The following is a 453,463-nucleotide window of genomic DNA, read 5'->3' on the forward strand; positions in this document are numbered from 1 at the left end:
CTGATGCAGACTCCTGTCAGGAAATGCAACATCAGGCACACTCATCGTTCAGTTTTGCCAAAAGTGCATCTGCTGCTCCTTCTCTTTCACACCTCCTTCCTCCCTCTTGCTTCCTATCTCTTCCTTTCCATTACTTCTGACCATACTATCTGTTCGCCATTCTTTTTTCAGCTTTTTTCTATCTATTCTTTGCCACTTTTATTTTTAGGGTTCAGGGCTAGGTTTGGGTTTTGGGGTACAGGGGTATTTTTAGGGTTCAGGGGTAGGTCTCCATCCCATCAACTTCTTTCCATTATGATTTTCCTATCTTCTGTGCAGTAGTTCTCTCCCTTTCTCTGCTCTTCTTTTATACTATCTCCTTTATATTTCCTTCATCCATTTTCTCACCATTTCCATTGCCTACCTCTCTTTTCTCTCTTTCTCTTTTATACCCCACCCTCTCTTCCTTAACAGTTTTGTTTCCAGCTGACCTTGTCCTTATAGCACCTCATGACTTCTTTCCTACATACTTTCTCGCTGTGTCTCTCGATTAGCGCTTCCAGTGCTTTCTCATCTATCACTATGCTCTCCATCAATCCTGTACAGACCTGGTCAATGGGTGACAGCTGTTTTTTCCCTGATAAATTAATAAAAAGATCTGAATCATAAAAGAACATGGTCTCTCCAAAATATTTACATTTTAACCTTGTAAAATAATATTCCATCAACATTAGTAAAATTCAAAGTGGTGTACATAAATAAGAAGCACTATACAAGGAGAATGAACCAAATTAAAGCATTTTAGGATAAAGCCAAGGCCTCATTATATCAAGCAGAATAAATATGCCACCAAATACTTATATCCATACTAGTTCAGTTCAGTTCTTTTATTTATTTCGAAGGTTAAAAACCATCATGAAAATACATAGTAATACATGATCACATAAAACCATTCTGAACAACATGACATTTTTTTAAAAAGAGTGACAGGTTAAAAAGGGGTTTTTGTAAGTAGTAGAAACAGAGTGCAAATATGACACAAGACCCCATATGACTTTTTAGTTTCCTCCCCATCCCACCAATTTTATCAGCCCCTTGTGTTTCTTAATTTAAAAGCAATTTTAAGGAAACTCATGGTAGCAAATAGAGTACGCATTTCAGTGGCTCTTTGCAAAAACAATAAAGCAGATTTAGCATGGATAATGTTTGAGTCCTTTAAAACATCCACTAAGAATCTTTGACGCGGTGTTTTATAAAAAGAACACAGTAATACAAAATGAAGGGTGTCCTGCGGAGACCTATTGTCGCAGCCGCAGGCACCCTTCTGCTCAATTGTTTGGGTAAACCCAGACGGATAAGCTAAAATATGGTGCAACAAATTGAGCCTAAAACTAGTCATTAAAAACCTCTCGTGTTGACTGTACATTAAAAAGAGATACGGTTCCATGCCCGCTTCATTGCAAACAAGCGAGTGAGCAACTGCCGAGGGTTTAGTAGAGTCAAGCTCCCTCCTCCTACCATCATATTTTTCCAGTAGTTGCTTTTGTACAGAGTGTCTGGAATATATGTCCACCATGGAGGGGTCCCGAAATAGCCTTTGTTCGTCAATATCCCCCAATGTGTCTTTGACGTATTTCAGCCAGGGGATTTGGAGCCATCTCTCTTTCAGAAGGCAATCCTGGATGATCTGTCTGACAATTCCGCATTGGGGTTTGACCAAATTTTAAGCCAGGCCAGTATAGGTCTCAGTCTGATCAGGTCGGCTATGTATGGGGTACCCAGCTCTTCATGTGTTATCGCTGCTGTTGTGGGTGTCAGTCCAATCTATTAAGCGGTTGAGGAGCGCCCTCCCGAGTACTTTGGCAGAAACATCAATCAGCTAGATAGGTCTGTAGCACTGCGGGCTGTCCCTACAGCCTTTCTTATATATCGGGACAATCACCGCAGTGGACCATGATCTCGGCAGGCCCGATTTGATTGCTGCATTCAGTACTCTCGTTACCACTGGGGCGGTGTTACTGAGGAATAAATCTGGGGGGGTACCATCCGGGCCAGGGGCTTTGTTTCGTGTCAGCCCTAGGATTGCTTTAAGTACTTCATCCAGAGATAATTCAAGTTGTTCTGCCCTTGGCCCCCTCCATATTCCGTCACCAGTGTCTACCTCCTGTTGGTTATACAAGGATTTGAAGTGAGCAATCCATTGTTCTGGTAGAATATTAGAGCTGATGACTGGGGAGCTTGAGTCATGGAAGCATGGTCTATTTATGATTTTCCAGAACCTTATATAGTCCTTATTTTCACCAGCCTCCCTTAGATCAGCCCAGACTTCTTTTTGAAGGGCCATCTTCCTTGTCTTTACCTGGGTTTTGTAGTTCTGTCTGCAGCGGGTAATTTCAATCTTGTCCCTTGGAGTCTTTTGTAAACTCTGCTTTAGGTCTCTTAGCGCTCTGGAACAGTTTGAGTCAAACCATCTTGGCGAGGATGACTGTTTTACGGGCTTCTTAGTTTTCAGTAGTCCTTCCACAATTTTGGTTAAAGATTCGAAAGCCTCTACCACTCCTCTACCCTCTATTGTGGGATCTAAGCAAGTCTCTATATGGGCTTTCCCTTCGCCCACTAGTTTGACATAAAACTCTTGAGGATTAATCAGTGACCACCTTATGCGTCTCCCTTGGTCTGTTGGTTGGATGTCGGTTTCATGGATCACCCCTGGGTCTTTTCTAATTACATCCTTCCATTTAATTTCTATTAGAATGGGGTTGTGATCACTAAAGGGACTCCACTCTGTTCTAGTATTTAAGATCTGTTCTCTAGCACAAGCAGAAATCGTTATATAATCTATTATGGACCCACCACCTTTTCCCTTAAATGTGGGTGTTGGGGATTCCCCTGCTTTGAGTGCAGCTAGATCCATGACGTGAGTGAGCGCAAAATTATCTAATAACTTCATCAGAGTTGTACCCTCTTTATTGTGTGTAAAATGGGGGCCCTTTTCTAGTGGGCATGCTGACCAGTCGGCAGATAGGGGAACTAGCTTGGGGCATAGATGACAATTAAATTCCCCATCAACAGGACAGTTGGTTCTGGCCCCTTCGTCCTTTGATCCAGTTCCTCATTTAGTCTGCTCTCCAACTCTGCTAATATTGGAAAGTTCCCCTCCACCGGCCCAGAGTTCTAAAAATTTAGGAACAGTAGACTCTCCCCCTGATGTTGTAGTGTGACTACTTGTATGTTGTCTGACAACCAGTCTGGGTATGACCAGGTGCCAGTCAGGTCTAAATCTACATATAATGCTAGGCCTCCTTTTGTTCTTCCAGAATTTGTCCCTTGGGCAGGTCTGAAAAAACACTTATAGCCCTCCAATTGACAAGGGTCCGAATCCCGTGCCGAAGTTTCTTGGAGCGCTATAACATGAAAGCGCCTTATAAATTCTAGCCACTCCTTACTTTTTAATTTGGCTTCCAGCCCTGCAATATTCCAGGATAGGATGGTCAGACCCTCCCTCTTCTCTTTGCCTCTTGCTATGTGAGTTTCATTTGTTCTATCCTCCCCCACTATTGGTGTATCTTTGATGTTTGTTTTGTTTTCCCCCTGTCTCAAAAGTGGGTCTAGCCTCCTGATTTGTGTGTTCTCCTCACTCCCACGTTCACCCCCTATTTCTGGGCCCAGGCGTCCACTAGTCGCCAAACTTGCTACAGAGTTATTTTCTATAGGGATGAGTCAATCAATATCCTCGAGTGATTGAATCGGGGCAAATCTATTTCTCCATTGTAGGTAATCTCGAGGGGGAAAGGACTGTTCGGGGTGGTTTACTGGTCTTGGTCTATATGTACGTTGTGGTCCACCCTCCCTCATCACCCGCACGGATATTATTCCGACTCCTTGGGTAAAAATACCCAAGTGGGAGTGCACAGATAGTGCTGGTTTGATTCCTGTTAGAATTCTTCAGGATGTAATCAACCAGACTGGTGTCCCTAAAGTTTGCAACAATACAGTCCCCTCTTATGTCTTTATTTCTCCCCCCGATCCAGTTTACTCTTCTTACGTGAGCTATCTCTCCTCTTTCCCCGTTATTTAAGGGTCTGTGGATATTCAGCCACTTGGAGATTTTGGTGAGTAATTGATAGTGTGATTCTCTCTCGTTGGGCCTGATTTCTGGTACCCCTGCAAAAACTATTACAAATGGGCTTGCCTCAGGGGGAAGATCTACATGTGAGGCGTGACTATTAGTAGTATGAAAGGGGTCGGAATCTGTATAACAGTGATCGTAATTCCCTTCCCTCTGAGGGCGGTCTTCCTGTCTCCATTGCATTAATGGTTGTAAAGGGGGGTTTTCCCTATTTATGTTGTTCGCACTTTGTTTGTGTCCCCCTCTAGAGTTGTCATTAGTACCCCCTTTTTGATTTTGAGCGGTTTTTGGGGCCTCGTGTATCTGGACAATTGCGTGTTGAGTGTGACTGACACAGTTGTTATTTTGCACTCTCTTTGTATTTGCATTGTCATTAGTGACTGCCTCAGTTGTCTGAGTTGGGTCAGTAGAAGTGTTTGCCAGTGTGTGCTCTAGTGCCTTGGATTGTTTAGAGAGAACACACATTATTTTATCCACCTTGCTTATAATAGGCTTTAATTGTGCCGCAATAAAGGATTCTAACTGTTTTTTGAGATCTGCAACTAATGTCTCGATCCACCCTGGTGGAATGGATTCTACTTGGGAGTTATTTTCTACTGTTATATACTCTTGTATGCGTGTTGGAGGATTGTCTCTTACTAACGCTTTCCTCTGTCTCTGGGGCCCCTTAATCCTCCCCAGTCGCTTCCTTTTTTTCTGGTGGGTCGTTTCATTGAGCTCAGAGTTTTCTGGGCCCGGGGTTTGTGCACAGGGGACATCCTCTATCTCATTGTTTGGTTGAGTTATATTGCCCTGGGTATTTGGGCTATCTGCTATTAGTAGGTCTCTGGTGGGTGTTTGGGTGATGACATTAAGGTTGGGTGAGGAGGATAAACTCTGTTCCATGCGTTCTATTTCCCCCGTGACTTTCTTTAACATTAAGTCAATTGCTGTGGGTTTGTTCCCCTTTGGAAGGGCACCCTCCTTTGTTTCCACTCGTGTTTGTTTAGGGGTCACTCTTTTGTTGGATTTGTTCCCAGCCGAACGTGTGTTGGGATGGTTAGACATTTTTCCCTTATAGTCTCCCACCAAATCACTCTAGTTCTGCCCAACGTGGGTTTTTAATAATCCTCTTGTGTGAAGCCGTAGAATTTGTCTAGTTACTTTAGGAGGGCTTCAATACAGTTTGCGAGTTCCATATACACAAGATGCAGTACCTCGGTGATTTGGTAGAAGATCGCAGGGGCCAAGGGGGGTGGCCCATCCCGTCCCTCGTCGTCCCCGGACGGCCACAGACCGCCCGCCCTCTGCCCCGGCTCCGCCCAGCGCCGTCCGCGCGCGTCCGCGATGCGGAGGAAGCGTCCCTGCTTTGTAGCGCCTCCAGGCGCGAAGAAGGCGGGAGGCAGGAAGTGCCCGCAAAGCTCACTGGGAGCTGTAGTCTCCAGCCGCCAGGATGGAGCAGCGGCGGCGAGACACACAGCGTTCCCCACCCAGGAGCTGGAGCAGCGTGCAGCGTGGCCTCTGGAGTGCGCCTGGCCGGTAGGTGATTGTCCCTCGCTCCACCGAGGGAGCGTCCCTGCTTTGTAGCACCTCCGGGCGCGAAGAAGGCGGGAGGCAGGAAGTGCCCACAAAGCTCACTGGGAGCTGTAGTCTCCAGTTGCCAGGATGGAGGACCGGCGGCGAGACACACAGCGTTCCCCACCCAGGAGCTGGAGCAGCGTGCAGCGTGGCCTCTGGAGTGCGCCTGGCCGGTAGGTGATTGTCCCTCGCTCCGCCGAGGGAGCATCCCTGCTTTGTAGCGCCTCCGGGCGCGAAGAAGGCGGGAGGCAGGAAGTGCCCGCAAAGCACACAAACCACACACAACCACACACTCAACCACAACCACACACACAAACACACCCAACCACACACACAAACCCACCCAACCACACACATAACCACACACACAACCACACACAACCACACATACGCACAACTACACACAACCACACACACAACCACACATACCACACACACAACCACACACACAACCACACACAACCGCACACACACACAACCACACACACACAACCACAACCACACACACAACCACACACACAACCACACACACAACCACACACAAAACCACAACCACACATACAACCACACACACAACCACACACACACATAACTACACACACAACTACACACACACAACCACACACACACAACGACAAACACAACCACATGCACAACCACACACACAACCACACACAAACCACACAACCACACACACACACAACCACACAAACAACCACACCCAACCACACACACGAATACTCCCAACCACACACACACACAAACACACCCAACCACACACACACAACCACACACAAGCACAACCACACACAACTACACATACACACAACCACACACAACAACACAACCACACACACATACACACATACATACACAACCACACACCCAACCACACACACGAGAACACGCAACCACAACCACACACAACCATACCCAACCACACAACCACAAGCACAACCACACACACAACCACACCCACACACAACCATACACACACCCACACACGCAACACACACAACCACAACCACACACACACAACCACACACACACACACACAACCACACACACAACCACACAGACAACCACACACACCACACACACACAACCACACACACACAACCACACACACACAACCACACACATAACCACACACACAACCACACACACACAACCACACCAAACCACAAGCACACACACAACCACACACACAAACACACACATTGTCACACACAACCACAAACACAACACAACATACACAACTACACACCCAGAACCACACACACAACCACAACCACACACACAACCACACATACAACTACACACATACACAACCACATCCAATCACACACACACAACCACACACACACAGCCACACACACAACCACACACACAACCACAACTACACATACAAACACACACAAAACCACACACACACAACAACACCGTCAGGGCACACTTTCACCAGACACAATCAGTCGCCAGTGTGGGCTTTCACCGGGCACAAACACCACCAGCCGTCAGTGCACGCTTTCAGCGGGCACAAACACCACCAGCCGTCAGCGCATGCTTCCACCAGACACACTCCACCAGACGTCAGCGCACGCTTTCACCAGGCACACACACCACCAGCCATCCGTGCACACTTTCACCAGGCACACACACACCACCAGCCATCAGTGCACGCTTCCACCAGGCACACACACTGCCAGCCATCAGTGCAGACATTAATTGTTAACGCATCCACAAATAACTATTGTAGCAATCGCAGTATGGCGCACTTTACTTTTAAACATATTCATTCAAAGCGTAGCGTGCCACCATTGCTACAAAAATAAATACACTTTTTTGGCCTACAAGTTATAGACTTTTGTTGCAATTGGTGTTGCAATATTTAGCAATGCCAATAGCTCAAACTTAATTAATGCGAGACCTATTGCATTGCAAATGCTTGTTATAACTAAGGTTTATTCTGGTACCCTTCTTCTTTGGTGTTTGGGTCCCTCTCTCTTTTTTTAAGAGGGACCACCCTGCAGCCTGTGGCTGAAGACATTGTCCTATAGCCAGAGGCTGCCGGTCTCAGTGAAACAGTCTCTGCTGGGAAAGCACAGAGCTGAAGAATTTTGAGTTCTGCATCCAGAGAAGGCCCCTCATAGCCAGATACGTTTTATGCATTCCACCGTTTAAGATTTCTAACTTTGGACTCGATCACTTTTTGGGTTGTATGTCATTTCAACTCGTGTTTTTTTTACCACGCATGGCTTCACAACGCTAATATTACCACGCATACCATTACTACGCGTTTGTATTTACTCTAATGAAAACATACTCCACTGCGCAACAACTAGCACGCAAACATTCACAACACATACAATTACATCGTTTTTTTATGTATTTATTTCATTTTATGTCTAATTTACTATTGTTCTTCTGTTGTAATGAAAAAAATGACAACAACACGCTGAAAGTTTTGAATAGTAGCTCACAGGAATGAGAGGAGGCTCACGGGAATGAGGGAGAGTTCAACGGTATGAAGAGGTGCTTGTAGGAATGAGGGGAGGCAGGCGGGAATGAGATGCGGTTCACAGGAATAAGGGACAGGTCGCAAGAATAAAGGGTTAAGGAGCAGTTTACAGGAATCAGGGGCGGTTCACAGAACAACGGATAAAAAGAGCGTACGAGTGTTTAGAAGAAGCTACAACACCCTCGAAAACTAAATGGCATACAACAGCAGACATGCAATGACAATAGTAAGTAGTCACTGCGACCCACGAAAACACTAAACAGCATACAACAGCAGGCGAGCAAAGACAATAGGAAGTATTCACCACCTGCTGAAAGTTCACTTCCATGCTAGGGAGCTTTGATGCATGCTATTCCATTGAACAGCAAGCACTAGGGGAGTCAAGCAAGGAAACGGATTTCCATTTCTACTATCCTTGTAATATGGCACTAGCCACCCAGATACACATAGCGCAATAAATTCAATAAAGAATCTTCTATTCCGCACTGAGAGTGTAATAAAGAGAAACACTGCATAGTGAAACACTGCCACCTACTGTTCAAATGTGTGGTAAATGCTTTCGCTTTTAAGACTTGCATGGAAACGGTGTATTCGAACTAAAAAATGCATGGTAAATGTACTCCGAAGTAAAAACTTCAGAGTAAAGGCGGCTTCTCCCTTTTTGGAGCTCGGATTCTTCCAATGCGGCAAGGAGGCAGATTGTCACCTGAAGAGGGCTCCACGAGGCGAGATACCTTCTTCGTGAGGTCCTGCTGAATCACGTTAGCTGCTGTAAAAAAGCTCAGAGCAGGAGCAACCTCAATCTTTGGCCCAGGGGCAACACACCTTCGTTGGATCGGCTTGCCAGATTATCCACTTTTTTGTCTTGAGTACAAGACAAATAGCAGGTTCAGTCATCCAGGTTATTCTCAGGTCACAGACAGCAGGTCCATTCATCATCTGTTCTTCCACAGGTCCAGAAAGTGTTCTGAGGAGGGTACTGTGGGTCTCACCTTTATGCACAGAACCAGCCTGTGGGTGGGAGCAACTCCTGGCTCCTCCCTCATTAATGGTGTAAAGGTTCCTAGGGGTAGCCCTACCCACTTTTGTAGCATTTACTGTGTGCCCTACTTCAAACAATCCCATAGTGCCCCTCTTTACCTCAAAGCAAGATGGCAGCACCTTTCTTCCCATGTGCAGATCTCTTGTGCCCACCCTGAGGTGTGGTCAGGGAAAGGAGAAACTCCTCTCCAGTTGTCACTCTAAACCAGTTCTAGGAGCAGCTCTTCTTCCACTGGGATTGGAGCTTGACTGGGTGGGGTGACAAAAGACAGGGATCTTTGAAGTTAATCAAGGTTCTGGGAAAAGCCCACAGGCCAATCTGTCAAGGTAAAACAACACCTCCCTACACCAAGGCAAGTTCACACCTCATCAATTGGGTTATTTATCTGTGAGGTGACAACTGGAACACATGCAATTAGGAATCTAGTGGCTTTAGGCAGGAAAAAGGTTTTTTTCTAAAATTACATTTTCCAAATTATTTAATACAAATCCTACTTCCCTAGTGAATTGGGCTTGTAATACATATTTCAAAATATCTAATAATGAATTTTAAGGCTGTTTCCTAGCCTGAGATTATATTATTGACTGCAATATTGCATCCTAAGGCTTTCTTATGGAACAGCCAACCTTACTACAGCAAAATAGACTGTGGGGTCTTTTCACTGTAAGGGCATGTTTAACATGAAATCGTTACATGTCCTACTTTTGAATACCATGCACCCTGCCTTATGGGCCTAGTTAGGGGTGGCTTATTTATATTTAAAAGAAAGGTTTAGGCCTGTCAAATGTGATTGATTTGACAGGTTGAGTTTACAGTTTTAACCATTACAGCCAGGCTACCGAAGATAGGCCTGCAGTCATGTTTACACTGTCACTGTAGTGGCTGGCACAATGAGTGCTGCAGTTCACTAGTGACATTTAACTTACAGGCCCTGGGTACACTTCTTACCATATAGTAGGGACTTATATGTGTGTTAAATATTATTATTAGGAGTATACCAATGTCATCATATTAAAAGGGGAAGCATAGGCTATTTCCTACTGGTTAGCAGGGGTAACGTGCAGAGAGTTCTACGTCTAGCAAAACAGTCAAGGCTAAAATCTGAGGGTACACAACCCAAAAGATGGTTATTTCCAACATCTATCTTTTGCAAAGATGGAATATGACACTGAGTGGCTATTTACAGAGTCCTAAAAAGAGTACCATAGCACACCTCATGCGTCAATGCACTCTCTAGCCTCAATGCTTATAGATAGGTGGATAGGGAACACAATTCCTACTCATATCATATCAAAATACTTTATTCGGTTTTACATATATTGAAAACCATAAAAGCAATATTGCAGCATAAGTATAAAACTTTATGAAAGGTATATATCATAAACATGACCCCAAATTTTATACAATCCTGGTTGCCCCAGCAACAGGGCAGCCATGCACTTTATAAGCAAAGTTAACATAACATAACATAACATAACATTTCGCTTACAGAGGGTGTAAAATATAACAATAAGATACAATAAAAAAAACTATCAATCCTCTCTCCTGTTTCTGGATTTTAGTGCTAATTTAAGTAATCCAACCACATATTAAGTGCTTTCAGGTTTTACCATTTGCAGGTAGCACAGGGCCGGGCGGACCTGTTTAACATTTTTTTTTTAATGTGGGCTTCAAGAAGAACCTTCGGGGAGCATCATAGAGAGAACAAATGAATAAAAAGTGCACAAAAAAAAATACTCATCCAGACAGAAATTCTGAAACCACCAAAGTGAGTGTGATACTGAAGTGCAGACGAATGAGAAAGGACCAATTGTGTGACTACAGGTTGGCCAAGAACTGTGACATCATAGAGGTGGGGATGGTCCAATGCGGCAACTTCAGGGCACCATAGTCCCGGGCTGTCAAATCCTGACATGTAACAATGGTGTCTGCCCAGCAAGGTGAAGAATATGTATCCAGGAATTTGTTTCATTAAGAAATTCACAACCTTTGCGGATTACCTGCGGAGTCTGTTTAGGGAAAATTGTGAGCTAAAGTGGCTTCAATGATTTCCAGGTTCTAGCATCAATAAATAGTGGCAGTGATCTATCTGACCTTAGGCTAACTGAGGAGAGGAAATACATTCTCTTTATTTTCTTACTGACCCTGCCTCTTACATAGTATGAAATCTTGAAATTTATGGGTTATCACAATGGATGATTCAAAGGCTGGTCTGAGATGGGAGTGCACCCACACAGAGTACATCCCAGTACCCAGTGGCTGCCCAGACCTTAATGAAAGGCTCACAAAAGCCTTGAAAAAGGTATCTTGTACGACGAAACACGTGTCGTGTGTAGTGAAATTTGCACTATACAAGAAACAGAATAAGTTATTAAAGTGAATGGAACCATAAGTCTCTACGTCTTGAGTCTATTTTACCAATTTGGACCTGTCTTTCTGGTGGACTATTTACTTTTCCTTTGTGTCGTGCTCTGGACATTTGCATATTCTTGGTATTTGGGGATTTGCTTCCCCATATACTTTACACTAGTGGGGTGACATAGTGTTATCTGTTTCATCGAGCACATATCTACTATGTATACCTGTTTACTTTTGCTTTGAAGACTGTGTATGTTCCTGCATTCCTCATTGACCATTGTCACATTCCTAATGTTTCATTTTACTTTAATCATCAGTTGGGGTCTTTAGGGCAGATGTAAAACACATTTTAAAGGGATTTCTTATAACATCTACAGTTTAAAGCACATTGTGTGTGTATGTGTGTGTGTGTAGTGTTTTTTCATATTAAAAGTTTTCCAATTATCCACATTGACATATAAACATACACATTTTATTAACAGTGTATTATTCCCATTTAGATTGAACATAGCTAATATAGGCCTGTATTTTAAAACTTGAATGCCCATCTTTGGTTATCATCTTGCTTCATGACACGTGAACTTTTGTTTCGCTGCAATCTGAATTTCAAATGCTGTTGAACGCTGTGTACTGTTCATAACCTTCTTATGAGACGAAATGTTTCTTTTTGTTATAATCACTGTGGAATGTTATCATTGGTATTGAATCCAAGAAGATGCATGCAGAGTACAGGCTGGTCCATGTAACCTCATTTTGCTGCGGTTAATGTACATTTGTAGGACACAAACATAAGCTGTATTATGGAGGATCCTGAGAAGCGAATGAGCTCGTGGTTGTATAAACTGCGTGTCAGTGTAGCAAAAATTGGAATTGTGTGATTTAAGTTAGTGCAGAGTAGGTTACAGTTCAGACTACACAGTGAAAAGCGTTGTCCGTTTCCCGGCAGAGCGGAGTAGGCAATTTTGTGTACTGCCAGTTTGTCTTCTTTCTTTATAACTTTGATTTGATTTGAATTTCATATTAATGGGTGCATTCATATATTGATTGGTACTTACTTCATGTTTTTAGTTTTTGTAAATGTTTAACCTTTAATAAACCTTCATGGTTTGAAATATTGACCACTCTTTTTCTTCCTTTTTGAGTCTAATAAGCTTCATGTTATTTAATGCATTGATTTGTTGAACAGCCTCAGTATCAAACATGATTCATCAGATAGGCTGATGCCATACATGCCAACAGACCAGATATAGCAGAAAACTCAGTATTTTTTAAGCAAAAAATTGCTTTATTTTCGCCGTCTCCCACCTAAAATTGATTCTGCTTCAATATAAGGGAATGTGAAAAAGAAATTTTGGACATGGTAAAAGGGAACTGATTTTCCCAGCCCTACCAAGTACTACCTATCAGTTTAATGTATTTCAGTGTGGTTGTCTGAATCAACGCACTGAAGTAAAAAAAATCACACATGTATAGCACCTCCAGTCTAAGTCAAGCAGAGCGCTGCCATATGCACATTGATCGACTGAGCTGCAGCGGCTGTCAGCGTGGTGTGGGCAATGCTTAATTTGAGCAGGAGCTTTCAGGTGCCCAGCACCTGCACTTCTTTCACAGGGCCGGGGCTACAATTTCTGACCCTGCAGGTGGTGGGCTCAATATTAATTGTTCAAATTAAAAATAAAAAGAATAACATGCATTGCATGGTGACTGGCTGGTAAATGTTCATAGACAGGCCAGCATACGCCTGTCCAGGCAGGCATGATTGTGAGTCACCACGTTAGTGATGATGTCATCACGCCGATCACAAATCCAAGAAGTCATCGACAAACTATGTCTTGCATTCTATTCCCAGCGTCTGCTGCACCCTGTCACTGCCTGAGCCAAAACCTCCCATTGGATAATTGTAGCTGGGGGCTGGCTCATGGCAGAATTGAGGCAAGGAAGCTGCATGAGCGCATTTGGAACTTGGGAGTGAGGGCTCTTGAGGAAGAATAAATGAAAGTAAGTGTGGGCATTCCACTTGCTATGTAGCCAGAGTAGCATATCCTGCAGCCCTGCATTGCTACTATCCTCAACGTGCTCGATGCGGCTGTGGCCCAACACAACTTTTGTGCGCCATGGCGTCACCTGTAGAATCTGTGCGCTGCACCCCAGCATGGTAATTGCTGAGCGTGTGTGAGTCCAGTAGGCACCACAGCCATACTTACCAGCATTGGCAGCATTACGGCTTGGAACAATGCCTGTGCTGTAGCAGGCAGGGTCACAGCAAGCGGAGCAGTGGATGTCAATGCCGAACGCCATCGCTGGACCTACTAATTACAGGCAGCACTAGTAGTGACATCACCTGCTGTGCTCGAGCAACTACCTGTTCTGCAAATAACCCAGTTATACTGCACTGATTAATATATGCAAAAAAATAATTTTAATTTGGTGTACATTTTGTTTTTGCACTCGGTGTAAGTAAGAAAATAAAACACGTCATCTTCCTCTTCTTTAGGAAAGACAACAGGAAAATGCAGAGTTCAAAATGGCAGGGACATGTACAGGCTGATGACAGGGCTCACAGGCAGCAGCAGTGTTATATATGAGAGAGAGAGCAGGAGTAAAGAGGAGAAAGAAACAACAGGAGAAGAGAGAGATAAGACAGAGCTAAATCAGATACAAAGAGAAAGCAGCCATGATGTGAAGAAGAGAGCATTAGGAAGAGAGAAGATAGAATGAAAGTATGTAGAGGACAGGACAGAGGAAAAAAAGCAGATAAATGATAAAACGGAGACACAGCTAATCACTGCTAGAAGAGTGATTGTAAAGAGCCAAGACTGAGGGGAGAGAGAGCAGAGCATGGATAAAAGTTAAGAGGAAAAAGGGCAGGGGTAGAGTGAATAGGGGGCAAATCAGAACTGCAGGGAATACGGTAACACACCAGGTGTGACAAAGATTATAGAAAACAATTAAAGAGGTGAGGAGATAGACTCTTAGAGCAAAGACGTAGGGACAGACAACAGATCAAGGTTAGAAGATAGAGACTGAGGCAGTGAGAGTGCTGAAAGTGGGGCTCACCGGAGGAAGACGTGAGCGGTGGCCTCCTTGGCAAAATATTCAGCACCTGCACTTCTTTTTTTACAAATTAAGCACTGGGTGTGCGCTGCTTCAGCAGGCTGCAGGCAGGGGTTAAAGTAGGCTGGCTAGATCTGCTCACAGATCTCAGTGGTACAATGTATCCAGTAGAGAGACATCACAGGATACTTCTACTGTAGTGATGTCTTTTTGAAATACAGCCGACCCTTCCTTTTCTTGTTGCTCAAATGCGTGTAATTCAAGGGTGCAACTAGACATAAAGTTCGGGGAAGCTAATAAGTCAAACAAGTGGGCAGAAATCATTATAGCCATTTTAAAATTAGGTATGGGATGTCTGTGTTTGCTGTTCAGGTGCAATGCATATTAGTTGTTTTTAACTACATGTGGTGAACAGGTGCATTCAAAAGTAAACTAAGTCAGCAATTTTGTTAACTCCATATAAGTATTTCTTATCCTTTTCATGGGTTATGCGGGGGGGTTCACTCAAAACATTTTAGAACAACGAATCACAAATTTGTGTTATCTTGCATTGGGCCAATCAACCTAGTATAATGTAGAATATTAGACTCTACTTTTTGGAACAGTCTATGATGATTAGCAGATTCCAAACACACTAAGTGAGGCGCAGCAACTTAAAAGGACATAAAAAACAACTTTAACATGATATTTGAGCATCATTCCCCCAAATGGAGTTTTGGGAAATTAGTAGTGTGTAGGAATGTTTAAGTACATTTCTCTTAATATTGTTCTGTAACAATGGATATCTGCACATATTACTTTTATGTTATTTGCAGAATAGGATGTTAGTTTAGTTCACAACCCTCTTGATCTATGTGGAGATAGCGCATGTTTAAGCTCTGTAACACACAGAATGTTGAAAAAGAATTTCCTTGTATTTCATGATACAACTTCCATTAAATATTCTTGGTACTGAAAAGATTGGGCAATCATAAAGCCTGAAACACAACTCATGTTTGGAAAGAGCACTGTAATAAGATGCAGGAAAGATAGAAATGGAACACACACCATCTTCCATGTGTGTTGTTATTGTCATTGAGGAAGAGGGCATTGTTAACCAGCTGGAGCATGAATGTGTCAATACTGCAGCTTGTCCCGAACCCTAGTTGATAGTCATAAAGTACATTATTCTTGCTGATGTGCCCTCCACTGCTGCGTGGCAACTGCCTTCTCAATTTTTCTAACTAATGGGAGGCGGGTAATAGAACAGAAGCTGCCAAAGTCTTTTGGATCTATTCTGGGCTTTTTTGCTTTATTAGCAAGCGGAGGATATGAGCAGTCTTGTGACTCTGAAGAAGGTGTCCTGGGTGAGCTAGGCATTGGCAATGTGGATAAAGGGTGTGAAGGCTTTTCCTTGCAGAGACTTGATGATCGAGGAGAGGAGCACATAATGTGTGTAGGAAGTGGCTTGAGTATGTTCATAATATTAGAGAGGTTTGTGTGGGAAATAGGGTTTGATCTCTTAGTGGCCTGACGACTTGGTATAGGTGGCACTGTTGATGATGATGTTGAATTTGTGAAGTTAGATGTGATTTTGTTGATTTTCTTATTGAAGAAGAGATTGATACCATTGCTTCTGTTGGCTGATGGTGAGACAGTGGGTTCTCGGATGGGATGTCATACTGTTTGACTGTCTTATAGATGCCTTTGCTTTCGTTAATTACACCATTGATGATGGTCATGTAGTCAGTGGCTTTAGCTGTGATTATGCTGGCTGGAACAGAATTCTTTTAGAAGGGTAAGGTCCTCCTGGCCTTTCAATCTCCATTTCATCTCCTGTCTTTGTAAGACATGCTTGTTTTCTATAGGTTCTTGGGTTTACCAGGCTGCTCGTGGCTTGGGAGCACAGGTTTTAAGAAGAGCATAGCATTTTATACGATTCTTCAAAGAGGTGTTGTAGATTTCTACATCTGTTGAGGGCTGGAAGTGCCTGGGATTGGTTGATTAGTTCTTCTTGGAGCTCGTCTACGTGGGTCCCTCTGAAAGAAAGGAATGTCCCTTTTTTACTGCTCTCTTCCTTTTTGTCCTGCTCAGAGAGATAATAATGTCTTGGGGTCATTCCCTCTGCCTTGTGTTCTCCTTTTCTTTTCCCTATATGTCTCCCTCAGTATTTTGAGGCAGCAGTATTCCTTCTACATACATTAGAATATGCTCAGCTTCATCAGACTCAACTCTCGCCTCATCACATCCTTGTTATTCCAAATGTATGAAGGAAGAAAAGGCTCTCATAGATTTATACTAGTCAAGACCTCCTTTTGCCTGAATCACAGACTAAAGACAATGAGGCTCACACAAAAGTAAAGACCATAGAAGGGGACAGCTCTTCACGCCGCCCTGTTCACAGATACAGCACACACCGGCCCTTACCACGGTGGCCCGTGCAGCTCGGACTACCACCCTACACCCCAGTTTCCCCCAGATTGACTATTTGCAATACATAACAAGGAATCATCACAGGAGTGTGCGGTCACTGTGTCTACCATTGTTTGGAACTATAATCTACAAAAGTAAAGACATTGAAGACAGAAAATAGAACCTTGGAATATCAATTGAAGGAAGTGAAATGACTGTGCTGACAAGCTCTCCTTCTAGAATCACACAAGGATGTATAATTAGTTAATAAAAAAGGCAGAAGGATCATGACTCCCAGTGGTGCTCCAAAGTAGAATTCCACTAGACGTAACTTTGCAGGCTCAACTTAAAAGTTCACATCATGCTCTACATCACTATCAAGATCACACTACCTCCAAACCATGTACGATCCCCCTGCATACCAACTTGTTGTGGAAACCAATACACTAAAACATTACCTCAGATGTAACTCACCTTGTAGCCTCTATCCTTAGACCATACAAGAGAATCTGTGGTGACAGGCACCCATTGTGTCAATTTTCAAACAAATCTTCTCCATCCAGTTCAAGAACCTGCTCAAGTCCTGCCTCCCAGCTGGCTACCCACCAGACACTCATCCATCTTGAGCTTTCAATTACAACCAATCCTCCACTAACATCTCTATCTAGGCAAGAAGCATCAACCGCAACTCCATAAACCAAGACATGATTCCAAAAGACCTCAATATCTTTAACACCAAATCAATCATAGTGAAGAATAACCTTGATTCAACTGATTCAGCTTGATATTGACCAATAGCAAATTCCACTGCAAACTGATTGAAAGAGCTGCTTTTGTTGCAGGGATCCTGCTCAGACACAGAACTGTGCACAGAGACACAGGACCTCAGTGAATTGTGGTGTACCAAAAAACTCACCTCAGTACCTAGAAACCCCAAACGGCTAGCATCAGTGTCACATTAGCTCTTCGTCCTATAGCAAAGGAACCAATGATTAGACAACCCAGAACATGCGACTTAGGTCATACTCAGGAATGGTGGGAATCAAGAACACTCTTTCATTTGTTATTCTCATACCAGTCGACAACATGGGAAAGAAAGAGACAAGATAAAGTTTAAAACGTTTATTTTCAACGACGTGCTCTATGATGCAGTATTTTTGCGAGTATAAGCAGGCATATAATAAAAAATAATACAAGCAACATTGTTACAATTCCATCAAAAACAAAAGGGGAAATCATATTATAATGAAGGTGGGAAGAGGTCCTATAATGCCTTGTATGCCACCCCCCCTAGCTAGGAACTATGTTTTATAAAATATAGAAGGTCTCTTAGGCTTGTGTGGGGAACCCCATACCTCTAAGATCAGCAGGAGTGTATCACATCAGGATCTGCAAAAGCTCTCTGTCTCTCTGGAAACAGAATTCTTCCAAGTGAGTAAAATCATGTATGCCGTGTCATTTTAAAGACGTCAGAATTCCAGTCTACTGCAGCTGCGTGCATCGTATGTCTAAGTGTGAGCCAGTCAGCCCGAACAATAGCTAAAAATTGTTATGATAACCTTGGAGACTTCAGAACTCACTGTGCAGACTAAAGTCGCAATGTAAGTCTAGGGATGTTGAAAACAAGCCCTTCTCGTGTGAAGATATTCACAAATTCTAAACTCGCAACAACAACTACCTGCAGTGTTGGGTGCAAAATCGGCAAAATGTCGTGTAAGTGTCTAACAAGCTTATGCTAACATAGCAATGTGTGCAAGCAGAGGTCTGCCCTCACTACACTTTCAATTACGTCTCCGAATTTGTGGAAGAAACAACCTTCTCACTAATTATCAAACTGGCTTCCATTCTGGCAGAGGAACACTATACATCCTCATTTCCACCTGAACACCACAGCTTACAGGAATAGAGTTGCCACATTGTTGGAAATGGCCCTTTTTACGGGGTTATCCCCAAACCTTTTCCATCTTCCTCCTATTTTTTCCTGACTTGTTTGTGTTGGTTTTAGGACTCTGGGCACTTTACCACTTTTAATCAGTGCTAAAGTGCATATGCTCTCTGTGTAAATTGTGTTATGGATTGGTGTTTCCATGATTGGGTATTTGATTTACTTGTTAGTCCCTAGTAAAGTGCACTGAGTGTGCCAGGGCCTGTAAATCAAATGCTACTAGTGGGCCTGCAGCATGATTGTGCCACCCATGTGAGAAGCCTTAAAAAGGTAACTCGGACCTGCCATTGCACAGTCTGGGTGCAGTTTGTAACTGCTATGTGGACTTGGCAAGTGCACCCACTTGCCAGGCCCTAATCCTTCTCTTTTCTACATGTCAGACACCTGTAAGGTAAGCTCAAGGTTCCTCTGTGGACAGGGTGCAGTGTATGTGAAAGGTAGGACACGCCCTGGTGTGTGTGGCATGTCCTGATAGTGAATTACAGACCATTTAGTTTTTCACTATGGCAAGGCTACCTGTTCCCCATAGGACAGAATGAGAAGTTTGTTTATAACATATTATGAACATAACGGGCCCTGAGAACTAGGTAGGAAAATAAAATTTAGTTTGTCTGAACTCAGAATCTAAAGATGCATCTTTTAGTGAAGGTGATTTTTACGTTCTGTGTTTGAAAGTACCACTTTTAGAAAGAAGGAATTTTCTTGCTAAGCCATCCGGTGTGCCTCTGCTGGAATGTGGATTGCCTGATTGGGTTTTGGATGAAAGATGGCTGGGGGAGCAGGAGGGGCTCCAGATAGTCCAGGTGGGTCAGGAAAGGGCTGAATAGACCTGGGCTGCGATGGGGGAAGCGGGAGGAGATTTCCTTGCACTTAAAAGGGCCTAGTCTGCCTCTGACAAGGCCATGTCCACCCCCTGCCAGGAAATCACACCAGAAAAGGCAGCACTGGTTCTGGCTGGGCACAGACACTCTCCGCCTAGAGGATCAAATGATTTTTGGATACATATACTGGGGCCGAGACCCCTGAACTTTAGAACTCCTTTGGACCAAGAAGACTGCCAAGAAGAAGAGCCAGAGAAGCTGTGAGGAAGAACTACCACTTTGCTGCGTGTTTTGCTGTGTTGGCCTGCAGTGGCTGCTTCTGTCTTGGGCAGTGAAAGGACTGGATTGAACTTTCTGCCATCTGCTTAGTGAGTTTCTCCAAGGGCTTGAGGTAGAGCTTGCCCCCTGTTCAAGAAGTCTCAGGAACAGCGATGACTTCAAGATCTTCTTCCCTCAGCACTGGGGACTGTGTGTTTTGTGCTGCAACAGAAGAAAAGCAATTCGACAATGTCTATGACGCTGCTGCCAACTCCGTGTCCTGAAGGCACTGCAGAGGGCACCGCCACAACGCTGCACCGCAACCCTAGTCTCACCCACAATGTCTGCTGACACTGCCAATGAGCCGCTGTTCGCACCGCGACCTGTGGGCACCGCACTCCGCACCACCGCGCTGCATGACAACGCCTTGGCACTGCAGAGGGCACCACTGCACTGCGACCCTGGCCTCACCGAAGATGCCTGCTGATGCCACCACCAAGCAGCTGCTCGCACAGCGACCTGTGGGCACCGCACTCCGCATCGCCTCGCATCACGACGACGCCTTGTCCTCCCCGACCACGCCGCTCCACTCCAAAATTGATGCCACTGCTTTGAGGGCACCGCTCGTAAAGTTACACGACGCACCACCCCCATCCCGCACCGCAGCCTTGGCCTACCGACACCTGCACCATCGACTCCAGTTTGTAAGCCGTCAACAGCGCTTCAGCAACGATGACGCCACAGCTTGCACGGTGAATTGCCAGCACCGCGAGGAGCGCCTCCTTCATCTCGCACCGCGACCCTGGTCTCACCAATGCCGCCATCTGATGTCACCACTGAGCCGGTACTCGCACTGCGACCTGAGGGCACCGCACGCCGCACCACTGCACTTTGCACTGCAGCAAACGACCTCTGCCGACGCCTGCGCTCCTCACTCCAACTGAGAGGAGATCGGCGTGCAACGCGTGTGACTTTGAAGGCCCTACGACTCCTGCACCGACCTCCGGAACCGACGCCATGTTTTCAGAAACTCAACTAGAGGTCGCCCACGCCCTGCATTTCTTAAAGGCACTGCTTGCGGGTCTTCCCGACACCGTAGCTGGCCCGCGATGCTGCAGTCAGCCAGAGCTATTTGGATTTGTTTGCTCATGATGCCGTGATAGCCCCGGACAGAGCTATCGACCTCAAGGAACTATTTTTAAAACATATTTTGATGAGTGAAGATTTCGAAGTACTGTATTGTGGATTTTTATCGTTTTTGGTCTTGTCTTAAGTATATAAAAATATTGGATATTTTTTCTAAATGGGTGTGCTGTCCTTTTTTAGTGCTTACGCTGTATTACTGTTGGTTATGTGCAAATGCTTTATACACGGCCTCTAATATAAGCCTGACTGCTCGTGCCAAGCTACCAAGCGGGTGAGCAGGGGTTATTTAAGGAGTGTAACTCCCTTATCCTGACTAGAGTGGTGGTTTCTGCCTGGCTTTGACACATGCCCTAGCCTGCCAAAATCCAATTTCTAACACACATTATACATTTGGAATTGTCTGCTATTTAGTCTATCACTTCACCCAACTACAAAGGCTAGGAGATTTCATCATGAAAGGAATCATTTTAAACTGAATCTTCTCTTACCTTTTTTGGCAGATAAAGCACCGCCATGCTCCCACCATACTCGTTGCCTCCATTCTATACAAACTCTGGGGTGCTGCAAGGTACTATCATCTTGCCAAATCCCTTCAATACTTAATTTGCTCCATTACCACCCTCATCAAGTACTTCAATTTAAACTGTTAAAACCCCACTGATAATACCTAGATCATTGTAAAGCTGGAAAACCAACTAGACCTAAACTGCTCCAGCAGAGGCAACTGTATTTAAGCAATGGCTAACCAACCACATGCAACTCTAGTCATTCACAACTGAGGTTCTCACAGTAGAGAACTAAGAATTGCCATTCAACGAGCAAGAACGTGGCCCACCCACAATGACCTCAACTGAGTGGTTGTGTGTGTGTGTGGTTGTGTGTGTGTGTGTGTGTGGTTGTGTGTGGTTGTGTGTGTGGTTGTGTGTGTGTGGTTGTGTTTGTGGTTGTGTGTGTGGCTGTGGTTGTGTTTGTGGTTGTGTATGTGCGGTTGTGTGTATGGTTGTGTGTGGATCTGTGTGTGTGTGGTTGTGTGTATGATTGTGTGTGTGTGGTTGTGGTTGTGTGTCTATGTGGTTGTGTGTGTGTGTGTGTGGTTGTGTGTGGGTGGGTATGGTTGTGTGTGGTTGTGGGTGGGCATGGTTGTGTGTGTGTGTGGTTGTGTGTGTGGTTGTGTGTGTGTGGTTGTTGGACCTGGCTTTGTGGCGTGGTTCCCCCCGTTCCTCAGTGGCCCGTTAGCCCAGCCTTGCACCCCGAAACCCCTGGTCCTCCCATTCTCTGTCCGCCCATTTGCCTACACGACCCTACCCACGGACGACCATCCCCGCATGCTCCTCCCGGTACCGGGCACCCTGAACCTGCATCACCCCACAGGGCCACCGGCCGCCATTACCCTTCCCGAGGTCCCTGACCCCATAGCCTTTCCCGACCCCCGGTCCCAGCGAAACTTAGGCTGCAGATGCGCCAGGCCCGGCTGGGGGGTAAAGGGTTTCCTGAGCAAGATAGGACCAAAGAGTTTCGATTGCACCTCCGGCCTCCCCTGGGGGAATGGTTTCTCTCACACCTCTGGCCTTCCCCCGTGGGCTGGTTTCGATCGCACCTCTGGCCTCCCCGAGAGCTGGCTCCAGACCCTGCTGGGCATCTGGGAATTTCCGGATGCATCTTCAAGAGGATCAAAGGGCCAGCTGACGGAACTCCCCGATGACCAGCTTGAGGCATGAGATCTCCGCCTGCGAGGGTCTGGACATCAAAGTGCCACTGCGGTATATCAAGGGGCGCCCAAGAACTAGCGGGCAGTTGTATTTGATATTTGATATTTTTGGGTATTTGTAGAGCGCAGACATACGCTCCAGAAGGAGCATCTTGGCGCTAAGTTAGCAAGCAGCGGGAACAAAAGAGATGGAGTGTGGTGAGGAGACTAGAACTAGATGGCTGCCAATACAGAGGTATCTGATTGTTGGTAGACCCAGGTCTTTAGGAGTTTTCTGAAGGTGTTCTCCTTGTCGGTTAATCTGAGATTGACAGGAAGATTGTTCCATGCCCTAGTTGCGAGGACGGTAAAGGTCCTCCCGCCCCTGGTTTTGAATTTGAATCTTGGAATGGTGATGAGATTTGTACCTGATGATCCCAGAACTCGCGAGGGGTTGTAGCGTGTAAAACGCTTTGCAAAGTAGTGGGGCTTTGAGTTTTTCATAGTTTTAAAAACAGTAAGGAGAAGTTTAAAAAGAATCCTTTTGTGTAACGGTAGCCAATGGAGAGTGTTCAACGCCGTTGAAGCTGATGACCTTCTAGGAAGTCCCAACACCAATCTGGCGGCTGCATGTTGGACGCTCTGCAGCTTTTTAAGGGTGGACTTTTTTACTCCCGCCATTAAACCATTACAATAATCAAGTCGGGAGAGTATTAGAGCTACCGCGACTGATTTTCGGGCTGCAATGGTGAGGAAGTCAAAGAATTTTTTCAAAGACTTGATGAGTCCAAAACAGCGGCCAGCAGTGATCCTGACGTGGTCATCGAAGGAGAGGGACGAATCGAATTGCACGCCCAGGTTCCGTGCCGAGTGTACAGCGCTAGGTGGGGCCTCAGAGCCTGAGGGCCACCAATCCTTCGGGCAGAAGTATATATCTTTGCTCAGCAGTATGATTTCGGTCTTGGCACTATTGCATCTTAGATGGTTGTTGTTAAGCCACTGGAAGACATCAGAGAGACAATTTTGGAGGCGCCGATCTGCGCTCGGACACTTTTTGTCGATAGTAACGACAAGCTGTGTGTCGTCAGCGTATGACGTGACGAGGATCCCGTGGGATTCTATCACAGCGAGGAGGGGGGCCATATAGATATTGAAAAAAAGGGGACTTAATATGGACCCCTGGGGCACTCCTGATGTTATAGGTTTCTCGCTGGATAGATAGGGACCCAAGGACACAGTTTGGGACCTATTAGACAGGAAAGATTTGACCCATGCCAAAGCTGTGTCTGTCACGCCAATCTCTCGCAGTCTGTTGATCAGGATGACATGCGAGATAGTGTCGAACGCCGCTGTAAGGTCAAGCAGGATGAGGACGGCCTGCCTGCCCTCATCCTGCAGGAACTTGATAGAATCAGCTAGTTCGATCAGAGCTGTTTCTGTGGAATGGCCAGATCGAAATCCCGACTGCTGTGGATGCAGGATGTTGTTAGTCTCTACGAAGGTTTTCAACTCTTCATGTACCAGCTGTTCTGTGATTTTACCAAGGACAGGTAGTAATGAGATGGGGCGCATATTGGTAAGATCAGTGGGGGATTTTTTAGGCTTCTTCATCAGAGGCTTCACAATAGCCTTCTTCCAGTCATTGGGCACCATCCCTGAGTCGAGAGATTCATTTATAATGGTGTTAATATAGGGATTCACTGTGTCAATCAAATGGTGCAGGATGCTGGGTGGACAGGAGTCAGTGGGGGCTCCTGATTTACATGTCAAAATTGCCTTACGGGTTTGTTGAATGGAAACAGGTTTGAAACTAGACAGCAGACAGTGGTTGTCTGTAACCTTGCAAGAGGTGGTTGAGGGAGGAGGGAAGTCTTTCTGAATATTAACAATCTTCTCCACGAAAAAGTCAGCAATTTGATTGCACAGGGTTGCCGATGGAGGAATTTCCGGCGTGAGAGTCTTGGGATGGGTGAAGGACTTAACTATAGTGAAGATAGTTTTTTGTTTTTGATGGGCATCATTTATGGCTTTAGTGAAATATTCCTTTTTTGCCTTTTTTATGTTAAAGAGGTATGATTTCCTTTGTTGGACATAGAGCGACCTTGCGGCCTCATCGTATGTTTTTCTCCATTTTCTTTCTAGTCTACGACAGAGAAGATGGCTGTCGGCTAGAGCCTGGGTAAACCAAGGTGCGTTAGGTTTTCTTTTATCAAGCGAGAAAACCAAATTGCACAAGCACCCTCTTAACAGTCCATTAATCTATGAACATGAATGTGGTCATTTCCGAGGTTATTGCACCAACATTATTCAATGGTTCGATGTCAATGTAAAATATGGATCCAAAACCGAATCTTGTTCTTAAAGTTCTTTATTATTCAAATAGGTTAAAAGATTCCCAGCTTATCATTGCCGACACGTGTTTCGCCCTCTCCAGGGCTTTTTCAAGGCTAACTTGTTCTGGTCTTATGCTGCTCTGGTCTTGTGCTGCTCTGGCATCGGACTGGTTTGTAATCAAAAGGATGCTGGTACGAAGCGTTTTATGCGAAACCTATTGGAAGTTTTGGTCACAGCGAGCTATTAAGCAAGTAGGTTCCCTTTAGGTAACACGGATCTAGTTTAATCCCTCATGGATCATTGAACGAACAGAGCTGATTTGGATTAGTCTTGTTATGAGGGTGCGTCTCACTGCGTGGAGATACGTCCTATCTCGTTAGATGAGAAATTCTTAAAGACCTTGATAAGTTTGTTATGAGGGTGCGTCTCGCTGCGTGGAGATACGTCCTATCTCATTAGATGAGAAATTCTTAAAGACCTTGATAAGTCTTGTTCATGTTGTTTCCGGGCGCCGAGTCTCCACTGCAAGGCACTGCAAGGCAATGATAAGCTGGGAATCTTTTAACCTATTTGAATAATAAAGAACTTTAAGAACAAGATTCGGTTTTGGATCCATATTTTACATTGACATCGAACCATTGAATAATGTTGGTGCAATAACCTCGGAAATGACCACATTCATGTTCATAGATTAATGGACTGTTAAGAGGGTGCTTGTGCAATTTGGTTTTCTCGCTTGATTCATGGTATTTGCATTCAGTTGCATTGCTCAAACACCCCTGGTGGTGGGTGTCTTATCAAGTTCTCAGTGCACCTCTATATCTTCTTTATACCTCACGCATTACGTACCCAGGGAGAATAACTAACAACAGTAGGTGCGGACGTTTTCTCTGATGAGAAACACTACCACCATTTTGTTTGTATAAATTTGTTAGGTTTTCTTTTATGTAGATTCCCCTGTTGATTTTTGGGAGTGGAATTCTCCAAAACGATTTGGTCAATCCAAGCATGGAAATTATGGGACAAGAGAGCTCTGCTTATCTGATCGCGGCTCAACCCCTTGAGGAGAAGACTGAACTTTGGAACTCATCGGAGCCCTGCTGACACTGTCGCGGCTCATTCTCGTGAAGACGGAACTGGAACCTCGGAGCCCTGCTGACCTCATCGTGGCTCATCCTTGAAACTCTAAGGATATTCGCTGAATACCCTGAGCCCTGCTGACGTTGTCGCTGGTCCTCAAGAACTGACAAACACTCTGTTCACTCCGGATCGAAGCCTGCTGACCTCGTCGCAGCTCGAGGAGAACCTTGGTCCGGCTGGACCATCGACGCTACCAACACGACCTGAAGCGAGAGGAGTGAGTACAGCAGCTAGTAGGACCACCATCGCCCGTATCCCCCGGCTCGAGGATTGAGAGCTGTGCGCAGGGTACGCTTGGTACTGGCCTGATACAGAGACTGTCCCGCTTCCTTGCTCCCCATAACCGAGACTTTACGATCCCTCGATCGCTTGTAAATAAATGTTCATTTTGCCTGAAGCTCTACTGTTGATAAAGAACTTGCTTACTGAAATCCACGGTGTGGTGTCCGTTCATAAGTGTGGTGTGAGCTCAGTGTGTACGTTCTTAGACCTGGAGTCCTCCCCGGCGAAGACTTCCCGTTAGGACTCTGCAGTATTCCTGGAAGAGGTGGATCATGGGAAGGTCAGGAGCCTATATTCTGACCCCCTGGGATCGCCCCTTCTAACAATGGTTGTGTGTGGTTGTGTGTGTGGTTGTGTGTGTAGTTGTAGTTGTGGGTGTTGTGTGTGTGTGGTTGTGTGTGGGTGGGTGTGGTTGTGTGTGGGCATGGTTGTGTGTGTGTGTGTGGATGTGTATGTGTGGTTGTGTGTGGTTGTGTGTGTGGTTGTGTGTGTGTGGTTGTGTGTGTGGGTGTGGTTGTGGTTGTGTGTGTGGTTGCTGTGTGGTTGTGTGTATGTGGTTGTGTGTGTGTGGTTGTGTGTGGTTGTATGGGTGGTTGTGTGTGTGGTTGTGTGTGTGTGGTTGTGGTTGTGTGTGTGGTTGTAGTTGAGCGTGTGGTTGTGTGTGTGTGGTTGTGTGTGTGGTTGTGTGTGTGGTTGGTTGTGGTTGTTTGTGTGGTTGTGTGTGTTTGTGTGTGTGGTTGTGGTTGTGTGTGGTTTTGTGAGTGTGTGGTTGTGTGTATGGTTGTGTGTGTGTGGTTGTGTGTGTGTGTGGGTGTGTGGTTGTGTGTGGTTGTGTGTGTGGTTGTGTGTGTAGTTGCTTTGTGGTTGTGTGTATGTGGTTGTGTGTGTGTGGTTGTGTGTGGTTGTATGGGTGGTTGTGTGTGTGGTTGTGTGTGTGGTTGTGGTTGTGTGTGTGGTTGTAGTTGTGTGTGTGGTTGTGTGTGTGGTTGTGTGTGATTGTGTGTGTATGGTTGTGTGTGTGGTTGTGTGTGTGGTTGTGCGTGTTTGTTGGTTGTGGTTGTTTGTGTGGTTGTGGTTGTGTGTGTGTGTGTGTGTGTGTTTGTGTGTGTGGTTGTGGTTGTGTGTGTGGTTTTGTGAGTGTGTGGTTGTGTGTGTGGTTTTGTGAGTGTGTGGTTGTGTTTGTGTGGTTGTGTGTGTTGGGTTGTGTGTGGTTGTGGTTATGTGTGTGGTTGGTTGTGGTTGCGGTTGTTGTGTTGGTGTTTGTGTGGCTGTTTGGTTGTGTGTGTTTGTGTTTGTGTGTGTGTGTGGTTGTGTGTTTGTGTGTGGTTGTATGTGTATGTGTGGTTGTATCTGTGGTTGTGTGTGTGGCTGTGTGTGTGGTTGTGGTTGTGTGTGTGTGTGTGGTTGAGTGTGTGGTTGTTTGTGTTTGTATGTGTGTGGTTGTGTGTGTGTGTGTGTGGTTGTGTGTGTGTGTGTGGTTGTGTGTTGGTTGTGTGTGTGTGGTTGTATGTGTGGTTGTGGTTGTGTGTGGTTGGGTGTGTGTGGTTGTGTGTGTGTGTTTTGTGTTTGTAGTTGTGTGGTTGTGTGGTTGTGGTTGTGCATGGTTGTGGTTGTGTGTGTGGTTGTGAGTGTGGTTGTGTGTGTGGTTGTATGTGATGTGGTGTATGGGGTTGTGTGTGTGGTTGTGTGTGTGTGTGTGGCTGTGTGTGGTTATGTGTGTGTGGTTGTGGGTGTGGTTGTGTGTGTGGTTGTGTGTGTGGTTGTGTGTGTGGTTGTGTGTGTGGTTGGATGGTTGGGTGTGGTTGTGTGTGTGTGTACGGTTGTGTGTGTGGTTCTGTGTGTGGTTGTGTGGTTGTGTGTGTATGTAGTTGTGGGTGTGGTTGTGTGTGGGGTTGTGTGTGTGTGGTTGTGTTTGTGTGTTTGTGTGTGGTTGTATGTGTGGTTGTGTGTGTGGTTGTGCGTGTGGTTGTGTGTGGTTGTGGTTGTGTGTGTGATTGTGTGTATGACAGTAATACTAAAAACATCTCAAAATAAAGGAACACAAACATCGAGTTTAGGGAAAGAGAAAGCATGTTGTAAGTCAAACGGGCGCAGCAAAGCATTGACACAACAACAAAACAAGATCACTTAGCGAAGACTGAGTGCTGATAATGGATACACACAGCCCATCATCCTAAGAGTTCGATTGCAGCCAATGTGCACTCAAACCTGCCCCCTCCTTGTGAGTTGCACCCCATATTTCATGAGTTATAACTGCTGCACCCACCATAGCGCTTTGAGATCTAAAGTGCTACATAGGTCTAATCGACTAACCAGTCGCCAAAATGCTGTGCTTCTAAAGAGAATGTGCCAAAAGTTTCCAGCTTCCTCATCATGTCCTCATAAAAGCACCAACGAAAAGACTCCCTGAATGGTGCAACGGACATGAAGCAGCCGTTGCGATCAGAAATAAACACTGTGAATGTTGTCCAGTTTTACAGTAACATTTCCTTAATGTTGAGGGGGCGTGGCTTAGCCAAGCAGCGAAATAGCAGTCTGCTGAAGCGGCTCCGCCGGCCAAAGCCCATAAATCCGAAATATATCCGATCATTTGGCTGCTGTGCTCCTCTCCAGCCCAGGACCTGAATGCGGGCGACCTCTAGCTCCTGGTCGTGCGGTTTGGTGGTCCCCCCGGCCACGAAATTACTGAACCGGCAACTGGCCCTGTGCCCGGAACTGTGGCCCGGTGGCAGCACTGGAGCCGGGGCCTCGGGTGACGCGAGATCCGACGGAAGGGCCCCACTGACGGACTGCGGCTGCGCACAACACTGTGGGGGAGGCAACTGGACCCTGCTGCGCTTACCTGGACATCGCGGGTGCAGCGGAGAAGTCCTGCGCGCCCCCCCGGGAGAGACAAAATTGCTGCAGTTGGCCCTGAACCGCTGCGGAGGTGGAGTGACGTGGCTGCCCTGGACGGGCCTGCTCGCTGATGGTGCGGCGCCGGAGAACGATCGGAAACATAGCCCTGAGGTAGGCTGGAGACCCGACAGCTGGAAAAGGCACACTGGGGCCGGGGGTGTCAGCATTTAAGATTGATCAAAGATCAGAACGGAGGCCTGGCTGCACCGCCGATTTATAGGGGGACTGAGGCCTGAGCACGGAGAGCGGAGTCATAGTCTGCATACACGGAAATCCTGTAGGAGGCAGCAGGGGAGCTGCTAAAGCAGCGAAGCGGCCCATGCAGATCGCCTATGGACAACCAAGCTTGTGGATCGGCTGAAGGGGATCCCCCCTGCATGGAGGGGCATATTGTGCAGATATAGGAAGTGGCGACCGCACAGATACCACGACTTTGGGCCCGTGGGACAGGCAGATTCCACTTGTTTGTGCGTCGGTTGGATGAGTGTGACCTGGATGGCGGTTGGCACAATTTCTGACGGGAATAGCGCATTTGGGCGGCAGGGAGGCATGCTGGCTGCTCCCCTCACGGCACTACATCGTCTGTAGGAAGCAAGAGTAGCTGAGTGGCATAGGGGTACGCATGGTTGGCCATCACTGCCTGCTACCCCTACATTCATCGAGGGTGTAATTTGCTGCAATCCCTGTCGGAGGGAGACAGGAGACCTGCCTGACCAGACAAGTTGACATTGCGGCACCTGGACTAGGGGCACCATGGGGAAGCCAGACACGCGCCAACCCCACATAAACTTTGAAGGGGGGAAAAAGGGGGACAAGTCCACTGAGGCTGAAGAGGGAGATCGCCAGCAAGCTGAGGGGGACGCGGTGAGACGATTGCCTGCAGACAATGTTAAGGCAATGATCCGAGAGCTGAAAGCCCGGTTGAAAGGGATACACTCCAAAATGGATGCATTGGCTGACAGGATGGATAAAATCACCCAGCGAATGGATAAACAAGAGGGCCGGGTGAGTGTCCTTGAGACAAGAGTGACGTAGACTAAGGAAGGACAGACGGAAGTGGAAAAGAAGCTCAGGGCCATAGATAAGGTACTGGAGCGCATACACCAAAAGAATGAGGATTTGGAAGCGCGTTCACGCAGAAATAACATACACATTACAGGTGTGGCGGAATCTTCAGACATCTCCAACATGGAGCTTTTTGTGGAAGGTATGATGAAGGACCTCTTCGGCCCTGGACTCTCCCCATTGTTCCTAATTGGGCCCGAGGCCTAAGCCGGGTGCTCCTGCGAGGCCGATCCTGCAGAGAGTATTAAACTATAGAGACCGCGACACGATACTTCGTCTTGCTCGCGAGAAAGGAACTATTCAATAGAAAGGGAACGAGATTGCGTTGTACCCTGATTTTACAGTGCAGGTCCAGGCGGCGAGGAGAGAGTTTAATCCAGCCAAAAGGATTTTCCAACAAATCGGAACAAAATACGCTCTGATCTATCCAGCGAAGTTGAGAGTGCAAGGCCCTGGGAAACCCACCTTCTTCACCGACGCAAAGGCCGCATTTACATTTGTGAAACAGTTGGCCAAGGATCACAAATTACAAAAGTCATAGGCTGATGGTGAAATGCAGGACAGACTCAGTGATAAGGACTAGATTTGATTGCCATTGTTTGTGACAGATGTGGAGCTGGTGGCCAGCTGAGGTAGACGGAGAGCGGAAGCTGGTAAGGTCGAGATAAGATGACCACCCTGGATTGATGAGAGAGACTTGATATACAATGTAGCTAGAGACTGCTGAGTGAGGTCACTTGTTGTTGATGACTGTGGGCAAGGGAAGTGAGCACTAATGTGCCAATTGCAGCTTGGCCAACCTGCCAAAAGCGCAGGGGTAGATGCCGGTAACTTATCGTACCCACTGGGATGATTCCCTATGTTTAGTTTTCTATTTTTATTTGGGGGCAAGTAGGGGAGGGGGGTGGCTGGGATGCACACCCTGATTTGGGGTTGGTGTTGGGGGGGAGGGAAGGGGACTGTTCTGGTTGCAGGTATTGTCGTTCAGAAGTGTTTTACCATATCGAAAGTTGCGATTAGACATTGTGCATGGTGAATATGAGATATGGTTTCGCCGACTAATCTCAAAACAGCATAGACGCATATTAATGTATGTTGAAATGTCTGGGAGTGTGACACCGTCCCAACAGAACTTGACTTGCAATTGTTATGTTAATGGCTGCGATTACTAATTCAATGACTGTAACCACACTGAAATGTCTTACATGGAATGTGCGGGGTCTTAACGATCGCAGGAAGACCAGACTTATACATTCATATTTAACGAGGCATGGGATGGATACCTGTTTCTTGCAGGAAACACACCTAATTGGCTCGGCAGCGACCACACTGAGGAATAGGCGGTGGGAGGTGATAGCCGCTACTGGCTACTCCAGTTACTCCAGGGGGTTGGCAATATTGCTGAGAAAGGGTCTCCACTGGCGCACACACAACACGATTACAGATAGGGAAGGCAGATACATAATATTGGTGGGAGCACTTTAAAACACGACTGTAGCCCTGGTAAATACGTATGGCCCTAACAGTGACAGCCCGGAATTCTTTCAACACATATGGCATGAGCTTAAAAAGCTGGAACACATTGCGATTATGTGGGGCGGAGACTTCAATGTAACCCTCTCTACCGAACTTGATAGACAAGGGGCTTCTCGTGCGCACCATTCAAAGGCAGCGGATCTCCTCTGTGAGATCATGGCTGATCTCCATCTGATAGACTCGTGGAGGGCCACGCACCCAACGAGTAAGGAAGGGACATGTATTACACATCACAGAAATGCTTGGTCGCGACTCATTTATTGGTTGCTAACTGGAGATCTTCATGCTTGGCTGGAGGACGCTACGCACCTCTCTCCTACGCTGTCGGATCATGACCCAGCGCAGATAAGGATTGGCCTCCCCCCGGCATACACTCAACCTTTCACATGGGGGTTCCCAACGGGAGCCTTGCGAGATCAGGTCTTCCGGGAAGACCTTAGAGTTCCGATTGAGGACTATTTTACGCATAACGAGGGCTCTGTAGACTCTCCTGGGGTGCTATGGGAAGCTGTAACGAGGGGAGACTGTATCGCCTTGAAAATTGGGGTACTACGCGATATCCGTAATACGTTACAGAGACTAGAGCGAGATATTGGGGAGCTTGAGAGGTAGCAGATGAGCAGGCCTTCATACGACACGGCTGCTAGTATACGGACTAAACTCACTGAGTTTCAGAGTGAGGCTGAGAGAGAGACAGCATATCTGCATAAATATGCACAAGCGAGGCGCTATGGAGAAAGCGATGGCCTGGCAAGACACTGGCGAGCCTGCTTAGAACGCCTAGGGGAGCCTTCTACATATCTGACCTCCACACAGCGGAGGGAACAGTACTTCATACACCTCCTGATATATTGGAGGAATTTGCTCAATATTATTCAGAGCTGTATACTTCCAGGGTGGCTCCGTCGCAGACGGATTTTATTGATTATTTAGATGAGATATACCTGGCATGGTTTAATGATGGAGCTCGGCAATACAAGGAGCTGCCCATCACAGTGGAAGATGTGAGACGAGTAATTAGTGCCATGCCGGGAGATAAGGCCCCAGGGGCGGATGGTCTGACAGCAGCCTTCTATAAGGAATATGTTGACATATTAGCGCCCCGGTTGCTACAGATGTACAAGGAGGCCATGGAGACTGTGACACTGCCGCCCACACTGCGAGAGGCAACCATTATCACAATCTTGAAGCCAGACAAGGACCCAACCAAGACGGACTCGTACCGTTCTCTTTCCCTCATCAATCTAGATGCGAAGATCTATGCCAAATTGATTGCGGACAGGCTACAGCCTATGCTACCGCAAATCGCGCTGTCAGACCAGTCTGGTTTCATACTGGGCCGATCCACGGCCCATAATCTACGTACCATCTTTGGAGTACTCCACTATCTGGCACCGCATGTACAAGCCTCGGCGGCCCTACTAGATGCCACAAAGGCGTTCAACTCCTTAGAATGGAACTTCCTATTTTCACTACTCTCTCGCCTAGGCCTCAGCCCGCTATTTATTAAACAAATTCAGGTCCTCTACCCTGAGCCAACGGCCAGAGTTTGGTTAAATGGCCAGACTTCCAAGCCTTTTTCCATTACCAGAGGCACTAGGCAGGGATGTCCATTATCTCCCTTACTGTTTGCTATTGCCACGGAGCCTCTAGCGGCGAAGCTCCGGCAACAACATGCGAGCAAGAGTATAGGATTCACCATGCGGGGAATCCTTGTCTCACTGTATGCGGACGACATCACTATTTATTTGACTAATCCCCGTGAAAATTTCGATCCATTAATGAGGGAATTCATAAGGTATGGAGGACTCACTGGATTTCAGATAAACTGGGCTAAGTCGACAATGATGCCACTCACTGACGAGACCACTCATTTTGTGTCGGAGTTTCCGATCGAATGGGCGGAAACTGCAGTGCGCTATCTAGGCATCCACATAAGCAGAACATTGCAAGAGCTGTGGACTACAAACTATGGCAGGGTCATGGAATGGATAGTGTTAGAAAGGCGATCTTAGGGGGGAGGCCGAGGCTATCTGGCCAACCACCCCGAGACCCACCTCTCCTTATGGAACTGGCCGAGCTCCGTTGAGAGGCCTCCTGGCGAGGTTCCTCTCCTAGGATCGTCCAGGCGAGTAATCACACTACTACAGATGGACACCACACAAGGATAGATTCTTAACGTCTTTATCAGCAATCAAGGCAGGTTATCTCGGCAAGATATCTACAAATGGATCGAGGGATCCTTAAGGTCTTAGTAACTGTGGGAAGGGGGTAGTGGGACAGTCTTGGTACCAGCCTGGTACAGGGATACCCTACGCTCAGCTCTCAATCCTCGAGCTGAGGGGTTCCTCGGGGTCGGGCCGCGGCAGCGCCAGCAGGGCTTCGGAGGTGGTTTCAGCGAGGTCGGGCCGCGGCAGCGCCAGCAGGGCCCCGGAGATGGTTTCAGCGAGGTCGAGCCGCGGCAGCGCCAGCAGGGCTCCGAAGATGGTTTCAGCGAGGTCGAGCCGCGGCAGCGCCAGCAGGGCTCCGAAGATGGTTTCAGCGAGGTCGAGCCGCGGCAGCGCCAGCAGGGCTCCGAAGACGGTTTCAGCGAGGTCGAGCCGCGGCAGCGCCAGCAGGGCTCCGAAGATGGTTTCAGGGTTAGAAGTAGGCGAGTTCTTCTCAGGGTCTCTCGACTCCAGGATACAACTGCTGACCCATTTCAGAGCTGCACCAGATATAGGTCTGGAGTCTTTTGATGTCCGGACCCTCGCACCTGGGGGTTAGAGGGGCCGGGATGAGAGTGTCCAGACACCCAGCAGGGGGGTGGAGCCCGCGCCCAGGGAGGCCGGGGGCGATCGAAACCAGGCGTCCGAGGACGGCTGGAGGGCCATCGAAACTCTCCTCCTCCTTGATCCGTCAAGTGGCCGCTTTACCACCTGGTCGGATCTTGGTGCCTCAATGTCGGGGCTTCGCTGGGGCCGCGGCCGAGGTCGGGCCGAGGCCACGGGGCCCGGACGTGGAAGGCCCAAGATGGAGTCGGGCCGGAGAGGGTGGTCCGGGATAGGGGTCGGACCAGCAGCGTGGGGCGAGTAGGGGTCGCCATGTTCTGGAGGGGGAGAGCCGGGGGTCGCCATGAGTGGCGGCTCTCGTGAAGGTTGGAGGGGGTAGCTTCAGGCCGGAGGACAGGGGTTGATGTCGTCCAGGGCCCGCCATGCGGGAGGAGTGGGACCACGCCACAAGGCCGGGTCCAACACATGTCCCCCCAGCTGAAGGCAGGGAGAGTCACCCATCTTCTTGGGGGTTCTCCTCGCCGAGGCGGAAGAAGCGGGACAGGCCGTCAGCGTTGGCGTGGTCCCTGCCGGGGCGATGCTCCACAGTGAAGTCCATCCCTTGTAGCGAGATGGACCAACGTAGCAACTTCGGGTTCTCCCCTCGCATCTGCATCAACCACCGCAGGGGTCGGTGGTCCGTTTGCACCCGGAAGTGGGTGCCGAAGAGATAGGGCCGGAGTTTCATGAGCGCCCACACCACAGCGAAGGCCTCTCTTTCAATGGTGCTCCAGTGTTGCTCTCGGGCCAGCAGACGTCGGCTGTTGAAGGCCACCGGCTGGTCAACTCCTTCAGCGTTGATTTGGGACAGGACCGCCCGACACCGTGCTCGGAGGCATCTGTTTGGACTACGAATTCCCGGCTGTAGTCGGGGGCTTGGAGCACAGGGGCGGTACACATCGCTGTCTTTAGGGTCTCAAAGGCGGCCTGACACTCGTGTGTCCAGTGTACCTTCTGTGGCTGCTTCTTGGAAGTGAGTTCAGTGATCGGGCCCACAATGCTGCCATAATTCTTCACAAAGCGCTGGTAGTAGCCAGTGAGCCCCAGGAAGGCTCGAACCGCTGTCTGGGTGACCGGGGGCTCCCAGGCCAAGATGGCGTCGATCTTGGGTTGGAGAGGGGCCACCTGGCCGCTCCCCACTTGGTGTCCCAGATAGGTCACGGAACCTTGGCCGATCTGGCATTTGCTTGCTTTTATGGTCAATCCGGCCCGGCGGAGGGCCGCCAAGACCTCCCGGAGGTGCTGGAAGTGTTCGGTCCATTGGAGGCTGTACACCGCGATATCGTCCAGACATGCGGCGCTGAACTCTTCTAGCCCCGCCAGCACCTTATTCACCAGTCTCTCGAACGTTGCGGGGGCGTTTTTCATCCCGAAGGGCATCACCCTGAAGTGGTAGTGGCCATCGGGGGTTGAGAAAGCGGAGCGCTCTTGGGCGCCTGGTGTGAGTCCGATTTGCCAGTAGCCGGAGGTTAGGTCGAATGTGCTCAGGTAGCGGGCCGCCCCCAGGCGGTCGATCAGTTCATCAGCCCAAAGAATGGGGTGGGCGTCGGTCCGAGTGACGGCGTTCAATCCCCGGTAGTCTACACAAAACCTTAGTGCGGGGTGCGTGGCTAGCAGCCGATCATGGCGGCAGCATAAGGGACGAGCTCCGCAGCTGAAGCGGTCTCTTCGACTATCCGACTCATAATCCGCCACAATTTTCAAGCCCTACAGGAAGGTACCGGAGCCCAGGACCGGGCGGAGCAAGTGGCGAGAAGCGGCGTTCGAATCCGACGTCTGGGGACCGAGTTACACCGCGGCTGCGGTTTGGCCTACTTCGCTCGCCTGCACCGGGACCTTCCCTGATCGAGTGGCCCGGCAGGAAGTGCAGTTGATCCAGGGGACCAGGACCAGAAGTGCCTGCGAGCCGCATAGGGCGGCCGACAACTCGAAAGTCACGGAGCCAGACTGGGCGTCGCATACGGTCCTAAGCAGTGTGACTGCACTATAACGCTGTAACTGGTACCCCCAGCCCTGTTTAAAGTCGAATTGGCGGCCACAAGCGCGAGGAAGCCCAGGAAGGTGGAGGGCAGCCTCCATTTTCTAGGCCGAGGAAGTCACTGCGCACTTATTGACTGTTGGCGCTCTTCGCCCTGCGGAACGCCCTACCAGTGCCCGATTGATGGGCCTGAGCACAACAAACGACTATACCCAGTTCAGGAGCCTAATACGACCCCCCGGAGGCCCGGGGAGAGACAGCCAGTTGCTATCGGCGGGCACTTGAGAGGCGCCCTGGTCAGGCTCACGCGTGGAAGAAACCACTAACATTCTGTGGCCGTAGTGGGTGCGTCACTCCGGACACCCTGGAGCTGAGAGGCCCGAAAAGCACAAAACCAAAAACCATGGCGGGGAAAGGTCCCAAGGGCGGCGCCACACAAACCCGCATTGAACGATATACGTCCGACAAACCAGCTGCATCCCCAGTGACGGGGAAAGATGCGGGGGGCAAAACTGCAGATACCCCGGGAGGCAAGAAGGCGACGTTGGAAGATGTGATGCATGCTTTGGCTCAGTTACAGACGACGGTGGGTTCGATCTCCACGGATGTCACTATGCTTAGAGCCGACCTCCACAAAATGTCGGAGAAGGTTAAAGACATGGAGGTGGTTACAAAATCCCTAGTGGAGGATGTCTCCGAACTTCAACAGGCGATGGGGAAGATGGCACAGGACAATAAACTGCTGCGCGAGAAGCTTGATGAGCAGGAAGGGCGTTCTAGGCGGAACAACATCCGTATTATTGGGGTGCCGGAATCGGAAGGCATAAGAGCCATGGACTTGTTTGTAGAGAGCTTAATCACGGATGAACTTAAACCGAAGGGCTTGTCCACTTTTTTCTCAGTGGAAAGGGCCCACCGCATGCCGGGAGGCCAACCAAAGCCAGGGGCGGCTCCGCGGCCAATAGTAGCCCGCCTGTTCAATTTCCGCGACCGAGACGCCATCTTACAGGCGGCCAGGACATCCCCTCCTATAAAGCTTCAGAACTCCACCATTGCCTTCTTTCCCGACTATACGGCGGACGTCGCATGCAGGCGAAGAACTTTTTTGGAGGTAAAAAAGGAACTGAGGACACGAGAACTGCCGTACTCCATGCTCTTCCCTGCGAGGCTTAGGGTAGTAGCAGAAAACAAAACTTGGTTCTTTGACAACCCAGAGGCGGTGCAGGACTGGCTGGAGGGGTGGAGACCGGGACACCACCCGCGACGAACCAACCGACCCCCAAAGGGCCGAAAACATCTGGACTCCCAGGATTTGGGAGGGGGCCCAGAGAGCAGCACGTCCTTGGGAGCAGATTGCGGCCAAGAAGACAATGAGGAACAGTAATCTCCAGACTTCTATGTTTAATTAGATTTATAGTGCTGCACACGCGCTTCCCGCCATTGGACACTGGGTGATGGACCTCCGGGGGTGTGAATGAGAGACCGCCGGCAGCGGAAAGTCCCTCACCCCAACGCGCAAGTACACTGTTTTGGGGATGGGGTATGCACTCTGCTCAGTTGGGGGGGCGGGCAGTTTGGAGTCCGTGTAGCAGGGGGGCAGGGAGGGGGGTGGGTAGGGGTACAGGGATAGTTAAACTTTGGGACCACTTGGTCCTGCGAGTTCTTGTTTTGCACACACACATGTTCATTGGTATGTCTCAGTATCTGGGAAGCATCGTCTGTCATGGGGACGGCCAGAGGACGGGAGGTTGGGAGGAGTCACATCTGCCCTGCACTCGTCTCCACACACCACCTCGCACATGGCGAGAAGGCCTCGCGACCGCCCACCAGTTTTTCCTATGGCTAGGATAGATAACCACACCAGCCCCGTTGCAAATCATGTCATGGAACGTTAGGGGCCTGGGAGACAAGATCAAGAGGGGCCTGGTGCTGCAGGGCATTAAGAGACAGGGACCCGCCCTAGTTCTTTTGCAGGAGACACACTTGTTGGGGGCGGCCACACGGAATCTGGATAGGAGGGGATATCGTATGATAGCGCACGCTGAATTTACCTCAGGGTCACGTGGCACAGGTATTTTGCTAAGAAAATCCTCCCAATACATAGTGAAATCCACAACAACTGATGATCAAGGCCGTTTTGCGGCAGTACATGGCCAGTGGGATGGTAAACTGCTAAACGTGGTCTCCGTCTATATCCCGCCGGCGTTACACTCAGTAGCTCTGCCGGACCTCGGCAAATTCCTGCTGGAACTCCCTGAAGGGGATTTGCTTATAGGTGGAGACTTCAACATGACACTCACAGACACCCTCGACCGATTCCCCACACGTACACAAACAGATGGCCCTAGCAAGCTACAGGCCTTTCTGGACGCACAGGGTTTAGTGGATGTATGGCGTACACTGCACCCAGATTAGCAACAATACTCCTATTACTCAGCGACCCACAATAGTCTTTCGAGGATAGATTACTTTTTCACACTGAGTAACGGTCTCCTTAACATTAGCGAGGCAAAGAAACAGCCGAGAGGCATCTCGGACCATTCGCCGGTCACTCTGACCGCCACTAGCGCTGGTACCAAGCGCAAGAGGGTGTATCCGATCTTTCCAGGGTATCTCAAAGCCCCACAGATTAGTAAAGATTTGAAGAAGGTGACCCGGCTCTACTTTGAGGAGAACCAGTCATCGGTGGACTCCCCCTCCATAATGTGGGAAGCCTACAAAACGGTGTTCAGGGGTCAGGCAACGATCACTTGAGACGTGTGACACTGGAGGACATTGCCGCGACCAAACACAGGGTCTATGACATAGGGGATAAAGCTAGTAAACTCCTGGCATGGCTAGACAAAAAACAAGGGGGGGTAGGAACATACTACAAATTACAGACTCATGTGGCACTGTCCACACCCAACCGGGGGACATAGTAGAAGCCCTGGCTGACCACTTCCATGACGTATACACTCCAACAATAGTGGTGACAGAAGATGAGGCCCAGGACGCCCTCGAATGTGTGCCTCTGCCGAAACTGACGGAAGAGGCGGCGAAGGATATCGATGCCCCCTTAACAATCGACGAAATTCAATTAGCCATTAACTCCCTCCACTCGGGTAAGGCTCTGGGCCCCAATGGGGTGCCCATCGAGTGGTTTAAAACCATGTCTGAATTTCTAAGTACGCCCCTTCTTCAGATGTATGAGGAGAGTAGGTTGAGGGGAACATTGCCCCCGGACCAACGGATGGCGACTATCGTTGCTATCCCGAAACCGGGTAAACCACCCAACGACTGTAAATCATACAGGCCTATTTCCCTCCTAAACCCGGAGGCCAAAATAATAGCAAAAGTGCTGGCAAACAGGCTTATGCCATGCTTAAGTACACAGGGTACATGGAGTTGTGGCAAGACTCTCATTGTTGCAAGAACCGGCAGCAATACTATCACTTGACGCCAAGATGGCGTTCGACTTGGTGGAGTGGAACTACCTCTTCGCGGTGCTCACACGTATGGGCTTTGGTCCAGTCTTTATTTCCTGGATAAAGATGCTTTATAAAGATCCCATGGCCAGGGTAGTAGCGAATGGCCACATATCTCGGGCCATACGTTTAGGTCGTGGCACGCGACAGGGGTGCCCACTCTCGCCCCTCCTTTTTGCTCTGGTTCTGGAACCGCTGGCAGTCACTATCCGTACTACGCAGCTTCTGAAAGGGATACAATGGGATCCACAGTGGGAAGACAGAGTGTCCCTTTACGCGGACGATATGTTAATATACCTTACTGACCTAGAGAACAGCCTTCCCAACCTCCTAGCAATCTGTAACTCACATGGGCGAGTATCAGGTTATACCATCAATTGGGCGAAGTCGATACTTTTTGAGCTCAAGGGGCCACTCCCGCCACTGCCGGACTCCTGTCCGCTTGAGATAGCTCCCTCCTCTTTTAAATATCTGGGAATCCACATCACTCGAGATGAACCGGAGTTCGCACGGCTCAACCTGCAGCCCCCCTTGCTCCGACTCCGTAATGATGTGCAACACTGGAAGGAACTCCCACTGACATTGCTGGGCAGGGCAGCGTTGTTTAAAATGATGGCCCTGCCGCGCTTTTTGTACGTTCTTGAAAATGCCCCACACTTGATACCAGCCAGCTTCATATAGAGAGTAACAGCACAGATCACGAGTCTGCTTTGGGGGAACCGGCCACCTCGGATTTCGCACACAAAGCTAAATAGGAGCTGGTACGATGGAGGCATTGCACTGCCCAATCTGAAATTATATTATTGGGCGGCCCAACTCAAGATCCTTAATCAGTGGTTGCACGCCCCGCAGGATGACCCAGCATTCAAGGCAGACAGGATACAACTGGGTACAAATAGCTTACTGGCACCTCTGTACCATCGGGGCACTGCGGCGAAACTTGTAGGGCCCACTAAACACACCGTTCAACTGTGGTACAAGGCACAAGCGAAGTTACACTGGGATGGGACCATCACAAAGCTTACGCCTTTGTGGGACACTAAGGCACTGGGTCATCTACGACGCACTAAGGGCTTCACTCAGTGGGACAACATTGGGATATCGACCGTGGGAGACATGTGGACTAGGGAGGGAGTGGTTTCGTTCACGACCCTTCAAGAACGAGAAGGGAGCAATGGGCAACTAAACAGCTCCGGGGTGCCCGGTCTGAGGCAGCGTTCCGACGAGAGGCTTCCCCCCCCCTCTCCCCTCCCAATGGATCAACGAGCGCGGGGCATCTAAGCGGCTCCGGTGTGCCCTGTCTGCAGCAGCGCTCCGGCGGGAGGCTTCCCCCCCACCCCCCTCCCAGTGGATCAACAAGATCTGGGTAATTGGGCAGCTGGAGCGGTCCCGGTTCGCCCTGTTCTGTGTGTTCTGGGCAGAGTTCAGGCGGGAGGCTTCCCCCCCTCTCTCCCCGCCCAGTGGATCGGCGAGAACGGAGCAACTGGCACTGGGAGAAGCCCCGGTGTACCCTGTCTGTCTGTGTGTACTGGGCAAACACTACGCAACTTTGGAGGTGCCGGATCTGGGCAGCAGCGTCAGTAAAGACTCGGAAGGTAACTGCACAATAGCTACCACGCTAAATAATCATGCCGATTTCTCACTCTGCATACTGCACGCAAAACTACTTGAGCAGCGGCAGGGACGACTCGGAAGGTAACTGCACGCAAATCTTTCTCCTTAAATTACTCATGTCGGTTTCTCTCTTGCTGTCCGGAAAAATGCTACTTTAAACAAACATGCCGGCTTTTACCCTATGCCCGGAATTTCAAACTGATATCTGTGTGCTTTTTATTTTCCGCGGGCTTTGCGATGGTTACACTCACCATTGTCTAATATGGCTGGGGCCATAAACTGGAGCAATAAATCGCCTCCCTGCCCACAAGATGACCATGAGGCTACATACCAACGAGGGCAGGGATCAGCAAGTCAGAGATAAGCCTCTCTCTCTCTCCTCACCATCTAGCAGCATAGAAGCTGAACTCTATCCTCCCCTTTAAGCAACACGGAAGATGGACTAACTCGACCTACCAGAGTAGAAATGGAAACTGAACTCAACAATCACTACAATTTGGCTGCCATATTAGACTGGTCTCTCTCCTTGTCGGCCATCATGAGCCAGTCTTTTTCACGATTTGACCACACTCTAAAAACAACTGGCCTCTTTAGACTATTTTTCAACTAGCGAATGTCTGCCTGTTATCTCTATATGGCGTGCCTCTTCTACTAACGTTTTTCTTCCACCATTTTATTGACCTCTCACTGTCCTTTTGACTTTCCTACTGTCTCTCTTATTGCCTCTGACCAGTATAGGCCTAGAGTATATCCATCTTTATCTCCTCCTCTTGTGATTCTATCTCTTGTACATTTGCAATTTTTTTCTTTCTTTACTATTTGCACCTTTTGTAACGCGTGTAATCCTAAGTCAGCTGAAATTCCAGGAGCCTAGTCCCGACAGCTCGACGACTTTCGGAGGGCTGGATGAGGTCCCCCGCCACACGGCGGAGGAGGGCACTGGACATCGAATGCTCTCACTGTCCTTTTGACTTTCCTACTGTCTCTCTTATTGCCTCTGACCAGTATAGGCCTAGAGTATATCCATCTATATCTCCTTCTCTTGTGACTATCTCTTGTACATTTGCAATTTTTTTTTTTTTCTCTTCTATTTGCACCTTTTGTAACGCGTGTATCCCTAAGTCAGCTGAAATTCCAGGAGCCTAGTCCCGACAGCTCGATGACTTTCGGAGGGCTGGATGAGGTCCCCCGCTACACGGCGGAGGAGGGCACTGGACATCGAATGCTGGCTTATGTAAAGCGCTCTGATAACCTAAACGGTTCAAGATCTTGAAATGTGCAACGAAACTGATTCTATGTAAACTGTTGTGACAACATGTAACGGAACTGGTGCTATGTAAAGCGCTCTGATAACCTTATCGGTTCTAGTTCGCGCTATAGAAAACTCTAAAAATAAAATAAATAAAAATAAAGAACAGTACGAATTGGGAGATAGCGAGCTGTATAGATACATACAGATCAGACACGCCCTACAGGCAGCGATCCCACCAGACACGTCTCCACCAGAATCCTCCCCGCTGGAGGACCGTCTCCTCACAGATTTCATGCAGGAAGGCGCAACCTCATTAACATATCGTAAGCTAATCAACAATTTACCTGACCCACTGGAGAAGCTGAAAGACAAGTGGGTGACTGACGTCGGAGACCTAGACGAATCCGACTGGAACGCAGCCATGGCGTCTCCACGTGAGGCAGGTATATCATCTAAATTCCGTTTGGTACAGTTAAAAATTTTACATAGGATTTACTACACCCGAACAACACTACACAAACTGCAGAGAGCGGACCACCCGTATTGTCTCAGGGGCTGCGGGGCAGAGGGCACGTTCATACATACGCTTTGGGAATGCCCACGTGTTGTTAGTTATTGGCAGCGGGTTCTACGCACCATTGCACAGACACTACACACCTCACTCACACTGACCCACGGGTATGTTTACTGAATGTGTGGGGGCCTACAGATCTTACTTTCTATGAAAGGGTGTGGACCACGATAGGGCTTGTCACAGCCAAACGAGATATCGCACAGAAATGGGTATCGGCGGATCTCCCCACACTGGCGCAGTGGATCAGGAACATGGATGTGCTTATGCTGACTGAAAGAGCAGTCTACAAACTAAGAGATAACCTGCGCACATGGAATGGGGTGTGGCTACCGAGGAACTCATATAGGGGGGATATTTGTGAGCCATTGACGGAAGAGGATCTTGAAGGTTCTGACGACGAGGAGAACATTGAATAAGGGCCGAGGTCATCGATGGGCTATAGGCATGGAGGGAACGGGGCTGGTCACGTACCAGTGGGATTTGACGGGGGGTGTGCGGGCGGGATGTGGACTTGGGAGATTTACACAACTGGTCCCCCACAGGACAACTACGATGCTAGATAACACGCTAAGAATACCTTATTGTTGTACTGATTCATGTGTGCAGTTTCTTTTAGTTTACGTTTAATATGAAAACAAAAAACACAAAAAGCAAATTGTATTTTTACTGTAAATTACATTCGTTCCATGCAATTGATCATCCTGATAATTGATACTGTCTCTACAACCGGACGAGGTTTCAAGGTCTCTGCTTTGATTATATTTACTCCATACGGACAGCCGGCCTCAGGGTTGTAGGCGTATATGTGTACGGTGATGCTATTGCTATATAATTTTGCAATAAAAATACATTTAAAAAAAAAAAAAAACCTTAGTTCGGGAAAAGCGCCAGGGGCAGCGGCTTTGGGGACCAGGACGACAGGGCTGGCCCATGGACTGTCAGAGGGTTCTACCACCCCCAGAGCCAGCAACTTGGAGACCTCCGATTGAATGCATGTCCGAACTCGATCGGGAACTCAGTAGGCCCGGTGTCGCACAGGCGGGCTGTCCCCGGTGTCGACATCGTGGACGCACCACGGGGTGACTCCGGGGGTGAGAGAAAACAAGTCTGCAAATTGTCCCAACAGCTTTTGGCAGTCTCGGCGCTGTTCTGGGGTCAGGGCGGAGGAGAGGTTGACTCCCTCCACGGAGCCGTCTTTCTCTGAGGCGTTCAGGAGGTCCGCTAGGGGCTCGGAGTCGTCTTCGGCCCCGCTGTCAGTAGCCATCAGGAGGCTAAGTTCCGTCCGGACAAAGTGAGGTTTGAGCCGGTTGGCGTGGAGGACCCGGAGGGGGTTCCTGGGGGACTCCAGGTCCACCAGGTATGTGACAGTGCTCTTGCACTCCACCACTTTGAAGGGCCCAGTCCACTTGTCCTGGAGGGCACATGGTTCGATCGGTGACATGTCCCAGACCTGTTGGCCCGGCTCGAACTCAATGGAGGAGGCGTTTTGATCATACCAGTGTTTCATCTCTTCTTGGCTGGCCTCGAGGTTGTTTTTGGCAAGTTCCCGGAACCGCTGAGTCTGGTTGCGGAGGGTCAGGAGGTACCGGTATACGTCTGGGGGAGTATCTGGTGCAGCCACCTCCCAGCCTTCTTTGACCAGGCTTAGGGGACCCCGGACGGGGTGCCCGTACAATAGTTTGAAGGGGCTGAACCCGCAGGGACTTCTGAGGGACCTCCCGATAGGCGAAGAGGAGGCAGGGCAGCAGCACATCCCATTGGCGTCGTAGGGGCTCTTCCAGGCCCATGATCATCCCCTTGAGGGTTTGATTAAAACGTTCCACCAGTCCGTTCTCTTGGGGGTGGTAGGGGGTCGTAAATTTGTACGTGACCCCGCATTGTTGCCACAGGGACTTCATGTAGCGGGAAATGAAGTTCGTACCTCGGTCACTGACGACTTCTCAGGGGAAGCCCACCCGGGAGAAGATTCCCATTAGTGCCCGGCCCACCACGGGAGCCGTCACGGTCCGGAGAAGGATGGCTTCGGGATAACGGGTGGCATGGTCCACCAGGACGAGAATAAAACGGTGACTTTGGGATGTTTGGGGCTCCAGGGGTCCCACGATGTCGATCCCCACCCGTTCGAAGGGGGTGTTGACGACTGGGAATGGTTGCAGGGGGACCTTGTGCTTCCTGCCGCTCTTCCCGCTGGCTTGGCAGGTGGGGCAAGTCCGGCAGTGATTGCTCACATCCTTCATCATCTTGGGCCAGTAGAAATGGGTCACCAGGCGGCTGTATGTCTTGTCCTGCCCCAGGTGCCCGGCGAGGGGCACATCGTGTGCCAGATTCAGGAGGAAGTCTCTGAACCGGAGTGGGACCACCAGCACCCGGCTGGCCCCCAGCTCGGCAATCTTTTGTTCACTGTAGAGGAGATCGTGGTCCCAATAGACCCAGTGGGAACCCGAGGTGTCTCCGGCGGTCTGAGCGGCGGCTTGCTGTTGGATCCCCCCGAGGGAGGGACAAGTTTTCTGTTCTTGTCGGATCTGCTCCTGTGTGGGGCCACCATCTTGGCGCCATTGGGCCAGTTCTGGGAGGTCGCTGAGCGGGGCAATTTCTTCACGGTTGGGCCCCCGGGGGCCAGGCTCAGGGTCGGAGTCTTCGGAGACGGTGGGCGGCGGAGGCTCGGGCCACTCTGGTTCTTCGGTTGGGGTGGTGGCCCGGGCGGCCATGAATCGGGTGGTCACACAGACCCACTCAGGGAGGCCTAGCATCCCCAGATGCTCTCTCCGCTCGACGTCGGCCCAGGGGGAACTTTCCAGGTCGTTCCCGAGGAGGCAGTCTACGGGGGCATCGTCCCGGACGGTCACTCTCAGCATGCCCGACACTCCCCCCCACTCAAAGAGGATTCGGGCCATCTGGCACAGGCTCTCTGAATTGCCCGCTGACCGCACTGGGCACAGTACATTGGGCAGGATCTGGTCAGGGGTCACCAGGTAGCAACGGACGGCCGTCACGCTGGCTCCCGTGTCGCGGAGGGCTTCGGCCCGGTGTCCATTAATGGTGACCCACTGGCTGTACTTCTGAGTGTTGGCCGGGATCGGGGCCCGGGGGACCATGTCTCTTTCTCCCAGACATACCAGGGACATGGCGGCGGGCTCCCACTCGGTCTGGTCCTGGTCATAGTCCTCTTCTTCGCCCCTCTCCTCTCCCAGGGAGGCGGCAGCGATCTGGCGGTTTGGCTGACCGGTGGTGCTGGATCGCTGGTTCTTGGGCAGTTGGGGTCATTGGCATAGTGACCGGGTCGCTGGCATTTGTGGCAGATAACGTTCGAGCGGGCCCCGGCCGTGCTGGGGGGCCCCTCTTCTGGCCAGGGAGGGCTAAGTGTTGGTCCGGGGAGGCACCGCGGGGGCGTCCCGGTTCCGGTTCTGGCCTCCTCCGCCGCCTCGCGGACGGTGGGGCCCTTGGGTAGCTCAGCCGGGGTCTCCCATCGAGTTCCGGGGGACCCGGGTGCTTTCCCATCGATCGGCTTCGATGGCGAGATTACGTAGCTCGGTCAGTTTGCTGTCGAGGAGATGCTGCCTGAGTTCGACAAAGCAGTTGTTGGAGAGGTGCTCCCATACAATGAGTTTGAACAGCTGCTCGTAGGTGGTGACTTGGCTGCCTTTGATCCACCCCTCTAAGGATCTACTATAGAAGTTCACATACTCCTCCCAGGTAGTACCGGGAATTCTCTTACAGTCTCGGAATCGCTGCCGGTACATCTCGGGGGTGAGTCCATAGCGGGTAAGGAGGGCGGCTTTCATGTGTTCATAAGAGGTCATTTCGGCGTCTGGGAGCTGTAGCAGGGCGTTTCTCCCCTCGTTGACGAACTTTCCCCACAAGCCGGCACCCCAGTCTTTTTGCGGCACCCGGTGCGAGGTCATGGCTACCTCGTAGGCCCTAAACCATTGTTGGATGTCATCGTTTTTATAGTATTCTCTGATGACATCTTTGGAGATGTGGACCTTTGTGTCCGCAGGAGGAGGTGGGCTCCGGTTCCCGGAGGCGCTGGCCTCCCCGTTTTTAGCCTTGATCTCAAGTTCTTTTAAACCACGCTCGTGCTCGTACGTGAGCTTCTTCTGCTCTAAGTCCCTCTGCCTTCGTTTCTCCTCCAGGTCCCCTTGCAGCCGTAGTTGCTCAAGGGCTATCTTTTTCTCGGCCAGCTGTAGTTCTCCATCCAGACGGAGTCGGGCCAGCTCCAATTCGTGGAGCCGGCTCTTTTCTCGCTCTCGGGCGTCTTCGTGGGAGAGGCCCGTGTTTACGTTGGTATTTCTTTCCTCTGCTGTGGTCGTGATGGTTTCCGGGTGCCTATCTGGGATTGTGATATCTTCGTTCTGGGGTGACGTCGCTCCGGTCTCTACCCATGTTTGTAGGGCCTGCTTGAAATCGTCCTTGGTGCTTAGTCCAGTGGTAGCGATGCCCAGGTCCTTGCAGAATTGTTTCAATTCTTTGTGGTGATAGTCTTCTAACCGTTCCTTCTGCAACTCCGCGGTCGGTCTGGTTTCCTTGGTAGTCATGGTTGCGATGTGTTTCTGTCAGTAGTGGGTGAGTCACTCTCTGTACGATTTGCGTTGGCTCGGATCGCACCGCCTGCCACCAATGTTAGAAAGGCGATCTTAGGGGAGAGGCCGAGGCTATCTGGTCGACCACCCCAAGACCCACCTCTCCTTATGGAACTCGGGGTCGGGCCGTGGCAGCGCCAGCAGGGCTTCGGAGGTGGTTTCAGCGAGGTCGGGCCACGGCAGCGCCAGCAGGGCTCCGGAGATGGTTTCAGCGAGGTCGAGCCGCGGCAGCGCCAGCAGGGCTCCGAAGATGGTTTCAGCGAGGTTGAGCCGCTGCAGCACCAGCAGGGCTCCGAAGATGGTTTCACGGTTCAAAGTAGGCGAGTTCTTCTCAGGGTCTCTCGACTCCAGGATACAACTGTTGACCCATTTCAGAGCTGCACCAGATATAGGTCTGGAGTCTTTTGATGTCCGGACCCTCGCACCTGGGGGTCAGAGGGGCCGGGATGAGAGTGTCCAGACACCCAGCAGGGGGGTGGAGCCCGCGCCCAGGAAGGCCGGGGGCGATCGAAACCAGGCGTCCGAGGACGGCTGGAGGGCCATCGAAACTCTCCTCCTTCTTGATCCGTCAAGTGGCCGCTTTACCGCCTGGTCGGATCTTGGTGCCTCGATGTCGGGGCTTCGCTGGGGCCGCGGCCGAGGTCGGGCCGAGGCCACGGGGCCCGGACGTGGAAGGCCCAAGATGGAGTCGGGCCGGAGAGGGTGGTCCGGGGTAGGGGTCGGACCAGCAGCGTGGGGCGAGTAGGGGTCGCCATGTTCTGGAGGGGGAGAGCCGGGGGTCGCCATGAGTGGCGGCTCTCGTGAAGGTTGGAGGTGGTAGCTTCAGGCCGGAGGACAGGGGTCTATATCGTCCAGGGCCCGCCATGCGGGAGGAGTGGGACCACGCCACGAGGCCGGGTCCAACAGATAGAGGGTAAGGTAGCAAGGTGGAGGTGTCTCCCCTTGTCCTTGACAGGGCACATAGCCATCACAAAGATGATACTCCTCCCTAAATTACTGTATTTATTTGTGAACATACCCATGCCTCTAAATTTGCATTTTTTCAAACGTTTACGTTCCAAAGTGTTAGACATGGTATGGGCTGGCAAACAGCCCCATGTTCCGTGTTAGATACTGACTTTGCCCTTTTCGCAGGGGGGGCTCAGATTTTGAACTCTATGCATACAGCGCACAAGCTCAGTTTTTACATTATTGGCAACACCCTACTCCGTTTCAGCCTCACGTGGCGATAGAAATAGATAGGGTTGCGCCGCTTCCCCTAAATGCAGCGGTTTTCCAGCCGTATAAGCGCCCACGACAAGACATCGATACTGTTTAGAGTGTACGATGGGCCTGGGGATAGATCGTGAAGAGGGTGCACCTAAAGGTGCTCTATGCTCCATCCATGCCTTTGAGTGGAAACCCACTGCTGAAACCTCTTTTAGACGGGGCCATAGCGCGAAGGGCGCATGCGCACGAGCTACACAAGGGAAGCGATCTTTATCCGGCCGGAGAATTCTTAACGCTACCGGAAATGTGTGACTCACAGGCCCCTACGGCCTCTGATACACTACTTTACTACCAGCTGCGAGCGGCTTGCAGAGCCACCTATAAGGACTTCCCAAGCGAACCCCCTGTGTTTCCCGCGCTGGAAAACGTGCTGGCTAACCCATCGCCCCAAAGAGGAAGCAGATTTGGCCATAACTGAGGAGCAAAGGCTGTGCTGCTGCACCCAGCTAGAATACCTGTCACCCAACTACCGACTGCGGCTTATACATTTTAATTACTTACACTGCCTATATCGCACTCCTTCGCAAATGCATTGCATGGGAGTTCAGGCAGATACCAGATGTTTGCGGTGCAGTGCGCAAGATGCTAGATTCACACACATGGCCTGGTCCTGTCCCCCGGTGGCACGATACTGGTTGGACATATTTAAACATATTGGACACATAACAGGAGACACCTTGGATAGGTCTATCATGCTGGCTTTGCTGGGATATGTACGAGATGTTCCAGGGTTGCACTGCAGGCTTACTGCGATGCTGCTGCTGATGGCTAAGAGACAGGTGGCGATACACTGGAGGAAGCAGAGACCACCTGCAGTAGCCGGCTGGATCAAGGCAGTCACATATTGTGAAGACCAGCTAGAGTTATTCTGGGAACAAATGTCCAGAGGTTCTAGACCTGTGGATATTTGGGCCCCATTTGCTGACTGGCTGAGTAAGGGAGGTATGGACTATCAGTCAGACAAATCACTGGAACATAGTATATTGATAATCTGGTTTGTGTCGAGGGAAGGAGGGATGCAGGAGGGACCTCGTGCTTCCGTGTGAGTGTAATGGGACGGCAGCAGCGTGGTAACACTGTCCTGTTTGGGATTGGGCTTGCACATTTCCTTGGGACTACGTCTGCAAATTGGCGAACATCATGTCCGGACTCTGGAATGACAAGGGGGGTGGTATTGGGGGGTTGTTCTTTGTTTTTATTGAATTTCATAATGACGCTTCGATAAAGTACATTGACACTTTTTGACATGATCTGGAGGAGAGTGCTGCACTGCCTGCCCCTGAGGTTGTTGGCACAACCAGCTGTGTAAAAATGATCCTCGTCCGATAGCCGCCGGCCTCCGGGTTGTAGGCATGAGGCAGTGTACTGTTTGATTCTTCAATAAAATGCTTTAAAAACTACAAAAAAAACAACAACAAAAAATATTTCCTTAATGTTCCTTAAGTCACAAACCAGTAATACTAAAAGCATCTCAAAATAAAAGAACACAAACATCGAGTTTGTTGAAAGAGAAAGCACGCTGTAAGTCAAACGGGCGCAGAAAAGCATTGACACAACAACAAAACAAGATCACTTAGCAGAGGCGCTCATTCTACATATAACAAGCCTGGGAGTGGGAAATAAACAAAAACATGCGAGCGGTCCGCCCGCGAAAGTGGCAGCTGCGAGATGTGCTCTGTGGTGGGGAGGCGGAGGGGCCAGCAAGACAGAGAGGCAGAGCGAGGAGGGGTGGAGGAACATGCTATAAGGCTTAATTAGCCATGAAAGAAAAGCAGATGGCGGCTGCGTGCGAGCGTGCACACTTGCGTGCACTTAAGCGCTAGGCCAGCCAGCAGCACTTCGAAAACTCACCTACTAAAGTCTCTCCGAAAAGCACATGCACTAGCTCAGCGAGGCCTAAAAAGTGAGAGTTTGCATGACTGGTTTGGTCGGCCCCAGAGGGCACACCAAATAGTCAGGGCCCACAACAGCGGGCAAGCCACTCCCCCCCTGCCATCAAGCACTACAGCCCACCCGCCCGCCCCCAACCAGGCACTTCTGCTTTCTCGCAGTGCGAGAAGCAGAAACATGAAATGGTAGTTTTACCATTATATGTTTCTGCTTCTCGTACTGCGTGGGAGCAGTAGGGCGGCGCCCCTCCACCCCAGTGAAGGAGCCGCACCTGCTTGGTTGAGTTTTACTTTTTTTTTTATCTTAAGATGGCGGCACGTAGGGTCACATAGCGTGACCTCGCACCGCATCTGTGACGAATCTGGTATTCCTTAAAAATCACTGCACGTAACGTCATTCATTTATGCAGACTCACGTCAGTCAACAAAGGAGTTTGCTGCTCGCTCTGAGCAACCGACATATGTTTGTGCTGCACGCGCAAGATGCTCAATGCCTTCAATAAGTTCTTCAAAATCCTTTGAATGTCGCACTTGCCACATGCGCTTTTAGTTGCTAAATCCTCCAAATACTGCATAAAGAGCTTATGTTCTGGCACGACTTTTCCGAGTTCGTCTGTTTTCTTATTTCTTTCTCCTCATTTTACTTTAAATTAAGCCTCGCCTGTTAAATGTCCTGCCTTCTGACTGCTGTATCTCCCGAGGGTACTGGTGTTGTGTGCTCGTCGCCAAAATTGTGGTGTAAAGTACAAAGGATGCTGACTGCTAGTCTTTGTAGAAACCTCCAAGTTGGAGGATTCTAGAAAGAAAGCAGCGGATTTCTCTGTATTCTTTGAGGAAAAAGTGAAATCACTGGTGGATCAGGTCGCTCATCCTATCCCTCCAGAGGAGCGCAAATCACTAGCCATTTGGCAGAACTTTGACCCCATCTTTGAAGATGCCCTCCTCAATTGCATCCGCGAAACAAAGCTCTCCAACCATTCTCTTGACCCTATCCCTAGTGCCTTTGCCATTGACTTCTATACCCATTCTCTTCGCTATTGGACCACTCTGGTCAACCTCTCCCTCTGTCAAGGCTTCCTTCCTGTCCCCTTCTAAACTGGGCAGGTCACCCCTCTGCTTAAAAAACCGACTGCTGATGCGAATGACCTCAACATCTTCCACCCCATCACTAACCTACCCTGTCTTGCGAAGATCACAGATAGATGTGTAGCGAAACAACTCTCTCGTAATTTCAAGGACAATGATCTTCTTGACAATCTTCAGTCCGGCTTCATCCAAAACTGCAGCACTGAAACAGTAAGTGATTAATGACGCACTGCAAATACTTGATTCGGGAGGGTCCTGTCTTCTAATTCTCCTTGACCTTTCTGCAGCCTCTGACACTGTCAATCACAACACTCTCCTCAACACTCATCAACAGAGAATGGGCAAGGAGGGCACTGTGCTTAAATGGTTTGCGTCCTTCCTCTCTGATAGATCCCAAATGATCAAAATGGGAAACAGTCTTTCATCTCTTCTGGCGGTAGGTCAAGGTGTTCCCCAAGGCTCTATACTTGCACCCACACTGTTCAATCTCTATTTAGAACCACTGGGAGATCTCCTAAGTAAATCCGGGGTCCACTATCATCTCTACGCTGACGACGCTCAAATCTACCCCAAGGTTGCCTCCACTCACGATCTCTCCGTCCTAAGCTCTACTCTGGACTCCATTCAAAACTGGATGTAAGCACATCAACTGATTCTGAATCCCTCCAAAACTGAATTCCTCCTCCTCTCCTCCTCACTCTCTCCTCCCCCGGTTCAATCATGGATGGATCAGATGAATCTATTTAACAATAAACCCATCATTGTCGACAGCGCAAAATCCCTGGGTGTCATACTCGACAAAAAACTCAATCTAATCTCCCACATCAACCCCATTGCAAAGTCTGCCCAATACCAACTGCGCCTTCTTTGGGGAATTTGTTGCTTCTTCTCGGAGCAAGACCTTAAAACCCTGGTCCAATCGCTGGTCCTCTCCAGACTTGACTGCGACAATTCTCTTCTCACTGGCCTCCTCAAATCCCACCTGTCCCCCCTTAAATCTGTTCTCCATTCAGCAGCTCGCTTCATTTACGGAGCCAAAAGAAGCGACCACATCCCACCCATGGTATCCACCCTCCGCTGGCTTTCCCATCGAGGCAATATCTATCTACAAGACTGCCTGTATCACCTACAAAGCCTTGCACTCTTCTTCTCCTTGCTACCCGGTGAATAAACTGAAACTTTCTGGAGGCTCTAGACCATCACGTAATGCAGAAAATGTACTGCTTGAACCTCCCACTTTCAAGAAGGAAAGATCGATGGCCCAATCCTTTTCAGGCAACGCAGTGAGAATCTGAAACTCACCTCCTCCCAGGCCTTCAAAACTGACCTCAAAATTCTCCTCCTTCAAAGACACTTCCAAATGTAATTCACACCTTCTCTGCTATCTGAATATCTGAAGGAAGACCCTCCATTATAGAGAATCCTTTTCTCCATGACTTTGGAAGTGCCTTCCCAGTGTGTCCTGCCATTCATTGCAGTATTATCCTTCTACCTGTCTTTGGTACTCTTTTGTAACATGCACACGTCACTTTTCTCTTGTAACACACTGTTTGCTACCTCTTACATTTTTTTTGCTTTAGATACTTGCTCAAGTGCCACCATTGACTACGTAACGTTTGTTCTTGTGTTTGAGTGTCTGCCATACATTGCAGTACTATACCTCTACTTGTACTTTGTATGCTTTTGTAACCTGCTCACATGTCACTTTTTCCTCCTGTAATGCACCGTTTGCTACCTCTTGTATTTTGTTTGCTCACAATTGTCACTTTGCCTCATGTAACGTAACGTTTGCTTTTGTAATTTGTTCACTTGTAATGTTCTCCTCATGTATCAGATCTGTTCCTTTTGTGAAGTGCTCTGACACCTTCGGGTAAAGTCTGCTCTATATAAAAACGCATAAAATAAATAAAATAGAAAGTATCTTCTTTATTCACCACAATACCAACAGGCGGACACTCTTGAATACCTCAACTGCTGCGTCACTCTGCCTGACCTGATGCTCCATATTCCATGTGGAACATCCAGTCAAGCAGATGACGACGTATGATTCTAGGACATAACAGGCTGGCAGCCCAGCAAACACAGCCCAGTCAGCCCTGCCTACAGCAACTGATGGGTGGCTAAAACTCATTCAGCCCTATGGGTGTTGCGCGCCTGGTGTCATTTCTAATATATTTATATGTTTCCTTCGTCTTCATTTCTTGATTTGGCTTGCGAGAAAGTGTCACTCATAGTTATTGAATAGGCACTCGAACTCGAACTCGAATAGGCACTCATCATTACACTGAAATTATGAAAACGTCACACGTAGCAATCTGGAACATTGACAGCTATGGGTTAAACTATTAACTTACATTAATTAAAGGGGAGGAAATTTTAGGCGACAAACACCTAAAATAAAGGCATTTTGGACTTAAAAAATCAGGTGTCTCGCTTCTAAATCGGTGTATGGTGTGGTCTGCAGCTCGTAGCGCAAAAGAGCAGCCACCTACAAATAATTCCCATTATTTGGCTTGTGTTTTAGGGTTGTAAATGAAAAAGAATTTAAAAATCATAACAACGAACAAAGTTGACATGAAATAAAAAACTTTATTAAATATAGTAAAATACCGCATTCGGAAGACGAACATTTTTAACTTCTTTTCATGTAAATATTCCAGGTTTTATTTTACATCAGCAATATTTCAATGAAAAGGAGCGATTACAAGATGGCCGCCTGGTTCGCTTACATAGTTCTCAGTTAACTCCTTCTTTGGCTTTACATGTTGTGGAATGACACGATTATTGCTTTTCAGTCCTCTGTTTTCGTTTATGAGGAGCAGAGAAGTCAGGTGGCGCAGGGCCCTTGGGCACAGTGGCCGTGCGACACGCCCCCTTCAGGCAGCCAGAAAGCGGCAGATCCCGGGATGGCACTGTGTAGTCGCACTCTACTGTTGGTGACTATCGGCACCATCGCCTTCTTGTACCTGGGTGTCTCGAGGCGCCACGAGCTAGGTAACTTAATTCTTCGTGTCTACGGACTGCCTGCTAGTAGTCCTACAGTCTTGCTTCAATACAGGTGGATGCATGGCGGAAGTAGACAGCAGAATCTGCATAGACGTGTCAAACTCCACGTTTCAGCTTTGGATATCTGCTTTTTTTTTTTATCCCCTACCCCTTTCAAACAAGCATGTGCAATGCAATAGGTCTTGCATTTAAGCGAGTTTGAGCTATTGGCCATGTAAATGACAATGCATTTTATTTATGTTTTGGTTTTTAAAACTTAAATAAAATGCATTGCCATTTATAATGCCAATAGCTTAAAGTCGCGTAAATGTGAGACCTATTGCATTGCAAATGCTTGTTTCTGTATGCTAGGTGTTGCTCATAAAGTTACTTGAAAATGGTGACTGGATAAGTTTTTCCTACAACATAGTCACATTTTTAACATAACACTTACATTGCCCATATAATAGTGAAATAGCTCATTCAATTTCAGCACCCACGGGGAATAGAATCTAAGAACAACCTGAGCTATGAAGCAATCTCAGCATCATTATATGCATTGCATTTACAGATTAAAACCTGTCATTTACATTGCAGCTTGTTTTGAGGGGTGCAAACACTCTGTGCTTGTATATATTGGTGGTGGTGTAGTTAAATAGTATTCAGACCCATCGCTGTATACATATGCCTCCGTGCTCTAGTGGTGATCCATGTGATGAAGGTTGGGAGTGGTGTTAGTTGTCACCCACTAAGTTTGTCTTGAATAGCCGATGCAGATTTACTCATATGTTACAATTGTTTTTAAACACAACAAACTCATTCTACATATTGATGTTTGGAAATGTTTTAAATAGCAGAGCACTGTGTTATAATCTACAGTTACATTTCCCTTCTCTATGGTTTCCCTATCTGCTGCTCAGCCAGTGTGAGAGTTGGTATGCCTGTGGTTGTCTGGAATGTTGGGTGTGGATGATGTCATGGAGTGTTGGGTGCTTGGGGAGCTTGGGAGTGACAGTTGGAGTGTGCAGGCTGAGCAGGACAGACGCTGCTCCTGGTGGGGCATCTTCAGGACTTACCATCTTCCTGTGATTTACTGACCTGATTATCTAACAATAAATCTAAGAATATATCTACATCACAACTGACTCCAAGGACTATCTTATTTATAATACACTGACATCCAAATATCCTCCAGGCCCTATTCTATGTGAGACATTTGACACACTGGACGATACTAGAACGGACATGTATGCTACTCCATTCGGGAAAGTAGGTGGTTGTGTTTAGTAAGTGGTCCTGGATAAAGCTGGAAGTATTAAAGGTCTTTTCCTTTGAGGTTTTTAAAGGTTATTAACAACATTGGCTGAGAGCCATTGATGGTTCCCCATGGGTAATTAAATAAAAAACATGTTATAGTGCTGATATTTAACATGTTTTCTATTTAATTAATTTTTGGAACACTTTTATATAGCCCCAACATCACCTAAAGGTACACAAGTGCTTTATTTTACCACCAGTTACTGCACAATATATTGCCTTTCTCAATAAACAAGTCATAACATTTTTACAGAGTTTCTTTAACTTATATTGCACAGCTGCTCACCAAGCTAAAACTTTTTCAAAAAAGTATTATTAATCACATAGGGGGAATCTATGGTATTTGCAAAGCTTGTTACTCATAGTAACACTGTCTGTGAAAAGACTTCAACTCATTAGTACCAGTGTAACAATCAACTACAGCAATAAGCAACTGAAAGATGACCAGTCAACTTTTGCAAAGGGCCTTCCACTTCACGGGAAAACGTGTTGCTATATTTTTGGGTAACTTATGATCCAGTTGAGCTAGAAACAATTTTTTGTGTTAAAATATAGGGATTATGCAGCAGATGATGGAGTATTCGGCAAATGCAGCAAATCCATAACTATGCAGAAAACGCAGCAGCCGCGGAATTGCTTAATTCTAGTGGCCCTGGTTATAGGGAGAGAGAATGATAAAGCGACAGATACAGTTGATAGAAAAACATGTTACATACAGAAAGGCATTCAAAAAGAATGGAAGTGAAAAAGAGATGGGAGACAGAGAGAAGAAAGTGTGGCAGCTGTGAAAAAGTTAGAGGGACAGCTGAGACTCAGGGACAAGATAAGTAGACAGATGTGAGAAAGAGAAAGTAAATACTACAGAGAGGAAGACAGGAGACATAGAGGTGCTTACAAGACACAAATGAGAAACACGAGGCGAGAGTGCGGTGATAAAACACAGGGGTAGGTGAGAAGGGAAGAACTGAGAATGGGAGAGACAGGTTAGAGGGGCGATAATGAAACAGAAACAAGTCAGAAAGTGACAAGTGAGAGAGGTGAGTGAGCGGCCGGGGGCAGAATTGTAAAGGGATAGGCAAGAAAGACAGCAGAGAGAGAGAAGGGGGAGGCAAGATGAAAAGGGGCGATAACAAAAGGGGAGAAACAACTGATGGAGAGGGGATGAAAGGAGTGAAGAATGACAGAAGAGCTACCGGTAGAAAGGACCAGGGTGAGGTGCATGGTGGGTGACTAGCCAAGGAGAGAATGACAGGAGAGAAGTGAGACACGGTGCAGGTGGGACAGCTTGTGCATATGGAATAGCTCAGCCTTCCTGAAAGTGGTGGATCAAGGTGATATGGAGTGTGAGGACCCCCACCCCAAGTTTTCTTTAGAACACTACTCCAATCCCTTCTCATTCCCTTTATTCATCTTCTGTCCCTCTCATACTACCATCCCTCTACTTCCCTAAATCCATCACCATTTTCACACTTTTTGTGGTAACCCCCTTTTTCTGGGAAAACCTGCTCTTTGGCCTAGGGTGTTATTGTACTAGAGGGCGCAAGCGCAGTGACTCACCAGAGTGCAGGCTTGCTACCAGAAGCAAAGAGAATGGTAGAAGCGCCATGTCTTGAAGCTGCCGAAACCCTCAATGCTTCCAGTCCAGATAAGACCTGCGCGGCCCAGTGCTATCTGGGAGATCAGCAGCTGCGCGCATTTATACAGCAAGGGGCGACTTGTACACGCAGCAGTGCCAAAGGAGGCGTGGTGCCAGTAGTACACAGAGTGACGCAGGCATGCGTCTGGCTCAGACTGACGCAAGATTACTGTTTGTTGATGTTACGAGATCTCTATCATCACCTAACGAGCCCCATTGCTTAATCTGAGTAGTGGTTGCAGGTGGTTGGCACCAGCGCTCCTTTTTAGGGACGGGAACTTATTTGTCATTGTCTGACTTGGCAAGCGCAGAAAAATAAGGCTGAGATCGGGCGCGCAAAAGTGAAAGCGCAGTGAGGGTGTACGAAAGTGAAAGCTGAGATCGCCAGAGAAGAGACGCCGTGCGCGTGCACATCTGCTGTCCTCCGTATGCGTGTACATCTCCTGTCCCCCTTCGGCAGAAAGTCTGACTTGGCAAGCGCAGAAAAGGCAGGCTGAGATTGAGCGCGCAAAAGTGAAAGCCCCATGGGAGCGCGCGAAAGCTGAGATCGCCAGAGAAGAGACTCCGTGCGGATGCACATCTGCTGTCCTCCGTACGCGTGCACATCTCCTGTCCCCCTTCAGCAGAAAATCAACGACAATAGATCTTGCCAAGCCTGCAGCGCATGCATTGTGTCGCTAGGCGAGACCTAAAAACAGGTGTTGTACCCTCCAGCTTTAAAAAGTTTTTGTAAAGTATCCAATTAAAAATGCAAGTGAGTAGTTTTCCCTTCATCCATACATAATATATCCTACAGAGTCTGCATTGCAGACTACAGAGCTTTTAATCTGTCAGTTCAAATCAGCACCAAACGAATATTACGAATCACTTTCAAGTTATACGAATAGATCTGCATATTTATTTCCCAAAGCTGTAGTACAAAACCAGATTTTGTTTTAAAATAAGTGTTGCATGTCAAATGGGATACGCTCCTCAACAGCTATTCATTTTGAGGTCACTGCGCTGCAGCCGGAGTGCGGTATATCATAATTAAAGTAATAAAAATTGCCGGTCAAGCTGTCCATGTGGGCGGAGGAAGTATCGTTTTTGGAAGGCGCAAAACCACAATTGTAGTTGCTGTTAGTTTCCAAAGAAATTGCGTGACTTGTGCAAATTACTGCAGGGAGCTGGGTGCTTACCATTCGCAACGCTGCATTGCAGTGTTGTGATTGGTCAGTGGGGCCTGGCTGTGCTTCCTGTTCAGAGGAGAGCAGGAGCAGAGACGCAGGACCGGCAAATAGTGCGCACTCAAGCCTCCCTCCCTTGCGACCCTCCCCCAGACGACACTCCCACCTGCAACACTCCCCCCTCCAACAATCCCCCCAACACCCCCCGCGAAACTGGTGCATACCCCAGCGAAAGAATTTATTTCGACAAAAACAAACCCACCTTCAGTACAGTCCATAAGTGCATTTAATACAATGTTGGAATAAAAATGTTTTAGCTGTATTGTTTATGCATTGCACGTTTTAAGGTAGCATTTGCAACACCATTTTATATTCAGCCGCTATTTTGAGTTATAATTGAAACTAACTTCTGTCTCAATGCCCCAACTGAAATGAGCTGTGATAGTTTTCGTTTTCCAAGATTGAGTCTTGCTGTATTAATGAATACACTGTACTTATTAGTGCATACCTTTCCCACTAGATAGGCCTGCTCCCACCCTTAGAGCGGCGGGGCACAGGCAGTGTGACCTTGGCGCTGAGATAGCATGTCATTGGTCTCAGGAGTGAGACTCATCCTTCTGTATTCCCTTTCTTCGCCAGCTACCAACTGCAAAATTCCAATCAGGGTGTGTCTTTATTGGTTCTGAACTGTACATAATGTATCGCCATGCTTGCTGAAGTCAGTCCCCTCTGCAGCAATCTCAGAAGGCTGGTCAGACTGGACTCCGCTTGAGTGTACCTGAATAAAATATACTTTGTTTGTATTCTGTACTGTCTGACCGACTCACCATTTGTATGGAAGGCTGAGAGGTGGCCGCGAGTGACCTGGGTGGCCCTATTCGGGTCACTTCCTTCAGTTGGTGCCCCAACAGGGATTCCATCGGGTGACCCATCCTCGCCCTCGGATGGGTGAGGAGGTCGGGCCATCATCGGGTCGGACGGGCGGACCAGGGATCCCTTCACGAGCGACTCCTGAACTCGCAGTTGCCCCATCTGTCTAACCAGTTAGTGCCTTGCCTAGTGGTCATCCCGACTGGGGTCCTGAATTGCGAAACCCTTGGAACTGACCGTTTTGGTCTGAAGAGTCGTCAGTGGAGAATAAATTTGTTTGACCTGGGTGCAACAGGTGAGTTTGTTTTGGTTCTTTGTGGATATGGTACCATTTTGCTTTGTGTTGGGTATGGTCTGAGGACCACTTCTGAATTGTCTTTGGTACGGTCTGAGGACCGCTTTGGATACATAGTGTTTCTGAACACTTAGTTGCAGTGGCCGTTGACGGGCACCTTTGATGAACAAAAAATTGGGTTTTTACAGGAAAAGTCATTTGCAAGAAGGTGTAGGCAGTCTATGTTTGATTCCCTCAGAACATGGCAAAAAGAGGCTAAACAGAGGTGAATGAAAGCAGAGAAAGAGGCCCGGAAGGGGAGAATGCAGACATTGACTCCGAAAGCTGTAGGGCATGATTGAGAGAAACAGGAGATAGGAATTGAACGTGAAGATAGGAGGTTTCAACTGAATATTGATAAATCTTATGTAGTTCGAGAGGAAAATGATGCTGTTGTCGAAGAATTGCTAGATGTTCGACCCCCACCTCCATATGCCCCGCAGAGGGTTTATGCTGTACTCCCCCACAGGTCCAGCTGGCCGGTTCTTCTGTCTCTGCTGTTTCTGCTTCTGCTACCGTCACTCGGTCTGCCTTGACCACGGCACCTCCTGTCTTTTACTTGTCCTCACCATCTGTGGCAACTACATTCCTGCAACACCTATTGCTTTGGCATCCCTTTCGCCAACTCTTATGCTTGCGACCCAGCCAGCAGCGACGTTAATGCCCACTACCTCTGTTATCACTCCCACTGTTTTCCTCCATTCCCTGACACTGCAGGGTATTGGAACACCAGTAGTGGCCCTGAAGATAGAGACTGGACGAAATTGAAGGAAAGATTGGTGCAAGTGTTGGTACGATCTAATGTGGGTGAGGAAGAAAAACCGGTAGTAGCTGATCAGGGTGCGCAGTGGGCCCGGAATCCCATTAATGGTGTGGAGGGTGTGTGGAATGTGATGAAAGATTATGAACCCTTTGTGCAGCAGCATGCCCTTAAACACATGGCTACTTTGATTGGGCTTTGGTAGCAGTGTTTCAATGATGCAGCACTTCAGATTATCTATGATATTAAGGATCATGTCTACGTTGCTGATATGGCGACTAGTCAAGTTTTTGGTAATATTGCAATATTGGTTGCTTATCGGAGTAGGCTTTTTGAGAAGAGCCCGAAGACGGTATCTCAGTTTCCTATGGACGTCCACCCCGTATATCACCCTGAAATACTAAAGCTACGGGATGAGCTTGATGTTACTAGACATGGGGTAACGGCCCGTTTCCAAGAACAGTGGGTTTATACTCCATGGAAAAGGAGTGAGGTTTTGTCCCTTAAGACTTAGTTACCAGACCCTAGGAAAAATCCTACTGCATATTATAAAGAATTGATTGAGGCAGCTTCTTCGACGATGATGACGCTTGCGGATATTGAAATGTTCTTTGGTTTGTTTGTTCTGGTTGATATTTGGAGACAAGTACATTCACAGGATCACGTTGCAGATTTGGGTGGTACCTGGAATCAGATTAAGGTATGGGACCAGGAGAGGAAGCCTGGTGAGAAGCCTAAGGCAGAGATACTTGATTTGCCTCGCCGAATTATCACTTATATGCATTCCCTTATTCCACCCTGAAAAATTGATTGAGACAAGCTATCGGCTTGTCACCAGAAGAAAGATGAGTGTGTATGATTTTTTCACCGGGTTTGAAAGTGTGTTTCTGGATTATAGTGGACAGGATTTGTCGACTGAAGGTGGTATGCGTGTGTTTGTTAGTTAGATTTGCTTCAAACTTGCTCCCCGAGATTGTGACTCAATTTCAGGCTTCTGAGAGTACCTGGTCCACCTCTTCTCCTTCTGTTATCTTGAATACAGCACATATTATGAGCACAGGGAAAACAACGATAAGGAAAAGATGGAGAAAAAGCACAAAGATTTGAAGACAAAGGTGTTGTAACAGGCTTCTCGAGGGAATGGTAAAGGACGTGGTGGTGGGGCCTAACAGATTCCCCGTACCAGTAGGAATACTACGCCTGTAGGACCGAATCAGTATGCATAATGTATGGAGGAGGGACACTGGCGCAGCGCGTGTCCTGTGCTTTTGCAAAAGGTGGCGGTCCCAAGAGGACGAGGTCCTTGTGGACGGGGTCGTGGAGATGAGGGCCAGCACAGGGCTCAGACCGCGGAGACACCGCAGGGTCGTACTGATCAGATCTACTTGACGATCATCGCGACAAACAGTACTGTCTTGATGACTATGATATGGATGAGGTAACGGGGATGTCTTACCAGCGAGGTCCGTTTGTTAGTGTGGATGTGCATGGTTCGGCTAAGTAGTTTTTGGTAGATACAGGTGCAACAAACAGCTCTGTTTCTTGTTCCTTGGACCCTGGGGCGGCTCTGCCTGGTCATAATAATGTTTTAGTAGGATTTTTCTGGTGCACTGGTTGTGAGCCCCATTTCCAAACCTCTTGCGTTGACTATTGTCCATTTCACTGTGGATTCGCCATTCTTATTGACGTCCAATTGTGGAGAAAATTTGATGGGTCTGGACTTGTTGAAGAAATTGCATGCTACAATTTATTGCTCCCCAGTCGGCGTCTATATGACTATGGCCCCTGATGTGGTGTGCGCTATGCAATGTCTGTCCAAAGTGCGCCCCTCCCTGCTGAATTTAAAGATGTGCCACCCACACTGTGGGCAAAATGCAACACAGATGTGGGTTTGTTGCAGATATCTCCTGTTTTGATTTGTGTCTAGGAAGGTGCTATTTTATCCCGTATTCCTCAGTATAAGATACCGCAGGCAGGTGAGCGAGCTTTGATACGAATTGTGCAAGACTTGATTGAAAAAGTGGTCGAGGAGAGGACTGCTAAGCTTTGTAACAGCCCTACTCTTCCGATCCTCAAATGGACGCCTTCGGGTCCTTCTGAGTATCACGATGATGTTCATCATTTTGTGATTGATTTGTGTGAAGTTAACAAGATAGTGATTCCTCAGTTTCCTGTGGTCCCTGACATTACGACTCTCTTGATGATGATTCCTTCTTCTGCCAAATACTTCTCTGTCATTGACTTGAAAAATGCATTCTTCAGTATTCCCATTCACCCTGATAGCAGATATCTGTTCGCGTTCACCCTCGTTGGTAGAAGCTTTAGGTTCTGTCGCGCTCCTCAAGGCTATACAGAGAGTCCGAGTAGCTATAGTCCGGCATTGAAAGGTCAGTTGGATTGCTTGTCACTCCCTGCAGGTAATGTATTGCTTCAAATTGTCGATGACTTACTCATCGCCTCGGATACAGAACAAGGTTGCAGAGATAGTACGGTTAAATTGCTGCTACATTTAGCTCAAAATGACCATAAAGTTTCTCTTACCAAATTTCAATGTTGTTGACAGGAGGTCACCTACTTAGGTTACCTACTGTCGAAGGAGGGTAGGAGACTGACCCCTGAGCGCATCAGTACCATTGTTAGAATGTCTGTCAAGCAATCTCAGAAAGATGTGAATGCTTTCTTAGGTATCACTTCCTATTGCAGGCAGTGGATACCTGGCTACTCGCTGCTTATTAGGCCCTTGCTTGCGCTAACACTAAAAGATGTGCATGAGCCCCTGCCTTGGATGCCAGAGTGTGAGTAATCTTTTGAGCAATTTAAAACTGTGCTTTGTTCGACTCCAGTGCTTGGTACCCCTAATTATGCAAAGTGCTGTGTATTGTACGTCCATGAGCTGGGTGTTTGTGCGCTTTCTGTTGTAACCCCAAAATTCGAGGATAAGCAATGACTGTGTGCTTATTTCTCTGCTGTACTTGACCCTGTCGCCCGATCTATCTAAGAGCGGTTGTGGCTATGGCCATCTCAATAAGACAGTCGGCGGGACTCGTACTCGATACTGACCTCACAGTTATACCCCGTGCTGTGGATACACTTTTGAATAAGACAAGGACACAGCACCTCACCAGTGCACGTCTGACAGGTTACGGGCTACAGCTCTTTCAAAAGCACATAACGATCAAATACTGTGCCACTCTGAATTCAGCCTTGTTACTACCCCTCCCTTCTGAGAATGAGGAGATTGACTTACATGATTGTATCTTCCGAACAGAGGAAGAGACAAGGGGACGGGTAGACCTGACTGATGTTCCCTTATCTGACCCCCAAAGAGAACTATATGTCGATGGCTCTTGCTCTAACGTACCAGATGACACTACAACTGCTGCATACGCAATTACAACACTGCACACGGTAGTTGAGACATCACAAGTTCCCTATCAGTTGACCCAAACTGCAGAGCTAGTTGTCCTTATTTGAGCATATGAGTTGAGTGAGGGACTGGGTGTTAATATTTATTCTGACAGCCAGTATAGGGTCGCACATAATTCTGGGCGGCTCTGGGCAGAGAGAGGGTTCCTTACTTCCCACGGGGCACGCATTCAGCATGGTCCTCTTATAAATAGGCTTCTATCTGCTTTGACACTCCCTAAGAAAGTGGCCATAGTGAAGTTCCGAGCCCATAAGAAAATTACTGATGATGTGTGTAAAGGGAATGCTTTTGCGGATCAGACAGCTAAGAAAACAGCCCGAACAAAGATGAAAAGAATGTTTGTAGCAGGTCCTGCCAGGTGGGTGCCAGAGTTCTCCATGTTTGTGGATTCACTAGAAAATATGAAGGAGATCCAGAGTGAGGGCACAGTGGAGGAATTAGCGGTGTAGCAAGAAAGTACAGCGAATTTGAATGATGAAGGATGTTGGATTGATAAGTCAGGGAATCAGAGATGGATGTTGCCAGATGCATATGCTCTTCCTGTACTTACAATGGCTCATGGCCCACCTCATATAAGTGCTAACGATATTTGCAAGTTGTTAGATAAAGCTAAATAACAACATCACCCAGACAGCTACACACATTGTGCATCATGCACACCATGCAGTATTTTACTATCATGGCAAGGGTACCCCTACACCACCCGGTAATTTTGCACCTCTCACTCTCCCTTTTGAGGTCCTCCAGATAGACTTTATTGAAATGGACAGGGTCAATAATTCGAAGTATATGTTGGTGGTTGTTTGTGCATTCAGTAAATGGTTTGAGGCCTACCCACTAAAGAAAATACAGCCATTGCTACTGCAAATATACTCCTGAAGGAGTTCTTTCCTCTCTTTGGCATGCTCCGTTTGATCTGGAGTGATAGCTGAAGTCATTTCAATTCCAAGGTTTTACAGCTAGTCTGTGAGGGACTGCACATCAAACAGAAGTTCCATGCTCCCAAATGCAATTCCTGCTAGGAGTTGTCCCCCTGCGCACACGTGTGTGATACCAGAATATGGTATAATAAAGTTTGTCCAAACTTGGATAGTTTTGCACAAAAGATTTAATTCAAACCAAGTTCTCCCGTTAGTGTTTTCCATACAGTTACGTGAAACACTAACGGGAGAACTTGGTTAATCGGGAACACGATTTAAAGCAATTCGAGCTCCCTGTTCACCGACAAGCCCAACTTTCCCCTGATGAAGGGCAGAAATCTTGCCCGAAATGCATTGGGATTGATTCAAAAAGCATGAATTGAATGTTTGGAATGATGGAATCAACCTTTACGCTTAAAACGAATAATATTGAAGTTTGGCAACATGAATTAAATCTTTTGTGCAAAACTATCCAAGTTTGGACAAACTTGATTATACCATACTCTGGTATCCCACACACTGTGCGCAGGGGGACAACTCCTAACAGGAATTGCATTTGGGATCTTACTTAACGCTTCTTGGCACAGAAAGCGAAGCCCCAGCATCACGCGACAACCTATCACCTTTTTTGGATTAATTTTTCAGTGGTGGGTGTCTTTCATCTTTAAGAAGTTCCATGCTGCCAACTATCCACAGTCAGCAGGTTTGGCTGAAAAGTATAATGTTACTCCCAAACTGAAATTGACAAAGATTCAGGAGACAACATGGTTGCAGTGGCCAGATGCTTTACCATTAGCCCTTGTGTCCACAAGATCAACAGCTCATTCTAGGACAAGATTGTCACCTTACGAGTTTGTGTTCGGACGCCCGCAACCGCGTATGTTTTTGGAAATTGTATATTTTGCTGACAGATTATGTGTGTGAGTTAGCTAAACGTCTGTGCTCTATTCACCAAATGATACACGAGTCCCTATCACCTGTACCCAAGGGGCCAAGACATGATATTCAGCCTGCCGATTTTGTCCTGGTAAAGAACTTCCAGCTAAAGAAATCATACTAAATGAGGACCAACAGAACCCAAAACTACAGAATCCAAGGGATAAACCATGGGTAATAAATAGTGCATCAGAATTGCGAAACAAAGCAGTGCGCTGCAAATAAATTGAAAATGCTCGATGGATTGCCCAGATGTGGGTCCTGTGCTCTCCATTTCACTGGAGGCAAGCTAGTCTGGCTGATGAGGGGTGAATTCCCAAAACCGGTCCAAGGGTGCTTGTTTCCAGTCAGGGAGAACCTTGCCTGGCAGTTCGGGCTCGACTGATCACATGGGGAACATGGTCAAGACTGATTTGCATTTGGCAGGGTTCAAACTAGAATGGCATGGGGAGCAAAAACAGCGATGCAATTTGGACCAGATCTCTGTACTGGGGTGAATATTGTATATTGTTCAACATTCTGTTCATCAATTGTTCTTTTTGCATTTGTCCCCCTGAGTGGGACGGGTATGACCAGACGTGGGTCCCGTGCTCACTATGCCACTGTAGTCAAGCTATTCTGGCTGATAAAGGGTGAAACACCAATACCGGTCCCAGGATGCTTGTTTCCAGTCGAGGGAGGACCTGGCCTGAACTGTTCCCATGGGGAATGGGTTCAAAACTGATTTGCATATGGCTGGGTTCAAACTAGAGTGGCTTGGGGAGCAAAAAAACGATGGAATTTAGCCCAGATTTCTGTACAGGGGTGAATGTTTGACATTGTTTAACATTCTGTCCATCAATTGTTCTTTTTGCATCAAGAGAATGCAAGCGCACCTCAGCATATGACACAGGAGACAGACAAAAAGTAGGTAAGACAATATATAAATCTAAATGAAGAGGAAGCCACCATCAGGAGAAAATTCGGACTAGACCGCAGAACCACCTTGTCTGGAAAAAAACGGAGGAGAGGACAACAAAGCCCGAATCTTACTCACCCGTTTCCCAGCAGAATTGTCCACAAGAAACACAATGGTGTCTGAAAGAAACTTGAATTTAGTGAAATCAAACGGCTCAAGTTAACCCCCCCTCAACCCCTGCAGAACCAGAGACAACTACTCAGCAAGCGAGCCTCCAGAGGGGCAAAAGATAGTACACTAGCCCCGCAATAAACCTTAAGAGCAACCCACGGACTATGGAGTGTAGACACAGCCAAATTCTGCTGAAAACCAACCCGAAGAGACTCCAACACTGCAGATGGATCACAAGAGGAAGGTGACAACCCTCTGTCCTGACACCAGACAGAAAAATTACACCAGTGACGGCCATAAACTTTGAGAGTAGGCGGCTGTTGGAATTGCTGAATCACCTCAGCGACATCCAAAGAACACCCCCATACCTCACAATTCAACCTGCTAAGGGTGTTCAGAGGCAGAAGCGACTGGCTCAGAGGAGCAGGATGAATCTGTAGAACCCAATGGGGCCGGACCGAGAGATGGAGAAGACAAAGGGAACTAAGGGTGCCTCGTCCAGGCTGCAGCAATCAACGGACTTTCAGCCTGGTCCTGAACCACCTTCTGATCCACCCGAGGAGGAAGAGGGATGGGCGAAGACCACTAGGCCAGGGAACAGACAGAGCATCCACTACCCAAGCCCTTGGGAAGGAACCAGACTGCAAACGTGGGGAAGCAGGCCATTCTCCTCCGTAGCGAACGGATCCAGCTATGGGTGACCGAACTGGAGAAGAGTGGACTAAAAGAGAATCAGATCCAGACACTAGTTCCTTCCAGTTGAAAGAATAAAGAGCCTCCACTCGTTCCATTTCCCTTGCACAGCAGAATCTCCCAGGGTTGCACACTAGCCTTTCCCACTGGCATTGGTCGTGAGAACCAGAACAGAAAGAGGAACCAATGAGAAACCTCCGTTCAGATGATTGGGAATCAACCACCACTGGAGATCCCTGCAGATCTGAGGAGTCACTGGAACCAGAGCCTCGTACTCTTGATATGACAGATTCCAATGATTCCTGAGATGGTGAACCAAGAGATACAGGTGTAACCTCCCCCAAGAGAGAAAAGCCAGAGTAGATTCCATCTCCCCTTGACTGCATAACCATGTCCTCGCAGATGCGAAGAAGGAGAGAAGGCAAATGGGAGCGGAGCAGGACACAACGTTCCTCTGATACAAAGACCTCCCCTAAGTCCATCCTGAAGCGAGCCCCGATAGAGAGAAGCTCTTGAGATGGCTGGACTTGGGACTTCTTCCAGTTCATCAAGGAGCCGTACTCCTGAAACAGAGTGGATACCCAGTGAATCTTCAACTGGGCTAGGAAAAAGAACAAGAGGCAATTAGTCAGTCATCCAAGTAAGGATAGAATTGGATACCTTCACAATGTAAAATACCCACCAATGGTGCTAACAGTTTTGTGAACACCCTCGGTGCAGAAGCCAGCCCAAAGGTCAGAACCGAAAACTGGTAGTGGTTTCCCTGTACCGCAAACCAGAGGAACCTCTGGTGAGATGGATGCACAGGGATGTATAGGTAGGCATCCATGAGGTCAGTGGTGGCCAGGAAATCGCCCTTCCACAAGTAAAGCAGAAACATCTGGAGGGAAACCCTTTTTGAAGGGCACTTTAGGAATGTACCTATTGACCTCTTTGAGGTCCAACACAGGGCGGAAATATCTGGACAACTTATGAACCAGAAAAAGCAGGGAGTAATGGCCATGGAAAACATCCCCCCGAGGAACAGGACTGATGGTAGCTTTCTGGAGAAGCAACTGGACCCCCTGGAGTAGGGCAGACAACTTCTCCGGGTGAGTGAGGAGTAGGAGTCTCGAAAAAGTGGCGAGGTGGAGTGTTGCTGAAATTGATCTTGTAGCCGTCTAAGACCACTTGGACAGCCCAGGCATCCAGAATGGTACAAGCCCAAAGGTCCTGGAAGTACAACAGGTGACCCCCACTGGACGAAACCTGGAGCAGTCATGCTTCGGGAAGGGTGGTGGCGGCAGCTGGCTGGTACCCTGACAACTGGTGCACCCCACCCATTGCCCTTGCCTTGTAAGGGCTGTTGTTAGGGAGCCTTACCCCCTGGGGAAAAGCCCATTTGTGCCCTTGGAGACCAGACGAACAGAAGTAACCAGCTTCTTATTCTCTGCCATTTTCTTTTTTAATCTGCTCTTCGAATGCAGTGCCTAAAACCTTGGTTCCAGTAAAAGGCAGTTTTATGAGGACTGCCTTCTGAACCGTGGCAGCCTTCCAGGAGCGCATCCAGATGTTTTGGTGGGCTGCTTTGGTAGCCCTTGAAGCAGCTGAAGTAGCACACAGGGTGTTAAACGTGAAGTCTGAAAGAAAACAGACTTGGTGCTCCATCAAGACAAAGAGAGCTGAGAAATCCACACTCAAGTACTTTTTCTGCCAAAGAGTGGAACTCTTTTAGGAGGTACTGTATGGCATGGGTGGAGTAGGCTTTAGCTCGGGTCACAAGTTGTAAGCCACATAGGCCCATTTCACCGCCCCTTCCACCTTTTTGCCACTGCATCAGATGGCATGGCAACCTCTGACACCACATTACCCTGGGTGGACTACCATTCCATGATGATGTCAATTTTTATGGAGACTGGAAACTCCTCCCCCAAATTTGTGTAGATGACAGCGTTTCAAAAGGAAGTGAGGAAAAGGCTGCTTCTTGACTTCCTTCAGTTAGTTAGATAACACACGACAAATGAAAGTGTGCAAGGGCAAAGATTAAGGTTCCACACGCTGATATTGTGGGAAAAATAAATGCATCATCAGCAGGAGCCTGAGCAGAGGAAGCAACTCCCAGATTATAATGCACATGCTGCAACAATTCAGCTAAATCTGAGCCCTGCACGAAAAGTATTTTGATGCCATCATCCTCAACAGAAGTATCCATCCTGGGGACTTTAGAAGGAGGAGCCCCATCCCAGGTCCGGAATGCAGCCCCAACAGCTGCTGCAATGATAGCTTGGAGATCAGGGGTTGTATGGACCTCTGAGGATGGCCCAGTCACAGAGGGGATCTCCTCCATATCACTCATCATTGGATTTCCACAGAAACCAAGACTGCATGCAGTAGGGGGGGGGAGGGGGCTTGCTCTTTGCAGCAGGAGAGGCTGGGGGTCGCATTTCAAGACGTCAAGGCCTTTGAAGCTACCCTGCCACAGAAGGCTCTTCTTGACTTATAATATCTAAGAATGGCCTTAGATATTGTAGGGGACTGTCTGCTTATGCAGATAGGTCCTCACATGAGGTATAGTGCACCCTGCCTTAAGGGTGACTTACGTGTGCCATGCCGACTCTTCACTTGTAGCTGCACCAAAATATGCTGACTGCAACAGCAGTGGGGCATGTTTCTGGTGAGAGGTCTGAGGGTGGCATAATACATGCTGCAGCCCTCAGAGGCCTTTCTCTGGCTACCATGCCCTTGGTACCATAGATACCCCTTACAGGGAACTTGCAAATAGGCCAGAGATGTGACAATGGTGGTACTAATGGTACAGTTTAGGGAAAAGAACACAGGGCCTGAATGGTCGGGACCCAGGGCATACTCAGTCAAAGTGCATCAGAAGTCTGTCAAAAAGTGTAGGGGGAGGTAACTTCAACAGAAATCCACTTTCCTACAAATATCCAAATGAAAACATAAATATTTATATATTTATATTTATAAATTTATAGAGCGCCTGGTGACCCGTAGGCATCCCCGCGCTATAGAGATGTAAGAACCAGGAGGAGGAAGGACCGGAGGACTATTTGGGGAATAAAAAGGTTTTTAGTTTTTTCCGGAAGAGGGCGTGAGAGGGTTCCAGACGCAAATTGCGGGGAAGTGCGTTCCAACCTGCAGAGGCTTTGACCGAGAAACGACGGCCACCGGTCCGAGCCTTCTTGAATTTTGGGACGATGGCCAGATGTTCATCGTCAGAGCGAAGTGTTCTTGGGGCTTTGTAGGGGGCGACCAGGTCTTTCAGGGCGGCTGGGCCGGCACCATTGATGAGTTTGTGGCTGGTGCACATGGCTTTAAACTCTACTCGCTGGCGAACAGGAAGCCAGTGCAGAGCCTTGAGGGCCGGTTTGGCAGAGGCTCTGGGAGGGAGGTTCATGATGAGCCTTGCCGCGGCGTTTTGTGTACGTTGGAGTTTGGCCAAGGTGAATTCCGGTGCGCCGAGGTAGACGGCGTTGCTGTAGTCAAGCCGGGCTAGAATGAGCCCCTGAACCAAGAGTTTCCTGGAAAGGGGGGAAGGAGAGGGAGAATTTTGCGGATTGACCGCAGGAGGCCAAAACATGTTCCAGCGGTCTTGGTTGCCTGGGTCTTCATGGTGAGGGTCGGTTCCAGCCAGACACCTAGCGTTTAAATTTCTGTCTTTGGTGTGGGTATCTCACCAAAGGCGTCCGGCCAAACCGAGGGAGGGATGGAGGACCATTTGTTGCCCATAAGCATAATTTCGGTTTTTGCCCGGAGTCCGTCAAAGACTGCCTCGCAACCCCACACCAAACCTTGATCTCGTATGCCCAGCACACAACTATCGGTCAACCATAAAAAAAATCTAAAAGACAGCTAAAGCTGGTCTTAAATAAAAACAAGGGAAAGAACCAGAGAACATAAAGGAAAATATAACGCATACCTGTGGCCAAGATGGCAATTGATCGGCTGCAGAAAAAGAAACAGGAAGTCCTGGGTAGGAAATTACATATATGTACATCCCATTTGATGGGCGCCATTTTGGATTGGGAAAGTAAATTCAAGTTTGCCAATCATTATTGCACGGTTAAGAGACAAACATATGCGTAAGGACTGTGAGAGGAAGATGAATGAGGAGGTAATGAATGTGTCAGTCTGTAATGCAACTGGTGCTCATGTACATGGCTCTGATACCTTCGGGTCGCGTTTGCGCCATATAAAACCGCAAAATAAAACACAACAAATATGTTCTGGGTGGGCTTTCAGTTGTCCCATATGTGCCCTTATACAAGTTGGGTGATCATGCATTGTTTTTCTCGGGTAGCGGCCGAAGAGGTTTCTGTTGGTTGTGATTTCTTTTTTTAAGGGTGTCTGGATTCTAAGAGTTACTATACATGTATATTTAAAGCATGGAAGTTGAGCAAAGTAAACACTATTCAAAGGTGCACTCAAGGTTACTAAGTAACATAACCTATGTATTTGTAAAACACATGTTCAGCCATTTGTCTCTTTTGATTGTTTATTCTTGCTTAAGCCCATGGTACTGATTTGTCATCCTTGCAAGGAAGAAGGGTAATGCAGGACTCCAGGGATTCTAACCCTTGACAATAAAGGCAGGAACATATCCTTGATATATGGAACTGGTGTTGGTGTTGTGCTGGAAGGTGCAGCCATCTTTGTATTACTACTATTACTAACTGAAAATCTGAGAAGACTCTGCAGTATTATAAAAGAGAAAAGCAGTTTAATGAAATTCGAAATTAACAAGGAAAAATAATCCAAATCAGCCTGCTTTTCTGTAAAAGATCTTGAATCCTAATTCAGAGCTCCTGTCATTGTCCAGTGCTCCGTTGTGTTCTACAAAAAGAAACACATGAGCACATGCGTGCATGCATGGTGACTGATAGCAGAGAGTCACCTCGGAGCACTCCAGTGCTCATACATGCACATCCAGATCCCACGTTAGTGAATGCAACACAGAAGATTGTTTTGCAGTTAAGTTGGCTTTGAGTCACCAGTGTTTACCTTGAATTTATAATTTCATTATTTTGAATTTCAAAATAAGAACAAAGATATGCTGGCATATTATGCCAGTTTATACTGTGTTTGCGCACAGTAGACAAAATCTAATTTTGGAAACTGTTTATCTCATACTGATTTAAATAAATGTTCTTTCAGTACCATGATGTCCAAACCATGGCTTGCTCATCACTCTCTTGCCTGTCTTTTACCTGCCCTTGACATACAGGTTTGGTACTAAGGTGTTTAACTGTTTTGTCAATAACATTTAACTGCCCTTCTCTTGCACTGTAGCAACATTTCGTTCTTTTAGTCGCAATTGGGCATGAGGATGGTGCGTATCCTACGTACTGACTGTTACCGCATTTCCTTAGAACTAATGCTGATGCATACTGTGTAAAGTGTTCTTTGTTCAATTTGAAAATGTATGCAAATGGAATTTACGTGAAATCACAATTGATTTGCTATTACCAACTCATTGTGCAAACTTTAGAAATCTTTATGTTGAATGCAATATGGGCAGAGTTAGTGAGCGTGGGGGCAGGGGTCAAAGGTGTGGCTAAAAAAGTGAAATATTCTGTAAATTGTTTCGGTCTTTCACCTTCAGGTAGCTACATATAAAATACCGAAATAAATAAAAACGTTCATTTAATCAGTGGGAAATACACTATAGTCCCTAATGAAACCTCTATTAGTTAATGCACTCCAGAGGTCTGGGAGTAACCAAAGAGCCACAGAATTAAATCATAGTTGGTGCAGTGGAGAATAGTAACTTGTGTATTTTTAGTGCAACCAGGTCTGTGACAGATAGCACTGTGAATATGTAAGTCATTATTTTAAACTGACTGTTAGAACCGGGATTTCCTAGTTGGCCGAGGTAGGTACCTTAGGCCAAGTAGGGACCCTCTCTTCCACGTCAGGGAAAGGAAGGACACCTTCTCAGATAACCCCTGCTCACCCACTTGGTAGCTTGGCACGAGCAGCAAGGCTTATCTTCAAGGCAAATGTGTAAAGTATTTGCAACCACGCTCCCAGTGACCCGATGGTGACACCACAAAAGGACTCCACACGAGTTTCATACAAAAAAAGTATACGTTTATATAAAAGATATACGATGAGACCACACAATAAAAATCCAGCATATGCATGTTTGTAATATACCTCCTGGCCAGTTATTAGGTCAGCTAGCTCTTGTAAGTTCTGGCGTTATTAATGAGCACTTCTAGGTGATCCTATGCAGTCCTAATGCAAGGCTATGCAGTTTGTAATGCTAGAAGCAGGCACTTTACAATGTAAGAATAATGCAGTATATGATGCAAACTAATGCAATGTGTAATACAACATCCGGCAGTTCGTTATGCAGAAATAATGCAATGCATAATGCAACAATCAGGTAGTTTGTTCTGCAAATGAATGCAATGCGTAATACAACAATCAGGTAGTTCGTAATGCAGAATTATTTGCAATGCATAATACACTCCAGCACCGATCACGGTGCTTCAGACGGTCTCTCCTCCCCTCTTACTGACTCGTGGTCAATTTCCGTCACCATGTGCCCCTAACACAGATCTGGTGTAAACCACAGTGAAGCTCCATGCTCTGGCCCCGGTACCGCCACTGCTTGGCACGTATGGGCCGCGACACGAGCTGGGACAGAGGCTCGCGCTACCAGAAGTGGAAAGGCCGAGAGCATCTCTCTCCGAGCCGCACCCCGCCCCAGGGGCCGACACACGTTACTTGGAGGGTGCGTCCTCACTCTCCTCTCCGCCTCTAGCAACTTGGGCCTCCGGTGCGACTTGGTTGGTTCCGGGCCGATGACGATAATGAAGATCTCAGGCTGCAACAGGGCACATGCACACACAGAGTTGCTAAAACTCCCTTGAGCCTCGGGTGTGCACGTTCATGGGTAATCCTCATAAAGGTCTCAGGCTGCACGAAGCACACGCACACAGCGTAGCTGAGACTCCCTTGAACCTTGGGTGCACACGGTCACAGGGCAATCCTCACGAAGGTCTCAGGCTGCACGAAGCACATGCACACAGCATGGCTGAGACTCACTTGGACTCCTGGCGCCCCCAATCACAGGGCAATTCTTCAGAGGGTCTCCCGCTGCAAAAAGCACACGCACACAGCGTCGCTGAGACTCACTTGAACTTCTGGTGCCCACGATCACGGGGCAATTCTTCCGAGGGTCTCAGGCTGCATGAAGCATACGCACACAGCTTCGCTAAGACACACTTGAACTTCTGGTGTGCACGGTCACAGGTCAATCCTCACGAAGGTCTCCGGATTCGAAGCACACACACACACACAGCATCGCTGAGACTCACTTGGACTCCTGGCGCCCCCAATCACAGGGCAATTCTTCAGAGGGTCTCCCGCTGCAAAAAGCACACGCACACAGCGTCGCTGAGACTCACTTGAACTTCTGGTGCCCACGATCACGGGGCAATTCTTCCGAGGGTCTCAGGCTGCATGAAGCATACGCACACAGCTTCGCTAAGACACACTTGAACTTCTGGTGTGCACGGTCACAGGTCAATCCTCGCGAAGGTCTCCGGATTCGAAGCACACACACACACACAGCATCGCTGAAACTCACTTGGACGCTAGGTACACACGATCACAGGACAATCCTCACAAAGGGCTAGGCTGCAAAAAGCACACGCACACAGCGTCGCTGAGACTCGATTGGACTCCAGGGGCCCACGATCACAGGGCACGGCTTACGAAGGTCTCAGGCTGCAAAAAGCACACTCACACAGCATCGCAGAGACACTTCTGGAAACTTTTGTGTTCCTGAGTTTCCACAACAGGGAGCCAGCTCACCTCGGGGCCCCTGGGGTTAGGTTACTTCAGGACACAGCACAGCAAAGTCCTTTCAAGCAGGGGGACATAGCACGCAGCAAAGTCCCTTTAGCCTCTACTTGGTTAAAGCAGCAAACTGCAGGCCAGCCCCAGAACACACAGCAAGGGTCAGTCCTTTCCTTAAGTCTCTTCAGCTGTTTCTTCCATGGCAGAGGTTCCTCTTGACCACAAAGTAGTTTCAGTCCTGTTCAGTCTTGAACAGTTCCATTCCATTTCATTGTTTAGGGGTTTCATAGTTATACCCCTAAATGTCTTTTAAGTCTTTGTATTCAGGGGGGCACTGACCCCTGTCCAAACCAGTTCTGGGTGTCTCCCTGCCAGTGACACCTTCTTCCTTTTGTAGTGGGCGTTTGGATCGTTAATCACTCAGCAGGGGATGGAGCCATTGTTATATTCACCTCTAGGGGCTACTCCTCCCCCTACACTCCAGATGCAGGTCAGCCTGATGCTGGCTCATCTCCTCCCCAGGGTCAAGACATTCCCCAGATCATATCACTTTCAAATCCAGACAGTCAATCCACAACCAGGCAGAGACACACAGAAATGTTAGAGCACAAAAACCCAGCCACTTCTAAAAGAGTGGTTTCTAAACACACAATGCAAGAAACCACCTTCATAAAAAGATGTGTTATTACATTGAGAGTTCAGACATACTAAACGTCGGCTCTCCATCCTAAGCCTTTGGGAAGATAGGCTGGAAAACATAGTACTCAACCTCCCCATTCTGTCCTATGGGGAAGATGGCCGTTCAACAGTGAAAAACTAAATGGAGAGTATTTCACTGTCAGGACATGGTACACACCTCAGTACATGTCCTACCTTTCACATACACTGCACCCTGCCCAGGGAGTACCTTGGACTTACCATAGGGGTGACTGATGTGCATAGAAAGGGAAGGGTCAAGTCTGGCAAGTGGGTGCACTTCTCAGAACAACATGGCAGTTTACCAAACTGTGCACAGGCACTGCAGTGGCAGGCCTGAGTTCTCTCTTTATGGCTACTTGTGTGGGTGGCACAATTAGTGCTGGAGGCCAACTCAACTAGTAGCATTCTCAATACTAACCCAAGCACACATAGTGCACTTTACCAGTAAGGCAAACATACCAATCATGGACAACCAATAACCAATTGCCATTACTTTACACAGGGAGCACTTGCACACTGACACTGATCAGCAGTGGCAAAGTGCCGAAACCATCTAAGTTGGCGACACCATGTCAGAAACAAGCATTAGCAATGCAATAGGTCTCACATTTGCGAGAGTTAGAGCTATTGATGTTGTAAATGATAAGGCCTTTTAGGCATGTGTTTGGTTTGGAGGAGATGTGTGTGGAGTGCATTGGAATGATGTAGGTTGGTTTGGAATTGTTAGTTGCAGATTTGTGTGGGGTGGAATTGTGTAGGGGGATTTGTGTAATGGAATTATGTGGAATGATGGCATAAGGAGGGCTGCATAATTTGTAATCAGTAGTTGCAGATAATATGTCTCCTAATGTAAACAGTGTAACTCTTAACACATCTGTTTGCTGCAATTTATAAACCATAAACTGTCATATGGCTAAGTGACATTTGTAATATGCATTACTGAAGACAAACGATCTGCTTTAAACTACTAACGCTTTGAGATGGCATTTGTGGACGACTAGATTTGCGTGTTTTATCACTAAGCGACATGTGCATGTAGTTGCACAGCTACACATGCAAATACACTCTTCCAGAAGCCATCATATGCATGTAAAAACATTTAAAATTGCCCATATACATTGCATTCTATATAGGCAATAAAGTCAATGGGTAGATCGCCATGGGACGAGGCACAAAATAAAGGGTGAAGTGTATTGACAGTATGCAGAGAAAAGAGATAATAATAACTGCAACTTGCAAACCGCAAAGTCTAAATGAGTTTCTAAAAGTTACCCCAAGTTTCTTTTTTATTCTTAGAAAGAAATAAGAGTGCTGGTATGTGCGATTAAAATAGGTACCATCAAAAATGACTGGGATGTGAAAGGAGTGCCAGGGGCCATGTTTTGTAGTGATTAAAAAAAAAGAATGCTTAAGATGCGCTTTAAAAGAAGAGATGTACTCAGCTGGGCTGTCTAAACCTCAGTCTGGCTCCTTCTCACTGGAAGTGTGACCTTCTAACTGTTCTGCCTAATGCATAGATACCTCGAAGCAAATGTTCAATCTATGAGGCACTAATCGGCCAACAGGCCCCTACAATCTACCTATGTAAACAGTCCTTCCGCACAGATGGGAGACTGGTACACGCCAAGGCCCAGAAGCCTGCAATACGGCACAGATGCGCAATTAAAGCCAAATTTGGGGGGTGGGGAGGCTACTAACAATTTTGGGGGTGGGGGGGGGTGGGGGGGGCTGACTCTTCCAGCAATACAACTGACTCATTGTCAGTGAAATTGCTCTCCCACCCTCGCAGCTCCACGATTAAGTGAGGTGCCCCTGCCCCTGCAATCTTGAGTGTTAGTGATCGAGGCCCTCCTCCACCCGCAGGTTTCCCTGCGCCTCATCCCTGGTGGTCCAGTGGACCTCTGTCTCCTTTCTCTCACTCTGCTCCTTCACTCGTTTTTTTACTCTTTCTATCTTTCACCCTTCTGCACCTTTCTGCATCTCTGCTCTTTTGTGCCTTATTTCTGCCCATTTTCCCTTTCTCTCCCTCTGCTCCTTCACTCGTTTTCACTCGTTTTTCTACCCTTTCTATCTTTCACCTTTCTGCACCTCTGCTCTTTCTTGCCTTATTTCTGCCCATTTTCCTTTTCTCTCCCTCTGCTCCTTCACTCGTTTTCACTCGTTTTTCTACCTTTTCCATCTTTCACCTTTCTGCCCTTTTCTGCATCTCTGCTCTTTTGTGCCTTATTTCTGCTTATTTTCCCTTTTTTCTTTATCCCTTCTTTCCTCCCTTTACCTTTTCCCGCCGCTGCTGCCCCCGCGGCCCCTCCCCCCCAGCGCGACCAGCCCAATCCAGCTCCTCTCCCCGCTCCCGCCTCCCAGCTGTCCAGCCCTCCCCGACCCCTACTTAATGGCGGCCACTGCGGGGACAGGCGAGCAAGACCACTGACTCATTGTCAGTGAAATTGCTCTCCCACCCTCGCAGCTCCACCATTAAGTGAGGTGCCCCTGCCACTGCACTCTTGAGTGTTAGTGATCGAGGCCCTCCTCCACCCGCAGGTTTCCCTGCGCCTCATCCCTGGTGGTCCAGTGGACCTCTGTCTCCTTTCTCTCACTCTGCTCCTTCACTCGTTTTTTTACCCTTTCTATCTTTCACCCTTCTGCACCTTTCTGCATCTCTGCTCTTTTGTGCCTTATTTCTGCCCATTTTCCCTTTCTCTCCCTCTGCTCCTTCACTCGTTTTTCTACCCTTTCTATCTTTCACCTTTCTGCACCTCTGCTCTTTCTTGCCTTATTTCTGCCCATTTTCCCTTTCTCTCCCTCTGCTCCTTCACTCGTTTTCACTCGTTTTTCTACCCTTTCCATCTTTCACCTTTCTGCCCTTTTCTGCATCTCTGCTCTTTTGTGCCTTATTTCTGCTTATTTTCCCTTTTTTCTTTATCTCTTCTTTCCTCCCTTTACCTTTCCCTGCCTCTTCTGCCCCCGCGGCCCCTCCACCCCCAGCGCGACAGGCCCAATCCAGCTCCTCTCCCCGCTCCCGCCTCCCAGCTGTCCAGCCCTCCCCGACCCCTACTTAATGGCGGCCACTGCGCGGCCGCGCAGCGGGCGCGCCGCTGGTGCACCGAAGGCACGTCAAAGGCAAGCACGTCTGCGCCCGTCCACGACCCGTCCGCGACCAGCACCAGGAACCCTGGACCTCCGCCCCGCCAACACTACTACCCAGCAGCACTCCATGCACTCAACCCAGGCTGCAACAACAACTTGCAGCTAGCATCACCAGCCGACACCCATGGACCCTTCAGCTGTCACTGCTGCCGGCACACCGGCAGCACCGCCAAGAACACGGATCCAGCACAACCCGCCCACAAGAACACAACCGAACCGAAGACCCTGCAATGCATCCTCCTCCACGTCCGATCCCTCCACAAACACGCCACAGAAATCTGGGACCTCCTCGACAGCACCACCCCGGACGTAGCATTCTTCACCGAAACCTGGACCAACGCCACCTCAGGACTAGACATCGCCATCGCCATCCCCCAAGGATACAAGATCTACAGGAAGGACCGCCCCACCCACCCAGGAGGAGGAATCGCCATCGTCCACAAATCCAGCCTCCGCCTGAGCGCACTCCCTGATGAGTCCACAGAACTGATGGAACACCTTCACTTCAAGATACTGGCCAGCCCCACTGCCGCCCTCCGAGGAACCCTCATCTACCGACCCCCTGGACCCCGCGGACCCTTCGCCAACTCCATCACGGACATTATCTCCCCGCAGGCCATCGCATCCACCAACTACACCCTGCTGGGAGACCTCAACTTCCACCTCGACAATCAACTGGACCCCAACACCACATGCCTCCTGGACAACCTCCACAACATTGGACTCTGCCAGATCGTGACCGAGCCCAGGCACTCAGCAGGACACACCCTCGACCCCCTCTTCACTATAGGAAACTCCATCATCTTCAGCCATACCACCGAACTCCCATGGACCGACCATCGTTGCGTCCACTTCACCTTCAGAACACCCACCATCCACAGACACCAGCACCTGCTTCCACAAAGAAACTGGACCAAAATCACCGACGACCAGCTCATCTCCTCACTCAACAACTCCACCCCAACCATCGCGGAAAACAACAACCTCAACACCGCAGCCCGAACCCTGCATAGATGGATCTCGGACAGCACCAATACCATAGCAACCCTCAAGAAAAACAACAATACCCGTGCCAAGAAAGCCAGAGGGTTTACCACCGAACTTCGAGAGTCCAGGCGCACATGCCGCCACCTCGAAAAGGCCTGGAGAAACACCAAATCCACAGAAGCCCACAACAACTTCAGAGCCGCCACCAACGCTCTCCATCAACTCATCAGAGAAACGAGGAAAAAAGCGATTGAAGACAGAATCTCCACCCACGCACAAAACAGCAATGAACTCTTCAGCATCATCAAGGAGTTCGCCCAACCCACCAGCGAGTCTACCGACATCCCTCCCTCACAAGACCTCTGCGACAAACTCAGCACCTTTTTCCATCACAAAATCAAGAGCATCTACGACAACTTCGACGAAGACAACCAACACACTGAACCCTCACCAACCACCCCAGACACCCGGAAACCAGCGATTGATGACTGGACAGCCCTCACCACCAAAGACACACTGAAGACAATGAAGTCAATCCACTCAGGGGCCCCCACGGACCCCTGCCCCCACCACATCTTCAACAGAGGCGCTGACACCATCGCACCCATGCTCTGCCACACCATCAACCGCTCCCTGGCGACCGCCTCGTTCCCCGACAACTGGAAACACGCCGAAGTCAACCCCCTCCTGAAGAAACCCTCAGCGAGACCCCACCGACCTCAAAAACTACAGACCCATATCCCTGCTCCCTTTCCCAGCGAAAGTCATCAAGAAAGCCATCAACAGCCAACTCGCCACATTCATTGAAGAACACAACATCCTCGACTCCTCCCAATCCGGCTTCAGAAAAAACCACAGTACGGAAACCGCCCTCCTCGCCGCAACAGACATCCGCACCCTACTGGACAAAGGAGAAACAGTAGCCCTCATCCTCCTGGACCTATCAGCGGCGTTCGACACAGTCTCCCACCGCACCCTAATACGCAGACTCTACGACGCAGGAATCCAGGACAAGGACAAGGCCCTTGAATCGATCTGCTCCTTCCTCTCCGGCAGGACGCAACGGGTCAGACTCCCCCCTTTCCTCTCAGACCCCACACCTACCACCTGCGGAGTCCCCCAGGGCTCCTCCCTCAGCCCGACGCTCTTCAACGTCTACATGGCTCCACTTGCCCCCATCGTCAGAACCTACGGACTCAACATCGTGTCATACGCAGACGACACCCAGCTCATCCTCTCCCTATCCAACGAGCCCAACACCGCCAGACACAACTTTCGAGAAGGCATGGAAGCGGTCGCCAAATGGATGAAAAATAGCTGCCTACAACTAAACACCAACAAAACAGAAGTACTCAACTTGGGCCCAAACCCCGATGCCTGGAGCGACACCTGGTGGCCCACCGCCCTCGGAAACCCGCCAATCCCCACAGACCACGCACGCAACCTGGGAATCATCCTGGACTCCGAGCTCAAAATGGACCGCCAGATCAACTCTGTCTCATCTTCCTGCTTCCACACCCTCCGCCTCCTTCGTAAGACCTTCAAATGGATCCCCCTCGAACACCGAAAGACAGTCACTCACGCCCTGGTCACCAGCAGACTCGACTACGGCAACGCACTCTATGCCGGAATAAACAAAAACCTCATCCGCAAGCTACAGAACATCCAGAACGTCGCTGCAAGACTGGTCCTCAACCTGCCAAAACACTGCCACATCTCCCAGCACCTGTGCACACTCCACTGGCTCCCTGTCAAGGCGAGAATCACCTTTAAGATGCTCACCCACGCACACAAGGCCCTCCACGGCACCGGACCAGCATACCTGAAAAGCCGGCTCAAATTCCACACACCCCAAAGGACCCTACGATCAGCCCAGCTCTCCTACGCTGAGGTCCCCCGCACCAGAAAGACCAGATCCGGAGGCCGCTCCTTCTCCTTCCTCGCGGCCAAAGCATGGAACGCCCTTCCGCTCCACCTCAGACAGACAACATCGCTCCCCATCTTCGCAAGAAACCTCAAAACCTGGCTCTTCGACAGACCCCCTCCTTGATGGAATGGAACCTGCACCCCCCACCCCTAGCGCCTTGAGACCCTTACGGGTGAGTAGTTGCGCTTTAACAAACTCCTGATTGATTGACTGATTGATATGTAGAGTGGAGATGCAGGGGCTCTAAGAAAGGGTGAAAAATAACAAAGCCTTGTTAACAAGTAAATGCAGACCACAACAGCACAAAAACTGTGTGTGCTCGGAAGCTTTCTCAGCAGGGCTGACACACACGGGGGCGGAGGGGTGAAGCCCTTTGAGCCCAATGGGTGTTGCGCGCCAAATACGACACCACTGTCTCAAGGAACACACACTTGATCCCCTAAAGTCTTACAAGTAGTGTGAAATCTAATAGCGTTTCACTAACTACGACGCTGTTGCTGGGAGCAGTTCATGATACAGTAATATTTAAATTCACGTTTAAACAAGCCCTTCTCCAACTTCTTTAAAAGCACATTCACCAGAATAATAAGCAGAGGAAGGAGCAGGCACCAAAGAAGACGAGCCAGCTGGAGAGTTAAAAGGCACACTCCGTCAAATAGAAGCAGGGGAGAAGATAAGAATGAGTCAGCTTAGGAGACGAGCGAGCTGTAGCACTGACAAGCACACACCCAGAGCCTTTTCCACCACTGCCACAGCACTACCACTGTGGTACACTGCACCATTGACAAACGCACACAGTGCTCAATACTGCTGACACATTGCAGCACACAGCCACACACACAGAGCCCCCATTGCCTCACAGATCACTACTGCCACCCATAAATACGCCGTCGACCACCACAGCAGCCGTATGGCATTTGTCGTCGAGCCTCAAGGTGCAGAAATGTCTGCACAGGTCACGTTATCGGACGCTCACGGGCGTACACAAGTACGCTTCAGTGCACAAGTGCGCATCACACGCGGGCACCGTAATATGTATTACACAGCAACGGGGCACACCTAAAAAATGTCACAAAACACCAGGATTGTGTACGCGCGCACACACATACACACGCACACACAGGTGTGCACCACACATCCATAGGAGGGGCTTCAACACGCCGCGCATCACACAGCAGTGTCTACACACCAAAGTGCATCACTGCGCAAGATTGTAACGGTACACACATGGGGTGTGTCGCACACCAACACTACTACTGCGCATGCGTACTGAGAGGATTTTATCCATGTCACTCTTAAATTGTATGCTAGGACTCCAATGACCCCCAACAATTGAGTAACTTGATTATTGTGACTGACGCCAATGAAAGGAACTACTCAATACGCAGTGTCATCTTGTTTGAAAAATAAAATGTGTGCATCTTTTATTGAGTTGAAATTGTAAGGTGCCCGGCCTCTGATAACTCTTCAGATCGTCCGGAAGTTGCCTACACTAGCAAAAAAAAAGTTATTCTAATACTAAACGAGTACTTTTTACCTCCACAGTTGTGCTATGCTTTGCGAAACTTGCCTTTTACATGGTTGCACCATCGAAACAGAGCAAATGAAGAGCATATTTTACCTTTCCCTAGCACGGCTGCCACAGCTAATTCTTCTTGACTTTCTGCGGATGACGGTGTGTAGTGCATCCCATTGCAGTGTCTGAACATCAGACATTGATGTGACATGTGACATTAGAGAGCTCATGAATGGCTTGCATTGCTTCCCTCACCTACTACGTGTGAGAAAGTTTTCTCCGACCTTACTGCCTTATTGTGTTATCCCTCATGCCACAGATTTCTCCACTGGGGCCCTTCTGCTGTGGATTCCGTGCCCTTTCTACGTAGTGCACACTTTTATGATGGACACATACATACATTCTCTGTAGTGAAGAAACTAATTATTACATGAGCCTCCTTCAAGACCGCCCCTAAAAATATTACGCTTAAGCTCATAAGACAGGAAAAAGTGGCATTAAAGTTAATGTTTTGTGCAGACATGCAGAGGCATAGTGTGAGAATGCACACTACCGTAAATATGGAAGCAGTAGTCTTGGACTCTGAGCAAAGTAGAAAAAGATTAACACGAAAAAAATACTTAGCTCAAACCCAACAGCAGTAGGATCCCACTATAGACAGATAATCATGATAGTGCTTCACACACCGCCAGAGACCCGAGGCACTTCATTGTGGTTGGGTAAGGTACCTGTGCATGCTTACATTACTGAGGTTGGTATAACTGCAGATACAACAGTGTAGTTCATGCCAGCAGCAATAACGGGAGAGGGGGAGGGGGGTAGGGTGTGCAAGCATGGAGTCAAGAGATGGCCAACCAAAAGAATAAATAGGTGATGACCACTGAGAGGGAACCAAGCACAGAAAGGCAGTAGAGATGCACAATATTAAACAACCAGAAAAAAAGGAATTTTGAAAAGGAAGTCAACTAACCAACCAAAAGTGGTGGCCGTGTCCAAAGCACCTAATAGCTCATATACCGACTACAGCATGCTTCGCAGAGCAGCGCGTGCACTGCCCAGGCTCGACCTTAAAATGAAAGAAACTCTTAACATGATTCAAATTAATGAGCATCAATTATTTTATCAGCTTAAAACTAGAAAAATATCTTCAGTATACCGATTTTAAGAAAGATTAAACGTTATGTGACTGCCTTACTTCAAACAAAAATCTGCAATGAGACATGGGATGAAAAAAAAAGCATGACTACAAAAGAGTACCAGAGGGTCTAGAAGAGAAACAAAGGGATTGTGGTGTGTGAAACCAAACGACAGTCACCCTTTCAACTGACCTATAGAGAAGAAGTATTCAATGACACCCTGACATCTTTGACCATCCATCAGGGTGTCATTGAATACTTCTTCTCCATAGGTCAGTTGAAAGGGTGACTGTCGTTTGGATTCACACACCACAAACCCTCTGTTTTTCTTCTAGACCCTCTGGTACTCTTTTGTAGTCATGTATCTGTTGGGGATGTTCCCAGAGCTTGGTCTATAAATATTCCCTTGGGTCCCATCTCATCGTCGTGTAATTGATGAAAAAAAAGCAACCTAACATTGAAACATAAAAAGCTTTGTAAAGTATTTAGAACAACCATAACTATTCAGCCATCAAGCAACAGCCTACGCACACTATATTGTAACTGCATATGTTTTTCATGTGTACAGTATTAAAATAATTAGCTTTTTATAATGCTTCATTACCACAATTCTGCTGCTTCTAAGAACTTTATTATCAGGTCTTATAACTGCCACGATTTGGCAGCCGGAGGCGTCTACACTAGATATGCAGTGTTGCTCTTCGAGGGCTGGTGCCACGGCATATTTTCATGCACACTCCCGACTATATAATTTGTTATGTTTAGACTCAATGGGTGTAGATTTATCTCCTGTAGACATCCGCATCTAGATTGCTAGTTACATGCACCCCGTCTACTTTTTCATACTACTCTCTGCTTGTTTTGCCAGAAAGTGATTATTGCTAACTAAGCACAATTGGTAATGACTGCAGCGAAATGAAAAGAATGTGCAGAGGCATGGGTGCACGTATAATTTGCATAAAATGAATGCCTTAGAATCTTGCAACATTCTATAAATACTGTACAATATTTACTTGCCTCACTTAGTTTGTCTCTTATTCATACCACTCAACCTACAATTCTGCACTGTGATATTCATATTCATATTTTTGAAAATAAGAAAAAAACACAAAGTATATAATTTGGCAGAAGGCATCTTTTTGATTTGTGCTGATGTTCAAGGTAAATTTAATGGGAACTTCAAGCCACTTTTACGTTTCTATGGACTCTATGTTGAGACGCAAGAACTAGTGCGAGAAAGATGTCTCCATGCAGTCTCTGCACATGGGATCTGACTTCAAGCGCTCTTAGAAGGTGTGGAGGGGGTGGACAAAATAATGGAAAGAGGGTTCAGATAAAAATAAGTCATCTGGGATAACAACTAAGCACTGAACTAAGCAGGCTAAAACTGATATGAACTATGACTACATAAACCAGACTATCAGCATTGACTTTGACCAGCAGCATAGCAACTAGACAGAAAATATGATCCCGCTAGCATCTCAACACATCCATCCAGGAACTCGAAATACTCCGAAGGTCGGTCTTGTGTATTTCTTTGATTCTGAGGGGACGGGGTCCTTTGCGGGGTATCCTCTATCTCGTGTGGCCATCCTTTGGTCACACACATCGGTTCCCTGGCTTGGACTGGCCATAGGTGAGGGGGCCTCATGCTATGTGGCAAAACCTATGCGAGGGTGAGGTGTCCTATTATACACGCCATGGGGGAGGTTCCCCCATGGGGTGTACAATACAACGGTTTCGCAGCAGCTAGACGCTGCGCTGAGGGTAACGTGTTTCCTGCTTATGCATAGTGCACTAGCAGCACCTGGTTCGTCGCTATTGGTTGCTAGGCATGCAGGGTCTCTCCCTCTGACAATGCACACTAGTGCAAGAAGTCCCATGTTTCTCTGCCGCTGCTCCCCTTACCTCGTTGCTATGTCCATCAGGAGTGGCGCACAAGGTACCTCGCCGAGCGACTTCAGCCAGTCGGCGGCCTAAGCAGGAGCTTTCCTGCAGTAGCAGACAGCGGAAGTGCTGCCCTGGGAGCTGGAGTCCTGCATGCCCTTCCGGCAGACAGCAAAATGGATCAAAAAAAGCAGAAGCCCGCGAATGGTGCGCGTGCGCGCCACAGCGAGCCGTGGTTTAAATGATCGCGCCCGTGCCTGGGCACGATAATTGAAACCACATGACGGTCTATTGGTGTCTATTACACGCACCAAGCGCATAAGCCGTGGGCGGAGCAATGCGCTCGCCTTTGGCCAGATGCGTGCAGTCTATTATAAAAAGTCGACACACAAAGTCCAATAGCGGGCCACAATAGGAAAAGCACACCCACAGGCGTGTGCGATTCCTAGGTCAGCTTCCAGTCCCCGTTTTTCACATACTAAAGGCCTCGTGCTGCGCAGGGCAACGCTAGACGCGAGACCTAAAAAGGTCTGGGGTAAAGCAAAAAGTTTAGGGAACTTTAGCTAAAAAGGGCCAAGTCCAACACTGACATTATACACTGTATAAGATAGATCGCTACAAAATGCACAGACAGGTTTAAGATAAAAGGGCGCTTCCAAAATGCAGATTTTAGTGTTAACCTTTTGCATTTCTTTCAGGGAAGCAGGTACCCTGGCTAAAAGGCTTTTTTCTTGTTAAGCCTTCTGCCTGCCTTTGGGTTCACTGAACAGGAGAATCCCTAAATGACACTTCAGTTGAAGCATTTAAACTATCAGAAATAGCTATCCCGGGACAGTTGTCTTTTCACAAAAAGACCGGGTGCATCATTTCATAAATTAAAAAAAGTATGAGGATGTCTTGCCTCACACAAGAATTAACTTGTCTGCCTGCTATGAATACACAAAGTGTACCGACTAACAAATCACCCCTTAACTTTGCTCAAGGGCCGACAAGAGGCCTTAGGAGCAGAAAAGGGCCACAGAGAGGCTAGTTAAGGAAATAAATGTTCCCTGATGTGCGCAGGAGAGCTCACCACTCTGCTCTCCTCTTGCTCTTTTGCCCTCCCTGTGTCCTCCATGTTGCTTCTCCCCAATCGCACCCTCTCTGTTGCGTCCTCTGGCCGGAATTGCCGCTTGTTGCTCCCCTCGCTCGCGTTGAGTCGCCTGCTGGCTTTCCCCCAAAAACATTTTCACACATTTTTTCTTTTTATTTGCCAGTCCAATCAGACAATGCAAATAAAAATAGTCATCGTTTTGTAGGGGTTCACATGCATGCCTACACAGACCCAATACTTTGTTTCTTCTTATTTAGCCATGCCACAAGACCTATGCTTGTTTGAATCTGCCTGGTGTTTATTTACTTTTCATGATTAGTTCAGTCATTCAAACAAAATTAAATGATCTTGCTAAACCAAATATCATTATTTTTTTGGGGTTGCTCCCTCAAATTTTTCATTTTGACGGTGAAGGGTGGAAACAATAAAAAGGATGGCCACACCAATGGTAAACTATCCAACAAGCATGATTCCATCCCTACTTTCAGACGATTTTCACCACAACTTGTACATGATAATAAATACATTTCTCTGGAAAAAGAAACATCCTAGGATCTCCATTAAAAACTAACACTTCTTAAGGAGCAAGGAAGGGTGAATTTTGGAAACTTTAAGAACGATCATACAATCTTTCTTTTCAAACAAAGCACCAGATGGCTTACTAATACATACTCATACCAACCACCATTGTTGGAAACTGAAAAAGCCATCCTAAATAATTGAGATCTAATTTCATAACTCACATTTATCAACACCGTGTTTCCCCACTCGAGTTGCATACTAAAGGATACTAAAACAACTTGCAAATAGATTCTAAATTTTAAAAAATCAATCTTGACATCACTGCGGAATTATAAGAAGAATAGGTGGCGTCACCATAGACTGGACTGAATGGACATCTAGATAAACATCTGGGAACTAACTCTGATCCATTAGTCTATGCAAATTTACAACAAGCACATTGCCTTCAAAACATAAAATGTTCTATGCTTTTAAAATGAAAGGGGGTGCTAAAGTAATCTAAAATCAGAGACACCAACCCTTCAATCCTTAACCTTATTACAAAGAGGATAAATGGTCCTTAAGATATATGCATTACTTCAGTTCAACAAGCACATACTTGAACACAATCCTAATGGAAAGCAGAATTTAGTGCTGGCTTTTCTGGAACTGAGTGGACGAAAACATGAAACTCCCCTTTTAAAAATAAACTCACTCTCACTGACACAAACCAAATTCTAATTACTTCATAGAACGTTATCGACACCAATAGGGCTCCACTAAAAGAACCTAGGTTACAATCCTAATTTTGGGAAATATGTCACAATCAGTGACCCAGGACATGTGATGTTTTAGTGCCCAACCTTGGAAGCATTTTCATTGGAAATATATACATCTCTGAATACCAAATCCATAAAGCATTTTTCTTGGAACCGAAACCACAGAATCATGTATCAGAGGTTCAGCAGATCGAGATTTCTTAGACCTGATGCTCACGTTTGGCTCCAAAATTGTATTATTGAATTGGAAAAATATGACAAATGTTGCATTTCATGCTTCCTTACCTCGCCACATTTGTGAAAGTGTTATACTTTTGGTGGTTGGTTCTACTATTTCTACTGCAAACTTAACCACATTGGGGAAAGTATTGGGCTTTGGGTGGTAAAGGGGTGGATTTAGTATTCTCACTCCAAACTAAGACACATTGGGGAAGTGTTGGACTTGGGGTGTGCAGTCAATATACTATTTCCATTTAAAATGTAGCCACATTGAAGACCATCTTTTAGGGGTTGTATTTGCTATTCCCAGTTTAAACCTAGCTATATTGCGGAATGTGTTGGACTTGTGGATTTGTTATTGCCATTCCAAACTTGGCCACTCTGGGGAAAGTGTTGGACTTTGGGGGTTGGATATACTCTTCTACTCCAAACTTAGTCACGCTGGTGAAGGTGTTGGACTTTGTGGGCAGCGGTAGGCAGATGTACTATTTTCACTCCAAACCAAACCATATTATGGAATGGTAGGACAGGGGAAGGAGATCCACTATTCCTAACCACATGGGAGAATGTGCTGGACTTTGCTGGGTAGGTGAATCTATTATTCCCACTCTAAACTTAACAACATTGGGGACAGTGTTGGAATTTATGGTAGGGAGTGTTACTATTCCCACTCCAAATTTTACTACAAAAATTTGTCGGAAATCACAACTGCCATTCAGGAGAGCAAGGGCGCTAAGGCCCCTGGCACTGACAGCGTTCTCATTGATTTGATTTTAGGTATGAGCCAACTTTATGGGCACCTTTACTGACAAATATTTTAATTCCATGAGACATCACACAATTCCAAGATCTTGGGCCCTTTCAATCATAGTGCCCATTTTTAATAAAAAGGGGAGTCACTTTGAGCCTCATGATTATTTCCCTATCTCCTTGATAGACATCCCAGCTAAGATATTTGGAAGAGTCCTGCACAATAAGATACAAACATGGGCCAATTAAAATAATGTATTGAATGAGTGTCAGCTGGGTTTCTGTAATGTAATAGGTATGGTGAAACAATGCATGCATTTACAGCTTATTATAGGCAAATACACTGTGGTTAGCAGTCTAACCTGTATCTTGCTTTTATGGACTTGTCGACGGCCTTTGACTGTGTAAACAGGGCTAGGTTATGGCAAATTGTAATCGAAATGGGAATGGACCCAATACTGATGCGCACTTTAATATCTTTGCACCATGAGACAAAAGCATGTGTAGGTTGTTTGGGACTTGTGGGAATACCTGATGTTTTTAATGTTGGGGATATCGTCGAGGGTGTGTGCTTGCCCCTTTATTTATTTTATATATAAATAACCTCAGTTTGGATCTTATAAATAGCACCACTGATGTGCCTATGGTAAACGGTAAACCCATTCCTGTACTTTTATATGCGGATGACGCGATTTAATGGCCTGCACCTCGAAAGCCTTACATATTTTAGTTAATTCCTTTGTGGATTTTATGGAGAAATTAGATCTAAAGACTAATTTCTCAAAATCGATCTTTACCCATCACGATAGGCCCAAATACATTAGTGGACACCAGCACTTTTACATATCTAGGGATTTTATTTAGCGCCTCTAGTTCATGGGCATCCCAAATTGCGCAGAAGAGAATGAAATTTTCGAAGGTAGGCTTACCATCACCACCAGGAGGGAGCACTCTTGCTCCACTCCAAATATGTTCAGCTCAGTGTGTACCTGTTGCTACTTGTGGGGCAGGAGTATGGGGCATTAGTGACCCACAGCCTCTGCAAATGGAGGAAAATCGATGTTGCAGGCATTTATTGTTGGTGCCTGCATTGACCTCACATTTTATTTGCCATAAGGAGTTCACATGACATTATTTATGTGCCCGTTTAAGCATTTGTCCCACTCTGCTGTGGCTCTCTGTTATGTGAAAGTGTCAGCCTCACTCACTACAAAGCTACTTTTTGACTGCCGCGCCTGTGACTAAGGTCTCTCTATTCCTTGACTGTCCTACGTAAATAAATTCACTGGAAGGGATCGGTGTAAGGTTTGCTGTTTCTGAGTCAGTTATAGGTGCACTACCTACAGAAACCAAGCACAGGCCCTGTTGTTGAAACATTGCAAGGTATCAGGTTGCATGAGGAATCGCAGAAACCCTCTATTGAGGATTACTTACTTGCTCATTTCAGTGCTGTTTTAACTCATTGCCTGATGAATACAACCGGGAGTTGGGTGCGCTCGCTTCTATTTCAATTTAGAGCAAGGGCCCTGAAATATTCCCTTAGCTTCCTGTGAGGTTTCCAGCACAACTTGAGCTCATGAGTTTGCCTGTGTAACAATGTATCTAAGCAAATTATGATTCATTTTATTTTCTTCTTTGGTTACTACCAATTATTTACGAGAATGTATTTAGTACCTATCATAAATGCCAAAAACCTTTCTAGGTGTCTACAATATTTAACTGACAATGAAACCTGTTGTTGGGTAAGTTTGTTTCTCAATCAGCCGTACATTCAAGAATCACTATGCACTTTAATTAACATCTTGCACTATTTTAGACTATTTATCTATGCATCCCATGCTTTTACTCAAGTTCTATATGATAGATGTCGGTCTCTTTTGATGTTCATTTTTATCTTTTTTGTATGTATTTTAAACTGCTTTTGTGGGGGGGTCTCCCTCCCTGCCGAATAAAGATGTTTTGATTGATGGATTAGTTCAGTCTCTTAATGATAAAAATATTTCCATAAGACATCAGGAGTGAATATGTTGCTGTCCACGCCTGCGCTGCGCTTTTGACAAGCCTCCCAGGCCATGTGCTTCCAGCCGAGAATAGTCCTGTGAAAGTTCATGCAGGCCAACTGGATACTTAAAATGTGACTGCATTCTTGGAAATTGCCAGTTTAGCTGCCAGTTTTCTGGCAAGGACTTTAAATTGTGCTCTATCCAAATAAACAATCGTATTCCGAGAGAGCCAACATTGTCCTAAAGCACTTCACTAAGCGTCATACTTTATTTTGACTCCATTAACATGTGCTGCTGCAGGCTGCACTGTCTCTGCCATCGCCTTCCTCTGTCAGTTGCACCAAACTGGTAGAAGACTGCTGATCCTTCTGATGCACTTCGGGATTCCTTCCAGGACTGCTCTTAATTCTCCCAGCAGCAGATCCTGTAGCCAGCACATGTAAACAAAGCTGTTCTTCGCTTTGCCCACACTTTTCATGAGTATTCCACTACTAAGTATGGAAGCACACCATGACGTCCCTCCTTACACTGCATACCAGCCATTTGTCTTGGGCATTGGTGAGGCAGTCTTTGAGCTGCTGCCTTTTGCTTGTTTGCTCATGAGATGCAATTTTAATTGTTTCATTATGTTCATGTTATTTATACAGTTACTGTTGAATCACTTATGAGTCTTCAGATCTTGTTGCAAAAACATTATTGTTGCATATAAATTGGCAGTCTGAGCACATAGGAAGTTTCTTAACTATGTTTTACATCATGATTGCAGGTTTCAGATAATGCCCCACAATGAGCAAGGTATTGTTTCCTCACCCTTAAACGAGTACCCAGTAGTACAGTCTGGGAAAAGGCATATAGTGGCACTCTAATGCAGAGAGCAGACAACACCTTTCTTTGAATGAGGTGCCACTTTGCACACTCAGGAAGTGGGAACCCACATGATTAAAAAAAACATATACAATAGAAGTAATTATTCTGAAATAACCATTTTATTCACTTTTGTAAGGTAATATTAATGACAGATTACAATCTGCTTCAGGTGGAGTGCTAAATCAATGGTAGATAGGTGGCCTTGAATGCTTTGCTAATTTATTTCATAGCAATAGGTCGAATATCTTACTTTTTAAAACACAAACTGTGCCTAGTTTTAAAGAATTCGTCCATTTGGCCATAACAACATAAAATAAATTGGATCCTAAACAGCAATAATGTTTGTAAAGAATATTTGCTTAGTCAGGGTGACATCCCTGCCCCCTCTCTCCAGTGGTTGAAAAGTAGTCCCATGCTAGACCCATGAAAAATAGCAATTTTCAGGGGGACCTAACCAGGATAAGATGGTAAAACCAACTAAAACTATGAATCCTGAACACAGACAACTTGGTTTTTTGACACAGGCTTCTATATGTTTTTTTTATTTCAGTACATTTTCTATTGAAATTATAAATACACGGTGCATTACACTTGACTCACTAATGAGTAGGGAACTCAGTGAGGCAGAAAAGTTTGTCCTCTGGACATCCACCTCGAGAAAGAAAGTAACGACCACCCTAAACCAAACCAAATTCTGGCTGATACACAAAGCATACTGGACCCCCGCCCGCCTAGCCTCCGTAGGGATCCGCAAAAAATGACACATGCTGGAACTGCCTCAATATATTTACTAAGTACAAGATTCTTACTTGAGTAAAAGTTTGCAACAACATAAAAATTCTATTACATATATAACATACAGTATTTCATTCCTATATATCTAATACCATCATAAAGCTTTCTCTCTCCTTGTTTCCTCATAGAGCCTGCATTTAGGTTGTGGTCTCTTACATTTATGGAATTTATTGTTACACTTTCATGTTTTCTCATATATTAGGATCCTGAAGAAGGCGGACCTCCGCCGAAACGCGCGTAGAGACTGACGATAAAAAACTGTATAGAATTAGGAATAAGTGTATTTCTTTGATTTTTGTAGTGACTTACTGATGAACTGTTTGAAATTGCTATGTGTTCAAAATTTATGATGGTATTAGATATATAGGAATGAACAACTGTATGTTATATATGTAATAGAATTTTTATGTTGTTGCAAATTTTCTCATATTGATATAACTTTTTAACTGTGAACGGTACCTATTTGGTTTGCATGGCTTTACATGTATTTTAATACCTGCTATTCACATTTTCAATTTTATCTACTGTGAATTATATTGCCTCTTTTTCTATGTGGGAAATAAATAAATTTATGAATAAAAATAACTTTTACTCAAGTAAGAATCTTGTACTTAGTAAATATATTGAGGCTCTTGGTTATCCTTCAATTATATCTCGACCCTTATGACAGTTGGGATTTAGTGGCCTAGGAAGTTATAAATATTTGATTAATTACCCTGTCCTAGGAACTACATACGGAATGAGGGGGTCCTTGTTTTATAAAGAAAACATGCTGGAACTGCAACAGACAGAAAGGCGATCTAGCACACCTGATCTTTCACTGCCCCAAGGTTAAAAAATTCTGGCGCAAGATAGGCGAACTTATAAACGACATAACGGGCACCCCACTCCAGCTCGAGTTAGACAGCTTAGCCACAGGCTTTATGACCCACACAATCAAATCCAGAGAGGACAGGGACCTGATTGACCTACTATTAACAGCAGCGGTCAAGACAGTACTGAACAACTGGAAAGACAAGGGAAAGGCCTCTTTCAAAACCTGGTTCAACTGGGTCACCTTTCTAAGGGGGGGCAGACACCATAACGGGCAATCACACACTGAAGACACACACAAAGTGCGAAATGTGTCTCTCTCTGGACAACTACCTGTCCTTGCACAAGCCGCCGTAAACATCGTAGCAAGCGAAGCTCCTGCAGGAGACATAATCCGGCCTAGAATAGTAATGCATGCCCTCCAGGACCACAACCAAACTAAACTCTCCCTATACCTCCCACCTTTTGCTCCTTCTCTTTCTCTTTTCCTGCCACTGAGGGGGTGGACAATTCAACGGCCGCGAAAGGGACAATCTCACCGGCCACACGAATGTATACACAGCGCGACCGCAGATGCGGGGAAGACGGGGCAGAGAGCCGAGATGTAAGCCACAAGATGACACGAGCAACAGGACGCAATGCCAAGTCTACGCAGCCAGTCAGAAATGCCAAAAGCCAATGTTATGTTATGTGATATTGTTACCTCTGTGCCCCCCCCCCAGACCTCAACAAACAAACACCTTCAATACTGCAATATGCTACCAACCTAAATAGAACAGGACACCAAGTAGCATACCTTCTATATGTTTTTTAATCCCTCTACAGAACTTTGGAATATAAGCATTGTCTTCGACTAAAAGCAGAACAGTAAGATGCGGGGCTCTCTGTTTAACTGCCCATGCGTTGAAGCAGTTGCATATGGGGCCTCAAAAACAGAAATGATTGTTTCACCTTCAGTGAACATTGCATACCAAAACTTAACAGATATTGGAGCAAGTGACAAATTTCCTGATGATTTGCCAGATGGCTCCAAAATTATAAGTTAACCAAAAAAATGCCTTGTAACTGAAAAATGTGATTGAACCATAACCACAATGCTGTCGCCAGTTGCTGTAGATAGATGCAGATATATATATCCAAGAGTTCAACGAGTGAGCCGATATCCATGTCTATATACGGGAGAACAAGAATGTTCTTCAGGAATTAGGCTGCAAGACAAGATTGGATGGGTGCTCAGGAGTTTGAAGTTGGCACAGGTGGCAGTGAGTGCTATGTATGAGTCCAGACACATTTGGCTATCAAAGTAAACCTGTAGGGTTTGTGCAGAGGCTGATAAGTTAAGGGTATCTAGTGCGAATGTCATTTTGAGGTGGAGTTAAGGAGATAAATGAGAGTTTGGGGAAGCAAAGGGTCTTAGCGTCTGATTGCTCATAGGTCATTTGGATTGCCATGGATGAAGTGAGGGTGAGAAAAGAGAAATTCTGAGCTATTCATCAAGAGTTCATATGGGAAGCTAAAGACAGAGAGCACTACTCTATCCCCTCACAGGGTCGGGATATGTCGAAAAAGGCTTGGAACCAGAATGGAGCGTTGGGAGACTCCACGGTAAGAGGTGGATGAATATGGGATAGCAGCAGCACATGGAGGAGGAGCAAAAGGAGAGCAAAAGGATAGAGAGTAGGTGACGCAAGCAAGGGCAGGATTATGATCCAGGAGCATTTTGAGGATTGAATTGTCAGATTCTGCTTTTAAGCGCTGGATCGGTTTGTTTATTGAGAGAAGGTTTGTTCGAGCCTAGCAAGGATGTGCGATGTGGAAATGCTCTGGGGGGTTATGAATTGAGCTGTGAAGATGTCAAAGTTGGGTGCAAGAAGGGTTGATTATGGAAAGATTTAGTAAGAGTGCTTTTGTGGAAATGGGTAGGAGGGTTTCAATAGTACGGCAAAAAGATGAGATGGGTGAACAATTTGGAGAATTTGAGACAGCCAGGCAGCTAGTGTTGCAGCATTGTCTTAGATATAAAGAATCAGGTTTAATCTACAGATATTTGTAAATAAACCGCAACAAAAGATTGCAAGGTTCTGCACTTATGGCGTGGGTGTCGGGATAACAATATTTGTGGGTCAAGAGTGAGTGAGTAAAGACAAGACGAAGTTGTAGAGTGCTCATCTTTCTTCATTTCCAGCTATGAGAATGCCTGCTTGGTTTCAAGACATTTGTGTTAAAAGGGGTATGGGGTGGCGTGGAGTTGGGCAGTGATTGATGATTGACTTCAGGTTCTTAGAAAAAAGTATTGAAAAGAGTGGCAGGTATATAATGTAGTCAATACAATAGGAGCTAAAGGGGGAACAAAAGGACAGCCAGCCCCCCACTCAACGCATTCAAAATCACTCAACGGCTGTCCCTGAATAGATACAACGAAAAATTCTAATTCCAGCACGAGGGGGGTATTATAACCTCATCCACGACTCCCTGTATGACCAATCTGTCACTATGCTGTACTATGCTGTAGTGTATCCTGATTCTAGAATAAACTACCATCAAAGACCCACCCATAAACTGAAAAAAGTGTGGAAAGGAGAGAAAGCACCTCACGGTTGCAACACCAAGGGGGATGCTGACTGGTACTCACCAGCAAACTAAATTGTTTAATTATGTTTTAGTCTAGTTAATTCCATTGTTAAGTCAGCATACTTTGTTTTGCTAGCAATTATAGTTGTATCTGCACATGATGGACACAGGAACTTGCTCATCTCAAACATAATACACGTTTGACTAAACAAGCAGCTACAATCATAATCTTTATTCATTACAGGTGTGAAAGACTTTGTTCTGCTAGCCGGGCGATTCATCTTGGCTCTTGCTCTTTTCAGTTTACTCGTTTCCTATGTGACTCCGTGGATTCAGTCTTATTCAATGGCGTCTTCCAGAATCTCCCCTTCGAACGGTAAGGAACGAATATGAATTCATAATTTCTGTGTTTTTAATCACATGAATCGCTACATTAAAATCAAATCATATTAAATAGTACACATGTACAGATGCAGCAACCAAAAACTGCAGGAATAAGCAACAAATTCATTAAAATAATGGAGGTATCGGGGTGACTGAGATGGAGAGTATCTCCTTTGGTATAACGGCTTCCCAGCGGATACCATGCTTTTTGTTTTCTTGATTCGAGTAAAGCAGGTTCGTTTATTCCAGATTCTAGCGTCTGTACCTTATATTCAACTAACCTCACCATCAAGAGAACCTTTTTGACAAAACTTTTTTTTGGGTTGGTGTTGCAGTTTACTGTTGTTGGAAACACTTCATTTATTCACCTAACACCTTCATCATATTATCGCCAACACAGTTCCCCTGAAGATTAAGTCTACTGTGCGATTTCATGCATGTTACACTGGATACCAGGGCAATTCAGTTAACGTCCTGTGGAAACAGCCTTTATCATTATAGTGTGTTTGAAATACTCTTCATGCTGAGCTTTGTTTAGTGAGAAAGTTGTATCTAGAAGAGGCTCGGCCTACTAATAGGTTATGTGTCTGGTGGTGGACTGGCCTCTTGATGCAGACCTTTGTTCTGGGTGGCAACTGAATGTAGAAGAGGCTTGGCCTAATAATAGGTCAATTGTCTGGTGGGGGGCTGGCCTCTTCATGCTCACTTTTCTTCATGGCAGAAGTGGTAAGTGTAAGGAGCTCGTCCTACTAATAGTCGATGTGTCTGGTGGGAGACTGGCCTCTTGATGTAGAGCTTTGTTCAAGGTGACAACTGCATGTAGAAAAGGCTTGGCCTACTAATAGGTGATGTGTGTGGTAGCAGATGGGACTTCATGTTCAGCTGTATTCAGAGCGAAGACTGAATCTAGAAGTTGCTTGGCATATAGTAATAGGTGATATGTCTAATGCAGGGCTGGCTTTTTTGGTTGAGTTTTGTTCAGGGTAAAAGTTGTATGTAAAAGAGGCTTGGCCTACTAATAGGTGATGCATGTGATGGGAGACTTGCCTCTCTATCTCAATAGCTCACCAAGTGGAATGCTGTATGCAGAAGAGCTTTATATACTAACGGGTAATGTGCCTGGCATAGGAATGGCCTCTTCATACTGACCTTTCTTCATGGCAAAAGCAGTATGTAGAAGAGGCTCAGCCTACTGTTAGGTAATGTGTTGATGGGGGGCTGGTCTCTTCATGCTCACTTTTCTTCTTGGCAAAAGTGTATGTAGATGAGGCTTGGCATACTAACAGGTGATGTATGCGATGGTGGACTGGCCTCTATATCTCAATAGATCGCTTCATGTGGAAAGCTGTATGTAGAAGAGCTTGGTATACTAACAGGTAATGTGTCTGGCGAAGGAATGGCCTTTTCTTGCTGACCTTTCTTCATGGCAAAAGCTGTATGTAGAAGAGGCTTGGCCTACTAATCGGTGGTGTATGTTTTGGGGTGTGCACTCTTTTGTTGATCCTTGTTCAGGACGAAAGCTGTATCTTTAAGATGCTCGACATATAATAATAGATGTATTCCGAACTCTTCTGGTTGAACTTTGCTCATGGCAAAAACTGTATGTATAAGAGGCTTACCACCATACTACTAAAAGGTGATATGTGTGATGGGAGGCTGGCGCCTCTATATCAATAACTCACTTTAGGGCGAAACCTGCATGTGTACGAGGCTCGGCCAACTATTAGGTAATGTGTCTGGTGGGGGGCTGGCCTCTTGGTACAGAGCTTTGTTCAGGGTGACAGCTGTGTGTAGAAGAGGCTCGGCCTACTATTAGGTAATGTGTCTGGTGGGGGGCTGGCCTCTTGGTACAGAGCTTTGTTCAGGGTGACAGCTGTGTGTAGAAGAGGCTCGGCCTACTATTAGGTAATGTGTCTGGTGGGGGGCTGGCCTCTTGGTACAGAGCTTTGTTCAGGGTGACAGCTGTGTGTAGAAGAGGCTCGGCCTACTATTAGGCAATGTGTCTGGTGGGGGGCTGGCCTCTTGGTACAGAGCTTTGTTCAGGGTGACAGCTGTGTGTAGAAGAGGCTCGGCCTACTATTAGCTAATGTGTCTGGTGGGGGGCTGGCCTCTTGGTACAGAGCTTTGTTCAGGGTGACAGCTGTGTGTAGAAGAGGCTCGGCCCACTATTAGGTAATGTGTCTGGTGGGGGGCTGGCCTCTTGGTACAGAGCTTTGTTCAGGGTGACAGCTGTGTGTAGAAGAGGCTCGGCCTACTATTAGGTAATGTGTCTGGTGGGGGGCTGGCCTCTTGGTACAGAGCTTTGTTCAGGGTGACAGCTGTGTGTAGAAGAGGCTCGGCCTACTATTAGGTAATGTGTCTGGTGGGGGGCTGGCCTCTTGGTACAGAGCTTTGTTCAGGGTGACAGCTGTGTGTAGAAGAGGCTCGGCCTACTATTAGGCAATGTGTCTGGTGGGGGGCTGGCCTCTTGGTACAGAGCTTTGTTCAGGGTGACAGCTGTGTGTAGAAGAGGCTCGGCCTACTATTAGGCAATGTGTCTGGTGGGGGGCTGGCCTCTTGGTACAGAGCTTTGTTCAGGGTGACAGCTGTGTGTAGAAGAGGCTCGGCCTACTATTAGGCAATGTGTCTGGTGGGGGGCTGGCCTCTTGGTACAGAGCTTTGTTCAGGGTGACAGCTGTGTGTAGAAGAGGCTCGGCCTACTATTAGGTAATGTGTCTGGTGGGGGGCTGGCATGTGTCTGGGGGGCTGGCCTCTTCATGCTCACTTTTCTTTAGGGCAAAAGTGGTATGTAAAAGAAGCTAGACTTACTAATAGTCGATGTGCCTGGTGGGGAACTGGCCTCTTGATGTAGAGCTTTGTTCAGGGTGACATCTGTATGTAGAAGAGGCTCGGCCTACTATTAGGTAATGTGTCTGGTGGGGGGCTGGCATGTGTCTGGGGGGCTGGCCTCTTCATGCTCACTTTTCTTTAGGGCAAAAGTGGTATGTAAAAGAAGCTAGACTTACTAATAGTCGATGTGCCTGGTGGGGAACTGGCCTCTTGATGTAGAGCTTTGTTCAGGGTGACATCTGTATGTAGAAGAGGCTCGGCCTAATAATAAGTGATGTGTGGTGGGCACTAGTCTGTTTATGCTGAGTTTTGCTCAGGGTGGCTTTTACATACATATCTCTGCATGAACAGAGATCGTCAAGCACAAGCCAGTCCTCCATCACTGATCACCGCTTATTAGTTAGCCAAGCCTGTTCCATAGTTGTCTGTGAGGCAATGAATAGAGTGTCTTCTCTGTCAACTTCCATAATGTACATAGTCATTCAGGGCCAATTTTGGCAGTGCGTTGAAAGTCAATTAATAAACCTCCTGAATGTTCTGCTGCTGTTTGGAGTGCTGGGCTAAAGCTGCATTGATGTGTTTAACTTAAGTGTGTTAATGTACATTATGATTTCTTGGTGATCCCTTAAAAGCCTTCAGCTTTTGTTCTTGTCTTATGGTTTGCTTTCCTGCAATCACTTTGTTAACCAAAACCTAAATTCCTTATTCCAACATACATTTAAGCATCTGTGTAGAGTTGGAGGTTGCCCTTACACTTCAAGGCGCGCAGACAATATTTTGGAGGGCTAGTGTGGAACGAGCAAACCTTTAGCTGCCTAAACCTTTTTGGTTGAGCCTGCACCCATGAGATCTGTGAACTCCGAGGGCACCATGGATTTTTGATTTCCAAGGATTGAGTATACAGGCTTGAGTTTAGATTATTTTTATTGGCTCCATTAGCAGCTGAAGAAAAAGCTGGGTTATAAGTCATCTGTTGTGGAATTTGAATTAAAAGGCTATAGTAATAACACAATATACATGCCTATCACTTCGTATCATTTAATGCATATGTGTAGCGCTGCTACACTCGGGCTTCCAGGGATCATGTCTCCTTTTTAGGTAGAGCCTGAGTCAACGCGCATGTGTGGCTCACTGATTAGAGCGGCAGACCCTGATGCAGAGGTCTGGCCCGGGACCAGGGTTCAATTCCCGACGCGGCAGGGTCCTGAGCCCAAAAATGTCCACGGACTCGATAATTCTCGCCACAGTGCCTACTCTAATCATGGGGTCCCACGCTGCAACTCTGGGCAATAGCTTGCTTAATCTCCACTACGGCGGCCCACCTGCTGCGGGATGCCTGGCTTTCACCTTGGGGATGCCCAGTAGGGGTTATCTCACAGGGAAAAGCCAGGACGGGTTCCCAAGGCAAGCGCCTTGATGCCTTCGGGTGATACGAGCTATATAAGTCGCAATACATACATACATGCGCTGTCTGCGAGACGACTTGTCCTGGAGTATGGAGGAGAAGCGGCGTCCACTCTCCGCCCATATTTGTCATTGGCTTGTGTCATTGTCTTTCGTAAATGCTGGCTTCTGATTCCTTAGTAAGCATGTTAGTCCCTCCTTAGTACCGCCTTGTCTTCAGTTGTAACCTCCCATGGCGACTGGCCCCTTTACTTCGGTTGTTACACTGTACATGTTTTTAAGTCTGTGAGCACTCTTTTCTTTAATGAGTTTCTCTACGTGCAGTTACAACGTGCGCTGCTTCAGTTTTTTCTTATGTTTGTTTTTGTCAGTGCACTAATGTTTTCGTAAGACTTGTTTAGGCTAGCCATTCGGAATGTTGGCTCCCACGGGCCTTAATCCCTCAGAAAGGCTTTACCTTCATTTGGTCTAGTTTATGTGCTTATTTGTTTGTTCGTGCTACCCCGGCCGCTTATTCCCCCGCAAGGCTTTCCAGCATTCATTTATTTGTCATTTACGGGCATGATTTAGACAAAAAAATTAAAATTGCACGAACCTCGCCCCAAGGTATTGGAGCGCTTTTTCAACTCCTCTTCTAATGGGACAGGGAGCGTTGATATTTAGCGCGATTTATGTGCTTTATTTGTAAAAATAAAAAATATATATATTTCATCGCGCAAACTCTACCCCAAGCGTGGTGTAGTTCATGTTTTGTTCACGCTACCGGGGGCGCTCATTGCCCCTTGCAAGGCATATGTATTTGTCTTTTGGGTGCTTTATTTAATAAGAAAATGCACATCGTGCGAACTCCGCCCCAAGGGATCGGATCACTTTTTCAACTCCTAACATTTTCATGGTGTTGTGAAGTCAGCACACTAGTAGTTGGGAGTGGGCGGAGCTAGGGGGCCAGAGGAAGAGGAGGAGCGGACACAGGAAAGGGGCAGTTAGAGTAGGGACAGGGTTGGAGTAAGAAGTGTTAAATAAAGATCCAGTTAGACAGCAGTAAGTGTCTGTGTTTATTGTAGCTGGATGCTACAACTGGCGACGAGGGTGGGATAGAGCAGCCCCACTGTGTGCAGAGCATCACCAGAACGCCCTGTCCCGAGCAGCCTCGAAAACGCTGCTGAATGGAACCACGCTGCCGCCTGAAAGACGAGGCCAGCAGCTGTTAAGAGTGCCCCCCCCCCAGAGTCTGTGAGGGAGCAGAGGGGCCGAAGAAACGAGCGCTGAACCGCTCGAGAGTCAAGCAGTCCAGCGCGGTGAAGCGCGCCTCGCGCTGGAAGCGTGCGCCCTGGGGTGAGTGGCCCGTGTGCAGGGATCGGGAGCCCATTCCGACCCTGTAGGGTGCCCAGAAAGGAAGGAGAAGTGTCCCAGAGTCGTGGACGGCGTCCACGACGTGCCGCCAGCAAGCGCTGCTGAGAGCGCTGCAATCTGAGCCCGGGCGCCGTCGGACATCGGAAAACCTCACGCCTAATGCGTGAGATTTAGCAGGTCATCGGCGCGAGAGAGAGCGGGAGCTACAAAAGTGAGTTGGGAGCCCACCCCAACCTCACCTGATGTCCATGGTGGCCGAGGAAGAGTGAATCCTGGCTTGGACTGCCCCAGAAGTCGACCGCCGGTGAGTCCTGAGTGGCCTTGAGTGAATGAGCCTGGAGAGCCAGCCTCGTGTGTGCCTGCAGTGACGGCGGCCATCTTGAAGTCAGGCGTCTGGGAAGGACAACCCTGTGTAGAGCAAAGGCGGCCATTTTGAAGTCAGGCACTGGGAAAGAAACAAACATTGGTCAAATAAACAAGCACTGGCGACTGAAATAAAACAAGCCTTGGCAAACAAACAAGCATTGGCGACAGAAATAAAACAAGCACTGGCAAATAAACAAGCATTGGCGACTGAAATAAAACAAGCATTGGCAAACAAACAAGCATTGGCGACAGAAATAAAACAAGCACTGGCAAATAAACAAGCATCGGCGACAGAAACAAAACAAGCATTGGCAAGGAAACAAGCATTGGCGAAACCAAGTGAGATTGCTGCAAAATGTCCGACGAAGATAACGCTCAGCCTCCACCAAGTGGGTCGCTCCTGCGGGCACCCGCACCTCTCAAGGTGACAACTGGAGGGAGCATGGGTCCCAAATGGCAAGAATGGCTGGAAGAGTTTGAAGATTACACTGAAGGTTCGGACATTGTAGAAGACAAAAAGAAGTTGATTGCTCTGCGCAACCTGGCGGGGCGAGAGATAGTTAAAATACTCAAAGACCTTCCTGCTACTGACGTGGATACTTACGTTAAAGCACGTGATGTTATGAATAAAAAGTTTCTTCACAAACGAAATGTAGATTACGAGCGCCACACATTCCACTCCGCTCGGCAAGGGAAGGATGAGCCCATGAGTGCCTTCATGATGCGTATGCGGAGACTAGCCAAGCACTGTGATTTTGATAATTTCTCTACAGATGACGCCATCAAATCACAAATAATAGACGGATGTTATTTGGATCAACTCAGGAGGCGCCTGCTGAGAAAAGTACATGGACTGGATGAAATAGAGGAAATGACACGAGTTTATGATCAGGCGGAGAAGTACGCAGCCGATATTGAAACGGAACACAAAGGGAGTCATGAACAGGTGCGACGTGTGCATGCCAAAAGCAACAGTCGAAGAAGCTCAAGAGACAAACAATGGAGGTCGCACACGTCTTCCCGTCAAGAACAATCAAGATATCAACGACGAGGACCATGGAAGAAGGAGAAAAGATCGGAAAGAGTGAGAAAATGTTACCGATGTGGGTATGATTACCCTCATGTGGAGAGCTGCCCTGCCATGGGCCAGAGATGTCGGAAGTGTGGTCGAACTAACCACTTCGAAGTGATGTGTGGGGACTACAATAAAGAGAAACGAAGTGGTACCACAGGGACAACACGGTCTGACACACGAAGCAGAGCCCCAAGAATGTCTCGGTCCGACACTCGAAGACACCACGCGTGAGCTGTCCAAGATCAGACGGAACAGTCCTCTGGATCGTCACATTGTAGCAGAGAGTCACGTCGGTCCAGGTGGGAGCGGAGGTCACCTTCCAGAGAATCCAGACCGTCGCCCCGAGACTCAGCATACACCATTGAATATCTGAACTTGGCAGCAGATCCGGACCAGCTTAAGAGATACCCTCGGCTGGATATCAAAGTTGGAAATCACGACACAAAGTTTGTACTAGACTCTGGTGCATCCTTAAACTACATTCCAGTCACTGAATACGAAAGAATGAGCCCACGACCTCCTCTGACATTCGCACCTGTGAGGGTTTTCACGTGGATGGCCAAGAAGCCACTTCCCTGCCTGGGGAAGTTCTCGACGACCCTTACACACGACAACACAACTATATCAGCGGTCATCCATGTCATCAAGGGCCCTGAAGCAGACTGTCTTTTGAGCTTACCAACCGCTGAACGGCTTCACCTGGTAGAAATTCTTTTCAAGGTCAGCGACAACCAAGATGTGACTCGCCAGTTTCCCGGATTGTTTCAGGGATTGGGCAAATTGAAAGACTGTCAGGTGCGATTGCATATTAATGAACATGTCAGGCCCGTCGCCCAACACCCTCGAAGGGTTCCATTTCATCTACAGACTGCTGTTGAGGAAGAACTCCAGGATTTGTTAGCTGCGGATATCATCGAGCGCACTGATGGCCCGACCCCATGGGTATCACCAGTAGTTATTGTCCCAAAGAAGGGCAGGGCCAACAAAGTCAGACTCTGTGTGGACATGCGCCTGCCAAACACTGCAATCGAAAGAGAGCGATCCCCGGGACCACATTTGAGCGACATGATCGCAGCGCTTAATGGGGCCACCGTGTTTTCCAAGTTGGATTTGAATAAAGGTTACCATCAATTGGAACTGGATGTGGGGTCAAGATACATCACCACCTTTGCAACCCATCTGGGGTTGTTTAGATATAAAAGACTGAGTTTCGGAGTTTCCTCAGCGGCCGAAATATTTCAGGAAACAATTCGGCAAGTCATTCAAAATATTCCTAACACCCTTAACTACAGTGATGACATCCTTGTCTATGGCTCTGATGTCCGAGAACACGATATCGCGCTCAATCGGGTCTGTGGCGGCAAACCTGACCCTGAACAAAGAGAAGTGCGAGTTTCACCAGGCCACACTAAAGTTCTTTGGGCACATCTTTTCTGGAGCTGGCATGAAGCCTGACCCCGACAAAATTGGGACTTTAAACAACACCAAGAGTCCCCAAGATGTCAGCGAACTCGGGTCGTTCCTTGGAATGGCCAGCTATTGTGCTCGTTATATTAGGGACTACGCAACGATCAGTCATCCCCTTCCGCATGCTAACCAAACAGGGTCAACCATTTGAATGGACTCCCCAATGTGAGCAGTCATTCAAGGAAATCAAGAAAGCGGTGGAATCAGCGGATCACTTGTCATACTTCAACCCAAAGCGAAAGACTGAGATAACTGTGCATGTCAGCCCCGTGGGGCTTGGAGCGATCCTGGCACAATATGAGAATGATTCAGATCAACGCCGCATGATTGCCTACGCGAGTCGTAGTCTGACTGACCGGAACAGGCCTACTCCCAGCCCGAAAAGGAGAGCCTAGCCGTAGTATGGGCATGTGAACATTTTCATGTTTTCATTTATGGCAAACATTTCACTTTAATTGCAGACCATCAAGCTCTCATCACCATTTATGGAAACCCAAGATGCCCCCGAGGATTGAAAGGTGGGGCCTACGGTTACAGGAATATACTTTCACCATAATCCACAAACCGGGGAAGTCTGAAAATCCAGCGGACTACATGTCCCGGCACCCACTTCCATCGTCGGCTTCCAAGTCATCCATCGCAGAAGAGTACATTCATTTTGTAACGGACCAAGCTCTACCTCCAGCTATCCCTATGGAGACCATTCGAGAGAGTACAGCACAGGACGTCATCCTGCAGAAAGTCCTTCACAGAGTCCGCAACAATCGATGGAGACACGACACTCAGGACGATAATGCCGACTCCTCGATCCAACGTGAAATGCAGGCCTTCCGGCATGTGAGTGGCGAGCTGTCGGTCACCACTGATGGCATACTGTTGCGAGACCAGAGGATTGTAATCCCCACTCAACTGAGACAAGGAGTGGTTGCTCTTGCACATGAAGGGCATCAGGGAATTGTGTCAACCAAACGAGCACTAAGGGAACGAGTGTGGTTTCCATACCTCGATCAACTGGTGGAAGCCACCTTGAAGGATTGTCATCTCTGTCAACTCACTAGCAAGAGCGATCCCCCGGCACCATTACACATGACCACCCTACCCAGTGGTGTGTGGCAAGAGATCGCTATTGATTTCTATGGACCCCTATCATCGGGCAAATATGTACTGGCCATCATCGATGAATATTCTAGATATCCCATTGCATGCTTTGTACCGTCCACAAACGCTTCCAGTACTCTTAAAGTACTTGACGAAGTCTTTGCAACGTGGGGGGTTCCCAAGACAGTTAAATCAGACAATGGGCCCCCTTTTAATGGAAATGACTTTGCAGCCTTTGCGAAACACCTAGACTTTCATCACCGTAGGATTACACCCCTCTGGCCACAGGCAAATGGGACAATTGAGCGATTCATGGCCACGCTCAAAAAGACCTTCCAACATGCTACCGCGGAAGGGAGGGATCTGCAAGCAGCACTCAATGAAGTCCTCCGAGCTTATTGCACAACTCCTCACGCAACGACTGGCCAGTGCCCAGCGACCCTTATGCTGGGACGTCCCATGAGGAATCGCATTCCAACGTGGGATGGAGCCCTGAAAGCATCATCATCTGCAAAAGACCCACATGAAATAAGAGCAACGGATGAACGCAACAAAGGAAAAATGAAGGCCTATGCAGACCACCGGAGAAGAGCGAGGTCGCTATCGTTACATGAAGGGGACCATGTTATCGTTAAGCAGGAGCCGCAGAAAAAGACCGACTGTCCATTCAAGGACGAACCGTTGGTGGTCACAAAAAGGAAAGGAACTATGTTGACGGCAGAGTCCGAGCAGCGGCGAGTCACGAGAAACATCTCGCACTTTAAGAAACTGCCACCAGATACCTCCAGAACCATGATGAGTGAAATGGACACTCCCAGTTCGGAAGAACTGCATTCTGATGATCGTGAGAGCACTGCTCCGATCATTGAGACACTGAGTACTAATAGTCCGAGAGTCATGTCGCCACGACCTCATCGCGACATACGTCCACCCAAGAGACTGATCGTAGAGATGGACTGAGAAGTCAGTATGTTTTGTTTGTTTTGTTACAAAGGGGGGAGATGTTGTGAAGTCAGCACACTAGTAGTTGGGAGTGGGCGGAGCTAGGGGGCCAGAGGAAGAGGAGGAGCGGACACAGGAAAGGGGCAGTTAGAGTAAGGACAGGGTTGGCGTAAGAAGTGTTAAATAAAGATCCAGTTAGACAGCAGTAAGTGTCTGTGTTTATTGTAGCTGGATGCTACACATGGGATCCCCCACACTTAACATGGCCGACGCAAACATGGCCAATAATCGTGGCAGATTCTATCACCCACACGTAACTTGGCAGACGCTTTTCAATAGAACGTGATGGATTTGGCTTTATGCAACCGGTTGTTTTGGGCGCAAAAGAACATTTGATAGTACAGGACCCAATATATTGTGCTGCATAGCCAAAATACTTCTCAGGTCCCAAAGGCGAGACCAATTGCATAGCAAGGCGAGGCGCTGTTTCCATTTTTCTTTTGTATGTGTGGTTTGGTAAACAACAGTACATACTGTCTAAAAAGTGCTGCGTTGTCCTCGGCAGGCTTCGGTGTAGGAGAACACCCCATGCACTCAAATACACACAAATATGCCTTTATTTACTTGTCTGAGTCGTGTAGGTTTGTGCGCAGGACTTCAAAAAACTCCAAGATGCTGCATGTTATCCTTTGCCAGTGTTTGACATGCGTGCCAATGTGGGTGGTAGTAGGAATATTACCACAGCAGTGCCACCATACCCATATGTTTAACCGCTATATAAAACACATCATTACTGTTCATTTTGCCCACCTGAGCGCTCCCAATTGTTATATTTTAGCAGATGAGATACATTCAGCTCGCCCCGTCCTCCCTGGAGGTGCTGTTATTTTCCCGCATTGCCTTCTGCTTTTATGGGGAGTTCTCGTGAGTAAAGTGGGCTTCCGCCAGAGAGCTGCAAGTGCAATCAAACTGCACACTGCTCCCTTCACAATTCCCTCATCCTGACACGGCACACATGCTAGGCTGCACCCAGCCTCGTCGCTTCCACCAGGCAGCTCATCTTTTAATGGCAAGGCGAAGGCAGTGGAGCCTATTAAAATCCCTCTTCCTCAACTCTGCATTAAGATTCATTCACAGCTATACAGCCTGGGGTTGGTATGTGAACAGCACTTCCAAAAAGGCCTACAAATGTCTGGAGATAGTAAGTTTGTACGGGGAGGAACATGAAAGTCACCAGAGGCGGATTTAAAAAAGTGACTTTTGTCTCCGTTAAACAGCCATTCATATAGCTGGGTGAGTGAAACAAGATGGACTGATCACTGTGCCTAGTAATCATTGAGGCAATATGAATGAATGAATGATTTTGTAAAGCGCGCAATACGCGAAGGTGTCTTAGCGCTGGGCGGATCAAAGACAGAAAAAGGACGGAGGCCAAAGAAATAAGTCGACCTACACTATCTCTAAGTCGGCTGAAACAGCTAGGTCTTTAGCTGCTTTCTAAACAGCTGCAGGCTGTGTTTGGAGCAGAGGGCCAGAGGGAGGGAATTCCATAACTTTCCCCCTGGAATGTCAGTGTCCTCCCGCCCCATTTTGTTTACTTAGTTCTAGGAATCTGAACCTTATGCTCCGTGCTAGATCTAAGCGTTCTACTAGGTGTATACCATTTGAATAGCTCTTGGAAACACAGGGGGCCTGTTCCGTTAAGGGCCTTGTGCATTAGGCACAAAGTTTTAAAAGAAATTCTCCTCTCCACTGGTAGCCAGTGAAGGCCATGCAGTAAATAGGACAACGGTTTAAGCTTGGGGATGTTCAAGAGTGTTCTGGCCACCGCATTTTGGAGGGACTGCAATTTTTTTATCATGTATTTCGGGATACCGAGATAAAGTGCATTGCAGTAGTCTAGCTTCGACCCAATGAGGGCAAACATTATGATCTTCTGAAGTTCTGTTGGAATAAACTGGAGTATTTTTTAGGTTGAGCCTAGACGCAAGCAATGCGAAGCATTGCTTAGCCTGCTCGACAACTATTGTCACCTGTTTCTGGGAATGTGGACACAAGATGGGCGCGAGCGCAGATTTCACCTCGTGGGCGCGCACGGGGCCGTGCCCATCTCCTACCTCAGATTCCCGTGCGCAAACACACACACAGCCACACTCACGCATGCGCACATACACAGCCACATGCATACACAGGCACACACACACTGCATACACACACGCATCCCCCTTAAACAGACACACGCGCACACAAACAGACACACGCACAGACACACTCGAACACACACAGACACACACGCGTACACCCCCCCTCCCCTCTCCAGTCACCGGGCTCTTTCCGCATGTCCCTCGGCAGCCAGCATTCAGCGTGCAGGGTTCCAGGACGTTCTCCCGGCAGTTCCTTCCTGTTTCTTTGCAGGCCCCGCCCACGTCCCAACGAAGGCTGCCTGACTTCCGCTAGCACTCTGGTTCCCTACAGAGGTGTTTGGGTGCTGCTTGTTTTGTTTGTTTTTGCTTGACTTCTATTTAATATTCTTATGTGTTTAGCAGAAAATATTGATACTCATAGGCTAAGTTAGCTACGTGAATTATATGAAGATTCCCATAGAGATGTTTTGTGGATACTTCATTTGTTCCAGTTTGAATTATTTGGTTTTCATAGATGATTGAACAAGTGTAGACTGGAGAACAGATGAGATGACATAAATCCTGGAAATGTAGAAGGTTCGAAGATGCTCGCTTGAACTCGATTTGGGCTATCCATGCGTGTACATTTTTTTGGGGGGTGGGGGGGGGGGGGGGGGGGCGGACATAGGCGTAGTTAAGTAACAAATTTAAATCTTTCACTTTGCTATTTTCATATGAAAACCGTGACTTTAGCAATTCTAACACGAACTGAATGGCTTTACATAACGTATACACTTTGCAGAAACTCTGCGCTTATTGTTTGCAGTGCCATGGTGCCTAGAAAACGCTGCAAAGGGGTAACTTGCACGTATATTCTGCCACCATTGTGCATAGAAGAGCTTTGTAAAAGATAAACTTGCAGACCAGTGATTACTTGTCTGCAAGTTCAGTATTGGCACAACTTTTCCTCCTTTGCCGCTCTTGACTGGAGTTCAAATTATCTCACCATGTGTACAAATCTTTGCTCTGGCAAAGTTATTTCGGGAAAGTAGCACATTTCACGAAGGGTGAACATCTTAAACTACGTAAAAAGTTACTCCGTAGAAAAACTTTGCACATTTGCCTTTCTCCCTTAAGATTTAACAGATAATTGCATAGCACCTTTTTGTGTTTCGCAGTCCTATAAATATAGAAACGTGCTGTAAATGTCTTGCAGTTTAGTGAACCAGCAATGCACAAGCGTCTGATTTGTCCGAGCCTAAGTCACACACGCTTGCAGCATTGGAGCCAGACGAACATATCTGTGTTGCAGTTCACAAAATCAATTACTGGGCAAGTCGACCACAGAAGAAGTCATGAGTTTTTCCACCGATTTATCAGCTGGTACCAATATCACCCAGTAAAGACTTTTTGGGGCTTCACCAGCAGATTTTGGAGTTTACTACCCCAATATCAGCATATTGTGGTAAATGCCGGACATTTTTCCACTGATACATGTCGACAAGTATGGCCTGTTGATATTTAGCACAAACCCCATAATTATAATCGGTGAGGTAACAGGCGTTGCCGCATATACCGCAGTTAACACGTTCATAACGAGGGCCTACGGTAAACAGTTTCTGTGCAAGCAAGTTTACCCAAGAACAGTTGTCCCGTCTGTTGATTTTGATGATACCAAATTGAACTTTTGTTACATGTTCTCGGTGTCACAATTTGCCAATTCTGATTTGTCCCAACAGCCGGCCTTTTGGAGTCCAACCTTCAAATGAGAATGCAGTGATATTGTTTTAATGACCTTATCAGCAGGGTTGGGAAGCTGTAAAATACCCACTTTGGCTTGGTTCAGTATTCCACAGGTGCTTAAGGACTTTCTAAGCACTGCCACCCTCTCAGTGAGTTGCATTGGTGCTGCTCAGCATTCCTTTGCAGGATATACCAGAATAGCGCTCTGCTGAGCTGTCACAAATGGAAATAGCTGTACTTGAGTTTGTAGAGACAGTGTAGGAAGATATCAGGTACTGATTAGGTCTTTTCTAACGATATATATGTACCCGTTTCACGAATGCCATGCTGGTTCTGAAAGTTGTGTATACCCCATTTTACAGACTTTCTCGTATATGGGTGTTTTATACATGCATACATACACACAAGCTCACATGTACCTGATCTGTGACTTTCGGAGACAACACAGCCCTTTGCCTCCAAAGTTGACCCGAATGTAGCAACATAAAAGATATATGCAGTTTGATTAATTGCAACATTTGCAGTGCCGTCAATTCCATGGCAAAATAACGTTTCGTATTCAGTTAATGCCGTCTTCGCTCACATAGCCGCCAGACCCTGCCCCATAAGCTGACCTACTGCTCCCTCTTCTGTGTCCCTTCTGCACATTCACTGCCCCTGCCTCCCACCTTATGCACGCCCCCTCTGCACCCTGCCCCCTCTACTCATACACTGCTACCTTTGCACCCTGTTCACTTTGCTCAAACTCTTCTGTTCACACACACCCCTCTCGGCTTCGTGCCCATTCTTCTTGCTTACACTCTGCCCTCTCTGCGTCTTGCCTCTTCTGCCCAAACACAGGGGTCTCTGCCACTTCTGCTTATATCGCGTCCTTTGTGCTCCCTGCCTGTCACACAGTTTGCCCCTTCTGTGTTTTATCTTCTAAACTCAAACATTGCCATCTCCGCTCCCTGTCCCTCTTCCTCATGCCGCACTCTGCTCCTTCTCTGCACGCTGCCCCCTCTGCACCCTTTCCCCTCTGCACCCTGTCCCTTCTGCACCCTGTCCCTTCTGCATGCGCTCAGCCTCTTCTGCTCCCTGTCTGTTTTGTTCAGACTGCTTTGTGTGCGTGTCCCTTGTGCTCACACGCTCCTTCCAGCAGCTTGCTCCCATAGCTTCTTAAAGCCTCAGATCCCACGCTGCACTCCCTGTTCCTGCTGCTCACACACTGTGTGCACGCTAACCCTTCTACTCATGCACTGGCCTATGCACATATACTGCCCACAATGCTTAAAAACTCTTACAATCTCTGCTCACCCACTACCCTATTTAGGTTCCGACCGTTCCACTCGCACACTGCCCCTTGTTTTATTTTTTAACTATTGTACTCCCCCCTTCATTCACACTCCCCGTTCTAACTTCCAGTCCTCATTATTTCAGTGCTGCCCAGGACAGCTCCTCAGCACCACCCCTGCATCACGCAGCGCCACCCCAGCATCACTCAGCACAACCACAGCACCACCACAGCACCACTCAGCGCTACCGTAGCACCACTCAGCGCTACCGTAGCACCACTCATCGCCACCCTAGCACCACTCAGCGCCACCCTAGCACCACTCAGCGCCACCCCAGCATCACTCAGCGCCACCCCAGCATCACTCAGCGCCACCCCAGCAACACTCAGCGCCACCCCAGCATCACTCAGCGCCACCCCAGCATCACTCAGCACCACCACAGCACCACCCCAGCATCACTCAGCGCTACCCCAGCATCACTCAGCGCTACCCCAGCATCACTCAGCACCACCACAGCACTACTCAGCACCACCACATTATCACTCAGCACCACCACAGCACCACCACAGCATCACTCAGCACCACCCCAGCACCACTCAGCACCACCACAGCACCACCACAGCAGCACCCCAGCATCACTCAGCACCACCACAGCACTACTCAGCACCACCACATTATCACTCAGCACCACCACAGCACCACTCAGCACCACCACAGCACCACCACAGCATCACTCAGCACCACCACAGCATCACTCAGCACTACCACAGCACCACTCAGCACCACCACAGCACAACCACAGCAGCACCACAGCACCACTCAGCACCACCACAGCATCACTCAGTGCAACCCCAGGTTATAGGTGTCACATTTGCGAAAGTTATAACTATTGGCATTGTAAATGACAAAGCTATTAATTTAGCTATTTTCAAAACCAACACATAAATAAAAAAATTGTCATTTACAAGACCAATAGCTCAAACTTTCCTAATGCGAGACCTATTACATTGCAAATGCTTGTTTTAGAATCTTTAACAAAAAATAGCCCCGGAGGTCACTGCATTAAGGTGAGCACTGAAGCATAACTTGGTGTCAAAAATGACTTTTAGCCTTCAGAACTGGCTTAGGTAGGCCCCCAACTCCTGGGGCCACCAAGATCCATTCCAGAAGGAGGTTTCATTCCCAAAAAGTAGTACCTCCATTTTCCCGGAGTTTAGCTTCAGACAATTCTCCTTCATCCAACCTCCCACTGCGGTCATGCAGCTGCGCAAATTGTTGGCATCATTTTCAACCTGAGATGATACCGACACCACAATCTGTGTGTCGTCAGCGTAGGAGGGCACGGACAAGCCAAAACTCACAATAAGCTGTACCAAAGGGGTGACATGTACTTTGAAAAGCGTAGGACTGAGCGCCGAGCCCTGTGGCACACCACATGGGAGAGAGAAGGGACGGGATTTTACCTCTCCCATCTCGACCCACTGTTGCCTGTTTTCAAGAAAAGAGCTCAGCAGCAATAGTGCCGTGCTCCTAAAGCCCAGCATGTTTAGGCGTTTTCCTAAGGAGCACATGGTAGACTGTATCAAAGGCGGCAGAGAGGTCGATTAGAATTAGTGCCGCTCTGCTGCCCTTTTCCACCCTCCCTCTGATTTCCTCTGATGCAGCCACCAGGGCGAACTCGGTGCAGTGATTAGCTCTGAACCCATGCTGTGCCAGATCCAGCAGTCGATGGGCATCCAGAAAGGTCAGCATCTCTGCGTTAATGGCCTAACCTTAGCCGGGAACGGGAGTCAAGAGATAGGTCTATAACTGTCCACTGACTTTGGGGTCCAGAGAGGGTTTTTTCGCTAGTAGAAGAATAAAGACCTTTTTCCAGATGCCAGGATATAGCCCAGAACTCAGTACCTGGTTCAGAAGATCATTAAGTGGTCCTGCCACCTGGTTAGCCAGCTTATTGATGATCCTTGGGGGGCATGGATCGGAGGGAGCCCCTGGCTTAATAGAGTTCATAAGGCTAATAGTTTTGTCCTGCGTAAGTAGAGAAAACTTCTCAAAAGTTGGGGAGACTTCCTGACCAATAACTGAGTTTGAGACCGAAGCCTCTTTCGAGTTGCACATGAGGCCAGCACTGGGAGGCTTCTGAGAGAATGCCTGAAAGATGGAATTGACCTTGGATTGAACAAATTTCGCCAGCTTACAGCAGAAGGATTCGTCCATCTCAAAGGAGTTGTTATTGCTGCGTTTGACAGATCTTTAACTGTTTTAAAAAGTTCCCTGGAGGAGTTTCCTGCTGTTCTAATTTTCCCTGAGAACTTTTTTGTCTTTTCGGCTTTTATAAGCTCTTTGTACTCTGCAAGGATCTTTTTATACCTAGCTTTTTTCCTGGGGGAGTAATCTACTCTCCAGAGATGCTCCTCCTGTCTGCACCTCAGTTGTACTTCTTTCAACATTGGAGAAAACCAGGGAGCAGAGGGGTTTTTCCTATGGCTTTTTAGTGTTCTCACGGGTACTGTTTTACTGCATGCAGTCTCCAGCCATTGTGTAAGGCTGGTAGCAGCCATGTCATTATCCTACATGTATTGCAATACATTACAATACAGCTTCTTCTCTGCACTAGTAATTTAAGAAATGTTATTGCTAAATTATGTATGTATTAGAAGTATGTGTTTAGCACAACTTTCACTCTCATTGGGCCATATGTAGGTAAATGGCATTTACCGAATCGTAAATACCGAATTTTACCGATTCGGTATTTACAATTCGGTAAATGCCTTGTAGGTAATAATTCTTTTAAAATTACCGAATCGGTAATATTCGGTAATTACCGAATCGGTATTTACCGATTCGGTAATTGCCATTGATTCCTATGGGCCTTGAGGCCCATAGGAATCAATGGCAATTACCGAATCGGTACATACCGATTCGGTAATTTTACCGATTTGTCAAGGGGGACAGGGTGTCACTTTGACACCCTGTTGCACCCCTGATTCTGGCTTGTGTGCAATGTGACAGACATACATGCCCTTAGGGCATGTATGTGTGCCACATGGCACAGGTGTACATGCACAGATGTGCATGTACACAGAAATTCGTTATTTACCATGCCATTGTATTTCATGGTAAATAACGAATTTCTAAGGGCCTGTGGCACTGTTTCCAGTGCCACCTACATCCCAAATTTCCGATTCTGTACATTTACCGATTCGGTAAGTTACCGATTCGGTAAAATTACCGATTCGGTAAATATACAGAATCGGTAATTTTCTGACCCCCTACATCTGGAAGTACAAATACCGGTCGATAACATCCGAAATCTGCTATTACCCACCAGTATTTTGCCACCTACATATGGCCCTAAGTGTCTTGGCACTGTGTAGATTCTTATTGACTCATTTTATGCACACACTGTTGAACTCTCTGGGCAAACGGTTAGAGCAGTGGAGTTTCCGTTCTGTTAGTATGAGACAGATTATGCTGTTTTATGGCGTCATGAGTGCTCATACTACCAGTATGTAACCTCACACACTTCAATAGCCACAGAATGAACTACAGAAATCGGTCTACAGTTTTTAGCACTCTCTGTTATCTTTTTCCCATCTACCTGCCTCTTCACTGTCTGCCCACCCGCCCTCTTCACTCTTCCTAGGCATATGTGATGGGGAGTAGAATCACTAGTATTACATCCCCGGGTTTCCTAGATGAATAAAGTGTAAAGAACAGGAACGGAACTCTAATCCTATGCTCATGGTGAAGACCATCCTCAGATAAAATTATAATAAAGAGTCCCTATCAGGAAAAGATGTGAAAGACTAATATTTTGATTGTAGTACTTACTTTCAGAAGTTCGTTGCTGAATTAATCTTAAGTTGATCACAAATATGAAGCCTCCTGTTGTTTGTCGCCCCTACCCATTAAAAAAAAGCGGTAGAGCAGGCAGAAAGAAATTGCAAGGACAAAAAAACAGGAAGACATTTTTTTGTTAATTCTTTTTTTTTAATCGGGTTGTTCAGTTGTACATAATGTCTTCTTGAGTATATATAAGGTTACAGAAATACTTATAACACTTTTAAAAATAACTTTTCAACATGCTGCACAGCAACCACTCTGCTCTACAACATAGCTTAAAGATATTGGCAAAGCTAATAGCTCTGGCTAAAAACTTATGAGGTCCCAAAGGCGAGACATATTGGCTATGCCAATGCTTGTTAAATCTGTCTACAGGTTTGGGTTTGAATAAGAAATTCTGACGTAGAATTCCTCTCCCTCTACCTGGAAATTGCCCCTTGTGGCCATCTATGTGAATCTGAAACATCACATTGGGGTTCTTCATGATCTTGACCAAGGATGTCATGTATTTGTTAAAATGATTGTAATAAAAACCCGAGACCTCTTCGGCTTCACAACCAAACTTAAATTCCATTCAAATAGAGTTGCCCTTTGAATTCCATCATAAAGAAGATTCCATACAGGACTGTTCCATTAATACCCATAACTTGTCTCAGTTCAGGAATATGACACAATAAAGCACTGTACTGAATTGCTATATGCCTTAATAATAAATGGTACAGGAGCACATTACTTGTGCCATGCATCCACCTTCAATGTTACTATGTTGTGTACATGGAAGCTACTCTGTGTGCCTCTTTGAAATTCCCAATATGGACAGAAACATATATTGTATATGGAAGTATTTCTAATATAGAGCCAGCAAATATTTCAATTGAAAATTAAACCTGTGCCAGGGGCAGTATTTAGAGGTTGGTAGTCATGAGAATTGCATGTCAAACTGCTGAATGTTTCTTAGGTTTGACAGCTTTAATTTAATGCATGTTCTGAATTTGGACATATATACCACAGCTGAAAAAGCCCTACCCTTTTCTGGGACAGGTGAAAACTGTAGGAAGTTATATACCATTTTAAGATGCTTTCCTTTCTGGCTCAGCTGCTATTTTAAATCATAGTCATATGAGGCTACTAGTGGCACATAGCACTGCATAAAATATATACTTAAATCTGTTAGAACCTATATCTATCAGAGTTCTGACTGTGTTTGTAAGAAAATTGGCTAGTTATGGATGGGGACTTGTCTAAGTGGTTGGCCAACATTGAAATAACATTATTTGAAACTGCTGACCTTAGGCATAGTTGCATCATTTCTGAACCCACAAACTTTTTAAATGGAAAACAATGGGGTATTCCACTAGAAGAGTGCATTTTGTCATGTTGGATTGAGTTCTGTGGCAACATTTACACATTTGTGTTGCAGTCGCCTATTGTAGTTGACAAGTAGATTACTATGTTCCATGGTGCCCCACAGAGTATGAAGCAGATTACCTGCCCTCTGCACCATGACTTTAGGATAGTAATGGGGCTGTGAACTGGCCCCCGTTGGTCGCCCTTGACCTTTAAAAAGAGAAAGAAAAACTCCAATCTGCCACTACCTATTGGTGACTAGAAACCTATTCAAGTTAATATATCAGCTACACCCTTATTCAGCCAGCACCCAAATACTTACATGGGATAGGGGTAAGCATAGGTTCCTCAATTAGAACCTGTGAGTACATCAAAAGCCTCAGACCTGCTTCCCTTTAAATGAAATTTAAGTCTGCCTTGGAGTGGAAAGGGCCTGATGAGATCCTTTTCTGTACCCTTGGGTGTTCCAAAGTTGGGTGCTGCCCACGTAAGCTCTTATGGCCTGTTTGTGGTACCCCAAAATCCTGGAAGTTATTTGCTTTATCTCTGGACACAAACTGCCCATGTGTCCCCTCCCCCGACTCCTCCTTCACCAATATTTCTGACCCGCAGCTCCATTCCACTGTCTTGCTTATGTTGTCTCCCGATCCATAAAAATAGCACAGAGGGGGTGCTCCTTAACAGGCCTGTTAGAAATGGGACTTCTGGTTGGTTAGGGCATGCGCCTAAACCAGACAGAAACTACCACTCTAGTCAGGGCAAGGGAGTTACACACTGAAGATAACCCCTGCTCACCCCCTTGGTAGCCTGGCACGAGCAGTCAGGCTTATCCCAGAGCCAATGTGTAAAGCGTTTGAGCAACACACACATACAGCAACAACACACTAGGCACACCACAAGAGAAACTCCACACAAGGTTATATAAAAAATACCCTTTGTATTATCCAAAATACATTAGATCATAATCAAACAATGTACACTGTGCCAACTGGCACTAGGCAATATTCACAGGGGATTATATCCAGGACAGGGCCACTGTCAGAACCGTTAGACAGCACTAGTAACAAGTAGTAACTAACGCAACCAGTAACTACTGGTATAATAATGACCTCAGCATTATCACATTAGGCATAAAACACATTAGGCCCAAACCTCATTAGCATAAACACATTAAGCAATAGGCCTTACCAGCATACAGGAAAGCAAAGAAAGGGTCCCCCTGGACTCAAATTAACAGGTGTGTATTCACAGCAAATCCTTATTGTTACTCACACATATATCAACATAAAACATTAATTCTACTCTTCATTCAGTGCCCTTGAAATGTTACACCCACTGTGACATAAATCTAAAACCAAAATGAAAAGTAGTGCTAATTAATGTTTATTTTCTATAAAAAATACAAAAATTTAAATTACTTCTGTACAGATATTAAAAAGCTCCTTCGTAAGTTTCTATTCCCCCCAAAAGGATGCTAAACACCATTAAAAACATACAATGTAAAAGACACATTTGAAAACATTTAATAGTAAAAAACACAAGGCCGTATGACTTCAACTACACAATCTTAATATACAGTTGTGGTCAAATGTTTGATCCAATCAAATACGTGGTATAAGGGGAATTCTGGCAAAAAAGCTGTATTTTCTTTTTTTAGTCCTGAAAGCCCTTCAATGTTGGATTCTCATAGAGAGCGTCGACGCGTTTCGGTGGTATCAATACCTATTACCCAACCACCTTCTTCAGGACTAAAAATAATAGACCAGGGGTCAATTTTCAATTTTTGCGACTGGTTAATCTAAACAACAAAAAAAACAAATGCCAGCCTAAACTCCCATATTATAATGTTTACATAAACAGTACAATGTATTCTATCCCTTAAATGCAACAGATTTCTTTTATTAATTAATATAATCTTTAAATTCACATTTCCCTGTATTTGCTTCACATAACATTTCAATCAACATGATTCCCTTTTTTATTGAAAGAAACCCATTTTATCAATATAGCAGTACCTTTCATTCTAGATTGCATTAGTCTCAGTGCCACCCCTTTAATAGTTCCCTTCTGGATAGGTATGACCTTCCCTTTATCCATAAAGGTAATTCGCTTCATACAGTCATCCACACTCATACTGGAAGGTATTACTATAAAACCTCCTATACTGACCATAAGAGATGAGAGTTGATGGCCTCTTGAACATATATCTTGTTTGTTGTAAGTGGACAATTACCACTACGTGGTCCGCTTTCTAGAGCTAGGGCGACATAACATAGCAGAATCTTATTATTCTTGCCATTGATGATAGTATCTATTTAACATCAGTTAGTGCTCTCTAGTCAACTGTCTTACCTTCTACTTATTGGAGGAGGTATGTCCAGCTCTCTCTTATTTGGTGGCTGTTTGTATACTTTCGATTAAAAAAACTTCCTCTCCTGTGTGATTCGTTTTGATCCATCCCTTAAACAAACAGGTTGATGGTCCACTGCAGAATGGTTTAGGGAGAACTGGGAGGATCTTTTATTGTTAAGTTTAGGTCCCTCCTTAGTACTTATACGTTGTTATAAACAGCTATTTCAAAGCTTACCTTAATCAAGGTTCCCACTGCGCACACGTTGCAGCCGAGCGCTGCAGGGTACGAATGCCCTCATCCCCTGGCAGAGGCTGAAGTCCCCCTCCTTGGGGATCCAGCAATAAAGATATAGCACTCTTGAGGTGCTAGAGTCCAGGATTTGGGAAGGGGCACAGCTGGGCCCAGAAAGGCCAGCTCACAGCGCACTCCAGCAGGGAGGCATTCCCTCGTGGCGGTACCCCCTGGAGCCCAGCAGCAGCAAGTCCCCAAAAGCACAAAAAGCACAACCTTTTCATGGGGTCACAGCCCCAATATTTATACCAGTATTTGCTTTGTCTGCCCTGGCACAGGGTTCGGGGGAACAAGCCTAAACTTGCTCTGTGGGGTTTTGGAGCACTTTGTTGACAAGGCTCCTCTTCCCCTTTTTCAGGAGGGGGCTTGTCATCAGACATCCCACAGGGGGGCGGAGCCCACATTCACATAGGCAGGCACAGACCTATTCAGGGTTAGGGGACTACTCCTCCCACTACTACAAATGCACATGCCCATTCAACCTAGCGCTGACTCACCCTGCCCCTCCTGGAGCTACACACACCTCACCAGCCCCTGTCACTCCAAAACCAGACATGCAATACACATCAGGCACGCAGATACATAGCACACAGAAATGCCAACTTCTAGAAGTGGAATTTCTAAAATAGTTATAATAAATCTGCTCACACCATTGCATAGCATTTATTATCACTATTCCAAATATATCAAACTTGACCATGGTGCTCCTCCCATATCAGGAATTACCACTGAAACGCTTATCATGGAATCTCCAATGCATTCCTATTGGAGGGCAGCCTCACAGCAGTGAGAAACCAAAATGTCTGTTTGTCACTATCAGGACATGTCCCACACTTAAGGTACATGTCCTACCTTTTACCTACAATGCACCTTGCCCACAGGGCTAGCTAGGGCCTGCCTTAGGGGTGACTGACATGTAGTAAAAGGGGGGTCACAGACATGGCACACACTTTAGGTGCCACATCACAGCGGCAGTAACACTGCACGCGCAGGCCCTGCAATGGCAGAGGCCTGAGACACGTTTGAAAGGCTACTTTGGTGGCGCAATCAGCGCTGCAAGACCACCAGTAGCATTTTATTTACTGGCCCTGGGTATCTGAGATACCACTTTACAAGTGACTGACATGTAAATTAAATGTGCCAAACAGGTGTAGACCAATCTTACCATATTTACCAGAGAGAGCACATGCACTTTACACTGGACAGCAGTGCTAAAGTGCCCAGAGTCCTAAAAGCACCAACACCATGTCAGAGAAAAGGCTAGGAGAAAGGCAAAAAGTTTAGGGATGACACTGCAAAAAGGGCCAATTCCAACAAGGCCAATCTGCAGCAGAAGGAAGTGATCAACCTTGGGGGAGGAGAGAGGAGTGATGGTCTCTGCTTCTAGTGATTCAACTGTGTCATGCACACTCAAGGAGGTTGCAGGTTTGCAGTGAGCTATGGTAAAAGGTGACCTACCTGGAGGAAAAGTCCTCCTCTTGAAAACAGAGGGAGCAATGTCACAAACCCTTGTTTTCAGATGGCATGGAAGTCTCAAAGAATCGTCAAAAGTAGGTAAGCAAAAAAAAAGCTGAAACCTAGGTGTTGTCTTCAGTATTCCTTTAGGTAGGAAAAGAAGGACCTGTTTCTCGGAGTAGATGAAGTGGCCTCACTCTGCTTCCCCAGCCTCACTTGGTCCCCACCTTGAAGTCTCGAAAAGCATTTTGTGCACACCAGTTTAGAAACCTTGTTTTTAGGTTTTGTGTGGGATCTAATGTATTTAATCTAAATCTTAATAGGGACTTACATCCCCCACTTTTCATTGATTTGTGTGCTTGCCACTTTTCCTCCATTTCTATTGGTATCTCATCAGTGTCCCATTGACCAAGTACTCTTTTCATCCGCTTTTGCGGAGAAAAATGTATGTTTTGCCTGCACAGCGCTTGCGCTGTCATTGTTGTCAGAGCAGCCCAATATCACAGAATGTTGTGCCTACTTTGAAAGAGCGTATGTGAGCACCAGTAACTTTACACAATGACATGTTCATTTTTGTAGGAACAGGGAGTTTAAGTGATTTGCCCTATGTCACAGGATGTTGTACCAACGCCAAGACTCAAACCCAGTTTCCCAACTCCTTAGTTGACAGCTCCACATGTGCAAGCCACAGAGTGTCCTCTGGTGCTGTTTGTTGTCCGCAAAATAAGCCTCTCATGCTTACAACTACAAAATCGCATGTCCCCATTGTAGGAGCCCAGGTTTTAAAGCTCCACCTTGTGGGTGTGACTACATTGTGCAGGCTGTGTGGCTGCCACACCTTGTGGCTTTTGTTCTGTAATGCCACCAGCCGAAAGCGTAGACTTGTTCTAGAATGGCATCACTGGGCAGGTCAGGGATCCGTGCATCCATATCTCAAGTGATGCGACCCTCTTTTACGCAGCATTTTCGAATTCTTATTAGAAATAATTACGTAGCTTTATAAAACGCTGTTAATTATTGTATGTAGCTTTTTTTCATGCCACACTGTTTAGAAACGATATAGAAAAAACATACATAAAATAAGAACATTCAACATTACTCTCTCCCTCTGTAATTCCTTTCCCTAGTCGCATTCTGCACCCCTTTTTAGGTCTCGCCTGTCGATGCGCATGCGCATCGAGCAAGCGAGACTATGGGGGCTTATTCACTCTTTGTCCAACTTGCAAGGAATCGTGGCGATTCCTTGCAGTGCCCGTGACTTTTAAGCTCAATGCGCATGCGCATTGAGCTTAAAAGCGCGTGCACATCAGTTCCCTCATCCGCACGTCGCATTTCTCCTCCCCCCTCGCCCCCTCCCCTGCCCGCCGTGTCGCATTTCTCCTCCCCCCTCCCCTTATCTGGCCTTCCCTCCGTCTGTTCCCTCTCCCCGCTCCGCCCCCTCCCCTGCCCGCCGTGTCGCATTTTTTTTTAAATCACCACTTACCCCCTACCCCCAGCAATTCCAACACTGACGCCGTGCTCGGTGTTTCTCTTGTTAACGAGAGTAACCTTCTGATACATAGTGCCCACTCATTAACTATTGGGGTAGCACGAGTCAGCTGTCCCAGAAGGACGTATACAGTGGCCAAACTGATCCTCTTCCCATCGAGCAAGTCTATCGCCCCAGAACGTTAACATGTCTAGGCCAAAACTAAATTTCCAATGACCCAACTGTCCAGACCACGCACCTGTCCACAATGCATAACAACCCGAAGATCCGCCTCTATGAAGAATGACATTAACTTAACCCACAACACGCCACGAGCGACGCCAACTTGACAGGGCTCCATGATGCGGAAACCACTGCTAGTACCTCATTTGGGTTTACTTCATTAAGTCCTTCAACAGAGACAACTGACAATCCGCTACTATTCGAGAAAGAAAGCACGTTACCTTAATAGCATGCAGCTCATTGCAACGTATATACCAACAGTACTGATAGTTAACATAAAATGCAACGTTACCATTGTACTTAAAGAGAGCTTGCCTGCAAAACAAGTTAAATAGGAAAATGTAGTTCTGTTTCTCTAAACCCCGTCGCCCCCCACGGCTCCCTAAAGTTGACGGTTAGGGGATAAACAAAGTTGTGCGACCAGACCGGAAAACGTAAACAGATGGGCCGGGCTTCATGCCTACTACTGAAAGGTATGATTCCGCTCATTGACCCGCTGTTCTTTACATCAGACGGACATTAACCCGTTTCAAAATGGCCTTTGGTGTTACTGCTGGGTATTCAAGCTTTACTTTTTTTGGGACTGACGACCGTCTCTACTCAAGGCTCATTGTCTGTTAACAGGGTAGTATTGCATTCCACAACGGTAGTCCAGCTGTAATTACGAACGTGAAAATTAGCCCTACCCAAGATGGCCGCCTTGTCGCCTGTATTAAGGCTGGCGTCGTTCTGAACGGGAAAACGTAATATTTCCAGATGACAACTTTTTGAACATAACTATTAATTATGATATTCCGAGCGTTAAAACATACACTGCCAAACGCGCCTTCACATCCTCACCCCCTCATCCTCACACACCCTCACTCACCCTCACACCCCTCACAGCCCTCTCACCCTCACTCAGCCTCACACCCCCTCACCCTCACACACCCTCACACACCCTCACCCTCGCACCCTCTCACCATCACCCCCTCTCCCTCACACACCCTTACCCTCATCCCCTCACCCTCACACACACTCTGTCACCCTCTTACCCTCACCCTCACACCCCCTAACCCTCACCCTCACCACCTCACACACCCTCACTCACCCTCACACACCCTCAAACACCCTCACTCACCCTCACACACCCACACCCTCACCCTCACACACCCTCACCCTCACTCACCCTCACACCCTCACACACCCACTCACCCTCTCACACCTGCTGCACTCTCCTGCTCTCTAGAGATGTGGCCTAACGACCCGAGCTGCCATCTATGTCACGTAAATACAAAACATGTTGCATTCCAAATGCTATAGGTGTCACATTCGCGAAAGTTATAACTATTGGCGTTGTAAATGACAAAGCTATCAATTTAGCTATTTTAAAAACCAACAAATAAATAAAATATTTGTCATTTACAAGACCAATAGCTCCAACTTTTCTAATGCGAGACCTATTGCATTTCCAATGCTTGTTTAAAATTCTGCTGTATCTTTCCGTAGAGCATCTTGTCGATTTATACTGCGCCTACTACCCATAAAAAACAGTTGAAGCTATTTACGGATAGGTAGCCCTTTTGTGGATTCGCCATACAGATGGTGCATTCAACAGAATACATAGAGCAAGCGTGAGCTGCTAACAAACAAAAAATAAATGGGTAGTGTTGGTGAGTGCGATACCTGTGGGTGATAAACTTCTTTTGTTTGTGTGTGTGTCAATTTTTTAAATACAAATAATAAGATCGTACTTACTGTTGTCGTTATTGTCCTCTTAGGAACAACCCTGTTGAGCTCATCCGCGTAACTCCTCTCAACATTTGAACACATGACTGAATGTTTCAATTATCTGAGTAGGTCCGCTCAGTACCTCAGGCTATTTTAGCGGCTTCTAGTAGTTACATCAAGCGTTGGGCATTGAATTTTCAGATAGTTGAGCCCCGCCATGGAGTTTCGACTGTGGAAGGGGTGAAAAGGTAGACCCTTCAAACTTGAAATGAGTGTTGTTTAATGCCCACTTTGAAGGTGCTCAATGTGATGGCATTTCCCACATCATAAATAAGACGAACACAATATGTCATCTCTGCATACGGTAGGGAGGTGTAAGGCCCTGGGTAGATTTGCACTAGTGCTTTTAATGGACAGGTACTGTCTGGTACTGAGTACCTGCACTTCTTCTTTCAGTTGAAAGGGAGAGTGACTGCACCTCTAGTCACCGGTATAATACTTTTAATGGGAGAGTACCAGCACCTGTGACCTGCAGAGTGAGTATCAGTACTTTTATATTTCCATTTTAAGCACTGAATTACACGGTATATGAACATGCATCCTACCCGTAATAAAATGCATCTGAAGCTTGTAAGGCAGAAACAGCATTGCCCTACTTTACAGCGAGGTGCCATGTTTCAGTTTTTAACTAGGCCCACCTATTGATGCCCAACCCGTTTGTAAATTATCTCAGTTCTGATTGATATACGGGAACGGAAGCACATGTAAATGAAGTGATCTCCCAGCATTGCACAGTATGGTCTAGTGTGGAAGCTCAGGTTAGACATTGTGAACACGTAGTGAAACCACTCGCAAAGACGTTCGCAATAAATTATAAAAACAGCCGCTAACTAAAATATTTGCAAAGGAAACATTTATAAAAAACTGTATGCAGTGGTAATCTGCATTACAAAGAAACAACCCTGCAGTGATTAAAAAAAAAAGTTATCACACTTATGTACGGAAACAGATCTTAGACTTAATCAAAAAGTTGTGTTACTTCTAATTTCATATCTTTGTATTTCTTATCATGTGTTTGATAGATTATGAGTATATTGTTCTCGTTAGGAAGAAGTGTCCTAATTCAGTATAAACGTTCTACTTAATGCGGCATACACGGACCAGGAAAAACATTCAGTATATCACATCACCACTAAACCATATAAAGTTAGAGGACAAAAACTGTATGTTATAACAAAACAAGTAAATGTTTTCAGTTTATACTAATGAATGACTAATGTAGGACTCAATTTTGGTAGTTTCTGAACATGCTTTCCATTGAGACACACTGACAACATAAAAGCAATGTTTACACAAATTATTTTAAAAAACACATTATGTTTTTTAAACAGCAACTGTCGGGTTTTGAATCTGATTGCCTTCATGATCAAAGATTTACTTCTGGGTTAGAGTTACGCTTGCATGTCAAAGTCCTTAATTCATTGTATTCCTATGATGTGGGCAGCTCATTTGTTCTTTTGGTACAGACGTTCTGCCATTGGTTCGAATGTTATTACAACGGATACCCGTTCTTCCGGAAGTGACCGGCTTAGATTCCCAAGTTGTCCAGTTATACGTTGCTATCTTTTCTTCCAATTTCTCGTCTTATAGCTGTTTTGACCTGTTATGGGCTTGTAAATTGTGAACCAGGCCGACTCCTAGGTATGAGTGCAGTTGTAGCAAAGGACTTTGGTGAAGATGCTGAAATATCTTCCAATCCAAAATAGTCTGCCCCACTCAAATCCAAAACAATCTGCCCCACTCCATTCCAAAGCAATCTGCCTTTTTCTAATCTGCTCACCTCCAATACAAAACAATCTGCTTCCACTCCAATCGGCCCCACACCATTCCAAAATAATCTACCCCTTTCCAGTCTGCCCCACTCCAATCTGCCCCACTCCAGTCTGCCGCTCACCAATCTGCCCCACACCAATGTTCCCCTTTCAGTCCAAAACAATGTGATCTACTCCAATCCGCCCAACTCTACTCCAGTCCAATTCACCTCACTCTATCCCAATTCACCACACTCCTTTCCACCACACTCCATTCCACCACACTCCCTACTCCTCTCTCACCATTTCAATCTACCTCACTCCAATCCACCACACCACACTCCAATCCACCCCGCCCGTCTAATTCACCCCAACCCAATCCAAACAACTCAAATCCAATCCGTTTCCAATCTACCCCCCTACATTCCACCACAATCCAACTCCCTCCAGTCCAACCCATTAAAATATAATTCTGCTGACTCCAATCCAACCCAATCCCCCCACTCAAATCCATTCCAGCCGATTCCAATCCACCCCACTCCAATCCAGTCCAACACAACTCAATCCACCACATTTCAAACCACTCCAATCCAGCCAGTTCCTATCCTACCCAGCCCATTCTAATCCAGTCCAACTCAATCTACTCACTCAAATCCAATCCACCCCACTTCAGTTCAATCCAATTCAAACCAACCCACCCCACTCCAATCCACCTACTCCACTACATCCCACTCCAGTCCAATCCAGTTCACTTTAATCCACCCCACCCCAATCTGTCCAATTCACCCCACCCCACTCCAATCCGCCTAGTCCACCCATTTCTAATCCACCCCACCCCAGTCCAACTCACCCCACTCCAGTCCAACCCACCCCAACCCAACCCACTCCAATCCAATCCAAGCCACCCCACTCTCGAACAATCGACCCTGCTACAATCCAGTCCAATCCAATTAACCCCAATTCACCCCACTCCCAACCACTCCAATCCAATCCACCCTACCCCAATACTATCCACCCTGCCCCAGTCTTATCACTCCAGTTCATTCGACCCACCCCAATCCTTTCCACCACAATCCAACCCACTCCAGTACAATCCAAACAATTCCAATCTAATCCTGCTGACTCCAGTCCAATCCAACCCAACCCCCACTCAAAACCATTCCAGCCTATTCCAATCCATCCCACTCCAATCCAGTCCATCACAACTCAATCCACCACAATCCACCACAATCCAACCCACTCCAATCTAGCCAGTTCCAATCCTACCCAGCCCACTTCAATCCAGTCCAACTCAATCTACTCAGTCATATCCAATCCATTCCACCCCACTTCAGTTCAATCCAAAGCAACCCAATCCACTCCACCCACACCATTCCATCCCACCCCACCCCACTTCAGTCCAATCCAGTTCACTTTAATCCACCCCACCCCAATTTGTCCAATCCACCTCACTCCAATCCACCCAGTCCAACACACCCCACTCCAGTCCAACACACCCCACTCCAGTCCAACACACCCCACTCCAAGCCACCCCACTCTAGAATAATCCACCCCACTACAATCCAGTCCAATCCACCTCACTCCCAACCACTCCAATCCAAACCATCCCACCCTAATACTATTCACCCCAGCCCAAAACAATCCACCCTGCCCCAGTTTTATCACTCCAGTTCATTCCACCCACCCCACCCCATCCCAATCCATTCTAATCCACCCCATTTCAACCCACTCCACTTCAATCCAATCCACAAACTCCAGTCCACCCCACTCCACTCAATCCATCACGCTCTACCCTAATTGAATCAATCCCACTCTACTCTAATCTACCACTCAATTGACTGCAACCCACTCGACCCTATTCTACTCCATTCAACAACACTGCACTCATCAACACTCTCTGCCATTGAACCAGTGAACTCTACTATCCTCTCATCAACACTACAACTCTTCTACTCCAGAATCTCCACTCTACAACAGTCTACTCCAACAAATCTACTCTATGACCCTCTACTTCCCCACTCCACTCTACACCACTAACTTTTAACCATGCTGAACAGCATCCACACTGGTGTAGAACATGGCTAAAACACATTGCCAACGTCAATAGCTCTTGTATTGGCGAAACCTATTGGCTTTGCCAGTGCTTGTTGTATGCTGCGCTTGTTCCGTAATTTCAGCTTTTAGCCGCGAATATCCGCCAGGTAAGATCCTTATGTCTGTGTGCATAGTCAGCAAAGGCTGCTTGCCTCTTCTAGCTTTGGATCATTTGTTCAGAACAAGTTGAAACTCATCTTTTAGTGGCTTTTAAAGCTGAGCCCTTTGTTACTGTCTTTATCCTCACAGCCCGGTGTCATAGTGATGTCGGTGCCAAGAGGCAGAGGGAGACAGACTAACGCATTCCTCAAAGATTAGCCCTCCGTGCCTGGAATGAACATTAGCATTCCATTTCCCGTTTGTTTACACAAACAGTGAACTTCATTGTGTGATCTCTCGTTAGATACATGCTTCGGGAAATTCTTTTGTATTATTAGGTTTGGAAACTGGATAGTTCATGCCCAAAGGATTTAGGTAACCTGTGATTTGAGGTCCTAGTCATGCTGCAACAATCTGTCACTACAGCATGTGATTTATTGAGGTCATGTTCTTGACCCTGCATGCCCTGCACACCCCCAACTCACTCGTTTCTCCTCTCTTTCACCTTCCTCGAATATCTCTCTCTCATCTTTCTCTTCTCTCCCTCCGTATATTGCTTTATTGGTCACGAAGCATTCCCTGGGTTTCCTCCACATGAGAATGAGATTTGCATTAGAATTGGAGTCTGAGTCATCCTGAGTTGATATATTTTGGGTATAGTGTTATGTTTGTTTCTGGGTGAACTCATTTTGTCTTACGTAATGACCAGTAGGTGTGTGTTCTGTGAGGAAGTGTGGCGTGGAGGCTTTCACCTTTTTGCCAATTTGACCGATTTATTAGACAATTAGCATGCCTTTTGCTTGGCTCCTGTTTGTGCGTCATGTTTTTTGGGAGCCCAGTGATAACCCCATGTCTGAGCCCTGTTTATGCACAAGAGACGTTCTGCCTGATGTGTGTGTTTATATATGTTGGTAAGTAGTGTTTATTAAGATGTGTAGTAGCCTGCTGCATGTTTGTTGTATGGGGTTGAATGTTAGAATATCCTGGTACACAAAAACGCCCAGCTGCAAAATTGACTACCACTATATTGTCAAGGTAAGTGTATATAGGTAAGTATGTGTTTATCATTCATAATGCCACATCAAGTACATATTTAATTACACTGATGGCAATAGCACCATTTTAGTTATGGTCAGGTTGGACCTTCCATGGAAAGGCGTTTTTTGTCATCTGAATAAGTTTGTTACCGTTCGCGGATTCCGCATTAAACTTTCTAAAAAAAAAACAAGTTTGGCTTTGTCATGGCAATTTTTGTATATCCCCATCAAGGGGCGGGCAAGAAAAAGTAACTATGCCAAAAGGGTCATTTTCCATTTTAATTCTCATAGCATTCTATGCTCCTCCAGAAAGGAAAATTTGGTGCAACTGAAGTGTGTAATGAAGATAGAACTTCACTCAAAGAATTGCCCTTGTTTGGCTTAGTGTAAATCCTTTAAGTAATTTTCAAGACCTTAGCATTTAAAAAGCAGCTTGGATTAGGTATGTAGAGATTACATTTAATGGAACCAATCTGTTTATTGGTAAGGAGTCAAAATGCAGTAACACAGCCTCCTGCCTACATCCAATGGCCGGCAGAGCGCATCTCTCGGAGCAATGCACAGCTTTCTTGCCACAACCTGGAGGCCGGCAGCGTTGTGGCTGAATGGCTCTTTACATCGAATATAGACTTCTTACTTTTCAGGGTAGAGAAACACATTAATAATAAAGGAAGAAAACATGAATAGGGAAACACTAAAAAGAACAATCCTAACCCTAGACCCCCCGTTTCCCTCCCCCACCCTCTTTCACACCAGTTTTTACCTCCCTATCGGATCCCGTGCCCCTGGACAGAAGTGTTGGTAACTTGCCACTCTTAAGTTGTATGCGGCGGTGCAGCAGCAAGCGCTTCCTGCGGTATTAATTTAAGCATTTGCAAATATTTAGGGCACGTGATTTCTCTCATGTCCTTTGACAACAACTGCAGAAATGGCGCCCATAATTCTGTGTAGACCTCCCTCTTTCCATCCAAAACTAGAGACATGCGCTCCGTAGCCAAAATATACCACAAGCGATTTAACCAATTCACTATATCAGGAATGACCTTTGTGCAGCATAGAGCTAGAATAACTTGTCCTGCTGCTAACAGGGCTAGCTCTATTTGCCTACCTCTCATAGATCGTAACGGGAATACCCGAGAGTTGTGAGAGTCCAAGGAGAGTGCATTCTGGAGACCAGGGTAAGGCGATATTGAACGCTTCGTCTGTTATTAAGGACCTGAGTCCAGTAGCGCTGAAGTTTGGGAGAATGCCATAACAAGTGCGATAGGGTACCCAACATCCCACATGCCCTCCAACATAGTTCAGATTTTCTTTTGTCCCAACTGTGTATTCACATTGGGGTAAAATACCAGTATGAGAAGACTTTAAAGGCGGATTCCGCCCGCAGTGTTATGTGCAGTGTGATGTGTTCTGTAGAGTATATGTTCCCATTCCTTAGGAGATAGTGGTCTACCCAGCGGTTACATTTTAGAGCTATCTAGACTGTTAATTCGCAGAGTGCCTGTGGAATCAGCACGACGGACCTCTTTGGTTCCAACATTTAAAAAAAAGAAAAACGCAAAGACCTGACTGGCTAAGGGAGCTTTTTCTTCTGTCAGCCATTTAGGCATCATGGATCTGAAGATGGATCCATGGTACCGGAACAATCTGATTGCCTTTCCAAAACATCTGCAATCATGGGATTCCTGGGTCCTCCATGGTTCTCAGCAAGACAATCCCTTGGTACTGCATAACTTTCTATAACAGTCTTTGAAGCTTGCCTAAGGCTGGACCCTGTGACACCTGCGACCAGCCTCCCTTGAACCAGGCCAAAGGGATGTTCAGTAGGGGCTGGATGCCTGCTGATGGTGGGATGACGCCAGACCCTGCACTTCACCCTCTGCATGCAGTGTTCAGTGGGTACCAGATGCTTGTGGAGAGTGAGTGCCCACTGGCTGTGTACAGTGGACTTTGGCTACAGTGCCAGGCCTCTGGCCAATCAATCAGGGGTTTTAAAGCACGTTACTCACCTGCAAAGGTCTCAAGGCGTGGGGGGGGGGGGGGGGGGCGGGGGTGTTCAGTGCAGCTCCGAGTCCGCCGAAAAGCCAGGTCTCGAGGGTCTTCCTGAAGGTGTGCAGAGTAGGGGAGCGTCTGATGTTGACCGGGAGCACGTTCCAGGCTTTGGCTGCAGTGTAGGAGAAGGCTGTTCCACCAAATCTGGTTCTACAGATGAATGGGGTTTCTGCTATGGCGAGGTCGGCGAAACAGAGGTTTCTTTTGGGTACGTGGTATTTGGGTCCTGTGTTGTAGAGGGATTTATAGGCGTGGGTGAGTAGCTTGAAGGTTACTCTCTTCTCGACGGGGAGCCAGTGGAGGTCTTGCAGGTGTTGGGTGATGTGCTCATGTCGTGGGATGCCGAGGATGAGTCTGGCCACGGTGTCCTGGATGGTCTGGAGTTTTTGGACCACCCTCCACGGGCGGCCAACTTCTGTGTGCAGTGGGGATTTGCTGCTGCTGGAGATTGGGTCACTCTTGCTGTACAGTTCGGTTTGGCAGCCCAACGCAGGTGGGGTGCACGACTTGGCCATAGGCGAAGCATTGCATGTAAAGCGCGTTCCGCATGACCAAAGATTATGCACATCTTGGGTTACCAGCAAGGGCAGGTCACATGCCTGGCCTCTGGACAATGCCCAGTGCACACGGCTGAAGGCTGTGCACGATGTGGTGTCTTTTGAAAGCTGTGGTTTGCATGCAGGGTCTGGCTGGGGACCAGCCACTGCATACTGCCTATGGTCATGTGCGCCAGTGACTGTCAGTCCTCAATGGTTTGGATTAAGGGTCTGGCTGAAGACTGTGTTCTGCACATATCCAAAACAAGTAACATAAATGTTTCTTTCTCTTTAAATCATAAGAGTTGGTTCTAAAAAAACATGTTTTTTACAACAACAAAAAATCTGAAATAAAACCTGAACAGTGGAATAGGTCTTTGCGTAAAGAAGAAATCCATTATTTCATGCAATTCCGCTGATGTAGAAATTCTTGTTTTTTTCATGCACTTCACACACTCTATTCTCCAATGAAAATGACTGACTTCCAGAACAAGCAGTGCAAACGTATAGTGGAGAAGCATGCAATACTCACATCCTTTACCTATTTAAGGGCAGCCGGTGGCAATTTGTGGCTAGCAAGCATGGTATGCCAAAGTGCAGCGGCAGACTCATAGGACACCTCTTTGGAGTCCCTCTTCCTTTTGTCCACATTAAATAGACCTATGCAAAGTATTAAGATGCTTGTTCATCGAAGATATGGCAAACGTATATTACCCACAGCTTACCTGGCTCACTGTTTGTGTCTCATAATTTGCATGTGACATTATGAGGACAGCTGTTTTTCTCCTGCAAGGATCATGAAAAACTGCTACACGATGTACTCGGGTGTGGAACTGGAATCCAAGGTGTGGAGATCTCCCTGATCTTGATTGCTCCCCTGAGCTGCTTCGTCTGGACTTTCCGTCTGCTGTTGATCCTGTCCAAAAGACACTATTCAAGTGCAATAAGGTTTTCTATGTCCAAAAGAAAGAACATCAAAATCACATGGCTTGCCTTCTTTGCTCTTGACCTCTCCTATTGCAAGAAGTGTATTGATATGTGCAAAAAGGAGAAGTATTTGCATGTTGAATACTACAGTCACGAGAACAAATAAAATCTTTCCAATAGTTTTCAAGGATATGTGAATCCTCTTGTAACACTGAACTGCCGCAGCACGGGTTCCTGGTAGTATGGGTCCTAAAACTCTTAACATTTTTAAATGTACAACTACTTTAATGAGGTTCAAGTTGCACTTAGCAAACCCCTACCGTACTTGATACAAGTGAGCTTGTTTTCTTAGTGAACTCAACTCAGTAAAAATGTATGGCATTCGTGGTACTGATTTTAGATTTATCGTACCCAGAAAGGAAGCCCAACCTTGTTTCTGTTGGAGCGGCGGAGAATCTGCAGATTCCAAAAACAAAAAAATGCAAAAGCAAGCCCATAGCCTCAAGAAACAAGCAGCTCACTCTTTGAAGAAGTCCATTTGTCTTTGTTGATTCACAGCGACCAAAGCAAGATTCAGGTGTTGACATTTGGGCATTTAAAGAGACTGGATAAACCCAGGAAGCAGCAGGCGAGAAGAAGAACGATGTTCCTGTTAAACCCCACAGTAAACTGGTATTGTGGAGATCCCATTGTCTTTAAGGGCTGGTACTGTACGTCTCAACGCAAAGTAGACCTTTGTGTGGAAATTTTTTACTCATCTTGAAGGACAGGAAAAAGTGAATTGCTGCAAGGTAACATGCAGTTTGTTTGACCATGTCCTGCGGCAAGAGCATTGAGAGATATACCTATTTAGAACCAGTGGTATGTTGGAACGTCTCTGTGCCATGCACCTGAATGTGGAGATGGAGAAATAGCAATGAGAGGAAGGGGAGGAGAGATGCCTGCCTCCAGAAGTCCACAAAGAAGCTGCAGAACAAGATCTGGCTGCAGTTTTTTTACATGGGGCAGGACATGCAGAAAAGCATTTGTTTCAGGAGAAACAAACACGATTGTAATCTCATGGATAAAGACTTTATCCCTTAAAAAAAATCTCAAACACATTTTCCAAAGTTAAAAAACATGAACAGTTCAATACAAGTTGAGAAAAAAAATCTAAAATAAAACCTGAACGTTGTATGTAAAAATATTAAGAAAAAATTGTTTAACCAAAAAAGATTCCACAATAAGAACCTTAAAAAATTACTATTTGCAGGACCTAACTGTAGGCTTGGCCCTCTTCAGGGGCCCAGACACACCGTTCTGCACACCTGCGAGCAGCCCGGATGCTGTTTTGGTTTTAATTATCCCCCTCAAAAAATCCATACAGTGTCCTGCTTCTCTCTAGGGCACAGACACACATGCACACCTTTGTTCATCAGTGTGTAGACTATGACCCTGTTTGAAAATGTTTCTTATCTTCATAAAAACAGCGCCCTGCTTTTATTGGGGCACAGGAGCACATGCACACATCAAGGGGTCAGTTGTTGTTTGGGTTTTTTCACATCATAAGAAAACACCCACATAGCGTTTGGCTCCTTCTTTAGCGCAGACACACATGCTGTTGCCCTTGCAGGAATACTGGGTGCTCTTTGAAATTAAAAAATTGCAAACATCGCCTGGCTTGTCGCTGGGTTGCAGGCACATATTCACATCTGTGCCTCAGCAAGGAGCCCATATGTTATTTAGATGTTTTTCTTATCCTCTGAAAAAATCCAGACAGCTGAGTCTTCTCAGTTGAGCGCGCTGAGAAGAAATTGGATAGGCGTTTGGGTTTTTGGTGGTTCAGTATCAGGTCTTCAATGAACCAGTTCGCGGCGGGCCCTTCCAGTCCTTCCGAAACCCCCACCACACGAATATTGTTCATCTGGCCTGCCCTGCCTGATCCTCGAGCCTGGCGTAAATATCAGCTTGATTTTGGCGAGGGCAGTATGTTCCTCGAGTCTTTTGGTTTTTTAGGTCTCGCCTGTCGATGCGCATGCGCATCGAGCAAGCGAGACTATGGGGGCTTATCCACTCTTTATCCACTGCAAGGAATCGTGGCGATTCCTTGCAGTGCCCGTGACTTTTAAGCTCAATGCGCATGCGCATTGAGCTTAAAAGCGCGTGCACGTCCGTCTTGTTTTACCCGCTCCGCCCCCTCCCCTTCCCGCCGTGTCGCATTTCTCCTCCCCCCTCTTCTCCCTCCGTCTTGTTTGTTTATTTTACCCGCTCCGCCCCCTCCCCTTCCCGCCGTGTCGCATTTCTCCTCCCCTCTCTTCCCTCCGTCTACGCGTTTATTCAGCATATGAGGAGGAGCGCAAGTAACAGGTCATCACTTCAAGGAGTTCACTTTCGACTGTCACTACATAGTTGCATAGTGGAACTAGGACTATATCCCAGTCAGAGTCCATGACTTTGTTACTAGGTATCTCCAAACACCCCCACCCCACCACCACAGTTTTATATAAAGCAAACTCAACCCAAAAGTATTGGAGGGCTGTAAATGACCACATTACACAATGGCACGTTCATGTATAGGTCCGGGGCATTTAAGATATTTGCGCAGCACCAGGGTGTTCAGCCGAGACTCGAACTTGAGTTCCCCTTCCCCGCTCTCCATTTCTTATCCTGGACGACGAGCAGCATCTTTCTAACCAGCCAGACACTAAACAGGTAGTCGCCGCCCGGGCCCATGATGATAACTCACCTCAGGCTAGAGACGAGACTCCGACCGACTAACTAAACATCGTTCCCTATCAGATGGGCGTTACTCTGTGAGACAGTAAGAGGCTGAAACGAACAAACGCAATTCTCCAAAGCCAATCAGCACTTCCGAATTTAAAAGCCGCACTAGGATTGGTTAAAGTATCTCCAATAAACCAATCCCATTTCAACTCAAATGTTATACCGCGCACTCCCGGGCTATGTTAAACCGTCCGATTAGACGTTTTGCGACCCGGAAGTACTACAAGTACGCACAAATGAAACCAGTTAAAAGATCAACTGCAGACGATGGACACAAGACTAGAGTCACCGGCAGTCCGCGTAAGTAGCGGGCAGGTGTTTACCATACCATCTCTTTCGATTGGAGAGCACTTACCACATTACCGCCCTCCCCCAACTGGTCTCCTTATCTCTTTTCGTTAGGGACTGTCATAACCATTCTGGTCCCGCCATCATTACTGATAAGGCACCATATATACTACGTTCCTTCTATACCTTCTAAGTTTTCAGACTGCTCATTTGCGGCATTTGAATGCTTTCATCGTACGTATGTGTGCACTTGATAGAGAAATTTGTCTAGAGCCCATGCTCTAGAATCGGCAAGAAAAACCGACTGATAACTTTGTAGTACCTGCGTGGGGTTGAAATACACACATACCCTTCAAATGTCATATATTCACTTACTTAAACTACTGGAAATGAGGCATCATGTTACAAGGGTACATACATTTTTTGGTAGGGGGAGATTAAATGATTTGCCCAGAATCACAGGCTGTTAAGCCAACACTTAACACCAAGACTGGAACTTGGTTCCCTATGGCCAAAGTGGGTAGCTCTGACTGTTATGCCACATCCTCCTTTTGAAATGACTTGTAGCTTAGGCGCAAGAGCTGTCTACTTGGGAATGGGAAAGGCTCAAATTGTCAAGCCTGCAGGCTCTGAACCCTCTCACCCTCACACCCCCTCACCCTCACCCACCCTCACCCACCCTCACCCTCTCACCGTCACCCCCTCTCCCTCACACACCCTTACCCTCATCCCCTCACCCTCACACACACTCTGTCACCCTCTCACCCTCACACCCCCTAACCCTCACTCACCCTCACACACCCTCACTCGCCCTCACACACCCTCAAACACCCTCACTCACCCTCACACACCCTCACCCTCACTCACCCTCACACCCTCACACACCCACTCACCCTCTCACACCTGCTGCACTCTCCTGCTCTCTGGAGATGTGGCCTAACGACCAGAGCTGCCATCTATGTCACGTAAATACAAAACATGTTGCATTCCAAATGCTATAGGTGTCACATTCGCGAAAGTTATAACTATTGGCGTTGTAAATGACAAAGCTATCAATTTAGCTATTTTAAAAACCAACAAATAAATAAAATATTTGTCGTTTACAAGACCAATAGCTCCAACTTTTCTAATGCGAGACCTATTGCTCACTCACCCTCACTCACCCTCAACCCCTCACCCTCACTCACCCACCCTCATCCTCACCCTCACTCACCCACCCTCATCCTCACCCTCACTCACCCACCCTCATCCTCACCCTCAACCCCTCACCCTCACACAGTGCAATAGGTCTCAGACCATTTCAGTTAGAGCTTTTAGAAATGTAGGCCATTTCATTGTGTGCCACAAGAGGAAAAAAAAGATTATGAACCAATTCAGAGACTCCCCCTCACCCACCCTCAACCCCTCACCCTAACTCACCCTCACCCTCACTCACCCTCAACACCTCACTCACCCTCACTCACCCTCAACACCTCACCCTCAACCACTCACCCTCACCCACCCTCACTCACCCTCACCCTCACTCACTCACCCTCACTCTCACTCACCCTCAACCCCTCACCCTCACTCACCCTCACTCACCCTCAACCCCTCACCCTCACTCACCCACCCTCACCCTCACTCACCCTCAACCCCTCACCCTCAACATCAACCCCTCACCCTCACTCACCCTCACTCACCCTCACTCACCCTCAACCCCTCACCCTCACTCACCCTCAACCTCACTCACCCTCAACCCCTCACTCACCCTCACTCACCCTCACCCACCCTCACCCTCACTCACCCTCAACCCCTCACCCTCACACAGTGCAATAGGTCTCGGAGCATTTGAGTTAGAGCTTTTAGAAATGTTTATGGCTTTTTTTTTTAATTCTTTAGCATTGGCTACAGGAAACAAAAATGCTAAAGATTTACAAAAAAAACCCATAAACAATTCTAAAAGCACTAACTCTAATGCTGCGAGACCTATTGCATTTCCAATGCTTGTGATTGTAGGCCCCCGATGCCCGAATCCGCCGCTGCCACTTTATCGGACATTTTTCTGAAATCCGCCCTTAGGTGGTTGATGTTCTCCGTCACTGAGTCTAGTTTGGGCTCCAAAGGTCCCCTGAGTTCACGAATTGCTGCCATTATGTCCCTCGGGGATGGTCGGGCCAGTGGCTTCGGGATCTTCCTGTTGGCTCCCTCCTGAAGCCCCGTCGTCCTTGCCCATGTCCACTGTGTATCTGTCGATCTGATTTGTCTGGCCCTGCGGTCTGTTGCGGCTCATGTCCCAGGGTGGAGCAGCCCCCGTCTAGATCCCGGCAAGGGGGGAGCGACCCCTTTGACGAGCAGATATAGCTCAGCAATCAGGGGAGAAACCGGGTCCCCCACCACTACTTCGGGCCATGTTGCAGCGGCGTATGTGCGGCAGTCCGTCCGAGACAAACCCAGGCTCCGTCCCTCCACAGGCCTCCACCTGCGGCGCTTAGCGCAGTCTACTGCTCGTAGCACTAAGAGCACTGGGCCCTTTCTCCTCAGTTCTCAGCCCGCTCTCCCATTCAATTCCCGACATCCTCGTTGACGCAGGCCAGTGCTGGTCTGCACTCCGGGGGGGGGAGGGGCGTCCCCTGCACTGGTTGCGCGGCAGGGGACGCCTCCCACAGCTCTCGGCGTAATCTCGCTGCTTCGACCCACAGATCCAGGCAAGCTGGCCTTCTCCGCAGGCCAAGCCGCTGGTATGGGATCCGTGATGCGGTATGCAGGCGAACTTCTAGGCCAGTGTCTACGGCCTTCAATAAAGGCTGCCACAGAGTCAGGGCGCCATATGCGATTCACTGGCGTATTCGGTCGATGACGGCCGCTCCAAGCGTCCTCAGCCTGCCACCATTTTCCAGTGCTGCAAAGTTTTGTATTCCGCCCCAGAATGCCCCCGATGATGTTGGATGTCGGGTCTATGCGCTGACCGCTAGCGGAGCTCTAGCAGTGAGCGGCCATCTCCCGCTGCTGCAAGCCACATCCTCCCCAACCCAAACGTTCAGATTGTGGGGGGGTCTAGCACCTGGCGATAGAAACCTTAAGATGTGTATATGTTAAAAATAGGATGTTGTAAATTGTTTCCATACAGCCGAAAGTGACCAAAAGAGACCTAAACCAGCATTTCTAAAATGCGCTATACCCAGTTTGTTAATTGTTGGTACCCTGAATCTATCATCCATGCTTGTGTGGTAACCTCACGTTCGGAAAACCCTGAGAAATAAAGTTTGGTAGTCAAGCCTTAGCAGGAATATGCTCCAGTGGAGAGGAGACTGGAGGGAATTAGTGTTTTTGGGGGGTGAGATTAGGAAAATCTGACAGATGTATTGTTTAGAGTGTTCCACTGGCCAGCTAGTCAGGGCAAGGAATGTTTGGATTGCATCATTAGATTTCATACTTCAATTTAAAAAAAAATATATATATATGTTTTTATTTTCCATATAGTCCTGAGTTTGATACCTTGTCATCAGTTGAATATTGCACCATAAACAATGAGTCTGCCACAATTTTGTGATCTGCGCTAGCATTACATAACTGTGCAGACATTTCCTTGGAATACCCCCACATATTTGGTATTGCTAGACTCCAGATGCCCAAGGCAACATTTTCGTAGTCACAGTTCTTAAATTTGTTTGTTCATTTCAGAAACAAAACACATTTTTTAGCAAAGTTGTTGGAATAAATTAAAATATGTCCACATTTTTTATAATATTGTCAAGCTGTCAAGAGTTAGTGTCGTGGGCTTTGCACATAGTGCATAGCCCTGAATGTGACATATAGAATGTATGAGTGTACAAACAGACAAAAGGTGTACTTGTACTTGAATAGCCCAATACTAGTTATTCTTTTTTTTCACAAAAAGTTCTGTCCCAGAGGTGCACAAACTATAAATACCCTGGCAGTAATTGGTTAGGAATTGTAACTCTATGCTTCCCTTTATGTACTTACCTTCTAGTGGGTCATACGTTTGCAGGGCAGTCTAAAAATATTATAATTTGGTAGAACTCACCACATGGACCGTGTAGTATGTTCTGTTGAATGTTCGCAGTCTTTAGAACTTTTCAAATAATGCAGGCTTTTCGTTACATAGATCAGACAGCGACACTTGATCTATGACAAAACATTAAAAAATATTCCCTTATTACTCTATTGTCCTTTTCAGAAAAAGGAGCTTGTGTTCAGCTTGTGAACTTGGTGATTCTTTGAAGAACTCCCAATATTAGACACTTCTTGGTTCTTCATATTTGGGGCGATGCATGAGGAAATGTATCTTGTTTTTCGTGACACCTAGAACAAGTTAACGCTTTTGGTCTAGCCTTTCATGTATGTGTGCTGGCGCCTTTCAATAGTCTGTAAGTGATTGCTGCTCAGTTATTTGATCTTAAGTTGCCTGTGTTTGTAGTTATTCTCTTTCTTCACCTCTTAGCGCCCCTGCACTCTGACTGTGGCTGGAAACGCCCGGCCCCACAGAGCAGTACCGACAGTGTTTGCTGACACTTGAGGAAAAAAAAAGAACACAGGTACGTCTGTAAGGTCCGCGGGCCGCCAAGGAAGGCTTGCCGGGCCGCTGCCGGCCCGCGGGCCGTACTTTGAGTACCCGTGTGCTAGACTATAGGTCCTTCTAGATCTTCTAGATCTTTGTAGCAATTCATTTTGCTTTGCGAATCTGTCTTTGTTTCACTTTTTTAGCAATAACAATCAATGCTCATGGTATCTAGGTCAACTCCTGGTTTTGTAAAGATCCTTCTTTTATTCTTTTAATTGTAATTGTGTATTTTTAACTAATCTTGTTACTTTTAGTTAATTTAAAACTAATTCTACATTATATATTCTGAGGATGGCTTTTCACATGTCTAAGATGTATTGATTTGTTGTACGTTAGTGGTTTTTATTTCAAAAGCCGAATAAAGTTGTTTGTTTGATTGATTGATTGGCTTATTTAGATTTTTTTGCCTTTTATTCAGATATTCAGAGCCCTGACTTTCGAACAGTGTTTTTAGAACTTAGGTGGGTTTTTCATCAAAAAGTAGGTTCACTTGCCCTAACCTCATTATATGCTGAGCAGGTATCTACTTAACAATATTCTGGGCTTCTTTCAGATTATTTCTATCGTTTGCCTTTTTTTTGCATAAGGAACCACAACTATGGTTTCTTTTTACCTGAGGATTGTCTGACTGACATACCGTTTGTTCAGTGATACCAGCAGACGTAAGCTGTTGGAGTTTGAAACACTGAGTGTTTATTATTAGTCTCTCCATTTACAAATGACTCCTTAGCACCAGTGCTTTAAATGGGCCGGTACTGTCTGGTACAAAGTACCAGCACTTTTTTTTTGAGAGGGAGAGTACCGGCACTTCTCAAGAGTGACGTAATACTTTTAATGAGAGAGTACCTGTACTTCTCAGAAACAAGCAGGTACTCTGTTACAGCGTACCTGCACGTCCATTTTTCAATTTCAAGCACTCCTCAGCACGTTGGACAGCTGTTGCAACTTCCGTTCACTTTTAATTGAGTCAACTGATATTCTTGCACATTGTTATGCTCAACCTCACTGGGGGTCCGATTCACAGAACTAACTTAAGACAAAATCCTAAACTTACTACCATTTTGGTATTCACATAAGGCACTTACTCATTTTGGTATTCACAGAAGTCACTTACTCAGTTCGGTATTCCGAATACCGAAAGTCTTAAAGTTAGGATTTTTCTCAGTTTAGTAGTAGTAAAGTTACGACTCCTAACTTTAGGACTCCTAAATGCCTTCTGTGAATACCGAAAGTCTTAAAATTAGGATTTTTCTCAGTTTAGTAGTAGTAAAATTAGGACTCCTAACTTTAGGACTCCTAAATGCCTTCTGTGAATACCTAAAGTCGTAAAATAAGGATTTTTCTCAGTTTAGGAGTAGTAAAGTTAGGACTCCTAACTTTACTACTCCTAAACTGAGAAAAATCCTATTGCGTAACTTTAGTTCTCTTAATTGCCACTATTATGAGCATGCTTTCCATTTCTTTGGTTTTCCTTCCTCTTCTTGAATTAGTCTCTCCCTGAAGCATAGCTTCTATCCCACTCTGTTGATTATATGACTTCAATTTTTCCTGCTCTCTATTGCACTTAGCACTCCATTGTTTCCTTACTCTATCCCTGTGTGCTGCTCAGAACCCTGTCCCGTGTCCTCTGCTTTGAAGCTCATCCGGTGAAACACTCCCACCGACCCACTCAGCTCTTTGATCATTTCATTTTTTTTTTGCTTTCTCCCCCACCCCTTTACATTTTTTTAAAATGTAGACCTCCGCCCATCCCCTGTGCTTCCTGATTCCAGTTATACTAAGTGGTGTAACTGTCATCCGCTTTACCATTGTTCCCCTTCCCATCTTCTTTTTTAGGTCGAGGACCGAAAGGCTGCGGGAGGAGATTTAATGATTTGGAGTATGGGGGCTTGAACCCGCCTCTCTCCTCCATTGGCTGGCTTCCTAAACGGAGGCCTGCCATTGGAGGAGACAGGCGTCACTCCAATAAAGCCCTGTCTCTTTCGGATTCGGGGGTGTGTTTTTTTGCGTTCTTTCGACTGTGACATCACCCGTCACCCAGAACGCCAAAACATGCCCCCGAATCCGAAAATTTCGGAAGCTTGCGGCCGTCATTTTTTTACTGCCTGCAATGTGGCATGTCACAAAGAAACTCGCAGTGAAGGTGAGCTGTTGCTTTCCCGGCGCAGTGACGCACGAGGCGAGCCACTGCAGCGCAGCACCCCGCGGGCAGCCTACCCCAGCCGTTGCTAACAGTGCTAGAGCCCGCGAGCCTGAAGGCAGCACGCGCAGAGCGTTCCTTGCGCTCCACCCCTCCCAGGCCGGCACTGCAGTCAGGGCACAGACGCCGCGTTGCTGTTGACCGCATACGTGCATCGGTAACACGAGCACACAGGCACAGCCTCGCAGTCCACACTGCCGCTGCTCCGCAGGTCCCACCCTCCGTGCACACACACTGCTGCCGGATAGGACACACAAGGCTCACACGGTCACACTCCCCTTCACGGTACTCCGCGCAGAAGGATGCTGCCGCTGCAGGGATCGGATCCAGGCTCCCTCCCGTCCGCCGGACCTTCTGCACCGCTGGCCTATCCAGTAGGCCCCCGGGGGGCTCTATGCTAGCGGGGGCAGTGACCGCACGAGGCGAGCCACTGCAGCGCAGCACCCCGCGGGCAGCCTACCCCGGCCGTTGCTAACAGCGCTAGAGCCCGCGAGCCTGAAGGCAGCACGCGCAGAGCGTTCCTTGCGCTCCACCCTCCCAGGCCGGCACTGCAGTCAGGGCACAGACGCCGCGTTGCTGTTGACCGCATACGTCCATCGGTAACACGAGCACACAGGCACAGCCTCGCAGTCGATACTGCCGCTGCTCCGCAGGTCCCACCCTCCGTGCACACACACTGCTGCCGGATAGGACACACGAGGCTCACACGGTCACACTCCCCTTCACGGTACTCCGCGCAGAAGGATGCTGCAGCTGCAGGGATCGGATCCAGGCTCCCTCCCGTCCGCCGGACTGTCTGCACCGCTGGCCCATCCAGTGGGCCCCCGGGGGGCTCTGTGCTAGTGGGGGAGACCGGGCTCCTGCTATACCAGCCCGGGTGGGCTCTGCGCACCGGCCCGAGCCCCGGCAGCCGCCCAAAAACAGGCAGGGTCGGTGGAAGGGTAAGCATGGGACACCCAGAGCAGAGGCTGCTGCCGCCCGCACAAACACCTCCGGGCAGAGGGCTGCGGGGATCTACGGGGCCGGCGGTGTGGGAGTGAGGGGGTGCATCCACTGGCAATAGGAACCGAAAGACTCGCAGGGAAAACGCACAGCGGCCAAGGGTTTTAGAAAGAGCTGCAGGAAAAGCAAATATAGCTCCCACCGCCAAGTGGGACTGCACGAGGAGCTGTGGGTGTGTTAGCCTCCGTAAGGGGGCTGTAAGGGGCACCCGTCGCTGGCAGGAGCCGCAGGCAGCGCCGAGAAGTGTCTGACTTCAGGGGGCTCCTCGGAGAGGCTCGCCTCGGAGGGGTCTCCACATCGGTAGGAACTTCCAGCACTCTGCAGGAGTCAGAGCGGGAGTTCAGGACGGCCCCCCCGGCGCCACGGGAGGGCGAGGAGAAGCGGCGAAGATGGCCCCCCCACGGACCCCAGCACCGGAGCCTCCAGCATGGGGTATGCGGACCCCTCCGCCGGCAGGGACCTGCTGGGGAACCGCAGCCTCTTCTTCATCTTCCTCTGCGCCTTTGGACTGGTGACTTTACTGCAGCAGATTCTGTACGGAAGAAACTACCTCAGGAGGTGAGGCCGGGGCTGAGGGCACGCAGAGCGGAGGGAACACTGGGCAGGGTGCGCAGGGCTGAGGGCATGCAACGCGGGGGGCACACTGGCAGGGTGCCAGGGCTGAGGGCACGCAGAGCGAAGGGCACACAGGACAGGGTCCGCAGAGCTGAGGGCACGCAGAGCGGGGGCACACTTGCAGGGTGCCGGGCTGAGGGCACGCAGAGCGGGGGCACAAGGGACAGGGTCCGCAGAGCTGAGGGCACGCAGAGCGGAGGGCACGGGGCAGGGTCTACAGAGCTGAGGGTACTGGCAGGGTCCGCAGAGCTGAGGGCATGCAGAGCCGAGGGCGCACGGGGCAGGGTCTACAGAGCTGAAGGCACTGGGCAGGGTCCACAGAGCTGATGGCACGCAGAGCCGAGGGCGCACATGGCAGGGTCTACAGAGCTGAGGGCTCTGGGCAGGGTCCGCATAGCTGAGGGCACACAGAGCCGAGGGCACACGGGACAAGCCTCTGTGTATGTGGCTCTGTGTCCGCGAATACTCTCTACTACTCTCTAATGCTCACCTATTGCCATTGTAAATAACAATACCATTTATTTATGTTTAAAAAAAAGGAATAAAAAAAAATGTCATGAGCAATGCCAATATCTCTACCTTTAATAATGCAGAGACCATTGCATTGTAAATGCTTGTTATTTTTTGGCATGCTTGACAGCTGCAATGTGCTGCTGGGCTGCTCCTTTTTAAAAATATGGTTTCACACACCTTTAACTTTTTTAAATTATTTACTGCCCAAAGATTGGTCGGCTGTCTTTGAACCGTAAATGGAAAAAAAAAAGTTGCTTCATCTTTCTGAATGAATGAGTGGTGATGCCTGTACGCCATCATGCAAGGATGCTGTTTGGGTTATGACACACAAATATGCATCATTGAACTTTTTTCTTTTAAATTGCTGATGCTGTGCACCATTGCCAAAAGGCATTTTTTTCTCTTATTTTTTTTGTTTTAGCTGATCACATTGACAAAAAATGCCAGTAGATCTATCTATAGGAGTAGCCTTAAGGCACGACTTATTGACTTTGCCAGAGCATGTTGTTTACCGTTATTTAAATTCCTTTTGAAACAGAGTTTCACCTTTTCTCATATTATGTGAAAAGAGCTTCATCAGCAATTGGGGAATGTTTGAGGTTTTTTTTGGTTTGTATTTCTTTGAGTTGGAAAGATGCTGCTTTTCCTTTCAATACATCCATAGTTTGTTCTTGTTTTCTGTAGCGATCTGTGACTTTTGTCACCCTTTTTCCACTATGCAGGCATTGTTGGTGCCTTCCTGTTTACCTTCTGTACTTCATTATATAACAGGTGCATGTATTCGGTAGGGCTCGTGTCCCACTTTATATATAGTCTATTAATGATACTGCATGCATCACTACATGTGTTAGATTTACCAACTTCATCAAGCAATTTTATTCAGAGTTTGACGGGTGGGTTCATATCTTTAAACTTGGTTTTATAGCTTAGAATTATTGTGCAGATTTTTACTTAGGGATACTTCATGTCTTCTGTGAATTTCCAGGGGATGCTTTGTTATTTGTTATTTGTATCCTCTAACCGTGAATTGTTAGTGCTTAGTTCTTTGTTTTCATTTTAACCCCTTCCACGCTCATGACGAGCTGGGCTCGTCATGGCGTAGCCTCCTCGCACGCTGATGACGAGCCCAGCTCGTCACGTAAAGTGCGGTTTTAAAAAACTCAGCACAGGAGCGGAATTGCGCTAGCGCGAATGCGGTTAACAGGCTGTGACTTTATTTTTGGTCTATTTTCATAGAGCCAATGAAGTTTGCTAATAGTATCAGCAATAGGATGGAAACGTGGGAGTCCTACCAGAGTTCTCGCTGCCGCATTTTGTATACGCTGCATCCTCCTGATCTCTGCTTGGTTAGCCCCTAGCAGCAAGGAGCTAGCATAATCCAGGCGAGAGAGGGTAGTCGATTGCACTATTAGCTGGCGGGTAGGAGGGTCAAAAAATTTCAAAATGGGCCTAAGACCCCGTAGGAGCCCAAAACTGCAGTTTTTTAGGTATGGGTGCAGAAACTGAGGGAGGAGTCTATCCATACCCCAATATTTTTAACTTCTATCCTGGGATTCAGGATTTTACCTAGTGTATTCGACCACCACTGTTAACCCCAGAGATTGGCGTTTTTACCCACTAGCAGGACTTCTGTCTTACTCGCATTTAACTGCAAGTAATTAGCGGTCATCCAGTTTGCCACGGCCGTCAGACCATTCTTAAACCTGGAGGCGCTCAGAGTAGAATCATCCGCCAGGGCAGCCGCTAGCTGCGTGTCGTCCGCATATGGGACCATTGAAAGTTTCCATTGCTTGGCGACCGCAGCCCGTGGCTGAACATAGAGATTGAACAAAGTGGGGCTGAGCTCCGAGCCCTGAGGGACCCCCTGCTCAATAGGTCGTTCCTGGGATAGAAACGGGGGAGTGGAAACCCGAAAGGATCATCCGGTTAGAAAAGATCCGAACCACTCCAAGGGCAGGCCCCTGACACCCGCTTCTTCCAGACGATGTAGCAGAACACCATGCGAGACCGTGTCAAAGGCGGCACTCATATCAAGCAGGATCAGTGCTGCCGTTTGACCAGAGTTGAGAATGGTCTGCAGGTGTTCGGTCATGGCTAGAAGCTCTGTCTCTGTGCTGTGGCCGGAGCGGAAGCCATGTTGAGAGGCCTCGAGAGTGTTATTGGAGCGCAAAAAGCTGGTAAGAGTATTATTAACGTGTGACTCTGCTAACTTAGCCACCCAGGGGAGAAGGGAGATTGGCCTGAAATTCTCCGGTTTGGTGGGATCCAGCGTTGGCTTTTTGATAATGGGGGATACCCATGCCTGTTTCCACTTCGCTGGTATCACAGCATGACAGAAAGGAAGAATTGATTATCTGACGAAGGGGAGTCAACAAGAGCGTGGACGCCTCCCTAAATTGGGCAGGTTTTAGGGGGTCGGCAGGAGAGCCAGACTTAATTTTTCCACACAGTCTGTTGAGCTTTTCATAGGAGATTTCAGGGATCGTCATGAGTCTGGTGGTCGGCGCAGGACTAGAAGGGATAGACTTACAGGGTGCTGATATGGATGAGAAGGACCTATAAATTACCCGTACTTTCTCCACAAAGAAGGAAGCCAGTTCTTCACAGTATAACTCAGAGATGGCTACAGGTGCCGAGGATCTCCTAGCACTAAGGTCTTTTAAATTTTTAAAAATGCATTTTGAAGGATTCGGGCTAAGCCTAATCTCATTGGCATAGTAGGCTGCCCGTGTCCTACAAAGGACTCTATGGTAGTTTTTGAGTGCTGCCTTATAGTGAGCTTTTATTACCGGGTCATAATCTTTCCTCCAGTCCCGTTCAGTTTTTTTGCACGATTTCCTCAGTCTAGTCAGGGTGTTATTATACCATGGTCTGGACTCTTGAGAAGGTCCTTTGAACCAGCTGGCCGGGATCAGAGAGTTCAGAGCCCAAATTATCCAGGCACAAAACATCTCGTAACTGGACTCTGCGTTGTCAAAAGGTTTGAGGGGGTCTGCTCTAAGCAGGGCATAGAAATCATCTAGTCTCAATTTCCGCCATGGGCGCTTGTGAACAGGTTGATTGGTGATCTTACCTAGAGGTTCTATTGAAGGTAAGGACAATCCAACCAACATATGATCTGACCAAGGAACCAGGGTGGGGGCAGCCACTGTGGCTGATTCAATATTGGAAAAGATGGGATCTAGCAGGTGTCCCCCTCTATGAGTGGGACTCGCGACTAATTGGTGCAGCTGAAATGCCGCTAAATCTGCAAGCAAGCTGCCAAAAGTCTTATCTTGAATGAGAACGAAATGAAGATTCAAGTCTCCAAAGATGCTAAAATTAGCGGTTCCCACAGCAAGTGTCCCTACTGCCTCCAAAATTGCACTTTTAAAACTACTGGCTTGACCATGCGGCCTATACACCAACACCCCTGAGAGGGTCAGATGTGGGTTTATCAAGATGCTAAAACGAGCATATTCGCACCCCTCCATATCAACTTTTGTAAAGAGGTATGAGTAGCGAGATTTAACAATCACTGCAATGCCCCCGCCTCTCGTTTCCTTATTTATAGTATGCACAGAGTAACCAGGAGGCAGAGCTAGGTTAAGTACCGGTGTCAAGTCATTCTGCAGCCACGTCTCGGAAAGGAAAAAATTGTCCGGACCTTTATCCCTAATGAGGTCGTGGATTTTAGCATGGTGCTTAACTAGGGATCCTACGTTCAGCTGAAGAATTATGAGCCATTGTTTAGGGCAAGTGACTTGGGGGGGGGAGGGGGGGGGAAGTGCTGTTGGTTTGGGGAGAGAAAACATCTCACATGCACAGTGAAAGGGGCCACTCAGAGGGTGTAGTGGGGTCATATTACATTGGATGCCCAACGGGTTCAAATGTTGAAGAGTTTCTCTTGAGTAGGTGTACCCACCCGACTTACCTAGACCAGCATTCCTGGCGAGAGGCATACTGGCGCGGACGGGCGCAGACGGGCTTGCCTTTGATGCGCCGCCGGCGCGCCCGCTGAGCGTTTGGGGGGGGGCATCCCTATTTATACTCAGGAACCAGTTAACTTGCCCCACGAGCTAAGACGGAAGTCTACTCACTTCCGGTGTGTGGAGCGAGTCCGGCTTCCCTCCACAACAATCCGACCAAAGTCAGCGGTGGACCGGGGAAGCGGCAAGATGGTAAGTGAGTGGAAAACAGATTAAAAAGTAAGCGTACAAAACTCCCAAAATAAACTAATGCAGCCCTTCGCGCATAGCATCAGATGGGAACAACTATTTTCCTAGCACGCGCACTTTAGCCCTGACTGCTGGGAGCAGCCGCTCTCTTTCGCCGGCGTCCCTGGGCTATTCCCCCCCGCTGCCACGCTGCTCTCTGCTCTTCTGAGGCGCTTGAGCTCACTTTGCGGGTCTGCTCCAGTCTCACTCCGACACTCAATGTTGTGAGGCCGCGTACCCCTGCCGCAGCCCCTGGTTCAGCACAGCTCGTCGTTCGCGCCACTGATTCGTGCTGCAAGGTCACCGGGTAGTTCCTCTCGATTCCCACAGCTTCCCCAGCACTTCAGGCAGTTGATGCAGCACCACTTCACAAACCTTAAGCTGAAGGCCCTGGCCGGGAGACGGAACGACGAGCAGGCACATCCTACTTGATCTGTTTTCTAACAGTGTATTTGTCTCTAGTTTTCGAGGTGTGTGTGGGTGCAAATGCAATAGGTCTCGCATTTGCAAGAGATTAAGCTATTGGCATTGTAAATGACAATGCCATTTATTTATGTTTTAAAAACAAAAATGTCATGAGCAATGCCAATAGCTCTAACTTTAGCAAAGACGAGACCATTGCATTGTAAATGCTTGTATCTAAAAGAAACAGGTTATTATTAGATTCCTTACCTTAGAATATCCCCAGGCATCCGACTGGATCTGGAAACTTTTGCGTAGCAGTACCCTTGCACGTCGGTAGGTGTCGTCTGCGGCTCCGCGTCCGTCGGCGCCGGGATGACTTCGCCAGAGTACTTAGATTCCGCCCTCGCGCGCTGACGTCAGTTCTTCTTTTTTCCGCCCCAGCAAGCGCCGATCTGTAAAAAGTTGTACCCGTAGTCAATTTTTGACTAACTTTTTTGATCCTTTTTGATCATCTTTCGAAGTCTTTCGACTCCGACGGTGCCGGTAGGGATGCCCGGGTTCAAACCCTGCGTCGATTGCAACCGACTGATGTCGGTTACCGACCCCCATCGCTGGTGCCTTCACTGTCTGTGCCCCGACCACGACGACAAGTCCTGCTCCGACTGCCGGGCCCTGACGTCCAAAGCTAGACGGGAGCGGTCCCGCAAGCGACTCGAGCTACTGCAGTCAGACTCGCTCTCCTCGAGGTCCGGGTCCGGAAGGAGGTAGAGGGATCGGTCTCGGGGCCGGAGTCACCACAGTTCCGGGAGTCATCACCAGTCTTCGGGCTCGAAGTCCTCCGGTAAGAGGCACAAGAAGTCGAAGAGGCGTCATCGCTCTTCTGACCCCCCCCGATGCTCGTGCGACGCGGCCGGGGGCTCGGGCGACACTGCCCCCGCGGCTCCGCTGGAGGCGCAGGCATCGCGGCCTGCTCCATACCCACCAGTCCCTGGGCAGAACGCGATGCCGGTGGAGATCGAGGCCTTCCTCATGGCCATGAGGTCGCTCACTCCTCCGTCGGGTTCTGCCCTCAAGCGGGCTGGGTGCTTCGGCCCCGGCGCCATCGGGTGCTTTGTCCCCGGTGCTGTCGGCGACTTCGGTCCCGACGCTGCAGGGCCCCGCCGGATCCGACTCCGGATCCGGGTCGCCGCCTGTCGACCTCACGACCTCGCCGGCGCTGACCCCAAGGGTGTCGCCCCCGGCGCCGTTCCAGGACTGGACAGGTGAGCTAGGGGAGGCAAGTGGTCTGGACACCTCCCCAGACACTGGTTTTGTCTCCCCTCCTACCGTGGCTACGGATGAGGGGGCTGCCTATAGTGTGGTGCTGACGCGGGCTGCCAAGGCCTTGGGCCTTGAGCTCCCCGTCGCGGCTGTGAGGACTAACCTCCTCACTGAGGTCCTTAAACCGCAGGTAAGCTCGGCAGAGCCTCTGCTGCCTTTTAATGAGGCCTTGTCAGACGTTCTTCTGGGCACTTGGTCCAAGCCCACTACAGGTTCGCCTGTAGATAGGAACGTGGCCAGGTGCCACCGCCCGGCTCCGGGCGACCCTTGGTTCCAGTCCACCCACCCCACCCCCGAGAGCCTGGTCATCCAGGCCTCTAACTCCCAGACCGCATTCCCGACGGCGCCTCCGATCGGGAATCCAAGAGGTATGAGCAATACGGGAAAAGGGTATTCTCCTCAATTAGTTTGGGGTTGCGGTCAGTCAACACCGCATGCCTCTTGGGCGTTACACCCACTCTCTGTGGGACACGGTCTCGGACGTGCTGCCACCACAATGTCCAGAGGGGGTCCGGACTAAACTCGTCCAAGCCCTTGCGGAGGGTCGAGATGCGGCACGGTTTTCCATCCGGTGTGGGCTGGATATCACGGACTCACTGGGCAGAGCGATGGCAAGGATGGTGGCGATTCGTCGCCACGCCTGGTTGAGGTCCGCCAACTTTTTGGCTGATGTCCAAAACACCCTTATGGACATGCCGTTTGATGGCCCCGCCTCTTTGGCGACAAGGCAGACCATGCGCTTGAGCGCTTTAAGGACTCTAGGGCTACGGCCAAGTCCTTGGGCCTCTCGGCCCCGCGCCAGCAAACGGCTGCCTTTCGCTCCTTTCGTGGCCAAGGAAGGGGCCCCTCCACACGTCCTGCCAGCCACGGGCCACAGACTACCATCCAGCATGGTGGCGGACGTGAAAACCGCTGTGACAGCGGTCGGGAAAACCGCAAGGCCAGTCTACACCTACCCCTGCAGCATCCACCTCAAAACCCTCCTAGTCCGAGCTTTCAGGCCCATGTGACGCCAGTGGGGGGGCAGGATTCGCCATCACCACCTCCACTGGTGCACTGTCACATCGGACAGGTGGGTGCTGCATATCGTCCGAAGGGGCTACTCCCTCCCTTTCGAGGCTTCCCCTCCAGAAATGCCACCGCAGTACCACCCCGTGTCGGGGGATCACTTGAAACTTCTACAAGAGGAAGTTACGGCCCTCTTGGCCAAGGGGGCCATCAAGTGCGTTCCTGGGCCAGAAGTAGGGTGTGGTTGTTACTCCCACTACTTTCTGATACCCAAGAAGGGCAAAGGGGGCCTACGCCCTATCTTGGACCTGCGGAACGTCAACGGCGTCCTCCGGAAGAAGAAGTTCAAGATGCTGACACTGGCTCAGGTCTTAGCTGCCCTGGACCTGGGAGACTGGATGGTAGCGTTGCACTTGCAGGACGCTTATTTTCATATCCCCGTCCCACCGGCGTTACCTGCGGTTCACGGTAGCCCACGATCACTTTCAGTTTACCGTACTCCCCTTCGGCCTTACCAGCGCCCCACGGGTGTTCACGAAAGGGATGGCGGTGGTCGCAGCTCATCTATGCAGGTTAGGGGTTTCAGTCTTCCCCTACCTCGACGACTGGTTGTTGAAGGCAGGCTTGCCCCAGACAGTCATTAGCCACCTCCAGACTACGGCCGACCTCCTGCACCTGCTGGGGTTCTCCATCAATGTGCCGAAGTCACACCTGTGTCCCTCTCAGAAGCTCCTCTTCATTGAAGCGGTTCTAGACTCAGCGCAGTTTCGGGTTTTTCCTTCCGAACAGCCAGTTCGGGATATTCAGGCTCTGATTCCGATCTTTCAGCCGCTATCCCGAGTCTCGGTCAGGTTGACGCTGCGGCTTCTGGGGCTGATGGCCTTCTGCATCCTTCTGGTGCATCACGCCCGGTGGCGGATGCGGGCTCCACAGTGGGACCCGAAGTTTCAGTGGGCCCAGCATCGGGGCAACTTGTCCGACCATGTCTTGATCTCGGCGGGCACTGCAAGACAGTTGCAGTGGTGGCTCATGGACCGCGATTGGGTCAGCGGCAGATCCCTCTCTCTACCCCAACCGGAGCACGTAGTTGTGACGGAAACGTCTCTCCAGGGCTGGGGGGGCCACATGGGAGAGGCAGAGATCAGAGGCCTCTGGTCTCCGGCGGAGTCTAGGCTCCACATCAACCTTCTGGAGCTGCGGGCGATCCGGCATGCACTGAAGGCATTCCTCCCCTCTGTCCGGGGGAGTGTAGTGCAGGTGTTCACGGACAACACCACTGCCATGTGGTACTCCAACAAACAGGGCGGGGTGGGGTCGTGGACCCTATGCCAGGAGGCTCTGCGCCTCTGGCAGTGGTGGGAACATCAGGGTGTGATCCTGGTGGTTCAACACCTGGCAGGTTCCCTGAACGCCAGGGCGGACGAACTCAGCCGTCGGGGCATGATGGATCACGAATGGCGTCTGAACTCAGACGTGGCGCAAGGCCTCTTTCAGCAGTGGGGAGAGCCTTGGTTAGATCTATTCGCCACAGAATAGAACGCGCAATGTCATCAGTTCTGCGCGTTGGAATTTCCAAGGCGGCACATGTTCAGAGACGCTTTTCATTGCGAGTGGATCTGCGGTCTGTTGTACGCCTTTCCGCCTATTCCACTTCTGCCCAGAGTGCTGAAGAAGATCAGATGCGACCGGGCCCAAGTTATCCGTGTGGCTCCGGACTGGGCACGAAGATAATGGTATCCCGAGCTACTCAGCATGTCTATCGATCCCCCGATGCGTCTGCCTCTTCGGAGGACCTTCTGTCGCAGCAGCAGGGGACGGTCCTCCACCGAACCTGTCCAGTCTCCACCTCCATGCTTGGAGATTGAGCGGCGAGAGTTGAGGCCATTTGACTTGCCTCCTGAAGTTTGTAATGTGATTCTGGCAGCCAGGTGTCCCTCCACAAAGTCGGTATACGCCTGCAGGTGGAACAGATTTGTTGCATGGTGCTCAGCAAAGGCTGTGGATCCACTCTCTGCCCCCCTTTCTGAGGTTTTCCTCTTCCTTCTTTCTCTTGCCCAGCAGGGCTCTGCTCTGGGCACTATCAAGGGCTACCTTTCTGCCCTTTCCTCCTTCTTAAGGCTAACTGATCAGCCTTCTTTGTTCAAGTCCCCGATTGTAAACAGGTTCTTGAAGGACATCACACATATGTTCCCCCCTGTTCCTTTCGTGATGCCCCAGTGGGACTTGAACCTGTTTCTGACTTACCTAATTTGCGCTCCTTTTGAGACGCTTCATAACTGTCCTCTCTGTCTTCTTACCCTTAAGACTGCTTTCCTGGTTGCCATCACCTCTGCCAGGAGAGTGAGTGAGCACCAGGCTCTTTCCTGCAAGCCTCCTTTCCTTTCTGCCCTTCCGGACTAGGTTGTGTTGCGGACAAGACCCTCTTTCCTGCCCAAGGTAGTCACAGCCTTCCACATCGGGCAGTCCATCACCTTGCCCACGTTCTTTCCTCCTCCGCATCCCTCCAAAAAGGAAAAGCGGCTCCATCGTCTGGACCCAAAACGTGCGCTCTCATACTATCTGGATCGCACACGCCAGTTCCGGGTGGATGACCAACTCTTTGTTGGTTATGTGGGTGCTAAGAAGTGACGGGCGGTGCACAAACGGACCATCTCTCGGTGGGTCGTGTTGTGCATCAAGGCATGCTACTCTTTGGCTAAGAAGGAGCCTCCTGTTGGGTTGAGGGCCTATTCCACTCGGGCCACGGCGGCTACTACTTCCCTGCACTGGGGAGTCCCCTTGCAGGACATCTGTCAGACAGCTACCTGGGCCTCGCTGCACACGTTCGCAAGAAACTACTGCCTGGACAGCCAAGTCCGAAGGGATGGCTTCTTTGGCCGTTCCGTCCTCCAGGACTTTCTTGTGTGACTATTGGTTCGCAGACCCACCAACGGGGTTGGTATTGCTGGGGTATCTATTCTAAGGTAAAGAATCTAATACTAACCTGTTTGTTTCAGATGCACAAGTTACTTACCTTCGGTAATGATAGGTCTGTAAGAAACAGTAGTTAGTATTAGATTCCTTACCGCCCCACCCATCCTCCCTGTTATGCGAACCGATATCTAGGGTTAAGGTCATCCCCTTTCAGGGCCCTAGTGTCATGGCACCAGTGTTGGTTTTTATCATGGCTCTGCGTTTCTGGCGCGGAAAAGCTGTGTATAAGAACTGACGTCAGGGCGCGAGGGCGGCGTCTAAGTACTCCGGCGACATCATACCGGTGCCGACGACAGACGCAGAGCCGCAGACGATGCCTACCGACGCGCAAGGGTACTGCTACGCAAAAGTTTCCGGATCCAGTCTGACGCCTGGGGATATTCTAAGGTAAGGAATCTGATACTAACTACCGTTTCTTACAGATATATTGTTACTGAAGGTAAGTAACTTGTGCTTTAATCGCATCCTCACCAATCTGGTGTTTAGCAGCAGCCCTCCGGTTGCAATGGTCAGTGCATGAGAACATGTTCTGACATGCTCTGCGATCTTATTTTGGAGGCATCTGATTTTTTTTCACGTGAAAGCAATGGTGAAGGATAGCTACTAAGAAAGGTTTAGAAGCTACTTGTCCATTTATGTAAATACTGGTGGAAGATGAGTTTTTCCTAAATAATTCTTTAAAGGAGTTGTCATTTGCAAACATTTCTATACATGGATTGTCTTGGGAGCAATAATTTGCCGTTGAAGGCTTTGGTTAAATGCAGGTCTCCCCAAACCCTCCTTCGGTCTTTCATGGGTGCTGCTGCTAGCTTTTATAACTCTCTGCCAAGCCACATAGGAACTCAACACCCACTTCCTTTCTCCAGGAAACCTATTAAGACTAATTTCTTTAGTCTCCTTTGGAACTGAAGCTAAAGACTTTAAATATTGCTAAATTCTATACATATGTTACCGCCCCCCTGTTCCCTACAGTTGTGTACCTCGTACAGTTATTTGAAAAAAACCCTAAGATCATTGGTACGCCCATGTTTTTGATAAATGTTAAATACATAGTAGAATTAAAAACATCACAGCGAGAATGAAATTAAAAGATGCTATTATTCGCATTTAGAAACACAGCAGGAATTTGGGTGGGTGTGCCTAAAGTAAGCATGTGGGAGACGTCACTACTCTCTTAATCCCCATTAAGGTAGGGAATTAAAAAACATCTAGACCCCCTTGAAGCTGGTCTCCTGTGTCGTTTTATAGACCAGTAAGTCAAATCTAATGGCTTCAGTTCTAATTAACAATGACCTGTATACAAAAGATATTGAACACAAAGAAATATTATTATGTGCTTCGTGTTCAAGAAGCAAATTCATCCTCTAAGGAACTTGTTAGAATGCCTGACCAAGCACCGTGCTTCACTAGTTGAGGCGTTGGCGTTAGTAGGCTTAAAGTCATTAGCAATTTTCGTAAGGTGAAAACTTTCTGTACCCCTCTAAAGTTTGATTTGATACGTGTTGCTGTGGTGGGCCTCAAAAATCTGCAGCAAAGCAGCAGGAAAGAAGTGTGACCTAGTGCCATCTAAGGTAATTCGGAATCTGCACATGTATGCGTCCCAAGCATCAACAGCTCTTTTGCGTACTAGCTGTTCTGAAAAGAGCAGGGGTCCAATGCCTACAGAAGAATCCCCTCATTAGATACTCATGGTATCCTAGTTCGAGACCTTGATCTAAAGTACGATTTGGCAATGGTAAAAGTAAAAACCACATACAAGCGAGCACACTTTCAAATAAAAGCATTGCCTTGGGATAGACAGCCTGATATTCTGCTTGAAGGAACAAAACGAGTTTTGTTAGATGTTGAAGAAAGACTGTTTGATGATATCACTACTTGTCCAAGTCCGGACCTCACCTCACTTGGAACCAGCTTGAGTACCATTTGATGAGGCCACACTCTCTCCGTGGGTACCTCGAAGCGAAGAGTGAGGTGAGGTCCGGACTTGGGCAAGTAGTGATATCATCAAACTTCATGCTTGCCCGAAGGATTGGAAAGTTATTCTAACAAAATATATACTGTATGTATCAATCCCTTTCTGTATTGCAGTGAGAAAATTTCTATATAGGTCCTGACGAAAGCCAGGGAGATTTATCCCGAAGGCTGAAACATGTTGCCACTTAGACAGTGATTAATAACTGTCTCTTTCTCACCTGCACTTTGGTTTTTAAATTGGAAAATGTATCAGAGCATAGCCAAAGAATTGTTACACTGTATTTCTCTGGGGTTTATCCTATTTTACTTCACAATTTTTCACTTCTTGCACTGCTTTTTTTCTTATAATGACTTTGGAAAATACGAATTCCCTATTTCTTGCACTTACTTTATTCTTGTGACAATCCACAAGAGGATACAACTTTACCTCTATGTTTTCCCTAATGTTCAAGGATTAGCGTGAGGAAGTTGTTTGGTAAACCCAGATGATGACACAGGGCACACATATATGTGCAATGATGGGATACCAAATATCCTGAGGTGGCTTTGGTTCACCTTTTTTCTTAGTTTTATGCATCACTGTGTTTATTTCCTACTTTTTCTTCATATAGGAGATAGCGTAACTAGTAGTACACGCTCTTAGACTGTACTGCGTAAGCAATAGATTAGTAGACCGCTGATTTTTTCTTATTGTTGACAAAAGCAATATCCTCCCACTCCTTAACCTGTAGATCTCTGAAAACCATAGAGGTACGTACTTTGATACTCTTATCACTCAACCTACACTCACAACAATCTCGAACAAACCTTTCAATGGAAGTATCCACCCCAAGCCACCAATACACAGATCTGAGATGTTGCTTTGTCTTACAGATACCCTGATGTCCCTCATGGGCTAACTGAATCAAACGTTCCCTGATACAGTACGGGGGAACTAACCTTCCACCTCTCGCCAGGACACCATTTTTGACTGACAATTCATCAAAAACCTTAACAAAACCAGAAAAGCGCTCTGATTTCTTCCAGAACCCATCACCAGACATGACATTCTTGATGATGTCCTTCACCTCCTCGTCCTTCTCCACCTCTTGACTCCATTCCTCCTCTGGCACACAGCCACCAGTAACACTACAAACCTTGACATCACCATCCTTCCACCAGTTACACACTTCCTCACAATCACTACCCTCAGAACTCAACCTTGATAGCAATCAGCCACTTTGTTATCCACACCTGACAAATAGGTAACTACAAACTGTTAACCTTGTGAAGCAACCTGCCATTTGCAAATCCTGGTGGAAATTCAGTCGATCCCCTTCTTCATAAAGACCTATTGTAAGGGCTCATGGTCAGAACACACTATAAACTTCACTCCCTCAAGGAACTGCCTAAATTTCCGAACAGCCCAGAAAATCACCAGAGCTTATCTTTCAATGGTGAAATAACGCTCTTCTGCACCTCTCAATGAACGAACTAGACTAGAAAACTATGGTTATCTCCTCCTTGCCCTGCCTCTGCTTTAACACAGCTCCGAGACCTGTGATACTGGCATCTGTGCACAAAACACAAGACAACCCAGGAAGAAAACTTTTCAAGACCTGGACCAAGGCAAAGGCTTCCTTAAGATCATCATACTCCTTACTACACTCCTCTGACCAATCAAATCGCACACCCTTTCTAAGTAGATCTCGCATCGCAGCAGACCGACTCGCCAAGTTTGCAACAAAGCGTGCATAGAACTCCACCATCCCTAGACATTTTGAATGTCTTCCTTCTTGGATGGTTGAGACAACTTCACAACTGCCTGGACAAGTTCTGGCTTGGGTTTAACACCCTGACTGGAGATGAAGTGTCAAACCAAATTTGCACTTACTTAATTTCAAAGTGATGCCCTTTTGCAAAAAAATACGCTGTACCTCTTTTGCTTATTTCATTTGATCCATCAAATTGTCACTAAATATCAATACATCTTCCTGGAAGAATTTGACATTGTCGAAACCCTTCAGCAGACTAGACATCAGCCTCTGAAAGACTGAACTAGTGGAACAAAGTCCGAAAGGCATGCAGTTAAAACAGAAAACGGCAAATGTCGTAAAATAAAAAGCAGTGAGATTCTTTGAGTCACCGCTCAACCTAACCTGGTGATAAACAAACATCAAGTAGAGAGTGGTAAAATACTTAGCTCCACCAATCAACGTAACCATCTCTTGAATGTTTGGCAGGGGAAATTTGTCCACAACCACCTCTTTATTTAGGTGGCGAAGATCCACACAGAGACGAATCTCACCTGACCTCTTGGTTGCAGCGAAGAGAGGAGCCAACCATTAAGGTTCAATGATCCCCTCATTCTCAAGTTTTTTTACTCCTTCTACACAGCACCATGAAGACTCATAGGCACATTCTTAACCTTGCACACAACTAATTTAGCATCGTCCTTGATCATAATGCGATGTACATACACCTTCAGACAACCCATATTGTCCACAAACAAACTAGGGAATTCACTTTGTATCTGTTCAGCCATGGTATCTTCTTTTCTGACCTGTACAAGTGGATCTAGGTTCTGATCTAAAAAGATTCCCAACATTTTCTGTTGCTGCTAACTCAAAATGGAGTCTCCCCTCACAGGTACATACAACTTTCCGGTAGCTTTGTTGCCATGAAATTCAAAATCATCCTCCAAATATCGAACTAACTCTATAGATTTTCCACCATAGCTGTACGGACTGACGTCAGGTGCCACAAGAGAAACCTTTCCCTTGAAAATTCTTTAAAAATCTTTATCAGAAAATAGGGACAACCTGGCCCCTGAGCCCATCATCATAACAACATTCAAACCATTCATACTAACCACTTCAGAAGGATGCGAGCAAGCCACTTAGTGCAAATCATTGATATTGACATCTGAAATCTGCAACAAAATGTCATGTTCAAGTTCACCTACAACATTAACCCTCTCTTGACTGGCATCAGTGGACTTGCAACATTTAGCAAAATGTCCCTTGTTCCCACACGCACAGCAGGACAGTCCTTGAAATTCAGCAAATGATTGGGATTGCCGCATCTGTAACAACATTCCTTGGGCCTGAAAGATGTATTGAATTTCCCCTCGGAGGATGTGACCACATTAACAACGGACGTTTCACCTTTGGCCTCATTCTTACTCTCATTCTCGGACTTTTGCAGTTCACGTATACACTCCATAGAATGCTCAACTTGTTTAGCGATGGTGAGCACTTCAGTAAGATTGGGATCATTCCTACCCCACAATTCTTTCCGGATTTTGTCACTCCATCATTCCAACATGAATTGATCACAAATTCTCTCCTCAGTATTCTCCCCAAAATTGCAAAGAGCAGCAAGTTTTCTAAGAGCTGTAACGAAATCTTCAATAGACTCCCCATCATTTTGTTTTCTTTTGCCAAAATAAAATCTTTGTAATATTATAGAAACCTTTGACAGGTAGTGCTTGTCCAATTTCTTTACCGCAGTGTCAAATTCACTCAGACCATCACCATCCCCCTCATCAACTAACCCTCATCAACTAACTCCGTTAGGTTCTCATAAACATCCTGACCTTCAGCTCCTAAACAATGGACCAACAAAGACGTTTTCCTTTCAGACCACAAATTTAAACCAGTTGCATTTACATAGTTTAGATATACCTTTTTCCACTTGGACCAAACCAAAGGCGGGTCACCAAGAGAAGCAAGAAAGAAAGGAGGGAGTGAAATATGTTGCATAGTGACACTAAATAACAAAGGTATAACTAAATAGCAAATGTAACTGTAATAAGGTGTAAACGTTTAAATGATTGAATCGCACCAGTATCCGAAGTGATACCCAAATCCTCCTGCAAAGGAAAAAATAAGAGAAAAGAAAACTAAAAAGGAGAATGGATAGATAGCAAGAAGAAATGAGAGAGTAAAAAAAATAGTGGAAGATACGAGATACCCTATTAAATGTAAGTAAAAATCAAGAAAGTTTTTTTTCTTCATTATAATGAGTCTTGTGCATAGAAGATTCTTGTAGTCCTTTCTTGACTTCTACAAAGTGAAGAGCAGATGAAGTTCAAGTCCACTTTCTTTTTTTAAAATTTTTGGAAGACCTTTATTGATAGATAATCGCACATACATCCCAGCAAAGAGCCAGAGGGCTCGCAGATACAGTACATTTCAACATAGGAAAGCGCAAAGGATCTGTTACAGAAATACTGAGGTCTAATTTTTAAAAGTTTTTTCTGAAGGATAGACAGGAGCAGGATATCGCGGAACAACGAGTTGGTTCCGGCCTCGTAGGAGCAGGATAGACAAATACACAACGTAATAAAATGCCAGAATCGCTGCTTACCACACAGAAGAGAAACGTCTAAACCCAGAAAAGAAAGAAAAAGAATAGAAGGCCCATAGAACCAAAAAGAATAAAAAAAAAAACCCCATCCACCCCCCACCCTGCACCCCTGCAGCTGGCTACGGCCTACCCCCCCTTAGCAGTGTGCCTGTCGCCCAATATAAGGAGTCCCGAAATATAGAGAGTAAGAAAAGGGTCCTAATCTATAACTCTCATTAAATAAAGAAAGGCGGGGAGGAGCCCACCACCCGTCCCTCGGCTAAACCCTCCCGTAAGTCCAGTAACTCAAGTCCACTTTCAATTTCTATGAAGACTAAACCAGTTCTTCCATGCTTTCAGCAATAGGGTGGAGTAGAATGGAGGACGACGAGTCAATGAGGAAGGAGGGTTTGGTGAAAAGCGTGCCCAAGATCCGTAAAGGAGCAAATCAGGAGGCAGCCACTTCCAGGATGAAGATAAGCCCGCAGTTGAGTACAATAGAGATAGTGGCTCAGTGACTCAGGTGCATCGGAAAACAACCATTTACAATGCAACGGTCTCGCCTTTGCAAAAGTTAGAGCTTTCGGCATTGTAACTGACACAATTTTTATTTATGTGTTGGTTTTGAAAACAGATAAATAAATGGCATTGTGATTTACAATGCCAATGGCTTAATCTCTCGCAAATGCGAGACCTGTTGCATTTGCAATGCAATAGGTCGCGTATTTACGCGAGTTTGAGCTATTGACATTGCAAATAACAATGCGTTTTTTTTATGATTCAAAAACACACACACACACACACACACACAGCCACACACACACACACACAGAGGCACACAGTCACACAGAGACACACACACAGAGCTACACACACACACACAGCCACACACACACACACAGCCACACACACACAGAGCCACACACACACACACACAGTGCTACACACACAGCCACTCAGGACTAGGCAGTCTAAGCGGATATTGCCCCCTAATAAACAAGTCAATTCGGATAAGAAGTATTGATAGTGCAACAGATCATTGTGGTGCTGTTTTTACAGAATATAAAATGGTGTTATATTCAAAATCTCACTCAAGTTTTGGTTTTGCAGTTACAATGTTTCACATTCCTCTGGGGGAAATTTCAGCTGTTCATTTACAAATGGTTTTCAATGGTTCAGCTTGGGGGTGAGCAAGAAAAAAATCGATTGGGTAATTAAAAGTGCAAGCAATATAATCAATAAACATTATCAGACACCGACAGCCAGCCACGAGAGGGGAATGAAATCAGTAACCTTCAGACGTCATTAACCGGCTACAAACAGCAGCTGAAACCAGGCTAACCCCTGTATCAATTCAGCGGATGTCCAAAGCCTTGTCTGCCAGCAGACGGCCCAGTGGCGACCCTTTGTAACTGGGAATTTTCATGAAAGAAAAAAGCTTGTCTGGTTATTTTATTTAAAATGTATAAACTGTTGATTTGGGCCATGTTGCAATTTGGCACTTTGCTGCAATTTCTAAATTTCAATGTCGTCGGCCCAAGACGTGTCCTGTAGCCAGAGTTTAACATCACTTTTTTGGAAAAGGAAAGTGACAGATTCCCTGGATGAAGTAAGAGGCACGGCTACCACTGGTGCAGCGGGTGCAGTGGCAACAGGGCCCATTGAACCTGGATAATATCTGTATCTACTACCCCAAGCGCAGTCTACAGGGACATGTTCCTTGCTTGCACCAGGACCCGCGGCCTCCTTGCTACGCTTCTGCATGAAGTCAGCCCCTTGCACACTCACTCACCTCAGGTGCTGCCAGAGTGTCTCCAAGATGTCACCCCTTCCGACGCCTCTCTGCTGCTGCTGTCTCACTGCAGAGTTCGTCTTCTGTTGCAGTCTGCACGCAAGCCCCCTCTGTTTTCAGTCTGTCTTAGAGGCACTATCGTTCAGTAGTTTTAGCGCCTCGTAAGAGGTATGAAGCGCTGTACAAATGCAATAACAATTGTTGAGTGCCTCTTTGTTTGTTTAGTATGTTCGACTACTGCAATCTACATTCTCTCGCACGTCGCTCGTCTTCTTAGGAGTCTCTTTTAGTGGGTCTCGCCGAGTCTTGTGAACTATTACTGCTGCTGTCCACGCGCAGTCTCTTTTAATGCGTTCACTACTTCAGAGAATGCTTTCTAGGTGCACCAGTCTGTCTCACCGGGTATATCCCCGAGACCTCGCTATGTGGCAGTCTCTTCTGGAGTTTCACTTTAGGGGTGCACTCTAGGCTGCCATCTCTCTAGGGGAGACTGGGTGCATATTGTGAACGCTTCTTGTGGGGCAAGGGTCGTGTCTCTGTCCTCAGAGCATTTATTACGGACCGGATGTCTCTTCGCGCCTGTGTGTCTCGCTAAAATAGTGTTTTCGGAAGGTCTCTTTTCTCTGAGGTCTCTCTCTGTATCCGGGGTCTGCAGCTGCTTGGGTGCAGTCTCGGTAAAAACATCTCGTCCGTCCTTGAGCAGATCTTCGGTTCCAGGAATCCATTACCACAAACAAGAAACAAGAAAAAAGCGAAACAAGCGCTCGCCATGACAAAGCCCCGTCCCTTTCAGACTGACTTCCTGCTGACGTAAAAGGTTCCTTATCTTCTTTATGGGGCGAAACAGATGGCCCCATAAAGAAGTTAAGGAACGTTTTATGCCACCAGTAAGTCAAGTAAGCCAGTCTGAAAAGGATGGGGCTTAAAGAGAAAGTAGAATGTCACTAGGACCTCTTCTCCAAAGGCTGGCCACCGTTTAGCATGAACGGTGACACCAGCCAATGGAAAAGAGGGGCGGGGCTTAACCTTGCTAGTGAAACTCACTCTACATCATTAAATCTCGCCAGCTCGACTGCGCATGTCTGCACAGCCATCGCATGCCGAGACCTAAAAGCACAAGAAGTGAGATACGCGACTCAGGCGTCACAAGCTGACACGCGAAGTGGATATGCGTCTTTGCCATCAAGGGCTGATGAGAGGGTCAGGTGCACCACCAATAGAAGATATGGGCTAGGAGAGTGTTGTAATGAGGAGTCTGACAGTGATGTAGTTAAGAAGGATGTTTATTAATAAGAAAGGCTCACAGGTGGTATGGGAGCAGGGGTCAGGTCAGGGACAAAGATAAGGGCGGAAATGCCCAGAACACAGGGTGACGTCACATAAATACAGAACTAACATTCCAAAATGGAATGTGTGACGTGTGTCACCAACATCAGGAAGTACGGCGTCAGCGACATACGGTCGCTGACGAGGATCAAAGTTAAACAAATCACAACATCTCCCTTCTTCACACATTAAATGATATACAGTCAATCATGAATGTAATCCTCAAAACGCTTAGGCATTCTAACTTGCCTTTCGCTTCTGGTTCTAGCACATGTGCCATCCTGTTTTGTGTCAGTTGCAAAAGCACAGTCCATATCTCTTCCCCCATCACTCTCTTCCTGTATGTCGGCCTCTGCCACACCTCCTACACTAGATGAGTTAAAGCTTTCATTTCCGCTCCTGGAATGATGGCTATCAGATACTTCATCCCATTCTAGGATGCTATCATTTGCACTATTCTCCTCCACTCCTCTTCCATTCATAATGATTTTCTCTTGTCCCTTCTTTAACTTGACTACATCCTCCTTGCTTCACCAACCTTTTCCATCGATGTAGACAGCCCCGCCTGTGGCGTTCTGTACTTGCATGGGACTACTATATGTTGACTCTCCTTTTGCCACTATGGAAGGTATCTTCGTTATCACCCAATCTCCGCGTACTATTTCTTTTACTCTTGCTTTGTTGATTTGATCTGAATATCGTTTGTTTTTTTCTTGTTTGTGCGTGATATTTTCTCTCACCTGGAGCTCGCCGTCCTTTATTTGATCAGTGTTTCCGTCGTTTTTGTACCAGTTGTTAAACTTAACCTCTCATCAGGTAGAATGGCGTAAACTTGGTTGTCTCATTAGGTGTCCTGTTGTAAGTGTTTATCTTTTCCGGGATGCTTTCCTTCATATTCATCTTAGATGCATTTGCCAGTTGGATCCCTTCTTTTATGAACTTATTCATTCTTTCCACTTGGCCGTTGCTCTTAAGGCTATACAGTGGTGTCTTTTCTTGCTTGATGCCTGTTGTTTCAAAGAATTCAGTCATTTGTTTAGACACCAGCTGAGTGCCGTTGTCGGAGACAACAATCTTGGGTTGTCCCTCCATTGCAAATGTTTTCTTGAGGAATTTCATCACTTGTCCTGTTGTGATTGAGTGCACAAATTTGTAATGCACCCATTTTGAGTAGTAGTCCGTCATAAGAATTATGTATTTGCAGTCATCATCTAACCCGTAGAACGGGCCCGCGAAATCTATAGCAACTTTCAGCCATGGTCCGCTGGGTATTTCCACTATCTGTAACTCTCCCTTGCATATTTTCCAATGCTTATCGGCTTTTAGACATGACTCACACCTGTCGATAAACTCATTAACATCATTATGCATTCCAGGCCAAAAGTAGTGTTTTCTAATGATATTTTTTGTAGCACTGCTTCCGGGGTGCCCTTTGTGTGCCAACTTCATTATTTTCTCTCTTAATGCCACAGGTGGTATGAATTGGTCACACCTCCTTAGGAATCCGTTCTCTATTGTCAGCTCCTCGCTTATTTGTTGATAGCTTTTATACTCATTCTGCAGATTTCTGATAGGAGGCCATTTTGTCTTCACGTAGTTTATTACTATCCTTAGTGTCTTGTCTTCTTCCACCGCTTCTTTCCATTCTATTTCCGTTATAGAGCCACTGTTTATTTCCATATCCTCCACCAAAGCTACTACACATTCCACATCATCCAGTGATTCGTTGTCTTGTTTGCCCACTGGCAGTCGTGACAGGCAGTCTGCTCTGCAGTTTAGACCTCCTTTGATGTGTCTGATGCTGAATGTGTACTCTTGGAGTTTCGACAACAGCCTTATTAATCTGGAGCTAGCTCTTCCACTTCCACTACCTTCTCCGTCCATCATGTACACCAATGGTTTATCGTCTGTCACTATCTCAACCTTTTTCCCCACAGATAGTTTTTTAATTTTTGAACGGACCAAACACACGCAAGTGCCTCGCGCTCAATCGTACTGTAGTTTTTTTCTGTGTCACTCAACCTTCTAGATATGAACGCAATAGTGTTTTCTTGGCTTCCTTTACCTTGGCAGAACACTGCTCCTATGCCCTTGGCACTTGCATCCACAGTGATGACGTTCATCAGCATAGGGTCATAAGCTTTCAAAGCAGGTGCTTCAGCTATTTCTTTTTTTATTGTCTTAAATGCCATGTCCTGCTCACTGGACCAATTGTAGTTCACATTCTTTCTCAATATTTTCCTCAGTGGTTCCACCTTATCAGCATACCCCTTTATGAATTTTGAGTAGTACTCACTAAGTCCGAGGAAAGACTTTAGAGTCTCCTTGTCTGTTGGTTCTGGGGCCTCTCAGATAGCTTGCACTAGATCCTCCTTAGGGGTTATTTCATCGGCTGATAGCACGTGTCCTAGATAATCTATTTTACTCTCCATCAATTTACACTTTTTCTTTGATACTGTCATTCCTTGGTTATTTAGGATGCTTAAAACTTTACTGAGTACTTGCAGGTGTTCTTGTTCACTTTCGGTATGAATTAGGATATCATCCTGGAACGCCTCTACTCCTCTAATCTCACCAAACAGGATGTCCATTAGCTTTTGGAATACACCAGATGAGGATGCCAGGCCGAATGGCAGCCTAACGTACCTGTATGCCCCGAATGGTGTCACGAATGTTGTGAGCTTTTTTGACTTCTCTGACAGCATCACCTGATGGTATGCAGCTTTTAGGTCAATCAAGGTGAAATACTTTGAACCTGTTACGGATTGCAGAATGTCTTGAATTATTGGGAGCGGGTGGCAGTTCACTAAAATATTTTTGTTCAGAGATCTGAGGTCCACACACAGCCTTATTTCCCCTGTCTTCCTTTTCTTTGAGACCACAATTGCGAACACCCACTCAGATGCATCGGTCTCCTCAATTACACCTTCCTTACACAATTTTGTTAGCACTTCTTTCAACTCAGATCTTATTGACAGGGGAGTTGTTCTCACTTTGTGTTTGGTGGGCTCTGCACCATCTTTCAACTTAATTTCGTGTGTGAATCCTTTTACGCACCTTATCAGGTCCTTGAACACCTCCTTGTACTTTTCCAAAACTCCTCTATACATATTTTATTTATGAAGTCTTCGCTAAGGAGAATTGGTTCTTTAGCTCCTGGTTGAAGAATCACGCCCAATTTCGCCAGATCCTTCCATCCAACTAATATCCTGCCCTTAACTGCAACATATATTTTTGTGTTTATTTCTCTTCCATTAATGTATCGCAAAAATATCCCACCATTTCTATGTCTTGTTCCCCAAAAACCTTCAGGTTTACGTCTGTTTCATGTAACTTTACATCATGCCATTTTTCTTCAAACAACTTATCTGATATAATTGTTATAGGTGACCCAGAGTCAGCAATGAATTGTAACTCCACATTTCCTATTTTTACCTCTCCAATGGGTTCCTTTTTCTTTCCATCCACCATTTCAACATATAGTACAATTTTTTCGCACATTTCCTCATCAAAATCCCCCACAGTATTTACTTTTACATTTTCAGATTGCCTTCTTGTTTTACATAACGCCGTGTAATGTCCGAATCTTTTGCATTTCATGCACTTTTTACTAATTGTTACATGACCTACAATCTGCCAGATGGTCCTGTGACCCACATCTGAAACAACTTAAATTTCTACCTCCAACCTTTTTGTCTCCCAAACTTCTCTCTGAACCTTTTTGTTCATTTTTCTTCTTATCCTATAAATAAAATACATAAGCATTAGTATTACTGCATGACAACACTTTTGTTGTGATCAACGATCTTTCAATGGCTTTTGCAATATCCGTTACATCTTGTAGTGTGGGGTTCCTGCATGTTAACAGCCTCTCTTGTACCTTTTTTGAGTGACAATAAAACACCACTTGGTCTCTTATATAGACGTCAGTCATTTCAGTGAATTCACAATCCTTCGCCAAGACTCTTAAGCACGCTATGTACTCTTCTATTGTTTCACCTTCCTCCTGCTTACTCAACGCAAATTTATGCCTACCCACCATTATGTTGCTTTCCTCATCGGATTGTTTTTCGAGCCTTTTTATTGCTTCTTGATATTCATTGAGGGGAATAAATACTCCAGGTGGACTCTCGTATTCCGGTAGGCTATCGAATACCTCCTGACCAGCTTTTCCCAAAAATCCAAAAAGTAGTGCTTTTTCCCTTTCAGCACCATATCCCTTGCCATCTATGGATATAAAATAGTTCTCAAAGGCTCCTAACCAGCTCTTCCGCTTCATTGTGGGTTTCCCAGGTTCTTCCAGGAAAAGTGGTGGAACGCATATATTATTACTTTGAGCCATTTATGATTTTGCCTCCTCCTGAGACTGATGTTCAGTTATCTTATTCTCTTAGTTTATATTTTACTTTTTTACACTCCTTATTGTATTGTTACTGTCCCTTTCCACAACACTTTCTACTTCACTTTACTTTTCCTCCATTAACACAAATTAGTTTTTCTTGTAAATAGTGCACATTGGCGCTAATCTTCCTTTTGGTTAATACATCCACTTGTTTTATACTTGTTTTATTGTCCAACTATTTCACACACTGGGGCAAAGTTCATTTATTTACGCTTTCATACACTGTGTGCTCCTTTATTTGACGCTTACTCTTTGCGCGTTAATCTGACAGGATTTAGTCGATTTCACAATTCAAAATGCACGCTGCTACGTCATTAGACGTCGGGCCAATGAGCTTCAAGCTTTGATCGGGACAAGGATCTATCCCGTCATGCTTCACGCGCGTCCGTAAGGTTTCTTGAGAGCCTCCTTACTTGCAACAATCAGCGGTGGCACATCAAGGTAAAGCACTTACTTCAATATGGATTTTCTTTTTCTTTGTCAACACCAATTCTCAGTATTTACCCTCTGCAATTCTTCCGTGTCAGCATCACACTTTGCCGATTCCCGAGCAGTTCGTGAGCCTCTCTATCTCCATGTCCTCGTCGCCATTGTTGTAATGAGGAGTCTGACAGCGATGTAGTTAAGAAGGATGTTTATTAATAAGAAAGGCTCACAGGTGGTACGGGAGCAGGAGTCAGGTCAGGGACAAAGATAAGGGCGGAAAAGCCCAGAACACAGGATGACGTCACATAAATACAGAACTAACATTCCAAAATGGAATGTGTGACGTGTGTCACCAACATCAGGAAGTACGGCGTCAGTGACATACGGTCGCTGACGAGGATCAAAGTTAAACAAATCACAACAGAGAAGCTTGTGCCCACTGATGTTGAAAGCTCCTGCAGGGCTCGAGACTCGAAAAAAATCTCACGTGAGGATCTTGAGCATAATTAAAGTACACGCCAGTAACTGCACCAAACGAGAAGAAGGGAAAAAAAGAAATAAAGCAATCGCCCACAAAAGTTAAAATACAACGATGGAAACAAAAAAATAACAAGGTCCCACGGCAAGCAGAGGAAGGCACAGGAGCAAATATGGCAATAAACGGACCAATTTCTAGCCAAAATACGTAAGGCACAAGATGAGTAAGAGCTCGCCAATGTCAGTGATGAAGGGGGGCAAATGTAAGAATGAAACGCAATAAGCCGGATCCCCGGTAGGAAGTCAATGGTGAGGCGGATTACTCACAAATCAGCACTCAAGTGTTGAAGTTTCTTCACAAACACTTGGATACAAAGAGCCAATTGTCACCAATGTGAAATAGGTACACTCATAAATCCACGAGACGAACGATTCTTGAAAAATAATCTTTTGTCTCCATGAAGGAACTCCAGCCACGAACAAATAAAAAATCCAGGGTAAACTGCCACTCCCCAGCTGGCATTCAACTATATACATTCCATATAGAATTCTCTGCAGCAGCAGAGAATACAGTAGAAACAGACAAAGGATAATATAAAACAATAATAGTAAACTGGGTCCAGAAAACCTCTAGGAAGGAAATGAGATGCAGTATATCACACTATGGTTTTACCATGCTTGGCATCGGGACTTAATAGTCGGCACCGGCCCTTATGACAGTCCTCACCATGGTGGCACTGTCCATCTAATTTTGGAATGAACACAACAACTGTTTTTTTAAGAATTCTAAATACATAAAAAATATTGACTCCTGCCACCCAAGCCATTCTTATAGCTTTGGGTGGCCTAGAATAGTCTGAATTGTCCTTATAGAAGTGTTATGGTTAGTTCTGTTGGTACGGTTAATGGCAGCGCTGGCAGAAACAATTTTTGGTGCAAGCTGCAGTGTCCTCCTGACAAGGATCCCGGCACTTCTTTATTTTTAACACAAATTAAGCACTGGTGAGGAAGAGGGTGGAAGGATTAGATCACTTGACCGATTATGAATCCAATATAGTTAAGATATGGTTGCTATCAGTGGATTGATTTACCTTTCCTCTCATGCCTTCTAGCTTTAGCCAGGGAAGTCACAAGCCATTTACTTGGCTTTCATCGTGTTCATTCATTATCTTGGCATTAGTACAAAAGAAATAAGAATCATTAAAGGACTTGTTAGCTCATTCACTTATTCAGCTTTATGCATTCGCCAAGTTAGTGACCATTTTTATGGCAATCTCTTTACTATCGTAACAAAAACATAACTGTGGAACAAAAAAACTTTAAGGTCTAGCACTGTTTTATGTTATCCATTTCTCAATGTTCTTTTTTTGTAGTTTGTGTCAAATATTGGAAGTTGGATATGTGGACATTAATTTCAGCTAGTGCATATAGCAAGAGACTGGTTTTACCCACTTCTCTCTTCCAACGGTTGATGTCTCGTAGGTCTAATCCAACCCAGACATTAAAACCTGGGCAGCAAAATGAAATCGAAAATAAATTTTCTCTCTTTTGAATTTGAAGATCCATTGTTGGATCACAGTCCAGTGTTGATAGTCTCACCTCCACTTGCCTGTGTACACATAAAGATATCTTCACTCACGGATTTTCATAATGTGCTGAAGGCCTCCAAAGTCACAAATAGGTGATCATGTTTAAGGTACTTCTTTGAGAATTGTGGTCAAGTGTTACATTTATTTGGAAGGACAATACAATCTGTTCTCTGTAAAGAAGTGCTGCTCTTGTATTTTGCCAGTTGCTTGTGAATCTTTTGAATTGGACTATAGATGTTTTTTTCATTCACTTCCTACCGTCTGCGCCTTAGATTTTGGATGCAGGGAGACCTTTCCTTTGTTCAGGTTCAGTGCCACCTCAGGTGATTAATCAATCTTCCATTTTGACAGGGGTGTGAGCTGGAGTGTGTAGCGTCACTCAGCCTAAAGGACTGATCTTTGGCTTTACCGTGGTGCTTCAACATTGCTTGTCTGAAAATTTGTGGCAGCATGTCCTCACAGTCTTGAAGGTTACTAGTAAAAACTCAGAAGTGAATTTTGACTGGAGCTCTTGCTAGAACCGACCTTCTTTCAGTACCGTTTCATCTGTCCTCCAGAATTTTGAGCAGATTCTTCTATTGCAATGCTGAACAGGAAGCAATCGAATTCAAAATCATTTTGAATTTTTGGAAGTAGTACATTCTCTTGTATTTTGATGTCTGACGCTTAGATCTGCTGTACATGTTAGACTTAATTTGGCACTTGTTTCTCAAGGGAATAGATGGTGTGTCTAAACTGATATGTCCGATCCTCGGGGTCCAGTGTGAAAGACGGGCAGTGGACCATGACAAAAGTGTGACTACAGCACTGCTCCTTCCGGGATCCATACTGCCTAAATTTAAAAGTGACATAAATACAAGATAGCTGAAAATTTTACGTCAGCTTGCACTTAGAACACCTTAGTGTGTGTGCACTCACAAATTGTAGACTTGACAATTTGTTTTGTCTGTTCACCATTACTTTCCTGATGAAAGCCCCAAAAAAAAACTCTTGGCTGAAACATGTAGACCACCTAGAGGATATAAGAGCCCTGTTAAATATACGAGATATCCTCATTCTTTACCTTTTTAATCTTATCACAGGGCCCCAATATTAAAACATTCCTGCTGAGGAAGTGGACCCTTTAGATAGTTTTAGCCCATCACTATCCACTTGCACAGACAAAAGCACCAACTCCGCTGTAATCAGGCGTTGAAGCACACTCAGAATCCTGGGTGGGAACCCTATGATGAAGTATGCCACCAACTAGGTTGGTGGGTGAGCGTTCTTCTTACACACCTATTGGTTTCTTGCTGACACAATTTTTTATGCAGAGTTAATAATTTTGTGAGCCCTTTCTTTTTGATTGTTGATATACGGATATGTAAACATGGATATGAGCTGCCGCGGCTATCCTTCCACTGTCTATAACCCACTACTCATGTGGCATACTCCTTTCAGAGTTTAAGACTGGGGAACTCTTGGGACATCTGCCTACAATAGAAAAAAACTGAAGGGTTGTTTGAGTTGTCTACACCTTTGCCACACTTTAAGATTCAGGTACCAAAGATGCCAGGCACGGTTTTGGGGAACAGTGAGGCTGAAAGAGAATGAGGAACAACCAACAGCAGATCAAAGCAAGATGGGATAGGAGAGAGGCTCAGGTGTTTCCTAGAATGTGAAAATGTTGAGTTAAGCAATCTGTATGGTCTGTTCTAAGTGATCGAGGCCCACTGAATCGAGCCAGGTTCACAATGAGCATATTCCTGATAAACTGCTAGAAACAGACCTCACTGCCAGTGCCATGGCCCTTAAATATGTTTGTTTGATTTGCCTACACTCAATTTGCATCAGCTAACATCTAATTCCTAGTATATGGTACCAGGGCCCAGGGCCTGTAAGCTAGTGTGTCACTTCAGGGGATATGGTAAAATGTGATTCCCAGTCTACCTCTCCACACTGAAAGGGCAGTTTAAAACTGCTAATTCTGCTTTGCTATTTTAATCGATGGCAAAGCCCAACCACTCCTTTTAATATGTATAAAACTCCCATACAGCAGACCTATTGAATCCTAAGGCAGGGTGCTGCATATAAAAAACATGTGTTTAGCATGTTCTGGCATTAAAAACTCTCAATTGTCATATTTTCTGGGAGAGAGCCTCTTGGTCCCATTGGCACATACAATGTTACACGCTGACACTTCAGCTGTTCTAACTTCTGAATAGGACTACCAAGGTCGATGCTTCAAGTTATCAAACAACTTATTACATTAAGCCCGGCTTGATGCAGAGGTCGAAATTAATGTAACTGGTTTCCACATGCTACTTTTAGAAAGTTACCACTCTGTTGCCCAATTTTCCAGTTGGCATTTGCTGAGGCTGGCCATGAAAGAGCCTTTTGCCTGCCTGGACAGGTAACACTAGGGTCCTTCCGCTAGCCAAATTATTGCCTCCTCCGAGAAGAAAGCCATAAGGGGTGTTAACCCAAAAGGCCAGTTTCAAAGGGGACGCCGCCTTTGAAGGGCAATTAGAGAACACATTCGACAGGGACTGCTCTTGTGTTCAAGTAGACAGGTTGGCGTCGGAACAGTCAGGGAGAAATACTGTCCAAGCTATTTTTTCCATGGACGTGTAACCCCCAGGTAGCCATACCTCTAGAGTGGGCAACCAAGCACCACACCCCAAGAGAGGCATCCCAACATCTTGGGAGTAGCCAGAATATAGCACTCCGGAATAGATAGATACCACACTTCGCAAAAAGTGGGGCTCAGGTGGGAGGGGACCTAGGTGCCCCTTGGCTAGTGACCGCAACCTTCCCTGAGGGCAGCTTCTGGACATAGAAGGGGCACCCAAAGCTCGGATCTGGCTTGGACTGGAGAAAAGGACTGCCCTGCTGACCCTGGAACCAGCACCGAGGTTGGATGCACCTGCTGCTACATGGGCTTGCAAATAAAAGGTCTGTGCCTGCTGTGTCCTGCTCATAGAGAAGTCGTACCCTGAGCCCAGCCAGAAGTGGGGGCTCCAAGAGTCAATTGTCTGACTTCCTGTTTGCAGCACAGGGCCACAAAAGCTGAAGAATCTTGCCTGGGTGAGTATTAGCTCAGACCACCCGATTGTCTCTCCTTATCGCAGTGCATCCCGGGAGACCAATACCGAACGCTCAAAAGTTGAACCAGAGTCTGACCTGGCAAGTGTGGTGAGTCTGGAGAGAAAATGTGACCTGGTGAAGTATTTGAGCAGGGGGTCCCAGCGTCAAGGTATTCGGTTTTCTCATTTTCATTGAGGCAGACATGCTTCTTAAAGCAATGACTAATGTTTAATGGAATGTACTGGTTTCAGGCTTTGAATGGGTGAAAGGGCCCAAAGACTATAGGCTTCCAATGAAAATGCAAGGGTCGATCAATCGAGTGGTGGGCTCTCTGATGGTGATCCCATTCATAGTCGCAAGTTAGTACTGAGGCCTTCAGTGCATGTCAGGACAATTATGAATGGGCCCCCTGCGTCTCTTTTTTCTTTTTTTTACTCCAATGTCTCTAAATGAGACAGAGAGCCTTGCTAGCATCAAAAAGGAACTGTGCTATGTAGCTATTGTAAACTCATGATTTTTCTGGTACAACTGAAGGTGTCACACAAAGGGGAAGGAATATGTTTTTTCAACTGTGGAGGCATCCAGAGCTTTTTGTGAGTGAGGCAAATCGAAATAGAGAAAATGATATACTGCCAATTATGGCACTCCTTCATGGAATGCATGGTTGGTGTCCCAGAGGGAAAACATGTATACTCTGATGGCAGAGAAGTGAGTATCATGGGGGTGCACAGCTGAGTGACATCTTTTCTTTATAATCTGATATTCTAAAAACCCATGGCTCTCTTCCATTTCCTCCACTCTTTCTGTTGGTGGGACCGGTGTAGTGAATATAGGATTTTTTTTATTTTTGAGAAAATTATATAGTAATTGATTTTTTTAAAGGTTTGATAGTCAAGTCAAGTCAAAGGATCTTTATTCGAATATAAAAAACATCCATAAAAGTACATAATCATCACAACAATCCTCATAATAAACAGTTAAAGCAATTTAAAAACAATTTAAAAATAACACAACCGTTCTGTCGATGGTTACCTAACAGTCTATGTTGGGTGGGAGCGATCGAATAATAGCATTATATAAAAAATACATCATACTTTATGATCTAGGCTGACACTCATTAGATGTAAACACAATATAAACTAATTGGCTGTGTGCAAAACATTATATAACAGAGACGTTTTATAATAAGTGTCGTCAAATGTACATTGGGGACTGCTACATAGTGCAAGTGTGCAATAAATAAACGTTCAAGCTCTTATACAAAACCGCAATAATGTGCAAATGATTATCAGGGCATGTTCATAGTTGCTCGAGAACGTATCGCAGATTGGAGGAAGCAGCTTACTATAAAAATTACTTCATTACAGTTTAACAGCATTAATTCCTTATAAGCTAGATTAAAATCCACCGCAGCATGCTCTTCTTTGTTTTTTTTTTTTTTAATTGGGAAAGTGGTAGAGGAAGGACAAAATTCATCAAGTGGTTACAAAAGCATATTCAATTCTAAAATAACAATTGATATATTTACACAGAATCTACAATATATACTTTAGCGAGAGGAATAATAAATTACAGGTAAAAAACATTTCATTACAAAAGCAAATCGATTCAGCTCATCAGATTCTTAAAGCCCTCCAGTTTGTTACAGGGGCCCAAAGACGTTCACCCTTCTCACATTTTTTAATACCTTTAAATTTGTACAAATTTGACTCAATATTATGAATACCCAACAATCTGGATAACCACATCTGAAAGGACGGGGCAGTCGCATCCTTCCAGGCTGCAGAAATTAAAATTCGAAGTACTGCAACAGATATAAATATTAAGGCCCTCTCGTCATCTCCCAGGCCCAACTTAGAGTCATTACCAAGGATCATTAAAGTAGGGGATAGATCGATGACATGACCTAGCAGCCCCTCCCAAAATTTCATAATCTCACTTTTAACATCATCCAACCGATTACAGAAAAAAAAATATGTGTTATGTCAGCAGGGCTTTAATTGCATCTAGGGCAGTGGTAATTTTCCCTTATTCCCCATGCATGTAATTTAGCCGGTGTGTGATACAGGTTAAAAATAGTTTTGTAATGTTGTGCTCGAAGATTAGAAGCCCGAAATATCTTTTTATTTAGTAAAAGGGAGAGATCCACGTCCACATCGGGATCATCAAGTTTTAAGGCCCAATTTGACTCTACCTTTTCAAAATCATCTTAAATTTGTTCAATTAAAGAGTCATAGATGATAATCTTCTTACATCCTCTACATAGTACTTCCAACACAGGAAAGTCGGCATTCGATGAAATCTTAGGCCTAACCGCACCGATCGTACAAGCAACTTGACTATACAGCAGCCAGTGACTACTTGGAATGCCAAATCTTTCCTGCAATGCCTCAAATCGAAGGATCTTATCCCCTTCCAATATATCTCCCAGTGACATAGCCCCCAATCTCTTCCACTCCTGTAAATTTCTATCAGTTTTCAGTTGAGGCATGAGGGACGAGTTAGACAATTGTACATATGTGTTAAACTTTGGGACCTTGAAAAATTTCACAATTGCTTTCCACGCCTGCCAATCTCCATATAATGTCTTTAGCCGAGTCTTTTTATAATAACCACACTCCAACTCACGGTGCAGCAGCCCTAATGCCTTATCCCTCAGAAGCATCTTAAAAATCTGAGGTGGCTCTCGTTCTTCGACCGGCTCTGGACCTATAGCGCCGGGTTCGGGCTGGACTAAGATTGTCATTTGAATCGAGAGACATGCCCAGTGATAAAGTCTTGGATTCGGAAGGGCCAGCCCACCTCTTTCTCTAGGTAGGGACATTAAATTAGTGGAGCGCCTTACCCTTCCATATTGCCATACAAATCTAATGAAGGTGGCTTCCAGATGTTTCATAATTTTGTCCTCTATTAGTAGTGGAATAGCACGGAACAGGTACAGCACTCTAGGAAACATAGACTTCTTCAATGCATTCACCCTTCCTATCAGAGACAGATGGAGCACGTCTATTCTCTTTAATTCAGATTCTAGATTTTTAATTAGTGGTAAATAGTTCTCAGCGACAATCTTTTCCACACTGACATTCATTTTAACCCCTAGGTAGGTTGCAGAATCCACATATCTATGATCGGTTTTACCAATATTCTTGGAGCAAATAATCTGAGTCTTTGTTTCGTTTAACAGATACCCAGACTCACTGCCGAACACTTTAGCCATTTCCCCCAAAATTGGGAGAGATTGTTGTGGATCAGTTGTTAACACTGCAAGATCATCAGCATATGCCAAGATTTTATTAGGAAAGCCATTACCGATCACTGGAGCTATTCCGGGACAGGCTAAGATGTTCTGGATAAGAGGGTCAATGTACAAAACGAAAAGGATGGGGGAGCAGGGGCACCCCTGGCGGGTCCCCCTCTTGATGTTAATCACCCCAGATCTCTGACCCATAGCCGTCACCCTTGCTGTAGTTTTTGCGTACATTGCCTTAAGGGCTCCAATAATATTAGGCCTGAATCCTTTCACCTCCAGAATACCCCAGAGAAAGCTCCAATGGACCCTGTCGAACGCTTTCTCTGCGTCGAGCAGGATCAGGGCCAACTCCCCCCCCCCCCCCCCCCTCCTCCCGTAGCAGCCTGGGCGTCAAATAATGTATGCCCTGCCTATGTGATTGGTTGTACCCCGGCCGGGGACAAACCCATGCTGCCATGGGGAAAGGAGATCGCCAATGACCCTGCTCAACCTTTTCGCCAGAATCTTTGAGTAAAGTTTGGTATCTGAATTAATCAAAGATATGGGGCTTCCCCTTTTTATGAAAAATTACAATATTAGTCTCCTTCCAAGACTCAGGTATCAAGCCGGAATACATAACCTCATTAAAGAGATCTAATAAGAGTGGTGCAACTTCTACTTCAATAGCTTTGTATACTTTGAGGGGAATCCCATCAGGTCCTGAGGCTTTCCCTGAGGCTAATTCATGGAGAGCGGTACTAATTTCCCCTGAAGTAATATCCTCATCAAGTTTATTTTTGATTGATTCCTCAAGTTGTGGGCCAGAATCTTGGATTCCCTCACCAGGTTTCTTGCTAGGCATTTCGTACTCATAAAGCCGCTGATAATAGTTCTCAAATACTTTAAGGATATCTTTTGTTTCTGTATACTCTACCCCATCCTCTTCAATACGAGCAATGGTGTTCCTTACCCTTTCCTGCCTTAACTGAAGGGCGAGCACGCTCCCTGCTTGTTCCCCCGTCTCATATCTTTTGATCCTATTGGTCTGATGCTCTCCTATAGCCTTCAAATTTCTTTCTTTCTGGAGAGCAGCTTTAACTACTAAAAGTACATTCTGGCTTTCAGAACTATCTGACCCAGCTACTATATCCTTGATATGTCGTTCTTCGGCTTTCAGTAATTTCGTCATTAAGACCTCAACCTTTTCCCTGTCTTCCCTTCTCAAACCTAGCGGAACAACTAATAGTTTCGCCCCTCAGGGCCGCCTTAAAAGTTTCCCAGACCATATTCCTAGAAGTGCTGTACCTGTTTGCATCAAAAAACGGTTTTGCCCATTTTTTCAAGTGATCCACAAATCTCGCATCAGCAAGCAATTTTTTCTCAAAGGACCAGGGGTTTCTTTCCCTTTCTATATGTCCTAAATCATATGATAAAATTAAGGGATTATGGTCTAATACCAGTCTGGGGAGTTTACTAATATCAACTTTGGGTAATTCTGATTAGGTGATAAAAAAAATCCAGCTTTGCATACCTCTGAGCGGGGTGAGAAAAATACGTAAACCCATAATCCTGAGGAGATTTAGCCCCCCATACATCCTGTAGCCCATGCGAGCCCATCAGGGATTGTATAGATTGGAAAACCTTAGGCTTTCGGCCTGCATATGGTGTATGGCCGGTCCAATCAGCCGAAATATTGAAATCGCCAGTTACTATCAATGGGGTATGCCACCCAGCTAGTTCCATTTCTAAAAAATCAAAAAATATCAGCCTCATCAAAATTTGAACCGTAAATTGCACATAACGTGAGGCCTAATTCTAATTCAGCTACAGCCCATCTCCCGTTACTATCTGCTTTTACTTTCTTTATTCTGCCCAAAGATATCCGAACTAAAATAGCAACACCCCTGATTGTAGATGTCAGAGTTGGAGCATACAGCTAATTCAAAGCCACAGCATGCTCTTTGAAGTAGGGAATTAAGTAATGTTTTGTATATCTAGCATAAAAACCACAGAAAAACAAAAAGTGTAACAAAGTTTGTTTACACCCTAGATTACAGGGACATTGCAGATTCTCCAAGTTTTTATTGAAGCCCTGAGACGAAAGAGCAAACTTCTGTTCCACCTCCCCAGGTTTTTTCTGAGGTATCCCTGTGGCATGTTGTTAGGCCTGCCACACTGTGACAGGAGGGGGATATATCTTATGATGGCCGGTTTATGATGCTCAGACGTTTCTCTTTCTTTCTGATATAAATTATACAATGCCCCTCTTACTAGCTTATGTTGGGCTTGGTCAATGGCTTGGTGGGAGGAGAATAAGTACTCCATGTCTACGCTTACTAAGCTTCTTTTTACTGCCCTTAGCCAGGGTATGTAATTTGCCCTGTCACACCTTAAACAATCCGTGATTATTTCTTGGGTCAGAGAAGCGGCAGGGTTCCGCCATATTTTTAACCAAAATAGTGCCGGCCTTGACCTGATGAAATCCTCCACATAAGAAAGATTCAACTCCCTGTGGCAAACATAAGTGGGTGCTGAAATATACGCCCCCAGGACCTTTCTACAGAATCTGTTCTCTTCAATCTGTATATTGGCGCTATTTGAGTAACCCCACACCTCTGCGCCATAGGTTGCCGTAGGTAGGCATTGAGTTCTATAAATTTGTAATAGCGGGATTACTACCTCAGCACGTTTAGGCTGTCGAAGGCTGATTATGGAATGTATTGCCTTACCCAGTTTATTCCTCCCATGGGCCACATGGGACTGCCAAGATCCTGTTTTTGAGAACATCAGGTCTAGGTAGGGGAAAGTGCTAGTGCTTTTTAGGGCACCGCTCCCTGACGTAATATGCTGGATGCTATGTTTTTTGGGCCCACACGACATTATGTACGATTTATTAAAATTAGTGCACAGGGCAAAATCCGTCATGTAGGAGACAAAGCCTGTTATTAAAGTGCACAGTGCTTTGGGTGCGCGGCCCATAAGGACCGCATCATCCGTGTATAAAAGAACGGGGAGTATTGTACCATTAATGCTGGGGACATCACTTGTTAGTTTGGACAGTGAATTACTTCATTTATATACAAAATAAAAAGCAGGGGGGCTAAGACACAACCTTGTCTAACCCCCCTGCCTATTAAAATGTCCCCTGAAACCTCCCCTTCATTGTTTATCCTAACGCGAGCTTTCAAGTCACTGTGCAGGTGGGCCAAGAAATATAGAAGTGCTTTATCGAACCTGTAATTTAAAAGAACCACCCATAATGGAGAGCGTTTAACAAAATCAAAAGCAGAACTTAAATCCATAAAACCCAAATACAATGGGACTTTTTTGGCTATAGTGTATTTGCCCATTATTAGGTTTAAATTCAAACATTGCCCCACAGTCCCCACGTTACTTCTAAAACCCAACTGACACGGGTGTAAAATCTTATTGTCCTCCCCCCAGGCCCTGATCTTATTAAAAATGACTCTTCCTAGAATATTCAAGGTGTTGTCCATTAAAGATATTGGACGGTAACAACTAGGATTGAGTCTTGTCACCCTTCTTAAAGATGGGGACAATGATACTATTAGACCAGGTTTCCGGGGCAGGGGTGTGGGACAAGTTGTTAAAAACATTACGCAATAGAGGTGACCAAAATTCAGGCTCTGATTTAATTTGATCAATGGATAGTCCATCAGGACCAAGTGCTTTGTTACCTGCACTTTGATTTATAGCGTCTTCCACCTCCATTAATCGTGATGTTAATTGCCATAACTGGGTAGATGATGTCAGCTGATGCGCAAGGCGCAGCATAAATATTTGAAAAATGATCTTCCCACATTTTACCTGTTATATTACAATTAATGGGGGTAATGTTTGATCCTATAGACCTCAAAGATTTGACCTCGCCCCAAAACCCGGCAACATCTTTAAGTGCGGCTGTGCGGGCAAGGCATTCCCACTGGTCCTTCAGTTGCTCTTCAGCCCGAGTTTTTGTGGCTGGCTTATATTGTGTCCTCAGTAGTCTTACCAGGGGCTCATCCTGTGGTTCTGCTGAGAGTGCCTTCCGTAGCTCCCGGTTTGCTTTAGAACAGGAGCTATCAAACCACCTAGGATCTTGATTAGGACGTGTGACTGGTTTGGAAATCTCCTTTTTAAAAGCCATACACAGCAGTGCAAAAGCCTCAATAATTTCGGGACCTTGGTCTTCGCTGGATAAACAGATTTCAACCAATTGAGGGTACTTGTTAATAATGCACACTAAAAGCCCCTTATTGTCTATCCCCTTCCAGATTACCCTGAGTTTATCAGTTGATGCCGCCAGGTTAGTTGCCCCTATTTCCTGTCACTTATCCAATCTTTTAATAGATTTAAAAATAGTCAGAATTGGATTATGATCGCTATATACAGTGCTAGGGACGTCATCCTTTATTAAACAGTCCACAAGTAAAGAGGATATGAATACATAGTCAATGGTGGAGGAGCAGCCGCGCCCTATGTATGTGGCCAAAGGGCCTTCGCCCGTGATGTGACTGGCTATCTCCATAGCATTGACTAGGTCACGAGTGGCTAGATGATTGAGTAGTTCCTCCCCTCTTTTACAGGGTAACACCCGACCAAAAGGGGCAGCTGAGTTGGCGATTCCCTTATGAATGTGGGCATTGAAGTTGCCTCCCAGGATGATTCCATCTAATTTACCGTAGGTTTGTCCATCCACAATTTTATCAATAAAATCAAACAGCCTTATAAAGTTAATATTCGGTTGTGATGTAAAATCATTATTATAAAAATTAATTAAACACAACTTTATCCTACTGGAATAGATTAAAGCCTGAAAATTCTTATCATTGGTCTCCAGGGTTTTAGTTTTGCCTCCTGCAGTGATCTTTACCCATATTGATAAGCCTCTGCTTGGTCGTCCCACGGCCAGGCATGGTACAATGTAGTTATGGCAAGTATAGCCTTCAAAGAGCAGACTACTGGTGCACCATGTTTCCTGGAACATTAGGATGTCGAAATTATTGATCCATTCAGTCCAGTCTATGGATTTCATTTTTGCTTTTAGACCAGCAATGTTCCAGCTTAGTATGGTTAACCTATCGGTAGGGGTAACGACAGGGGTGACAAGATCAGTTGTATTTAATTCCCGTAGCGATGCTACCTCCACACAAGCCGTGGGAACAGTGATGGTGGTGCTTGGTTTATTATTACCCAGGGGGCCGTTGTCATTGGCCATGCGCCTTTCTGTGACATCTAGGGAGCCCGTTGATGGTCAACCCTGGCTCTCAAGGTCAGCTAGGGCACTAAACCTGTTAAATAATGGGTAAATTGGTGTAACTGGGTTGGATGATCTCTGTGGAGGTCTGTAAAAATATCCCAGGGGTAGAGGGGTCACAGCGGTTGAAGGACTGAAATGGGTATTATTTTAATATATATTTTACGGTTGAGGGATGCCTGAAATTCATGACAATACAATCTCTATTGATGTTCTTAGGTGAGGGACCAACCCAACGTACCCGTCGTACTGTCAGGATTTCGCTAGAAATCTGCAACCCAACACCTTTGTGCCTGGACATCCAATCAATGCACTTATTTTTCAGCTGAACCCAAGACTCTCTTTGATCCTCTTTCAAGGGGGGAACTCCTGCTAGGATTAAGGCATACGGGCAGGCTTCAGGGGCAAATGAAGGACTGGCCCTAGTTGTTTTTTGGGCCGTGTGACATCGGTTGACCCGTTGTCAGAAAGAACTTTATAAGGTTTCCCCGGTTTCACAGAGGCCGGTTGGGAGTCTCCAATCGGAGCACCCGCCACCCCACCAGTGGAACAGGGCTGCCTGTCTACTGCATGCGACACGGTCTGAGGTGGTGTGTCCGCAATGGGACCCCGTGAGGGCAAAAGCTGGTTTTTCCCTGTATCACTATCCCTGGTTACACTCTTAGTACCTAATGTACCACAGGTTGTCCTTCCCCCCATAATGCCCCTGTTGACAACCTCCATATCTTTCAGGATTCGGTCTCCCCTTAGCTGATCAATACTAATAGCACCTTTCCTTTTTACATCTTCCTTTTTCACCAGGCTTTCTAATCTGTCCAGTCTTTTAAAAATCGTATTAAACTGTTTGTCCATTTGTTTAAAAATTGAATCAACTATGGTCTCAATAAAGTTCCCATTTAGTTTATCCTGTGGAGCACTTCCCATTGTTGACTCAGTCTGCGTACAGGTAGAGTTTTGCTCTCTTCTTGTAGAGGCAGCAGCAGTGTTGCTGTCATCTAAGGGTACAATCTCCATTTCAGGTCCCCCACTGGGTGTGGTTTTCCCTCGGGACCACATGCTCTGTGTAGTAGGTTGCCCTTTGTTGCGGGGTGGTTGTTTCCTCTTATTTAATGTTGGTTTAGTGGGACCTCTCTTCCTTTTCTCTCTAACAGTCTTATCATTAGGAGCCGAGGTGGAAAAGACAGTAAGGGCCGAGAGGTTTTGCTGTGAGTCAGTGATGGTGATTGTTTTACAGTCCACTTGTAAAACAGCGGATGTAATGGCTGGCAAAACCGTTTTTATGATTGTAACCATTGGGGAGAGCGGCAAGGCATCATTCGTACAAACTGGCTGGAGTTCTTGGAGTTCTAGGTACGAACTAGACAATCCCATAGACATTCTTCTTTCTGTATTGGCTATCTCTGTGGAGACTAGGTTAAAAGCATTTTCCAGCATGCTTTCGATAGAGGCGGGTATAACAGAGGGAGCTTTAGTAGGCTGGGTAGTGGAGTTAATATTACGTTTTCCCATGTTAAATAGTAGGCTCACCTTTATAGCAGCTTAGAGGGGTGGCCCGCCCGACCACTGTCGACCCCCGATGGCCACAGACGGCCCGCCCTTTGCCCCGGCTTCGCCCGGCGCCGCCCGCGCGCTCCCGCGACATGGGGGATGACGCTGCCTCTTATGCGCCTCCTGGCGCGCTAGTCCCGTGGGCCGCTTCCGGCCGCCGAGTCTCCTGGAAGTTGGAGTCCGCTCTGGAAGTTGGAGTCCGCTCTCCCCACGGCTGCTGCACCCAGTTGTGATAAGTGTGCAGCAGCGGGAGGCGGATGGGCACTGCAGGGCAAACTGAGGTTTTTCTGACCCAGGTAAGAGCAGGGGCCGCAAAGGTTCCGCCGGTAAAGTAAAGATGTTTGATAGTGTGATAGACTACCGTTTGAATTAGTTGGACCATCTCTTATTTTGTGGAATAAAGATGTACAACCTTGTCAATTTACTTATTTAGCATTTTGTGTTTGTGCAGTCTTTGTTTGCTTTGTTTTATTAGTAAACTAATTAAACCAACATCCTAGTCTGTTCGCTTTGTTTTCGTAGTAAACTAATTAAACCAACCTTCTCTCCTAAGCAGTGAGACCAAAGTACTAGCAAGATTGTTATTAAACACAACTGTGACAATAATAACAATTTTGGTCCACCATTGATGTGAAATCGTGTTTTCTTGTTTATGAACCCGCATTACATTTCTTTCATATACATTAGTTCATATTTTTATGTTCTTTTACATATTAGTACATATTTGTTGTGAGTTTCTTTTAAATTCACATTATTAAGTCTGCCATGGTCTAGTCTTAATGTCGCCATTAATATTATCTGATTGCTCTTCAAAATATTCAAGAACATTTCACCTTAGGCATTATTTTTTTTTAAATGTTCAACAAAGCTGTACACGCATATAGAATGCTGGTTCATCCAGCTGAATATTAACATATGTTCATTCATCCAAGTAGGGACACCTTTATGGAAAGGCTCTCCCCTTATAATGTTTTTGTCCCTCTAACAGCCAGAAGGATCAGCCTTCTGAGTATTTAACATATGTGAAATAGGCTTACGCCTAATTAATTTAAAGACATTTAATTATTGCCTCTTGCTATGTAATGTCACATCCAATCATGGTGGAAACTAGTGGTATTTTGTTCAGTTTGAGAATGACAATTTAAATCTATGCACAAGTAGCATCATGTATAATATTTCCATTACATTACTTTGATTTTAATTTGCAGTGTTGTAATTTGAAGAAACGGTCGATGCAATGACTGCATGTTTGTATCAAGCACTTGATGTGCGCCATCACAGTGTCCATCTATGGTTCATATTGATGCTGATCTCTGACTTTAGGTGGCCCGAGCACTGTGTTATCAATTAGAATAAAGCAATTCAGTTACATTTCTAGGGTCTACAGTCTGCCCATTCATCATAACTCTCTCAAAATCATTTCCCTGTTAGTGCGTACACCAGCTGTATTGATTTTGCAATGTTGATTTTTGGCTGAAAACCTACATTTCATTTAACCTGTGCACAGACCCACACAACTAGTCAAGCATCAGGTAGGTGACTGTGATGGTTGCAGTATCATACCAAATGCTCTGCTTGTGTGATCTAATCATAGTTGAATTGGCCTTATTTGCATCCGGCAGTCCCAAATTGTCAATGTTTATAACAAGAGTTACTCTCTTGTCACAAGTGGTCTAATGTCTTACTCCTTGTCCTTCTTGCAGAGTGGGGAGTGGCATGATAACTGGTGCCTAAGCTTTTGGGGTAAATGATGATCCAATTATGTACACATGTGAGTTATTCATCAGAAGATGTAGAGAACCGAATATCAAACTGCATAAGGTGGAGGGCTTTGTGTCTTGCAAATACTCTGATGGCCTTCTCAAAACAGACCACTGAATACTACCAGAGTAAACCATTAAATGAGCAGACAGTGATGCAGGTGAGGCAGCTCATGGTGGTGAATTTAAGTCATTTATTTCTCAAAAAAAGTTCAGGAGATAAGGCAACTCATTGTGGCAATAGGTACTCTTTGAAAGACTTAGACACTGATAGTCTGTAGGAGCTTAAGCCTGTTAGAGAGCTAGGGAAAGACCCAAACAGGTACTTGACAGCTAATCAAGTTGGTCTGTTCTCAGCTGAATTCTTACCCGCTTTGTTGATGATCAAACTAGAAACATTGTTACCTTGATTATAATACCATTACCATTGAGTAGGGCTTTGTGATATGAGAGGTGCCCCCTGTTCTTGAACAGACATTTGTCATCCCTCTATGTTCAAGAAGGCCTCAACTCCTTAGCATGAGCTCCTTCTTACTTGAAGGAAATATGCGGTTTGAAGGCCATATTCAATCCGCTGTGGATCTAGGTTGTTGAATACAGCAAGGTTCTGCCCTCTCCTCTCAATTTTTCAACATCCACTTGCTCAACTGGTTTTCTGAGGAAGTTGATACCAGATTTCCAAATACATGACAATGGTCATCCGGCTGTGGTGCACTTTCCTGGTGTAGAAAACATAATCACTGACTGCCTGCAGAGTTCCAGAGGTGGGTGGGTGTGACAATTGAAGGGACAGCCTCAGCAGTAGTACTGTTTTAGTGTCCTTCCCTGATGGTGTAGGCCCCTTGTAGCTCTTCTGCCATGAAGAGCCTTGGTTTCTGGTTTTAGCCCGTTGAGGAAATCAGAGGTCATTTAGAAATGTAACTGGATTAATATATACTATGTTTCTGAAAAGTAATAATTTGCTTTCAGAGATCGGTTAGCGCTTGGCATTCTAGTGTTTTCTTATACACGGCAGAAGATAATCAATGTAAGAAAGTGAATTATTATTTATTGTGGGCGATAGCCCACCTCAAGGAATAATGACACCAACTTGTCAGGGTGAAACATATGTTACTAAATTAACCTGACCTCCACCACATGGTATCTATGGCAAACAGGCTTAACGTAGGACAATGTGTAAAATATTTATGCAGTACCAAAACATTATTAAAGTTAAAATTCCAAACAATAATAATTCCAAACTGAATTAGACAAATAGAGTAAAGTTTAAGAAACAAGATGACGTAAAAGCAAAAAGATTTCAAAAGTTAAACCGGAGACCTACATTATTTAAGTTTTTAGTACAAATAGCTAAAATGCACTACGCCCCAGTCTACGGAAGCAGTAAATCGGGACATAGGCGTAATTTCAAGCCGACCACAATGGAATACAGGTCAGATACACTAAGCTGGTTCACCCCAGTTAATGATTTTATCTACTGATGTCGTCTTTTTTATGGAGATTAGAATCCCAATGAGGGCAAGCCTCAAGTAGTATGTGAGAAATCTGCATCGATATTGGACACCTTTGCTGTGAGGTGTCCCTAACAGCTCTGGAGGTCCTGGAAGTCCAAAATGTTTCTTTAAGTCCCTGCTTTTCAGAGTTTCTGAAGCAGGTCCCCTAGCTCCCCTCTAAGGCTCCTGTGACTTGAGGGACAGCACTTAGAGGCCAGGACTCACTCCAGCAGAGGCCACCTGCAATTTCCAGTCTATGTCCAGTTGGTATTAGTCAATTGGTCGTTTCAGGAAAAAGGCCTCTTGCAGCTTGCCCCTGTAGCCACTGGAGGGAAGGTCACTGACCCCTTGGAGTCTACTACTTTGTCCAGGGTTCAAGAAGGAGCAGGTCAGTACTTCTGGCTTCTCTTAGGTCACTGACAGCAGGTCCAGTCTTCTGATCTTCAGCTGGTCTATAAAGTGTTCTGAGGAGGGTTCCTTTGGGTGCCATATTTATGGTAGGTACTAGCTAGTGGGTAGGGGGTGACACTGCCCCTCCATAACCAGTGGAGTAAATGTTCCCGGGGGCAACGCTTCCCATCTATACTTTCATGTTTAAAGGGGAACACATACACTTTACTCTCGTTTACCAGTGGCTAAGTGCACAGAGTTGAACAAACAGCTAAAACACAGCCTACAAAAAAGCGAAAAGCTATTCAGTTTTAGCCTGCATCAGTCTCTTGAGAAACTGAAAGGGCCAGAATTTCAGAGGCTGCTAGCAGTGCACATTTTGTGCATGCAGTGCACATTTTGTGCATTCTTTCGTTCTGTGTGGCAAAACAGTAATTAAACCTTTGGTGTGTCAGAGGGCTGTGCACAGAAAAGTTCTGCATCATTAATGATAATGTGGTGAGAATTGGCAGCAAGCCTTTTTGCACATAACAGCAAATATTCGAACAGATGACTGCATGAAGAAGCATACCTTCTACTTACCATTCGAACTTGCAATGTTGGTTTTATAGTGCCTCCTATGTATGGGATATCAGGGCTGCCTCATGACGAGCATGGAGAAGTCCATGCAACAGCTCATTATTCCTGTCGATGCCTGTTGCCTGCACACGCAGTGTAAGCTGTTACACACTGACAAGCTCACATTTTGCAAAAGGTTACTTACTACCTGGCACCCATGCTGCTTTTGCAAAGCATTTGTGCTAGGCCTGCGCAGAAAACTACGCTACGCTCGCAGAGTTTGCGCAACTATGCGCTACGCGAATTGCACGTAGCACAGTGTAAAAACACGTATCGTAGCAGGCATTTTTTGCTTGCTCGCGTTCCTCAACGTCAAGTTGGCGACCACGAGCGAGCAAAATGACATCCCTGCAAGACTTTTTCCTCATTCGCGATCAGCAACATCAAGTTGCCAATCGCGAGCGTGGAAAATAAACCTCCCGGCGAGATTCTCAACGCGGGGAGGTCAGGTTTCTCCTTGCGAGTGGTCGCATAGGCTTACGACCGCTCGTAATGAGAAACTACCAGTCCACTTTGAGAAAACTGCCGTTCGAGTACAAATCTACTCGAGCGGCAGAAAACGACCACTTGCACTGTGCAAGCTGCTGTTTGCAATGATTGCACAGTGCGGACAAGCATCCGGCACTGTGGAACCATTGCGAACCGCATTTCCTACCGCACTACGCAGTTCGCGTAGTGCTACGCGTAGCTCGCGTAGTGCAAAGTGCACTTCGCGTAGCTACGCGTAGCGTTACTACGTGAACTACGCCCAGGGTTAATTTGTGCATGACATTGATAGTTAAAAGGAGGGAGAAACATCCTTTTTTTTTAGTTTACACTTCCAACGTCTAGGGTTCGTGGTGTATGCAGAGCGATTTGCAGTGGCAATAATGTATGCACATTTTTGCATTCCGAATGGTACTTTGCGTTTGCAAAAATGCAAAGTACTTGTATGCATCCATCTCAAGGTTGTGTAGATGTTGCTGTTTTTGCAAATGGTGTTTAAACCTAAATTAAAAATGTATTTATATGCAGCTCGTTTTCAGAGTATCTTGTCCTGTAGTTGATAAGCACGTGTCACATGTGTGTGGCAGAAGCATAGCACCCTGAGTTTTTTTCTTCAAGGGTGTTTCTTTTTGCTTCAAAACCTGTTAAACTGTGTAATTGCAGAACACAAACACAGGGTGGCATGGTACATTAATAAATAATAAACGAAAAGGCTGTACCAGGAACTGAAATGAAATGTAAATAAAAGAATACTGGAGGTGGGCTTCATAGTTATGGTAATTAGTTACATTTATGTTCAAGGGGCGACCCTTTTAGACTGTCCAATCTCATAGAATGCGAGGTAAGAACGTAACTGCAATTTTATTGTAATTGTATTTTTTTGCTTTTAAAAATATGTTTTACATCTAGCTAGATCAGATCTATCAGATGGATTACAAAAGATACGCTTTGGTCGTGTAGAAATTTTCTTAATGGTTTAGAGGGGAAACAACCTACAGTAAAATGAAAAGAAAAGCGAATTTGCATTTGTACAGTAATAATATGAGTCTGCAAATGCACACGTGTTTTTGTACCCTAAATGAACGTGAACAATTACATTGAGTATCACTATGCTACAGGCGTTGCATACTCGTTATGAACCTGTGGTGAAAGTGTTGTCAAGGGAATATGTTGAACGTAAGGGAATGTTCTTGTGTGATCAATTTGATGGTGTTTAATTTTAAATTCTGTCAACCCGTGGAAAGTCACCTTACTCAGATCTGATTTTTCTTTAAGTGTCTGAGGTTGAACAAGAGCAAAGAAAAAGGCTTGCAAGAAAAGAGCAACAGGAGAAACTGAGTGAAAAGGTAAGCTACTGGGTGCTATATTATCGATCCAACCTGAAGTCCTACATTACTGATACACTATTGTACAAATGTAGGGTGTAGTAGTAAGGCTTGCTCTTTACCGTGAATGAGCAGTGCAGGGCCTGGAGTAGAACAGCTGACCACCGATTACCCCTGGCGTGGTGGTCCTCGTATTCGGCTCTTTCACTCTACTTGTGCTCGCTTAGTGCCTTGGAAAATCCTGCCTAACATTGGTCATGACCAAAAATACCTTAAAATAGTTGTTTTTTTCTGTTGACTCGTCCTAATGAGAAGATTGTCATCTAAAATACAGGAATAAAATGCCATTTGAGGGTGGGAGGAAGGGAGAGCGGGCGAACGTGCCTGGTGACGCGGATCGCATTGTCGGCCCGTCGCTGTTGTATTCAGCCAATCTTCCCATTACAGAGGCTGTATTGTTGCCTAAATTGGTAATTCCCAAAACACTCAGGCTATTGATATCTGCGCCATCCTTGCAGTAAGGGCTGAGCAAGTTAATTTTGACTTCTTTACAACTTTTTTAAAAGTGGAAGGCATATAATTAATGTCCTGAGGATGAACCTGTATTACCCATAGGTTCGAAACGTCGTCGACTGTGTCACACTATATGCAAATGAAATGTATTAATTGATGCCAGCAATAGTGTGTTTGTATTATCGTGTGACTGTGAATTAACTACACAGACCGTTAAGTTGCCTTGTCTGTCTTTTTCCTTAGTGTGTCAGTTGACATCGGCTGGTGTCCTGCCGTTAACACTTTTTTTATAAAATTCTAAAATTTGCTTACTAAAAAATAAATCTGTCCGGCTGGACAAAGAATATAGTGTCTATTCAGCCTATATTTATTCATTTGATAAATTTGCTCTGTCTAGGGACCACTGTCCTGTTTATAGATATAACTACCCTAAGGTCCCTAGCATTCTGCTTCCTTGGGTTCCCTTGTACACCAAAATGGTGAATAGGGCATGTCCCATAGTGAAAATCCTCCCTTTTTAGGTCTTGTCTTAGACAGCACATGCTGTCTCTTCGAGACATTTAGTAAGTGGCTTTTAAAAGTGCCACCAGAGGCTTTTGCTGGCCTCCAGCTTGCGTTCATGAGCGCATGCATGTGCACAGCTGCCATCTGTGTTTTTATTGCTGTAATCAGGCTCCTCTGCTCGCACTCCCCCCTCCCTTCTCCCCCTCCCTCTTCGTCAGTTTCATTTGTGTCTTCTATCACTGTGAATGTTCCTCTGCTCGCACTCCCCCCTCCCTTCTCCCCCTCCCTCTTCATCAGTTTCATTTGTGTCTTCTATTGCTGTGAATGCTCCTCCTTCACCCAGGCACACACACCATCAGTCGTCAGTGCATGCTTTCACCAATCAATCAATCAATCAATCAATACCATTTGTAGAGCGCACTACATACCCGCAAGGGTTCCAAGGTGCTGGGGGGAGAGGGGGGTGCTGTTGCTACTGGTCGAACAGCCAGGTCTTGAGTTGCCTCCTGAAAGTTAGAAGGTCTTCGGTTTGTCGTAGGATGAGGGGAAGGGTGTTCCAGGCCGTGGCGGCTCGGTGGGAGAAGGATCTGCCTCCGGCTTTGGCTCTACGGATGCGTGGGCCGGTGGCCAGGGAGAGGTCTGCGGAGGGGAGTTTACTGTTAGGTGCGTAGAAGGAGAGTCAACTGTTGAGGTAGGCCGGGTCGGTCTTGTGAAGTGCCTTGTGTGCATGGATCAGGAGCTTGAAGGAGATTCTTTTGTCGACAGGGAGCCAGTGCAGGTTCCTGAGGTGGGGGGTGATGTGGTCGAGGCGCAGGACGTCGAGAATCAGGCCTGCAGAGGCATTCTGGATTCTTTGCAGTCTGTTGATGAGCTTGGTCGGTGCGCCGGCGTAGAGGGCGTTTCCGTAGTCGAGTCCTCTGCTGACTAGGGCCTGGGTGACTGTTTTCCTTGTGTCAGTCATGGTGAGTTTCAAGTCGAGGATGACTCGCAGGTTGCGTGATTGCTTGGTGAGAGGTGGTGTCCCCAGTGATGCGGGCCACCAGGAGTCGTCCCATGCTGAGGAGTTGGGCCCAAGGATGAGGATCTCCGTCTTGTCTGTGTACAGCTTAAGGTGACTGTCCTCCATCCATTCGGCGACGGCCTTCATTCCCTGGTGGAGGTTGGATTTGGCGTTGAGGGGGTCCGTGGTGAGGGAGAGGATCAGTTTTGTGTCGTCGGCATAGGAGATTATGTTGAGGTTGTGATGTCGGGCAATGCATGCGAGGGGCACCAAGTAGATGTTAAACAGCGTCGGGCTGAGGGGGGAGCCCTGCGGGATGCCGCAGATGAGCTCGTTGGCTTCAAATCGGAACGAGGAGAGGTGGACTCTCTGGGTTCTGACGGAGAGGAAGGAGGAGGTCCAGTCCAGGGCCTTGTCTCGGATCCCTGCGTCGTGGAGTCGAGTGCGTAGTGTGCGGTGGCAGATGGTGTCAAAGGTGGCGGAGAGGTCCAGAAGGATGAGCGCCGCCGTCTCGCCGTTGTCCAGTAGGATCCTGATGTCGTCTGTGGCGGCGATGAGAGCGGTCTCGGTGCTGTGGTTGCTGCGGAATTCTGACTGGGAGGGGACTAGGATGTTGTTGTCGTCGAGGTAGCGGGTGAGCTGGATGTTGACTATCTTCTCGATGACCTTAGCTGGGAACAGAAGCAGGGAGGTGGGCCGTACGTTTTTGAGTTCGCTCGGGTCCGCCTTGGGTTTCTGTAGTAGGGCATTGATCTCGGCGTGTTTCCAGCTCTCAGGGAAGGTCGCGGTCTCGAAGGAGAGGTTGATGATGTTGCGCAGGTGGGGTGCGATGGAGCTGCCGGCTTTGTTGAAGATGTGGTGTGGGAAAGGGTCGGACGGCGAGCTGGCGTGGATTGTGCCCATGGTCTTGATTGTGTCTTCGATGCTCACATAGGCCCAGGTTTTCAGGTGGTCGTAGTCGGTGAGGTGGGTCGGGCGTGTTGGGGCCTGTTTGGAACGTCCGGGGGTTAAAGCTGTCGTTATTGTCGGCGATCTTGCGGTGGAAGAAGGTGGTGAGGGAGTCGCACAGGGCTTGTGACGGCAGGATGTCGTTGGAGCTGGGGTTGGAGAGTTCTTTAAAGACATTGAAGAGCTCCTTGCTGTTGTGTGCGTTGTTGTCGAGGCGGTTTTTGAAGGAGGTTCTCTAGGCGGTCCTGATGAGGTGGTGGTGGTTGTGGATGGCGTCTTTGTGGGCAGTGCGGCTGCCTGGTGACTTCTAGCTATGCCATATGTTCTCCAGCTTCCGGCAGGTCCGCTTAGACGCTAGGAGTTCCGGGGTGAACCAGTTGGCTCTCTTGCTGATGTCCTTGAGGGTTTGTTTTTTCAGCGGGGCTAGGGTGTTGGCGCAGTCGTCCATCGATCGTCTGAGGGCGCGCGCACCGTCGTCTGGGTTGGCGGGGTTGGTCGGAGGATTGAGTGCGAGGTTTGTCTGTAGTTGTGCTTCGGTGATTTTGCCCCAGCAGCGACGGGGGATCTGTAGGGGGCGGTGATGTGCAACGGTTTTCCGGAAGGTGAAGTGGATGCAGTGGTGGTCGGTCCAGCTGGTTTCGGAGACGTGGCTGAAGGAGACATGGGGGCTTGAGGAGAAGATGGCGTCAAGCGTGTGTCCGGCGATGTGGGTCGGCGTCGTGATGAGCTGTTCCAGTCCGAGGTTGTCTGTCAGGGTGGAGGAGTTGCTGTCTTTGTTGTTCTCCAGGTGGAAGTTCAAGTCTCTGAGGAGGATGTCGTCGGTGGAGGTCAGTGTGTGTGTGCTGATGAAGTGGGCGATGTCGTCGCAGAATTGCGGTCGGGGTCCTGGTGGTCTGTAGACGAGGGTGCCTCTTAGGGTGGTCTTGGGTCCGTGTGGTTCTGGAAGTGCATGTGCTCGGCGGAGCTGAGAGTCTTGTCGGTGTTTGTTGAGACCCTGATGGTCTTATTGTGGACGATGGCGATTCCACCTCCGACTCCGTTGGTGCGGTCTCTGCGGGCGATCTTGTATCCATCGGGGATGGCTATGGCGATGTCTGGAGAGGAGGCTTCGTTCATCCAGGTCTCGGTCAGGAAGGAGACGTCTGGTGATGCGGTGTCGAGTAGGTCCCAGAGCTCGACGGGGTGTTTCCGTGCGGAGCAGATGTTGATCAGGATGCATCGGAGCTTGTTGTGTTCTGTCATGGCGGGAGTCTCTGTGTCTTTAATGCAGGAGAAACTGGAGTTCAGGCAGGTGAAGAGACCGTGGGTGCGCTTCAGGGTGGCCCTGAGGCAGGTGGGGGTCCGTCCTGGGTTGAGAGCGATGAGGGTGCTAGCGTCGTATCGGAGGCGGTCTTCGTAGTTGGTGTGGGGGCCAGGGGTTCTGCGCTGGGCGCGGTCCAGGCGCGGACGGGCGCAGATGGGCTTGCCTTAGGTGCGGCGCGCGGTCGCGCAATGGCCGCCATATTATGGGGAGGTGGGAGGGAGGAGCAGCTGGGAGGCCGGAGGCGGATGGCAGGGGTGAGACGAATGGGCGCTGGGGGGCAGGGCCGCAGGGGCAGCAGCGGCGGGAACTGCGGCGGGAACTGCGGCGGGGAGGGAGCGGGGGCGCGAGGGAGAGAAGGGAAAGAAAAAGGAAGATGGGCACCCAAAAGGAAGATGGGCCCACAAGAGCAGAGCACTGGGCACAGCGGATCCGAGCGGAACCGAGCACAGGGGCCACTGGGACGGGTGGAGCTGCAGCGGAGGGGAGTGACCTACCTGGCTAGGTCAAGGGTCGCTCTCCTCACCGTGCAGTGGCCGTCATTATATGGGGAGGTAGGAGGGAGGAGCAGCTGGGAGGCGGGTGGCAGGGGTGAGGTGAATGGGCACGGGGGCGGGGCCGCAGGGGCAGCATCACCGGGAACTGCGGGCAGGGAGGGAGCGGGGATAGAAGGGAAAGAAAAAGGAAGATGGGCACCCAATAGGAAGATGGGCACACTGGAGCAGAGCACTGGACACAGCGGAACCAAGCGGAGCTGAGCACAGGGGCACACAGGCGCTAGTGGAGCTGCAGCGGGGGGAGCGACCTACCTGGTGAGGTCAAGGGCCGCTCCCAGGTCGCACCAGGCACACACACCACCAGCCGTCAGTGCACGCTTCCACCAGGCACACGCACCACCAGCCGTCAGTGCACACTTCCACCAGGCACGCTTCCACCAGGCACACACCACCAGCTGTCAGTGCACGCTTCCACCAGGCACACACACCACCAGCCGTCAGTGCACGCTTCCACCGGGCACACACACCACAAGCCGTCAGTGCACGCTTTCACCAGGCACACACACCACCACTCGCCGCCAGTGGACGCTACCAACAGGCACCACCAGCTGTCAGTACACGCTTTCACCAGGCACACACACCACCAGCCGTCAGTGCACGCTTCCCCACCAGGCACACACACCACCAGCCATCAGTGCACACTTCCACCAGGCACACACACCACCAGCCGTCAGTGCACGCTTTTCCACCAGGCACACACACCACCAGCCGTCAGTGCACGCTTTTCCACCAGGCACACACACCACCAGCCATCAGTGCACGCTTCCACCAGGCACACACACCACCAGCTGTCCATCCACGCTTCTACCAGGCACACACACCACCAGCCGTCAGTGCACGCTTCCCCACCAGGCACACACACCACCAGCCGCCATTGCACGCTTTCACCAGGCACACACACCACCACTAGCCGCCAGTGCACGCTTCCACCAGGCAAAACACCATAAGCCGTCGGTGCACGCTTCCACCAGGCACACACACCACCAGCCGTCAGTGCACGCTTCCCCACCAGGCGCACACACCACCAGCCATCAGTGCACGCTTCCACCAGACACACACACCACCAGCCGTCAGTGCACGCTTTTCCACCAGGCACACACACCACCAGCCGTCAGTGCACGCTTTTCCACCAGGCACACACACCACCAGCCATCAGTGCATGCTTCCACCAGGCACACACACCACCAGCTGTCCGTCCACGCTTCTACCAGGCACACACACCACCAGCCATCAGTGCACGCTTCCACCAGGCACACACCACCAGCCGTCAGTGCACGCTTTCACCAGGCACACACACTACCAGCCGTCGGTGCACGCTTCCACCAGACACAAACACCATCAGCCGTCGGTGCACGCTTCCACCAGGCCCACACACCACCAGCCGTCAGTGCACGCTTCCCCACCAGGCGCACACACCACCAGCCATCAGTGCACGCTTCCACCAGACACACACACCACCAGCCGTCAGTGCACGCTTTTCCACCAGGCACACACACCACCAGCCGTCAGTGCACGCTTTTCCACCAGGCACACACACCACCAGCCATCAGTGCACACTTCCACCAGACACACACACCACCAGCCGTCGGTGCGCGCTTCCACCAGGCACACACCACCAGCTGTCGGTGTCATTGAACGCAGCTTGCTGCTCGAATTAGTGTGAGTTGCAGGACACGTTGATCATCAGCACATCAAACGCTCCTTTTTGCCCCGGGTTCCTCCTGGGCCTACGCCTGTCTGAGGGTCACTCCATCATCAATTACCACAGGGAGTGGCTGGGTCCGTCGCAGGGTAGCTTTGCCCCCTTTGTCCCCCCACAAAGTCAGGCACCCAATCACCCATATGCTGCCGGTGCATGGCCTTTCCTCCCGCCACAGTGGAGCACAGGCTGGCGATCGGTCTGCACCGGGCATGTCCCTGGGTGCCTCGCTACATGCTGGTCGTGGCTGTCTGTAGTATTCCACGGCTGTCTGCGTTCACTGCCTCAGGCGCCCACTGCGGCCGGGTTCTGCGGAAGGCCAGCCCCCTGCCAGGCCTGTGGTTGCTCGCCTGCTTCTGTGGGCCTCGTGTCTGATCCAGGAAAGCATCCGACTATGACTTTAGATCAAACATGGCGACACGCTGAATTTAAGTATATTACTAAACGTAAGAAAAGAAACTAACCAGGATTCCATCAGTAACAGCGAGGGAAGAGCCCAGTGCCGAATCCCCGCCCGAAGTCGGGCGAGGGATATGTGGCGAACAGAAAACTGACTCCCCCGCGTCGCTCAGAGGACCCAAGTCCTTCTGATCAAGGCTCACCCTGCAAACAGTGTTAGGTCGGTAGAGCCCCCCGGCGCGCCGGGATCGAATCTTCTCTGAGTCGGGTTGCTTGGGAATGCAGCCCCAAGCGGTTGGTAAACTCCATCTGAGGCTAAATTCAGGTGTGAGACTGATAGCCAACAAGTACTGTAAGGGAAAGTTAAAAGGCCTATGAAGAGAGAGTTCAAGAGACCGTGAAACAGTATAAAGATAAACAGTTGGGGTCCGTGCAGTCCACCCAGAAACTTCAACACAGCGGGCAAGTTGGTCCCCCGGGAGGGCAGATCCTTTCTGCGGAAACGCCACCCGGGCAAACCTGGCTCCCGCAGGGTGCATTTCCTCTGTGGGAGTGTGCTGCGGCCTGCTCTGGCTTGGAAGGCTTCAGGGTGGCAGGTGGCTCTCCGCTCTGGGGGCGAGTGTTGCAGCCCCCCTGGCAGCAGCTTCATCATGTCCGCAGACCAGAGGGAGATTTGACCGCCTCTGCGCCCTCCTCCGTCAACTTTTCGGGGTGTGCCGGGGCAGGGAAGGGGGCTGGGCAGCAGCTCCTGCTGCGACTATCGACTGGGGCGGACTGTGCTCAGACAGAACAAAATGTTTTTTTCAAAGCAGACCAGCTATTTGTAGCTGTTGCAAAACCTCACAAGCAGCAATCTATATCTAAGACAGGAATTTTTAGATGGATAGTCAAGTTTATCCAGAATTGCTATCGAAAAGCCAAGAGAACCCTCTATTTCACCCCCAGGGTAAATTTTACTCCCCAGAAGGCTGCAACTATGGCCATCTTAGGAAACATTCCCCTAATATTTAAGCAACTACATGGTCAACCCCATATACATTTTCTAAACTTTGTTTTGTTGATATTCTAGCCAGACAACACATCTATGGTCATCCAGACTGTATTAAGGATCGTATTCCAAGCCTCTGCGTCATCCACAGGCTAGCCACAGCTTGTGGAAAGATTCTGCTTTACATTCAAGGCAAAGCATGCGTGTCTAAAACAACACACTACGAATGGAAAATATTACTCTTTAAGCATCTGTTCGTAGCACTATACTTTCACCTGCGCTCAGCCCTCTTCCCAGACTTGTGTGGCTTAGATCACTTCTCTCGTTCAGGTATTATCTTCTTTGTGCTATAAACATGTGCATCATATCATGTTGACTCGCCACTCCATACCAAACTCACCTGCTGTGCGGAAAACAATCTATCATCGAGTCGATGCCCATTCCAACTAAAGGGGGGGGCTCACTATACTTTGTGACTCAAAAGACTACTTCTAAGAAAAACAACCATCAAACGCCCAAGCCCAAAACTAGGTAGCAGGATTATGCAGAGTATGTAAATCTACAGCACTTCATGCTACGAACAGATGCTTATAGGGCTAGGGACATTTTCCTTTTGAATGATGAAAAACTATTGATAGATTGGCTGACATACAAAACTACCATAAGGCTATTTATTGTTTTCATAGAAACCTGGCCATCTGCAGATTAACTAATCAGAGCCCTGCAGTTTTTAACAAAGTCTACAACCAGTTCTGTGCTACAAATAAAACACTTGGTTAAATCGAACAATAATTGTTCCATTTGAGTATCTTTTATACAGTATTGCTTGACACGGTTACCTTCTATTCAATAGAATGGTACATGATAAATTGTTTACACTTCTAAACATGGTTGTACCCTCCACAAGGTTGTAAGTCTCAAAGTGTGGTGCTGATGCTCAGAGGCTGAGAACGACAAAAGGGGGAATTCAAAGAATGAGTAACTGTTGAAGTTACCTAAATGGAGAACCATTCTTGCAGGTAACACATTTTATTTTGCCTTTTAACTCCATTAGTGGTAAGATTCTGATTTGTTCTGCTGAGAATTTATTTTCTGCACACTTCACATATAAAATACATTGAACATCATTGAGTGGCAATGTGTAAATGCTTAAATAAACTGTGCACCCTCCCCTTCTATGATTTCTATTTGGTCTTCACATCAGCTGGTCTGTTTTTTATTTTTATTTTTAATGATTTATTTACATTATCAGGAGAAATACATTAACAACTCATTTGTTAAATTAACATGCAAACGTGATAGTGTTTGTTTGTTTTAACAGGCCAATGTTTACATGGACAGTGTCTTGAAGCCGCGCCAAGACGTGAAGCTCAGAAAGCAGGAAGAACATTTTTTCCGCATGACAGGACAAACCTGGAAGTTAACAGAAGGTCAGCGGCTTGGAGTAAGTGAGAATGAAGTGTATAATGCCTATAATTCTCTTGAAAATGTTGATACAAGGGTGATAGGACAAGCTTTTGTATTGTTTTTAGGTTGAGCATTCGAGACCTCTTGTATATACTATAGTATATACTTATATGTGTAGGTACTTTGTGGGCTCTGGAGATCAGCCCTAGGACTTGTCTGCTTTCGCTTAGGGACTTTTTTTTCTGGCAACTGCCTCTATTTAACTTTCTTGATAGAAAACGACCGCAGAGGTCAGTAAAATACCAGAATCACTTTAGCATTCTCTAGGTTCCAATCCATAGAAATTGTCTTCCTTGAGCACCAGTTGACAATAATATTTTTTTCAAATCTTGTATTTTCAGTTATATGACCACCGAAGGCCCTGCTTTTATATTGAAAACAGAGCTTTGGGCTATACCATTTCCAGCTGAAAGGCAATATTTATCTCCACGTGTTCCCATACCTTCCGTGTCTCATAGTTTGGTGCTTACTTTTCCTCCATGTTAAAGAACAGTAGATGTTTCTGCACCCAGGCTAATGTGCTGAATAGCTAAATACATATAAGGTCCCAAAGGCGAGACCAATTGTATTGTAAATGCTTGTTTCAGTTAGCAATAGTATTTGATTAGTAAAGTAAAACAGTGCCATTGAGCGGTTTTTGCTAATAGATTTGAAGTATTGTCTGGTGTTGAATTGGAAAGAGAAATCTTCAAGCACTTTACCTCACCAGCATCAGTCAATCAGCACCAGCTGTGGAGTCCTTGACATCACTCTTCGAAGTGGTGCAACAACTCCATAAGTGACACCCATGGCAGTGATGTTAGCACCTTTGACCACAGCACCTGAGATCCAGAGTTTTAAATAAAAAACATGTGCGTTTAGTTCCACTTAAAAAAAAACTCTCTTAGGTTATTATGTCGCTTTGGAGCCTTCAAAGTTTAAACATGCGGTTGCTTTGTGGGACAGACCACATGAGCAGCATATATAGTACCAGCTCTGGATATAACACAGAGATTTGATCCCAAAGCCATGTTAGAGGTTAGAGAGGGAAATTAGGCGGTTTGTCTATCCACCACCAGGAGATGAGTCGATAACCCATTTGGCATGAGTCTTTTTGACATCAGCCTAGAAATTTTAAGAAAAGCACTTCCAGTCCTTAAAGGATCTCCTCGCCTTCTCTCGGTCACAGCAAACATTTTATAATGAGGCCTTGTGATTTGAGTTCTTAACTCGACCCAAGTCACAGTGTGCATGCCTCCTCTGTTAACGTGAAAACAAAGGCCTTTCTGGTGTGTGGATGTAAAATGATACAATATAGTCAGAAATGTTTTTTTATTGGGGACGATTTGGTTCTAGAAGCATTGAATGCCTCTTGCATAGTTACTCGAAATACCCTCACTCTTCGTAACGTAGGAGTGACCTGTTTAATGGGCACAGGAGGCCACTTCTGCTGTCATTCTTGTGTGACAGCATTTAATTTTACGAGTGCCCTCCAGGCTAGATGGTGATTATTCCATGAGAATGGGAAAATCCATTTGGGAAGCAGAGCTGGGCTAGCGCTATTTCATCTCTAAGGTCAGCGGCACTCTGGTAATTAAAAAAGTGTAGGCTTTTTCTCATGATAGAGTAGATTAACTTAGACAGTTTTCCTGCTGCTTATAAAATGAGGGTGTTCTCTCAATCATTCTCCAGATAGCTCTCATTCAGTATCCATCACCCATCCACAGAGCTCAAACATTGTAATGAATAAAAGGTTAATTCTGTTGTAGAAAGAAGCTAGCACGTTGTTGTAAAGGTGGCTCCTTTGAATAAAGATGAATAGGCTGTGTAGGTTGCACAAATTGTGGTTTAGTCCTCAGGAGAAATGTGCCAGCCATTGAACTGATTCCAGCTCCTCATCCTCTCTTACTAATTCTAAAGCCTTCCCACCAACATTCTACCATTAACATCCCATTCCAATTTGTAAAGCTAAATCCGAAGATACGAAAACACTTGTGTTTCTAGTGGGCCACTAGATCCATTCCTGTGGGCACACCATCTTCCCTCAGCGCAAAATGAGGGTTCCAACACAGCTTTAATGATTTGATACATCAGTGTTTTTATTCTTCACACTTTTTGTCATTCAATCATTGTTTCTTATTTCATCTTTTATCACTTGATTGCTATATGTGTAACATTCGACATTGTTAGGAACACATCCAATGCATTTCGGGCATTTATTTCAGCCCTTCATCAGGGAATAACACTAAAACAATAAGAAAGCGAACATAAAATAAGTAGACAATATAAATATCATATATGAATTATTACATCATATTGGTTGCTGTGTGTATTAGACATGAGTAATATTTTATCTCTTATAAACACGGAGATGTTACATGGTCATGTGCGATTTAACGTGTCATAGTGGGGTGTTACCGAACAACACCTATCAACCTTTATGCCCGTGAATTGAAAAGTATGGCGACTCGCGCCTCACTCACATGTCCGTTCCTATCACTTCATCGTCTGTCTCCACTATGCAAGCTATAAGGAAAACGTGAACTGTTAAACATATTTGTTTAATTCTTATGTTCCGTTACACGATTCATGCTGTTACAGTTACCCTCCACTTTAATACCAAACTAATCTTATCTGTAGCATCTATTCGACTTCCTTAGTGTCTCCGGCATAAATCCGCCTGTCTGGAACGCCGATAGCGTCTACCGGACCTATTTACTACTCCGCTATTAAGTTCAAATAGTTCCGATCACGTGACTCAATAGAGCTAAACAAAGGACTACATTCTCAATCGCGTTACTCTGTTTGTCAATGTGCCCTTCAATACAACTTTATTGGTCACATATCCAGGAATGAATTCTCTGGCGTGAGACCGTTCAAAAAGTATTGAATATAACTAATGGCTCAAAATACCTCTAAATAACACAATTCTAATTTGTGAAAAAAAGGCTATTGGTGGGACTCGAACCCTCGGTGTTGCAACACGGAAAAAACAATTACTGTGTGTGTCAGTGTGAGGAGCTACAGGAGAAGTATATAATGTGTAGTAATATTCATACAGATATATTAAAAAATGTAAAAATATGTGTATAAATAAAATATAACCGAAATGTCACAAGTCATATTATAAATTAATTAAACACATCGCAATCACTACAATGTTGGTCACGGAACATTTCATAAGTCTTCATAAATAACATGACAGTTCAATTCGGTCATTAAGACCATTTGGTTTGTGTGAAGACAGTTTTTGTATCTAGTAATTCTCCCTTTTTAGGAGATGGTTGGTATTGTCTCTTCCTTCCACTTTATCAACAGTCTCTAATATTGTAAATTTCAGTTGGGATATATTGTGTTTTTCTTCCATGAAGTGGACATCAATTGAGGATTTCATATTTTTCGTACGTATGTTTGATTTATGCTCCGTGAGTCTACTCTTCATGCGTCTCTCAGTTTTGCCAATGTATAATTTTTCGCAAGGACATTTTAGTGCTCAAATTACATTTGCTGTGTCACAGGTAGCGTTTACCCTTAATTTTACTTCGAATCCTTTCATCGGATGGTTGATCTTGTTGCCCTTAATTATACTGTTACAGTTTCCACAGTTAAGACAAGCTTTAGTCCCTTTAAATGTTTCCGTCTTGGGTGGTTTATGTTGTAACATCTCTCCTAAGTTACGAGCTCTTGTGTATGCAAATAATGGCGGATTTTCAAATGCTTTATTGAAATCTGGTTCAAGATTCAGTATATTCCAGTGTTTTGAAATGATTTTCCTAAATTTTGTGCTGGCTGTAGAAAATTTAGAAACTACTACCATCCGGGTTTGTTCCTTTTTATTTGTGGCTTTCAATAGTTCTTATCTTTTCATTGTGTCAACTCTTTTTCTTGACTCTTCAATGATATTTTCTGGGTAACCTCTTTTCCTGAATCTAATAGCCATTTCCTCTAGTCTCATTTGTATATTATTTTCTTCTGATGCTATCCTTTTTACTCTTGCCATTTGGGAAAACGTGCAATGTTTTTTCAAGTTGGGTTCATGAAAACTGGAAAAGTGTAACATGTTGTTTCTATCCGTGCTTTTAATGAACAAATCAGTTTTGAAGCCTTTGTTGGTAATTGATACTTTTACATCCAAAAAGGTAACAGATGTCTCTGAAATGTCCCATGTTAGTTGAATACGGTCATCTATGTTGTTGAATTCAGTGAGAGCAGATTGTAATTCTTCTTTAGAGCTTCTCCATATGATGAATATATCATCTATATATCTAATTAGCAATTTAAGATTGTTTTGCCATTCCGTTTTAGTAAAAATATGTGTTTCCTCATAGTCCTGCATGAAGATATTTGCGTATACCGGTGCTGCCGAATTGCCCATTGCCATTCCTACCAATTGTTGGTACCAAGTTTCTTTGTATCGAAAATAACTCTGATATAGTGTAAATATCATTAGTTCCATTAGGAACGTTTGGAATTGAAGCTCCAGGTCAGTGTTGAGTAGGGCTTTTTCCACTGCTTCTAAGCCTAGAGAGTGGGGTATTGAAGTATATAAAGAGCAAACATCTGCGGTACATAGTATTAAATTTTCTTCTGGATCAATGGTTATTCCCTCCAATTTAAGCAAAAAGTTGGGACGTTGGACATGTGTGGCACCTAAAAACATTTAAAAATACCCAAAGGATATCGTTATTAAAAAGCTGTGCATTTGTCTCAATATATCCAAATCCGAAGATACCACACATGCACTTCAAGAGTACTGTGGCGCTGTGTTACTCATGATATTTCTTAGGCTCCCAAAAAAATGGCCAGTTTGTGAAACTGTGTTTACTGAACAAAATGATGGCGAAGTAAAAATTTAGAAACTGGTGCTAGCTCCGATACTACAGAAACTAGGGCCATGGGTCTGGCTAATACCTTTTGTTAGACTTGCCACTCTTTGCAGGATAATCCCCAAACATTTTGCCTTCATCCTCCTGTTTTCTCAACCCATGTTTGTTAGCTTTTAGGACTGTGCCCACTTTATCAGTGCTAAAGTGCAGGTGCTCGGTCCTTTAAACATGGTAAAATTGCCTTACACTCAATTGGCACATTTAATTTACTTGCAAGTCCCAAGTAAAGCGGCACTCCATGTGCCGAGGGCCAGGGACATCTTAAGGATGTTGGGGGCCCTAAGCCGAATGAATTTTGGGGGCCCCTGTTCAGAAAAGCTTTGAATGTATGATCCATTTTTAGCACTTTTATGCCCTCTTTTGCCAAGTCTCTGACAGTGCATAGGCACCTTTGTCCAAATTATCAATGTGTTTACATCTAATATTCAGGGGCAGTGACATGTGTTTTCAATATTGCAACACATCAACAACTCACTAATATTATTGCAAATAATCTATGGAACACCCTCCCATTGCTCATGTATGAGCTCCTGTTTTGATCTAAAAGAAACTTTTTGTATTGACGTTGCATGAGCAAAATCAAAGGGGACATTACATGGAACATAAACATATTTTTATGACAAATGTCTGTAATGAATTCTAACACATCACCACATTAAAAATAAATTAAAGGAAAAGGTATTTAAAACCATCTGTTTAAGAATTATTCAAGCTCATCAGGGCAAAACTCAGCAGAACAGAGCTGGCTCCATCAGGACCACCCCCCCCCCCCCCCCACTCCCCCCCGAAAGGATGGGGCCCTGAGCAAGAGCTGACTTGGTCCATGCCTTAAAACGTCTCTGCCCAGGGCCTATAAATTAAATGCTGCTAGTGGGCCTGCAGCACTTATTGTGCCTCCGACTTAAGTACCTTATTTAAATGTCTCAGGTTTGCCATTGCATCCTGTGTGAGCAGCTTTAAACTGCCATTTTGACCTGGCAAAATAAACATTTTGCCAGGCCTAAACCTTTATTTTAATACATCTAAGTCACCTCTTGGGTAAGTGTAGGAGAGTAGGGTCTGCTTCCTATGGTCACCCCCCCCTTTTTGCTGGGATTCTCTGGTTTTTCGACTTTAGTGTGGCTGTGGGCCTGCCAATCAGACCCACAGCCCAGCTGTTCTCTCTCTAAATTGATACCATGTACTTTAGGTACATACCAGATTGGTTACTGTGTCACCCTTGTGAGCCCCTGTATAGTGTACCATAGGTACCCAGGGCATAGGTGCACCTTAGGCCTACCAAGGGCTGCAGCATGTATTATGCCACCCCTGGTTTGCCTTCCAAACTGACACCACAGGTCTGTTCACACAGCCGGGGTAAGGTGGTGTAATCACCCCTTACTTAGATATAGTATCCTTATATCTACCTTTACATATAGACACATATTCACCTATAAGTCACTCCTATGGCAGGCCTCGACAATCATGGGGGTAGAGTGCTTGGTTTTATGTGAGAGGGTGCCCTAGCATGAGCTGAGCCCCTCTGCAGCTTTCGGAACCATCTCCTTATAGCTGTTCTATGATATAATTAAGGGGAAAGGGGTGACCCTGTGTCCCTCAGAACCTGGGTAATTAATGGTTAATCAAGAAAATGGTTCTGTCGGGTGAAAACATGAGTAATTCAAATTTCTGTTATTGTAATTGAAGAAACCCCTCTTAAACAACACCATTCTAGATCCTCACAATTAATGAAAAAGGACTTGAGATCCATTCGTTGTACTTCTGTATTTATCTGAATTAAATTCATTCAGTAGATATTTCATACATTACATACAACGACTGTCAAAGTGAATACGGAGTGCAAATTCAGTGACAATGGTGAGTAGTGATCACGTGGTGAGGCAATATATACAGTGAGGGATCAAAATCAATACAATCAATGTAATCATATATACACATTTCTTTTTTCTTTGTCAGAGGCCATGTACTGGTATGTATCTAGAAATTCTCAAAGTTTCTTTTAGTTATGCAGAATCCTAGAAGTACTGGGCCTTCTTAAGATGTCGACGTTTCAACCCTTCTGCCGCGGGTCTTTATCAAGACAGGGATGCATTGCACGACAGTCTCTAAATGAAGTAACAGGTTGTGTGTCAGAGGGGTGAGTTAGGTCAGGTGAGTCGCCTAACACGATGGGCAGTGGGTTTACTTACCCAAAGAATACAGGTCGTGGTGGCTCCAGGCTTGCTCCAGCTTCCCTGAAAAGGAGAAGCGCCACAGACCTTGCTGGTCTGCAACAGAGCCAATCTCGACATATTGCGTGGGTTGCAGTTGCCCAGGCTTGTTGGGTCCAATCCGGATACCGACACCGCAGTCAACTAGATCCATTGTGGGACAGCTCGTATCCAGCGCCTGGTCATAGTCGATGCCTCCGGGACCTCGTGGCTGAAGAGACAAGTTTGACTACTTCACCTGAAATCACCCGACATCGCCTGTTTCCTTCCTGGTTCCTTCCTGGTCACTGGCTAGTGACCCAGACTCTGTCCCTTCTGCTTTCAGGTTCTTCAGATCTTCGATCCACCCTTGGATCCACCCGGACACTTTTCCTCTGGTCGCCTGCAGCACTTCTTTGCAGCTCTCCATTGAAAATGACAACCTATGCACCCGGCTTCCCGAGTACTTCGGTGCTCCCGTGGGTCTTGACTCTCGAAGTGTCCTAGTTTAAAAGGGTTCCATCCTAGTCCATCCGGAAGTGTCCTTAAATTGTATATTTGTAACTTTTACGATCTCCATAGAAAGTCAATGGTAACCCGCGCCTGTATTTAGACACTGCACGCGGCTCCCGTGGGCCTCCTACTTCCTAACCTTTGGTTGTTTAGAGTAGCCCCAGCGATTCCACAGGCCCCAGGCCTGCATTCTAATTCTCTCGTGGTTCTTATACCACTTTCTTAGTATATGGTTTGTGAGGCCCCTAGGGCATAACGTATACTGTGCAACTTATCGTATATTAACTGTGTGACTTGTATTGTATTTTTACCTCTGACCTCATAAAGAGTGCAGAGGGGTTATGTTTAGATTAAATACATATATATTTGATATATACCTTGTTTGGTGTCCTTTCATTTGGTACTCAAGGGATTATAATTGGTAAAACAACATGCTTAACTCGCCTACTGAAGTCTTAGCCTTGAGACTGCTGGTTCATGCTACCACTAGGATAGCTTTCTATAAGGTTGACTTTACAACCACCATCAATAAGGGTTGATTAGACTGTTGCAAGGTGCCCACTAGAACTAGTGGACATCATATACCAGGCTAACTTCTCACATTGCAAAATAAACTTTTTACCAGGCCTAAACCTTTCTTTTTAATACATCTAAGTCACCCCTTGGATAAGCCCTTAACAACAGCCCAAATAAAAAAGTGCAGTGTATTAAAAAAGTTGGATGTTTACTTTTAACGTTTACATGTCCTGGTAGCGAAAAATTCTTACATTAGTTTGTCACTCCTGCAAGGCCTGCCTCCCCATAGGATAACATTGGGTTAAATTAATACATATAATAAGTGATGAGTTTCAACTGGGAGCAGGTAGGATGTTGAGTTTAGTGTCTAAATAATTGTAATTCAAAAGTCCTCTTTAATGGTAACTTCGAATTTTAAGTCACTATTCTCAAAATGCCCTATTAGAAAGTTGATATTTTCTTGTTCCAGCCATTTGGTGTATGCTTTGTGTATCCTACGTCATGTGACTAGGTGTAGCTGGCAGATGGTCTTTGTGTATTCCTTCCCAGACAGTGAGACAAAGGGAAGATAGGTAGGATGAGACAACTCTGACTTTATGAGGGGGAGGAGATATCACCTACCACACTTGCACATCACACAGGCTCTGTCCAGCACTTCCACAAAGGGTTTATTACTAGTCTTATGTGTCCCCAGACAAGCTGGGGCCAGAGCAGAGAGGAAGGGGATTCCTTCTCGTACTTCAAAGTGAGACCAGATGTAAATGAATGAACCCTCAGACTCAATTTGTCCGTATCCCTCTGGACCAGTGGAAGACTCAGAAGTAATGCTGTGCTGCAAGACGATCTGCTGCTCTGCTACTCTGCTACTATGCTACCCTACTGCCTGAGTAAAAAGAACTAGAAGGTGCTGGAGTGGGGGGGGGGGGTGATCCCCACCCTCTTTATAACCATGACAATGTTTTCATACACTTAGAAGAGGCCAGTGGACTTGCTTCCCCCCCTTTCCCTATGCTTTGCCATTTGGGCCATCAACAGGATAGATTGCACTATTTGCAGTAGTGGTCACAGGGCAAGCTGAGGTCCTGGATTTGCACCTGATTTTATTTGAGACCAAGATTGACGTTTTTATGGAACTTTTGCAGCCTGGTCCAGCCACTTCTGAGCCCTAGCTTCCCCTCAACCAGGCCCTCACTGATACCTTGATGAGCACTTGGTCAAATCCCTGTTCCTGCTCACCGTTAATAGGCATTTGGCCAGACGTCATAGACCATTGCCTTGCTACCTTGATTTTCTCACTAAATACCCTACTAGAGGCTTCAACAGCAAGGAGAACCCAAATTCATTCTTTTCAACGACTTCTGATATGGTGCCCAAGACAAATCAGGCACTTGGAGAATGAATGTTCTCCTCGGTTAGCCTGGAATTGAGATCGGTCAATGCCATCGAGATCTTCCTAGTGGTACCTAAAGAAATTCAAGGCCTCTCTGGCTCAGATGATGCATTATGTTTGGCATGCAGCCAACTATGTAATTTGTGCCACCTTGATAATATTGATTGCCTCAGAAGGGTTGTTGCCATTAGCATTGTTCTCTGACACCATGCTTGGATGTCTTCCACAGGATTTACTGGAGATGGAAAAACTTCTCTCCTGAATATGCCCTTTGACAACTTAGGTCATTTTGGTGAAAAAACATATTCTGCCCTGGAACATTTTCAGGACAGTGGGGGCATGGCTCACTCCCTAGGTCTCTTGACTCCTGCAAAGCAGTTACCACATCAGTTTTAAAAAATCAGGGGCTACTCATAGGGCTGGCGTATAGACAGCCAGTTACCCCAACTGCTGCAGCTGTCACCTCTGTCTTTTTGCGGCTGTGGACGTAGGTTTAACTGTCAATGTGTAGGCCAGCAGGGATGGTGGTCTTTCCAGGTGGCTTCTCCTGTTGCAGCAGGCACTAGGTGGGCACCATCCCGTGGGGAGGGGCAGGATTCAGTATTTCTTCCAAGAAAGTGGATCCATCATGTCTGATGGATGGATCATATTAATTGTTTATCGTGATTATGTTATACCCTTTCTTGTTGGTCTAACAAAGGTACCACTCACATTTGACCAACTTTCCAGAGGAGCACCACTCCATTCTGTTACAGAAGGTGCAGGTGTTGCGCCCCAAAGGTACTATCAAGAGGGTTATGGAGTCGGTGGGGATGGTTGTTAGTCTTGCAATTTCGTTTTGTTCGAAAAAAGAACAGAGCCCTTTGGCCTTTACTGAACATTCATCACCTCAAAGCAAGGTACCCAGTACTGTTTAATTTTAGGTCTGGGATCAGGGGCAGGCAAAACCTATACAGAGCTCAATGCAGGATGTTCTACTTTTAGGCTCTACTCACCCTTTCTGGGGAGTTGACAATCCTCTAACTTCAGGGAAGACAACCTGACTTTTGACCTCTGTCTCTGAAAGCAGAGCAAATGTGACAAAATAACAAGATTTAAAGGCCGCTTTATTGCTCACAAAGTGAAAGAGCAATAAAAATGTCATTAAGTCTTATTTTCTTGTCACATTTGCTGCCTTTCAGAGACAGAGTTCAAAAGTCAACGTATCTTATTACATTTATTTTTCTTTCTGTGACTTAAGTTAGAGAATTTTGTAAAGTGGACTGTGTGACAATTGAACTATACAAAGCATGTTGAATGAAAGGCTGTAAGATGTCAGGCTTTTTTCTAACACAACACTGACATAGCTAAGTGAATTGTTAAAACATTTTAAAAATATTTCACTTGTTCGTTATAAAGACCCATTTTGTAATTCTGAGGTGAGAAAAATATTTTTATAGAATCAAAAACAAATTAGAACACTTTACTTGTTGATGTGCACATTTTAAATATTTTTGCTGAAACCCAATTTCCAAACATTGTTTATGTGCTATTATCAGTAAAAAGACATGTTAGTGGGAAAGTTTTGTGGCCATTTCAATAGAAAATATGCTATCTGTTTAGGACAATGCTCTACCACATTACGCTTTGGTAATAGCTTTATGAAAAGTGAGTTTTAAACATGAACTGGGAATTATTACTGCTCCTGCCCAGATAAAAATGCTATTAGTGAACTAAGAGACAAGCCAGGAATCATGTGTATCCTATCTATAGGCTTGATTCTTGTTATACATGGAGCAAACATTTAGGCTAGTTAATAAAAAGAGGTTTTTTAGTACAGTAGAAATAGTGAACTTGCATATTTGAAGGTGCTCTCTTATTTGATAATAAAGAAAAAGTCGGCTCCATAAGACAAAATATTTGCCTAGGATCACACAATTTGAGACCAGTTCACGGGTCAAGTACAGTACAGTTAGGTCGAGTAGATTATTAAAGTTACTAGACATGAAGGTCTAGTCAAATTTGTATGATTTTTCGAGCCCTGCTATAGACTAAACACAGTATCCCTCAAGACCTGTATTATTTGTACTGTAACTCAAAGTGCCTAGTGGTCCGACCAAAAACAAATTCAAACAAATAAGCAAATTTACATATTATTTATTTTTTATTTTACTTTTTCCATTAACATAGGTACTTCAGTCCTTTTTGATTACATATCCACAATATTGTTTTCACAATTCACATAATCATCAAATCTTTACTTTTTCTTATTTGTGTATGAGAAAAACATAGTTACAAAATTTTCATCCTCCATTAAAACCTTGTATGAAGCAAATTATTACAAAGAATTTTTCCCACGTATATCTGATTATTTTCTCTCCATCCTGCAAACCACTCACTCATACACACGCAAAAAACTCATGAAGTTCAGACTTGTGTGACTCTATTCAAGGATGTCGCTGGAGATGTTTGAAAGATGACCGGCAAGATGGATTGGCAAGAGTGTCCAGACCAGTTTACTTTCACAAATATATTTAGTACTCCAAATTGACTCAAAACCAGAGTAGGTTAAGGCACAACCTACCCCTAAGCCCCTTGCTAGGCCATCTTACAGGGCACTGCCGCTCAAAACGTCTGACACCGAGGGCTAATGTACCTGGCATCTGTACCACATGCCCCAAATGTTCCAATAAACTGTTGAAAAATGACAGAGAAGATTGGACAAGAAACCCCTGCTGTTTGTACCCCCACACCTTTTTTTGGATTTATCCTTCTTCAGACATTCCTAATTTTGAATGAGCGTATTCCAGGTTCCGGTCTTGATTCACTACGATGCCTCCAACACCTCTCTATGTATGTCATTTGAACTCAGCATCACAGTATACCCATGGTGATAAAACACACTATGCACATGTTGTGGAATCCATTGGCAGAATATCTGTTCCCTCTGGTTTAGTCAACAAGCAAACATGGCCCGTTCACCTGACACTGTATCCAGACATCATAAAATGGTGGTATTTGGCCTGGTAGTAGGTCCCCGGACCCAGTGGTCCTAGGTACGTTTTGGCAATTGTTACATAACATGTTTGTCATTTGGACAGCCATATCCATATCCCTGTGATTCATATACCCTGCATCGAGGCTGCCTATACCATGGGTTCAGAAGATCAGGCCCAAAGGGATTGTTCTCTCACAAAAGTTTATGCACCGGGCTCAGTGCTGAAAAACTCCAGACACACAACAATATGAAACACATTAGAACAAATAACATAGAAAAATATTTTTGATTTTATTATTCTTTATGTTTGTTTTTGTAAATATAATATATATATATATAGGACTGTGAAGCAGTCATTAGTTGAAACTGGGGTAACTGGAAACAAATTGGACTGAGAGAAGAACAAGTTCCGCATTATAACAGGGTACAGCAGGCAACATATTGAGTTATATAAAATCATGAACAAACATTGGCCTTTAGTTACCCGTGATTCGATCATTGGAACCGCTCTTCCAAAAAAAGTCTCCCTCACATTCAGCAAGGCGCCTTCCCTTCGGGACAAAATAGTTGACACTAGTCCAGAGCCATTCAACAAAACGTCTTGGTGGCAACAGAATAAAGGATTTTACCGCTGTAAGACCTGTAAGGCGTGTGTCCATGGGGAAAACACTAAAGCATACATGGACGGTTTCACTGACCATCCTCATCCCATAACACAGGTTTTAACCTGTAAAACCGAATTTGCGGTTTATGTTCTCCAATGCCCCTGCCCACTTAGATATGTGGGTAGCACGAAGCATGCTGTACATAAGCGCATCTTACAGCATTTACGTGCGATCACCAATGGTGACAATACATACCCAGTGGCCCGACATTTCAGGGAAACCCACCAGAGCAATAACAGCTTGCTGAAATACTGGGTAATTGATACTGTACTAGCAAGCAGAAGGGGTGGAGACAGAGAGAGCAAGTTGAGGAGGCTTGAGACCAAATATATCCTTTTACTTAACACTAAGAGTCCGGGGGGATTGAATGTAACGGAGGACCTGTATACATGTTTGCCTTGAGTAATCTTATACTAACACATTATTGATATGTCATCCAAAGTACTGCTATATTTTTAGCTCGGCTGGGAGACATATAGTGTAGCTTAAGGAATTCAAGTTCTTGTTTTTGAATCTGAAATTAATCTGTACTTGCTGCTATTTGATTATAAGTCTGATTTTTACATATGATGGGTATGGCTGGATATTGGTAGATTAAACGGTTCCTTGTTCCCTGATAGTCACGTATACTCAGCCTACTATGCACTCAATTCACGGGGATGAATATTTTTTAACGTAGTGACATAGGATAGAGAGTACTTGGAAACAGAGGGTTCTCAATAATCTAAAGCTTTTTGTACGAATTTTATCATCAATTGTATCTATATAGGACTGAATATTTGATTCTTTTATGACTTTTTAACCATATTTTATGCATTTGTGGTTATTGATGTGTATGAATTTTGATGTACAATATACAGTATTCCAATATGAGGTTCCTTGAGTAGGAAGGGATCCTCTGTAGCTGACTGCAGCAAATATTTGCACTATTATGCGAGATGTTGCACATTGCAAGTTTTTGCACTATTGCTAGTTTTTGCACATTTAAATTTGCACTACTGCAGGTTTTGCACATATGAAAACGATATGCACTTGCACTTTATTGTATAACAGCTCATTGCTAATTCTGTATTATAAATCTGGGTATTGTACGAATATCAGACTACATTAGTCCTAGTAGATTAGAGTATAAAGTGATGATATATATATTTTGTTTGATATCCTCTGTTTAAATTGAAGATGTTTTTGGGTGGCAATCTGGTATTTTACAGTAATTTTGTGTCCCAAACTATGGTCTTGATATACGCTTTTAACATGCATTTTAAAGACCTGCTAGTATTTCTTCTATGTTCTCTATGATGTATCACTACCCTCTCATGTGACGAATATCATCCAATCACTGGCAGTATAAAATGGTGTTTTTTCTAGTTGAACATTGTCATGTGAACAAGGCTCTTGCGAACCGAAACGTCATGAGACTTCTACTGCACCTGAAATAAAAATTTGGAGCACTACAACTGGTCCGTGTCCGTTGGCTTTCTTCCTTGGTCCAGTGGTCCAGAGCGCGAGAAAAGTAACGGTGTGGTTGATATATATATATATATGTGATCAAGGCTATCTCTAGCCGAAACGCGTCATGGCGGACTGGTGCTGGGCTAAAATTCAATAAAAAGAAAATTTGCACCATCTTTGGGTCTTCCTGGTTCCTGCTTTGCTGATCGGCTGAATTTGCTGAATTGGTTAAACTTTGGGAGCGCCACATACCATATATATATATTGCAGAAAGACTTAATGAAAATAGTCTAAACCTAAAATTTACCTGCGAAACAAGTAACAGCAGGATAAATTTCTTAGACCTGGAACTGTTGGTCGTAGACAATGAAATCGAAACCAACACCTATCGCAAACCCACTGCAGGAAACACTATCTTACATGCCTCTAGTTTTCACCCTCCAAACTTAATTGACAGCATACCATATGCAGAATGTCTCCGTATGAAAAGAAATTGTAGCACAACCACAAGCTACAAAAATTCAAAAACAAAATTGTTCAGCAGATTAAAACTCAGGGGGTATTCAGAACAAATACTAGAAAAGGCAGAACAAAAATGTGACCTCAAAGATAGAAAAGAACTATTGTTCACTGCCAAAACTACAAAACTTAAATCTGAACACAACACAGGAATCCCACGTCTCATCACAGGGTACAATTCATACCACAAACAAGTGAGAAATATAATTTACAGACATTGGCCTATAGTTCGGAATGATCCGATAATAGGCAAATGTTGTACCAAAAACCCACAACTCACTTTCAGGAAAGCGAAAAGTATGAGGGAAGAGCTAGTAGACAATGCCCCAGTGTTGAAAAAGAAAGAGCAGCCATGGTTAAAAACTAAAAATGGTTTTTTTAAATGCACTAAATGCAAAGCGTGTCAGTATGGTACTAATGTTACCAAGGTAAATGTCCCATACAGAAAAACCCCACTAGAGATACGAGCGAATTACACCTGCAAAACAGACTTCGCAGTCTATGTCTTGCAATGTAGCTGTAATAAAAAATACGTGGGGAGTACAATACACCCGGTCCACGTTAGAGTGCTTCAGCATCTCAGGGCCATAAAAAACAATGACCCTACGTATCCAGTGGCGAGGCATATAAACATGACACATGAAGGCAATGCAGATAACATCAAATACTTCGTAATAGACCATGTGAAAAAAAGCGTCAGAGGGGGAAACAGACAACTAGCCCTTAGGAGATTGGAATCAAGGTATATCATTCTTCTAGACAGCAAGACGCCGCAGGGTCTTAATGCAGACGAAGCACTTAGTGTACATTTATGATTCCCATAGAATAACAAAAAACACAATAATGAATATTGATCCTGTAAGCTCCCAAACCGTTCCTCCGATAACAGAGTACAGAATATAATCATATGTACAAGATATATGTCATCTATCTGAAACTGCAGTATATATGCTCACAGAATTTATTTTATGGTTTTCCTCTAAAAGCATGATATCTCACTGTCAAAGCATTACAGAGTATGCATACAATGAATAGCTTAATAATCTAACGGTTATGGACAAATAATTGTGCGATGTGTTATCATTGCCCACTTGGGCTCAATTCAGAAATTGATCAAAAATAATCATGTGTGGGTTCACACAATGAACCGCGGAATTTTAATAGGTTCATGATTATAACTCGGGCACTAGACCCAGTATTTTGCAATTTTTAAGTGCAACACTGATATTTGTACTTATACGGCAGATTTATCTGGTTTATTTAATTTAAACACATTGCGAAAAAACGGCTTTACATGTAATCCATTATGAAACTTGTAAATTGTGCAATGCTTTTTTGGTTTAATTTCATAATCGACAATGATATCAATTGTCTATTATTTACACAGAATGAATAATATGTTGTTTAACTCTTAGGTTGTTGTTCCTATGTAGCAGCAGTTGTACTACAAAGAACGCTGTAATTTTCCAGTGAGTTTTGTAACTGGTAGTCATGACTACGGGGAAACCATTCTGAGATCCAATCACATGTTGACATGTTAAAAGCAATGACTCATTGTTAGCTCTGTGTTGTGAGCAAGGCGGCTGTGACCGTCGAAACGCGTCAATCCTAAAGCACTAAGAAAAATAAATACTTGTTTCTGAATAAGACCCCACGGAGTCAGCGCCTGATTGCTAATGTGATCGTCAGGATTGGAGAAAATATATATATATATATATATATATATATCCAAACCAATCCACTTCCACAGAACAGAAGGGGCCGACACATGCTCGGTGTGGTTAGTCGACTTTAATGATGCAAAATTCCCTCTGCGCATAACAACGATGATTTCAGCAGCGAAACGCTAAGCAGACGCGTTTCAGGCATACGCCTTTCTTCAGTGCCGGTTTCACTGTCTACGCTGCACACACACCTGGGGGCCTGGTTAAGTACTCGGCAATCCACTTCTTTCCGAGCCAGTTGTCACGCCCATTAGTTCTCACTGCCCCAGGCTATGGAAAGCGCAGGTCCCAAAACCTGTCCCAACCGAGTTTTTCAGATAACCGCTGCAGGAACCTACATGCAGTGATTAGGCTCCCGAACACCATGTGGTGTCCCACATTACTAGCCACGGACCAAACAACTCGTAGGACAGTTCCTTTAGGAAGCATGAATGGTAAGTCCTGTAAACACACACCTTTTACCAGTCCGTGACGGTACCTCTCTCCCCAACAGCAATTCCGATCTCAGTAGATGTTCTTTTCTGTCAGGGGGGCGTCGCGCTGTATTTTCAATACTGCAACCAACACTTAACAAGCTGACACGAAGCTCCTGACCGAGAGGGCGTGCCGGTATCTCGGTGCTTGTAATCCCGAGAGAAACATCCAAACCAATCCACTTCCACAGAACAGAAGGGGCCGACACATGCTCGGTGTGGTTAGTCGACTTTAATGATGCAAAATTCCATCTGCGCATAACAACGATGATTTCAGCAGCGAAACGCTAAGCAGACGCGTTTCAGGCATACGCCTTTCTTCAGTGCCGGTTTCACTGTCTACGCTGCACACACACCTGGGGGCCTGGTTAAGTACTCGGCAATCCACTCCTTTCCGAGCCAGTTGTCACGCCCATTAGTTCTCACTGCCCCAGGCTATGGAAAGCGCAGGTCCCAAAACCTGTCCCAACCGAGTTTTTCAGATAACCGCTGCAGGAACCTACATGCAGTGATTAGGCTCCCGAACACCATGTGGTGTCCCACATTACTAGCCACGGACCAAACAACTCGTAGGACAGTTCCTTTGGGAAGCATGAATGGTAAGTCCTGTAAACACACACCTTTTACCAGTCCGTGACGGTACCTCTCTCCCCAACAGCAATTCCGATCTCAGTAGATGTTCTTTTCTGTCAGGGGGGCGTCGCGCTGTATTTTCAATACTGCAACCAACACTTAACAAGCTGACACGAAGCGCCTGACCGAGAGGGCGTGCCGGTATCTCGGTGCTTGTAATCCCGAGAGAAACATCCAAACCAATCCACTTCCACAGAACAGAAGGGGCCGACACATGCTCGGTGTGGTTAGTCGACTTTAATGATGCAAAATTCCATCTGCGCATAACAACGATGATTTCAGCAGCGAAACGCTAAGCAGACGCGTTTCAGGCATACGCCTTTCTTCAGTGCCGGTTTCACTGTCTACGCTGCACACACACCTGGGGGCCTGGTTAAGTACTCGGCAATCCACTCCTTTCCGAGCCAGTTGTCACGCCCATTAGTTCTCACTGCCCCAGGCTATGGAAAGCGCAGGTCCCAAAACCTGTCCCAACCGAGTTTTTCAGATAACCGCTGCAGGAACCTACATGCAGTGATTAGGCTCCCGAACACCATGTGGTGTCCCACATTACTAGCCACGGACCAAACAACTCGTAGGACAGTTCCTTTGGGAAGCATGAATGGTAAGTCCTGTAAACACACACCTTTTACCAGTCCGTGACGGTACCTCTCTCCCCAACAGCAATTCCGATCTCAGTAGATGTTCTTTTCTGTCAGGGGGGCGTCGCGCTGTATTTTCAATACTGCAACCAACACTTAACAAGCTGACACGAAGCTCCTGACCGAGAGGGCGTGCCGGTATCTCGGTGCTTGTAATCCCGAGAGAAACATCCAAACCAATCCACTTCCACAGAACAGAAGGGGCCGACACATGCTCGGTGTGGTTAGTCGACTTTAATGATGCAAAATTCCATCTGCGCATAACAACGATGATTTCAGCAGCGAAACGCTAAGCAGACGCGTTTCAGGCATACGCCTTTCTTCAGTGCCGGTTTCACTGTCTACGCTGCACACACACCTGGGGGCCTGGTTAAGTACTCGGCAATCCACTCCTTTCCGAGCCAGTTGTCACGCCCATTAGTTCTCACTGCCCCAGGCTATGGAAAGCGCAGGTCCCAAAACCTGTCCCAACCGAGTTTTTCAGATAACCGCTGCAGGAACCTACATGCAGTGATTAGGCTCCCTATATATATATATATATATATATATATATATATATATATATATATATATATATATATATATATATATATATATATAATTGCAATCTGTACACAGTTAGCTGCAATGTATAAATAACTATACATTTCAACACTGATTGCACTGGTTAAATCCACATATATAATTTTGATTAAAGAGTTTCCTGGAGGAGATACATATTCATATATGGTAACACTGTACCAACTCATATACAATAGATGTTCAAACAATACATTGTATTCCTCATAATCTGTATAGTTGTTACACAATTTAACATGAAAATTTGGAAGCTGTATATGCCAACACTGGTAATGATTTGTAGAATACCACCAACGCGTTTCGGCAAATGCCTTCTTCTGGATTTTCTTACCAGTGGCTTACCGTGCTGAATTCTTCCCTAGTCTACACAGACATTGCTCGTCATCCATTTCGATTAGGAGCTTTAATTTGCCATCCTGTATTGGCACTTATTCTAAAAAGATGAGTCTTCAGATTTAAAATATTGATCTTGATATTGAGACAGGTACATCGGATTTCTTCTCTACTTTATCTGTTTTTTTCCTTTGTAGTCAGTCTCTAACTGTTTCTTAGCTATTCCTGCTGGTCGGAGGTCTGATGAGTCTATCCGTCTTATTCTAAAGTGAAGATAAACTTATCAACAATCGCCTGTTACTATTTTCTTAGTTCCATTGCAGGATAATGCGATGTGATAAAATTCATGGGTCCTGAACACAGATGTAGTATATCTCTGCCTCTGCCTCCGACCAGCTTACCGGCAAATCAAAGGGGTTGTTCTACACCTTTACTGGTAGCAGAATTATAGTATACAAGCCTTATGGCTGAGCTGTTGACTTAAAGCGTCAAGCGGTTGTTCCTTTTGGTCGGATTTATTTCTTATCAAAACAGAAAGAAAGGGTATCCAAGAGTACCTGAGATATATATATATATATATATATATATATATATATATATCTATCTCAATAGTTGCATGGCATAAAACAATTTGACATCTTTTCATTATTTGTAGTCCTAATACTGCTGTGTGAAAAAAAGTTTTTGCGTTTTCTTCGATTTGCAATAGCTTTAGTGACTTTACACGCTTGTTTCTCCCCCAGCCTTAAGTGTATTATGCCCATTGTCATTTGACTTTGGTGCCTTGTAGTACCTATAAACCTATATAGGATCTGCGTGTTTCGACAACATAGACTGTAGGATTGGTGGCCAGACTGATTCTAGACACCCCCTACCGGGTATGTTTGCCTATACACCAGCTAGCTCACAGTGCCACTTTGTCTCAGAGAGATACACAGATGAAACGTGGGGACGTTTTCAATAAGCATTTATCTAACCAGCGTCATTCTAGTGTAAAATAGATGTGCTGAAACAACCATAAGACAGAAACAGATATAAATGATTATAAGCACCAACAGAGTAAAAGGATGGTAGATTTCTACCATAGTGCTAAAACAAGGAATACAGGCAGGTATAAAAATACATGACAGTTATAATGCCTACTCCTAAGATGCGACCTTAACTAGGTGTACCTAAGTGTACCTAGCATTTATGTAGGTGTAAAGCCAAGAATCCCTGTAGGATAAAGTCAACCCCATAACCTGAACTGAGAGACTGTGGGACCCCGTCTTGGTCTCGAGATGGACATCTCGCTAGGGATGTCAGACCACTGCGGGCTGGAGTGTCTGCGTGCAGAAACCTCAGCGTCTTGCGCCAGTGGTTGAGCATGGAAGTCCTTTTCTCCTCTCCCTGCCTCAGCAAGGGTGGTACCCTCAGGGGTTCTACCTTGCTGTGTCATGTCGGACTTAGGATGACAGAAGTAATGGCCCTTATACATAAATATTATGCAGGTGATGGTTGTCCTGCTTAGTTTCCAATAATCCTCATGCATTTTCAGGAAAAAACCCACGTCCTGTTAGCAGTACCCTAACTAGGTAAATGTCAGTCTCAAGACCTGTTATGTAGTGTAGTGAAAGGGGAGAATATAGGTGAAAGGGTAGGATGCTACCTGAGCCTATATTGTGGTACCTATATGGAACATAACAGAGCCTAATCGAGCAGCATCATTTGCTCTTTGATTTTATTTCACTACCCTCTTTCCTCTTCCACTCTTTCAAAGCCTGCTTCTAATGTGCCTCTCCTGTTTAGACTGTTTTAAAAACAAAAAAAACAAGAGCAAATCCAGCAAGTCTCGTCTTTCAATGTTGCTTGTTCATCAATGCCGAACCACATTGACAAAAATAAATAATGCATGATTATAAATGCACGTGCATGCCATTGGGCATGAGATAAATTAGTAAGTATTTGCATATCAGTGATGTGATGTTCGTGTGGCATAGGTGTGTTATCTCGCCGTGTCTCTCATATGCCCACACCTGCTGCTGGATCTGTTCACTCCCTCCAACATGTCCCCCTTCTCACTCGTTCAGACTCATTCCATCTGCTTCCTGCTGCTGCTCCGCCTTTCTCCTGCCTGCCATTGTGGTCCTATGCCTTCTTCCTACTCTCTTTGAAGCGTTCTTCTCCTCAGACCTGTGCTCTTCCACCCTCCTATCACCTGCAGACTTTGCTCCTTCATGCACCTCTCCGCCCTCAGTCATGCACCTCTCCGCCCTCAGCCTCCTTCATCCTTACCATCCACCATTTTGACCGTTTCTATCCTGCGATATGTTCTCCTCCGCCTTCCTTGAGCTAGCTTGGCCAATAGGCTTAAAGTGTAGTATTGATGCATGTCTGAGTTCCGTATTTGTTATCGGATTCTTGTACTCTGCCTATGCTTTTTTTATGCATGCTTGATACTGGCTGCCGTGTGTTAAGATACTTGGCCGTGCTTTCCCTCAGCACTGGCTTCATCAGCCTCGTTTTGGCTCACGACGTTATGTGGCTGTCGGGCCTGGTTATATATTTGATGTGGTTTGATCATGAATGTTCAATGGCTTGTCCGTTCCCTGTGCCTGCATGACTAGTTGTAAAGAAGTGTCTCAGCCATATGTCGAGGAAGCAGGTTTTAATGTAGAAAGGTAATTAATACAGGTGAGGGCCATGGAGCAGCCACCAAGCAGTCCAACTCCTCTGCAACCCCCCCCACTCTTCTAAAGATGCATTCATGACATTCCATGAGCATCATAGCATTCCTACCAAGAGGCACCTGTCTTAAAGGTAAATACAAGGATACAACATAACACATCCCCCCCCTTCAAACAAGAAAAAGAATAAACAAAAACAAAATAAAAAAAAACAAAAGATAAAAAAAAAGAAAAACATAAGTACATCCGATAATCAATTCATGACATAGTCCTTGAACCAAAAAGGTAAAGTAGAAGTCCTTTTACTATTGCCTCGTTGGACAGAACCAGGATCACAAGAATCACCAGTGGAATCATTGGAATCACCATTGACACCACCAGTAACTCTTCCCCCCTCTCCACAAAAGGATTGAGCCACAGGAAGTGAATCCTGCAAATTTGCATCAGTGCTCTACTCAGTACCAGCAAATTGTGCTTGTAGACAACTGTTCTCAAAACGATCTTCCATCCAATCATACATGTTTTGACTATCAGTGACATCCACCTCACCATCCTCAATTTTACTGCGACTGAAAGCAATACTTTTCATATTCCATACCTTCCCATCACTTAATCTAACAGCATTTCTCAAAACTTCAATCACCTGTTTCTGCGGTTCAAAACGACTTTCACCTTTTGGCACCTTGAAGGGTTTCTTGACTAGTACCCAATCACCCACATTAACTTCCACATTCTTTGTGCCATGGTGTCTGTCGTAAAACTCCTTACTTTTAGAATGAAGCAACTCTAAGTCATTCTTCACCTCAACTGGAGACCACTGCTTAACTTTCCCATTCAACAACCAATCAGGATTGATTTTGCTCCTTGGTAACCTCCCTCTCATCATAACAAAAGGTGACAAACCGGTCCCCGTTTGTGCTGTGATCCTGTAAGACCACACAGCCTTTTGTACCTGGACCTTCCAATCCAATTTCTTGTTGACCGCCGCTTGAATAACCCCCTTGATCACCCTATTGAATCTCTCAACAGTGCCATTGCCACTGGGATTGTACAACGCGGCTGTCCTGTGTCTAACACCACATTTCTGGAAATAATTATTAGCCATGTGTGACATTAACTGTACTCCGTTATCCGTAAGGACACAAACAGGTAAACCCTCCATTATAAAAATGTTGTCCAAAAATTTCAACACGCTACACGTGTCAGCTTTCTCCACAAATCTTACAATAGGCCATTTAGAGAACAAATCAATAGCCACCAATCCAAATTCTTTCCTCTCACCAATAGGCCCAATAATGTCCACAGCAATAGTTTCCCATGGAAGTTCTGGAATAAGTCCTTCACTCATGCAGGGTTTTAAAGTTTTAAGAGACTTATCTGCAGAACTACAAACCTCACAGTTCTTGACAAATAATTCAGTGTCCTTATCCACACCTGGCCACCAGAACATGCTTTTCACCACAATCTTGCTTCTCCCAATACCAAAATGTCCCTCATGGCACAACTCCAAAACTTTTTTCCTTAAAGAGACCGGAGGAATCACTCTGTCACCTCTGAAAAGTAAGTCCCTTTCCAATGACAACTCCATCCTTACTTCCCAATAAGCTCTAAATTTTCCTTCCATGAAACATTGCTTTGGCCAGCCATTGCAAATATATTTCTTAACTTCCTTGAGTTCTGCGTCCTTGTCCAGTTCTTCCAACCACTCTATTTTACTAATGGCAGGGACACCTGAATCATGGATAAGAGCAATATTGACATTACCCAAGGATCATCCACACATTCTTCCAGTGGTGGCGGCAACCTAGATAAGTAATCTGCAATTACATTTCCTCTTCCAGGCAAATAAACCATCTCATAAATAAACTCTTTCATTCGCATAGATAATCTCGCCATCCTAGCTGAAGCTCCAGAAATGCCGTCAGACGACAAAATTTTCACTAACGGACGATGATCAGTCCTGATAGTCACTGGTTTACCCCACACGAAGGCTCTAAATTGTTCCAGCGCCCACGCGCATGCTAACGCCTCCCTTTCAATAATGGGGTACCTAACCTCTGCTGGGGAAAGTGCCCTAGATGCAAAAAGAATTATTACCTCTTTTCCCATAGAATCCTTCTGTGATAAAACCGCACCAATACCCTTGTCGCTCGCATCTGTAGTTGATAAACATTCCACATTTGGATCAAAACTATCCAAAGCGTTAACACTCTTTAATTCTACCTTAATATTATCAAATTCATTCTGGCACTCTTCCGTCCAAACAAACCTTACATTCTTCTTTAGCAACCCCCGAATATTAAACACCTTTGACGCAAAATTCTTTACAAATTTTGCGCAATATTCTGCCATTCCTAGAAATGCTCTTACCTCCTCCTTAGTACTCGGTGCCCCAGAATTCACGATGTTGTCAATTAAAACTGGTTTGGGTTTCACTCCTTCCTCACTTATAATGTGTCCTAAGTAAGATACACTTCTTTTGCAGAACTTACATTTTGACAATTCTATTGTTAGTCCTGCCTTTTCTAGGACACTAAGAACCTCTCTCAACTTGGAGTCATGCTCCACTTTGTCTCTAGTTGCCACCAAAATGTCATCTTGGAAAAATCCAATCATTTCCATGTTCCCCAGTAGTCTATACATCAACCTCTGAAATACAGCCGCAGCTGACGCTAACCCAAAAGTCATTCGTCTAAATTGATAACACCCGAAGGGTGTGATAAAGGCCGTTAAAAATTTAGACTCACTTTCCAATTCCACTTGATGGTAAGCAGCAGATAAGTCTATGGTTGAAAACCATGTTGCACCTTTAAATGACGATACCATCTCATTGATCTTCGGCAAAGGAAACTTTTCTATTACAATATTTTTGTTAAGATGGCGTAAATCAATACACAAACGAATCTTCCCATTGGGTTTACGTGCAACGACAATTGGACTGATCCATTCAGAGGCTTCTCCTTCCTCAATGATCCCTTTATTCAAAAGTCCTTGTATTTCTCCCTTCACCTCTTCTCTGATTAACATCGGAACAGGTCTAACTTTGTGTACTTTAGGTTGTGCATTGGCTTTGAGTTGTATTTTGTGTTCAAAACCTCTCAATTTCCCCAACACAGTACCAAACACTCCCGGAAATTCCTTGTACAAACTATCACTCAATTTGCTCTCCTCATCCATAACCAGCACCTTTTCCTCACTATTGGGATCCAGAATAATACTCAAATTTTTCTCATCCCACCATCCTAAAACTGATGGTCCTGTCTTGGACACTTACAATTTCCCCCTTGTGTCTCTCCCTTTAAATAAGAACGTGAGCCACCTGTAGCCCAACATTTCAATTCTTTTTCCAGTATACCCAACCGGACAGATATCTGATTGTCTCAATTGATCTCCAATCTTTCCTACAAAATATTTTTTCCAAACCTCCTCATTTACAATGGTATAAGGAGATCCTGAATCTGCGTAAACTTCCACCACCACACCACCAAAGGATACCTTACATAAGGATTTTCCTTCTAAAGCTCCATCGGATATGTTGATGACATAATTACCCCTTACATTCTTTACCCATTCCAAATTTTCATCATCCTCCTCAACGACCACTTCTTCTTCATCCCAAACATACTTTACATTGCTACGTTTGCGACACATTTTTGAAAAGTGACCAACCAACCCACAAATTCCACATTTCTTATTAATAGCAGGGCAGGTCCTACTAAAAGCTAAGTGTTCCTTGCTATTACAATGATAACACCTTCTTTCTTCTCCACCATTGTCTCTCTTTTGAAATCTCGTAGGTTGACCATTCCATCTTCCTTGTGGATTCTGTCGATAACTTGTTGGTCCTCTTGGACCTTGTTGGTACCTTGTCTGGTTTTTGTTCTGTTGAAGAATTTTGCAAACTGCACCTGGGGATTTTTCCTGTTCCGTTTCCTTAATCACCGTAGAACATCTACCTGACATTTTTGCCTTCCCCATAATAGCTAATACATCATCCAGTGGCGCATCACCATTCACCCAAAGTCTATCTTGTAAGGTCGTGTTATTATTGTGCATGACTAGTTGGTCCCGTATTAGCTCATCGTTGATAGCGCCAAATTTACAATCAATTGCTAATTTTTTCAAGTCGTCAATCCACTCATCAACAGTTTCTGTTTTACTCTGTTTCATTTGAAAGAACTTGTGTCTGATTACTCCCATACACACTTTAGGTGCGAAATATTTATCCATGTTATTAATGCGGTTCTCAAAAACATTTAGATTAACATCTTCTACTTTACTCATGCAAGAATGAGTTTTCAACCCAATTGCTCCTAAAGAGTGTAACAAAATCCTTTTTTTCTGTTCTGGTTTCATTTTCTTTTCCTCATCAATTACCTCTATGTAGTTTATGAAATACTCCTTCCACTCAATCCATTTAATTTCCAAGTACCAGTAGCCCAAAATGGTTGTGGCGCACTAATGGTAAAATGTTGTTGTGCCATCCTGTGCTCTGTATTCTCACTACTCACACTAACAATGTTCTCCACAGAGTCTCCTCTCTCCATAAACTTCTACTATAACTTACTATAAAAAGAAAGATATCTTGTTTACATTAAAAAAATATATATATAGTCTTTCTTTCGTGTGTAAAAATAATTACTCCCCGACCGCCTCACCTGTATTTTTCTTTTCACCCAGTATATATTATCGGTGTAGTCACAGCGTTATCCGTGTAGTCACAGCGTGTGCAGCGCTGCGTTAACTTCAATCACAAAATACTTAATCAATATGGCCGCCGCGCACGCACCCAACGTTGCGTGACCCTGCGCTACTGTGTCAGTTCCTCCTTGACACAGAATAGCTTCCACCGGTTGTTGCCTAACGCGTTACACTCTCGCGCTTCCAACGTGATTGTAGTCTCACGCGCTTCCTTCTCGCGCACCAACGTGGAATTCAGCAGCTGTTTGAAAGATGCAGCGCTTCAAGCATTCAGCCGGCAACATGTAAATGTCACAAAATCCTCCATAATACGAGGTACGCCGCTTTAAAGTTATTCGCTTACCGCATTTCGTTAAAGATGTCTTTTTCACAGAGTCAATTAAATCACAGCTAGTATAATAGTTCACGGTGATTCTTCTCCGGATAGCAGGAAACGAAGAATTATTTATCCACGGGTTCTTTAATTAGTCCATCGTCGCCAATTGTAAAGAAGGGTAATTAATACAGGTGAGGGCCAGGGAGCAGCCACCAAGCAGTCCAACTCCTCTGCAACCGCCCCACTCTTCTAAAGATGCATTCATGACATTCCATGAGCATCATAGCATTCCTACCACGAGGCACCTGTCTTAAAGGTAAATACAAGGATACAACATAACACTAGTTATGCTACTTGCACACATACACTTTGAGGTGTGGCGCCGCGGCCAGGGCGACTGACTCCGGAATCTGGGGATCCCAGTTCGATCCCTGGCACCGGCGGCAGATCAGCCCAGCACCATGTGACTCTGGGCAATCGCTTGCTTAATCTTCCCGACGGCCCCCAGCGCCTAGAGACCCTTATGGGTGATTGTGCGCTTTACAAATGTGGATTATTATTATTATTATCCACCTCAAGCCTAAGAGGCATTAGAAGGTGCATGGTACCACAGACCTTGAACTTGGGTGGGGTAAAAGTAGGGGCCATCAGTGTGGCTAAAGAGAGGACATGCTGACACATGGAGGCTGGCAGGAGCTTTTCTCTGTGCTTCTCCCCCTCCCAGTGCAGCTGTCATGCTTGCACCCAGTGCTTTTTAATAGACAGGCACTCTCTGGTACTGAGTACCTGCACTTTCTTCATTTGAAAGGGAGAGTACCAGCACTTCTCAGTGCTGCTGCAATACTTATAATGGGAGAGTACTGCCACTTTTAAGGAGCAAACGGGTATTCAGGGATGGCGAGTACCATTTCAATTCCAAGCACTGCTGCACCCCAATACTTTGCACGGGAATCCCTCAGTGCTTGCATGATTGGTTGACGTAGGGACTGCTGAAACGCGGGAACTGCAGCATCAGGGAAAGCACGTGACCCTCAAGTTACACATCGGTTCTTCTCAAACTCCACGCACATGTCTACCTCGCACAAAGCAGCCATCCGAGCTACTCTAGGCTAATGTATATTGATTTGGGGTTGGACTAGCGTGCCTGCTGCTAGCCTTTTCCCGCAGGTTAAACGTGGCTCGCATGTGACGTTGCTCCTTCGGAACACCTTACCTATATCAAAAGAAATGAGGGCTTCCGCCCTTTCCCGGTCGAAGAAAGCACATTTCTCCGAGGCAGCTCCAGGGATGAGGGGGAGGACGCCATGTGTCTCGAGCGCGATGCTGGCACAGGCCTCCTGCTGCCTCCGAGACTCGGCGGATGCTGGGCCGGTTTTGTTCGGCTGAGAAGTGTTACTTCACTGAAAAGGCAGCCGAAAAGAAATGGAACATATAAAATTAGCAAAAACCGTGGGCAGGCGGAATCAGAAACACACATGGTTTTGCATCAAAGGCAGGAACTTAGTTCCAGCAGGCCTGGGAGCTAACAGGGGTGGGGGAGGCGAGAGCAGGCATGAACTGACAATTTTCAAGAACAAAGGCAGGCCGGAAGTACAGAGTAATATTATACAGAATTGATGTGTAGAGAAAGGTAACTTAGCTTTAGATTTAGAGATACATTTTGACAGACTACCAGAATTCTCAGTATCTGGTAGGTACGTGCCACCTTGCGTGTCCTTTCATTCTTGAACTTCGTCTTACTATAATGAAGATTTTAAAATGTGACTCTTCTTGTGAACTGTTTTTCATAGTTTTCAGATTGAGGTTCTTTTTAAGTACCCGGTAACAGTACACATAAACTTCTAATAGCCCTGCACAGTCCACTCGTGATACCTTTGGATAGTACTACTCAGATAATGCATCATATTGACTCATTTGCATTTGAAGGTACAAAACGAAAACATTTCAAACAAAAAAATAAGTACAGTTAAAATGTTGTACATCAATGTTTCAATGTGGTTGATTATGGTGTCAGTGGTTAGTAGCTAACAGGTTAAAAGAGGAGGGAGCATAGCTGGCAGCCATGTAGGTCATACATCTCTTCTGAAGCTCCAGAAGCAGTTGCCTCGAAGTAGTAGAAATCCTGATAAAATTATTACCTTCCATAGCGTCCCTGAATGTTGTGGGACAGAGGTGCCTACTGTAATCAGCCGATGACTTAAACACAGGCTGAACCACTGAGTGCGGACATCTTTGATGAGCGTATCCGAGTCAGGCCAACCCTGCCAGAATGAAGTGGGGGTCTAGAGTGAAGCGACGGGGCATTGCACCCCACACCCAGAGTATTTAGGTGGCAGAGATGCCAATCAGAGTCTCTAGGGAAACCAGTTGAGACTGGAAACTCCGAGTTGACTTACGGTGTCCACGCATAATAATTGGGGCTGGAGTGGTAGATGAAAGTCCGCATCGCAGTCGGTGCGGGCAGAGAGAAGACCTGCTGCTCTAAAGTATAGAGTATGGAATAAATAGTGGCAGAGGTGGCCAGAGCACACAGACCGTGATATCAACTACTCAGGGTGATATGCCTGGCTATCACACCATGGACCCTACAATAAAAAGGTAAGCACGACACTATGGGGTTTAAAGCAGTTACTTTTCTTTCATACAAAAGTTCAGCTCGACACTTGGAACATTTTTAGGAACAAAAACCACAAAATTGGTTCCTATTGGAAAAAGAGGGTTATCAGTTTGCAGGTAAGTATATGACCTGCAAGAATAGTTGTTGGGGGTTAGAACCAAAGTTTCCCAAGGTTCAGTTAGGCACTCAAATTGCACCACCAGCGGCACTGCAGAGTGCAGGGTCCCAATGTTAACCAGGGGGTCTAAGGGGACCTTCGGTCAGGGGCTGCTTATGAGCAGGTCACCGGAGTGTGGGAGCAAAGCTCCTGGGTTTAAGAAGGGGCCAACAATCAGCACAGGAGCTGCACCACCAGCGGCATAGGGGCGGCCAGGTGCAGAGTGCCATGAAGATATTGGGAACCCTGTGGTTTTCAGTGCAGATCTTCGGCTCAAAGAAAAGGTTGCAGGCTCAGGCAGGGAGGCTTCCTGAAGGTGACCATGGGCAGGAGAGGTAAGTTGGGGTCTTGGGGGATGCCTGGACACCGTTGGTTAGGCCACCCAAGGCTGTGGGGAGTCGGGTGCAGGAGTGTCTTTTTGCATCAGGTCTTCTTACCAGCTCCATTCGCGGTCAGGGGGACCCTTCAATTTGAGGCTACAGGCGTCAGCTTGAAGCTTGAGGTAGGTCGGGGATCACCAGATTCCAGGCCAGGATCGATAGGGAGACCTCCTTGTGGTGTTGGGCCACTCTAACGTGGGCCGTGGGCTTAGGGTGCAGAGTGGTGCTGAATCACAGAGCTGCCCAGATCAGGAGTCTGTGGTTGAAGTCTTTGCTGAGCAAATCCGGTGCTCACTGGAGACAGTGTCTTTAAGGTGAGTGCAGAGCAGGTTCTCCGGGCTTTGGGGGGCTGCTGACTGCTCACACACTGGGGTTTCTGCTGTAGGCAAGTCGGAGTTGGGACATGTGGGTAGGGCTGGGGCCAAAGCAGTTGGTGTCCTCTTCTTCCTGGATCAGCGCAGCTGTTCTGTCGTTCTTCTTTCTTCCTCGAATCTAAGAAGGCAAGGTTTGGGGTTGCCCCTGAATACTAAATTTAGGGGCGTTTACAGGGGTCTGCAGGTCGGGACCAATGGGTCCCTTCCTTTGGGTTGGTGCATTTCCTATTATGCCACCCACAAGTGGGAGGGGGGCATGGGCATCTCCCTAATTGGCTGGGTCTCATCATCTTCAAGATGGAAGGGACTGAGGTGTGCTTCACCTTGCATTCCCAACCTGAGGGGTGGGGTTGGCAAAGATGGGCGCACCTCTCCTCCTAACTCGGTTTTCCCATTGATTCTTCCACCCAAAGTGTGGGTCAGAACCGGTGGGAGCCTGTTGATAGGGGCAGCAAAAGGCAGGGGCAGCAAAAGGCAAGGGCAGCTTACAAAGGAAGCAGGCCTTTTAAATTTCCCCTTCTTGGACCCTGCTCATCCTGAGGGATGAGGCATGACACTTTTGCCCAGAATGGGCTTTGTTTCTGGACCCAGAGAGCGGAGGCCCTCTACCCAGGGGTCCAGAAACCTGTCTGGTGGTGGAAAATGGCATGCAGCCATTCAGGAACCACAACAGGGCAGGTAGTTTTTCAGGGGGCATCTCTAAGATACCCTCTGAGTGCATCTCACACTGGCATTAGTGTAAGTTTAGTGTGCTGAGAAGTTTGCTACCAACCTTCCCAGGTTTCAGTAAAGCCAATATGGAGCTGTGGAGTCCGTAATGACAAACTCCCAGACATATACTCTTTATGGCTTTACTTAATTTACAATGTCTGATAATGGACTTAGGCATTGGAGGGTTACAGTGCTCATGCACTGTACCCTCACCTGGGGGCTAGTGCCCCCTGCTAGAGGTGGTGACTTACCTATGCCCCAGGAAGTGGGTTGCAGGCTTGACACACAGGGATGTGTGCCATCTCGACTCATCACATTTCTCTGCACCAAAACATGCAGCCTGCAATAGCAGTGTGTGGGTTTCAAGGTGCAGGGTCTCTAAGGGTGGCACAATAGGTGCTGCAGCCCTAGGAGGCCTTCCCTGGTCACGCTGCTGTTGGTATCCATAGTACATTTTATAAGGGGCTTACCTGTGCCAACTGGGGGTACCAAGATACAGGTTTGGGAACAAACACAAGCACTGGGAACCTGAATCGTGGGGACCTAGGACACATCAAGTCAAGTTGCATCAAATGTCAGGCAAAAAGTGAAGGGTAACCATGCAGAAAGGGGCACTTTCCTACACTTAGACACTGGATTGAATCTGGAGGAGTGGACTAGGGGCAAGCACGCCCATACTGGAGATTCCGTGGGAATATAGATATGGTCCTGAGGATCCTTACTTGAATGACATCAGTAAGGCTTAATATGATGATACGTGAAACAAGGGGGAAACAGCCATAAAAGTGACAGTTATACCAAAACAGTGGTGAGTAAATTAGTTCCCATGTGAAAAAGACATCTAGCCGTAGATTCTTTGCCTTTGAATTTCCCAGGTGTCAGACTGGATCCGGAAGACTTATCCTCGATCAACACTCCTTCGCTCAGGTTTGTGAAGTCGGTCGGCTCCGTGTGACATCTGCCAAACCGGTGCCACCTCGGCCCGCTGACGTCAGTTCTTTTCTTTGTACGCAAGCTAGGACAGATCTGTGACGAGAGCTACCCTCTGTCACTTCTTGACAGGCTTTTTTGACATTTTGTCTACTTTTTTGGTGTGTAAGTTTCCCTATCATGTCAATGAAGTCTGGATTCAAACCATGCTGAGCCTGTCACCGCGCTATGTAGGTGACGGCCCCTGGCTAGGTTTGTCTCTAGTGCCTGGAGCGCAGCCACAATTCGAAGGAGTGCTCCGACTGCCATGCCACATCTCTGTAAGCTTTGAGGGAGCAGTCCCTAAAGCTGCTTGCAGCCTGGTACTCGGCACCACGTCATTCTCCCGGATATCTCGGGCCGGTCGAGAGGAAGGTCCTTGCACCCCTCCGGTAGTCCCAAGATTTCGTCCTCTCACTCGAAGTCGTGGGTCAGTCAGGAAAGAAGCAAAAATAAACACAACAAGTCGAAGTGTGCCTCGATTTCTCCCTGTCTGTCGGTCGACGCAATGGGCCTCATTCCTTAGAATCTGCACCTAGGTCGGCACTGCGCTTCCCCACCTTCCCAAGAGCCGGAGCAACGCCTGCCCAGCTCAAAGAATTCTATGATGCCATGTTCCTCATATTAGGGATTTCTGATCCTTCTGGCATGACTTTCGGCCCCCTAGGCTCAGAGGAGGCCCCATCAGGTTCCGAGCCAGCTGCTCCGACACAGGCTCCGATGATACCCCTGCTGCCGCGCCCCAATTGATCCAGACTGGCACAGGCCATGCCACTGCAACCTTCTGCTGTCCCCCGACACTGAGACTCCCAACACCAGCGGCACCTACCGCAGGATTGCCAGCCCCATTCTCATCCCTGATGACCCATAGCCGGATTGGCGCCGACAGAACCCTTGGGTCCTAGTTCGGTTTCTCAGCCTTATTCTGAAGGGCTAGTACTGAAGGAAGATCAGGAGGGGTGCTTGACCCTTTACAAGTCCAGCCTTATCAGGAAATATACTGGTACGAGGAATTGGGTGAGGCCAGCGTACAGGATACCTCCCCAGATTTTGCCCAGCTTTCTCCCCCTACCATGGCTATGGAGGAGAGAGCATCAACCGCTATGGTGGTTCGAAGGGCAGCTGAGGTTCTGGTACTTCAACTCCCTGTGGCATTCAATACAAATATCTTGACAACGGCCCTGCAGCCTGTGTCTCCTCCTCAGAGGCCTTGCTGCCCTTCAATGAGGTCTTGACAGATGTCCTTCTGGGAACCTGGTCAAGTCCAGCACTGGGGTTCCTGTGAATAGGGCAATTGCCCACCTGCATCGCCCTGCTCTGGGCAACCCACATTTCCTCACCAACCACCCTACCCACAAGAGCTTGGCAGTCTAGGCATCTCCTTTCCAAGGTGCATTCCCTTCCTCAACCCTGGATAAGGAATCCAAGAGGCTGGACAGTTGGCGTACAAAACATTTTTCCTCCCCCATTTTTAGCATTGTGGTCACTGAACACCGCATGCCTTTCTAGCTGTTATTTCCACTCACTGGGAAACTGTTGCTCAAGTGCTACAAAAGGTCCTAGAGGAGGCCTGGGCCATTCTCTCCCAAGCAATATCAGACAGCAGAGATGCAACAAAGTTCACCATTTGTTGTGACTCCACACGAGATACTCCCTGGGCAGAGCGATCTCCTAGATGGTGGGTGTTCAACGCCATGCCTGGTTGAGGACTTTTGGCTTTTCAGGAGATGTCCAGGCCTCTATCATGGACATGCTCTTGGAAGGCAGATATGGCGCTGGAGTGCTTTAAAGACTCACAAGCTACGGCCAAGTCCTTGGGCCTCTCAGTGTCCACACGTCCCCCATCTGCCTTTCGTCTCTTTTGTGGCTACAGAAGGGGCTGTCAGCCACGCCAGCCAAATCCCAGCCACAAGACGTTGCACGTTTAGCACCCCCTGGGTGGCCGTGGGTGTGGCTTGTTCCGATCATGTGGGTCGGGTGACCAGTGGTCGGTTTAGGCCACCACCCCATGCAGCCTTGGCCTTAAGCCTTCCTAGTCCAGCCCTTCCAGACAATGGGCGGCCAGTTAGTGGAAGGATCAGCCATCACCTCCACCAATGGCAGAACATCACCTCAGATAGGTAGGTCCTCCAAATAGTCCGAAGGGGCTACTCCCTCCCCTTCGAGGCTAGCCCTCCCTCCATGCCTCCATCTTTAGACCGGCTGACTGAGGATCATCTGATTTTGCCTCAGGAATAAGTCAGGTCTCTCTTGGCCAAGGGAGCCATAGAGAGGGTACCGGCTCCAGAAGGGGGCTGTGGTTGTTACTATCGTTAGTTTCTGGTTCCGAAAAAGGACAAAGGTCTTCGTCCTGTCCTAGATCTATGAGCCCTCAACTACTTCCTCAAAAAGGAGAAATTCAGGATGCTCACTCTAACTCAGGTCCCAGGAGACTGGATGGTAGCATTGGACTTGCAGGACGCCTATTTCCTTATTCCCATCCTGCCTGCCCATCGGTGCTACCTGCTGTTTACAGTGAACCATACGCATTTTCAGTTCACCATGCTCCCCTTTGGCCTTACCAGTGCCCCTTGTGTGTTCACCAAGGTGATGGCGGTGGTAGCAGCACATCTACGCAGATGAAGGTTGACCGTCTTTCCCTATCTCAACGACTGCCTTTTGAAGGCAGGCTCCCCACAGGCTGTAGTCTCCCACCTCCAGACTACTGCGGACCTCCTGCATTCACTGGGGTTCTCTATTAACGTGCCAAGGTCACTCCTGACGCTCTCTCAGACGCTCCCCTTCATCTGAGCTGCTCTGGACACAGTTCAGTTTTGAACATATCCTCCTGAGCAGCGAGTTCAAGATATTCAAGCTATGCTACGGAGGTTTCAGCCTCTATCCTGGATTTCGGTGGGAATGACTGAGGCTGCTTACCTCATGCCCTCCTGCATCCTCCTAGTGACAAATGCCAAATGGCATATGCAGGCTCTGCAGTGGGACCTGAAGTTCCAGTGGGCACAGCATGAGGGGAGTTTATCCGACATAGTCAAGATGTCTGGAGAACTACACAGGACTTGCAGTGGTGCCTAACGAATCACAATTGGGTCAGAGGCAAACCCCTCTCCCTTCCCCTACCAGATCTCACAGGAGTGACAGATGCGGCTCTTCTGGGATGGGGCGGCCATCTGGGAGAGGTAGTAATCAGAGGACTCTGGTCTCTGGCGGAAACCTTTCTACCCTCCATCAAAGGAAGACCAGTTAAAATGTTTATAGACAACACCACCGCCATGTGGAATTGCAACAAACAGGGCATAGTGGGGTCTTAGACTCTGTCAAGAGGCCCTGCATCTCTGGACCTGGCTGGAACAGCAGGGCACATCCCTGGTGGTTGAACACCTGGCAGGTTCCTCTCAACGCCAGGATGGACAAACTCAGCCGTCGATGCCTAACATATTACAAGTGGCGTCTTTATCCGGAGGTGCCACAAGGTCTCTTTCAGCAGTGGGGAGAGCCTTGGTTAGATCTGTTCACCTCCACAGAGAACACGTAATGCCTGCAGTTTTGCACGCTGGAGTTTCCAAGGCGACTGTTTGCTCTTGTTTTTGTCCCAATTGGAGCTCCGGCCTCCTGTATGCCTTTCCGCCCATACCACTCCTGCCCAGAGTTCTCAAGATGTTCATGAACGACAGGGTCAAATCCAATATTGTGGCTTTGGACTGGGCACGGAGAGTCTGGTATCCTGAGTGTCGTAGCATGAACATCGATCCTCCGATCAGGCTGCCTTTTTGGGAGGATCTTCTGTCGCAGTAGCAGGCTGGATTCTCCACCCGCACCTGTCAACTCTAAGCCTTTTTGCTTGGAGATTAAGCGGCGGCAGTTGACAGCATTCAACCTTCCTCCCTAAGTCTGTAATATTATTTTGGCAGTCGGTATATGCATGCTGATGGAACAAATTTGTAATATATTGCACAGAAAAGTCTATTGACCCTCTTTCTGCCTCCCATTCTGATGTTATGCTTTTTATTTTAAGCCTTGCCCAGCAGGGCTCTGCTCTGGGCACTCTAAATGGGTACCTTTCAGCTCTGCCTGCCTTTCTGTGGCTGCCAAACCAACCCTCATTATATAAATGTCCCTTTGTAAATAAATTCATCAAAGGACTTGTACATATGTTCCCACCTTCCCCTTTCATTATCCCTCAGTGTTACCTTAATTTGGTTCTTACATTCCTGATGTGCACTCCATTTGAACCTCTGCACAATTGCTCCCTCTGGCTCCTTCCAATCAAAACAGCCTTTTCAGTGGCAATAACATCCACCAGGAGAGTGAGCGAATTGTAGGCTTTGTCATCCAAGCCTCCTTACCTGACAGTATTTCCTGATAAAGTGGTGCTTTGCACTATGGCCTCTTTCCTCCCAGAAGTTGTAACACCTTTCCACATGGGGCAATCAGTCACCTTGCCCGCTTTCTATGCTCTGCCACATCCCTCTAAAGAAGAGGAGCTACTCCACCGCCTAGATCCAAAAAAGAGCCTTGTCTTCTACCTTGACCACACAAAAGAATTCCTGTGGGTGACCAACTATTTGTGGGCTACGCTGGGGCAAAGAAAGGTTGTACAGTGCAAAAGAGGATTATCTTGTGATGGGTCATCCTCTGCATCAAAATTTCAGCCTCCTGAAGGCTTTAGGGCTCATTCCACTAGAGCTAAGGTTGTTACCTCAGCGTTGCAACGTGGATTTCTAGTCCTTGACATTTGTCAGGTGGGCGTCGCGGGCATCCTTGCATACATTTACCAAGCATTACTTCCTCGACGGTCAGGTCTGCAGGGAAGGCCTCTTAGGCGGTTCTGTCTTGCAGGACTTTCTGATCTAAACTTGACCTCAGTCCCTCCTTCGGGATGGTATTGCTTGGGTATCTAAGGAATCTGCGACTGGATGTCTCTATCTGATGAACAAGTTACTTAGTTTCAGTTAACGCCTTACCTGGTAGATTCATGATCTAGCTGCAGATTCCCTACTGACCCACCCATACTGCCCGCCTTTGCAGACAAGTTTATTCGGTCAGGGCTGTTCCCTTTCAGGGGCCTAATTGTTCTAAATACACCAATGTCCGTGCACTTCATGGCTCCACCCTTCTGGCATGGAATGTCGTGACAAGCAGCAGTCCACCCACTCAATTAGGGCAGCGGAGCGACATACCCCTGCTGCCAAAATGTCAATTGAATTACAGTTTAATTTTTCAATACTCTCAGCCCGAGCAGTGTTTGGGGGCGGGCTGCTGCTGACTGGCAGCAGGGGAGTGGTGTTCACTCCACCAGTTTACACTGCACAAGTCACTTTAGCCATCCGTCTTCCAACAGCCAGCCTGACTTGCGCAGTGTAAACCTCTCCACCTAGCTGGCTCCGGCTGCTGGATGGAAAGCAGGCACAGGCCTCCTGTGCCTGCTGGAGCGTTGAGGCAGCCCGCTCCTGCCAATCCTGGCACTCCTGTCATGCTGCTCATCTGCAGCATAAGAGCAGCATCCGTATTTGTAGAAGGGGGTTGCCTGAGGCTCCATGAGGTGCCTTCCAGTGGACTTCCAAAGAAAGAAGAAAATGCAGAGCGAAACACGGGTAAGTAATTAATTTTTTTAAATGATCTCTTTGTCCCCTGGGTTTGTCTGTCGCCCCAACGCCCCTCCAGTATGAGGGTCATTGCCCTCCACTGGTGACAAGTAACTGACGTCAGTGTGCCGAGTAGGTACCTATATAGGTGATGCAGCGTCACTTACGGGTCAGACGCCGTCACGTGGAGCCAACCAATGCCACATAACAGCACGCAGGGGTATTGCTTAAAGAAAAAGCTTCTGAATCCAGTCTGACGCCTGGTAAATTCAAAGTTAAGTATTCAATGACTAGATCATGCCTCTACTATATAAAGCGTTACCGAAGGTAAGTAGCTTGTTTTTTAGGGATCTATTTAGAGGCGAATCAATATACATATTCTTATAACTAGACAAAGTTAATTGATAAGCACTTACAAATTCTGCTCATGTAAAAGCGATCTGCTGACCCCAACATTCTAAACAAGTCATGCTGGGAACTGACCAAGGATTGGTATAAAGGAGGGTAAGGGCAAAAAAGAAAACAGGAGGAAAAAGGAAGCATTCATCTGTTGGCTTTGAGACAATACAAGGGAGTTTTGGTATGACAAATAGATAGTTTACCCCAAAAGTGTCTCATTTCCTCTGCTGTAAATCGATCTCCATTGTCAGTGACAATAGTGCTGGGTATTCCTTCCACTGCAAAGACAGATGACAAAAAGTCATTTTCAATCTTGGCGGGGAAATTGTTCACACTCTTAGTAGATACCCAGTGAGGATGGCAAACATATACTTTTGGAGTAAACCCAGTAAATCTACTAGGCCTAATATATCTAAATCGAATTTGTCCCAAGGCCTGGTGGGTACTTCTACAGGGGAAAGAGGACTATGGCGGGTCGATTTGGTTTTATCGCTCATCCCTATGGATAGCAATCTCTAAACTTGCTTTCTATAATGACATCAGTTTTAGGAACCCAACATTCATCTCAAACTATGTTTTTGGTGAGGTTTCTATCAAGGTGTCCTTCATGGTCTAAGTCTGTGATGCCATCCCTCATTCCCTCTGGTGGTATCATTTTGCCGGACTTGAGGATCAGGCTAACATCTGTAGATTTTCTTACATTCCAACAGGGCAGAATAATTCCAGGCAATTTATTGCATTTTTCTGGCCAACCATTTTGTATCCTCTCTCTTATTTGGCGTAGGACGTCCTCCTCTAGTAATCAACTTTCCCATTCTTCTTTAAAATTCAGGAATGAAGATGGATAAAATCATTTTACCAAGGGCCTTAGATTCATACACCCCACTTTCAACTGTCAATCTCGACAAACAGTTGGATGCATAGTTTTGTGTACCTGGAACATATTCCATTTTGAAATTGTACCCCTGCAGACAAGTACCCACTTGGCAATCCTGGGTGTAGCTCTTCCAATTCCTTTAGAGGAAAATACCAAAACTAAAGGCTTGTATTCAGTTCTCATAGTAAAAGTCAATCCCCGCAATAAAGCTTTAATGTGATTTGTTGCCTAAAAGCATGCTAGTGATTCTTTTTCTACAGCCGAGTAGTTTGACTCTGCGTCCTTGAGGGGTTCTGTACGGATAAACTACAAGAATTTCTGTCCCATTGTCTACCTGTGATAGAGTACCCCCCTGACCATCATTGATCGAGTCAATGGTGAGTATAGACTTGTATTTCACATTAAATTTACCATTGATGGAAACGTTAATAATGGCCACTTTTATGACATTCAGAGATTTCTGCTGATCTGTGTCCGATTCAAAATGAACACCTTTTTTTTTAGTAAGAATCTTAAGGGCTAGGCCTTGTCGGCAAAGTGATCAACAAATTTGGACGTACTCTGGTAGTCTCTGGAAGGACTTCCATTCCTCCTTGTTAGATGGGGAAAGTGCAAACTTGACAGAATTAATCAGGTTCCACTTGTGTGTGTTCCCTTCACATGATGTAGTATGTCCTAGATATTCCACAGATTTGACCCCAATTTTACATTTATCTCCTTTTATGAGGAAACCGGTATTTCTGAGGGTGTTAAGGATTCCTCTCAAAGTGTTATTGTGATCATTGTCAGATGAACGAAAAATCAGCATGTCATCGTCCAAGCATGGGGCATTTTGTATATGTTTTAGTGGGTGTTGCATCACCCTTTGAAAACTTGCTGTAGCAGATGCGAGACCAAACAGCATCCTATGGAAATGGTATGCACCAAATGGTGTGACAAAGAATGTTAAAGGTTGAATTCAGGATGTTGGTTTCAGCATCTTGGTAATAGGCTAAGGATACATTAAGGGCCCTGAACATTTTGGCCCACTGTGTAAAAAAACTGACCATTACGTACAGTTTTTTCAGAGGATATCTATTCCCCCATATATTGGTGTTTAAATCTCTCTATTACTATTGGGGCAAGCCATTTTGAGCTTTCTGTTTTCATTTAATATCTTGAGTTTCCAGGGAGTCTAATTATTTTTGTTGTTGTTCCCTCATAAGAAGGGGTACTAGGGGATGTTTGTTTATGACTGGGATAGCATCAGATTTAAATTTGATATTATGAACAACATTTTTCAATAATCCCAGTTTACCCGTGAATACGTCTTGAAATTCATTGCATACATCCTCGCCTGCCACAGACCAGTCCACTCACAGCACTTGTTCTGCATTAATGGGATCAAGTTTGATGCGGAGGTCTTTTTAGTGGTTCCAGCCTAACAAGCTTTCCTTTTTGGAAATATAGACCTTACCAACAGAATGCCTGTCCATAAGGACATTCTCATTTTGACTATTTAATCCAGTGTTAAAGGATTTTCATTGCATTCTTTTGGAAGAATGTCAGGGATTTCTAGTTCTTATCCCTTTATTAGCTAGTTTCTCATCAAAGGTTTTTCAATGAATAAATGTGTACAGAGAGCAAGATACATTGAAAACCTTGAACGGAACCCCATCCTGAAGAATGTTGCATGTGGGTTATGTGTCTTAATGTTGTCAGCATCTTCCACACGAAACACATATTTACTCTTTTCTTTAATTTCTTTTGACCTGATGTTTGGACATCCGTACTATTTGCATTTTTATAAACTTTGGCAAAGTGACCCTCTTGTTAGCCTTCTGGTATACCATGCCTTTTTTAATAGGAGAACTGGGGTTAATATCTAAATGTCTGATAATAACACATTTGAAAAATTTCACTTTTTCTGACATAGGTGTAGGTTTGAATCTTGTGCATGATGCGCTTTACAAATATTAAAAATAAAGAAATAAATAAATTGACGCCATTGGTAACCTTGAGGGACTCTCTCAGTAGTTTCTTTTATTTTACACAGTTTGTTGTGGAGTCAATGCTTTTGGCAACATTTATAGCTTTGGTTAATTCGGGATTGAGAGCCAATCCCCTCTCTTGCTCATTAGAGTCATTGGTGCATCTAACTAATGGGTCTCTAATGTGGAAGTCCGTAAAGGTCTCAAATTTGCAAGTTGCAGATAATCCTCTCAGTACTGCAATATAAGTTACAGCTGTTTCACTTTTCCATTGAATTGCAATAAAAAACCTACGTCTTCCAAGAACCACATTATTTTGTTTCTCCAAATTGATCTTCTAGGTTCTTAAGTGACAATGGAAAAATATCTTGGTGAGTATCTGTACCATCTCCTTAGTCTAATGCAGGTTCTGATAGGTTGTCAAAAAAATGTGGTTCTTTTTTTCTTTTTATTGTGTAATAAAATCTGCTGCTTGCGTACTGGAGATAATGTATCTCCTCCTATGGCAATGAAATAGGATTGGAATACTTGTATCCACCATTTCAAAGGTAGGTCAGGTTCTCCAATGTCATTGAGGAATGGTGGTGGCTGATTCATACCCACCGTGGCCATGCAGAGGAGAATTTAGAGGCAGAGAAGTCTGAGAAAACAGCAGAGCTCAATCCAGCACATGAAGAATATGGGAATAATTAAAAACAGTATAAGTGTACATCACTCTTAAAACAGAATTATAACCTAGGTAGTTGGCTACATACAGTATTAGGCAAAATGTCAATGTATTATTTGGAAAAGTAACAATAAAAAACAGTTCTTAGATATACATATATATTAGAATAATTATGTAAAAGTTGATGCTGTGTGGGGAAGATATAGTGCTGTAAGGAACACTCAAACTGCTAGGCATTCGAAAAAGTATACAAAGCCAAAGGTTGATTCTGGTTGATTTCCCCTGGACTGGGGAAAGATGGTCGTAAATGGTTCCTTGATATGCTGTAAAACTAGGGTCTAGTTTTCCTAGCGAAGCAGGTTATGTAGGTATGCAAAGGAAAACCATATATAGCAGTACCTATTGCTGCCGCATACAGCACCCACACTGTGTACAGTTTAACAGAATAACAGGTAATCATTGAAGACTAATCTGCTAACTTGTGTGTGTCCGATCTGAGTTGAAGCAGTGTTTATGACATAGGCGTCATTATACCTGCTCCCAGTTGGTTAGAATTTGGACGGTGCAGTTCTTTGTAGGTGGTGCCTTGAGAAGGAAGATGTAGACTCACCGATTACTGGGGAATAAGGTACTGCCTCGTAGTACTTGTCAGTCATCCATGAGGCATTTCCCTAGGTGGTGTCCCGACAAGGAAGGCATAGTCTTTTAAAATACCAAGGTGGTGCCTTGCAGTACTTGTGGACGGTGCAGCCACTCGTGAGGTGATTCTGAGAGAATTAACGCAGCAATGTTTACAGTGTAGTGATTCTGCTCCACCCACTCTTGTGCTGAAGGAGATCCGATGACAGGAGGCATCTCCCGAAAGTCTACAGGCCTTCTTTTGAGGGGGACTTAATCCATGTGGGGTGGTTCACAACAGGAATCCTTTTGGCGGGTCAATGACGGAATGGCATCCAGTCTTTGGTCCCACCACAGTATTGAGGGACGAAACAAGGACAACCTGCAGTGCATTGTGCACTATATCCATAATCTGGGTGATATGGGTTCCTGGACTCGATGTTGGGAGGCCTCGCACCTGTAGCAAGGAGCGAAGCAGAGGATCCCATACCTAATAGCAGAACATTTAGTGGAATCCTCAGTGTGATCACTGGTGCCTAGAGAACTATGAGTGGCAACTTCATTCTGAGATGATAGACATGACCTTCTCCAGATTGGGATGCCCACCCCTGGCTGACTTTGCCACAGCCCAGAACAGGAAATGTCCCCGGTTTTTGTAGCATACATTTCCATCCAAATGTTTTTCTTGGGGGTGCTTTCATATTTGACTGGTTACCAGTGCTTACACTTTGTGCATTCCATGTGCCCCACTTCTGTCAAATGTTCTTGAACAGATTTGGAAAGACTGAGCTCAGCTGATTGAGTTGAGCCCCATTTCGGTGAGGAGCATTTGGTATGCTGTTTTATCAGGATTTATCATTCTGCTCTCTCTTCCACACAGAGCGAGCCTGTTTTCCCAGCAATAAGTTCTGGGCCTCCATCCCAGGCATCTGACAATGCCAGTGCACGCATGAGGATTGAGTGGTGCTCCCTAGAGTCTTCATTCTTACTTATCGAGCTTGCTGATATTGTTATATCTGCCTGAAACCCCGCTACCACGTATATTTTTGTGGGTTGCTGGTCAAAGTGTGTTTGTTTGCGTGAGTTGAAAGGTGTAAAGCCTTTTAATTTCTGCTCTCAGATGTTCTGCTCTTTGTGCTATCCCTTGTACAGCAGATTTTGGCAGTTACCACCGTAGAAGTTTATTTGGCTGCTGTGTCTGTCTTAATGTGTCTTCAGATCACCTTTTCCTGTTTTTTTGTTTTTGAAAACAGATTTTATTTGTCGAGTTGCACATATATTGCAGGGCCCTGCATCCCAGAGACATCTGCGCAATCAACCCACACAGATATAATGACTTTGACTCTTTACAATGTTGCCCGAGCAAGTTTGTTACAAATAAACTGAAAACCCCAACTTTCCCCCTCCCCCCGATCACAATAGGTCTGCTTAGCCCTGCCCCCCACATTCGTGCGCAGCTAGACAAATGGAACTCCCTAAGTCCCCCCTCCTTGCACCCCCACCCCCCACATCATATCCATGACTTATTACAGTGAATGAGTTTCCTCCGACTGTGGTGGTTCTAACATCAGGCCTCAATAGTTCGACCAACATCTCCAGATTTTATAGTGTTTGCGTGGGCAACCCCATGCAGAAGTTCAGTCCATTTTTCAATGCGGCCAGTGACGGGCCCCTTGGTGCCTTCCATGCCCTGGCAATGTCCCTCTTTGCCAGTGTGAAACCTAACAGCATGAGGTGCCTCCTATAAATGTTACCGCCTATCCCCTCCATAACGTGCAGCAGGGCCAGTTGCGGTGTGCAGGAAAGCCTCCACCCCAGGACCTCTGATAAACAGTCAAACACCCCCCTTCAAAATTGATCCAGGGACAAACAATGCCACACCGTGTGAATGAATGTGCCCTCCTCTCGCCCGCAACGAAGACATTCAGGAGAGGCAATTAACCCCGCCCTCCACAGGCGAACCCGTGTGTAATAGTCCCTATGAAGGTACTTGAACTGGACAAGGTGGAGTCGCATAGTTATAGCCGAACCCCGTGGTGCACCCAGGCCCTCCGTACAGTCCTCCTCCTCCAATGAGCCCACGTCGTCCTCCCAGTTCTCCGAAGCTTCTGTAATGTAGAGGAGCAATGTATAACTAGGGATTGGTATATTCGGGATATTTTCTGGTCTGGCAGGTCTCCCATGAAAACCTTTGCTTCCACTTTAGCTGAATTCCGGCAGGGATTCTAAGCCCTCCAGGCTGGGGGACAGGGCATGCCGAAATTGTAGGTAGCGATAGAACTGGGCTTGTGGCATGTGAAACTCGGCCTGAAGATCTTGGAAGGATTTAAGCGTTCGGCCCCTCATAACATCCCTAAGTGTTGAGATGCCTATATTGTCCCACCCATGAAACCCCTGCAAGGCCGCCAATTGGGGTAATCGCCCATTGTTCCAGAGGGGAGACTCCCTAGTCAAGGTATTCTACCAACCCATTTGTTGCAGCGCCTGTCTCCAGATCAGGAATACCCCCATCGTAGCAGCTGGCAAAGAGCCCCTCAGGGGTGCAGAGTAAAGAATTGTGTGTAGTGTATGGTGCCCCGCTAGCCATCGCTCAACAGCATATGCCGAGTCTCATCTATCGCTGCACCACCACTCATTAAAGACCAATAAATGCGAAGCTTGGTAATACGATAGGACATCAGAGGACGCCAGCCCCCCCCCCGCAGTACGTTGAGAGGAAATATGTACGCAGAGCTGCGCGCACCTTACGCCCTTCCCATAAGAACTGCCCGAGCGCTGCATTCACCTGCCGGAACCATCGGGGCGAGATCTGATGCGGATGATTTTGCAGCTGACATAGAAGCCGGGGGAGCGCCACCATTTTGAAAATTGCTGACCTGCAGTACAGTGATAGGGGCATATGTGACCAGGACTTAAGATCTTTCCGGGTCCGTTCCCAGACGGGAGCCAAATTAGGTTTCCAGGAGATCGCGAGGACATCTGACAAGAACACCCCAAGGTATTTCAATCCCCCCACCGCGCACTGAACTGAGGGGACCCCCAGAAGCCATATCATCGATTTGCAGGGGTTCATATAAAGCCCCGAGGTCCCCCCAAAAATCTGCATGGTTTGCAGCAGCAGCTGCCCCGTCCTATCTATAGCTGTAAGGAAGAAAAGGACATCGTCTGCATACAATGCAATCCTGTCAGACAGTCCCGGGGCCCACTCAAACCCCCGAAACTGCACATCTATACGCACCCATGCAGCTAGGGGCTCCATGGCTAGCACAAACAAGTATGGGGACAGGGGGCATCCCTGTCTTGTGCCCCGTCCGATGGAGAAGGTAGAGGATGCTGCCCCAGCCAACTGCACCGACGCTGTTAGATCTGTGTACAGGAGCGTAAGGTAGGGGAGAAAGCGCGGTCCGAGGTTGAGACGCCTCAACAGAGCGAAGAGATAAACCCAACTTAGGGAATCAAACACCCTGTCCATTTCGGCCAGTAAGAGCTCCGCTGGTTCCCACAGTCGCCGGGCAGCCGCTATTGCCACATGCGCTCGCCTAATGTTGTGCCTGGTCCCTCTGAGGCAGGAATCCAGCCTGGTCCGGGTGCACCAGGGCGGGGATGTGGGGCAAAAGACGGTTGGCCAAAGCCTTGGCCAAGACCTTAGCCTCCACATTCAAGAGGGAAATGGGACGGTACGAAGCATGCTGCTCCGGTGGCCTGCCCGGTGTGTGGAACACCACCACCTCCGCGTGCCTCCAATCTGGAGGAAGCGAGCCTCGTTCCCGAGCCTCCTCTATTACAGGCGGAAATGAGGGGCCAGCTGTACAAAATAGCCCGAAAGAATTCACTGGGGAAACCATTGGGTCCCGGGGTTAAGTTCCCCCAATGTCGCACCCAATTTGTCGTCTGTCAATGGGAGCTCCAGCTGGTCCCTCACCTCATCCAACACAGTCTTGGGCGGTAGATCTGCGATGAATTTGTCTATAACGGCAGGTGATAAGCATTCCTTGGGCGCTTATAGGGCCGCATAATATTCTGCGAAGCTTTCCGCAATGGCCCAGGGGTCCGTAATTGGTTCTCCCGCCTGGTTTCAAGATTCAAGTTTTATTTATTTTTGATTACGGAACTCTTATTATATCCACATAAAAGACAAACTATTACATATCAAATATACATGATAAAACTGGACATCAAAAACATTCGCCTAATACAAATTCAAGAAGCATTTAAAAAAATTAAACAATTTAAAACAGAACATTTCCTTTGGGGGATTGTTCAAGGCCTCAATAAAAGTAGCAGCAGACAGAATATTCAATTAAAGACAAATCGGTCTTAGCCACTTGCGCCTGTGCAACATTAGAGCAGGGCAGACAAACATAACATGCTTAAAATCCTGATTATTCATATTACATAAATCACATATGGCTGCTGAACCATACCATTTTGATAAGAGTGATTTCAAGGGGAGTAAGTCCTGCCTCAGTAGAAGCACAAAACGCCTAACTCTGTGACGAATATTCCAGTGAACATATGGTTGCGCTTTCTTAATCATACAGGAATCAATAGTTGGGGTAATACCCTTGTTCTGAATACAAAACTCTCTGTCTTATCTAAACCCTAAATCCCAGGATGCAGACTTTAGAAGGGATTTCAATTGATATGACGATAAAGAAAATAGGATTTCTTCATCTAATTGTAGTTTATTCACAGCATATCTAAAAATGTTTAGGATCAAGGAAAATTCATTAAGATTCCCCAGTAGCTCAGATTTTATAAGATATCGTAATGAGCCTGGTTCACCCTTAGCCAGGCTAAAAGCCCAGCGGACGCACCCAGCTAAACCTTGCACCCAGCTGCTACGTAAACCAAGTTTCAGTCTAAGAGCAGCTGTAGAACTAGCTGTATTGACAGAAAGAAGGCTACGTAAAATTTTACCTTCAGTGGAGTTTAAAAAGCTCCAACATTTAATATCAATTAATTCCATTCCATATAAAAGGGAGGCGGGTATTTTTACTCTAAATACCTCCAACAATATCGAAAGATGTCTTCTGCCTGTGGCCTTATATAAGGACACCAAGCTCTTTCCTTGAACAATAGATTTCCGGATGTTATTGGCTATATGAGCTTTTTCACTTAAATTGCTCATAATAATTTTGCCAAGGAAAGTATAAGATTTTACTGTTTCCAATTTTTGGCCTCCCACGGTCCAAAGAAAGTTTACATATTTGGGATTTTTCCTGCCCGATAGACACATTACTTTACTTTTTGCGATATTTATTGTCAAGTGATGGTTTCCTGCATATTTATGTAATGCATGCAGTCGGTTATTCAAACCTTTAGGCGTTAAATCAAGAATTAAAATGTCGTCTGCATACATAAGACAAATAATTGGCGAACCCCCCAAAATCGGAGCAATACCGCTACTCGCAGAAAGAGCCTGAGGTAAATCCACTACATATAAGGAGAACAGCAGAGGAGCTAACAGGCAACCTTGCTTTAACCCATTAGATGTAGCAATAATTTTAGACAGACCTCTTTCCCCCCCATCAATTCTCCCGCCTGGTCTGTTACGCCCCGCAAAGCCTGGGAATGGAAGGCTCCCTGGCACAGCCGATGCAGTAACTTGCTGGACTTATCTCCTCACTGATATACCCTGCTGCGAGTCGCTAGCCAGGCCTGGCGGGCTTCATCAATCAAGTCGCCGCATAACTCTGCTGGGCGATCAATAATTGCCTCTGAAATTGACCCCCTCCTGCTTCGCGGCTTCTGCGCTCAAGGGCTTCCATTTCTAGTTCTGCCCGCTGTAACTCCTCTCTACGTTTCCTACGTGCTGCCGCACAGCAAGATATATCCACTCCTCTCAGAGTGGGCTTCAGGGCCTCCCACAAGGTCTCTATGTCGGAGACAGAACCCGCATTGATTGTTAAGTAGTGATCAATGGCGTCACTCATATGTTCTCTGTATTCGCCCTTCTGCAAATGCCATACGGAGAGGCGCCACCTAAACTGCTGTCGACCACGCCTAATCCGAAGCTTAAGAGCTATCGGGGAATAGTCGGATAGGCCCGGGGCAGGATCTCCGCCTACTCCACCCTACCGACAGCCGTCCTGGGGACAAAGAGGTAGTCCAGTTTGGAATACGAGCCATATACCTCAGATACAGAGGTGAATTCCCGGCGATCACCATTAATGCGCCACCACACATCAGTCCGAATAAATCCCATCACTAAGGAGTGCAATCTCGTGGTTTGGCCCCCTTCCTGTCCACCCCCAGCGCTCCATCGACCTTTGGTATGTTCCATCACGTCATTCCAGTCACTCCCGATCACCGATAGGATATCCGGCATGTCCGTCCATAGAGCCAACAATCGTTCCACTAAGTCAACTGCAGAGGTGTAGGTGCATAAACACTGCCCAGCACTAGGGGGTCTGCCCCAATCTTGCCCTGAAGGAATAAGAAGCGCCCCTGTGTGTCGGACCACTGTCTATGGTAGGTAAAGGGAACCTTGCAGTGGATCAAAATCGCCACACCCCGTGAGCCCCTTGTGAAGCCGGAGTGGAAGACCTTCGTACCCATGAGATGTGTTTCCTGTAGCATAAGTATATCGGACCCTGCGTTTAATTTTATCCAGGACACCGCCGACGTTTCAGCTAATAATACAGAGGGTGCCTGGTGTCACCTGCTCTCTTCTAGGCGTACTAGCCATCTGGGCGGACATCTACACCTATGGCAAATGTAGGGACATTTCGGTAGATAGGAGAAGAGCAATACACCAGCAGTAGCCATGTGATCTGACAACAAAACCAACCCACCCCAACACAACCCCGCACCCTATACCTCAAAAACAATGAAGCATCTGTTGCGGTGAGGCTGGACCAGGATCCCCAACGGGGGACCGGAGTCCGCTCCAACCAATGGATCCCTACCTTACAGCCCCTAGACAGCGGGCATGTCCCCCGCCTGCAAGGGCCCAGCAGAGAAACCGGCCCATATTACAGTCTCCTCCGGCCAGCATTAAACAGTTCAGCATTGTAGAATTCCGCAGCTCCTCGTGAACCACTTCATCGGTCTGCCGATTTTCGACGCCCGGTCTCCGAGCCTCCCTCAGAGGATGCGCCACCAGACCGGGAGCGACGCCGCGACCGTGACGGTCTGTTACCCTTCAGTTGCCCCCAGGGGCCTCTCCAGGCCATCTCACTCAATGAGGAATCCGATTCTCTCCCAGGCAGCGTGTGGACCCTCACTCGCACTGTCTCATCAGTCCATTTGAGGACCTCCTCCAGAGTATCGAAAAAGTGCGTGCGGGAGCGGTACACTACCCGAAGGCGGGCAGGGAACAGAGAGCATAGGGAAGCTTGAGGTCCCTGAGGCGGGCCTTCGCTGCCATGAAGGACTGTTGCTGCTGTTGCACAAGACGCGTGTAGTCGGGGAAAATGAGGATGCGTGAGTTCTCGTAAAGTAGGGGCTCTTTGACCTGGGCCTGCTTCAATTTAGTGTCCCGATCGAGCGTCTTCATAGGAGGCATGATTAAAGGATGAGGAGCGGGCAAAAGTTGACAACAACAGCAGTGGTAGTAAAGATGACAATGTGACTGAAAATATGAAATCTTTCCATACAATACGCCACACACAACAATCTACTTCGTACCCACACAAACACATCACTACCCACAGCTTTCCCTACCATGTCGGAAGACTACATCTTAGAACAACTACCACGTCACACAAAGCACAAACTAATCCCCTCACCTATTACTACAATACCCCATTCAGATGATACTAGACGTAAATGGACAAAATAACTAACCGCATATCCACATTAATCAATGCGCCATTCTAACATTGAACAACGTTCAACAGTCTCCTTTCCGACAATACTAGAAGTAAATGCACTAAATAACTAACCACATATCGACATTAATCATAATGCCATCATACCAAATCAATCAACACACCAAAACGGTGTGAGCACAATTGGCATTCCATGCATCGCCAGCCAACATCCCACTTAACTGGCCCTCTGTTACCCTCAGTAATCACCACAGTGTGAACCGTATGGTGTAGACATAAACAGAGGAGTAACAAAGAGGATGTCCACCAAGAAAAGAAAAGCAAGGAAAGAGAGAAAGAACAAATAACCTTAACATCCGACCCACTTTAGGTCACACCACTGCAGCATGCACTGTGGAGCTAGCAGCTGGGCCTCAAGCAAAACACACAAGAAAACGCTGACACTGTGCCAGGTAGAAAGCAGCCATAGTACAATTGCAGTAATGAATAGTTCAGCAGTTCCCCCAGCTGAGCTGGGTTAAACAGTTAATGTCTATCCAAGGAGTAGAATATTTATCCCTTCTTTTGGTCCATGCGAGAACTACTACGTAAGGGCCAACATCATCTTAAACCACACCTTGATCACCAGTACATTCCTTTGACCAACACACAGGAAAGATGCAACACAGTGTCTGATAAGGCCCCAACCAAAGGCCTACACCTACACAACTGACTAGAGTTTGGCACTGAGTCAGAAGAAACACCCCCACTGCGAAGCACCCTACTGAGACAACCCAATCACACACCAGTTACACTGCATTTTGGATGGCATTTTGCAAGACCACGCCTCTATGGAACCCATCTGCTGGGAAAAACCTAGTATAAGAGGCGGGTCAGCCCAACCCATCAGCCTGTTTTTTTAGTTCTGCGCAAGTCTCTCCAGATGCGTCAGGTAAGTGGTGCCTGCTTTAGCAGGTACATGGCTTTCGGGTGGCGGTCCAGCTCTAGCGGACCCTAGGACCTTGGAATCTGTCCCCCCCCCCTTTTCCCCCGGTATGTTCTGAGCCGGTTAGTCTCTGCTCTAGCGGGCCGTGGGTTTCCGGGAGGGGGTGGCCGGGGCTCTGTTTGAGTTGCCTCCTCAGTTTGGGTTTCCTCCTCTGTTTTTTCAGGGAGGTTTTTGCAAGGTTTCCCTTTCGCCCTGTGCCCGGTTTCTCCGCCCGGCCACCTGTCTTTCATGGCATTGCGACGGTCGGCAGATTTGCATGCCTGCATTTGTTTTCGACGCCCGCCTGCCCCTCGTGGCACTGTGGCGGGCGGTGGCTCGGTCTCCTTCTTTCCCTTTTCAGTGGGGAGTAAGACAGTTTGCTGTATGCTTGCTGCCAGGCTCACCGCCCGCCTTCCCTGTATTCTAGGGTGGGCGGCAGCCATTGTGCTGAGTACTTTTTCAAACGGTCCTTCGTCTGCCTTTGAGGTGCTGCGGCAGGCAGAGCCGGGGTATGTCCTACCTTGCTGGGTTTCCCGATCAGGCTCTCGCCTCCCGCCGGCGCTTTGGACGCTGCGGCGGGGTATGTCCTGCCTTGCTGGGTTTCCCGATTAGGCTCTCGCCGGCTCGTTGGTCGCTGCAGCGGTCCTGTGCGGCTCATTCTGCCTTCGCTCCCTTCATTTAGTGAGCTGGGGGCCCGGCGGCAGGTTCTAGGGGCCGCATCTGCGCCTCCATTGCCGTGTTTGCTTTGAATCCGCCGTTTTCGTGGCGGTTTGCATATTGCGTTTTTTCTCATGCTGAGCCTGCACCTGGGCTCTCGGGTGTGCAGTGCCCTTCGCCGGCGGTTGTCATTACCGTTAAGGTGGCGGGATCATTTCCCGCATTCTCCTTTCTCAGATTTGCATGCATTTCAGGATGACTGACGGCTCCCTCTGCTCCTGCGCGCCATGTGGGTGTTTTGCTTCTTGCACTATGTTCCGTTCGCCTCCCACATGTGTGTGAGTACGGACTGGACTCTGTGATTTCCTTCGAGTCTCAGACTCTTACACTCATGGTTTGTGTTTGTTACCTTGTGTTTCGGTGTATGAGTGTCCTAATGGCCTGTGCGTGTCCCGTGGGGGCCTCGCCTATGTATCAGTCAGGTGGGCGGTCGGGCTGCAGCGCGGGGCTTATAAATCCACATTTGTAAAGCGCACAATCACCCGTAAGGGTCTCTCGGCGCTGGGGGCTTCTCTCTTCGTGCTCATGTCTTACGGACCTGGACTCTCTTGCTGGTATTTCTCACGCTGGGCTTCTGGGTGCGGGGTGTCGCTTGCCTTCGCGTTTTTCAGTCCTCCGAGGGTTGTGGCGGTTTCTCTGTTGCAGTGGGTCCCGCTGTCGGCTGTCTCCCTTCCTGCCTCCGGGTGTGGTTCTATGGACTTGGGATTTGTTGTCTCTCTCTCAATACTGCAGTTTGCATCTTTAGCTATGTTCTTACTGCGTGCACAGCTTGGCTTCTGTGTTTTGTGGGGGCGTCCTTTGCCTTCTTCGGACTTGCTCCAAAGTGGGGTTGCCTCCTGGGTTCGCGTCGCTGTCTGCTCATGCATCCTCTGATTATGGGTGACTCACGTTATGTCTGTGGCATTGTGTGCTTATGTGACTGCATCTGGTCTGGTCACTACAGTTCTACCGTTCAGTTCTGGCACTGGGTATATGTTCCTGTGTTGCTTTTCGTTGTTTTGGCTCCAGTGTGTGCTCCTGTGGCGCGTTAGATTGGCTTGCAGTGCTTTTTCTGCGGTGGTTGGGCTATGCTGTGCCGGGGTTGTGAGTTCGGGTCACGCCTGGTTTAGCTAACTTTTTCATTTCCCATTTGTTGGCTGTCTTGGTTCCTGTTTTTGGCTCTCTCCTGTTTTCTGCCCCTCGGCTGCGCTGTTATCGCTGGCGTCCCCCTCTCTGCACCCCCCCCCCCCTGGCGGACCGTCTCTCCAGCGGTCCGTGCGGCACCCGGAGCCTGTTCCTCCATTCAGGGTGCCTGCCAGTGGGTCCCGGTGGTCCTCCCTGTGGGTTCCCGGCGCCCTCGGGTGGCGGGGTGTTTCATGTTACGGCGGGCAGGGGTGCGCAGTGCGCTCCTGTCTTCTGCCCCGCCTGCATGTCTGGCCCTGGTGTCTGTTTTTTGGGCTCTTCTTGTGCTTGGCTTTTCGTCCCCTTCCTGTTGGCTCTCTGGTTTATCTTGTGCCTCCGTTGGCACCGGCTGTCCCGGGGCTGGGGTTCAGTGTTCTGCTTGGGTCCCGAGGTCTGTGGTTATCTGCCTGTGTCCTCTTTCCGCCCTGATCGTGTCTGCTCTCGTCTCCCGCGTGTTTTCTTGGCTTCGTGCGGTGGTTCTGGTTCCTTTTTGGGGGCACTGTTGGGGACCTTCTTTTGCCTCTCCTCCCGTCCTGGGTGGCCTCTGTTTCAGGATCATGAATCCTGCCTCCTGCCTTGCCGCCTGCTGTTCCCTATTTTTGGTTATGGGTCTCGCCTGCACGTGCCCAGTGGCGGTTGGTCTTTGCAGTGGGCTGCCACCTGTGAGGGCGTTTGCTGGTTCGGGTCGGGGTTTCGGTCCTCACCTTTCCTCCCGTGTTTGGCTGGATCCTGTCCCCCTTCCGCTCGTGGTCTCTGCCTGTTTCAGGGTGGTGGCCGGCTGTTCTGGTGCCGGGCGCTTCCCCTTGGTTTGTCCTCTGCCCCACTGGTTTTGGGTCCCGTCTGGGTCCTGTGGTTGGGCCTTAGGCTTCTGCCTGTGGCTCCATTTGGCTGCCAGGTCCTGTGGACTTGTGGCTGGTCTTGTGCCTCTTTGAAGTGGGCTCACTCTGGACTACGGTTCGTCTACGGCCTCCGTCTTCCTGTGTTTCATTGTGGGTGCCTTCGGTTGTCTCGGTGGTCTCCTGGTGCCTCGGTTTGCTTCCACCCGTTGTTGGTGCCCGCTTCTTTCCCCTTCTTCTGGGTTGCAGGCCGAGCGCTCAATTCCTCCCTGTCAGCGGGTGGGTCCTGCGGTCTTCTTTTTCTTTCCCAGGAGATTGTGGTCTTCTTGGCCTCTGGGGCGGGGCTCTGTTTCCACCTTTGGTTGGTGTCTGCCAGGGTCTGCCTAGTGCTGTGGGCTGGTTCTCCTGTGGGGCCCTTGTCTGGTCCGGTGCTCAGCCTTCTGTCACCCGTTGCTTGGCTAGTCTGGGGTTTGCCCCGGCCCTGCAGGGGCTTCTTGTTGCTCTCCTGTGTGTTTTCTCCCCTGCTTCGTGCTCCGGGGGGTTTTACGGGGCTCCCCTCTGATGCCTTTGTTTGGCTCTTTGGTGCTGTCCTTGCCGGGGTCACTTTTGTTCTGGTTTGTGCCCCCGGTGTTGCCTCTTTGGGCTTTTCGAACTGGGTCCTGGCTTTGCGCTTTCCTGGGGTCCCATTTCTTCCAGGGGTTCTGGGCTTGTTGGGCCTAGCCTGGGCATTTGTCCTGTTGGTGGTGGTCACCTGGAGGCTTCACCAGTGGCGTCTGCTGCTGCTGTTGGCGGTCTTACGGGCGGTTGCTCGGTGGTCCGTGTTTTGCCTCTGTGGGCGCGGGTTTTTGTCCTGCCCCTCCTCCTTGCTTTCCCGTGAACTCCAGGTTCTCTTCTCCCGGGCGGGGCCCTACGCTTCCGGTGTGGACTTGGTGTCCTTTTTAGGTCTCGGAACTGCGAACAGATTGCGAAGCAATCTGCCCTTCCGAGACTCTATTGCAATCATTCTGGCTTTCAAGGAGTCAAGGGAGACAGACAAGTGAGGTGCACGCGCAACCTTGGAACTGGGATCAGGTCGCGCGCGCTTCCTGTCTCCCATGGCTCCTTGGAAGCGCGCACACACATACAGACCGCCCCCCCCCCCTCGCCGCACATACACACACTCACACACACACATACAGAACATCCCCCCCTCGCCGCAGCGCATGCGCACGCACACACAGAGACACCCCCCCCCTTCCTACCTCGTCTCGGCGTGTCTTTGCGCTCCATGGTGACGTTCGCCAAATGAGGGTGAGCACTGGACAGACTGTCTTGCACAAGGACGGGCAGGTGCACAGTCGTCAACAGGCCCCCAACAAGTCACCGAGCGCCTAAGGAGGGGCACCCTCTTTCAACAGGACACACCGGCTTGCCCCAGTCGCGTGCCGTCCCTGCCTCTCAGATTGTGTGCCAGTGCTCGCGCGCAGCCGCCGTTCACGGCTGCGCGCGCCCCCCGCAGCTGAAGCAGCAGGCCTAAGGTCGCCGGTACGTAGGGAGAAGCGGGTTGCTTTGCTAATTGTGCCGGTGCTTTCTGGTGCTTAGCACCGCCACTTACCTATCAGGGCCGGGTCTACGTGTCTACTGCATGTCACATTTATTCACATGCTATTTATTACCTCACTGACTGTTGTTCTGGATGTCTCCCGACTCCTGGTGAAGAAGAGTGACGCCTGAGCGCCGGCTCTGCTGCTCCCGTGGCGCTGCTGCTTAGTGCTACAATATTTACTCTTTTTACCCCTGCTGGCTGCATTAATTGAAATACCGCACCCTCGTGGCGTGGATGTCATGTCCTTGGCATAAGGCTCAGGAATGCGGTTCGGGGGGGATCAGGGGGCTGGGGGGAGGGCACAACAAGGTATAACAAGCCTCAGGGTTGAAATATATACAACTATTAATACCTTTATCATGCCTAAGACTCTTTGGTTTGTTGACTGGAACAGTCTAGGATTTAAAGCGCTGAGTGCTATATTCGGGCTGATGGTCTGGGGCTGACTCACCCTGGTTGTACTGGGTGTCACTAGCCTGGGCATGGCCCGACAAAGCAGCCAATAAAGCTATGGGCGGGAGAATGGGCTCTAGGTCACAACGGGAGGGTCGCTCTACTTGATGATGCAATGGGAACTTTAAACAAGGTTACTGACCAGCATAACAGGGTGCATCAGGCTGTTTAAATAGTAGTACAGACCCCTGTACAGACGCACGTTTGGCAGTATTGGAAAACAGACAATAGCGCTTCCCTCGCGTTGCAACGAGACGAGGGGCACACGCTCTGTTAGTGCGCCCTCTGTCGGCTCCCAGCCGCTACAGCATTGATGCCGCCCGAGACGATTACTAAGTACCGCTGGAGCGATGAAGAAATGCTCCCGCTGTGTCACTTAACCACCAGAATCAAACTGAGCTGAAACACGGGTGACTTAACTGCTGGCGAGCGGGAAAAGAAAGATGAACACTAACTCACTGCCCAATAGTATGGAGACCCGGGCAGTAGTTATGTGTGTCGTGTCTGTGACCTCGCATCCTCCTCTGGAAGGAAGTGAGGTCAGATATTCAAAAAGTTGCTGGACCCGACTCAAGTGACACCACCACTGCCATGCACACACGGACACCACCACTGCCATGCACACACGGACACACGGACACCACCACTGCCATGCACACACGGACACCACCACTGCCATGCACACACGGACACCACCACTGCCATGCACACACGGACACCACCACTGCCATGCACACAAGGACACCACCACTGCCATGCACACACGGACACCACCACTGCCATGCACACACGGACACCACCACTGCCATGCACACACGCACACCACCACTGCCATGCACACACGCACACCACCACTGCCATGCAAACACGCACACCACCACTGCCATGCACACACGAATACCACCACTGCCATGCACACACGCACACCACCACTGCCATGCACACACCACCACTGCCATGCACACACAGACACCACCAGCTGAGTGCAGAGTGCTGAGTAGTGAGTAGTGACTTTCCAGAGTGCAGAGTAGTGAGTAGTGAGTGCAGAGTAGTGAGTGCAGAGTAGTGAGTAGGGAGTGCAGAGTAGTGAGTAGGGAGTGCAGAGTAGTGAGTGCAGAGTAGTGAGTGCAGAGTAGTGAGTGCAGAGTAGTGAGTGCAGAGTAGTGAGTGCAGAGTAGTGAGTGCAGAGTAGGGAGTGCAGAGTAGTGAATGCAGAGTAGTGAGTAGTGAGTGCAGAGTAGTGAGTAGTGAGTGCACAGTAGTGAGTGCACAGTAGTGAGTAGTGAGTGCACAGTAGTGAGTAGTGAGTGCACAGTAGTGAGTAGTGAGTGCAGAGTAGTGAATAGTGAGTGCAGAGTAGTGAATAGTGAGTGCAGAGTAGTGAGTAGTGAGTGCAGAGTAGTGAGTGCAAAGTAGTGAGTGCACAGTAGTGAGTGCAGAGTAGTGAGTGCAGAGCAGTGAGTGCAGAGCAGTGAGTGCAGAGCAGTGAGTGCAGAGCAGTGAGTGCAGAGCAGTGAGTGCAGAGCAGTGAGTGCAGAGCAGTGAGTGTGCAGGGTGAACAATTCCAATCCATACCACATGATTCCATTACACACCACATGCATACACTCCATAACACATGGCTAAAATACATTGCCATTTACAATGCCATTAGCTCTAACTCAAATAAATCCGAGACCTATTGCATTTCCAATGCTTGTCTTCTTTGTCCCTGGTTTTGGGGTCCTGGGCCTCCTGGCTCAGGTGTCTCCCTAGGTGTGTTGATTTGGCTCGGGCTCGCTCTCCTCTTCTGTTCTTCCGGCCTTGGGTGTGTGCCAAGGTGCTGTAGCTCTGTGGCATTTCCTGTACCTTGGTGGCGTGGGCTTTCGCGGGACGGGTGTTCACTGCCTGCCACTGCTCTCACCGCATCCTCTGGTGGGTCGGATTTCAGTTTGTGCTCCTCCTGGTACACTCCTTATACTGTCGAGTCTTCTTTGTTCGGCTGGGCCCGGTCTCGTTGTTGCCCGCCTGGGTGCTGGCTTCGGTTCCTTCATGTGGGGCGTTGCTGGGTCGCTTGATCCCTGTGCGGGGCGGTCTAGCTCCTCCATTCTTCGTTCCTCTCCCTGCCGGACTCTCTGTGCTTTCTTCTGCATTGTGGTATCTGGTGCTTGTTCGCTTCCTTTCTGGTGGCTTGGCCTTGGGCCTGGTTCCTTCCGCTCTTTTGAACTCCGTGGGTGCCCTTGTGGGCCTTCCCCTTTGCTCTGTTAGCCGGTTGGTTTCCCTTGGTGGCCAGGTTCCTACCTGGATCCTTTCCGCTGCCCCTTTCCTCTGGTGGTTTCGGCTCTCCCGCGGTTGGTGGTTCACCGTGTGGTGTTTCTGTCGGAGTGCTTCTCTTTTCCGCTCTTGTTGGGTCGCTGTGGTGGGGATGCCCTCGGTTCCTCTGTCTGGGCTTCTGCTGCCCTCTCGTTTTGGCTGTCCGTTGGGAGGTCTTGGTGTCATTGGACCTGCTTGCTGTTCTGGGGACTGTTTGCTGTTACTTTGGCTCCGTACGGTCTGCTCCATGCCTTCTCTGTCCTTCTGCAGCTTATGGTTCCTGCGGATTTTTTCGCGACTCTTCGTCTCTCGGAGGTCCGTGTTTTCTGTCCTCCCGAGGCCTCTCTGTCCTGGGCTGGTTCTTCCTGCTCGTGGTTGCCTCTCTCTTGGGTGGTCCTTCCACTCATCTGGTCTGTTGGGTTTGCCCTCCTCGTGGGCACCCCTATCTGGTCCGTTGGTTTCTTGTGAGTTTCCATGAAACCGCTTGACTTGGTATGTGCTCACTTTGTTAGTCATGTGGCGAGGAAGACTTACGAGGAGGTAATGCCCTGATTACTTACCGGTAGTCTTCATTACTTCGAGTATAGTCTTCCTCGCCACATGAGTTCCCATCCCTCCCTCCCTGTCTGGTTATCGGCTTCATGTTTGTGCTTGGTAGTTTCAGGCTGAAGAGTTGGGCTGGCCCGCCTCTTATAGTGGTCAGAGGTGTAATGGGTCGGCCATATTGGGAAGGGATGGGATGCATGGGAGGCTGACTTTTTAGCTTTGGAGGGTTCTGGTGTGGAGCTGAAGCTCACTTTGTTAGTCATGTGGCGAGGAAGACTATACTCGGAGTAGTGTAGATTACCGGTAAGTAATCAGGGCATTAACTGCACTCAACACGAGAGTCGCAAGCTCTTTACATGCTTTGATAGAGCCAAGAATGGCAATTTGGTGAGCAAATGCACCATTTCCATTTGGGCCATCTGCTGTATTATCTCCTGAGTTTGTGAGCATGTTTGTCAGATAAGGTGGTGGATTTCAACAGATAGCCTTGTATTCGAGGCAGCAGATCTTCAATTTAATCCTTACTTCACTCGGGAGTCAGTGTAATACCTTGACGATTGGCGAGATGTGAACAAACCTTTTTGCTGTTCATAGTAGCAGCTGAGTGAAGTTTAGCTGTAACAAGGGCGAGTGAAGATTAGTGTAGCCCTGTTATCAAAACATAGTGAAAAGTGAGTTGCGATAACTAGTGCATAAGTCTCCATTTTCCAGTGCGCAGGAAATGGAAAGTATGATTATTATTTTTTAGGGCATATAAATGAAACTTGGCTAATTTGTTGACTTGTTGGTGTGAGGATAAGAGCTTGCATTGGGACTAGAGTGAAAAGGACAGATGTAACATATTATGAAAGGGAAGGGGCAAAACCAACTACATTGAGTTCCTCAATAGGTGCAAGGTAGAATCTTTCTTCCATTTTTATGATGGAGGTGAAACAATTCAGCTTTCAATGGATTTAGCAAAAGAGTTGCTTGTAATCCAGGTCTGGAGTCTTACAAGTATGTAACAAAGGGTGTAATTATTATGAATGAATGAAACTTTGATTTATATGTGGGAATTATCTGCATATTAGTGGATGGACACTCCTGGGCACTTACATATCTGTTAGAGACTTCTAGTCCCAGAGCCCCTACCTTAGAAAATTCCCCAGGTGTCAGACTGGAACCAGACATTTTTTTGTAATCCCCATGTGCCCCAGTAGGTAACGTAGTTCGGCTCGATGTGGTGTTGGCGGCTCCTGAAGTGACGTGTGTAATTCCTATAAAGGTGCCACCCCAGCTCGTGGACCTAATTTCCTTCCTTTCCACACCATCAGCGCAGATCTGCACAAGCAATTCACAGTCCACTTTTGACAGAATTTTTTTGATCTTTTTGTCGAACTGGACCAGTGTGTCTTTTCTCCCGATAATTAAAGACTTTGTCCCCGAAGAAAGTGACCAGTTTCAAGCGTTGTGCTGCTTGTCACTGGCAGAGGTCTGTGATAAACCCCTACTCGTGTGGCTGTGGTGCCTGGAACGGGATAACAACTTTGTTGTCTGTGCAGATTGCAGGACCATGAATCCGAAGCCCATGAAGCTTTCGGCTGCTCGCCAAGTGACTCCACACCACTCAAGGTCCTGTTTGCGAGGGAGGTCTTGAGACTTCACAATCTTCTATAGGACTATTCCAGTGGCACTTTTTCCAGTTCTGCCAACGCCCTTTGGAGGAACATAACCCTTTGTGATGCCAAAATCTGATACTTAGCCAGAACGGTGTCAACCAGGCCCACATCGGCCAGGCCCACACAACCTGAATCGGTTACAGAGCCCTATTTATCTGAAGAGCCTACTGAGGAACATGAATGGGGGTATTTCTATGACTACTCCGACCCCTAGCAAAGTCCATGGCCAGTGACACCTGGTATGAGGACCTAGGTGATGCCAGTGGTCTGAACACCTTACTAGACACTGGCGTCCTCTCTCCTCCCACAGTGGCTTCGGAGGAAGTGGCTTCCTTTGCGATGGTGACCCGGAGACAAGCTTAGGTCCTGGACTTTCAGGTGTCCAGTGTTCAGGTCAAAACCAATGTCTTGACAGAGGTACTTCATCTTGGAGTATCCCCTTCTAAACCTCTAGTCCCCTTTAACAAAGCCCTCACTGATATCCTGCTCGGACCTGGGCGAAGCCCTGCACAGGCATTTCTGTGCACAGGACTATTTCTCACTGTCATTGCCCTGAATCGAGGGACCCAGCCTTTCTCTCCCAGCATACCACCCCTGAGAGTGGTAATCTACCTTTAGTACGCAGATATCTCTCCGCATACTGTTACTTCGTAAGCTTTCCTACGCTTGCGATGTAACATTGCGTACCATTACTACGAATGCTTTGTTAGAACACATGCATTGTAATGGTAAGCTATCCACATCGTTGTTTGGAAAAGGAGGCGCTTCCGTTTCCAAACAACGAGGTGCAGCACTGACGATGCAGGAAGATGGAGATCACAGGAATCAGGCATGACAGAGAAGAGGGGGACCACGAGGAGAGAGAGGTAAGTAGGGCTGTGTACTTTTTAGGGTCGTGCAGGTTTGTGTTTGTGTAGTGTAGAGTGGGGGAAGGTCGTAAGTGGGGCTGTGTAGTTTTTAGGGTCGTGCAGGGTTGTATTTGTGTAGTGTAGAGTGGGGGAGGGTCTTAAGTGGGGCTGTGTAGTTCTTAGGGTCGTGCAGGGTTGAGTTTGTGTAGTGTAGAGTAGGGGAGGGACGTGCAGGGGTTTAGGGTAGTGGTATGGTGTTTGTGTAGGGTAGTGGTTTAGGGTTTAGGGTATAGTGTTTTAGGGTTTAGGGTAGTGTTGTGGTGTTAGTGTAGTGTAAGGTAGTGTTTCAGGGTTTGGGGTAGTGTCTGGGGGTTGAGGAGGGTAGTGTTTCAGTGTAGGAACAGGACTGGGGGTAGGGGCAGGGACGTCCTGGGGATGGTGTTTTAGGGGTTAGGGTAGTGTTGGGGGGTCGTGAAGTGTAGTGTTAGAGTGTAGGGTCAAAGCAGGCCGAAAGGGGAAGGTCGTGTAGGGGTTGGTGTATTAGGGTTTAGGGTAATGTAGTGGGGTGTGAGTAGAGTAGGGTACTGTAGTGTGTGTGTTTGGGTGATTTTAGTGCGATGTTTTTAATTGGCATTAACCATTGCGTTATAAATGCAAGCGCAGTTAAAATATGCTAAGTAAGGGTTTATCCTAAGTAAAAACATCGCACTAAAATCGTGCAAAGCAATGGTATGCGAAGTATCGACATAGATTCCTGAGAGTCCAAGTCTCAACCTTCAGGATACTTCCTGGTGCACTCCTAGCCCGCCACCGGATAGGAAATCCAAGAGGAAGAAAACCTTTGGAAAGAGGTTTTTCTCCCAATACTTATTGGGCCGTTATTTCCAAACTGTGAGTGATACGGTTGCACAAGTGCTGCCTATGGCCTCGGGGAAGGCCTGTGCCAGCCTCCAAAGCTATTGCTAACAGGAGAGATGCAGCAAAGTTTACTGTCCGATGCAGATTGGATACAACTGACTTGCTGTGCAGAGCCATTGCTTCCAATGTAGCGCTCCAACGTCACGCCGGGCTGAGGTCAACTGGCTTTTCAGGAGATGGCCAGGCATTCTTATCAACATGTCTTTCGATAGGCCTTACCTTTTTGGCAACAAGGCGGATTCAGCGCTAGAGCATTGCAAATACAGCAGGGCCACTGATAGGTAATTGGGGCTCACCATGGCTCCATGACAGCTGCCTTCCATGGCTACAGTAGGGGCTACCAGCTATGTCCTTTTCCCCAAGCCATAATGGCCAGCAAGCCTCACTGTCCTTTCGTGGCCTTGGCCGCAGCTCCCACAAGCCTCATGGGAATTAGAGCCAGCAGTCAACCCAGTCTGTCATCAACCCCCTCACCCGGCAGCTCCAACCCCACTGCCTCTTTAGTTTGCCCTCCTGCCATCATGGGGACCCGGTTTGTGGCAGGATTTGGCACTACCTGCCCCAGTGGTGGGAAATCACTTCAGACAAATTGGTGCATCAGATTGTACAGTGAGGCTATGCCCTACCTTTCCAAAAGAAGCCGCCACCTGTGCCATCGTCCAACGACCACCTTTCGCTCTTGCAACAAGAAGTACTAGCTCTTCTGGGCAAAGTAGCTATTGAGAAGAGGCCAGCACCAGAAGTAGGTGGTGGTTGCTAATCCCGCTACTTTCTGGTGCCGAAAAAAGATGGAGACCTCTGTCCTATCATAGACCTATGCCCCCTGAACTACTTCCTGAAAAAGGAATAATTCAAAATGCTCACTTTGGCTAAGGTACTGTCTGCCATTGATCCTGCAGACTGAATGGTAGCAGTAGACTTGAAGGACATCAACTTCCCATCCTGCCTGCTCATGCGTGTTACCCTCGGTTAATGGTTGGCCAAAAGCATTATCAGTTTGTGAGCTCTCCTTTGGCCTTACCTTCGCCTCTTGGGTGTTCACCAAAGCAGTGGTTGCAGCGCATCTAAGGTCAGGGGTTCCAGTCTTCCCTTACCTAGATGACTGGCTGTTGAAGGTGGGATCTCCCCAGACAGTTATCTCCCACCTCCAGACTACGACTGACCTTCTGCATTTGCTTGGGTTCACTATCAACGTGTCAAAGTCACACTTGACTAGGTCTCAGACCCTTCTTTTCATCATAGCTATTCTGGATACAGTGTAGTTTCTGGCTTATCCTTCAAAACAGAGAGCCCAGGATATTTGAGCTCTGATTCCGATGTTTCAGGCTCTATCTTAGATTTCACTGAGACTGACTTTGAGGCCCCCTGCATTGTGCTGGTAAAACATGCCCACTGGCATATGTGGGCTCTGCAGTGGGAGCTGAAGTCCAGTAGGCACAGCATTTGGGAAATCTCTCTGACGTGGTCCAGCTATTGGAGGGAACTGAAAAAAAGATCTGCAGTGGTGGAGCACAAAGCGCGATTGGGTCAGCAGCAGTCCCTTCTCTGTTCCCCATCCAGGGAATACAGAAGTGACAGATGCATCACTTCTGTGTTGGGGTGGCCATCTGGGAGAGGTGGCGATCACAGGACTTTCACTGCCATGTGGTATTGCAACAAACTGGGCTGGGTGGGGTCGTGGACCCTGTGTCAAAAGGCTCTACGTCTCAGGACATCTGGCAGTCTCTCTAAACACCAGAGCAGACAAACTTGTCGATTCCTCATTGATCACAAATGGCTAATCCATCCGGAGGTGGTGCAAGGTCTCTTCAGCGATTGGTGAGAACCTTGGTTAGATGTTTTTGCCACAGGTAGGACTCACAATGTCAGCACTTTAGCACGCAGGAGTTACCAAAGCGGCTCTCGCTCAAGTGGAGCTCACGATTCATGTACGCATTTCTGCTGATATCACTCCTGTCCACAATTCTCAAGAATATCAAGAACATAACTCCATTGTCTCCAGCTCCCTTGACCGCTGGCCCCAGAGGCCTTTACCTCCCTCGCGAATGCAGATTTATGGTTTTCTGGGAGGTCATGTAGACGTTTGAAGGAAACTGCACCCTGTTGAACAACAGAATACATTTTATTCCGGTGCGCATCGCAGTATGTCCCGGATAGATTATGTCCTGACCATAGCCCACCAAATCGACGGTGTCAAGGAAATCCAGCACTTATCTAGGGGCATTTCCGACTACTCTCAAATTTTGTGTCGCCTTGAGGTGGGGGAACCTACTATAGGTCACACAGCCCCAATTAACCCCTGGTACCTTAAGAATACCCAGGATATTGATAATATTCTTGGTGACTCTGACATTATTTTCGGGAGAATAAGGGGTCAGTTGTTTCATTGGTGATGTTGTGGGAGGCTTAAAAGACTATTATTCGGGGTGTGGCTCTGTCTCAAATGATGGGACTGTGGAAGGAAAGAAGTGCGGATATGACCCGCTTGGAGGGTGATATTCTTAGGTTGGAGGGGGCACTTAGTGGGCTGCCCTCGGAAGAGTTACGGCACGAATTGCAAATTAAAACCAAGGCATATATGGATTTAGCTACTGAGGCCACCAAGGCACACCATAGATCGACACTCTGCAGGATCTATGATGTAGGAGGCAAGGCCGGTAAATTACTGGCCTGGTTGGACCGTAGGGAACAGGTCCATCGGGTAGTGTCGAAATAGAAGCAGATAGTGGCCTCCGCCTCATTGCCCCGCAGGATATAGCTGACGCCTTTGGCCAGTATTACCAGACCCTCTATACATCTCAATCCCTGCACACAGAGGAGGAGGCATCCTTCTTCCTGCATGACATCTCGCTACCGCTGTTTACTGAGGAAGAGCGCCTCGATTTGGATCTCGACCTTATGGAGGCTGAGGTGGAAAAAGCTATACATGACTTGCGAGGAGGGAAAGCCTCGGGTCCTAACGGCTTGCCTATCAAGTTGTTTAAACTCACAGCAGGTAAGATCGCTCCATACCTTACTAGAATGTTTCTCGAGAGCAGGGAGGCCGGGATACTGCTGGTTGACCAGAGGCTTGCGAATGTTGTAGTCATTCACAAAGAGGGCAAGCCACATAATAAATGCTCCTCCTATAGGCCAATATCCCTACTCAAGGGCGAGACTAAGATCCTGGCGAAGGTTCTCGCCTCCCGTCTGCTGAGAGTTATTGCCCGTTTGGCCCATCCGGACCAATCGGGATTCAGGCCCGCTAGGAATACCTCCCTCAAACTGCGCAGACTCCATGGTGTTTTGGGCCGGTCCTCTACCATTCGCGAGGATTCAGTAGCGGTTTCCCTTGATGCGGCTGCTGCGTTTGACACCATCGAGTGGCCCTATCTGTTTTAAGTGCTCCAAAAATTAGGCCTGGGTCCGGAATACATCCAATGGGTTTGTCTCCTATATCAGCAGCCACTGGCCCAAATAATGGGTAACAACAGAAAATCCTCCACCTTTGTACTGGGCAGGGGCACCAGGCAGGGTGCCCCTTATCCCTGCTGCTTTTTGCCCTTACTCTTGAGTCACTGGCGATGTGGGTTCAAAGGGACCCTATCGTCAGGGGGCTCAGATGGACCTCTGGTTGGGAGGACCACATATCCTTATGCGGAGGACATTTTACTCTATCTTGTGTCACCGACAACGTCCCTCAACAGGGTTCTGAACCTCTTCAGGGTGTCAGGGTGTCCGGCAGCTTTGCTGTTTATAAAATCAATTGGACCAAGTCGGTGCTGTATGTCCTTAGTGGTGCTGCACCGCGACTTTCCCTGGGGCTCCAACTTGAGGAGAAATAGACAGTCTTTTACGTGACCTTCTCTGGGAAGGTAAACCCCCTCGGATAGCCACACATAAGATTGCGCTGGGATGGTATGATGGGGGTATCGCACTGCCCGATGTTAAGAGGTACTATTGGGCATCCCATCTCGCTGCAATAAACCAGTGCACGTACCGACCACCAAGTGATCCGCCTTCCAGATTGACAGGTGGCTTCTTCTGGGAGGGAGCTTTGAGGGGGCATTTTATGTCCGCTTGCTGAAGCCGGCCCTGTCCGGGCTCATAGGCCATGCGGTGCAAGTGTGGAAAGCTGCCACTAGAAGTCTGGGATGAGAGGGCAAGATTACACTGGCCACACCGCTGTGAAAAAGCGAGCAAATGGGACAGTTGATACTCTCAAAGGGTTTTGATGGCTGGGACCTCATTGGTATAGCAAGGGTGAGAGACATGTGGAGGTCCGGTGACATTATTCCTTGTACGCAGTTGCAGAAGGAGTATGAGTTGGTCGATTCAGAGTATTTTCGCTACCTACAAATTATACATGCCCTACTCTCCCGGCTTTCCAGGGAAAAGTCGCCCGAGTCCTCTTCTCTTGAGTATAAAGTGCTGGTTGGTGACCAGCCTGAGAAGGCCATATCACTGATCTATAAGAAACTCATTATTAATGTGCCTGATCACCTCGTTCCCCTACATGAGAAATGGGATCACGATGTAGCAAGCTTAGATGATGAGGAAGGGTTGGTGGCGGTGGCCTCTCCTTGAACGGTTGCTATTTCCTCTAGCCTTTGCTTGATTCAGCTTAAGATCCTTCATAGGTCCTACTTGTCAGGTCCACTATTGATGCGGATGAGGTACAGTATGGACGAAGGGTGCTCCAGACGGTGTGGGCAGGAAGGTACATTTGTTCATACACTTTGAGAATGCGTACCAATTCAAAGGTATTGGGCGGCAGTGGTGGGAGTCATTGAAGAGGTGCTAGGGCAGAAGATTGATTGTAATATTAAGCTTGTTATCCTAAATGATTGGGGCCCTACTGACCTCAACTCCAAAGAGCGGTTATGGGATTAATGGTGGCAAAGCGCAACATTGCGAGACTGTGGAGGGCCTCAACTCCGCCGACCATTGGGGATTGGAGTACAGATATGGACTGATGTATGGTCACAGAAAGAACCAGATATGAAGCAAGGGGGTGCCCCGCTAAGTGGACTCAGATTTGGTACAATTGGAATACTTCCAGGGCAGGCATGTGTGAGCCCCGCGGGCGAGGGTTGAAATGGTAATACAAGCTCTTAATATTCCCTGACTGTGACTCTTTGGCTGTTGTTTTCTTGCTTCTTTTACTTGTATAAACCCTCTACCACTATCATGTTGCCATTATTTGCCAACACTGCTTCTGCTTTGATTGCCATGCCTTGTTTTCAATAAAAAGAGTTATAAAAAAGAAAAGAGAATATCAAGACCAACCAGGCTCAAGTAATCTTAGAGGTGCCCGGATTGGGCAAGAAGAGTATGGTATCCCGAACTCTTTAGCATGAGTATATGTCCTCCGACCAGGCTGTCCCTTCCGGAGGATCTCCTGTCACATTAACATGGCAGGGTCCTGCACCCTGAGGAACCGGAATACATTTTCGGTTATGCAACACTTATATTCAATATCTTAAGATTAGCATGATGTATCTAAATGATTTAGCATACGCACGCAAACATTAGCATAGATTCGTATTGCAGTATTTTAGATTTCTAGCTTGCACCGCTTTTTACATTTTACACTCACTTGACTCGACCGACGCCATTTTGTGGCCTCGCTCGAAGTCTTACATTAGCAGACTCCATTCATTCCTTGCACCAAAGTCGTTCTCCTGAGAAATAGCCCAACTGTTGCAGAACTGCTGTTTCAGCTCGTTAGGCCCGTCAAGGTTGTAGGTAGCAGGAGAAGGCCTGATAAGCACATTCCGGGAGGGGTGCGTGGTGGACTGTCTCCGAGCTGGCAGAGGGGAGTCACCCGTCCGACCTTGCTAATCTAGGATGAGCTAAACCAAGAGCGCTTTGTCTGCCATATATGGCCTTTCCTTTTGCACCAACCTGTACCAACATGTATTTTTCCATCTTGGGCAACGGTTTTTCAAATGCAACTGTATATATGTGATGTTCTGACTGTGTGCCAGCAGTCTTCTTGGCGGACCTCGTGGGGTTAGGTCGCAAGGAGCTCCTCTGGCAGAGTTTGTTTGTTATAATAAATGCTTGGACCTTCTACACTGCCAACTGACTGATTATTGGTAATGGGAACAGGATTGGTTGTGGATATAACTATAATTGGGAGGTGGTGAATAATTTTCGGTACTTCAGTTGGCTACTCCGCCGGGACTCCGCGTTGGTGTCGTCCCTCTGTATTTCAGATGACAATCGGGACATTGAAGGGGGTGCCTCCGATCGGGGGGGTTGCAGAATAGACCAACGACAATTCGGGGTTTGCTCCGCCCTCCCGATCTCGAGAACCTCAGCTGCTAGTGGCCCCACGCCGGAGTCCTTCGGGTATGACCCGAGAACCAGCCACGTTGGCCTTAACAAGAGTTGGCAGTGGAGAACGTGCAATCTGACCTGCGTGCACCAGGTGAGTGTTTTGTCTCGTTTTGTGTTGGATTACGTTTTCAATTCCGGATTTGGTACTTGGCATTTGGTGACCTGTGGTCACGGAGAAACTCTGAAATGGGGGGTCTGACGGGGCAACGTTGAAATTGCACGTGCAGGTGCCTCTTGTTTGATTTGTGTGGAAACACTGGAGATAGAGACTATACGCCTATTGTGGGAACTGCGGTTCTCGCTCGGCCGGACTGTTCTCGGGAACGCCGACGGTTGAGATTGGGTAGCACTCGGACAGATCTGGAGCGGCGCTTGGAAAAGCGGGCTTAGCCAGCATAGTCCGGGAGGTGAACCATGAATACTGTTGGATGGCCTGTAGGTTGGTCTGTGGTTTAAAACCTGTGTAGCTATCTCCAGGCAGTCTAAGGACAAGACTATTGTCAGAAGGTGTTCTTTGCAGCTTTGGATATTTGGAAAAAAGGGTTCTCCATAGGTGGGAGTCGACGGGCTCCACCTTCTGTTTGCAAAATATTGGTGTTTTCGTTTTGTCGTTTACAAAATCTCTGTGTTTCCGTTTTATGTCAAATTGAAGGGATATTTTTGCAACGTGAGTATGACTTTGAATGAAAACATGGCCATGTGTATGAGAGGGTTGTGATTAATGAAACTTGATTCTGTTATTTTTGTGAATAATAATCCTCGATTCCTTTTCAGCTCGAGTAGAATAGAGAAAGGGAAATGCCGTGCCTTAGTAAATTATGCTTTGGCTGTGTTCACCGAGAGAGCGCGAGGTTAGATGAGTCAGCCAGCCCCTCCGGAAGGAACACCCAGTCACGATATGTATTGCAAGCACGGCATTGGCCCCCTTCTTTTTAATTCCTTGTGGCACAAGTATACAAAGGATAATGTGGAACTACAGTGGCCGAAAACTGGATCTTTTGATGAGAAAAAGATTCAGTATTTACAAGAACGTCTCTTTGCTAAACGCAGCCGACAGGCCATGTTTGACACTCTTAACAAATGGCAGAAAGAAGCAAAGAGAAGGCGTATCCGGTCAGACAAACTCCTTAAGATACAGCAAGGGCAAACTGTAACTCAGAAAGCCATTGCACATGACAAAAATAGAACAGAGAAGAATATCGAATATGCAGATAGACAATTTAGGATACAGGTAGATAAGAGCTATGTAACACAAAATTAAGCTGAGGATGAGATAGAGGCTAGATAAAAGACCTCCCCCGCCATATGCCCCGCAGCGCATATATCCTGCGGTACCTGTTCAAACGGTGGCGGCGCCCCAAGCCTCCGCACCGGAAGAACGAGGTTCTGTCACCCCCAAACGAGACGCCAGCGCTCCATCCTCCTCTGTAGGGGACCTGGCCACCCTTGTCCCTGATTCTAGGCAGGCTCTAACATCACCTCGCATGCAATTAAGCTTCCCGAGTCCCGTATGGACATCCCAATCGGCCAGCACCACACCCGGTATGTCGGAACAAACTCCAAAAGGGGAATCAGGAGGGTTGGATGGTAAACGGCTATTCACTAGATCATCTGTGGCATATGGTGAGAAGGAAGCATTAGCAGATCAAGCCGTCAGATGGATGCGGAGTGACGTGTATACCGTAGCTGACATATGGAGTACGGTAAAAGATTTAGAACCGGTAATGCAGCAACATGTGTTATTCCAGATGTCCAATTCCCTCATTGGGTCTTGGGAGGTCCGCTTCGATAATGGGAGCGCTCCTCAGATACTATATAACATTCGAGACTGGACCCATAGATTTATTATGACACCAGAGGAGGTATACAAAAACGTAGTCACCCTGGTTCAATATCGAGGCAGGATGTTCTTGAAAAGCCCTCTTTGGACTTTGCAGCATCCCATGCGAGAGGTGCATCCTCAGTGCTTAATTTGTAAAATATGAAGTGCAGGTGCTGAAATATTTTTCAGAGGCCACACCCACTTTTTCAAGCCCCGCCCCCTCTCGACACTGGCTCCACCCACTTTATTAGCCCCACCCACATCTTCAAGTGCCACTGCTAAAAGTCAAATATAATACCTGATCTGAATTTCAGAAAGGGAGCCTTCTTAAGGTTTTGATAGGAGGTTCCCCGTGGCGTGAACCATTTTGAAAAAGATGAAAGCAAATGTGCATTTAAATCACAAGTTACGAATAAATTAGCTAAAACTTCACCTCTCCCCAGCGGTGCAACTGAACTTAGGAGTAACAGGTTAGCAAAAAATGCTCAGTTTTATATATTATGGCCCATTGGCCCGAGTCGAGTGTTACTTTGAGCTAGTCCGTGTATTTCAATCAGCAGCACTAAGCATTCTGGCTGGGGCATGTAGGCCCATTCTTAACAAGGTTTACATTAGAAGTGCACTGCAGGCAGGTTCATGAAAAGCAACTCTCGTGGCAGAGTAAGTTGATAATGATAGCCATGCAGTATTGGCAACATTATGCTGCGAAAATAGTAAATACCAATGAAAAATATACCAAGTGTGCAAGGGTGTCCAATTTTTTTTTCCTTTAATCTATGTAGAACTTTGGTGGAAAGAAAACGTTAATTTAATTTTAAATACTCGGACTCCAATCAAAAATTCACACAAAAGCATGATGTAATCGGGACATCGTTTCCTTCTTTGTACCTTCCACTCTAACTACACCCTAAATGAAAAGCTTTGCAAGAAAGGTCCCTTTACAAACACGTCAGCATGGCATTGGCTCCTGGAAAATATTTGTGGCTTGAGTGCTCGAAGTTTTCAAAAATAGCTTAAATACTGTTTTGCACTGTTGTTGCTGCTCGAGTGATAGGAAATCGAGCAGACAGATTTTTTTTATATCATGTAAAGATTTTTGCACGAGGGCAAAAGTGGAGGGATATTGATCCCTCACCTATCCACCCTTACGGTGCCTGCGTATTACTACTCCAACCATCTCTTCTTCACCCGCTTTTGTTTCTTTCTCTGTCCCAGTCTGCACCCCTCCTCGCCCACTGCTCTTTCTTTCCCTTCCCCAGACAGTTCCGTTCCCACCTCTCACTCATCCGTGAGGTTCCTTTCCGTCTCCCTGAACCTCACTGTTGTTACTTTCTTACCTCCCCGCCCTGTTCCCCATCCACAGCCTCTGCACCCCGCTCCCGTGTCTCACATCCACCCCACTGGCGTCTTCCTCAGTTCCTCTTATCTTTCCACTCTCTTCCCATCTCTCTTTCTCTCCAGACTCTTCTCGCCACTCCACCCTGTTTCCACCTCATCCCACTTTGTTCCAATCCCTCACCCATTCCACCATGTTTCTATCATATCTCACATCCACCTCACTATTGTGATAGTAAATACGTAATCTTTATTGTCGTTCTCTCATCTTCCCACCCTCTTCTCGTTTCTCATTCCCTCCAACTTCTTCTCACACCTCCGCCCTGTTCCCACCTCACACCCCTCCATTTTGTTTCCATCCCTATCTCTCACCCACCATTACACCCCAGTCTTTGTGAGCCATTCCATTGTGAAAATATATTAAGCGTATTCCGTATTTATATCTTTTTTTTATTGTGGCACTGGCACATATTTTATTGCCAGTTTGCTTGCCACCAACTTAGAACCTCATCCCCATTCCCCACCCTTCCTTCATCGCCGTCCACCTGACCAGAATATAACTAAGTGTGGGGCTGGCTGGGAGATCACGATCACCAGATGAGAATTAGATCAGTCAGCTGACCGAACTTAAAAACTAAGTTTAGTGCTTTTGTACTTTTCTCTGCATAATTTGTTGTAGCTTTTCTTACCGTTATGGTGGTGGGGCCGGTCGGCAGGCCAGGAGTCAGACACACACCGGTAGTAGCTCAGTGGCTGCAGCCAGTGCCACGACGAGCCCAGGCCAGCTCTGCTCTGCCTCTGCCCAAGTTCGTCGACGTCGACTGGTCAGCGCGGTACTCGTTGGTGGGGCGGGCGGGCTAACTTAATGTGGACTGGTGGGAGGGTGGGGGCCTGAGTCGTGGCGTGGGACTGGGGAGCTGACTGCTGCCGCTGTAACTGCGCAGCGCGGTTATGCTGGGGCGTGGCTTATGGCTGGAAGAACTGGTCTGGACTGGAAGCAGAGGCTAAAGTGAAAAAAATCTGCGCTCGCTTCCGCGCGCACAGCCCCCGACTGGCCCCCGGCCCCAACCCCCATCAGAACCTCCAGGGCAGCTCTAGCCCGACCCCCAGCCCCCACCAACTTCCGCGGCCCGCCCACCCAAAACCGAAACCATCAACAACTCTACTGTGGCCGGCGGCTCCACCACCATGATGAATGATGAAATACCACGAAACGAAAGTTACGAAGAAAGAAAGTGAAACACAAACACTGTCTACTCTGCACACATTATATTTTTTTAATCACATATATATTTTATTTGTTATCATCAATCAACTGAGATTCTCATTCTCTCATCGACTTGGCCTGGCTTGGGGGCGACGTGCGAGGCTCAGTCCCACTCCCTCCCTACAACTTGCAAGTAAGTGTGAAGAGTGAAGAGAAGACACGCCGGTTAAGGCCCGGGGGCCGGGGCCTCACTACAGGAGAATGTGTACTGTGCAGTGCACCACGAATTGTGCTGCTTTAACATGAAACATGAAACTTAACTGACCCTTTAATCACAAAGTACCAATTGTGATGACAGTGCACACAGATACACAGGGACCAGGGTGCATTGATTTGCCGCACCAGTGCACATTTCACCGACAACGGGCGGTCCGCGTAGGGGAGGTGAGGTGACCCGCCGGCCGCCGCTGTGTCTCAGGTGTTGGAAGGGAAGTGCTGGGGCGGAGGGAGGGGGGCCGGCCAGGGCGGTATTATTCTGAAAAGTGTATCAGTTCAGTATGATGACTAACTTGGGCTCTCCTCGGAAGCCGGGCGGCGGCCGCGGGAACGGGATTATGACAGTCAGATTTTGATTCTTGATTACGTGCAGCAGAGTACATACTGTTGATTACGGGTGGTCTCTCTGGTCTGGTGGGTCGGTCGGTACTCGGTAGTCAATGAACACAAGCACGACGAGCACCACCACACGCACGCTGCACAGAGAGAGACAGAGAGAGAGTACACGCAGCAACTGCAAGCAGGGGAACTAAAAACACATCATCAATGTCGGTATCGGCGTGCGCACAGCAGATGATTCATAGACCCGGCCCTGATATTTAAGTGCCGGTGCTAAGCACCGGATAGCACCGGCACAAATTAAGCACTGTGCATCCTATTTATCATCCCGAAGTTCCCGAACTACGCGATGATAACCAACAGATCACGCGGGCCCGGATAGACGCCCGGTTCCAGGAGCAATGGGTCTACATAACCCTGGGCATAGTGGGCGTAGTGGGGCTTCGCGGAGCTACGTGAAGTGGGCGAGAAACTGCGCCCACCTCCGCACTCCACGTAGCCCCACTACGCACCGCAGGCCTCCCTCCCGCCCTCCCTAAATACTTTAAATTACATCTGTAAAAGAATTAAAAGGCACTTACCTTGCCCGCTGCTGCCCGCCGCGTCTCCGGGGCACCCTCTCTTCATCGCCGCCGTCTTGGGTAATAATGCGCATGCGAAGGCGGCCGCGCATGCGCATTTCTACCCAAGACGGAAGCGACGAAGAGAGCCAGCCCCGGAGACGCGGCGGGCAGCGGCGGACAAGGTAAGTGCCTTTTAATTCTTTTACAGATTTAATTTAAAGTATTTAGGGCGGGAGGGAGGCGGGTGGCAGCCAGCTACGCTCCGTCTGCGGAGCGTGCGTAGTGCCGAATTCTACGCCTGCTACGCAAAATGCGTAGAAGCCGGCACTACGCACACTCTGTGCACGGAGCGTAGCTGCCCGCCCACCCTTAGTCTACACTCCGTGGAAAAGTAGTGAGGTCCTTGCTCTGAAATCCCAATTGCCCGACCCCCGAAAGAATCCTACTGCCTACTATAAAGAACTGACCGAAGCAGCGGCGTCTGCCGTAATGACATTGGCAGACGTCGAATTATTCTTTTGGTTACTTGTGCCTGTTGATATATGGCGGCAGGTGCACAACTCTGATCACGCTGAACTAGGGGGGACCTGGGATGAGTTAAGGGGTTGGGACCGGGATCGCAAACCGGGAGATAAACCTAAGGGTGAAATAACATCTTTGCCGGCAAAAATTATAGCCTTTATGCACACTTTGATACCGCCGAGAAAGGTTGACTGGGATAAACTGACTGCTTGCCGACAGAAAAAGGATGAAAGCGTATCCGACTTCTTCACTAGGTCCGAAGGAGTCTTCATTGACTTTAGCGGACAGGATTTGGCTACGGAAGGTGGAACTAGGTTGTTCGTGAACAGATTTGTTACGAATCTGGCTTCGGAAATTTCTGCGCGATTACAGGTGGCAGAAAGTACCTGGACTACCTCCACCCCTTCTGTAATTTTGAGCATGGCTCAGTACTATGAACATAGGGAGAATGAGAGTAAGGAAAAGGTGGAGAAGAAGGCCAAAGACCTTAAAACACGGGTATTGCTTCAGCAGGTAGTCCGGGGACAAGGAGGGGGGAGAGGAGTCAGAGGGCCCATGTCCAGAGGGGCGGGTGCAGGCCGAGGCACGGGTGGGGCTCCAACTGTGGGTCTAAACCAGTGTTCCTACTGTAGAGAGGAGGGGCATTGGAAAGCACAGTGTCCGTTGTTGCTTGCCCAGAACGGAGCAGTCCGAGGGCGAGGGCGAGGACGAGGCGGCCCCGATCGGAGTGATATGCGCAGAGAGGAAGGATCAGGCAAGTCTGAGCGAAATCATTTCGATAACCACCAAGGCCGGCAGTACTATCACGACAATTACGCATACGAAGATCAAGATGCATACGAACACGCATAGGACAGCCATGGACACAGTAGGGGCCAAGTGTCGATCCCGGTCAATCAAAAGGGACCTTATGTAAAAGGGGAAGTGATGGGGACTTCTGAGAATTTCCTAATTGACACAGGAGCACTGAATAGTTCTGTTGCTCGATCATTGGTTCCAGGGGCGGCTCTGTCTGGGCAAAATAATGTCTCAGTGGGATTCTCGGGATTCCCAGTTGTCAGTCCCATCTCCAAACCTCTCCCCTTCACGATCCGTCCCGCCACTATTAACACTCCTCTTTTGCTAACCTCACATTGTGGGGAGAACCTGCTGGGTTTGGATATGTTAAAGAAACTAAACGCGACAATACATTGCTCTGCTGACGGGGTTTATTTAACAATACAACCCTACGCTGACCACATGAAACAATGTTTTGCTAAAAATGAACCTCTTGCCCCAGAGTTTGATGGCATTCCCGCAATGCTTTGGGCAACAGGGGATGCTAACATGGGTAAGTTGGATATTCCCCCGGTTCACATTACACTGAAACAAGGCGCGAAAATGCCACGCATCCCGCAGTACAAAATAGCACCAGCAGGAGAACGGGCCTTGCTGGCCGTTATTCAAGATCTTATCAACAAAGGGGTGGTGGAAGAAACGGCTGCTAATATTTGCAATAGCCCGATTCTCCCGATTTTGTAAAGGAATTCTGATTCCGGTGATCAGGGGCATGGTGCTGCTTACCGTTTTGTGATTGACCTTAGAGCTGTTAACAAGATTGTGGTACCGCAGTATCCTGTGGTGACAGACATCACCACGATCCTCACGATGATTCCGCCGACTGCCCGGTACTTTTGGGTCATAGACCTGAAAAATGCCTTCTTCAGCATCCCTATCCATCCTGATAGCAGACAGATCTTCGGATTCTCGTTATCTGGACGAAGCTTCCGCTTCTGTCGCGCACCTCAAGGCTATACTGAAAGTCCGAGCATATATAGCCAAGCCCTTAAGGCTTTACTGGACGATCTGGACTTGCCGGAAGGCAATGTCCTTTTGCAGTATGTGGATGACTTTCTCATTGCCTCGGACACGGAAGATGGCTGCAAAACAGCCACTGTTAAATTGTTGCACCATTTGGCTGCTAAAGGGAACAAGGTATCCTTGTCTAAATTCCAATACTGTCGACAGGAGGTAACCTACCTCGGTCATTTACTGTCGAAGGAGGGTAGACGACTAACACCTGAACATATTACTACTATTTCTAAAATGTCTGTTCCTTGCACGCAGCGCGAAGTTCGTGCTTTTCTTGGCTTCACCTCTTACTGTCACCAATGGATACCTAATTTTTCTCTTCTTGCTAAACCTCTGTTGCATCTGACTACTAAGGAAGTGCATGAACCCCTCCCCTGGACCGATGAATGTCAGCACTCTTTTGACTCTTTAAAAACTGCTTTATGTTCTGCTCCTGTCTTGGGCACTCCTGACTACCGTAAACCTTTTGTACTGTACGTGCACGAGGTCGACGGTTGCTCACTGTCAGTGTTAACGCAGGACTTTGGTGGTAAGCAAAGACCTTGCGCTTATCTGTTAGCCACACTGGATAATGTCGCCAGAGCACTTCCTAGCTGTCTGAGGGCCACAACAGCTGTTGCGGTGGCAATCCGGCAGTCGGAAGGACTCGTTCTAAATTCCAAACTGACAGTGATGGTGCCGCATGCTGTGGACACATTACTAAATAAAACAAAAACACAGCATCTTACAAGTGCACGCCTCATTGGATATGAATTGACACTGTTTGCACCACACATCACGATCACTCGATGTGCAACACTAAACCCGGCTACCCTGTTACCACTCCCTCCGAGTGAGCTTACCAATGACACACATGACTGCATTTATCGCACTGAAGAAGAAACTAAGGGCAGAATTGACCTTACTGACACTCCTCTATCTGACCCTCAAGGGGAGTTATATGTGGATGGGTCCTGTTTTAACTAGCAGATGGAACAACAACAGCTGCGTATGCAATTACGACTTTGAAGACAGTAGTTGAAACATTCCGAGTACCTCACCGATCAGCCCAAGCTGCTGAACTCATGGCCTTACTACGAGCCTGCGAATTGAGTGAGGGACTCGAAGTCAATATCTACACAGACAGCCAATATGCCTTCGGCGTGGCCCATAGCTTTGGGCGGCTGTGGAGGGAGCGGGGTTTCCTTACTTCCCATGGACAGAAAATACAGAACGGTCCCCTGGTTTTGCGACTGCTAAATGCCCTCACCCTGCCCAAGAAATTAGCAATCACCTGCAAACTCTCCATCTACATGTGTGGAGATTCAATTTTGATAGTTGAGGGTATTTGACCTCCCTCCCAAAGTTTGTGATGTCATTCTGCAACCAGGTGTCCCTCCAACTAAATGATCTACCCCTGCCGATGGGATAAGTTTGTGGCTTTTTATACTGCTAAATCTTTTGATCCTCTGTTTGCCTTATCCCTTGCCCAGCAAGGCACTGCATTGGGCAGGGTTAGGGAAACCTTTACGCCATTACAGCTTTCTTGCTGTTGCTGGATCAACCCTCCCTAGTTAAGTCACCTGTTGTGATTTGTTTCTTGAAAAGTTTGCTATCCATGTTCCGTCCTACACCCTTCATTATGCCCCAGTAGGACCTTAATTTGATTTTTCTCATGTGTTCATCATTCTAGCCTTTGCACAGTTGCTCTGTGAGACTGCTGACCATCACAAAAGTGTTTCTTATGGCTATAAGACCTGCCAGGAGGGTTAGAGAATTGCAGGTACTTTTGGTTCACCCACTGTACAAACCTTCTTCCAGACTAGCTTGTCCCGTGCTTCCTTCTTACCATAGAGGTTTCCATTTTTTTCACTTCAAGGGTAGAATATCATACTGCTTTTTTTCTCCCCCCCCCCCCCGCCCCCCCCGCTACATCCTTATCCTGCCAAGAAAGAGGAGACCCTGCCATCAGGATACAAAAAGAGCGCTGTCATTTTACATAAGTTGTACCAAACAGTTCCGGGTGGACGAACAACTCTCCATATGGATTGTCCTCTGTATTGAAATCTATTACGCAATGGCTAAGAAGCAGCCCTCTGAGGGCTTAAGAGCTCATTTCACTAGATCTAAAGCTGCAACCACTATGCTAGCTAGAGGATTACCAGTTCTGGAGATTTGTCAAGCAGCTACTTGGGCATCACTGCATATTTCTGCCTATGCAGTCAGATCTGGTGAGTTGGGTCCCCCTGGTCTTCTTAGTGTAACACAGACCAACCTCCAAGGAGAGATTGATTTGTTATTTGACCTAAAATAAGGAATCTGTGCCTAGAAGTCTCTAGCAGATGAACTTTGGGTACTTCTTCTCTGATAGAGACTTTATCTAGGCGCAAATTACTTACTGACCATCCCATCTTCCAAGTTCCTCAAAGTGTATATCTCTCTTTGAAGAGATCCTTCAGGACCTCACCTTGGCACTCTGGTCATTCCACCTCAGTTTGGCTCAGTGCTTCTGGTGTGGAAAAACAGTCAGGAACTGAGGTAAGCGCGCTGGGGTGGTGCCCTGAAAGGCACCGTGCACATCACTTCCAGAACGTCCGACTACGCCACCTGGAGTTGCACAATGCCACCTACCAGTGCACAAGGGGATTGTTTGCAAAATACTACTGCATGGGCAGTCCGGTCCAGCATGATGGTCACTTTGCCCATTCAGTTGAATAGGACTTTTTGGTCTAAACCGCATCGGAGCCTTACCTCCAGTGTGGAATTGCTTGGGTATCTATCCTAAGGTAAGGAATCTGCAGCTAGAAGTCTCTATCAGATAAAAAAGTGACTTTGGTAAAGGCTTCTCTGGTAGAGACTCTATCAAGCAGCAGATTCCATACCAACCATCCCATACTTCCTGCACTGCGAATGGATTATGGTGTAAGGGAATGACCATTTCAACAGTTTTACCGCGTCGTAGAATCCGCCGCAGTGCGGACGTTTCTGTGCACGGGCGGGGCTGCGTCGGGCAACCGACGTGCGCAGCACTACGAAGGTAGTGCTTGCGACGGCCCTTGACCGACGTATGCACGCAACGGGTTAAGAGCCTTAGCTTTGTACACCAATGGTCAGTGTTCCTTGTGGCTCAGCCCTTCTGGTGTGGAAAGTCGCAAAAAGAAACTGATGTCAGCGCAGTGGGGGTGGTGCCTATATAGGTATTGCACATGTCATTTCCGGCGCAGATGACACCAACAGCGCCACTTGTAGCCAAACTACGCTACTTACCAGCACTCAGGGTACTGCTTACCAAACTTTGTCAGATCCAGTCTGACGCTTGGCAAATATTCTAAGGCTAGATAGAGTCCCTACCAGCGAAGACATTACTGAAGATAAGTAACTTGTTCACTAAGCTCATAGGTTTCACTTTCAGATTGGCTAGGGTGGGGGGGCATTAGGGTTGCCTGGGGTACCCCACACAGCATTGGTGTCTCTTGTTAGACATCTTCAACAATCCTGACCGTTTGATGATTACTGGTCAGAAAGGGGATGAACCAGTTTGAAATCTGCCTGCGGAGCTGCGTGAGCTTTCCAAGGTTTCTGTTAGCATAAAGTCCTTTGTCTGGAAAGCTCATGAAAGATAAATGTCAACAAATTAACTGGACTTCTGTTGTCCTTAAATTAGTGAGCATCTTCATGCAGTATTAGAGTTGCGGTTTCAATGCCATTTCCAGCACAGAAGCCTCATTGGTATTCTGCCAACAAGTGTCAACTGTTGATGTAGTTGATCAGAACATTGGGTACCCGCCTTTTGATTGCTTTGCCTAGTGTGGTAGGTTGGAGCTGGATCTGTAGCTGAAGAAGAGCCTGTTGCTTAGCTTTTAACAGGTCTGGGAATATTCCTTGATTGAGAGATAGATTGATCAGGTAGCATCAAACATTACTGCTGATGTAGAATTTCTTATTTATGTGTTAGCAGGAAGGGTTCCTGTTCTAGTGTTAAGAAACGACTTCTTCACAAGGACTAATTAAAAATGTGTATTTATTTCCGAGTAGGAAACTGAAGAAACAGCAAATGAATCTGAGATTTCAGATGACACCCCGAACAAAGAAGCTTTGAAGAAAAGAAAACTACCCGAGCACGTTACAAAACCACCGCCACCGATCGAACCACCAAAATTGAAAAAGGTAACTCTGTCATTCCTGTATTATATTATGTAGTAAATTAAATTAGTTAATTAATTGGTCTGAAGATTTTTATGTTTTTAGTGTGGGCCAGGCCCAAGGACCTCAATGCACTGTCATGTTAGATAATATTCACACATGATCAATGATTTGTTACGCCATAATACAAAAGGAGCTACATTTTGGGAAACTAATGGTGGAAGATGAGAAAGGGAAGGCAGAAGAGTGGTGCATGTGAGGGGGCCATAGCAGAGGTGTTATTGTATGATTTGAGAGTGTGTCTTAGTTGTGGTGAAGATGGGGAAATTAAGAAGGGAAATGAAAACGTTACAATAGTCCTTTAAGGTTATTGTGTTCAATAAAAATAATCCTATATTATATAATGCACACCTCAAGGTGAGCTATCATTTGTTGCTGTTAGGATGGGAATGTCTCTTCCCGTCTTCTATTTTAGCCCTGGCATCACGCTAATCTAGCATGTGCACAGAGGGCTAGGCCTGCCCGTAGTAATGCAAGGTCCAGAGGCTGTTATGTGACCTGGGGGAGGACGCTCAAAATGTGCCCTCATAGTGATCATTGGACATCACTGGACCTGTCCTTGCCATGGATTTTCTACATAAAGTGGTGGTGATGGACCCTTGTTTGTGAACCTCTGGTGTGGTCAGACCTCTTCTCTGTGTCAAGGAAAGATTTGTTTATTGGCTCCTTTCATGAAAAGTTCCACTGTTATATGAAACCCTCAACTTTGCACTGACATCTTGTGTGCATTTTGCGTGTGTATAGGCAGTGATTGTGTAACACTTGTAGTAGTATTGCATTGTGTTGTGTGAGTAATGGGACCAGTGGGATCTTTTTGGGAGACCCCATAAGATGACAGAAGAGGACACCTTTCCCAGACAGAGCAATGCATTGTGGCTGGCAGGTGGAGACACAGATGCTGAATTGAGGAAGGATGGAGACCATTAGAAATTCAATGAGGAGCTTGACGGCAAAGGACTGCTGATTAGTTCTTTAGAAGCACTGCATTTTTGTAGCTGGTAAGGAGGAGAGGGCTGCAGTTTCTTTTACTCAAGGTGAGGACATATTTAGGCAGGGCGTGCTCATTTGTCTGTCCCTGACCACTGCTTCAAGAAGGCTGATGATAACCAGGTGTTGAGATTTCACACTTCATGTTGTCATTGTTTTTGTTACACCTACTTGAAACTAGGGCCAGTGGAACCTGCTGTGAGAACTGTCACTGCACACAACATCTGTGTCTGAGGAGAAGCCTGACACTTGAAAGTTACCAGACCCAAACCCGTTCTGAAGCCTTAGACAGTGGATCCACATCCCCAGTCAGAACATGAGACACGTGTGAGGATTTGGATGTATTATGTGGTAGGGCTGTGCGGCCTTACCGTGTAATACACTCACATTAACTGTCTTGGGTCCAATCAAACTTGTTTGTATCACCTTTGCTCAACGCTGGGTAGCTATGGCTTTGAACAGCAAGGTATAAACAAAGGAAGTACTGTAAAGTATTTAACAGCACCAAACAATGAAATAAGAAAGCCACACAACACAAAAGAAATCCAACACCAGTTTTAAAAAATGATTATATTTTTATTAATGTTTAGAGTCCAAGATGAGCAAAATTCACTGGAGGGTTCCGGGGATACAGATTTTTAAAGAAATCTTCATTTTTAATTCAAGTCAAGTCAAGGAAAGCGTTTTTCGAAAGTTATTATTAACAATCATAAAAGCATTAAAAATCAATGGTAAAATTCAAAGGTTAAAAACAGAAGCAATCACAGTAAACAGTGCGTTTAAATCATTTTTAAACATACATACACATTTCATTCTGTAAAATGTACTACGATTATAACATTTTTAATTCAACCACAAACAAGCATTGTTAACTGTAAAGTTTGTAAACTCTTTAAACGTTTGTAAGCGTTGAGTTCGGCTACTCCAGCCTGGCTTGGGCGACCAAGTTCAACAGAGAGATGGGGGGGCAATGAGTATTTGTACAGTTACCTGGTCTCCAAAGTGTTTTCCAGCCCAGTTCCAAACTTTACAGCACAACTGCAATACATTTCAATTGAGTCGTCTTGATGCCGCGGATGCAGGAGATGGAAGATGCTCTAAAATACTCTGGGTGCTCTGCAGTCGACGGGATGCCGTTGTGGTTTTTCTTCGATCGACAGGTCAGGTGGTTGCAGCTTTGGCTGCAGAGGTCGGGGCCTCTCAAAGTCCTCTTTCAGATAGTGGAAAGCCAGTTTTAGCTGAACTACGAGTCGACATACTCTGCGATCCCAGCAATATCTTTTAGTGGAGGCTAGTGTCCCTCTTGGGTGACCAATCTGGACTCAGACGGCTCTCCCAGGTGCGGCTGACTTGGGTGCTATTTTTGGCCGTCGAGGATCGGTCTATTGGGGTGCCCAGCGGCAGTCAGTGGAGATCCTTCTGAAGTTGCCACTGACTTGCCAAGGTGGGCCACTCTAACTTAATCACCCTGGTGTTGGTTATAGGGGGGCAGCCAACTGGCCCTCAGAGTCCCTTCTTTGGGCTGGGGCAGGGCCACGTCTCCCCCCCCCCCCCCCAAGTCAAGAGTCTCTTAGCTAGCCCAGTTTGCAGCAGGTGCAGTCCAGGTCCCCTCCCTCTTAGTAACCACTTTCCGGCAATGTGTGGCATCTAGCAATCCCAGAGGGCACTATTCTGCCCACTCTCAAGATGTTGGGACCCTTCCTCGGATGTTAGGAGGTTGGTATCTCACCCTAGAAAAGGTAACCATCAGCAGGACTAACCTGGACTGGATCCGACATGCGCTCCATCGCAGTCTGCCTGAACTTTTGAATTTGACTCGGTCCAGCACGACCCGATAGCTGTGGTTGGCGCTTTGTGCTTTTAGGTGCTATTTTACATTTTATTCTTTAAAAATTCATAACTCTGGTTTTTACTGATTGGATTTTTCCTATTTTGGTCTTGTTTTATTTATTAAATTTTAATCTGTTTTCTTACTTTGTTTTTGATCTTTTTGTGTGGTGTATTCTTTGTTTTGGTGTTGAAGCTTTGCATAAATTCTTTACACATTGCCGCTAATTTGAGGCTGACTGCTCTGTGCCAAGCTACCAGGGTGTTGAGCACAGGTTCAATTGGGGTTTGCGTGTTCCTTTCCCTGACAAGGATTGTGGTTGCTGCTTGACCAGGGCTCACACAGCAGTCAACCATTAACCCAATTTCTCACAGTGTAGAACTGGAAACGTGCCCTCCTAAAAAGAGAAAAAAGAGAGCCTAAGAATTTATTGATCTCAGATCCTCTATAGGCCCTTATTCTGATAGACTTCTAACCGCAGATTCCTCACCTTTTGAACACTCTCCAGGTGTCAGACTGGATCCAGAAAATCTTTAGCAATACTCCTGCACGCCGGCATGTGGCTTTTTCGGCTCTGCATGAATGTCGTTCCATGCCGGATGTGACTTGTGTAGGCCAATATAGATGTCACACATGCACCCAGACATGAGTTCCTTTTTTTCTGTGCCAACATACACAGATCCTGATCTACCTCTTTGAAAAACTTTCTACGCAAAATGTCTAAAATTCTTCAGTGTGCAGGGGAAATATCTCACCTCCTAAATCAATAGGCACCTCCCAAATCAATAGGGTTAAAACCCTGTGAGGAACGCAACCAACATATGTCTGTAATTGACCCTCATGTGGTGTTCCTGTGGTCAAACCACAATTCGAAGGCCTACAGTAATTATTCCCCGATACACCACGAGGCTACCCCAGACCGGGAAAGTAAGCTCTTCGTAACAAAGCATTGCAAGACCCTATGCCAGATTTAATCCATTTCTATCGTAGGTGTCAGTCCCGCAACAGTTTGTCTTTACAATCTAAGTCCTTGGACAAATCCAAGAAGTGCAAGGAGTTTAAGTGGTACTCTGCTCTTGATTTCCTGAGAAGGCATGAAGGCGTCATCGTGCCTCCCGGTCGCACTCCCAAAGTCACTCTACTTTGGAGTTGATTCTGGCCATTGTCCTGTGGCATCTGGAATTACTGTTGTTGTCGTCGAGGCTGCAGCAAATCGAGGATTTCCTTAAAGCCTTGCTGCGACTTTTTGGCATGTTACCGGCTCCCTCTGGCGGGCCTTAAGTAGCCGAGAGGGCTCCAAACTGGGTTTCACAGGCATGACCTGCCTCCTCGACAGTTGGGCCCTCTGGATCTGCTCAGGGCTCAAAGCCGACTTCTGTACGGTTTCCCTCCCCAGCACCACAACCCATGCTACAATGCAATCCACTGGCTCCATGCTACAGACTCTGAACGGCAACAACCAACCCATAGTGCAGTCCGCCGCTAAGATGGCGCTGCCGTGACCAAGGTCATGCGCTCCATTATCTGAAGTTCAACCTTTTAACCCCTCTGATTCTGATATGGTGCCTCTGCATTCCAGAAAGGCAAATGCCCTACATGAGTTGTTTAGCACAGACTCTGATAATGGGTATTATTATGCTGGGGATGAGATTGCTCACTCTTACCAAGAAGTCAACTGCTACGAAGACCTCCAAGATGCCAGGGGTCTGGATACCTCCCCAGACACTGGATTTGTTTCCCCCAGAGGCTGCCACATAGAACAGCATCTCCTTTGCTATAGCTATGCAAAGGGTGATGGAGGTCCTTGAACTCCCCCCACCCCCATACCCCCGTCCCCCACTCTGGAGATTAAACCAATGTTCTGATGAAGGTGTTGCAGCCTGGCCCCTACTCCCATTCAATGAGGCTCTCATTTATACAATCCTAGATACTGGGGCCATAACGTGCTCAGGCCCACTTGCGCGTCATCAGACACCATCGCCCTGCTTGGAGCGATCCAGCTTCCCTCAACCAGCACCCCCATTCAATAAACTCAAACACGTTGAATCATGAATACTGGGGCATATAAGCAGGTCGCAATGACAGCAAGGTTCCATTGCAAGGGTCGGACGAACTGAAGTACTGCACCTTCTTGCGGACCCTGCGCTTCTCAAGTTATCCCATCTACATTGCCATGCCTGCACTCTTAGAGTCAATACCTTGGCCCCTGACTCTGGAACGCTGTACATGAATGTAACTTTTTTGTAATTTATTATAATTTTGTGGGACTATGTATCTCCTTTTTCTGACTTTGAGAGGAATCTAAGGATTGTCTCTGTTCACCCTCGACCACTAGACATGTGAGGATTATAGTCCATGGACCGCAGTTTGCCTTCCCCAGTTCGGAATTATTGTAACCATTGTTTCAAAAGTATAGGTTTTGAGACATTATAGTTGGAAGATGAGGTTGCACCCATGCCTTGATCCAGTGGTACTTTCAAATATTTACTAAGGGGCCACAGTTAAAGTTTTAAGGTTTGACCAGGGCCAAATTGGTGAAGGGAGGAGGTCTGTGGGAGCAATTATAGATGCAAAGTAAAATTGAAAATAACAACTGTATGCTTTCGTCTGAAATCTAATTAAGACAAACATTTATGTATATTTTGTTATTTCCTCTTCTTCGTGTAGTTTACAAAGCAGAGAAAATAAGTTGAGAAAAGTTAACCTAGAAAAGCAATACTGAAATAAGTAGATGATTTACGTTTTAAAATCCTAATATGATAAGCTAAGGTGCCTTAGAAATGTGTCAATTTTCTCCTCTGTACGTTTCTTTAGTGTCCCACATGTGTATTGAATTGTATCTTTACATTTTGATAATAAAATAGGGAAGCACTCTGACAATAAAGTGTCTGCTTTCAAATAGCAGTTGAATGCTCACAAGGAGGGCTTCAACAAAGGGCCTGGCGTGCCGCATGTCGCTTCCTGACTGTAAAATGAGTATCAAGGCGGCCTGATCTAAGGTTCATGCTGACCATGTGAGTATCAGCTAGTCCTGTGTGGGCTCCTTTATCTGGAGAATTTTGGAAGTTAATAGCCGTTCTTGAGCTGCGGTGAGGTGACAACCTGATCTTGGGGCTGTAACAGTTTGGTGCCCTTCTAGTCCGAAGAACTGTGTCTGGGATTCCCTTATACCAACTTCAGAGCTTGGTATTGGACATTTCTTCACACCCTTGAACTTGAGACTTTGTCCAGTATCTTCCATTTCCAGCCATTGTTAGGCCTTGTGCACCATTACTGCAACACTGGCCGGAGACTGATGAGCTATCCTGCCATTACCCACATGGAAACTAGGGCGAAGGGCAGGTGTATCATAGCACTTTAGTGCGTATTACTGCAATAAGCCGATTGACGCTTAAATGCCCAGAATGTATATGTTTGGAATTGTCCCTGGAAATATCATTCGACAGTACATTGAAGTGCTTAATTTTAAGTCTTCTAAATGTTGCTATTGGAAAAGAACAGTAGTCATTTACTGCCTTTGACCTTGTGCCAAGGGAGGCCATATGGAAAGTTCTAACTGAACAGGGTGTCCCAAATTATCTTGTTGAAGTCATTGAGGCTGCACCAGAAGAACTGCGCAGGTTAGATATGGCAAATATGGGGAGTCCACACCATCTATACCAGGCACAAGGAGGGTAAGACAGAGCTGTGTTCTTGTCCCAACCCTGTTTTTACTATACATTAACGATCTGGTAGCTCAGCTAGAGAAGTGCAATTGCGATGCCCCTAGCTCAGTGGCTATGAAGATCCCTGCCCTTCTGTTCCCAGACGATACCCTATTGGTATCCAAATACCCTATGGGTATTCAAAATCTCCTGGACCGTTTTGGTGTCTTCTGTGACCAGAAAGGGCTTGAGATCAACCTTCCAAAAACAAGTATATGGTTTTTAATCCCAGGCACACAACAGCCCTAAACTGTCTCTGAATGGTATTCCCCTTGAAAGTGTCTGCACCTTTGAGTACTTGGGCCTCACCTTAACAGAGAATTTTAGTTGGTTTGCCCAGATCAATAGGAGCAAGCTGAAGCTTAAACATTAAGCAGGGGTCATTCTGAGGAGTTTTAAGGGCTCTGTCTTCCGTCCAGCACCTCCAGCCATCCAAATCTTCAATCTACAAGCAACTGACGGGGCCTTGTATGGGGGAGAACAATGGGGACACGAAAGGACTACCACATTAGAGGATGGCTAGAACCAATTTCTATGATCTTTTGGCTAATCTTCCAACTAGTACCCCACTCTTGCCATTACGGGTGGATCTGGGGCACAGGGCCATTACTCATAAAGCAGCCCTTAGACCTCTGTTCTATTGGAGATGGCTATGAGCCTCAGTGGACCTTGTTCTGTATCGGGCGGGTTTGGAGGATCTAATCAGGCAGCCTTGAGTTTCTAGGATTCCCTGGTTTGAGCACATTAAGACGTACTTGGCAAAGTTGGGATGCAAACATTTGTGGACTAACCCGGGGGCCTTTCCCGGTGTGTCTAAGGCAGCATTTAAGGGCATTTACTGGAGTTACATATACGGAGAATTGAGCAGAAACAGGAGTTTGGGTACCTTGACACTAGCCTTCCTGGAGTTCAAAGATTCTTACCTTTTGGAAAAATATAAGGGTTCCATCGAACCGCCTTTGGCAAAAACCGTATACATTAAATTTTGATTTGGGACCCTACCGTTGCGCCCCTTTACTGCTAAATGTGGGCAACATGATACTAACCTAGACCTGTCCTGCGCTTTCTGCCCCAGATCAAGGAATGTATCAGTCACATATTATTCTTTTGTCAATGCTATCATAATCACAGGAAGAAGTGGAAATTACTGCTCTGTCGGAGCATGGGGATTGGGGATGTTAGGGTTGTCTCTAGAATCCTCAGATTCAATCCATCACCCTTAATTGTGTTTGCTCTGTCCCGCTTCATAATGGGAGAATGGAGAATCAGACAGGACAGTGTAGGGTCCTGAATACTGTATTACATGGCCCACCACTGCTGTTAGCAAATGTTCTAGTTACACCTTTAAACCCAATGGCCTTCCTTAACGAGGTGCTAATACTTCGCTAGAATCATAAAGTATAAGGGATATGGCTGTAGCGTGTTTTATAAAATCCTAAGACAAGCAATGTGTATTAATTGAGCACTCTTCACAATGGCCTTATGACAGCTTCTTTTTTTATTGTATTGTTTTTTTTGTGTTCAAAATATTGTATTGAATGTTATAATAGATCAACAGCACAAGAAAGAGTACCGAATGAGGTACTTGTATAGAATTGTTAATAACATTAACAGTGGAGTAAGAGTACCTATATACAAGTATTAAACACGTCTATACTATATAGTGAATAGAAAATGTAACTTAAAATTAAAGTAAAAAATAGGGATAAATAGAGATTATCATCTATTCAAGGATTAAGAGTACAGCTACTATTAATAAATATAATACATCTTATAAGTATAGAAATGAAACAAAGCAGTAACAAAAGAATGAATTAAAAATGGGTAGATCTATAGTGATCAATAGTTGGTTTTACTGTTTTTAAAGTTTATTATGTCAATTGTATTTATGCAAACTTTAATGGTATAATTTGCCGAATAAAGAAATAAAGGTCATTAACATTTAAAGATACAGTTCTAGCTGGAAAGTGACATTTATTCGGCGTTATTACTTTGTGCCAAATTGTGTATGAGAATTAAAGTGTTCGTCACCTCCTACAGCTGTAAAATATGAAATTCAAAAAGGGCCAAACATGGGAAGTCTTTGCATTCAGGATCCAGTGCAGGAGTAACTTTGGCACCAGTCGTAATTAAACACAACTGACCGAAAAACAGCTCAGTGGCTACCAGCTGCCCAGGACCGAGAGAAAAAGCCTGACTCCAGTTAAACTGCAAATGTTAATCAAAAGGGGTTTGTAGATTAGATTGTCAGGAAGGTAAGTAAGATATTTGATAGATGAAAATGGCAAGCAGCAGTAAAGAGCCCCATATTCTTCTGGAAACAGGTAAAGGCCAAGCTTGTGACTGGAAATTCATGAGTTGTTCATGCAAGAGTTGGCAAACAGACCTTTCTGTGTGAATACATGTAGAATTGCGTGGTGCTATGAAGACAACAATTGCTGTGTGTATGATTTGTAACTGTGTTGCAGTGTAATGCTTCTCTTCACGTCATTTCCTTCATTGGCAGGTGCTCGTTTTACCGGAAGAACCTGAAGAAACGGAGGAAGGGGTAAGAGTGCGTTTCAGAAAAAGGGATGTTTTATTTTGCAGCCCCTGTTGTCTCGAGGCAAGATGCGCATTGGGTGTAACTGTGACCTGCGGCTCCAGTCAGTACCTGGTGCTAAATGATAAGTGCACTAGCACTAAACTGCCTCCTTGGATTCACATGTTCCCCCTGGCATGCCGCCTTGAAGCACTTACACTTTGGAGTCCTCCTTTTCACTGCAAAACAGATGTGGTTTCATTCTTAGGTCAGACAGTTTCTGATGTAGTCACTAGTAAAAACTGAAAGAAAACGATTAACTTAGAGGCAAACAAGCTCATTTCTTGAGAAGCTGACAACACTCTGATATTTACAGAGCGGTCCTTCCTGCACAATTCAGCAGTGGTGGCTTCTTCGATGCGACATGGTAGGGCAGCAAGGGGGTGGGGGACATAAATATATAAAATAAAAATAATTGCTACTTACCTGATGCTGCAAATGCTCCGTCTTCCTCCTCTCCCGATCCTCTACTGGTGCACACTGTGCAGGCTCCAGGATGCCAATCCCAGCGATTATCTCTGCATGAGAGAAGCGCTGGGATTGGCCTTGACGGCATGGTTTGCTGCTCAGACAGTGCCTGGGAACCTGTGCATTTACTCCTCCTGGCTGTACAACACAGCCGAGTGGAGAAATGCTGAATGTGCATGTTGGACTTGGCCCTTCTGGCAGGTTCACCCCTAGACTTTTTGCTTGTAATGGTGACCTGGTGATGGTGATTTTTGGGTTCTGCGCACTTTCACTGTGTCCCAGTGGAAAGTGCGTGCGCACTCTGAGTGCATGTGGTGAGATAGGCCTGCCCTCCCATAGGAATGCATGGGGAATGTATGTGTCCCTGGTAGTTCCTGATGCGTGGGGTGTACAGGTTCGAATCTGATATGTGCGAACTCGTGAGAGTGAATGCTTCGCAATGGTGTGTGTTGCATGAGTGTGTCATATGTAGAAGTGCCACTTCTAGGAGTTGGCATATTAATATAAAATATGCCTGGCATGTGATTGGCTGGAGCTGGCTGGTGAGCCTGGCTCCAGGAAGGCTGGATAGGTCTGCCCGGTGGTGAGTGTGAGATTAGCATGCTGATGGCTGGGGAGGAGTGCACCTGGTCCCTGATGGGCCTGGACTTTCCCCACACAATGCTGGCTCCACCCCCCTGTGGTGTGACTGATGACCCTAGCCCTGCCAGTGAAAGAAAGGGGTGGTTGGGCCATCAAGGGTACTCCCAAACCAGCTGCGACTGGTTTCTCCCCCACCCTGCACCTCCAAACAAAGGATTTAGGTGTATAAAAATGGGTCTGTGTCCCCACAGAAACTGTACTCTTCCAGGATTCTGCCTGAGGGGGGCTGCTGCTGCTGCTGGGCCAGAGGACCGCCACTTGGACTGTCTCCCTGCCTGGAGACCCAGTGAGCTGGCTCTGGGCCCAGCCTTGCCCCCCTGCCTGCCTACAAGGACTTTGGCTTGACTTTTAGGGACTTTGGGGCCTGGACTTTGCCTCTAGCGCTTGGAAGCGCTTCCTTGTGGCCCTTAGCGCTGGAGAGCGCTTTCCTTTAGCCCTGAAGCATTGGAATTGCTTTATTTGCGGCCCTAGCGCTTAGAAGCGCTTTATTTATTGGCTAAGCGCTAGGAGCGCTGTCATTGTCCTTCCCCGGCTGCCCACGCCGCTTTTGCCGATTTTAGAGTCCCCTGGCAGGTGCCCACCCTGCCCGGGACATTGCAGCTGTTTTTCTGCCGAGCGAGTGCCCACCTCGCTCGGGGTTTGGAATTGGAGCCGGAGCCCACCCGGCATTGCCCAGCATCTCCGCGCTGCCATTGGCTGCCCGAGGAAGAAGTCAGGCAATCCAGCCTGTGACATTGTGGGCGGGGCCAGCGGGGAGAGAGGAAGTCCCGCGCCTGCCCCGAGAGAGAAGCCGGAAGCAGCCACAGCGTCCTGCCCGGGGCTCCCAAGTGTAGGGAGAGCCCCGGACCTTCCGCCAGCCCCAGAGGAGGGAGAGAGTCCTGCCGCCACCGACCGGAGACCGAGGAGAGTGAGCTCTCCAGTCGGCCGCCAGAACCCGGTGAGTGCATTCGCAGGAGAGTGGGGCGTCGGGGCACATTGCCGGTGCCCGCCCCTCCCCTCCAGTGCAGGCCTTGGTGCTAAGAGGCCCGTGGGGCCCCCCCTTTGATTCCGAGTCCCCCCGGAGGGACTCCAACGAGTAGAGTCAGAGCCCCGAGAGGCTCAGAGCAGGCATCTGGTGATTGGAGCCCCGAGGCTCCTGGGGGCAATTACAAGTTCAGAGTCCCCAGTGGGGGACTCCACCGTAACGGCTGCATTGTCTGTCGAGCCCGGAGAGGCACGTGGGGCATCTGGTAGCTCTGAGTCCCCAGGAGGGGGACTCCACCGAGTCGCCACATTTGTTTGCTGCAGAGCCTGTGAGGCTCCCCCATCGTGTTGGCCCCAGTATTGTTTTCCCAGCTGCCCAGCACTTCGTGGGCAGCTGCCACGTTTAGGCCCTGACATTGGGACACAGGGACTGCCACAGGTGGTGGCTAATGTGGATTTTGCGCTATTGTGTTTGCTGTTCTTGCACCTCTGAATGTGTTGGTAATGCGTCATGTGCTTTGTCCTGTACACCTCTGAATGTAGGTTCTGCATCATGTGTCTTCCTTCCTTGCACCTCTGAATGTATGTTATGCGTCATGTGCTTTGCTTTTACACCGCTGAATGTTGATAAGGCATCATGTGTTTCCTTCCTTAGACCCCTACAGGTATAGCGATACTTAGGTGGTTTCCTTCTTGCTAGTACAGGTGGTACTAGCGAGGCCCAGGTTCCTTGTGTGATCTCCTAGGATAGTGAGGATTGCATAGGTGGTGCTCACCTGGTACCAGTAGTGGCTGGTTGTGTGTTACAAGTTCTCTTTTTGTGCTACAGTGATTTATATTCTAAGTGCTATTTTTAAAAGTGTTACTTCTAAAAGTGCTGATTCCTGACAGTGGTCCAGGTGGCCCTGTCTTGTAAATATCCCCTGTAAATTCTGCCCGTGCCTGTTGGCACATTGTAAAGTGTGTGTTTTATCTAATGTGTTTTGGTGTAATACAAAGGCTATTTTTATATATAACCTTGTTTGGAGTTTCCTTTGTGGTTGGCCTTGGGTGTTGTTGCTGGGGTGCGTGCGCAAATACTTAACTCATATCGCCTCCAAGTTTAGCCTTGCTGCTCGCGCCACGTTACCTAGAGGGTGAGCAGGGGTTATCTTGGCGTGTAACTCCCTTGCCCTGACTTAGGAGTGGTGGTCCCTGACTGACTTTGGCGCAAGCCCTGGCCAGCCAGGGATCCCATTTCTAACATTGGACGCAGCGGTGAGGATAAGGATTTGTGTTTGCGTTGTACCACAGTGGCGACAGGCCACACTACAAAACTCTGCATTTTAGATGACCACATTTTAGGGGATTATTGTTTTTGAAGTTCCATTATTTTCTTCTCCAAAAGGTATCATTGTGCAATTGTGTCCAGTACATTTGTTCCCCTGCCCCGCTCCCAGATTTGATACCTGTGTCACATGTGGTCAGGTTGAGGAATCAGGGGTGGTAGAAACTGCCTTACCAGTCCGAGGGGGGGGGTTGTGTGTGAATGAATGGTGTGTGGCACTAGGCAAGTGAGTGTGAGTTCTCTGGGAGAGGGAACTTGCTGAACCTGTGTGAATTGTGTACTCCTGTGTTTAGCGCAGACCCCTAGGTTCCCTGTGTAATCTTTTCTCTAGAACGTCCGCCAGAATGGAGCCTGCTTTTGATTTCTGTGATCTGTTTGGATACAGTATGGGAGAGTTGGTATTGTTCTGTGAAGAGAGAGACATAGGGATGGATGAGTCAGACACTCAGTCCGAACTTAGGAGCAGCCTGATCCTATGGCAAAAGGGTCAGTGGGATCTTGAGTGCAGTGAGGAAAGGGCCCGGGCCTCACGCCATGAGGGTGGTGGGTCTGTGGGGAGCCCTGAAGATTCAGAGGAGGAGGAAGAAAATGATAGCACAGGGACGCCAGCAGATAGTGAGGACCCCATAGATAGGGAGTCCCTTGCTGGGTCCAGCGTAGGAGGCAGCGCCTCATCCCTTTCCCTGTCCCCAGAGGAGTTGGAGGATAGGAGGAGAGAAAGGGAGCACCAGCTGGCTTTAGAGAAGCTCAAGTTAGAGCATGCCCAGGCCATGGCACAGCTGGGCGTTAGAAAGCAACAGCTGGAGGTTAAGAAGCAACAGCTAGAGACTGAGAGGGTCTTAGCGCAAGAAAGGATAGAGGAGGCTGAGAGGGCCTCCACCAGAGGCAAAGTAGCTCTGGGGGGTAGACTATCCCCTGCCCGCAGTGTTGATTGTCTGGATTCCCCGGGGAGGGTTGAGTCAAGTGGTGGCAGCTATATAGATTTCAGTGTAGGAAATCCCAGTCCCAGGTCCCCCAGTCTGGTACCTGTTTCCCCAGAGGAGGAGTTAAGGGTGAAGTTCAGGGACAGTAGGAAACTGTCTCACCAGTCTTGGGTGGAGTTTGAGGATGAATGTTGTGATACACTGTTTGATTGGGTAAAGGTTCACACGAAAGATGATTTTGATGTCTTGTTTGATCTGATTGTCAAAGAGCACCTGCTCAGCTGTTGTTCACCAGGGTTGCACCAACACCTGTTGGGGTGTGGATTTTCTGAAGCATGTGAGCTTGCAGATGAAGCAGACCGCTGGGAGAGGGCCAGAGGTTCTTTAGAGTCCCTAGTGAGTGAGTCCAACAGTAGTGGTATAGGTATCTTCCAGCCCAGCGTGGTGGAAGAGGCTCAGTGTAGCCCAGCTAGGTCCCAGTATAGTGAGAGGGGTGGAGAGGCTGACTACCTGGCTCAGTGGAGCAGGAGTCAGTGGGAGGCTGAGAGTCCTCAGATGCCTGAAGCCCTGTCTCAGAACCTGGGTGGTTTCTTGAGGGAACACCAGGTTAGGGACCTAGGCTGTCCTGTTAGTACACTTGAGGAGGATCTCCTAGTGTCTAGGGAACCTGGAGCATCTGTAACTAGAGCTCCAGGGGTTCCAGTGTCCGGCAGTGCTACTCCAGGAGGGAGGGCACAGAAGTCCGAAGTGAGGAGTGATTGGGGGATGAGTTTCCCAGTGGATGCACCAGTGGACCAGGGACTAGCCAGTTGGGCTAGATCTTCTTGGGGGGACCCGGGTGGCGCCACTTCTGTGCTGGGGGGTCTCTGCGCACTGTCAGGTGGACAGGAGACGGGAGATCTGCGCCAGGCAGACAGTCACACGACACATGGGTCATGTGTCAGCCTCAGGGGGATTGCGTGTGAGTCCCCAGAAGTCCTGGAGTGCCAGGCAATTATTCCGCCAAAGGTTTTAGACCGGAGGTTGGAAGGCCAGGTTCAGGATCAGCCTGACCTGAAGGGTGGGACGACTGTAACCAGTGTCCTGGCCAGTGCTTCTTCCAGGGGAACCTCTCCAGTTGGGAGAGGGCAGGCCTCTGGAAGGGGGTGCAGAGGTTGGGAGAGCCCACCTCTGACCCCGGGACAACCTGAGTGGATAAGCCCTGGGTTGGAGTGGCGTTGTAAGGGTACCCCTCGCAGGAGGAGGAGGAACCCTAGAAGAAGAGGTAGGGGGAGGAGAGCCTTCCCCGAGACCCCTGGTCCGCCTGAGGTTGTAGGCCCTAGGCTGGAGAACCAGTGGCAATCTAGTCCTGTCTTGCAGACAGGAAGAGTGGAGAATGGCTCCTATGTGCCAGGGTTTACTACCCCCCGCTCTGCGAATAGGCAAGGACCGGTGGCACCTGGGTGGCCCAGGGCCTGGTTCTGGCCGTGGATAGCTTGGGAGTACCAGTGGGGTAGCCCAGTTGGTCCAGACAGTGGTTTGAGAAGGAATCCCATGGGTTCACCATGGCGTAGAACAGGAGGGTGCCCCTGCAGTTGCGGGCCCGCGTCCGTGTTCTATCGCCCCAAGCAGGGAAGTCCATCACGGTGGTGATTGTTCTCCCCTGCGTTTTGGCTGGAAGGGGGTTGTGTTGGACTTGGCCCTTCTGGCAGGTTCACCCCTAGACTTTTTGCTTGTAATGGTGACCTGGTGATGGTGATTTTTGGGTTCTGCGCACTTTCACTGTGTCCCAGTGGAAAGTGCGTGCGCACTCTGAGTGCATGTGGTGAGATAGGCCTGCCCTCCCATAGGAATGCATGGGGAATGTATGTGTCCCTGGTAGTTCCTGATGCGTGGGGTGTACAGGTTCGAATCTGATATGTGCGAACTCGTGAGAGTGAATGCTTCGCAATGGTGTGTGTTGCATGAGTGTGTCATATGTAGAGAAGTGCCACTTCTAGGAGTTGGCATATTAATATAAAATATGCCTGGCGTGTGATTGGCTGGAGCTGGCTGGTGAGCCTGGCTCCAGGAAGGCTGGATGGGTCTGCCCGGTGGTGAGTGTGAGATTAGCATGCTGATGGCTGGGGAGGAGTGCACCTGGTCCCTGATGAGCCTGGACTTTCCCCACACAATGCTGGCTCCGCCCCCCTGTGGTGTGACTGATGACCCTAGCCCTGCCAGTGAAAGAAAGGGGTGGTTGGGCCATCAAGGGTACTCCCAAACCAGCTGCGACTGGTTTCTCCCCCACTCTGCACCTCCAAACAAAGGATTTAGGTGTATAAAAATGGGACTGTGTCCCCACAGAAACTGTTCTCTTCCAGGATTCTGCCTGAGGGGGGCTGCTGCTGCTGCTGGGCCAGAGGACCGCCACTTGGACTGTCTCCCTGCCTGGAGACCCATTGAGCTGGCTCTGGGCCCAGCCTTGCCCCCCTGCCTGCCTACAAGGACTTTGGCTTGACTTTTAGGGACTTTGGGGCCTGGACTTTGCCTCTAGCGCTTGGAAGCGCTTCCTTGTGGCCCTTAGCGCTGGAGAGCGCTTTCCTTTACCCCTGAAGCGTTGGAATCGCTTTATTTGCGGCCCTAGCGCTTAGAAGCGCTTTATTTATTGGCTAAGCGCTAGGAGCGCTGTCATTGTCCTTCCGCGGCTGCCCACGCCGCTTTTGCCGATTTTAGAGTCCCCTGGCAGGTACCCACCCTGCCCGGGACATTGCCGCTGTTTTTCTGCCGAGCGAGTGCCCACCTCGCTCGGGGTTTGGAATTGGAGCCGGAGCCCACCCGGCATTGCCCAGCATCTCCGCGCTGCCATTGGCTGCCCGAGGAGGAAGTCAGGCAATCCAGCCTGTGACATTGTGGGCGGGGCCAGCGGGGAGAGAGGAAGTCCCGCGCCTGCCCCGAGAGAGAAGCCGGAAGCAGCCACAGCGTCCTGCCCGGGGCTCCCAAGTGTAGGGAGAGCCCCGACCTTCCGCCAGCCCCAGAGGAGGGAGAGAGTCCTGCCGCCACCGACCGGAGACCGAGGAGAGTCCCGAGGAGCGGGAGCTCTCCAGTCGGCCGCCAGAACCCGGTGAGTGCATTCGCAGGAGAGGGGGGCGTCGGGGCACATTGCCGGTGCCCGCCCCTCCCCTCCAGTGCAGGCCTTGGTGCTAAGAGGCCCGTGGGGCCCCCCCTCTGATTCCGAGTCCCCCCGGAGGGACTCCAACGAGCAGAGTCAGAGCCCCGAGAGGCTCAGAGCAGGCATCTGGTGATTGGAGCCCCGAGGCTCCTGGGGGCAATTACAAGTTCAGAGTCCCCAGTGGGGGACTCCACCGTAACGGCTGCATTGTCTGTCGAGCCCGGAGAGGCACGTGGGGCATCTGGTAGCTCTGAGTCGCCAGGAGGGGGACTCCACCGAGGAGCCACATTTGTTTGCTGCAGAGCCTGTGAGGCTCCCCCATCGTGTTGGCCCCAGTATTGTTTGCCCAGCTGCCCAGCACTTCGTGGGCAGCTGCCACGTTTAGGCCCTGACATTGGGACACAGGGACTGCCACAGGTGGTGGCTAATGTGGATTTTGCGCTATTGTGTTTGCTGTTCTTGCACCTCTGAATGTGTTGGTAATGCGTCATGTGCTTTGTCCTGTACACCTCTGAATGTAGGTTCTGCATCATGTGTCTTCCTTCCTTGCACCTCTGAATGTATGTTATGCGTCATGTGCTTTGCTTTTACACCGCTCAATGTTGATAAGGCATCATGTGTTTCCTTCCTTAGACCCCTACAGGTATGGCGATACTTAGGTGGTTTCCTTCTTGCTAGTACAGGTGGTACTAGCGAGGCCCAGGTTCCTTGTGTGATCTCCTAGGATAGTGAGGATTGCATAGGTGGTGCTCACCTGGTACCAGTAGTGGCTGGTTGTGTGTTACAAGTTCTCTTTTTGTACTACAGTGATTTATATTCTAAGTGCGATTTATAAAAGTGTTACTTCTAAAAGTGCTGATTCCTGACAGTGGTCCAGGTGGCCCTGTCTTGTAAATATCCCCTGTAAATTCTGCCTGTGCCTGTTGGCACATTGTAAAGTGTGTGTTTTATCTAATGTGTTTTGGTGTAATACAAAGGCTATTTTTATATATAACCTTGTTTGGAGTTTTCTTTGTGGTGGGCCTTGGGTGTTGTTGCTGGGGTGCGTGCGCAAATACTTAACTCATATCGCCTCCAAGTTTAGCCTTGCTGCTCACGCCACGTTACCTAGAGGGTGAGCAGGGGTTATCTTGGCGTGTAACTCCCTTGCCCTGACTTAGGAGTGGTGGTCCCTGACTGACTTTGGCGCAAGCCCTGGCCAGCCAGGGATCCCATTTCTAACATTGGACGCACCGGTGAGGATAAGGATTTGTGTTTGTGTTGTACCACAGTGGCGACAGGCCACACTACAAAACTCTGCATTTTAGATGACCACATTTTAGGGGATTATTGTTTTTGAAGTTCCATTATTTTCTTCTCCAAAAGGTATCATTGTGCAATTGTGTCCAGTACATTTGTTCCCCTGCCCCGCTCCCAGAGTTTTTACCTGTGTCACATGTGGTCAGGTTGAGGAATCAGGGGTGGTAGAAACTGCCTTACCAGTCCGAGGGGGGGTTGTGTGTGAATGAATGGTGTGTGGCACTAGGCAAGTGAGTGTGAGTTCTCTGGGAGAGGGAACTTGCTGAACCTGTGTGAATTGTGTACTCCTGTGTTTAGCTCAGACCCCTAGGTTCCCTGTGTAATCTTTTCTCTAGAACGTCCGCCAGAATGGAGCCTGCTTTTGATTTCTGTGATCTGTTTGGATACAGTATGGGAGAGTTGGTATGGTTCTGTGAAGAGAGAGACATAGGGATGGATGAGTCAGACACTCAGTCCGAACTTAGGAGCAGCCTGATCCTATGGCAAAAGGGTCAGTGGGATCTTGAGTGCAGTGAGGAAAGGGCCCGGGTCTCACGCCATGAGGGTGGTGGGTCTGTGGGGAGCCCTGACGATTCAGAGGAGGAGGAAGAAAATGATAGCACAGGGACGCCAGCAGATAGTGAGGACCCCATAGATAGGGAGTCCCTTGCTGGGTCCAGAGTAGGAGGCAGCGCCTCATCCCTTTCCCTGTCCCCAGAGGAGTTGGAGGATAGGAGGAGAGAAAGGGAGCACGAGCTGGCTTTAGAGCAGCTCAAGTTAGAGCATGCCCAGGCCATGGCACAGCTGGGCGTTAGAAAGCAACAGCTGGAGGTTAAGAAGCAACAGCTAGAGACTGAGAGGGTCTTAGCGCAAGAAAGGATAGAGGAGGCTGAGAGGGCCTCCACCAGAGGCAAAGTAGCTCTGGAGGGTAGACTATCCCCTGCGCGCAGTGTTGATTGTCTGAATTCCCCGGGGAGGGTTGAGTCCAGTGGTGGCAGCTAAATAGATTTCAGTGTAGGAAATCCCAGTCCCCGGTCCCCCAGTCTGGTACCTGTTTCCCCAGAGGAGGAGTTAAGGGTGAAGTTCAGGGACAGTAGGAAACTGTCTCACCAGTCTTGGGTGGAGTTTGAGGATGAATGTTGTGATACACTGTTTGATTGGGTAAAGGTTCACACAAAAGATGATTTTGATGTCTTGTTTGATCTGATTGTCAAAGAGCACCTGCTCAGCTGTTGTTCACCAGGGTTGCGCCAACACCTGTTGGGGTGTGGATTTTCTGAAACATGTGAGCTTGCAGATGAAGCAGACCGCTGGGAGAGGGCCAGAGGTTCTTTAGAGTCCCTAGTGAGTGAGTCCAACAGTAGTGGTATAGGTATCTTCCAGCCCAGCGTGGTGGAAGAGGCTCAGTGTAGCCCAGCTAGGTCCCAGTATAGTGAGAGGGGTGGAGAGGCTGACTACCTGGCTCAGTGGAGCAGGAGTCAGTGGGAGGCTGAGAGTCCTCAGATGCCTGAAGCCCTGTCTCAGAACCTGGGTGGTTTCTTGAGGGAACACCAGGTTAGGGACCTAGGCTGTCCTGTTAGTACACTTGAGGAGGATCTCCTAGTGTCTAGGGAACCTGGAGCATCTGTAACTAGAGCTCCAGGGGTTCCAGTGTCCGGCAGTGCTACTCCAGGAGGGAGGGCACAGAAGTCCGAAGTGAGGAGTGATTGGGGGATGAGTTTCCCAGTGGATGCACCAGTGGGCCAGGGACTAGCCAGTTGGGCTAGATCTTCTTGGGGGGACCCGGGTGGCGCCACTTCTGTGCTGGGGGGTCTCTGCGCACTGTCAGGTGGACAGGAGACGGGAGATCTGCGCCAGGCAGACAGTCACACGACACATGGGTCATGTGTCAGCCTCAGGGGGATTGCGTGTGAGTCCCCAGAAGTCCTGGAGTGCCAGGCAATTATTCCGCCAAAGGTTTTAGACCGGAGGTTGGAAGGCCAGGTTCAGGATCAGCCTGACCTGAAGGGTGGGACGACTGTAACCAGTGTCCTGGCCAGTGCTTCTTCCAGGGGAACCTCTCCAGTTGGGAGAGGGCAGGCCTCTGGAAGGGGGTGCAGAGGGTGGGAGAGCCCACCTCTGACCCCGGGACAACCTGAGTGGATAAGCCCTGGGTTGGAGTGGCGTTGTAAGGGTACCCCTCGCAGGAGGAGGAGGAACCCTAGAAGAAGAGGTAGGGGAAGGAGAGCCTTCCCCGAGACTCCTGGTCCGCCTGAGGTTGTAGGCCCTAGGCTGGAGAACCAGTGGCAATCTAGTCCTGTCTTGCAGACAGGAAGAGTGGAGAATGGCTCCTATGTGCCAGGGGTTACTACCCCCCCCCCGCTCTGCGAATAGGCAAGGACCGGTGGCACCTGGGTGGCCCAGGGCCTGGTTCTGGCCGTGGACAGCTTGGGAGTACCAGTGGGGTAGCCCAGTTGGTCCAGACAGTGGTTTGAGAAGGAATCCCATGGGTTCACCGTGGCGTAGAACAGGAGGATGCCCCTGCAGTTGCGGGCCCGCGTCCGTGTTCTATCGCCCCAAGCAGGGAAGTCCATCACGGTGGTGATTGTTCTCCCCTGCGTTTTGGCTGGAAGGGGGTTGTGTTGGACTTGGCCCTTCTGGCAGGTTCACCCCTAGACTTTTTGCTTGTAATGGTGACCTGGTGATGGTGATTTTTGGGTTCTGCGCACTTTCACTGTGTCCCAGTGAAAAGTGCGTGCGCACTCTGAGTGCATGTGGTGAGATAGGCCTGCCCTCCCATAGGAATGCATGGGGAATGTATGTGTCCCTGGTAGTTCCTGATGCGTGGGGTGTACAGGTTCGAATCTGATATGTGCGAACTCGTGAGAGTGAATGCTTCGCAATGGTGTGTGTTGCATGAGTGTGTCATATGTAGAAGTGCCACTTCTAGGAGTTGGCATATTAATATAAAATATGCCTGGCGTGTGATTGGCTGGAGCTGGCTGGTGAGCCTGGCTCCAGGAAGGCTGGATGGGTCTGCCCGGTGGTGAGTGTGAGATTAGCATGCTGATGGCTGGGGAGGAGTGCACCTGGTCCCTGATGGGCCTGGACTTTCCCCACACAATGCTGGCTCCGCCCCCCTGTGGTGTGACTGATGACCCTAGCCCTGCCAGTGAAAGAAAGGGGTGGTTGGGCCATCAAGGGTACTCCCAAACCAGCTGCGACTGGTTTCTCCCCCACCCTGCACCTCCAAACAAAGGATTTAGGTGTATAAAAATGGGGCTATGTCCCCACAGAAACTGTTCTCTTCCAGGATTCTGCCTGAGGGGGGCTGCTGCTGCTGCTGGGCCAGAGGACCGCCACTTGGACTGTCTCCCTGCCTGGAGACCCAGTGAGCTGGCTCTGGGCCCAGCCTTGCCCCCCTGCCTGCCTACAAGGACTTTGGCTTGACTTTTAGGGACTTTGGGGCCTGGACTTTGCCTCTAGCACTTGGAAGCGCTTCCTTGTGGCCCTTAGCGCTGGAGAGCGCTTTCCTTTACCCCTGAAGCGTTGGAAGCGCTTTATTTGCGGCACTAGCGCTTAGAAGCGCTTTATTTATTGGCTAAGCGCTGGGAGCGCTGTCATTGTCCTTCCGCGGCTGCCCACGCCGCTTTTGCCGATTTTAGAGTCCCCTGGCAGGTGCCCACCCTGCCCGGGACATTGCCGCTGTTTTTCTGCCGAGCGAGTGCCCACCTCGCTCGGGGTTTGGAATTGGAGCCGGAGCCCACCCGGCATTGCCCAGCATCTCCGCACTGCCATTGGCTGCCCGAGGAGGAAGTCAGGCAATCCAGCCTGTGACATTTGGGCGGGGCCAGCGGGGAGAGAGGAAGTCCCGCGCCGGCCCCGAGAGAGAAGCCGGAAGCAGCCACAGCGTCCTGCCCGGGGCTCCCAAGTGTAGGGAGAGCCCCGGACCTTCCGCCAGCCCCAGAGGAGGGAGAGAGTCCTGCCGCCACCGACCGGAGACCGGGGAGAGTCCCGAGGAGCGGGAGCTCTCCAGCCGGCTGCCAGAACCCGGTGAGTGCATTCGCAGGAGAGGGGGGCGTCGGGGCACATTGCTGGTGCCGCCCCTCCCCTCCAGTGCAGGCCATGGTGGCCCGTGGGCCCCCCCTTTGATTCCGAGTCCCACGGGAGGGACTCCAACGAGCAGAGTCAGAGCCCCGAGAGGCTCAGAGCAGGCATCTGGTGATTGGAGCCCCGAGGCTCCTGGGGGCAATTACAAGTTCAGAGTCCCCAGTGGGGGACTCCACCGTAACGGCTGCATTGTCTGTCGAGGCCGGAGAGGCACGTGGGGCATCTGGTAGCTCTGAGTCCCCTGGAGGGGGACTCCACCGAGGCGCCACATTTGTTTGCTGCAGAGCCTGTGAGGCTCCCCCATCGTGTTGGCCCCAGTATTTTTTGCACAGCTGCCCAGCACTTCGTGGGCAGCTGCCACGTTTAGGCCCTGACATTGGGACACAGGGACTGCCACAGGTGGTGGCTAATGTGGATTTTGCGCTATTGTGTTTGCTGTTCTTGCACCTCTGAATGTGTTGGTAATGCGCCATGTGCTTTGTCCTGTACACCTCTGAATGTAGGTTCTGCATCATGTGTCTTCCTTCCTTGCACCTCTGAATGTATGTTATGCGTCATGTGCTTTGCTTTTACACCGCTGAATATTGATAAGGCATCATGTGTTTCCTTCCTTAGACCCCTACAGGTATAGCGATACTTAGGTGGTTTCTTTCTTGCTAGTACAGGTGGTACTAGCGAGGCCCAGGTTCCTTGTGTGATCTCCTAGGATAGTGAGGATTGCATAGGTGGTGCTCACCTGGTACCAGTAGTGGCTGGTTGTGTGTTACAAGTTCTCTTTTTGTACTACAGTGATTTATATTCTAAGTGCTATTTATAAAAGTGTTACTTCTAAAAGTGCTGATTCCTGACAGTGGTCCAGGTGGCCCTGTCTTGTAAATATCCCCTGTAAATTCTGCCTGTGCCTGTTGGCACATTGTAAAGTGTGTGTTTTATCTAATGTGTTTTGGTGTAATACAAAGGCTATTTTTATATATAACCTTGTTTGGAGTTTCCTTTGTGGTGGGCCTTGGGTGTTGTTGCTGGGGTGCGTGCGCAAATACTTAACTCATATCGCCTCCAAGTTTAGCCTTGCTGCTCGCGCCACGTTACCTAGAGGGTGAGCAGGGGTTATCTTGGCGTGTAACTCCCTTGCCCTGACTTAGGAGTGGTGGTCCCTGACTGACTTTGGCGCAAGCCCTGGCCAGCCAGGGATCCCATTTCTAACATTGGACGCAGCGGTGAGGATAAGGATTTGTGTTTGCGTTGTACCACAGTGGCGACAGGCCACACTACAAAACTCTGCATTTTAGATGACCACATTTTAGGGGATTATTGTTTTTGAAGTTCCATTATTTTCTTCTCCAAAAGGTATCATTGTGCAATTGTGTCCAGTACATTTGTTCCCCTGCCCCGCTCCCAGAGTTTGGTACCTGTGTCACATGTGGTCTGGTTGAGGAATCAGGGGTGGTAGAAACTGCCTTACCAGTCCGAGGGGGGGGGTTGTGTGTGAATGAATGGTGTGTGGCACTAGGCAAGTGAGTGTGAGTTCTCTGGGAGAGGGAACTTGCTGAACCTGTGTGAATTGTGTACTCTTGTGTTTAGCTCAGACCCCTAGGTTCCCTGTGTAATCTTTTCTCTAGAACGTCCGCCAGAATGGAGCCTGCTTTTGATTTCTGTGATCTGTTTGGATACAGTATGGGAGAGTTGGTATGGTTCTGTGAAGAGAGAGACATAGGGATGGATGAGTCAGACACTCAGTCCGAACTTAGGAGCAGCCTGATCCTATGGCAAAAGGGTCAGTGGGATCTTGAGTGCAGTGAGGAAAGGGCCCGGGTCTCACGCCATGAGGGTGGTGGGTCTGTGGGGAGCCCTGAAGATTCAGAGGAGGAGGAAGAAAATGATAGCACAGGGACGCCAGCAGATAGTGAGGACCCCATAGATAGGGAATCCCTTGCTGGGTCCAGCGTAGGAGGCAGCGCCTCATCCCTTTCCCTGTCCCCAGAGGAGTTGGAGGATAGGAGGAGAGAAAGGGAGCACGAGCTGGCTTTAGAGAAGCTCAAGTTAGAGCATGCCCAGGCCATGGCACAGCTGGGCGTTAGAAAGCAACAGCTGGAGGTTAAGAAGCAACATGTGGTAAATATTTGATTTACCGTCCTAATTTCTATGCAGGTAAGTACTTAACAAAAATAACTCAATCGGAAAGAAAGAGGCAGAGTCCGTGGTGTTAGAGTTCTTAGGGGTTTTATTCCTTAAAAAGGAATGGTCATGGTACCAGATCGGATATCATGTTCCTGCCACCACTGGGGTGCAGGAAGGGATAGAGCAATATTTTATTGACAATACATAGCTTATATACTTAAGTCATACAATAGAAACCAATACAGTAGGCGTAACAGCTGAGAGAGACAAGATAAGGGCACACACGTGGTAGTGATACGTAATTAGAAGGCGTGAACATAGAGGCGTGTGCTAGAAACGTCATATGTAAGTGTCACAAGTAGGTGGGTACTTAGCAGAATTTGGCAATGTCAGCAGAAATCTGAGGCCTGGATGCGCGCGCAGCTGCATGACGCGTGAATGACGTGGAACTGGAGGGAGCGGGGGACTTGACATTTACACTGGCGGAAAGAGACAGAAGTCTGGCATGTCAGATCAACTCGTACCTATATCATATCTGATATCTAATGTTTGGGAACCATATTATCTAGAGGAAAAGGTCTCTTGGGCAGAGGCTATTCTATACTGACTGTGAGTGCGTGTATAAGCGTCTAAGTGTCTGCATGAGATGCGAGGGGGCATGGGCCTACCATGGTAACAGAGGCTATGAATTACTTGCACGGAGACAGTGAGGCCGGGCCCTTTGCTCTGCAGCTGGAAGATGTTTACTTGAACTAGTAGGCAGGAATGTATGTTTGAGGAGCGGAACAGATAATTTGAAGGTTGAATACAGTGTTGGCAGGCAGCAGGCTGAGCTAAGCGCCGTTAGCCGCACAGGGAGTAAGGCAGAGGTTACGGGTACAGAGACAGCCCAGGCTGAGGCGTTCAGAATCAGAAGGCAGGAAAAGGCTCGATGGCAGAATTCAGGGCCTACTTCGCCAGAGCTGGAAAACGTGTAAAGTACACCACAAAAAGACGTTGGCATGGCATACTTAGGAACAGAATATTCAACCCATTCAGGGTGGATCTGAAAGAGGACATGTTAACGTTGGACGCAAATGCATTTGCGTCTTCATAACTGGCACAGGAGGGAAGTTACATGCACTTTAAGCTGGTACATGGAGACGGTGGGGTACACGTTAGGGAACATTTCTTGACCATAAAATTTATATTTCCTCATTCCCTCCTTGTTCCCTACGGACCCTTCATGATATATCGATTCTCATGAACCGGTCAGTCTGTTCTTGTAACATTATTTGCTCTTCTTTCTTCTTTTCGCGTTTTAAGTGGAAACTGGAATGTGTAATACATGAAGTGGCGCACAGACCACAAATCGCTGGCCCACACTGTAGGCACAGGCAGCAACTGAATACTATGACAAGGGCAATGCCTAGGAAGGATAGGATCTTCCATCCCCAAGCGGTCAACGTTGTCCAGAACCAACCGGACCAAGTCCAGGTGCCTGGATTCTGATGTATCAAACTTGCAATCTTATGAAGACGTGTAATAGCTTTATATACTGTAGGCGCGTTTTCTGGAATGAAAACACAGCAACTTGACCCGATGACCTTACAAGCTCCGCCCCTATCTGCTAGGATGACGTCAATAACAAGACGATTCTGGAGAACAACAACCCGCATGGCAGATTGCTCCTCTGTTAAGTTGCCTAGAGCGGAGGTAGTTTCATTCACTACTGCTTCGAGTGTTCTAGTTAATCTTCGTATCAGTTTACTATTTTGGACGGGACCTGTGAAGAAAAAGAATCCTTTATTGAAATCTGTGTATTGCTCCCATGCCGTTTCAGTATAGTCGACAATCGGGAGATCTCTTCGGAGTCTATTCTTTACTAGATTTGTATTTCTGTGATAATCAGGAGGGGCTAGAAAAACAGGTGGCAGAAGGAATGCAATGTAACAGGTACCATCCCAATCTAGAGGTAAGCGTATGTATGCGGTATGGCCACAAACAAAATAGGAATGACGAGTAGCTCTAAAGGAAGATTTGCCTTGATCACTGAATTCGACCACGGTAGTACATTTGCTATGACCTAAGTGTACTGAACCCTTCTTTCTGACACATAAGTCACCTTTGACTGGTAATACTGACATAGCAGGGAGAACTGGTGCAGCTTCGGATTCGACAGTAAGAATCATAAGGTTAATTGTATAATTACCTAATCCATATAGTTCATTTTCTAGATCAGTTCCTATTCTAGTGGGAAGTCCCTTTTTGTCAGGATAACAGGCGTTAAGCAGAACTAAGTTCAAGTTTCCCCAAACCCAGTTTCCCTCGAAAACAGCAATATCAGGATCTAAGGAATTAATTATTCTAAACCATGCTCCACAAGAGCCATTGTGTGTGAACGGGTACGGAAAGAGGGGCAGAACTCCCTTGTATTTCTGATAGGGAGGGAGTCGGCCACATATCCAACAATTTGTAGCATTACTAGTCTGATGGGAGTGATGTAACATACTAATGAAGGTGTTGTTGCGCAGCGCAAGTCTGTAAGATAGTTCATGGGGGGGTAACTCGCTAAAAGAATGTTCGGCAGTGACATTGTAAGCAGATTGTTCACGCTTGAAGATAGGGTAATATATGGGAAGCAATATACTGGCAACAATAATCAGAAGACTTAGAAAAAACATAATCAATAATGTCACTATACAGTGACTACGGAGTGATTTACAATATGCATGTTTCTTGAGTTGTCTCTCTCTCTCTCTATCTCGATCTAGGGGATACATGTCAGAAACTATTTAACCGATTCACCTAGGGGAGGACTTAAACAATTAAACTGTCTGACTTGCTAGATCGAAGTTTTGTTCGATACTCCTCTTGGGGAGTTTTCTCTCTTTTTGAAACTTTGAAGTCTTTTGTATCGAGGCAGTCCTTGGAGGGGGTGGACGAGTCAGTTTCTGGCAACAGTTCATTACACTTTTTAATATGACTCGTGTGGATCCACCCCTTTCGGCCTTCCACTTTGATTGCGGTCCTCGTGGTAAGAAGGACGATCTTCGGCTCCTTCCAGCGGGGCTCCAGCGGGCTTTTCCTGTCGAAGTTACGAATTAAGACTGTATCCCCGGGACGGACATCGTGTGGCTTTACATCAGTGTTGTCGGGGAAGGCTGCAGCAACCTGTGAACGACATGATTGGAGTGCAGACATCAAGGAGGCAAGGTAATCTGTCAGCATGTTACAATCAACATCGGTTATTTTCTTAGGCATGGGCGTCCCCCACATATTCGGTGGTCTGCCAAAGACCACTTCATACGGGGATAGTCCTGATCTCGAATGGGGGACCATTCTCATATAGAACAGTGCAACTGGCAGGGCGACTATCCAGTCGACCCCTTTCTCTTTACAGATTTTTGCAAGGCGTGTTTTCAATGTCTGGTTATGCCTCTCTACAAGGCCAGCGGCTTCGGGATGTCGGACGCAGTGGAATTTCCACTGATATCCCAGCAGAAGGGAAACCTGTTTCATGAGCTCGGATGAGAATGGCTGTCCGTTATCTGAGTACACGACACGAGGCAAGCCGTACCGTGGGAAAAATTCTCGAACCAGCTGCCTGGCAGTGGTCGGAGCAGTGTAATCTGAGACTGGATATGCTTCGGTCCAACGGGAAAGTGCACAAACAACTACGAGGACGTACTTAAATCCTCGACAACGGTCCATCTGGATATAATCCATCTGGAGGACTTCAAAAGGGTGATCGGGAGGATGGAATCCACCTTGCTCTACAGGGACGCTTTTACCTGGATTGAACTGACAACAGATCATGCAAGTACGCACTTTCTGTTTTGCTGCTGCTCGTAAGTGTTTGTTGTACCAGAGATTCTGTAAACTGTCTAACATAGCTTTTTCTCCTAGATGTGCTGGACTATGTGCTGTATTTATTATGACTTGAACCATAGAGTCGGGGAGAAACCATGTATATTTTCCCTTCGTCATCCAACCTTGATCTGTCTGGATCCCTCCTAGTTCAGTCCATTTCTTGATTTCATCTGGAGTAGCATGTGTCTGGATATCGATTACATCTAGTGTGGGATCCCTAACTGTCATACAATGTGTCGGTACTATTGTCTTTGTCATATCAGTTGTCTGGGTGTGAGTCAATGCTGTATGTTTTGCTGTTTGGTCTGCCAGGTCGTTACCCTGGGAAATGGAATCTGTAACTTTGGTATGTGCTTTGCACTTCATGATGGATATGCCTGAAGGCAGATGTATTGCCTCTAATAGTGCTTGAATGAGGGGACCGTGTTGGATCTTGGCACCGTGAGAGGTCAGGAAACCTCGTTCTTGCCATAACACTCCGAAGTCGTGTACAACTCCGAAAGCATAACGTGAATCTGTGTATATGTTAACATTTCTGTTCTTGGCTAGTATACAGGCTCGGGTCAGAGCGATGAGCTCTGCTGCTTGAGCGGACAGTGTATCAATACGATATGTTTCTTTAACTTCAGTTTCAGTGGTCACTGCATAGGCGGCCACTAATTCTCCTGTGTTTGTTCTCATACATGAACCATCCACATAAAGTGTCAGGTCTGGATTTGTCAGTGGAACATCAGTTAAGTCTCGTCGGGGCTTTGTTACTGCATTAATGATCTCTATACAATCATGCGGGGCTGAATTAGTCATAATCGAAGGTAACAATGTTGCGGGATTCAGGATGTTACAGCGTCTGATTTCTATGTGTGGCTGGAATAGTGTCAGTTCATAACCTGTCAGTCGTGCTATAGTCAAGTGTTGAGTCTGGGTTCGGTTTAGAAGAACCTCTACAGAATGTGGAACTTGTACTGTTAATTGATGTCCTAAGACAATTGAATCGCTCTGTCTGATTGCTAGGGCTGTCGCTGCAACTGACTTTAAGCACGCAGGGAGCGCCTGGGCTACTGAATCCAATGTACTTGAAAAATAAGCGCAAGGCTTATGTGAACCTGCTTGATCTTGAGTGAGGACAGACAACGCTGTACCATCACGTTCTGTAACAAAAAGTGTAAAGGGTTTGCTGTAACATGGTGTCGCTAAAACTGGTGCTTGACATAAAGCTTTCTTTAATTCTTCAAAGGCCTGTGTATGTTCCTGAGTCCAAGGAAGGGCAGTCGAAGTCGCTGCCTCCTGTGTTGTCAACTGAATGAGTGGTTTAGCTAGAAATGCATACTGGGGAATCCATTGTCTGCAGTACGAGGTGAGGCCTATAAAGGCCCGCACTTCCTTTTGTGTCTGGGGTTGTGGCATATTTACAATTAACTGGATGCGGTCGGGAGTGAGCTGTCTCCCCACTTTGGACAGCAAGTGACCCAAGTACACAACTTGCTGAACACAGAATTGTAGCTTCGAAGGAGACACCTTGTGTCCCTTGTCGGCCAGAAACTGTAAAACTGTCAGTGATGCTTGTTCACATTCAGGCTCACTTTGTGCGGTGATCAGCAGATCATCGACGTATTGCAGTAAAGCGGTGTTAACTGGCATTTGAATACAATCGAGTTGTCTTTTCAGTGCTTGACTATAGATGCTGGGGCTTTCTGTGAATCCTTGAGGTGCGCGTGAAAATTTGAAACTTCGTCCATTTAAACTGAATCCGAAGAGGTATTGGCTCTCTGGATCAATGGGCACACTGAAGAAGGCGTTCTTGAGGTCAATTACAGTAAAGAACGTTGCTTCTGAATCAATAGCTGTCAATAGGGATGAGATGTCGGGAACCACAGGGTACTGTGGAACAATGCATTTATTCAGTTCTCGTAAATCAATCACCAACCGATATACTGGCGGTGCATTGGGATCAGTACGTTTAAGAATCGGAATGATAGGGGAATTACAGATATTGGAGTCGGTCTCTACGACCACTCCTTGGGCAATGAGCTCTTCAATGATTTCCAGTAAAGCCACTACAGCATCGGGTGGTAACTTGTATTGTCTGATTCTTGGTAAAACAACTCCTTGTTTGAGTGTAACACGGTATGGTGTGATGTGCATGCAACCTACATCGGTCGGGCCTTGTGCCCACAGGTGCTTCGGTACATTTTTCAATCTGACATCAAACTCTCGTAATACATAGTGACCCTTAAAGTCACGCAAAAACAGTCTAACTCCTTCCGAAGAACAACATATCACAGCTCCTAGAGCCTTCAATGTTTTGATACCTAACAGATTTTCTGGACACGATTTCGTAAGTAATAAGTCTGTAACACGTGATAATGGACCCACAGTCAAGGGGACGGGTTTCGATACCTCATTTATAATAGGCTGTCCTGAAAAACCAAGGGAAACATTCTGTGAGCCTGAGAGGGGTGCCCCTGGGACTTCATTATGGCTGATTGTTGTGCGGCTTGCCCCTGTGTCAATTAAAAACTTTCTGTCTTTTCCCAATACTTGACTGTGTACGTAAGGACCCTCTTGATCTACAGGAATCTCAATGAGAGGCAAGCCAACCTCCCTCTCTAGGCTGTTTCATGTGTATCGTTGATAATCGGGATAATCAGATTGGGCATACTGGCACATCTGCCGTGAAACTTGCTGCGTTGCGGCTATGGGCTGTGACTGTGGCTGTTATACCGCTGCTGTCTGTGCTGTATGTGGTGGAGCATGCATAGGTTGTGAATTCTGTGAAGTCTGTTGCTGACCCTGGTCTTGTCTAGGCGGATGCGGTCTTTCTTTAGTTTTACCTGTTGCTATATTGTGTTTCAGGACTGGGCATTCATGTACGTAGTGACCTGGCTGCTTGCAATAATTGCATGTCCCTTTAACGGGAGCTGCGGCATTACCTGTCTGGGTCGTACCCTTTCTCTGGCCGTCGGCTGGAACCGACTGGGCCACTAACATTTTCATTTTTGTGTCTTTCATACGTCTCTGTTCGTGATCCTGTTCTTCTCTAATTCTGTTCTGATGGTATTGTAACATTTGTAACATCTGGGATGGCGTATTTGCTTGCCATGTACTTTCAACTTTATATACACGGTTTTTGACTGTTGTCAGGGAATTCTCGACTAACTTTGATACAAAAAGATGTGGGTACGACTCGCTACCTGGTTTTAGGCCACTATTAATAATGAAACATTTCTCGAATCTTGAATAGAAGTCACTAGTATCTTCATCGTGTTTCTGTTTACAGGCTGAGATTGCGTCCCAGTCTTCCTTTTTGGTGGTCAGTAATCTTGGCAGAACCTGTACTATCAAACCTGGTAATGCTTTAGCTTTCTCCCCAAGGCCTAGCCCTGGGGTGCGAAGTTTCTCCTCGTCTTCTATTTCTGTCCATATAATCTTTTTGTCTCCCACCTCCCATTCTCTTTCCTTGAGTTTCTCGTAGATGCCGGTGGGCAGCAGTACCTTTAACATTTTCATGATATCTGCATATGTGTAATCTCCCATCAGTAACATGTCTTTAAGTTCTCTGTGAAAACCTGCAGGGTCTTTATCGTGACAGGGTACTAGTTTCTTCATCTCCAATAGTTCTAACTTGGTCAGAGGTGTGTGTACATACACACGTTTCAAGGTATTATCGGTACCCATAACTGGATGTACTTCTCGTAAAGGGTTCTGTCTTTCTAAACGCTCCATATGATACATTTTTCTTTCTGGGGGCGGAGCGGGAACATATTGTGGGCCTAAGAAAGTGTTATATCTGTGCCGTTGTTCTAGAATTATTTGGATTAACTTGGTACTTAGGCCTCTCCATCTATCCATGAGTAGTGCTTCTAATGTATCGTGTAAGGGACCTGGATCAGAATGTTTATTTCTGTATAACGTGAGGACGTGCTGAATCATATATATACCTGCTAATTTCTGCTCGTCTGGGGATAGGTTCAGAAATGTCTGCGCTACTGTGTCATCATTGTATATATTAGGATTGTCAGCCCATAGTACTGCTGACCGGGCTAGTTCTTGTTCATCCATAGAATTGAGTACATGGTACCCCATTCGTTCTCGAAGCATTTTATCAGTGTCTTGAAACAGATATTCGGGCGAATTCGGTTTTGATATGCCAGAGAGAAAAACTCTCTTGCTTTCTGGACGAATGCCTTTCCTAAGGTAAGTTCCCTTACCTACATACGCTATCGTATCGGTAGTTATTTCTGGTTCTTCAGGTCCTTCCTCCTCCTCGGAGGAGGCATTTTCTTTTTCTTTTTCGTGTATTTCTATTACTGCTTTTCTTATTTTCTTGTACATACTAGCTATACAATTCACTTTATCATGTTTTCCTTCGGCTATATTTTGACCCCACCTGTTTAGTGCTTCCATTTCATCCTGTTCTGTCTCAGGCCTGTCTCGTTCTCTTATTAAGCAATTTATGAAAAAACGTAATATATATGCTTGAGTGTCAACTTTCTGATGTGCCAGGGCCTCCTTAATACTTTCAGGATTTTCCCCAGTCTGGACAAAGTGATATATTCTATCTAGGTGATCAGTCATCCCTGAGAATAACACTAGGTAATCTGTAGCTTGTCGCAAACGTAGTGATGCTATCAACATTCTATCGTCTTTGCCGGGTACTGGATCGTATCTGCAAACTGGAAGTTGTTCTTTGAGTATGTCGAGACGGGGTGACTGGAGTGTAGGGTGCTTCTGCATGTCTCTAAGGTGTAATCTGTGTGTTGCTGGCGGGGTCTGGTAACCCCCGGTTGCACCTCCTGAGGCGGAGGCTTGGGCATTATCCCTCTGTGGAGTCTGTATGTGTACTTGAACTTGTCTTTTAATAGGGTCAGGCAAAAACGGATTTGGTATCTTAACCTTAGGTGTGGGAAGTGGTGGGGGTGGAGGGACGACAGGCTGTCGGACGGGGGAACCTTGTTGCGGTAATGTCGGGATATGGTCTGGAGGCGGGTTGCCACCTCCGTCCCCGTCACCGTCAGTAGGCGGGGCGTGTGAATTGGTGTAAGCGGGTGCTACATCGTCTAGATAGGAATTCAGAAATATGTCTTTAGTAGTCCTGTGCTTTACTTTAGTTGGAACCAATGGTGGCGGCAGATTTTTCGGTATTTCTGAAGTGGTTTCAGGCGAACCCTCGGCCACAAGATACATGCCATTTACAAGATTGTTTCGTGCGCGGTCTACTTGTTCTGCTTTTACTCGTATTCCTTCATTAACTAATTCGTTCTCTCGGGCTCTATCTGACTCTTCTCTATGTCTGTCTTCTCTACGGAGCTCTTTCTCGGCTCGTTTATGTGATTCTTTACGCCACAATTCTATGGCATCTTTCTGTGATTGTCTGGCTTTCTTTCTCCATAGTGCTTCTTCTACTTTCAGGATGCACTCAGCATCCCACGTTCCTGTAACGGGCCATCTGTGTCTTTCTTCTAGGTGCTTAGTATAATCGGCCCATAAATCTAGATACAATATGGCGTCTATGCCATGCTTATGGTACATGAAATTTCCAGGAGTGTCCCTAGGGGGGATAGGAATTTCTTCCTCTAGTATCCCTTTCCTAGTTCCTATCTGTCTTAGCTTATTGAAAAACGGCATCTTGTTACTTAGTACTGGATACTTGGTACTGGTTACTTATTATGAACACAACTAATTACACAAAAACACAATAATGCACATTAAACAATCACTCATACCACGACATTAATCACATGAAAAACATTTTGAACATATATCTCTACCCTAGATACTGGATGTACTGCTAAACAGCACAGATACACTGTCGAAGACAGTGCAAGAACTTGAATAACTGATATACTGCTAAACAGTACAGATACACTGTCTAAAACAGTGCAGACCGTGTTTGTGTACCCAAACCCGTCTTTACCGGATACATAATAATGCACCCGTCTAGATACGTCCCAGCAATGGTACTCACCGGGAAGCACGGAATCGGAAGGCCTCGGAAAACTCGACTGGACTGGACCGGACTGGACTCGACTCGACTCGACACGTGGATACTTCGGAAACTGGTGGGCCTCTTGACACCTCGGACCTTGCTTCTTTCGGCTAGGCTCTGGTCGGGATCCTCCGCACTCCTCACCGCCTCGTCTGGGTGCTGATCGCAGTCTCCGTCACCTCCGTGGGCCAGAGGGAGAAACAGGAAATCCTGCGGGTACGCGTAGTTCCGTCTTGACTGATGGCAGGGGGCAAAGCTTGCAACGCACCAACCGGCGCGTGGGGTGGGGGAGGGGTCCCTATTCGGGCGCCAAAATAATGTGGTAAATATTTGATTTACCGTCCTAATTTCTATGCAGGTAAGTACTTAACAAAAATAACTCAATCGGAAAGAAAGAGGCAGAGTCCGTGGTGTTAGAGTTCTTAGGGGTTTTATTCCTTAAAAAGGAATGGTCATGGTACCAGATCGGATATCATGTTCCTGCCACCACTGGGGTGCAGGAAGGGATAGAGCAATATTTTATTGACAATACATAGCTTATATACTTAAGTCATACAATAGAAACCAATACAGTAGGCGTAACAGCTGAGAGAGACAAGATAAGGGCACACACGTGGTAGTGATACGTAATTAGAAGGCGTGAACTAGGCGTGAACATAGAGGCGTGTGCTAGAAACGTCATATGTAAGTGTCACAAGTAGGTGGGTACTTAGCAGAATTTGGCAATGTCAGCAGAAATCTGAGGCCTGGATGCGCGCGCAGCTGCATGACGCGTGAATGACGTGGAACTGGAGGGAGCGGGGGACTTGACATTTACACTGGCGGAAAGAGACAGAAGTCTGGCATGTCAGATCAACTCGTACCTATATCATATCTGATATCTAATGTTTGGGAACCATATTATCTAGAGGAAAAGGTCTCTTGGGCAGAGGCTATTCTATACTGACTGTGAGTGCGTGTATAAGCGTCTAAGTGTCTGCATGAGATGCGAGGGGGCATGGGCCTACCATGGTAACAGAGGCTATGAATTACTTGCACGGAGACAGTGAGGCCGGGCCCTTTGCTCTGCAGCTGGAAGATGTTTACTTGAACTAGTAGGCAGGAATGTATGTTTGAGGAGCGGAACAGATAATTCGAAGGTTGAATACAGTGTTGGCAGGCAGCAGGCTGAGCTAAGCGCCGTTAGCCGCACAGGGAGTAAGGCAGAGGTCACGGGTACAGAGACAGCCCAGGCTGAGGCGTTCAGAATCAGAAGGCAGGAAAAGGCTTGATGGCAGAATTCAGGGCCTACTTCGCCAGAGCTGGAAAACGTGTAAAGTACACCACAAAAAGACGTTGGCATGGCATACTTAGGAACAGAATATTCAACCCATTCAGGGTGGATCTGAAAGAGGACATGTTAACGTTGGACGCAAATGCATTTGCGTCTTCATAACTGGCACAGGAGGGAAGTTACATGCACTTTAAGCTGGTACATGGAGACGGTGGGGTACACGTTAGGGAACATTTCTTGACCATAAAATTTATATTTCCTCATTCCCTCCTTGTTCCCTACGGACCCTTCATGATATATCGATTCTCATGAACCGGTCAGTCTGTTCTTGTAACATTATTTGCTCTTCTTTCTTCTTTTCGCGTTTTAAGTGGAAACTGGAATGTGTAATACATGAAGTGGCGCACAGACCACAAATCGCTGGCCCACACTGTAGGCACAGGCAGCAACTGAATACTATGACAAGGGCAATGCCTAGGAAGGATAGGATCTTCCATCCCCAAGCGGTCAACGTTGTCCAGAACCAACCGGACCAAGTCCAGGTGCCTGGATTCTGATGTATCAAACTTGCAATCTTATGAAGACGTGTAATAGCTTTATATACTGTAGGCGCGTTTTCTGGAATGAAAACACAGCAACTTGACCCGATGACCTTACAAGCTCCGCCCCTATCTGCTAGGATGACGTCAATAACAAGACGATTCTGGAGAACAACAACCCGCATGGCAGATTGCTCCTCTGTTAAGTTGCCTAGAGCGGAGGTAGTTTCATTCACTACTGCTTCGAGTGTTCTAGTTAATCTTCGTATCAGTTTACTATTTTGGACGGGACCTGTGAAGAAAAAGAATCCTTTATTGAAATCTGTGTATTGCTCCCATGCCGTTTCAGTATAGTCGACAATCGGGAGATCTCTTCGGAGTCTATTCTTTACTAGATTTGTATTTCTGTGATAATCAGGAGGGGCTAGAAAAACAGGTGGCAGAAGGAATGCAATGTAACAGGTACCATCCCAATCTAGAGGTAAGCGTATGTATGCGGTATGGCCACAAACAAAATAGGAATGACGAGTAGCTCTAAAGGAAGATTTGCCTTGATCACTGAATTCGACCACGGTAGTACATTTGCTATGACCTAAGTGTACTGAACCCTTCTTTCTGACACATAAGTCACCTTTGACTGGTAATACTGACATAGCAGGGAGAACTGGTGCAGCTTCGGATTCGACAGTAAGAATCATAAGGTTAATTGTATAATTACCTAATCCATATAGTTCATTTTCTAGATCAGTTCCTATTCTAGTGGGAAGTCCCTTTTTGTCAGGATAACAGGCGTTAAGCAGAACTAAGTTCAAGTTTCCCCAAACCCAGTTTCCCTCGAAAACAGCAATATCAGGATCTAAGGAATTAATTATTCTAAACCATGCTCCACAAGAGCCATTGTGTGTGAACGGGTACGGAAAGAGGGGCAGAACTCCCTTGTATTTCTGATAGGGAGGGAGTCGGCCACATATCCAACAATTTGTAGCATTACTAGTCTGATGGGAGTGATGTAACATACTAATGAAGGTGTTGTTACGCAGCGCAAGTCTGTAAGATAGTTCATGGGGGGGTAACTCGCTAAAAGAATGTTCGGCAGTGACATTGTAAGCAGATTGTTCACGCTTGAAGATAGGGTAATATATGGGAAGCAATATACTGGCAACAATAATCAGAAGACTTAGAAAAAACATAATCAATAATGTCACTATACAGTGACTACGGAGTGATTTACAATATGCATGTTTCTTGAGTTGTCTCTCTCTCTCTCTATCTCGATCTAGGGGATACATGTCAGAAACTATTTAACCGATTCACCTAGGGGAGGACTTAAACAATTAAACTGTCTGACTTGCTAGATCGAAGTTTTGTTCGATACTCCTCTTGGGGAGTTTTCTCTCTTTTTGAAACTTTGAAGTCTTTTGTATCGAGGCAGTCCTTGGAGGGGGTGGACGAGTCAGTTTCTGGCAACAGTTCATTACACTTTTTAATATGACTCGTGTGGATCCACCCCTTTCGGCCTTCCACTTTGATTGCGGTCCTCGTGGTAAGAAGGACGATCTTCGGCTCCTTCCAGCGGGGCTCCAGCGGGCTTTTCCTGTCGAAGTTACGAATTAAGACTGTATCCCCGGGACGGACATCGTGTGGCTTTACATCAGTGTTGTCGGGGAAGGCTGCAGCAACCTGTGAACGACATGATTGGAGTGCAGACATCAAGGAGGCAAGGTAATCTGTCAGCATGTTACAATCAACATCGGTTATTTTCTTAGGCATGGGCGTCCCCCACATATTCGGTGGTCTGCCAAAGACCACTTCATACGGGGATAGTCCTGATCTCGAATGGGGGACCATTCTCATATAGAACAGTGCAACTGGCAGGGCGACTATCCAGTCGACCCCTTTCTCTTTACAGATTTTTGCAAGGCGTGATTTCAATGTCTGGTTATGCCTCTCTACAAGGCCAGCGGCTTCGGGATGTCGGACGCAGTGGAATTTCCACTGATATCCCAGCAGAAGGGAAACCTGTTTCATGAGCTCGGATGAGAATGGCTGTCCGTTATCTGAGTACACGACACGAGGCAAGCCGTACCGTGGGAAAAATTCTCGAACCAGCTGCCTGGCAGTGGTCGGAGCAGTGTAATCTGAGACTGGATATGCTTCGGTCCAACGGGAAAGTGCACAAACAACTACGAGGACGTACTTAAATCCTCGACAACGGTCCATCTGGATATAATCCATCTGGAGGACTTCAAAAGGGTGATCGGGAGGATGGAATCCACCTTGCTCTACAGGGACGCTTTTACCTGGATTGAACTGACAACAGATCATGCAAGTACGCACTTTCTGTTTTGCTGCTGCTCGTAAGTGTTTGTTGTACCAGAGATTCTGTAAACTGTCTAACATAGCTTTTTCTCCTAGATGTGCTGGACTATGTGCTGTATTTATTATGACTTGAACCATAGAGTCGGGGAGAAACCATGTATATTTTCCCTTCGTCATCCAACCTTGATCTGTCTGGATCCCTCCTAGTTCAGTCCATTTCTTGATTTCATCTGGAGTAGCATGTGTCTGGATATCGATTACATCTAGTGTGGGATCCCTAACTGTCATACAATGTGTCGGTACTATTGTCTTTGTCATATCAGTTGTCTGGGTGTGAGTCAATGCTGTATGTTTTGCTGTTTGGTCTGCCAGGTCGTTACCCTGGGAAATGGAATCTGTAACTTTGGTATGTGCTTTGCACTTCATGATGGATATGCCTGAAGGCAGATGTATTGCCTCTAATAGTGCTTGAATGAGGGGACCGTGTTGGATCTTGGCACCGTGAGAGGTCAGGAAACCTCGTTCTTGCCATAACACTCCGAAGTCGTGTACAACTCCGAAAGCATAACGTGAATCTGTGTATATGTTAACATTTCTGTTCTTGGCTAGTATACAGGCTCGGGTCAGAGCGATGAGCTCTGCTGCTTGAGCGGACAGTGTATCAATACGATATGTTTCTTTAACTTCAGTTTCAGTGGTCACTGCATAGGCGGCCACTAATTCTCCTGTGTTTGTTCTCATACATGAACCATCCACATAAAGTGTCAGGTCTGGATTTGTCAGTGGAACATCAGTTAAGTCTCGTCGGGGCTTTGCTACTGCATTAATGATCTCTATACAATCATGCGGGGCTGAATTAGTCATAATCGAAGGTAACAATGTTGCGGGATTCAGGATGTTACAGCGTCTGATTTCTATGTGTGGCTGGAATAGTGTCAGTTCATAACCTGTCAGTCGTGCTATAGTCAAGTGTTGAGTCTGGGTTCGGTTTAGAAGAACCTCTACAGAATGTGGAACTTGTACTGTTAATTGATGTCCTAAGACAATTGAATCGCTCTGTCTGATTGCTAGGGCTGTCGCTGCAACTGACTTTAAGCACGCAGGGAGTGCCTGGGCTACTGAATCCAATGTACTTGAAAAATAAGCGCAAGGCTTATGTGAACCTGCTTGATCTTGAGTGAGGACAGACAACGCTGTACCATCACGTTCTGTAACAAAAAGTGTAAAGGGTTTGCTGTAACATGGTGTCGCTAAAACTGGTGCTTGACATAAAGCTTTCTTTAATTCTTCAAAGGCCTGTGTATGTTCCTGAGTCCAAGGAAGGGCAGTCGAAGTCGCTGCCTCCTGTGTTGTCAACTGAATGAGTGGTTTAGCTAGAAATGCATACTGGGGAATCCATTGTCTGCAGTACGAGGTGAGGCCTATAAAGGCCCGCACTTCCTTTTGTGTCTGGGGTTGTGGCATATTTACAATTAACTGGATGCGGTCGGGAGTGAGCTGTCTCCCCACTTTGGACAGCAAGTGACCCAAGTACACAACTTGCTGAACACAGAATTGTAGCTTCGAAGGAGACACCTTGTGTCCCTTGTCGGCCAGAAACTGTAAAACTGTCAGTGATGCTTGTTCACATTCAGGCTCACTTTGTGCGGTGATCAGCAGATCATCGACGTATTGCAGTAAAGCGGTGTTAACTGGCATTTGAATACAATCGAGTTGTCTTTTCAGTGCTTGACTATAGATGCTGGGGCTTTCTGTGAATCCTTGAGGTGCGCGTGAAAATTTGAAACTTCGTCCATTTAAACTGAATCCGAAGAGGTATTGGCTCTCTGGATCAATGGGCACACTGAAGAAGGCGTTCTTGAGGTCAATTACAGTAAAGAACGTTGCTTCTGAATCAATAGCTGTCAATAGGGATGAGATGTCGGGAACCACAGGGTACTGTGGAACAATGCATTTATTCAGTTCTCGTAAATCAATCACCAACCGATATACTGGCGGTGCATTGGGATCAGTACGTTTAAGAATCGGAATGATAGGGGAATTACAGATATTGGAGTCGGTCTCTACGACCACTCCTTGGGCAATGAGCTCTTCAATGATTTCCAGTAAAGCCACTACAGCATCGGGTGGTAACTTGTATTGTCTGATTCTTGGTAAAACAACTCCTTGTTTGAGTGTAACACGGTATGGTGTGATGTGCATGCAACCTACATCGGTCGGGCCTTGTGCCCACAGGTGCTTCGGTACATTTTTCAATCTGACATCAAACTCTCGTAATACATAGTGACCCTTAAAGTCACGCAAAAACAGTCTAACTCCTTCCGAAGAACAACATATCACAGCTCCTAGAGCCTTCAATGTTTTGATACCTAACAGATTTTCTGGACACGATTTCGTAAGTAATAAGTCTGTAACACGTGATAATGGACCCACAGTCAAGGGGACGGGTTTCGATACCTCATTTATAATAGGCTGTCCTGAAAAACCAAGGGAAACATTCTGTGAGCCTGAGAGGGGTGCCCCTGGGACTTCATTATGGCTGATTGTTGTGCGGCTTGCCCCTGTGTCAATTAAAAACTTTCTGTCTTTTCCCAATACTTGACTGTGTACGTAAGGACCCTCTTGATCTACAGGAATCTCAATGAGAGGCAAGCCAACCTCCCTCTCTAGGCTGTTTCATGTGTATCGTTGATAATCGGGATAATCAGATTGGGCATACTGGCACATCTGCCGTGAAACTTGCTGCGTTGCGGCTATGGGCTGTGACTGTGGCTGTTATACCGCTGCTGTCTGTGCTGTATGTGGTGGAGCATGCATAGGTTGTGAATTCTGTGAAGTCTGTTGCTGACCCTGGTCTTGTCTAGGCGGATGCGGTCTTTCTTTAGTTTTACCTGTTGCTATATTGTGTTTCAGGACTGGGCATTCATGTACGTAGTGACCTGGCTGCTTGCAATAATTGCATGTCCCTTTAACGGGAGCTGCGGCATTACCTGTCTGGGTCGTACCCTTTCTCTGGCCGTCGGCTGGAACCGACTGGGCCACTAACATTTTCATTTTTGTGTCTTTCATACGTCTCTGTTCGTGATCCTGTTCTTCTCTAATTCTGTTCTGATGGTATTGTAACATTTGTAACATCTGGGATGGCGTATTTGCTTGCCATGTACTTTCAACTTTATATACACGGTTTTTGACTGTTGTCAGGGAATTCTCGACTAACTTTGATACAAAAAGATGTGGGTACGACTCGCTACCTGGTTTTAGGCCACTATTAATAATGAAACATTTCTCGAATCTTGAATAGAAGTCACTAGTATCTTCATCGTGTTTCTGTTTACAGGCTGAGATTGCGTCCCAGTCTTCCTTTTTGGTGGTCAGTAATCTTGGCAGAACCTGTACTATCAAACCTGGTAATGCTTTAGCTTTCTCCCCAAGGCCTAGCCCTGGGGTGCGAAGTTTCTCCTCGTCTTCTATTTCTGTCCATATAATCTTTTTGTCTCCCACCTCCCATTCTCTTTCCTTGAGTTTCTCGTAGATGCCGGTGGGCAGCAGTACCTTTAACATTTTCATGATATCTGCATATGTGTAATCTCCCATCAGTAACATGTCTTTAAGTTCTCTGTGAAAACCTGCAGGGTCTTTATCGTGACAGGGTACTAGTTTCTTCATCTCCAATAGTTCTAACTTGGTCAGAGGTGTGTGTACATACACACGTTTCAAGGTATTATCGGTACCCATAACTGGATGTACTTCTCGTAAAGGGTTCTGTCTTTCTAAACGCTCCATATGATACATTTTTCTTTCTGGGGGCGGAGCGGGAACATATTGTGGGCCTAAGAAAGTGTTATATCTGTGCCGTTGTTCTAGAATTATTTGGATTAACTTGGTACTTAGGCCTCTCCATCTATCCATGAGTAGTGCTTCTAATGTATCGTGTAAGGGACCTGGATCAGAATGTTTATTTCTGTATAACGTGAGGAGGTGCTGAATCATATATATACCTGCTAATTTCTGCTCGTCTGGGGATAGGTTCAGAAATGTCTGCGCTACTGTGTCATCATTGTATATATTAGGATTGTCAGCCCATAGTACTGCTGACCGGGCTAGTTCTTGTTCATCCATAGAATTGAGTACATGGTACCCCATTCGTTCTCGAAGCATTTTATCAGTGTCTTGAAACAGATATTCGGGCGAATTCGGTTTTGATATGCCAGAGAGAAAAACTCTCTTGCTTTCTGGACGAATGCCTTTCCTAAGGTAAGTTCCCTTACCTACATACGCTATCGTATCGGTAGTTATTTCTGGTTCTTCAGGTCCTTCCTCCTCCTCGGAGGAGGCATTTTCTTTTTCTTTTTCGTGTATTTCTATTACTGCTTTTCTTATTTTCTTGTACATACTAGCTATACAATTCACTTTATCATGTTTTCCTTCGGCTATATTTTGACCCCACCTGTTTAGTGCTTCCATTTCATCCTGTTCTGTCTCAGGCCTGTCTCGTTCTCTTATTAAGCAATTTATGAAAAAACGTAATATATATGCTTGAGTGTCAACTTTCTGATGTGCCAGGGCCTCCTTAATACTTTCAGGATTTTCCCCAGTCTGGACAAAGTGATATATTCTATCTAGGTGATCAGTCATCCCTGAGAATAACACTAGGTAATCTGTAGCTTGTCGCAAACGTAGTGATGCTATCAACATTCTATCGTCTTTGCCGGGTACTGGATCGTATCTGCAAACTGGAAGTTGTTCTTTGAGTATGTCGAGACGGGGTGACTGGAGTGTAGGGTGCTTCTGCATGTCTCTAAGGTGTAATCTGTGTGTTGCTGGCGGGGTCTGGTAACCCCCGGTTGCACCTCCTGAGGCGGAGGCTTGGGCATTATCCCTCTGTGGAGTCTGTATGTGTACTTGAACTTGTCTTTTAATAGGGTCAGGCAAAAACGGATTTGGTATCTTAACCTTAGGTGTGGGAAGTGGTGGGGGTGGAGGGACGACAGGCTGTCGGACGGGGGAACCTTGTTGCGGTAATGTCGGGATATGGTCTGGAGGCGGGTTGCCACCTCCGTCCCCGTCACCGTCAGTAGGCGGGGCGTGTGAATTGGTGTAAGCGGGTGCTACATCGTCTAGATAGGAATTCAGAAATATGTCTTTAGTAGTCCTGTGCTTTACTTTAGTTGGAACCAATGGTGGCGGCAGATTTTTCGGTATTTCTGAAGTGGTTTCAGGCGAACCCTCGGCCACAAGATACATGCCATTTACAAGATTGTTTCGTGCGCGGTCTACTTGTTCTGCTTTTACTCGTATTCCTTCATTAACTAATTCGTTCTCTCGGGCTCTATCTGACTCTTCTCTATGTCTGTCTTCTCTACGGAGCTCTTTCTCGGCTCGTTTATGTGATTCTTTACGCCACAATTCTATGGCATCTTTCTGTGATTGTCTGGCTTTCTTTCTCCATAGTGCTTCTTCTACTTTCAGGATGCACTCAGCATCCCACGTTCCTGTAACGGGCCATCTGTGTCTTTCTTCTAGGTGCTTAGTATAATCGGCCCATAAATCTAGATACAATATGGCGTCTATGCCATGCTTATGGTACATGAAATTTCCAGGAGTGTCCCTAGGGGGGATAGGAATTTCTTCCTCTAGTATCCCTTTCCTAGTTCCTATCTGTCTTAGCTTATTGAAAAACGGCATCTTGTTACTTAGTACTGGATACTTGGTACTGGTTACTTATTCTGAACACAACTAATTACACAAAAACACAATAATGCACATTAAACAATCACTCATACCACGACATTAATCACATGAAAAACATTTTGAACATATATCTCTACCCTAGATACTGGATGTACTGCTAAACAGCACAGATACACTGTCGAAGACAGTGCAAGAACTTGAATAACTGATATACTGCTAAACAGTACAGATACACTGTCTAAAACAGTGCAGACCGTGTTTGTGTACCCAAACCCGTCTTTACCGGATACATAATAATGCACCCGTCTAGATACGTCCCAGCAATGGTACTCACCGGGAAGCACGGAATCGGAAGGCCTCGGAAAACTCGACTGGACTGGACCGGACTGGACTCGACTCGACTCGACACGTGGATACTTCGGAAACTGGTGGGCCTCTTGACACCTCGGACCTTGCTTCTTTCGGCTAGGCTCTGGTCGGGATCCTCCGCACTCCTCACCGCCTCGTCTGGGTGCTGATCGCAGTCTCCGTCACCTCCGTGGGCCAGAGGGAGAAACAGGAAATCCTGCGGGTACGCGTAGTTCCGTCTTGACTGATGGCAGGGGGCAAAGCTTGCAACGCACCAACCGGCGCGTGGGGTGGGGGAGGGGTCCCTATTCGGGCGCCAAAATAATGTGGTAAATATTTGATTTACCGTCCTAATTTCTATGCAGGTAAGTACTTAACAAAAATAACTCAATCGGAAAGAAAGAGGCAGAGTCCGTGGTGTTAGAGTTCTTAGGGGTTTTATTCCTTAAAAAGGAATGGTCATGGTACCAGATCGGATATCATGTTCCTGCCACCACTGGGGTGCAGGAAGGGATAGAGCAATATTTTATTGACAATACATAGCTTATATACTTAAGTCATACAATAGAAACCAATACAGTAGGCGTAACAGCTGAGAGAGACAAGATAAGGGCACACACGTGGTAGTGATACGTAATTAGAAGGCGTGAACTAGGCGTGAACATAGAGGCGTGTGCTAGAAACGTCATATGCAAGTGTCACAAGTAGGTGGGTACTTAGCAGAATTTGGCAATGTCAGCAGAAATCTGAGGCCTGGATGCGCGCGCAGCTGCATGACGCGTGAATGACGTGGAACTGGAGGGAGCGGGGGACTTGACATTTACACTGGCGGAAAGAGACAGAAGTCTGGCATGTCAGATCAACTCGTACCTATATCATATCTGATATCTAATGTTTGGGAACCATATTATCTAGAGGAAAAGGTCTCTTGGGCAGAGGCTATTCTATACTGACTGTGAGTGCGTGTATAAGCGTCTAAGTGTCTGCATGAGATGCGAGGGGGCATGGGCCTACCATGGTAACAGAGGCTATGAATTACTTGCACGGAGACAGTGAGGCCGGGCCCTTTGCTCTGCAGCTGGAAGATGTTTACTTGAACTAGAAGAACGGAGGTTTTTTATCAGTAAAAGGGTGCACTGCCTGTTTATACGCATATGGTTTCAGAAAAACAAGAGTTATCTGGTGCTGTACGGCGAGTGGACAAACCCAAACCACTCCTATGAGTAAGAACACTACTCCTAATAAGTAAACGGTTTGCCGCAGCACTCAATAAAGTAAAGACGTTGTGTACAATGACAATATACAAGCATATTCCAGAAAACCAATTTGACAGAAGTTGACAAGTTCCACAAGATGAGTAAATCTTGGAGTCTTTTAATGAAGATTACAGCCAGCCGACACGTGTTTCATCGCCTTAGCGACTCATCAGGGCTGAAAACAAACAAATAAGTGGCATATAGCATGTTCTTTGGACAAATAAATTGCTGTACCAGACCATGCTGGCTGGGTATTATATATATACAGTAAAAGCTTCCTCCAGCAGTGAACATACAGTGATTTGTTCAAGCTTCTTTTTCTAGTGCTATCACAACACATCCGTGTCGAATGGGGTGTCTATTGTCGATATTAAATACAGACGTGAGTGTACGTGATAGTGGTTGTGAAGGGTTTGTGTGGGCGAAGATAGTACCTCACTGTATGTAGTCACTGGTCCCAATGACACATCGTGATAAAAGAACCTAAGGTGCAGCGAGAGTGCCCTAATTGTGTGCGGCTCTTACATACTTCATGCCAAACTTGTGCTCAAGTGCAAAACTGTGTCATTGAGTAGACATACCTAGACGGCCGTGTCAACATCCGAAGGTCTGTATCAATGTACAAAGAAAGAAAAACGGAAAAGATCTCATCACTAACAGTACTCGAGTGATGTCTGGGCAAGATATCGCCATAGTGAGACTCAATTAGAATTTTGCACGTGGACTCACCGCTTAGCTGGTGATAATTCCAACCCAGCCGGGCCTTCTCTAGTAGCACTAATGTCAGTGCGTCCAGAAGCGGTGAAAGTCCTGGTATCTGTGACATAATCAAGGTAAAATATGTCACTATAGCCATGCAGTATTGCCCTCATTTATTGTTGGCTCTAAGCAGATATTGCTTACGCCAGACATGTCATCGACATTCTCATACTCTGGTTCCGTTTATACAAAAAAGTGCGCTGGAATTTCCGTTCACTATGCTATCGCTATCCACAATTCTGTATCATACGTAGAATATTGTCTAAACCTTCCTACATGGAAAATCACTTAGACTTACAAATGTTTAAACAGCATGTGCGCTTTAATATGGGCTCGGGAATCACGCAGTGTCTTTCTCCAGACTTATACAAAAGGGTGGGCTGGGATTTCCGTTCACTATGTTATCGCTATCAACAATTCTGAATCATACGTAGAGTATTATCTAAAACGACATAAACGGTAAATCCCTTAGACTTACAATTGTTTATACAGCATGTGCGCTTTAAGTACGGGCTCGGGAATCACGCAGTGTCTTTCACCAGAATTTCGACACTTCTATGGTCAGAAGTATACTGTTAAAGAAAGGATTGCAAGCATCAGTAACTATTATGTATCTATACCATATAGCGATGGTACTTGTCAGAGCGTAGTCGCTGTCTTACCCATATCACATTAGTAGCAGGAAAACCTTGGTGCGGTTCCAATTATAGTGAGTATCGAGGCTAAAGATAGTAGATAAAAGCGGGATTAAGGGGACTCACTCGTAGTAAATGAATACACAAGTTATGTATCCATATTTATATTTGTGCGCGCATAATGCCCGCTTACCCGTGTGCGGCGTTTTCATGAGACGACAAGCTCGTGCAGCTTCTCCCGGGCCCGGTTCCGTGTTTGTACACGTGACCGCCAGTCTGCTATATAACAGCGCGTCACGAGCACAAGGCGTTTCCTACCGCGTGAGTGCAAATGGGAGGAAAACGTGTCGGCCATCTTGACACAATAATAAAGATTCCATCTCTACCCAATATATCGGGTTTCTCCATCATTAATGCGTTTAAATTCATGGAGATGAATATTATAATGAAAGATAAGAATTGTGTGAATTCCATGTAAGATTACTGAAAATAAGTGAAACAGTCAATCTACATAATGGCGTTCGTAATATTTAACTAAATGAGTACAGAATTGAGTGTATGTCATTATTTCACTGAATTCCATATTGTATCTGGCTTAATTCATGCTCCCCAGTGCATAGTGACATTCCAAATTTGATATCGTGTGCCTAAGTGCAATATGCACCGTGATTTAAAATATATAAAATCGTTTTATCTTCTATTGTGATAGGCTGTCACAGTATGATTGGGCCCTTCTCACAATATGGAATTCAGTGAAATAATGACATACACTCAATTCTGTACTCATTTAGTTAAATATTACGAACGCCATTATGTAGATTGACTGTTTCACTTATTTTCAGTAATCTTACATGGAATTCACACAATTCTTATCTTTCATTATAATATTCATCTCCATGAATTTAAACGCATTAATGATGGAGAAACCCGATATATTGGGTAGAGATGGAATCTTTATTATTGTGTCAAGATGGCCGACACGTTTTCCTCCCATTTGCACTCACGCGGTAGGAAACGCCTTGTGCTCGTGACGCGCTGTTATATAGCAGACTGGCGGTCACGTGTACAAACACGGAACCGGGCCCGGGAGAAGCTGCACGAGCTTGTCGTCTCATGAAAACGCCGCACACGGGTAAGCGGGCATTATGCGCGCACAAATATAAATATGGATACATAACTTGTGTATTCATTTACTACAAGTGAGTCCCCTTAATCCCGCTTTTATCTACTATCTTTAGCCTCGATACTCACTATAATTGGAACCGCACCAAGGTTTTCCTGCTACTAATGTGATATGGGTAAGACAGCGACTACGCTCTGACAAGTACCATCGCTATATGGTATAGATACATAATAGTTACTGATGCTTGCAATCCTTTCTTTAACAGTATACTTCTGACCATAGAAGTGTCGAAATTCTGGTGAAAGACACTGCGTGATTCCCGAGCCCGTACTTAAAGCGCACATGCTGTATAAACAATTGTAAGTCTAAGGGATTTACCGTTTATGTCGTTTTAGATAATACTCTACGTATGATTCAGAATTGTTGATAGCGATAACATAGTGAACGGAAATCCCAGCCCACCCTTTTGTATAAGTCTGGAGAAAGACACTGCGTGATTCCCGAGCCCATATTAAAGCGCACATGCTGTTTAAACATTTGTAAGTCTAAGTGATTTTCCATGTAGGAAGGTTTAGACAATATTCTACGTATGATACAGAATTGTGGATAGCGATAGCATAGTGAACGGAAATTCCAGCGCACTTTTTTGTATAAACGGAACCAGAGTATGAGAATGTCGATGACATGTCTGGCGTAAGCAATATCTGCTTAGAGCCAACAATAAATGAGGGCAATACTGCATGGCTATAGTGACATATTTTACCTTGATTATGTCACAGATACCAGGACTTTCACCGCTTCTGGACGCACTGACATTAGTGCTACTAGAGAAGGCCCGGCTGGGTTGGAATTATCACCAGCTAAGCGGTGAGTCCACGTGCAAAATTCTAATTGAGTCTCACTATGGCGATATCTTGCCCAGACATCACTCGAGTACTGTTAGTGATGAGATCTTTTCCGTTTTTCTTTCTTTGTACATTGATACAGACCTTCGGATGTTGACACGGCCGTCTAGGTATGTCTACTCAATGACACAGTTTTGCACTTGAGCACAAGTTTGGCATGAAGTATGTAAGAGCCGCACACAATTAGGGCACTCTCGCTGCACCTTAGGTTCTTTTATCACGATGTGTCATTGGGACCAGTGACTACATACAGTGAGGTACTATCTTCGCCCACACAAACCCTTCACAACCACTATCACGTACACTCACGTCTGTATTTAATATCGACAATAGACACCCCATTCGACACGGATGTGTTGTGATAGCACTAGAAAAAGAAGCTTGAACAAATCACTGTATGTTCACTGCTGGAGGAAGCTTTTACTGTATATATATAATACCCAGCCAGCATGGTCTGGTACAGCAATTTATTTGTCCAAAGAACATGCTATATGCCACTTATTTGTTTGTTTTCAGCCCTGATGAGTCGCTAAGGCGATGAAACACGTGTCGGCTGGCTGTAATCTTCATTAAAAGACTCCAAGATTTACTCATCTTGTGGAACTTGTCAACTTCTGTCAAATTGGTTTTCTGGAATATGCTTGTATATTGTTTACTTGAACTAGTAGGCAGGAATGTATGTTTGAGGAGCGGAACAGATAATTCGAAGGTTGAATACAGTGTTGGCAGGCAGCAGGCTGAGCTAAGCGCCGTTAGCCGCACAGGGAGTAAGGCAGAGGTCACGGGTACAGAGACAGCCCAGGCTGAGGCGTTCAGAATCAGAAGGCAGGAAAAGGCTCGATGGCAGAATTCAGGGCCTACTTCGCCAGAGCTGGAAAACGTGTAAAGTACACCACAAAAAGACGTTGGCATGGCATACTTAGGAACAGAATATTCAACCCATTCAGGGTGGATCTGAAAGAGGACATGTTAACGTTGGACGCAAATGCATTTGCGTCTTCATAACTGGCACAGGAGGGAAGTTACATGCACTTTAAGCTGGTACATGGAGACGGTGGGGTACACGTTAGGGAACATTTCTTGACCATAAAATTTATATTTCCTCAAACAGCTAGAGACTGAGAGGGTCTAAGGGCAAGAAAGGATAGAGGAGGCTGAGAGGGCCTCCACCAGAGGCAAAGTAGCTCTGGAGGGTAGACTATCCCCTGCGCGCAGTGTTGATTGTCTGAATTCCCCGGGGAGGGTTGAGTCCAGTGGTGGCAGCTATATAGATTTCAGTGTAGGAAATCCCAGTCCCAGGTCCCCCAGTCTGGTACCTGTTTCCCCAGAGGAGGAGTTAAGGGTGAAGTTCAGGGACAGTAGGAAACTGTCTCACCAGTCTTGGGTGGAGTTTGAGGATGAATGTTGTGATACACTGTTTGATTGGGTAAAGGTTCACACAAAAGATGATTTTGATGTCTTGTTTGATCTGATTGTCAAAGAGCACCTGCTCAGCTGTTGTTCACCAGGGTTGCACCAACACCTGTTGGGGTGTGGATTTTCTGAAGCATGTGAGCTTGCAGATGAAGCAGACCGCTGGGAGAGGGCCAGAGGTTCTTTAGAGTCCCTAGTGAGTGAGTCCAACAGTAGTGGTATAGGTATCTTCCAGCCCAGCGTGGTGGAAGAGGCTCAGTGTAGCCCAGCTAGATCCCAGTATAGTGAGAGGGGTGGAGAGGCTGACTACCTGGCTCAGTGGAGCAGGAGTCAGTGGGAGGCTGAGAGTCCTCAGATGCCTGAAGCCCTGTCTCAGAACCTGGGTGGTTTCTTGAGGGAACACCAGGTTAGGGACCTAGGCTGTCCTGTTAGTACACTTGAGGAGGATCTCCTAGTGTCTAGGGAACCTGGAGCATCTGTAACTAGAGCTCCAGGGGTTCCAGTGTCCGGCAGTGCTACTCCAGGAGGGAGGGCACAGAAGTCCGAAGTGAGGAGTGATTGGGGGATGAGTTTCACAGTGGATGCACCAGTGGACCAGGGACTAGCCAGTTGGGCTAGATCTTCTTGGGGGGACCCGGGTGGCGCCACTTCTGTGCTGGGGGGTCTCTGCGCACTGTCAGGTGGACAGGAGACGGGAGATCTGCGCCAGGCAGACAGTCACACGACACATGGGTCATGTGTCAGCCTCAGGGGGATTGCGTGTGAGTCCCCAGAAGTCCTGGAGTGCCAGGCAATTATTCCGCCAAAGGTTTTAGACCGGAGGTTGGAAGGCCAGGTTCAGGATCAGCCTGACCTGAAGGGTGGGACGACTGTAACCAGTGTCCTGGCCAGTGCTTCTTCCAGGGGGAACCTCTCCAGTTGGGAGAGGGCAGGCCTCTGGAAGGGGGTGCAGAGGGTGGGAGAGCCCACCTCTGACCCCGGGACAACCTGAGTGGATAAGCCCTGGGTTGGAGTGGCGTTGTAAGGGTACCCCTCGCAGGAGGAGGAGGAACCCTAGAAGAAGAGGTAGGGGGAGGAGAGCCTTCCCCGAGACCCCTGGTCCGCCTGAGGTTGTAGGCCCTAGGCTGGAGAACCAGTGGCAATCTAGTCCTGTCTTGCAGACAGGAAGAGTGGAGAATGGCTCCTATGTGCCAGGGGTTACTACCCCCCGCTCTGCGAATAAGCAAGGACCGGTGGCACCTGGGTGGCCCAGGGCCTGGTTCTGGCCGTGGACAGCTTGGGAGTACCAGTGGGGTAGCCCAGTTGGTCCAGACAGTGGTTTGAGAAGGAATCCCATGGGTTCACCGTGGCGTAGAACAGGAGGGTGCCCCTGCAGTTGCGGGCCCGCGTCCGTGTTCTATCGCCCCAAGCAGGGAAGTCCATCACGGTGGTGATTGTTCTCCCCTGCGTTTTGGCTGGAAGGGGGTTGTGTTGGACTTGGCCCTTCTGGCAGGTTCACCCCTAGACTTTTTGCTTGTAATGGTGACCTGGTGATGGTGATTTTTGGGTTCTGCGCACTTTCACTGTGTCCCAGTGGAAAGTGCGTGCGCACTCTGAGTGCATGTGGTGAGATAGGCCTGCCCTCCCATAGGAATGCATGGGGAATGTATGTGTCCCTGGTAGTTCCTGATGCGTGGGGTGTACAGGTTCGAATCTGATATGTGCGAACTCGTGAGAGTGAATGCTTCGCAATGGTGTGTGTTGCATGAGTGTGTCATATGTAGAGAAGTGCCACTTCTAGGAGTTGGCATATTAATATAAAATATGCCTGGCGTGTGATTGGCTGGAGCTGGCTGGTGAGCCTGGCTCCAGGAAGGCTGGATGGGTCTGCCCGGTGGTGAGTGTGAGATTAGCATGCTGATGGCTGGGGAGGAGTGCACCTGGTCCCTGATGGGCCTGGACTTTCCCCACACAATGCTGGCTCCGCCCCCCTGTGGTGTGACTGATGACCCTAGCCCTGCCAGTGAAAGAAAGGGGTGGTTGGGCCATCAAGGGTACTCCCAAACCAGCTGCGACTGGTTTCTCCCCCACCCTGCACCTCCAAACAAAGGATTTAGGTGTATAAAAATGGGGCTGTGTCCCCACAGAAACTGTTCTCTTCCAGGATTCTGCCTGAGGGGGGCTGCTGCTGCTGCTGGGCCAGAGGACCGCCACTTGGACTGTCTCCCTGCCTGGAGACCCAGTGAGCTGGCTCTGGGCCCAGCCTTGCCCCCCTGCCTGCCTACAAGGACTTTGGCTTGACTTTTAGGGACTTTGGGGCCTGGACTTTGCTTCTAGCACTTGGAAGCGCTTCCTTGTGGCCCTTAGCGCTGGAGAGCGCTTTCCTTTACCCCTGAAGCGTTGGAAGCGCTTTATTTGCGGCCCTAGCGCTTAGAAGCGCTTTATTTATTGGCTAAGCGCTGGGAGCGCTGTCATTGTCCTTCCGCGGCTGCCCACGCCGCTTTTGCCGATTTTAGAGTCCCCTGGCAGGTGCCCACCCTGCCCGGGACATTGCCGCTGTTTTTCTGCCGAGCGAGTGCCCACCTCGCTCGGGGTTTGGAATTGGAGCCGGAGCCCACCCGGCATTGCCCAGCATCTCCGCACTGCCATTGGCTGCCCGAGGAGGAAGTCAGGCAATCCAGCCTGTGACATTTTGGGCGGGGCCAGCGGGGAGAGAGGAAGTCCCGCGCCGGCCCGAGAGAGAAGCCGGAAGCAGCCACAGCGTCCTGCCCGGGGCTCCCAAGTGTAGGGAGAGCCCCGGACCTTCCGCCAGCCCCAGAGGAGGGAGAGAGTCCTGCCACCACCGACCGGAGACCGGGGAGAGTCCCGAGGAGCGGGAGCTCTCCAGCCGGCTGCCAGAACCCGGTGAGTGCATTCGCAGGAGAGGGGGGCGTCGGGGCACATTGCTGGTGCCGCCCCTCCCCTCCAGTGCAGGCCTTGGTGGCCCGTGGGCCCCCCCTTTGATTCCGAGTCCCACGGGAGGGACTCCAACGAGCAGAGTCAGAGCCCCGAGAGGCTCAGAGCAGGCATCTGGTGATTGGAGCCCCGAGGCTCCTGGGGGCAATTACAAGTTCAGAGTCCCCAGTGGGGGACTCCACCGTAACGGCTGCATTGTCTGTCGAGCCCGGAGAGGCACGTGGGGCATCTGGTAGCTCTGAGTCCCCTGGAGGGGGACTCCACCGAGGCGCCACATTTGTTTGCTGCAGAGCCTGTGAGGCTCCCCCATCGTGTTGGCCCCAGTATTTTTTGCACAGCTGCCCAGCACTTCGTGGGCAGCTGCCACGTTTAGGCCCTGACATTGGGACACAGGGACTGCCACAGGTGGTGGCTAATGTGGATTTTGCGCTATTGTGTTTGCTGTTCTTGCACCTCTGAATGTGTTGGTAATGCGTCATGTGCTTTGTCCTGTACACCTCTGAATGTAGGTTCTGCATCATGTGTCTTCCTTCCTTGCACCTCTGAATGTATGTTATGCGTCATGTGCTTTGCTTTTACACCGCTGAATGTTGATAAGGCATCATGTGTTTCCTTCCTTAGACCCCTACAGGTATACCGATACTTAGGTGGTTTCTTTCTTGCTAGTACAGGTGGTACTAGCGAGGCCCAGGTTCCTTGTGTGATCTCCTAGGATAGTGAGGATTGCATAGGTGGTGCTCACCTGGTACCAGTAGTGGCTGGTTGTGTGTTACAAGTTCTCTTTTTGTACTACAGTGATTTATATTCTAAGTGCTATTTTTAAAAGTGTTACTTCTAAAAGTGCTGATTCCTGACAGTGGTCCAGGTGGCCCTGTCTTGTAAATATCCCCTGTAAATTCCGCCCATGCCTGTTGGCACATTGTAAAGTGTGTGTTTTATCTAATGTGTTTTGGTGTAATACAAAGGTTATTTTTATATATAACCTTGTTTGGAGTTTCCTTTGTGGTTGGCCTTGGGTGTTGTTGCTGGGTTGCGTGCGCAAATACTTAACTCATATCGCCTCCAAGTTTAGCCTTGCTGCTCGCGCCACAGTACCTAGAGGGTGAGCAGGGGTTATCTTGGCGTGTAACTCCCTTGCCCTGACTCAGGAGTGGTGGTCTCTAACTGACTTTGGCGCAAGCCCTGGCCAGCCAGGGATCCCATTTCTAACAGTGCATGACAGTTTGGCCGACTTAAAATGGCCGGCCAAACCGTCATGCGCACTTAGTAGTGTCCACAACTACTCTTCCTGAAGCTCAGGATGGTCTGGCCCCAACCTGTGACTCGGCTACCCAGCAGAGGTAATGGTGAAAAAGAAAGTGATTTTAAAATTATGTTATTATCATTTTATTTTTCACTGCTGCCTCTGCTGGGTAGCAGCAGTGGGGCTAACCATCTCTGACATAGCAGAGGAACCTCCCCTGCATTTCAGTACGCAACGCTATCTATGGTTAGGAGGAGAGGATGACGCGAGATGAGTCTGATGGATATCTGTATCCCACAATTATTGCTGTTTTGGTAGAGACGCTCACACTTTTTGCCTGGTAAAATAAAAGCAGCTATTTCGAATAACTGCAATTTAACATCGCAGACTGCATGTAAGGGGTTGTCTTATTGAATGCTGCTCAGGAACTCATGGCAATTTTTGCATATATCATTAAAAAAAGGGATAGTGGGTACATACGAAAAATTGTAGACTTGCACATTGGAGCAGGATGAGAGGCTTTAAGTGTTGTTTCTAGCTGTTGCACCATGCCAATGTTGAATCTGCTGTTTGTGATGCTGGTAAAAACAAAGACCAAGCCTTTCAAAAACCACTGGAGACCAGGTATTTGATGTAATGGACTGCATGCTTTAGCACTGACTGACCAACAGATCATCGGTTTCAAAGTGGTTAGAAGGTCTTCCTTAACTACCTGATTTCCCTAGTAAAATAATGCATTGCATGGTAGCCCTACATGACTACAGGGAAATGCAAACAGAGGGCAATGAAAGTGAGAGGCCGGCAGAAGAAAATTACTTTTATTCGTGAGAAAACGGAAAAAAAAGAGAAATTGTGACCAATGTTTTTGTTGTGTAGAAACAATTAATGTAATAACCTAAGCAAGAGCATACTGCTTTATTCAATGATTACATGTTTGCATTTCTACTGTAGTCAGTATTGTCAACTGAATTACACCCATCCTCAGTCAGCATTGAAAAAAGATATGCCTTAAACAGGAGCCATGCAGCCCTTCTGCAATGGCACGTGACCAATTATATATGGCTTACAGTAAAAAGGATTTTGCAGCCGGAGCACTTACATGTGTGAAGGCAGAGAAGGAAGGATGTCCTTCCTTGGGACTGTAAACACGGCAGCTACCCACAAATAGCTTATGTGGTTCACAAATCACTTTAATGCATTACCAAAAGAATCAAATGAGCTTTTTGTCTTGCACAATGTTCTTGTGTTCTCCCATTTTACGTGTGTGCAGTTCGCCTCATCCTGTTTTTTCATTACATTCTGATAGTCCCTTCTACTGTATATCACCTTGTGGGTCCAGCAGAACGTTGCACTGTACTCCCTGATTGATACACAACTGCCCCCCGAACTGAACAACACCCACTGCTCCTCTGAGGTACATCACTCAGAGACCCCTCAGGTGATATCACCCACTGTTGAGGGAAATTTATAGATTGCTCCACCCACCCAGTGCTCCCCTATTGCACATCAGATTGTGCTTTCCATAGCCATTCATGTTCAGGTAACACACATACGACATGCGTTGTGTTCTTTATTCCTTATATCCCCCTAAGCTAATGAAGAAAATATCCTACAACTGGGGAGCTAGGCTCCGCCTTGTATTCCCAATCGTGACCCGTCCCTGTTCCCAACTGTAATTACATGGGGTTGAGTTTGTCGTCCTTGTTAATTTATGATAGTCTTTTATGTATATTTGCTTGTTTCATCATACTGATATAGCATGCAGAGATGCGATGAATCTCATTTCATTTGTCGACCTGCTCATTTTATTATTAAATACAGATTTTCATCATATTCGTAGTGTTTGTCAACAGGTTGATGATTTTATGGACAGCCGACATGTGTTTCGCCCTCTTTTTGCCCATTTGCCTGGGGCTTCCTCAAGGCTCATATGGTATTTAAAACATTTTAGTCCTCAAATGGTTGCCCATTGGACAGTTCTATTTAGCAGAAGAGTCGGACTTGACTTATTTTTATTCTTGGTTCATCGTGTTAGAGCGCTTCCAGGGTCTAATCCCTTCCAACTTTTCCATGCTGGTGGATGTCAGGGTGATGTGCAAGCACCATATTTATTAGAGTTCCCAACTGTCCCTTTGTTTGTCTCCACTTCTGCGTCTGTTGAACTGCAGCCGCCTTTCTCGTGTCACCTTTCAGCCTGATGTGCTGACCTCTCGGTCTAAGGAGACCGTGTAGAACAATTTACCCACTTGACCACCATGTGTTTCCCTGTTGCAGTTCACTTTGTGTTCCTAGGGTGACCAACCGTCCGTAAATTTCACTGACCGTCCGTAATTTGGACCCCACGTCCATTGTCTTTGAGGATCCCTTTTATGGACGCCTTTTTTCCGTAATTTTGGGCTTTGCAGGGAGCAGAGCTGTTCCCCTACGAGAGGCCTCAGCTCCCTGATGGGGCCACCTCGCACTCTCCTCTGAGCACAAGAGCAGCCTCTCCCTGCCCATTGTCATTCTGTATGCTGGCTGATTGTCACATACAGAATGACAATTGGCTAGTTTGGGCTGTTACAGCATGTGGTGGCCTCCTCCTGTCGTGATCTAGGGCAGGGCATTCTGTTAGGGTTAGTTGGAAGAAATGTACAAAACAAATGTGCAAAAACGGCCATGCTATGTGCCAGTTCATGAACAGAAGCTGGCCAAAGAAGTTAAAATGAAGAGGTTATAGTTCTTACACAGTAACATCATTACAGAGCTGAAGCATTTTTAATATTACATACAACAAAGCCATAGTTGCTGCTTTTTAATTTATTTTATGCAACTAACATCCATTGACAAAGCCAATAGTAATGGCTTGTCGTAGGTCTAATGTTACTGGATGCAATGATAGAAACAGCAGAATACCAGTCAGGCAGCACATTATGCTCTGCACATATTTTTAGCTTAGATATTTTAAGCCATGCCCTTCATTACATCAAACACGCCCCTTGGAGAGCCCCCTCCAGTTTTTTCATACCACTTAAAGCCCTGGTAACAACACCATTTCACAGTCACCTCACGTCCTGGCACTGTGTATCATGCATGACTAACAAGTTTTCAGATTGCCTATGTACAGGGTCATAGTCAACCTTCCCCCACCCCACCCCTTGCGTTATGAGCTAAGACAAGGGTGAGGTTCTTTATGGGCCTCTTTTGTCTGCAACTAAGTAGACAAAGGCTTAGCTCATAATTAATGTGAAAAGGTGGGTTGGTGAATAAGTGAAGGAATGGGTAAAAGGCTGGATAGATTAGTGAAAGGATGAATGGATGAGTGGAAGGGTGAATGGATAGATGAGAGAAAGGATGGATGCATGAGTGGAAGGATGGATGAGGGTAAATAGATGTATGGATGGGTGGAAGGGTAGATGGTCGGGTAAAAAGGTGGATGGATCAGTAAAAAAATGGATGGATGAGTTAAAGGGTGGATGATGGGCAAGTGATTGAGTGGATGAATGAGAGAAATAATGGATGTGTTGGTGAATTGATGAGTAAAAGGGTGAATGAAGGGATGGATGAGTGAAAGAGTGGATGGAAGGATGGACGAGTGAGTGAAAGGGAGGCTAGATGGACAAAAGGATAGCTAGATGAGTGAAAGGGTGGATGGATACAAGAAAGGATGGATAGATGAGTGAAAGGATGGATGAGTGATCGGGTCAATGGATGGATTCATGAGTGGATGAGTAAATGGATGAGTGGGTGGATAAGTGTAGGGTGGATAAAATAATGAGTGGCTAAGTGAAAGGGGAACAGAGAGATAGAGTGGATGGATGGATGAGTGAAAGCATGGATGGAGAATTGTCAGAATGGATGGGCAAATGGGTGCATGGATGAGTGAAAAGAAGAATATAAAGATGGACAAGAGAAATAATGCATACATGAGTGAAAGGGAGGCTGGAGAGCTGGAAGTAAGAAAGGATGGATGGATGAGTGAAGGGTTGAATGGGTGGACGGATGAGTGACTGGGTGGATGGATGAGTAAGTGAAAGGATGGGTGAAATGGTAAATGGTTGAATGGATGAGTGAATGGATGGATGGGTGGAAGAGTGAGTGAAAGGGAGGGTAGATGGAGAAAAGGATGGATATATGAGTGAAAGTGTCAATGGAGGAGTGGATGGATGGATGAGTGATAGGGTCAATAAATGGATTAATGAGTGGATGAGTAAATGGATAGGTGAGGGGTGAATGAAAGGATGGGTGGCAAAGGGAAAGGGGAATGGAGAGAGAACAGGAGGAGGAATAGATGGATGGATGAGTGAAAGCATGGATGAATGATTGGCAGAATGGATGGGTGAATGAGTGCCTGGATGAGTGAAAAGAAGAATGTAAACATGGATGAGTGAAGGATTGCATACATGAGTGAAAGGGAGGGTGGAGAGCTGGAAGAAAGGATGGATGGGTGGCTGAGTGAAAAGTTGAATGGGTGGATGGATGAGTGACTGGGTGGATGGATAGGTGGAAAAGTGGATGGATGAGTGATAGGATGGCTTGGGTGAAAAGGTAAATGGTTGGATGGATCAGTGAATGGATGGATATGGTGGGAGAGTGGATGGATGAGTTTAAGGGTGGATGGATGATGGTTGGATGAGTGAAAGGATGGTAGAGGGCTAGATTAGTGAAATGATGGATGGAAGGATAGATGAAAGGTAGGCAAATGGTTGGAAAGGTTTGGATGTGGATGGGCACACAGATGGAAGAACAGAATGAATGGTAAAAGGCTGAATGGTGGATGAAAGAAATAATAGATGACAGAATGTACATTTATAATGGTGGATAGTAGGAGTTTGATGGAAGGAGGAATGGCTAGATCCTTGGACAAGTTAGCTCTTCTGGGGAGGGTTGTGATGACTTACTTTGCTTTTTTTGGTGCCATAAGAACTTTAGTTCAAGGAGGGAGATGTTTAAAGTTTTTGGCTACTCCCTTGCCTATGTATTATTATTCTGTAATTGCTGTGTGCTTATGTGGGGGATCTATACATCATGCATATGACATTTTGAGTGATACTCAACTGCCACTTGAATATTACACTTGTAATTGTAAATGTTTGCATGTTTCGTTTTAGGTGTAACGTTTTAGGGAGAGCCTCATAGTGCCATGAGCTGTGCTTGAGATGTGTATTGTGTTTTTAGCAATAGGCAATGTGTCAAAAATAAACTATGTAATAGTGTATCGACAGTGCCTTCTTTAAGAAAGCTGTAGGGAAAAGCACATTTGTGACTTCCGTCAGCTAGTGCAACTCTCTGTGAAGCCCCATAAGCAAAGGCAGATTCCATATTTTAAGTTCCACTTGCTGAAACACCCATAATGCGTTCACTATAGTGGGTTCATCACAGCAATCCTCTCTTTAGTTCACCTATGCGTGCGGCTTTACATCTCACAATGGCACTCATATATGAGATGCTAGTAACAAAGTCTATCCGAGCAGATCTTCCTGACCACTTCTCTCACCAAACATGCCTGCTCAGGACTATTGCAGAAGCCGCCTTTATAATGTGTTACCAAATATCTACTTTAAAGACCTGTAGAACGTTGACACAAAATAATTAATTAAAAGTTACTGAAGCTGCTGAAAGTAAAGATGCTTTTGTAACGCAATGCTTGCTCAAGAACCACTTTCAGACAGTACATGACACTAGCTTAGCCACATGCTTATGGACACATCAAATGTGGAAGTGGCACAGTCTGCGTGAACAGTACTAGAACAGATGTCGCAAATCACTTCTGTAGAAATTACTGTTACATTGCATTACATTGGAAAGTCCCAGAAACTGCCTACTTGGGAAACGTGGTCAGCAACAGTATATTTAGGACAATAAACGGTATAGGGCAGCCTAGGCCTTTGCTAATTGGTCAAGTAGGCCATGCCTAATTTGTGCTACGTGTATTATTATGATGCTGCATCCTCTTGTGGTCTGTGTCTAAAAACAATTGTGTTTTACTTCTGCTATTCGAGCACTCAGCACCCACCTGAGACTCCCGTGCACGTTAAATACATTCTCTTTACTTTACTTAGGTTGTTGTGACAAAGTTATGATTTGGGGTTCTACAGATTCTTTCAGTTTCCACACCATGAGTTGTAAACAAAATATCAGACTGGACAACCCAGTGCAGTAACCATATAAATATATTATTATCATATGAAATACCACAAAAAGACCTGCACAGTTCCTCAAAGCTGTGTGCATACCGAAAAGCCGTAAAGTGCACAATTTGTCAACCTAATATAAACGTATTTTGACTTGTACTTGAGTGGTTGTCTATTTATTTACTTTTATACTATCGCGCAACTTCCTCTGATGTATTTGTGAAACTTACCTTTTGTCCCAAAGTTTTGTCTGGAATTTTTGTCCTGATTTTGACCCTTTGTCCTGAATTTTTACATTTACCGTCCTAAATTTTGCACCCTTTGCCAGTTGGTCTCCCTATGTGTTCTCCTTCTGCTCATCACCCTGTATCGCAGCTTCCAAGTGTTATTTCTAATTGTAAATCAGTGCGTTAAGGTGCCTGTATGTCTGTTAATCTGCTTTATTGAGTACCTGAAGGTGCGTTGGTCTCAGTGTTTATTAGAAATGTTAATTATGCAGGCATTACGTTACATGCCATTTGTGGTAAAAGTGTTGCTACAAGCGTGCTGGAACGTGTTGAATGAACAGAATGTGAGCGGTTGTTGCTTGCTGCACTTTTTCACTCTTTAACAAGATTCATTGCGTGCCAAAATATAGCACTAAATGACAGATTGCATTTTGTGTAATTTCCCTGACATGCTGCATATGCATGTGAGTTTCGCTTAACACAAGTGCACATAGATGTGTCCTTATGTGGACAGTTTTTTGTGCTGAATCAGTGTTGTGTGGAAGGGGAAAGATAAAGTGATGGAATGTGCTTTGGTTGCGGTGTGTGGCGTCTACCCTAACCGTTCATGTAATGGGTGTCTGTGTTAATGGTAAACATTTTTTGCTTTTCTCGTTCTTTTGCCTGGTTTGCTCCATGCCACTATAATGCTTGGCAGAGTTGACCCAATGAAGGCTATAAAATTCTGTGGAACGGTGAGGCACACTGTGGATCTGAGATAAAGGTATTTCACCCATATATTCGCTTTTATGGATGGTAATACAAGTTTAGCTTCAGATTGCTTGACAGGAAAATTGGAGTAATCTTTGGGTGGTTCTGGATAGTGGATTGCAGAGAGGCAGTCCCCTTTCTGGACCTGAAGCAGAGGTTAATGGTAGATAAAACGTCGCCACTGAAATAATGTATTTCTGTGCGTGGTACAAATACTCTATTTTGAGGCATGAACTGCTTGCAATAGGAAGCATTGTCCGTTATATGATCTACTGAATTGGGCAAAAAACTCACTGTTTTAAACAGATCATAAGATACTTAAAAAAACACAGTGACACATTTTGTAGCTTCTGGCAGTCTCCAAAGGTGCATGCTCCAATTAACCTATTCTTTGTTGTCACATGAGAAACTTGGGGCAGTTTCTTTACCTGATCTTATTGCCTAAGCATAGACACCGTGCAATGACCTGATAGCAGATGGAGTCTTTCTTCGAAGTTGACAGCCATCACTTGAGACTTCTTATGTTTAGTGGTAAATAGCGAAGTATCTCGGTAGTGGATGCATGAGTAACTAATCGAAGCTAGTATTGGAAAGAGCCCCTTTTATAGATGTGCCGCTGAAGATAATCTCGATTATTTAGTGTCATTCTCCCTTGCCCCACTCAGTTTTCATCTTGGGTGACCCGGCAGCCCACTCTGCCTTAGTCATAGCTTCTTTGAGAGGCACTAGCCTGAAGTGATCAGAAGTCTTTGCCACAGTCCTAGGAGCCTTTCCATACAAGCATAGGATTGAAATAAGACTTTCTGTCCCATCTCTATCCCATCTCTTGTACCCCATCAGAAACCCCGGCCTGACTTGTTATTTACTCTACTGGGTGCCACTCTTACTGGCCTGTCTGAGGAAGTGGTGTGCATTCTCTGCAGCCGTTGCATTGACCCAGTGGAATATTCTACCTGCTGTCCAGCGCCTTCTTGCCGTGTGTGAGGCTGCAGTGTGGTCTGACAGCTCTTTCGGAGCCCTTGTGTTCTTTATTCGTTGTAGCTCCCTCAAACTCATCAAGTGAATATCCTACAACTAAGGAGTTAGCTGTCACCTTATATTCACACCCTGTCCCTGTTCCCACCTGTCTCTTTGTTTGCCTCCACTTCCGTGTCTATTGACTACATCCGGAAAGTTATGCCACTTTTCAGCCTGGTGTGCTGACCTCTCGGCCCAAGCAGACCGGTTATATGACGTTACCACGAATTCCGTTGCAACGCATGCCTTTTCCACGCATGCGTTACCACGGAATTCGTTTTCCCCTCATCATCTTTACCACGTCGCTCTTACGTCGTAAAGAGGAAGCGGAAGTTTATTCCGCTTCCTCTCTTACGACGCTGTTTTCTTCGGCACGTCGGGATCGTTTTTTTATGGGGGGGAGACCCCCCCAACCCCCCTTTTTAATCCTACGGTTTTTTTTTTGTTCGTGGTAGAGACGATCGTTGAAGGCATACGCGTTGGAAAGACGTTTACGTGGTAAGTGCCTCGTTGTAAACGTTACGCGTAGTACTGCCTTCGTTGTTAATGATGTTTCCCAAGCAGACCATGTGGAACAATTTGTCGACTTGACAGCCATGTGCTTCCCCGGTGCTCTTCACTCTGTGTTCCCTTTGTTGTTCACATCCCGGTAACAGGAGCCCCCTCCAGTGAACTCTGGAAATTCCAGACTAAACCTATCGGACTCTGCAATGAGTGGATGGGCCAGTTGTTGAATTTTAGTGCTATTCGAAGCACTTTGCTTCAGAGTTTTTGTTTACTTTAATAACATAGACTTAACATGCTTAACAGTTTGCTTTCCTAATTGGCATCATTTGTTTGATTCTTCCAACTGTCATTGTACATCTTTCTTTTCTTCTGATCATGCTACACTATGAGGTAATAAACTGTGCTCAAAAGCTATGACTTTTGTACGTGAGTGAGAAATTGCCCTTTTTTGCCGCATTGGAGCAGTGCTCTGTGGACTGACGGGACCAATCTTTGCAGGGTTGCTTTAGGACCCCAGCTCTACACAGCTAAAAGCACACCCTACCTGTCTGCAGGGCAGGTGTTGACAGCGCGTGGGAGGGAAGGTAGCGAGATGGGAGCGAGTACGCGCGCCTGGTCCTCGGCGAGCACGGTGCCGATAGTGGAGCGGAGACCCCAGGTAGAGGTGAGATTAGCTTTAAGACCCAGAGCGCAACTGGAGCCATCAGAACCTTTTTGGTATGCAAATCGTGCAACAAACGTCACTTGAGAGGACGAAGACTCTTCAAAATTAAAACATAAGTGTATTTCTTTAACATGCAGAAGCGTTTCACTTTAGTACTCTAGATTACATTGGTTTTTGGTTTCATTTAGTAGACGCGATTGTTTCTAAACATAAACTCAGAAGTAGAGATGGTCGAGCCAACAAATTTGCAGGGAAAGCAGAGCCAAAACAAGGGTCTGACTCGGATCATGAACTGAGCCCTGAAAATAATTGCTAAGTAAATCATGCAACATCTGTTATGCACAATATGGTAAAGTCTCTTGAGGGGAGGAGGAGCAAGGAGTGAGTGAGGTGATGCAGGCACACGAGCAAGCAAGGCATGTCAAGACGTGGGAGTCAGAACTGGAGCTCTGTGGTGCCCCGGCACTGTGGCCAGACACTGGGGCAGAGGAAATAATTAAGGAATCAGAGATTAGATTTGCAATGGGTGAACGCATACCACCAGTTAATTTCTGCTCTTTTGCCCTTCTGCCCTATGTCCACTACTACACCCGCCTTCCACAACTTACCCTTGTTGCCTACTGTCTCCCGGCACCCAATTTTCTTGCCCGCTGGGCTCCCTGTTCAGCCTCTCATTGGCCGGATTGATCTTGTGTGGTATCCTTGACCATTGCCCACTCGCTTTAAAATCACACTGACTCTTCAGTTAACATGGCCTATTGTACTCAGTTTTTTCAAAGAACAAGAGCAACCAGTACGTCCATTCAAACGGGTATTAAATATTAACTTATGACAAGTGTTCACATGGAACTCATTTTTGAAACAAATTCATATTGTCAGAGGTATACTGTGTGTTGATTTAATTAAGAGAGAATGATAATGGGGCAGAACCCATCTAGTTTATCCATAAATAAAGTGGCCAGAACAAATTCTTTCTTTTGACTTAATTAAGCCAAATCAAGTGTTTTTGTTTGGTTGTGATACAGAAGAAAAAAAACATAAAAAGAGAAGATTTATTTTCATATTTTAAATATATAATTTTTTGTTACGACACTTTAGATTTTATGAGTGATCTTCTTGAGAAGAGGAAAAGAGAGTGATAAAGGAACCCCATGTGACATAACCATAACCAAATTCCTAGATATGTATGACAAAGTGACTTTCATAAAAACAAGGTTATTTGTAGTAAAAGGATGTCCAATTGTTCAGTTTTTAAAGCAGGAGAAGTTCAACTAGATTGTTCTGCTGCTTCACTATTTGGACTATCCATTTGGTTTTGTCGATGACATTTCAACCCTTCTTGTAATGTGAGTGTCTCATCAGGACAGGGTTTGCCAGGGGCTGAAAATAGCGCCACATTAGAGGCGGCCTTTCTCATTTTAAGATTTGTTCAAGTTGTATTTAACGGGGCTACAAGACCTAGGAAGATATGCTTACCTAAGGGTGAGCTGTGTTCTTCCTAGTCTGCACAGGTCAGATTTACTAATATTGTGTAATCATCCTTGTATTAGGGGCTGGGCTTTGCCTACAGGGAAACAAGTACACTATAGTTGGATGGTTTCCGTGATGAAACAATTAAGAGCTGTGCGAAGGTGGCTTCTCGTATGGACTCACCTTGAGTAGGAGTCAGAATGCTTTACAATAACCAACCATTATTTCTTTCAAATATGATACAAGGGAGTCTTGCCGTTTGGAGGAGCCATGGTTATGGTCTTCCTACCGGTGCATAAATGATGTAGACATAGAGGGCGAGAGAGTCAGAGAATTACTTATCTAACCACATGAGGTTTTTTGTTGGTACTCAAAAATCAATGTATCATCAACCTCATGACTCCGTGTGTACGGATAATTGGAAACTATCACAAGTTTGACTGCCCAGCTCCAACTATGTAAAAGGAGATACAGTAATTGTGGACGTTTATGGGCTACTCAGAACTTCAACTTGAAAAAAATCTAAATAAATTCTGGCAATGCATCAAATGATTTAAGTAACAGACCCTTTATTAGAGAGAATGGCGCCCCACTGGGAAAATGGATCAAGCACATTAACTCACTTTATACTGATTGTAAAGAAACAAGGGATCCCAAGTAAGGTCTGCCAGGGACCTTGGGAATTAAGCTATTTTTAAGAACAGTGGTCTCTAGAGAAACAACAGTAAAAAAGGGGGGGGGGTGAAATTAATATAGAGCCAGTCATTACTCTATTTGTATAACTTGTCCAGCTGGACAGAGGTCAGCTATTTAATATTTTAAATTCAAATATGAACAATACAGACAAAACAATTTGTAAGTGGGACGCAAGCCAGCATCCAACTAAACCAAGAGGGACATACAATGAAGAACACTCAGGCAAAGCTGTAGGTTTGTTAAACACACAATTTTCAATGTAACAAACAAATTGCAAGAGAACACCTTTACACATTAAATGACAATTTAGAGCAGTGTATAAGGTGTATTGGGTGTCAACAGCGTTTTGATCCATATATACAATAAATGCATCATCATCGGGATATTTAGAAAAAGCATGCCTGTGTGCAATTGCCTGTAATAAATGTTGGCAACTCCCGCATGGATAGTAACAAATATGGAACTGAGGGCACGAATGGTGAACAGCTAGACCAAGAAACAGAAAGGGAGCTCCCTCATCTCGGAAGCCGGCATTTACTGTCTGCAACCCAGGAACACGGACCTAGCATAACCCTATATCTGGAATTAAGAGCATGCTGCTGCGGCTCTTCCCCGAATTGGGATACTCAAGCCATTGCGCCTTCCCCTTCCCATCACTGGATGGGTCTCACTAATACCGCGCCATTACCTTTGACGCTCTAAGCAGTCCGGTTCCCCTACACCTCTGATTGTATTTTTCTTGGTCTGGCTATTCACCATCCATGCCCTCAGTTCCATATTTGTTACTATCCATGTGGGAGTTTGCCTGAGACTTTTGTGTTTTTCATTTTGTGTCCCTCTTGGTTTAGTTGGATGAATGGCTTGTGTCCCACTTACAAATTGTTTTGTCTGTATTGTTCCTATTTGAATTTAAAATATGAAATATCTGACCTCTGCCCGGCTGGGCAAGTTATACAAATATAGTACTGGCTGGGTCTATATTCATTTCCCCCCCTTTTTACTGTTGTTTCTCTAGGGACCACTGTTCCTAAAAACCACTTTATACCGCAGCAGACGCACAAGGCCACGTAAATAGTGATTATAGCCTCCAGATATCTGAATTTGAACATAATCTGCATCGAAGTGAGGTTTTCAACAAGACAGCCGTGTGCAAAGTCATCAGAACAAGCAGGGAGCCGTGTCCCAATGGCCTACCAGGCTCACTTTTTAAATCGGATGTTGATTTTTGGGCAGACCTACTAAGACCCCTCTCTACGGCTTGTTTTCAATCTGCCCAAGTTCCCCACTCTTGGGCAGGGTCTATCCTTCAGCCAATACACAACAAAGGGGACCCCCTGACCCCAAGCAATTAGTACCTGATCACATTATTGGCACGTAGGCCATAGCTTATGCCAACATTCTACTAAAGGAGTTTGGGTCTTGGGCACTTCTTTCAAACTAGATTTAGAAGACACTTGTCTTTGCTGGATAACAGGGTAGCCCTGTCTCACTTGGTTGGCCGATCCCTTCAACTGTCCTGGACGACCTTATTTGCATATTTTGTTGATTACTCAGTTGATCTAAAAACAGTGGTCTAAATTAGAAGAGTGGGGAATTTCTTCCACCGTACTGAAAGCAAGTATCTCGCTTTATACAAACACATGGGTCCACATCAGAGTTGGAAGGGAGAACTTAGCCACACATCAAACTGCAACCTATCAGGGCTTAAAAGAAGGTTGTGTCCTAGTCCCCATGTTGTTCAGTTTCTAGACTGCTGATTTAGAAATCATTTGATAAGGCTAAGACCATCCCACCTAGGATTGGCTCAAGAAGACTTCCAATAATTCAATATCTGGATCCCTTGCTGATTCTTTACTATACCAAAGTAGACATGCAACGTGCTATTGATGCACTAAACAGATACAACAAAGACAAAAAGTTGGTGGTCAATGTCAATAAATTAAAGGTAATAACCTTTGGGAGGTTTAGGTATAAAGCAATGCTCTGATGGAAGTTAGAAAGCTTAACCATCGCACAGACAACAAGCTACAACTACCTAGGTGTATGGTTCTCAGATGCTCTCAAGGCCGGCCTCCAGATAAAACACATAGCCAGGAAGTCTGCTGGGGTCATATTCTACTTATTCAAACTAAACTCTCAACTTTTTGCACCTTCAGCGGAACCCATCATTTAAGTTAGAATGGCCAAGCTAATACCTACTCTCTCTTATGACCTTCAAGCTTATCCAGGGATGTTCACTTCTATTTTAGATTGATTACAATGTACTGCTTAAAAAAGATAATTCCATCTCCCAAAAATCACCCGTCGTTCATTACTTCGCCTGAAATCTGGTCTAACTGAGCAAGATCTCAAATGTAAGGCGACTTTTCTTAAATATTATTCTGTACATTAAGCCAAACCGGGCACTCTGAAGACTGCCTTCCAAGAGGCCTTCTCGAAGTCGGACAATCCTTGGCCACCGTATTTAAAGAGGGTGTTCATAAATTTAAACGTGCAGGGGGACACCTTAACCGCCTCCGTAATTCGGTATTCAGATGTAAAAACCATCCAGACGAACCAGGCCCGATTTCTCTCGAGGCTTTTTCGATCTAGGCTTGCAGGTACTTCAATTGAAAAATCCTATGAAGGAATGTGAATGCAATTCTATTGGAAAGTTGCACTGATGGGGATCAGACTTCCAATTCCCCCCTGCAACTGACTGTCTTACCAATCAATGAATTTCGCTCCAGCTAGGGATCGGATTTCAGGACTGATCCTTGCAGATTTTGCATCTATAAGAAAGAGGCGATGCTTCATCTTCTTTCTTACTGCCCGAAACTTCTTCATGCACGACGCACCTTACTAAAGCCAATGGTCTTAAAATTCGGGATTTCCGCTTGTAAGGACGCTTGGAACTTCTATTTGACAACTGACGTGTCAATGGACCATCTTTGGCAAGTTTATGAATAACATTTTTACTTCCATCAAACTGCGAGTGCATGCCGCAGGCACATCTTGATCATGGTTGCGGCTTCTCTGAGTAGCATATGTTTCTTTTACGGTTTTATTTGTTTTCTCTTGATTACACTATGTGAAACTCTAGGCACTTTACTGCACATTTTACCAGGGTATTAACTATCCCAGACAATGGGATCTTTTGTTTGTGATTTTATCATTCTTTTACGTACATATACCAATTTTAAAGTAATTGACACATTAAAAAGTTAACTCCTAACTCAGTATCAACCTTTAAAATTATCCCGGTCATGAGTAGGTGCTTATCAGCACTGGTCATGTCTGCAGGGTGGAAGCTGCTAAATGAAGATAACCTCTTACAAGCACTGCACCTTAAAGGTCGCACCATATGCATTTCTAATCCTGCTGCTTGCAGGATGATGGTGTATTCTGAGACATTGACTAGGAACCACAGGAGTTCCAACTCCCTTCTGCTCAATCCTTTGAAAGCATGCAAACAGAATACCACTGCACGATCCTTCACCGGAAACGCTCCCAAAATCTGGAACACCATCCCAACAGACATTAAGACAATCCCGTCCTTTGTAAAATAAAAAAAACTCCTAAAAGACTTCTACCTCAACCTTGCCTTCCCGGACAGGTAACCAGCGCTGAAGGGCACATACCTGCATTCCACAGCACCATGACACTTTGTCACCATAATCTACCTCCTCCTAGCACCCTTTCGCCCTCCAAGCTCCTCCTCTCCCTGAAAATGTTTCTGCTCAAGACAATCGTGCACTCTGCAAGGCTCTCAGGACTGTTCTGCCTCAATGTTGCACTACACGCCGGACTTTCAAACCAATTTATATACCTACTATCAGCCCACCCCAGCGTTGCCTGGGGCAGAAGGGGGCTGGGGGCAGCATTTCAGGCTTTCGTGCACTCCCGCCCCGGCCCCCGCCTGCCATGACATTTCCACTCCTTCCCGTGCTTCACTCAGCCGCACACGTTCCGCCTTGCGTGCACTCCAGCCCGGCCTCCGCCCGCCACGACATTTCCTATTCTCCCCGCGCTTCACTCAGCCGCACACGTACCTCAGCCCGACTTCACCGCTCCTCCTTCCGCCTCCTCCCATCAGCCCAACTTCACCGCTCCTCGTTCTGCCTCCTCCCATCGCTTCTCTGAGCCGCACATGTTCCGCTCCTCCCCGCGCTTCATGTATCTCAGCCCGACTTCACCGCTGCTGTCCACCGCTCCTCCCCGCGCTAGATGATGTCAGCACGCACGTCCACGTTGTTAGCGCACACGGCCGGCGCTACTTCTTAGGGACTACTTTTTTTATTGTTTTTTTAAATAACGTTTATTTTTATATTTTTTACAGCCTATGTCCATCTACAGGACCCCCCTTTCCAACGCTGTATTGGGTGTTGCGATTAGTGGTGTACTTTTAGAGTTTACCTGGCTCAAAGGACACAGTTCTCTCTTTATAATAGTAGTATAGATGATTATGTGGGATTCCTGTACTCTAACTGTTGTAAAGTGCTCCAATACCCTCGGGTCTGGCTAGCGCTATATAAAACTCCTTAAATAAAACATTGCAACTCCACCCTGCCTCCTGCCATGATCCCACCCTGTGCCTTTCTTGCAAATGCCCTCTGATTGCCTGTCTGGGCACCCAGCCCTCTGTGTCCCGCATGGGCCCTACTATCATCAGCTCCCCTGTGTACTTAAAAGATACACCCCTCCCCTGCGTTGATACCTGTGAACCATAATTGCTATATGTTGTCTCACCACAGGCGAGAATGAAGTGTAGGTGGTAGGGCCTTCTTGGTAATGGCTGCAAAGTCTTTGAACATATTGTCTGCGAAGTTTGGAGAAGGGAAAACATCAGCTAGTCTTTTCCACAAATGTGAGTGTGGTTGTTTAATTTGCAAATGGTCAGCCAGCATATTCTGTTTGGTTACTTTTTTGTTCATCAGCACCAAGAAACTCCAGTTATGTGCAATTAGAACGTGACTCTCCCATTATGGTAATATATATATATATGTTTTCCACTCTGTTTCTGAAAGTTGGACAGGGGGTAATTTTGCTGCACAGCACTTTCCCGCATAAAAAAATATCTCATGTTTTTGGTTAATTTCTCAGGCCCCTGTAGAGCAAATAAAAAAAGTACCTATAAAATCTCCAACATATCGGTAAAAAAAATGCTCATTTGGCCTGGATATCATATGCAGACAAAAGATGTGAAGGCTTAAGCACAAACTGCCTCATATGTGAGAAAAGGATTGGGAAAGCCCGTAGGCCTGGCATTGGCTGCCAGGCTTTTTGCCTTGTCAATGCTTGTTTTGTCTTGTTTTTGCAAATATTTATTGTTGGGAATCTTCTGGGCTCTCTTCAGTAAATGTATTTTTTAGCTAAAAGCAAAAATATGTTTTGGGTCTTCAAAAGCGTACACTGCCATGGTTGTCCTTGGCACGGAAGACCACTACTTCCTGTGTGGATGTGTTTCTTGTGAAAGGAAAGAAGCTAGTGTGAAGCACTGCTGCTGCTTTTGTTCAGAGGGCCTATATTGCAGCACTGCTGTAAAGCCGGGCCCCAGTAACAAAAACACCCCCTTACTGTTCCAAAACCAGCCCCACCCTTCCAGCCCACCAGCAAAAAAGGCGGAAAGCCGGGAGCGCTGCTAATTTGCCTATTTTAAAAATCATTTCTGTATAATTGTGTGTTTTTAACTGACCTGCATCTAAGCAGGATTCCTGCCTGACTGTCGACCCCCTGACAGCCGATTTTGACGCTGTCACGGGGAATCCGCCCTCGCTGCCGCCATCAACAGCGAGCGAGCTAGCTCCGCCCACTTTGCCGGCCACGCCCCCTTCCTTTTCTCCTCCTCCTCTTGACGCCCCTATAAAACAATGTGTATGGGCCGGAGGCGCAGCGGACGGGCGCAGCGGGCGCGACAATTGCGCGCCGAAGGCATGCCTAAGGCAAGCCCGTCTGCGCCCGTCCGCGGCTGTCCGGGGCTAGGGGCACGTCACTCTGCCCAAATTATCACCTACTCCCCCGCCCAACTCCGCTGCCTCCGGGGCCCATGGCCTTTACCAACCTCTATCTGTTCCCGCATTTCTTCTCTCGGTCTGTCTCCTGCTGCTTCTCTCGCCATCCCTCCCCTTCAACACACCCCCCCCCCCCCCCCCCCCCATCCTTCCGGAGGAAATGCTCTCCCTGGAACCTCTAAAACCCTCTCGGCATACTATTTAAACACCCGGTCTGCAGTAGCCCACTCGCACGAACTATCGGTGCTTCTGGACCTTCATTCCCCAGATCTTCTTTGTCTAACTGAAACATGGTTTTGCGATGACTCCCTTCAAGCTCTAATAGCCACTCTCCCAGCCCCATACTACGCTCTTCGCCCGGATCGCCAAAATGGCAGAGCTGGGGGCGGCGTCGCGGTCATCGCCCGAACTGACCTCCCCTTTCAAACTCTTTCTCTGCCAGATATTGCCACTACGGAGTATCTAGCTATCCGTACCACTTCCATAACGCCCCCCCCCCTCACTTGCATATTAACCTACCGTCCCCCTCAATCCCCCTTATTGTTTCTCCCTGATTTTCTGGATGTTTTGGCCACGATCACAGTTAACAACTCCTCCATTTTACTCTTGGGTGATTTTAATTTTTGGCCCTCTGACCCCGCAGAATGCCCATCCTCAAAAGAATTTTCAGAGACCCTTCAATCTCTCAACTTTACACCTCATATCCACTCTTCCACCCATATCAAGGATCACATCCTAGACCAGATTTGGTCCTTGAACTGTCCCGTAGAGTCCCTTTCCATCTCACCTTGTACATGGTCTGACTACCATCTGATTTCATATGTCCTTCCCATACACCCTCCGGTCAAGCCCCCACTTCCTAAGAACATCTGGGTTCGCGCTTGGGGGCGTGTAGATCCTGGAAAATCTATCCACCTTACTTACCACCTCTCACCCCTCCCTACAAGGTCTATCCACCCTTTCCCAGGTCACGGCCATCGAACAGTGGCTCTCCTCTGGCTGCGACTCTATTGCTCCTCTGAAACGGGTCACCTCTAAGCGGGAGAAGGACGCCAACCTATGGTTTAATGAAGATCTCAAGGCCACCAAACTAGCGGTGCGTCGAGCGGAGCGGGCCTGGAGGAGAAATTACTGCCCCTCACTGCGACTGGAGTTTATCAACATTCTGACTCAATATAAAAAGGATATCCTGGCGGCTAAAACAACTTACTTTTCCTCAAAAATCCTCGCAGCTGAGAACCAATCGAAGGAAATCTTCTCGATTGTGCATAACCTGGCGTTTTCCGATAGAACCACTCTAAAGCCCACCCCCTCCCAGGAACTCTGTCACTCCCTCAACAATTTCTTCATTCAGAAAATAGCCACCATTAAAGCCAATATCCCCCCCCCCTCTCCTACTTTTGTGGATCCCCAGTGTCCTCCCCCCAAGGGACAACTCACTTCCCTCCCTTCTCTGACCAAGGAATCCCTGACCTCCATAATTCCACTCGTCAAATCCGGCTCCCCGTTAGATCCCTGCCCTGCCCACATTCTCTTTACTACTTGTCCAGACCCCCCCCCTTCACCTCCTCAATAGCTCTCTCTCCCAGGCGTGGTACCTAAACCACTCAAAACAGCAGTCATTGTCCCCATCTTGAAAAAGCCGGGCGCAGACCCCTCAGTCCCCGCCAACTTTCGCCCCATCTCTCTTCTGCCTTTCCTGGCGAAAGTGCTCGAGCGCCATGTCACCTGCGCTCTGAGCTCTTTTGTGGAGAAGAACGGGGCCCTTGCCCCCCGCCAGGCTGGGTTCCGCCCGCACACTCTACGGAGTCCGTAGTCCTTTCGGTCCTTGACAACCTCAGGGAGGGAATGGACACTAACCAGACCCAGGCCTTGGTTCTCCTCGATCTCTCAGCCGCTTTTGACATGGTTGACCATACCATCTTGCTCTCCCGTGTCAGGGCGGCGGGGATCGGGGGCACTGCGCTGGTTTGGTTATCCTCCTTCCTGAGTGACCGCACCCAGGCAGTTCGCCTGGGTGATTTCACTGCGGACTTTCGGAAAGTTCAGTGCGGGGTCCCCCAAGGCTGTTCCCTTTCACCCCTTTTGTTTAATCTTTACATTGCCCCTCTTATTTTCTCACTGCAGCAAATGGAGGTCGCCGTGTTTAATTATGCGGATGACCTCCAGCTTGTCTTCAATCTGTCTTCTTCCCCTACTTCTGTTCTTAACTTTCAATCTGTCATGATCCATATCCGGGACTGGATGAACCACAACCATCTGAAACTCAACCCAGACAAGACTGAGCTGGTGTTGACGGGTGGTTCATCCAGCCCCTGGTCTTCTTTATTTTGGCCCTCTTCCCTAGGCCCTCCACCTGTCCCCTCTACCTCAGTAAAAACATTGGGCATTAAACTCAATTCTCAACTCACCCTTCACTCTCAGGTTAGTTCTGTGGTTTCTTCTTCCTTTCTTTCACTGCGCACTATACGCAAGGTGTCCCGCTTTTTTTTTTTCTTTTGACGCCCTGAAATTGATCACCCTGGCTATGGTCATCTCCCGCCTGGATTACGGCAACGCCTTATATGCAGGTATACCTGCATACAGCTTAAGGCGTCTGCAGCAGATCCAAAACCAGGCGGCGCGCCTGGTGTTCAAACTTTCAAAATCTCACCACATCACTCCCCTCCTCAAGTCCTTACATTGGCTTCCTGTCCGTGCCCGTGTCCAGTTTAAGCTTGCTTCCATCACCTTTCAAGCACGACTGGGCACGGCATCGGCTTTCATCTCATCTGAGATCGTCCCCTATGTCCCCTCCAGGGAACTGCGTTCATCCACCCAATCCCTTCTCACAGTCCCGCGGTTCCGGAGAAAGAAATGGGGAGGTTCGAAATTTGCAACCCTTGCCCTGCTCTTCTGGAACTCCCTGCCTCTCGAGCTTAGAGCCTTAACTCTCTATCCACTATTCCGGAAACAGATCAAAGCTCATCTGTTTACCAAATCTTTTAATTAGTTCATTAGCAGCTCTTGTTCTCTTGTTTTCTTGTTTTCTTTTAAACTCCGCTCCAGCTCCCTCGCCCAGATACCTGTTAGTTGTAGCGCCATGAAACCGCTGGTGTACGCGCGCTTTATAAATAATTTTAAATTAAAAATTCAAATTCAAATTCAAAATGCCCGCTACCCGCTACGGCCAGTCCAGCCGTGCATAACAGTAAGGTCTTAAAAGAATCTCTTGTTAGAAATTAGTAATCAATCATGCTCCAAGACGTTTGCTGATCTATAGGGTGATTTCATGTTGTGTAGTCATCACAGGTCTTAGTTCTATAGTCTACCCATCTATGAGAACTGCTTGTAATTTCTGTGGGGCACATGGGAAACTAGGTTATTTATGTGTGGGAAATGTTGACATCATAATAGTCAAAGCAATGTAGGCTTTGCTGATTGCTGCTGTGATCGAGTTACTGGGATAAGGCTCCACGACTAACCATTTTAGCATGCTATAATTTCTTCTGTGACTGGGACTTCACTGAGACTGCTCTGATTTGCAGGCAGTTACCGTGGCTCTGCGGTGCCCCTGTGGACGCGTCTTCAGGAGAAGGTTTCTCAAGACGTGCGACTCTCAAGTAAGTAATGTACCAGATGAAACGCTAAAGTGCTTAAGTCGGCTTAGTTGCTCATAGCCAGAAGCCAAAATGGTGCATCAGAAAATTAAGGGATAACTGAAGGAGGCACTGCTGTCAAGAGTTCATCAGATTTGAAAATGTACTTAGAAAGAACCAAAGACTAATTCCGGTAGCTATACCCAGATTCCATATTTAAGATCTGCGTTTTCTTGATTCTGCAAATAAGTAATTACTTGCTTCTTATGAGTGAGCTCAGTATACAGTTCTCACTCATCAGTAACAGGGTAATTTTGGACCCTCAAATGTATTGTAAGTATTTAAAAAAATAAATAGAGTGCATTTTTTGTGTGTTTTGGAGAAAACTAGGACACATCTCCAATGACATGTTCTCTTTTTGCCTAGCCTTGCCTACTTTGTGATAAGAAACACTGGAAATTTTTGAACTAGTGTTCAAAAGGGCAGGACTCTACTTCTACTGAACTAGCCACAGTTGTTTGAAGTGGTTGCATAAGGCCCATGGCAAGCTCTGAATATAGGACATTGCTCTAGTCCTTTGAGCTTACTAAAAACCACAACTCTCATGAGGGGCATCCTTTCTCTAAGAGATAGGTTATTTTATTTCATAGGAGGGTTCTTAAATAGGAGTTTACACATGATGCTTCTTTGTAAGGTCATCATCCGGTTTTATTTTCAGGTTCCCTACCACCTTCTGTAGGGTGGGACACTGAAGTATAACTTGTTACACGGTAAGTCGGTTGCTCAGTTAATGTTTATTTCTTTCAGGTACAACCGTCGGCATGATGCCGATCCCAAACCGGCCAGTAGTCAACTGCTGAGTTCGGAATGGTCCTTCACACAAAGGAACTCGTGGAATCTGACTTCCGGCATATTCCACGAGCAGAAACAACAAGCCTAAGCTAAACCACATCATAACAGATCTCCTCTCCTTCAGAGACAGCAGGGAGAAGTAGAAACTGAAAATATTACATGGAGTACAGAATAGAAGAAAAGATGAGAAATGGGTGAAAACGTGAAGAAATTACAATGACAAAGCTATGAAGGAAATACAAAAACAAAGCAATTAAACAAGTAAAATATAGCAATGTAAGTGAGTAATACGGGTGAGAGAAAAAGGTACAACCCCTCATAAAGGGTTACCAAAGATAGTCATTTAGATATGCAGGATGCTTGCAAACTCATGCTTTTCTCCTTGCCACGAAAACATTCACCAGCACACTGGCTCCTAGAAGCCTCAGGAACTTCATAATACCCCACATCCCTCAGGGAAACCCTTCCTTCCTCCTGGTCGTGATTGGGAAGAGCATTGCCAGTGAAATCGCAGTCCTTCATAAACCAGGAGCCATTAACAAACTCATCAGTAACCTTGGAACAAGCACCAACTTTCTGATATAACACACCCCTGTGCGTGTTCAAATGTTCACCATTCTCCAATACCACTTGATAGTTGAAAGACTGTTTAACTTTGAAGGGGCCTTAAACTTGGTTAGACCCCTCGCAACTCTACCAGTCTTTACTTTCACCCAATCACCAGGGTCAGTGTTACTTTTCACCATGGCCTCCTCAAGGGATAAGCACTGATCCTCAAGACTGGAACTAATTTGTCTCTAGGAACTCGCCCCCTCACGACTTCAAAGGGGGGGGCTTACCCCACCCTTCCTGTACAGTGGCTCAATTCGCCCCAACCATCTCATCAACCATTTCCTTTACTTCAGGATTAGACACACACGGCCTTTGAATTACCCCTTGACCATTCTTTTTACTCTCTCCACTATTTCGTTGCCTTGAGGATTATAAAGGAAAGTACATTGGTGTTTACCCCATTGCTAAGTAAGAATTTCTGCATGTCTCTGGAGGTCAGTTGAGTTCCATAGTCTGTCCCGGTAGATGCCGTCCCTTGTAATAAAGGCGGTAAGAGCTTTGGAGTCTTGGTGCAGCTCTATCTGGTGTAAACGCTCTTCAAATCCAACATGGAGAAATATCTACCACCCTTGAGCAACAGCACCATTTTGTTTATGTTTGGTAGAGGGTAAGTATCCGCAACAATGTTCTGATTTAGCAATCAAATCCACGCAAAATCTGAGCCACCCATCAGCTTTGAGCGTGTTGACTACAGGAGACACATACTAGATGCCTTGACAGGTTCTATAACACCTTCCTTCAACATATCTTGGATTAAACGCTTCACTTCATTCCTGATCATCAGAGGGACCCTCCTGAGCTTGTGTTGGACAGGAATGGCTCCTTGCCTCAAAAGTATCTTGTGTGCATAACCCTTCAACAAGCCTAGGTCTTCTCTAAACACTTTCACATTTGCACGCACCATGTTATCCACGGATTCCTGGTCAACAACCATCACCTGTGAAGGTGCCCTAGAATTCACAAGGATGTGTAAATCATACTGATGGAGCCAACCCAAGATAGGTGGCCCACTTTTAGCAACATACACTTAGCCCTTAGTACTGCGTCCCTCAAACTTAATTTCAAAATCTATGAAACCCAAACTGCAGGTAGACTTCCCTTGAAACTCAACAGGAACGATATCCTTCGGCTCCAACTACTCCAAAGACTACCAGAGCACAAAGATGGTATGCAATGACCCTGTATCCACCATGAGCTCTACTTCATGACCATTTATGGTAAAGAGTGACTTGGGTCTAACCTTTTGCCGCACATCCTCACTTTCCATGCCCCACTTCATATATATCTCCAACCATAAGAATTTTGTCGCCAGATTCACTCTGACACACTCTCTCATCCGCAACCAGGGAAACTCTATTGCGATTGCTTGCCATGCACATCTTAGCAGTATGATGGGAGGTACCACAACGATTGCACACCCTGGTATTTTGCCTATTAAACACTCCATACCTAGTAGTATTGCCATTATACTTCAGCACAACAGAAGTATCACCTTGTTTGGAAACCGCACTTGTCCCTGCGGCAGTTGTCTGACCGTCCTGTTTCTCTTTTCTTGTACGATGCATGCAAGATGCAGACTGCTCCAACACCTTAGCTATACCTATGGCCTCTCTCAATGTGGGATTCTTAGCAGTCCAAAAACACACCAGAATTATCTTTGACCTACATTGAATCATCAACTGATCACAAATCAGTTTGTCAGTCATGACGCCGAACTTGCATTTCATAGAAAGTTTACGCAACCTTGCCACAAACTCATCAATAGATTCGTCCACTCTTGGGCAAACCTGACACACAACCTGTATTTCGCCTTCTCAATCACATCTACAACTGGCTGACCATTATGCTCTGTGACTTCAGGGAGAAAATGAAATACTCTTTGACTCTCATTGCCCAATACACTTAGAAGTAATGCTTTTTTCCTGGATGGACAGAAGTCTTGGCCATCCAGAGCGTCAATATATAATTGTCAAACATTATAATCCAGTCCTCCCACATAATAGGAGGAGAGCCTAGTTGTGATAAAAAAACATAGTGGTGGAGCTACCGAGACATGGGTCATGGCAATATCAGAAGCTTCTCCCATGGTAAGGGTACCAAAATTGCAGGAGGTGCGTGTGTGTCACAGTAAAAAAAAAACTCTTCTTAATAAATCACCACCATGAAAACCAAGAAGAAAGTGTGTGTGTCACTGAGGAGGACACACAAGCTTGTTGCTGACAAGGTGTGTGTGTCACTGGTGGAATTGACAAGAGAAAGAACAAGGTGTGCGTGTCACCAAGAGTGAGGTAGCATGCAGAGAGGGTGTGCCTGTCACCGCTCAAGATATCACCTGAATCAAGTGGCGAAGCTCCAGTTGTGGCAGCAATACCGCAGGATCGGTCGTAGATGCAGGATCGGTCACTGGAATACAAGCCTGAAAGCTGAACTGCTAAACCTTGCTCCGCTGGTGCAGATCCGCCGATCCTGGACAGGCACAGACGCTGTGGAAAGACGTGCTCCACCCCTAGAGCCCGCCGGAAACACACCTCCCAGACGCTGAAGCAGTCGCGCTTGGATACAGCCAAGAGAGAGATGAGACTAGCCATGGTGCGCAGTAGGCCGAAGACATGCAGGAACGGCAGGATTTTCTTGAAGATCACAGAGAATGCGTGGGTTTACACCAGGTCAATGTGCCGACGGTACCGACTGGACAGATCCTAGTCAAATGAACTAAAACTTGGTGCAAGGTAAGTGGGTTCCTCAGCTAAAGTTTATTTCTTTCAGGTACAACCGTCGACAGGACCCAATCCTAAACTGGCCAGCAGTCAACTGTCGAGTTTGTAACTGTCCCTCACACAAAGGAACCCGTGGAATCTGACGCCCGGTTTCCACGAGAAGAAACAACAAGCCTGAGCTAAACCACATCATAATAGACACTGAACCATCTCTTCAAGGAAGTTATCATTACTTCAGACTTCCAAGCTTTCACCTACTTCTATTACTCCTGTCTTTTTTTAATTTAATTTCAACCAAATTTTCCCCAGCTAATCGCTGACTCTGAAGAGGCCCATTTGGAGAGTTGTTGCTGGTGTCTTGTTATTTTAAAGCTGCTAAATCTGTTGCGTCTTGTCAGCATAGGTGTAAAATAGATGTTAAAGAGGTAGGGTGATACATTGCAAGACTGAGCAGAGTTGTGCAGGTCTCTCCAGTCCCTGCAAGCTAGACCCAAAGACATCTGGGGACCGTTCAGGGACTATAGATTGTAAACATTAAGTGAGACTGATCAGTATCACTGTGTTGCTTGATTACACATTACGATATATTCCACGATGCACTTGAAAAGGTGTATATAAGCTGCCCAGCAGCACTGTGCACCATGAAGACAAATTACACGTCCAACCAAGTTTGTGCAATATTACTGTATTAGCTGCATGAGAAACTAGAATTTGTGTTATCCCAAATTCTGAACATTGAATGTACTTTGGCTGTGCTCACGAGGCATATGTTAATTAGGCGCTAATCAGACTCCTGTTTGACCGTCCAAAAATGACTCAAAGAATGATAGTGCTATCTTCACAATTGTAATCTGTTTGAGAATGGTGATCAGGAAGCTGTGGCCAACAGTGTCAAATTCTACTAATTTGTTTAATACAAAGGAGGACACCGACTACCAATCTGAAGGTGTCTGCCACTGTTACTAAAGCTAAGTCATGGCTTCTTATTGGCCTAAAAACAGTTGAGCATCATTCAAGGCATCCATGTTCTTCGAAAATGAGTACAATTGGAGCACCGCATGGTGTTCAAGTATCTTTGCCATATCCAGGAGACAAAAGCTAGAACTGTAGGTTACTGGTACTAGCCGACACTTTTTCAAAAGATTCAGAACCATTGTGTCTTTAAGCCAGGCTTATATTCTGCCTGTTGTAAAGAGGTGTTTTTGATGTCACACACCTACTGGTTGGATGTGACATCCATGCATGTGATAGAGCGCGCAGGTCACCCGACTCAGATTACCATACTCACCTGGGCCGATAAACAACATATGATGAGATTTAATCAGGTAACCTGTGCACTTACTCTAATCAGTGATTTATAAATTTCATTTAGGATCTATACCATTGACTTACCAATCCTCGTCATCTGTACCTAAAGTCCTAAGGGATCAAAGGAGTTAGAATAATAGGTAGGATAATACCAGTTGCACTCCTAAAATAACCACAACTCGCAAAAGGTTTAAACTCTTTATCTAAAATCATTAAAATGTCATAATTCAAGCATTGAACAATAGAAAATTCTCAATTAGGAAAATAACGATTAGAATGAAAATATGCAGAGTCTTTATAAAGCAGTCTTTACGCATTTGACATTAGTTTGGGAAGAGAGAAGGAAACAATACAGTGACATACCCACATTGAATATTTACCTAGAATGGTGTGAAGAACTAACCCTGGCCACAGGTCAGTTTAAAGGACAGAACCCCGAAAGTGCAGGCACCATAAAGGCAAACAGGTGCAGATCAGAATCAGGACAGGTAAAGCCAAATTGGATCAGGACAAGACCACCTCAGGCTAAGATAAGCACCCGCAGTTTAAGTTGCAACGCCTGCGTTACTCCCTCTCTGCAGCTAACAGCCAGAACCCGGTAAGAGTTATCGATTTCTCCAACAAAGTGCTTCGCCAGCACTTCAGATCTCAAACCCCGATCTGGGTTTCGAACCTTCTGACAGAGGGCTCCACCAGCACCTCTGCTCCTGATCACCTATTGAGTGCGTTGGGTCAGTGACAGGTCAGCTATTCGGACAAGTCGGACAAATTAGATAACTAAGCCTACCCTAGTTATACTATTTTCCAGGTCAGTGTACAACCCCCCAATGTTGCAAGTTTAAGGATCCCCAATTTCGATTGGACAAGAAGAGAGGAGAGGTTATCACACCATACCAAAATTAAACTTTTCTTGATGATATTAAAATTAACAATAGCGTTCAGTATTGTACAGTCCAGCTTCCTCTCCTGGGTTTGAAAGTTCACGCTCCCAGGCACATCTTCTAGTGTACTATAAGCTTGGCTGTGGTTCAATGACGAATGACTTAATCTCCTTCTGGAGGTTGACATGCGCAGTGTGGGTTTTCAAGGTGGAGTAATAGCACCTCCCAGGCCCAAAGAATTCGATACATGAAAAGTAGAAAAGAAACAGTTTTAGAACACAGAAAATAAATGAATGCACTGTATACCACTTATCTCTACTCTATTCCCATTACTTTATATTTAACTATTGCGTTAGAATTAAGCAGAATGAACAGCTTGGCAAAAGCAGCAGTGCAAGCTTCATGCATGCTGTAACACAGAGCCGCCATCTTAGTTCTAGTGCGCAGAAGCAAAAGATTCCCTCCATAAGCAGAGTATGTCATGTCTCATGAGTGTGACAGACGCATGCACAGTAAGAAATCCCGCGTAGCAGCAGCCATATTAATGCAAGCGGATTATCGTTAGTAAAAGCACTTATGCAAGCTTCACTTAGATGTCTTGTAATGCAATATTAATAGGACAAACATGTTGATTAGTACATTAACGTTATGTCGAGAGGACTGAATTCAAACAAGTCGCGTTACGTGCAAATCCTTGCTCCATCATATGTATAAAGGCACATGGGGCAGGGATCAAGGAAAAATCCACATTTGAGTGAAGATATTGCTTTAACACTTTCTTCCACCTTTATCCCTAAATCATTTTAGTCCTCAGTTGTATTACAGGATATTTATTACACAGGTACTTTATAAGTAGTATATAAGAATATTTGTATTTTTCTTCATGCATGTGATTCAATTGGTAGATCTGCCCCTACCAAATAACTTGATTTTCTGAGATTGCCATTGACATTTGGACACTCTTAAGTTTTAAAACCTATCCCAACTTCAGTCCTCTCTCTATTGAATTTCTATTTGTAGAATGGGCTTGGTGGTCCAATTTCCGAAAACTCAGTTGAACACTTTCGAAATAAGGCAAATTGGTTGTCCTAACATTGCATGTCCAAAGTTTCTACACAGTACAGCTCCCCAAAAAATGACTTGCTGCAAGTGGAAATAACTTCCGTCATGTTCATAATATATGGGCTTCCATAGTCTCCCAGAAAAGGACCGCTGTCTCAAAAAAGGCATGGGATTTGAATCCAGATATTGCTATTATTTACATCAAAGAATAATATCCTCCAAGGTTGCACTGTTTTTTCGCATTACTAAAGTTACATTTTATATCATTACATTTATATTAAATACTAAAATTTATTTTTTATTTTTCAAGGTATTGCTGGATTGGATGATGAAGCTGGGCTATCACAGTTCCATATACTCATTATGCACGCCCTATCCAAGAAGAAATCTTGAAATTGAAGAAGGGCTCAACCTAGAGGACGTTGGCATAAGCACAGATTCTGTTTTCATTGTTGACCAAACGGATGCTTGAAACCACTGCATGTGTGATGGCAGAAACCTGAAATCTGTGAATGCCATTTAGATAAAGGCAGTGAATGTCAGACAAGGCGTCATGTAGGAACTTCATATTATTTGCTCAACCCAGTGAATTGAAAGAAGTTTCTATCAGTGAGATTATTCTGTGCAGTGATACATTTCTGTGACACTAAACAGTATTGCTGGAGAAGGGGTACCTACTGTGAATCAATATTTATGGGAAGCACAACATTTAGATTTCTTGATGTCACAGTTTGGCTTTTACCAGTGCAATATATAGTGATATATATTGCATTATAAAAAAGGAAATTTTAGGGTCTAAATGCAAGGCATGGTTTTCTAAATGTTAGGAGACAGACTGGTTGAATCATGTGTCTCCCAAGCCTAGATTTGACAGAATATTTTAGGATTGAATTGTGAGGCACTGTTTTTAAATGTTAGGGGATAGACTGGTGGAATCATGTGTATACCAGGCCTAAATTGTCACAGGATGCTGGTGTCCTGATTAAATCTAAGGAGCTTTTCTGGGTTCATTCAAGTCCTTGTTATTCTATTTGGTGGTGATACTCATTTGTGTGTAGCCTTTTTAAAAGGAAGGGTGAACATTTTGCCTTGGATTGTCCTACTTTTGCTTCTGGAATAAATATTTTCTTAACTATTCTGATGTAGGGATATTTATTTTTAATGGAGACACAAAATCTAATGTGAGATTATATTGTATTTTTTAATGAATGTTTACTAGCAAAGTAAACGCAAACATGCAGTCAATGAAATTCAATACATCTTGAGTTTTTCTGTGCAAGTTAATGATGATAATAAGAGAAGAGGCGTGGGAGCAGCCATTGACATCCACGTAGACACATTTGAAGATAACTTTAAGCGAGAGGTTACACAGCTGTAGGAAATATTAGAAATGGGTAAACAGGAAGGCAGAAATGTGAGGAAAACATGGTTTTAGCCAAAGTTTGAAGTCTGCAGACACATCTGGGTAAAAAAAATCTTGTGAGATCCATGCAAGTCACGGCACATTGGACTCCACCGGGTGTTTACTGTTCAGAAATGTCTGGGTTTGGTAGTTTTCCCTGGATGCAGGTGGAATCTGGGCCAAAACTCACAACATCCAAAATTAAAAGAAACCTAGACTATGCTATTTCTACCTGTCAGGTATCTGCCTTCCTCAAAGTCCTGAGTGATACCAAACGTGTGCTGAGGAAACCTTTACTCAGGCCTCCCTTGGCAGCCAGATGAGGCTCAGGAAGACGGGTCTTTAGGGCACCCTTAGCACACTTGCTGTGTTAAAACCTACTTCTTCCAGTTTTTTAATGTAAATTGTGGGGGTGACTGAGCATGCCTTTGGTACTAGCTTTACATTCCTCGAACTCTGTGAGCATATCTACCTTTGCAACTAAGGTAAAGATGCTGTGGAAGACTGCCCTAAATTGTCTAAAGAGCATATCCAAAACTACTAAGGGTGCAAGGTTTTGGTGCACAGGATACTCTGAGACAATGAGGTGTATGTCACGTCCACTGTTATGTGCATTACTGTGACTGTAATGCACTCGTCAAACGATGGACAGAACATCTACCACGTTTTGACAGTGAATAAACATGTCAAACAGGCCACAAACATAACCTTTGTGTAATGTTGGCTGAGGTCTTCTATGTGTCTCTCGTACCTTGACTATCTGCCTTCTACCTAGGTGATATCCCTGTGAAAGCATACCTAGGGTAAGCTTTTTCCAGATGTTCATGTGCCCATCTCCTTCAGCCCTAATACCGTATACATGCCAAGTGAGCCATTAGTAACACCTTCTATGGAAGTCACTTGAGGCACAGGAAGACGTGTCTTTCACGTGTCTATAGCACACTCACTGTTCTAAATCCAACTCCCAAAATGTAAGCTGGAGGGTGTCTGAAGATGCTTCTGGACGTAGCTTACATTCGTCACAATATGTGAGCCTATCTAACTTTAAGATAAACATGCTGTGGTACTAAGTGTGTTAGATTTTGGCGCACAGGGTATTCCAAGACAACATGGGATATGTTTCATCTGTCATTTGTGCAGTGCTCTGACTGCCATGCGCTTGTGGTATGGTGAACAAAACTTCAACCATGTTCTGAATGTGGATGCAGGTGTCAAGCAGTCTATAAGCAAGACCAACATTTTCTCAACTAGAGGCAACAATTTGAAAGGCTGTTTGCCTAGTCAAGTAGTGGTGCATGGAAATTCTGTATCCATGCACAGCCATTGGAAGGCATATACTCTCTGTAAGGCAGCTCCACCTCCATCAATTTCCTAGTACTTATCTTTGCTACGGTACAACGAAAGCAACTTGAAAAACATAGGCTGGTGAGGTGGGCACTGGAGACAATAATAACAATTGTCCTGCCTCTATCTTTGTTAAAGAAGAATGCTACAACAACGTGGTTGAGTCTTTCTCTCTGTTGCTGGGGCGCGGTCATCAAAGTACAGATCCTGCAGTCTTGCAACATCCTCCACAGCAGATGAAGTGGAGGCTGCTGCTTCTGAAGCACTAAGACTTTCAGTGACTTCCAACTGAAAGTCCATGAAATACATCGTTCTGTGAAGCATTGTATCTTGCCAAATGGATCTGGTGGGTAAACTACTTTTTATACCATGTACATGTTTTACGACTCTGACTATATTGCTGAAGTACCTGGTCATTCTTATTCACTTCACCCATGTGCTTGCTCTATTCGATTTTCGATTCAAAATCTTTATTCGGATTTCAACAAATCCATAAAAGCAGTACATTTAAAATATAGAATTAAAATTCATTTCAAGGACTATATACTACAAAAGAGTGCGTACTAGACACAGGTACAAAGATTCCATATAAAACCGATTATTAAAGTGCAAAATACTTTGACAACTGTAGTACAAATAAATCAAGGGCATTCCATGGTTTTACGTGTATAACGTGCTCTATTCAAGTATACAGCCGGGCTCGTGGACTTTGGCCAACTGGCCCCAAGCCATGACAGGGGAAGTGTTCTCATCATAGATTGTTGTGAGTAGGCATAGAAACCACCTATCTCAGAGTTTGCCTGCAAGCAGTTTGTTGGAATACATTGCCTGTGCTATGGCCTTTTTTGGAGCTTCTTACATGCAAGTTCATGCAGGAATCCTTTGCGGCGACATCAAACAGTACCGCATGCCACAGTGCCAATTTTGTACAGTTCGCTGAACAGCTCTACTCCTGTATAAAAGTTGTCCACATAAAGGTTACGACCTTTAGGGAGCAGTGATTAGGCACGTTTCCATACAATCTTTGCAGTGATTCCTAGCATGAAAGGGCAACATGCAGGATTTATTGAACAATACTTTCCCGTATACACTCTCAGGCTGTATACATAACCTTTAGAGCTCTCTCACAGCATGTATATCTTAATGCTATGACAAACTCTTTTGCTTGGTATGTACTGCGTGAATAGCAGCTGCCCTTTATACAGTATGAAGACCTTATCGCAGTTATATTCTTTCCAGGAGTATACATTTCGGAAAACCTGTCATACAAATGTTCCATAACAAGCACATTTTGAACAACTAGTGATGGTTTGTATGATCCTGGGACAATGCAGCAGAATTATTACTAAAATGCCGCATACGCTGTAATATCAAAAAAAACTATCTCCGTTCATGACTGGAGTGAAGCTGGGTGTAGCCCAAAACCAGGTGAGTAAAACAGTAGGATTGTATGCCTGCTTTGTGGTCTAGCTCCGTGTTTAGAGTAAGGTCCAGAATTATTTTCAATTGGCTGAGTCAAGTTTGAGTCCACCAGTGTGCCCTAGAATGATGGCAAAGAGTGCCTCAATAGTCCCTCAGAAATGGTTTAGCACGCAGATTTGTCGGGTGCACAATTTCCTTAATGAAGGCAACATCCAGAAAGAGATTGACGTAGTCAAGTGGAAAAAAGTTGTTACATTGACTTCACATCTAGTGGGGCTAGACTTAGTTTTGGGGCTGCCTAGAGAGCACTCCATCTTCGTTTGTTGCCGCATCTGCTTGCTTACTAGGTTGGGCTACCTTGATACTGTTTTCTTGCTACACAGATTGTGCTTTCAAAGCGACATCACGACTTCCATGACCATGTTCATCAGAGTCAGTGGAAGACAATTTGTTGAATGTAAATCAATTCCAGATTTTGCTTCAGTTTTGTCACCCTCTGATGCTGTCTAAGTATTTGACCCTGCCTCGAAATGGTCCTCCATTATTTAAGTTAGGGCTGATCAGCAGTCATCCTGAGATACCATTTTTATTGACTGTCTAAAACCTTCCTTCTGAAACACTATGTTTTATGTAGAAATCAAAAGTCTTCTAACATCGTGGGTGGGTGCGTTTGTGAGATATGTCAGATATGTCTGTGAGATATGCCATAGTAAAATGTGAAAAAAACACTTAGCTTCTTGGTGCTCTAATTTGAAGAACTCCTCATAAGAACTTCTCCAAAGACAATAAAAGACGAAAAAATAAAGTATTACTTAAACTTGCCACATACACAATACCACAGCATTCTTAATTGAATGAGGACTGATCCCACTTCAGCCACTTTTCTTTTATTTTGACACTCACTTGAAGCAGAGACAAATTTAGGTGGGATACAGCTAAAACCTTGCCGTATCAGGGTCAGACAGGTACAGAAAGTAGGCCTGAGATTTCACAATAAAATTGCGAAAAATTGCGCCCAATTGGCAATCCAGATAGCTAACCAACCATTTGGAAAGCCAATAGGTCTGACTGCCATTGACAGCCCTTTGACTTTCGCAATGCGTGTATAGTTTTGTAGCGGATTTTGCAGAACTTTGTTAGGGCAGGTGCTGGTATAAATATAATTGCCTGAAAGCAAAAATTTGGCTTTGGTCTCAAGAAGCCCATATGGACCTAGCCCCTGGAACTGAAGAGACTTAGGGGCTAATTATGATTGCGGATTTCCCGCATCCTCCGGACCGGCGGAAGCCACCGCATCCTAGGAGGATGCGGGAAAACCGCTGCGGAGCCTCCACAGACCCACCGCCAAATTAGGATGGCTTGTGGGTCTGATTTTCTGTCCGCAGCTTTTCCGCCACAGTCGCCTTCCGACCGCGGCGGAAAAGCACTAACATGTCTGGCGGTGTCTATCAGACACAGCCAGGCATATTAGGATGTCTGCAATTCTATGCTTTTCCACGACGGCTTTTCCGCCGTGGAAAAGCATACGGACCTTCACTTCAGGGGCCCGTTGCGGGCCCCCTGGGTGACGGGGTGGTGGGGGGTGCACATGGGGGGTACCTATGGTACCCCCCTGCCTTTGCGTGCACAATGCAGCAGGCACCGCGCGGTGCCTGCCGCTTTGTGCACGCAAATGCTGTGCATGCATTTTTAACATTGCGGCGGGTGCAGCTTGAAGCTGCACCCGCCGCAATGTTAAAGATTGAGGATGTGACCGCCACCCTGGCGGTCACATCCTAATCTGCACAGAGGGAACGCCGCAGCCCATGCGGACGTTCCCTCATACTCTGGGGTCGCGGACGGACTCAAGTCCGTCCGCAATCCTAATGACCCCCTTACATTGTGTATGGACATGCTCCTTGTGAAAAGGCAGAATGCCATCACTCACAGTGAAGTTAGCCAATGGGTAAAATGGGCTGGCCCCTTGATTAGGCTTTCCTGTTTTCAGTTTCTATTTTTAGTCAATTCTGATGGGGGGTTTTCACTGTTTTCAAGTGATTTCAATACCTTCAAAAACTGTGGTTCTCTTCCAGGGGATCCTCATCAATAGTCATAAGCATTAGAATATTCCCGCCCATGTGCGAGACCCCGGAAACACTATATTATATGTGCCCCACATATATATACACATATATATATAAATAATATATATATAAAAAACAAGCAATAGCAGCCAAATCACATCAGAGCTGAAATATGCTGTGAAGAATTTCCACCATACATGAATAATAAGCATTAGAAACATGAGAAACAACACCAAAGATTGTTTAGAAATTGTTTTAATGCTCAGAAAGCAGTAGAAATTCTCATAACTCACTGGAAGCATAGGAAGCTCCCAGGCTGCATTGCAAACACACAGTCTAAAAAGACTGAAAAGCTAACCTGTAGCTGAATAGCAAACAACTGACACTGTGCCTTTAAGGCACTCATGACCTCCTGTATCCCATCATGCCCCAGGGGTGACAGTTAGGTCAGTTGTTCTTTTCGGAGACTGAAAAACAAACCCAATAACAAATAGGTTAACAATATCTCCTTATTAAAGAGTATCCTTTGCCCGGGGAGGCGGGAGGGTTGCTTATGACTTTTGATGAGGATACCCCTGGAAGAGAACTAGGTTTACAGGTAAGTAACTAATCCTTCTCTTCCAGGGGATCCTCATCAATAGTCATAAGCATTAGAATAGAATAGCGAGCCTCTCCTCATCCCTGCGGGCAAAGGAAATCTCATCAATAAGTCTGAGTAGAAAACAGACTACCCAAACAGATTCCTCAAGGAGGCTTGCCCTTCTTGAGTATTGGTCCTGGAATCAGATTCGAGGCAGTAATGCCTCGTAAAGGTATGCACTGATTTCCAGGTTGCAGTCTTGCATATATTTCTCCTGCTACCTGTATGCGCGAGATTTGGCCTAATTTTTAGGGTCCGTTCTCATGTGTAAAATGTCGATTTCAGGCTTTTTATACAAGCCCAACAAGGGATAATCTATCAGTCGTCTCTACTACAGCCCCGGCAGAGCAGCCCCCTCAGAGACCCTCCCTGTCCTGTTCAGCCAGTATACTTGCCGATAGCTATATCGCCGGAAAGGGACCTTCAGGACTAAAATGTTTCTTACTAAACATACGCTGCCTACCTAAACATTACCAGCAACTATGGGACCTTATCAACACAGACATGCCAGATATCTGTTTTCTCACGGAGACCTGGCTAAAACCCCACACAGTCCCCGCAATTATGTTAGGAATCCCTGTTGGATATAAGATTCTTCATCTAGATCGCCCGATAAAAATAGGAGGGGGTGTGGCTGTTGTTTATAAAGAGAGTCTGAAAGTCGCAGTACTTGATCAAAGATGCGATGCTCAGATGGAAATAATGATTTTTAAAATTTCCCTCTCCTCTAAAACACAGTGGAAAGGAGCATTAGTATATCGCCATCCTGGCCCATGCTCAGATTTCTCACTCACTCTTATGGAACTATTAGCCCCTTACTTTAGAGCCAAGGAAGATTTAATTCTCCTTGGAGATTTTAATGTTCACATAGACTTACCCAATCACTCTGATAGCATGTCCCTGCTCGCCGATCTCTCTAGCTTGGGACTGAAAATCCAGAACAAGGGCCCAACACACTTGGGTGGGCACACACTTGACCTAATCTTAACTAATTGCCCTAAAATAACATGCTGCCTTCCCACTATCATCAGTTGGTCAGACCACTATATGTTAGGTTTCACCTTATTAGGTTCTCAACCACCACGCCAAAAACCTCTCCCTGCAATATGGAGACGGAAATGGCACAAAATAACTGTAGAAGGATTGCAGAAAGTATGGAATGAGCCTACTCTCTCCGAAGACGATGACATTGAACTAGGCCTATCTAAGTTTAATAAAGCACTCCTGGAAGCAATCGATCAACTTGCACCGCTGGAACTACATAAACAATGCTCTAAAACGAAGCAGGAAATATGGTATACTGAAGATCTAAGGGCAGAGAAACAACAATGTAGGAGATTGGAGAAAATGTGGAGGAAAACACACACACCCATTAGCATAAAACACTATTTGGAGGCACAATCCAATTATTATAAACACATAAAACAAGCCAGGTTAATCGAAATTTGCCTAACTTACGTAACAGTAAGTTTCAATTCTATTAAGGACACGGAGGCGAGGATTATGCTATATCTTCCTTCGCTTTATTAACATAAAGACTCCACAGCAGCTTAGGAAAAGATATAATAAGAACAAGAAATGCTTTAAACATAAAGCATTGACGTAATGTTCAACAAATCAACAACAACTCCCAAGAGTCTCTTTGTATAACAATAGTCCATAGTCCTTCTACTCTGTCCATCATCACTATATAACCGGACTTCTCATCATCTTCCTCCTCTTTCTTCGCGCAGATCACGCTTGAGCCTCATTGGTCGTTGCCTGTCGAAAAAGGAACAGCATCAGCGAGGTGGTCAGGAATGCGACAACAAGGCGAGGAGCATTCAGTGATTAATACAGTACCGACAACGTAAAGGAAAACGCTTTACTTACTGCCATACGGGTGGGTAGAGACACCACTGTAGCCTGGGTGGGATAATCCTCGCCTCCGTGTCCTTAATAGAATTGAAACTTACCGTTACGTAAGTTAGGCAAATTTCGATTCTATGTCAGGACCGGAGGCTTCAGATTATGCTAGTTTAAAGCTTACTTACCACCAACTGGGCCAAATCCACCACCGGCTTAAAATAAAACCTCTTGAAGGTGGAATCCGAGGACCAATCCGCCGCTCGCATTAGGTCCTCCAGACGAGCACCCACCGAGAATGCCTTAGAGGCCATGGCCCCCCTGGCGGAGTGTGCTCCAAAGAGAGAAGTATTGATGCCCGCTTCTTGCATGACCCACCGCACCCACCGAGCAATAGTGGGGGAGGAGACAGCTTTGTGTGGCTTCCGCAGGGCAATCAACAACTGACGCTCGCCCGGAGGGCGCAGATCCAAGGTCAGGTCCTCATATGCTTTGAGGCATTGCACGACACACAACTTAGGAGTGTCAAGAAAAGCTGGATATGAAATAGAACACGACGACGTTTTCGTGCGTCGGCCCACTGTAACAGTAACCCCATCTGGGGAAAAGATGCGTGCAGAGACATCCAGCCCGCGCACGTCAGAGACGCGTCTACAAGAAACCAGACATAACAACATGGCTAACTTCGCCGACAGCTCTTTAAGAGACAGATAGGAATTGGCCGGCCACGACAGGAACAAATTCAGAACCAAATTGACGTCCCAAAGGACGGAGTACCTGGGTTCCGGAGGCAGCGCGAGGCGGATAGCCCGCAGAAGCCGGCACACAAAAGGGTGTTCCCCTACTGGATGGCCATCGATGTTGTCATGGCCAGCCGAAATCGCCGATCGAATAGCATTGATCGTCCTATACGCTAGGCCCTTGTCGGCCAAATGTGCCAGGAAATTCAGCACGGGAACGAGGCCTGCGACAAAGGGATCCAGATCCCTTCGTAAACACCAACGCATCCACTTAAGCCAAGCGGATCTGTAACGCTTCGCCGTACTATCGGCCCATGCTTTGGAGAGCAAGTGCTCAGCCGACCCCGAAAGGCCCGGGAGCGACCAGCGTCTCCTGAGAGCCTCCACGCCACGAGGCGGAGAGAGTTCTGCATGACGAGGGGATGCGGTTCCTGATCCGGATCTGTCAGGAGCAGAGGAAACAGGGGGAGTAGGATTGGAAAATCCCAAGAAAGTTCCAGAAGAACCGGAAACCACACTTGAGACCTCCAGAGTGGTGTAACCAACACCAGCTCCGCTCCCTGGCGGCGTATTTGGGCCGCCGTCCGCATTATCATGGAGAACGGGGGAAACGCGAACGGTTGTTCCCGACTCCAATCCTGCAAGAACGCGTCCGTGGCCTCCGCTAGAGGGTCCGGCCTCCAGCTGAAGAAACGCGGCAGCTGGTGGTCGAGACGGGACGCAAAGAGGTCCACCGAGAAGGGACCCCAGAGGGTGTGCAGCCACCGGAAAACCTCCGGATCCAGCTTCCACTGGCTGGCGTCCCTGAGATGTCTGGAATGCCAATCCGCCACTTGATTGCACTGACCCGGCAGATACTCCACCGTCACCGCAATGTGACGGGACAGGCAATAATCCCAGAAGTCCTTCGCCAAGTCCGCCAAGGCGCGGGACCGAGGACCTCCTAGATGGTTCACATAACGGACCGCCGAAATATTGTCCATCCGTAACAGGACACAAGCTTTGACCGAATCTTTGGTCCAACAACGAACCGCGAAGGAGCCCGCAAGGAGCTCCAAACAATTGATATGCAATTGTTGTTCTTCTGAAGACCAGGCGCCGCCGGTGGAAAAATCCCCGCACCGTGCGCCCCAGCCGGACCTGCTGGCGTCGGACTCTATGATCAGGTCCGGAGCCGAACCGAAGATCGCCCGACCATTCCAAGCCTCCATGTGAGACAGCCACCATGGCATTTCCTCCTTCACTTCGTCCGTGAGGGGAACCCACTGGTCGTAACTCATCCCACGGCGCAGATGCTGCGCCTTCAGGCGCTGGAGAGCCCTGTAGTGCAGCGGGCCTGGGAAAATCGCCTGGATGGAGGACGAGAGAAGACCCACCACCTTGGCGATATGTCGCAGGGACGTGCGATCTCTCGCGATCGTCTGCCGAAGCAGGTGTCGTATCTTTGCGACCTTCCGACCCGGCAGGCTCAAGACCGCCTGTACCGAGTCCACCACGAAACCTAAAAAGGTGATCTGCTGAGTGGGAACCAAAACCGACTTGGAGCCGTTGATCACGAACCCCAGTCTCTGGAGCAGGCCGACAGCTTGACGCAGCTGACCCGCCAGCACCTCTGGGCACTGCCCCATGAGGAGGATATCGTCCAAGTACACTAGCATACGGACCCCTTGACTTCTGAGAAACTCCACTACCGGGTGGCGGATTTTCCTGAAGCACCACGGGGCCGAAGAAAGACCGAACGGCAGAGCGGTGATTTCGAACACCCTGTCGTCCCACAGGAATTGTAGGAAACGACGATGAGGGGGGTGGATGGGGACGACCAGGTAGGCGTCCTTGAGATCTAGTCTCACCATCCAATCCCGAGGGAGGAGCACGTCTCGAAGGAGGTGGATACCCTCCATCTTGAAGTGCCGGTAGACCAACCACCCATTGAACTCTTTGAGATTGATCACAGGTCTTTTGCCCCCATCCGTCTTGTCCACTAAAAAGACGTTGCTGAGGAACCCATGCGGGTGGCGCGTTGATAGACGGATGGCTCCCTTGCGCAGCAAGTCCGAGATCTCCCCGTCTATCAATCGCGCGTCTGACTCTGAAAAACTCATCGGGCGCGGGGGCCTCGCTTGAGTGGGTTGGTCGTAAAACTCGATATGGAAACCTCGTACAGTTTGCAAGACCCAAGCGTCGGCAGTGAGCAATTCCCACTCCTCGTAAAAGCTTGCCAGCCGCCCCCCAATTGGAACCTGATCCAAACAAAGTACACTTACCGGGGGCATTGCCTTGTCCGGAGTTCTTCTTGAACCCTTTGCCACCGAAGCGCTGTCCCCTGGTGGGGTAGAAGTTTGTATAGTTGGCAGAGGTCTGGTATTGACCTCTTCCGGAGCCTTGAGCTCTGTTGTTGGTCTGCTGACCACGGCCGATCGCGCGGCCCCTACCGCGACCGGCCCCTCCAGAGAAACGCTGGTGGAACACTCTCTTGATGCTAGACTGGGCCTTATCCAGCGACGTGAACGTATTCACAAACTTGCCCAGCTCCCTGATGAAGGGCTCGCCGAAGAGGCCTCCCTGGGCCACAGCACCCGCCTCCGACGAGGCCAGGTCCCCCAACTTTGGGTCCAGCTTGATTAGGAGCGAACGCCGCCTCTCAGTGGACAGGGCACAGTTGGCGTTGCCCAAGAACACAATCACCCTCTGGGCCCAATTGGAGAGCACCTCCGGTGAAATGGCGGTGCCATTCGCTCTAGCCTCCTCCGCCATGTCGAGGATCTTCGTGGCGGGCCCGACCGCATCCAACAATTTGTCCTGGCAGGCCCGCCAGGACCGGTCAATCCCTTTCCTGGGGTCCTTCATAAATTTCGCCAAGAAGGTGGCCATCTTGGGATCCAATTCCGGGGTCATGGCCACTTTCCCTTCCAAAGTCGGCCGAGGACACTCCCCACGTAGGCAACCCCTCGCTTCCTTCTCCAGGGGCTTGCGCAGCCTGCCCGCGACAAACTTCGCCACCGTCTCCCCTGGCGCCCAGGCCGCGGAGCGGGGGTGGACTATCTCGTCCGGGTCCAGCATGCCCGACTCATCCCGGGGCATCTCCTTGGCAGAGGGCGCCGGAAGCCAAGATCGGGTTGACTCCCCGTCGTCATCCGAGTCCGGAGAGTCGTAGATTGGGGAGGCGGGGGCCGTAGACACGTCCCCCGAAGCACTAGGGTCCACCAAGGGCGCAGGGGGCACCGCTGTCGCCTTAGCCAGGAAGGCGTCTCGAAGACGCTCAAATCGCCCCTGTCCACACCTTGGGCCTCCGATGACGGCCCCTCCTTACAAGGCCTCTTCGGGGCGGGTGGCAACCCGCCGGACGTCCCCGGGAGTTCGGGGGACGGAGGCACCTGCGCCGCTGCCAGCTTCGCGCACTCCTCCACGATGCGGGCGGAAAGGCGGTCTTCCATGGGGCCTACCACCTCCGTCACGCAGCGGTAGATGGAATTGTCCACCGCCTGGTAGAACTCGTCGTCCTGCAGATAGGGGCAGGGTTCCTCCTCGTATTCCCCTTCCATCTCAGAACCAAGGGCAAATGCGGGGCACCCAAGAGGGCGGCAACCGAGAAAGATCTCGAATGTGGGCAGGCCAAGCGGCTGCGATCACGTTTTGGGCCAACTGACGTGGCAGGTGGGCTGCACCAACCCCCAAGCGCGCAGACCCTCCTCGCCGGGACCGGGTCGTCGCACCCCTCAAGCGCGCTAGGCCACACTCCGGATAAAAGAGGTGCACAAAGGACACCCGAAGGTGATTCACGCGGTCTGAGCCGCTATACCGACCCCAACGGGGCGTCAAGAGTAGGAAATTACAGACCCGGGTCACCAGGTGTCAGAGGGGTACGCGAGGGCTGGCACCTGCGCAAGCAGACTCCACGGCGCGGCTCCTGGCACTGCGGAGGCGCGCCGAAGGGTCGGCGAGACGACAGGCCGCCCCCTGGCGGTCTATGTACACACCGCACACAAGTGGGAAATAAAGCCGCGTAGGAACGAAGAACGTTCCCGCAACCGGGGACTCTGTAAGGGAATAAACCATGCAATGAGTCCCCCAACGATCGTACACAATACAATCAATCACATTGAAAAAAGGGAAAAATAGGAAAAGCACTTATCTGGCTGCGGGAGCAGCGAAGAAAGAGGAGGAAGATGATGAGAAGTCCGGTTATATAGTGATGATGGACAGAGTAGAAGGACTATGGACTATTGTTATACAAAGAGACTCTTGGGAGTTGTTGTTGATTTGTTGAACATTACGTCAATGCTTTATGTTTAAAGCATTTCCTGTTCTTATTATATCTTTTCCTAAGCTGCTGGGGAGTCTTTATGTTAATAAAGCGAAGGAAGATATAGCATAATCTGAAGCCTCCGGTCCTGACATAGAATTAGACTCGAGTTACAGATAATAGAGGCAGGGAATTCTACCAGAGAACTTTATCAAATCTTGCAATCGTTTGTCAAGCCTATAGCCTGCGAAAGCCCGGATGATTTTAGTCAAACTCTATGCGATGATATTTCCTCATTTTTTGAGGATAAGATTGAACTGATTTATGAGAAAATCACCAAAGCAACAAATATCAGGGATACCGCTGATTCTCCCTGCCCCCGGCCAGCCAAGAGCCAAAGCAGCAGGCTTACTTTGATTCCAGAGATCAGCCTGTCAGAAGTCACTACCCTATATAACCTAATCAAATCAGGCTCACCCACAGACTTACTACCTGCAAAGATGATAGCTCCATTAGGCAGCCTGTTAGCTCAGAGCTTTAAATCATTGATTAATCTCTTCCTTAAGGAAGGAAAGATTCCCAGCGTCTGGAAAAGGGCAGTCGTGAACCCTGTCCGCAAAAATACTGCGTTACCATGGTCTGACCTTAACAACCTCCGTCCAATATCCCTCCTACCCCATCTGAGTAAGATGACTGAGAGGCACGTCAACACTCACCTGTCTAAATACATCGAGGCAGCGGACGGTCTGGACCCTTCTCAATCTGTGTTCAGGCCAAATCACAGCACAGAATCAGCTCTCCTCTCCGTGACCAATACCATCCGGATGGCACAGGATAGAGAAGGCTCTATGATTCTGGTGCTGTTAGATTTGTCCGCTGCCTTCGACACGGTGTCTCATGACACCCTCGTCAGTTGTCTGGAGAGGGTAGGGGTCGACGGAATGGCCCTATCATGGTTAAAACGCTTTATATCCGGTCGCTCACAAAGTATTCGATTGGGCTCCCATTCTTCCATCTTTAGGGAGCTAACAAAGGGGGTTCCACAGGGCTCATGCCTAAGCCCCACATTGTTCAATGTGTATGTGGCCCCACTGGCGAAAATTGTGAGAGAACATGGGTTCACACCAATATCTTATGCTGATGACACCCAGCTATTATTCCCTTTCCAGAACATGACACCAGCAGTAAAAAAGCTCTTTTGCTGCAGGAATGAGAGCGATAGCCGGATGGATGACCTCCAACTGCCTGCAGTGTAATGTAGGCAAGACGGAGGTCATGCTCTTTGGAGATGCCCCGCTCCTCTGGTCACCTGAGTGGTGGCCTCCTGAATTAGGTATAGCCCCATGCCCAAAAGAAAATGTAAAAAACCTAGGTGTTAATCAGTCCTTGGTACTCAAAGATCATGCCACACAGGTTACAGGAACTTGCCTGAGGGTGATTGGCCTATTGAGGAGAGTCTTCCCCTACTTAGCAGACCATCACAGAAAAACACTAGTGCAGACCCTAGTAATCAGCAGGCTGGATTACTGCAATGGGCTGCTCATCTCTGCTAATGAGGAACAGCTAGGCAGGCTACAAGTAGCCCAGAACACGGCTGCTAGGCTGATTTTAAATGCTCCAGCCAGATCCCCCTCTCGTCCTCTGTTAAATAAGCTACACTGGCTATCCATTCGCCAGAGAGTGAAATTTAAGATATGCTGCATCATCCATAAATGCTTGTTCGGAACTGGCCCCAGGTACCTAATGGAAATCTTTAAACCGTATGAGCCAGGTCGAACCCTGCGCTCCAAAAATCAAGCCTTGCTCCAGATACCTAGGATTAAAAGAGAGAGACAGGGAGGCCGAGCCTTATCATACAAAGGCCCCATTCTCTGGAACTCCCTGCCTCTCACTCTTAGGCTAAATTTAATCTGCCTGCATTCAGGAAATGTCTGAAGACGCACCTATTCTCGATCTCTTAGCCTCTCACCAATGTTACACAGATGTCTCTGTCTGGCTCAGCACACGGAAAGAACAAAAGCGCGGAGATACCTCTTCGGGGGTCGAATTCCTGCGCTATATAAGAGCTAAAATAAAATAAATAAAAATAAATAATAAATAAAATAAATAAATACTTTATATAACTGCAGATTCATCATCTTATGAATCTCCCCAAGAGCCACACTGGATTGGCAAAATCTTGCAACAGTTCCTACATGCCAACAGGTGGCACCACCGGCCTCCATCACACCATCCCACTTTCGGATAATCAATCAATCAATCAATCAATCATATCATTTGTAAAGCGCTCTACTCACCCGTGAGGGTCTCGAGGCGCTGGGGTGGGGAATGCTGCTACTGCTCGAAAAGCCAGGTCTTGAGGAGTTTTCTGAAGGTCAACAGGTCTTGGCTCTGCCGTAGGTGGATGGGGAGGGTGTTCCAGGTCTTGGCGGCGAGTTGGGAGAATGATCTGCTGACGGAGGTCGCTCTTCGGAAGCTTGGGATTGTGACGAGGGCGAGACTGGCAGGTGGGGGTGTAGAAGCAGAGTGGTCTGTTGAGGTACGTTGGTCAGGTGTTGTGAAGTGTCTTGTGTGCATAGGTGAGGAGCTTGAAGGTTATCCTCTTGTTGACCGGGAGCCAGTGCAGGTCTCTCAGGTGGGGTGTGATGTGGCTGCGGCGAGGGATGTCGAGGTTCAGGCGTGCAGAGGCGTTCTGGATGCGTTGGAGCCGTCACAGGAGTTTGGCCGAGGCTCCTGCATAGAGGGTGTTTCCGTAGTCTAACCTGCTGCTGACGAGGGCCGACGGGTGACGTGGGCGAGCAGTGCCATGTAGATGTTAAACAGAGTTGGGCTTAGGGAAGAGCCCTGGGGTATGCCGCAGATGATCTCGATGGCTTCGGAGCGGAAGGGGGGAAGGCGGACACTCTGTGTTCTGCCGGAGAGGAAGGAGGTGGTCCAGTCCAAGGCCTTCTCTTAGATCCCAGCGTTGTGGAGGTGTGTTCGTAGTGTATGGTGGCAGACCGTGTCGATGGCGGCGGACAGGTCCAGGAGGATGAGTGCCTCAGTTTCTCCGTTGTCCAGCCGGGACTTGATGTCATCTGTGGTGGCGATGAGGGCAGTCTCGGTGCTGTGGTAGCTGCGGCACCTGGACTGGGAAGGGTCCAGGGTGTTGTTCTCCTCGAGGTAGCGGGTCAGTTGTTCATTGACGGTCTTCTCAATGACCTTTGTCGAAAACGGGAGTAGGGGGATGGGCTGGAAGTTCTTGAGGTCCTTGGGGTCCGCCTTGGGTCTCTTGAGTAAGGCGTTGATCTCGGCGTGCTTCCAGCTCTCCGGGAAGGTTGATGTCTCGAAGGAGGTGTTGATGACTTTCCGGAGATGGGGGGCAATGACTGTGCTGGCTTTGTTGAAGATGTGCTGTGGGCATGGCTCTGGGAGTGGATGGTGTTCATGATCTTGATGGTGTCATCATCGTTGATGTTGGTCCAGGAGAGCAGGCGGTTGGTGCGGATGGTGGTCGTGGGAGCGGAGGTCTCAGTGGTTTACGGGATGGTCGTGGCGTTGAAGCTGTCGTGGATGTCTGCCATCTTGCGGTGGAAGAAGGTGGCCAGCGAGTCGCACAGGTCTTGCGAGGGTGGGACATCGTTGGTGTTGGAGCTGGGGTTGGAGAGTTCCTTCACGATGTTGAAGAGCTCTTTGCTGTTGTGCGCGTTGTCGTCTAGGCAGTCTTTGAAGGAGGCCTTTTTGGCGGATCTGATGAGGTGGTGGTGTCTGCGGGTGGCGTTCTTATGGGCTGCGTGGATGTCCGGTGTTTGTTCACGGAGCCAGATCTTCTCCAGTTTTAGGGCGGTTTGCTTGGAGGCCTGGAGGTCTTCAGTGAACCAACTGGCTTTCTTGTTCGTGTGACTGTTGGAGGGTTTCTTGATCGGGGCGAGGGTGTTGGCGCAGTCGTTGATCCACTGTCTGAGGTTGTGGGCGGTGGTGTCGGGGTCGGTGGGGTCAGCGGGTGGGCTCTGGGCGAGGGTGGTGGTCAGCTGGTCTTCAGTGACTTTGCTCCAGCAGCGGCGAGGCATCTGTTGGGTGCAGTGGTGCGTGGTGGGTTTCTTGAAGGTGAAGTGGATGCAGCGATAGTCGTTTAAGTGGAGTTCGGTGGTGTGATGTGACGTGGGGGCTTGCGGAGAAGATGGGGTCAAGTGTATGACCGGCGCAGTAGGTGGGTGTTGTGACGAGTTGTCTGAGTCGGATGTTGGCTAGGTTGTCGATCAGGGTGGTGGTGTTGGTGTCATTGTTGTTCTCGAGGTGGAAGTTCAGGTCCCCGAGGAGGATGGAGTCCGTGGAGGCGAGGGCGTGTGTGCTGACGAAGTCGGCGATGGAGTCGCTGAACTGTGGTTGGGGTCCGGGGGGTCTGTAGATGAGGGTTCCTCTGAGGGTGGTGTTGGGGTCGGTGTGGATCTGGAAGTGCAGGTGCTTGGTGGTGCTGAGGGTGTCATCGGTGTTGGTCGAGACTCTGAGAGCGTTCCTGTGAATAATGGCAATTCCTCCTGCTGCTCTGTTGGGGCGATCCCTGCGGGTGAGCCTTCCAGGACGGCTATGGCTATGTCGGGTGCCGAGGCGGCGTTCAGCCAGGTCTCTGTCAGGAAGGCAACATCTGGGTAGGTTGAGTCGAGTAGTTCCCAGAGTTCAACTACGTGTTTGCGGGCGGAGCGGGTGTTGAGAAGGATGCATCTGAGGTGGTGGGGTTCTTTCCTGGTCTGCAGTTTGGTGAGGCGAATGCTTGTGAAGCTGCAGTTCCGGCAGGTGAAAGCTCCGTGGGTGCGCTTCGGGGTGGCCAGGAAGCAGGTGTGTGATCGTCTGGTGTCAAGTGCATGGAGGGTTCTGGCATCGTAGCGGTGTCAGGCGTCGTGGCGTTTGCGGGGTCCAGGGGTCCTGGCGCTGGGCTCGGTCCTGGCGCGGTCGGGCACAGACGGGTTTGCCTTCGGCGCACCAGTGGCGTGCCCACTGCGTGCGACCGCTGCGCAGCCTCCATATGAGTGGATGTGGGAGGGAGGAGCAGCTGGGAGACGGGAGCGGGGCAGCGAATTTGATTGCAGGGGGGCAGGGCAGCAGGGAACAGCAGCGGGAAAAACGGGTGGGGGGCACGGGAGAACTGGGCACAGGAAGGAAAAACAAGTTTAGGCAAGAAAACAAGTACAGGCACAGAGGATACAAAGACAGAGTTGCAAACAGGCACAACACCTATTATTTCTACCTATTAAATTGTTGTTTCCGATTATTTTTCCACGCCCTCAGATGTGGAGCATGGCGGAGAAGACAGAGTTTGTACTGGCAGAGTTCAAAACCAACTTGCAAACCTTATCATTCCGATAAGCCCACTCCACTGAATAGGGAAAGGTGGTGAGAGCAGGCAGGAAGTAAGGAATATGCAGTTAGATAGCACATCCACCTTAAAGAGTGTTACTGAATGCAAGAAATGTTTTCTTCTGATTGATAATTCTAACTGCAAAATCCTCACCTGGTTATTCTGTGTCAACAGAATGCAGTCTCTGTAAGGACTTGAGAATCAATATCGTTCTGCCTGGTGATAGTATGGACAGATGCCCACATGGCTGCCTGGCAAATGTTCAAATGAGGAACACCCCTAGCTTAGGCTATAGTGGAACCTTTCAAACTGGTGAATTGAGCCCTGATGCCTTCGGGACAGTCCTTTTCCTGGCAGCAATAATAGATGGATGTAGACTAATACATTGTGGTTAGGCCTTTTTCTGGGCTCCATTTCTTTGCTCTGTACCAGAGAACCCAAACAATATTGGATCAAAACATTACTCCAGTGTTTCCCAAACTGTGGGTCATGAGGCGATATTTGGTGGGTCATGAAAGTCCAAGTAATGAATATGCCTTTAAATTCTGCATTTAACTTGTCACATTTGCTGTGCTTCAAAGCCAGAGGTCAAACATCAGGCTACACCATCTGACAAATTGCTGCTAATTTTCTTTTTTAACATGGGGACTGGTGTTTACAAATTCCTCTCACTTTGCAGTCAGAGTAAGAAAAGTGAATTATATCACAATCTTGGTGGGGTACATGCAGTGTGAAAGGAAAGGCTGTAGGGTGTCATTTTTTCACAACACAACATGTATATTTTATTAATTAACTGTACACATTCAGCAGCAGAGAAAGCAAAAAAAAAATAAGCACTTTTTTGTAATTCTGAAGTGTGAAGGAAACAAAGACTTCAATAGGGTCAGAACAAAAAAAGTACTGTACTTGGTATTACACAATAATTTTCACTGAAGCTCAATTTCCACAAATTATTTGTGGGCAATAACGTTTTATCAGTAAAACTGTATAAAACTGTATGCAAGTGCAGATTTAGGTGACGTCTTTAAATGACTTTGCGCTATCATACAATGCTTTATTTTACAATTTTAAAAAATCGCCTGCTTCTTGTCCTTTAAAGCTAGGTGGGTTGGATAAATTGTTCTAAAAGGTGATTTGTGGAAGTTTGGGATGCACTGCAATACTCCGCAGTCGTACCAATATAGAAGCTAAGGGCATGGCACATGTCCAACCTCCATCCAGTGAAACCTCTACTTTTTAATTGGACGAAGAGGAGAAAAGAAAGCAGGGAGCATGATAGACTGCCCCACCTGGAAGGGTAACGCCACATTGAGAAAAAGGATGCATTTGTCCTACATAATAGCTTGTGACTGAAAAAAGTAGGACACAGAGTCTGAGCTGACAAAGCATCGATTCATTGTTGGGGCATGCAGAACCGATGGCAGTGAGAAACAGTTTTCAAAGTCACAAGCCTCTGAGTAGAGCTTTGGAGCGGCTCAAAGGGAGTACACATCAGAAAAGTTAACACCAAGTTGAGATTCCATGGCCGCATAACATAAGAAGCAGAGAGAAAAATATGTGAAAGTCCTTTTAAGAAACATATCACAGCAGTTAACCTGATAAATGGTAGCTGATTAGTCAAACAAAGGAAGAAAGGGCTAAGAAGTAACATTTAATAGTGCTCACTCCAAAGCCTCGTTGAGCCAAAACAAGTTCAAAGATAACATCAGACCGTTTCACCTGTAGGGGATCAACCTGCTTCTCACACGAAGTGACACATTTAATACAATGGCTTAATTATATTGACCTAATGGATGGCTCAGGGCAGCCTCAATGACATCTCTCTTGGTTTCTATGCAGAAGTGTAGATGGTGGAGGTTTGTATAGAGAACTTAACACTGCTGTTGAGATAGCAGATCTTCCAGAAGAGAAGCCTATGGCAAATTATCAAGGTCAGGAGATCCAAGAACCAGACCCTCCGAGCTCAGTCCCACCTGACTTTCTTCAGCACCCTCAGATCAGAGGCAGTAGAGTTAACACAGACAGCGGGCTGAAGTTCCTTTAAAGACAGAAAGAATCTTTTAGAAAGACCCACCCTCCCCCCTCCCCCGCCGGCCTTCCTCTCCAAAGAGGGAAACACCAGGGACCAAAACACTGAGCAGTGCGCGATCTCAGAAGTGGTGAAATGGCCTAGCAAGTCCTGTGCCACCTCTGTGTGTAGACACCATTCACGATGGGAAAGGGAACACCAGCTGAGTTAGTCTGCTCACATGTTGAAGGATGCTGCCAGAAGATTGACCATCAGGGAGATCCTGTGAGGACCCAGTGAACAGCACAGTCTCAATGCCTTGCTTCTTGCAATACCACATGGTAGTGCCACCAGCACGTGGAGAGGCCTACACTTGGTGGTGGGGAAGAAAGCCTGGTCAGCAAGCTAGAAGGCATGCAGCTTCAGAAGATTTCTGTGATGACAATGCTGCATGGAGACCAAAACCTCCTATCGCAACATCACTGAGCTGTAAATCTACCCCTGAATATTCTGATGTAAAAAAGCTCTACTCAGATGATAAATCTCAAGAAATCTTCATTAAGCAAGCCAGAGTGACACTGAATCCTATGGAATCTCTACTCTTATCAACGATATGTCAAAGGGCCATTAAGAGGACGATGAGGACATGGTTTTGCTAACCATTCTTTCCAGGTCTCCCTGGGCAACAAAATACCTCTAAAGTTCCTTTTGTGATATACAAGCCTTGAACAGCCTATGTTCCTCTTGGGATCAAGGAGCTCTTGCACAGCGAGGCTCATTTAGGCATCTAGGCTTTTCTGGTTTTAATTTATGATCTTTTGATATTAATCTCCAGCCGGCCCTTGAAGCCTGAAGAGCAGATCCTATGGATGTCAGGGGCTGGATGCAGAGATCACTCATGATGATGTGGCAATCTTGATTTTTGAAGCAATATCTTGGAGATCCTTCTGTTCTAGAGGTCTTAATGGCAGTTGTGGAGACAATAGTGGAGCCATAGATTTTAGGGGGATTTCTTCCTGGGGTAACAATGTCAGGATACCAAGGGCTGCAGATGGTCGATCTTTTTTTCCAAATTCCCTCGACCCTTCTCTCTTGGTCAGCTTGCTTGTGCCTCCAGGCAACAGTGGCAGTATACATTTCCAGTCAGTTGGTTACAAGCCACCAAAAATCTATCTCTGAAAAAAATACCTTTACTATGAAGAAAAATCCTTTGCATTAGCACAATCACATCAGCAACCTTTCCAAAAAAATAAAACTCTAGATTACCTAGACAAATGAGGAGGAAGGAATTACTGTGGGAGAGAGGCCATTAAGGCAAGGACAACAAAAAAACACATATTTTAGCAAAAAGCAGGTAGAGACATCTGCATTTTAAACCTTTGTTCACCTTAGTGAAAATATGAACTGTTTTAAAGAACAAGTTGCTTACCTTCGGTAACACTTTTTCTGGCGGATACAGTATTTGAATTACTCATTGTGCAGCATTCCACAGAAACATTTTTCATAGCTCTCCCAAGTTGACGAGGACGTTACAATGGTACGACTCCAATCGCAACTCTGCGTGATGTCATTGAAGTCATAAGAAGACCTCATCAGAGTGCTGACGTCAGTTCCATCCATTCTGTCCATGCCTTTGAAGGGAACGGGTGTACCGACAAAATTTCATAAGTATACACAGTATACAACATATGCACAAATATACATAGTATACCATTCAAAGACGAAAGGAAACTGGAAATTCTAAGATATAGACATTTCCTAGTGAGAAGAATCATTTGAATCCAAATGACAATAAAATATGTCATACCCAAAATTCTTTTCGGTATAAGTAGGCAGGCAATGGGGAGATGGTGGGTCAGTGAGGAATTCACAGGCAGATAGTGTATCCACCAGAAAAAGCATTACCGAAGGTAAGTAACTTGTTCATCTGATGGATACATCTGCCTGTCTTTTCCTCACCTTCTGAATTGAAACCTCAAGCAGTCCCGCTCCCAGAGAAGGGTGTCCGCCTACCTATACCAAATAATCCTGCAGCTCAGAACGTGCAAATTGGCCATCCCTCCTCACCTCTGAATCTAAGCAGTAATGCTTCGCAAAAGTGTGGAGGGAGGCACAAGTTGCCGCCTTGTAGGTGTCTAAAACAGGGACACCTCTAGCCAAAGCCAAATAAGACTTAGGTCTGGTGGAATGAGCTTGAATACCTTCAGCAGGCTCCTTGGCCAAGGTGTAGCAGATCTTGAGGCAGAGGTTGATCCACCTGGACAGTTCGCTTGGGGACAGTTTGCCCTTCATTTATGCCACATGTCCAATGATGAGTTGGTTGTCCAGCCTGAAGTCTTTAGACCTGTACATGTAGAAGCTGACCGCCGTCTTAGGGTCTCGGCGGTGAAGTCTCTCCTCCTCCTTAGAAGTGTGAGGGGGAGGATAGATAGTGGGTAGAGTGATAGATTGCCCTAGGTAGAAAGGATAGAAAGTGGGTAGAGTGATAGATTGCCCTAGGTGGAAATGTGTGAAGACCTTAGGCAGGAAAGCAGCTCTGGCCCTAAGAACCATCTTATCTGCATGAATAGAGGTGAAAGTAGGCTTAGAACTTAAAGCCTGTAGCTCACTAACCCTCCTAGCTGAGGTAATCGCAATCAGAAAAATTGTCTTGAATGACAGAAGCCTCAACAGACAACTATGTAGAGCCTCAAAGGGGAACCCCATCAGGAAAGTAAGAAATACATTTTAATCCCACTGAGGCATAATAAATGGAGTTGGAGGAAACCTGTTAGTGAGACCCTTAATGAATTTCACGACTATAGGAGACTTAAACAATTGGGGTTGGTCTGGTAAACAAAGAAAGGCCAACAAGGCAGACGAGTAGCCCTTAACAGTTGCTACAGCACAACCCTGTTGAGCCAAGGAACAAGCGAAACTCGGAATATCCGACAACTGGGCCTGCAAAGGATCAATTTATCTCTCTCCACACCATTTAACAAACTTGGCCCATCTACCAGAATAGACAGATTTGGTGGAGTGTCTTCTGGCTGATAATATAACATCCACTACTTCCGGTGAGAGAGAAAGAACTCAGGTTGCCCCGTTCAATCTCCAGGCATGAAGGTTCAGGCTCTGGAGGTGGGGGTGTAGAACCTGCGACTACGAGAGGAGTTCTGCCCTGAGAGGGAGATGGAGTCGAGGGTGCAATGAGGGGTGAAGGAGTTCTGTGTACCACACACTTCTTGTCAAATCCGGGGCGATCAATATGACTTGGACCCTGTCTTAGCGAATCTTCCTCAGAACCTGAGGAACCAAGGGTATGGGAGGGAACACATAAAGAAGCTGTGAGCCCCACTCTAACTGAAGTGCGTCCCTCAATGCTCCCCGCTTTGGGTACTAGAGACTGCAGAATGACGGCCAGTGCACGTTCTCATGAGTGGCAAACAGGTCCAATCGAGGAAACGAACCCGGCCCTAGGCTGCTCTAGCCCTTCTTCTGATCCCCCCTTTTTCCTCACATGTAGCGGAGCAATTGGGGCATTTGCTGAACAGTGGCAATCGCTCCTAGCTTGGCGGACGGGTCCGGTCTCCCGAGGAGAAGGAGGAGAGGTGCGGTGGCGCTCAAAATGGCGGGCGGCACCTCGCCGTGGACTCCGCCGTCTGCGGCCGCCGCTGGGAGGTAGGATTGCGACCTGCGCTCCCCCGGCTTGCCCAGTCTCTCACCGATTGTCGCAGCAGCCGACGGGACTTAACACCATCTAGCCCCAACTCAACGGTGTCCCCCACTGAGGGAATCCTCCCAGCGCCTGCCTGACTCCAAGATGGCGGCCGGCGGCGACCCTCGGTTGGCGATCGCAGCTTCTTCTGGCTCGCCCCAACTTCTCCCCAGCCTCTTGTCTATCCTGCGGCCCTCTCTCAGGCTGTCGGGCCTGCCACCCGTCCGGCTGCCGCTTTGGGGGCCACTGCCACTTCCGTTTTGCCCTGTGGTCCTGCAACATGAGCCGGATCTCCTGGATCACTCACCCCTCCCCCCCTGCAGCATGGCACCAATGGCTCCAGTGCTCTGAATGTACTGCTCATGGCTCCCGGAGGCCACACATCTTCCAGGGCGGTTGTATCCACACACAACCCACCAGCTGCCGTGGCAGCGCCTCACGGACAACGCGTGATCGCACCAACACCTTCACCACCTTGCGCTCTCTCACGCCCACCGAGCCGGATGACTGCAAGCTCTCCAAGATGGCGACGTGCCTGCGGCTGGCCTCCAGCGTCATCTCTCACCTGGGCTCCCACCTTCTCTCCTGGACTTCTTGACTTTTGCTCTGTCCTGACCGACACTTTGCTGCTGTATTCGGACAGTTTCTCTGGACTCTAGCCCTCCTACCATGCCCTTGGCCTTAACCCTTTTCCCCGTGGATGATCCTCAAATGTTTCCTCCCTGTTGTGCTTCCCCTTCTCTCCATACCCTTGCATCCCTCCCATCCTCCCTTGTGCTGTGACTGCATCCACACTTATGGAACTCTGCCCTTTGACTTATTGTAATAACTCTAATTAATGGTATTTGCTTTAGACCTTGCACCATATACCATTCCTATGTGACTCATAGAGCTTATCCAGTCATATCCCCTCCCTATGTATATAGAGATAACTCTAATCACTAGTGTTTGCAGTAGACCTTTGACCGATTGCAATAATGCTAAGCTTTGGTATTCACTGAAGTCCTTACACCATATACCACCCCTATGCGTCTCCTAGAGTTTAACCAGTCATATCCCTTCCTATGTGTATGTAGTTGACTCTGATCACTAGTGTTTGCAGTGGACCTTTGTACTCTCTACCACCCCTATGTGACCCGTAGAGTGTTTCCAGTCATATCCCTCCTGTGTAGATAGAAGATAACTCTAATGACTAGTATCCTATGTGATTCTTAGATTGTATCCATGTGTATCCCCTCCCTGTGTTTAGAGTTATAGCTGTAACGACTAGTCGCCTGTGTGACTGTTGGAATATAGCCAGGTGTATCCCTTCCCCCATGTGAAGAGATAACCCTATTCACTAGAACAAAAAGAAACGTGTTCCTGAAATGTGTAACGTAACTGATTCTATGTAAAGTGCTTTGATAACATGTAACGGAACTGGTGCTATGTAAAGCGCTATGATAACCTAATCGATTCAAGTTCCTGAAATGTGTAACGTAACTGATTCTATGTAAACTGCTGTGATAACATGTAACGGAACTGGTGCTATGTAAAGCGCTCTGATAACCTAATCGGTTCGAGTTCGCGCTATAGAAAAACTCTAAAAATAAAAAATAAAAAAAATAAAAACCCCCACAACCTGAAAATTTGATGAAACACCTCCAGATGAAGACGCCACTCGTGATCAGCCGAGTATTGCCGACTGAGACTGTTCGAACGCACATTCAGCACCCAAGCCAGATGATTTGCAGTTACACAAATCTGATGGCCCTGAGCCCAGGACCAAAGTCGCACTGCCTCTCTACATAGACGAAACAACCCTACTCCTCCCTGTTTGTTCATGTACCACATTGCAGTAGTGTTGTCATTCAAAACCTGAACTGACTGACTGCGAAGGGAGGAAAAAAAGGCCTTGAGTGCTGAGTGTATTGCCCGCAATTCTAGAATATTAATGTGAAGCAATCTCTACTTTGGAGACCAAAGACTTTTGATCTCCAGAACCCCCAGATGAGCACCCCACCCCAGAGTGGTGGCATCCGTTATCACTGTGGCCACCGAAGAAGGAGGTTTAAATGGCTGCCCTTCAGACAGGTTGCCTGGAACACTCCACCATAACAGCTCCACTGCAGTGTCTCTGGAGATTCTGCCAAGCTCCCTGAGATCCTGTTGTGTTGAAATCACTGCCTGCAGGGGCACCACTGGAGTGCCCTCATGTGCCAGGCTGCATGGTTGACCAACATTATGCAGGAAGCGAATAGACCGAGGAGGCGCAGAACCATCAGGACTGGAACAGCCACTCCATCTTGAATCATAGCTTGGATGTCTAGAATCCTCTGAGGAGGCGGGACAGCATGACTCACAGTAGTGTTCAGTACTGCCCCTATGAACAGGTTGCGCTGAGAGTGCACCAGGTGCGATTTGGGTACATTTATCGAAAAACCCAAGTCGAACAACAGCCATGTTGTTACTTGTAGGTCATGAAGCACCATCTCTGGCGACTCGGTCTTGAGCAGCCAGTCTACCAGATAGGGGAAAACAGAAATCTGCAACCTTCTGAGATGTGCTGCCACCACCACCATCACCTTTGTTAAGACCTATGGTGCAGCTCTAAGACTGAATGGTAGGACTGCAATCTGGAAGTCTTGATAGCCCACTGTAAAACGGAAATACTTGCGATGAGATTTCAGGATGGGAATGTGAAAGTATGCATCCTGTAAAATCAACACCATCCTTTCTTCCTGCTGCAGTGCCAGTAGACCCTGAGCTAGGGTAAACATCTTGAATTTCTCCTGTTTGAGGTAAAAATTTAAGATACTGAGGTCTAGGATCGGTCTCAATCGCCCTTTCTTTTGGGGGATCAGGAAATACTGGAAATAGCACCCCTGACCCCTTTCCTGCTCCCGAACAACCTCCATCGCACCTTCCTGCAGCAAGGACAGAACCTCTGGTTGCACCAGCCCTGGCGAGGGGGGAAAGAAAGGGGAAACTCCCAGAAAGTAAGGGCGTAGCAATTTTCTACAAGATTCAAACCCAAAGATCTGATGTAACAGATTTCCAATGTTGTTGAAAATGGGACACCCGACCTCCCACGGGTCAAACATGCTCAAAGAAGGGGGATCTAGAGCTGCTTCCCTTCAGAGCCAGCCAGGGAACAGGAGAGGAGGAGGAGGAGACTTGTTGGCCAGAAGATCCTCACAGATAATCTTTTCCCTTCCCTCTGTATGTTCTATACAATGGGTTCTGTTGCTGCTGTTGGGCTCGAAATGGAGCGGCCTTTCCAAAACCCCAAAATCTTCGGTATCCAAAACCCCTAGCCTGAGATTGCAAACCTAGAGATCTAGCAGTAGCTCTACTATCAATAAAACGCAGTAGCGCTGAGTCCGTCTTGGTTCCAAAGAGTCTAGAGCCATCAAACGCAAGATCCAGCAGTGTGGACTGAACATCTGGAGAGAAACCTGATCCTCTCAGCAAGGCTTGACTCCTAGTTGCCACCGATGAGGCCATCACCCTAGCAAAGGAGTCAGCTGTGTCAAGTCCAGCTGAATAACCTGATGGGTCACAGCTTGAGTGTCTGATAGAACCTCCGCAAAGTGGTCCTGGACATCCTCAGCTGAGTCCATCAATGCATGGATATAGTGTCCTAGCAGGCACGTAGCATTAGTCAATTTTAAAGCCATACTGGCTGATGAGAATACCTTTTTAGCCGACTGGTCCAGTTTTTTTGAGTCCCTATCTCCCGCAGTGGACGGAAAGGAACCTGAAGACTGTTTCAATGAACATAAAGCTTGAACCACCAAGCTCTTGGGTGAAGGGTGCGTTGATAAAAACGCTGGATCCCCAGGCGCAACTCTGTATCGCCTTGCAACTGTTCTGGAAACAGCTGGGCCATCCTTCCAGAATGGGTTCCGTCAAAGCTTCATTGAACAGCAGCAAGGGGAGTGAAGAACCTCCGTGAGAATGTTTGATTTGACCTCTGCAGTGGGCAACTGCAAATCCAAAAGGTCAACAGCCTTCCTTATAACAGAATGGTAGGAGGAAACTTCCTGAAAAGGAAGAGCTTTGGGAGAAGAGAGCTCCCACTCTGGTGATGTATCCAGCCCACTAGCTTCCTGAAGCCCTTCAAAATCATGCATGGGATCCAGTATCTCCCCTTCCTCTGCTTTTTCCTGGAATTCCTCCTCTTCTAGAAGCCTCTGTGCCTCCCTTCTTGGTCGTATCTTTGGTATCGGCGTTGGTGGTGCCAGACACGGCACCGGTCACTTTGGAGCCGGCGTCAAGCGATGCCCTTCAGCGACGGCTGGAGGCGCCGCAAGGAGTCGAGACAGCACCGGATCAAAGCCTGACGACGCTGGAGAATAGTCCATCCTTCCCTTCTGGGATGTAACCAGCATTGAGAACCTCGGTTTCAGGCGAGACCAAGTCGGAGTCATTGGCATGGAAAGCATAAAGGGTGCTTGGCATAATGATGGGGTACACCCATGTTGAAGGAAATCGGTCGCATGAGGCAATCAGGCGCACTGGAAGGGTTAACCGCCCTGGCAAACATGCCATTCATTACATTTTAAAAATGTGATGAATCCATACCTGGTGCCAAAAAAGGTGGGTACGGATCTGGAACCGCCTGGTCTGGAAACCCCCCGGAGTTGTAAGGATGGATCTGGCTGCAGTGTTGGAGACACTGGAGCCGGAGTGGTCAGAGGTGAAGGAGTCGCTTCCCTGGGCACCAGAGAGTCCCTCAGAGCCGGAGAATGCACTGGAGTCACCTGAGGTGAAGGGGAAGGTGCGATGTCATCCTTCCTGGGACTCAGAAGGGCTGGGGACCCCGACTTTGGTGACTTGTCTTTAGAAGAGTGACTCTTGGTACTATGACGCCGCTTCTTCTTATGTTTACTCGACAACTTAGACATGTGTGGAGTCAGCGACTACGACCTCAACTTTGTCTTCTTCCGACCCCTCTTTTGCTTCTTTGCCCGGGCCATGAACAGTTTTGCTTCCTTCTATTTGAGGGCCTTCGGGTTCATATGGCGACACGAAGAGCATCCCTCAATGTCGTGGTCAGACGACAAGCACCAAAGGAAATCCTCGTTGGAACATATGTTCCAAACCTTCCCTACAAGGTTTAAAACCAGACTTTTTCTGAGCAGCCATCGCACTGTTACAATTACAAACAATTGTAACGATGTTAGACCACAAAGAAATGGACCGCCCTGGAAAAACCGCTACGAGTCTACAGCACGGAAAATAAGGGAACTGATGTCAGCACGTCGACAAGGGCTTCTTATAGCTCCGATGACATCACGAGGAGTCATGAGCGGAGGTGTTCCATTGTGACTTGCTCGTCGACATGGGAGAGCTATGAAAAAAGTTTTTGTTGAATGCTGCGCAAGGGGTCATTCAAAAGGTGAGGAATCCACAGGCAGATGCATCCATCAGAACTACTCTTTAATGATATTTTTTTTCATCAAACTCAATTTCCTTCATTGTCCGTTGTGGAAAGAAAAGAAGCATTAAGCATTGTCAATTCAACAGGCTGGACACTTTCTGCCCAAAGAGTTGAAGCATGACAGCCAATTTTATTTGTGAGCTGAAAGAAGGCATTCGATGTACATTTCAGGTTAAATAGTGCTTTCTCAATATGGTCTGACCATTTCAACTTGTGGTTGAAGCGGATACCCAAATAACCATAGACTTGCACTTTCTCAAGGCAATAGTCACCAATCATTAGATGCCTCTTACAATGTGGTAATGAATACAGCTATATTGGATGGGGCTAATGTGTAGATCCTTAATTTTGCGGCTCTCAAAATTTGGGAAGGACTTGCACATTTCATTCTAGGTGCGTGTTAAAATTACTGCATTATCAGAGCAAAGGAGTATGATGACTTTCTTGTTGCTAATTTTCCGGGCTTCCAGGCCATCTTTTTTAAAGAACCCTTCCACAACATTCAAGAAAAGGGAAAATAGTAAGAGAGCAAAGTCACACCCTGACCTCAATCCAGAGTGAATGTTAAAGTAATCATTGCATGCTCCCATGGCTCTGTAGCGGACACAGGCATTTGTATCCTCATGCAAATTTCTAATAGCTTGCTGTAACAGAACAGACCCAGAGTTTCCATAGCTTGCCACAACTTGGATCTATTTATCAGATTGAACGCCGATTTTAAATCTATAAATGAAAGATAAAGCGGAGACTTGTAAGATTTGGCATATTTCCTACAGATCATGTATAGTTTGGTAGCTTAGTCAATGGTGCTAATCCTTTTACAGATCCCAGACTGGGCATCAATTAAGATGGATTTTTTTGTCCGTGCAGGCCTGTATCCTTTTTCTTAAAACTCACCCAGATTTTGGCCACTTTGTCCTAGCATGAGATCATTCCAGATTTGCTCGGAAGAAGTGTGCTGCCATTTGGAATGATTACAGCAGATCTCCATGAAGGGAGAATCAAATTGGTAGCCAGCACTGCGTTGAAGATTGTAGTCTTGACTTCAGACCAGGGTTTGGGATTGAGTCGAAACAGACTGGGACAAAATCAGGCCCCAGTAGTTAGTTGCCCTTCCTGGTTTTGATTGCTCTTTCTCAGGCCTGAGGATAATGAACTGTCTAGATACTGGAGGTCTAGTGTTGGTAGTTGAGGCGATCCGCACTGACCTTATAGAAACTTTCAGTGCTTGATCCATGACTAAGCACTAAAGTGGTTCTCTTGCTTATTTACTCATTCCCTAAGACACTTGAAATTTTGTCCCAGACATTTTTGCTGTTTTTCTCCTTTGCTGTCTTTCTCAAGTCTTCCCATATCTGTTGTTGGTAAATTAGCTACTTGTCTCTTAATGACAAGTTACTTTGCTTCGGTAACACCTTATCTGTTAGAGACTATCTGCCTATAGATTCCTTACCTTAGTATAGTACCAAAAAGCTTTATTCGATTTTAAGTTTTAAAATCATAAAAGCATACAGACAAATACTACAATACATTTTAAAAACATTTTAAAATAAATCTCCTATTAGTTTAGTTTTAGGTTGCACAGTTAATGGATTGGACACACTTTACACAACCTTTAGGCAACGTTGTAGGGCACAGTAGTCTACAAGACTTAATAATTATGACACAGAAAACTATTATACAACGGTTTGGGACAAATAAAAGCCACTGAAAAACTACTGCCATTACTTAAATGGGTTCCTCTACCCCCCAGGATGTAATCACTGCCCTGGGTACTAGGGGAAAGCGTGTAGGACGTATAGGGGTAAAAGTCTTGTAAATTCCAGGTGGAAATAAGTCCGTCTCCATTTTGAGGTCGCCACGTCTGCATGTATGGCACAATGTGTCTACTCCTGAACCGTATCAGGATCAGATCCCCCTGGATGTCTTTTTTAAGAGGTCCAAGCCATCCCACCCTCCGGACACTTATTATTCGGCCATCAAGGTGGTAAGGCAGAGGTCTGTTTTTGATAGCCAGAACTTGACCTTGTTCATAAGTTCGTTATGTCTCTCGGCTTTGCCTTTTGGTAGTTCAGGGACTCCCGTGAGAACAATTACAAAAGGTGCTGCTTCTGGAGGTAAGTGTATGTGGGTGGTGCGCACATGTTTGGATGGAATGTGACGTGGAGTTGTCAATTTCGGTGGGGCTTTGGGGTTGATAGGCAATGACGAGGTGGAGGTTGGCAATTGAATAGGCGCCGCTTCATAAGGGGTAGTCAAAATTGGGAAATTTGAGGGGGCGGTTGTTGACGAGCAATGAGTTGTTACAGCGTGGGCTGGGGGTTTCAAGAGAGATTCAATGGAGTTCTCCAACCCCGTGAGCTTATTTCCCAGCGTGGTGATTTTGACCATCAAGGGGTGTATTAAGGATTTGAGCAATTGCTCGATCATAGACAGAAGGGCCTGCTGGGAAGAAGATGATAAGTCCTCTAGATTGACACCAGGTGGGATAGTAAAAGAAGAATTAGTTAAAGGTGGAATTGGACTTGGAGGAGGTTTATCAGGTGTTAGAGATTTAGTATAACTCCCCTTGTCTTTGTTCCCAACAGTCTTCCTTTTGGCAGGCGTAACCCTAGATGGTGTAAGATTAGTATCAGGAAGAGATTTCAGCTCCCTTGGACATGGTGATAGGCCGCAGGATTTTAGCGTGGGGGGGGAGTGCAGCTGGAACATATTTAACCTTGCACAGACTATTTAAGTCGTCCAGCCATGGGAAACTAGATGGAGACTGAGCGAAAATGTCATCCGGGATTTTATTGGGCATATCCCCTGATTTGGATTTAGGCATGGATGAAGAAATACAAGTCAGTGATTTACCTCAGAACATGAAAATGGGGTGGCCCGTCCCCGTTCTCCTCTGTCCGATGAGGGCCGTAGAGGGCCCGCCCTTTGCCCGGGCTTAGCCCGGCGCGGCTCCCGCACGCTCCCGCGACGCGGAGGTCAGTGTTTATTTCAAGGCGCCTCTCGGCGCGTCATCCCCCGGCGTCAGCTGCACAGCGCAAGGGCTCTTGGGAGATGAAGTCTCTCCTGCCCCTCGGTCTCCCCTCCTCCGCTGTCGCGCTGGTGTTAGAGGAGCACAGACGGCTGGGAGAGACCGGGCGCTGCGTGGGCGTTGATGCGGTAAGCTTTCCCCAATGGCAGGGACCGAGTTTTCCCCCCTGGTGCTGGCACGTATTCCCTGGCAATAGCCCCGCTCCACCGAGGTCAGTGTTTATTTCAAGGCGCCTCCTGGCGCGTCATCCCCCGGCGTCAGCTGCACAGCGCAAGGGCTCTTGGGAGATGAAGTCTCTCCTGCCCCTCGGTCTCCCCTCCTCCGCTGTCGCGCTGGTGTTAGAGGAGCGCAGACGGCTGGGAGAGACCGGGCGCTGCGTGGGCGTTGATGCGGTAAGCTTTCCCCAATGGCAGGGACCGAGTTTTCCCCCCTGGTGCTGGCACGGATTCCCTGGCAATAGCCCCGCTCCACCGAGGTCAGTGTTTATTTCAAGGCGCCTCCTGGCGCGTCATCCCCCGGCGTCAGCTGCACAGCACAAGGGCTCTTGGGAGATGAAGTCTCTCCTGCCCCTCGGTCTCCCCTCCTCCGCTGTCGCGCTGGTGTTAGAGGAGCGCAGACGGCTGGGAGAGACCGGGCGCTGCGTGGCCGTTGATGCGCTAAGCTTTCCCCAATGGCAGGGACCGAGTTTTCCCCCCTGGTGCTGGCACGGATTCCCTGGCAATAGCCCCGCTCCACCGAGGTCAGTGTTTATTTCAAGGCGCCTCCTGGCGCGTCATCCCCCGGCGTCAGCTGCACAGCACAAGGGCTCTTGGGAGATGAAGTCTCTCCTGCCCCTCGGTCTCCCCTCCTCCGCTGTCGCGCTGGTGTTAGAGGAGCGCAGACGGCTGGGAGAGACCGGGCGCTGCGTGGGCGTTGATGCGGTAAGCTTTCCCCAATGGCAGGGACCGAGTTTTCCCCCCTGGTGCTGGCACGGATTCCCTGGCAATAGTATAGTATTATTCCCAGGCATCAGGCTTGATGTAGAAAAAATGTGTGAGCAGTACCTCTGGGCGCCAGTAGGTGGCAATGATCGGTTCACGTGGTTTTTTTGGCTGCACAAGAAGTGATGTGTGCAGTGTTTATATAGGCACCACCCCAGTGCGCTAATGTCAGTTACTTTTCTCGACTTTACTCGCCAGGAGTGCGAGCAATGAATAACACTGACCCCTGGTGTCGAAATCTAGGGTCCTGAAAGGGGAAACCCTGTCCCCAGAACTCAGTTCACAGAGTGAGAATGGGTGGGTCACTAAGGAATCTGCAGCTAGATAATCTCTACCAGATAAAGCGTTACCAAGGGTAAGTAACTTGTCTTTCTGATAAGGAATTCTAGCCGCAGGTTCCTTACCTTAGAATAGATACCTAAGCAATACCTCCCTGGAGGGGAGTCTGCGAAATAATTTTACACCAAGAAGTCCTGCAGGACCGCACTGGCAAAAAATCCAATCCCAATGGACCTGACTGTCCAGGTAGTAGTGTTATTGTGAACGTGTGAAAGTAAGCCCACGTTGCTACCTGGCAGATGTACAGGACCGGGACTCCACCCACTAAAGCAGTGGTTACAGCCCTGGCTTTGGTAAAATGAGGACGCAAACCCTCAGGGGTTGCTTCTTGGCCACTGCGTAGTGAATTTTAATGCAGAGCATCATGAATCAGAAGTGGTCTGTTTTTGCACAACCTTTACCACCTTCGCTCTGACATATCCCACGAAGAGTTTGTCATCCCTCCCGAACTCTTTTGTGCGGTTAAGCTAGAATGACAACGCTCTTTTTGGGTCCAGTCGGTGAAGTCCCTTCTCTTCCATAGTGGGATGTGGCGGAGCATAAAATGTAGGCAGAGTGATGGACTTACCTACATGAAATTGAGTGATAACGTTTGGTAGAAAGGAAGCTCTAGTTCATAGAACCAGCTTGTCTGGGTAGATGTGCCGGAATGGAGGCTTGGATGACAAAGCCTAATGCTCACAGACTCTCCTAGGGAGGTTTTATTGCCACCAGGAAGGCAGTCTTGATGCTACAGAGCTTGAGAGGACAGTTGTGCAAGGGTTCAAATCAGGAATTTCAGTACGAGACTAAGGTCTCACTGAGGCATGATAAAGGGAGGAAGAAACGTATGTTGTAAATCTTTCAAGAACCTATGTATAATTGGGAATAAGATTATTGGTGGCTGGTAAGGCAATTGCAGAAAGGCTGACATAGCAGATAGATAACCCTTTAAAGTTCCCAAAGCAGAGCCTTGATGGGCAAGGGAAAGAATAAAGAGAAGAACCTGAGGAAGGGGAGCTTAAAGGGGGTCAACCTGCTTTTCTGCAGACCATGTCACAACCTTGCTCCAAAGGCAGGCGTATACCGATTTGGTGCAGCCACACCTGGCTGTCAGAATAACATCGCAAACTTTGGGCTGACGGTCTAAGGCTGTCATCTGTCGCTGCTCAATCTCCACGCAAGAAGGCGGGCTGTTGACAGGTTCAGTTGGAGAACCCTCCCCTGCTGTTGTGCCTGAAGATCCTCCCAAAGGGTAAACCTAATAGGAGGACCGATAGTCATGCTCATCAGCTCGGGATACCAAACTCTCTGAGCCCAGTAAGGAGCCACACTGTGACTTTGGCCGAGTCATTCCTGATCTTATTTAAAAGTCTGGGCAGGAGTGGTATGGGCAGAAATGTGTACAGGAGACCTGAGCTCCACTTGATGAAAAGCGTCTCTGAGTGAAAGCCTCCTTGGAAACTGCAAAATTGCTGACATTGCGGTGTTCTCAGCAGTGGCGAATAAATCTACCCAAGTCTCTTCCCACTGCTGAAAGAGACCTTGCACCACCTCCGATTAGAAACACCATTAGTGATCCACTGGGCATCTGAGGGTGAGTTTGTCTGCCCTGGCATTCAGAGAGCCTGCCAGGTGTTGAACCACCAGGGAAATACCCCGATGTTTCAGCCATGGCCAGAGATGCACAGCCTCTTGACAAAGGGCCCCACACAGCCTGTTTTGTTGCAATACCATATGGCAGAGGTGTTTTCTTTGAACACCTGCACTAGCCTTACTTTGAGAGAGGGCAGAAAGGCTTTTAATGCCAGACAGATCGCCTAGAGCTGCAGACGGTTGATGTGGAGTCTGGATCCCACCAGAGACTAGAGGCCTCTGATCTACACCTCTCCCAGATGGCTGCCCCATTCCAGGTGGGATGCATATGTCACTACTGCCAAATCGGGTTTGGCAAAAGGAGAGGGTCTGCCTCTGAGCCAATCGTGGTTCGTTAACCACCACTGCAGATCTTTGCAGTTCCCTCTGATATCTGGACTATGTTAGAGATATTTCTCTGATGCTGTGCCCACTGGACCTTCAGGTCCCACTGCAGAGCCCGCATATCGCAGCGGGTATGTGTTACCAGCAGGATGCACATGGCCATTCGTTCTAGCATCCTCAGAATCAGTCTCACCAAAATCCAGGGCAGAGGTTCAAACATTGGTATAATAGCCTGAGTATCCTGGACTTGCCAATCGGGAGGATAGGCCCAAAATTGCAGTCCAGAACAGCTCTGATGAAAGAGCATCTGAGACTTGCATGACCAGCACATTCATGGTGAACACCAGCGAAAGCAGGAGATCTGCTATAGGCTGAAGGAAGGAGAAGACAGCTCGGCCCGCCTTCAACAGCCAATTGTTGAGATAGGGAAAGACTGGCACCCCTGATCTCTGCAGATTAACTGTAACCATCACCTTGGTGAACAGCTGAGGGACTCTGATGAGGCCAAAAGGGAGCACAGCAAACTGAAAATGCTTGTGGCCCAATCTGAACAGCAGGTAATACCTGTGGACAGGCAGGGCGGGAAAGTGGAAGTATGCATCCTGCAAGTCCAATGCTACCATACAGTCTCCTGGGTCCAGGGCAGACAAGATCTGAGTGAGCGTGAGCATTTTGAAATTCTCCTTTTTCAGGAAGAAATTGAGAGGGCGCAGGTCTAGGATAGTATGAAGGACTTTGCCCTTCTTGGGCACCAAAAAGTAAATACCAACCATGACCTACTTCTGGCGTCTGAACCCTCTCTATGTCTCCCTTGGCCAAGACAGCCACCACTTCCTGTCAGAGAAAGAAAGATCGGCATAAATCACGCTGTCACAAACAGGTGGCATTGGTGGAGTAGCAATAGACCCTCCGAACATTCTGCAGAAGCCATTGGTCTGATGTTACAGACTGCCAGTGGTGTAGGGGATGGCGGATCCTACTGTCCACTGGGTACCCATGATTATACGGGGCAGACTATGAGGCTAAATGGACAAGCCAGACTGCTGGCTGTCTGCGTACAGATGCAGTTGGAAGCCCCTTCCGTGGCCATGAGTGAAAGGCAGATTGGGGGTGTTGAGGGGCCACGAAAAAGCCCAAGGGCCTGGTTGTAATCCTGCTGTCCTAAAAGTGTTCCAGTGTTAAATTCACCTTGTGTACAAAGAGATGAGCCATCAAAGGGCATGTCCATAAGCAACGCTTGAACTATAAGCAAAGGGTGTGCAGTTCCTCAAAACAATAAAAAAAATAGAAGTCTAAAGTTCCAGCTGAAGGTATGCGATCCAAAAGGAGCACAGGCCCTCACACCCAAACAAGGGGGCTCTTTATCAGAGATCTTTTTTTAGCCGACTGGTGAAGTGAGGGTGTGTGGGTTCAAGAAACGTGTGTAGAGTGGTGATGGAAAGTTTGCTAAAATAGTTATTGTGATACTCAGAATCAATCTATTTAATGAGTGAGCTCAATAGCTTAGTTTAAAAATCTGTGCTTACTTAGTATATAATGGTCCTAGTTAGCATAGTGAATAGGTTGGTCTAAAAAAGGTGAACATTTTTCTCACCTAAATATGTATAAAGCGAGCATGTGGTGATTCTTTGGGACCTAAGACAAGAAACCTACACTACACTGTGACCTGATTCAGTAAATAAAAACGCTGTGTTAGGATAAACTGTCACACAACAAGTCAAATATTAGTATTTGTACGTTAGAATAAGTAAAGATCAACATGGAACACAAGAATAGAGAAACCTAACAAATAAATTTCTGACTCACAAATGAACAATTTATATAAAGCGGCATCCGCAATGAATCGTAACTGCATGCACCAAGTGATATGAAAAGAAATAGCACCACCATCTATTCATAACACAGTGCTAGTGACTTGCTAGCGAAACAACGTGTGTTTGGGAAAATGTAGCTAAAAATTATCTAATTAGGGTATTATATAAAGCCCCATGAGGAGAAGGCAGAGGAAATGCCTATTAGCATCCTAAATAGGGGGAAAGTAAAGCTTTTATGATAGAGCGCCTTAAAGCGGGCCCGGGAGAAAGTCTTTGGCCATGTCTCCATACTTACTTGGACACAATGTGGCGTCAGCCGTGAGACCTACTTGGCTCTGCTTCCTCGGAGGGAATCGAGGAGGGGGGTCCTTTTGAATACTGCCGCGTAGTGCACGTGTATGAAAGCACCTACAGTGAATTCAATGACTGGTACAACCTGGTCGCCATCCTGGGACTAGGAATAATACTAATGTATGATGAATCATTTTGTTAGGAGGGTGTTTAAGATAGCCATAATTGCCTATTGTGACAAAAGGGGGTCCGAGTCTCAAAGGCTAATGGTATTCTAACTGATTGGCAAATTCAAAGATGTAAGTAGTCAAACAGGTGTGTACCCCTCTATCACCCAGAGAGGATGGTTTGTCGCATTATCTCAGAACAGAATACCCAACTATCTCACTTCAAGTAGGGTCAGGGGGGGCTAGGTCATCTGTAATATCCTCTCGCAATGGTGGGTGGTGAATCCTTTTAAATGGACACCAAGTGTGTTCTTCATGCATTATTGCCCCACACAAAAAACTGAATATATACGCGTTAAGTGGGGTGTGTTTGTTGTTCAGTTCTACCAGTGGAATGTCATCATTGAGGCCCCTGATGTGTGTGGATGGTAGGAAAATCCAGTTTTGTTCTTTTTTAAAGAAGATATCCTGTTTCACATGTTGGTGGGCTTCTAGGACAGTCCATCTTAGGTCACCCGGGGAGTGTCCTGCTGTAAGTTAATGGGTGCTCATTTTTGTGATTAATTTTTACCCGTATATTGTTGACGTGTTCAGTAATTCTCACTTTTATCGCACTGGTAGTCATGCCTATATATTTAATTTGGCATGGACAGGTGATGTAGCTCAGATTTCATCTGGAGTCAGGCATTGCTTTATTTTTGTGCTTCAGACAGACTGCATTTAAATGTACACGCACATTATGGTGCAAGTGAAAACACATGGCACATGAAATATGAAATGAGGCCTAGTCAAATGCTTTTAAAGGGGGCACTTTTTGGTGCAAGCAAAGTGAAAGACATGAAATGAGGCCTAGTCAGTCTGAAATGCTTGTGCTGAATTAACATGTGTTTTTGCAGTGTAGAGAAAACTTGTGATTTCAGTGACCTTTTTAGCTTTGAAGATAATCATGGAATGTTTTCTTTCTTCCCAGCTCCCCTTTCCTTGTAATCTACACTCCTTATTCCTGTCTTAAGAGATTTTGGCTTTGTTGCATATTTAGACTATGCATATTCAATTCATTACACATCTTCTTATAATATGTATTGATTAATCATGCGCCATCACTACACAGGAGCAAATGCATTTTGCATGAAAAGCTATCTAAAACATTAGAGGATGTTACTATGAGTATGTATTAACTGTGTGCGCTTTGAAAATGTACACTAGTGCATATTTATGCTATGTTGTACTTCGCACATATTTTGCATGTTGTGCACAAATGAATAGAAAAGCTGCTTTAACCTAATAGCTTTTGCTAGGTAATCATTAATACAGGGTACTAGCATGGGGAGGTAAAACATAATGGGTTTTTCTTCATAAATAAATACTCTTTTTATGTTTGTTTTTGTTTATGGGCCCACCATTAAATGGCTGCCTAAGAATCCAGCATCGCTGAGTATGTTGATTCATGAGCAGATTATACCAGCTTGCCTCAAGTGGAGGAAGAAGACAAGGCCACAGTGAACTGTACATTCGTGTTATTGTGTCAATGTACAAGTGTTTGTTAGAAGTATCCTTCCTGCATGCGATGTGAAAGGAAGGTAGAAATGGACTGATACATTTTTCTTCCTTAATGTTGCATATTTGTTTAATTATTGTTAGTGAAACATTAGACTGTATTAGGCATTAACACTTCCTTTGTTAAAACTGGTATGGGTTGGATTTGCCAATGAGAACAGGATGGTGAGACCCTCTAGTCCATTTCCATTTTCAACAGCTTTATTCGACAATTTTAAGTCATAGAAGCATTTACAAAAATACAAGTGAAATAAATTATATATAAAACAGCTGTCGATAGGAAAATATACATTAAGTAATTATAAAACAAAGATGCTTCATTTTTGCTATTTGTACATTTCATAGATAAAAGATAGAGGTACGCACCCCAAAGCAGACCCCCTTTAGAGGCTCTTGAACATGTATCTAGAGAACAAGGTGAGTACGCTTTTCATAAAACATAAAATCTCCTTAGTGAGTATCATGAAAACAATTAAAATATATACAAAACACATCACCATCTTCTAGGTGATTAACAAATTAATGTATACCTTCTTTCATGTAAAACTAATTCAGGTCATAGAGAATAGATCTCACTATCAAGCCCTATACTGCTTGATAGGAAGTTAATTTAGATCACGTCAATTTTTGTTCTCACTCTGAAGTATTAAGCGGGCCCTCAATGCCCATGACCACCCTAAAAATGTTGCCATGGCTATTGCAATGGGAGATGAGGTATCAGACCGCAGAATGCGTTCTGCTTCGGTTGCCCGTCTAGTGCCCAAGAGCTTACAAATTGGAAGCAGCCAGACACGACGCGGGGCAGCATAAGCAGCACAGACAAAGAGGAGTTGAGCGAAGGATTCTTTACAGGACCTACATTCCGGGCATATAGATACTGTTTGGGGGGTCCATTTGGCGGTAAATGATCTCACTGGCAGTGAGCTCACCCTAAACTGAAAATACAGTTTACGGTCCAGCGATTTTGTAATTAGGTCCTCCCGTGGGCCTCCCTTTTGCTCCCTTATTTGCAGCTACAAAATAATTCAAAAACCCAACACAGAACTGGGATGATTCTGCCCAATTTTCTTGAAAGAGGCATATATCATATGCCTCTATAAATGCATGCCACTCAAGTGAGCCCAGCTTACTACTAGGCCCTGCGATAATCCAACTCAAGATTCTACTTTCAGGCAAGGGAGGATCTAGGGACTTGTGCATTGTACAATTTTGAACTGGTATGGTAACCGTTTCCAGTACACCTTCTGGTTGTGAAGATTGAGAGGGTGCCGGTCAACTAAATAATTTTGTGGCTTCTGTTAGAGCACCTACATTACACAGACCACACGGGAATTGTCCCACTATTGGGGGGCAGGTCCCACAGAGGCCTTTGTGTGGGTGCTGTGGATTTTGTTTGGTCTGGTGTGAATGAGCATATTCATCAAATTAAATTAGTAGTTTGTATGTGAACCTCGTTGGAGGTAGCGTGAGGTTGCCTGTTTACAGAATTGTCCAGTATGATTTTTTGAATGGTGTAAAGGTCTTGCCGCAAGTTAGGGTATCAGATCTGGGTCTCACCCTTAGATCTAATTCTGTGTACATTTTTGTTTAGTTTTTATGCATTTAGCAGGGTTGTGACGGGTCTCCGAGTGGCTAATTCTTTGGCATGTTCATTGTAATCGCTGATCTCACTTCAATTACAGCGGAGTCTCAGAAACTGCCCATAGGGCCTTGGGACGGTGACTACGAAAAAGGAGCAAGCTGTTACAGTCAGTTTTTTTTTAAAGTCTTGGTATGTAGTCTACCATCAGTCAAGTTGATCATCAGGTCGAGGAATGGCAGCCCTGTCTCGGATATGTGAGCCGTGAACTGAAGAAAGGGTTCAATGTATTGATCCACTCAAGGAAGGGGTACACCTGATTCGGTCTCCCTTCCCAAAAATTAAAATGTTGTCAATGTATCGACGCCAGGTCAGAATGTTCACGTGATACGGGTTAGTCGGGTACCGAATGTACTCCTTCACAAACTGAGGAATGTACAGGCAAACCAGACTTGGGGGCACAGGTGCTGCCCATAGAAGCCCCCTGGGTTTGATGGAACAGTTTATCTTCATATAGGAAAGAATTTCCTGGAGGGTCAAGGAGGCACACTCCATGATAACATTTATCGTAGTCTGTTGATCAAAGGATGTTTTCAATCACCTCCAGGTTGGTCATCTGGGGGATGTTTGTACAAAGAGCCTCCACATCAAGCGTGACCAGGAGGTAAATCTGTGGTCTGTCATTGTTAATTGACTCAATTAGATTCAATATATCCCTTATATCGTGTACAAAGGAGTTTTTTTTCGGACCAATGGTTTAAGAAAAGGGTCACAGTAATTTGAAAGAGGTTCTAGTAGAAAACCTATGCCTGATATAATTAGCCTTCCAAGTGGAGGGAGGATACCCGCAGGGCCGACGCTATGCATGGGCAGCTGCCCAGGGCCTCGCACTCAGCCCACCAGCATGGGGCCACACACTGGTGATGTGTCCTGTCGGTTCCCTGGCGATCCATTTCAAAGAAAGGTGTCACCTTTCTTTGATATGGAGGGGCCTCCCTCCTTTGGCCTCTCAGGGATGGTATCTGGATACATAAGGGAGGGAGACGCTCCCTTCAATTGAAAGGAGACCCATTCACAGACACTGTGGGAGGCCTATTGTCCATCATTTTGGCGCCCCCATAGTTTTAACTTTTAGCCCACAAGCAATTCTCACACCTATCAGACTGAAGGTGTGAGAAATGCTTGTGGGCTCAAAGTTAAAACTGTGGGGGGCGACAAAATGCTGGACAATAGACCTCCCACAGTGTCTGTGAATGTTCTCCTTGCAAGGGGCCACTTATCGACATTATAGGGGCCTCGCACATTCCCTTTTAGCCCAGGGCCTCCAAAATCCTAGACCTGGCCCTGGATACTCGTATAATATTTAGGGAGGGTGTAGAAGTAGGGGATTCTGGGTTGTTTGTTCACAAGGAACTCTGCCTCGTTTTTAGACACCCACCCTCTTATAGTTCATTGATGCAAGAAGCACATGTGCTGTTCCTAAAAGATCTGAACCAGGAGCTTATAGGTCTCTTTTGTAGTGACCATAAGCAATGCTTGGACATCCCCAGAAAAGCCAGTCATCCTCAGCCAGGTGTGCACCGTAAGGCCACTGTTAACAAAACCGTGTTGCCCAGTTAGTTGGCTGTATCCGGTCCACATCTGGTCATGAACTTAGCTGCGTGTTTCCTGTTGGCAACCATCTGAGTGAGTACAGCCAGAGGCCCCCTCTGGGACAGTAAGCAGAACCTGCGCAACCGTATCCCACAGAGCGTGGGAATAGCGACCCAAAAGGCATGTTCATGGACCGCTGTGCTAAGCTGTTGGAAGACATCTTTTCGCCTAAATTGTCCAGCCTATTGGATTGCCGATCCGGTGGGGCGTTTCGGAATGCACTGGATTTATGTGGGAAGTGGAGGCTTGGACCACCAAGCTCTTCAGGGTAGGGTGTTGCATGAGAACGTTGGGATCCCCTGGGGCAGGGCAGTGGCAGCAGGGAAAAGTCCTGTTCACATGAGACCCTGTGTTGAACTTTGATCAAGTCCCAAGCAGGACGTCAGTTACAGCCTCATTAAGAGATTCAGAAGAGGTTGCGGTTGAAGCACTTCTGTCTAGACATTAGTCTTGACTGCCTCTGCGAGCAAGCTAAGATCCAGGACCTCTGCTGCCCTCCTCACCACCATTGCAAATGACGCTTGCTCCTCCTTCCCTGGGGTAGGGGGAGAAAGCATGCCGGTATCTAGAGAGGTATCCAGTCTGCTGGCATCCCCCAAATCCTCGCTGATATTGTTCAGATTCCAGCAACCCCGCCCACTCCTCCCCAAGTTTTAGCCCATAAGAATAGGGCTCAGGCATGGCCCCAGTCGGCATAAAGAGAGGTCCATCTGGTTCCAAGTTGGGGATCAGAATGTGGACAGTGCTGCGGGTGGGCACTGGCGGTGCCGAGAGCATTGGTGTTGAGAACGGTGATGGGGAAGGTCACAGTGGCATGATTGTTGCCATTCCAGATACATCTGGGGATCCAAGGAGCCCGACTGTTGGCGAAGTGGATAATGTAGGGCCCCTGCTGAACCTGCAGGGCCCAAAGGCTTACTAGAGGCAACAGGCAGCCCAAATATGAGGTGCATAGCCTCATAATATTCCCTCATTTTGGCTCGGGTCGCTCTGCCTGGAAACTCAGAGAGGGGTGGAGACCACTCAGGTGCTGGCTCAAATGTCGTGTCGACGCACTCTCATCTCGAAGGACGAGGAGAAGTCAAAGATCTTTTTGAATGACCTGACGCTATATATATGATATAATGATCTGACGACTGAGTGTGACAAGTATCTCAGACTCCATGACCGCTCCCAGGACCTTCTTCTGTACAAGGATCTGGATCATCCCATGTCGAGCTGCCAGGAGCTTGAGGGATTGCTACCTGAAGGCCTTCGGGTTCATGGCATGGCAATTGGAGCAGGCCTTCAGATCGTGATTACACTCGATGCACCAAAGGCACACAAAATGCGGGTCAGTCACTGACAACGAGTGGTGATGAGCACTGCAGGGCTTGACGTTAGGCTTCAGAGAGGACATCCTTGCCACACCAGGTAGAAAACCTGAAAAAAACTTGACAAAAAGTCAAAAAAAGTTAGTCAAAAAAGAACTAAGGGGTAGTTCTTTGGATTTGTGCTGAAAGAAAAGTACTCGTCAACTAGAAAGGGTTAGGCCCTTAATCAGTAAGGCTAGGCCTGCTTAACTATCACACAACATAATGCATGCCAGTACTGATACCAATTAAACAATTCACATCATGATCACACTATTCACTTGATATGACCATATGTTTTTTTTTCTGTATTTGTTATGGTTATTTCATATTAGTTTATCGGAATTGTCAAAATATATTACTCATCCAATGTAACAAAACATAACACCACATAGAGCAACAAATACATTACAACATTAAATCAAACACAGAGGATTCCCTGAGCCCAAAATACACACATCCGAGCAAAAGCATGTGTCCGATCCTATTTCCAATACGGCGTGGAAATAGAATCGGACACATGCTTTTGCTCCGAGAACCCGAGATACTAATGATGGTTCCATAGAGTGAAGGCGGTATACAACGTTTACAACGCGCGCGTTACAACGAAGTACCATTACCACGCGGTTATAACAACGAAAGTTGTTACAACGAATTGCGCTGGGTGGCGCTCAAGGATAATAAATCATTTAATTTACTATCCCAACACCTTCCCTACTATCCACGGGGACTGGTGTTGGAATAGTAAATTATATTTTTTAAATTTGCGCCCCCCCAACGCAAGTCGTTGTAACGACTTGCGTTGTTACAACCGCGTTGTAATGGTACGCGTTGTAACAGTGTGCGTGGTAGTGACATACATCCAGTGAAGGCTGATATTGCCTGGTGTTACTTATCAAGAAATTATATTAAGGAAGACAGTGACTATTGGGATAGTTGAAAAACCAATTGAAGGAGAATTAAATAATAAAGGTCCTTGATATGATCCTGATTGTATGACACTAAGAGTAAGAACAGTTTAGGCCCTGAAGAAGTCATTGGGTAATGTCCCTTGACGAAACACGTGTTGGCGTTTGGCTGTTGTGCACTGTACCAAGACTGTACTGCTGTATCCACAAGTCTTCATGAACATCCCTGGACTAAGAAAATAAAAATAAGGATTTTTCATACTTTGGATGCGCGGATATGGACAATCATTTATAAATAGATATTATCTGTAATACTCGCAGATACGTGTATTTTGTGCTCATGGAATCCTCAGTGTTTGTTCTATTGTGACAGCAATTACTTAGTAATTGTTGTCTTCTGACAGCGGTGGGTGGTAGCTGTCTTTGGTTCCCTTGATGCCACTTAAAAATAATTCTTTCTATACTTTATGCTGCATGGGCTATGTGCTGGTAATACCTCACCACCTGCTGTTTTAGACTGTTCTTACAACATTAAATGACATTCATCAATTAAACACAAAACCAAACAAAAATTTTTGGGGGGCTTTACATTCATTTAAAACAAATAGTATAAAAATCGTATTAGCTTTGGTTCTGTAATTTCTATTGCAGTTTCCTCTTTTTTTTTTTTTTTTTGGAAAACCTTTATTTACCAAAATAAAGTACACCGCTATTCAGCCATACATCCCGGAGGCCAGGCAGCATTGTAAGTCAGGTCGTAAGCATGTACAAAACAGAAATACAGGAGTAGTCAGGTTTAATTTTATGATATATAGAAGTCCAAAAATAACTAACGAAACCAACAGAGCCATGAAAGAGAACAAAAGAAAGGAGGAAAGAAAGAGAGAAAAAGAGAGAACGAAAAGTCACAGGGCTTAGGAATGTAATAAATGGTAAGGCACATATCACGGGAAGGATCGGGGTCGATACGCCACACATGCTTCAGGATACGAGGCAAGCACGTGGACGGGGAGCAGAAAAGCAGGATTAACCAAGTGGAACTTAGGGGAGGGGGGGGGCTATGGGGAGAGGCGGACCTCCGGCTGAACCACCTCCGGGGGTGCACAAATGTCTCCTCTATACGAGTTCCAAGCACTCCAGATCAGCCCCCACATCTTGGGCTTACCCCGGGCCACGTAAACAGTCTTCTCACGGAGCATGCACCAATCCATATTGGTTTTCCACAGACTAACAGTGGGGGGGGTCGAAGCACCCCATTTCTGGGCGATGTCCCTCTTAGCTATCATGTTGCCCAGGGTGACCCAGCGAGTCTGAGCCGTATTATAATCAGTCGGACCCCACACGTTCAGCAGACAGCGCCGAGCCTCCGCATGCAGGGTCACACCAGTCACAACTCTCATTATCGCATGCACTCGCTCCCAGTATAAAGCAACCTCCCGGCACTCCCAGAGTATGTGCATAAAGGTGGCAATTGCACCGCAACCTCTCCTGCAAAGGCCGTCTTGGGAGAGTCCCATGTGAATGAGTCTGGGGCCTGTGATATAAATCCTGTGGAGCCCCTTCAACTGGACCAATCGTAGCCTAGCAGAGATGGCCACCTCCTTAGGGGAGGAGACCGCAGACTGCCATTCCTCATCATCCATCTCAATCCCATCATTCATCCAGAGGTCTCTCAGTTTCACCAGTAGGTCCATGCGTACATTAATTAGCTTTTTATAGGTCAGAGAAATGGCACTATCTGGCATGTGGCCGTCCAGCAACCTATCTTCCAACGGGGTCGATTCAGGGATTTTCTCTCCCACAGGCATAGCAGAAATGAGTGCGTGTCGTAGTTGTGCGTACCGAAAGAATTCAGTAGCTCCCAGTTGGAACTCGGTCTGTAGGGCAGTAAACGATTTGACTTCCCCCCTAGACAACATATCTGCAACTTTGGAAATACCAATGAGGTCCCATCAATCAAACCCCTTGGAGTGCCACAGTTTCCCCAGCAGGTCAGAATCGTATAGAGGAGTAGCCATGGTGAGCCTACCCTGCCATCCCAAAGTTTTGGTCACCGCCCTCCACAGGTGCACCGCCGTCTTAGTGGGGCCAGTTAGTTTCCGGTCCAGAGATCTAGAGTACAACGCCCTATAATACATCCCGTCATTCATAAGCCACCGATCCATAGCGTATCCCGGGTTGACTGCCGGTCCGTAAAGACCGTGATTAAGAGCCGTCAGCTGGGACGCCCAATAATAGCGACGTATGTCCGGCAAAGCAATGCCCCCATCGTACCACGGTACAGTCAATTTAGCTATAGAGATCCGCGGTCTGCCATCCCACAACAAGGTACGCTGCAAGCTCTCAACCTCTCCGAAATACTTGGACGGTACTGGGTCTTGTGTGTTCTGGTGCGCATAGAGAAACCTTGGCAGGGACATCATTTTAAACAATGCCGCTCGGCCCAACAGGGACAGCGGCAATCTCTTCCAACCTTCCACATCCCGCCGCAAGCGCGCCAGAGGGGGAAGTAAGTTGTTAGAGTAACGCGTACGGGCATCTCTTGAAATATAGATGCCCAAGTACTTGAATCCCTGTTGTGAGATCTGTATAGCGCAGCCTCTAGGAACTCGCGGAGTGTCCCCACACAGCACGTAAAGGTAGGACTTGGACCAATTGATGACCAGGCCCGAGTAACCACCGAAAGTACCCAGTACGTCGAACGCCACAATCAATGACCGGCAGGGAGAGGTAAGATAGAGAAGGATGTCGTCTGCATAGAGCGAGACGCGATCCTCGAAGCCCGGCGTCCATTTGATACCAGTAATATCGGGATGCACACGGATCCATGCGGCCAACGGCTCAAGCGCTAAAGCGAAGAGGAGCGGCGACAGTGGACAGCCCTGTCTAGTACCTCTGCGCAAGGCAAATGAGGCCGACAAGCGACCGTTCACTGTCACGTTGGCCATCGGGGAAGAATAAAGGAGCCGAACCCAACCAATGAAGTCAGGCCCGAACCCAAATTTAGCAAGTACCGCCCAGAGGTAATTCCATTCGAGCCAGTCGAACGCCATCGTCGCGTCAAGCGAAGCAAGCACAGTCGGCTCTGTGAGCATGTGAGCTCGCGCCATTACCGCGTGAAGCCTGCGGAGGTTAAGAGCCGTATTCCGATGCGGGATGAACCCAGACTGGTCCGGGTGAACCAAGTCCGCAATCACACCCACGAGGCGATTGGCTAGTAACTTCGCCAGGATTTTAGGTTCGGCGTTCAACAGGGAAATAGGACGGTATGACCGACATAGGTCTCGAGGCTTCCCCTCCTTGTGAATGACCACTATGGTGGCCAAACGTTGATCAAGCGGGAGCTCGCCGGCCTCTCGAGCCGCAAGGAACATATCTCTCAGAGGTGCAGCGACGGTGTCCGCTTTGAGCTTGTACAGCTCCACCGGGATACCATTAGGACCCGGAGCTTTCCCAGAGCGCAGCGACCTTATCGCCAGCGCCACTTCGTCAACCGTCACGTCGCGGTCCATGTCCTCGCGCTCAACATCAGACAGGCAAGGGAGCTCAATCTCTTCCAAAAAGGAAGCCGAGTCAGATTCGGATAGGGCGGAGACAGATGTGTAGACCGTCTCAAAGTAGTCAGCAAACGCCCCGGCAATTGCAGTGGGGTCGGTGACTACCAGGCCGTCGTCCCCCAGGATTTCGGGTACTACGCAGGATGCCAGTTCCTTCTTATCCAACCAAGCAAGTAGCTTACCCGCCTTGTCCCCGGCGTCATAGATCCTACCCTGCTGTTCCCTGCCCATCGCCTTGGCCGCGTCAGTAGCAGTGGCTCCATATTCCGACTGCTTCAGGGCGAGAGCATGGAGCAAGTCCGGAGTCGGTCCCAAGGCCAACTGGGAAGTTAGGTCAGCAATATCCGACTCCAGCCGTACCAAGTCCTCATCCCGTCTGCGACGCGCCTTCGGCTATCAAGGAGAAGGCCTCTCCTCTAAGGACAGTCTTGAAGGCCTCCCAAAGAGAGACGGCCGAGGTAACTGAACCCGCATTTTCCGCGAAATACACCTCAATGGACTTAGCAAGGAGATCGCGGGTCTTAGGATTGCGAAAGTACCAGGGGTTGTAGGCGCCACCCTAGCCGCCGCCACTATACCAAAGTCAAAAGACACCCAAACCGGAGAGTGGTCTGAGATGCCTCTGGCCATGAGATGAGCACTAGACACCGACTGTGCTTGAGCCGCGGGAGTTAGCACATAATCGATACGGGAAAGGCTACCATGGGCCCCTGAAAGGAAGGAGTACTGTAGCTGGACGGGATGCAAGTGCCGCCAACAATCAACCATGCCCATGGTGGACATGAAATCCGGGAGCCATGACTGTGCACTGCGAAGATCTCTGGACGGGAAACGATCCAAGACACCCAACACCACAGAATTAAAGTCCCCACCCAGAATCAGCAGTCCCTCCGGGAGACCCAAAATGGCGCCACCAAGGTCCTGGAAGGTGGCTGTTTGCAACCCCGGGGGGACATAAACCGAAACCAATACCAGAGTACGCCCCTCCCATTTACACACCGCAGCTACGTATCGGCCCCTATCATCCAACAATGTAGACTCCACCTCCAGGGGAAGGGACATGCGCACCATGATGCCCACCCCTCGGGACCCCGTAGACAACCCGGAGTGGGCCACCATTTTAAACCCTCTCCTGTTCAGGGCCTTACAAGTGTTACCAACAAGATGAGTTTCCTGCAAAAGAACAACGTCAGGAACACAGCGTTTAAGCAATTGTAGCACAACACCACGTTTAATACGGTCCCCCAACCCATTTACGTTCCAACTCAACACATTCAGTGATTTACCCCCCATCGTCAAAAACGTCCCACCCCAGCCACCCCCCCCCGGAATTTAGCCATCAAATCAGTAGTAGCAGAGCAATAAAATCCTAGCCATGAAGAAAATAGAAAGAAAGGAACAATTAGAAAACACACTGCCCAACTACCCCCCACCCTGCACCCCTGCATTAGACTAAAAGCCACCCCAACTAGCAGTGTGCCTGTCGCCCCTAAAACTAACCTACAAGAAGCCCCCAGAGGAGAAAGGAGACATCCTATCCCCCCCATCATCCTCCTACATAAAAAGGGTCAGAAGTAATGAGAGAAAGAATCAAAGTTCGAGTTCGATGCCAACCGCAGCAACCCCCTCAGAAAGAAAGTCATAGGCAGAGAGTTCATTCCTGAGAACCTGGACCTCCTGCTGCACCTTCCGTCTGGTCCTCCGGTTCGGTCCGACGTTGAGGCAAGGTGTCCAACCAGTCCCCTGCCGCATCTGGAAGGTCGAAAAACATTGTCCGGTTGCCATGCTCGATTCGAAGTCTTGCAGGATAAAGCATGGAGTACCGCATTTCCATCTCCCGAAGTCGCCGCTTCACACCCATGAAACTTTGTCGGCGTTTCTGAACAGCTTGTGTGAAGTCAGGGAAAAAGTTAATGTCAGCATTCTGGAAGCGCAGTGGGCCACCACTCCTCGAAGCCTGCAAGATGGCGTCTCGGTCCCGATAGTTAAAGAGTCTCGCAATGATGGGGCGAGGAGATGCACCCGACTTTGGTGGTCCACCCGGCAGCCTATGTGCTCTCTCCACTGAGAAGAACTTACTCAATCCTCCCGGTGCCAAGTTCTTAACCACCAGCTCTTCCACAAACAAGTCCACTGATCCATCCTCGGCTCCCTCCGGTACACCCGTAATGCGGACGTTCTGGCACCGGGCCCGTCCCTCGAAATCGTCAAGCCGGCGAGCAAGCGCCCCGTTAGCCGCCTTCAGGTCCCGCACCTCGGTCTGCACATCCGACATATCGTTAGTCAAACTCGACGTTTTAATGTCGAGCGACTTCACCCGGTCGTTTGTCTTGCCGAGGTCCGCTCTAATGAGATTGAGTTCGATCTTAAGGGTATCCACTTTGTGGGACAACGCCTCGTGTTGGCTATGCATCTCAGCCTTCACACTGGCAATGGCACCCATCACGTCCCGGAGTGTGAATTCAGGATCCTCAGGGGACGTGTCTCGTTGCGAGTCTTTAGTGTGGCCCACCATGCCCGGCAACCCCTTTGAGTGGGGAAACTGTTCTGGGATAGTAGATTGGGACTGGTTCGGCTTCTTGCTGACCCTCGGAGGTTTCCCTTTGTCTGGATCCCCTCTGCCCGCCATGATGAACAATGAGGCAGGCTAGTCCAAGGGAGGGGCAGGCCACCAATAACACCTCAAGTCGATACGAGATACACAGTACAGAGCGCATCCAATGCGACGAGATGAGAATTATGAGGGAGACCGCCCGGGCCAGCTGGTCCAACAAGTGTGGCAGGTCCGCAAGGGACGTCCCGAGGCGGGCCAACTCTCAGTCCCAACGCTACCAGTTAATGACTTCGGTAGAGCCCTCCAATTTCACGACGACACAACTCGGTCCAGGAAGCTCGGATCTTCAATCTGAGACCGGGCGCCGCTTCAGCATCGACTGCGCCATTGATTCCCACCGTCGTGGGACAGGATAGATAGCAGGATCAGTGTGGAGGATCGGAGGGTCTTCGGAGCTCCGAGCTCACGCGGCCATCTTGGTTGCCCGCGAAGCTCCTGCCCACTGCAGTTTCCTCTTTGAATCCAAAACAAAACACAGCTGTTTAAGCTGGCGTTACTACGCCCTGTTTTTATAATTCTTTCACAAGGGCAAAAACCAAACAGTGTATCAATAGGGCTCAATAGGTTTCTTTTTAGTTACAACATATATAAATGTGTACTGTGAGCCTCCACGATAAATGCTTCAAAAAACACTTGTTTGAAACAACAGTTGATAGGTTTCGAACCCTATTTCGTGTCTCACAGGGTTCTCCTCAGGACTCAGAACCCACATAGAGCTCTTCTATCCACGATTAGTCTCTACTGCTTATTTTTCATTACAGCCTTTAGACAATGGCAACAACTTGGCCAATTTGCTACAATCTTGGAATGAAAAACTCCATTTCAAAAGTGGAACCCAATCAAAGTATCTTGGCAAGTGTGCAGGTACACGTGGAATTGAATCGACCTCCAGCATGGCTGTAAATCTCCCCCATTATCTTTAAAGAATCTCCCCACGCTCCATTTGGTTGACATCCTACAAGAAGTTGGTATGATATCAGGGATGTATATCACACAATAGGAGGTTGTCCTGTAGGAATTTTGCATCTAAAGCATAATAGGCTGTGGTCGTTTTCTGGGTGCTGTACTACCCTTATATCCACAACCAGACACCACAGGAAATTTCTGAACAAGATGTAATCAATGATGCTGGCACGCTTATTGCTCTTGTAAGTAGGCTGGCCGGATTATCCGAGATGGTACGAAATTTAGAAAACCTGATTCTAGAATTACCTAACAAATTGCCCTTGAATTGCTAATTTAATTGAATTTGGAACATCCAACGTCCTCCTCGCTAAATAGATCATTGCACAATACAACAAAAATGGATCATCCCATAATCCTTTTGGGGGAGGACATTGAAATATCCATGGAAACATATCAACTAGACCTTTCGGAAAAGACATACAAACAAAACAAATAAAAAACACAGCAGAAAGGGCAGACAAATAACCTTTAACCGTGCCCTTCCTGGATTAAAGACAGAACAAAAAGCAAAATATCCAACAACTTTGCCTGTAATGGATCTACTTGGTGGAATTTACATCAGGCCTCAAATTTAACCCAGCGCCCATGTAAACATTTTTTTGTAGATGAACACCTAGCCATCAGAATGACACCGACTACCTCAGGAGGGACAGACTACCTCAGGAGGGACATCGAGAGCAGTTAAGTGTTGCAGCTCAATCTCCATATACAGAAGTGTAGACTGCAGTCTGGGGTACAGGACCCTGCCGTGCTGCTGCAAAAGGAAGATTCTTTTGATGCAGCAGCCTGATTAAGGATAGATGCTCATGTCATGATGTTCTGGGCAAACACAAGGAGATGACGGATGGAGCGCTGAAACTTTTCAGACACTCACCCCCAGTCACAGATCTGGGTTGAATCCATCATCGTGCTTTTACTCACTTCGCCACCCCAGTTCAGACATAGCATTCTGGGACCAGCTTCGGGCTAATAGCCCTCATCAGCCAGCCAGGCTAGCTTGAATCCAGTGGCAAAGTGAGCAAGGGACCTATATCTGGGAATACCCTGCCAACTTAGGGCGAACAAAGCAAACACAAGGAGATGATGGACGGAGCACTGAAACTTTTCAGACACTCACCCCAGTCACAGATCTGGGTTGAATCCATCATCGTTCTTTGCCACCCCAGTTCAGACATAGCTATATGCAAATCAGTCTTGACCCTGTGCTACATGGGAACAGTCCAGACCAAACTGCCGAGCCATGTCTTCCCTGGACCGGAAACAAGACAAGAGTCCTCTGATCTCCACCATTCTACAGATGACCTCCCCAACCCAAAAGCTTTATGTCAGTCACCAATGTCAGCTCCTGGTGTGTTAAGGACAGGAGTCTGTCGCTGGTCCAATTTTAAGCAGACGGTCACCACTGCAGGCCTTTTGTAGTCTTCTTCTAAACTTGGATAAAATCGGACAGGTTCCCTTTGTGCTGAGCTCAAAGACTTGAAATTCCACTGCTGAGTCCAGCATGTGCCATCTGGTGTAGTCAACAAGCAAGATACAAGAAGCCAAGAAGACTCTGAGCCCCTCGCACAGAGACACAGGATCGATACTGAAACATCTGGATCATAGCCCAAATGTTTTGGACTCACTGAACTGGAGGAAAGGCTCAAAGCTGGACAGTATCTAGGATTGCTCAGACGAATGGGAGCCTCAGTTAGGAGCAAGTGTGACTTGTGCACATCAATCGAGAACCTCAAGAATGTTAGGAGTTTCGCTGTTGACTGGAGCTGGTCTACAATTGACTGTTGTGAGCCCTTCTTCAACAGCCAGTCACAAAGGTAGGGGAACACTGGTAACAATAACCTCGAAAGATGCACTACTACCCCTACTATCGCTTTCGTGAACAACCCAGGGGCACGGATACAGTCAAAGGGGAGCATTGAAAACTTAAAATGCTCTTGGCTCGCCTTGAACCACAGTTACCAACACCTATAGGACTGCAGGATGGAATTGTGAAAATGAGTGAACTGCAGGTTCAGCTGTACCTTCCTATCTCCTGGATCCAGAGCAGATAGAACCTGAGCCAGCGGGAGCATCTTGCACTTCTCCTTATTGAAGATAGAATTGATAAATGCACCAAGAAATAATGAGAGAAACATTCAGTCCCTATTTCCAGTGCTGAGACCCTCTCTGTGGCAGCTTTATTCAAGAGAGCCTGGAATTCCTGCTGTAAAATGGACAAATATTCCTCCAAAAGCTTCTCTGATGCGAGTGGTACATGCGAAAGCTCAGATAGGAAAGGGAGGTATACCCTTGCTGAACTATTTGGAGCAGCCATTTTTTATCCTTTGCCCACCGTGGTGGTAATACCTTATTCTGCCTTCAACGGCACGCTTAAGCGGTTTGGTAGCAGGAGCAGTGGCGGACTGATCAGTGCACACCCCGGAGGCCTGTAGTATTGTCGGCTAGATACCCCAACCCAGCCTCGAAAGGACAGGGTGGGAGGTCTGTTGCTGTGGAGGTGGACCCGGACATTGTTTTGAAGCCAAACCCCTTCAGAAGCCTCGAAAGGGTCGAAATTGGTCGGGACATGTCCTCACAGGTGCAGGAAGCAGAGGAAGAGTACCTTGACTCAGCTTTCCTTGAAGCACCCTAAGCCAAGGTCTGATTTATCCCCCAAAGATGCAGGTGCTGTCAAATAGCATGTCCATCAGTGACACAAACTTCACCCAAGAAACCTGTGGATCTCATCACGTGTGGTGCTGAATGGCCACACTAACACAGACTCCCTTACCCAAATAGTGTTCAGCCCAGAGCGTATGTCCTGACCATCTTGAATGATCGGCTAGGGTTGAAGCAGTGGGAGTCCAGTACAATCAGCAAAACCACACTGGCCATATCTGTGTAAAGCATAAGATGATCGTTCCAGGAGGAAGATGCCACTTATGAAATACAGGGAAAGATTGTTCAGGGAAAACAAAATGGTTACTTAACTTGAGGAGTTTGGCAACTTGAATATATTTCTGAATACACAATTTTTCGCTATTTACTGGATGGGTCTGCAATTATATTGTTAGTCCCTTTTCCCCGCCTCTTCCGGGTGCCTTACCCTTCCTTCTGTGATGTCAGACACCTGCCCTAGATACCTTTTTGCATGGTTGCCATCTTCAGATTCGTATTTCTCTTTGCAATTTTAATCCTTGTTGTGGCTTCCGAGTGTTCTTTTCAGTTCTTTATCAGCCTCCTCATTTCCAGTGAGGTGGGAAGGCTGCAAATGAATTTAGAAAATTCAAGCTTCAAAACTATTCTTATAGACAAGTAACCATTTCTCTTTGCAACATGAATCTTTTTTGGATTAACATAGTGTGTATGGATTATGTAGTTGTTTTGCTCCCTTAAGAAGTTGAAATGAAGTGGGTTGGAGACTGCAAACCGGTGCAGTAGTACTTTCTGTCCAGCCAGTGCCTCTTTGTTCGCTTGAACATTCAAGCAGTAATGTTTAGTGAGCGTGTGCAGCAAAGTACTTCTTTTGAATTGGTTACCCACCCCCCCCCCCCCCCCACCCCTCCCCCCACACACACACACAAACACACACTTTTTGCATGGTATCGGGTGCAATTTTGACTGAATGTGCTGGTTTCTTGCTAACCAGTTCCCTAGCACCAGTGTTCTTTCCCTAAACTGTACGATAGATCCACAAATGGTAACCCCTTTGGGATCTCTTATAAGTCGCTAGTAAGTGGTACCCCTTCTACCAAGGGTGCTGGACCTAAAGAGGGTCCCTAGGGGCTGCAGCATAAATTGTATCACCCTAAGGGACCCCTCACCAAGCTCATGCAAACTGCCATCGAAGAGTCAACATGGCACACATGTGTGTTATGCCTGCCAGCATTACAGGTGGCATAGGTAGAACACCCCTATGGCAGGCCTTACAGCCCAAAGGCAGGGTGCACTATACCCATGTGAGGACATATCTACTCAAGAGGATATGCCCCGGTATCTAAATTCACCCTTAGATATTACCAGTGCGGAGGTAAACCAAAACAAATAAATTGACTGGACTCTCATCTTTAAGAGTTCCCCAGCTACCTAATGGCTTCACTGTGCCCTAAGGTGTTTGTTACCAAACACCTCATCTTAATAAACCCACACTGATGTCAGTGCTGGATTTATTAATAAATGCACACAGAGGACACTTTAGAGGTGCCCCAAGAAAACCTACAGACTACTGGTGTTCACTGACTGGTCTCAACCAGCCAGCCACAATAAACAGATTTCTGACATGAGATGAGAGCCTTCACTCTCGGAAGACAGGAACAAAGCCTGCTCTGGGCAGAGGTGTTCACAGCTCCTTCAATGAGGTTGGGCATTCCAGGGCGGGAACCTTCAAAGGCCCTGCCATCTTTGTTATGGGAATCCGGGCCGTTCCAGATAGTGGAGGTGCTCTGTCTCCTGTCCTGCCCCCACATTTTGGCGGAAAGACAGGCAGGAGAATTAGTTAAATTAGGAGGTGTGCCCACATGCAGCCAGCATCACCCCTAGGGAGGACCAGCTGATGTGAATCCCACTTTTCAGATTCCTCCGTGTTGTTTTGGCAGGAATTAGCCTTCTTGGGTCAGGGTTATGCCCACTTTTCACAAGAAGTGGTCCTGTATAGAGTGTAGACACCCTAAAGGTAGGTAGCTCATTGGCTACTGCCTGTTGAGGGACGTCAGCATCACTGAGACCTACTTACAAAGTGGCCCAGCTACCTGGAAAATCTTCTGACCACAAGGTGCATCTTTGAGCACTAGCCCAGCCGATCAAACCACCCTGCACATGAGCCCCCCGGCTCGGGTCCTGATGAACCGTCTGTGCCCCTGTGCACCAGGACCGCTTGCGACATCAGCCTCCTTTTTGGGAGCCATTGGACTTGCCCGCAATTCGCCCTGTGCAGCCTCTTTTCAGGTGTCCCTCTTTCTCCATAGAGCCAGCTCCCAGCCTCACTAGCCCCCTGCTCTCAGTACTACTACAACCCCCGAAGGATTGCATTGTACGTAAAAGTACACTTACCTTGAAACCAAGTTCTTGAGTTTGAAAAATATATATTAAAAGTGATATTTTAAAATTTGGTCTCAGATTGATTCAAGTGTCTCAATATTTTTCCTCTGTGAGTACAACAAATGCTTAGTACCCTCTGATAAGCCTAACTGTTCGCCCACACTACCACAAAAGAGCGTTAGTATTATCTTCTTTAGCCTCTGTAAGCTAATTGGTGACCCGCTGGACTCTTTGCAGTGTACTTCGTTTTAGTACACTATATAGAGGGCCAGCTTCCTACACCATGTGCACGGAAGAGCATGTGGCTGCCATACAGACCTCCTTTTCGGAGACATTCACTATGAATACAAATTCTACCTTGTGGAGTGCACCCTTGTTCTCTGCGCTAGCAATATACTAGCGGTTTTTAGCATTTCTGGATTATTTGGACTATCCGCCTTGCAATCTGGAGACCGGGGCACCCTTGTTAGTTTTTGCAAATGAGATGAAGAATGGACTTGTTTTCCTGACCCTTCTTGTTTTTTGTAAGTATTGACTATCCACGTCCAAGTGTGTGTAAGGCTCTTCCGGTCGGTTTTTAAAATTTGAAAAAAAGCTGGCAGCTGTAATTCTTTTGCTAAATACTGTTGGTATGTCCTCATTACCAGTGTCCTTGCACATTTTTAGTAGGTTTCTTGCGTTGCAAGTGCTTGCAGTTTATTCACTTCGCAAGGACATGATGGTAATTAAGGAGGCTGTCTCGAGTGTCAGTCATTTGAGATCTGCTTTGTGCATATGCATAAATTAGGTATTTATGCGTGTTAACCCTAGGTTTAGGTTTCATAGTGGCATGGGCAATGTCCTTGGCGAAGCTATCCTATTTACTCCTTTCAAAAACCTCTTTTAACTACCGAGGCTTAGAAGAAACTTCTTCTTATTAACCATCTATTGTATGCTACTATGGCAGAGAAGTGAGCTTTCAGAGACGTGTACAATCCCTCATCTAGAATGTGAGCGCGGTACTTTACCACAATAGTTTCTTGTGGCATTGATTTTTCTTCTTTGTCTGTCACACCAAAGTATGAATCTGTTTCACTTTGTTGAGTATCACTTCCTGGTGCTTTCTCTTCTGGCTCCTTTAAGGATTTGCATGGTCCTCTCTGGGAGACCAAGGTGGTCAAATTGTCATAAATCATGCTTTCAAACTGAGGGTTGCTGGCTCTGGGGGGTAAATCAGCCTCTTTACCATGGTGATGGAAGGATATGCAAACCTCACTGGCGGGTCTATCAACAGGTGAATTTCCTCTGACCCTCAATATACCTGGATTCAAAGCTTTAGCATTGTGCGTTCTCTTGTTTTGCAAACAGGTCTATCAGTGGTTTCCCCATTGGTGGAAGATGGTTTTAAGGGTTTAATGCTTCAGTCCCCACTCATGTGAGGAGTTTGTCCATTTAGCAAGTATGCTTCCCTGTTTTGGATCTCTGGTAGATAGACTGCTACTAGTGCTATCCTCCATGTCCTGTGCTAACTGGTACAGAGCATGTGACCTTGTACCCCTTGTTTGTTGTCCATTTCAATTTGGGCAGTTCTTCCCAGGATATGTTTTGGAATGCCTTCAGTACCAGAACAGTAGGTTTGTGTTTAACTGCTTATGAGCTCTATAGACTATGGATGTTTAATTTTCCAGTGTGAGGCGCCAAATTCTGTGGGATGTATCTATCGTGATGGTCACTGAGGGATGCATGAAAGGACTGCCCACTCGAGAATTGTGTTCCTCCAAATTCCCCCGTGTTTTCTCTGAAACAACTGCTACATTCTCCCAACTCCTGATTGCCCATGACCATTGACTCTGCAACCACTCTTAGTGGTCTCATTTGTAACCTTGCATGTGGTCATAGTGGTTTGCAGGGTACCCTCATTCCGATTATTTTCACTGTCCTCACTGCTAAGACCATCCCCTCTGGTAAAGGAGAGTTTGCTTTGCCAGTGTCTTTCGCAGGATGGAAAGGCTTTTGCTTTATTCAGGTTTAGTCTTGCCCACAAGAATGTCTTTTCTCTTTGTGGAATTGGTGAGAATTTCTCCATGTTTAGGAAGAATCCCAATCTGTGGATGGAGAATCTGTATGATGGTATTTATACTCTCCTGGAACTGAGTGAACGATCTTGTCTCTACTAGCCAGTCATCTAGATATAGGTAGCCATGTTTCGCGGGTCTTCGAGTGTACCACCACTACAGTGAGGCACTTTTCAAACATCCCTGGTGCAGACTTGATCCCATAAGGTAGAACTCTGAACGGATAGTGTACCTTATCCACAAAATGCCTCCATAACTGTGTCCTTGAGGTCTATGGTTGCCATGAAGTCCCGCTTCCATAGGTACAACATGCCTTCTGCAGCGCAATCACCTAGAACTGATTTTTTATGAATGTGCTAAGGGTACGCAGATCCAGGATGAGTGTGAAAGCCGGGTGCGTTTGGGGTGGTCTTGGTTATTTTTTTCTGTTCTTTCAGTACCCTTTCTTTTGCATGCTTATTTAGGAAGCCCTCGACGTCGTGTTCCATCTTTTTGTCTTTGTTGCAAGAACTTGATTTTGGCCTTATGTTTGGTGGGGTTCTTAATAGATCTGTACAATACCCATGCAGCATTACGTTTCAAATCAATTTGTCTGTGGCAATTCTTTCCCACTCCTTGAGGAATCTTCAGAATCTGACCCCTACAGGTGTCTAGTAGTGTAGGAAGGGGCCTGATAATTCACATGTTTGGATTCCCGGCTCCTATCAGAAGGGAGCCTCTTCCTCCGGCCCCTCCTCAAAAGGGCCAACTTGCTGAACTGGGACATTGCCACTGAGGCAGTGTGCTTTTTGATCAGGCCTAGGGCACAAAGCTGGTGTTAGAGGTGGCTGGCTGTGGGCCTCTTCTTTGTGCCCACCCTCCTCAGAAAGGTCCCATAACTCAAGAACTGCAGCCTTGGCAGGGTCACAGTTTTTTTCACTTTCTACAGTGAATCCACTGCAGGGCTGAGCAGGTTGTCGGTTGTTGAGGGAAAATTCAGTACCACCGCTTGCACCTCCTGTTTGAACTCAAAGACTGGTAGCCATGCTCCTCCGTGGGGGGAGCCGTTGCACAGCTGCTTGCATGCTGTATTTGCTGCATCTAATGCGCAATTGTGCCATGTGTTCAAGATAGACTTTCCGTCTTGGGAAAACGTTTGCTCTGGCTTTGAATTGGTCTACAAGGTGCTGCATTAGCTCCGCCATTTCCTCCCATGGCTTGTGAGCCTATCGGTTAAAGAGGAAGTTAAGAGTTTGTGATGCGCATTTGGACACCTTCACTTTTCTCTTCATTACTTCCACCTCCTTGCCCTTCCTGAATGGTGGGGGCCCATGGTGGTTGGAGCATTTGCCCCATTACTTGCAATGGTCACAATAATAAGAGTCTGGTCCCACAGTGAGCTCCGATGCAAGTTGGATCTGAGGAACGCTGTACTTTTTCACCCTTTGAGTCTCTGCTTTTGCTACAGTTTCCCTACATCCTGCCGTCATTGGTCTAGGATGCTTGGTAGAATAGGGAGAACAGTTTTTTCTCCATGTTGTTAAGAGGGTTTTCATTAGTAAACAGGACTAAGTCTGTTCCTCGTCTGGTTGGATCCCTTGTGTGCCTACTGCCCTTTTAACGAGGATGTATATTTCAATGTTGCATTGTAGAGACTGTCTGAACGGGTAGCCTCTGGGAGGAAGCTTCTGTGTCCTGCCACCTTTCCTAATCTGGGTCTTGCAGGAAACTTAATAAATCACATCATCTTGCTTGTTGAAAAGTTACTCTTCTTCCTCCACCTCTTGGGGCTCAGCTGTTATTGAAAGCTCCAGCTCTACTAGATGTACCTCTTACACTTTTTCTGCTCGGGCTTCAATGAGATGCAATATCCCAGGTGGGAATCAAACTAGTTGTTCTTCACAAAGGCAGTCATCCCTTCTTGGAGCCTGTGCTTTCTTTCAGTGTCAACAACTTTGTTCCAAGACAAGCTCTTTCTCTTTGGTGCTGAGGCCACCATCTTGTGGCTCATATTACCTCCTGCGCTCGATCACCTTTCCGAGTCTAGGCCCGTCCCAAGTGTGCACCTTCAACTGGGTTTTTCAACAAAACAGTGCAGTATGGTCCACCAGGCAAAGCTCCAGGGGACCCACAAACATCTATTTCTAAAAGCAACAAAAGGGTTACTTACCTGTAGGAGTAGTTTTGCAGCTTGAAGAGCTTTCTAGATTCACATGCTGTGCATTATTCCGCCATCTAGTGGTTGAGTCAGGAATTGTCTTTTTTGTTAGTACTTTGGTTTAAGTGATCTTTTGCCCTGCCTGTTAGCATTCCTTCTCTGAAGGGTGGCGGTTGGGTCACATGTGAATACAGAAAACTCTACGAGCTGCAAAAATACTCCTACTGGTAAGTAACCATTTCATATTGCAGCATGAATCCTTTTATGGATTCACATGCTGTGCATTAGATTATGTAGTGGTTTCCCCTTCCTTGGGGTGGTTGTGGGAAGATGAGGAAAACTTTGTGAACAGGTGTTGCGAAGTACCTTTTGTCCCGCTTGAGCTTGCTTAGTCATCTGTATATCCATGCAGTAATGTTTGGTGAAGGTGTGTGGGGATGCCCATGCTACCGCAGCACATTCAGTGTCTATTGGCACATTGATCATGAACACCAGGGTTGCGCCATTTTTCCTTGTTGAGTGGGCTTTTGGCCGTATGTTAAGAGTTTTTCCTGCTGATGTATAGCATACTTGAATTGCCTCTACAATCCAATGAGCAATTGTCCAGTTTGTCACGGGTGCTACCTTGTTGGACTTTGAGTGACAGACAAACAATTGATTGCCTTTACGGATTTGTTTTGTCTCCTGTAGATAGTATAGTAATGCCCTTTTTATGTCCAGGATATGAAGGCTTTTTCCTAGTCATGTTTGTTGGTTTTTGAAGAAGACTGCTAGCTGTATGCTTTGGTTCATGTGTAATTTGCTTACTACTTTAGTTAGGAATTGAGTGTTTGTCCTTACGATAATCTTGTCCTTGTGGATTTGCATGCATGGTTCCTCAATCGTTAATGCTTGTAGTTCTGTATTCTCCGTAGAGCTGTTATAGCTACTAAGAATATTTACAACAAGGGGTGGTGAGGGACAGAGTCTCTGAATTAAGCAGAAAGCTCTCACCCAGTCAAGAGATCAGGGCTGGATCCAACACCGTTTTTTAGCTCACTGCACCATCCCAGTTTCAGAACCTGGCTGTATGCAAATTAGTCTGTTCCTGTCCCAGTGCATGATGGGAACAGGGCAAACCAAACTACAAAAGCCAATTCTTACACTGGGAAGGAAACAAGCTCCCGGGGACCGGTTTCTGGCATTACAGCCGTCTTCGGCCCGGTTTGCTTGAATCCTGATGGTGCAATGAGCAAGGGTCTCACATCTGAGAATACCCTTCCACGCTTAGGGTGGACAAAAATATTTACAACAAGGGGTGGTGAGGGACAGAGTCTCTGAATTAAGCAGAAAGCTCTCACCCAGTCAAGAGATCAGGGCTGGATCCAACACCGTTTTTTAGCTCACTGCACCATCCCAGTTTCAGAACCTGGCTGTATGCAAATTAGTCTGTTCCTGTCCCAGTGCATGATGGGAACAGGGCAAACCAAACTACAAAAGCCAATTCTTACACTGGGAAGGAAACAAGCTCCCGGGGACCGGTTTCTGGCATTACAGCCGTCTTCGGCCCGGTTTGCTTGAATCCTGATGGTGCAATGAGCAAGGGTCTCACATCTGAGAATACCCTTCCACGCTTAGGGTGGACAAAAATATTTACAACAAGGGGTGGTGAGGGACAGAGTCTCTGAATTAAGCAGAAAGCTCTCACCCAGTCAAGAGATCAGGGCTGGATCCAACACCGTTTTTTAGCTCACTGCACCATCCCAGTTTCAGAACCTGGCTGTATGCAAATTAGTCTGTTCCTGTCCCAGTGCATGATGGGAACAGGGCAAACCAAACTACAAAAGCCAATTCTTACACTGGGAAGGAAACAAGCTCCCGGGGACCGGTTTCTGGCATTACAGCCGTCTTCGGCCCGGTTTGCTTGAATCCTGATGGTGCAATGAGCAAGGGTCTCACATCTGAGAATACCCTTCCACGCTTAGGGTGGACAAAAATATTTACAACAAGGGGTGGTGAGGGACAGAGTCTCTGAATTAAGCAGAAAGCTCTCACCCAGTCAAGAGATCAGGGCTGGATCCAACACCGTTTTTTAGCTCACTGCACCATCCCAGTTTCAGAACCTGGCTGTATGCAAATTAGTCTGTTCCTGTCCCAGTGCATGATGGGAACAGGGCAAACCAAACTACAAAAGCCAATTCTTACACTGGGAAGGAAACAAGCTCCCGGGGACCGGTTTCTGGCATTACAGCCGTCTTCGGCCCGGTTTGCTTGAATCCTGATGGTGCAATGAGCAAGGGTCTCACATCTGAGAATACCCTTCCACGCTTAGGGTGGACAAAAATATTTACAACAAGGGGTGGTGAGGGACAGAGTCTCTGAATTAAGCAGAAAGCTCTCACCCAGTCAAGAGATCAGGGCTGGATCCAACACCGTTTTTTAGCTCACTGCACCATCCCAGTTTCAGAACCTGGCTGTATGCAAATTAGTCTGTTCCTGTCCCAGTGCATGATGGGAACAGGGCAAACCAAACTACAAAAGCCAATTCTTACACTGGGAAGGAAACAAGCTCCCGGGGACCGGTTTCTGGCATTACAGCCGTCTTCGGCCCGGTTTGCTTGAATCCTGATGGTGCAATGAGCAAGGGTCTCACATCTGAGAATACCCTTCCACGCTTACGGTGGACAAAAATATTTACAACAAGGGGTGGTGAGGGACAGAGTCTCTGAATTAAGCAGAAAGCTCTCACCCAGTCAAGAGATCAGGGCTGGATCCAACACCGTTTTTTAGCTCACTGCACCATCCCAGTTTCAGAACCTGGCTGTATGCAAATTAGTCTGTTCCTGTCCCAGTGCATGATGGGAACAGGGCAAACCAAACTACAAAAGCCAATTCTTACACTGGGAAGGAAACAAGCTCCCGGGGACCGGTTTCTGGCATTACAGCCGTCTTCGGCCCGGTTTGCTTGAATCCTGATGGTGCAATGAGCAAGGGTCTCACATCTGAGAATACCCTTCCACGCTTAGGGTGGACAAAAATATTTACAACAAGGGGTGGTGAGGGACAGAGTCTCTGAATTAAGCAGAAAGCTCTCACCCAGTCAAGAGATCAGGGCTGGATCCAACACCGTTTTTTAGCTCACTGCACCATCCCAGTTTCAGAACCTGGCTGTATGCAAATTAGTCTGTTCCTGTCCCAGTGCATGATGGGAACAGGGCAAACCAAACTACAAAAGCCAATTCTTACACTGGGAAGGAAACAAGCTCCCGGGGACCGGTTTCTGGCATTACAGCCGTCTTCGGCCCGGTTTGCTTGAATCCTGATGGTGCAATGAGCAAGGGTCTCACTGCTCCATCAGGATTCAAGCAAGCCGGGCCGAAGAGGCTGAAATGCCAGAAACCGGTCCCCGGTAGCTTGTCTCCTTTCTGGTAAAGAATTGGCTTGGTAGTTTAGTCTGCCCTGTTCCCATGATGCACTGGGCCAGGGACAGACTGATTTGCATATAGCCAGATTCTGAGCTGGGATGGGGCAGTGAGATAAATAACGGTGATGGATCAAGCCCTGATCTTTGGACTGGGTAAGAGTGGTCTGCTCAATTCAGACACTCTGTTCATCACCACCCCCTTTTGTAAATCGATTTTGGCCACTATAGGTGTGGCAGGGTATACTCAGACATGAGTCCCTTTCTCACTGCTCCATCAGGATTCAAGCAAGCCGGGCCGAAGAGGCTGAAATGCCAGAAACCGGTCCCCGGTAGCTTGTCTCCTTTCTGGTAAAGAATTGGCTTGGTAGTTTAGTCTGCCCTGTTCCCATGATGCACTGGGCCAGGGACAGACTGATTTGCATATAGCCAGATTCTGAGCTGGGATGGGGCAGTGAGATAAATAACGGTGATGGATCAAGCCCTGATCTTTGGACTGGGTAAGAGTGGTCTGCTCAATTCAGACACTCTGTTCATCACCACCCCCTTTTGTAAATCGATTTTGGCCACTATAGGTGTGGCAGGGTATACTCAGACATGAGTCCCTTTCTCACTGCTCCATCAGGATTCAAGCAAGCCGGGCCGAAGAGGCTGAAATGCCAGAAACCGGTCCCCGGTAGCTTGTCTCCTTTCTGGTAAAGAATTGGCTTGGTAGTTTAGTCTGCCCTGTTCCCATGATGCACTGGGCCAGGGACAGACTGATTTGCATATAGCCAGATTCTGAGCTGGGATGGGGCAGTGAGATAAATAACGGTGATGGATCAAGCCCTGATCTTTGGACTGGGTAAGAGTGGTCTGCTCAATTCAGACACTCTGTTCATCACCACCCCCTTTTGTAAATCGATTTTGGCCACTATAGGTGTGGCAGGGTATACTCAGACATGAGTCCCTTTCTCACTGCTCCATCAGGATTCAAGCAAGCCGGGCCGAAGAGGCTGAAATGCCAGAAACCGGTCCCCGGTAGCTTGTCTCCTTTCTGGTAAAGAATTGGCTTGGTAGTTTAGTCTGCCCTGTTCCCATGATGCACTGGGCCAGGGACAGACTGATTTGCATATAGCCAGATTCTGAGCTGGGATGGGGCAGTGAGATAAATAACGGTGATGGATCAAGCCCTGATCTTTGGACTGGGTAAGAGTGGTCTGCTCAATTCAGACACTCTGTTCATCACCACCCCCTTTTGTAAATCGATTTTGGCCACTATAGGTGTGGCAGGGTATACTCAGACATGAGTCCCTTTCTCACTGCTCCATCAGGATTCAAGCAAGCCGGGCCGAAGAGGCTGAAATGCCAGAAACCGGTCCCCGGTAGCTTGTCTCCTTTCTGGTAAAGAATTGGCTTGGTAGTTTAGTCTGCCCTGTTCCCATGATGCACTGGGCCAGGGACAGACTGATTTGCATATAGCCAGATTCTGAGCTGGGATGGGGCAGTGAGATAAATAACGGTGATGGATCAAGCCCTGATCTTTGGACTGGGTAAGAGTGGTCTGCTCAATTCAGACACTCTGTTCATCACCACCCCCTTTTGTAAATCGATTTTGGCCACTATAGGTGTGGCAGGGTATACTCAGACATGAGTCCCTTTCTCACTGCTCCATCAGGATTCAAGCAAGCCGGGCCGAAGAGGCTGAAATGCCAGAAACCGGTCCCCGGTAGCTTGTCTCCTTTCTGGTAAAGAATTGGCTTGGTAGTTTAGTCTGCCCTGTTCCCATGATGCACTGGGCCAGGGACAGACTGATTTGCATATAGCCAGATTCTGAGCTGGGATGGGGCAGTGAGATAAATAACGGTGATGGATCAAGCCCTGATCTTTGGACTGGGTAAGAGTGGTCTGCTCAATTCAGACACTCTGTTCTTCACCACCCCCTTTTGTAAATCGATTTTGGCCACTATAGGTGTGGCAGGGTATACTCAGACATGAGACCCTTTCTCACTGCTCCATCAGGATTCAAGCAAGCCGGGCCGAAGAGGCTGAAATGCCAGAAACCGGTCCCCGGTAGCTTGTCTCCTTTCTGGTAAAGAATTGGCTTGGTAGTTTAGTCTGCCCTGTTCCCATGATGCACTGGGTCAGGGACAGACTGATTTGCATATAGCCAGATTCTGAGCTGGGATGGGGCAGTGAGATAAATAACGGTGATGGATCAAGCCCTGATCTTTGGACTGGGTAAGAGTGGTCTGCTCAATTCAGACACTCTGTTCATCACCACCCCCTTTTGTAAATCGATTTTGGCCACTATAGGTGTGGCAGGGTATACTCAGACATGAGTCCCTTTCTCACTGCTCCATCAGGATTCAAGCAAGCCGGGCCGAAGAGGCTGAAATGCCAGAAACCGGTCCCCGGTAGCTTGTCTCCTTTCTGGTAAAGAATTGGCTTGGTAGTTTAGTCTGCCCTGTTCCCATGATGCACTGGGCCAGGGACAGACTGATTTGCATATAGCCAGATTCTGAGCTGGGATGGGGCAGTGAGATAAATAACGGTGATGGATCAAGCCCTGATCTTTGGACTGGGTAAGAGTGGTCTGCTCAATTCAGACACTCTGTTCATCACCACCCCCTTTTGTAAATCGATTTTGGCCACTATAGGTGTGGCAGGGTATACTCAGACATGAGTCCCTTTCTCACTGCTCCATCAGGATTCAAGCAAGCCGGGCCGAAGAGGCTGAAATGCCAGAAACCGGTCCCCGGTAGCTTGTCTCCTTTCTGGTAAAGAATTGGCTTGGTAGTTTAGTCTGCCCTGTTCCCATGATGCACTGGGCCAGGGACAGACTGATTTGCATATAGCCAGATTCTGAGCTGGGATGGGGCAGTGAGATAAATAACGGTGATGGATCAAGCCCTGATCTTTGGACTGGGTAAGAGTGGTCTGCTCAATTCAGACACTCTGTTCATCACCACCCCCTTTTGTAAATCGATTTTGGCCACTATAGGTGTGGCAGGGTATACTCAGACATGAGTCCCTTTCTCACTGCTCCATCAGGATTCAAGCAAGCCGGGCCGAAGAGGCTGAAATGCCAGAAACCGGTCCCCGGTAGCTTGTCTCCTTTCTGGTAAAGAATTGGCTTGGTAGTTTAGTCTGCCCTGTTCCCATGATGCACTGGGCCAGGGACAGACTGATTTGCATATAGCCAGATTCTGAGCTGGGATGGGGCAGTGAGATAAATAACGGTGATGGATCAAGCCCTGATCTTTGGACTGGGTAAGAGTGGTCTGCTCAATTCAGACACTCTGTTCATCACCACCCCCTTTTGTAAATCGATTTTGGCCACTATAGGTGTGGCAGGGTATACTCAGACATGAGTCCCTTTCTCACTGCTCCATCAGGATTCAAGCAAGCCGGGCCGAAGAGGCTGAAATGCCAGAAACCGGTCCCCGGTAGCTTGTCTCCTTTCTGGTAAAGAATTGGCTTGGTAGTTTAGTCTGCCCTGTTCCCATGATGCACTGGGCCAGGGACAGACTGATTTGCATATAGCCAGATTCTGAGCTGGGATGGGGCAGTGAGATAAATAACGGTGATGGATCAAGCCCTGATCTTTGGACTGGGTAAGAGTGGTCTGCTCAATTCAGACACTCTGTTCATCATCACCCCCTTTTGTAAATCGATTTTGGCCACTATAGGTGTGGCAGGGTATACTCAGACATGAGTCCCTTTCTCACTGCTCCATCAGGATTCAAGCAAGCCGGGCCGAAGAGGCTGAAATGCCAGAAACCGGTCCCCGGTAGCTTGTCTCCTTTCTGGTAAAGAATTGGCTTGGTAGTTTAGTCTGCCCTGTTCCCATGATGCACTGGGCCAGGGACAGACTGATTTGCATATAGCCAGATTCTGAGCTGGGATGGGGCAGTGAGATAAATAACGGTGATGGATCAAGCCCTGATCTTTGGACTGGGTAAGAGTGGTCTGCTCAATTCAGACACTCTGTTCATCACCACCCCCTTTTGTAAATCGATTTTGGCCACTATAGGTGTGGCAGGGTATACTCAGACATGAGTCCCTTTCTCACTGCTCCATCAGGATTCAAGCAAGCCGGGCCGAAGAGGCTGAAATGCCAGAAACCGGTCCCCGGTAGCTTGTCTCCTTTCTGGTAAAGAATTGGCTTGGTAGTTTAGTCTGCCCTGTTCCCATGATGCACTGGGCCAGGGACAGACTGATTTGCATATAGCCAGATTCTGAGCTGGGATGGGGCAGTGAGATAAATAACGGTGATGGATCAAGCCCTGATCTTTGGACTGGGTAAGAGTGGTCTGCTCAATTCAGACACTCTGTTCATCACCACCCCCTTTTGTAAATCGATTTTGGCCACTATAGGTGTGGCAGGGTATACTCAGACATGAGTCCCTTTCTCACTGCTCCATCAGGATTCAAGCAAGCCGGGCCGAAGAGGCTGAAATGCCAGAAACCGGTCCCCGGTAGCTTGTCTCCTTTCTGGTAAAGAATTGGCTTGGTAGTTTAGTCTGCCCTGTTCCCATGATGCACTGGGCCAGGGACAGACTGATTTGCATATAGCCAGATTCTGAGCTGGGATGGGGCAGTGAGATAAATAACGGTGATGGATCAAGCCCTGATCTTTGGACTGGGTAAGAGTGGTCTGCTCAATTCAGACACTCTGTTCATCACCACCCCCTTTTGTAAATCGATTTTGGCCACTATAGGTGTGGCAGGGTATACTCAGACATGAGTCCCTTTCTCACTGCTCCATCAGGATTCAAGCAAGCCGGGCCGAAGAGGCTGAAATGCCAGAAACCGGTCCCCGGTAGCTTGTCTCCTTTCTGGTAAAGAATTGGCTTGGTAGTTTAGTCTGCCCTGTTCCCATGATGCACTGGGCCAGGGACAGACTGATTTGCATATAGCCAGATTCTGAGCTGGGATGGGGCAGTGAGATAAATAACGGTGATGGATCAAGCCCTGATCTTTGGACTGGGTAAGAGTGGTCTGCTCAATTCAGACACTCTGTTCATCACCACCCCCTTTTGTAAATCGATTTTGGCCACTATAGGTGTGGCAGGGTATACTCAGACATGAGTCCCTTTCTCACTGCTCCATCAGGATTCAAGCAAGCCGGGCCGAAGAGGCTGAAATGCCAGAAACCGGTCCCCGGTAGCTTGTCTCCTTTCTGGTAAAGAATTGGCTTGGTAGTTTAGTCTGCCCTGTTCCCATGATGCACTGGGCCAGGGACAGACTGATTTGCATATAGCCAGATTCTGAGCTGGGATGGGGCAGTGAGATAAATAACGGTGATGGATCAAGCCCTGATCTTTGGACTGGGTAAGAGTGGTCTGCTCAATTCAGACACTCTGTTCATCACCACCCCCTTTTGTAAATCGATTTTGGCCACTATAGGTGTGGCAGGGTATACTCAGACATGAGTCCCTTTCTCACTGCTCCATCAGGATTCAAGCAAGCCGGGCCGAAGAGGCTGAAATGCCAGAAACCGGTCCCCGGTAGCTTGTCTCCTTTCTGGTAAAGAATTGGCTTGGTAGTTTAGTCTGCCCTGTTCCCATGATGCACTGGGCCAGGGACAGACTGATTTGCATATAGCCAGATTCTGAGCTGGGATGGGGCAGTGAGATAAATAACGGTGATGGATCAAGCCCTGATCTTTGGACTGGGTAAGAGTGGTCTGCTCAATTCAGACACTCTGTTCATCACCACCCCCTTTTGTAAATCGATTTTGGCCACTATAGGTGTGGCAGGGTATACTCAGACATGAGTCCCTTTCTCACTGCTCCATCAGGATTCAAGCAAGCCGGGCCGAAGAGGCTGAAATGCCAGAAACCGGTCCCCGGTAGCTTGTCTCCTTTCTGGTAAAGAATTGGCTTGGTAGTTTAGTCTGCCCTGTTCCCATGATGCACTGGGCCAGGGACAGACTGATTTGCATATAGCCAGATTCTGAGCTGGGATGGGGCAGTGAGATAAATAACGGTGATGGATCAAGCCCTGATCTTTGGACTGGGTAAGAGTGGTCTGCTCAATTCAGACACTCTGTTCATCACCACCCCCTTTTGTAAATCGATTTTGGCCACTATAGGTGTGGCAGGGTATACTCAGACATGAGTCCCTTTCTCACTGCTCCATCAGGATTCAAGCAAGCCGGGCCGAAGAGGCTGAAATGCCAGAAACCGGTCCCCGGTAGCTTGTCTCCTTTCTGGTAAAGAATTGGCTTGGTAGTTTAGTCTGCCCTGTTCCCATGATGCACTGGGCCAGGGACAGACTGATTTGCATATAGCCAGATTCTGAGCTGGGATGGGGCAGTGAGATAAATAACGGTGATGGATCAAGCCCTGATCTTTGGACTGGGTAAGAGTGGTCTGCTCAATTCAGACACTCTGTTCATCACCACCCCCTTTTGTAAATCGATTTTGGCCACTATAGGTGTGGCAGGGTATACTCAGACATGAGTCCCTTTCTCACTGCTCCATCAGGATTCAAGCAAGCCGGGCCGAAGAGGCTGAAATGCCAGAAACCGGTCCCCGGTAGCTTGTCTCCTTTCTGGTAAAGAATTGGCTTGGTAGTTTAGTCTGCCCTGTTCCCATGATGCACTGGGCCAGGGACAGACTGATTTGCATATAGCCAGATTCTGAGCTGGGATGGGGCAGTGAGATAAATAACGGTGATGGATCAAGCCCTGATCTTTGGACTGGGTAAGAGTGGTCTGCTCAATTCAGACACTCTGTTCATCACCACCCCCTTTTGTAAATCGATTTTGGCCACTATAGGTGTGGCAGGGTATACTCAGACATGAGTCCCTTTCTCACTGCTCCATCAGGATTCAAGCAAGCCGGGCCGAAGAGGCTGAAATGCCAGAAACCGGTCCCCGGTAGCTTGTCTCCTTTCTGGTAAAGAATTGGCTTGGTAGTTTAGTCTGCCCTGTTCCCATGATGCACTGGGCCAGGGACAGACTGATTTGCATATAGCCAGATTCTGAGCTGGGATGGGGCAGTGAGATAAATAACGGTGATGGATCAAGCCCTGATCTTTGGACTGGGTAAGAGTGGTCTGCTCAATTCAGACACTCTGTTCATCACCACCCCCTTTTGTAAATCGATTTTGGCCACTATAGGTGTGGCAGGGTATACTCAGACATGAGTCCCTTTCTCACTGCTCCATCAGGATTCAAGCAAGCCGGGCCGAAGAGGCTGAAATGCCAGAAACCGGTCCCCGGTAGCTTGTCTCCTTTCTGGTAAAGAATTGGCTTGGTAGTTTAGTCTGCCCTGTTCCCATGATGCACTGGGCCAGGGACAGACTGATTTGCATATAGCCAGATTCTGAGCTGGGATGGGGCAGTGAGATAAATAACGGTGATGGATCAAGCCCTGATCTTTGGACTGGGTAAGAGTGGTCTGCTCAATTCAGACACTCTGTTCATCACCACCCCCTTTTGTAAATCGATTTTGGCCACTATAGGTGTGGCAGGGTATACTCAGACATGAGTCCCTTTCTCACTGCTCCATCAGGATTCAAGCAAGCCGGGCCGAAGAGGCTGAAATGCCAGAAACCGGTCCCCGGTAGCTTGTCTCCTTTCTGGTAAAGAATTGGCTTGGTAGTTTAGTCTGCCCTGTTCCCATGATGCACTGGGCCAGGGACAGACTGATTTGCATATAGCCAGATTCTGAGCTGGGATGGGGCAGTGAGATAAATAACGGTGATGGATCAAGCCCTGATCTTTGGACTGGGTAAGAGTGGTCTGCTCAATTCAGACACTCTGTTCATCACCACCCCCTTTTGTAAATCGATTTTGGCCACTATAGGTGTGGCAGGGTATACTCAGACATGAGTCCCTTTCTCACTGCTCCATCAGGATTCAAGCAAGCCGGGCCGAAGAGGCTGAAATGCCAGAAACCGGTCCCCGGTAGCTTGTCTCCTTTCTGGTAAAGAATTGGCTTGGTAGTTTAGTCTGCCCTGTTCCCATGATGCACTGGGCCAGGGACAGACTGATTTGCATATAGCCAGATTCTGAGCTGGGATGGGGCAGTGAGATAAATAACGGTGATGGATCAAGCCCTGATCTTTGGACTGGGTAAGAGTGGTCTGCTCAATTCAGACACTCTGTTCTTCACCACCCCCTTTTGTAAATCGATTTTGGCCACTATAGGTGTGGCAGGGTATACTCAGACATGAGACCCTTTCTCACTGCTCCATCAGGATTCAAGCAAGCCGGGCCGAAGAGGCTGAAATGCCAGAAACCGGTCCCCGGTAGCTTGTCTCCTTTCTGGTAAAGAATTGGCTTGGTAGTTTAGTCTGCCCTGTTCCCATGATGCACTGGGTCAGGGACAGACTGATTTGCATATAGCCAGATTCTGAGCTGGGATGGGGCAGTGAGATAAATAACGGTGATGGATCAAGCCCTGATCTTTGGACTGGGTAAGAGTGGTCTGCTCAATTCAGACACTCTGTTCATCACCACCCCCTTTTGTAAATCGATTTTGGCCACTATAGGTGTGGCAGGGTATACTCAGACATGAGTCCCTTTCTCACTGCTCCATCAGGATTCAAGCAAGCCGGGCCGAAGAGGCTGAAATGCCAGAAACCGGTCCCCGGTAGCTTGTCTCCTTTCTGGTAAAGAATTGGCTTGGTAGTTTAGTCTGCCCTGTTCCCATGATGCACTGGGCCAGGGACAGACTGATTTGCATATAGCCAGATTCTGAGCTGGGATGGGGCAGTGAGATAAATAACGGTGATGGATCAAGCCCTGATCTTTGGACTGGGTAAGAGTGGTCTGCTCAATTCAGACACTCTGTTCATCACCACCCCCTTTTGTAAATCGATTTTGGCCACTATAGGTGTGGCAGGGTATACTCAGACATGAGTCCCTTTCTCACTGCTCCATCAGGATTCAAGCAAGCCGGGCCGAAGAGGCTGAAATGCCAGAAACCGGTCCCCGGTAGCTTGTCTCCTTTCTGGTAAAGAATTGGCTTGGTAGTTTAGTCTGCCCTGTTCCCATGATGCACTGGGCCAGGGACAGACTGATTTGCATATAGCCAGATTCTGAGCTGGGATGGGGCAGTGAGATAAATAACGGTGATGGATCAAGCCCTGATCTTTGGACTGGGTAAGAGTGGTCTGCTCAATTCAGACACTCTGTTCATCACCACCCCCTTTTGTAAATCGATTTTGGCCACTATAGGTGTGGCAGGGTATACTCAGACATGAGTCCCTTTCTCACTGCTCCATCAGGATTCAAGCAAGCCGGGCCGAAGAGGCTGAAATGCCAGAAACCGGTCCCCGGTAGCTTGTCTCCTTTCTGGTAAAGAATTGGCTTGGTAGTTTAGTCTGCCCTGTTCCCATGATGCACTGGGCCAGGGACAGACTGATTTGCATATAGCCAGATTCTGAGCTGGGATGGGGCAGTGAGATAAATAACGGTGATGGATCAAGCCCTGATCTTTGGACTGGGTAAGAGTGGTCTGCTCAATTCAGACACTCTGTTCATCACCACCCCCTTTTGTAAATCGATTTTGGCCACTATAGGTGTGGCAGGGTATACTCAGACATGAGTCCCTTTCTCACTGCTCCATCAGGATTCAAGCAAGCCGGGCCGAAGAGGCTGAAATGCCAGAAACCGGTCCCCGGTAGCTTGTCTCCTTTCTGGTAAAGAATTGGCTTGGTAGTTTAGTCTGCCCTGTTCCCATGATGCACTGGGCCAGGGACAGACTGATTTGCATATAGCCAGATTCTGAGCTGGGATGGGGCAGTGAGATAAATAACGGTGATGGATCAAGCCCTGATCTTTGGACTGGGTAAGAGTGGTCTGCTCAATTCAGACACTCTGTTCATCACCACCCCCTTTTGTAAATCGATTTTGGCCACTATAGGTGTGGCAGGGTATACTCAGACATGAGTCCCTTTCTCACTGCTCCATCAGGATTCAAGCAAGCCGGGCCGAAGAGGCTGAAATGCCAGAAACCGGTCCCCGGTAGCTTGTCTCCTTTCTGGTAAAGAATTGGCTTGGTAGTTTAGTCTGCCCTGTTCCCATGATGCACTGGGCCAGGGACAGACTGATTTGCATATAGCCAGATTCTGAGCTGGGATGGGGCAGTGAGATAAATAACGGTGATGGATCAAGCCCTGATCTTTGGACTGGGTAAGAGTGGTCTGCTCAATTCAGACACTCTGTTCATCACCACCCCCTTTTGTAAATCGATTTTGGCCACTATAGGTGTGGCAGGGTATACTCAGACATGAGTCCCTTTCTCACTGCTCCATCAGGATTCAAGCAAGCCGGGCCGAAGAGGCTGAAATGCCAGAAACCGGTCCCCGGTAGCTTGTCTCCTTTCTGGTAAAGAATTGGCTTGGTAGTTTAGTCTGCCCTGTTCCCATGATGCACTGGGCCAGGGACAGACTGATTTGCATATAGCCAGATTCTGAGCTGGGATGGGGCAGTGAGATAAATAACGGTGATGGATCAAGCCCTGATCTTTGGACTGGGTAAGAGTGGTCTGCTCAATTCAGACACTCTGTTCATCACCACCCCCTTTTGTAAATCGATTTTGGCCACTATAGGTGTGGCAGGGTATACTCAGACATGAGTCCCTTTCTCACTGCTCCATCAGGATTCAAGCAAGCCGGGCCGAAGAGGCTGAAATGCCAGAAACCGGTCCCCGGTAGCTTGTCTCCTTTCTGGTAAAGAATTGGCTTGGTAGTTTAGTCTGCCCTGTTCCCATGATGCACTGGGCCAGGGACAGACTGATTTGCATATAGCCAGATTCTGAGCTGGGATGGGGCAGTGAGATAAATAACGGTGATGGATCAAGCCCTGATCTTTGGACTGGGTAAGAGTGGTCTGCTCAATTCAGACACTCTGTTCATCACCACCCCCTTTTGTAAATCGATTTTGGCCACTATAGGTGTGGCAGGGTATACTCAGACATGAGTCCCTTTCTCACTGCTCCATCAGGATTCAAGCAAGCCGGGCCGAAGAGGCTGAAATGCCAGAAACCGGTCCCCGGTAGCTTGTCTCCTTTCTGGTAAAGAATTGGCTTGGTAGTTTAGTCTGCCCTGTTCCCATGATGCACTGGGCCAGGGACAGACTGATTTGCATATAGCCAGATTCTGAGCTGGGATGGGGCAGTGAGATAAATAACGGTGATGGATCAAGCCCTGATCTTTGGACTGGGTAAGAGTGGTCTGCTCAATTCAGACACTCTGTTCATCACCACCCCCTTTTGTAAATCGATTTTGGCCACTATAGGTGTGGCAGGGTATACTCAGACATGAGTCCCTTTCTCACTGCTCCATCAGGATTCAAGCAAGCCGGGCCGAAGAGGCTGAAATGCCAGAAACCGGTCCCCGGTAGCTTGTCTCCTTTCTGGTAAAGAATTGGCTTGGTAGTTTAGTCTGCCCTGTTCCCATGATGCACTGGGCCAGGGACAGACTGATTTGCATATAGCCAGATTCTGAGCTGGGATGGGGCAGTGAGATAAATAACGGTGATGGATCAAGCCCTGATCTTTGGACTGGGTAAGAGTGGTCTGCTCAATTCAGACACTCTGTTCATCACCACCCCCTTTTGTAAATCGATTTTGGCCACTATAGGTGTGGCAGGGTATACTCAGACATGAGTCCCTTTCTCACTGCTCCATCAGGATTCAAGCAAGCCGGGCCGAAGAGGCTGAAATGCCAGAAACCGGTCCCCGGTAGCTTGTCTCCTTTCTGGTAAAGAATTGGTTTGGTAGTTTAGTCTGCCCTGTTCCCATGATGCACTGGGCCAGGGACAGACTGATTTGCATATAGCCAGATTCTGAGCTGGGATGGGGCAGTGAGATAAATAACGGTGATGGATCAAGCCCTGATCTTTGGACTGGGTAAGAGTGGTCTGCTCAATTCAGACACTCTGTTCATCACCACCCCCTTTTGTAAATCGATTTTGGCCACTATAGGTGTGGCAGGGTATACTCAGACATGAGTCCCTTTCTCACTGCTCCATCAGGATTCAAGCAAGCCGGGCCGAAGAGGCTGAAATGCCAGAAACCGGTCCCCGGTAGCTTGTCTCCTTTCTGGTAAAGAATTGGCTTGGTAGTTTAGTCTGCCCTGTTCCCATGATGCACTGGGCCAGGGACAGACTGATTTGCATATAGCCAGATTCTGAGCTGGGATGGGGCAGTGAGATAAATAACGGTGATGGATCAAGCCCTGATCTTTGGACTGGGTAAGAGTGGTCTGCTCAATTCAGACACTCTGTTCATCACCACCCCCTTTTGTAAATAGCTACTAAGAAGGCAGTCTTTCTAGTTATGTATCAGAGTTCTGCTTTGTGCACGGGCTCAAATGGTCCTGTTAGTTGTGTTAGGACTGTGTTTAAGCTCCACATTGGGGATGGAGCCTTTCTTGAGGGTGCCATCCTCTTGGACCCTTCCAGAAAGCTCTTGAGAACTGGTGCTGTGAAGAAACTTTCTGAATCTCCCCTGCTGTAGGCTACAATTGCTTCCAGGTGCACCTTGAGGCTTGAGTAGTTGATGCTACTGTCGAGCAATCATGTAAGATATACGAGCACAGTTTCCTGTGTGAAAACAGAGTTTAGGGTATTGTTTTCTGTACACCATATGGTGTACTGAGTCCCCTTAGCTGCGTAGCATTATCTTGTGATCTGTTTTCTTGCCTCCTTTAGTATTTCCAATGTTCTTTGCGGAAAGTTCAAATGTCCGAACTCTATGTATTTAGGCGTCAGGCTGAAGGTCGCTGGTTCTGGGTGAAATAATTGACCCCTTTGGATTGTAAGGAGGTACTGGTCTGCCTTAAATTTGATCTGTTCCCCTAGACAGAGTAGGCTCGAGTACTGGTTTGTCTTGCCCATTGAGGGGCTATGTGCATTAGGTTTGTTCCTGGTTGTCTAGCTTTCCCCATGACCCTTTGCAGTAGAGGATTTGGAGGAAAAGCGTATGCAAATGTCCCTGACCAATTTAGTGACAAGGCTTTCCCTTTTGATAGGTGGTGTTGAAACCTGGAGGCGAAAGATTCACATTTTTTGTTCTCCACTGTTACGAATAGGTCTATATCTGGGGTTCCCCAGAGGTTGAAGACCGGTTGCAGGCTCCTTTGTTTTATCTGCCATTGTGCGAGCTGCTGTTCTTTCTGCTGAGATGATCCACTTCTGTGTTGTCCTTTCCTGGCAGATGAATTGTCTGTAGAATGATTTTCTTTGAATTGGCCCATTTCCATATTTCCTGTGCTAGTTTGTTTAGGAAGAATGATTTTGTCACTCCCTGTTTGTTGAAGTAAAACATTGCAGTGGTATTGTCAGTCTGGATCAATACTGTCTACCCTCCTATGTGGGCTTGGAATGCTTTTAGTGCCAGGAACACAGTCTTCATCTCTAGGAAGTTGCTTTATAGTCTGCATTGTTCTACTGACAAGGTTCCGGTTTCCTGAATGTGCTCCTCAACCTTTGTGGGGCGCATCATTTTATTGATGATCACTAAAGAAGTTGGTGTTTTGAAAGGTCTGCCTAGTGTTATGTTCTTGTACGCCCACTATTGTATCTCAGTCTGAACCTTTTGTGTTACAAACACTAGCTCCTCCCAACTCCCTGTGGTTTTGTAACCAACTGCTGCATAGCCACACCTGCAGAGGGCGCAGGTGGAGGCGTGCATGAGTGATGAGAGGAATGCATTATGCTATTATGCCCATGAGTTTCATGACAGTCCTCACTGACCCTTCTGGTAGAGGAGAGTTTCTAGTCATACAGCTGGTTTTCTCCTCTGGGTCTGGTATGTCCGTGCAACCTTAGAGTTTAATCTTGTTCCCAGGAAGGCATTTTCTTATTCTGAATTTGTGGATGACTTTTTGTGGTTTATTGAAAATCCCAATTTTTGAAGTGCCGTGATCACCCGATGAGCGCGTGTGTAACATCTTTGCTTTGAATTTGCCTTCACCAGCCAGTCGTCTGGGTAGGGGTAGACGTGGATTCCTCTTGTTAGGGATACAACAATCACTGCTAGGCACTTTGTGAAGACTTGGTGCCAATTTTATCCTGAAGGACAGGACTTTGAATTGGTAGGGAGTGTCCTCATAGAAGATCCTGAGGTATTTCTTGTGAGCTTGGTTCATGGGAATGTGCATATAGGCGTCCTTTAGATTTACTGTTGCCATGAAATCCCCTTTTTGAAGCGGTGGGATTACTTCCTGTAGTGTTGACATTTTGAAATGCTGAGTTAGAATGAACTGGTTAATGAATTGGAGGTCTAAGATGAGTCGTAGCGTGAGATCTTGCTTTGGTACCAAGAAGGTTAATAGTTTCCTTTGTAGTGTTGCCTCCTTGGTACGATCTCTATTGCTTGCTTTTGTAGGAGTTCCTTTATTTCCTGTCTTAATTGTAAGTTCTGTTTTTTGGAACCTCCTATTCTTTGGTGGTGGTTTGTTTGTTAATTCTTTAAAATAGCTGTGCTGTTCCACATTTAAAATCCAACTGTCTGTGATGGTTACCCATTGATGTTGGTGGAGCACTATTCTGCTTCCTACTGGTGTTGTGTGGGGGTCTGCTGTTGAGGGCAAGTGACTGAGTTTGCTCCTCTCTCTCTCAAGGATTGTCCCCTGGCTCTTCCTTTCCCCGAAAGGACTGCCTTGGTTGCTGTTGCCCGGCTTGGAATCCAAACTGCTGTTTTTGTTTTTTTTTTTAAACAGAGTTTTATATAGCACAAACTTGACCCGTATCGGGTACCAGAGTGCTTTACATAGCACCATTTGCATTACATGATGACACATTCATTTTTTGCTAGGCACTGGGAGAATAAATGATTTCCCCAGAATCACAGGATGTTCAGCGTCATTGCCGAGACTCTAACCCAGTTCCTCAGATTCGAGGTCGACCGCCCTACCCGTTAGGCCAACTTTTCTCCCCTGGTCTGACTGCTGCCCGCTGCCCTGTGTTTGCTGTTGACAAGTTGAGAAGACTCCCCTTCCTTCTGAGGTTAAAACCTCCTCTCTTGAAGGTGTCCCTCTGTTTCAAGGCTCCCATAGCCCTGGCCATCTCATTATCCTTTATTTGCTGGAGGGATTTATCTACCTCACTTCCAAAGAAGGAGTCTCCTGTGAAGGGTTTGTTAATTGAGATTTGGACTTTTTGCTTGAACCTGAAATTCAGAGCTAGGCATGCCTTCTTAACGTTGTGCCTGTGCACATTTGTCTGCTGGCTGCATCAGTTGTGTCTAGGGCTGATTTCAGGCAGGTGTTCGCTATGTTTTTCCCTCATGTATGATGGATTTTGTTCTTTTCTTGTCTTCTTCTGGGAGCGTGTTCATCATTTCTTCTGTCATCCAATTGTTGGTGACCATACCTGTTGAGAGCATTTCAGATTGCAATGCACCATTGTGTTGCTGCCTCCCTCTCCATTTATCTCCCGACCATGTCCATTCTTTTGCTTTCTCTCTCTGGAGGTGGGTCAGTAGAGGAGTGAGCATTGCTCCTTTTTGCCATGGTGACCATGATTGAGTCTGCCACTGTTTTTCCCTGAATGTATTTAGGGTACTTTGTCAAAAGGTTTGTATTTTTTCTTCACTGTTAGGGTTACCCCTTTTGCTGAGGCAGGCTCTTTGAAAGCCTCCTTGCCCTGTTCCAGGATACTTGGTAGCATTGGGAGGTATTGTTTCCCCTTGTTGGATTATGTTAAAGTCTTTAGGAGGAAGTAGGAGTCTTCTTTCTCCTCCTCGAACGGGACCCCGAAGGTATCCGCTGCTCTCTTGATGAGGCTGTTGTAGAATGCTATGTCATCTGTTGGCGAACCCTTCGAGGGATAGATACAGACTTCTTCTGGGCTTTCTGTGAAGAGGTAGTTACATTCTTCCTAGTTCGTCCCCAAGACGTCCTCCTCTTCTGGAGCATTAAGCTCGATCTCTTTGGGAGATTCGGGATTTGCCAGAGCTTCGAGGGTATCTTCCTCCATTTCGGCGTTTCATCTGAATTCCTTCAGTGCCTCCAACTAATTTTTTCGTTGAAGGAGTGCCACCATTTCTGCTTCCAGGCGTCTTTTCATCCACCTCGAGGGTCCTTTCGGCATCTGAGGCCAGGGAAATCCTCTTCTTGGGTGTGGTGGCTTCGATCTTCAAGGTTGTGGTTTTTTCCTCCACGGCCTCTTGGTGCCCGCCTTCATAGATTTTGACTATCTTCCAACATTGGTATCCCTGGGGTGCGATCCCTAGGTTTCTTTTGGTCGCGGATGACCCTTGGTTGTAGTTTTCTTCAATGCCTGGGGTGCTTTTTGCACCTTCTTTTCGGGGTCCTTTTATTACCGACGGGTGCAGATTTTTAGGTCGAGCCTATAGCAGCGCATGCACTGCTTGCTCGACTTTTAGTAAAGGGGTAAAAAAAAAAGTGCTACCTACCAGAGTTTAACTGGCCTGAAGCTTGAGTGCCCGTGCACAAGCCGCCATTTGTATCCTCCATCGCGAGTCAGTAAGTTGCTTGCGATCACTTTTACTTTCGCCCGCGATCACTTTCGCGTCCCCCCTTTCCCTTTGAACAGTTAGCTTTGGGGACAGTGTGCCGCTCGCCCTGTGTTATCTGCCAGGGCACATCTGTCACCACAGCAGAAGACACGAAGCCCTCTGCCGGGTGATGACCTGCGCACACGCACACACTTCAGTTTTTGAGCTTCACTCAGCACTCACACAGCTCATGGGTGACTGTTTGCAAAATAACGGTGCTCCATTCTTTGTAAATGTCCCATGAACTCAGTTTGGTTGGGTAGTTTGTGCTGAGAGACGCACAAGCTCCACTTTGCCCGTTTAAAGTTAGTCAATTTCACACAGCTGAGGTGATTCAGGAAGCACTGCGTTGTCCTCTTCATGTAAAGATGCATGTCCAGAACACCATAAAAAGCAGTAGATTTGGCAAAAACACTTAAAATATGTGCCTAGGTTTGTCGACATTTAAGAACCCGCAGAATAAGACGTGCAGGTTGGAGTTCAGTTGAGACTGTTCTCTCTCCAGACTATTCCCCAACACTGACCCCGAAACCTCTGCATGTCAAATTATTCACTGTTAATATCCCTGTGAATCTTCCCTTTAATTTTTTTTGTGTAACATCTCTTAACTCCTTTTTATCTCTGCCTTACTCATATTCATTTCAGTCTCTCCTAAATTACCTTGTAATGATAACTGGCTGCTAACAATATTTCTTTTTATAATTTTGCAAGGGTGTGTGATGCCAATAATTGCCTTGTTTAGATGTTGTCTTCCCGTATTATATACACAACACAAGCAGAAATGTTTTATTGAAGTGGCGCTGCGGATTGGCAACAGAGATGGTGGTGTAGTGTAGTTCCTACATTCCCAATAGGCTCTGCGCATTGGATTAATATATCCTATAGATTTGATGTATGACTTATGTCTACTAGGTCTCTATCGAATATATTAGACTTAATTGTGAGTGCCAGCTAGCTCAGAGGTCACTAGAAACTTTCTCGAATAAACAAGAAGGGATTCGTTTCTGACAACCGCATAAACATAACAACTTTGTTTCCCCAAGATGAAACGTATCTTCAGTCGTGGAAACAATAGATAGATAGATATTTCACTCTGTCAATCGTGCATGCTTTGTTTCACCAGAAGTGCAGAGAAATAGAGAGACAGGCGTTTTCAATAAAAGTATTTATTGAACAGTCTTCTTTCTCATGCAGAAGAAATGAACTGCTACAATCGTAATACTGTCTGTAAAGTATAATGCGTACAGCAAGAAGAGTATTATAAAATAATACTGTAAAAGCATGGTATGGTTTCTAAGCCATAGAGTACATACATAAATAAATAAAGACTAAAAGTACTCAACTGGTGCTTCTAAAATACACCTACCCCGATGTACCTAACCTAAGTCTAGTACGAGGGAAGAAGTAAGTGTGGTGTAGCATAAGTTTAGTATTCTTTTTGCCAAGAATCTATCCAAGATCTCTCTTAGGGTCTAATCAGCTCCGTACCTTGGTTTAGAATGAAGGAGGTCTGGTATCTCTCTGTCTCAGGACTCGATTTCCCAACACCCCGCAAGGGGAGCTTGGAAACACTGGAGCTGGATTTCTCTGCAAGAGAAAAGACAGCGTCTCTCTCAGTGCTTCAGCTGGGGGGTCGGCTTCCTTCGGCACTTGTAGGATGCGTCGGGCAAGTAGATAGTCGAAGTGCTCCAAACCACTGTGTATTTGTTCGGGCAAGTGTGGGCATTTTATACCTTGAAGGTGCCGAGTTTGACGTAAAGGTGGACATAATAACGTAATCAAAGAGTCTCCGTTCTTTGAAACCTTCATGAGTTCTTGGACAAATCAATATTCAAGCAAGGGGAAGTCCCTAACTGCTGAAGCCAAGTTTTTCAAGAAATCGTTGTGGATTTTCAGAACTAGTGAAAGTAGCCATGCCGTATTTGGACTTGATGAGCTATGTCTAAATATGGTTATGATTTCGATGCCTATATAAGGACATGATGATTTATACCTATATAAGGGCATGAATCTGGAAAATTACACTAGGGTCCTAAAATGCTATACAACACCCACTCCACTTTATTATGTTCGACATTACTAAATTCTAAGCATTTAAAACATATCTAAAGCATGTGTTTACAATCCCACCCAAAAATACATAAAATGCACTTGAAATGGTTGCACAAGAAAATGAGCATTTATACTGTACGCATTTGAAAGCAATGATTTCATTTTAAGCATATAGTATGATATTGGTAATGCTAACTGAATGAATCATGAAAATTACATTTATGAAATGGCTCTTAAATACAGAAGAAAAAGGTTGAGACCATCTCATAGCATATATATACTGTTTTCGATTTCTGGATACGGTCAATATTGTTTCTAGGAAGTATTCAAAGAATTCTTGTTCTCTAAGAATAGTTCTACTTTAAGCATATTACTTTGTGCCAAAGTTCAGTTTTGTAAAAAAGTCAAATTAAATTGTAGAAAAATAGAGTTCCAAAGCTAGAAGTGTTTGTTTTTAAAAGTGAAGGTCGAATTCAGAGTTCATAGAACGGTGTGTGCTAATTTCAAAAGTTGTTCTCGGTGTCAGGAGAAAACATTAAATCTTCTAGGTTGGCAAAGAAATCGTCTACCACAGTAGGTGAAAATTGAACCACTTCATTAAGTAGGTCAATCGTACACAGATGAGAAGCATTGCCGTCAGCGTCAGTCGCATTAGCAATGTTCGCAGTAGATGGTACCTGTGTGCTTGTTGGTCCACGTATCACCCTCAGCTGAAATTGCAGGTGATACCTCAATGAATGCCGTCATCAGGATTGGTAGCCGTTGGGGACAACACAATGCATGAGCCGTTACCAAACCATTGTCAGTGCTGATGGAAGTGTCAGACAGATATCCAACACACATTCTTCTCCACAAAGCACCCATCGTAGAACAGGTAAGATGCAATCTTGCCAGATTGGTCTGAACGATAGGAACCACGTGGTATTCAGATCTCTCAAACGAGCCAAGCCAAGAATCTGTGTTATGCGTTCACGATACTGCATTGCCAGAAGAGTATTCTCCGTGGTAATCTGGGTATCGCTGGCGATTGGACTTGCCATATCGGAGCAGAAGGAACAATAATAGTATCCCTTCTACGAGTCCCAAAATGAGAGGCAGGCCTCCGAACACAGAATGCACAAAGTTTGGAAAAATGCCTTGGACTGCTTTAAAGGGTGCTAACAGTCCCGAAAAAATCATCTTAAATACATGTACAATACAACTGGTATCAGACATGTTTAAGATACGACCTAACATTTCTGCGAAATGTATTGGGCAATTTGTTGATAATAGGGCATGTATCTCTGCAGAGGACCTTGCAACTTGCAGATCATATGTCTCTCTGGACGAGGTCAGTGGCACAGTTGTTTGTAAAAGAATGGCTTTCATTCTGCTTAAAGTATCAACTCGTATAGGAGAAGTTCAGTGAAGGCCATAACGGCGACTCCCCGTCTGTCTTAGTTTTAGGAAACAATACTTGTATACAACAAGTGACCCTGGCTGACACACTAACAAGATAGGCTATTCCTGGCATCATTCCACAACAGCTTTGATCATTCAACATTATGTAGCTCCCATTGGAAAGCTGCCAAAAAATTTGATCTATCACCGCTGCCGGGGAACCCTGCAGGTGGCATGATAAGTTGTTCGAAGAACCATCGGAGGCTCTATGCAAAATTTTGCAATTTTTACCACTAAGAAATACTTCCTTTCCCCCACTCCAACATTTGTGTGTGGATGGTAAATCCCAGGTCGACTTTATGTACTCTTTACCCAACATTTCATACAGGCCTGCTGGTATGTGTTTTACTGTTCAAGGCAGGGGAAACCCAATAAACCCTTGTAGGCTTGGGCACTGTATAGTTAAAGTCAGAATCTGCTACAAGGGACTTGTTTGAGGAAGGTTGGAAATCTAATGAGTTGTACTTATGTATCACACTCAAGGGTATCCACAGGATGACCGACTTAATTCAACATAGCAAATGTATTAGTGGAAGGAGGGAATACATAGAGCACAAAATTGTGTTTGAAAATTTTTTTTACTTCAACAAAAGACGGGAGATCAATACAGACAAATTAATTAGTGCAAGAGGTCATGAACAGAGATAGATTATATTTGCTCTGCAGTTCACAACTAAACACATCAACTCCAAATGATAAATTACACAACCTAAATTAATTAATAAAAAATGGTTGTGAATTGGTGACAAAGCAACTGTGAAGGAGATGATGGAAGGTCGACGTTTCGGTCTAAAGGGCGGACGTCTAATAGACCATCATCAGGACGATGTTTTTCTATGCAGAAGAAAACTCCCTTGAATTTCCATCTGAATGCCAAACAAACTCGGGGACAGCAATGACGTGGAGCAAGAAGTCAACCACAGGGCACTTGCAGAGATATGTGGAGATTAAACCACTATGGTCAGCAGTGTTCCAAAATATTTAAAAATCGAGTAGATAGCATTCGGATGTTTTCAAAAGAATAGTCAGACGGCAAAACAGTATCCTCGTCAGTGCGTCGGAAACTGGTATGTGTTTTAAGCAATACTGAAACTGGAAAATTGTCACTGGCAACCTAATGGTGCCATGGTAATCTTTCCAGTTTTTCTATGCTCCGCACCGTATAGTCTGCTCCCCTCTGTGCCAAAGAGATTTGTTTATCTGTAAGGTTAAATCCAGTAAACAACGATGTGGTGTTGATTAGACGCCAAGGCACATAGCCTGAATGAAGATTTTGTAACGTCCAGCCTAGCAGCATTATAGAACGCAATTGAAACTGGCCATGTTGTAACATGAGCAAGTCCTGTTCCATTATGTCTATGGCAGAGGATACAATGCTATCCAAAGAATAAATTCTGGATGACAGAGTTGTTAATCCATTGTCAACTACAGAGAGAGCTTTCTCTAAATTATTACGATCAATTTCTCGTATTCGTTCTGCAGTTTCCATTTGTGTGACTTTCCATGCTTCATTATAAGCAGCGTATATACCGGCGTATATGAATCGTTTATGACGTAGTTTACGAGGTCCTTGTAAGAAGTCTCTTAAATCAACGCCATCTTTAAGTAAAGTTAAGTGTTGTTTTATATCTGGGAGTGTGAATTTTTGTATCCACTCAAGGCACAGTTTTCCTACACTGTAAGTTGTTATTATCCCTGGATGTTGTCTCTGGACATATTTTGGATCTGGCCTAGTTACTGTAAACCCTTGTGTCTTGTTCAGGAAGAAACAAGTTACTTACCTGTAACTTTAGTTCTCCAGTATTGGTAACTTTCATAGATTCCCATTGCTTGTATCATTCCCCGTCGTCGGAATGGGAGCCTCGGTAATAATAAATATATATATATATATAGATAAATACACCATAATAGGTGTAAAAAAGGTAAAAAATTAGGCCTAGGCCTCATTATCTTTTGCAGCCTATTGCTGTCATTATGTAAAAGGACCCAAAGTCCCCTCAGCAACCAATCAGATCAGCCTCACCCTGTAGAACCTTCCTGAGAAAGCTCAGAGCCTCAGATTTTCGTAGCCGTTGCTTTGCCACATAATCACCTAGCCCTAAAGTGAGCTTTCCCAGGGGAGGCGGGTGGGCGCATGGGAATCTATGAAAGTTACCAATACTGGAGAACTAAAGTTACAGGTAAGTAACTTGTTTCTTACTCCAGTATTGGAACTTTCATAGATTCCCATTGCTTGTATCAGAGTAGATAGCAGTTAGCAT

General features: G+C 47.0%; 1 protein-coding gene across 2 annotated transcripts; it reads left to right on the top strand.

The window, feature by feature from the left end:
* The first annotated feature begins 55,461 nt into the window (after positions 1-55,461).
* Positions 55,462-366,841, top strand: UBXN8 (UBX domain protein 8). Of its 2 annotated transcripts, XM_086961932.1 has the most exons (8): positions 55,500-55,656; positions 98,513-98,644; positions 192,877-192,947; positions 202,156-202,278; positions 282,781-282,912; positions 291,974-292,015; positions 358,224-358,298; positions 366,017-366,841. In XM_086961932.1, the coding sequence occupies exons 1-8, from the start codon at positions 55,569-55,571 to the stop codon at positions 366,176-366,178; spliced, it is 825 nt and encodes a 274-aa protein (XP_086818058.1). In that variant the 5' UTR covers positions 55,500-55,568; the 3' UTR covers positions 366,179-366,841. The 2 variants fall into 2 exon arrangements, with proteins under 2 accessions (XP_086818059.1, XP_086818058.1); XM_086961933.1 differs by lacking the exon at positions 358,224-358,298 and having other exon boundaries at positions 55,462-55,656.
* Positions 366,842-453,463: the final 86,622 nt, after the last annotated feature.

This window comes from Lissotriton vulgaris, chromosome 3_1 (genome assembly GCF_964263255.1).
Source record: "Lissotriton vulgaris chromosome 3_1, aLisVul1.2, whole genome shotgun sequence".
Taxonomy (NCBI): domain Eukaryota; kingdom Metazoa; phylum Chordata; class Amphibia; order Caudata; family Salamandridae; genus Lissotriton; species Lissotriton vulgaris.

Bases quoted from the DNA above. Each gene is read 5' to 3' on its own strand.
- UBXN8 (XM_086961932.1), top strand. From the start codon at position 55,569: ATGGCACTGTGTAGTCGCACTCTACTGTTGGTGACTATCGGCACCATC. The intron at 55,657-98,512 runs GTAACTTAATTC...TATTCATTACAG, and splicing joins CTCGAGGCGCCACGAGCTAG to GTGTGAAAGACTTTGTTCTG. The intron at 98,645-192,876 runs GTAAGGAACGAA...TTTTTCTTTAAG, and splicing joins CAGAATCTCCCCTTCGAACG to TGTCTGAGGTTGAACAAGAG.